A 476,589-nucleotide genomic window follows, 5' to 3' on the forward strand; every position below is an offset into this window, starting at 1 on the left:
GATGCATTATTTGCAGAATCTCTATGCTTCAGGCATATTAGAAAAAATGTGGCCAAACAGTTCCACCACATTGCAGAACAGGATTCCAGTATCTTGTCTGCTTTGATTTTGAAGTGCTCTCAACAACATCCTACATAATCTTGTGGGGTTTTCTCCCGCAAGGCAAGGCAAAATGCCAGCTAGAAGCTGAGGAGGAAACTGGCAGTGAAAATATATCATTGTGTTACAAAGGGCTCATCTTACTTTGCAGACAAATTTAAAAATTATAAATCTGTTTGCTTCAGTTGAAAGAATACACCAAACTGCATGATACACTTGTATAACCTGCCTTCAACTCATGCCAGCTTCTCCCTACAGGAGGATTTTGAAGAGCTCCTGTGATGCAGTAGTTTACAACCACATCCACCCCAGCCCCTGCATGTCACCTGTGTGGTGACTCAAGATAGACAAAGAGAAAGGCTTCTGCGCTCACAACCAGCTCAGATAACTGTTTAGTGTCTCTAATATTGATTGAGCAACCTAGCTTTGGGCATCCAATATTGGAAGTTGGTTGGTGTAATTCACAGTTGTTTCTGCTCATCTATTATCCTGTTATATTTAATTTTGAAAGGGAAAATTCTCTCACAATATAATTACCTATGCAAACTCCACCATGCCTCTATGAATATGGTAGGAAAATGAAAATTTGATCTAACACCTGTGCACCTATGCAATCTACAATGTCCTCTGGTTAAAAATAGTCTGACCTGGCTGCTCATTGTCTTGAGTCAAGTAACATGTCCCTTAAGTCAGAAACTCAGTGTCATACAGACTTCAGAAGTATGTGCTGCGCTTGTGATTAATACACATAAAATATGACAGAAGTAGGGCAACTCGGTAACCATTTGGATACTGTGTATTTATGTAGTTTTGAGCCATGTCATGTGGGGGGGCATCCACAGGGACAGTGGTAGATATGCACACATAATGGAGTCACCCAGACTCCGAGACTACCAATTCTAGGATTAATTCTATTCTAACACAGATGTTTTGAGTACAAGAATGTGTCTAGATCTTCAGTGAATATAAAAGGAGCCTGAAGTTGCTGCTTAAAGGCGGACACACACATTCTAAACATGTAGGTTGTCTGGGATGAATTCTGCCCTGTGAGACCATCCTGGGTTAAATATTGAGGTATTTCACCCCAATTACTACTATTAGGCTAAACTACAGACTACCAGAAGGCAAGCCTGCTTTGCTTCTACATAAAGTGGGTCTGGCTCTTGCTGAGTCCAGTAAGTAGATTTTCAACTGCAGAACTAAAAAGCCCAGGAATAGAGGAGACATAGGAATCTCAGACCTGTTTCAGGAGTGCTGATGGATTAGAGTCAGGGACTGGTGGCTGCAGCCCACACTGGGTGTTTGAAGAAGTCAGATCTCAATTGGTGACTACTTTGGTAGACATGCATGCACTATTTTACAAAGGTTTCCTCTACGTGCCTCTACAGGTATTACTACCAATAAGCCATTACTCTTCAGAAGGCCATCTGCTTTTAATGTTTAATGCCCGTAACATAAATTTCTGAAGGAGAATTGCTGGCAGGGACCATCAGATAATCACACAGTTCTGGAGCTGGGGCCCAGAGATGGGAAAACCTCATCTCTTACTGGAAAAGTAAAAGAATAAGTCCTGAGGCTTGAGGCATTGCAGTCAGAAGGGAGTGTATGTAGCAAAGATACTGTTAACATAGCTGCAGCTCATACACAATTGGGGAAGGGCCCTTCTGGGTCACTGAACTTTGCCAGCTGAGGCACCAGACCTACTGTCCTGGTCATACTGGTATTGATATACCTGGGCTATTAGCCTGAGGCTCTCTCAGATGTACCTCCAAGTGCAGTATTCAGTGCTGGCTGACACGCAGTCCATGAGTAGCTCTCGCAACCAGAAACTCTCAGGAACATCAGCAGCTGCAGGTCTACCCTGTCTCAATCTTCTGAGAAATTGCCAATTTACAAACAAAATGAGCATTTTTAGCCTTTTAAAAACTTCCTCTAATGTATTTTATTTTTGCTGATGATGACTTCTGCAACAGCCAGAGCACACCTGAGCTCTTCTCCCCATTACTTTACATGAATGTTAGATTTTTCTCATTTCCTTGGGTGATTTTGTAGTGCATGCATCCCATGAAGTTCTACAGCTCTGCTATAGATGCTATTCATAATGGAAAAAAAGATCTTGTAGACTGTTTTCCACAAGTATACAACAGGTAGGAGACATAGTAAGTGAATTTACTAACCACTTCTGGAGAGTTATTTGTGCTCTTAAACAGTTGCATATTGGTGCCTAAGCTCTCGTGGATCTAGACCTCTCAACATGCTTTTGGCTGCACTTTCTATTAAGGTATTTGGCCTTGAAATCACTTAAGCCAACCTTTTCAAACTTAAATGTCTAATTAGGTATTCTCTTCCCATCTAATGCTAACACCGTAAGTATTTTCTATTCCTACAGCAGAAGAACAAGGTTTAAAGCTGTCTCAGTAGCTCTGACTCCATAGGTGCTGAAGCAAGCACGTTCCCCGACCTATCCAGATGACTATCATGTTAATGGCTTACTGCCTGCCTGTGGGCAACCTTTCTAGATGCACCTGGCAGTGTTTAACCTGTTGGGTCTGTTCGAAGCTGTGGGTCCCTACGTGCTCCTAATCGTGAACTTCAGCCGCGCTCAAATCCACCTGTATGTCTTCCCGTCTGAATAGCCTGCAAGCCTGATCTCTGGAAGTGGCCTTGAGCTGCCTGCAGCAGGCGGGACGGGCGGCCTCGGCAAGGCCGAATTCTCAAGCTGGGCAAGCCGCAACCTCGGACGGCCGCGTGGTTCTGAGCTGTCTGTACTACACCTGCCCGCACCAAAGCTACTTCCAACCTTAAGTTCATCTCTCACCCCTCTCACGTGTCCCTCCCCTCCTGCAACTGCAGCCGCAGGCAGAAGCTCCCACAAGCCGTGGTACTGCAAGGAACGACCAGTCCGTAACCATTTGCTCTTGTGCGAGGACTTGGTTTGCATGTACTTTGTCTGCGATGAGCATTTTGGTCTAAATTGCTGAGGTCCGGACAAAAATCACTACTAAGACCGGGGAGCTGGGCAGTGGCCGTTTCGGGACGAGCCCTCAATGCTGTGCTATGGGCTGCGCTTCGCCCCATCACACTTTCGCCATAGCACAAACTGCTCTTCCCTGGGCACCGTCGCAGCCTCCCCCTGGTACCGAGGTGGCCCAGCCCTACACCAGAGCGCACAGACAACGGCCGAGCGGGGCTGCTCTGCCACCCCTCGCAGGGAATCCCCGCTCACTGCCAAGGTGAGACGGGGACAGGGCATCCCCCATCTCCGGGCACAGGTCCCGTTCGGCATCGCCCGCCCCTTCCGCCGGCGGTCCCGCCCCTGCTCCCGGCAGCCCGTGCCCGGCATGGCGGCGCCTGGCGCGTAGGGCCGCACGTGCGGGACTCGCCGTGGGGCCTCCGCCGCCGCCACCGCCACCATGAAGAGCAAGCCCACGGCCCACAAGTCGGGCAACACGCACCGGGTGAGCGCCCGCCCGGACGCGGCTGCTGGCCCGGGGAAGGGAGCTCAGGCTTCCGCCGTCGGTGTTAGTTCAGCGGTCGTGCCCGGCTGCCGAAGCGGCACCGCGGCAGGAGTCGCGAGGGTGGGCGGCGGGGCAGGGTCTGCTCAGCGCTGCGAGGGTCCCGGCCGAGACGGCGGGGCCGGAGTGCGGCAGCTCCGGCCGCCGGTCACCGTCCGTGACAGGCAGCAGGCTCACCACCGCCCTAACGTAGGAAATAATTCGATGAAATTAACCAGGGCGTTGTTTCAGGAAGGCTGAGAGCGGGGCATTTTGCTGAAATCTGGGTAGATTTCTCTGCATCTCTGTCATCGTGTTGTGCTGCGTGGGCTGCGAGCCCCGGTTTGCAGGTCGGGGGGTAGAGGGTCAGTCCTGCTGCTGGGCGTTTTGCCTTGATCTTGTAGGGCTGATATTGAGGAGTATTATCTGGCAGCCCATCTTTAGAAGTGGGGTTTCTGTTTGCAGTGTGTGTGCTATCGAAAGAGATTTGGAGGGGCTGTGCTCAGAATTGAGCAAGAAATGTGCCTTTTTTTTTTTGCAGTTTCTTACCTTTTCGGAGCGCCTAAGCAACATTAATATTGATATTATTCATCGAATTGACAGAACTGGGAGCTATGCTGAGGTGAGAGCAGCAATTGTGATTATTTTCTGAAATAACATTACAAGTAGACATACTCCATGAAAGAGTCACTTAAGAAATTTATTTAGAAGGAAATTGGAAAGGAGCTCCTGCAAGAACTGCTTTTTCTGGAGCCTCATTTCATGCTTTGTTCCCTTGTACTTTTTTACCTGGTTTGCAGTATTGCCATTGAGGCATTTTGTCAATACCACCCTGATGTCTTCCATGTGGTTGGTGGGCCTGTTTCTGAACGTGAAAGATGCTGCTGTGTCATTTAGCAGTCCTAGGACCAGACTCAGAAAGACTTGCATGTGCTGAGTAGTTGCAATAGAAGCAGAAGTTTGAAAATCATAAGTTGGAAAAGACTAAGATTATTGAATCTGACTGTTAACCTAACACTGTCAAGTTCATCATTAAACCATGTCCCTAAGTGCCACATCTACACATCTTTTAAATATTTCCAGGGATGATTATTCAACCACTTCTCTGTCTGACCACCCTTTCAGTGAAGGAATTTTCCCTAATATCCAGTCTGAACCTCCTCTAGCACAACTTCAGGCCATTTCCTCTTGTCCTATTACTTGTTACATGGGACATATCACTTCTTACCTATCTGCACCCACATACTGGCAGCATGTGTATAAAGTATGAGCATGTGTCTTTATATGGACCACAAGGATCATTTCTATGCGTCATATAAATCATCATTATGATTATAGTGCTTTGCAGGTTATTGCCACCTGGCCTACTGGCTTGTTCTGAACTTCCCACTCAATAGCTGAGAGGATGCCAAAAGAAAATCCCAAGGCGTTGTGCTGGGTGAACTATGGCTCAGCATCTTAGATTATCAAGGCCAGTCAACAGAGGTATAAAAAGCAATTATGTAAACAAGTCCTGTCACCAGAAAATATTTTCAAATGTGTTTTGAATATTGAAAGAAAGACTTATTTTCAGGGAAACTCCATAGTACCTGTTGAAATTAGTCATTGAGTTTTCTTAGAATATTCTTTAAATATTTAAGGCACCCGATAGTTGTCTTCATTTGAACCTCTCATCTTTACAGGACACATTCATTAGGGTTGGTAGCTATTCTTCATCTTTGTTTTGGCAGGAGGTTGAAACCTACTTTTTCGAAGGACTGCGGAAATGGAAGGAACTGAACCTCACTCGGCATTTTGGTACGTCATTTATATTCATGTTTCCTGTTTCCTTAGACTGCTAAAATATGTTTTTTCTTCATCCAGAGCCCAGTGGGAGATTACTGACTGGTTTTTGGACTGGGCTCTGGAGCACTGTTATTCTTTAACACCCTACATGCTTACCAGGGACTGGACTAGTTTTCAGGGCTTCTCTTTTGTTGTTTGAACAGTGCAATTCTATAATGAAGTGGCCAACAAATGCCAGTCCTTCAACCAGCTGGTTTATTACCAAAGTGCTGTTGTACAGAGCTTGAAGACACATTTGCAAGTCGAAGGCAGTCTTGCTTACCAACCCCTATTAAAGTAAGTATATGGTCACAAAAAGTAGTCATAAGCCTTGATGGCATTACAAGTAAGCATGACTCCTGTTGTAAGTGTTCTTTCTCTTTATTGTGCCTGAGGAAAATAAGCAATAAGCAAGCCCAAAGTGGTCATATTTTCCTGGTAGAGCTTTATGGTTCTAAGTCTTCAAAAAAACATATACTTGTGACAAGGCAAACAAATTCGCTGGAGTGCTTACTGAATGTCAGACATTGTATTAATGTGCTTTGTTTGATGTTAATAATTTGTTTTCTTGTTCACTGGTCCTGCCTGCTTGGTTTTTTGAAACTCTTAAGATTATTGCCATCCACAGCTGCCTAATAGGTGATATTTTTTTAAAAGTGAGGAGTAAAAGTGATGCTGCCTTTCCAAAGAGACTGTGCTGGATTATGCAATGTTTGACTAGGTTTTGATTGGTTTGTTTTTGAAATGCACTAACACTGGTGTATTTTCTGAAACACAGTCTAGTGGTGCAACTGGCTCGAGATCTTCAGGCTGACTTCTATCCTCACTTTCATGATTTTTTCCTGGCCATCACCAAGTTATTGGATACACAGGACACAGAGCTGTTAGAATGGGCTTTTACATCTCTTTCCTATCTCTACAAGTATTTGTGGAGATTGATGGTGAAGGACATACACAACATATACAGGTAAAAACGATATTTAGTGTATGTCTTGATCAGCAGTTACTAGATGCCATAGAAATGTAAATGCCACATGAATACATGGCTTAATGCTTCAGTATACTTTTTAGCATGCTTTCTCAGTTTTTCTCAGAGAGGGACTGGCCAAGCTCCAGGGAGTTATCAAATGCTGGGGCTTCTGGGCTTGAGGAGTTCCTGAGCTGCAGGTGCTTGAAGGCTGATTTCATATGTGCTTGCTGTGTTTTTAAACCTTTCCCAGGTATCTGGTTTTGGCAGCTGCTGTAGACTGACTGAGCATGTGGCCTGATCCAGTGTGCCCACTTGTTCAGTCTTAAATTGCTGGTGTAGCTGGGCTCTTCCTTTTAACATAGACAGTGGTTCCATGTTTCTTCCTCCTAATTTCAGTTTGGAACAGATGGAGCAAAAAACTGGTTACAGATTTCCTCCCCAGCCCAGGCTAAGCTGTCGAACATATTGAAAAATTATCTGCTCAATTTGAGAGAATCTGAGGCACCACTCCCTCTGCAATGAACCTGTGATGAGCCATCTGCCACTGTTACTGATACCAGCAAACTGCAAATATTTATCAGCCTTGCAAACTGAATCTTTCATAACTTTTAAGTATACAGGATAGCCTGTTGGCTCAACTGAAATACAAATCTGGCATATAAATCGACTTTCATTTCACTTATTGCTGTTTAACATATATCTTGAAAATCTTGATGCTACAGTTGAATCTGTGTAGATCTGCAGATTTGAAAGGTATTTCTGATTGTGGCTTAATTTGCCTGGTACTGTCATTTGACCTTCTTTGCAGAACTCTTGTTCTTTTTGCAGGGAGAGTGGAAAGGAATCTAGATGAGGGAAGATATTGGCTCTCTCTAGAAGGACAGGTTCTTAGTGTTTGTAAAAAGTGGTAACGTAAAGTGGAAACAATTTTTTTAACCAGCTGATGGCAATTCTTGCATTGCCCATAAGACAATGAATTATTTTGTCTCTTTGTAGCCTGTACAGCACCCTGCTGGCTCACCACAAACTGCACATCAGAAACTTTGCTGCTGAGAGTTTTGTCTTTCTAATGAGAAAGGTAAGTGGGACGTTTGTGCTTTGGTGCTATCTTCATTTTGAGGTGGTTTTTGGATTCAATATTCAATATTAGGTTTTCTCCAGAGAAGGGTTAACAAATCCTGGACTGGCGTACAGCATGTCCCGAGTTGTCATTTTTATATCATTTTGTTGGGGTTTTTTTCTGTCATTCTGAGAATGTCATGCATTCTGTGTCAGTAGTAGCAAATAGAGGCCTTAGCACTCTCTGTTTAGAGATGTTAAACTAAATGCCTGTGGTCAGTTTATCTACAATGACTAGAAATAGTAAAGTAATCCTGCAGAAGGGAGGCTTGAATTTGTATATGCACATTTTTCTATTGGCTTTTCCACGAATACTTAAAGGCCTTTGTAGAACTAAAATTCTTGTGATGTTTTTCTTCTCCTGATGATCACTGTATGTAACATTGCCAGGCAGATCAGCCAAGATCAGACAACAGCCTTTCATGGAGTAAGGAAAGGAAGTGGTAGTTGTTGGGTTTTCTTTAGTCAAAACATACAAAAGCCTTCCTTAGACTGGCTAGCAAGTTTGAGTATCCTCATTTTTGTCCTAAGTTGAGAGACCTTAATAAAGCATATTCGTTTGATTGGTTGTTTTTGGAAATTTCTCAACTTTAAGTCAAATCCTCAGAAACTGAGGTGTTTACAATATTGGATCATAAGTCCCTGCAGTATTCTCAAATGTGGTTCTAGTTTCAGATGACTGGAATCTGTGTTCAGCTGATAGATGTCTCTTTCTCATCAGGACAGGGACTTTTTTGTTTCAGTTGTGACCGGCTTAACAGTGCATTTATGGATGTATTTATAATCATGAGAAAAATGAAACCCATATATTTTAGCTACAGTGACCTCAGCAGACCTGTGTACATTCTGGGATTGTGGGAGCTGTAGTGACTGAATAGCTGATCAAATTTATTCTTTGAATTTCTTTGTGTGGTCACAAAAATAATGAGTTTGAGCTGTTGTGGGAAGGCAGGACTAGGAGAACAACATGGTGCTGTGGAGCCTTTTGATTTTCTCTATCCATCTGGCAGCTCTGAATAGAAGATAATGGTTTTTTCTCCTTATGTTTTATAGGTTTCTGATAAAAATGAACTCTTCAATTTAATGCTCCGTGACCTGGGAGAACACCCCGAAAAGGTGGAAGGTGTAGGACAGCTGCTTTTTGAGATGTGCAAGGGTGTTCGAAACATGTTCCACTCTTGTGCAGAGACGGTAAAGACAAGATTGCTGCTTGAACTGTCACTGTAATAGGCCTTAGGCAGTGCTCACTGAAACCAGGAGTGTTTTCTCCTTCACATCAGTGGATCCTTGATGATAAGCATGTGGGTAATTACCTGGTAGGGTCTGAAAACCTTCTAAGAATATTTTTGGGTACAGGAAGGTTGTTTTAAGTAATTCCTTTTCAATATTCCTTTATGCTGAAATCACACTTCTTGCTGATATTTCAGATTTTAGGTGATAGCCTTTTTTTTTTTTTCCCTGTGGTCATTCTAGAAAGAATTGAGATCACTGGAATATTTTAGCAATACCTTGCACTAATTAGTTTTAGGATTGCTACATTATTTTCTAAGTCTTAAGAGCATGATACACTATTTTCCTGTGCAGGCTATGAAGTTAATTCTGATGAAGCTGGGGCCTATGACTGAAGAAGAAATTGAGCTACCGTGGGTAGCTGTTGGAGAAGCCTTCAAGCAAATGATCAGATCAGCTGCAGTGCATATCCATAAGGAGCATTTTGACGTTGTCTTCAAGTGCCTGGAGGTAGACTTATTATTTTTCTTCTTACTGTTATTTTTTTATGCATGAGTGACAGAAAAAATTCTGCACTTACTGAGGAAAGTGTTTTTGTTTTATTGGACCAGAAATGGGTTTTTATCTGCTTTGGAAACATAAAATACAGAGTCATGGGAAAAATTCCACAGAGTCATGGGAAAAATTTCACCCTTCTTTTCTAAGCTCAGAGTTACCCTGGTTTTGTGAGTGAGAAGGGAGCTACTGCAGGTGAGACTTGGAACTCAGTCCTATGGCTGGGCAAGGATGATTTGTACAGTCTGCCTTTGCACACATTGCAGAACCCTTGCTGGAATGTAGTGCTTGTTTTATGTTGCTGCACTACTGGTGGTTCAAAACCACTTTATGACAGTAAGAGGGAAGCTTTTTGCCATTCAGATCTTTTTAAGGCAAAGAGTTGGGTTAAACCTGGAAATCCAAATTTGAACCTTGCAGCCAAGTACTGAAAATCAGAATGTTTTCAGTCTGGGTGTTCCTGTGTTGCTGCTTGGGGGTTACGCTCTGGTTTGAAGGAGCACAGCTGAGTGCTGCGGGCTGTGCTGTGTTGGATCAGGGTGATGTAGAACAGGGCAATGACACAGCCTGGCAGTGTGTTTTACTTACCTGACCAGTAGTTAAAAGTTTGCAAACATCTGGTAGGGGGATTTGCTAAGGAGGATTGAAATCTCTTGCAACTAACAACAGACTGTGTCAGTTGTGCTTCTGAGAGGGATGAAACGGGAAACTGCAGGAAATGGTTCACATGAGATTTTTTAGGGTAGTCCTTCCAGCATGGGTAAATAATTCCTATTGGTTCCTTCTTGAGACTGCTTTGCTGTGACTAACCAGTTTCGTAGAAAATCCCATCTGGTTCCTCTGGCCTCACCCAATATGATAAGCAGTTTTTACCTGTCATTAGCTACAGATTTGTTTATCACTGACTGTTGAAAAAACCCTGAGGTTTCTTTGACTCAGCATCTGCAGTTGTTACAAGATCTTGGAAATTCATTACATGTTGCCTTTTATTTTTAATGAGGCTTTTTCTTTTACCCTGGGAACTGATGGATGCACAGGGGATATCTTGCTCAGAGGGAAGTATTCATGTAGTCTGTGATAGCTGTCGAATTGAGTTCAATTGTTGGATCAGGGATAGGAGTTTATATCTTCTGGACAGAAAGAGACACTCATGTAGAATGTACATTATATAAGTAATCTCTCAGCATCCACATTAGCAAAATGATGCATAAAGTGTAAAAGTACCTAAATTCTGGTAATTTCAGTGAAAGCTGTGTGCTTCCAAACCATTGTGGGTGTGGAACCAAATATTTCCTCTTTCCTACTTTGTATGTCAAGTGTCAGCCTTTCTGGGGACCCCAATTAGGAGTTTAGGAGTTCCTTGTGTTTCTGTCCAAGGAATCTGGGATTCCTTGGGATTCCTTATGCCTAAGGGAAATTTCACAGTGTTTCTGCATGGTTTAATTTATGGAATATGTATAAAAGAGCCAACAATAGTTTGTTGGGCGGCTGAGATACTGATTCTTCAGAATGTCCTTCAAATAGCAGTAAGTGAAACAGAGTCTGTTCATTTATCTGAAACATTTAAGTTATTTTATTTAAACAGGAGTCGCTCCTAGATTTGCAGAGGAAAATAACAAAGGTCAACTGCTCTGTGGCTTCAGAGCAGATGGAAAGGATTCTGCATGCTTATCTGATCTTAGTGGAACACGCAAATGGATCTAAAATCTCACTGCCTGAAGATGTCTGTCAGGTGAGTCAGACTGGCACTTAGATGTGTCAGAGAGGTATCATTTGAACATGGAAGAGGTGTGGTCAGCTGAAGCATTCGAACCCATTTCTGATGCATCACTGGGCTTAGGATTTGAGTGTACAGAGACATGTATTTTGAGTATTGCTACCTCTCTGATCTGGTGAGATTTTACCTCTGTATTGTAATGCCAGTGTAGCCCAGCTTTAAATGAGCAATGGGGAAAATGGGCTACTGCTTCTAGAGTCTGTTCCTGCCACTGTGGAGGAGACTCCCCCATATCTGTGGTATAGAGCAGTTCTGCCAGATTCACATACATTTGACCCCATTAGGCTAGATTTAGGGCCTTCAGACTTCAGTGGGACTATTAGGATTTGTTTCTGTGGGCTGAAGCTTAGAACTCTGTGCCATCCTGGTCCAGGGACTGTCCAGGCCATTCAGACCAGATAATCAGTATTTTCATGGACAAATATGAGTTCTCTCTTTTCATTTCAGGTTTTAATAAAAATGTTACAGACACCATATCTCTCATCATCTTGCTGCAAGATGCTGCTGAATGCCATTTCTGCATTCCTGCTGGCGGAAAATGTTTTGTTGCCAGATTCTTTGACCAAGGAAGCTATTCAGGAGGTAACATGGATTGCTGCTTATACCAGAAATCCCAGTCTTCAAATGCCCTAGAGCAGGGTGATTTCTGGACATTGTATTTCAGGCTAGGAAATATACTGTAAGGTTCCCTTCAGCTTTTTTGCACAGATAATGAAGAACCTGCCCAATGCCTTAAATAAAGTCTGAAGAGGTCTTGGGATTACCTGATGGTCTTGCACAGGCTGTCAGTATAGCAATGTCACCATGGCAGACATCATTGCAATGAAATCCAGGCTCTAATTCAAACACGTACAGCCTCTGTAGAGAAAGGAAGGAGAACAGTGAAGGAATACATCCTGCCTATGGTGATAAAGCAGATCATTGAGTCAAACTTAGTGAAAAAAAAAAACCATTTTTCCTTAAGTTTCCAAGCATTTAATGAGCATGCCTTAGCCTTGTGAACAAGGCTCACCCAAGTGCAGTTTTGATTTAGAAAGTACAGGGGTAAGCATATTTCACTACTACCTTTGCTCCTGAAGCATTGACATTATTAGCTGCATACATTCCTATCAAATGTAATGTTGCAAAGATCAACAGATTATACTATGGAGTCTGATTCTTTAGTTTTCATGTTACAATAAATTATAATTTTGCAATTAACAGTGTGGACCATAGTTGTAGTGTGTGTGAAAAAATAATTCAAATAAAAATGCCACGCGATTTACAATAGGAAAGCAAGAGTTGCAATTGTTTAAAGAAGATCAAATTTCATCTGGTTTTCAGTGTTGGCTTGTGTTGAAGTAAGATTGGTTTTGCCTGTGGCGTGAGGCCAGTTTTGCTCAGCAGACTTCTTCAAACATTTGAGGAGATTTGTGGGGGCTTTTGTTAAACTAGAGGAGGCTTAAAGCTGTCCTTGTGTTCTGAAGGGTTTGGGAAAGAGAGATCTGGGTGTGTATTTTATCTTGGCATTGAGGAGTACTGATCCTGGCTATTTCAAAGAACTATTCCTCTTTTGGATCCTTCAGAAGCACAGAGGTTTGCTCTGCCCATGAGGTAATAAACTTTCTGCAACCTGCTACACAGAAAAAATGCCGAGTTGAAATATGTTTTGGGCCTATGTTTCCTAACAGTTCATGTGTCTGTGCTGCAGTCCTAGAACTTTCAATTTCTGTTTTCCATATCACACTGAAGAGATAGCTCAGTTGTCATTGCACAGAGGCAGTAGGATCCAGCAGTGTTTGTCAAAAAGGGTTGTGTCAGTAGGGTTTGTTAAAAAGGACTGCATTTCTGTACCTGAATTGTCACTTGGAAACAATGCTGCTCTGTGTACTGGAATTAGCAGGAGAGCCAGGCAAAGTATCTCAAGAGTTCAGAGAATGCTTGATTTGTATACCAGAAAACTTGTCCCATGGGTAGTGAAGAGCTGACTATGAAATGTCTCTCATTCTGCTACCTTTCACGTGCATCTTGCAGGTATTTGCAAGTAGATTTGAACGCCATTTTCTTTTGGACTTCTCTGAAGCAATGTTCACAATGAAGCAATTTGAGAGGGTAGGTGGAAGTGATTGTGCATTATGTTTATTTTTGTTGCTAAAGGGAACAACTGGAGGATACCCAGTATACTTACCTGCCTTGAATGCTGAAGGATTGTTGTGTATTGACATGATGTTTATTTAAACTTCTGTTATGATCTGATAAGAAGGAAAGAGTTTACTTGTGCTATTGTGTTAAAGTTGTGTAAGGGTTCTCAGAGTTGGAGAATGTGATAAGTATCTGTTCACAAAAAGAAGCTTGTCTGTGGGGACTTAAGAGGGTGAGTGTGTTATGGATGAGAGGAAGAGAATGAGTTCTGGAGAAACTAAGTGAAAATGAAGAATAAGCTATATAAGTGGCGATCTGGGAGGAATCAAATTAATTAAATGGAATGGGAGGTGAAAGCCAAGTCAAGGATCTGGAATGTCCTGATAAGACTGGATTTGGCACAAAATGAGTTTTTGCATTAAATTACAGTCCCTGCTGGTGTCTAGGGGCACCAGAACTGATAAGTTTGATGCTTTACTGACATTTTTGAGCATTTGGATTTCCCTGTGGTTGGTGTTGTGGGTTTTTTTGTGGATTTGATGATGATTAAAGAGACTTGCCAATCTTTGGCTTTTACCTTTTTTTTTTTTTTTTTTTTGTCTCTTTAGCATTTTCTCCCATGCTTTCTAGAATACATTGAACATTGCTTCTCTGGCACAGATGCCATTACAAAGGATGAGGCTGTGGCAATTCTGGCTAAACTTATTTTGGTGAAAGCAGAGCCTCCTACCATTGGTTCAATGGCATTTGAAAAGTATCCTCTTGTTTTCACTGAAGCATCTGTCAGGTGAGACTTTTCAAGTTTAGCTAACACTAAATGTGTCTGTGTGGCTCTAGGCCTGAAGGCAGTGCAGAGCACATCAAAGTTGCCCTCCAGTATTTGCTGGAGTTGTGTAAAATGGCAACATTGCATGGCAAACCAAGTGATATAGTAGAATATCACTTTCCTTTTTGAAATTATATGAGAAGAGATGCCACTACAGAAAGATGGTGACTGATACATACAGTGTTGTGGTGCACATATGATGGGGATCTGTTACACCATCATGCAAACTGCATCCCTTGGCAGTTAATCTTTGTAGTGAGTGCAGCAGTTCAGCTTCTTGTCATTACTAAACTCCTGCCTGTGCCCCAGCTTTTTTCCCTGTATGCATATGTCTTGTCCAGGAGCTTTCTTGGCAGCAGTACAATAGTCTTGCCATAGAGCACAGCTGGTTATCAAAGGACATGTAATTAATCCAGAAGTAGCACTGTGCTGGCACAGCTTGACTGCTTTTAGTTACAAACCTGGCTTGGTTGCAATGAAATGGTTGCTTTCCCCGGAGCCTCTTTGGAAAATTAGGGGTAACCACTGAAGCACAGAATGACCACTGCTAATAGTGATTTTTCTAGTAATTCTAACTCAGCCAATTCAAAACTTTTGACTTTGTATTGCCTCTTATGAAAGGTTTTGTTTTTCCTTTAAGCAGTCTACTCTGTTTTTTTTCCTATTTTTATTTAATAATAGTGGAAGCACTGAGGTTTTGGGAACAGAAAGTCGAGTCAAAATGATTAAACTTGGTTTTCTTCCCTTGTTTTCTTTGTTTCTTGATCTCTCTATTTTTTCAGTGGTTTGGAGTACAGAGCTGCGAGGACCTTGGTCCTGCTTGGACTGATTTTTTGTGCTCTTGCAATGTTAGTGGTGTAAATTATGACCAGGAGACATCTCAAGAGTTGCATACCCCATCTCCTACCTAGTTTTAAATACTCCAATTCTGGAGATTTTTGAGCTGCCTCTGACAGTCTGTGCCAGTACCTTGCTATCTTTATACTTATACAGGTGGTTTTTGATTTATTTGGGCTTTTTGGCTTTTGGTTTTTTCTTGGGTTGTTAGGGGTTTTTCCCCCAGTCCTCAGTGTATAACTTAAACCCTCTTTACAGCAGTTTAAATCCTTTGCTGCTTATCTTATCTGCTGGAAACATAAAGAGCAGAATATTTCTTACTCTTTGCATCAGGCATTTACAAATAGCAGGCTTTCATCATCAGACATGTCTGAGATCTTCTTTCTCTGGACCAACAATCCTAATTCCTTGAGGTTTATCTCATAAATGTATTTTCTTAAGCCTCTAATAATTCTTACTGTTGGCTTTTGATGAGCTTCTGTATTTCTTGAAGAGTGAAGCCTATGCAGCCTTCTGACTGTGATCTTACAAGCACTGGGTGTAATGGAAAGATTGCTGTGCATGGAGTGTGAAGGACTCCTGTTCATATGTTCTAGTATGGTGTTATGGTGTTACCCTTTCTGCCTGCAAATAGGCTAGTTCATTTGGGCTCACCTTGTGATTCCATTTAAGTCCCAAAACTTTTACCTCACTGATTGTTTTCTGTCATCCATCTCTGTCAGTGTTATCATGGTTTATTAACAACAGTTATAGAGATGACTCTTAGGTGTTCCTAGAGTCTATATGTCCCAGTTGTGAGGGTGTCCAACTGAGAACCAGTGTCTTTTCTTCTAGAAATATTATTTGAACTTGAAATAAAGAGACATTTCTTTATAGAGAAATAGCTGACATTTCTTATGGGCCATGGTTTGTGCTCTTCAGCATGACTAGATGATGTTTTGTGCAGTAGAGGACATTGAGAAGAAGAAAATCTCTTGTGTTAATGCAAGCCCTTTTTGCTAGAAGTAGACTACATAATTTTGAATATCATAGGAGCAAAAGGAACAATCTCTGATATGCAATGGTGAATTACTAAAATGTTTGTGTTTATTTTTAGCTCTAATACAAGGCAACAAACAAGTAAAAGGCAAGGAGAAAAGGCAGGAGTACCAGTGTTGGATCATGTACTGTCTTTAATGCATTTACCAGAGAAGGAAGACATCACTGACCTTTCACAGGCTTGGGTTGCTTTGGTTGTACTGCCACATATTAGGTAAGGGATATTCTAAGGTACTATTGTCATGTGTTTCTGTAACTCTGTCTACCTTCTTACTGCCTATTAGCTCTCTTTCTGTAAGAAATCACTTTACTAAGGAAAGAACAGTAATTGCTAGTGCTAGGCTCAGGAAACTGGGGTTAGAAGACAAAAACAAGTGCTGCATGGAAATACCATGAGTCAACAGTAAAGACAGGAATAGAATATCAGCTTCTTGATTCCCTACTCACTAAATGCGGTGCTTTAGTGTATAGAGATGTTCTTGACACATTTCAGTGTGTGTGTTTTAAGCACTATCCTCTCTCAACAGTATTTTTTCAGTAATTATTGAAGGACTAGTTAGAAAGAAGATGCAGCGAGTGCTACAACTTAAATTGTGAGGCAGAAATAGCAAAAACGTTTTGCTGCCGTTTTCAAACTTGGAATGAGCTACCTGTAATTTAATAGAGATAAATGTGATAGAAAGCTTTTATATGCAGGTGTCAGTGTAACAGAAATAAAAATCTTCCCATTTATTTTGAACAGACCAATGAACAAAGACCACATTCTGCCTCATGTGACGAGTTTTATAGACTCTCTCTTCACAGCCATTGACAAAGGAAGCCTCTGCAAAGGTCAGTTACAGTTGCTTCCTGTTTATTTGCTTTTTGTTGATATATTAAAAAATAAAAGCAGTTTTTCTGATTGCACAAAGCATGAAAATGAATAGTAGTAGCACTGTATCCAAAATTACCAGCTTGACTTAAACTAGAAGATCAAAGCTTGAGAGGAAACAACCTCCAGGAAACAATGGCGGAACATTTGCTGTTCATAATAATGATGGGGTGACAGATGTCCTGGATAGTGGAAGACAGAGGTATTTGGGAAGGAAAAGAAGAAGGTGAGAAAAAAAAGAGGAAGGAAATCTATCTAAACCAAATCCAGGATGAAGCTGTCAAGTGAAGGAGAGACTATTGACTCATAGGCTCCAATTCAGACCTATAGTGCAATGTTTAGGACATCAGCATCTGTCAGTTAATAGTTACTCATTAGTGATAGCTATAAACTCCAATCAAATATCATTATCTCAAATCCTTTGAGCTCCGTGTTGGGTGCCAAAAAAGACTGTTGTGGTTTAACCCCAGCTGTCAGCAAATCCCCACACAGCTGCTCACCTGCTCATACTTGCCCACTGGGATGGAGCAGAGAATCAGAATAGTAAAAGTGGGAAAGTTGTGGACTGAGATGAAGGCAGCTTAATAGGTAAAGCAAAAGCCATACACAGAAGCAAAGCAAAACAAGGAATTAATTTACCACTTCCCATGGGTGAGCAGGAAACTTCCAGGAAAGCAGGGCACTGCCATGCATAATAGTGACTTGGGAAGACAAACATCATCACTCTGAACATTCCCCACTTTATCTGCTGAGCATGACCATATGTTCTGAAATAACCCTTTGGTCAGTTGGAGTCAGCTGTCCTGGATGTGTTCTCTCCCAGCTCCTTGTGCACCCCCACACTCACTAGTGGGCTGGTGTGAAAAGCAGAAAAGGCCTTGATGCTTTGTGGGTGCTGCACACTGATAACAAAAACATCCCTGTGTTGTCAACACTACTTTCAGCACAAATCCAAGTCAGAGCCTCATACCAGCTGCTATGCAGAAACTCAGCTCTATCCCAGCCAAAACCAGCACGTTCTCTGCCTGTTATTCAGTACTGTTTATGTCATGCTCAGGTACCACGCTATCCAATGCAACCTCATTATCCATCCTTTCCCCTTCCATCCTTTGATATACTATCATTCCCTTAGTCTGTGGACCACCCCTGTAAAATGTTCACAAAATATCTGCTGAGTTCATTTAATCCATGAATCTGGGCTCCATCTGTTACAGTGGTCACTCAGAACAGGAGAGTTGGTGTCTTGTGTGGAATTGTTTGCCACTAGAGTCAGCTCATGTTAATTCACTGCTGTACTTGCAAGGCTTCCTGTAAAGCTTGTCCTCCATCGGTTTGGGTGGTTCCTGCTACAGTAATTCCTACAACATGTGACTTAAACCTACAACATGCAACTGAAATGGATTACAACAATTTAAAGTTGTATCTGTTGTAATCTCCACCCCAGTCCCTTTGGGCCAGGCCACAGGACTTAACACTGCAATGAGCTCTTCTCCTTGCCCCTGCTTGGGTTTGAATTTACCCACAGTCTTGTTAGGGGAGTACCTGCTCCAAGTGCAGTCATACCTATGAGTCCCAGTTTCTCCTGGGGTATACCTGCTGTGGTGTAGACTTCCCCATCACCACAGGTGTTTTGGTGTGCACCTGTTCCAGGGCAGCCGTGGACCACAGTGCCTTCAGAGATATACCTGCTCCAAATGTGGCTGCTCTTCCTCAGGAGTGTACCTCTGTCATGGACTTGTCTATAGCCACACACCTTGAGGTGCTCCAGCATGACCTCATGCATAGCTGGTGATGATTTGCAGTGTACCTGCTGCAGCATGTGCTTACCCACAGGCACAGATGCTTCAGGTGTACTTTCTCCAACATGGATTTACCCTTGGGTCACAAGGGAAGTTCCTTCAGAGGTGCACCTGCTGCAGCATAGACATAACTAAAGCCATAGTTGCTTTGAGATGTACCTACTTTGTCATGGACTTAACCACAGCCACAGATGCTTTGGGATGTCCTGCTCCTGTGTGGACTCATCCACAGGTCCAATTGACTTAAGTTCACACTGGAGTTCCAGCCTGGCTGGTACAGCAGGACAAAAAGAGCAGCACTGCCCTGGCCACCTGCCCACCTGGGTGCATTGCCATGGCTGTTATCAAAACGTTCCCAGGTACAGCAGAGAAGAATGCTAAGCAGTACAGCACTACAGCTGTGAAAGCAAAAAGCAGTCACTAATGATCAGTGGCTGCTAATATCCAGTAAGACAAGCAAGACTTATGGCAGGCACAGAAGCTTTCCAATTACTACCTAAACAGCAATAACAGCTATCAATCAGGGTTCAATCTAGTACATTGCACTGCTCACATAGCTCACATTGCATAGCTCACATAGCCTGCACTGTTCAGGCTCTATGTGTGCCAGAGGCACATTGCTATTTCTTCTAACCTTGCAAGCCACATGTTGGGTGCCAGAAAGAAGTGTTGTATCTTAACCTCAGCCAGCAACTAAGCCCCACACAGCTGCTTGCTTACTCAGCAGGGATGAGGGGAGAGCATCAGAGGAGTAAAAAGGGAGAAAACTCAAGGGTTGAGATACAAATAGATTAACAGGTAAAGCAAAAGCCATGCATGCAAGTGAAGCAAAACAAGGAATTCATTTGCCACTTCCCAAGGGCAGGCACATGCTCAGCTATCCCCAGGAGAGCCCCTTCATGCTCCATCACTCATAACAGTTACATGGGAAGACAAATGTCATGCCTTCTTCTTCCCCCTATTTTAAATGCTGAGCATGGTGCCGTATGATAGGGGATATCTCTTTGGTCAGCGGGGTCAGCTGTGCCAGCTGTGTTCCACTGGTAGAGTTAGTTTTCATCACAGTGGCTGGTATGGGGCTGTGTTCTGGATTTGTGCTGAATACAGGGTTGATAATACAGAGATGTTTTTGTTACTGCTGAGCCTACTGCTGCTGTCAAGGCCTTTTCTGCTTTGGTGCCACGCTGGCTAGGAGGGTAAGGGTACATGGCAGGCTGGGAGGAGGCACAGTCAGGACAGGTGACCCCAGCTGACCAAAGGGATATTCCAGACTTTATCACTTCATGCTCACTGTATAAAATGTGGGGAAGGAGGAGGAAGTGAGGGGATGCTTGAAGTGATGGCATTTGTCTTCTCAAGTCACCACTACATGTGATGGAGCCCTACTCTCCTGGAGATGGATGAACACCTGCCTGCCCATGGGAAGCAGATCCTTGTTATGTTTTGCTTGGGTGCATGGTGTTTCTGCTTTATGTCAACCCACAAATTTTCTAGCTTTTACCCTTCTGATTGTCTCCCTGATCCTGCTGGTGGGGGAGTGGCCAAGTGGCTGCAGGGGGTTTGGTGGCTGGTTGGAGTTAAATGACAACACCCCTCCCAAGACCTTGTGTACCCCCAGCCTCCCCACTGGTGGAGTGGGGTGAGAAGCAGGAAAGGAGGAGGAAAGCCCTTGGTGCTATGTGAGTGGTGCTCATTAGTAACAGAAACATCCTTCTGTTATCAACAGTTTCCAGCACAAATCCGAAACAGAGCAACATACTAGCTGCTATGAACAAAATTGCCTCTATCCCAGCCAAAACCATCACACCATCTCTGACCCAAGAGACACCACCAATTCTAAATGCTGCATCTTTTCTCCAGGAGGAGATGGTCACTGGTTGTCTTCCTTTTCTGGCCAGAAAAAAAAAAATATTAACTGAGCCTGCACAGAGCAGGGCAGTTGTTACTCAGAGAGCTAGAAAGCATTTGACCTTGTGACAAACTATAAACAACTTTTGAATAGCCCAGGTTGAGTGTTCATTGTTCCTTTGTTTGTAAGGGCTGTCTGTCATTTTGTTAATATTCCTGAACATATCCACCAATCAGCTCTGTTGCTTTTTCTTCTTTAAAGAAGCTTTGTCAAGCATGGCCCTTTTTGATTTAGGTCTTTCTTTTATCATATTTTCAGGTTTTTCATGCTGTCATGATTGTTTTATTGTAATGTACTTAGCCTAAAAAGGAATATCTAGAATTTCTTTTCTTGAGTCTCATCTTTGCTGGCAGTAGTAGCAGCACTGCTCAGGCTCTGTGTGTGTGCTATTTCTTTGTTGGTAAGGGAAAAGAAAATAAATGCATCCTCAGTCCTATACTCATGCCTCCTATTGTCCCATAGCACACTTTATTTGCTTGATTTTCTTCACTGTCCTGCCAAACTAGGGTTCCCGGATGCTTTTTTTCATCCTCTGGCATTCTTTCCACCTCCAGGATTCCTGCAATTCCTTCACCTTCTATTAGGACTCCAGTCTCCTCTCACTGCCTGTGCAAGGCTCCCAGCCCTGTGCTCTATTTGACCTCCCTGGCCTCTGAGCCCTGAGGCAAAGTGCAAGTTCCAGAACTGGGTGTTTTTGGTGTTCTGGTTGCTGTGGAGTGCAAGGAAACGGGCTTGAAAACTGGGTCAGAGCAACAGCAAGGTATTACTGGCAGATCTTCAGGGCCAGTATGGAAGTGCTTCCCTTATTGATCACAAAGATGTGTCTGTAGTGAGGTGAAAGCTGCTGTCTTTGTCCAGCATGGGCACACTGCTACCAAAGGGCTTGCAGGTTGCACTGGGAGCTGGCTTTACACTATGCAGATAGATGCAGAAAGTTTCCTCCTGTCATTACTTGATCTTTCTTCTCTCTTTGAGGAGCTCCTTATGGAGGTTAATGGTTAGCAGGATCTGGCACATACCTGGGGAATTAAGCAACTTAGAATAGAGGAATGTTTGCAGAGGAATAAATAGGATATAAATGCTCACTTCCCTTTCTTTTCCATTGGCAGCATGTGAGACAGTTAAACCTTTTAAAAACTTTCTTTAGTTTCCCTGGTTTAGGAACAGTATTTCTTCAACCTGGAAAGAGACTAAGGAGGGGAAATACTTTTTTTTTTTTTTTAAGCAACCTATTTGCTAACTTAGAAGTGTAGTGGGAAAGGAATTGCCCTTTCTTGCCTGGCAGGGCATTGGCTGTCATGTGCTTCTGGGAAACCCTCCATCTCAGTTTCTAAACCTGAGAGGTTTAGAAAGGAGACAAAATTCAGCAAACTCACCTACCATTCACTAATATATACTCAGTCTTTAGGTACATGGGACAGCTTTGAAGATCTTACACAGTAGTACATTGCCAAAGTTCCAGAGTTTATAGGCACCTGTGTGGTGGTAGCATCAGTATGTATTTTTGCTTTGGTTTTGCTACATTCAGATCAATTAGGCAGCATTTTTTCCTTTTTAGCAGAGTGCTGTCTGTGACTCCTGCCACAGTGCTTAGCTCCAGATCCCTGCTTTCTGCACATGTGGGTGTGATGGAAACATGCAAACTGGGAGCTGTCACAGCTTTCAGTGCTGGCTTGCTGGAGGAGGAACTTACTTTGATAGCCAGGGAAGCACTTATTTTATGTGTTATGATTATGAGTTATGGTTAGAAAATACACATGCCAGTTCTTGGATCCATATGCTACCGTATTTCTCTTGACTCCAGCCTTTTCAGGATGGGCATGCACCATGCAAGCACAAGTCACTGAAAGCTGAGTAAATTTACAAGGTGTTCTTGTTCTTTCTCTGCTCCAGGAAACCTATTTGTGGCCTGCCAAGCTGTAAGTACTCTACTTAGTTTGGTGGAATCTGCTGAAGTACTCCATTTGTTACCTGTGGAGCGTGTCAAGAGCTTGGTGACGTAAGTAAACTCTGCCTGTTCTGTGGTGCTTCATGGTTTTCCTTGGTAGGGCAAAAATTTGACTTTGCCTTTAATTAAGAGCTGGTTAAATGCTTCTTTGTGTGCTGCCTATTCTGTTATGCTGGTGCATTGCTTCAGTATTGTGGTTATGTAATGAAGCAAAGTTGTAGGCACTTTTTTTGGAGAACCAGGTAGATGTAGTTCCTGTTCAATGACATTTTCTCTGCAAACTGATGCTTTCTTAGCTGCAGGGTAGTGTGTCAAATAAGTTGGTTCTAGTTTTACATTGGAGTGCTACACTGGTTATAGTTTTGCTTTGGAATGCTACACTTATTAATTCTGTGTTACATTATAATGATAAAAGAGACAGGAGCAGCACTTTCTGAGCTGTGTCAAGTTTGCCTGTGGTGTTGGGATTCCACCATGTCCTTACATATCCATGTTTGTGCTTGCTCCACAATGGGAAGAGATTTTGTATACTCCATTTTATTTATTTTTACTCTATTTAACTTATAATTAGCACAGAAAACTGGCTGGTTGGAGGGATTAAGGAAGACCATTAATCTCTCTCCAGCATCTCCAAGTTGTTGGTGGCTTGAGCTTCAAAACATCCTGTTCATTTAGGAAGTTATGGTACTCATGTCTGAGGCATGATGGAGATAAAACAACTTGCCCACATCAGGCAGGAATTATTGGCAGTGAGCTTTAGCCTAATGCTTTCCTGTCAGCTCTGGGTTGTGAAACATGCTTGGAGCAAGGAGTGTAAGGTAGCAGAAGGAAGTTTCTCTGTGGGCAGACAGGATTCCTGGGGTCTCACCGAAGCCTAGATTATTTCCCTTCTGTTGAAATTGATCACTGAGCACCTCGGCAGTGTCAGAAGCCCTCATGTGACCTTATTTTCTGCAGCTGTGTGTCCAGTATGCAAGTGACAGCTTGACAAGCTTGATTGACACAAAGGAGGGATCTCATGCCTCTTGGGTTGCTATGGGTTTTGCATCTGCAAGTCATTGTTCTGGTGAAGTCTAACTTCACTGGCCTGCTGGTGCAAGCAGAATCTGAAATCATGGAATTTTCCCTTAATGTTGTAGTTATCACTACTGCCTTATTTTTAAATACCAGTGTTGTTGCAGTGCTTTCTGTATGCTAATAAAATCATCCATTGTTTTAGCACTTTCCCTTCAGACCCCTCTGCACTGCTGTTGGCTGATCTCTATTACACAAGGTTGGCATTGTGTGGCTGCCAGGAACCCCTTTCCCAAGGGAACCTAATGGACTTATTTGAGAAGTTGCATCCTAATATTTCCACTGGTGTTTCCAAGGTAATCTGCTGTTTGAGCACATGCAAAGTAATTTGTATTTTAACAATAAAACATAAATAAACTTAGTTAAATGATAAAGTCTGAAAGGAGAAGCATGAGATTGTGTAAAGCTATTACTTCCATAGTGTCGGCTTAGACTTGTGTCAATGGGGCGTGAGTTAACAGAGGTTGACTGTTAGCCCTGTCAGCCTTGCCTCTTCCCTAGAGGTAAATCAGGGCAGGAGCATAATGCATTCACTTCTAATTGCCTTCTAGACTACAGGAATTCATCTGTTTCTCAGCTCCAAGATGAACCTAGTGAAAGCAGTGTGCTGTACCAGACATTAACCTCTCTGTAGGTGTTTATGTGTCAGTTTATATTGCCTGACATATGCTTCTGCTTGGAATAGGTCCGGCTGTTGACGGTTCGAATTCTAAGCCATTTTGATAATCCACCTTCTGCACAGATTGAGGTAGGGCTAAAGCTTTTCATTTAACATTTCAAAGCTGTCTGTGTTTCATGTTTTGTGTGAAATGTTGTTCACTTTGCAGAAACAAAATGTATCTGGTAGAGGTGGTCCTCTGCTTTTGTGCTTTCACATTCCAGCTTTATTTCTTTGTCCCCCACCTCCTGGTGTTTTCAGATGTGTGCCTAAATGGTGGAAACCAGAGCAAGTCCTTTGACTTTGTTCTTTTGTCCAGAATGGCCGTGAGTCTGTATAGTTTTTTTGAAGTAATTTTCAATGAGATAAAGATACTCTAACAGAATTCTTGTCACTTGTTTGTTCAGGGTGATGGTACAGGGGAATTCCAGCCATTATTTGCCATATTGCTCCAAGCAGAACTCGTGCCAGCAACAGTGAATGATTACAGAGAGAAACTTCTCCATTTGAGGAAACTAAGATGTGACATAGTGCAGCCTGCAATACCAAGTGGACCTTTGCAGGAGGTAAGGATTTATTGCCAAAAAGCAGTTGGCACATTCCTTTATTCCAAGAGAATGTTCTTATTTCATCACATGGATTGCAGAGATTTTAAAGAAAGCGCATCAAAAAAATCAATTAACTCCCAGATTAGGTTTTAGAAAACTTGTTAGTAGGGATCACAGCTCCTATTGTCCTCAGGAGTACTGTGTTTAGTAGTACAATAGTGGTATCTAGATAAATGGCCCACAGTCAGATTAATCTGGGTTTGATGCCTTGGAAAGGAAGGCAAATGATTCCAGGGAGAAGTGAGTTGTAAGCAAATTTAAACTCATGACCTTGCCATGTCCTCAGTGTGGTTGAACATTGGTAAGACTCCCACTGGCTGTTGGTGGCCTCTGGATCTTGCTTCAGCAGGAAAATCCTTTATGCCTGTGATTGTTGAATCTCCTCTGCTGCTGAGCTAAAGGCGGCCTCATATCCATGAGGAAGGATTGTAGGCCACTCCTCCATGTAGCTCAGCAAGGAGCCAGTCTAGAGGACATGCTATTAGACCTAATGCAGTGAATACTCCTCTGGGCAAAATTTCATCTGTCTGAGGTCCCTCATTTTGCTGTGGCAGCACTGAAGGTGAATAGAAAGACAGTCCAGATCATCTGTGCTGAACTGGTTTTTCCATATTCATGTTATTTTGGTGTAGTTATGAGATCTCAGTGTAGCTTACAGTAAATGGGTTCTAGATTTCCACATGAAGCTATGAGGAAGTGGGTTCTAGATATTCCACATGAAGGAATGATTATGTGTGTGACTTCCTTCATCTCTTGTAGCACTCCTGAGAACTTCTTTAATCAAAGTTTCCTCTTTGAGAGGAAGAAAGGCTAGAGGAGCTTGGTTGGTCTTTAACTGCTGTTTTTTGCATCTCAATGAGACGGTGTTATATGTCATTCTAGGTGCCTCTTCGATATTTACTAGGAATGCTTTATATTAACTTCAGCCCTCTCTGGGATCCTGTAATTGAACTCATAACGTGAGTATATGCAGTTGGATGCTGCAATCTGTAGTTGTCTCACAGGACATTCCTGTCATTCTTCTGTGAACAGAAGCTGAGGTAAAAAATACCCAGTTTGAAGAGGTTTGTGCATGAGAACCTTCATGTGAGATCTTCTGAAATTAATTTGATCTCTCAAATCTCAACCTGTGTAGATCTTCAACTTATTTCCTGATTTTTCTTACTTTAATGGGAACTTGCAACAAATACAGTCAAATAACATCAGAGTTTTTAGTCAGAGGTAGCAGGATTTGATTTATGTTTAACAAATGCTTAAAGGAACAAGAAGTCTCTCTCAGTTTCCTCATCTGCCAACTTTTCTGTCCTTACTGGAAAACCTCTAAATCCTACTAAAGAGTAGGGAAGTCTTAAATAAAATAGTAAGTGAAAAAATAAGTGACTTCTTTCAGCATGACTTTATCTTCTTCTTTTTTCCTCCCTTTGTTGTATGATTAAAAAGGATGGGATTTTCCTCTTCACACCAGTGAATTAATTAAAGAAAAAATTAAACCAGCTCTTCAAAAGATATGTCCTTGGTAATTCTTCCTTTGATTCTATATGATTTGCTGTACAGAAGTCAGTAGAAAGCTTGAGAACATTTTTACTCAATTTGAGTTCATTTGAAGTCATGGGATACAACCAGATTATTTTAATAACAGTTGACATTTGGGATCCATGAGAAAAGGCAGGGAAGCATTGTGCAGATGTCCTGTCTCCGGACAGCCACATTAAAGCAGTGATCAAAGCCTTTGATTGTGGTAGTTGATAACTAGCTGAGTAACACTTGCCTTTTCTTATCTTCCTTCTAATTTCATGCTGTATTCTGCTTTGTTAGTTCTCATGCAAAGGAAATGGAGAATAAACAGTTCTGGAAGGTGCTGTATGAGCATTTGGAGAGGGCTGCTAGCTATGCTGGTAAGTCACCTATCCTAAGCATGGTTATCATAGTAACCCAGCTAATGGTGAATTACGTGGCTGTTTTTCAAGTTCCCCAAATTTATGTGTGATGGGGGAATTCAGAACCAGTACTACTGTCATGTCCAGGGCAGGAGTGGAGAGGCTTGTGAGGAAGCTGTGTCTCCTGTCCTAAACACCAAGCAGTAGCTGGAAAAGGCCACCTGCATTACAGGAGGGAGTTGCAGGTTGTGGGAAACCATGCAGCAGTTTCATCTTTGCTTAAGGCTGGCAGTGCTCAAACTGGTCAGGAACAGTGACAAAACCTGTGTAATGGTGCAGACCATCTTCCTGCTCCATGGAATTTCTGCACACAGTCCTTGTGTGTGCTCTTGAGGTTTACCTATGGGCATATGCAATCTAATATTTCAAAATAGAGTCAGAAGTACGCAGCCATTTGTGAACTTCCCTGTTATTCAAGGAAACTGAGCCCAGCTGAGAAGTGCCAGGGTTGCAAGGCATCCTAGAACGCTTTCTAAGCAATGTGTGTCTTTCAGGTTGGTGTTAAATACAGTTATGTCTAAACAAGTGCATGTCACCAAATGTATTACTTTTGTAATGGGGAATAGATTCCTTGCTACTGGTGATTATGAAGTAACCTGAAAAGATTTTCTTATCTCTTGTGTAGAAATGGATCTACAAGATGAATTAGACGAACAGGAGGAGAGCATTACTGAAACAGAAAGTGAGAAGATGCCAGAAGGAGAGGTGGGGTCTGTCTTTCTGGAGCAGATGAGGAGTAGAACAGATTGTAGTGAACGGCTGGACCACACAAATTACCGTTTCCTACTTTGGAAAGCACTGGATAAGTTTCCAGACAGAGTGGAGCCTCGGTCAAGGGAACTTTCCCCACTTCTTTTGAGATTCATTCGGTAAGTAAGATTCATTTTTCAGTTGAGTGGACACATTGCTTTCAATGTGTTGCTGAGCTTTAAGATTGTTTATCCCATTACAGACTTTATTTCTTGAATGCATGGCTGATGACATGTCTGTTTCCAGTAGAGATAACCTTTTAATTGGAATGTGGATTCTGTTAGAAACTAAGCAGGCTGAAATGAAACTTACAGTAGGTCTCTGCTGCTCAGTCTCTCATTCATTGACTTGACACTGTCAGTCTCGTTACTCAGTTACAGAGAGATTTCAGTGGAAATAAAGTTCCTCTTCAATGAAAACACACTTTAATTTGGAATCACAGAATACCAAAGTGTTTTCGCCCAGGTTGTGGGAAAATACTGATTTTGTTAGAGGCTGATTCAAATTCCTGCCCTGGAGGGAAAGCAATGGTGTGCTTGCATATGTGTGCACATATCAGACAGTATGATGGACATAATAAGATGTTACAATAAGAATGGTAAGGTTTTTAGTTGATGTTGTTGCCCTGAAACCTTAAAAAATGTTATGCTTCTTAATTCCTTCCTTCTTTTTTTTAAACACAGAAATGAGTATTACCCAGCAGATTCCTTAGTGGCTCCATCTCAGGATCTCAGAAGGAAAATTAGTGGTACCATAGCAGCAAAACAAGTACCCACTGAAGAGGTGAATGATGTTGCTATGGAGGAGGAGGAGGAGGAGGAAGAAGAAAAGGAAGAAGGGGAACCAATTAGTATAGGAATACCGAAAAAGAAAACAAGAAGAGCTGCTGCTAAGTAAGTATGTTTAGTTTTCCCTTTTGCTAGTGCTCTCACAGAAAGGTAGATTCAGCAGCTCACATTGAGATACAAGCTGTGATTTTGTATATATTATTTTTTCTTCTTTTGCTTGTGCTTCATCATTTCTCAGTGGATTACAAGTCAGAAATTCTGCCTGTACAGTACTAAAAATTGAAATACATTGCCCAGCTTTCATCATTATTTTGTAACCTGCTGACCAGTCTGGTGTGTTTTAATGTAGGCAAAAAATGTATAGTATTCTGATGTTTTCAAAGACTCTTGTACCTGAATTCCCTGACTTCTTTGTGCATATCTGTTAGTCTTTGAAAACTGTGGGCATTCCCAAACACTTCAAAAAATTAGATTATTTGTTTAGGTATTCTGATGTCGAGATTCTGACATTACCTGCCCATTATAAATCTTTGTCTTCTTAGGGACCACGGTTTTTATTTGGTAGACTGAAGCTGCATGTTGCCGAGTGTCATTTTTGCAGTTCTGAATACATGGAGAAAGTTGCTCTTTGTGTGAATTCTCCCCACTGATGACCTCTGTCAAATATCCCTTACAAATACAGCACAAAGATTTATATTCTGACACTTGTTTTGCAAAGGATGGCCCTTGTACTGACAAAGAACTTCAAAATATCACCTTCTATGTTAGAACAAGACAAGTATTTGATATGTGACCTAAAGGGTCATTTCATCCCAGGTGTCCTATGGGTGTTCATTTTTTTTTTTCCCAGATTCTGGCTTGTATCTACAAGTTATCAGCACTTAAAATACAGTGACAGTCTAAGATATTTTGTTGTTTTCCCTAGCCTCCATCTCAGAACATCGGTGCAGTGAAGTGGAAACATTAGCTCCCGGTAGCTGTAACAAAGGCATGAAAGATTTACCGGGGGTGTGTTAATGAGTTGTGAAGTGACCTCCTTTCCCGGGTCAGGCCTGTGCCAGGGAGGACTCCCTTGTGGGGCTGCACCCTGTGTCCTGGGAGACCTGACTGAAGCAGGGAGCACCTGCAGAGGGCTCCCTCTGGGTTCCTGGAAGGCATCCTGCTTGTCCCTTGTCTGTGCCCAGTGATGGAAGAGGGTGGCCCAGCTCAGGTGTTGGAGAGTTCAGTGTAAATTAGCAGCTGAATGAGGACAGCTTCTACCAGTTCCAAAGCACACATGGTAGAGGAGATCTCACACCTTCCTTATCCTGATCTTCTCTGTCCCTTTCCACGAGGAGGAGGTGGGGCAGATATGAGGTGACCCTGCTAGAGGAACTGACTCCCATCTGTCCTTGCAGCCCAGTGTTAAGTCCAGTGCAGTCTGTGGATGAATGCAGCCCATCATGCATCCTACGTTGGTAGGAGCAACATGGGCACCAGTTATGGACAAGTGAATAAACAAAGAGATAAATACAGAATTTTGGTGTACTAGGCTGGGTTGGCAGAGAGAAGTAAGCTGCATCCTGACTGTACCACTTTCTCATGAAAAAACTGAGCCTACCCAGTGCTACTGAAGTAAAGGCATTCTCTGTGCAGTGAAGTGGCAGCTGGAAGGAGCTGCTTAGGGAGCAGGACACCTCTTGATATGTCTAAAATAGTGCTGAAGACTTGGGATCCTCTTGTGTTGTGTTTTGTTTTCTTTCTTGTTAATGAATTTTAATTAAATTTCCCTGTTTGTTTGTCTCGTGGATATTTTAAAAAATAATTGTTTTGTTTTGCAGGCAACTAATAGCCCACTTACAAGTTTTCTCAAAATTCTCAAATCCTCGTGCATTGTATCTGGAGCAGAAGTTGAATGCCTTGTATACCCAGGTGAGGCTATCTGCTTACTTTTAGAAATGATACTAATAAAATAACTTGTATTTGAGAGCAGTGTCTAATACTGAGGAAACCTGTAATTTTCTGAACTCAGCTGTGATAGCTGAAAAAGGAACTGTCCTTGAGAGGACTTTCTAACAGGCTTCACTTGAAATGAGCCCCTTAGGCTAAGAGTTGCTTAAGATACCGTAAGATGCCAGTGCAGGAGTGGCACTGGCAAACAGAAAAGTAACCTTTGGCAAGGTGGCAAAGTGGCTGCAGAGGGTATCTGTTTCATTTACACTTCATGCAGGATATGGAGGAGGATTTAGATTCTCAAACTTGGGGAAGATCTAAGGAGATTTGTCTTTGACCTATAGAGTTTCGTGTACTAAGACTATGGCCAGTATGTACAAGAGATCATCAAGCATCAAAAAAGGAATTTCTTCTTGAAGAATACTCAATCTGCTTGATTCTGGGGATTTCCCTGAAAGAATTGTCAAAAGTATGACTTCAAAGAGGGATTCTAAGTCTTTATTTTACGATCCTTAAATCCTTAATTTTCTAATTTTACAGGGTTGTGTTGGTTCCCAGTTTGTGGATTTGTTCAGGTCATTGGGGTTTGCTCTCATTGTTCCCAGTTTGTTTTCTGAGTCTGTGGGTGTTGAAAGCTCCATTCCTTAGTCCCTGAATTTGCCAATCTCTAGCAGACATCCACTCTGTTTCAGTCTATCTCAAAGTATTGCTTAGAAAAACAGTTGATCGATGTGTTTGCTTGCCTGTGTTCTTAGCAAAATATTGGACAGTTGTGTAAAGGTCAAATCACTGTGGGAAGAACAGCCTGGCACAAGAAGAAAGATTACTTCATCACTTACTGTTTGCATTTCTGTGCCTTAGTATATGCATTGTCACGGCTGGTGTGTCCATCTGGCATAGGGACATCGTGGCAAAGTGACCTTTGGTGACACTGTGCTATTTGGTGGGAGACTGAAGAACTGGTAAAGATGCTGCCTGGGGAAATTATCTGTATTTCTCAACTTCTTTTCCCTCTCCCAATGAATCTCAGAATCACAGAATATGCTGAGTTGGAACAGATCCATCAGGATCATTGAGTCCAGTTCCTGGCCCTGCAAGGGACACCCCAAAAATCAAACCATGTGCCTGAGTGCATTGTGCAAACAATAACTCAGATAGTCTTGGTGCTGTGGCCACTACTAGGTGTTGTTTAGCGCCTAGATTATGAAGAGTCATCTTCAAGAGAGGGTGAATCTCAGTGAGACTTTGCATCCAAGTCTTCCAAGTAGGTTGTGTTTGTCACAGGAAAGAAATACAGATATCTTGGAATGGTTTGGGTAGTCTGTTTTTTAATCCAGTCTTCTTACATACACAGCTGATCACTGGTTTTGGTGATAAATGCAAACACATAGTGGTCCAAAAGAGAACTAAGAAAAAACAAATATTATAACTGCCCTGTGTAGAAAGGAAAAGTGTACATGAACTATCAGCAGCCATGCCCCTTTTTATGAGTGAAAGTTATGCATGTACATCTTGGCTTTATACTGGCAACACATACATTCTGCTTCCATTTAAATAAGTTAGTCCAAAACCTGCTTGAGCCTGTAGCCTTTGGGTTGTTTCACTATTTTCAGTAAGCACTTCTGCCTCCTAGGTAGGGACTCATATTCTTTCTTTTGTTATTTGCAGTTGCTGTCTCATCAAGACCAGAATGTACAGAGAATAGCTCTTGACTGTATAATGACATACAAGCATCCTCATCTACTGCCATACAGGTAAAAACTTTTCTATTATTTTAGCATTGATGAATGAGCCTGCTGTCATATCAGAAGCCTGTTTTGGAGTCAGTTTTATTTGGGGTCCTGTATTTGTTGAAGACAGATATGTAAAGTTTAATTTTAGCCAGCTGTATGTTTTGTTTCTAAGAGAGGAAATCTGGTCTTGAGGTTGATTAGTGTCTCTTTTTTGTTTAGAGAAAAATAGCAACACTTCCATTTTGTCCCAGAATAGTGTCAGTAGTGTTAGTAGTAGATTAGATGTCTTTTGTACTGATGATTTATAACCATCCAAAGAAAGTGACATTATAAAACTGTAGTTTATAGTTAAATCATTTCCTTGTAATACATCCAGGACTTACTTGTCTACATAATTATCTTGAACTTACTGGCTTTTAAATTTTTTTTTATGAAAGGGTGAGAAAATAGTACTTTAATATTTGTATACAGCAAGGATAGATAGATAGGTAATTAGATATAGATGTATTTGTGTGTCTGTCAATTTTTTTAACCCTACCTGCCCTCAAATAATTTTTATTACTCTCAGGGAGAACTTGCAAAGGCTACTGGAGGACAAGAGCTTTAAAGAAGAGATAGTCCATTTCAGTATTTCTGAGGAGACCACAGTAGTAAAAGCAGAGCATCGACCAGATCTCATCCCTGTTCTTATGAGGTGTGTTCTGAAGTGTGAGTTTAAAAGCTTCATGGTAGAGTACCATGAACAGAGAGATGTAATGCTGCTTCTCATTTTGAATAGTTGAGATAAACCCATGGTTAATGGTATAGTTTGATGATATATTCTGTATGGTTTTCTTATTAACACATTTATACAATGTGTTATGCAAATAGCATTTTCTTTAAAAACAGCATTTAGTACATACTGTTTCTACTAAGGATTACTGAGAACTGTGAGGATATTTCAGTTCATTGAGTGTTGCCACCTATTTGCAGTGATGTGAATTGTCTGCAAGGTAACTAGTTTTATACCTGAAGTTTCCAGCAGAGCTTCCATTGTAGAAGCAGAAGCTGATGTTAGTCACTAAGATGTTTTTGGACAATATGTAGTAGTTCAGTGGAGAAACAGAAGGGAGAACTTTCACTAGAGAATATTTTTAAACAGAGTTTCTCCTGCAGAATAAGAGGCTGGAAAACAGATGGCTTCCTGAAAACTAATGTAACCTCTTTTTGGTTCTTGAAGAATTCTCTATGGCAGAATGAGAAACAAAACAGGGAGCAAAACACAGGGCAAGTCTTCAGCGAGCACCCGCATGTCGATCGTTCTGCGATTTCTGGCCGGCTCGCTGCCAGAAGAGATACGGATGTTCCTGGATCTACTCTTTGAAGCTGTGAAGCAATTCAGTAATGGTAGGTAAGCCATAGAAACTGGGGGTGTGGTATTTCCTGACTGTAGAGATGTGGGAGGATAAATATGCTAATATACTTGGTACTGTTATGTGCTTCAGTTTGTCTCTTAACCATGCCTTGAAAGGATGAAAGCAAACCCTTGGTAAGGACTAGGTTTCCCCTGAGTTTCTCCTTACAAAGCATGATTGCTCTGCTTTGTGTGTCCAAGGTCAGAAAAACTGAAGTTGCCAGAGCCATGCGAGTCAGCTGTAGCAGGCCAGGAGTGGGTAGTTGCTGGCATGAGAGCTTGTAAAGGACTCTGATTCATCTAACTATCAGAGAGATGGAGACACAGAGCTATTCTTATTTAAAAATCTGACAGTGAGGATCTGTAATTTAGGGCCAAATTCCACTATTTTTTGCTGAAATATTATTCTTGGTAGTGGGTGTGTTCATGGTGCCTCCCCAGATAATTTGCTGTTCCTTTGCCTATCACAGGGCCTTGCCAGACTGCAGTCCTTCAAAGTGTGTCAGAGCTGGATTTAGCTAAAGTCCTGCCTCTTGGGCGTCAGCATAGTCTCTTCAATGGTCTTGAAGTTGTGTTGAAAAACATGGGACATTTGATCCAGCAATACCTGCCTGAAATTCTACAGATTCTGCTCTGCATGACTGCTGTGGTATCCTGCATCCTCCAGCAAAGAGAGAAGGTACAATATATGCAAACAATATACAAACATATAAATTAAGTTCCTTTCTCTCCTCTTCCTCTGAGCTTACACATATGAACAGAGCATTACTGATTCAGATAAATATAAGTTGAATGTCATTGTGAAGTTTAGCAATGAGAAGTCTGTCAAAATAGAGGCCAGTGGTGGTTGTCTGAAAGTGCTACGGGGCTCAAACAGTGCAAGCAGAATTAATGTATTTAGAAAACTGATTTGAACTGTGTTTTTGTTTGAGTTACTGAAGAGAGAGTTGAAAGTGATCTCTGTGCATTGTTCCTACCTGTTTTGTGGAAAGATGGGCATGAGAGAGAGATAAATGTTCTGTTGTAAACATGTAACATGTAACAAGATTTTATGGCTGGAAGTTGAAGTTTGCCATGAGGATGGAGTTTCTTGGCTGCAAGGATAAAACATTTGAGCAGGGGAAGGAGAGGTTTAAAGTTCCTTGCCTGAAGACAGTGGAGCAAACCTTGTCCTTGAGGTGTTTTGTTGCAGTGCTAGACCTCAGGGGTGCTCAAGTATTGTGGATGATCACAGTGATTATCTGCCCTGCATGTCTCCCGTCATGGGACACAGGAAGGACATGGCTACCAGCTGTGCTTTCAGCACACTAGAAGCCTCTTCAGCTCTGTATCAGTAGTCATACTAGTCCAGTGTTACCATTTGGGTCTTAGCCAGGTGTCTGCAGAGCACTGGAAATGTTTTTTCCCTCGCTGAGCAACAGCTGTACATGTAGAAGGGGGTCAGGTGAGGAAAATGTCCTGTTAAAGATTGGTTGCACCTAAAAGTGGGGCATGTTGGCTTATTGCTGCCCTGTATGCAGGGGGCAGCACAGACATCCCTGAGCTGTAGTCCAGCTACTTGGGGTCTGTTGCCAGCTGCTCAGAAACTGTAACACTGAGCCAGGCTTTTCTGTCTTCCTGGTGCAGAACCTGTTCATATATTAGGTGGGAAACAAGCAAACTGCACAGTCATCATCATCACTGTGTTGTTGCAAGGCCTTACAAGAAGATGGCCTGAGCAAGTGGGAATGAATGTTTGTCATCATGAGCGTGTTCTTCCCAAGAACCAGCTGTGAGCATTTGAGGTTAGAACTTGCTTTGAAAAAAAATCCGTCAAACAAAGCAAGTCCTTGCAATAGGCAGTGTCCAAGGTCTCATCGTTGCCTGCAGACTGCATAGAACATGGTAACTGTGTTAATTTACAAGGAGGATGAGCAAATTTGAGGACATCAGCATCCCACAGTCTGACTTCAGCAGTGCATTAAAATTGCATGTTTTCAATTAGGACAGAAGACAGGAGTTCTAAAAGCTGCTTCATTAACTGCTAGGAAAGCTGCATTTTGCCAGAGTTGCTACAGTAATTCTGTCATGGTTGTGTAATGTCAGGAGTGGCAGTCTGTTGTTTGTCTGAACTTAATTTAGCACTTCATTAGCCATGGGGCTGTTAAAAGCTCAAGGAAGAGTGTGAGAAATCTGTTTATCTTGACTAATAATTAGAAGACATTCTTGGAATTGAGAGTAATTTATTGCAGACTGATACTGCCTGGACAGTTAAACATCAACTTCGACCACTTTAAGATAAGTTATTAATTTACCATTTCCTACTGATTGTATTCACTATTGAGTTTCTTTGTCCTCTCAAAGGCTTGATCTCGGAGAACTCTTATGGTGATTGGATAGTGGGAAACCCAAAATTACTTCATTTGGAGGTTGCCATTAGCAATAGTATCCTGGTTTGTGCTTTCTTTGGGCTTTCAAACAGTTTATTTGCCACCTGGAAGCTGATTGCACTCCATTAGTACACATTCAGCATAGCTTGGGATGTCCTGTTGCAAGAGCTTGATCAGTTCCTTTTCCACCATCTCCTCTTTGTCTTTTTTACTTGTGATTTTGGATTCTTGGATCCACTTACAGTGGATCATGATACAGAGACCCAAAAGAGCTCCAGTAACAGACAGTGGCTTTCATTTGCTCTCATGTGGCTTTGTTGTTTCTGAGGCTGAAGTTCATTACCTCTGCACTGTGGAGCTACTTCATGTGCTCATGCTGTGAGCTGCATTGCACGGTATGGAAATAATTTAGGTTACTCAGGTCAAGACTCCTCTCAGGGAGGAGAGTCAGAATGCAGCTGTGCATGAATTCCCTCAGTGAAATGTTTTTCCCAAGAAGGGCTATGGAACATAACCACTAAACGGGTACAGGAAGCACCTTCCTGCAACCAAATGCTATAGCCCCCAACCCTACTCTGCTGGAGGACATAATTCACATTCTTTCCTTCTCTGTTTCTCCCGCCTTCTCTTCGTCTTGTTGATCTCTTTTCTTCCCAGAAGATTTTGGTGTGCAAAGTACAACTTCATTTTGGAAAGCTGATTTCAGTCCTTTCAAATGTAAAACAGAGTTGTTTAAGTGTCAGAGTTTGAAATCTAATTAATTGTGGTGTAGCTTTCTGCATTGCATCCAAAAGGGGCAGATGCTGCTGGGTTAAACCTATCAGCATGGATTTTTTGAGCTGAAGGAGTCCTGTGCAACTGACTCAATGCAGGAACAGGCAGGCCCCTTCTAGAAACATTTAGGTCACCGCTGAGATGTAGATTGCTACTGTGAACAAGTTACAAGAGAAAACAGAAGTTTCTGCAATGGATGTATCTGGATGTGGTCAATCAATTGTTGGATTTAATTTCAGAGCAAGTAGTAGTTGTTCTGCCAAGGTCTTACTGGGTTGGGTTTTTGTTGGTTTTCGTTACAGGTCCAACCTAGGTTGATTAATCCACTGAAGAATTTGAGACGTCTTGGCCTCAAGCTTGTGGCAGAGTTTTTTTCTGATTATGAGACCTACAGCTTTAGTGTGGAAGAGATTGATGCAGTTTTCCATGCTGTGGTATGGCCTCAGGTAAATATTTCTAGTTTTTCCAAATAACTTGTTTGAAACATGTACCATTCAGAAAACTCCAGCTGTACTGGAATCCATCATGTCAGCTCTGTCCTTCGCTAGATTGGATGTGGCCTTGGACAGATTGTGGCATCCTAGTGTGTCTGTGAAAGGCCAGTTTCTTGGCTCTTCTATGATTAGTCCTGGAATAATCAAGTCACAGATTAAAGTACAAATTAATTTGTCTGAATAAAATGGATGCCATTTCTTTGTTCTTTAACCACAGAAGCAGACTTCTTCCCTAGATGCTTCAAGGAAGCTAAATAATACAAGTCATTTCTAGGTGTACTTTGCTACTTTTCTGTGTGCCAGCTGTTGAGTAGGGGACTACAGAAGCAAATGCTGCTGCAGGAAAGGAACGACCCAGGAGGGTCTGTCGGTAGGCTAAGTGGTCTTGAGCCTGCCTGCCTAGAGTTCCATGTGAGCACAGTGACAAAGCACAGGCTTGTGGCTTTTATCAGAGAAATTCAGATCACCTCTGAGCTGGGAAAATGCACTGCTGTGAGATGGAGAGAGAACACAGGATTTAAAATTAAATTATGCCGTCTTTGTCAGTGCAGTGGCTCTGGGGTTGTCGGGGAGTGCCTGTACCAGCTGCTGGGTTATCTCTGCTCTAAAAGCAGTTGTGTCCATGAAAAGGTTAACTGAGTAAGAGGGGCTAACTCCAAGAGTGCTCTTCCACAGAGGCTTTTAAGGTATCCAAATGTCCAACTTCCTTGCAGCAGAAAAGCCTGTTAAAGAGCACTGGTCTACTCTGAAACAACAGAGCTGCTTCTCTAGACATTGTGTTTGTTTACTCCTGCACTGTTTCTCTGCTCTACCAGTAACAATATGTGATGTGTAGTATGGTTACATGGACAAACTGTAGATAAAATAGTACCAGACAGTGCATATAGCTCTGTATTGCACTGGGCTGGGCAACAGGGAAGTGCATGTTTCTGGTTTATCCATGGAGTCTTCTTGCAGCCAGGGTGCTATGTGGAAAAAGCAGTGAACATTTATTGCAGTTCCAGAGCAGTTCAGGCTTTCAGTCAGCAAAGCACTTAAAGCTTTTGTGGAGCATGGTGTTTGTAAATTCTGAATAACTCTGAACAAGATGTACTATTGTTACTAAATAGTTAGAATGCCTCTTATCCTTACATATGTCAGGAAGACAGATGGTTTTGAAGCTTAGATGGTAGTACAATCCAGAAGCTCCCTCTGGAGTCGTTTCTGGTGAATTTCATGAAGATTTGGTTTTGGCAAAAGAATAATTTTGACTTGTGTGCTTTCCTTTTTTAAAACTGTTTAACTGGGGTGTGTAAATAATTCGTGGAGAGGGCAAATTGTTTTAAGCCTGTTGAACCTGCAGTTGGAGTTTGCTGTTGTTAATAGCCTGGGATTTTGCTGCAGAGGCTTGTTAGCCTGCATAGCAGCATTCCTGCAGGATTGGATTAATGGTTTACTCTCCATTGTATATCATTCAGGAAATCTCTGTTTTATGTAGGGCAATAATATTACCAGTCTTGGGGACAGGAGAAGATTTCTAAGATCCTGGCTATGATGGTCAGACCTGCCTTCTCTTCTGTTATGCTCAGGTCTTGAGCAAACTGAGCTAGTCCAAACCCCACATGCACCATTCTGCCTACCACCCCTGAAAGCACTGGAGCCTGCTCTGCCTGTGTGTTCACTAGTGGTGCCCTGCCAATAGTCCAGCAGTGGTCACAGTGGAAACCCACCTGTGTGACTTGGGTGGAGCCTGTTGGGCTGTGGAGTGGGAGAGAGGAGGGTGCCCTGTGTCACCCTAGCCTGTGTCCAGCTGTGAAGGAGCAGCAGCTATTCTGTGTGGCTCAGGCTGGCCACCTCTGAGGTGGGGTTGTTTTGGACACAGAACCCTGTTAGGAGATCCCATTCATGGGATGCAGTACGATGTTCCAGCCTCTCCAGTGAGGCCATGGAGATACAGACCAGGTGCTGCAGTCAGGGCATTGGAAGTGTGGGAGGAGTGAGTTTTGGGTGCTGTGCTTGAAATTTCATAGGTATGCCTGGGAGAGGTTGCTAAGTCTCTGTGGCAAATATGAGGTGTCATGGGAATCTAGTTTCAAGGGAAGGCCAAAATGGTAGCTGGAATACTGTATAAACAGAAATTATCTAAGAGTCATTTGACAAATATTGAGGAAGTTGGAAAATTACTTTATAAAAGATTGAAATTGCTTTATAAAAAAGGTAAACTATAGAATGTGAGGTCTTTGTTAGAGATGAGATTTTTAAGAGCTTTACTTACTTGTGTTGAGTTGGTGTCTGACTTTTTCTCTCCTTTAGGTCTGCAGATTGGCTTCAGAGAGTCAGTATTCTCCAACTTTTCTGCTCAAACTCATTCACACCTGGAGTAAGAACCCCAGGTAAGTGTTCTTCTGGAAAAGAAGCCTAAGTACCTCTGAATACATAAAACACAAGGGAAAAAGAGCACACTGTGAATAATCATGTCCAAACCCATATTTTCTTTTTCCATCAGACTCTTAGTCTTTTGATAACAGTCAAAGCAGCTGGGAAACTTTCCAGAAGAACTCACTTTTTAATAGCTTGCTTTTTCCATGTATTATTAATAATAACTAAGCACATATACAGCCCAAATCCAACTCACAGGTGAGGAGGAGGTCTGACTTTTTAGGATATGTTCGTCTTGACCAATGGCTTCTTAGTCTTAGGAGATGGGAAGTCAGTTTTACAATATATATAATTTTGTTCATGGTTTTGTGTGTGTCTATTTCTTTCTATTTTCTGAAAGAGTATGGGCAAGTTCAGCATAGAATCTGTGACTGAGAGTCTGTTACTGAAAGTTGTTAAAGAGCTTTTTTTGATTCAGACACTGTGAGAAGTTCCAGCTCAACTGTCTTGAGTGATTTTTGCCTCTTCCACAAACTCACTGTTTTTCCTTTCCTAAAGTATCTGGTGTTTCTTTTGAGACACCTCATTGGTAGACATGAAGACCTTATATACAAACTTGTGTTAAAAATCGTGTTGGATCACTAGGTTAGGAGCAGACTAAGAGGAGACTTAGGCTGTGGAGAAAGGATTAGAAAAGGGAACTTGATAACCTCTCAACCTCCATTCATTGTATTTTTCATAACACTGTTGTTCTTGTGTGCTTTTTTTCTTGGTTGAAGTGGAAGACAGTCATTATTTTTTGTGTGACTTCTCACACAAAAGAATTATAAGCTGGAAATTCTGAACCTAATTTTCAGTGAACCTTTTTATAATCTTTCTCTCAGGTATTTCCCTTTGCTGGCCAAGCAGCAGCCAGATCATCCAGAGAGTGATATCCTGACAAATGTTTTTGCTGTGCTGTCAGCCAAGAATCTGTCTGAGGCCACATCCAGCCTTGTGATGGACATTGCTGATAGCCTTCTCAACAGCCCCGATTTTGAACCCACGGAGCAGGTTTCCAGTTTGAACGTGACTGACTGTGTTGTCATGGCCACTGGAAACGTGACAGAAGGTATGCCTGCCTGAGAGTTTTGAGAGTTATGTTGGGTGCTTTAGATGGAGGTGTTAGATTATGGTGGGATTGTCCAAGAATACTGGGGAAGAAGACCTCTCAGCAGAGATGGAAACATCAAGGTACAAATTTGTCTTGTTGTGCTCAAGAACTGTAAAGTCCTGCTTGCTTGATGCCTGATGAAGTCCATGTTTGAGTGTCAGGGTCCTGAGCACAAAGAGATCCTTTATGAAGAGGGCAATGTTGACCTGTTCTGTCTGTGAAGCTTTGACTGATACAAGTTCAAGAACTGCATTGCTGACTTGGCTCTGTGTCTAACACCACATTTTATTTAAAGGCCCCATTCCTGTATGCACGTGATCCTGTATCACTTTGATGTTTAGTCTGTGCTCCCTGACTGGAAAGACCTGGCATCTTTGAGAGTTAGTAGACAGAACAGTAGTGTGCTGTGTTTGCTGTGGAGACATCTTTCACCTGCAACACTCAGAGCTAGTGGAAAGGAGCATGTGCCCTTGTTATGGCAGCTTTGATTTTACACAAGAGGTCAGTGGTGGAATAAAGAAAACCACATCTACAAATGCTCCAGTCATTTTAGGAGGTATTGCTACTGTTGAGGAATGTTCTTGGTACATTCTGATAAGCCTGCACTTAAAAGGGCTGTTACTGAAATCTGTGAGGAGATGGTGTGCGCTTTCTTTGATCCCATCTCATTCATGTTAGACTTGGTGTCAGCAAGTGCTGGTGCTTCTTCCCAGCCACCAAGTGCCCTGCATGTTCATAGCTCCCATTACCTTATTCTTCCACTAATGAAGCGTCCTTTATCCTAATTTCCTCTTTGAATAGGGTTGGATCTCCCTTCTGTTTCTTGCAGCAGAGTTTCTTGGGTGTTGCTAACTGTTGTGCCTCTTACAGAGCCCCTCAGCCTAGGTTGCCGGTTGGTCCTGCCCCATGTTCCTGCCATACTTCAGTACTTCAGCAAAACAATGTTAAGTGTGGAGAAGGTGAAAAAGAAGAAGTACAGAGCTCAAGTCAGCAAAGAGCTGAGTATACTTTCCAAGTAAGTGATTCTTAGAGCCTGAAACAGTTAAAAAGCTGGAAGGAGGGAGAAAGAAAGAGGCTTATTGTAATAGCTCCCAAATTAAAAAACACTGCGTCTCAAAATTTTGCAACAGTTGTAAATACCTGGATCTGTTATTGACCTTGCTGTTTCCTGGTTACTTAGGTGGTAAGTTTTCAGAAGTTGATTCTTGCTGATTTTGTTGGTGGTACTCAAACCTAGTATCTCTTGAGGTTAGAAAAAGGTGCAGAAATGCCTGCAGTCATGTGGAACTGAATGCTTAGGCTGGGACTGTGAATTTGGTAGGTATGCTCTGGTAGCCTGGAAAGGCTGACAAAGCCTTGTGAAATGACACTAGTGCTGACAGACTTCTTTGCTCTGTATTGGTGATTGAAATGATATAAAAGAGTAAATTACCTTGTCCAATTTTGCAGGATCAGCAAATTCATACAAGAAAAGAGCCAGAATTCAGTGCTTGTGAGCCTTCTCCTCCCTTTCCTTTATCAGACTAACATGGAACAGGTAGGTAAAAATTGTTTTCTCCCCCCTACTAAACATATGTTTTTCTTTTAATAAAGTATATTTGTTTAAGATACAATTAAAAGTCATATTGATTACATGCCATTTCTCATTATTAGCTTGCAATCAAGTCTTCACATGTTTGTAGTCTGCTCAGAATGCAGTGCCACTTGTGTGTTGATGTGCACTACTCACCCAGAGGTGCCAGTTCCCAGACTGATTCTGTTCCCCCTTATCATGGGGAAGGTCTGCAGAAGTTATAATGCAGTCTTTACTTTCTTTATCACTGTAGTCAATCCACCAAATTGCTTGCTTTGAAATAATTGCTCTTCTTCGCTGTGGATTTTACATCTGGACAGTGATGTGAATACATGTGGTTGAGCATGTGGTGTGTGTGGGGTACTGGGCAGTGCTGCATTAGTCTGCTGCTGGATGAAAGGCAAACTGTATGCAGTACTATTTTGGGGTTTTAAATCTGTGAGTCATTAGGGAACCACATGTGATTGCTGTTGAGGGAGGTCATACAAGAGCTTTACTGTGCAGTGACCAGGCACTGGAACACATTGCCCAGAGAGTCTGTGGAGTCCCCCTCATTGGAGATACTCAAGACCTGTCTGGATGCAATCCTGTGCCATGGGATGACCCTACCTGAGCAGGGAGGTTGGACCAAATTGACCCCTGTGGTCCTTTCCAACCTGACCCATTCTGTGAAGTATATGGTGCTGTTAATGTTCATCTCACATATTCAAGAAAGACTGCCTTTTAAAGCTCTATTAGTTCTCCTGACCTTTGAGTCATGAGGAAAGACACATAAAAGAAGTCTTTATCGTGCTGACAGTCATCTCTTAACACTGTATTGTTTCTAATTGAGAAGCTGCAAGTACTTCTGAGAGATTTGATGATTTCATTGTGTCCTTCTAATTCTTTGTTCTCATTCAGTATCTCTGATCTGAATGAAGTACAGCAATGTGCACTTCGTGTCTTGAAATATGTCCCGGGGAAATGAAATAATCTTGTGAGGTCTCAGTACTTATTGAGAGTTATGTGTCTCTTGCAGGGTACACAAATTGACATTCTGGAGACAGTGCAGAACTTGCTGAGGCATTGCTCAAACCCTACAAGCTTTCTCAAACCACTGGCAAAGCTTTTTTCTGTCATCCAGAACAAACTGTCTCGAAATAAGTTGTGCTTGGTATTTCAGGTATTGCATTTCTACATCTTTCTATGCTTTGTTTAAGAGTAAATTACCTTGTGGTAATAAGGTAATTTAGGTATAAATTAATAAGGTAAAATAAGGAGAGTATTTATCTTTGTGCATGACTTTAAAAATCTTTTTACTTCTCACACCTCACCAGGGGTCTTTAGTGTAAGAGAAGCCAAGCAAAGCACTTAAACTGCAACAAATCCTGCATGTTGATGAAATAAGAATGGATTTCAGTATCCTGAAGATGATTTTTATTTGTATTCTTCTCTCACAGTTTATAGTAGGATGTTCTGTATTACTTTGAAGTGACTTACATAAATTTTTAGCAGTAAAACACAAGAAATGTACAGTGTAGATATTTGGAAACTTAGGACTTAAAACACATATCCTCCAATTTACATAAGAATGGCTCTTTTGGAGGTTCTAACTGGAGAAAGACTAATGCTGCTGCTTTACTTATTTTTTGTCTCAAGTGGTAAAGTCTTGAGTTATCCAAATTTGTAACAACTATAAAAATTAACTGGGTTTTTATGTTTCTTTTTAGACTTTATCTGACTTGGATGCTAAGTTGAAGTATATTACTGATGTTGTTAAGGTATGCACAATTTCTCTCTCTGCTCCCTTTTTCCCCCAGTATGGTATGATCACGTTTCTGTCATTTTTCATTAACGACTTGTTGCTCTGTCTTAGCTGAATGCCTTTGATCAGCGACATCTGGATGATATTGACTTCGATGTGCGTCTGTCAGCATTTCAGTCAATCACAGCCCACATCAAGGAAATGCAAACAGTGGATACTGACTTTCTCATCCCTGTTATGCACAACTGCTTCTATACCATCCAGGTTGGCTGAATGTTCCTTCTCTTGCTATATGCACCACCTGTCCCTGATGAATCTAACTTTCAACTTACTTCCAGTGGCTGTTTTTTGGCACCACATAACATTCAGAAAGTATCTTTAGGTATTCTTACAAACACAGTTTTGAAGTTTGGTCTATTTACCTTTTCATCTGTGTGTCCCAAAAGGCAAATACAGTGCAGCACAACTTTCTGTCAATGAGCCCTGGAACTGTTTGATCATTTGTAGTGGATAAAAGGTACATTACAGGCTTGAAAGGCTGGTTTTCTGTTTGTTGCAGCATGTTCTGCGCCTGCTGGTAAAGCTAAAAGGTTTTTTCCCTGATGGGTATGGTGGGCATTAATTTGGGACTAGAACTTCTGTAGGAAAGGTCTCAAGAGTTTTTGAGTCTCTGCAGGACTCATTATGTTGTGCCCAGTGGTACTCTTCTCTCCCAGCTTTTGGGTAGAGAAAGGTGTCATAGCCAGACTCATGTGGTGCCATTTCTTCATCCACTCAGCTCGGGGATATGGCTCTCAGTGACAACGCAAGCCTTTGCTTGACCAGTTTCATCCACCGACTGGCAGAAATCGGCCACACAGAAGATGAGTACAAGGAGCTAATCCAGCACACTCTCCTGGAGTCTGTGAGAAGGGGTCTGAGGAGTAAGAGCGAGGTAAGGCAGTGGTATCTGATCACACACTTCCAGCTATCTTCAGGGTAATGAGGTGTTTTTTGGGTGAGTTCTCAAAGTCCCCTATTGGATTGAGAAGTGCAGATACCCACTATAAACTTACCCTTCATTTGAAACCTTATAAAATTCTATAAAATTATATAAATTAGCTGTGCGACTCTGTTGTTGTTCAGCTTTTCTTAGTTGTAACTCGTTCTTTGGAGGGGAGGCTTTAATTTATATGCAGGCCATAATAGGTGCATTTGTTGTTACCAAGAATTAGGACATTTGACTGAAACACTTGTAAATGACAGCACTGCTCTTCTCAGAATTGTATAGCAGCCTCTCCAAGGGATACTTAACAATCACTGCTTGTTATTTTTAGAGCATCCAGCAGGACTACACATCACTGCTTTCCTGCCTCATTCAGACATTCCCAACAAATCCCGAATTCCAGGATTTGGTCCAGCTGACCAACCGCCATGATCCTGACATGGACTTCTTTGAGAACATGAAACACATGCAGGTAAAAGACAGCAGGCATTTCTTAGTGCCTCTCTTCCCCTGCCAAGAAAAACCATCTTAGTGTGAGGGGATGTTTTGCAAAGCATCTGCGTGTTGTCTGCAGAGAAATTGAACCTGTGTCATTAGATACTGTTACAAAAAAGAAGGATGTAGACATCATCAGGAGTGATTGAGAATCAAAGTCATGTTTCTATCTAGAAATGCATTGGGTTTATGATAACCCACAGTCGGCAGTATCCTGAAGATTCCTCTGACACAGGCATGGAATGGGTCTCTGTTTTTTCTGGCCCTGCTGCTCTCAGTCTGAAGGCTCTGCAGCCCCTTCCCATTCACAGACCTTTACAATATAAATGTTACACAAAGCCTGGTCTCCTGGTTTTTCTTGCAGTACAAAAATACATTTCTTCTGCTTTCAGAGATGCAATCTGAAAGAGTCTTTGCTGTATCTGTAATTATATGCAAAGTTGTAAGTTTTTAACTTGTCATTTTTACTGGTGTTTGCATTTCATTGCAGCAACTGCTTTTTGCAGTTGCCTCCCTTGTCTAATACCTGAGGATAGCACAGTCTTATGATTGTGAATGCACAATGCCATTGATTTGGAATATCTATTGAGGCAAAAGACTAGTGAAAGCCCAGAGATTTAAGGAAAAAGGTATGCCTTGGAAATGGCTGTAATATGTTTATACCACCACCTAAAACTGGGACATTTTCAGAACTGTGGGATGTAGGTGCTCTCTTGTGCTTGCTGTGACTCAAGCACTGCCTCATTCACTCTCTCCCATGTGACATGTCTCAGATCCACAGGAGGGCACGAGCTCTGAGAAAACTGGCAAAGCAGCTCACTGAAGAAAAGCTTGTGCTGTCGTCTAAATCCCTCCAGAACTACATCATGCCTTATGCTACAACTGCTATTTTCAGTGAAAAAATGCTTAAGGTAGGCTCTTTTAATTGAATGCATCTAATTGAATATTTTCACCTTTCTTATATACCATTTGCCTTTGAAACCTAACCGCTTTAGGAGCTGATATGTTTGTGAAGTGAGTGTCTCCATTGTAGACAAAAGTGCTGTGCTGGTTTTGGTGGCAGAAAGAGAGTTTGGAAAGTGCAGATGCAGTCTGGGCCCAGTTCTATATCTGCTAAACTTGTCCTGCTTCTCAAAGGTTGATCTCTTAACTATTTGGTTAGGATTTTTTGTTTTATTTTAGTTTTTGTTTTTTTTTTCCCTTGGGGATTTATTTGTCTTTATTTTTTGTAATCAGCTTCTTATTTTTTCCCCTCTGGCTCCAAACTTCTGTCTTCCTGTTTAGTTGTGAGATTAGTTACTCTTTGACAGTAGACTGCGGGAATATAGTGTGGGCCTAGTAACAGAGGTGTGAATAAATACAGTTTTCTCTGGATTTAGAGGGAAACTGCAGGAATTGGCTGAAAACATCTGAAATCAATAGCAGCTTTGTAATTAAAATTTGAAGGGTGAAGTTTTGTTAGTCACTTTCAGTGAAATTACTTGTCAGGGTGGATAGACTTTCCACCTGTGGCTTTTAAAAGCCAGGTTTCACACTTCTGTAGTTCCCTGCACACTACCAGAACAGCAGACCTGCTTCTATCAAGCGAAGTAAATGTCTAATTTGCTTACTGTCAGAAATACTCTTTTGAAGCTGAAACAGTTAGAGCTCAGGCACAGGACCAAGCCCCTGCAGTGCAGTCTGTGCCCCTCAGTAGAGTGACTGAGTAGCTCTTCGACCAGAGGGCAGTAAAATATGTTAATTGAAACTTTGGTGAAGAAATAGACACGTTTTATTTCACATCTTAAATGGATGTGAATAGTTGACCAGCAATGTGCCATGCGTTTGTGGTTGGATGCCTTGACACTGGTTCTTGTTCTTAGTTCTTAGGCACAAGTGAGCCCATAGGTTTAACTATGTGAGAAAAGTTAAACGTATGCAGAATAATTTGGAGGAAGTGGGTCTGGAGATCTGCTTGATGGACTGTGATTTTTTTTTTTTTTTCCCCTAACTTGATGCTCAGGAGATCTAAAAGTACTGAATCCCAAGCATCCCCACTAGACAAACATTACTTCTGTCTCTTGTTGCTTTCAGTAAAGGATGCTTTAGACACACGACCATTGTGAATGCTAACAGCAACTGAATTTCTCTCTTTTGAGCAGCATGAAAATATGGTAACAGCCTCAGTTGAAGTTGTTGGAGCTGTCTGCCGACATCTTTCATGGTCAGCGTATTTGTACCACTTAAAGCATTTCATCCATGTCTTGCAAACAGGACAGATCGGTACGAAGCTGGGAGTCAGGTGGGTTCTGTGAGCAATGCTGCTCCGGGTTTCTCCAAAGACTCCTTAGGCACAATTCAGTGTTTTTAGGAGCATCTCACGGACTTTAGCCTCTTCTCTGAGGAGAGAGGTTGCTGGCTTTTAGGTGGGCTTAGGCAAGTGAAGGTGGGCATGGCTTGCTGCTTGCAGCTATGAAGTTTTAACAGGTTGTTACTTTCTTACACCGTGTCTCACTGAATGCATGGCAGTGGTTCTTGCAGGCTGTCCCTACTCCTGGGACACCTCCATTGCTCCAGTACCACTCTTTGTGAGGTTTCACAGTGAGGTGGTTCACAGAATGCATGTAGCTGAAAAGTAACCAGTTTTTATTTTCTGGGGCTTTTCAGGATAAACCTCCTTATGGTGCAATGTCACTAAATCTGATGTTTTCCAAAAAGTGGTTGTAAGATTTTTCTGTTGTATATGCATCCTCTTCTTTTTGTGTAGAGGGCTGATCTTTCTTCATGTTTTCCTTCTGCAGCTTGTTAGAGATAGTGCTGGAAGCCTTTCACTTTGACCATAACACACTTGAAAAGCAGCTTGTGACCATTGACAACCAAGGTGAGCTTTTTGTGTCTGCTTGTAAAAATACTACCTCAAACTGCTCAAATACAGCTAATCAAAGTTTTGTGGTTTACTCTTGACATCAGCTACCCCTGTCTTTTTAAAATGGGCATACTAGAAGCTAGTGTTGACTTGTCTCCTCAGGAGCAGTGCAGATTTTCCTCCTGTGTGTTGACAAAGTCAGGAGAGGTGTAGGGAATCATTTCCACACTACTACTCCATCCCAGGTGTCTGTTTAGAAGCCAAAACAGCCCAGAACCTGTGTGGTTTATAAGGTCTGCACCCAGCCACAATGGCTGCTGACACACCTGAGGTTATCTTTGATGTTGGCTGCTCTCATGGTTATCTGCAGCCAAGAGGTCCTCACCTTGCTTCCCTTCCCATTTCATGGGATGAAGTTGTGTCTTCAGTTTCTTCACTTTTGTGGTTACCCATGTTGGGATCTTTGGGTGAAGGAGGAGGATGTCTCACACCTGTGCTTGTCAGTACCTCTTGCCTTGTGAAATCCTCAATTTTAAGTGAATGGCAGTTCTCTGCAGTAGAAGCACACTGACCTTTGCTCAGCTGACTACAGGGTTCAGACACACAGTAACCTAGTCTTTGCTTTAAACCTGGCCCTGAGGGGTGGTTATCAGAAACCAGCAAGCCAGAGCTTCTTTACCCAGTAGAAGCCTGATGCTTATTGGTGGTTTGCTGTCACTGGTGATAGGTGGGAGCTTTATATAGAACTAAGCTGTCACAGGAGTCTCAATTAAGGGCTCGAGTTCTGTATTCTCCTGTATTTACCTGTACTTTTGGCAATTACTTGATAGAAGCTGCTGCCATGGACCTTGAGCCAGTGGTGGAGGCTGAAGAAGCCATGGAGCTGGAGCAGAGTGAAGGGGAAGAGGAGGTAGTTGAAGAAAAGAATGGGAAGAATCCCTCTGAGAAGCCAGTAGAACCTGAGCAAGCAGCTGAGCCATCTGAAAATGCTGAACAAGTGCCCAAACTTGTTTCATTCTTACCCCGAAATAAAGAGGAGCTTCAGTGTCTGATCAAACACATTCAAGAAACAGTTACAGTCAACATCTTGCCTAAATTGCACAGGTGTATTGTTGCAAAGGTGAGCAGTTGACATTTGAAAGGTCTTTTTTAGGCTGCTACTTTAAGGATTGGGATATTACTTCAGAGCCAGTGAAAAAGCAACACATTAAAAAAAATGGACACAACTGGAGAGAGACCATCTCAAAGCACAAAAAAGGCTTCATGCCCTTTGCTGAGTCATGGAGATTACTGACAGACCCTCTGGTCAGTGTGGATGTGATGTCTTAACTTCCCTGCTGAGAGCTGTCACAAACTACACAAGTGAAATTATTCATTTTGTCCAACCTCTTGAAGAGTTCTCAGCCACTTGCTTGCACCAGCCCATTGTATTGAAAACACAGATTTATCTCACCTGTCCTTTAACTGTCTGGGTTTTTCCTGCAGTCAACAGAGGACAGCAGCTTGCCATACTGGCCTCTTCTAGGGCTTGCTGAGAAAAAGCAGGATTTGTTTCTGTATATTAAAAGTGCATTATGTCTTGCTCTCTTAAACAGGTTAAAAGAGACGAGGAGCACAAGCTTGTGAAATCCAATGTTGTGAATGATGATGAGGTAGTTCGTGTTCCATTAGCTTTTGCAATGGTCAGAATGATGCAGTGCCTTCCCCAGGAAGTGATGGAAGCTAACCTACCAAGGTATATCCCAGTGGGGTCCTTACATCCCAGTGGGGCTGTTCATTGTGCAGGGAATGAGTGCAGGCACCTTTCTCAAGCTGTGGTTATGTACACGGCTAAAATCAAGAGGGACATCCTAACAGACCTTAAGTACATCTTTTGGAAATTCCTGCTTCTAGTGACATGCACCTCTGCACCTCAGCGTTTGACTTCTGTAAATCCTGACCTAAGAGCAGAGCTGTGAATCAAGGTGCAGAGGCAGAGTTGGTTGTGCTGAGGAAAGAAAAATGTACAGAAATAAAGGACAATCAGTAAAACATCCTGAAGGACAGTAGGTGTGTGTATGCCTATAAAACCTCTCTGTGAGGCTGGCTGTGAGTACAGCTGTGGTTGTGAAATAGTCCTGAAAAGCAGCCTCCTTGGCAGTGTAATTAATTCTGCTCTGCTTGGAGATGAACAAAGCTGTCTGTCTTTGTTTCCAGCATCCTACTGAAAGTCTGCACATTCCTGAGAAACAGATTTCAGGAAATACGGGACATTGCCCGTAACACCCTCATTAAAATCATGGATGTGTTGGGAGCGCACTACCTTCTGTATATCTTAAAGGAGATGCGGTCTGCCCTCATCCATGGCTACCAGGTAATGCTGAAATTCTTCTTCTTCTGCTCTCTGTAGGCTTTTTTTTTCATGTATTGGGAGGAGAATCCAAAGGGAAGTTGCCATTGAAATTGTTTTGCACTGGTAGAATAGCTTGGTATAACGCAGGTAAATACTGTTGCTAATGCCTACATCAGTCTTTGTTATGCCATTCCAAGTGTCAAATAAGGGTCTGTACCCTCAAAGAACTGAGTGTCTAAGCCATTTTCCTAGTGAAGAGTTGAGGTATGAAGAGGAAGGATGAATTTCTGGTTCCAGTAAGATTAGAGGAAATCTTTCCATAAAGTCATGAGGGCTAAGCAGTATCTTAGCAGTAGCTATAGGAGGGGAGTTGCCACGAAGACTGCACAGACAGTGTGTGGTGATGCTAGTTGAAGGCTTGCTTCCTAGATCCAGAGCCAAGGCTCTGACTATTAATTCATCTTTCCTCTTTCTATGGTTTGGGTTAAGAATCATTTTCATGTGAATTACCACAATGGAGTAGCGTGAGCTTCTAGCTGCTGTAACAGTGAAAGCACCAGTTAGAGCAGCCTAAATATATCAGTAAGAGCCCTGGGGAGAGAGGAGATTCCAGCCCTCTTGCCAGTATGTGGTGGCCTAGGGATCCTTTATCTCTTGCTACTACATGGATTCTCATCCTCCCAGTGTTTTTTTTCCTATAATGAAAGCTCAAGAGCAGTGTGTGACTTGTGATGTCTCTGGTATGGGAGTGTCTCCATGCAGTATGATTAAAGAGGTCAGTGCAGAAGTTTGGAAGCATGATCTGTTTTCTTTTTCTCTAGCTCCATGTGCTGACTTTCACTGTGAACCTGTTACTGAAGGGCCTTACTACCAAGCTCAGTGCTGGTGATTTGGACCCCTGCTTAGATATCCTGATTGAGGTAAAAAACTATTCAAGACTGAAAGAAAAAGCATCATGAAGTGCTTGGGAGATATTCTAGGAGGGGAAGGTTTGTATAGGTTGTCTCTGACTTGGTGGCAAACCAGGCTGTTGTGTGTACTGCCAAGGAAGGAGGCACCAATAGGCCCCTTTGTAGAGGGGAATCAAGAGAAGTCAAATATCTCTGGGGCTGTATCCTGAGCCCTGCATCCTGAGAGGGGATGGATTCAAGATTAAGACACCTACCTGTGTTTTCCTGTACTCTAAATGGCTGAGCAAGTCAGCAGACATCTACTCAGTGCAGCCCACAGAGCTCAGGAACTCAGCTGGCCTCACAGATGGGGTATATTGGGATGTGTTGATCTGTATTGATGCAGTCCTATTCCTTGTATCACAACACCACAGAGGGATGTGAGAACAGTGTTCTCACCTGTTGTGCTTAAACTCAGATGTTCTATGTTGACAAAGGAAAGATAGACACGATTTGTAGGAAACCTGGAGAATTGTTTTTTCTGTGAGTGGGGAAAAATAGTGTTGTTCTGTTGCTACTGGAGGAACCTGCTTTTCTTCTCTCATTCACTTCTTTTGCCTATTTTCCAAAGATTTTCAACCAAGAATTGTTTGGGAATGTAGCCGAAGAGAAAGAAGTGAAGGGAATTGTCTCCAAGATCATGGAAGCACGCAAAAACAAGAGTTATGATTCCTATGAAATTCTTGGGAAGTTCATAGGAAGGGGCCAGGTGACTAAACTTATTCTGCCACTGAAGGAGGTAAGAAAAGTGAGCCAGAGTCTCTGTTAGTAACTGTGAGCTCTCTCAATTCTGTAAGGTGATTCTAGAGCCTCTGGGTGGCTCCTTTGAAATCACATATGGAATCTTGCTTTAGCTTCCCATTTTCCTTTGGGAAAGCAGTGAGACTTTATTGTTGATGTCCAGGGCAGGGAGTGGCATTCTGGGTAGCTTTTAACTGCTGCTAAAGTGGAAATATCCAACTTTGAGTTCTCCATGCACTCTCCCTCTGCCCACTCTTCTTTCCTCTGGAGCTTAGAAGTCCTGCAAGGCTGCTGTGTGGTTTAAACTCTTGTGCATGAAGGAAATGTCAACAAAATGTATCCAGGGTCTATCTGTGTGCAATAATTGCCTTTTCAAAGATGCAGAATTTTTAACAGAGTGCAAGCTCACACAGGAATGGAACACTGGTTTACTCATTAGCTCTTGTGTCCTGGTGGACTGGCTGGAGGCTGACAAGAGGCTGGAGAGGAAGGGAGGGATGTTGGTGCAAAGCTGAGGCAATGCGATGCTGTTCACATAAAGAGCTGGAGACTGTGACAACATGATGAGAGAGAAATTGCTCTAGTTTTTCCCATGATTTCTGAATACAGATAACAGATAATTGCCATCAGGCTGTCCTCTTAAATTCTCATGGTTTTACCTTTGCAGACTCTGGAGAGCACAACAAGCTTGAAGATAGTCCGGAAGGTGCATGAGGCACTGCGTCACATCATGGCAGGGCTGATATTCAACTCAGACATGAATGCAGAATCCCTCCTCCTCCTCAGTCATGGTCTCATCAGTGAAAATTTGCCTCTGCTCACTGAGAAGGCCAAGTGAGTTCCAGGATGTTGTTCAGATGGTCTGGTATTGGTTTGCTTGGAGAAATGGCAGTTCTCAAATCCAACTGATCAAACGCATGAGAGTTTCCTTGCTTTCATTCCCTTTTTGTTTCCAATGTAACTGAATCATTTGGGCAGTTAGAGGGCAAAGATAAAGCTTAGTAATGGGAGTTAGCATTTGTTGAACTCATGGGAGTCCACTCTTGCAAGTTCTCAGGAACTTCAGCTAGGCTTTTTTGCTGTCTGATGAGTTGATAACATGCATTTGGATGTTAGGATGAAGGCTCAAGGGACAGTGTTTAGAAGCAGGGTACATTTCTATGGGGCAAGGAACAAGGAAAAACATGGGCTTTCACTTTATTGCTTTGCTGCTGGGGCAGAAGATGCGGAGAACCATCAGATTTTCTCTCCATCTGGTGCTGTCACTGCTCAGAACTGGGTTTGGGTGTCCTGCATTTGCTGTTACATAGGCTGGCTTTCTCTAGGGTATGACAGCTGTTTGCAGACTTCTTGGAGCAGTGTTTGTAAGCCATCAGTAATTGAAGTAAAGATCAGTAAGGAAGAGTAGTGGGTAGTGGCAGGACGTGTATTTGCTTGAAGGAACTTCCAAAATTGATCTGTCCACTAAGAAAAAAGTGAGGATGTTTTACAAATGATTGTGTGTTTGTTATCTCTGGAATAGTGGCATTGTTCTCAAGTCTGAGTCCCATCTGTAATGCTGCTTTCAAATTGGTTTTATTTCATTGTGGTCCATCTGTGACCTGCTTTTGCTTGCTGTGTGGGAAGCAGCTGAGCACAGTTCAACTCTTTTTACTCCCAACAGCAGGATTGTTTTGGAGAGGGTTCATATCTGAATATTTTCTTTTGCCATTCATACATTGCTTTTCAGGAAAAAAGCTGCCCCTCCTCCAGATCCTCGTCTGCAACCAGAGAGCTGCCTGCTGCTCCAGCCCACTCCCACAAGAGGAGGGCAGAAAGCACGTGTCAGCAGCAGGACTAACACATATATCCTGGTTGATTCAGGACTTCGGGTAAGATCTCCTCAGATTAAAAACTTTGTATTCAAAATTTTGTTAAAAGTATGCAAAGGAAAGTATTCTGGATATATTGTTTTAATAGCACAGCCATTAGCCTTAACTTCACTTTGTATATTGTAGCTCCAGTGGTGCTTTTAGGCATTTTTTTTTAATAAGAAGTACTCAGCCTGTTGAAATATTTGGGTGGGATATGGCATAAATTCTACTATAACCTGAAACAGTTGTGGGACCTTACTTGACTCTTTTGCATTCTGACTGACTTTGAGATGAATGTCCTGATTTTTCTATGACAGCTACTGCACATGAGCCTGAAGAGATCCAAAGTAAATTCTTCTGAGGAGCATGCTTTGGAAATGTTAGACCCTTTTGTTCAGCTGCTTATAGACTGCCTGAAATCTATGGATGTCAAGGTAGATGAGATGAAGTCTGTGTGTTCTCTCTGTTGTACTAAGAAGAGTCCTGCCCACAAATGTCATCTTGCAGTTGACTCACAAGAGAAAAGAAAGCCACCTGAATTTCAAACCTGCTTTAATAGGTGTGCAGATAAAATTGTTTGAGGACATGTAATCCTAAGGGAGGCTTGTGGCTGATGGAGGACTGAAAGCTCTGCTCCGTGTTGCAAGGGGGCAAGTTCTAGAGAATGTTCATATGAGGAACTTACTATGAGACTATCTATGAGGATGTTCATGAGATCCTGTAGCTGTTGGGAGCAGTGTTGTCACAACTGTAGTTTCTTCTGATCCAACTCCAAAGTCTTCATTCCTAGCACTGTAGGCAGCCACTTTTTGTGACAGCTTTTGGTTTGAGTGAGCCTAGAGCCGAAGAATGGAAGGCATACCTCATACCCTGTCAGATACTTGGAGTGGGGTTCTCCATATCTTGAAGGCAGCTCTGCATCATGTCTTTAGCTGGTAAAATCAAAGTTATAGAATATTGGAGTTGCAGATAGTGCTTTTAGAGCTTAGAAACCCTTGTGTTACCTGTGAATGGTTCAAAAGAGGTTGGGTGTGTTAGCTAACTGCCTTTTATCACAGTTGTAGATAGCCTGACCATGGCTATAAAACAGTGAGAAGAGTTCTTGCAGTGTCACTGTACCCACGTGCTGTCCTTTGGCTCTTTCTTCCAGGTGATAACTGGTGCTCTGCAGTGCTTGGTATGGATTTTAAAGTTCCCTTTGCCTTCTGTCAGTATGAAGATGGAGTCACTGATCAAGCAGCTTTTCCTCTTGCTGAAAGAGTTTGCCAAGACAGGAATAGCCAAAGGCCAGAATTTCCACCTTGTTGTGAGCTGTTTCAAAGTAAGTCAGACCCAGCTCTGATCATTTTTGCTTTAGGATTAACTTTCTAGAATGAGACACTTACAGCTACAGTTCCTTCCTGCAGCTGTCCCTGGAGAGGTAGTCTGGAGATCAGAAGCTAGTGAGGAATATGTGGCCTTGCTGATTCTTTCCCAAATACAAACTTAAGGATAGTTGCTGCCTGAAAATGCACAGCTTGGATCCGAAGAAATGTCTTTATAGAAACATATTTGCCTTCTTTCTTCATTGTAGGAATATCTTGTTCCACCTGAGTAAATCCTGATAGGTGAAGTGAGACATGGGAAAGAGGCAATTCACTTGTTTACTTTTGTCTCACAATTGCCATCTGAAAGCAAAATGTGATGAGAATAGTGTTGGCCACATGTTCTAGAACAGCAGTTTGTCTTTACAAGCTGAAGTGGTATAAATCAAGTCAGACTTTGGCATCTGGACCTTTATTTTATGGCATTGCATGTGTATTGACAATGTGCAATTTGATTTTGTAGTGTGTAACAATACTTGTGAAGAATGCAAAGAGTCAGATAACAAGCAAACAGCTCCAAGTGTTGCTTGGCTTTGCTGAAGAAGACATTTATGATTCATCGCGCCAAGCCACTGCCTTTGGCCTTCTCAAGGTATTTCTGTGCAGCAGTCGTGGGCGTTCTGTGAGCCACTGGAACAGCAGTGATTCTGCTTCCTGGTGAAAGGCTGTACATTCTCACATCAGGAACAGGCTACAGAATGCTGTTGAAGCTCTCTGTTATAAGAGAGGAAAAATCAACAAAATTTTACTGTTTGACTTGTAGTCAGTGTTCAAAATTGTTTGGGAGGCTGTTTTATACACAGTGCATATGAGGATGTATTTGGATCTGAGTATGTTTTTGCTAAAGAATCAACATCTCTGATCATTAGATCAAGTATTCTGTGATGCCCAAAAGAAACAGATATGGATATGTAAGCCATCCTTTCTTTTTTTTTTTTTTCTTTGAGTTGCTCTGTCTGTGTGTGAAAAAGTTAGTGTTAAGGTACCACCTGAGACCAGTGTTGTCTGGGTTGTAGTACTGCATCTCATACTGTATAAGCAAAATTATGTGACACCTTCTGTGCTTTCACATTTTCAGGCTATTTTATCCAGGAAGCTGATTGTCCCTGAAATTGATGATGTGCTGCAGAAGGTTGCCCAGCTAGCCATCACGGGTCAGAGTGAGCCAGTGCGAGTCCAGTGCAGGCAGGTTGGTGGAGTGAAGAGTTTCTCACTTTATTTACAGCTGTCTGACAGGCCAGAGGGCTTAGTGTGGCCATCCTGTCTCTCACAGATGTGTGCCTTGACCCTGCTGAGCCCTGAACTCCATTTCCCCTTCTTTACTGAACTTTATTCCCCTTGTTATCTGGCTTCAGTTCTTGAGACTGGTGCATAGCAGAATCACAGACTCCTTGCCTACAGTGAGACTGTGGTGTGCCTTCATAGAACTGTAAAATTGTTTAGGTTGGAAAGTTCCTTTAAGGTCATTGAGTCTAACACTTAACCCAGCACTGCCCCATCCACCACTAAGCCATGTCCCCGAGTGGCACATCTATACTTCTTTTTAAATACCTCCAGCTTGTTTTAAATAGTCCACCACTTCCCAGGGCAGCCAGTTCCAGTGCTTGGCCACCCTTTGAGTGCAGAATTTTTTCCTAATATCCAATCTGCGTTTCCCCTGGCACAACTTGAGGCCATTTCCTCTTGTCCTGTTACTTGTCACATGGGAAAAGAGACCAACCCCCCCCTGGCTACAGCCTCCTTTTCAGGCAGTTGTAGAGAGTGATAAGCTCTCCCCTGAGCCTCCTCTTCTCCAGGCCAAACAATCCCAGCTCCCTCAGCCACTCTTCATAAGCCTTGTGCTCCAGCCCCTTCTCCGGCTTCATTGCTGCTCAGCACCTCAATGTCTTTCTTGCTGTGAGAAGCTCAAAACTGAACACAGTACTTGAGGAGCAGCTTCACCAGTGCCAAGTACAGGAGAGCTGCTTAGCAGCAGTGACATGGTCCCTCCTCTGGAGGCTTTTAAGCCTATGTACCTAAGCTTTGCTCTTTTTTAAGCCCCAGGATAAGTGAATTCGCCACAAAGCCATAATTGCTTTCCTGTACTTCATTCTTTCCAAGGTAAAACCAACTGAAAGACAGAACTGGTTACTTTGTCTCGAGCATTGGGATATAGGTTCAGTAGGATCATGAAATGTAGCTTTCATAGTTACAGGATGGATTTTGAAGGATGCAGGATCTTTTCACAGATGCCTGTACAAATCACAGTAGTACTTTAAAAATTGATCGTCTTCCAGGCACAGAGCTTGGCAGCAGCTGTTGACCCTTTGTATAATAGGAACAGGATGAAAGGGATGATTCTCATAAGCTTGCTGCTCCATCACTAAATTTTCTTCATAACCTTTTTACAAGCTTACCTGAGTGTTTATTTTAACTCCTCTCTATATTTCTTTTTCTTTCCAGATTTACTTAAAATATATTCTGGATTACCCTCTTGGTGACAAACTGAAACCCAATTTGGATTTCATGCTCGCACAGCTGGAGTGAGTTTATATTCCTGACATCTCTGTGAGAACAGAACTTTGTTTTTAAATATGACTCTAGTGTCCCAAAAAGCTCTTTGTAATGAGCAGAAGGCATGGATGAAGTCTTCATTTTCCTACTTCTAAAACACTTCCTTTTCCCAAGTCAGGCTGTTTGATGAAGCAAATCCTTTTTACTTATCCCTGTTCCACTGCTAATATAATTATTTATCTGTTTGTAAGCAAAAGTTCTGTTGTTTGCTTAGTGGTTTACCACCACCACTGGTTGTGAATCATCATAAAGTCACCCTAGGACACAGGTGAAATGGAAAATCCAGGAGGAATGAGGGAAGGTGATTTATAGGGGATTGTTATCCCATGACAATGTCTCAAGTGCAATTGCAGGCACAGTTAAAACAAATGTACCAATTCTGCAGGAATGTTGTGCCTCCAACCTCCTCCTGAGCTTCACCCCTCCCTTGCTCAAGCTGACAGCCATTTATCAGGTTCCCCAGCACAGTGTGGCTGTGCTGACTCAAGTGGACTGGAACCCTTCATGGCCTGTTTGTGCCCCTGTGCTCGTTCTCTGACAGACAGAGCTGATGGGCCTGCTGCTTCTCTTGTCCACACTATCAGGCCAGGTCTGGTAGCTGTTGTAGAAGGATCCCTATCAGTGTGTGTTTCTGGAATTGGTTGTTGTTGTAAATTGTTGGCAACTTCATAGGAGGATTAACTCATCCCTAACAGTTAATCCTTTATTTCTTCACAGGTACGAGTATGAAACTGGGAGGGAATCTGCACTGGAGATGATTGCGTACCTCCTCGACATGTTCCCACAGGTAACGAGCACCCCCTGGTGTTCCAAGAATCAGGCAGTTGCTGTGGTTTGCAGTAACAGCATTTTCCAAGCAGTTTATTTTGGAAACACTTACTAGTTCCTGTTATCTCTTATCATGAGCAGAACTTTATCACTTATCTCCAAAGAACCTGGCTTTGCTCCAAAAGAGGAATGACATGCTGGAAAGTCTGCAGTACTTTTTTGCCTAATGTGCTCTGTTTGCAAGTAAAATAAAGCTGTATCAGCTGGAGTTTGGATAAACTCAATTGTGATTTATGCCAGGAAGAAACACAGCCAGTTTAGGGAACAGGGTAGGAATAGGAAGTGAAGTCTAGAGTTTTCTCACTGTAAGAGTTTTTCAATATTCATGAGAGATTGTTGATGGAACTGGTGTGTTCTGTTTGGTTGGCCTGACTGGAGAGGAAGGGCTTCTCAGTGGGGTGGATCAAAAGGAAAGCTAAAAAATAACTCTGCGTCTGTACAGGATCACATAGACAAAATCCTAAGCTGCCTTGAAGCTCTGCAGCTGGAGCTTAACTGTGCATTCAGGACACTGGGAGAAGTGCAATGAAACAAGAATTTGGAAGGAAGAGAAATTCTGCACAGTAAGCTGTGCTTCAGCACTGCCTGATAATTTAATATTTCAGATTGGTTCCTGGGAACTCTTTAAGGTGGCAAAGAGCTGCAGTCTCTGAGAGAAGGACATTTGGGTTTTGCTGCAATGCTGAGGACTTAAGCCTGTTTCAGTGAGCATTGGCCATGAAAATGCCCTTTAAGTTTTCACACTCACTTTGCTGACCCAGGGATGTGGTAGCAAGTCAGAGTCAGAGTGGGGCTGGGGCTGCTGTACATTCCCTCTATGCTCCAACAACAGGGTCATCCCATTTTAGCAGTTCAGCTGCCTTGACATGAAGGCCACTCAAGGCTAACAGTGCTCCTGAATATAGTGCAGCAAATACCCCTCTTTTTCTCTTTAAATGCTGGAAGCTCCTTGTGTGTTTGTGGTTGATAATGTTGTTTCTTTGTAGGATCTCCTGCACAAATACTGTGGGCTGTTTTTTCTCTCTCTTTGTATGATGATGATAAATGATGACTCAGCCAAATGCAAAAAGATGGCAGCTTTGACATGCAAATCTCTTCTCCGTAAGATCAGCAGTGAAAAACAAGATCTGATGTTTTCGCTGGTCACAGAGTGGTTTCACAGCAAAAAGGTACTCTTTGGTCTTTTCACTGACCAGATCTGAACTCTGTTGGAGGGCTGGGTAAGATTAAGGCAAGTGAGAGATTGCTAGTACCAGATCTGGTGGGTTGGTGAATTAGTTGTTCCTGATTTAGAGAGCAAGAAATGGTACAGCTTCATCAAGCTGCACAAATATAGGGACCCGCTGATGCTTTAGGTCAAACTACAGACTTCCCAGCTGCATTTTGTGGCTTTCTAATAGTTTCACTCTTGGCTCAGGTATTTCACAGTGTAGTCTTTGCTCAGGTTAGAGGTTTGAGCAAATTCCTTAAAGCTCTTCTGATCCCAGCATTTTATGCTGACTTTATCTCAGACATGCTTCATTCTGTTGCTGGCAACTGGAAGGCAGCAAACCTGGTCTTCGAGATTTGCTATCTTGTGCTTGGGTGATAAGCTGTCCTCTAGCTGAACCCAAGTTTTCTTCCTCTACACTAGTAGAGGGAGTACACTATTCTTCATGTTTTCCATCCCAGTATGTTCAGTTTTGGTTTGTAACTGCAAGCTGCCTGTTGCATTGTGAAGAGTTGCAAAGTAGCTCCCAGATCTCTGCACTTGTGAACTGGGCTGGAAAAGGCCTTCTGGCATTCAGTTTTAGGGTGCATTCCCAGGGATAACTTGTGCTGCCGGGTGCTTTTATACCTCGCTGGCAGCATTTCCTTTTTCAATATACTCTGAAAACCAGCTTCTCTTAAGGTGCTGTTGCTACAGGCAGAAAGTAAGGGTTGCTACCAGCTCCTGCACTTGGGAGCTGCAAGATTTGATTGTAAGAGTTAATTTTTTGGTTGTTTTTTTGTTTTGTTTTGTTTTGGTTTTTTTTTTGTGTTAGAGCTCACACAGGAGGTTGGCTGCCCAGGCATGTGGTTTGTTTGTTGAAGTGGACGGAGTAATGTTTGAACGGCGGCTTGCAGCAGTCCTCACTTTGATTGAAAAAGAAATCAATCCAAGTAAATTTGAAAATGTAAGTAATTTTTCTCCACGCATGAAGCTCGAGGAAAGAGAATTAAGAAAATGGGAAAAGGGAAGAAATGTAGGAGAGATTTAACAGTTGAATTTACTGTTCAAGACTGAGGAAAGACACAAAACACACACATCTGTTTTGAATAGGACCTCACTGACCTAGAACCATATTTTTTTGCCTGTAAGCCCAAATTTGATGTTATATGTCACAGCACAAGGGGAAAAGAAACTTTGCAAAGCCACCTGGCCTGAGCCTGCAACCATACAGTGTAACCAGCAGATATATTGCTCCTTGCAATGTGGGAAACGTGTCTGCTAGCTGCAGAGATTTGTGTAAACATCGCATATCAGGAGCGCCTGGAGTGTGACTGTCTGCTTTGTCCACTGTTATCTACAGATTTAACTTTCAAATGGGTTCCCTTCCTGTACTTTAAGACCATGGTTTTGTTGCATGGAAAATCTTTTTAGTGCACTTGATTAACTCAGAATAACAAGGCTGCCTCAGATTCTGCTTGGCATGTGATCATCCCAAAGGGATCCCAGTCACTCTGCTTGGGTAGTGGCCATGAATGTTACTTATGTTCAGCATGCTGCCCTTGCAAAAGAGAGAAAAGAATCTCTGGATCTGTAAATTGGCAAGAGATGAAAATAAAGTACCTGCAGTGAGGAGAAATTTGGTGTAATCACAGCCTGTGCTGTGACACGTACTGACAACTGACATCAAGCCAGCTGGTGGTTGCAGGCAGGGTGAGGCCCACAGGCAGCACACAGTGTCCTGACAACGGGGGGCTTCCCAGGTGATACAGGCAAATCTGCACTCGGCTGGGCTCCAATGATGAGAATCAAATCCACACAAATACATGCACAGACATCATGTGTGTAATTGCTTGCATGTAGAAACCCAGCAGTTTGTTACAGTAATGTCTGTATGAAAAACAAGAAGAATGATTCGAATACTATCTCCTGCAGAGATTGTCTCCAGAGGAAATGCTTCAGTGGAGGTGCTTCTGTTCTCTTTATATTGGGAATTGGGAGGATTCAGTCTTCTAGTTTTTTGAATGGTTGATATGAAATTTATGTAGCAAGGATTAATCAGCACTGTCCTCAGGTTCTCATAAGTATCTTTCTTGCTGATTTTATTAGATAAATGAAGAAGAAGAGGAGAGGGCTGCAGATAGGCTTCTATTCAGCTTTCTTGTGCTGGTAAAAAAGCTAATCACAGAGTGCAACTTGATTCAGTTAACCAAGAACAGTGATGTTGTGAGCAGTATCTGGGGTAAGTATCATTCAGGAATTATTACAGCTGTGTTACAAGAAAAATTCTTTGTGTGCCTTGTGGTTTTTCACACCCTAGCATAAAAAACTGAACTTTATTATACGAGGTTTCCATTCTGCAAAATGCTAACAGACAGCAGTTACTGGGCAATAAAAGAGAAGTTGCTAATGGAAAAGGTTACATGGTTGATGAAAACAACACACCCTTTGTCTCAGTTGCTGGGAAGTACTTTCTATTACCCCTAGAGTAAATAGTGGGAAACTATTGCATGTTTCACCATCATTAAATTCTCTTGGATGAAAACACTGAGCTCTCCTGAGATGATGAGATTTCCTTGATCATACATACCAGCCAGAAAATGATGACACATGGTAATAGTGCTCTAAAAATTCTGTGTCTGTCAGGATGTGAAGACCTGGAAGTTACTTGATTCAAGTAATTTCCCTTTGTGTGAGATAATACAATATGAGGCTGGTTTTTTTGCTATTTTGTTGCCCTTATTTTAACTGCTTCATTTGCTGCAATCAGCAGCTGATGTGGCTGGTTAGTGGCTTTGAAGAGTCCAGCCTACCAGGTGCCTTTAGTGAGATAGCAGAAAACCATTGTTATCCTGGATTTTGGTGATGGGCAGCTTTACAGGGGTAAGACAGGAGGGCAGCTCCATTTCTTCTCTGAAGCATCCTTAGCCTCTCTCCAGGGGTTTGATTTGACCATCAGCAGCAGGGCCAGCTGACACAAGTCTCACAGCAGCCAGTCCCCAGACATCATGGGCAGGTGAGCTGTGGCACTGAGTCCCTGAGGGGACCATAGTTGTTGCAGAGACATGACTTGCCTGATCACTGTGGAGACATTTAGCTGCCTGTAGGTTTTTGCTGCTCTCTGCTTTGGCTGGATTGAGTTGCTAGAAAGTCTTTTATTACGTTCTGAGCAGATGAACACAGTTCATTTAATTCACCTTTTTATTGCAGCATATGCTGTGGTAGTTGTTGGGAGTGACCTGGTTCTATTTTTGCTCTCAATGGACCATGTCCTTTGCTGAAAGAGGTTTTCTTTTCCCTAGATCATGTCCAGTCTCACCTGTGGTATCCTCATAGCTGGGTCTGGCTGACAGCCACTGAGATCTTTGGTTTGTTGTTTGCATTTTATAAGCCAGAAGATCTTGTCAACAAATGGAAGGAAAGAAAGTCAGGGAAGAGAAAAAAGACACCAGCAGAGCTGTCTGCATCCATAGTCTTCTTGACTGCTGAACTGGACAAAAAGGTAATGATGTCTGTACTACTCCTTCACTCTGCTCATGCCCATTCCCTGACTGGGACATAAAAATAGTTCATAGTTTGGCATGCATGTTTCTCGTTTAGTCACTTGTCTGCTGTCTAATCCTCATCACTTAAAGCATTTGAGGAGGTGTCTCTGCTGCTGGGAGGGGGCTTCTCTGGGGTCTTTTCTCAGCGGCACAAAAACATCCTTCCAGATTGTAAGATGTAGGCAGAAGTTAAGTTGATCCTTTGGTCTCCCCTGGGAACTCCCTTTGGGGACTGCAAAATACTGCTTTGAGTCTCTGCTACCAGCTCCCTTCAGTGGAATCATTCCTTTCTCCTTTTTCATTTCCCCAGATGAAGGAACTTGCATTTGCATTCTGCCATCAACTGCAGTCCAAGTTCCTGGATGTGTCTCTGAGTGAGCAGGTAAGGACAGGAGCCTGTCTGGGGCTGCAGGAGGGCACAGAGCAGGCCCTGGCACGTGAGGGATATTGTGTCCTAGGAGGTGGCTCAGGGCATATACACAGTTCAGGGCTCGCTGCTCTCTGCTCAGGGCATCTGAGCAACTGTGAGCCTCTTGGGAGCCCAGAAAGTCCCCACTGTGGTGTCAGCCTACTGAGGGGTGGCAGGGACAGGAAGGGGGAGCACTGTGCAGGGCAGGACTGGGGTCTCTTCCATTGCAGACTTCTGGGTCAGCAAGTTCCTCTGTCAGATCAAGTCTTGGCTCTTACATGCCCTGCTGCTTACAAAAGCAACCCAAAGTGACTGACTCCTCTGTTTCCACACTTCAGGTTATAAAGAATTTACTTTTTGTGGCCAAAGTTGTTTACTTGCTAGCCCCTGCCTCAGAAGAAGGTAAAGAAGCAGATGGAGAACTCAGGGGTGAAGTGGAAGAGCAGGAGGTCTCAGAGGATGAGAGAGATACTTCTGCTCAAGGAGAGGAAGAAAGAGAGGACACACAAGAGAAAGGCCAGCCAGCCACACTGCTATGGTTAATGAAGAAGCTCTCTGTCATGGTGAAGAGAGAAGCAGCATATTCCCCTAAGGTCCCTTTAAAGGTAAGAACAGTTAGTCCCACTGCTTTTGATGAGGTGGGCACTTCTACAGGATAGTGTTGCTCTGGCTCTTTGCTTTCAGGGGACAAGGTGCAGAGGGTGCTGTGAGCTGGCACTCAAGCGAGGGTTAGTAGGTGCTGAAGAAACAAGCCTTTCATTTTGGGGTTCTCAGGAAAGGCTTGTGCCAGTCTGGTTCTTGCTAATGCTTCCAGCCTCCTGCGGGGTGGTGGAAGAGTGGTAAGCCCCAAGCACCAAGCTGAAGAGAACAGAGCAGTGTCTTTGAATGCCCAAGAGTGCTCATGCGGGCAGGGGAATGGCAGTATGGAGTAACTTGCTAGGACAAGGGAGGGGATGTGTGGGAGAGCATCACAAAAAGCACCGTGGTTCCCCATGGTGCTGAGTTAGCTTGAGCTTTTGTGTCTTCAGTTGCCTCAGTTGAGGACAGGGAGAACAAACCTGTTGTTCAAAATGTCAAAAGCTGCCAGCCCAGTCCCAGCTCACACAACAGGGGTTGTGTCTCTCTAAAGGCCTTGGATGCAGTAAGACCTTGAAACAGCAGTGAGTTTGTGACTCAGGTGTCTAAAACAACACCTGCTGTGTTGAACAGTGATACCTGGCCATAGAAGGTGTTCAGTTAGGAAGCTTGCTTCCAGCTTTCCTTACTTCATGTCCCATACACTTCTTTTCAGAGAAGCTGCATCTTTAAGTTCCTGGGAGCAATCTCAGTAGATCTGGGGCAAGACAGGATCAAGCCCTACCTTCCAACAATTCTCACTCCTCTGTACAGGGAGTTGAACAGCAACTATGCAGAGCAAGGTAAGGGATTTTCCCTCACAAAGAGGAATGTGCTTCACAGCTATGCTCCAGTACAAACACTACCTGCCATTCCTTTTGTCTGTTGAGGCATTGCTACTGTAATCAGTGAATTTCACTTGCTTGCTGTTTAACCAAAATACCGGGAAGGGAGGAGAGTGTATGTCAGCTGAAATAGAAACCTGCATGTTCAAAGACTGGAATGAAGTTAGGCATGCTCCTGTGTCCAAGTGGGTAAAGCTTGAGCATGTGGTGTAGTGGGAAAAGTGTAGTACTCAAGGGTGGGCTCATGGTGCCAAGATTTAGATAGTCCTTGCTGAGAGGAACTTGCAAGAACTGTTCCAGAGACTGAGGGAAGTATTTGCCCTGCTCTCAGTTTTCCCTTAGTACCTCTTTTTAGCCTTTTTTCACCCCCAGTATCTTTTTTTTCCCCAGTGATTGTAGTTAATATATATTTCCATTAAATAGTGATTCCAACAATTAAGCCAGCCCTTGTTTTGCTTACCAAGGATTCTGACTGGAATCATCTTTATTTCCAACAAAGCCTAATTCACTAGAAGCCTACTGGCTATATGTAGAAGGCCACTTGTAATTACCTTTGGGATGACTTCACCCTTCTAAAAATGTTTTTTGCTTCTCAGAAGCTTTTTTGTTTGTTTGTTTGCTGGTTGAAAAGCCACTCTCTGGGAAAGCTGGTGAAGCACCAGCAGATTTCACAGGCACCGGTTTGGACAAGGTTATCAGTGCAGCCATCCTTTATTAAAGAAAGAGGAATCCATTTTGTGCTCTTGGCTTTTGTTCCATATGCTGAAAAGATTAAGTCAATTTTGTTTTAACAGATCCAACACTAAAGAACCTTTCCCAAGAAATCATAGAACTTCTCAAGAAGTTAGTAGGGCTGGAGGCCTTTTCGCTGGCCTTTTCTTCTGTGCAAAAACAGGCCAACCAGAAGAGAGCAATGAGGAAAAAGCAGAGAGCTTTGCAGGTAAGATTCCACTTTCTCTTGAGTGAAAAAGAAATGGGGCTTCTCTAAAGGCTTGAGAGATGCCCAGGAAGGGGAGTTTGAGGAAGAACTTAATCTTTAATTAGGACAGTTTCATCAGTTCCTTTACAAAACTTGGAAGAAGCTGTCAATGACTGGCCTCTTGCACAGGTTCTGGTTGACAAGGGTAGTTTCCTGCTTACCTGAAGGGCAAAGCAGCCTGAACACCCTCAGTTTCAAGGACCCCAACACCTGGGTGTTGTCTTAGCAGCCACCAGTTTCTTAGGAAGTTCATGATTTTCACAGGGACTGCTGTTAGTTGTCAATGAACTAACAATGTACTGTTTTTCTTTAGACTGTAGCAAATCCTGACATTGCTGCAAGGAGGAAGCTGAAGAGACACAAGAATAAAGCAGAAACCAGGAAGAGAAAAATAGAATCTCTACGCCCTATGTACAAGGCCAAGCGACATCGAAGTAATGCACTAAAAGATTTGGCAATGGTGGAATGAAAAGGCTTTTCCTTCCTGGAGGATTAATTTATGAAAATAATGCTGAGTTAAAGAACTAATTACTGTTTTTAAAAGTACTTGCATATTTCAATTGTATTTATTAATATTTTTATGTCCTTTTTCATCAAGGATCTTAAATAAAAACCTCTAAATTTCTTCCAAGCCTGTATATTTACCAGAGCATGTACAGTTGAATGGGCAACAACTATGATATTTTGTATTAAATTTTACTTCATTTGTAAGAAATGGGTTCTGTGATGACTGCATTCCTGCCTGTGAACACACTGGTCCCAGAGAGACAAGTCTGGCTCCTGACTTTGATTTGGCCTTCAGTTTCTGCAGCTATACTGAGCTACTTACCTGTCACTTCTGGCTAAGATGAGAGTGCAGGAACAACAGCTCATGTAGGTGGAGGTTAAATTCAAGTTACTGCCCTGGCACATCAGGGCAGTAGCGCGTGCTGAAGACACTGGTTTTCCTTTCAGACACCCACTGAATGCCAGGTTGGCAACCAGAGGTGCACTACTTGTGCTCTCTTGCTGTACTTCACTGTAACAGTGTGTCTGCACTGAAGGTGCACCTCTGCAGGTGTTCAGCTGCGTGTCTGCTGGAACTGGCAGCACTTGGACTTGTTTCTGTAAAGCAAGCAGCCTCTAGCAAGCAACACACCACAACAACAAGTATAGCTGACAGTTCCAGATTTTATTAGTGTTCTATCTACACCAATATGCTGGCCACCAAAACCACCAAAGGAAGGGGGAATGACAAAAAAACCACCAACTTTCTCAGCTAGTAAGACTTTCATACAAATTAACATAAGTACATTCTTTAAACAAAAAGAAAGAAATTGAGTATCATAATGTACACATTCACTTATTTCAGTTTTACAATTGAAGAGAGGCATCCACATTACAGAAGTCAAATTCAAATCTGTTCTATTTACAAGAATCTGTGGCCTGAAAATACTTAACTGCAGAAAGGAGGATGCTGGCTATAGCTGACACTTCCTTGCACTGGTCAGTTTTGTATCACTGCCTGCTCTTCAAGGCTTCCACCAACCTAGGAAAAAGTGTAAGTCAGTTTACTGAAAAGTCATTTAAATTCTGCTGAAATACTTCCAGCATAAAAACAGTCAAAGTGGACTCTTTTACGTCAGACTATCTACAAATCCAGTCTTATTAAAAAAAAAACCCCGAATGTGTAAAATTAGGTATATGAATGAAGCATAACTAGACTGGTACTCACCATTCCATTGCTTCATCAAGCCCTGTGCCTTTAGTTGCAGAGGTTTTGAATATCTGCCATTTTCGGTCCTTCAAAGCTGGTAGACCAAGGGCATTTGCCATTTCTGTGGGAGTCATGGCCTGTTCCATGTCCTGTTTATTTGCAAACACCACCAAAATGGCTTTCTTCAGCTCTTCTTCCTAAAAAAAAAGTGAAAATCACGGAAGTTGTTGCAGAGACTTCTGCGGAATTTATTTAAGGAGAGAAAACCTATATAATGAAAAAACGGACATATAATAAAAAATAACTTCAGCAGCTCTCAATTTTTTTTTTTTTGCTGATTTCTGTTCTGTAGAAAATTCTTCAGTGAAAGAACGGTGTTTATTTTCAATTCCAGTATGATACCCTATAGAAGCAGTTTCAAAACATGGCCAGTCCAAGTTACAAAACAAGCTGCTAGCTGGATTTAACAAGGCACATTAAATGAGCTTGCAGGTATTTTGGGCAGCAAGGCAAGAAAGAGAAAGAAAGTGTTGCTCAACTCATCTTACTTCTATTACCTTGTTCTACATTTGTTCTTCAGCTTCAAAACATTGTAGGATACTAATTACTGTCAATCCTTCAGGGCTTGATCTTGCCACACTGCAGTACTGAGCAGCTGTCCATGGCAGGCAGGTAAATTTTCATATGACCACAAGGCTACATGAAATTAACTGTCCAGATAATGCTGCACAAACCCATGAAATACCCGCAGAGTATTCAGTGCCTTTTCAGTCAGAAGTGCTGCATGGGCAAGCTTCACTTGGTTCACTGAATCAAATGTCATATTTACTCAAAAAAGAAGTTTTAATTTCTCAATTTGTTTTACTGATAATGACTGTGATCCTTGTTTTCTTACCTCTAACATAGCAACAAGCTCTGATTTCGAAGTGCCAATTCTGTCTCGATCACAGCTGTCCACTACATAAATGACAGCGTCTGTGTTTGAATAGTAACACCGCCAGTAGGGCCTGCAGAGGAGAGGGAAGTTCCAGTCATATCATTTGCATGTTAGCAGTTCTTTTTAGCTAGATAATTAAAAACAGATCACCCAGAGGAAGTAAAAAACTGTCTCTGAGGTGAAAGGCCCCAGGAAGCAAGTAGAAGATTTCTTCAAGAGGCTACAAAAATGAACAGACAGTACAAATACTCTCTGAGACAGAACAAAAAAAAACAAGACAAAACAAACCAAAACCATCCAAAAAAAACTCATACCAAAAAACCCCAACCCAACACAAACAAATAAAGAAGCAACCTGAAAAACAGGGAAAGAACAGACATGCTGGGGACAGATTTATTTGGGAATCAGACTGCAGGACATCAGGTCCATAACCGAGGGACAGGAAAGCAAAAAAAGTTTAAAAGACATAGACATCTTCATAGACATCTGGTCACCAAAGAAGGGTCACCAGAGAAATCTCAAATGACTAATTAATACAGGCAAGTAATTAACAAGGACCAAAACAAACCACCTTTTTCAGAATTATTGTACTGAAACTAAATAGAGAAGGAACCTTTATCTCACTAACTGCACCTTCCTTACTAGCTAACTACACTGCACCTTGCTACTGAGCACTGAAAAAGGAATCACAAGGGGATCATACAGGGGGTCCTGTTAATGACTCATTACTAAACTTGTGAAGCTTGCTAAAAAATTACCATCTATACCTAAATCCAACTTCACTATTCTTAAGAATGCAAACCTAGGAAGTATCTTCTGGGTTTTTATCACCCCTTTCACTCTTTCTCAGAATGCTACTCAATTGCCTACTACACTAATAAATTTGTTTCTCAAAGCAAAACCAAATGCAAATGAAAACACTGGCTTGTTTTTTTTCCAATCTGTAGTGCATCACAGGTTTTACAAACTGAGTTCCATTAGATGAAAATGCTCTCCTGAGAATGGGCTTTTTAAACTTAAATAATTTTCAGAAATGCCTGCTGTGAGAATTCCAAGAACTTGGCACTTTTTATAGAAAGTTACTTGACTTTAAGAAATCTCTTACCTTATGCTTGTCTGTCCTCCTAAGTCCCAGACTTGAAATTTCAGATTCTTGTAGGTCACTGTCTCAACATTGAAGCCAATGGCTGAAACAAAGTTAAACAATTTTACTATTGGCGATTTTCCTATTTTTCTGAAGAATATCACAGCACTCAGTTTAAGATTTTCAGACCTGAAAATTCTGAGTAGTTGCATAATGAAGCTCATGCCTTTTGAAAAGCTACCCCAACAAACATGACTCAAAATAATGCAGAAATATTTCTTTTGAACTAATAAAACCACATTGTAAACATATTGCAGATATTTGTAACAAATGCTAAGGTTGTTAAAAAACAGTAGTGTGTCTGAAATCATCAAAAGAAAAAGAGCAAGGGTTAAAGAACTGGCCTGCTGTGATAACCAAGTACACAACTGACAGCAGGAGAGCACTAAGGAATGTGTCCTTCTGTCCACCCAAGGTCTGCACTCTTTTAAGAGACACAGCAGAACCAAAGCAAAACCAACTTCTCAGGAGAGGACTCAATGTCTTCCAATGTCTGGAAGATGGCAACAAGGCTGCAGTATCATGTATGTCATTCCTTGTCCTGCCAGCCCAGAGAAACACAGCCCAGGGAAGTGAACAGTGGGCACAGGCTGCTTAAAATTTATGGAGGCTGAAATAAGCAAAACCCTCAGGCAAAAAGATTATGCCCCAGCAAACTGCTGGCTTCTAAAAGGTAATAGAGTCCTGAGCAAAGTCAGATTCAGGAGGAACACAACAGACATGACAGGGACATAAAAAAGTCAAGCATCCCTTGTCCCTCATGTTACACAGAGTGATCATGGCCAGAAAACTTGGGCACACACACTGGGTGGGTGTGGCTGCCTGAATGCCAAGAAAAGTGGTAAAATCAGTTGCATTTTTTTAAAATAAGCATCATCTTCTCCCTTGAAACCTCACATTGAGTTTTGTTACATTTTCTACAGAATGTAAAGTTAAATTATCTGATTTCTTCTTCTCCATATTAAACAAAAGTGTTTATATAACCCTTGTCAAGAAAAAAAGGTATACCATCCTACATACAGCAACAATGACCTCTGAAGTTTACATAATAGTTATATTTGGAAACAAAAGAATTATACAGTCTACAAGTTATCATCTATTGAATGCTGACCTATCACGAATAGCCTGCGAAATCACGCTAACAATCTTGAGGTCAAACGCTTTTTGCATTTTGCAAGGCAGCATAAAATATTCTTTTGCAATAGTTTTATCCAAGAAAAGTTCTTAGATACAACAGTGCAAGGCTGCCACAACATAAGGTCCTTTTGTTTATGAAGGAGGCATGTAGTAAGTTCGGCTGGCAAAGTTTATGTGTCAGAGCTACAGGAAAATCACAGGCTCCAGGCAAATATTCTCCCTGTGGGCAGATCACTTACTTGGAATGGTGGTAACAACTTCTCCAACTTGTAACCTGTAGAGAATGGTTGTTTTTCCTGCTCCATCCAGCCCCAGGATGAGAATCCTCATCTCTCGAGTTCCAAACAAACTGGAAAAGATGGTGGAGAAAAAGCCCCCTACAAAAAACAGAAGAGAAAGACATTTCAATGTCAGCCAGCTCTCTGGAGGATACGTAAAGGCAAACACACCGACCTCATTTCTTACTGGCCTACAAGATGTTTCTCTCTGGACAAGTCCAGGTTGTTGCCCAGATGGCTGTGTGTGCTCAACAACATCATGTCCTCCTGGTTTATGTTGCCATTTTATGATTTTATGGTAGCTCATTCCAGCAAATCACACTGCAGCAGCATCAAATTTCACTGCAGTTACAATTTTATTTTTTCCTTTTCTCTCATTTGCCAAAATATGAGTCATCATCTTTTTGGCTTGTATCAGACTCTACGTTTTCAGTGCCAGAGACTATACAAGGACCAAAGAAGCCTGAAAGAATTCAGAATCAGAAGATGTCAATGGCCTTCCACAGGACCATCCACTTATTTTTTTCTTAAAATTAGGTATAAATCAGTAGGTACATATTAAATCAGTTCATTACAAACAGCAAAACTGCACCAAATCAAGTAGGTTAATGCTAAAGAGAAGTCTAGCAGCTGATCTTAAATGTCCTTCTTATTCTTTTTATCAAAACTGGCTTGCCCCATCATCTCATTTTTTCTCTAAATGCATGCAAAAGTACTTGTGGCCAGGCTAATATCTCATTTATGCCTACTAGATTTTTATTCAGAAAAAGAATACTGATGTTCTAAGCCAGTAACAATTTTTTCCCGAAGATTTTTATAACAAACATATCTAATGTTAAATCATAACTTTGTAAATACACTTAAAGCCTGCAAAAGGTAATGAAGCATCCAACGAGCCAGAATCACTGACAACACTGATAGATATATCAGAGACAAGAAGATTTGCAACCAAAATCTTACTGAAAGATGTTTGAATAAAAATTATTTCCTATGTTTGCCTGTCTAGGCATCTGCTTTTCCAGGGAAAGGAGGGAGCAAAGAACTTATACTTCAGAAGGAACTCAGACTGATAACAGGCTGCTTTATTTCTTCTAAGCCCATCCCACCACAGAAGCCATATATGCTACAGACCTGGAAAACAAGAAGGTTAAGGGACCATCAGTTGCCAGTCTGCACAGTGCTGCTCATGGCACCTCTTACTGCCAGACAGGCAAACAACCTTAAGAGAACTGAGCTGGAAAAAGGTATTTCAATAGAAACACAACTAGAAGGTTACCAGTAGTTGCATGGAGGACTAAAATGCAAAAATTCTTTCAGTCAGTAACTTTGCTTGCCGCCAGACACCTCTCACTCCCTCTTTTTATATGCTACTGTGTATGTTTTTCCCACACTAAAACACTGCTCAAATACCATCTGCAATAGGACAAGTTCACCTCAATCACTCAACCCTCAGATTCAGGGCCTCTCTGTAATATACCCTCTACTTCCTTTACTAGTCTGCAGGACCTGCTCCCCTAATCCGCTCCTTATCAGCAGCCCATTACAGACTTGATTCAGAGTTTAATTTTGCCAGGTGTCAGGAGTACAGAAGCCTGAGGATATGAGCGAACACACCCTCCCGCCGCTGCTCGGACGCCTCGCCATCGCAAGGCAGCTCCACGGCGGCCTCCGGGCGCTCCAGGGCCGGCTGCCCGGGAACCGGCCCACGGCCAGGGCCCGGCCTGGGGGCAGGTGGGCACCGCCCAAGCGCGGCCCTCAGCCTCGGCCTCTCGCCGCCGGCGGGCAGGAGACCATCCCTCCCCGCGGGAGAGCTCAACACCGACCCGTCCGCCCTCCCCGCCTCCACGGCCGCCGGGAAGGGTCGTGATGGACGGGGCCCCTCGGGCAGCCGCTTCCCGCTCGCTCCTCACCCATGTCGAGCCGCTCCGCCGGCGCTCCGGCCCGCCCCGCTCCGCTGCCCTCGCCGCGCTGGCCCTGCCGCTGCCGCCCGGCTCCACGTCGAACGCCGCGGCGAGTAAACAAAGCGCTCCGCGCCTGCCGCCGTTTCGACACACGGAGCCCGGCTGCGCCCCCGGCACGGAGAGAACGGTCCGGGAGCGGGACCCTCCCCGCGCCCTCCCTGGACACGCCCGGGCGGGAATCAGAGCGGGGATAAAGGTTTGGAGAATAAAACCGCGGCCCCGGGGCCAGCGCGTGACGAATCTGCGGCGGCGGGAGCGCGCGGCGGGCGCGGCCCGGCGGCGTCACCGGCCCGGGGCCTCCGCGCGGCCACCGAGAGCGGCGAACGGGACCCTCCGGCCGCACAACAGACAGCTCGGAACCACGGCCTGCTTTAGGGGATTCCTCGGGGCCAGCACACTTCTTGGATTAGAGACTGGTTCTCTCCGAGTGGTGGAGAAACAAGAAACATTCCCTGCTGGAAGTCAATAGTCAAAGTCCAGCTGCGTAGAACACTGATAACCAAGCTGCTCCTATGGATTAGCTAAGAGGCCTCACCTGACAGCCCCACTGTCATCATCCCTGCATAAAAATATGTCATCCATGTAATTAGGTTGTGCAGATAGGTAAATATCAAATAATAAAAAATGTGAACTATTACATAATGAAAACTCAGAGGAAACAATGTACGAGGCACACATGAACTGGGCCATAAGCTCAGACTGAGTTAAGGGAAAAGTGCAACAGATCTTATGTCAATAATCAATGATTACGCTTTTTTTAATAGCTTTTTTTACAGAAGATACAAGGATATATGAATGCCTCATAGGAGAACAATCTAATTATAGAACCAACCTATCATTCAAGATTACTGGCTTCCACCCCATGCACTTTATTCTGTCCTTACACTAGTGCTGCACCAAGAAAAGCACAAAACCTTTACTTCCCCAGCCACAAGAACTAAACCTATAGCAGTTACCTTCCATGACTTTTATCACTTTTCTCATTTAAACTTGTTCAAAGAGAAGCAGTTTGTACTTCTTTCACTACTTCTGAAAAAAAAAACCAGGACGAGGGGGAGCAGAAATTAGCAGTTCACAGTACAAAATGAATATAAAACCCACACCACAGTAATCAGTCTGCAAGTGATGAAATGTGAACTCTATGGTTTCATTAAATCTCGGTGTGAAACAGGAACAACAAAGACAAAGATGTTTTAGTTTTCTCTGAAAGCATCAACAAATGTAGTATCATCACTGCTGCAGAACTTCCTGTTTCCTTGAGGCCTTCTATTCGAATTCTTTCTTGCTTGAAATTTTACGTTATTCATAATTCAGTCAAAAGCAATCCTTTATTTTTTATGTCAAGTTGGGGGCAGTAGGAAAGAATACACAAAAATCATCCACAGGGATAAAAAAAAAGTAACAAAATAATTTTGGCAGTATTTAGAAAACGTTTGATCTATAAAATGCAATGATCTAGAAGGCCTGCCCTAATACACAGCTTCACTGGGCAAGCAGCATGTACCAAGTGTCTTTTAGGTCCTTGATATCCTTAGGAGACCACGGATACGTCTAACGAGAGCTTGAATAAAGGTGTACCGCGAGCGAATCTTGGAATATAAACCTTCGATGTCCAGGAGCTTCTTCTGCAGAGATTCACCAAAGCTGTTTGTGGCTTCTATCTGAAGCTGAGAAACAGAGATTTGATGCAGTCATCAGTACAAAATCTTTTCTTCCTGAAATGCCAGCTTATTATCCGCTGCCTGTAAACCCCTTCACTATGATTTATTCTCTGACCTGCTTTCCCAAGAATGGGTTTTTCTGACTTCTCTAATAAGTACTACTTATTCTGTTTTAGGAATTATTGGTTATAATTCAGCTTCTTCACTTAAGAGTCCTACAAACACATCTTCCAATTAAAATTTTCCTAGTCCTTTAAGGACTCTAGAGAGTCCGTGTGCACCAACAACATTTTTTCATTAATGCATATGTGAAGAGTCACTGAATTAACTATATTTTAAGTATTTTACCAAGATGATACTGTATACTTTACTTTTGGACAAACAAAATAAATGATAGATGCCTCATGACAAAACACACAGCAACTTTTCTAACAATTCTGTATCTTATAAAGGTACTTGATACTGCAGTTTTGAAGAACAGTGTTTTTCTGCATAGTCACAGAAATGTCAGTGGGATTTATTAATATCTTTTTTCCTGCCACTTCTGCATCAAATTTACACAAACTATTTTATTTCTGTGCAAGTGGAAATTACTTCTATTCTACCATCCACATTTTATAGTCTCCTCAGTTCCTGTCACCCTTTTAATCTCATTTCTCTATAGCCTGGCTGAAGCTGACCTATAGCGAACAGTTTGATCACAGAAAATTTAAAAACTTGCCCTCATATTGCAGGTCTTTCAAGTATATCTGGTGTTTTTGGAAAGCTGTTATTACAAAACACTCTTTGACTGGTAAGAGAAAAAGAATGATTCTTTTCTAAGTATAGCTCATTTTTTACTTAACTCTTCATATTAAGATTCAAAGGTATGTGCACAGCAGCAAAAGTGCCACCTGTTTCACAATATTTTCCAAAACAATTTTGTACTGCTTCACTAATCCTAAAAGAAGTTCTATGCTGTTTGTGTTACTGCAGGTTGTTCAGAAGTGGGAAAACAACAGTCAGACTGCTTCTAATAGCTGCAGGGTAGCCAGGAGCATTCTGTACCCTGCAGCAGACTGTCACGTCTCACCTGGTCTATATCGTGCTGGCTCACTCGATTCAGTCCACTACTGAAATCCAAGCTTGGCTCTGAACCAAAGGAATCTGGCAATAGAAAACAAGATGTTAATATTGTGTTGGCTGCTCCACACTATCTCTGCATCAAGTCGTGTAACAAATTTAAAACAGTGTTCCAATTTAATCCAAAAGTAAACTTATGCATTAGAAATTACACTATTTTTTTTATTTAAATGATTTGGAGAAAATACATAAAGAATGAGTCATAAATAATTTTGATCACACAACATGGCACTTTAAGCAAGACTCTTCCGCAAATCCATTCTCCCTGATTTCCTTCCATTTCTTTCTTTTGTAAAAGATGAAATTCAACGAACTTAAAATCCTCTCGTGAAACAATGGTGGCTATAATTCTAAACATACTTTTAAAACCACCAATATTAACTTTATTTCATAATTTCATCTAAGATTATACTGAAATATTTTCCTATAAACTATTTTGGATTACTTATCTGATTGTATTAGCTGAACTTCAGTTAGTTTGAAGAGCAGAAATAAAAAAAAATAGTTACTTTTACTTTCCTTTGGAGATTATGTGTAATACACAAAACCCAGAAGTCTGTTTGTAAACAATATCAGTATTGCCAATTCTCCGGCAGAATAGCCAAAGGTGTGCAAAATCCAAACATAATCTCTTTTATTAAATACAAAAAGTAAGATATTAATAGTAGGAAATCAGTTTTAAAGCTAATCATAAGAAGTTATTCAAAGGCATTTTGATGCTTGAGAAATTTTACCTTGCAGCCTTCCTTTCTTAAATGACATCCTAGAGGACAGCAGTGGGTCTTGGGAGTCAGTGGGGGTGCAGTGCAGTAGGTAGTGTTCCAGATGGCGCCAAAGAATGAAGAGACATATTTCTATGATATCTGCAGACACATCTCAGTGAAGGACTCCAATTTGTCTTTGGATTGTACATTTATTGTATGAGCATATTTACACATTTGGAAACAGCTGAAGATGTCAGCTCAACCACCTATCACCTCCTTCACTGCCACAGCCCAGTGATGGATCACTCACACTCACTGTCCTCGTCACCCTGCAGAGCCTCAATCCAGCCCTCAGGAGGAGAGCAGAGTATGGATTGCTCATGTGGTTTGTAAAGGTATCTCAACTGCACACAGTAAAATAAAGCTGAGGTTATACAGCCAGGCATGGCAGTAACATCTTAGGTGACAACAGCGAAGCATGCAAGAGCACATCTTTCCCAAGGGTGGTTGCAGAGGAAAATTCTGATCTGTTGAAGACAATTCTTTTGTGCATGACTGGTTATTTCCATAGAATTACTGGTGTTTATGAGATTTAGGTTTATGCAAGGTTGGCTTTAAGACTACAAATTCCTATTATGACAGGCACATCAAAATTATTTTTCAAAGTATTTCTTCCACCACACTTGGACATGTGTGAATGTTTATGGGGCCTGGACATTAAAATTGAAGAGCTGGGCTGTAACAATTCCTTTATTAGCATATTGCAGGAAGTCCTAGCTGGGTTTCAAAATGGGAATTACTAACTTGAAAATCCTTACATCCTGACAGTAGCAGAGCAATACCCTCATAACTTAATTGCCAGTATTTCAAATTTACTTTTTGCAAAGAATTTTTGTTCGAAGTCGTCAGAAATCCAGGTAAAAAAACCCTGTTTCTATCTCTCTGCTTTTCTGGATCATCTCCTTGAGGATCATTTCAATTTTATAAGGATACAGGAACATAGGGAGAGTAACTTGGCTCGGTTATTTATTAGTTTCACCAGGCGCCGCCTTGCCAATATGTATTTTTGGGAAGTGGAAATCTTGTCAACCCCTGCTGGCATAACTGACTGACACAACTGTGATGGGAAGAGAAAAAACAGAAAGACAGTAGCAAATTACAGAATATCAAAAGAAATAAGCAAATAAGGTTACTTACTAATATGTAGAACTTTCTTCTAAGCTACTATTTCTTTACAACCTTGCTCTATTTTGAATTTGCATAACCTTGCTGACCAAAAAATGGAAAAACGAAACCCATCTCCAAGCAACTATAATGAAAGTCACAACTTTTACAAAGTTAAGCCAAATATTTTCCCTAAAATTTTAGATCACTCGTTCTATGGACCCCCTTCACCAAGAGCAGAAAAGAATCTGCACAAGAAGTGGAACTACTTGCTTATCAAATATGCTTTGGAGCCTTTGTTAACAGCTGTGTTCAAGTTACTACAATACAGAACTACAGAGTCAGAAGAAAAATTACCTCTTTTATTTCGTCAGGTGGCAGTTGCTCCACATTTTGCAGTTTGTTAACATTCTGACGATGGCTGTCATAGTAACTGAAGAAATCACTAGTGCTCTGTTTCAGAAGGTAAACAATAATGCCCAGGCCAGGCAAGTGCCAATATGGGACCACTGGTGTTTGTGTATCTAGACAAGATGTTGAAGATAAGAAAACAAGACTAAAAAACCCCAAGAAATCAATAAGCTATGCTCTCTGTCAATAACCTAGTGAAATACAGGAAAACACTGGCAAGTATATTTTGCACTTGTGTCAGAAGTAACATAAATGTAAGTCTGGGCAAAAAGTTCTGTGACTGCAGTACTAAAAGACAGTCAGCCTAATGCAGTACTGAGTACAAAATGTGAAATGCAATTAGATTAGAAGACATTTATTTTAGCCATTCAACTGCATAATAACACACTGTAAACTCTTGCTATGTGTTGCAATAGAGCTCCAATCAGCATCAAAGCACATCTCACATGTCATAAATGAGGTCCCAGTTTAAAATAATGTAATCCAGCACAGATGCTGAAATCTGATCTTGACTTTCTTTGTGTTATTTATTTACATGCACGTATTTCTTTACTGACATATATTTCTGAGGCTGTGGATGAAAAATCAATTTGTTTTAACTAGGATTAGTTTCCTGATTTGGCAAGGTTGAACAAGCATGGATTCTAGAATGAGAGAGTGAGCAGCTACAGTATTGGCATAAAGTGACTTAAACAGTATGTGAAACTACAGCCTCTGGTTCACTATTTTCTAGTAGCCCAAATGTCACACTGTTCAGGCTCATAAAAAAGCAAGTCAAAAATCTCACCCTGCCGAGGCCCATCTCGGTTGGTTGACTCTGATAGGCTGGGAGTAAACAGACAAACAGTGTGCTGGAAACTGGGGGCACTTTGCAACATCAGTGACTCACAGTATTCCATCACGTTGGCACAGACCTGCCAACAAAGGAAAGAAAAAAGACAGCATGTCAATTACAGTATCTACAGGCTTTGAAGCATTAAATTTTACATGGACAAATGTCAGTGAACAACATGCTTTGCTCCTCTCTTCTCACCAGAATGTGATGGTTCTATTTTCTCATCAGTTACAAACTCTCTTCTACTGCAAGTCTGGGACTTGCAACTTTGCCTCCTTCCCAAACCTGCTAGCTAAAATTTCTGGACAATTTTAGGTCCCCTTTGGCTTTAAGTTAGTGTTAGCCATTGCCCTCTATACACAGCTTTCATTTTGAACATTTCTGATCAATTTAAGCCTTTAAAATTCAAGAGTTTGTATGCAAAACAATTAAGGTTTCTAATGCAAATGTGAGTAAATACATTTTCAAGGATTACTTTAAATAAAATATGGACTCCTACACCACACTAAAACCAGTGTAGAGCATTACCACTATCATATGAAATTATGATAACCAAACAAATCTGCACAGCAGGTAAAATGTTGAGACTGAAGCTTCTGGTACCTCGTGTCCTTACCTGTTGCATGGCCAACTCAATTTCATCCCTCTTGTTCACTCTGTCTCCTGCTACGTTATCATCTTGCAGCTTGAACTGACGCAGCCTGTCTGATCCTCCAAACCGACTCAGAAGTCCTAAGCACTGGCGCTGCCGTAAGAAATGAACATTTAAATTACCATCTCAACAAATTAGGTGCACGATTCTTTTCACTTAAGTGATACATGTCCCTTAAAACCCAGTATTAAAAAAGCAATGCAGATAAAACTTCTAGCACTTTGTAAACAAAATTTAAGTTTTTAGTGTATTAACTTACCTTGATTTAATTTGGAAATTAATTGCACCCTAAAACACTGCCAATGAGAAATGAGTGCAATTCACAAGTGCACAACTTTTCTTGTGTCTCTTGCAGACTATTATACAGAATACTATCAATGACATTTTAGGTTTACCCATTCCCACACCTAAAACACCTTTACCTATACAGACAAACAAAATCTGAAGTCCGGTAAAAGCGGAGTACAAAAACTAATTCAGTAACAAATAAATTAATCACTAGCATGTCTGATACACCAAATTGTTGAGCTGGAGACATGCTTGTGGCCAAAGTGGTAACAAACTGTTTCTGCATTACTTCACATGTTTTGGTGTTGGCTTCAAATTTTTCTCTTCACGTAAGTCCTAAGGTAGGAAGGGAAACACAGTCCCTGATGCAAGCCTGATGTTGCCAAATGTTATCTCTTCTACTGGACAGGGAAGTGTGGAGAGACACCAAAAAACAGACCATCAAAACCCCATCCCACTCCCACAAAAAAAACCTCACACATTCTTCTTGATGCTGGAAAACATCTCTTTCCTAACTGCTACTATTCTAAGTAGAAAAACAGGAAGAAACACATCTGAATAACCAATTCTAAAAGGACATGGGTTAAATATATGACTTAATTACCTGAAATCGCCCTATGTGTCCTTGTAGCTCCATTTGTGTTCCTTCATTAACATCCATGTCCAGCTCATTTAGCACTCCTGATAAAAGATACAGCCATTAAGTAACAGTTTGTTTGGGGTTTTTTTTTAACAGATTTATGCATTGTATACATTTAAATGTAACCATTGATCAGAAATATTTCAGCCAAACATTCAACTTGTATTTTGCATATTTTTTGAGCAAAATATTCAGATATGAATGCAGCTACCAGGAGACACATGACAGCATGTGGCTTACTGTTCTGGTAAGTAATCAAATGGAGGCAAGGAGGAAGGGAGGCTGGCATGGAAATTACAGCTGTTGTGCAAAGTTCTGTATACCGCAAGAAAAGAAGTACTTGGGCTAAACCTACATCTCTGTACTCCTTTCTACTGTAGTCAGACATCTCTCCTGAACAAAGAAAACCATTAAATCAAAACAGAGAAGTTATTTTGAACTGCTAAGCATGCAGAAGAAACCACTATATCCATCACAATTGTTATTAGCCCTTTGCAAAGGTAAGTCACCCAAGAGAAATGGCAGTATGCTAATCTGCCATGCTTCCCCCTGGGAAACTTGGTATTTTAAATAAATAAAAAACAAGAAGACATTAAAAAACATGGGCGTGCAAACAATTTTCAATCTTAATTTCCTCTATTACAGAGCTTATTGAATAAAAATTGTTTTTTTAAGATACCAGAGACACTTTGAGCACTTCTATTTGTAAGTCACCTCCAAGACAAAAAGTACTTAGTGTGAGGTAACATGATGAAAAGAAAATGGGAAGTCAGCTACATATGGGTAAGAGCACTATGTCTACTGCATATTTACTTCAAGAAAATTATTTAACATTTCTTTATTTTTCTCAGAGCTCTACATGTCAAAAAAAATTTGTATTGCCATGGATATTCTCTTCTGTCTTGCTGTTTCTTTACAGAAAACAAAGCCTGATATCCTTGCAAATGGTGCTGAGACTTCAAAACTGCAGTTCCTACCAGGCAATGCTGCCTTGCTGATTATTCCTGTCAGGGAGGCCAGCTCCTGGAGAGATCCAACACTTACATCTTGACACCTCAGGATTGCCTGGATAGTATCTGAATGAGAAATTAGGAACTGCAAAACCTGCACCACAAGAAAAAAAGAGAAAATATGATTGACTCAGAATTTAATGGCAAGCAGAGAGGAAACAATGATTCTGAAGAACTTCAAAAGACCTTGTGTAGCAGTGAGGATGGGATTAAAAAAAACAAACAAACAAACAAACAAAAAAACTTACTATCAGAGCAAAGGCACATATAATTTCTTTGAATGAGCAATAGTAGTGATACTCAAGCATGTTTTGGAACTTACCTGTCCCGCAGCTTGCAAGTGTTGTGCCATGCTGGATGTGAGGATCACTTGGCACAGCTGAAGAGCTGGAAGAAGAATCTGGCGGTAACGTTCCACTGGAGCAGGAATGAAGACTGGGGGATCTCTCATTGCATACATTCTTAGAAGGTTTAAAAAGAAGGGAGGGGGAAAAAAAAGATAAGGAGTGCAAGAAGAGTAAAGTTCACTAGTGAGGCAAAGCCTCAGCCTACAATCACTCAAGAACCTAAAACCATTTATATTTCAATAAGGTGTCTAGACCTGAACTGACTTTATATTGGAAAAGCAACACATTTATGATACACAGCTGCTGCCAGACGTTTTCTTTAAGCAGGGAAAATTACTTCTTTGTATTATGCTAGATTAAACCAGATAACTTTGTTGCAGAAATATGATACCTGCTTCCTGATATACAAAACTTTTAGGAAGAGTTGTGCTTAATTCTAAAGCAACTGTTAAATACAATCCTCCACAAATGTCCTGTAGGTTTTATACAATCTTATCATGTCTAATTGGAACTTTCAAATAGTATACCTTGCCTAAATCTTAAATTTTTCCGAAGTGTTTGAATTCTCAGTGTGTCACTAAGAACTGTAAGTTTAAAACAAGGACCAAGTCCAAATCAGTCCAGGTAATTTCCCCTAAATATGGAATTTCCTTCTCTGAGATCTTCTCTCAATCACCTCACAATGACTAACATGGCATGAAACTTGCCAAGTGGCACATCAAGAAACTTGCCAAGCAATATGTAACTGTGAATATTTTTTTTTAAAACATATCATAAAATATTCCTGAAATAGCATTTAATTCACTGCTCTCTCAATGCTTTATGGTGGAGGACAAACTCTGCACTTCACCAACTGCAAAGCCCCCAAAATAAGTCTACAGTGTAAGCTGTTTGTCAAACATTACAGTATAAATTATTTAACAATAATACATTAATCATTTTTATCCAAGATACCAAATAATTTTTTTGTAGTCTAAGTAATTAGCATGCAAGTACAACCTCATATCCACATCTGAAATTTTCCTCTCAATGAAAGGTAGCTTTAAACTGAACTGATAGGTTTAAGAAATATACACACAAAGAATAAACACACAAAAATTCAATTTATAGCCTCAAAAATCATGAGGCTACAAAAAGACATGATGTGCTTCCAGGAAGACTGTACTATGGTTCCATCATCATCCAGGGAAGCAACACTTACCCCTGATGGTCTGTTTCAGGTCGCATGTCATACACGAGGCACTGTGCCAGCCGCACAATCACACCAGACCGCAACAGCTCTAATGCACCTTGCTGACTTTTGGCTACTCGAGTGAGGAATGCCTACACAAGAGCAGAGAAGGTTAAGTTTTGGAGATGCACAATGAGACCTATAATGTCTACTTTCTCACTTGATTTTAACATCATTTCAAATATATTATTTTAGTAAAATATACTTAAGGAATACCTTCAGGGCAAGTAGCTCTGAAGGGTGGCAGGAGCCCCAAGCAAGAGCTTGTGAACTGCCCACCCTTTGCAAAACAAAGGGCACCAGGGATATGGGGCACCAGCCAGAGGACCGGACACTCAGAGACACGGCAGGAGACAAGGACTCAGCTGGAAGACCCCAGACTGACTCACACAGACTGTTGAGAGTATAAAAACCCTGGGGTTCCTTTGTTCAGGGTCCCTCCTCAGAGGCACCAGCTCAAGCTGTCTGAGACTGCCCTGGGAAACCTGGGGTCAAACCAGTAAGGAAACCTGGTCTGAGTGTGTGAGTGTGGTGAGGGTGAAGTGGGGCACCCATCGGTCACTGGATCTGCTCGCTACAAAGGGGTTTTGATTTCAGCAGTTAAAATCTCTGGTGGGGCAAGTGTGACTGCCAGAGTGCTCTTGAATGGTCAGACAGGAAAGCTTCCTTAACAATATCTCTGAGTACAATCAATGCAAAGTGTAGACAAACAACTTTAACTAAAAAGTAAAATTAAAAAATGAACACTGTAACACAAAATAATTTCTAAATTACCATTTTGGACTCATAGGTGTACAGTGCCTTAAGCAAAGGGGGCTGAGGTGTGAGCAAGCTCTGAAGAGCCAGATCATCATCTGCCAGGCTATCCACAAGCACCTTCAGGTAGCCACTATTCGAGAGATACAACAGCCACTGCTGCTGCTTGTCTACTGAAACAATGTGATCAAGTAAAGCCAATGCCAGCATCTGGGATGAGGGAAGAAAATCAAACAAATGAAAACAGAATTAAACCTATAACATCAATGAGATTTTTAATAAATAAATCACCTAGAAATGTGAAATGCTAAGCAGTTTCTTCTAACAGCTTCTTCTAAGCAGAATGCATTTCTTCACTACAACTGCAATGCTTTATGTGAAAAATATTTTTAGATTTCTTGACACTAGTATAGTATGAGCCAATTACCATTCTCTATTATTCTTTTAAAAAACATTACAGATATTGTTGACCAAGAACTAAGGCAAAATATTTTAATAAACTATTGCCTCAAGCACGATTACTATTTAGAACTAGTTTGCCGTCTGACTAGATTCTCTGCTACTGGCTACTATCAGAAATTACTTCGTCATGAAGGCACATCTTCCCAAGGTAAGTCCATGACTTAAAAATACTAACAAATAACTGTCACAGAGGTCCCTACCTACATCTTTTGCAGCAGAGGTTTCTACTCTTATTTTTAAACAATAGGACACACAGCCTTGTTGAGAAAAAAATATGCATGTATGGTTCTACTTTCAGCAGCTTGAAGTATGAGTGGGAGGACAGAAACATGAAACAGATCCAGTATCTACAGAAATGTTCTAGTTCTACCTCATTAAACTTCCCATCTCTGCACAGATGAAGTTCTTTAAAACAAACAGAACAGTAATTTTAAAAGAAGAGATTCATCTACCCGGCCTATCTCATGGCCATCACAAGCATCACGACAGACCACCTCCATCAGAGCTGCCCCATAACTCTCAATAGTTGCCATGTTTTCCCGTTGCAATTTACTAAACATATCTTCAGGAGCTGTCAAATGTTCCCACATAGTTTTTTTAGCTGTAAAAAGCAAATAAAACAAAAAATTAAAACATTCAAAGATAGGCATCTTAGCATTAACTTAGCTACATTCTTCAGGGCATTCTCTCTACACCTTGCAACAAAAATGCCCCGAACAATGGTCAAGGGTTTTTACATGAACTGCAAATGTTCTGCAAGTCCATCCTTCCTTGAATATCACACAGACCAGCCAGAGTGTGGAAAAAGTGTGGACCTGTATACATACATGACCCTTGTAAATAGTCTGCTTAAAATAATTCAAATGTTCAGTACTTGTTACATAGATAAACTCATAGGCCTAAAACTGGAAAGTGTTCAAGGCCAGGTTGGATGAGGCTTTGAGCAACTTAGTCTGGTGTCCCTGCCCATGGCAGGGGGTTAGAATGAGATCATTTTAAAGGTCCCTTCAAATCCAAATCATCCCAGGATTTTATGAACTTTCAACTGGGACCAAAGCATTCAGTGTGAGCTAAGTTAACAATGTAACTTAAATGGGAGAGAATGAAACCAAAGTCAGTCATACACTTCAAATTCACATACAATTCATAACAAATTCATAGTTTGTCTTTTTTCTTTTACTACTGTAGCTCAAAACACAGGCCAAGTAAAAGTCTGCATGCAGGTAACTAGCCCCAAGATTTCTTCTCAATTCTTGTCTAAGTAATTATTAGAAACACTAACAATTCAAATATTTTAGCCATTCACAGAGAGAATGTGATATTTACCATAAGCACTCAAGGATAAATAGCAACTGTGGTTGGCTTATTTTTTACTTTTTTTTTTGGGAGGGGATGATGGTGTGGTGTATGTGAGGCTTTTGTGTTTGCTTCCCCCGTAGGGGGATCTTCAGACAAAGGAAGGGTATGAAATTATAAACCAACCTTGGAGTTTGTTTTGAGGTTTTTTGTGTGTTGCACTTTTTTTTGCTTTGGAATTTATTTTGGGTTTTTTTAAATAGGATCACTATAGTATGAGTGTACATAAAGATGTGAAGACATAAGCAACTTATTTCAGAGGCTCTTAGAGCACGATGTTTTCCATCTATTTCCAGAAGACAACTCAGCATGCAGAAACTGTACCCTCCAGGGTTTAATAACAACTTTTTTTCTGCTCTTTTCCAAATACACTTGGACCATACCTGCTTCTAAAGTGTCTGGTTCATCTGGTCTCTGGGCAATCTGCAAATAATAAAGCAGTGATCCATAAAGGTGCGTCCTCACTCTCTGGAAGCCACCACCTGTTAACAAGAAACATTCACAATTAAAACCAAACAAATGTAAATTCCTTAACACTATCTTCCACTGGCACTTCATTTAACTTTCCTATGGCAGTGCTGGCAGAAATAATAAAACAATTAGATTCCTTAAGGTGAAGTTCTACTGTTTGCATAAAAGTGTATTTATGAGTAAATTCAGCAAGTTTATGCTGTTCCAAAAGAATGAAAATATTAAATTCTCCTTATAGTCATTTACATATCTCTCTTCTGCTTGTTGTTCAGATTGTTTTTTTAAAGTGTTTGCTAATTTTTTTTTGTTATTAACATCACATCTATACTAATCATGTAAGATCCACCTGACTGTAACAAAAATCTTCACTGCAGTATCTCAAAGCAGCTCAGCCCATCTTTTTACTCTTGGCAGTTGGAATTCACGTACACGCCCTGCAGAAGCCAACACACCTGTTTTCAAAATGAAATCCAGCAGCTTTTTTAAGATGATGTGGAGGGAGGAGTCACCAACAGAAGCAAAACCCATGGATATGCTCTCAGAGCCAGGTGATGAGGTAAAAGAACCATCCAGCATCAAGACATATTGGGACTGTCCTGCCATAGAGAGTGCAAGTGGCTGTTTCTGCTCCGTTTTCACAGACTGGCTCAGGTGGGCAGTCAGGGTGAACACAGCCCCTGCCACGACTGGCATCAACTCCTGAGCTGCATCATCATCAAGGATCTCAATACAGAAGTAGAAAGACCAAAAAAAAAAGGCAAAAGAGAAAAAAATGTTTATAAAAGTGTCTGATTTCATGAGTTATTAAATTAATTAAAGTAATTAAATTAGCCTCTCACAACTATTTAATTTATTATGCTTAAGGACTTCATTAACATGACAGTATTTAAAACACATCAAAATCAGTAATGTCAGAAACTTGTTTAGAAACCTGAGTTGAACATATTTTAATTGAGAAGACCATTAGCCTTCTGGATTTTTTTACATAAATCACAGGCAGGCTGGTAATCAAATCTGGATGGCAGAAAGGGAAGAAATGTGCTGACATTTGAGATGCTTTATTAGTAAAAGATTTAAATCTAAGCTAGGGAAAGAATAACTGCTATCTGCTTTGCTATACAGCTATTTTATTACCATTAAAAATGTGAAGGTACTACTTAAAAAACCCAAAGGGTTGAGCATCAAAGAAGCATTAAGAAATGTGGAAAAACACTAACAAGAAGTTTGCATGCATTGTTTTTGTTCACTCCATTATTTGGAAGGCAAATCTGGTATCTTTATCACTAATACTGAAGGAGCTTTCCTTTTAAGCAATATAGTAATTTTGAACAGTAGTTCAATTATTTTCAATAGACAGTAACAATTTTTTTTCTCAACTTCACAAATGTCTTCACCAAACTGTTACAGAAAATTAAGAGTCTGGAATTTCCTCTTTGTAAAGATTTTAGGAAAGAAATTTCTTCAGCTAGTGAAGGCCTTCCTTGTTTCCTGTTTTTTTTTTAATTCAGTTCAAATAAAAAACAAAACCAGCACTCCACTAAAAATAGGTAATTTTTAGGTAATGCCTACAGAAAAAATAATGGTAGTAACAAAAACAAAACACAAAAAGGTTTACTCTTTTCCTTGAAAAGATAGAACATTTTTATATATATATTTCTCGAAACAAAACTCTATTAGTTACAACTACAAACCACATAACACTCACAATAAAGTAAAAAAAATAATAATGCCCCAGCAGACTAAAAAATCTTTCATTAAATTTTGCCTTTTAGAATGGATGGGTCAGTAGTAACTGTCTAGTCTGTCTCAAAAATTATTACTATAACTCAGCAGTAAAACACCTAAATTTTTAGGACAAACTCTCATACTTCCAAAAGCCCCTCTAATCGTAAAATCTTTCATTTTTCTACTATGAAGCTTCATTCAACTCTTTAATCTTTCAAAAGCAGCAGCAGTAGGATTTGCAGTGAGTCATCTAAACGCAGTAAATTAGCAAATGCAGCAGTTTGCTTTCAGCCTTTAGTAAGTTCTTCTTTGTTTCTCATCAAAGCAGGCTGTTTCTTTTTCACACACCTTTTCCAGACTACCATCATGCTGGATGATACTGAAATGCCTCTGAAATCTGTCAATATATGGTTCAATAGTAGCTATGCAAGAATGCAGAGTATTCCTTCTGTCCAAAGTGCATTCTACTTCAGCATAGCAGCAATCAGAAAACTAAAAAGAGTACTAAAGGCAGACTAATTTTTTTTGGATCACAATCAAAATTGCAGCACTTTCACATAAAAAGATGCAGTAACAAAGTTCAAGGAGAGGGCTGATTTCCAGCAGAGCACTACCTTGTCATGCACATCCTGCAACAGATCCCGGATAATCAGCTGCCTGTCCTCAGCCTGTATGAGATCCTGGGGGCAGGCAGTGAGTATGATTTCCACCAGCTGTCTCCATGACTCCAGAGCATGCCTCTTGGCATGGAGGCATTGCAGCAGCTTGTTGCGCTCCACGACGTACTGCAGGATAGTGTTGATCTCCTGAAAACCCATCACAAAGAAACTCAGTTACAAAGTGCTAAAAGAAATTCATGGCAAAGATAGACTTCAAGATGACAATTTTTTCTGTTAGTAATAGTCTTCAGAATAAAATGTCAAGTCTTCAGCTTACTAGAAACAAGCTGCTATTATTACTTTAACAAGGTAGCCCATTCCATTTCTGAGCTGCTTTTCACAGGGGAGACATCATGAATGTCTCAATCTCATAGGAAAAAAATTGACTAGGAAAATTCTTTTCTAGCACTTTAAAATTTAAACAAAAACAACTATGAAAAAACTATTTGTGCCTTTTTTTCCCATTTAGTCTGAGTAATTTCTCCTTTATCCTTTGCATCCATTTAACCAATTTTGATTTAATTTAAAAGACGGCAGGACAGTCAGATAATAACTCATCTCCAAGTTCACTGAAACTATATCTGTGTAGAAAAAAGGAGAAATAAATCAGCATCGCCTGTGAGAGAAAGGCAAAATGATCTTGGCCATAAGATGAACACACTTGTACTTGAACAGCCAATCTTGACATCAGTATGTAACTGCTTTCTGTACGGGGTGGCAGCTGCAATTGTTATCACTAATGGGGAGGCAACAGGTTAAAGAAAAAAAGGAAACAGACTACAGGCCAGCTGTTTAGAAAACAGTATGGTAAGAAGTACCTTAGTTTATCAGTTTTGGCATTTTTGTCTTCAGGAATTACTAAATCTAAGTTAGGACTCAAATCCATAAATTTCTATAGTAATGCTTACTGCTTGACAGGGTAAGAAATCCACCAAGAGCAACAACAAACAGTAGTTAACTTTTTCTGTACTTACCTCCATAAGTAAAGGTCTCTGGCCTATTGCTGCCATTCCTTGAAGGGCATTGACTTCTGCAACCAGAACTCTGTGAACATACTGAAATTAAAAGTGAAACTTAAATGATGATATGGTTTAACCTAACATGTAGATAAACACCATACAGCAATTCACTCCCTGCCCCAGTGTGGTAGGGGAGAGAATTGGGGGAAAAACAAAATAAAATTTGTGGGTTGAGTTAAAGACAGTTTAATAGGACACAAAAGGAAATCAGAGGGAATAGTATAACATTTAGAATACTACAAACAAGGGATGCACAAATGCAATTGCTCACTACCTGCCAACTGCTGCCCAGCCAGTTCCTGAGCAGCAGCCCACAGCCAGCTTTCCCTTCAGTTTATACATCGAGCATGATGTCACATGGCATGGACTTTTGTCAAATTTTGGGTCAGATGTCCTGACTGTGTCTCCTCCCAGCTTCCTGTACCCACAGCCTACTCACTGGTGGGTGGTTTGAGAAGCTGAGAAGTCCTTCACTAAGTAAATATTGCTTAGGAACAACTAAAGCATCAAAGTGTTAGGAACATTACTGTCATCCTAAATCCAAAACACAATACTATACCAGCTACTAAGAAGAAAATTAACAGTATTTGAGCCAAAACTAGGAAAAGTGACAAAGGAGATGTATTTGTACCTACTAAAAGAATCTAGGAGATGGCTACATAGTGACAGATGCAACAGATGGACTGGGATTCTAACAAGTTTTACTCATTTTTTAGGGTCACAAATTCTTCAGGACAATTTATAATACATGTGTCAAGTACTCATCACAATGTGATACAATCCTAAGTAAAGCCTCCAAGAACTACCACAGTACACAACAATGTTGCACATGTAATTGTGTACACATAAGTATTGCTAGGTAGTTGTGTACTGGCAACCAAAGAAATGTCACCTGAAACATATACCTTTTATGTAAAAGCTAGTTTCAAAGCATTGTTAACACACTGATTTTTTTTTAATTACTAAGTTATAAAATAGCACATGCAACTTGAAAACAAAGACCAATGCTAACCTTGACGTTGCAGACCACTTGTCCACGTGCATTCTTGTGCTCACAATTAGTAATGACTTGCTCAATTTGAGCCCGATCAAAAAAATCCAGTTGTAAAGGCTCTGGAATGTCCTGACTGAAGTTAATTGAATCCAGGATATTTAAGATCTTTCTGCGTACTGGAAAAGCAAGTCAATTCAAATTGTATTCGTAAGTATCAAGGGCAAACCAAAAAATTAACAAAAAGGGTCTAATTTACCTTTGTAAATCTAAATCTTCAGTTTAATGTGTAAAGTTTCAAAAGAACACATTAAACCTTCAGAAAGGTCAATCTATGTAACAGGTTTAAAAACATTTTTTAAGGTTTTAAATTCTTAAGATGTCTTATATTGTATAGTTCTCCTGTTATACATGCATGTCATCCAATATTTGCAAACACAAGACTGATTTTTAATCCTAAATGAAACCAGTTTCAATTTCAAATAGTTTTCAATTATAACCTCTGCAGTCTTTTGTTCAGAAACCACAAAGAATCTAAATTTATTTATGTGGGACTTATATTCTTTGCTATGAAAATACAAATATGTTCAGCCTTAGCAACAGTGTCACTGTTTCTACTGTTAGCAATAAATTTTATAGACTTCCACTCTCCCATTTCATCTAAACACACTCTTCAAACTGCCTTTCCAGTTCAGTGTTTTTCACTCACTCCAACAATCTGTATCAAGGCTTTTTTTTTTCCTCACACTAAATCAAATTGTTTCATGTACTGCTGCTGTTGAGAACACCTATTACTTTCTTTTCCCAAGTGTCCTTTCTGCAGGTGGCCCTCCTGCTTGTTAAGGAGCAGATACACTTTACTGATAAATAATCAACAGTCATAACAGTTACCTTTGGAAGCAGTGTCGAAGTGGAGAAATCCACTGACTGATCGACTTTCATCTTCCATTCCTCCTTCACCATCAGCTGAAGGTAATAAAACATACTAAATAAATTACAAAAAACAAATCTAAGTGAAAAATATGAACTACTTTATCAATAGTGAAAAGATAGAGCACAGTGATAAACCAATAACCCTTTCACATTAAACCCTTTTAATACAATATAGCCTTGAACTCTTAATCAAATGAAAAAATACTTATCTGACAAAAGGTATCTATTTATTATATACAGATCAGAAAATACTAGAAATGCTTAAATAGACATCCCACTCTCTGGTATGAATAATGCAGTTGGATGGACACCATAAAATGAGTAGCATATCTGAACACAATTTCCCATACTCAGATCCTCACAAGGACGAAGAGAGTGTTCAGGCTGATAAAAGTAAGGGAAAACACCATGCCGCAGTAGCATGTTAAAATACCTTCAATTTATTCTACTTTCTTCATGTAAAGAGCTTTATTTTTCTTAATTTACTTCAACCCTGTTCTAAAACTCTGAAATCTTGCCTTTTTATTTAACAGTGAATTTTACCCCACATTGGGATGAAATATCATGTTTGTGATGTTATAATGTTAAAAGCAAAATTGATGTGTACCTACTGTCTTCTGTGAGAGAGGGTTGACAGCTTGTGATAGACATTAAAACTGAGAAACTTTGTCTTAAACTGTTTACCATGGAAGAAGACCCTCCACCTTCTCTATTTTGTAATGGTTCTGAATGGCAGCTCAAAACAAATTAGTCTACAATTTTTTTTTTTTATATTCCCCCTCCTACCTCATAAACAGTTTTTAATTTTTCTATCAGCAATGAACAAAACGATGCCCCGATTTCTTTCACTTTGTAATCTACAACCACCATCATCTTTCTTCCCATACCACAAATGATTTGCCATAAGCTTATGAAGAATTCAAATGAAGTCTCTCATTCTCCATTTATTCCAGCCTATTTAGCCTCACCATAAGTTCCTCTTACCCAGGTATGGTTTCACAGGCATGTCATCGAGCAGCAGGTGCAGCAGTCTCTGTGTGTGGGAGCGCTGGCGGTTCAGAGACGTCACTCGCATTTCTATAGCTGCAGTCTTCATTAGCCAAGACATTTGGTTGAGTGTTGAAATCTCATGTTCTGGATGGGGATAAGGCAAAAATAATAAAACTGAGCATAAATAATATTACGTACTCCAAGGAAAGCATTCTTCACTTGAGAAAGCTTTCAGAGGATATCATTAGTTATTATTTGCGTACCAATTGTTTACAAGACAAAAAGACAGAGATCTGACAAAAGCCAATAAATGAACATGTGGTTATTTTGAAAACAAATCATACACATACATGCAATAAGCATATACACATACACAACAAAACTGGATCCAACCAACTGTTAGAACAGTCATTGTGAAGAATGCAGTGCTTCATGAGCCAACAGAGTCAGTTACAATTTCAGTGAAAATAACCAGGCATTTACCCAAGTGAACTGTAGCTTTAATCAAAATTGGTGAGACTGGAACACAGGTCTCCTAGACACTTCCTATATTAATCTAATTTAGATTCCTAAGTTATGTAAGAATAATCTAAAGCACTTTATATGTGCTGGATACATGTACTTGAATGCTAGGTTTACTGAAATTGAACAAAAGAGTGATGGTCAAGCACCTGATAAAGTACATTTATTCAGTTTAAGCACCTGAAAAATCTTGTTTTGAAATATAAAACATACCCACTAGTTTAAAAGTACTTTATTCAAAGAAAGGGCCAACACAGGTGGTTTCAACCATCACCCTTATATTCTCGTGGTTCTTTATAATACTCTTACTTTCCAGTTTTTTATTTCTGTAGCATAATCTAACAAAACTACAATGATAATTGCAATATAGATTAGGATGTGGTTCTGGAGACTTGGTGCATTCCAAAGCTAACATTCTTTTCCAAAAGTTCAGCACTAATAATCTGAACTTCTTAAGTAGGGAGAGTTCAATTTTTGCAGAATTAAATGATCAGCAGAGCCTGCAATAAGCAGCATTATGAAACTGAATTTATGTTTCTTCTTTCACTCCTAGGGAGTCAAAAAATGCATTGAATTTTAAGCATGTACAATCTTATCACAGCATAAAAATTACCTTTGATAGAAAATGGCAAGTACTGCAGCTGAGTAAATAAGAAATCCTGACTGGTCCTCAGATACCTCATAGTTGGACCTGAAGTGTCAGAGCATGCGCACAATTGATAGATCACCTGACAATCAAAAACAGTAGACATCCATGAATGGAATTTATTTTAAAATAAACCAACCACCAAATCAAAAGAAGCATAATACTGTCCTACTGCTCAAACAATATTACCAGTATTTACAGTAAATTTTCCATCAGCTTTTCTCAAAGTTGAACATACTATTTGTAACAGATGTTGAATTATGATCTTAAAGGACTACCAGCATGTAGATGACAGCAATGGCTGTTTGTTCACAACATGGCAATAGATGAGCCTGTTTGTTCAGCTCACTTAAAAATAAGTCTTTTTCTGACTGTACGTCCACCAAGACAGGAAATATAGTAAATTTTCCTTGTTTCTACAGAATTGCCTTTTGCTTTTAATAATGTTTAAAATCCTTTCTAGAGCCCATGGATTTTCAACATGATACAAGTGTGCAAGCATCAGCTACCTCACACATCTGTCTAACTCAGCTGTCTCCCCCACCTGACCCTCTCAGCCACACATTCTCTCATTCTCAGCCCTGTACATTCTCTCATGGCTACAGAATAAAGCAAAGAATTTCACTGGCTTAGCTGGAATTTTATGTTATTTGCTATCATACTACACTTCCAAAATTAAAAAAAAAAAAAAAAAAAAAAAAAAAAAAAAAAAAAAGGCACACGTTGCAACGGACTTAGAGGTTTAGAGGTTGACCAAAAATATTTAAGTTTTATATGTATATCCTAATTCCAAGTTTCTGACATGAGTGCAGATCCTTTGATTTCTGTGATGCTGCGAAAAAGGTAAAATAAAAAAAGTTCAATATATATAAAAACCTGACATATTCATTTTAAAAATGAATATTCATTTTAAAAATGAACACCATCTGTGTTCACCAACCAAGAAGTAGCCAATTTTATTTAGAGTGTACTTTTAGTATATGCCAACAGAAAATATGCTGAATACCTGGTAACAGAGTTCTGCAAGATGGGGAGATTCCCGAACTGCGGTAGGCCCACTCCTTGTTTCAGTACCCTTCTCCAGTATGTTCAAAATAGCATGAAGGCAAGTCCGTGGGCAACCCAAGACACCTGAAAAGAGAAATATAACTTGACATTCTTGATCTTACTTTCCTCCATGGCCAATATGGATCAAGTACATAGAAATACAAAACCTAAATTGTTCAGATACTCTGTGCTACGCTATACTGCTCCACAGAGCTGCAGCAAAAACTTCTGGCAAAGTTTTATCACCATTACTTAAAATCAAAGGAGGAATCATGTTTCAGCAAAATCCTAATGAAAATATTTATACTTAGTCTGTAGGCTTTTGAGATGCTAGTGAATCAGTTTGAATTCTTGCTTTTACATTTTTCAACCAAGAGCCATTTGACAATTTCAAAGAACAGCTTTAAAAAATTCCTGTCTTATTTTACAAATACAGCCATTATATGTATGACTAATTCTCCTAAGGGCACTTAACACTGCAACCATGGGGAATAGGGAATAGATTTTAATAGTGAAGTCAAAATTCTGTCTTTTTGCATTCTTCCTTTAGCCAATTAAGTCTTTAATCAACCTAGAAAGAGGTCCTGAAGCAGCAAAAGTGTCAATAATCAGAGTTCTTATAGGGGAAATAATCTCTGTTTGATCATGTATAATTTATGCTTTAGCATAAATTTAGCAGGAAATTATTATCTTGAGGTAAATGTCTTAACGATCATTATTTCTTCACGTTATTAACAAGACAAATGAAAGATGTGGGCAAGGTCTTTCACACCCTTGAGACAGATTTCCTCATCACTGACCTAACATATGATAGATACCCTGTAAAATTGTGTGGGTGCAGATCAGTTACCTGTACTATGTAACTTCAGATATTTCACAATATCTGAAGAAATAAAACTCAGGTCCTACCTACTCTTCATTTAGAACTAGGAAGAACTAAAAACTGCTGGACCATAGCATCCAATACAAACCTGAAGATAATGAGAAATATTCTTCTCAAAGAAACTAAAATCAAATTATTGAATGTTGTTCAAACTTATTTATATAAAACATCCTTTAAAACAGTTGAGAAATAACCTTGTATTTCAGACCAGAAGGGACACCATGACATCTCAACACCAAACTACTGCTAGCTATGATATCAAACCATTGTTCATGGCTTTAGACAGTTGGGTCTTGAAACCTTCCAAACATGAAGACTGCATGACCTCTATAGCCAACCTGCTTCACTGTCTTCTGGTGAAAAAACTTCTGTATCCAAATTGAGCCTCTCTTGTTTCATTTTATGCCTATTGCCTCTCATCCTTCTCCCACACTCCTCTGAAGAGTCTGGTTTTATCCTGTCATTTACGTCTTTGCAGGTGTTCAAAGATTTCTATGAGGTTCTCTCAAAGCCTTTCTCGTTTCCAGACTTCCCTCAGCTTCCCCTCACAGGCTGAGTAATCCAGCTCCCTGATCATCCCTGCTGGACTTGCTCAGTCTGTTTTGTAAAATACCAATTAGAAACTGAGGAGGCAAACAAGACACATAGTAACACACTATTACTCTCACCAATTCAACTTGAAAGCAGCAGGAGTGATATTTCTGAAGTTTGCATTGTCATATATATATAATTAATGCATTTATATACTCCTAGCACTGGAATGAAATCCCACATGTTCTAAAAGGTTTTCTTCCACAACATTAAAAAACAAAACTGGTTTTCTTTCCTATAAATAATTTTAAATAGGAGCTTGAGGAAGGACAGAATAATAGCCAAGAAGTAGAACTAGTTAAAAGCAACACAATCTTTTGTAGGCTCACATGTTGTCATATGTAGGTACTACTTGGATCATCAAATCAACTTCTTTGTACTAGGGACACAACTATGCTGTATTAAATAAAAAATACATTAATTTTCCCTTCTAAATTATCATTTTCCCCCACAATTCTAATTTCAAGTCTTTTCCAAAATACAACTTAAACAAAGACTCAAATCCTAAAGTTGTTTAAATGCTGCATTTGAGTATTAACACATCTTTTCATGCAACTTTTGAGGACAAGGCCTGTTGTTTTATACTTTAATTGAAGAGGAACTGCTTTTCTCCATGAATTTCCCAATAAATATTCTCATTCTCAGTGTTGTTAGCAGAACTGATTAAAAGGCAGATCAACCTCTCCTCTTCATACCTGGATCTTGCAAATTTGTGGTGCTGACAGGTTTCTTTAGTTCAAATCCCAAGAGATACAGAGCTAGGCTAGGAGGACTGCACTCAAGAGAGGTGATAAGGAGATTCAGAATATGGATCCTTGTTTCATGATGGATTTGTGCTCGCTTCTTCTCCGGCTCCAGTTCTTGATTAGAAAAAGAAAAGAAAAAGGAGAAAAAGCAGATATGGTGACTAATGAAGTAAAAAATAAATCTAATAGAATAATCTTCGTGTCTTCAAGTTAAATACAAGAATGTTGAGGGATGAACTTATATTACTGCAAAGAGATACAAGAATAAAATTGCAAGTTACTCTTAATACAGCTGTAAATAATATATCCAAAGCAGTGTTAAATACCTGTCTTCTGAAAACAGACTCAGTTTGGAGTTGGCTCATCATGCTGTGGACATACTTTAACAAAAAACAGGTGCTTTTCATTCTGTTAAAGGTCCAATTCCATAGAAAACAGAGGAAGACTGTTTCCTGACTTAAGAACAGTTTTTACACTTTGTTCATTAATTTCATTCCATGCAAAAGACAACTGTTTAAGTGATTTTAAGAAGCCTTTTACATACCCTCATCTGGATTAATTAATTCTTCTGCATCTTCATTGTCTAAACATTCCACAAATCCAGCCATCAGCTTCTGGCTAACACTCTGTATTCAACAATGGAAGGATGAAAATGAAGAAAATTTTAAGAGTACTAAACCAAATACTTTTCATAATTCCCTCCATGTAAGTTGACAGAACTTTTAGACAAAAATTATATAGCCTACTTAATAAGCAAGAGTTAAGAGTCACAGCCGTTCTAAGAACAGGTGAGCAATTAGCCAGTGAACAGGAAAAAAAAAAATCTACTGTTGTTACATATGCTAAATTATTCTCACAGACTGAAGACTATAAAGTCACAAAAAGATCTCCCTATCTCAAAGAATACTGTCCTTTTTATTCTTGAAAACATTCATGATTTTGCTTTTTTCAATTAATGAAGTAATTGTTTTTCCAATGCCACAGTAAAAGATGTTTTATATGTGGGTATATATAAAACAAAATATAGTTTTAATGTAGTTGACCTAGAAACCTATCCTTAAAAGAAACATTATGAAGCCCCAGTATTTCTCCATTGGTTTCTCTTTCCAGATTCAAAGAAACAGATACTTACCTCATCATGTGTGAAATCACCAACTAGTTTTATCTGGATGTTGGAATTATCAGAAATACAGCACAAAATCTTGGCACTTTCAAAAGCTAGTTCAGGATTGCTGTTTCCATGGTAAAGATACCTTCAAAGACACAAGATTATGGCAAGGAAATTGTTGAAAATTTAACTTTTTCAAGATGGTAATGCATGGATAAGAAACTAAACAACATTTAGAACTAAAATATTTACAAATCAAATTACATGAGATAACATTAAAGCTTTAAATAAAATTTCACTCTATACAAAACACTGAATGCTCCTCCATTGGGAGAGATGAGTAGGCTAAGTAAGGATAATAATCTTTCCTGGAATTTTTATCATTCTTTTTATACAATATCTACATTAAACACTGCTGCAGAAGTTAAAACAACAGCTTGCAGGCATTTAATACAGTAAATAATAGACAATACTGTAAAACATGGCCAATAACCAAATTCATTGAACTTTCCCACTCTGTGACAACTAAAGTCTGTGGCAAAATGAAATTATATGCAAGGGAATCATGGAACATAAGGTAGACAAAGAAATCATGAGAGGGGGGAAATTCAGAAAGAAAAACTGTAAATACAGATCCCAATATTGCACTAGACAACCACAGATCATACCACCTGTCAAGATATCTCCCCTCACCAAAAGAAATTAATGAGATTCTCTGTGTGAAGAGGAGCATTGGCTAGTGAAACCAATGAAAGGATCCAGGATCCAAACACTTCCGTGCCTCCAAAACTCCTCCCTTCTCAGTACTTTGTACATACCTAGCAATATTCACCACGTGATCGGCCTTTTTAGTGCGAGGATTGATTCCTTGAAGGAGCTGTTCCAGTGGTGTGACAATAAGGGAAAGGTGGCTCTCCCGCAACAGATCCATAAAAATGTTCTCCTTCTGAAGGGTCAAGTTTAGAAGTGCAAGGCAATACTGTACAGCTTTCTCTAAATGCTTCTTCCCTGCAGTGCACAAAGAACATGAGAAATACAAAGGAGAAGCTAAATAGACTACATTCATAAATGTCATTCATCAAGCCTTGCACCAAGAAAAAAAAAAAAACTGTCAGTTGCTTACCAGTAGGAAAGCTTCCCCAAAATACGATTTTTATATGCAAGAGATACAACAGTAAGTTACAGATATGCAATGTTAGCTTTAAATCCTACTTACTATATAGTTTGACTTCACATGAAAAATGAATTCTAGGCACATACCAGGAAATGGAGCATAAGTATCAAGCTGCTTAACCCCTTCTTCTAGCAAACTAAGGCAAAGTTCCAGCATTGGGGACTCATTCAACAGATGATACATCAAATTGAATCCAGGTGGTTTATATGCTATTATTTCTTCTCCTAAAGACAGAATGAGTAAAAAAAAAAATATATATATATAACCTCAAATACAAACCCCTTCTATTACTCAAGTTAGCATAAGCTACAAAACATAACAGCCCCTCTGGTTCTAAGCAACATCCCTTGTACAAAGCCTTCAGAGATTTTATTTATATAGAAGCCATTGAGGAATTTTAAAAGTTTGGGAATAGTTGTAAAGGCAATTACCGTTACTTTCCAGTATCTAATAGCACAATTTCCAATTTAACCCCAAAAAAGATCTTACCAAAAAGAAACGAAAAAGTTTACACTCCCCCACAAACCTGCACAAAGACTCTGAATGAGGGAAAAAGTATTTCTAGAAGTCAAAGAGAATATCCATGATAAATTCCTATGACTGTTGTAATAATGTATGCAAAAACGAAACTACTAGCCTAAAATTCAAAGACCTTCATGATATGAAATAAAAGAAGACTATTGCTTCTAATTTATCTAGGCTCTTCATAAACTGTGGTAGATAAAAGCAGGAAAACAGTAAGAATCACACACAGGTGAGAACAAGGGTACAAAGGTTTCTTTTGGCACCAGCTTTAAAAATGTCCTTCTTCCATTCATTCCATGTGTGCCACTCCACCACACACCAACAGAGAAGACATGCCACACTGAATCTGTTTGAAAAATGCATCTAACACAAAACTAGATTAACCCACTTCTCCAACGTATCATGAAGCCCACAAATAACCATACAAGTTGAAGGATTAGCTGAGGACAGGAACAAACTAACAAATTTTCTGAGCTAGTTATGCTGCCAAGTATTCTTCGTCAAAGTATGAGGCACAGAGGCCTTCCAACTCTGAAGTCCTTCTCACAGCACTGCTGCAACAAAATCCACAAGCATCATGATGGAATTCATTATAAGAAACTTTGTTTCAAGAAAAAAAAAATTAGAGCCCAAATAAGCCCTAGATTTCCTATAATGAGGCAAGCGTAATCTACTTTAGCCTTTTAAAGAACAGCTGCTCAGAATTAAATTACTCCAGTTCACAATTACAGCACTACTGTCTGCTTTCAATACTTCATATATCAATAATATTAATAGTAAAGGTTATCTCAAATACAATGACCCCTTCAAATTAACCCTACAAATAGTGGTGATTTATATATAGACCAAACAAGTCCAGAGGAACAGGCCAAAACCGAGGTGCCGTTCAAGTGTCAAATGTTCCTCTTCAAACAAATCAGAAATTAAAGAGACAGAAGTTATCCTCCTAGCAGAGACAGAGAAGTAGAAAATAGTATACATGAAGACCTGCTGAGTCAGCAATGTAGATCTCAATACTGCATGAAAATTTTTTAACATCTTCCTATTTTAAAGTCTTGGTCTAGCTTTCCACCAGCTTATTTGGAATATTAAACAAAATCCCAATGATGATGGAGACAGCAGAGCAAAACAAGCTACAATTCTCTTTGTCAGTGAACAAATGAACAAGTTAACCTTGTAACTCCACATATTGGTCCACAAAGTCTTCAAGTTGAGGTTCGTAGTCCCGCAATAATTTGTAAAACACTTCCAGAACGACCTCAGCTACTTCCCACTGCAGATGATGAGAAAACAAATCATACACAGATTAAGGCTGACACTGAAGCAACAAGACCAAGATGACAAAGAACACAACACACAGTGCAGTGATGTACTGGATCAGAATCATGGCTAGCATTTCAAAATTAGATAGTCGTGCCAACAACACTAAACTTCACGATGTCAAATCATTTGAAAGCCCAAGCTTTCCTTCTGAAGTGAAAAGGGATCACTGAAACAGATTTATTATCTGCTTTAGGCTATTATACAATATACATATTAGGATATTTTAAGTATAAGCAATAAATAGTTTTTATTAGGTACACAGCTAAGAATAGATCAAGAATAGCCAGCTTCCAGGATACAGTTTAGCATGTGCCTTCATCCAGAAGTGTTTCATCCAGAACCAAAGCCAAATTCCTTGGTTCAGCAAGTCAGAAATATTTTTTTTAGGTAACACTGAGAAAAGGACAAATCTGACTTGTAGATTTGGGCATGTCATGTTCAGAAAGCATTAGCCATGTAGTAGACTTGCAAAATCCTGCACAGCAAATTGAAATTTAGGAATATAAACTTCTGTTTTAAAAGACACTTCATACAGGCTCCTTTGAAGTATATCCTGACCCATGAGTTGACCTGTTTACAGAATCGAAACAGTACCAAGTGCTCTAGGTTACTTTTGCAAAGCTTTCTCAAACAGATATAAGCCACATCAATAACTATATCCTAAGAAAAAAATAATTTCAAACAAAACTTACTTTTTCAGCAGCTCTCCGGTAAGCTCTTGTGCGGAATCGGAGAAACACAGAATCCCTGAGGAACTGGAGATAGGGATCAAAGCCTGGAGGGCGGAGACCTGCTCCCAAGTTAGCTGGGAATGAACTCTCCACTAGTGTGCTGATGAGTCGACAGAAGGCACGAGTTAAAGGATATTCCTCACATCGGGACTCAATCTCATTCAATTCAACCTTCCCAGGAGGACAGCAAAAAGAGGAGGAGACAAATCATAAATTTTGGGGGAGGAAGAAACATGTGAGAAATAATGTAATAGCATCAACTGTGGATTACTTCACAGTGAATCAATTTAGCAGCATTTCTGTCTACAGTACAAGGCAAACAGAGCAAAAGCAGCAAAGCATCAGTACTGTTATTTCAGTTCAGCAACACATATTCATTCCTTTTTGAGCTACTAGAAGATATGCCTCAACATTTACCTACTTTGTTTTTATGTACCACTGTTGTTAAGACACAAAGTGAGCTACACTAAGATGTAACAAAAGTGAGTCCAATTTCGGAAAAACTTAGTAAGAAGTGCTCATGAGGAATTTGAGGGTTTAGATGCTGTTCTGTTGCTAGTATGAAGCTGAACTACACGCAAAAATGGATAAAATTTTCCAGAAATTACAAGCAGGCCTGAAAGTAAATTACAAAGCAGTGAAACAACATCATCTATTAGAAAAGTTTCCAATGGACACATGAAGGACAGGCAGCCTCTGCAAGTGCTTCCCAAATGCATATGCAGATGATCAGAGAGGCTGCCAAAGAACAGAGACTCTCTTACCTCAATACCAATTGCTTGTCTCTGGCCTGGACTTCTCACAGTTTGTAGTATCTTCAAAACAGAAAGAGAAATGAAAACAGACCAACACGTTTCCCACAATCAAAGTGCATCTCCATAATTTTTATCAGGAGTGAAAAAAAAAAATAGTCATCACATTTTAGTTCTAAGAAGAGGTTTTCTAAATCCTTGTAAAGGATAAAAAGACAAGATTTTTCTGCCTGGGAGGCTGGATTATGTTTGACATTTGTATGCTTCCAGCTTTACGTTCTCAAAGATCTGCATCACGTTTTCACATTAATGATTTTTATCTTATATTGAGTAGGGGAAAAGACATTTCCTTCACTATCTCTTACAATAGTATATTTTAAGAAATATCATAAATTAGGAAACAAAGATGGTGAGATGTCATTATTGTCATGGTCTCTTATTAGCAACCAAAAATAAGGCAGCAATTACAGTTCAAACAGGACTATTAGGAAACCTGTATTGATGCAAAATAAACACAGCCAATGACATCTCTGAGGCGATACTGTCATTTTCAAAATCATTTCAAAGCATTAAGTACATGAAAAAATTATACTCAACAATGGCAAAAAGAAAATTTAGGAGGAAATGCAGTACTATTTCAAAGATACTACTGGCAATTTCAACAAACTAGGATTCTACAGTTCTAAGCACTGAAAATCCTGAGATACCTGTGTGTATTCCAGGGATTGCCAGAGTGAAGCAGCTATTTCAGGAGATCTTCCAAAAGCAGTAAGGGTTTCTAATAGCTCTGCTTTCAAAATAGGAGGAATGCTGCACTGTAGAAGTCCCAGGATGACCACTACTGGTGTCCACTGAGGGTGCTCACAAAGAGCCAAGCGAGCATTCTCACTCTACAGAGTCAACAGAAAACAGAACTGCAGATTATTACTTTGAAGGTTTTTCATGTCTTACAATCTCTAATTCACGGTTCAGTACCAAAGACTCTGTTTTGTACTTGAAAGTACACAAAATATCAAAAGAATAGTAGACAATTCCAAAGCCAACCATTTTAGTTAAACAAAAAGCTGAGGATAAATACTTACAAGTACTAAAATTGTGCCTATCCACACAGAAAAATTGTTTGGATAATACAGGCTTCTTATAACAATCTGCTTTTTTTTAGTAGACACGCATTCAAGGAATTAGTCTTTAAGTACTTACGCTCTAGGAGCTTCTTCAAGCATGGGTAGAGGGACTTTTATGAGTATTTCTATTACAAACATTCTATTTACTCCTATCTCTAAATATTTCTACTCCTATCTCTAAATATTTCTACAAACTCACACTTGATTTGGATGTTTTCTAAGAACTTGTATCAAATTGTTTTAGTCTAACAACAGGATCATCACTCACGTAAGCTCACTAGAGACTCTGAGATGAACAACTGGACGGGAACAAGCCTCTAGCCTCATCAAATGGTAATTCCCTTCATCCTTAGAACAAGTTTATCTTCATCCCAGATTATGATTTGATGATGCCAAGAAATACTAGTTTTAAGAGTTCCCTTTTCTCCATGTATATCCAATGCTGGCATTAAAGCTCAAACAGGATGACCCCATTATCATTACCACCAAAGATGATTTTTAAAAAACACATTTAGTTTCACTGGTCTGTCTTGTGTTTGTGTCAGCAAAACCAAGGCCATCTCACTATATCACAAAACTTTTAGGCTGCAAAATCTGGTGGGTGCTTAAGAACAGAATTCTACACTATTCAGAATTACACAGACAAGTCACAATACAAAACTATGCACTGCAATTTTATTCTCCTGGAATTCTCTTCCAGACAATTAATTCAAATCATTTTAAACCCTTGGTTTGGGGACATTTTAAATGATAACCCTGGAGACAAGTTTCACAGCTGATAACATTCCTTGCTAAATTTCTACCACCTCATTTAGAATTCAGCTATTACTTCTGCTTTTTCAAACTCATAAATAAAGGCAAAGAACTTTACTACTCCATAGTGATTTATTGTGAATATACCTCACTTCTGAAAGACCTCTCCATTACCAGCATGAGAGTCAAAAAAGCAAGAAAATCAGCAATACCAACAACCCAGGAAAAGGCATCATCTCTTTCTGCTTCACCTACACCTTCAGTGTTTGGTCATTACAGTTACTCCTGATGCTTCCCATACTTTTGGAGTTCATTAATAAAATGACAATTGCTAGATAAATTTTCCTTACATACTTTTTTTGGTCAAGGAGAACTTCAGAGCTGAATGATGATGATTTGCAAGATAAAAAAAGTATTAACAAAGAAAACCAAATAAAAGGTTACTTACCCAATTGACTATAACAGTGGTCAGCTGTAAAAATGCAATTAATCCATCCTGTTCTTTCTGTGTGATGCCTCGGAGAGGCAGGTGACGGTACTGGACGCTGTCTGCACTCGGCAAGTCTTTCCTTAAGTGCTCATGATAAAGCATCAAAGAGTGGAAGAAATGCTCCCAGGAGACAGGACTGCCACCTGCTCCTTGGATGTTTTCCGCTAGAAAAATGACAAACAGGTGACAAGATTTTCTTTCTACTCTTCCACAGGGTGAAAAGCAGGGTAGCTAGAACTACAAGGAAACCTTTCTTATCTAAAGGAAAAAGTAAAGTTCAAAGGAAAGTTACTGTATCCAGAATTAATCATTAATGTTTGGGGACTTTTGCTTGTTTATGGTTTTTTTGAGACAGAAAGGTGCTAATACAAGGAATTAGTATAAACAAATTTTTTGTTTTATGAATTGGAATCTTTGCAGCATTATTTGTATCTTCAAAGTAGGGTATTTTTTGTAATTTGACCAATGCAAAATGAACGCAAAACACAGGACTGACCAGCATCTCTTACTTTGAGAAAGTGCTATTGTATTACACGTATCAAAAAATTCTAACTGAACAAAGCTCAGGAAAGTTACACTGCATATTTTATAAATAGAGCTAACTTTAAGACATTACTTATTTTTTGTTTTATAATAAGCAACACTGACATTCTGCATTTCTTATGGTGTTAAGACATGGTGTTTTTTTTAAAACAAGCATTATTTCACTAGGTGACTTGCTCGCTACGGTGCTCAGACATCCAACTACCTCATCTGTCACGTTTTTTTTCAGATTACAGTTTCAATTAGACTTCCAATTTCACCTTTGTACTAATGATGAAGTGTTAAAAGTATGAGGCCACGATTCATCTCAAATGAATCTTCGCACTTTTTGAAGGAAAAGGAGTTGAGAAAGAGCTGAAGTGTCACTTCTCTTACCATGACTACTGCCATTGACTTTTAGCAAACTAAAGCAGTAATGAGCACACTGAGGCCCACTAGCCAGTCCCCGCAGCATTTTCAAGTATGGGATGTAAATTGTGGAAGGAAGTAGATCTCCCATTTGCCTAACAAACTTTGACAAGACAACCTAGAACAAATAAAGATCAGTGTTTAAAAAAAAAAAGGGAAAAACTGAGTATTATAGGAAAACATTAAGAAGTAAAAGTCAGAAAACAGACTCTAACATAATGAGAGCAGGGTAGACAAGCTCCTTTGTAGACCGGCCTATTCAGTCAGACATGTTTGAAAGAGGAACTAAACAAAATAACTCATGTGACTGCAGAATATACTAACTCTGCAATTCTGTATTTCTAGTGATAAAATTTACTTCAGCTCCCAAATGTTCCACAGGAGTATTATTAGCACATCTCACAGTGCAAGTTAAGTAAAGAATTCAGTCTGCTTGTCATATACCTGAACAGAGACTCACAAACACAGTGGTTCCTTTCAGGGTCACTTTAGGCTTGCTTGCACCTGGCCCTAATTTAAGTTACCAGTATTCTGGGTGGATCTTGGGATGTGTCTGATTTGTCTTGTGCAAGGTTTTGCCTAGCACTGCACAGTCCTTCAAAAAGGATTGAGGGCTGACAGTGCCCCAGATAGCCAAAGAGTTTTTGGAATGTCTGCTTTATCTGCTTAGATTGTTTTGTCATTCTAATTTTAAGTTCAGTCTCTTCTGGACTATAATTTTAGGACTTTAAATAATTAAATTATTCTTAGGACTTTTTACCCCTAAAATTCTATCAACTGCAGTTAATGAAGTTTTGGTTTTTATATTGTTAAGGAATCTAACTTCTCAGTTACATGAAAAAGGCATGCAGAAGTCATCAGACAAAAAACATAAGAGAACTATCAGAATCCATTTAGCAACTGTAACAAATCAAACCTAAATAACATTTTCACAGAGGTTTGTTAGCACTCTTGCTAAGTTTATTGACAACCATAAATGGCTGGCAGTAGCTCATTTTAGGGCAAGCAACAACAACCATGCCATGCAGAGCAGGACACATGCAAATCAGTCATTGAAAAAAGGTAAGGTCTTCTTAGAGGTTATCTGTAATAAGGATAACAAAAAATTTGTTGCTTGAAGGTTTTTTGTTACTTTAGTTTTAAGTTTCTAGTAATTACTCAAGAAAATCTAGATAACCTGGCGCTGAGGGGGTCGCTGGTGAGCTACTCCAAGGTAGGAGCCCATGATGGTGGATGTCTGCAGGGGCTCCGATGGACACCAGTACTCATGGGCAAGTTCCAGATTAAAGGGGTCTTTCCTATACAACTCAGCGATCTGTCAGAAAAAGGAAGATGCTAGAAAAGTATAAACTCCAGGAAGAAAAAAACAATTACTTCAAACATAAGCACTGCTTCTAGATTAGCTAAACACATCTGAGAGGCAAAGCATCGCAGGGCTGGTGCTTCAGTTCTTAAAACTTTCTGAAAATCACAGCTTCTAAGTAACAGTGACAGTCAGCAAAATTCAAAATGCACATATCAGTGAAAATTTAGTAATTTTCTCTTTAACTGTTATGGATTAAATCATTGCTAAAAAAACAGTGTCAATTCTCCTTAAACAACCATATGCCTACCTTTATATATTAATTTTACAAGTTAGCTGGTATCATAATTAGAAATCTTATCTCCTATCTGAACATACAAATTTCTCAGAGCAAATTTTTATTTCTTCATTTAAGTTTACTATAGCTATCTGAGCTGCTTAAGAAAGCATTTCACTACAAATTTTTCTGCTAATGTCCTATAACCTAAAGGAGTAGTTTTGGAAAAGACTAGTAATACAAGTTTTTAAATGACCAGAAAATATAAAACACCTCAGTTCAGTATGCAAATCTGTTTTTCAACATGGATTTTTCTGAAAGTGCAGTTAAGCAACCCTAACAGCTAATATTTAAACAAATATAAGTATTTTTATTTCCATTTAGTTTATTTTGATTTTCTTTATTTTATTAAAAATGTGACAGAAAACCATTCTTTTAAATGTACACTTATGGTCAAAACTCTACGGAAATAAGGGAATTTGTAATTCCATCAGCCTTGATGGAGTCACCTTACTGAGCCTACTCTACAGCAAATATAAAATAGTCTTCCAAAACTCTCACTACAAATATATCAATGCATGAGAATTATTTAAACATTTCAATTATTTATCAGAGTAACTGTCAACAGTGGAGTAAAACCTCTGAAACCTTCAAGCATAAGAAACAATGCAGTATTTGCTTACTAAAAAATAATAAAAACCATGGCATTAACATCAGAAACCAAGGCAGCAAATTAATTCCTTTATATGAAAAATTATAGAAAAGTGTCTATACTTAAGGAAAAATAAAATACATCCCAAAAGGGAAAGATCCAGCACCATATGGTATCATTCAGATATGAGTTTCAGATGACAAATGAAAGTCACAATCATTATCTGTCACAGTAATTTACAAGAAAATAAGGCTTACTAGAAGCATTAAATGCTCCAGATCTTTCCGAAGGGAAATAGGTGGATCGTTACCCATCTGAATACTCATGTGGATCATGCGAGCATCTTCGTCAGCACGGTTTCTCAGCTGTTTCACCTGCAGGATTTATGAAGTGGAAAAATAAACAGTGGTCTATATTTAGCTAAGAATGAAACAGAACAGAAATAATGGAATTGTCTACATGGCCTATTAAAACTAAGAAAGCAAATGTACTTGCACGAACATGACAAGAAAATTCAATTTTTGATTTTTTCAATCCTCTCTCCCCCCCAAGAGCTTTCACTGAAAGTTGTAGTCAATCCCTACTGCCAAAGCCCCCAGCACATAGCAAAAGCCCTGAACTTAGATCATGGGAGCTTTGTGTAACTGACTGCACCAGATACTTTGGTGGATCCAAAAGGTGGATCCTTTTCCTCTTTTTAATTTAAAAGCTAGACAGCTTACTTTCAAAGAATCCTAGACCATTACTCACAAGGAGTGAAAAGAAACATGTAATGTAAATGCAAACATGAATGCAAAATATTGATTCCTGTATATAGATCTGTGGATTGAACCTTTCTTCACCATTAAAGACTATTTCTACTTGCAGCTACTTTATAACTTGAAAAGGTCTGAACTGATGCAACTTTGGAGTTACTCCATCTCAGCCAGAAGCTTTATCACATGTCAATAAATACCATAGGAAAAACAAGAGAGAAGAACAAGAAGAACAGCAGCATTTTTTTTTTAATGTAGCAATTTAATCAGCATCCTAAACTTCTTTGTGTTGAAAATGCTAATTACTAAACAAAAAACAGCTGACATTTAATTTTAAATTCAAAAAGCTTTTGACATGAGACCCCAACAGAGGCTTACAGAAAGCAAACAGACATGACATTAAAAGTCTTGTTAAATATTAAGGAGACATTGAAGAAGAAGAAACAGAAGTAAGCAACCAATTCAACATACAAAAAATAAAACATGTTGACAGTCAATACTGACTAGTTAATGGTCTAATATATTTCAATATGTAAAACAGAATGAGCAGCAAAATAATGTGCGTCTCATCGGGAAAAAAGTTTAAAAATAATAACAAGAAAAAATTATTAAGAACTAGAAATAACTGTGGAAAGGGTCAAAGCAAACTAGTTAATCGGTATACTAACTGAACAAGAAAAAAACTGTTGATAAGTTAAATAATGAATTATTTGAGGTACTAAAGCAAATTATCAAGTTCTGAACTAATATAATGCAGGCAACCAGAAGATTTACTCAAATCATGACTGGCAAGCAGCATAAATGCTAAAACTATGCAGAAGAATTAATTAAAATGCTGACTTAGAGAGGTCAGCTAACTGACCTAAAATGCTAACTGAACAGAGGTTACACAGATATCCAAAGCAAAACAAAGATCCTGCAAAACAGACATTTCTTTTTACCTAAAATTTGAGATTCAGTAGAAACAGATGAGGACATAACTGCTGATAGGTAGTGGTTGGCTTAAGACAAAAAGTTGCTTTGTAGGGCTATACCTCAATTGCCTACTAACAATCTCCTGTGAAACAGCTAGTACTGGCTTATATCAAACTAGAGTGTAAGTTGATGGTCTGATTTTGTCATATATTGTATTACAAAATCCTGTTTGTAATGAACATCTTTCTTTGTCTTCAGGCAGTAGCTACAACCAACTGAAAATCTGAGCCAAAGCAGGAGAAAAACCAAAAAAAAACCAAACCCAAACTTAAATGGAATGTCAGCATTCATTTAAATTTTAATCATGTAAAACAAACACTACTACCACCATAAAAGCTAGTTTTGCAAATCTCACCACACTGAAGTGGTTTAAAAACCACATTCTACTCCAGTGTGGAAAACAAACCCCAAACATTATGGCTTCTATAAAGCGAACAAGTTTTCTGAAGCGCAGGGCTCAAGCTGAGCATGACGCCTGAATCTCTGTGCTACCTCATCCAAATAATAGAAACATAGAAGAGATGCCCACATTTCTCAGTAAGTGGTATTCACACAAACAACTTACTTTCATTGGCATGAGTGCAAGGAAGTCTGTGACAAGGTTATGGATTTTGCGAATGTAAAATTCTTCCTGGTAGAAATTCTCAGACGCCACAACAGATTCAGTCAGGAACAGGAAAACATAATCAGCAATCGCTAGTTCTGCCATTGCCTCGTCTGCCTCAGTGAATTCTGCTAGAGCTGGGCAACAAAATTCACAAGAGGAGAAAAAGTAAATAACAATCTACTACCAAACAAATATATTTCAGGATACACAGCTGACATGCAAATTCCCACGCTTCCATCAACTCGTTTTTTTCTACTGTACAAGAGAACTAGACTGAAAAAAGAGAAATTAATGGCAAATGATGACCTCAATTTCCTGTTTTAATAAATGCTACAATTATATCCATTTACCCCAAAAAATCTAAGGCAATCAACCAAGAATCACAAACCAACTTTGCAAACATTATAATTAATGTTTAATTATTTTCTTTAGTAGATATTTTGGAGTAGACTCAATTTTGACATAGTAGAAAGCTAGATGGTTTGTGAGGTTCAGAAAGGAAAAAAAAAATTATTAATAGATTCATCATCTCAAGTTACTGAGGTTGAACATCTACAGATGTAAAAAAATCACAAGAATCTGTTCTGGTTTTAAGTAGATTCAAATGATACTAAAGCTGAAAATTAAATCCTTGAATTTTCCACTACGTTAAAATCTCTTTCACTTCAATGAGGCACTACTACTGTCTAGTAAATAATTACTACATCTGTGTACATTTCAGAGCAATTCAATTCACTACAACCAAACTCACATAGAAAAAGTTTTAAGGATTTAAATAACACTTCAGAAAGGTAATAGATCCTTTGACTTACACCACTTGCAGGCTCTCAATACTAATGTGCAGCAACTGAACTTTAGGGTAATTTACCTGTCACATCAGAAAATTGGGATATTCCTCGCAATGTCAGTGCCCAGGCTAATCTAACAGTAGCTTGCAGGCCTGGTAATTTCCAGGGCTGAGACTCCTGAAGCCGAGTGTGGATTGTTGCTATGTACTGTCTTTCTGCTAGCAGAGGGAGCCGGTGCATCAAGTCTTCAACAACAAAAACACAAAACCAATACTCAGTAAACAAATGTGAGAAAACACATGCAAAATCCTGCCAATTTGTTACTGATCAATAACAAAACTGCTTAAACAACATTTATCCATCTGTGCAATGTAAGCTCTGGGAATGGTGCCAGCATTACCTTCACGATCCTCTGCCCCTTGTTCCAGAAAGCTGACATCAAAGCAATAAAGGAGAGCCATGAGAAGAGACAAGTTCACACCATCCAAAGAACCATCGGCTTCCACTGTTACCTTCTCCAGGTAACTTATGAGGATTAGAGTGTCATCCTTACTCAGGGGTGACTGACAGGTCCAGACAAAGAGACTTTCAGCCAAGGACTGTCGGCATTCTTTAATGAGATCAGAAACCTTTACAAGACAAACAACAAAAAAAAACAACTCAGTGAATATACCTATTCTGGGAACAGGTTCAATTTGTCCTTTTCAGTCAATCATGGTGACTGGCTTAAACTAAAAATCACTCTAAAGACAGCATCTACAGAAAATGTTTGGTTTATTTGCTAAACTAAAAAAAGGACACTTCTGCTTGTTAATTGCATTTATATTCCTATATATTTCATGAGAGATGTGAGTAGATACCTGGGATTATGACTACACACAAACCAGCATCCCTGCCGAGGTCAAGAGATATCATTCTACACAGAATTTACATAGCTATAAATGTAGCACACAGAAGGCACATTCCCTGTCTCTAATTACACAACTGCACTGGCAGTTACCCTAGATAGAGTCAGCCTTCCCTTTGCCCCAAAAAATTAATCTTAAAGTGAAATTAAGGTAAATTAAGGTAATTTAAGATAAATGAGAAAGATACTCTTTCCACAGTTTCTAGATTCATAGCAGAAGTGTAAGGCTAGTTCTTTATCCAGTGGAAAGTAAATTGATTTATTATCACACAGAATGATTTTTAGGCAGATCACCCATTAGAAAGGAGATAAAAAATTAAAACAATAATGTTTAAAATCTTCCTGCTAGCAAAATTATGCTGCAGTTAGTCACAGTGTCAATTAAGTCCAAGAACTATAAAGATGACAATGTATTTTTAAGCAATTTTCACTTGACTATTAGAAATGCTTTCATTCATATTAACACAATTGGGTTATTAAGAGAATTATTCACCTGACTCAACTTGGTTTCAATCAGTTTTAATAATTTGTGAGTTAGTTCACTTTTCTTATGTCAATAGTGCAGATAATGGTAGTGCTGATAATTTAAAATACAGACTTCAGAATTAAGGAAAGAAGAAATTTACACACAGTGTAAATATTAGGCTTAGATTTTTACTGTTACAATTCTTCACTAAAAATAAGACGTGCCCTAGCATCTGGGAGCAACAACAAAATAGAAATGCAGGAAGCAATGTGAATCCCACACTGATATTGCACAAGCTGTGAGGCAATACCTGTAATCTCAGACAATAGTAGACTTTGTGCAAAAGTAAAGGACTCCTTGCAGTCTAACTCTATCCTAATGTGTTCAGCAGCACAGAAGAATATCCACACTCAGGGAATTTTACCTCTTTGCGGTGTTTCTCACTGCCCAATCCTCGCTCTCTCTGGAGTTTATCAAATTCATTGTTCAAATCAATGTGAGACACAAGTGTAAGGATCTTCTGAGTCAAACCCTGCTCCATTAGGTCATCTGTAAAGCGTGTTGTCATGGAAATTAACTCTTGACTATATGGGAAAGAATATAAATTTAACAATTAATCATAGTTTTCCAGTCACAAACATGTCTAAAATAATGAATCCCATAAAATGTATTTGATGACAAAAAAACATACAAATAAATTATATACAGAGAGCAACTAAATGTGCATCACTAATCAGTAGGCAGTGCCCTCTCAAAACATTATGCTGAATGGATACAGGGTCTTTAGCTAGTTGTAGGTTCAAGAACGTGGAATGTGAGAGTACAACAGGGATCAGCTAGTTAAGATTTCTATTAAAAGGAAAAAGTATTATATACAAGATGCACATAACTCACAGGCTTTGTTACTAGTAAATGCAATTGTCCAGATACTGCACTCACAATTTATATTTACAGAAGAAGACATTTTTTTCATCTTTCTTTAGCCAACTTGGAAACAAACAGTGTGCACTGCTTTCTTTGTCAAGGCAAAAAATACTAGCATATAACGTTCACCAGTAGACAGTACATCCCTTTTAAGTAAAGGCAGGATCACAATTCCCTTTTACAATGCACAGAAATTCAGAACACAGCAGTGCTCTCAAATACTGAGCAATCACCACTAGTTAGAGCACCAATAACTGGGAGAGTGTCTGAAGTAAAATACTGCCAGAAGGTGAAGTAGCATGAAAGAATTGAAAGTAAAATAGATACCCCTATAATCCAACAAAAATACGTGCAAAAAAATGATTATGCTTAAGAAACAAACAGGAAAGCAGCTGCATCAGGTTACGAAAAAAAAAGCAAATTCAAGACTATACATATTCCCTTTAGTCTAATCAGTTCTAAAAGCACTCAAAACAAAGAATTGTGATCAGCTCATCACCCTGATACAGACCTGAGTTCCAATGTCCACGTCTTGCCTTGGCGTGACTGGATGAGGGTTCGCAGTGAATTGGCAATGCATCTTTTTCCATCCCAGTACAACAGAACTGCCACTAGACCTCTTGTAAGGCCAGGAAAGTGAGGCTGCTGGTGTTCTCCTGGTGAATGAAAATGCACAGAAATAGCCAGAGAAAGCTGAACATAAATGCCTTGATAACAGCTCTCTTTGTATTTCTAATTGAAATACAAATATCGTATTCAAAGTTCCTGTGGTTATTCACTATCACTTTGATTTGTTCCAGACACTCAAAAAAATCCCAGATATTGTGGGTGCTACTGGTAAAATTAATATTCAACTATTAAAACATACAAAAAGAATTTTTTTAAGTGCTAGTCCATATACATCCTAGAACAAATGGTATTTGCCACTGATATGTATCCATCTTAATAATCAATTCAAGATGATTATCACAGAAATATCTTTTATTCAAAATTAAATTTTCTATCTGAAAGTACATTGAAAATTCAAGTTCAAAATAGAAAGTGAGCCTGACTTGAAGATGGCTTTCCAAAGGTGACAAACTTGCAATCTACTTCTTTAACAAATTTTTCAAGCTAATGAACAGTAGCTAGTAATAACAACTAACAATTTTAACTTAACGATTCTAAAATCAATCTTCTACACAAAGAATATGTCACTCTCCAGAACACTTCTCTTACTTATCAGTTATTAGATTATAGAATCACACAGCAATATATAACAAATACATAATTTGAAGAATCAGTATCTACTACACTGCTTTATGGAAAAATTCTCAATCATGTTTTAATTATGTTTAAATTCAATGATACAGAAAGTAAATCATAAAACCTCCTCAGAATATACACCCCTTTGCAATAGCTGAGCATACAAACATTAGGGTTCAGAACACTGCTACCATATGACATTACAGTGAGAATTTCTTTTTAAGAACATTCTGTGTTAGGAAGCTAAGGCCTTCACTGTATCATGCCTTCACCTTAAATGTACACTTAAATAAGAAGGGCCTATTTAAGCAATATTTCTCCAGATCTTAAATATTTTCCCTTCTCACCAGCAAGAAGGAGCTCAACAGCTGCCAACTCTCCAATATCAAAGAGGTCACTGAGGATAAAGGCTTCTCTGATGAGCTGCTCTGGCAAAAGCCTAGTTCCCTGCTGACCCTGGATAGCAACACCTTCTGTGCTTGCTTTCTGAATTTTCTCATGCTGCTGAACATTTTTTGGCTGCAAGAGAAACAAGCATCGCAAGTTATTCAAAATGGCAAGATCACATACTGAATAAAGCTTTACACATTAATCCTTCCTCACAAACATAATTCTGTCAGGTTAAGTTGTTATCATAAAAACAAAGGCAGTGCTTTTAAACAGACATAGTAAAGGCACCCTAAAAATGCTTCATGTTTGGACAGCAGTGGTCTCTTTGTAAGAACATAAAAAAATAATCTTATACAATCAGTGCTGACTTTTAGTTTACTCAAAATACTAGTTTAAAAGTAAACTTTGATACAATTCTCAGCAGGAATTGGTATCAACTCAGTGAAAGACATCTGGGTTATCAATCAGAACTGTTGTGTTACTCCCATCTATTTTCTACATCATTCTTTTTCCATTAAACTGAGATGATAAGATATACTGATGAAACTCTGCAGCTGATTGTTAAATTTTCCGACCTTTCAATTTTGAAAAACCATCTACTATTGGAGAAATTACACCACTGAAAGAACATATATTTCTAGTTACTACCTTATGACCCACCAGCCAAGAAACAGGGAGTTTTTTCACATTATCTGGCATTCTGAACAAGACACATTCTGTATTTTTTAAATTCGTGTGTTCACATGTTTTGCATGTTTGTTAATCTGACTGAAACATGAGCAAAACCAAAAGACAAAATAGCTTTGTGCTTTATTTCAGACACCCAAGAGTAACAAAAAAAATTAATACATGACTGATGGATCACCAGATAATATTACTATTCCTTTCCAAATAGCACTCAAATAATGAGAGAAAAAAAATCATCATAGATAAAATTATCCTGTAGAAGATACAATATAATATGTATGCATTATTTTTTCCCACTTAATACTATTTGTATTCTTACAGCAGAACAAGACTGGTATAACACATCTGTGTTATGTACTGTAAAAATGTCACATGAAAAGAATGGATAAGGTCTAAAATGGCATGAAAGACAACAATATAAGACAGAGTAAATCATCAGCTCTCCAGCTCATTCCAGAAGAGAGCATTAGTCCAGTACCGGATTTCTGAAGAGAGAAATGAAGTCAGATTTATGCTTCTTTAAAACTTGATCGAGACGATGAACAGCTTCAGGTTGTCTTTTCCAAATGGCATTCATTACAGTCTGCCATATGTCCTTATATGGACCCCACAAGCTTGCAGCTAAAAGAAGAGATAAAACAATGTATTTGAAATACAGAAAGGAAGAAAACAAATTATTTCTATAATTTTTTCAATAAGTAGACTCTTTTTTAGTTTACTGTTACTCTTGGCATGTCAGTATACTCTTACACCCATCAAGAAAAGTCCATTTTCCTTTCCTAAGGCACAAAAAAAAAACAAAACAAACAAAAAAAAATAAAATAAACCACAAAACAAAACAAAATAAAACAAAACAATGGTCTGATCTAAAACTTAATTGCATTTAGGGAAGTAAAGAACCAAAAAAGATTATGTACACGCCTAAATTCTGGTGCTGAAAGTCATCTTACAAGAATACTTACAATAGAGGTATTAGGTTGGAAAAGGCCTTTAAGGTCATTGAGTTTAAACATTAATCTGACACTGCCAAATCCACCACTAAACCATGTCCCCAAGTGCCACATCTACATGTCTTCTAAATCCCTCCAGGACTGTGACTTTACCACTTCTACAGAATACTCCAGAAAAGGACTACCTTCACTATTAGCCAAACAACCCCTCAAATCAAAATATACAATACTCTTGCATTACAGCAGATATCTAAAGAAAAATGGTCTCAATCATTTCCAAAGATTATTACTTGAGTGAGCAAGTTGGGAAAATCAAAAACCAGTTTAAGCAAAAGCAAGCTATTTAAATGACCCTCATTGCTCCTACATTGTCAGAGATGAACCAGTGCATACTGAGCTAGTCATCTGGAAGGGGTGCAAAATCCTGCCTCGCTAATCAGAGAAAAACATTCTCTGTTAAGAGAGCACAAACTCCTTTGATTACTCAAACTAAAATTGATATCCCTCCCAACAATCAAAATGCCAACCTCCTAAGCTTCAAAGTACTTCTAGAATGTCAGATCAAAGACTGCCATACTTAAACGGTGAAGCCATTCATGCTGAGTAGCTACACGTGAATTTACAAATGACTGAGAGAACACATTTAGCAGTGACAGTATGGCTGTGTCGGGCCAACCTATAAAAAAGGGACAAATTTGCCTTTTCTTAGCTTCAGTGTTTTAACTTGTACCGTGTTACCCCTGCCTAGAAATAGCTACTATTGGATGCATAATTTCATACTCAGCTGTAACTGGCTGTCCCACACAGCCAGTGTAGGTTCAGAGTTCAGATTTACTTCCACTTGAAATTGTCTTTTCACTCTTACTACATTACCAAGTGTAATAAACACCAGCAGCAAACCGCAGTGCCTGCCAAAAGCTGTTCAACTACTTCCCTGGCCCATTTGCTTGGTCTTGTCCCTACCACATAATTGCTTTGCACCAGCCCAAACACACGTACTGTAGAGACTTAGAACAAATTAAGGATCTAACTTCTCTAATCAAAATCTAATCCAAAGAGGAGTTTATTTTCAGCAGGATCACATCTACAACCCACTTTGCTCTGCAATGGCACAAAGATGGATTATTGCAGAGAAAGGAGTAGGCACCTGGAATAGGAAGAGGTGGGACTTCAGCAACCATGCTGACTTTTTCCCACTTAAGCTGTTCTATTATTACGACTTTTAGAAAGGCTGACCGTCCCATCGGGGGCAGCAAGAGAAGATAGGCTGAGTTGCTTCTCTTGGCAACAGTAGCAGTTGATGCTTATATGCCTGAACACTTTGCCAAGTGACAGACTCAACCATGACATGTCTGTTCCCACAAACAATATACTATAACCTAAGGCAAAATCTCTACTAGTTTTAGTGCCACATCTCCTTTTAATTTTTCTCGTATTTCCTGGAAAAAACTCCTTCTTCCCCTAGTGCTTTTTAATTATAAGGCTATAGACTCTCTTGCTGTGCAACTCATAAAATAGTCTCATTTGAACTACTTTAATTTTCACTTCACTTCACATAGTTTTTCATGAAGAGTCTTTGCTTTATTACTGCTTTTCTGTAAGGCTACAGGGATGCAATCTATTCAGTGAGATTTTAAAATCTCTGTAAAATTTGTTCCTTGCTTGCCACAGGAACTGATGTTTTAATTCTATTAGCTAGAATTAGTAATAACTATTACCTGTCACTATTGGCATACAAAACCTTATTTACAGACCTTTTGGCATATATTGCAGTGAAAACTGTTTTTTACAGGGTCCCCATTCTCCTTCTGTTAACCTAGTGGAGCTCACTCAACAAGAGTAAATGCAACATCTTGCACCGAACACAGAATCACTACACAGGCTGGGGACCAAGGGAACTTCTGGAGAGCAGCTTTACCCAAGTGTCAAATACCCAAATGTCCTGGCAGACAGGAAGCTGAACACCAGTCAGCAGCACAGGCTCACAGCAAAGGCTGCCTAGAGGCTCCAAGCTGTGTTAACAGCTGTAGCCAGCAGATGCAAGTGATTATTTAGGCATCTCAGAGTCCTTCACTCCCATACTGTGTCAAATTTTGGGCTCCTCAGAGCTAGACACTGAAATAGCGAGCCAGAGAATAGGATGAATGAGAGGCTGAAATAAGTGACCTGGTTCAGTCTTACAAAAAGAAGGCTAAAGAGGAATAGGGGCTTTGTTTTCTCTAACTACTCAATGGCACTATACGTAGAAAGCAGGGCAAAATTCTGGATATACTCCTCTTTTGCCTCTTACACCACAAAGCATTAGGAGATGAGTGTAATACCGAAGGGATGCGCAACCACGTGCACACCGAGTTACCACAGTCCCCTCTAAACAAGGAGGCCTTGGCTTCCTGACGCGACTTCCCGCCAGGACCAGCCAGGCATGGCGGCAGCTCTGACCGCGGGGCTCCATTGCCGGGCAGCTCTGCGCGGCCCGAGCCCGGGTACCGCCACACGGGAGGCCGCTCTTCCAGCGCCTGCCCGCACACCGCACAGGGCGCCCCGCAGCCTTTCCCCGCTGTCCGCCCGGGCCTCGCCTCGCCGCTTCGCCACGCCCGGCCTGCCCAGGGCGGCCGCCCCGGTTCCGCGGGCTCGGAGAAGAGGCGCAGCGCTGCCGGCGGCCAGGAAGCGGGATGGCCGCGGGGAGAGGCGGAGGAGAAGCCGCAGCTCTACGCTCAGATTGTTCTTACCCGAATTTACCGCCAGCGGAGCCGCCATCTTCGGGAGAGGGAGGCGCGTCGCGGCGCCGGCGCCCGAGGAAGGCCCGGCTGACCCCGGCGCGCCGGGCCGGGCTCGCCTCGGCCCCGGGCTCGCCTCGGCCCCGGGACAGCGCAGCTGGGCACGACCACACTGCGGCCGCTCCTGCGCCGGGGCTCCGGCTGGGGCAGCGGCTCCGGCGGCGGCGGGGCAGCCCCGCGCCCGGGCTGATGGGAGCTGTAGTTAATGCGGGTTAATGGATCGTCGCGTCAGCCGGCTTCGCGTTCCCTCGAGGCGGCTGCGGGAAAGGGAGAGCGCTGGGCTTCTGCACTCCTGCCTTCGGTCCTCATGTAAATAACACAGCGATTCTGTGCCATTCAGTTTTTCTTTCCCTTTTCATGCCACGCTCAAGTGAGTCTTTCCTTCCAATGCCTGCCCTATAAGCCGTTTTCACTGAATATGCTGAATACCTGAATTCAGATACTGCACTAGGGGATACATTTGTTAGAATATTTTAATGTATTTTTTAACTGGAAAAAAAAAAAAATCACCAGGATGATTCCAGCTTGTCTGGTTTCTGATTGAAGTCTTTAAAAAAATAGACACAATAAATAACTTTTGAATGTGAACTCGGGTTTACAATCTTGTATAGGGGAGGGAAAAACAAAAAACTGCCAGCTCTGATAGGAATTATTCTGTGAAAAAAGCTGCACTTAAAGTATGTGCAAGAAAGAAAAAAGTGCAAGAAAGGAAAAAAAAAAGTACCAAGCACGAAGAAAGGAAAATAAAAAGCATGTTTATACACTTATTTATCTGGAGCTGAGGAACAAATATCAGTATCTTAGAAGTACTCTGTGTCTGAAGTGAATTTACCATTCTCTGTCTCAGTAGTAATCAACATTCTTACAGAAATTCCCTCCTGTCTTACCTTTAGGATAAAAAATTTCACCAAAAGTACTCAATTTTAGTTCCAATAGTTTCCCCTCTTGAACTTTATTAAACCAGTATTTCATGTTTGCAAAACTATGTCCAATGAACTAGACCCATGAGAAACTGGCAAAATAACTATCTTTGCTTCTGTAGATCTCCCCTATAATGGGATGGCAGAAGGGGTAATAGAGAGAGAGAAGTGCTCCTGGGGTGAGAGTGAATTGGCAAGGCAGCTGTAAGAAAAAGGAGACAGAAAACAGAGAAACTGTTTCACTTAGTCAGAAGAGGAGAGAATAATGAACATTTTAGAAAAGAGGGGAATTCTCAAGAGTTCAATAGATGAAAGTATTTTCAATAATTTGTTGATTTAGTCAAAGGTCCCATATTTCTTTGAGATTTACTTTATCCTGGTCTTAGCCATGAACAGAATAAACCTATAATGATGAGAATGACAGTGAATTGTTCATTTCATTCTAGGAAAAGAATGCCAGGCAAGGGGTAAAAGTAGAAAATAAGTGAAGTTATTCCCCAAGCAGCTGAACTAAAGCAGCCGTGGTAGCTGGGTGGGGCATTCCTGTATCCTCTCCTGTGAAGCCGCAGTTCTGCTCCTCTGCTGCCCATGTGCCACCCCAAGACCAATGAATATGAAAGGCAGGTATCAGATAAACTTGGAGATACATGGGCTGATCACCTGGCCACAGCAAATGCAATGGATAGCTTGAGGTTTTGCTTCAGTCTTTCCTTCCACAGTGATTCTAATTTTGATAATTTTCCTTTATACATTCCCTGATTTTCACTAAGTTTATAAGCCCTCTAGCTTTTGATCAGATTAGGTTGGAATTGACTCAGAAATTGCAACAGGTTCAAAAGTTACTGAAAAAGTTTGGCTTACAGTGTGATTTCCTAAGGTGTGTTTTGTTAAGAAATATGAAATTTTAAGAAGAGAGAGAAATAAAGAATTGAATTAAAAAAAAAAAAAACAAACAAAAAAAAACAAACAAAAAAACAACCAAACCTTTCCCAGGCATTAAGAGCTGTCATATTTCTTTTGGCATTCAGATACAGTCAGATTGCACCCACTTTTTTTTAAACTCTGTTGAAGGAAAAAATCCTTTCTAACCACTGCAGATTTAGTATTTTAAATTTCCAGATAATTCTTTCCTCTCCTTGCCAATTGACCTAGGGTCACATAGCAACAAAAAAAAAAAAAAAAAAAAAAAAAAAAAAAAAAGCCTGAAATAGTGGATGGCAAGGGGTAGGTCATTGGGCAGCTGAACTGCAGAAGAAAAAATACCACATTTGGCTCCAGCTGCACAGCATTTCTTATATTCTTTCTCTGTCAGCAATGTGATATTTTAATGCAAAATAGTTGTGACAGTTCGGCTCCTAGTATGGATGAAGTAAGAGAGGCATCTAGATACACCATACCATACATTCTGCACATATTTTTATTGGCATAACTGCATCCATCCATCCATGCTTTAATGAATAGGGAAGTCCATGAATAGTAATTCTTGCTTATTCTTGCTTTATCTGCTGTCCTTTAATTTAGGTTCCCATTGTTTACCCAGGATCACTGGCTGGTTTGGTAGTCTATTTTTCACAAGTCACTATAGGGAAAGAATACCTCATTCCTCTCTCTAACAATAGCTCTCAGCAAGTTCTGCAACACAGATGGGTTCAAGACAGGGCACGATGTCTTTCATCCTTAATTACTAGACAGAAATTTTTGAAGTATCAAAGGTAGGCTGACACTAAATACCTGGGATGGATATTACTTCCCCTGGATTCCAGGGAAAGGAGGTTCCAAACTGCCTGTAGGGTAGCGGATTCTGTTTGTATGGTGAGAGATCTACACTAATTTCTATCGGTGGAAATAACTCTTAATAATAATTAAAATGAGCTGCACAGTGGGAATCTACTCTTTGTAACTTGTAGGTGGTTTGTGATATGCTACAGGTGTAACATTCTTAATTTTGATAGTACTTTATTTAGTGGTTCATAGTCAAATCATACATCAAGATACAAAGATAACGATGATGATATAATTTACTGTCTTTACATGTTATTATTACCAGGAAGAATAATTATTAGCCAAAAAAAAAGAGTATTGTTCAAATGCCTAAGAGGCCCTACTTAATTTCCTACCTTTAATCTTCAGTGTCATTATGATCACATCTTTCACATCTCTATCACATGATGGAGAAAAATGAAAAAAGGCTTTTCAGCATTGCAGCTAAAACTGAAAAAGTTGCCTTGTAGAAGTGCATCTACATAAATAGACCAGTCCTTGCATTGTGAAATATGCCTCTTTCCCAAAAAGCCAGAAACATTTCTGGCTACTGATTAGACCATATGACTTCCTGGAGCTCTTGCTTTGACTGATACTAACTCTGTGCATATCAGCTTACTGTTCTGTAAAAATGGGTATAGCATCTCACAGCAGGCCTGGAATGTTGATTGAATGGCTCTTCAGCCTGGCCCCATCATCTGAACATGGGAAAAATAATGTATTTTTGTTTAATGTTTGTTGGCAGAGTAAAAAACCCTGAATAGTCTTATATGCTGGCTAAATTTCCTAGAAACTTCTTAGCTGGCTATAATCCTGTTTTTGCTGCAAAAAGCATGCTTTATACATGGAGATAGTTAGCTTGGCATCAAATCTTAGAAAAAGGTCTGAGACCTTTCCCTGCAGCATTTCTCAACAAAACAATTTTGTAATTTCTCTGTCTTCCAAGCCTAGATATTTCTAGTGTCACCATGGTATCTAAGCTCATCAAAGAAACTGTGTGAGGTTGTCGCTAGCTCATGTACATGGTTTATCTAATCAAAAGCAACAATGAGCTAAAAGTTCTCAAAGTTATATGAACACCTTCCTTGGGGTCAGGGAGCAGGGGGAAACAAACAACAGCAAGTGCTGCCCTTCCTGTGCAGGTGAGGACAATTAGTGACTATAGGCATCTGACCAGAAATTAATGCCTTGATAAGCAATATCCTGCAGGTCTGTATGATCCTTGTTCAGGCTTCAGAGGTAAAGTCAAAATAGCGTTCTTGGCTCTGTGATGTATTGTGAGTTATTTTTTCCCTAATTCCTGCTTTGGGGCCCTTAAAGCTATCTGTTTTGTTTCTCTTTCTTCTCTATTCTGGAATGACAAATAATCTTTCTTTTTCTGTAATAATTTGTCCATTCAGCTACTGAGGGCAATGAGGCAGTTATTAGCCCAGAAGGTGATCTGATTAGTGTAACGATGTAGCTGCTAGTAATTGACAACAAGAGGTGCAGAAACCTACAACCAAGGAAATGCTGGAAAAACAAAGCATAAGCAAAGTGAAGATATTTGATATAGTAAATAGAAGTCTTGGCACATCAACTGCCTTATTGATATTCATTCTGTTCTGGGATTTACGTATCAGATTTAAGGATGGCTGATGTTTTTGCAAGTTGCCAATTTTGTAAATTGAGGCTTTATCCAGTAATTCACTCTGAGCACTTTCTAAAGCACGTTGTATATATTCTGCAGCTCACTTATATACTTCTTTCATTCTTTTGGGTTCCCATCCAAGAATGGGTGGGTTGGAATAAGTCCAAAGCTACGAGAGTATAATGAGTTCACTTGGGCAACACTGAAGATGTCTAAAATTGCACAAAAATCTCTCTGCTATTAAAGAAAAGCAGAGGGTTTCTGTAACTAGATATAATGCAAGAAATGGGAGAGGGAGTCAATTTAAGCTAAATTGAAATAAATCATTACTTTATACTTACAAACTGAGTGAAATTGATACAGGAACCAATAAGCCTCAGGAAAAGAGTATCTTGCAATGCCATCTCTACTGTAATGTAAAATTGCTTCAGAGATTATGCTACCATTTTGTTAATTATCCTCCCAGCACTGTCCACTTCTTTGGGGCTCTCTGGGCAGAAGACAAGAAGCATCCTGTACACAAAATACAGTTTGTGCACTTCTAACAATTTGTTACTGAAATACTTTCCCTGTCGTGACGCTGTGAGATAACTTATTTGAAAAAAAAAAAAAAAAACCTGTGTAAATAGGTAGCATAAGAAAAGATTTGTTTTCCACTCCAGGGCATTTTTTTTTTGTTTCATGTAAGTTTGCTGAGAATCAGGAAGAATTATGTTCAGGAGCAAGAATTTAAAGGACATGGACTGAACAAATTCAATTTCTGGAACAAGAAATTGTATTAATCGGTTCTGATGTCAAACTATTTCAGTGGGAGTCACATATCTGTTAAAGTCTTTTCCTGCTGTATTTGCATCACTTAGCTGCATTTCTGGGCATCTGCCTGTTAACAATATAATTTTGTTTTTCTTATGCATCACTCTGAGTCCTCTTTAATGAGCAGTTTGTCTGCAGAAACAAGTAGTTATGGTGAGGTCCAGCCAAGGAGAAGCTTGAGGTACTGACTCATTCTGAAACACTGAGGGAAAGGTTTGCTTGCAGGTATATTTAGACTATAACTACACAAGGACACTAAGCTATGAGAAACCCCTAAAAATTAGATGGCCATAGTTTTAATGAGGATTTGATTATGCCTTTTGGGTGTCTTAGTTTGACATTATTTCATATTGGATGATGATAAATGTGTTTCAAAGTATATTTTCCCAGAACTTCTCAGGAAGTCTAGTGTCAGTTTTGAGGTGAGATCCGAAAAGCATTGTAGGGAAGACTGATGCCTCCCTTTCACTGGAGGAGTTCAGATTACTCGTTCAGGTTGTGAGGCTTGCTAAATTCTTCCCAGCTTAATATACAACTGCTACCTCCCATGAATGTTGGAGGGGTCTTTGGCATTCTACACTCTCAGTCTCTCGTTAGTGACACCTAACTTTGTGAAAATAATTAAACTTCCACCAGATATGCAACTGGAACCTGCCAGGGAATGGGGCAGAGAAAATCCCACCATTCAAAAGGCTAATCTGACCACCAGCTGAAGAATATTTCTCTTGTGATTTGTTTCAGTGATCAAGTATTTTTGTCAAACACATCAGCATGTGTTTGACTCAAATATCAATTCACTTTCTTTTCACAAAAAAATATAACTTCCGTGTTAACTGCTTTGGAGAGTTCTTGAAAGCCTGAGCGATATGTCAAAGCGAATTACCAGCTCTGTCAACCTGACCAGCTATAACTTTTTTCCTTTACAGAAATACAAAACCTAGGCAATCTGTATTCATAGAGTGGATTTTTTTTTCTGATTTCAGCAAGAACAAAATCATGTTTTTATTTTCATTGATCACAGCTATTCTTTCAATACTTTCTGGTTTGTTTGCCTACTCAGATAATTCAATGAGTCATACAGCCCCAGTGCTCTCAATAAACTGATTTCTTGTTTGAAAGTTATGTCTTTTCTCTCTATTCATGGCTCCATGAAATAATGATCTGACTCCAAGTCTTGCCTCACACAACATTCACGCATAACACGAGACAAGAAGCTAGCTTTTTGAGGATCTGGTATCCCTCTAGAGTTAACAGCCTACTTCATTTCTAGGAATCCCTGTCTGTAAGCAACTTACCTCCTCTTTAAATACTGTGCAAACACAAACTGGGACAGCATTAAGGGGATAGTTATTAACTCCTGGTATTTAAAATCAAGGGGAAGAATACAATGCAGTACAGTAAGTGCACACTCAGCTATAGTACCACACAGGGCAGTGTGTGTTATTCTCACCATGCTTCTCTGCCCACATCCCGCATTTTCTCATGCAAATCATGGCTTAGATAGCTTTGTAAGAAGTTATTAAATTTAAGTATGGCTGCCATTGCTAGAACCAATTGACACAAGGAGTGTGGTAGGACAGGAGTAATCACCTCTTTGGTAACATTTTGTCACATGCTGTGACATGACCAAACTGCTGAAGCTCAGCTTTTTCCCAATAGGGCACACCTTGCAGGTAATCGTGCTGTCAGTCTGCTCCATGGCAGTTGTCAGCCCTCTGCAGACTGAGACATGCAGACCTCCTATAAGGAGGACATACCTAAACTTTAAAACTCTACGTAAGATGAAGATGAGCCATGAAAAACAAATTTTACTCTATTTATTATCTTAATTCCACAGTCATCTGAGAGGAAAGGTATCAATTAAAGATGAATGCTGTATCAGAGCTAAGTTTTCTTATGGAAGTACACTGCTCAGAATATTAGACAAGCACCTTTTACAGCTTTGATGGCTCAGTCATGTCAACAATTAGAAAGCAATACCTAATAAAACTCGATTAGGCCACCTGGTCTTGCTTTTTATAGGAGTACACCAGAACTATTATTCTTTCAGCAGTTTGCATGTTTTGAGACCTGAGAGCTATTTCTGTGCATGAAAGTAGACGTATCTCAAAAAATAGATACTTTACTTTTTAAAATGTTTTTTTTTTTAAAAATCCATAGTGGCATTTTCACTTAAATTATTAAATTTAAATAAACTTGAATTTTAATGAGATCTTGACGATGAAAAATTAACTCCCTTGTTTTTACTAAGAGTTCAGCTGAGATAACTCACTGTTTACCTGTCCTGAGGTGAGAATGTATGACTTCACTCTAGTAGGAAAGGTCTGAGAGTGTTCCCTTTGATTTCTGTGTCTTTGAAGTAGGCCTGAGATGAGTCAAAGTATATACTGCTCAGAAGAATGAGGAAAGGTATATATTACGCAGAGGAAGGAAGTCCAATGTCTAGGTTCCTATCTGCAAAGAGGAGTGAAGAAGCAAGCAACCAGCAACTCACTTCTCTCTTGTCCCTGACTTTGGCCAAGTCTTTTTCCACAAATGGGAAGCAGCTGGCTCCCCATCTAATCTTAATGCTCATAACATTGTACATAGTGTTTTCCACAGTGTAGGTCTAATATTCAACATAGAAGTCCTGTGTGGAAACTTGCAGAATGGAACTATCTTTCAGAGAACATGAGTTTTCATTGACCTCAGGAGAAGTTGCAAATGCTCAGTTGTTTTCGAAATCAGGGTACTTTCATGGGATTCCATGCAAATATAAACACCTAAAACTTTGAAATTCTGTGGCTTTTAGACATTACACTGGTTTGTGTATTAGTCAGGAGAAATACTGCTAGGCATGGACTAAAACCACACAAAACACTGAGCATATACTACCTTCTTCCCATGACAATCTGACAACTGCACAGTACAGCATATGAAGGTTTGCATAAAACAAATTATAAACACTTCAGGCATGCATGATACAATACACTATCAGTGGAAATGTTTGGGGCACATCAGTTCTGAAGCTTTCCATGCTTCAGAATTTTTCCATGCAAAAATTAATTTTCCTAAGTACGGTAGCAACATAAAGAAAGTAAAGAGGAGAAAAAAAAAAAGTAATTTGAAATAAAAATCAGCACCTGATTTATTTGCTTTAGCAAACTATGGTACCTACCAGAGCTGACTGGCTACAGTTTAATATAACCTATTTAAGAAGAGGCAATTTATCATTCCTTAAAACCCACAAATGCTGGATTATTAGGAGTAAAACAAAATGGGTCTACCCAGGGCTTTAATTCCATGTCTGGCCTGTTAGCAGGAAATTCTCATATTCATACACTGATGTACCAATGATTTTAAAATGTTGCCAAGGAAAACATAGTACAATTTTAAAATTCATATGGAAGAATAAAAAAATGTGTATTAAAATAGAAAAGTATCTTTCCATGCTTTAGGTGTATTGGTTAATCTATAAAATGTGTTCAGGATACCAGCTTGGTCCCTGCTCCCCCTGGATATGTTCCTGACCCATAGTAGCTCTTGGTCTGGTCCAGTCATGGTAAAGTGTGCTGGGGGAAAGATGGAGCAGAGGGGAAAGAAGGCAGAGCAGCACAAGGCACACAGCACAACCTTCCCTCTGTCGGCATGTCAAGCACAAGCTAAGAGGAAATGTTCTCTATCAGAATATAAGAGCCAAATTTCTCTGTACAACAAGCATCTCTATCATAAAGAGTCTCAGTTACAGTGCTGCCTATGTGCAAAACTGATCTAATTATTCTCAGATCTTTCATTTGTCCTCATTACAGCTGGTTTCCTGCAGCTCCTTAGGGAACATAATTCATATTTCTGATTAATAAATGCTTTGGCTTTCCTACTTAAGCTATTACTTTGCCTATCTAACCTATCTAATCTCAGGCTTGTCTCTCTATCAGCATTATTTGTACAGTGTAAAATTAGCTGCAGTAGCTTACATTCCTTTTGGCAAAAGGAAATATATCTGTCTGGAAAATTGCAAGGTTGCAGCTGGAGCTTGGCTGGTACAATATATTTACAAGTGTCAAAGTTCACGTCAACCCTTTAATGCAACGTCATACTTTCTTGACAGGTGAGCTGCTGTCACACCTGGCTTATGCAGAACATGAGCTCCAACACAAAAAAAAGTCAGTGGAAGTTCTTGTAATGGACAGTTCCTGTTTATACAGCAGCCATGGAATCAATATGCAGGAGAAAGTATTGCATTTTCTCAAGTCATGCACTTTTTATTTCATCTCAGCAAATCGCATATGGCTGAGGCATTTTTATAAGAATGTGAGCAATTTTGAGCTCTGTGGAAAATGCTGAGTGCTGTTGGATGAAGGCAGAGAAGGACAGAAGAGGAAAAATACATTCCTTTGAATGCACTAATATAGATGGTAATTAAGGAATATGACAATAATGAGCAATCATTCTGTCTTGTAATGTATGTTTTGCTTTAAAGAGCAGGTGATGACTCCCTGAAAACAATAATAAGTAAGATAATGAAGTCCTGTCTACACAGGCATGTTACTTCAAATATTTCAGATGAGTTGGCTTGAGCGTATTTGTAACGATTGTTTTAAAGTGGCTGGACTTTCTTTTTTTGCATGGATGAAACCCAGGATTCACTAGCCCTCAGCTATGAGCTGCATCCAGTTTATGAGAGGATCCTACCCATATTTGAATAATTTTCCCTCACTGTATAATGTGATAAGGTTTCTTTGCTGTCTGGCCCCTGAGTGTCCTCTTCTGTTATAAGATCATCTGGACCAAGTATGTTAATCTCTTCTGCTGAATGCTGATGGCTTCCATTGCAATTCCAGTATGTGAGTGTTCCTCCAGATGCACACTTTTTTTTTTTTTTTTGAGTACCACCTCTTTCCCTCCCTGATATTGTCTCATGGGTTATGTGTATCAGCACATCCAGCCCAAACTTTATGGCACTGCCTCAAATATTACTATTTGTGACTGTTAGTCAAACTGAATGCAAGAGAGGGACATTCCTGAGAAATGGACCATAAAGCAAAATAACCCTGGCTTTTCTACAAGAACTGAAGGGATGTGAACAGGACCTCCAGGACTTCTAAGAGGCCAGAACAGGATAAGCTGTGAAAGATTTATCCATGGGAAGTCAATTGCTGAACCCCTCTATTGTAACAGATCCAGGTGACTTACTACAGCTGTCAAATGATGTCAGTTCAAATACGGAGTTGTAGGACTAATACTGTTTTCAAACCACTGAACTGAAATGCGAAGACTGAGGTTACGAAAAAGCTGTTTGAAATCCAAAAAGGTGGTTAGCCTGAAAATGCTGCTGAGGGAAGTATTCCTATCACGTCCTATATTATGTCATAGCTCTGCAACTCTAAGCTAGGTGGTATCCAGATGCCATCACTGGCAAGGGAAAATGAGCTGTACGAACCATGAGCCTGTTTCCATCTGTTTAGTGCCACCTTCTCTACTGTGGTCATCATGGTGGTCCACAAACAAGAACCCAATGTTGTGTTCCCACCTTGCGCTGTTTGCTATGCATCTGGGCTCACTGCTGCTCTTCCTGCCACTCAAATAACGTGGCAGCATCCCATGAGTTAAAAGGAATACAAGATTGCAGGGCAGGCATATTTATTGCAACATCAAATGCAAAAAAAAAAAAAAAAAGCAATAGCAAATATACTTTGGCTTATAATTTGTTCAGCATTCTTTAGCTTCCTTTCACATTTTATGAGATGAATTACCAAAATTAAACATTTCAAAATGCTGAGTTTATAAAACACTTGTAATCAAACATTCAGCAATATCAAATTCTTGAATTCAGGCCAATTGCTTTATAGTCTGTTCCTTTCTAGTGCACATGATGCTGACCTGCATGTGTTACAGGAGATCTTAGGCCAAAGACTGTGCTCCATTTTTATGCACAGAGCAAAGCAGTGCAGCCCTCTTGGTTTATTATGTGTATGCTCTCTCTCACTTCTGCAATGGAATTACTTCAGTACCCTTCTATGCAATGCTGCTCATCCTTCTGATTTATCCATTGCCTTTTGCTCTAAGACTTTTTCTCAGCTCTTGGAAATATACTTCAAGGTAGCATTGCTACAGAGGTGCACATAAAATTGCCAACTCCAGTCCTGTTACTATTCAGTAACAGGAAACTGTCTCTCTCATTAGCCCAGCATCTTCTTCCCTCCGTCCCTTTCCAAGACCAGCACAGGATTTCTACAGAAAAGAGATGTAGAGAGAGAGGCTTCTTATTTTTTTGCACATTATGGGGTTTGCTGAGAACAACCACTTCCTAGGGAAGCCCAAACTGGAAAAACAGATGGGAATGACATTCCAAAATTGATAAAAAAAAAGAAAGCCTATGATCATTGGCACTGAGTTCAGTGCAGAAATAACAAATAATTGCAATTTATCTCTGACAACAAAGGCCCCATTATGATGAGGAACTTTAGCCTAAGAGGTTGCTTAATGAATAAAAAAGAAAGAGGATAGGAAAGAGAAATTCAAGGATTCTGTGAATGGATTTCAGCACAGGAGCCAGAAGGCAAAAAAAGAGCTAGAAGGATGTTTATGACAACTTGTGCTAACTTGGACATGAGTGTCTAGATTGAGAGGAGTTTGGGACAAGGGAAAAAAAAACACCCAGGAAGATTTGCTGTAAATTGTGAAAAAAACCCAGTCCTCTGAAGAATATTAGGATGTTATGCCACTACTTCAAGTGCACTCTGAGGTTAACAAATAGTGGGAGCTTCCTGGGAATCCCCACTACACCCTTACCACAAAACAGGAATGATTTCTGCTCTCATTTGCAAAGATAGGTGCACTTTGCAGATAAGGTGTGCTGTGCCAGAGTTATGCTGAAAAAATAAGGTTGTAATGAAAAAAAATTGGCTGAAGCATCCCACTGAGGTTCTCATTTCCCCCTAATAATTCAAAAACATAAAGATACATCTCTCTCATTATCTTTGTAATATATTTATTTTCACCACTCTTTTCTCTCATTTAAGAACGAGCAGGACAATTCTCTCATCTTGTGTTCTTGAGCAGCATAGAGATCTCCTTCTCCTCTCATGGATTTCCAACAAGACATAGTGAACATCTGCCACTTGCAGCAAATATCGATTGGAGTGTTTGTAAGGCTCCTCCACCTGCCCTTAATTTCCCAACAAAGCCCTTTCTTATTATTCTACAGTTAGAACAATCATGCAGTTCCTTTCTCCAGTGCATTTGCCAAGTAAAAGGCATCATTAGTCAGAGAAGCAGAAAGATGTTTGGACCTCCAAGAGTGAGAAAAGGAGTGGACACATCAATAACATCCATTGCAGTCTGCAGAACAGTTCTTATTTCTGTTTCAATAAATAAAACTGAATTTCTAAAAAACCTGTTATTAGCCATTGTATATCATTCTATAATAATATCTGTGAACCTTCTGTAGCGATCTATGAGGCTTTGCAGAAGCTTAAGAAAAATATTTTTTTTTCCTATTTATGAAACCCAACTTTCAGCTTGAAATATAGGCACATACATTCAGCCACTGCTGCCAGCAGAGCTTGGGGTCATGAACTTTATAAAACTGGAAATTTTCTTCAGTACCAACACAGTGAAATATACGTGTGATAAATATTTCTAGCACATACTAGTAGACCATTATCAATCCCAGTGAGCAGAAAGTCAACATGTAGAGGTGCTGGCTGTATTGTTTCTTTGTTGCTGAATGTGCTGCAGACTGCAGTCTGTGCAGTTGCTTTGCAACCTTTACCATCCTAAAGTCCCAGCATAATTACTCTCTATCCCAACCAGGCATGGAATTACTTGATCTCCACCTCCTCCTTTCCTGCCAGTATCAGTACACCACCATCATGTCTTTCTCTAGTCCATTCTCTGGACCCTCCATTGTTTCCTCCAAACAGGTTGGCAGCCATTTGAAATGGTGGTGGCTTAACACTGGAGGAATCCTGAAAAGAGCTTGGCTTCAAACCAAACTGCAGAATCCTAGTGGGTTCCTATGTTTGTTCCTCAAGACAGTTACTGTGGATCAGTCTGGGAGAACAATTTCCCAGTACATGCATGACAGTCCGTATGCAACAAATGTCAGGGAACTGGGAGTTAAACCACAATATATAAATCATATGAACAAACATTTTTACTCTAGCTAGTGCATATTGGTTATTTCCAAGAAAATGTATTCCAAAAGCTTTTCTTTATGATCATGGAAATGATTTCTTAGAAACAGTCCTGCTGAGTTATCAGACTCATTCAAAAAAAACGAAACCCAAACATTTCCAAGAGTAAATAAGGTGTCAAAATGTGGTTAAGTAACCTTATGAAAGCAATTACAATAACTTAAAAGTAATAAAATAATTAATTTAAGGACATCTTAAAACTTTAACATGGCCACATGATGGCCAAGTGAATTACTCTTACCAGATTAAATAAGAGGTGGAAGCAGGATAACTTTTGGTAACATCAGCCAGAGTAGTCTTCAGCCATGTAGATTTTTTTCCTGCATTATTATTGGATGCTGCTGCTATCTGTTCATGCAGGTCTCGGTCACATGATTTGAACAAATTTTTACTAAGGGAAAGACTCCCTAATTGTGAATTAAAAGAAAGCACAGAATTCACTTAATATTAACAGCCTCAATTCTGACTCAAAATTGCAGCTTTTAATTATATTATTTTTAACCTTTCTTTCCAAGTCAGAGTACTTGCTTTTATTCAATAGGAAATGTTGCTGGTTATTAGGTGTGTCAACAATCACATTACTTACATAAGTTACTTACATAATGGGTACTTCTGGAACCTAATGGCTTATATATCAGTTGATAGGAAAATGTGAAAATAATAAAGTTTTTGAGAAATACATTGTTATATACATACATTCACCTGAATTTGATTAATATATACTGACTAGTTACTTTAACATTGATATATTAAGTACATGTTACAGTCTAAGATATATGCAGAGAAACAGGATTTCTCACATATATAGGTGTTTGCATTCCATTTTATGCTTTGTTTTCTGAATAACGTTGGTTTTGAGTTCACATGTCAAGACTACTGCTGAAAACAGCATATCTTTTTATGCAGACCTGGGTCTTGCCTACAGCAAGAAGTAGTAAAGTTAATTTATAGAGCTTTCCTGTGGGGGAGATACATATATCAGTCTAAAATTTAATATGCATAATATTTAATGTTACAAGGTAACATTAACTTGTTTTAGAAAGGAGATAAGCTGTGTCAACACAAGTTCCACTTCCAGTTGAACAGGCATATTGTACAAAGCTGTACTGGTATAATACTTCAAACTAAGAAACAAAATTACAGGAGAAAAAAAATCCATGCCATTAAATGTAATGGTTGTGCCAGTGCATTCGGTGATGAACACCTCTTTGTCCTATCAACTGCTGAAATACGTAAAATTCTCAGGCGAAATATACTTGTGTATATTGTCATGGCACAAGTAGCAATAGTTTGTGCACTGGAGATAACTGATAATTAAACATCTAAGATGAGGCTGGCTGTCCTGAGAGCTAAGGATGCCAGGCCAGGAAAGCCACAAGAGAGCTATAAAGGCGATGAGTAAAAGCATTCTCTGTCAGCTGAGGTGACGAGGTGACACTGGGGATCACAGAAAAAAGAAAGGGATATAGGTGCAATTTGAACAGGTCCACGACACAGGGTGTCTGTGGTAGAAAGAGGGGATAGAAGCAATACAGTTTCTCTGAGTTTCTACAAAATAAAAAGTGAAAATCAAGCGGGAGGAGGGTGAGGCGGCGCGGGGTGGCCTGGCCTGGCGGGGAGCGCGGCCGGCCGGCTGTGGCGGCGGCAGGCGCGGTCCCGCTCCGCCGGCGGGCGAGGGGCCGGGCGCGGTGAGGCAGAGCTGCCCGGGGCGGCTTTCGCGGAGCGCGGCCAGCCCCGACCGAGCCGCTGACAGCCGCGCCAGGCGCTCCTGGCAGAACGCAGCACAGCGCATCCCCCGACGCTGTAGCCACCAACCGGCAAAGTCCGACGGAGAGGTACACGGGATCGCTTCGACCCGGCAAGGGGAAAAAAGCCCAAAGCAACGCCAATGACAGAATAAAAATATATTTTTAAAGAAATTAACCCACTGCTTGAAAACCACACCGTTCAATGTCCAGCAACAGGTAGCTGAAGTTGCAGGGAGTTTATGGACGGGGACTTCCCGGAGCAGGGCGGTGGGACGGTCCTGCCCGGCGGAGAAATCCAAATCCCCGACCCGGCGGAAGAGCACCGCGCTCCGGTTAGAGCCGCCACCGCCTCCACCTCCTCCCGCGCTGTCCGGGCCACCGCCGCCGCCTACAAGCCCCGTCATGCCCCGCGCCGTCGCGGCCGGTGCCGTCGCGCCCCGTCCCCCCTCCCGCGCCGCTCCCCGCCCACTGCCGGCAGCGCACGCGCAGCGGGGGCGGCGTCCGGCGCAAGTCTCCCCAATGTAAGATGGTGGCCGGGCTGGCAGCGGAGCGCCCCGAGCTCGGAGATCGCCCGTCCCTCGCGTAAAGGTCGTCGGAGCAGCCGCCCGAGCGCCCGACTGGCCGCCGCCGCACGTCCCGCGCCAGGAGCACCGCTGCGGGTTTCTCCCCTCCGTTTCTCTCCTTCCTCGCCGCCTCTCTCCTTCCCTCCCCACCCTTCTCCTCCTTTTCCCCTCGCCTCTTTTCCCGCACGCTCACTCACCCACCCGCCCGGCCGCCCCCGCCGCGCTGGGCAGCCTGAGAGGGAGAGCCGCGCACACGCACCGCGGGCCGGGCAGGCAGGAGGAAGGCGGGTGAGTGCGAGCTGAAGGCCGGGCCGGGGAGGGAAGGAGGAGGGAAGGAGAGACGAGGAGGAGGCGGGGGGGAGCCGGGCCGCTCTGACTACGAGAGCGCCGAGGCTTCGCTGGGACGGCGCAGGCCGCAGCCCACCCGCCGGTGCAGCCCCGGCGACGGGAGGACGCGCCGGGCCGCTGCCGGGCGCCGGGGGCGCCGGGCCGTGAGGGGAGGGCGCGGGGGCGAGCGGGCGGCTCCTCCTCCTCGGGGGCACCGGGGAAGGGGCTCCCTCCGTGTCGCTGGCCGGAGGTGGCTGTATTTCTTTCCTCCTCACCCCCCCCTCCGACGCGGGGAAGCCCTTGGGCCGGGCCGGGCCACCGGCCGGGGTGGCGGAGGGACGGTGGCTCCAGAACCGCTCGCATTTGCCGGGGCAGGCCGGTGCGGCCAGGCGCGGGCATCGCAGCGTGATTCACTTAGAATTTGCGTGGAAATTTCCTCTCTTCCCTTCTTCCTCTTCCCTGGAGCCAGGCTCCATTTCTTCTTGTGATATGCACTTTTTTTCCTGAGGGAGAGGCAAACAGATGGTGAATGGCAGCCTCTTAATTTTGGTGTTATTTTGGACAGTCCATGCAACCTCCTGAGATTTGTCTGTCAGTAAAATAACTGGTATGTAACTTTCCGTCTCGTGCTTGCAAAATCCTAGACGCTCTTTCCATTTCGTGTATTAGCAGAAGCAAATGACAAGGCTATGTATGGGTGCTCATCCTGCTTCTAGTGACGGTCCTACAGATCTACCTGCCAGTTTAAAAGTGAGCAGCCGGTGCCTTTGTATGTACAGTAAAGGGGAGGGAAAATACACTAGATAATTATCTTAAAATGCTTTGTTATTATACCAGAAAGGATTTGATTGTCCATGGCTTATATGCTTCTGTCAGTGTGGTAATACCAAGTATGCCGTTCATAGGAGAAGCAATTTTCTCCAGAGTGTATGTTAATGTGAGAAAAATCTATCAGCTGGTTAAAGCTGTGGAAATTGTACACCTGCAGATGTTGGCTTACTCCTGTCCAAAAGTTTTAGGAGTTAATGTTGGCCAGTCACATGTTTACTGAGACTGTACAGGTTTCTAACTTGCTGTGTTTCAACTGTGTTTTGTTTTAGTTTTGAAATGTCTTGACTTGAGCATCTCTTACTTTGACTTCATATTCATGTAAACATGGTGTCTGGCACTAACAGAAGAGCACACATACTGAAAGATGAATATGTAGAAGAATGAAACTTTTTCTAGCCCCTTTCACTGCTTAAAAAGGAAAGGGAGAAAAATAAAATGCAGGCTTATGAAGAGCAGGGAATAAAACAGCTGTTTGACTCAAGAGGGTGAATTAGTTTCAGCTGGCTTACAAATAGCCAAATATACTGCTAGTTTCTTAGCACCTCTGTATTAATGTAGTGATCTAACTTGTGGTCTAGGATTCAGCTGTGCTGCACCTTAGGCTTTTGGAATTCTGTGATAGTTTCCATTTCATAAACAAGATGAACACATGTTTAGAAATGCTTGGCAGTTGAACTTGGCTGAATTGCAAACTAAGTTCATTTTAGGGAAAATGATTGTTTTGGAAAGGGAGAATACAGTGATAAAATTATGTCTTCTTTTAACTTGCATGTTTCTTCAGGTGCCTTTTCATTAGCTTCTAAAATTAGGAGTACTGGAGGATCCTAACAGTTTTTCTCTTTACAGAAAAAAGGTGGTGAGTGTCTGTCAGGAATAGTGCTCTAGTTTGTTGGTACCTCAAAGTTTAAGAACATCCTTAGAGTGCCCACTAAATAAAAAACTTGGGTTAAAAAGGCTGGTGAGAGAGTATATACAAGTACACGGCTTTTTTATTTAATTAAAAATAATCTTTATGTAAAAACACATGCTTTCCTTTGTGGCTATTGTTCATAAAGTTAGGATATTCTTTATGAGTTAAATGTTTTTGAAATAGGTCTGCCCAAGATCCTAAGTATGGGCCCTGAAGGCTTAACTCTGGCAACTATTGCTCAAAATCTCACCTGCATCTTTGAAATAAATGAGATTATTTCAAATAGACCACTCTGTAAGCACAGGTAACTGTTAAGTGGCTGATCATAGATTGCATCTTGGGCCTTGGTTGCTCTGGTAAGATGAGGCTGATCTATAGGCCTTAACACATGCTGAAAGGACATTACTTGCTCAGCAAGACTGCTAGGGTCAAGGGTTCTTAAACTTTCACACGGTGAATAGTGCCTCAGGTTGTACAAACCACCTCTTGTCCTACTTGCAGTTATGCTTTATTGCTGAGATAACTTGAGTAAATGCATATGTGAAAGACTCCATAACTTACCTAGCTTCACTGTCCTGAATGCTTTCTCTTTTAAAGATGTTCATGCATTCTTTTTTTTTTTTTCTTTTTTTTCGTGTGTATCTTTCTACCTGCTTAGTCCCCTTTTTATTGGATGGTAACAGTGTGAGGAAATAGAACTTTATGAATAAATAGAGTCCCCATCCCTCTGGGCCGCCCTCTTCTGTTTCTTGGAGAATAGTCTATGAATTTATTCCTTTCAGAAGGTTGGTTAACATTTTAACAACTGTAAATAATTTTCCAAGTCTGGAAAGTAAGTATAGCAGCAAATGGTTTGACATGGCTTGAGCTGCTGCTCAGACCTTCTGGTTCTTCCTGTAAGTAAATTGGGAGGGCAGTGTAAGTGTCTAGCAGGAAATATGAATATAACATATCTAAGTAAAAGCATGTATGTGTTTTGCATTAGACTGTTTGGATCAGTTAGGTGCATGTTTTTACCAGACTGGGTTTTTTTCTGTCACACCAGAAACTTTGATGTGCTTGGTTTTGAAAAAGGAATCTTCATAGCCTCCTTATTTCAAAATTGTATTCAAGATTATACAAATTTAGTGAGTATTCAGGATACATGGTTTTGGCTTCTGGTTAGCTGTTATTAGACTGGCTGCATCAGCTCAAAGGGAAGAATTAGTGTTTAAACTAGTGATTTCTACAAAGTACTAAAATCAAGTAAGTTTTGTGGTGATATGTTTATTTTCTTTCCTTCCACTTCTCTGTTGTGGGAACTTGACGACTTCAAGGTATTTCTAGTAGGAGTCTATCATCATTTGAATGGAGCTTGCAAGTATTTTCTAACCACGGATGTGCAAAATAAGGTATTTATAAATCTTATGCATGTGTTTTAACAACTTGAGGAAGCCTGCATCCAGAACTATCAAGACAAATAGAGGCCAAGGGAATGACACTTCTCATCCTTTTCTGTGTATCCCAAAAGCTATGTTTTTATTCTGGAGCAGAATATGTTAGTCTGGATTTCGTAGTTGTTAGTGTATTTTTATTATGGTATTTCATCTGTTGCTGGTTTTCAATTTGGGGAAAAATAGGTTGGGATCAGAATAAGGGAGATTTTTTAATCCTTTAGTCACTGAGTTAAAATTAAAGGTGGTTGTAGAGATCAAGCAAATATGCTACTGAACTTGGTGGAAAAGGAGCTTGGATCTTTGCTAAGGCTGGTTCTCTGATCAATGCTGTCTGATTTAGATACAGTTCTGTTCTCTTGCAACGGAAGAATGGAAAACCTCATCTGTCTGTGAGTAGCTTTCTAACATACTGATCCCAGCATCTGTTTCTTCTATCTCACTGCTGTCTTGAGAGCAATAGATGCCTAATATGAAGTGGGTTTCAATTGACTACAGAAACTGGTGTAAAGTAATTGTACTTCTGCATATCTTGGTTGAGAGATGGAGGGTCCTTTGTTGTAGTGCAGGTTCTTGTACTCTCTGAGCCCCTTCTGGACTTTGAGTATTTTACTTTTCTCAGCTTAGCAATCTTTAATTGCTGGAAGGTGATATTGCAGTATTTTGTATTTGATTGCAGGTATCAATTATTAGCACTAGAAATTTGGCATGGTGTTTTTGTGCTGTTGGGGTTTGATTTTTGTGTTTTCTTTTTTCAAAACAAATTAAGTGAAAGAAACTGCAAAAATGGCAGCACACTTCTGTCTTCACTTCTAATGAGTTCTTCAAATTTGAAATAGAATCACATGAGCTTTGTAGGGATGGCCAAAAATGTGATAGGCGTGTGTACTGTGATTTTCAAGTAGTGCTTCGTCCCAGCTTTTACTTTCGGCCATTTTTAGGTCTTTTTTGTGGTTGAGTGCTTATGTTTCAGACTGCTGAGGCCTAATTTTTTCCTTGCTTAACAGAAGGGGCATTTATTTTTTCCCGGTATGAATGTTCTTAAACGTTTTCTTCCAGATAAGATTTGATATGCAAAAGCAGTAACTAAAAGGGTAGTGAACTTACTCCTTGTAGAATAAAATACACTGCGTAGGTAGACTTGCTAGCAATTTTTCAGGTAATTTGTTTCAGGAACACTGAATTCAACAGATGAGATTTATTTGGTTTAAAGTCTCTCACCAGTATGGATTTAATATGGATCCTGCTTGAATAGTGTATATTAATTTTAAATTGCAAGATACATGAGCTAAAACACCTTGAGTGTGACATACTGTACTTGCAGGTGGAGTAGTTTTGTTACTTTTAAACCTGTCTCTTAATATGTGTTACAGTAAGTTGCCATCTTAAAGAAAACCCAGAGTCTGAGTGCAGAACTGAGAGGAAGTAATTATATTTGTATGTGCTTTGGAAATGCCTACCTGAGGAGTTTGTAAAAGAAGTTTTGATGAAGGTTAATGTCCCAGACAGGTAAGCATATGGCGGCTGTTGTTTAGAGTTTGTTTTCTACTACAGCCTAGAATTATAAAAAAACAGGATAGGGAAGAAGTATGTAGTAATAACCACTAGATGTGGGGAGAAAGTATTTTGTCTTTGTCTTCTCTCCAGATATAATGAATGAAGATAGGTATGTGTAGCTATAGCTGTGCCTGTCAGTTAAAAACCTAAAGCTGCTCCGTGATCTGTAGATATTACCTTGGGCTGTTGGACGTTCCAAAATAGAAACTATTCCCTGTCTTTGAATAGCTCCTGCTTCATGACATGTGACTTTTTTTTTTTTATTGAATGAAATCTAGAATTAGTCTTCAGTATCTCATTCATAAAATGTGTCTATCCCCTGAGAGCTCCTAAACTAGCCTAAAATAAAAGGCCAAAACTTGCTAGGTCAAAATCAGTGTTTATAGGTCAGCATGCCCAGTAGTTAATTTGAATGCATTTTGTTCAATCAGTGTGAACTGTAGGGGCTCCTAAACTCCTGAAGTTATGTTAAACACACTGGTGTGAATTGAGAGAGGCCCAGTAACATTAATCCAATTTGTCTAGTGACTTAATCTTACTGCCATTTATCATGTAACTGCTGTTCCTCTGAACGAGCCTTCTTGCATGTGTTTCTGTTGATCATTTAGCATGCTGAATCCCTTTTCCTAAGAAGGTAATCTTCCCTTTTATGAAACTTCATCCTAGGTTAAGGGTCAAGTAATTTATAACTGAGAAACCACGTTAGAGAAGTTAGAGCTTCCTCCCATCTTTGAAAGCTCCTTTACTAATCCTTTCAATTAGTAAAACATATATTTAACATATTAATGTGGTTTCACAGTTAGTGGCAAACTGGTTCTAGAACATAGGTGATAAGTCTGAAACCAGATGATGATTACTGGTTTTCCTTTACATAACTGTTAGTGTACATTGAAAATATGGAAGAACAGCTGGGAAGTTTAAGGAAATAGCAGCTCTTATATCAGGCTGTCTTCTGCACATGGGTAGTGTTTTCTGACTGGATTACAGTTTCATTTGAGTCTTGAATAGTAGTTATAATTCTAAGCATGCTTCAAGGTACATCCATTCTCATGTTTTCACCAGTGTGATGGCTTCCTCCTTTCACTGAGCCCTTTTAGAGACATTAATTTCTTAATTTTTTTTGCTCATGGTCTCATTCTGATTTAACTTGAGGCTTGTGATTCTCTGGGGGTGGGGCAGGGGCATACCTTGTATGAGAAGTATTCCTCTGGTTACTACAGTATACATACATAGCACAGTGAAACTTGGTGAGAGCCAGCTGTGTTGTGTGACCACATGACTCTGACAGTCAGGAGAAAATACCATACCTTGGGCAGAAACTGCTTAGAATTGGTTCTGTAGTATCTTTTCCTGGGAAGCCAGCTATTTGCTTTTGACTTCAGTGTCCAGAAAGAGAACACTATGCAGCCATCTTTATAAGGAAGCCTGCAGTGGCACATGGCTTTTATTCTTTGAGCGTAGTTGTATAAAGTAAAGTGAAGAGTCAGAAAACAGGCAGTTCTGGAGTAAAATGGTTATTCTATCTCTATTTGTAATTAATACCAGTTACTGTGAGGGTATTTTTTAAAAATTCTTTGCACATATGTATTAAACGGTTGACCAGAGGTGCAGCAAAGTTTGTTTTCAAACTTCTGTAATTTGGTGTAATGAGGCGAGAGGTAGGGTCAGGTTCCTTTTGGCATTTGCAGTTCTGTAGTCACCTGCTCTTAACAACTGAGCTACTTAGTACCAGCTGCTGTTTCTACTGTATTCAGTGTGTGCCACCTCTGAAAGCATGGTGCAGGTAACTTCTACAGAGGTGCAGTGCGGCATCTTTTGATTGTACTGTTTTTTCCTGAGACTTGGGATGGACTTAGAAAATACCATAGTATATGAAAGTGTAAGGAAGGAGATGGACTCAGTGTCACTCTCTGTTTTATTCGGGTTTTTGTTTTACTTATTTACTAAATAGAAAATCTGATATCAAAGAGCATCTTCTCAAAGCTGACATCAACATAAATGTTTCTGAGGCATCTTTAATGTCTTAATTTTGTATTTTGTTTCTTCTCGTTTTAAAGGAACTTAAATCTATGTTCTCTTAAGGTGGTTGTTTGATTTTCTTATGGGTTTTGGTTAGTTTGTGTCTCATGGGCTTAGGCTTCTCCAAAGGAATTGCATTCAGCTGCTCTTGGTTGGTAAAACCTGAGACCTCTCTCTTAATATTAAAAAATCACAGCATTTAAAGGATATGTTGGGCAAGTGTATTTGCAGTCAACTTGAACTTCTGTGCTTTTTATAACGTATATTTGTCGCAGTCTGACAAATTGTTTGGGATTTCATTCGGCACTTCATATGTACCAACTGACTCCTTAAGTTCACCTGCCTGAGTTAATGCAGCTCCAGGTAGTAGAGGTAGCAGTAGAAGGAATTTATGTAAATCCACTGCTACACATCCTGCTTAAATTTGTGGAAGCTGATGCTGTTATTTCTCATTGTTATCCCTTTTTTTTTTCCTAAGAAATTGCTTTATATATGTCTGTCTGTAAAATTTGTTTACCACAGCATATAGATTATCTTCAAGCAGTTCTCTGTGTTCTGTTCCTCACTGGAATAAAGGTGCTTCCCTCAATGCAGGTCTTGATCTATCTCAACATTGTTTTTTAATAACAAATCTGTATTTTCCTGAAAAGCAGAAGTAGGCAATTGTAGCTTGAGTAGCAGATATGTGGGAATAGGTATTTATGATGTAGGTGAATATTGTACAGAGCAACTGCCTTTCTGGATTTCTAGCAGGTATGTGGAGCATGAGTGATAAGAAGGTTCTCCTCCGAAGTTTTTCTGTGCCTCTCATTAAATTAATTGTTTGCTTTTTGAAATAAATCTCATTTTTTAAATTACAGAATGGAAAATAAAGTAGAATTCTATGTATTCTCTGTAGAAGCCAAGCCAGCTCCAAACTGGGATTGAGTGTGACTGTGACATGGTAGATGTTTTTACCGTTTTCTGTTGACTCAGATGTCAGTACACATTATTGAAACAGCATCCTGCTCTTGTCTGAAGCAGATGATGTCTTAAGCATAGTATTCTTATTTTCCATACTGAACTCCAAGGTGATCTCTTTCTTCAGCTAATAGAACTGATAGCTCATTGGTTTTATTTGCTCTTGCATTTTAATTATATGTACCTTTCATGTTATCCAACTGTTTTATAAATTACTAAGAGAGATAATTTATTGCCTTGAATTATGTGCTAGAGAATTTCAAATTTTAGAGAAGCTTCATCCTTTGTCATTTTCAGCGTGAAAGAAGAAATAAGCCACAGGCCTCATTTCCACCTACTTTCAGATAGTGCCACAAATTTGAGCACAGGACATGTGCTATATTTGGAATTGACTTTACCTCCCAGATACACATCAAGAAAAAGCTCACTCGTTTATTTTTTTCATTGGGCTTTGCAGTTACTAGCTACAGGGGCTGATGTTTTACTTACTTTTTCACTCTTGAAAAATTCTAAGTGTAGGTACCTTGATGTAACTGTAGTATCTTTAAAGTGGGAATAGGTTTGTGTGTATTAAATTTCTGTTGTATCTTTACAGTTCCACTGTGTCTTGTGTATTTACATACTAAGACTGTTATATTGTGCAACAGCAGTGTTCAGGGTAGGGAATTGTTATAACAAAACTTATATTTTTGAAGCAATATTGCAAATGTAGGCAATGTTTCTCTGTTTCAATCATGTTCTCTAACCTCATTATCATCAATAGATCTATTCCATTAGGTAAAGTTTACTACTTAAACGTTTGTGGGATCACAGCCTTAATTTGTAGTATTTTGGTTTTCTGCCTTGAGCACTGCCTAAATGCAATTAAGTTTTAATGCATTTCTGTGTTGACTTAGCTTCAAAGTAGAAAGTATAGACAAGTTCATAGAATCACAGAATGGTTTGGTTTGGAAAGGACTTTAAAGATCATCTCACTCCAACACCCATGCTATGGGCATGGACACCTTGCACTCGCCCAGGTTGCTCAAAGCTCTATCCAGCCTGTCCTTGAACACTTCCAGGGATGGGACATCCACAGCATCTCTGGACAGCCTGTTCCAGTGCCTCACCACCCTCATAGTGAAGAATTTCTTCCTAACATCTAATTTAAATCAACCCTCTTTCAGTTTAAAATTTTTTACCCCTAGTCATGTTACTTCACTTCCTGATAGAGTCCCTCTCCATACTCCCTGTAGGCGCTCTCCATTGGATACTGGAAGGCTGCTATCCAGATCTCCCTGGAGCCTTCTCTTCTGCAGGCTGAATAACCTCAACCTCATAGGAAAGACTGCAGCACTCTGCTCATCTGTGGCCCTTCTCTGCACCTGCTGAAACGGTTTCCTCTTTATTATGCTGGGGGCCCCAGTTAGTTATTCAACTGATTATGTTCTGTCTCCTAATTGTCCAGTGTTCATTCACCTGTGGCTTAAACTGACTTGCCTCTCCTGACTGTAGTGAGGAGAACAACATTTTGCCACATTTTGCAAAAGTCAAGTTTGCTTTTTTCCACTTGTGACTAATACTGAGTGTGAATGGCTGAGAATGAATCTGAGGGTGGTGGCTGCTGTCTCACAAGTTTTAGGATGAGGTTGAAGAGGCTCACCAAATCCTCCTTGTTCCCTCTATTTCTTGGTAGTTTCTCAGGGATTCTAAAGAATGATTTTAAGCCTGTGCAAGGGTTTATTTTATTTGTATGGATTTTTTTTTAATAGGCTGGATGAGTAGTAGTACAGGCCTTTTTCTGACATATTTGCTTCCCTTCAGCTGTGAATGAAATACAAAATGTGGGTTTTCCAGAGAAATATGGAGAAGATTCCTTTTTTTCTGTTAAGGAAGCATCACTGCTTCTTCCAGTATCTGTAGCCCACCCTTCCTCCCCGCCCTGAGCCTTTTCTTTTGAGAAGTGCTGGAACACATCATTTCTTCTTCACTCCTTCTCCTGTCTCTGGGATTTCTTGACTGACTAGTCATGATGTGAATTTTCCAGTGGTTAATAATTGCTGATGTTATTTGCTTTGTCAAAGAGTGTGGGACTTTTTCTGAAGAGCTGTTACTGTCCTGAAATATCTTATTGTTAGTCTGATAAGTAAATTTGGAGGCTTGGGAAGACTGATACAGGAACTTCTGCATGTAATTGTTGGAAGGGTACTATACCTTACCAGGAATTTCCTCCAAGTGCTGGAGTACTTGTGGTGTCCTTGGTAATGTTTTTACTTTTTTGTTGTGTGTTTTTGTCTAAACCAACAATGGTTTAGACAGCAGCCCTAATAATGTACTCTTATTCTCCTCCCTGATCTATTTCTGATCTTTGAGGCTTGGTTGTTGGTTTGGTCTTTTCTTTGCCCTTCAGTTCAGGGCATCTTTTTTTCTTCCTGTGTGTGTATAAATACAAACTTGTAAAACTATAACTCTTCATTAAACTGTTGTTTTTCTAGAAGTTCATCCATAACTTTTAATTCTAATCTAGAAACAGAGCTGCAGGTTAAACAGAGGATGTTCTCTTTAGAGGTGATGTACATTGTAGAGAGGGGTTATAGTGAGCCCAGAAAGGCAGCTAGCTTGTACTAGAGCAGATTTTAGTATGAGGTCTTAGTTCCTGCAGTTGTATATGAGGAAGTGCAGGGATAAAGATAACAGCTGCTTTGAATCAAAACTTTATATTTGTGTTGGAAGACTTTAAATCTAGCAAATGTGTATAAGAAGTAACAGTTTGCTGAAATTCTGTCTGCTGTTAGGGAAATGCATCCTCAGGCTGCAGAAAAGACTTTGGGAAGCAGGAGGAACTAATGGTTGTAGTACCTATGGGTATGCTATTGAAAATACTGAGCCAAGCTTGCTAGAGCGGTGTGTGGAAGGCAGGCAAGAGACAGCAGGCGTGCATTAAAATAACTTCATTTAAGATAAACATGTTTCTCTGTGGAGTGGGACAATTATTGCAGTAGGTGAAAGAGGTTTTGCAGTGTTCAGCTTTGAATGTTTTGATGCTCAGCTTGATAAAGCACAGTTTAATATAGACTTGCTTTGCTGATTTTGATTTGAGAAGGAGATTGAATAGAGATCCCTTGAGATCCTTTCCAACTGGAATTATTCTGTGAATCTGTAGCAAAAACTGTAACCATCCTCAACTTCATGAGTGTAAAATTGTCCGTGTTAGAGCTTGAAACTAAAAATCAATAATGAGCCTATAAACTCACATGAGGCTTAACAAGACCAAGTGCAAGGTGTCTGCACCTGGGCTGGGGCTACCCCAGGTATCAGCACAGGCTGGGGGATGAACAGATCAAGAGCAGCCCTGCTGAGAAGGACTTGGGGGTGCTGGTGGATGAGAGGCTGACCCTCATGCTGGGACATGACCCAACAATGGCACTCGCAGCCCAGAAAGCCAAATGTGTCCTGGGCTGCATCCAAAGCTGGGCGAAGGAGGGGATTCTACCCCTCTGCTCTGCTCTGGTGAGACCCCACCTGCCGTGCTGCATCCAGCTCTGGGGTCCCCAGCACAGGAAGGACATGGACCTGTAAAAGCATGTCCAGAGGAGGCCACCAAGAGGTTTAGTTGGGATGAAGCACCTCCTCTCTGAATAAAGACTGAAAGAACTGGGGTTATTCAGCCCGGGAAAGAGAAGGCTTTGGGGTGACCTGATTGCAGCCTTATGTTACCTGAAGGGATGCTAGAAAACAAATTGAGAGGGACATTTTACAGCATCATGTAGTGACAATCAAACTGAAAGTAGGTTTAGCTTAGATAGCAGACAAAATTATTTACTGTGAGAGTGGTGAGGCATTGACACAGGTTGCTCAGGGAAGCTGTGAATGCCCCATCCCTAGAAGTACTCAAGGAAAGGAGGGATGGAGCTCTGAACAACCTGGTCTATTGCAAAAGGTGTTGCTGCTCAGAGGTGTTGGAACTAAATGATCTTGAAGGTCCCTTCGAATCCAGGCCATTCTGTGATTCTGTGTTAATAGGCCTAAAGCAGATAATGTGGCTTCAGTGGAAATGCAGGAAGGTTTATTTAAACTCAAAGGTATTCCTTGATGTAAATACTGAAGCTTATGGATGTAATGCAGAATCTCTGAATCTCTTGCACTGACGCAGGATATTCATCTTCCTAAAGTTCAGGGTGGTTGCTTAAAAACTCAGTGATGAAATGCTCAAAAGGGAATGGGAAAATACCAGGTTTGCCAGTGATGAACAATGGGGTGGTGTGCCAAAACTCGAGGAAATGAATGCTGATGGGATCCCTCAATGCTACGAAGTACCACACCTGAAATGTTTTTACACCAATACAGGCAGCATGAGGAACAAGCAAGACTAGCTCCAAGCTTTGGCCCTGTCCTAGAAATTTGATATTGGCATAAGTGAAAACTAGTGGGATGAGTCTTGTGATTGGTGTGCCCTGTTGGATGGTTGCAGGCTCTTTAGGAGGGATAGGCAGGGCAGAAGAGGTGTTGGGGGGGTGAGGGTGGCTTTTTTTTTAATGGAAGGGATAGAATCTGTGGGGTGCACAGTTGTCAATGGGACATTCAAGAAGCATTTGTACAATGTTCTCAGGCACATGGTGTGTGACTCTTGAGGTGTCCTGCACTGGGCCAGGAGTTGGACTCAATGATCATGATGGGTCCCTTCCAACTCAGCTTATTTCTATGATTCTATCAACTTTTCCATACACTGTCCATGGTACTGCAGTTGCAGACATTTCCCTTCCACAGCTGTAGTCAGGCTGAGAGTGTGTTGGAATAAAAGTTATTTAGTATTGAAGTGGGGCTGGATTGTATGTGTGTGGGGTGGTTATAGGTGTTTTTATTCCAGTCTCCCTTGTAAGGTTTTTCTTGTTTGTCCTTCAGGTTAGGTACTTCTATCCAAAGCCCCAGTACTAGCAACAAGGCTGTATTTGGTTAAATGTTTGTTTCTGTAGTTGTGTCTATGTAGAAAGCAGGAGAAACATACTTTACTTCTGTTGGCTAAAAAGCACAATTTTGATAACCCAGAGTAATTTCTCCGATTTGTAACTGCAACTGCACTATGATTTATCTTACGGCAGAATTTAGTCTAAGACCTTTAGGTAGCTTCAGTGTGATGATCAGGACTATGAATAGAGCCCCTAATGAAAGGTAAAATTAGGTGTTGAACATAGTAATGGTGTTTCATATCTTCTGCAGAGTCTCTTGGGAGAATGAAGGAAAATCTGGTCCTAGCAATTAGCTTCATCTTTGCATTGTACCAATAGATAATGTCCTTTACACTAGTTATTCTAGATTTTGCAGGTATTCTTTCTCAGGCTTGGGAATTTTGTTTGAGTAATTAGAAAAGTGTTTTTAAACTAACTCATTATTATCTTAGTATTGCTCCCAGATGAAATCTGAAGGATATGTAATTTTTCATCACATTGGGACTTGTATTTCCTTTAAAAACAAAGCACTGGACAGTAATTATCACTCTTGACTCTTAAGACTTGTGAGGGTTTAATGGCACTTGCAAAGTAGAACGAATTAGGGATTGATAAATGAATACATGTGTTTGTAAACCTTTATAGAATGCTAAAGGACGTGTTTGAGGGAGCTTTTTGTTTGTCTAGTACTGTTCTTTGGTTCTTTGTCAGTCAGAGAAGTTTAGCAGACATAATGCAAATAATCATACACTAGTTTTGGCCTGGGGGAATGCAAAGGGACTTCTTTGTGCTGACCTTTTTTTGGTTTCTCTCCAGGGATGGTAACTTGGTTGAGAGCAATCTGTGAGTTACTGTGAGTGCTGGATACCTGGGCTGAGAGGTGTAGTGAGCAGTTTACATGTGTGCTGTGCTGTAGAAATGGTGTTCTGCAGCTTAGTGTTCCACTGAAATACTTCAAACCACGAGCAGCTTGCTCACTCCTCCCTCCCCCCAACAGCAGGCTGGGGAGGAGGAGTGGAGGCATGAAAGGTAAAGACTATGTGTTGAGATAAGAATGTACTGAAACGGCAATGAGATAAAGCATGGAACAGTAACAGCAGCAGTACAAATGACAGAGGGTGCAAGAAAGAGGTGAATGATGCACAAGTGATTGCTTATCCCAGGAAACCCCTGACAATACTTGACTTCCCTCCACCATACTGTGTGACCCAGAAGGGATGGACTCTCCCATCCCTGGAAAATGGCCTAGAATAACCTCTGTGTCATAGCAGTGCCCCCTTCCTGAGTACTGTAAAAATTGACCCTGTCCTGACTGGGACCAACTTTGAGCTGGATCTAGATGCCAGCTGGAAGGTCAGAATTTTAGAACATTCAGTGGCTACTGGAGATGTAGTGCTCTGCAAATAAAATTTTGGCATTCTATTCTAAGAGCAAAGGTGATGAAGGACAAGCTCTTCACCTAAGTATATGATTTTTTTAATCCCTTTTTTTTTTCTTGGAACTGTTGAACATAAAAAGATGTTTTCTGTTGTGGGTTGTTTCCCTCCTATATAATTGCAGTGAATTATATCTGTATTTTAACTGCTGCTAGATATATTGAAAATAAAATTTAAATAATATTGTCTTTGTCTAAAAATGCAAGTGTAACATTTGTAATGAGTGTAAGCTTTTTTGAGAGGTGGGGAAAGGCCACATACATGTTCAATTCTACATCATAGTCTTTTTGTAGAAAAATAGTATAAGAAAACAATTCTGAAAGAAAAATGGCTTTTAAAGGTTGATGAAAGTTGAGAAGCAGATCCTATATGTTTTGTGGAGAGCAGTAAACTCTTCGGTTTAAGCTGTTCTAAGTTAATTTTTTTTTTCTGTGCAAAGTGCATAGTGATAAGGAATTCTAACAGTACACCACTGCAGTTCTGCCTAAAATACTTGGCATTATTTACATACCTATATGTAATGAATTTTGCCACCTGTACCCTGAATGTGTGTTGATCTATGAGACAAGAGCAAATGTGAGACTTGTAAACACATTTAAATAGGAAGCAAATGTAGTTGAGATGTTTAGCAATGATAATGCTGCCTATTACAGACACTGTGGAATTACTGTTTAATAGATACTTCAGGGATTTTTTGACCCCTTTTAAACTGATGCAAGATGCTTCTTTTACTGCTCAGTTATATGCTGAGGGCTCTGATTTTTTTTCTTTTTACCTTGTCTGAAAAAACTTTGCTATAGTGGATGACTTATAATGTGTGTGTTCTAAGAGTATCTTAAAGAGCTCTTTTACCCCTCTCACCCCCTGAGTGTAGCTATTGGTTTTTCTCTGCCATGATGTAGTTGATTTTAATCTATTTACTTTCCAAATAATAATGTTTATCCTTTTATTGTTTACTGAGAATAACAAGGTAAATTACTATTAATTCTAATTCTTATGCACACTCTAAGATAAATTTATCTTTAATGGTGATAGAAATTTGGGACAGTAGCTTTGTATCAAGTGCTGAATATAATTTATATTATTATTATTATTATTATTAAAGGTATAATTATATATATCTGTCAGTAATTACTGAATTTTTGAGGTGTCAGACTTTGTCATCCTGTTCCCCTGTCCAAAATGAGGGCTGCAGAAGTAGCATCTTGTTGGATGCAGAGATAGTACCTTGTGTTAGACCAACAAACTAGTTCATTATGTGTTGGTTTAATAAAAGTTGCAATTTCAACCTACAAACTCTATGGCTTTTTTAGAGTAGGATGAATGCAGGAGTATATGCAAGGCACAAGGATGTGGTTTCTTCATCTTCGGCAGTTTCACGACTCTGCAGAAATGTGCAGTGCTAGGAGGAGACAAGTTTTCTTTCCCTTCATGTTCATGCTCATCTTCTCTTGTGGCTGTCCTTGATCTCTGTCCTGCTGAAGGAAAACTGCTGTGGGCACATGCTTTGCCTTTGGTACCTCTGTGTTCAGGGTGTAGCAAAGTGACTTGTGACTTCATGTCAAAAACCTTAATTCTGCATAGTGATGTGGTATTTTATATGCTGTCTGTGCATTAAATCCAGAGGGAATATTCTGTGTGCTCTAACATTCTTCGTCTTGTGCATAGCTATGTTTTTCAAGGACTTAAAGAAACCTATGTGACTATTAATGCCCTTTTAAAAGTGTTCAGAAAAATTTTTAGTCTTTCATAGAAACTCTGTTCATATGAAAGCTGAAAAACTAAACTGTGGAGTTTTCATTGAAAAATGGCTACTGGGAACGTAGTTCTTTACCTTGAGATTCCTTGTGGAGGAGAAATAATGTAAATTTTGCGTGTGGTTGGTTTGGAGCTCTTGCCTTACATAGAAAGCAGCTAACCTGGCAGCTGTTGTAATCTGTTACCCTAAGGAATGGGGCAGTGGGAAGCATATCCTTGCCACTGACTGATATCAGCGTGCTTTCCTCTGCCTGGGAGAGGATGTTACTTTTCTATTACTCTATAACTGCGTTTCTTCTCTGCGCTACCTACTCCACCCAAGGAGTGTTTTCTTCCACAAGGTCAGGGAATTGAGTTGCTCCTGTTCCAGCAGTAGCAAGAATATTTCATCCCTTTTCAAAGGTTTGCTGTTTGTATAAGAGGTGGGAATTTATCTGACTGACATTCTAGTATGAATTTGGAAACAGTGATGTAGTTGATACCTGCATACATAACCAGATATTAATAAAAAGAATGGAAACAAAATGGCAGGAGAGCACTACAAAACCGAAGGTGCTTTTATTCACCCTGACTATTCATTGTTAGCTATCTACAGCCACAGTAATGCTTTATAGGCAGTCTGAGCTGCCAGCATTTTTCCATGTGTGTTATGTTATTAACGTAAACTCTTGACAGCGTCTGATTTACCTGTCTGTATGCACAGTACTGATCACGAGCCTTTTCTATTACAGTAGGTAAGGATAAAACACTAACCTCTTCCAAAGACAAGTGTCCCATCTTAAAAAGTGGATAAAAATCTGTAATTTTATTAAGTTAGAGGAGCAAAAGATACTGTATGTGGTCTTATGGTCTGTACAGATTACTTTATCCTCTCTTTATTACTGTATGGTTCTGGCCCATCATGCAGATGGATATTAAAAGAACCTGGAATGTGTAAACTGTTCCTTGTCAGGAAGCAGATACCCTGGGTGCCATATCCCTGAATAATATGCTATTCCCCTGCTGTCTCTCTTAAGTCCTCAGAAAAAATGTTGAGGAATATCTTTGATTTACTCAGGGAGTAAATCTAATTCTAAGTAAATCTAATGCTTTCATTTTGAAAGTGGACATTGCTGTTAGGGACAGTGGCAACCACTCCACCCTGATGTAGGAACAGTAATATGGGTTTTCAGGTTGCTCTTTAAGACACTTAATTATTATTCAGCACCTTGCAGATGAAGACTAAACCACACTGTAAAGTTTCTATTATAGTTTTGGAATCACACACACTAGCCCACACAAAAGTAGCAGTGCAATGTGACCCACTGTTTTATTTTCTTAGTTCTGCACACACATTTCAGATGGAGTATCTGTGTCTTTAAGAATAGTTTTGAAAGACTTTTTCTCATCAAGTTAGGCTCTTTGCTTAACTGTTTTCATAAAGTATATTGCGTGTCAGATACAGCCAGTGCTGTCTGTCCTGTACTAAGTATCCATAGTAAGCATAAAAGCAAATAGCACACATTTGTATTTCATTCCTGTTCACTATTACTTGGCCTCCTGATGCCAAAACCGTAGAAATTCTGACCAGTAAAACAGAGTGAGTGGGTCATTTTTCTTGTAGAATGCAACTGCTGGGCTGATTTAGGTCTATTTGCATATTAATTTTTCAAATACCTTGATTAGCTGAGGTTTATGGCTGTTTATAACCACTATGTAAGTTAGCTGTTTTCCCTTTCAAAATGAGATTTTCAAATTATTTTCGTCCAAATACAGAGTGTGAGGTGCTTTTTTAGAGAATCGGGTTTTAGGATATGTGTGAGTAATGCTGTAGTTATATTCAAGACTCAAATATCATAAATCTTACTAAGTGGAATGTCTTAATGAAGAGAATGATGTTGTCAGAAGAGCAGTCAGAAATTGTTGAGCTCTGAAGACCAAAGCACAAGACTCAGTAACAGCACATCTCAAACATGTGGTTGTAGCAAGGGAAAAGAATGTTGTTTTGCTGCTCACTAGATTCTGTTCTCAGGGTTCTTGTATGCCAGTCTGAACACACTGAACAAATCTGTCCTGAGCAGCTGTTTTACTTGGCCCAGGTTGCTGGAAGAATACGGAGAAGTAAGGGTGCAGACACCTCTTGGTCCTGATTCACCTCAGTTTAGGAGTTATGGATCCTAAATTGATGTGTGTGATTGATTATATGACTGCTTTTAGTGTTAGGCTTGTTTGGAATCCACTGCTCTTTGAAATTGCTGTTTGGTACTAATGACTTTCTGAATAAAAGACCAGGTACATTTTGTTTTTCAAAGAAGTCCCTGCAGCTTGTAACCTTATTTCTTTGTGGTCTGCTTTGATACATTTTTGAATGGGTCCAACTTCCCTATAGAAAATGCTAGGAGAGCCTTCCTGAGCCTTTAGAGGCCTCTTGCATGATCACTGTCCTTAAAGAGAAAGGATTGTTGTGCTGAAAGACTTCTGGTGGATTGCAATACTGATCAAGAAACAAAGATGTTCTTTCTGTATTTGATGTTCTAGACCTATTACCTTGAGACTTGTAGAATCTCTGTTCCTGACATTTTATCTAGAGAGGACTGTGAAGCTTTTGGGACTGTTCAGTCCTGAGAACTTTGGTGGTTATCATGGTGCTGGCCATGCAGAGTCTGGTACTGTAACAGACCACAATAAACAGAGCTTTTCAGTTGTCCCTGAGAGTAATGTGTAGTCAGTATAGGTGTACAGTCCAAAAAACTCTCTTCCTGGCACACACATCTTTGGCCCCAAACAAAAATTGCTTGCACTGTTACTGATGCAAGACAACTTTCTACTTGTGTTTCTTCCCATAGTGGGAAAAAGGGCCATGATAATCAAGTCAAGGATTTTCAGAGAAAACTACAGTGTTCTGGGAAGTTTTTTTTTCCTCCACTCGTTTTATTTTGGTGCTTCCACGATCTTTTAACCAAACTAGGTTGGATGGTGTGAAGTGTTAGTGTAGTAAACTACTGTTCACAAAGGCAAGGATCTCAGCTGCTGTGGAAGGCTACAAAGCAAACTCATTCAGCTTGTTTTGTAGAAAGGTAAGAAATATTTTAAAGTGCTTTCAGATTTTACAGAGATCTAAACAGTCAGCCTCCTAAGTCTATTTTCATTGGTCTCTAATACAATTAAGGAATGAGTTGTAGATCTTCCAGGAATGGGGCAAACTTGCCAATATATTCTGAAAGCTGATCCTGAATATAACGGATGTGACACTTAAGAGTGGTATGAGTTTTCTTGTGTAGTTTCAAACATTGATTGTTTCAATAGGAACCTAATCCATAGATAATATTATGTTCTTACAAGTTCTCCTTAGCTCTTGAAATCTTGTGTAGTCTTATTTCAGGGAAAAGCTGAGTGTTTTCTTGTGAGGTGGTGTTACTACAATCATCTCAGCTTTGTTAGCACCAGCCCTCTGAATTCCTCTTCTGCAAGACAGGTTCTGTACACATAATGTATGATGTCTAGTGCAATGGTTCAGTATAATGGGCCTTGTGAAGAAATGAGTGATCCTTCTGTAAAACAAACTGTGCAAAGAAGCTTGCAGCTTGGGGCAATATGCCAGACTTTCAAGGTTTTATGTTGCTATTTCAAAGTAGAGGTGCCTTGTGAGGGGGACAAGGAAAAGACCTCATGTTGATTCAAGATGCCAATTATCTGGGGGGGCTAACAGAAGCCTCTTAAAACAAAATTCTTGTATATTGACTTCCTTTGTTGCAATTCTTTGATACTTGTCAGCGGCATTATCTTGTAAATCAAAAGTTGTGGATCACATTGCATTAATTCTTAGAACCATGCCTCTGGGCTGTGATTGGTTTGGAATTTCTTCTTCCCCAGGAAGTGATTTAGGCTTTTCTCCAGTTCCTTTGATAGGGCCAGATTTGTAAAGATAAGTAGATAATTGTGTGCTGGTTGCATGAATGCCTATCTAGGGACTTGTCTCTCATTCCTGTTTGTTGGTGTTGTAGGTTTGATCATCACCAGAAAAAGTGAAGAGAAACTTGATTGTGGTGCTGATCTCCCTGGGGTGAACCTGCCCAGGCTACATGTGATGATTTGTTTATGCTCCCTGATGCTGGTTGCAGGACATTCTCTGTACTCCTGCCATCCTCCTCATTACAAAAAAATGTAATGAGTGGCTTTTTGGTCCACTGTAGACTCTTCCCCATGCCTTGGATCCTAAAGATTTAGGTAGACTATTTTGATCCGTGACAGCCTGCTTCCTCTATTTTATACCTATGAAGGCAGAATAAAATGAGAGCAAGCTTACTGTGGCAGCTAACTGGAAGAACACTGGGATACATGCTCATGTGACTTGACTTTGATTTACCTTATTAGAAATACAGCATTGATGTGAAGTTCAGCCCTAAATTATTGGCAGAAGTAGGCTCAAACTCTTAATCTGAACAAATACATGATTAACTAATTTTCTTCCCAGAAACTTTATCCAAGGCAAAGTAAAAATGCATGGATTCAAACTGCTGATTATATTGTCCAGCTAAGAGTATTCAAGCAGAAAATAATTGAAGATGATCTTTCTCCACCTAGAGAAAATCTAGACATGATAAGGTTTGCTACCAGGTGATAAATATGGACCCCCGTGGACACTGCTCAATCTGGGCTTGTATAGCCTCTCTATTTTTTATTTAATTCCTGCACATTTTACCTGTAGTTCGTCAGAACTCTGAGCTCTGTGTATTTTGATGCTGCTCTTTTCCAGAGTTTATTTCTGTTGCTCTTTAGGTTAAAACTGCCCCCTTGGCTGTTGAAAGCCTTTTGCTAATGAGAATCGACATTCCTAGCATGAAAAACATTAGAGGAGAGTCCTTCTAATTAGGCAGTATGAGCCCATGTAATTTACTGACTGTGGACATGTTGCTTCTTTTTTCTTCAAATGTTTGGTGATTACTGGGCAGGGGTTTGATCATTCTCCCTACTTACTCTATTGTGGTCTTCTTCAGCTAAAGCCAAGAGCTCTAGTTACTAGCCATCTGCAGATGCTGCTGCTCCTAGGGCTGACCTAGGTGTGGAAACATTGCCTTGAGACAGAAAAGTATGGTTCCTGTTAGCTTTACAGGGGAGCAGTTGCAGCTTCAGAGGGGGATCTCTGGAGTTTGCTCCATTGTTTTTTGACTCTGATTAAAGAATGTACATTTTATTATATACCTATTAAGCTACTTTTCCCTTAATTTTTGTCCTTTTGAGGTCTTTTTAGAAACTTTCAGGAGTGAGACAGGCTCATCCTGTGTCTGTATTCTGATTATCACAGTTTGTGTTTAAAAAGACCCGAGAAGGTTTTATTGCTTCATGGCATCCAGTAGGACACTGAGTTGTGAGGAATAAAGCTACAGTCTGCAGAATCAGATGTTCATTTGGATTCTTTGTAAGCATCCACATAATTTCAGAGTGAAATGATTTTTTTTTTCCTAAGTTAATGTTAGACATAAAGTACAAACTTCTGGAGAGGCATTGACATAGGTGCTTCACAGTTTGTGACCAGGGAAGGGCTGCAGTAATAGTTGTGTTTTACTAGTATAAGACAGCATTTCCAATGTAGTACTCTATGGCTTTACTTTATGCCAGTCTTCTAATTTCTGGCATCAGCTGCCAATGAGTTTCAAGATGGAATTGTGGGCACTGAGAAGTGCATGGACTTTAAGAAAGAGTTTTTATTCTTCTGGGCTCATTGCTTTGCATTATTACTTGATTAGCAGAAGCACTCAAGCTGGAATCACTACTCATCCAGAACCTATAGATGAGTTGTATAAGGCTTTCTTTCTCAGTCTTAAACTTGTTTGGGTGCTTTTCTCCCTTTCCACCCAATTAAAAAGTCTTTGCTTTCGTGGATTATAGAAAAAGAGATTTAATAGATAATAGTAATAGATAATAGATTTAATATAGATATGAGAGATTTAATACTGTTGTTAAGAAATTAGTAATTAGGCTGATATTATGTTCATGTTTGCTGCTTAAAATTACTTGAAAGTTGCATAATAACTGCTGCTCTGTAAAGATCAAGTTATTTGAAAATATTGGACAACTGCATGAGTTGAAGCCTAATAAAAACATTTTAATTGAGAAGGCGGAGAAGAAACAAACATTAAATGCTCTGTTACCTGTTTTTTGAAGGTTGTTTTAAATAAATTTTTAACACATACACAAAAAACTTTGAGAATTACTTAAAATTTCTTCTGTCTCAGATTTTTCTGGTGTCTTAGTTGGTATCCTTGAAATCAGGAAAGCAGTGGAAGGGAACTGATGAGTAGTTACTAACCCCAGCTGGATCTCCCATACCCTCGATCTGAAGTGTATTCAGCTGTGTTATTAAGCTTCAGAATGAATAATTCTTAGTTTTATTCATGTCTCAGTAACAAGGAAGAAAGGTTATCTCGTACATGGATTTGTACTCTTTCTATTCAAGAAAAGCATCTCAGTCAGTTTGTGAAATCACAAACAATGTTCAAGGGTGTTCTTGGCTAGAGGCAAGGCATGTGGGGTGGTCAATCCCCTCACTTATACATAAACAGAAAATTTACTACTTGCTATGTGTCTTGTGTGAGGGTTTTTTGATAATACTAGTATGTGGCTGCTACACTTGCCTGGTTTGTTATCACTTAATATTGCTGTGACAACTTGGCTCTTCATAAGGAGAGTTAAAAGAATTTGCAAGCTTCCTGGTACAATTAGCAGATTGAGAAAAGAAGCCATAAGCTGTGATCATGCTGATTTGGGTTTTATAGATAATTTTCTACAAGCCATTTTGGTAATTCCTATTGGCTAAAGGAATATATGTGTGTCTTTATAATGCATGGTGCTACAAATAAGAGTGCATATGTCTTCAGTATGATCAGCTTCCAGCCCCCTTTTTTGTGCTTGTTCCCCCCTGCCCCTAGCAGGTCTAACTTGCCAAGTATTATTCCCAAGATAATTTCAGAATTGTATGTGTTAGCTACTGGATACTATTTCCCCAAGAGCAATGCTGCCTGTTAAGGATTAAAGATCTTAGAACTTTTGTAAAAAATCCAGAGAAAAAAAAATCCGTGTGTAGTGTGCTTCTGCTCTGATGACAAGCTGAGTTTCTTTTGTTATGCTTTGTGTGGTACTGTTTCTGTACCTGCATCTTCAGTGGCAAATAAGAGAATTGATCTGCTAAAGAGGAAGGCAGTTATCTGATACTTAAATCTCTGGAGATCTGTTTGCAGGAGTTTTAACTGAACTGTCTTTTTCCTTCATTTGGGTAACATAAATATCCAGGAATTAATAAGAAAACTGCTTGCAGGTTTTTTGCACTGGGCCATATAACTGCTGTAGTTAGGCAGGCTAGGACTTCTAAAGATGCTGCAGTGGTCTTGTTCATGCTGCACTGTGAAAATGCAAATCAGGAGTTTTTTATAATGTAAAAGCTGAACTGTCCTTGAATGCAAGTTAAAAAAAAAAATATATGCTTCATTCTCAGTATACTGTGTTGGTGTTCTGTGCCAGATTGTTCTTCTGTGATGGTATGACTTTCAGATCAGACCAGTTGGAATATTAAGTCTGTGTGAACTAATGCAGCTGGAGCAACAGGTCAAAAGTAAATCCTTCTGGAAAATTATCCAGAAGGTGATGGCTGCAGGCAGAGTTATGTAAATGGATTATATTCAAATACAGTCTTACAGCCTCAAGTGGGCTGATTTTTCCTTTGTGTCCAAGAATTTTTGGGTCATTGCTCTTTAAAGGATGTGGAGCTCTTCGGACCTGAGCTGTTATTTCTAATTGGATCTGAGAATATTTGGAATAAGTATGCTATCTAGTACAAGCTAATACAAGAAATGTGTTATAGAATGGCATGTTCTCACCTCTTCTGTGAAGAAAGAAACGGACTAGTAAAAACTCTGATACCTGGAAGCCTGGAACAAATGCTGGTTTTTTTATCTTTTGGGTGAAGGCATCCTACAAAAATGTAAATAGCCTGAATGGTGCCAGGAGATCAAATGAAAACGGGAGATGGTGAGAGAGGCAGAGAGCTGAGCTGTGACATGGGAGATGGAAGAATATCCTGAATGGCAGTGCAAAGGGGAAGGGTATTGGTGATGTGGTGACTTGGGGTGGCTGTTGAATTTTTGTGAATTTTGGAGTTTAAGTTCTAAATTGATCTGTAGATCATATGTAAGAGTATGTAGCGCCTTAGTAGGGACTAGATGGAACACAGCATTGTGGAAAAATTGAACTATGGCACAGTGATGTGTAGACACCTCAACTGCAAAGAGAGTGTTTCATGCTGGAGTGCTGTGTGAGCACCGTAAAGACACTCCATTCCCCAAACAGCCTGTTTAATGGCCACCTGTGGTTGCTGCATGATTGGCAAGTTGGTATATCTAGATCATGTTTCTGACAGTGACTGGTAGTAGATGCTCTGAGGGAAAGGTACAAGTAATGGAGTAGTACCCTTTTTCCCAGTAATGAGAGATTTAGGGAATTCAGAATAGTTCAGATGGAATGTATCTCATATTTAACGGGAGCAGACAGATTTAATTTTTTTTAGTATTACATGTTATGGTCTCTGCAACATCCTTGGACAACAATTTGTGATATATGATTTGCTGTATACAAATGTGTACAGGTATAGCTATTTTACTTCACTTGTTGCCTGAGCATCTGCTTTGTCAGGAGGAAATAACCATGCTGGAATAGGTATACCAATATTACATGGTGTCTGTGTGTGACAGACTTAAAATATGTAAACTAATAATTGTATAGCCCATTTCTAATTCATTATCCAATTGCTTTAGGTATATAATATCTATATATAGTGGTGCTGTAAGTACAGAAAATAAATGGGGGCATGCAGAAAGTGGAAGAGAAGGAATCCTAGAACTGAATGTGAACGAATGTGGGAAATTAATGTTTACAATTAGAGGGCAATACTATGCTTTTAATTTCATTGAGAGAGATGACCTACATGCTGCGATAGTGTTGTCTTGTATCATTATGTCCAGACCTTTATGAGCTTGTGGATGAATTTTTCAAAATCTTACTTGGCCTTTTTTCTTTCTGAATAAATTATGTCTTGATTCTGTTCATGACTTGTAAGAAAGTAAGTTATCTGAGTAAATAATATCTTACTTGGCATTCATGTGTCACTGATAGTATGTAGCCCTTTGTGCACTGTTCTGGGTGCTGTAACAATAAGCCAATGATGACCAATTCTTGGTTCAATTTAAATGAGAGAAAGGTACTTTTTCTACCTGTCCATAACTCTTTTGCCACATAACTGTCTTAAAATAGTTTGTGTTCACATTGGGTTTATAAAGAATGATTAGTTCCCTTTTCATTTAGCAGGAGTCATCTGACTATTTTTGTTATTAGCTGCCTTGAAGGCATTAGGTGGAAACTTTTCAGGTGATTTCTTTGGCTGAGTGTTGCACTGTTGCTAAGCATGCTGCTTGAGCAGTTGCTACCTCTAGATCCTTGTTTCTGTGTTTTCACAATACTCAGCAAGCTTCTGTATGGCTGTTTGATGAAGGAGATGGAGGATTGATTTAGGTAAATATCACCATGCAAAGATAGTTATGTTTTGGTCTTTTGGTTTAAGTGATGGTACAGCTGCTTACACTGTCGAAATTTGAAGTCTGAGACCATGAGGGTGAGCTCCCTAGGCACCTGTAGAAAAACACAAAGCAGAGGAGTTTCTAGCGGCTTCAGTTTTGACCTCTGAGCTAAATAACTTGGGGATAATCCTAGCCAGTGTAACAGTGTTTTTAGAAATACTGAGGTGACTGCGTGATTCCTGGTCATACTTTCCAAACATTTGGTACTTTGTCAGCGTCTTAACTTTTCTTAGATGTTGTTTGTCCTGTGATCAAAATGTAGCTGTAGATTACAAACAGAGTAATAAACATCCCAGAAAGAGGACATGGGGGAAAATGGACTTTGTAATTACAGGACATGTTTTTACAATCAGTAGTACATTTTGCTTTAAATATTCAGTCAGGAAATAGAAGTAGGAAGTGAACTTTTCATTGGTCTCAAATAAAAATTAACTTGGGTGAATTCAGGAGCCTGCTTGCTTGCTACTGAAGTGTCTTTGTTCCCAGTCAGTAACAGAGCCATAAAACTCAAAAAAGCATAGCCCCTTTTCAGTACTCCTGAAAACTTTGGCTGTCTCATATGTCAGTGTTGCTAACCAGGTGATTGTAAAATATCACTGTATTTTGATGTGAGTGAAGGGCTGGTGGGAGAAAAGGACCCCTCTTCTTTGGTAGGGCTCAAAAAAATGAGAGGCAAATACAGGGTAGCATGTCAAAGAGATGGAAAATTCTGTGGAAGTTTCACAGATTTCTTCTGAATTGTGTGGATGACTTCAAGAAAACAGCTGGTCTTGTGTCTGTTGCAAGGATTTGGTATGTGCATATGTGAACTTTCTGCCATATGGATTATCTGCTAACTCAGTGAATCTCCCTCAGTTCTGTGTGCTTAAATCCGTACAAATGGGCTTTTCTTTGTAGTGTGCCTATGAAAGGTTTTAATGTGAAGCTTCAAGTGGTCACTGCAATGCAATGAAGTGATAGCCTTTCTTACTTGCAGTCTGAAGAAGGTGGGTGTCTTCCTTCCAGCAGTCACTAGTGGAAGCAGGCTGTCTTAAATGTGCCTCAGCCAACTTAAATGTTGCCCCCTGGCAAAGGTGGCCAGAAGGAGACTGCTGTGCTGACAGAGCTGCTGATTCTCCCCTGCTTCAAGGAAGGGATAACCCATTATTGCTGCTGTCTGTAGTCTGCTTATCTTTCTCCCTCCAGCTTGTATGTGGATCAACAGGGAGGTGAAGCGTAGAAAGGGAAGTGATCCTTCAGCAGAGTGGGAGCAGGGGTCTTGTTAGGGGGAGCTGCCTTCCCAGTAGCATTGCTGCCCAGTGTAGGCAAGCATCTACATACACTGAGGTTTTGAGACTTCTCATGGCTGATGAGTTTCAAGAGATACAAGGCCATGAAAAAAGCATGGGTTTCTGTTTGCGTAAGTTGAATGAGCCCTTACTAAAGGTTCAGTGCATAGACTCCGACCTGTTTCACTTCAAGTGTCAGGTATGTTTGAACTTTAAGTGAAACATTACCTAATGCATGTCTGGATTTTTTTTTTTTTCTTCAAGAGGCCCTAAGTTTCCAAATACTTTCTGGGATGTGAGTCTTTACTGAGGTTTTGAGAACTTTTGCCTGTGACACTTGCGTTTTCTTAAAGCAAGTAGCAAGGCTGGATTCATTCCACTGTGTGAGAAGAAGAATGTGTCTGTATTCCCTGGAGCTAGCTGCCCTCCTGGAGGAGAACTTAAACTTAAGGGATGTGTTTACTAAAATGAACTGCTAGCAAATGGAGATGTTCTTGTGTCTGCTTTGGAGAGATGAGGAGTGTGTCAAGTCTCAAACTGTTGAGGAAAAAAAGGCATAACAAGCTTAATTTTTTCCCCTGCCTCCTCCCCTCCTTTTTTTAATGACCCCTCTTAAAATTAAATAGGGAAGATAAACTTCTGGAAGTTAAACCTGCTCACCTCAAGTGTGAAAGAGAAAGGCAACAAGCATCTGCATCCTGAATGGGCTGAAATCACCAGGTATATTAGAAGCCAAGTTGTGTTTAGGTGAATACCCTGAAATAGTAGGATCAATTTTTCCTCAACTGCAAAGTCCAGAGGATTTTATCAGGAGTAACAATTGTTTGGTGAAGCTGATTAGGCACAGCTCTCATCTGCTAAGTAAGCACTTAAAGTTAATAAAAATGTCTCCATTTTTTCCATTCCATATGTGTTTGGAAAAGATCTCATTAGTTGGTACAGTACAAGGGATAAAACATGCAACTTAATATTTCTGTATTTTGGGTATTACCTTTGACAAAATCACTACACCTAAAGCATGCTGCTGGACATTGCCCACTTCTGCTTCATCTCTGTGTGAATGTTTTGACATAGTGTCCTGTAAACCGGATGTGGAACTGTTGGAGCCATGTTTGACTTCAGTCATTGCAGTTTTGGATAATATGTATGTACAAATTCTATCTGCTTGTAAAGCATGTGTAGATGTGCACAATCTTCCTCCTTTTCTTCTCCTGAGATGCAATTAATAGAATCTCTTTGAACTTGATCTGAAAGACAAAATACTCTGGATCAAGCACAACATGTAATACTGCCTTTTGTTTTTTTGCTATTGCTGCATTACTTTTCCTGTGCTGTTAATCTGGAATTGTTTGGAATAGTCTTAGAGCTGGCTAGTTACTGTGTTTTCTGGTTGTGCATGAACTATATGCAGAATGGATTTTTGATGCCTTACTCTGCATGTTAGTCCAGTTTTGAAAAAAAAAAAAAGCCCTCTTCTGATACAGATTTCAGACACAAATCCTGGTATATAAACCCTTCTGAAATGGAGACACACTTCAGTGGAGAATCTCTGAATGGGATGCTTGAATGGTCTGTGGCCAAGTAAATAAATATTTCCTCAATTTCAAGAAACATGGCACACAGCTGCTTCTTACTCCTTGTTGTAAAATAACAGGCCATTTGCTGACTGAAGCAAGCTATTGACATTATTGCTAGCAGCTGCTGAACTCTTTGTGTTAACTTAAACAGCTCATAAATGTTAATTATGTTGCAGTTTTGTTAGAGCTCATCTGCATATCCCAGAGGCACTAGCTAATATGTCATGCTTTTTTTCCACATGGACTCATGACATTTCTTAGTGGAGATTCCAAATAATAACTTTCTAAGTAAGTTCAATAATTTTACTGTAGCAATGAAAGTTTCTTGAAAACTTCTCTTTTAACTACAGTTTCACTAGTACTAGTATCGCTTTTCTTGAATGTGTTCCAATAGGCACAGAGCTGCTGAACATGTGGTGGAATGATTATGAAGCAGAAGGAAATATGCTGGGTGCTTACTGACCTGTTGTTGGGAGATCTGTTTCAAAGTTAAATCCAAAGCCAAACTGAACAAAATCTGTTGAGTTTATTGCATGCTTTGGTTTAAAGTCACTTTCATGTTGTTACAGTTCTGCTGCGATACAAGTGTGAAAAGCTTACATGAAATGTTTACAGGCTACTGTAAAAGTGTGTGTTATCTGCCTAATAACCACTTAAATGATGTTTTGGGGCCTTTTAACAGTCCCTCCCATTTTTTCAGCCAGTGGGGATGTGTTCTTTAAAACAAAGCTCCCAAACAAACTAATCCTTTTTTCCCTTCAGGTCAGTTCTTTGTAGTTCTTTGCTAGTGTTCTTTGTAGAAAACACTGGTAGACTTCCAGAACCTGGTTTTGAGATTATCTATGCTTTCATTCATGGTATAGTCACAATCATTTTGACAATGAAATGAAAGCTGCTGTATTATCGTTGTCATTTGACTTCTTGATTTTAGTCATTGTGATGGTCAGAAAGAGGAAGTACCATGTTGTTGCTACTGCATACTATATAGAGAAGTTACACTTAGAGCATCTACTAGTTGTTCTCTCATCCTTACTTTTTTGTGGCCATCTGGTGGACCTTTTTCTCTCGAGGGCAGTGGTATATGTTTACCAGAAGTACACTTTGTGGTTGGAAGATATGCTGCCTACCAAACTAGTTGGAATTGCAGGTAGTCTGGTCTTCTGGTATCAGCCTGTGATTGCAGGTTAACCTGGTGACAATGCAGCCATTCCCATACAGAGCTATGTGCTATCTGCTGTGTATGTGGTTGGCGCTTTGGTTGCGTGCATGTGTGGTTTTTCTTCCTCAGGGTTCTTTCCTGGCTGCTTGTAGAAGAATTTCTGTCGCTCAAGTGGTGTGCAGACAGGGACAAGTATTGCAGACTGATGTTAGATGGATCCAATCCTGTATGGTGGGGGGTCCCAACTTGAGCTGGAACTTCTTGGACTTAAGATAGACTTCATGCAAGGAAGTATGATACAGGGTGAGGAAGATCAAAATACGACCAGTTGTTCGGTTTTTCTTTTTTGGGGGGTGGTAAAAGTATCAAATCAATGCTATGTAAGGCTAACATCAGGCCATACTGAAATCTGTGAGCAAGGGTTTGATTTCACAATATTCAGTCATCTTATTTCCAGGGACAGAATTAAATAAAATTAAATTAACTGTCTCTTCTTCAGACAGAGGTATGTGAGAATTGGTTTCTGGATTTGCTCCTAAAAGCCTGGAGAAATATTGGATAGTACACAATCCAGTAACTTTTGGTTAGAAATGAAACAGAAAACTTTTTGGGAGAGTAGAGGGGGATTCCAGATTGTGTGTGTCGTTCAATTATAATTCAATTTCTGATGTTTTGGGAAAAACATGATGGCTAAAAGAATTCTGGATTTTAAAAACTTTAGACTTCACTAATTTCTAAAGAAGTGGTATAGTTCATTAGAGCTAGTATGACCATGCAGCTCTCAATTCTGGTCACGTCTTTTCAGTATTTTTCAATGGGTTTTAACTTTTTGTTCATTTTTTCCTTTTATTTTTCTTCCAAAGGTCCACCTAAAAATTCTACTCTTGCCCATCTACATGCATATCTCATGCAGCAGATGGAGACAGCTTGAGATTGGATACAATTTCATATATCCAGAGTGGCACTTCAAAGAAATAAGAAGAAAACACTCAAATTAATTTTCTCAGTGGTGACTCCAAGTGTCTTGTTTTGAGTCTGAAAGTAAATTTCCTGTGCTGCATCCTTACACGGAGAATAGAAGCATACTCAAATGGCTGAATTCAGGAAATTAAGAAAATAGTGACTTGAATATTGTCCTTCTTCAAAATTCTGGTTCAGAAATACCTTCTTGTGGCTGCACTCCAAATTACAACTTGAATTTTTTCAACCATTGCGTGTATTTTGGTTTTGGTGTGAATTGTGTGCTGATGAAAAGGATAACTGACTTGGATGGAAGTTTGACACATGTAGAAAGATGTGTACCTGAAAAATCATGGCTAATGAAGTAGTCCTGAAGATGATCTCAGATCAGTCTCTGGACCAAAACAATGAGATAGACAAAAGAAACAAATCATCCTGAGTAAGGAGCTTTCCTTGTTTTTGTTTGTTAATTCTGTAACCTACTCAAAAGTCTGAATGGATGACCTAGATATTACTGCAAATCTCGTTGTTCCAAGTCTCTGAGCAAAGGAATAAATTGATTGTAAACATTGTCCCGCATTCAAGGATTTGACTTTGGATTTGTAAAGGACTTCAAGAAAGCAGTAGTTAAAGGAGGTTAACATACATAGCATACAACAATGTATGGCGTATGCTGATTTCTTTGCAATCTACATTTTGAAACCCAAACAGGTTAGCGAACTGCCAGAGTGCTTGTCTGTCCAGGTGGGGAAGGTGCATCACCAGTACCATCTTTCATATTATTTGTGAGGCTCATAAGTAGGAAAAAACAATCCGAGTTGATTTGGCAGAAACTTGTGTTTTAGTAGGTAACTTGTGTGGGGAGAAGAAAAGTGATGAAGAAAAACTGAAATGCTAAAAGATACAAAAGAAAAGTTGTCAACAATTTTAATAATATTTTTTCTTTTTATTTCTCTTGCAGACCTTCAAGTGCTGACCTTCTTGGTCTATTAAGTTATTATAAACTTTTGCTGCTCTGCGAACATATAAAGATGTCTCGCAGCCCTGACGCTAAGGAAGACCCTGTGGAATGCCCTCTTTGCATGGAGCCTCTAGAAATTGATGACATCAATTTCTTCCCTTGCACCTGTGGGTACCAAATCTGTCGTTTCTGTTGGCATCGTATTCGCACTGATGAGAATGGACTTTGTCCTGCTTGCAGAAAGGTAAATCCCTGGAACAGCGAATTGTCTTGCATATTTCACAAGGTTTTTGTATTGTGTTGGTACCAAAGACATCCTTTTCCTTGAGGGAAGCAATCATCTAGTCATGGCCTAGATCAAGGGTGAGGTGTTGGATCCTTCAGATTCTGTCTGCATGTGTATTGAAGCTGTTACGAAACAGCTGGTCTTGGTTTATTAAATTCAGAACTGGAGTGATAGGGGAAGCTGTGGATCAGAACCAAGGCATGCTGATGCTGAGAGAACTGTCAAAAATAAAAATCCTTTGAATTGGGGTGCTCATGCATTAACAAGTCTTTTTCAGGAAGAATAGTGAGGATTCCAGCATCAGGGGTTTGCTGGGAGCTAAGGGTCAGATAAACTGACAGAGCTGACTGAGGGGCAAGTTTATAAAGCACCTGTTTGTTTTGTTTGTGGCACTGGGGCTTTTAATCCATATTTTAGTGGATACTAAATATATAAAAACCTTCAGAAAGATATCCAGTGGTGTTAAATTTTGAACCATTTTAAAATCTAGACTGTTTGTCTAGTGTTCTGATCTTGTTGCCAAATGCTTGAAGGTAGTACTTGATACCTCCCTGTCTTGATGTCTTGCGGATTTGGTTGGCCACAGCTGTAAACCTCAGCTTCACCAAGTTGCCTGTTATTTCCTTTGAATTACTTTATTTCTCCTTCTAGTGTTTTGTTTAAACTCATTATTTTCTTATCTTCAGTGTTTAATAAAATTCCTTTTCAGTATCTTCTTGTCTTTAATGACTTCCCTTGATGTTCCCTTGTAACTTTCTTGCCTGGCCTTTCTCTTCTTGTAGTTGCAGCTACTTATGTCTTCTTGTTCTCCTATTTAATAATGATCCTGTCCCTAGTTGATGCCTCTCTTGTCTTCCTGTCTCATGTTACAGCTTTGTTTTCAGACCCCAAGTAATCTTGGTCTCACTATCTTTATTCACTGCCACAGTATTTTATAAGCACTTCCAGTCATATTTTCTTGCTGCTCTTTTGGGCTTTGGCTACACTAGAGCTGCTACTATTCACCTGTGTTTGGATGCCTCTGCAAGCCTGAAGGCTTTCCCACAGCAACAAGTTTGTTTAAAAGTTCTCTAAGTTTGCTGCAATATTTGAGCCCTGTATTCTGCAAGGAAGATCCACATGTCATCAGCCAAATAATTCTTCACTTGGGATACCTGCTGTAGATGACACATGCTGTATAGTAATGTCCCAAGTACAAGAAATAGCACAAGAAAATTTCTACTCTTCTGATACAACATGAGATTTCTGGGATTTCCTTGTCTAAGTTGCTTTGTTTTCCTGGATTTTTTACACTATATTTACCTGTTTGTTATTCAAAGTTTGTGAAATATATTTGAAGAATCACGGGAGCAGTGTGCTATTCACTGGTTTTGGGTGTCTAAATTCTTTGAAATATGCTGAACTCTTAAACGTGGAATACTCTGCCCTATTGTTGGATGTGCAAATATTTTGGATACAGTTTGCTCGGAAAAACTGTTGCATGAGGAAACCTCGAGTAAGTGCTACGATTGGAGTGAAACATACTGGCCACTCCTGGAGAGAAAGGAGACATCTTTCATAACAGATGAGGATTATATTGATTCTTCATTCACGGACTGCAAGATATTCTTGAGTGGATTTGGAGCTGTATTGCTGGATTATAAGAGGTTGGCATGAAGAAGGCTGGCTGAGGAGGACGTTTCTTTTGTGGCATAGACAAAGACATTGTGATGCAGAGACCACACCAGGATCTTGGGAATAAATCCTCTTGAGCTACAGAGTTTAGCATTAAATAAGTGAAGAAGGCATCTTTTGAAGTGTGCTGGACAGAAGGAACCAGGTATGTGTATTTGTGTTCAGTGTGTCTAAGTAGTCCCTGTCTGTACGTAGTAAGGCTTCTGGGGAAAGATCTGAGCATTTTTTCTATTTGTAACTACTGCGGTGTACATTGATTGTGGCCACTTAAAATGCTGAAGCACAGAACATGGCAAAGCAACAAAATTTTAGTAGGAAAGTTTATAGTAAGTACAATGGTTTCAACAGATATGCCATATTGTTAGGATGAGTATACCAGTGCAGGATACTTATTGTGAAATGGACTGTAGATAAACATATATTAAAATAAGGATGAGTATGTTATTTACAATTACATAATAGAAATTTACTATTTATTTACTATTTATGCCAATGTTATTGAATGCAGTGTGATTTACCCATAATTGGAGCACTAATCCATGGAGAGGAGCAGCGAACAAGTTACCTGTCCAGGGGTTTAGGTGGAAGTGTTTGGGGGAGATTTTGGAGAAGTCTGTAATAAAATAGCTTGGCTAAGTGCTGTAGTGGCACCTATGCCATTAGATATGAACTGTGCATTGCATATATACCATTATCTTCCTAAGCTTTAATGCACTTCTAACTGAAAAGATGTTAGCTTGTGGTTTCTTCTGCCCAGGAGAGAGTACTTCTACATGTTTGAATTGTTATATAGCTTAATATCTGCACATGCAGAATATGTTCATGTGGTTGCAGTCAATTGATTTAGTCTGCCTTAAGTTTCCTCCTGTGAATAATAGTAGTACACAAACATTTACTTTAACAAGATGCTAGTGTGAATTAAATGCTGGTTGGAAACTGGTACGTCTTAGTATTAACATGTTAAAAACTTTCTAAGCTTTGTTCGAATCTTCTGAAATAGACTCAGAAAATAGTCTTGTTTCTAGAGAAATAGAAATTGTTTCTATTTAATTCATTAACTCCAAAAATACCTACTTAAAAGAAATGGAACTGTCTGGCTTTGGGTTCCTGATGCCCTTCAGAATTGTAGGTGTAGCCAGTTGTAAGATACTAAGGAAGGCTTCCTGTTTTTTCCAGTTAATTATTTTATCTGTGAGTGAAATAGCTGCTAACTGGACAAGTTAGAATAAAAGTGTGCTGTCTTCAGAAGAGATTTCTGTAGCCAAAAGGTGGTTTGCAGGTCAGCAGACTTGCTGGTTCTGATTGTAATGCCAGTGATTTTTGTCTTTGCAGTGATGATACTTCTATTATCCTTTCTGTACAATTCAGCAGTCTAGGCCCGGTTTGCCCTGTGAATAATATATACCATCTCAATTGCTTAGAGCATGCCACTCTCAGTCCTTAGTGTCAGTTCCTGCACTTTTTAAATCCAGCAACAAAAATGCCTAGCTTATTCATGTTTAAGTACTTTGCTCTTCCACCAAATAATATCACTTTGATACACAGCTGTTCCTGTGGTGTGGCTTTGGCTTTTTGTCCAGTTCCTTGACTGAGCAACCTTTATTTCTCCTATGAGAGGTCTAGCACTTTCTGTTAGAGATGGAGGGAAATAGCATACTGCTAGATGTATGATCAAGAAATTAACATGCTTTGTCCATGTTTCTCCTACTACTTCTGTGTAAAAGGAACACTTAGTCTTAATGCACAGTCTCCAAATATCAGTGTTTCCTCCTATGCTTTTAATCCCACAACTGAGTAGTTTGGTGTAACAACTGGTATTTTGAAATGGATAGGAAATAGCTTTTTTAAAAAATGTAAGTATAATGGTGTATACTGTGCATAAACCTTATTGACTTCCTTTGTATTTCTTGTTTCAGGACGTACTTGGTAGCAAGACAACAAGTGAGAAATGTTGGTGCATCCATTCTGTGGAAGGAATGTGACCTACCTGGGAATGACAAAAGCAAAGTGCTTGATAAATCACAGCTCAGCTTTCAACAATTGGGAAATGGGGAAAAAAAGTGTGAAAGGAAACAAAACTGAAACAACAAGACAAAATTAGTCAGGAATACGGAGAATTCATCAAGGGCCATCTCTGATTAGATAAAGACTTCAAGAGAGAAATTCAAACTTTTGGGGATGTTCTTGTAGGGACTACCATGCATTTAGTGTAAAGAAAATTTGGTCATATTCCATGATGGAATGCTTGTTTGGGGAACATCAATGTTTTTTTCTGAAAAGCATTGGTATAACTTAAGCGAAAGGTGTCAGCTAAACTTAGTGAATCAGTGATGTTGATATCTCCTAATATCTTCCATCTGAAAATACATCAATGCTGATAACCACTAGAGATAGCTACTTTGTTTGCATCTCAAATCCTTTATCAGCTAAGGCAGAGACAGTATGTAAAGAAAGTATATTGTTTTAAAAAAAGATGTGGGCATGTCAGTAGCATTTCCACTTTAGTTGTTGAAAGACCTGAGACCTTCTGGTATGTATAGTCCTCTCTGCTTCTGATTTGTAGGGTTAGACAGCATAAACAACATACCAAATGGTGCTGTGAAGTACACCAGCTGTCAATCCACTTTGCTTGGCTTACAGAGATTTCTTCCAGCAGTCTGCAGTGCACATACCTGTTTGTAGTTGAACCATCATCCAAGTTTGTGAACTTCAGCACTGCGGGAAGCAATGACTGAAGAGGAATTAATTTATTTCCCTATCTGTAAACTGATTTTGTCCTTTATTTGAAAGGAAAATGGTTTCTAATACTATTTTTTAGAATTGGTTTCTGAAATGTTGATACTGTGCTTATTTACCTTCCACCCTCTTTAAATGTGCAATATCTCCTAATTTGTTGTTATGCCACATGTGATACATAGCTTAGGAAAATCATCTACCCCTCAGTTGTGTTTGGGTTATTCTTGGGATTCAAGAGTGCAGATTCATTTACAGGTCCAACAAGTCAGTATATCACACTTTTTCTATTCCTTGGGAGCATTATAAGCATGTCATATGAGTGATACACATGCAAAACATGTATTTAATACATGAGAACTTTGGAAGATTCTGTTGCTCAAACAAGTGTGGTTATCCATGATGGCACACCAATTACTGCTGCTACTTAATGACTGAAGTTCCTGTTTGGCTAGCCTCAAGCTTTCTACTGAGATGGAGACATTTCTCTTTCCCTGATTCTGAAGCTGCTGCCTAGTTGAGTTCCTACTAGGAGTTTTTATGCTTTCCTGTAGAAATACAAACTACTGTTTGGACATACAAATATTCTGTTCGGGGTTATGCTTGAGCTACCCAGGATATTTCCTGATTGATGTTCATCAGGACCTCCAGCAGCAAATAGCTGTACAGAGAAGAAATATCCTGTCTGACTTGCTACTCGCTTGAGAATATGCTCTGAATGTGGCTATACTTGGCAGGAAAGAAGCTGATTAATTTTGGCACTGTTTGCTGTAGTTTCCTTGGACCTTCAGGAGCTTTACTGAATCTGCTGAAAACTTTTAATGCATTTCTTGCACAGTACCAGAGAGCGGCACACTTGCAAGTTTTGCCTTGCACAGTATGGGATGTGGAGTAGGAATTAATCTTTGAAATAATGGATTGTGGACAGGACATCACTTGATGTAGGGCAAGCCATATTTTTGGAACTATATCTGTTATACTGGTGCACTTTTCTTCCCATTCCTACCTGAACTCACTGATAAGTGAGATAACTCACTCTTTGCCCTGATTCGTCTTTCTTTCCTATAAAAATCCAACATTTTTATTCTTTAGTTTACATGATTGACTAATACAGATTTTGAGAAGCTCATTAAGTGTAAAATTATTCTGCATCTCAGAAGTCCTCATATGTAGATGTGTTAAAACACAAGATAATAATTGGCTATAGCAAATCTCAAGTGACCTTACTAGTTGGTTGTTGGTGTTCATCAAGTGCATTCTGAAATCTATGTAACGTGTTCAGTGTTTACACGAGTTAACTGAGTAACAAAGCGGAGTAATACTGAATATCTTTTTGAGAAATGTTATGGTTTTGACTGTTCTTCAAGTATAACTTGAGTCCTTATTGTGTTTTCATGTTAAGGACATCTTCAACTACTGCGAAAGTATCTTACACATTTAAATTTCTTTGTGATACTAAAACATGTTCCAGAGGACTTGATGTTTGACTGTGAGATGCCATCTGCTCAAGTCAACTGTAGCGTATTTGCAGAACATATCTCATGTGTAGCATAGCAATGCTGAACTTTAAACTGAAAAATGGATCTTGATTTGTTTGGGGATGTACTCAGAAGACTTTCAGGTCTGAGCACTTGGTGGCTCTTTGAGTAATGTCATGCAACTATGAGGAAGATATGCTTTTAACCTAAACATTTTCAGCTGTAGATTTTTCTCAGGTTATTTAGTATGACAACTAGTTTTGTACTCCTGTCATTAACACAGGACAGTCAGGAAAAAGTTAAATTCATTTCTGTTGGACTTGCACACTGAAACCTTTGGTTATGGTAGTACAAGCAAAGACCTTAGTTCAACATACTGCTGGTGAGCTTGAGCTTAGTTTCTTTGTCTTAAGTCTTTGTCTTAATTCACATCTCCCGTATTCTTCTCATTTTTTACTTCTTGATGTTTAGAAACTCTTCTTTTTGTTTGAGATATATTTTATGTACTTGTTTTTGTGCTTAGCATTGCTTTCTGTGTACAATGTGAAACCTGACTTCTCAGTCTGAAAAAACTGGGACAGGTAAGGAATGTGGGACTGCTTTGAGGAATAATCTGGGGCAGAGGACAGTGCACTGTAGTCTGCAAGACCCAGCTAAAATAGTGCCTTTATAGCATGAATAGAGCAGTCTTTCTAGGTAACTCTGAGGATACTTGTACTTCTCTTGTATACTTTTGAGATTAAAATATACAGTGTTATATCTGTGTTTGGGGAGTTACCTGTAGGGAGGGAGAGACCAAATTTCAAACTGGTACTTAAGCATGGCAAGAATACTGTCATTAATTGTGTTGAAATCTCTCTTCACTACAAATTAACCATGTAAGCATTCAGTAGTATGATGATGTTACTGTCTTGAACTTAGTGGACCACTGAAACTACATTTGTATTTTAATTTCTTGCCTCAGAAATACTTAAATATACTTGAATGTCTTGAGTACATTTAAGTACCCAGATCTGTATCAGAAATAAAGTGCATGCTTTCATCCTGCTTACACTAAGCTCTTGTTAGTGAAATTATAGCAGGATGTGTTGGCTGTCATGTTGTAGTTGCTTGGTAATGTTACCAAATTGACTAGGTAGCTGGGTTAGAATGTGGTTGATACCCAAATCAATATTATGTCTATAAATGGAAGAATTCTGTGAAAATTTACAAAAAGTTTACCTTTCCCACAGGACTGAGTATGCCTCTATAATGAGGGTGGCCATAATAGTCAGATCAGTATAATAAATAAATTTTTGCATTAAAACAGTGATTAATGGTTTTCAAAGGTGTTGTTTCTTATATGGATTTGTTTTAATGCTGTTTATGTTTAGCCATATCCAGAAGATCCAGCAGTGTACAAACCACTCTCCCAGGAAGAGCTGCAGAGGATAAAAAATGAAAAGAAACAGAAACAAAATGAGAGGAAACAGAAGATATCAGAGAATCGCAAACATTTGGCCAGTGTACGGGTTGTACAGAAGAACCTTGTCTTCGTGGTAGGGCTGTCTCAGCGCCTAGCAGATCCAGAGGTGAGCAGTTCACACTTTCAGATCTTGCTCTTAACTTGCTGCCGTGAAACATTGGAAAACCCTTGTGTTTCCCTGAAGGATACGTGTTGAGAAGGTTTGCTGCTATTAGACCCCCACTTCTTAAGGGAACTTCGCTTCCTGCTCCATAATAACCTCAATAAGTGTCTCTGTTTTAGAGAGTAAAACAGTTGCTCTGTGATTTAGTTTTTTTGGGGGGGGCGGAGGTGGGGGAAGTTGTTCTTTGTTTAATAATGGGAGCTTGGTTTTAAGCTAAAAATAAGCATAAGGACATTTCAGGTACTCATTTTCCTAGGTTGGATCTGCTGGCACTATACAGCTATGTCGTGAATCACCAATTCTAAAATGAGAGCTTGGTTGGATTACAAAGAACTGATATACAGTATCACACAAACCTGTAGGGACAGAAGAAAAAAGTCAACACTTGGAAGTATATACTCCCAAGAGCCATAAGGATTATGTCCTTAGGAAAAAGTTAATAAGCGGAAGACCCCAGAAAAAGTTCGCCTACTACTCTGCATCATCAAAAATAAGGTTTACATTTGAGAAAACTGTTTATATTTAAAAGACTTTATTTACTTCCATCATCAGTCATAGCTGCAGGTGGCCAATGGAGTAAGTGCTAATGCATAAAAGTATCTTGAATTAGAATATGGAGGAAATGTACTACAGGATAACATACATGTCTTCAAAATTACAGTGCCAGATTAAATTCACTGTGTCAGACTAAATTATCTGGAGAAGTCTCAAACAGAAGGGGCTGTTTCTGACATCTCAGTCTGTATTTTGGTAGACCGGTAAAGAACAAGTTTAAAAAGCTGTTTTTAGTGAAGGAGAAAAAAAGGAAGGATAAGAAGGGAAAAGATCAAGTTAAAACTGATCTGGTGTATAACACTTCAGTAAGTACTGAAATATAGCAGCAAGTATTTGCAAGCAACTGTCAGCAATGGCTTGGGGCTATTTATAATTGAAAAATGCAGTATGAATTTATTATTGAAATTTAATTTCTTTGACCAGATGGAGGATTTGTAATCAAGAGAAATAGTAGTAAATACAGTTGAATTCTTTCTCTTTTTTTTCACCTCAGATAATTTTACACTGAATACTTGAAGTAACTAGGTATGGATTTATTTGGGGGTTGGGGATGTGCTGTACTTGGGTGTATTGGTAGCAGTATTCTCAATGACATACCAGAAAATAGTGTGTACTTAATGCTGCATATAGTACAAGGTGACTTGATCTTCAAGAAACCTAGCCTAAGAGAGATGAGCTAAAAAAAGTATCCAATATATTCAAGTTTTCCACTTAAGCAGTCACAAAACTCCTTCATAAATTGAGATTATTTGGAATGGGAGCTTGGCTGCTATGTTCTGTTTCTGGAAATAGGTCTGTGGATCATAATGGAGTACAGGTGGATCCTTTTCTATTGACATGCTCTTAGGAGAATTGTGAAGGCTATGCTGTCATACTGTACAAGGAGTATAATCTGTAACATGTTTAGGTAAAAGGGAAGTTTCTTTAGGATTGTCATTCTCTCTGGAATGATGCCTTCAGGGTGGGTATAGTATGTTTCAAGAGAGTGTAGACCAAATGAAGAGCAGTCAGAAGAGACCAGTGAATGACTGGTTATCTATACAACATGCCCTGTTGTTCTTTGGGATATTCTAATTGTGATGCTGTTAGTTCTTGAAGGCATTGAGGCTCGCTTGGGAAGGGGGGAAGAGGGGTAGTTCAGTACAGTTGACCTACAACTGTAATATGAAGATGGAGCAGAGGAAAGAAATCTTCCTTTATAACATCTGAGGTTATTATCTAGAACTAGAAATGCCCTTATTTTGTCTAGCTTCAGCGTGAGTAGTGAATACTTCTGTACCTTGTTCCATCACAGAAATGGGAAAAAAAGGCATGTGGTATAAATGTGTCAAATATGTTGCCAGTTTCATTGGCACATAGGTAATGGTTATGCAGCAGAGTTGCTTAATATGGTGGTGATGCTCTCGCTTTGCACAGGGTCCCTAAACGATGTGTTAGTACTAACTGATTCCAAGAAGGGCAAGATGAGTGTTTTTTTTCCTTTACGGATGTGATAATCACTCATTCATTTCAGCATGATACTGATTCTAGAATGTTTTTTCTTGTCCCTGGAAATTTTCTTCTGTTGTCTTCCTTTACTCTGGTCTTTGGAAAACTTGAGAGATTATCTAGAGCTGATTGGTTTACTCCCTTTTTCTTTGGAGTGTGGTGCATGGCAGTCAGGATTCAGCATTTTGTACCTAGTAATTAACATAGCTGAATGCAAGTTTAAGGTGTATGGTTATTTGGAAACAGAATGAATGTGATTTTTATTTTTTAAATCAAATTATAAGACAGGTATATACAGGAACTTCTTATGCTGAATGGGATATATTTTGCCAGGATGGGATTTGGGTAATCAGAGTACTGAAAGAATTTTTTTTTTAATAGAACAAGAAATGTGGGGTATTTGTCTTTAAAGTTCTGCAGTGATAACATACTTTGTATTGCAAGTAACTGTGTTTTTATGTGGGAAAACAAATCTAAATCTTTGTGCTCTTCTTTTAGGAGAGACCTGTTTTTTATTAGTTAAAGGTTTTAGCTGCACAGTTTCACAGAAGAATAAGTACACCTCTGTATGAATTATAAGTATACCACTTGAACTTTCTTTTCTTGTAGGTTTTGAAACGACCAGAATATTTTGGGAAGTTTGGTAAAATACATAAAGTTGTCATTAATAACAGCACATCATATGCAGGCTCACAGGTAAGTCAGAGGCCTTTGTAATTTTAAAATTTTAATTCCTTTAGAGAATACATGTGTGCAGAGTGATTCTAGGGCTCCCTACTTCTGATTAAGCAATAGGTAAGAGTGTAAAAACTAAAAAAAGGCCTTGCAACAATCAAATTACTGTTAAGTTACTGAGGCAGTTTTGAGCCAGACTCTCAAAGTTGGATGCAAAATGCAACATAGAAAGATTGAAATCTGGGAGACAGGACAAGAAACTTTAAAGAAGCAGCAATATGGCATTTAGTCACTAATATGCATGTTGGGGATAAAATGTCTTTAAAGTATTTTTAGAACATTAATGCAACATACTGATACATTTCCTCTTTTCTTTGCTCTTCATTCATCACATATGAGTTTTTATGACTTCTACCTTTTTTGTCAGTTTCTTGTTAAAAACATCAAGCCCTGAATATACCAGTTTATGAAGTGAGTGGCTAAAAAGGTGACTTAATGATCAGATCTGTCTGGGGAAAGAAAAACAAGTAAATAGTGTGCGTTTTCTTCCTAGGGTCCCAGTGCCAGCGCATATGTAACCTACATCCGGTCAGAAGATGCCCTCAGAGCCATACAGTGTGTCAATAATGTGGTGGTAGACGGCAGAACACTTAAGGTGGTAATATTTATATCTTCTTGCATATATATTCTGGAACATTAATATCAGGGATTAGCATACAATTTTGTTTGTATGGGTATGCTTGTATTGCTGAACAAGAATGTCCAGTACATTGGCTTTTGACTTTTTTTCCGGGTATTAATATCAAAATGGAAGTTCAGTGAGCATCCAACAGGCAGTGTTTTGTTGGGTTAGCAGATAACTTCTTAAAACAAAGTTTGAAACAAGCATATGTACCTCCTCCCTGTGCTCATAGTGGCTTTTTTGTTGTATAGCATTATAATACAGTGTGAAAACTGACTGTTTGCTTTTACAGAACATTTCTGTAGTCTGTACACCACACCTCTCAAAAGCTCCCTGGGAAATTAATTTTTTTTCCTTTTGGTGTCTGTGTAAACAGGTGTTCAGGCTGATTTGGCCAAATTGGTGGCTATAGAAAATCTAGTTGCTATTCATTTCCTGACCCTGCTACATGTCTCCTTATGATTATGCAAATATTTACTGAGGCTCTTACTTAAGCATTTATTTCGGTTGGATGAAAATAAAAATGCATCCTAATTATCTAATCCTCAAGAATATATATATTTCTTACAAATGGACTTTTTATTGTATTTGCATAAAAAATGCATTATGATGGAATTTCAAATCTTTAGGTAATTTTTTTAGATATAACTTCATCTTATATGATTAAAGGCATTTTTAACCTCCAGTACTTATTTTTTTTTCCTTCAGGCATCATTAGGTACAACAAAATATTGCAGTTATTTTCTAAAAAATATGCAGTGTCCAAAACCAGACTGCATGTATCTACATGAGCTAGGTGATGAAGCAGCCAGTTTCACAAAAGAAGAAATGCAGGTAAGTGTAGTGAATGGGAAACACATTAAATGTGCCACGTATGTCTTATTGTCTATGATTTAGTCTAATGTGTGTAATGTGTTTGCTGAATGTTAGGGCAGTAATGAATTTTGAAATCCAAAAGGTGATCAACCAGTTGGATATTGCAAAGAACAGTTAGTTCAATTTTTTTCATTGCATGCTGTTTTAAAGTCTGAAAAGTCCGGTGAGTGTTCATGAGACAAAAAGATGAAGATAAACTCTTAGCCAGGAATCCAAATAACCTGAGCTAACTACTTTCCCTTTTTTCATACTAAAGTAAGGTAGATCTCTGTGAACGAAGTTAGTTCAGATCTGGGTTTTATTGTAAAATTGGTGTGAGTGGACAGTTATCATGGATTGACTCCTGTGCTGTGACTGACCATGCTGTCTGAATCCCAGTAACCCTCCTAGACTGTGAAGTGTTTAGAAACCATTTGCAAATAAAACATTGAGGGTTACTATAATAGCACCTAAAAAACGATGCTGGGTTTTTTTTTAGTGTCTCAACATCAAAATGCTTATTGTCTAGGGTAGGGAACCAAGTAAATGGATAGCTCTGCTGTCTCAAATGTGGTGCATTCTGAAGTCTTTTGATCTGTTTCCATCCTTCTACATGAGGTGTGGTAAAGCTGTTAAACTCAAGTATGCCAACCTTGCATCCATGCTGTCATTTTTGCATGTGGTCGGTCCATGAAGCAGAGGGTCCCCAATCTTAGTGCCAGTGCAAATTTTGTTCTAGTAGAATTTTTTTATGTGTTAGGCTGATGTAAGCTGGAGAACAAAGAAGAATGTCTATATATATTAAATACTTTCCACAAATTATTTATGAGGATTTCAGCAGATAACTGCAATAGAAGGAGAAATTCAAGGACAAACCAGGCTGCCTTCCCTGTATGTTTTCCTGTGTTTCTCCCACCACCTAGATATGTTACATATACATGTTTGAGGGTATCTTCCCATCTAGACTCTTTAGTTTTTTATAGACCTGTCAGCCATGAATTTATTTAATCCATTTTGAACCTGTCGATACTTTAGTCTTTTGTAGCAGCAAGCCCCAGAAATTCATTAGTTGTTTTGTAAAGTGCTTTCTTTTGCCTGTGTTAAACTGCGAACTAGTTAGTTTTGTCAAGTGTCCCTTAATCTTAGCTTCATAGTGCTTGCTGAAAGCAAAACTCCTTATTCACTTTACTCATTGCCTTTGTGATATGGCAAAACTTGATCTAGTCTGTCCCAGGTTTCTCTCCAAATCATAGTTTCTGGTCTTTTAAATTCTTTTTAAAGCAGTTGCTCCATTTCTGCAGTGTCTGTTGCCCTTTTCTATGTTTTCTAGCTGTGTCCTCCTTGAGATGGAGAGTTCAGATGCATGATGTGTGGGAAGCCAAATTTAATTTATCAGTTTTCAGTCCGTTATATGTAGTGTGATACATGCTTTATAATTTTGTTTTAGTTTATTTGAAGTGGCCTTCTTAGTGATGCCCAGCACATCTTTTGTGGCTAGTGCATAATCGACTAACAGTTTCAGAGGTCTGTTGGCAGTAACCTCAGCATCTTCTTTCCTGAGCTGTAACAGCCAGTCCACAGATCAGGAGTGGGTTACTATGGTCTAGACTGCTTTGCCCTTCTTGTGTCATCTGACGTGTCCTTGGTGAAGCTTATTTGCCACCATTTGCTTGTTTGCCAATTTCTCTGGGATTCCTTTGGAGCTCCTCATTATCAGTGGGGCAGTTTATTACCCAAAAGGCTTGATACTGTCAGCAAAGAACTTGCTTTTAAGTCCTTTCTCATGCATGCTGATGGTTGCGTAGAACTGATGCCAGTCATCAGTCCTCATTGCTTGCTTCTGCATCCTAAGGCTTATACTTTGAACCATCTTCAATTCACACTCTCTTCTGTGGCAGTTTAATAAATAATTAGTGTGAAACCTTATCAAAAACTTCTTCTTTTAAAGTTTTGTGGAGCCTCTCTATGCTTACTGAATCTATGAAGAATTCATGTTAGTGAAACAGGGTTTCCCTTTACAAAAGTTACTCAGAGTCAATCCCACTGGCTTGTGTTTATCCCTCAACTTCTATTTTTAAAAATTACTGTTATTGTTTTTATTATTACCTTGTAATCTTTGGAAGGATGGAGGTTTATTTAGCAGCCTGTAGTTCACAGCATCTTTTCTATAGCCCTTCTTGTAGAAGTCAGTGGCAAACTGTCAATCCTCTGGCCTAACTGCTAGTTAAAATTGATAGGCTATGTATCTTGGTCAGGATTTAATTTTCATGTGTGAGTTTCTTCAGAGGTCTTGAGTGGATTTTACATCATCTTGGTGGCTTACATGAGTCTTCCTTCCTTGTTCCTTGTTGTATTGCTTAAACTTCTATTGAATTTCATATTGCTTTCTTAAAAGTAATTGGCAATTACACACCTGCTAAGTACACTGTTCTTTCGGTGTGCCAACTTTCCTGCATTTGTGTGTCAGTGACTTTCCAGGTCCATTTAATGAGATTGAATGTTCATTATTTCACACTTTGTATTTAAAAAAAAATTGTCAATGGATGAATTTGTATGCTAGATTAAATAATTATTAACAGTTCTAAATATAGTGGCAAACTAAAAAGAATTGGTAGAACTCCAGGAAGTCTAGGAAAGTGAAGATGGGAATTTGAGGTGGGTTCGAAATGCAAAGTTTGGCCTCTGGGTTGTCTGTTATAAATAAAATACAGTTACTGCAAGCTTCTATATAGGATTTTAATCTTGTTTCTTTCTTGCTTTTGTGTGGCAAGTAAATGAACTTAAGACTGACCTCTGATGTACCTGGCTGTGATATTCAGTCTTTAGTCACTGAAGCAATTTGAGAGATCCAGAGAGGTTTCTTCTTACTCAGCTGCTTAACATTGGCAAATTGTTAATTGTGCAAATCTGTGCATCAGCCTAGTTGCTGCAGTCATAGTAGATGGTAAAAGAAGCATTTCCAGGGTGCAGAATATCTCAAGGTTTGCATTTAGGTGAGCCATACTGTAGAACCACAATTTTTCCTACTATAGGTAGCAGCTTGAGTGTAGACACTGACAAAGTGGGTAAGATGATGCATACACCAGATGTTTCAATCCTTCTTGAGAGGTGTGTAAGTTGACTACATAAGGACACATTCAGGATCAATCGGTAATAGAGAATTGGAGGATTAAGTAGCAAAAGAATGGACTCATTGATAGGGTTCGACCTGAAGTATTCCACTGAGATATGCACTTGGCCTTCTACAGGCACCCATAAGTGAATGTAGTTTATCAACAGTACTATTTTTTTGTATTTTGTGTATTCATGTTTAATTAAAAAAAAAGAAAGTTATATTTTTCTTTTAGGTTGTAAAATTTTTCTAGGGGTACGTCCACATTGCCTGTGCATTAATTCCATTCTTGTTCCAACAAAATAGTATGGAATTAATTAATGTTGAAGAGTTAAATTTTATATGTACAAGTAGTGTGAGAGCTTCTAAATCAATACTGAAGATGTGATAGATAATAACTTTGGTGTTTTAGACTTAGGATTCAGAAGACCTGACCATAAATCTTGGCACTTATTTCCTTTGCTAGAGGACATCTTCTCGTATCTGGAAACAGTAGAGAGAAAAGCTATTGACAACTTCAAATTCACTGTTCTATTTTGTATCTTGATTCAACTATAACAATACTTAACTTGCAAGTAGTAATTCTTAGGTTGGAGTGTTGTAACAACCTACAAAAACCATGAATGCTCATCTTGAATTTCAGATGTTATTTTAAGTGTTGGGGGTAGGAGTAGATCTTGCTGGTTTTGTTTTTTATATTAAGCCACAGAATATTATCTGCAAGCTAAACTGAAAAATACTCTCTTCCTTCACTTGCCAGATTCTAGTACTCTGGAGTTGAATTGGACCTCCACAAATTTCTGAAAGCAAGAAATTGATCTCAATTGATTCAATTAGCTGAAAGAATATTTCAGTTATTAAAAAGAATGATTTATCAGTTACTGCTTAGAATATGCTGCTTGTCATGTCATGCACCTCAGCTGTTTTATTAAGCCAATATAAAATTACTTTCATTTTGGAAGAACTTTTTGTTTCAAAGGAACTGTTTGTTCTTCCATCTTCCGAAAAGCTTAGAATGGTTGAAATACGAAATGCAGACTGTCTTGGAGATGTCACTGTTTGTGATTTCTATGGTATATTTGTGAAGCTCTTGATTAGAATTGAGGAGCAATTTCTAATAAGGTTGTAGGCGCTTTTCTGCTTTAGAAGTCTCAAAAATTATAAATCGGTAGGTACATCCAAGTGATTTCTAGGCAAGCTTTAGAGCTGTTGAGATCACATCTGTGCTGAGAGTGAGCAGCACTGTTTTGAGTTTGACAGGAATGAGCTGATTAGTTGTAAAAGCTAAACTACTAAGCTTTGGGACATGTGTATTATATATATATTAAAGAAATTATAACTATAAATATATGTATATTATGCCAGCATTCATTGTGAGTTTCTCTTTCCTTAGGCGGGTAAGCACCAGGAATATGAACAGAAACTACTGCAAGAATTATACAAACTAAATCCCAACTTTCTCCAATTATCTACGGGTACAGTTGACAAGAACAAGAACAAAGTGACAGCACTGCAGAGGTACGATGCGTAAGTACTGATACTGGACTGCCTGGTTATTCCTTCTGGTTATTCCAAAGAAGACTTTTATTCCTGTTTGATCCCCCAAATTGCCTACTGTTTTTAGTAGCTATTATATGATAAAATCTGATAGGTTTGTTTTTCTGTGGAGAGACATATTGTTTAGGAGTGATATTCTCCAATTTAGAGTGTTCCCTCTGAAGCCGCTCCACATTCCTCCCCCTTGCCCTCCCCTGTACCAAGCAGGAGAGGAGAATTGGAGGCACAGAAGGTAAAGATCAGAACAATTTACTGGAAACAGCAGTGAGATAAGAAAACAGTAACAGCAGCAATACGAATGACAGAGGGTACAAGAAACAGTCCAATGATTGCTGACCCCACAGAATCCCCCAGCAGTACTGACCACTTCCTCTGCTAGGCTATGCTGCCCCATCAGAGAGCCCTTCCCCAGAAAATTAGTTAAGGTGGGTATGGAATTGATTGTCCTAGCCATGCCCCTTCCTGGCTACTGCAAAAATTAACCCTGTCCTGGCCAGAACCAGGACACATGCACTACTTTGTTCTAAAACTGAGTGTGTCTTAGGAAAGAAACATGTTTCTGCATTTGGATCAGTAGTTCAGAAGAAGGTATTCTGAAAGAAGACCTTGTATTTCATATTTGCAAAACCAAATGTATTTGTTAAAGACCAGATGTCTACTTTCTTGGTATGGTGTCATTATGAATGCAGTCTGGGTTTTTGTAACTGAGGTACCTTATAACCTGAATGTGGTTTTTTACATTATGATTTATAGTGCAGCCCATATATTTTTTACCATGTTGTAACTGCAGATATAAGTTATTATGGCTTGCTAAAATAATGTTCTGTTTATGTAGTTTGTTCAGTAAATTGTGAAAAGATTTCTGTCTATATGAGTTTATAGTCACACAAAGATAAATGAAAGTCTGAGGAAATTGTCCACTCAAATGTCATATGTAAGATAAAGAAATAAAAACTGTTGACAATTTTTTCCACTCCTTTTTGTAGGAGTTTGATAAAGGATATGGGCAGAGCGGAATGTGAAAGTTAGATTGCACTTGGTATGAAACTTGGCCTTGTATTCAGGGTTTGTGTTGTGTGCCAGTTCATGCACTACTGAATTTTTCAGACAATAGTTTGCCAGTGGCAGCATCACTGCACAGCCATCTAAGCAGGACAGTGGGTACTGTATCTAAAATACTATCAATGGGTCTTGAATGAGCAGAATACAATTCTGAGAGCTGGTATTCCAGCTGGTATACTGGGACTATTTTCTTTAATTTCTGGAGGCAGTTTCATTTGCACTTTGACTGCAAGTGGTCAGGGCTTCCAGAGGGATCTTTTTTCTTAAGGACAGAGCTGCTTCTTATTTCTCAGGCACTGGTTCAATATTGACTTCAGAGGTAAAGTGCAGCAAGCAATACACCACTTCTTGAACTTTCACATTGATTATTTTATGTTTGAAATCTGAACTAATTTTAATTTGAAACCTGATTAGATCCCAGCAAAATAAATTATACCACTGTGGGAAGAATGCCCTGTCTGAAACTGCAGCTAACTTTTATGCCTTTAGGAAGCAATTAGGAGTTGGAGCTTGGCCAGTCTGTGGTGCTAACATTTAGCACTTAGGGAAAAAATGGCATGTTACTCTAAAGGCAGCAAGTGGTAATTTCTGGCAGTAATTTCTCTTGTCAGTTGAACAGCATAATCATACTCTGTTCTTTGCTAATGCCTAGGTTCCACCTTTAGGATTGCAAAGTGAATTTCCTGCAGCTGGGATTTGGACGTGTTTCGTCGTAGCTTTTGCACTGATGAATGCACATTGTTCTTTCACAGTTTCTACCCAATTGGGTTCTCGTAGGATTCGTTGATACGATATTCATATTTCTAGCAGTTTGTCACAGCCTCTGACAACTCCGAAGTTGTTCTTGTGTTTCTGGGGTGCAGAATTTCTGCTTCATAACAGAATGGAACAGAAGTTGAGTTCTAAGTAGTGGATACTTAATTATAAATATCTAGTAGTAGAAAAGAGTTTGTTAAACTCTCATAAGTGTTGTTCTACAATTGATTTAATTTGAAAGGTCCTACTTGCAGACCTTTTCTTCCTGCTGAAGACAACTGTTAAAATCCCCTAGGGCCACTCTGTGTACTTGTCTCCTGCTATGTTACTTAATAGTCATGGTGACTGTGTTCTCTTAAAATTTGAGATATATTCCACATTTCAAATAGATCAAACTTTTTTTTAAATTTCTTGATGACATTTTTCTGAAGAAATGAAATGAATATTTTCTTATGCTACAAGAAGAGCTAATTGTTAAGCACATGCTGACCTTTTAGAGAACAGCCCTTCAGAGACATGCAGCCTGAAGTTAACTAAAACAAACAAAAAAAACCCCCACACGCATAAAACCTCCCACCTCAAAACACACACCAATTTGTTTCTCTTTCCCTTTTTCCTTGGATGCAAGGCTGACTTTTAACTGGCATTTTAAAGTTTTAGTATAGAGATAGCTTTGCACTGTAGTGAACATAAATTTGAATATTTAAAATAAATTGATTGACAGTTTTGATAATCTAGATTTCAGTTAATTTTTGTACTATGAGACTGTTAAATGACAGGTATTCTGCCTCTTTCTGTTCATTCCCTAATGTTCTGTATCTGATCAACTCATTGGCTCTAACTTAGTCCAAATGTGACCAAAGCCAAGATGAGATTTGTAGATCAGATCGAGGTACTCATCTATGTACATATTGTATACATAGTTGAGAAAAGATGGATACAGAATAGCAAATCTTAAAATACTGAGATTGAGGGGAGCTACTATTACTAATTTTATCTGAATAGAAGTAGGAAGCATTTGTCTTGTTATAAGCAGTTACTGAAATTTCCAGATTCTGACTGTGAAATTAGTAAATTGACCTAAAGATGTAAATGTTGGACCATGTAATAGGAATATACTAATGTAGGGGAGCATCTGGAAGGATATATATGTTAATGTTTTTTTTGATGAAAGCTGCTTTCTTATGAAGACAGGACTTGGACACTAAAACCAGATCCTTATAGAAGCAAATGAAAAGCTACAGGTAACCTAGAAGAACTTGAGAACACAAAAGATGATATTTTATAATAAGATTGCAGGATTGACAGACAACACTGTATTTGAATCCATTTGGTTATAGACTAGATTCCATTTTGCTTAAATTTGTACAGAATGTAGCTATTTACTTTGGGCTTTGAGTCTACTCGAACTTTTTCAGTTCTAATGTGTATTCAAAAATGAAATTTAATATTACTTTATAAAAGGGAAGTAATTATGGCTTTAGACTAGAAATGAAGGGAGCAGTAACTTGAACATTGTGTTTGGCTGGCTGGTCTCATGGTCTGTTAGTAAAGCTGTGGACTCCTCTGTAGGTGTAAAACATAAAACTTCATCTGTTGTGGCCGGGCTTGATAGGACCTGGAATATAAAACATATATTAAAAAAAGAATGACTTAGCTCATGACCTACAGAACTTAAAAGTTATGGGCTAAAGCAAGTAATTCTAAATGAGGTATGCATAGGTCTGGACACTTGAACTATTGATGGCATTTTTAATTTTTATTTACATTTTTTTCCTCTCAAATCAGCAAGTTTGGACTTTAGGATTGGCAAAGCAGCTATATATTCAGGAAAGAAAACAGAATTCCCTCTGGTTTTCTCTCTACCTATCCCACTATTTTTTTTTATGTCATCACCTTTTAAAATCTGAAAAATAATATCCAGATAAATCTATTCTTATGGATTGTCTGGCACAAAGATTTATTTCCCCAGTGTTTACAATTTTTAAAACACTTTCTTCATAACTTGAACTCTTCTATTTTTTTTTTTTTATTTTACTCTTGCCTTTTTCCAGACCCAACAGTAATAACAAAGATGCCTGGCCATCATTACAGAGTTCAAGTAAATCAGCCAACGGTTTAACAATGGAACACAGGAAAACGCCTCCTATATTAGAAAATGGCACAGACCCAGAACACATGACTCCAGATGGTGCAGACTCAGATTTCGGGTAATTGTGCTGCCTTTTGTACTTCAGATAGCTTGCTTTCTCTCTCACTGATTTGTGTGGAGGGAATGATTCTTCAGTCTCTCTGGTTGGAGAGCTGGATACAAATCCTGATCAGGTCACAAAAAGCTGGGCTTAGTGTAGCCCGTGTTAAAAAGGCTGATTGGCACACTGTGCAGGAGAACCCTAACATGAAGTTAGTAAGTGACAGTACAGGTAATGGCTGAGGGGAACAGAATAACCAGGGGATCAACAGCTTGTACAGCTGCACAGTCCCAGTCAGAGCTGAGCCCTTCCTTTTTTTCTATACAGAAGCTTCCACAAAAGTAGCACGCTATTTGCAGTACATCAGGAGGCTTGTTACTTGGAAAAGCTTCAGTAAAGGGAAGTTAAATGTTAGGGCTAAAACATCTGTCATTTCCTTCCAGTGGTGTGTTCCATAAAAACAACACAGAGGAAAGAGTTCCCCAATTACCACTCAGAGGGACAACAGGGCAGCAGGTTGAACTGAGGCTTCTTTGTGTAGAGGAAGTAATTCATCTGCTTATTGCCAGCCAACATTTTTTTCTTTTTTGATGCCCTTTTTGAGTAGAACTGGTAGAACTCTTCCACCTTATGCATCACTAGAAGTTACAATCTTAGTCTATAGTCATGCTATATTTGTTTTTTATGGACCCCTTTAGGTAATAAACATTAGGCTCATTCAGAGGTTGGATGGGAAAAAAGCAAGGTAAACCCAAATATTTCAAGCAGTGGTGCTGCTGGTTAGGTAGCCAGTCTTCATTTTAAATCAATATTGAACCAATGCATTAAAATGGAGAGTGCTGGAAGTGGTACCTTCTTGTTAGGCTAAATAGCAATCCAACTGAGGAGCAATCAGAGAGCCTGTGAATTGCATCTCAGTAGTGTTATGCAGTTATTTTTTTTCCTGAAAAGAATGTGTTTAATGTAAATAAAAATATTGTAGTCAATAGATAATGAGCCTTATTCATTCCTGAGGTCTGGAAGTCTATCTTGCAAATAAAGGCTCCTTAGGCAGGTTCAAGTATAATAGACATTTTTGTTGTTTAGATTGTCAGTAAAAGTTGTCTTACTCATAGCTTTGAAAACTGCAGTATGGTGAATGTTAGCTCTGTAGGAAAAGAATTTGACTGGAATATCAGCTCTTCAGTCAGAATTGATTGTGTAATGAAGAGTCTACAGCAGACTTCTGTGCTATAGGAATTTAGGAATTACTAACCAAAAGCAGTGTGTTTCAAATGGAAGAGCTTTATTCATGCTGTTGGATCACTAAGTAGAGAATATTTGTAAATCTTCACTGGAGTAACTCAGTGATTTTTCTTTTATAGTCATAAGTATCTCAGCTTAATTTATCTGTTTGAGATACTGACTCAATCAGTGCACTTTTTTCACAAAAAAAGGTATTGATGAATACTCTTACACAGTTTCTTTTAGAATGGAGAATTCGGCTGGGTTTCAATTACTCATTTTGGAGTGAGGGGAAAAATTACAAGTGGAAGAAATGAGTAGTTGACCTTACTATATGGCTGTATGCAGTAATTAAAGTTTGCAGCAACAAGGGCTGTTTGAATACAAGGTGTATCTAGAATCTGAAGTCTGCACCCAGATAAAAGAATTTGTTACATATATTTTTCAACATCATGACTGTAATTTAACTTGTATCACGTTGTGGCCTCTTAGTGCAACTGAAACTCATGTTTGTACTTCTGATGCTTGTTTGTAGAATTTGTGTATTGGCCTGTGCAGCCTGATGCTTGTGCATCTTTTCTCATGGGTAAATAAAAATGAGAGTACCTTGAAGTTGCAAAGCAAAGATTTTAGTATGAACTTCAATAATACCATTTCATTAGTGTGGTATTTAGCATTATTGGGGCAACTCACTGATGCCCATAAGAATCTTGAATCCTGAGATGTGCCATTTCAGCCAAGTCACCATAATTTGCAGTGAATGGCTTTCTGAGGTGGTTTTCTGCTGTATCTTACATTATGCTTATTTTTGACAGTTTTTTTATGCTATGTTCCCCTTCTGTCATCTCAAACCTCAGTCTTAAAGGCTGGTGGGAAGCTTAACCTGCCACCAAGACTAAATTGTTCATTTCATGTTTTATCTCTCCAGATTTATTTAGGATTTGTATGGAAACTGAAAATTAGCATGTTTGGAAAATAGATCTTTTCCAGTTTCTTTACAGTAGTATCGTAGATGGAACTGACTATTACAAAATACTGTCATAGTATAGAGTTCTAGGTTTTTGTATGGCATAGAGCTGCTATGAACATGTTCAGAACTTTTCTTTGTTCTTTAAGGCAGTCAGCAAGCAGAATGGAGAGTGATGAAAAGAAGTATTACAGCATATGACAAATTATTGGAATGCTTATGATTAAAAAAGCAGTCTCATAAAATATAAGTGGACTTTTTTCCTTCTTAATTCCTACTTTTAAATTTTTGTCTTAATTTTAAGTCTCTTCTTCCACTACAAAAGCAAATGTTGATTTTTCATGTTAAATACTTGAGTCTCTTACTGTCTTTTTCCCTCCCACTTTTGCAGCCCTATCGATAAACCTTCAGATTCCCTCAGTATAGGAAATGGTGACAGCTCTCAGCAGGTAAGACAAAAAGATAAGTGCTCTGAAAGTAACCAAGTGGGTTTGAGGACTCAGTGCAACTTGCAGTTGGAGAAGCAAGTATTTCCTGAAGTGTATCATAACTGGGCATTGGAATGGGCTCTCCCAGGAGGTGGTGGAGTCTCCGTCTCTGGAGGTGTTTAAGAAAAGATGGATGTGGCACTTAGTGCCATGGTCTAGTTGACAAGGTGGTGTTTAGTCATAGGTTGGACTCAATGATTCCAACGATCTTTTTCCACTCTAGTTGATTCTGTGATAATTTTAAACAGTTGAAAAATGCTATTGCTAAGTTGATTTTTTTGTTTGACCTTGTGCTGAGCTATATATTAACAAAACAAATTGTAGCCAGGAGCTTTGAGGAAACTTTTCATCTGAGTTAGTGAAGAATATTTAATATATAAACTCATGTCCTAATTTTTCTCTTTCTCTGTTGCTTGTAGATAACAAACAGTGACACACCTTCACCACCACCTGGTTTAACAAAACCCAATCCAGTTATACCCATCAGTTCATCTAATCACAGTGCACGGTCTCCTTTTGAAGGGGCTGTAACAGAATCACAGTCACTTTTCTCTGACAACTTCCGGCACCCTAACCCCATCCCTAGTGGGCTTCCTCCATTCCCCAGCTCTCCACAGACTTCGAGTGACTGGCCCACAGCCCCAGAACCACAGAGCCTCTTCACATCAGGTACATCCACAGGTTACATGGCTGGGTGTTGCTTGCTTTTGCAGTTGCTTAAAACTTGTACAGAGTTGTACAGAGCTTAAAACTCTGTAGAACCTAAAACTCTAGGACTTGTTCCATACTGTGTTTTCCCACCTTACAAATGGTTAAAATTTGTCACTTAACTGCAGATTAATTACACTGACCTAAGGGTTTCTTCTTAAATAAACTTTGCAGAGCTTTCAAGCTGCATGATTAAATTATCAGAGTGCTTTTTTTAGTTTTTCCTAGCAACATGCATAGGATATGACATGTATGGTTTAATATTTAGTGTTACATGTTTTTATTGAGAGGGGGGGAAAATACATGGTATCAGTATATTTTGATGTGATAATTTGTAATTCTAATATCAGAAGCTGTTGTGTAAAATTCAGAATTTTCTTAGTATCCTGCAAAGTTATCTGAAGGTGTCTCATCTTTCTCTTTGAGGTGAGATTCTATAAATTCAGACAAGTTATGTTAAATTTCATCAGCTGAAAGATACCTGTATTTTTCAGGTACTGTTCTATGAAATACCTTGTCATATGCACAAAACATTGTTTTAGTAATTGTATAGTCTTGGAAATGGTTAACAGTATTTAAGAGTTCACAGATAACTCTGAGGGAATTGTTAGAAAACTAAATGAAACAATATCAGTAAAAAATTGAATGTAAATAATATATAGTTAGTTTACTTAGTGATTAGTCATCTTTTGATGTTTATCTTGCTTCTGGATATTATAATTCTGTTTGTAAACAATATTTGTTACCGAGGACATTCCTTTCTGCTAAGGCACTCGGCACACCAATTTTGTGAGGATTAAGTAGCAGTGAGAGATAATTTCCAGGTAGTAGGGATCATAGTTAATATAAAGTGTATGGTTGTGGTTTAAATAACCACAGGACAAGTGGTTTAAACAACCAAAGGACTAGTTCTGGTTGGTCTAGCAACTCTTTATCATCATGGATTTTAGAGTGAAAATAGAAGTGTGGATTTCTTCTCTGAGAGGGTACTGAACCTTCTTACAGTGGCAGACCAGGTCCCTACCAGCAGAGGGAGTTAATGGTGCGAGTGATGCTACCCTGTACTTAGCAGGTTGCTTGACCACAATTTTGAGGAAAAATAATGAGAAGACAGACCAGAATTCATTGAATTTTAATAGCTAACTTAACACGATCATGAAACGAAGTAGTAACTGAAAATTAATACAAATTCTGATAACTTTTTTTGCAATACTGCCTCAAAATATTTAACAATATCTTGTAATGCAGTTCCCTTTTTTATCATTGTCTGTGTTTTTTGTGGGTTTTGTTTGTTGGTTTCAGTTTTGTTTACTGCTCTGAGGTTCTTCCTTTTGAGAGGACACATCCTGCTTATCTTTTTGCACAGCATTAATCGTGAAAGCAAAATATTGAACTGAGTAACAACCTTATTTATGCTCTGCTTGTTCATACTTCCATGAAGTGGTATGGAGTATAGAAGGTTCTAAACAAGTGGTCATTGGTCTCTTTCCACTTGGGACTATTCCTGAAAATACTTTCTGGACAAGGTTTTTCCATAGTTCAAGAACAGTGCAGTTATGCAGTAAAAATGTTATTTACTACTTCTAGCACTTCTCCTTTAGTAGAAGCCTATGACAGTTTGATCTGAAAATGACATTCTAAGCTGATGAATAAGGTGTCTTTGGGGAACATCTAAAGTAGTATTATATGGAGGATAAAAGACCTCAGTCAGATACACAGGCTGAAATTTTTTTATAGAAAAATTATTTATAATTCTTGTTCTAAATCCTGTTCCTTTCTTCTCCAACAGATACTATACCAGTATCCTCCTCCACAGACTGGCAAGCAGCTTTTGGGTTTGGTTCCTCCAAACAGCAAGAGGACGACTTAGGGTTTGATCCCTTTGACATCACCCGCAAAGCCTTAGCAGACCTGATTGAGAAGGAACTGTCAGTCCAAGACCAACCTTCCCTTTCACCTACATCTCTTCAGAACCCTACCCCACACACTACAACTGCCAAAGGGCCAGGTTCTGGATTCCTGCATCCTGCTGCACCCACAAATGCCAACTCTCTCAGTAGCACCTTTCCAGTCATGCCACAGAGGTTTCCACAGTTTCAACAGCATCGAGCAGTTTACAACTCCTTCAGTTTTCCAGGCCAAGCAGCTCGCTATCCTTGGATGGCCTTCCCACGCAATAGCATCATGCACTTGAACCACACAGCAAATCCCACCTCAAATAGTAATTTCTTGGACTTGAATCTCCCACCACAACACAGCACAGGTCTGGGAGGGATCCCTATATCAGGTAGGTGAATAGGGACAGCGGTGAAAATTATTTAATTCATGCTCTCAGCTTCTCTGAGTCAGAACAGGAAAAGGAAATAGCCAGCAACGAACAGTAGACTGTTACCTATTGACCGTCGTACTAGGTTATGAACAGAGGGAGGAATATTGTTTTAAATAGATCCTTTGTATTTAAAAAAAAAGTAACTGGATATTTAGCCTTGTAAATGTTGAGCTTTATAAGGAAGGTGGAGTATTGTGTGCCCGCTTAATTTTGTGCCAAAGCAGATTGGTATTTTGGCTCTTCAGTCTTGCCAGACTGGCTTTACTTGAGAATAGGCCCTGGAAGTGCATTGTGTCTTTCACGTTGGCATGCAGGTATTGACCAGCGTTCTTAAAGTCGTGCAAAACATTGCAATGATGGTAATTTGTGCCAGATGTCTTGGCTGGGTCGTTCCCTCTTGTGCATAACCAAATGGCTGCACAGTAAAACATTTAGTGCTGTTCATTTCTGTACTTCAGATGGCCTTAATATTATGCTAATCTTCACTAAATGGATGCTTGCAGTGTATGTAAGAGGATTCATCCTCATTCTGAGGGTTGTGATGTTGGAGAAAAATAAATGTGCAGTCAGGCCAGTTTAGGCTGCCCTGAGTAGATTAATAGGCTCTTGCATCAACCATTGCAACTAAGGAGCTAATTGTAACAATAATTGTCTTGATTAAAAATTTACTTCCGGGGTTTGAAGTTCTTTCATACTTTGAATTTAGCTTGTCCCAAACAAATTATCTTCTTTTAACAGGGGAAAAATTGTATTACATGAATAATGAACTGCAGGTAGAAAGTCTGTTAGCTCTTTGTAGCCTTGAGGTGGAGAAAACTGCTCCTTGAGATGTTGCCAGCATTATTTTCTTTTCATGGGTTTTAGAAGTACTAGCTTTACTATAAGAAAGTGACCTAGGAAAAAGTTTAGTGGCTTTTTTGGTGCTCTAGTACAATAACTAATTTTGGCTGTTACTTGGCTGTACTTTGTCCTCTTTGAAGGCTTGTTGTAGCTACTGTACTGTTGAAAGGTCTTCAGGCTGATTCAAGTATAAATATGGTCCATACTGCAAGTGCATGTAGTTAAAAACTCTTTACACTGGCAGTAGCAAAGTTTTAAGCCTAAAATGACTGATATTGGTTGCACCAAAAAAAAAAAAAAAGACCATTTCTGGCATGGAGTAACAAAGTACAGCATCCATAGCTGCACTGTTGCTCCCTTTCCCCCAAACTACATGCAACTTTCAGAAAAACAAGAGGACATCACTTTTCAACTCTATTACTCAGTTGTAAAAACTTCTACTTTGAGAGGTCAGTAACAAGACTATCTTATGACCTGGGGGACCAGAAAAATCCTTTAGTGTTGAAAAAGATCTGTTCAGGTTGATTCCAGGTTTGCAAAAGTATTGCATTATTTTAATTTTAGTTAGAGTTTGAAAGTGGAACTTCTTGTGTTTGTAGGAGACTTATAGATCATTTTTTCAACTTCTGAAGAGCAGGTTGTGTGGTACTGGTTGATGCACAGCCCAGACCATGTGCTTCCCCTATATGTTTTAAGGTAACAGAATTGATATTTAAGTGTGTCCTTTTTTTGTATGCAACTGCTACAACCAATTAATCTAAAAATATTTTTGGCAAATATCGTGCTAAAACCAAAATAAACATCTACTGTAGTAACCATGGAAAGCTCCTTTGTGTTGCTTTTAATCACTTGTAGAAAATATTGTTATTGTTAACTGGCTGACAATTAGATAGCAGTTGCTGCCGTGCAAACACTCAGCTGATATACGTCAGCTTTGATATATCTTGAAAAAAGATTATTTTGCACAGGGATAGATTACTCCTTTTTCCTGCTGCCAGAAATCAGCTGAAGTCTCAGTTCTGGTTTAGTTTGCTGGGTTATGGATTTGTATTATATTTATTGTAGTGCTCTAACTGCTTCAGAAGTACAAATAATTTGAAAGGAGGTGACCTCATGGCTCTTTTCTTGTGTGCTGACTTAATAGTTTCCAGTTTATTTTTTTTTTAATCTGCATCTAGACTACAGGTCTCTGAATGAATCCCTTTTATATTCTACTAGAAAAAATAATTCCCGTTCTTTGTTTGTTTTTAATCTATCAGTAGCAAGTATTTAATTACAGGATTTTCCTAGTTTCCTCATGTGATTTACAGATACATCTATCTGGTGGGGTTGGGGAAAGAAAGTTGTGTCCAAGTACAGAGAACTCATGTGTATAAGACTTTATCATACTCTAGCTGACCTGCTAGAAAGGCAGTACATATCATAACAGCTGTTTGGCAGTATGGAACAGTTAGTTGTAGTGGACCTGAAGTTCCTTTCTCTTGGCTTTTTTGTTAGTCCATATTAGGGTGTTTTAGTCAATGTTACCAACTTGGCTGGTTTAGATATAACAGGAAAAGAAACCAAGTGCAGGTGAAACTTCACATCCTGTCTTGTAGCAGAGACCCTGTACTGCTGTAAAAGCTACATGTTTCTTAAGGTGTTTGATCACAGATTTTTACAGGATTATAAATTCCTAAAGTAGCTAATACTAGACCAGTTACTGGTAAAAAAAACAAAGGTGGGAACAGGCACACCTGCCTCTATCTGTCTGCTCTACTTAATCAACCCTTTTGAAGCTTTTTATTTATGTCAAAACAAGCAGATCTAATAACTTCTATAAATTCATATGTTAGTATAGTATTTTCTAGGCTTTCTAAATTTGAATTTGTTTCACTAGGTGTATTTGTGGTAGGGAAGCTTGTATTAAGAAAATGGTATCTTTTAAACTGCTGCTGTTTCTACTTTAGACATTATTACTCACTTGAATTTGAAATGCTCATGTGTGACATGTTAAATGTAATTTGCTGAAACTGCCTTTTGTCTATTTGAGAATCAGAGCTGTGCTGTTTCTCACAGCTCTCACATAAACTCACAGTTTCAGGCAGGTCTGCTCTGTGATATGTACCAAATTTAAATGGAGGAACACAGGCACTACCTACATCTCATTTTTTTTTTTTTAATTAAGCTCTCACTTAAAAATAATTTCTATGTGGAATTTGGTTGCTTATTTGTCAGAGGAAGTAGTTAATTATTAACTAATTCTGCTGTTTCCAGTGAAATGACACAATGACACATGATTCACTTCATAGATCTATTATGCTTACACTTGAAATGTGTCATATTCATCAGGCATACATTTGTCCTCAACCCATATTTAAATGAACTTTTTGATTGATTGATTCCCAGAGTAACTTTTTTTTCTTTCACCCACTGTATCATTTTTCAAACTGTAGCAGATGTTTCAGGTTGTCATTTTCAGGGACAATTTAAGCTTATTGCTGCTCTCTGGAGTGGGATTGGTTAGATGGTTTACTGTGAAATTATAAATGTGTAACTGTGCTTCAGGAGACAAGTCCAGTGACTTCTTCATGGACAGTGTGATTGTTGCTACGAAGCAATCTTACCCTAGATTGTATGCAAACTATCCTGAGAATATTGGCCAGCAGCTATGCTTTGTTCTGCAGATAATGCCAATGGAAAGATTGATTTACTGACAGCAGTGTTGGTGGGTGTGGGCCTTTATTTTTATTTTACTATAGGATAACAGGAAATTCTTTGTAATTTGATAGCTACTACACTATCATCTTTGCTGTCCTATTGCCTGGTGCTGTGTTCAAAAATAATAATAAATAAATAGTATGGGATCATAGAATAAGGTAGGATTCAGATTAACAGTGTATTTTGAGGCTGATGCTTACAAAATGAGATGTATGCATATTAATTTTAAAATATAAATATATGGTTTTATTTCTTGAATTTACTGAGTGGTTGGTAGTCATTGATTTTGTTACATAGAAGTATAGTAACAAACTCACAGAGTTAGAAGTATTAGGAAAAAAGTTGAAAATGGCTAGTCCACTTTCCCTATCAGTTCTACACAAGATGAAGTAGTTGACATTTTGAAACACTAGCTATTACTTCATTTATTAATTTCATAATTACCCTGAATGTAAAACTTAATTGTAAGCTCTCTGTAGACCATAATAATAAGGTAGTTTGAACCTTTTCCAAGACTACTCCTTACACAATATATATATATTCTTCCCCAAAAAAATCATTGAAACCCCTGAGTTGGAAGGGACCCACAAGGATCATCAAGTCCAATTTCTGACTCTGTAGAGGGCAGCCTAAAAATTAAATCATATGTCTCAAAGCTTTCTCCAAATGCTTGTTGAACAGAGGCAATTTATGTATGTCATACATATATTAAAAATCTAAAAAGAGGAAAGAGTCAAGTGGACACAGATACAAAGCATAAAGAATTTAACCTTATTTAGGATGGGGAAAAATATTTTATTCATTGTCTTTGAAGATAACCATTGTGAAGTTCATCAAGATATTATAACCATGCAGGTGACTGATACAGAAGCTACTATAGGCTTCTGGGAGCTGTTCCTGATATTTCAAAACATGGGGGTTGAATGTAATAAATCTGTGTCATATAATATAATGAAGAATCAAAATTTCATTCTCTCAAGACCTTTTAGTTTTGATGTCGTGGCTTATACCTGTTGAATATGTGCATCCTTATTGATGTATATGTATATTTAAAGATGAGACAATAAATGGGTAGACAGCTCTAATAATTTTGGGTGTCCCCCAGCAGTGTCTGTGGTAGTGGTGTTGCATTCCTTATCCAGACACAGGTTAGCACGTGTGTCATCGTGTCATGGCTGCATTTAGGTTTTTGTGAAGCAGTAGCTGGTAACAGACGGGACGAAGCAATGACAGTTTTATTAAGAAGGTCCAACATCTTCCCACTTATTTTAAGTACTGAGCTCTTCCATTTCGGATCAATTTATGGTGTTGGATATTCTGCTGCTTTAAATTTTCTGACCTCTGTGCTCCCCAGCCATTGGACTTGCCTTGAACATCAAGTCCTTTCTTGCCTAACGCTACCTTTTGGACAAAATTTTAGTAAAAGAAGGGAAGATCCCTATATGTCGACTGTGGTCCTATTATTTAAAGAACACTTACAGCCCAAGAAGATGATATATCAGGATAAGGGTTAACATGTTTTCCCTTAATACTAAGATTCCTTGTCTGATTTGCTATTTTCCCATAATATAATTACATTTCCATTTGAGACACATGTTTTTTATTTGGTCTTTGTCTTTTTGTCTCCTCTCCCTGGGTTGTTTCTATTTCCTGAAAACAAACAAACACATATTCCAAGCCTTGTTCTAAACAGTCTTGGAAGGAAACAGAATTTGTGGCATAGAAGCTGACATTTTCCTGTAGTCTCAGGATAATAATTTGATATGGGGTTTTGAGTGTGTTCTGCTACTGTGCCTTTTCAGAAGAGGGTTTGGGCCATGTGGAAATTCTCCAAGTGCTGTGTAAAAAAGTCATTTGATCCCATACCCTAGCAACAAGAATGTGACTTAAACAGTGGTGCCTCACATCCCTTTATTTGGATGCCATGGTCAAACACTTTCCTATACTTTTCCTCTTGACATGGCAGTATATGAAAGTTTTAATGCCTGTTTTAAGTATTGGTTTCCTTACTCTTAACAGTAAGAGAGGCATTAGTCAATTAATTTTCTGTCCTAATCTTTTAAAGAAGACTGCTTGCTCACTTGGCTGTCTTCCTTGATCTTTGGCTTTCCAACACCAGCTGGGCAGAAAGCATGGCAGCTGAATGTCATCTTTTCTGTGCCCCCTGGTTAGATCTATGTGTGCCTGAAGTCTTTCTCTGATTAGGGGTAAATATTGAAAATAGGAAATCTGGTGAACATCTTGGCTGATACAAGGTGGTGCCATGTATGGCATTTCCAAAGGCTTGTATCTTTTCCAGAATGCAGAGCAGCTGCTCTCAGAAGTAGATGTGTTGCCCTGATAACAGGGTCACTCCTCATTTGAAACTGCTTTGAAATTGTAAAATGAAAAGTACCTTCTGTAAACAACCCTCAGCTGTTTACATTATTGCTTCTACTGATTCTTTATATCCTGGTTTCATCAACAAAGGTGACTGTTAGTACAGCCTTTGCTATTGAACATTTTGTTCTTCTCATCAGTCCTTTTGCTCACAGCACCCCATTTTTTTCCATAGAGGTTCTTAGTCTTCCATCCTTCCTCTTCAGGAGATGCTTTGTGTCTGTGTGTATCCCCACCTTGAAATTCATTCTCCTTTTATTTCCCACCATAACTAATTTTCAGTTTCACTGGTGAAGAAGTGTTTAGCGCAATATGGAATTAATCCATTTTGAAAATAAACTTTTGGCTTGCTCATTTCTGTTTACCTGGAGGAGTTTAGTGTTTTTTTATTATGCACTCAGGTTTTAAATAAATAAAATGGAAGTAGAATTTCAGATTCATTTCCAAAATATTAAATCAGTGTCAAGATTGAAATCTGCTGTGGATATTCCTTTTCTTAGCTCTGGTGTCTTGTTCCTTAACTCCCATACACTTCCTACATTTACTGCAAAGGCCTGGCTTCCTTCGTTTAATCTTGTCATGATCTCTGAGAGAACTTCACCCACAGCACCTGTCCTTTAAGTCCTGCTACTTCTCCATCTGTTTCAAAATCTCATCTTGCACACCCACCCTTCCTTCCAGTGCCTTTTCAGTGCTAATAGTGCAACTGTTTTCTAAATCCTATTGAATTTTTTTCCTGTGATTATATAGGTGATAGTTTCAGATAAGGCTTGATACATAAGTATCTGTCTTAATCTCTAGCTTGGTTTTAAGCTCTTAGGAATTTTTAGAAATCTTTGATTGCAAGATTTTTTGGCATGACAGTAAAAGACAGGCATCCTGCTTTTTTTGGGTAGCAAGATACCTATTTTTAAATGTGTAATTTTATTTTGGAAGAAGCATATGTATGTAACAAAGGAAAACGTGGGGAAAAAAGCCTCCAACTTGGCTGCAATGTATCAGAGGACTGAGTAATCACATTAAATCTACTATGTTTGAAATAAACATGCACTTGGCTGAAATAGGTGGCCTGAGTAGATGACCCAGTCTGCATTCTGGACTGTTACTCGTGCCAGCTTTTTTGGTAACTTTCTAGAGACGGAGAAACAAGCAGACTGGAGGTTTTTCACATCAAATTTCATGATTGTTTTTATCTGTAGTAGTGTCACCAAAGGAGCTTCAGCTACACTAGATGCTGGCTTTTGCCTGGGTTTTAGGGATGGAAGACTCTTTAGAACTGGTTCACCAAAACATAGAGTGGTTGTTTCTTTTCACAGGTAACTGGTAAGATATTGGGATGGCCCTGCAATAGTGTGAGAGGCAATTCTGTTGTCTTACGTGTCTCCTTCCTCCAGCTGGCAGATACTTAGCCTTGGGTTGTTGTGTTCTCTTAGATGCTTTTCTGAAGTCAGTTCAAAATATGCATTAGGTCACTGGCATGAGGTAAAAGGTGCAACTGCCTTAGTGATGTTAAAAACATGGCATTTTCTTTCTAAAGACTGGAAAGTGAGTGCACTTGGCACTGCCACCTCAGTGTCTAACAAAAGGCTGTGCCTTGGCATGGGCCTGAAATTTTGGCTCTTTCCAAGTCCATTTAACAAAATACCAGTAATGACTGGTGCATTTCAGCAAAAAGTACAAATAATTCAAAGGCATTCTGCATAAACTTTTTTTAAGTGCTCCAGCTTGAAAAACAACAGAGAGCAAATACAATCTTTTTAAAAATTGTATTGGGAGAGGAGCATAAATGAATCCTGAAGGAATAGCAGCAACTGAAAGAGCAGCTTTACAAATAGTGTTTCTCCTCCCAGTACTGCCAAATCACATTTGAAGGCAAAAAAAAAAAAAAAAAATTCGCATCCCTTGCTATCCCTTGGGTTCTTCTTCACAGCCTCATTTGAACTTCATCTTGTCCTCAGAGAACTTATTTTAAAAAATCTATTTAAAAAATAGGTCACTTCTATTAGAAGACAGCATCTAGTAATCAGAATGAATTTCATGTCATGAAAGGTGAAAACTTGGCTTTCTTGCAGTTTATCTAATTTTCACACAGAATTATTGAAATAATGGATAAATATATATCAGTCTTAATTGTTGGCAGATGTGGGAGGATTAAAAATGAGTTTATCATTTGCCAGAGTATGCTTTCATTGTGCTAATGCTGGTCTCGCAGTCTGAAGTTAGAGGGTTGTTGATTGGTTGGATATTCCTGGAATCCAGAATCTTAGTAACGTGTTAGGCTCTTATAATTGTTATTATAGCTTCGAAGATCTCGAATTTTTTCTTTGCAATTTCTAGTTATTGCATTGCCCAAAGGGCAAATTTCAAGTATTTTGGTTTTATTTATGCATCTGTGTACCCACAAGTATGTTTGTACACATGGGCTTTTCTTTTGAAGTCAAAGTTTGTTCTATTGACAAACAGGGTAACCTGGTGACATTGAACTCTGATGCATGATGTGAGAGGAAGCAGTTTAGGTTAAAATGAACTTTATTTCTCAGATGAATGGAATTGCATACTTTCTGAGCTTTTAAATCAAACTGTTCTGTGTGTAGGATTGAAGTATCTATTTCATTTGTTTCAATATCTTAAGTCTTTGTGCACTTAGTTTAGATTTGTGGTAATGTTAAAGATTATCAGTACCAAAACCTATTTTCTTATGGAGTCAGTAATAAAAAATGTGGGATGCTCTGGAAACATTTTGTAGGAAGTCAAGCATGTTTTTCAAAGCAACCTGGAATCTCAATTTAAAATTTGCTTATGGGTTAACATTGGGTTGCTGGCTGCTATAATTATGGTTTGGTCTCTTGAGCTCTGTAAGTGTAAGTGTTACACTTACATTTGATGTAACACAGCTTTTCTCAAGCCTAATAATATTCTGATACTCTCCATGCAAGCAAATATGAGTATTCTTACTGTCCCTGTACTAATGTTGTAGAAGGGATTTCCTCTGAAAATAAACGACATTTTCTGACTCGTAACACTTACTTAGTCACAGAACACTTAAAAGTTGTACTGTCAGATCATAATGAAAAATCATTTAGAAAACCTTACTTTCCCCCTTTAAGTGTATACTTTAGAATTAGTATACTCTACTTGATAGTTTGGCTAACTGGCAAGTTAAGTTGCAATTGCATTTATTTGACATTGAAGAATAGTGTGCTTCTGTATACATGGCTGTCTTTTAAATTGAGTGGAATTACTATAACCATGGAAATCAATATGGAATAGGGGTAAAATGTGTTTTATTTGCAGTATTTTAAAGCTGAAGGCAAACTGGTGTCTCTTGTCTCCCAAAGCCAGTTTTGTAGGTGTGTGTATGTACAGAAATTGTATGTACGTGTGCATCTTTTGTTTCCCCAGCTCTTAGAGCTCACGACTGTAGGACTTTCATTTGAAATTCACACTGTGAAATGACACTTACAAATCTGGGTTTTGTGAATTGTCAGTTTGTTTTCCGTGTGTAGACAATGTTTGTGAGGCTTTTAAAGGTTCACTGCAAACAGCTTTACCTTCTAGTGTTCCTGTCACTTGATGTCTCTCTAATATGATGAAGTGGCTACTTGTATTCCGGATGGGTAGCACTGCTTTTTAAATGTGGACAGTTTCCATCTTCTCTAATCTGCCAGTAACATTCTTAGGTCTCTGTGAATGGATGAAACTTCATTGTTTGCTTTAAGCATTGTAGGATTTCTAGGAATCATAGATACAGAGAGTCAGTGAAGCAGAGAGAGAAATCCTTCAGGTCATAGAAATTTAAATGGGATTTTATTCATGATTAAAAATTTTCATGAGCAAACAAGCTTATTACTCATACTAAAGTGAAACAGGTATATTTCTTATCATAACTGTTGTGTTGCTGTTTAAGTATTCAACCTTTGGATGAAAAGCTTTTGCGTTTATGTAATGTGATGGTGATAATTTCTTTTTTGGATGTGATAAATTGTCCTTTCTCTCTCCCCCTCAAAGGGAAGTACTGGACAACTGCTTTCAAAACAGAAATACAGTGGGAAGTTATTTTGAGATCAAAATAGAGAAGCCCCAGTCGCTTCTCGGAATAGGGAAATAGGCTGTTTCAGGGAAAGCACTTACAATGTGTGCTATCTGTGAACATGGTACGCAAGGCAGAGACTGGGACCAGAGATGTCACTTGAAAGGGTATGCTTCTCTGGTGGCCCCGTTTGTTTCTAATTGAATTGAAAGACTCTTGGTGAACTCCTGGTAGTCCTTCCTGTTCTTTATTTTTCTCATTTTTCTTTGGCTTCAAAATTAATTTTACAGTGTCTTTGAAGATTTCACAAGGGCCTTTTTACAGGCAGGTTGTTGAAATAGGTATTCTATTACTGAATACACCTTGATAGTCTCTTTGCTTCTTTTGTTGCCTCTGTTTGCAGTCAGGTATGTGACATAGGGTAGAAGTTTATTTTTCTCTCATATGATGATTTTCCTCTGATTTTATTTTGCTTATTTGATGCTTTTCTGTAGTTGACACACTGTGTGTCTTGGTCACACATATGAGATACTAATAGGTTCTTTTAAAATAAATAATTGCAACCAAGACCTGCAGGACTGTATGCTTTTCAGTGGGACTAGAATATTTAGGACTTGGTGTGAAGGTATTTAATGTTTTTACTCAATTAGCATGAAAATAGGCTTTTGTAATGGCTTGGAATATAAGTTAGCTAGAGCAAAGAAATGCTCTTGCTTTTCCCATAATGTAGCAGTCTTGTGATCTTTCCTATTGATTGTATTTACTTAAGCATGTACTGGGTGAATTTTGCTTTGAATTTTACCATAGGCTTGTATCAGAATTGGGGCAATGATTTGAAATGGTCTAGTCACTGTGGAATATTCATTTTAGTATGCTTGTCTCACACCAAGAAAACTGGAAGTTGTGCTATCCCATCAATATAAAAGATTGAGTGCATCAATGTCACCAAAGTGGCACAGCCAAATTTGAAACACCTTTGTGTCTTCATTGCAGTGTCATTGTCAGAATTTTGGAAGTCACAGAACAGCCCGTATCAGTGCAGCAGACACTTGTGCAAACATCTTCAAAAGTACTGATTATGTGCAACAGAACAGTATTCTGGCTTGGCTGTTAATCCTCTTCATGGCCTCTCCCCCAAATACACACTGCTTTGCCTGATTTGAAGAAAGTGTTAAGGCATTGCAGGTAGAGAATAAGGTAAAACTACTTGACTGTCTGGTAGGATGTGATAATGGGACAATGATTTTATTTAGAAATTCATTAAGTGACTAGTTTTATACGATTTAATGTTCAGGCTCCTCAGATGTATTATTTTTCTTAAGTTAACTTCAAATTTTTTTTTTTATTTAGATTGGATGGAGAAGTTGCATTTATGATGAAGCTTTTTTTTTCTTTCCTTTTCTCATTCTAAGACAGCGGTTGACTTTGAAAATTTTACATAAAAGTGCTTTTATTTCACATTGGCATACCACCTCAGACATAGGAAAAATTTAGTGCTAGAAATGTGGGATCTGTTTGCCCCTGTAAACACAAGTTTCCACTGGAGCAGACAGGATTATGAAATGTACATCGAGAGAAGACCAGAGTGCAGGCTGTGGGTTTGAGAATGTTTTTCATGTGAATAGTGGTGCTTTCAGTGATGCTTAACCAGGTTATTCTCTGTTTTGGGAGACAAAGCTAAGGAAATGACAGGAGGAATCTCATCTTTATCTTGGCATATAAAACACTTTCTTTGCAGTCATCTGGGTTTTACCTTGTTTTCTTCCGCGTTTTCACGCTATCAGTGGGCATGCTGCTTTAAGACTTTTAAGATTAGCCTATGGAAGGAGACAGCATTTTTACTCCTTGAGAGAGGGAAACTGTTGTATTGGTTCTCACACCCCTAGGTTGTAATGTCCAACTGAGAAGTCTGCTAATAGTCAGAAAATTACTCCTTCCAACCAGTTAACTTTAGAAGTAGGGAAAGATAATATGCAAATGCCCTTTGTTATAGATCTGTATTAACTGAGAGCTAGCTTTTTCTCATTTTTGACTATGGTCCTAGCTTCATCATGAAGCATAGACATATTTAATAGGAAGAACAAACCAGCTGAAGGATGAGTAATGATTTCTGAAGTTATTTTCCTTCAGTTGGTAGAACTAACTTCCGTCTCTGGGGTGGATTTGCATTTTCACTTAGGCTGTTTAAAACTTGCTGGAATCCAGCAAAGAGGTGCTTGGATTTTTTTGTGTCAGGGGCCAATGTTTTTGTCCTAGCTTGCCTTGCAGCCTCACAAACAGACCTGTTTGGGAAAGACAATAATTTTTTTATAATACTGTATTTTATGACTTTTATACCTAGGAGCACAAGATTTTATCAAAGTGACTTTCTTATAGCTAGCAAACAACACCGTTTTGGTAGATACTGAATCCTGTTAGGCCTTTCATCTCTTGACTTCTGTGAATCCAAGTAGATTTTGTTCAGACAGTTGAGGTAAAGAACAGTCTCCCTCAGTTTATTATTTCCTGTTGTTTTGTGTTAGAGGGGGTACCCAGCAGTGGTGCACTATGCCTGCCTCAGACAGCAGTGTCTCCTCACCAGAAAATGCCAGCCTTTTCCATTTCATGAGAGTCTTGTATCTAAACACTTGCTAGCTTTCTTGACCCTCATGTGTGCTGTATTATGTCTTTTTTAAATGGAGAACAACATGACAAAAACATACATATTTTCTTAGCCCAAGGGGGCCTAATGCCCTATGACATTCGTTTTCCTATCCTGTTCCTTATAACATCCTGCAGGCTTTGTCTTAGTCTTCCTTGATGACATGTTGCAGGTAGTTTACTACATGTTAATTTTCTTGCACAAGAGCTTTGAGGGCCTGTTGGGGGTTAGTAACGTTGGTGACTGAGACCCTTGCAGATCCCCAGCTCACAGGTGTTGAGATGAGTATGTTTGCTCATGTACAGACCCAGCAAGCGCTTTTGTGTGCTTTTTGCGTTTCAGTAGAAGTAAATAATTAAACAGAGCTGTGTTTCTTTGCACAAGCTTTTTGAAGCAGCAGTGAGGAAAAAGTGGAAACAAATGGTGTACAGTGCAGAATTTGTTGCTGTTATTTCTGTGATCGTGAGCTGGCTATTTTTGTTCCAAAAAGTTAATTTAGAACTTGTCTCAAATGGGCTTATGGATGTTCTAGAGGGTTGTGAACAATATCTCTTGGGGACATTTTCTACTAATACTTTCTAAAATTTTGATTTATTATTTTTAATCTCGGGATTGTAGGTTTTGATGAAAAACTTATTGCACTGAATTCTTTAGAAGCATTTATTTTGTGCATTAGTATTGCGAAGGGAAAAGGAGGAGCTGGGAAAGTACAGGATTTCAAGTAGTTTTCTTGTTTGGTTTTGGGGCTTCTTCCCCCCTCTAGTTGCAAAAAAGTAATTTCTCAGGACACCACTTTTTTTCTGAACATTCAGCTTTACAAAAACTGCCAGGGCAGGTTTTGATAGCAATTGAGACTGCTTTCTTTACTCTCCAACATAAGGTTGCAAGTTAGTGATACAGTCTAATTTTCCAGGAAGACTTAAATCTCTTCTCTTGTTGATGAAGTAGCTGTATTATGAAAATATTTCTTTATAACAAGTCTGATTAAGATCAAGGTCCTTTCTTCAATCAGTACAGGCAGAGGTGTTTGAAAAAAAGGTTGTATTGTAGATATTTGTCAAAAAGACAAGCATGTGCCAACATAGTGCCTAACACTTCCTTTCCAAATGTAACTGACCACAAGCTAATAAAGTATGACTTGCTGTATTGGATGATAAGTACTAGAGTGCTCATGTCTGGTTTGTCCTGCTTTGAGATACTTAAAGTGAGAGATGGATCATAGAACCGGATAGTCTGTTCTAGATAGCATGGTGTAACTTCTGTGTTGAGGGATCATTTGCTGTAGTGCTAATAGCCACATTATCCTGTTCTCCTTTACCAATATGTCTTGAATTGTTCAGGCAAGTAGTTGAGACTTGACTGCTTTCGTGTCCAGCTGGTTTGCTTCTTACCAAAATTTTGAGGATATTACTGTGTCGGAAATTATTCTGAAAGGTCTTTAAAGAATTTTCACTACTGTTCTTCAACTGCAAGAGGAAATTTCACTCCTTCCAACTTCATTACCATTTCCTTCAGAAGAACATCTCTAGGGCTGTGAATGAGCAAGCTATAACAAAACAAAAAACATCTGTGATTTTCCTCAGCCTCCCTGGTTTCTCACATTCCATTTCTATTGCAAAGCCCTACCTAGCCTTTCTTCATTTTGATACACGTCACCCTTTTGAGCCTGCTGCCCATCAATAAAGCAGCCAAATTGCAGCAGAGGTATTGTTATCAAGCACCTGGTAGATTTCCCCCCGTTATTAGTAGAGGGAGAGCCACTGTGTCCTTGATTATTCGAGTCTCTGAATCAAAATGGGGAAATACATACTGGGGGAGGAGTTATATCTTTCTCCCATTCCCTTACACTTTGTTTAAAACCTGCCAGCCCCTCTGAGTAATTCATCAATCATGGAAACATTGACCCTAGGTTTTGGACAGGGAAAGTATTAAATGCTTAGCTTAAAAAGTAAAAGCAAAATCCCATACCCCACCAAAGAAGGACATCTGTTTCTAACTTCAGCTTTTTATTTTTTTATCTTTCATTTTTTTTGTTGGTAAATCTCCCAGACAACAGCAGTTCTGTAGAGAGTTTAAATATGAAGGAATGGCAGGACGGGCTAAGGGCACTTCTACCGAACATTAACATCAACTTTGGTGGACTGCCCAATGCTTCTTCCCCCTCCAACGCCAACCACAGTGTACCAACGTCCAACACTGCCACCACCGACAGCCTGAATTGGGACAGCCCTGGCAGCTGGATGGACCCCGCAATCATCACAGGTAACCGTTTCTCACTCCTTCAGCTCCACTGGCAAACCATCAAATGGGTATTTGGCACAAACTGATTTACATCTGGAAAAAAAAAAAAAAAAAAAAGTCAGTATGCGGTGGTCTCTTCCAGCTTCCATCCACAAAACCTCAAGGGTCCAGGAATTTTTGTGGAACCTCTAGGTATAACAGAGCGTCACTTAGGCCTTTGCAATGCATGCCCAGGACCTTTGCAGGCAGTCAGGTGGATCAGTGCTTTCCTTTAGGGTCAATCTATAAGGTGTCCCTTCTGCTCGATGGCATGTCCGGTATGTGCGTCGCTGGTCCTGAGGCACTGAAGGCAATCACTGGACTTGGTTATTTTAAAAGGGACGTACTCCACTTGTTTATAAAGCTCTCTTTTATAAGGCTGTCTGGTTGTGTTTCCCTGTTAGAGAGGCTGAAGCATGATTCAAGTAGGCAGAATAAAAGGTGAAGCATGTAGTGTACTGGCAGCTTGGTGTGGTAAGGTCATGTTGACAAGGATGCAGTTCTTGAGCAGAATGTTTGATAGAAAAATGTGTGTTTTATGAAGAAGTGCTCTGAGGGTGAACTTTCTCCTATCTCAATGTTAAATGTTTTTGTGGGCAGGGTAACTATACATAATAATGTAAAATGCATTTTCTGTACAAACTAATCTTGTTTTTTCATTGTTGCTTTTTGCTAGGTTAAATTGACCTCCTTCATGGTCAATTTATTGCTTCTCCTCTGACTTGCCTGTATCCCTGTTTTTTTCTTCTTTTCTTAGGTATCCCAGCCTCCACAGGAAACAGTTTAGACACTCTTCAAGATGACAATCCTCCACATTGGCTAAAATCTCTTCAGGCCCTCACAGAGGTGGACGGCCCCAGTGCAGCGCCATCACAGACGCATCACAGTAACCCCTTCGGCACACAGATCCCTCTGCACAGAGCCAGTTGGAATCCCTACTCTCCTCCTTCAAACCCCACCAGCTTCCATTCCCCACCTCCAGGCTTTCAGACAGCCTTCAGACCCCCCAGTAAAACCCCCACAGATCTACTACAGAGCTCAGCGCTGGATCGTCATTAGGAAAGGAAGAAAAAGAAAAAAAGAAAAATAAGACCCAAAACGTTAGAAATGCAGGAAGTGTCCCACCCTGACTCCTCCCCACGCCCACCTACTGTTCCCTGTCATATCTTTCTTTCTGAAGAATCCAGTTCCTGACCAAACTTCCCCCCCAAATGCAATGCCATCACAGGGTCATGACCATTCTTTTTGTTAAGTTTCTGCAGAAACAGTGTTTGAAGTACACTGTTTGAAGTACTTTCTAACCATTCTAAGAAAAAAAAAAAAAAAGAGAGAGAGAGAAATCAAAATGCAGTCTCAATGCTTAAGGAGAATATTAGTGTCTTACGTCTTTTGCACATGAGTATTTCTGCCTAGTGGAAAAGTGTCAATCTGCAGTAGGGGGAAAAGTGCAATGCAGAATCAAATGCAAGAACATGAAAAAGGTATTTAATTTAAATGAAGTTACTGAACATGTGGGGCAAGCAGTGGCCCAGCATTTATTTTGCATTCAGTGTGGCACTACACAGGGTAATTGCTATGTTGGGGTTGGTTGTTTTTTTAGGTTTTTTTTTTTTTTTTTGAGCAGGGGATTTTATTGCATCAGTCAGAGTTTGACATGAAGTGTGTTGAAAGACAAAACACTTATAGGTATGAGTAACTGGCATGTTGCTAGAGTGGTTTAAAGAGGGGAGAATAAGATTTTTCTTTAATTTTGGCTTTAGATTTCAAGTAAACTTTAATGTTTTAAAAGTATTCACAGATTTAATACCTAGCGTATACGTAATATAAGCAGCTGAAACACGAGTGATATTTACTTCAGTCTTTCTGTCTCCTCTGTCAGTCTCTCTTTTTTTTTTTTTTTTTTTTTTTTTTTTTTTTTTTTTAAGATTCACCTGATTAGGGCACTCTGGGATAGCACTGCATTGGGGCCACATGATCACCATCAGGAGCAACCTCTGACCTCCTCTGCCTGCAGCTTTTACTTAACCCTGTAGTTTCTGGACGTTTGTGCAGTATTGAAAAGACAGGAAAAAAGAAACAGATAAATAAACATGGTTATAACCTGACGCTAAAACTAAAACCAAGGAAATGTACCTCTTTCTTCAGAATTAAAACTAAAATCTTAAATAAAACAGAAAACTTGATGATGACTTCATGTTTGCTTTTTTGTTTGTTTAACCTTGGATTTTTCATTACTGCATCTGGTAAAAAGTGTATGCCAATGCATATTTACGGTTTTCTTCTTATTCATCTAAACCAGAACTACTTTATCATTGGAAGTACTGCTTTGTATGGTAACTTCTATATTGAAGGGTGGAAAAAGCATAACACTTTAAATATTTTAAAGGGATTCTGTTGTCTTTACTCACGGCAATAGCTCAAGGCAGTCAGTCTCTATCTGTTATTGGTGGTATCCTTTTAAATCTGAAGCATGAAAATCTTGTTTATATTTTCTGAATTAAATGCCATGGCACTCGGGGTAGATAGCATGCAATAATATGCCTAAAGATATGGCAGAGATTTTGTTATGACTCCCTGTGTTTGTCAGCACATAAAGGTGTAATATTGCATAAAGGTGTAAAATACTGTCACTGCACAACAGGGGATGAAGAGCTCTTAACAGACATAAGGCCTGCAGTAAGCTTTTATACTTGAAAGCAGACATACTTAAAACCTGCAACCTTGTGGTTGGGCTGCTGATTGATTTAACTTACGAGGGTGGCAAAGAGCCTGAAATTCTAAAGATGCCTGTGCAGGATTTCCCACCTGGTTGGGAGCTGTATAGTTCAGGCTGGCAGCCTTCTGAAAATGTTGGCTGCTGGCAGGGGCAAAGAAGGGAATTTCCACTGAACTGTGAACCCTAAATGGGGATGGGGTGGGGTGAGGAAGTGGCCTTTCAGGAAGTGGGCACAAATCCTGAATCAGCCATTGGACAGAGGAGCAAAGTCTTGAATCTGCACAAAGTATTTCTAAATATCCTGTTACGCAAAGCAGCACTTGGTGACTACATGCTTTTGTTTTTCTCTCACTTGCATTGCCATTTTAGTGCTGTATTTATTACTCTGTATTACGGACCCGTATGTGCTCTTTCTGAACTGGCAGCATTGCTGCAGATGAGTCGTGTGCCCTGGTTAGTTGGGGGAATGTGCACACCCTTTGATGCCAGTGCTCTCCAAAAAGCAAACTATGTTTCTGTCGCCCAGCCATCTCCTGTAACTGCTGGTGGTGGAAAGAGACGTGCTGCAGGCTGGAATGGCCTCATCTATGGTGGTGCCTACTGGTGCCCCTGAACTGGGGTGCAGCCCAGCAGGAACTGTCTGCTGGAGGTGCTGATGAAGATATAAATGATCTCTGGTTTGGATTTTTTTGTATCTCCTTCCACAGTTGCTAGGTGTTTTTCCACCTTTAACATTTTGTTATAGAAGGGTGCCCTTCCTGACCCTGAAAACTAGCAAGGCTCCCAGAGCAGCTCCAGCTGCTTTCTATGTGCCACAGAATTCCTGAAGCTACTGTCTTCTTCAGTTTTTTACTTTTCCCTTTGTTGCAGTTTAGGAGGTGCTGTGGCAACCCTGTGCCCATGGTCTGCTGCCACTGGAAGCTAGGCTTTAGCTGCTTGGGAGACGCTTAGCTTCCTGCTGCCATGCAGCAGCTTGTGTGGTTGGCCTACCAACAAACCCTTAGCCTTCAGGAAAAGCTTTGCAACTACAATGACTACTTCTTATGATGCTGCTTTCCCAAGAAAGACTTCTTGGTGGGTAACATTGGCATTACAACAGTAAGGTGTATCAGTGATCAGACTGATATATGTTGGGTGCAGCTTTTGTCACAGCCTATTTTTGTGTACTGCCTGATGTGGATTCTGCATCCCCTCAGTTGGGAACCAACCTGGTGTTGCATTCTGTTTAACTGTGTGGAGCTCACCTGTTTTTTCTCCTGAAGTTTTGGGTTTATTGGTGGTGGGGGGGAAGGTGGGTTTCTGTGTTGTTGGGGGTTTGCTTTTGGTGTGGTTTTGGTTTTTGTTTGGGTTTTTGTTTTTGTTTTTGTTTTGTTTTTTTGTTTTTGTTTTTGTTTTTTGTTTTTTTGTTTTTTGTTTTTTGTTTTTTTTTGTTTGGGTTTTTTTTTTTTTTTTTTTATTAATTGATGGAGTTTTCCTATGACAACAAATTCTGTACAGGAACATTTATTGAAAAGAGAACATCAGTGTGATCATCTTAGTTCATGGTCTGTTTTTTATATTGTACGGATACTTGCAGCTCTTTCATGTGTTAAGTAAAGAACAGTGCTTGACTGAAAGGCTGGTGATCCAGGACTGACAACACATCTTGGTAGATAATTATCTGGAGAAGGTAAAGGTAAAAGGATAGGCCAGACTTCTCCTCCAAAATGTGTATGAGTGCGTGTTGAGGGAAGGAAGGGGATTGTTGGCCATGGATGTGTTGAAGAAGCTGTGTGGCATTTTTAATGAATTTACAATTCAGGTGTAGTAATTTGAGGGTGAGCAGTGCTGGATTGACAGTAAGGGTTCCTGCCCTATGGCTCTTTTCCCCCCACCCCCCATCTTTTTAATATTGAACAAGAGAATTATGTTTTTTTCTAGATACAGCAAAGACTAAAATGTCACCTTCTGGCTGAGGTGAAGAACCATTGCATGAATTCTTTTTCCTTTAAAAACTATCATTGCCTAGTTGGAAATCAAGTGTCAACAGGTATGTGGCGTTGTAAATGCGGTGTCTTGACAGACCTGTTTTAATCACACTTAAAACAGAAAAATAAAATTTAAAGGAGAAAGAAAATAGCTAAAAGGGAAAAAAGTTAAAAAGTATTAAGGAGGGCTACTTACAACTGGCACGTGCTCAGCATGTACCGGGTTACTGTGAAGTTGTTTTCCTCCTGTTGGGAAAGCTTTTGGCAGTGCCCTGGACTCCCTGTGCCTGGCACCGGGAGTCAGCCGGTACCAGTTTTTGACCCGGCCTGATGACCTGAGCAGCAGCTACTGGGAATGAGGGAAGGTCTGGTTATCTGCTGAGCTGATCTCAGGTGAATTCACCCCCTGGCACCCCCCTGCCTTCTGCAGCTCCTGAAACGCTGTTGCAGTGCTGCTGCTGGGGCAGGCACTTCAGCGGTGCTGGCCACAACCGACTGGGTCAAGCTGGACCTTTCTTGTCTCCGTTTGGGGATTTCCTGAACTCAACTTTTGTTTTTCTTTTCCTCCATCACAGACTCTTTTGTCCAGTAAGTTTTTTTCCCTTGAGATGCTCATGTAATCATATACATTGAAGATGTTGGATTTTAGGGAAAATGTGGGGTGGTTTTGGCTTTGTGTTTTTGTTTGTTCTGTTTTAGTTTGGAGTTTTTTATAGTATGGTGGAGTTTTCGTGCTGCTGTGGAGATTTCTGGCTTTTTTTTCTTCTGGTAGGAGGGAAATGGTCATGCATCAGTTTCCATCCTTATGCTTGCAAGGGAGTTTAGAAAAATACACTTGAAAAGCTTGTGGTACCTGGTTGCTTATTGTTCATCCCTCTCCTCAGAATGTGTGGAAGTTGCCTTAGTTGCAAAAGAGCTTGGCACTGGTGTTGGTCTCTAGCACACAGAAATCCAGTGCATGGCAGATGTTGCATTGCCTGGGACTAATTCCCTCTGGGGAAAGCTGTTGTGCTGGGATAAAAATTCACAGAACTGAGGTATGTCAAGAAACTGAGCGGCGGCAGGCAGAGTGCTTGAAGGGTTGGGGGACTGGGGTTGCACCAGCACAGTTTGAAGGCTGTGTAGCTGCTTGTATCTTCTTGAGGAGGATGACCTCTCCTCCAGTCCAGCTGAAGTTTTCAGTATGGCCAGAGCATGCACTGTAAAGTTGTGTTTGACATGAATCTGCACTTTGAGTGGTTGTTGCTTTACATCTCCAGATGTGTGTGGCTGCATGGCCAGCTGTGGATGTGCTTTCCACTTCACTGGTGTATGGTCATCTGTTTGAGCTGAATGTAGATGCAGGAACTGCAAGAGCTTGTGCTCCTTCCTCTTTGCCCAAATCTCAGCATCTTTTTCCTTCTTTGGGATGTTCAACTGATAGCCATGCCTAAAGATTCTTAGCTTTTTCATATATTTGTAGCTTTGTAGATTTTTAAGATATAGTTGTATGGTTTCTAGTACTTTTCCTGCCCTCATGTTTTAGACTAATAAGCTAAACCTTTCTAACACATTCTTGAAATTCTGTTTAGTCATATTCTTAAAAAGAGAATTTCTGACAAAGATGTCTTGTTTTCCATCCGAACTTGAGACATAACAAGAAATAGGGAAGCCCGTGGACCAACTCTAAGAGGGTTACCTAAGGGTAGGTTACTGGGGCAACTGATCTCCTATTGGAGGTACCTGCTAGATATACTGAGTAATTGCACTTAAAAAAATGAAGATATAAATGATTGGGTGCATATATAGCCATATCTGTGCACCCAGAAGCTTTCATTAAAGAATTGCTTTTCATCTTACCATGCTTAATATTGTTTGGAAAGTTTTTGTCTTTTGATTCCAGGCAGCAATAGGAAGGAGCTCTTGAGTTTTCTTCTCTTAATAGTTGAGACTATAAACAAAGCTTCTAAAGAGTAAAAAGGTGAAGTATCATCATAGCTTTGGGTTGTAGTGTAAGAAAAGGCATAGCCTCAGAATGCTGTGATCTACACACAAGAGTACTGTTAATGAGTGAGATGTTCATCTTCCCTACTTTCTGGGCTTTGCCTTTGCCCAAGACATACTGCTGTTATGTTTCTGTGGCAAACTGAAGGCTCTTCAGACAGAAATGGCCATACGAAGTTGTTGCCATACAAGTTCAGGGAGCTGGAGTGACTTGCAGCACTCTGAATTGCTGCATTGTGAAGGTCTGAGGTGAGTTGGGTGACCTGGCAGCTGCACATTTGTTACTGGCTTTGCTGATGAAAAGTACTGGTCTAGGGTGGTCTGATGCAGTGACTTAAGTGTGGAAGTCATTTGAACAGAGGCGGTATCACTGCAGAGGAAAACAGTAAGAAAAGTTTTTTTTTAATATAAAATCTATGGGAGAGTGATCTGCCTGATATCTTATGGTCAGGAGGTTCCGCCTCATGGAAGGCAGATGGGATACAGTGGGATACAGGCATCACATAGTTACTGTTGCTGTCTCCTGTGAAATCTTGCTAGATTGCTATTTCTTTTTCCCGGTCCTGAGACTTAAAAAATTGACAAATAATGTGTGTGTTTGAAGTGCATGGAGAGAAAAAGAAACTTGCTCAGATCTTTCCTCTTCCTAGCAGCACTTAAAATGTTACTCTAGAAAGCTTGTACTACCAGAAGGTGGCCATTCTTTTCAAGCTCACAATGAATGTGTTTTTAGAATTTCATGCCTTTAGCATTTAGATGTTACAGGTCCCAGCATTAATCTTGGTCAGCTCTTCAGAGAGTCTTGAGACCTCTTCTGCCGGTGCTGAACAGTCACAGGAGGCTGGTACACCAACCTTCACTGGAGAATTTAAAGTTGTGACCAAAACTTGTTTCTTTCGAGATAAGAATGCAGGCTGAGGTTTACAGTGTGGAGTCTGAAGCTTAAAATGCTGTTTAAAAAAAGAACCAACTGGGAGTGCTTTGTTCAGACCCTCAGCAGAAAGCTGCTACTTGTGAGGTTTGCCTGGGACAGAATGGGCAATGAGCTGGCCTTGCAGCTATCTCCATCCCTCTTCAGATGGTTTCCTTCAGTTCCAAGGTCCAGCTCTCAGCAGCATATTGAATGTCTATAATTTAAATTAAAAAAAAAAAAAAGTGATCTATGTGGTTCAGTGGATGCTGGCTCCAACAGGAACCTCTGCAAGAATGCACGAGATTTTAGTCTGAGGTTTGCTTCTTCCAGTTTACAAATTACTTAAAGCTTCTATATAGTTGCCTTCCTCCTCCCTCCTCATTTGGTAAATAAATGCAAACTGTGCTTCTTGTTGCCTCACTGATGGTGCCTTCCTGAGTTGAAGCTGAGTGTGGCTCTTCACATTTTCACTCAGCTCTTTGCTGCACTGGTCCAAGGAACTGAGGCAAAGAGTAAAGGGTAGCTAGGGAAACTTGTAGCACAGCTTACCTTCCTGCCCTTCCTTAACCAATATTTCTTCTCTTGGTTCTCATCTTATCTTGAGATGACTTTTGAGGAAGACCTGGCTGTGTGCTCTTCCTTGCTGGAGAAATGTGGCTAAGACAATGATTTGGGATCAGAGTTTTGTTAGGAAGCTGAGCTTTGCATATATGCATTAAAAAAAAAAAAAAAATCAGGAAAATGTTACTCCAAGGAAACTTCTCAATTTTGTCAAGTAAATAATTTTTTAAATATCAATTGTATAAAATGCTTGTTTCAAGTTGACAATTTTCTCTGTATGAAAAACTACTATGTCAGTTTTTTATTGAAAATGCCAACTTTTTGTCATGACACTTCATGTGAAGGGAAGTTGCTGACAAATCAGCAACTTTCTGGACATGTTTGGCAAAAGATTTTTATATCTGCAATGTGCATAATTTCAGTTTATAGTGAAAGCAGGTGTCAATCTCTAATATTATGTAGCAAAAAAATCACACTTTTGGTTTTAAAGCCTCACTCAGATCCAAGGAAGAACAAACTGAGTCCCAAATCTATTTTTTTAACAAAAATCTCTTTGGAGAGAGAGAAGATTGTAGTGAGGTTTTTTGGATTCATTAAAACATAACAAGGGAGAGAAAGAAAGAGATAGGAAAAGTCTCATTCCCATACTATTCAATTTTTCTTTTGAACAGTTTACCTTGAAACAGGATTGTTCCCCTCCCAGTGCATTAGACTTGGCTGGAAAATGAGAGAGGAGAAGGTAAGGTTAGGATGTGAGCTGAAGGGAAGCTCAGAGCAGGTCTTGTTTTTCCTGTCCTTTCTAAGGCATCAGTTGCCTTTAAGAGAATGAAAGATTTTTCTTCCTTCTTGTGCAGTTGCTGGTAAATGGCCACTGTCAACATCATCATTTTCCAGGAATCTTTAAAAGTTTTACCACCTGCTTCCAGACTTCCCATAGCTTGGTCATGTGAAAGAAAAAAAAAAAAAAAAAAAAGACATAGGAGATGAAATTTGAAGAGATTCCTTTATTATTAGAAATAGAAAAAAACAGTGTTCCTAGCCCTCATTCCAGGGAAAAGTGGCAGCGGTATCAATATCTACTATCAAACCTTCTCTTGTCATAAGGTAGTGCTACCTTGCATCTTTTTAAGGTTTCTTTCCATGAAATGTGATGCAAATGACAGAAATGAAGTCAGCAGACCAAAACTCCCAGCCTTTGTAGCAGGATTGCTTGAGTATCACATGTTGGATGCTTGAGCCAACAGGGCATGCTGGAGTGCTTGTTCTTATTCCCAGCCCCATGCATGCAACAGTTGTGGGGGCTGCCAGCCCCTCCTCTAATACCACAGCACCTCCCAGGATACCAGCAGCATCCCTGTGCAGACCTGATGCCACATTACTCAACAAGCCCCGTGTGCCCAGAGTGCCTCAGGCACGCTGCAGACGCTTAGGTCTGTCTGCGGTGCAAACAGGGGCTGAGGTGTCCTGAAGCTGCCTGGCCAGGCTCTGCATATGCTCCTGGAACATGCCCGTGGACTTCCACCCAGGAAATGCTGGAGAGAAATATGGTGTCATTGCTTTCTGAATGCAATTGATGGTGCTTAGGTTAGCTCTTTGAGTCCTGCTATGGGTCCTGATACATATGATTTGAATTTTGAATGTTGGAGAGAAGGGATGAAAAATCCCCAAGAGGTTTGTTTTGGTTTTTTTTTTTTTTCTTTCTTTTTTTCTTTTTTTTTTCTTCTTTTGGAGGGGGATATTGTTTTGTTTCTTTATTTTCAGATGTGCTAAGTTCTTTGTATTAAAGATAAATTCATGTTTTCCCCTTGACTGGCTAGCTTTGCACTCTTGTCAATACATCTTCCAAGTCAAAGATAGTCTGTATAGAAGTGGGAGGATATGATGACTTCTGAATGCCAACAAAAAAAACCTTTATGTCTCTATCTATATTCAACTGCAATTAATTGTAAATGCTTCCAGATATCTAATATCATTCTTTGTTTCTGGTATCTGTTTTCACGTTCAGTCTTTAAAAGAGCCCTAAACAGAAAATCAGAGTCATGTTCAAAATGTCATGTAGAAGTCTACACATAGACTTTAGGTTAAGCTGGGGCTGCTCAGACTTGACTTTGATCAGTGATCAATTAAGAAGTTATAACCCAGAAACTCCTGTTTGAAATGTGCACTGCTGGACAGGAGAGGAAAATAAAAGGATTATATAAAAAAATTGTCTTTCAGCATGAAGTGACAGGTTTTCTCCGTTTCAAAACCCAGGTGCAGTAATTTGCTCTTCTGAAATTACTTCCTGAGATCAAGGAGTTAATAACGTTAAAAGGAAAAAAAAAGGAAGTGGAATGGCAGTTTAAATTCTCAAACCGGCTTTCCAAACTTGCAGAAGACCTTGTGTTGCTCCAGGCCCGTGCAGCGGAGGGCCAGCAGGTCGCTGCGGAGGTGTGCCGGCAGCAGGGCGCTGCGGGGCAGGTGGCCGGGCAGGCCGCTGCCCGGGGCGGGGCCGGCCGGCAGCACCGGCAGGAGCAGCGCCTGGGCCTCGGAGCGCCATCTTTCCAAGGGCACCTTCGGCTGCTGGGCTGGGCTGCTGGGAAAGGCAAGCGGGACAGGGCATGGTAAGGAGGCTGCAGCCTACCCAGGTGATGCTGAGGCAGGGCAAAGGGGAGCCCCGGGCCTCCGGCTTCCCTCCCCGTTGAAAAAGAGCGGGTGCAAGGGTTTCACTGCTGTTGGGGGCTAGGTGGGGAGCCTGTCAGGGGGTGAAGCAGGGCACTGACTGCTCAAGGGACGCGAGCTCTTTTACAGCTGGCTGCTCCTGCCTCCGTGCAGTCTGGGAGCAGCTCTCGTCCCTGTGTGAGGAGCTTGGGAGGGCAGCGGCAGGGTGTGGTGCTGAACCGTACCTTTGGAAAGCCAGGTTGTTACAGCCTGCGAATGCCCCTGGGAACACGGAGCTGGAGACGGCCGAGAGGTGGTAATCACGCCGGTGGTAGTGTTTGAGTCTGCCAAAAGCATTCCTGCCCCTCTCGGGGATGGAGGGGTCACGCTTCCGTCCTCTGACTTGCCTTCTCTGCTGCTGCTGCCTGCCAGGTGGTGAGAGAGAGATGTCCGTGCAGGTGCTTTCTTTGTGCTCTGTGGTCTGGCTTTTATTTGCTCGCACCCCTGGAAAGATCTGGCATGTTTGTATCCTAAGGCAACGCTGTCACCCAATGATTTTTACCCCATTCCTCTGTTCCCAGAGGAAAGGACTGATGCTGTTTCAGCCCTGCAGAAAAGGGTTGTACCACCTAGGGAAGAGCAGGCCTATGGGGAGAGGTAAGGTTGTTGCCTATTGAAAGACTGAGATGCTCTCTCTTGCTTGCAGGGATTTTTTTTTTCTTCTTGTCCTTGTGCACTTCTGATAATGAGTTAGGCTCTTGGTTAAAGTGTATTCCTAGGCTGCACGGCCCTTGTTACTGTAATCCGTTGCCCAGGATACAAAAGAGGCCTTGCTGGACTGTAGTGAATGCCGGGCGGTGCTGCTGCAGAAATGATTCTCTGTGACTGTGGTCCTGCTACCTCTGCTTGTCCAGTCCTGCTTCCCACCATGACTTTTCTCCCAGCTATTTCCCAAGAAGAGTGCTCCTCCTTTCCCCTCCCAGCCCTGGGCTGTGTGCAGACAGTTGCACTGAACTTAGCCTCAGAAAAGTGATATTCCTATTAACCATCCTCCACGTACTGTCTGTTCCCTTCTTCCTCTGATAACGGGGAGCTTTTTTGTAGATCACCAAGCTAATGGAATCAGAACAATTTAGGTTGGAAGTGACCTTTAAAGTGACCCCACTGCAATGGGCAGAGACACCTTCAACTAGATCAGGTTGCTCAGAGCTCCATCCAATCTGACCTTGAATATTTTCAGGGATGGGGCATCTATAGCCTCTCTGGGCAACTCATTCCAGTGTCTCACCACCCTCATTATAAAACCCACTTTCTTTATATTCAACCTTAGCCAATCCTCTTTCACTTTAAAATAATTGTCCCTTGTCCTATCATAACAGGCCCTGTTAAATCTTGTACCCCTCTTTGTTGTAGGGTCCCGTCAAGTACTGCAAGGCTGCTGTAAGATCTTCCTAGAGGCTTTGCTGCTGCCTGAATGCCAACTCTCACAGCCTTTCTTATAGAAATGCTCCAGCCCTCTGATCATCTTTGTAGCCTCCTCTGGGCCTTACTCAAACAGGTCTATGTCTTTCGTGCTTTAGGGATCCCAGAGCTGGATGCAGCACTACAGGTGGGGTCTCACCAGAGCAGAGGGGTAGAATCCCCTCACTCACCGTGCTTTGGATGCAGCCCAGGATACAACTGGCTTTCTGTGCTGTGAGTGCCACTGCTGGGTCATGTCCAGCCCCTCATCCACCAGCACCCCCAAGTCCTTCTCAGCGGGGCTGCTCTTGATCTGTTCATCCCCCAGCCTGTCTTGATACCTGGGGTTGCCCCAGCCCAGGTGCAGGCACCTTGCACTTGGTCTTGTTAAACCTCATGAGGTTTCCATGGTCTCACTTCTTGAGCTTGTCCAGGTCCCTCTGTATGGCTTCCCATTCCTCAGGCATGTAAGTGGAGCCCCGTCTGCAATCATCAGCAGCAGCATCCCCACTGATGGAAACCCCTTCCACAGTCAAGCATACCTTGGCTTTGGAGCAGTGGTTTAACTTTTTTTTTATGCTTGATAGTTCCAGATGTGTGAGCAGGAGGGTTGTGAAAGGGCACAAGTGGGTCTCAAGCGTCCCGAGCGGGCACAACCCGCGTGTCTCAGCAGATGGCAGCAGCGACACTCCTTCAGCTGCCGCAGCTGCTCCTCACTCCTGCCGAACCCCCGCCACCGCTCCCACACCACCTCCGTACTCACCCCCCGCGGCTCTTCCTCGCCCTGTCCCGCCAGCAGCACACGGCGAAGGAGACGGACAGTGCCAGGATGACGGCTCCGCTCAGCAGCGCGGCGGCCACCGCGATGCGGGACCCGGTGCCCGCGGGCTGCGGGGCGGCTGCGGGTAAGGGGCGGTGAGCGGGGCCGGGGAAATGGACCCACCCTTACTCCCGGCCGCCGTCCCCCTTGCAGGGAAACCCCAAAGTGACGTTCCAGAGAATATTTATTAATATTCTAAATAATGGTGAACGTGGGTGATGCCACGCCGGCTCAATACACCAGAAAGTTGATGGAAAAAATCCCATATTAACACATCATATTTTTTTCAGATGATTAATGTAAAATAATCACACGGGGCAGAAGATATAAAGCTCTTGATTTGTCTTGCATAAAGCTTAAGGGTAGTAGAAATTAAGCCCTAAAAATAGAAAGGAAAAAGATTAAACAGGAAAAGTAGAAAACAATTAAAATGTAATAAAGTTAAAAAGGGAAAAAAGTTTGTAAGGGAGAAAAGTTAAAAAGGAAAAAACCTTGAAAATTGTAAAAAAGAAAACATGTAAAAGGGCGAAAGAAAACAGCTAAAAAGGGAAAAAAAGTTAAAATTTTAAAAAGAAAAAAAAAATTAAAAGTATTACGGACGGACACTTGCAACTGGCACGTGCTCAGCATGTACCGGGTTACTGTGAAGTTGTTTTCCTCCTGTTGGGAAAGCTTTTGGCAGTGCCCTGGACTCCCTGTGCCTGGCACCGGGAGTCAGCCGGTACCAGTTTTTGACCCGGCCTGATGACCTGAGCAGCAGCTACTGGGAATGAGGGAAGGTCTGGTTATCTGCTGAGCTGATCTCAGGTGAATTCACCCCCTGGCACCCCCCTGCCTTCTGCAGCTCCTGAAACGCTGTTGCAGTGCTGCTGCTGGGGCAGGCACTTCAGCGGTGCTGGCCACAACCGACTGGGTCAAGCTGGACCTTCCTTGTCCCCGTTCAGGGTGGCCGGCTCACCCCACCTCCTGCTGCCCTCGCTGCCTTGGCCAGAGGGAGGAAGCCCCCGTGTGAGGGCCGGTGGCTGCACCTCCCCACCCGAGTTAGCGCTGCCCCCGCGGCCCCTGGGGGCGGGCGCCGGTGCTGGGTCCCGCCCGAGGGCTCCTTACCCTGGCACTGGGGAGGGGGGTGGCTCCAGGATGAAGTGCTGTCCTGGCGGAGGCAGGCGAGCCTCTCGCTGCCCACCAGCCGGTATCCCTCCTGGCACCAGTACACGAGCACCGAGCCCAAGGAGATGCCTGAGCCTCTGTCCACGTAGTAGTATCCGTAGCGTGGTGGGGGGAGAGCTGTGCATGGCACTGTGGAGAAGGGGAACATGTTAAGTGTAGGTGATGACAAACACTTCCGCCTAGTGATGCTGTTGAAAGGCCTGCCAGGCTCCTGTGTCACTCCTGCGGGACCTGCAAGCCTCTGGGTGGGACTTTCTTGTTGTTGGTTTTTTTTTTTTTTTTTTGGTTTTTTTTTTTTTTTTTTTTTTGGTTTTTTTTTTCAAGTGTGTGTTTTTTGCATAATCCAAAGGAAATACATTAGAAAGTCAAGCAGCTTTATATGGTAAATAAGTTTTTCAGTTAGAGACTCTCCAGTGTGAGCAGCTGCGGAACAACAGAAATGAGGCTGGAAAGGTGCAGGCTGGGGAGAGTACATAGAGAGCAATTTTTAGGAGGGAAAGGAAGAGAATGTTTTTTAATAATACAATATTCTGAGAGAATGTTGTTGGTTGGAACTCAAAACAAAGAAATAATTACTCTCTGCTAGAGAGAGAGGCTTTTTTTCTTCCCACCCTTTATTTTTTTCACTAGTTTGTAACTCACAGATATTCAGAGCCACTTAATTATCCTGCTTATTTTGCATTGCACTAATACCTAGGGAGAGCCAAAAATTAGGTAGGCTCCAAAAAGAATGGTAGTCTGACCATGTGCTTGCCAATCCCTCCACCTGGATATTCTACCACGAGGCCAAGAAAGTGTGGTAGCAGGTATGAAGGGTATCAATATCCTAAATTAAAGGAAAATACTCTGATCAACTAAAATTTAACCAAGCTTAAAACCTGCAGGCAGAAATGTGCTTTATCAAGCTTAGAGGTAACTTTTGTGGGAATTCCAAGTAGAATAGTAAAGCTAATATGAGAGAAAGGTCTGCTTTCCCTCTGCTTTTACTGAGTCTGTGTAGGCTTCTAATTCAGTGGGGCTTACAAGAAACATCAGGCTGAGTAAGATGACACTTTATCTAATTTCAGCAGTGCTGTTAACATGTAGTGCAGATGTCTGTATGAGTTAATTCAGCGGTGCCAGGGAGGCTGCTGAGTGCCTGGGCTGGATCTCGTGTGATTACATTGTCCAGCACTTCTTGTAATGACCTTTGCCAATAGTCACCATGATTTGGAGTATGACATGGGCTCTCTGAGCTGCTGCCAGCCCCAGGTGGGTAGTCACCCCACAGCAGCCCTGAGGCCATATCTCACTCATTGGGTAATGGTGCATGCTTTGCCCTGTAAAGTGGATTAAAGAAAAATAATCACCCTTAGCAGCTGGAGATTATTTGTGCTTTTAAAAAAAAATCTCCATTTCCTCCCAAGGGTCGCAGCTCAGCCTCTAGGGATAGGGATGTGTTCAGTGCACCCATACCCTCAGCAGACAGCTGGTCCATCATGATATGCTTAGATGTTAACATGGAAGAGGACTTTACTCTCAAAGGAAAACATTAACTGTCAAGTTTCCTCCCTGTGCCTCCTGACTGCTGCTAGTGCGACACATCTCTCCCATATCACAGAAGCTGCTGTGGCCACCACACAAAGCCTTGTGGCCCCTACGCATGGCCTGGGAGTGCCGCTGTATGCGATGAGAGAAGCACCATCATGCCTTCATCACCGCATCCCTGCGCCCTTCCCCTTGTGTGCCTGCACCGAGGGGCCCCAGGCAGCCCGCAGAGGGACAGGCGGGAGATCGCGCTTTTAAGTACCTGAGATGTTGCTCTGCACATCGGTCCCGTTGGCAGCGTCTCTGGGCACCCCCTTTCTGACGTGTCCTGCACCAGGTGAGGTGGTCCCGGGCCCAGCAGCATCACTCCAGGCAAAGCTCAGGCAGCTCCAGGGCAGCAGGCAAAGGACGATGCATTTCCCAAACCTCTGTCCCGTCATGGTTTGGGGAAACACAGCACCACTGGGTGCCTGGCCGCCCCGAGTGCCTGCGGTTTCCCTTTGCGTCTGAGCAGGAATCAGCTGGGCTCTTAGTGCATTAAGCCCTGAGCAGCAAAGCTAGCAGCCGCTCTTCCCCCGGGACTTGCCTTTCCTCCGTGTCGGCACAAGCTCTGTGTCCCTGCTCCTAGCGCTGCCAGCCCCGCTCTGGCCACTCGCCTCCAGAGCCCTGTGGAGAAGAAAAACAGGTGTGGGAAAGGGAATGAGAAAAGAGCAAACCCTTAGGATCCATCCTTTACGGCCCCTGCCTGCAGAGACTGGCTGTTAACATCTCTCCAGGTGCTGGAGCTGCACATCAGGAACCCTCCTCCTTCTCCTCCTCCACCTGCCGAAATCCATGCTCGAGCTCACTGCTGAGACTCTTATGCTGCAGACCCTCCTGTGCTCATCTCTTCCTTCCTGCCAGAACCTAGGGCTGATTTTCTGTCAGTGGCAGTGGAGTGAGATATGAGCCATGGGAATCAAAAGGGTTTCATAGCAGCAATTCCGCTGGCTTTGCCACTATGGGAGCTGCAGAGAAATCTGTTTTTCCTTTTTCTTTTCTCTGCTTGGCATGTCTCTGCCTGTCATTTCAGGCTCTGATGTTTTATAGGTGGAGGGGCTGCAGTAGCAATCAACTCTTGCCTCCTGGAATGTATGTTGCTCTTACCTACCCCACCTGCCTGGTCACTTGTGTACACCCATGAAGAGAAAAGATGCTCCATGTTGCCTGAGTGCTTGAGAGCCAGATGTTTTGGAGCAGGCAATGCTTTTGTGCCAAGGCTCTCCCCAGCAGCCAGTACAGCAGCTGTGTGACCAGTAGGACTTGGAGGTGACTTTTGGAGCATCCCCTGCTGTGGCTCTCTTCTCCCCTCCTTGCACCTCCTGGAGCTCCCCTGGCTCTGTGGGTCTCCTTTGCCCCTCCTGCACTGCATTCTTGCCTGTCCTGGGACTTACTGCAGGTATAAGGGTTAGAGGCTGTTATTCACTAATAGCATTGGCACAAATACAGCTTTGCATGGAGATGGGTTAGTTTTTGTTAATTTCTCTTTTTATATCAGTGGTCTTTAGCTGTAGCCAGTGTGCTGGGCTGCCTATGGCTGCCCCAGTGGGTTCAGAGAGGGGGAAATGTTGCCTTGGATGTGTGAGCAGCTTCTATTTCTAAACCCCAGCAGTGGTCTTACCATCTTAGTGTGATTTACTGTAGTGCATAAAGGAGAAATAAAAATGTCAGACATGTCAGATCGAGCTCTTGTCTCATCCCATCCCAACACAGGGATGTAGATGAGGATGTCTGCAGAGTGGAAAGGAGTTGTGGGGCCAGGCAGTGGCTGGACCTTGTTTGCCTTCCTCCCCAGCACTGGGACCTGCTCTTGCTCCAGCTTGGAGTAGTTCAGCAGTACTCTGGCCCTCCTTGCACTTGCAGAGTTTTCTTGTCACCTCCATGGAATTTTGGATGTGGGAACGCCTTAATCCTGCTCTGTTTGTCCATCCATCTCTCAGTCCTTTTTTTTTGTTTTGGCTGGGCTGATACTTCTGGGCTTCTCTCCAAGGGATTTACTTGATTTCTTAGGAAAACCTATTTCAACCTCCCATGACTCATAATGATCTTGCTCAGAAACTACTTTAATTTCTTCACTTTAATTTCTTCACTTTTCTGGTTAATCCTTCTTAAGCAGTGACCTTTCCTTGGCTCCCCCTGGAGAGCAGACCAAAGAGGTTTGTTCCTCCCTGTCTCAGTGAATAGTGCTAGTTTAGCAGGCTGGACTGTGTGACAGTGTAACGCTGACGGCAGAGGAGCCTGTCTTGGGGCATGCCCTGGGTGTAAGCCCCGTTGTCTCCCGGCAGCCCCTTGGGCTCTGGGAATACATCTGTCTGGACAGGACCAACCCTGAAGTGCTCCCTCTCTTGAGCCTGAGCCTGGAATCTGTGTACCTTCTCCTGCTGGGGCTTACGAGCTGGTTCCTGTGCCGCCGATGGCTGGCAGACAGTGGGAAGAGCCTCCCTGCTGCTGGATGCGCCCTGATGCGCAATAGCTGTGGACCGAGCCAAAAGCTCGGCCTTCAGCCCGGTGTCGGCAGCCGTACGCCTTAGCATGCATGCCAGGGAACGAACAGGCTCAGCAGAACCCCCGTGACACAATAACCACGCTTGTGCTCAAAATGCTGTGTAGATGACATGGATTAACCCTTTGCTAATGCTCTTAAGAGCTAGCCTGCGGCTGAGGGAGATAAAGGGGTTTATTATTGCAAAATCAATATCCTGCTGGAGTGGGATTTCAATGCTGTTCCCAGTTCTTGCTTTCCAGAGGCAGACATCTGCATCGAGCTGGGAACCAGAGCAGGGAACCAGGCTGTTCCTGCAGGGGGTGACCCTGGGCTCAGGAGAGGAGCATGCCCATGCCCCAGGTCAGTCCTTTGCTTGTGAGGAAGGAGGAGCTAGTGGGGAAGCTGTCATGACCACGAGGCTGCAGCTCTCCTAGCTCCACAGTCTTGGCTGGGGTTGTCCACCTTTGTGGTATATTCCCTGTGGGTGATCTCCTTCAAGGGCTGCTTTTCCATCACAACAGCCTGCAAGGCAATGCTCAGCTGATGGTTTTCAAAGCTAGCTCAAGTGTCTCTTGTGTTTGCACTCAGATCTCCCTCTGGCTGGTGGGGATGCACTGAGGGGTAAAGCTTTCCTGAATAAGAGGCATTTCTCCCTGCCTTCTCTTGTGCCCCTTTGAACCTTTTAAATCTTCCCTCTGCAAAAGTGTCCCTCTCCCACACTCCCACTACTGAATTCTGAACTACAGAGAAGTTGTGGATGCCCAGAGAAATTGTGAATGCTCTGTCCCAGGAAGTGTTCAAGGCCAGGTTGCATGGGGTTTGAAGCAGCCTGATCTAGTGAAAGGTGTCCCTGTCCTTGGCAGGGGGCTTGGAACTAGGTGACACTTAAGGTCCCTTCCTACTCAAACTACTCTATGATTCAATGAACACACAGGTACTAATTTCAAGTCAGCGACCATGGGTAATCCTCTGTGCTTGCAGAAGGTTTTGCAGACAGGATATAGAGGTGTTTTGTAACTAAGTTAGTAATTGCAAGACACGTGCTTAGTTCTCTTGCTAGTCCATCCTTCATGCAAACCAACCAGGGCTAGAGCTGTTGAAGAGCAAACTGTTCTTCAGAAAGGTGATTGTAGTATTTGGTGTTTTGTTCGGTTTTTTTGCACAAAGTGTCCATGCATGCCTCATCTATACTGCACCGCTTTTATTTCATAGCCCTGAGTTCCCTTTAAACACACCTTTGTTCAACCCCAGTAGCTGGGATTCAGGTGCTGAATTCACAGATTTGTGAGAGCACTGTGGATGAACCTGCTCTCTCAGCAAGGGGCTTGGCACACCTCAGCAAATCTGCACCTCCCCAGGTTAGATGTGCACAGCCCTCCATGGAGGGATGCCTCTCATTCAGCTTTAGACCTTTAGACATCTTCATCTGCCAGTCACTCTTGCTTGGTTCATAATTTGGGAAAGAATGTGGTGCTAATAACATCAAGGCTGTGGGTTAAATCCCAGTATGGGCCATTTACTTAAGAGCTGGACTCGATGATGCTTATAGGTCCCTTCTAATTCAGAATACTCTGTGAATCTATCCCACTAGGGACTCCAATTTTAAGGTGCACTGGAAGTTTTGGAGGTACTCACTGAAGGCAAAGGGAGCTTCTGTATCAGTGCTTGCATTGCAGAGTCATAAAGTCAGTTATGCCCCACTCAGGGGCAAAAACTCAGCCAACCTTTACTGTCATGAACAGCTGGCCAGGTCACTTGACTGACAGTAAGAAATATGCCAGACACACAAGGCTAAAGGCAATCGGGATTTTTTTTGTTTCCTTTCCTAAAACATTGTGAATAACTTGAAAAGGTATGTACCTGCTGATTTATACTTAAAAGTCATTTGTATAATTGACTGTCATCAATACTCAGTAGTTCACAACATTGCTGTTCAAACATGCATTTTTGCTAATTGAATAATTCCTTGTTATGAAAAAACCCTCACAATGTAGTAATTTATTTATAATCCTGTTATATACACTTAAATATGCACATAAATGTGCATGTATACATTATGTATACAAATATTTGCATGTACACAGAAACTTCCTACTTTTCTTGCTTATTTCCAAAGGCAGGATATTCACTGGACCCCATAAATTTCTGCTTTGACATATACATTGTGCTGTTTCATAACCTTCATCTAAATTCCAGATTATTAACCTTCTGTTGGCCAGAGGCTGGTATTGTTGAACTGTTCATTCCTAACAGGTTTAATGTTCAGGCTTTTGGCTATGTAGGACTTCCTTCTTGTGGTTTTTATTAAAATCTACAATCTCTTGGTACTCTAAAAAGTGCATTTTTTGCACTGCAGGATTTCCCGGGGGGGGGGGGGGGGTGGAACTGGTTTTCTGACCAGCTTTTTTTGAGGAAAAGGATTGTTGTTGTTATTATTATTTTGTTCTTCTCATCCTGTTCACTTAATACTCTTTTGTGTGTGCAGTTTCACATGCTAGTCTAGGTGAAACAGGTGTTGTTATGCACCCATGCCTTTTGGATGTTAAACAAGTTTAAATTGTTTAAGAAGCCTTGGTTACTGAATGCCAGGGTCTCATCTGAAAACAAGGCTGTGGCAGGACTGAGGAGTCATTGAACAGATGCTGGCCTGAAATTAGCAGGTAGGAGACTTTTTTAATAAAAATAAAAATTTACTGAGAATATAGACTAGCCCCAGAGGAATATTGTACCATTCTCCTCTACAACTAGATGATCTTTAAGGTGTCTTCCAACCCAGCCCATTCTGAATCTATGATTCTATGATCTTCCAGGTCTTTTCTAATGCAAACCATCCTATGATTCAATGATTTTGATGTCTTAGAATTTATCTGTCCAGCAGGATGTAACTTCACTAATGGTGTTTAGGGTGATGTTGTCCTATCCTGTAATACAGTCCTGGTCTCAAGAGAAGATCTGAGAATACCAAAGCTCTACAGAAGGAATAGAGACTGGAGTTTATTTCAGTTCCACTGCATCCTTCAAGGAAACCAGGACATATTGCCAATGGCTGGTCACTAAGTGTAGGTGATAACATGGCCCTCTCCAAAGGAGTTCTTTGCAATTGGTCTGGGAAGCTCACTGCCTTAGGAAGCCATTAAACAGAGTTTAATCTAAGTGGGGGTGGGGTGGCTGGAATGGTTTGATGGAGCATTAACACCATTAGCTACTTTAAGAAAAGGGTAACTATGCTTTGGGCCATCTGATGGCTGTGAGCTAGGATTTGTAGCTGTATGGGGAATAAGATGACCTGAAGTAATCTTTTTTTTCAATCTTATGTTTTCTATACCTCTGGTGGCATGTTCTGATGACTTGTGTGAAAGGAGAAGCCACTGCTTTAGTGTTCCAGGAGTCACACCCACACCCACACCCCCCGCCCCCCCCCCCCCCCCCCCCAAGACTACACCAGCAGAGACCTAAATCCCTTCGCAGTAAGCAGCTCCATCAGCCAGTGGGTGTTCCTTTCCTCACTCACACACACACGCTCTAGGGTGCACTTCCTCCTCACTTGGGTTCAACCACAGGTTTCCTACAAAAGAGTCTCAGGCATCAGAATGTATAAAAATAAAGAATTTAATAAAGTGGTACAGCAGCACGTCAGCTTGAGCTGGATGCCTTCGGAGAGGGACCATGAACAAAGAAATCCTTAGGCAATTAAATGCTTAAGATTACACACCTGCCCTTCATGTGCTCTTAATGCACTTTTTTAGTCCAATGGTGATTTTCAATCTGGATCTTCTAATACCGTATTGGACTCTTTCTCTGTCTTCATGCATGCAAGCCATTGCCTTATTTTATTGAGTTGATGGTTGTGGCATTCTTATCTTCTGTTTTGCACTTGTTGTGCACCTGTTCACTGGCAGAACATGGGGAACTAAAAAAGTGTTAGACTCAGGATAAATATTGCAACTAAATAATCAGTGTATTATCAATATTCTTCTCATCCTAAAGACAAAGCACAGCACTGTACCAGTTACTAGGAAAATTAACTGTATTTCAGTCAAAAGCATATCTCTATGAAAGTCCACAGCTTGAGGCTCAAGGCTTCAGGAAATCCAGCTGCTCATGCTAAGCAACTAAAGCTAAGCAAACAGTATTCTAAATCACACAATATTACAACTATGACTCATTCTATTGCAAATTTATTTAAGCTAAACAACAAATATATGTCAACACTTGGTCCTTGGTTGCTGCCATAAATAAATTCACAGTAAAAGCTTCATTCTTTTCAGGCTGTAATAGGAGTATCCTACAAGATGGCAATGTTTGTACATCAGCCAAAATATAAAGTAGTTGACATTTGAAATAAGTGAATTCTAGTAATTGAATATCCCAAAGATGATGACAAAGATCTTCAAACAGGCCCAACCCACACAAAAAATGCAAGTTGCTGTTGAAACAGTAATGAAGCAACAATTTCCAAGGGTGTGTGGGATGCCTCTCTGATATCCTCCAGCCTCCCTACCTTGGATGAAGTTCTTCTGTCAAGAGTTACTGGTTCTCTCATTCCAGGGAATTCTGGGCTGCTTTCCAGATTGATTTGAATGCCAGTCCTCTAATCAGCTGGAGAAAAGGAGTCACTTACATAAGCCAAAGAAAAGGAAATACTTCTGCAGTACAGCTCACATGAATAGCTAGGACTGAGCGTTGTTTGGCTCTTGAAATCCAGCTTGTGCATCTTCTCACCCCATTTCTTTGGGGCTGTTTTGACTGAAAGGAGTGGCAATTTGGGAGGCTTTCCTCTTCGGACTGGTTCTTTTTCAAGGCAGTCAGTGAAGGCAAGTGGAAGGCATGACACCCTCTTCAGACAAAGATGTCAACAGGCTAGGTAACCCCAGCTTTGTGGTGAGTCTGCCCTCTGAAGGGTAATTCTTGCATAAACAGGTGCAAACCCTGTGGAAGGAGGAGAAGGGGAAAGCTGGGGGCTCGGGCTGCTGCAATGATTCTGGTGTGTGGTAAACTTCTGTCTCAGCTCTTACTGACAAGAATCTGAGGAATGATTTCCTCACTGCAGCCCCCACTGCTGCTGCAGGCTCAGCATACTTTCTGCTCTCTGGCACCCTTTTAACTTCTTTTCCCTCCACTATTTCTAAAATGATAATGTAGATGAATGGCAGTGCATGTGTATCTGAAAAACAGGTGAGTTTGTGGCTGTGTTCCTGGGTAAAGCATTTTATGTAATCATTAGAAAAATTACAATAGAATTTTAGCCTAGTAAAGACTGTTTCTTTGTCTTTTGGACCTATTTCCAGTGAGGTGAATTGTTAGAAAGGTGGGTGAAGAAGGGATTTGGGAGCTCCTCCTGTGTCAGCTGAGGAGGGCACCCTGTAGAATTACAGACATGTAGTAAAAGCTGTAAATGATGTGCCAGTCCAGGGGTGTGTGGTACTCTGAGAATGCTGCTAGCTAAAACATCCTGGGACATGACAGCCCTCTTCCTATCCCAAATCAGGGGTTACCTCCATTAGAAACAAAAAACTTTGCTTATTTTCTGTCAGCAAGTGTGAAGGAGTGGGGTCCTGCAAACATCTTGCTACCTTGATACAGACAACCTGCCTGTGCTACCTTGGAGGAAGCATTTAATCTCCTAGTGTACAAGTCCCACATTTCTTGGATAGCTCTGGGTGAGCTTGCTATGTGCAGTGGAGGTGCTGTGCCAGCTGTGGGCAGAGCCTCAGGGAAGTGCTCAGAGTCAGTGAGTTTTCTTTTGTTATTTTTAACAGGCTCCCCATTTTAACTTGTTCTGCCTTAACACATAATCAGAGTTGTGAATTTTTATGGTTTGAATCACCCTAAAGAAGGTAGAAGACAAAGGTTTTGTCCCTGTAGTTCAAGCAGTTCAGTTCCTGACTGCCTTCCTGATACACTTACTTAAGATATGATTAAGGGCTTTCGTGCTTTGTCTGGAGCCTGAGGCACATGGAAGCTGTACTGGTCCCCTGGATTCGTGGGAGCAGCTGGGGTGAGAACCTCCAACAGTGGTTTCCCTTTCCTGCTCCAGACTGCTCCTGGCTTGTCCTCCTGCCAGCATCTCAGTCTCACAGGCTGGCTGAGGTTGGAATGCAGCTCTGGAGATCACCTTCTCCAGAACCCCTCAAGCAGGGTTGTTCAGAGTCAGCTGCCTAGGGCTGTGTCTAGGCAGTTTTTTAATATCTCTAAGGATGGAGAACCCACAACCTCTCTAGACAACCTGTACAGTGCTTGGTCACTCTTATAGCAAAAAAATGTTTTCAGATTTTAAGATGGTACCTCCTGCATTTCAGTTTGAGTCCAGTGCCTCTGCTCTTTTCTCTTCCTGATATCTCCACTCCATCCTTTTCCCGATGAGCCCTGTTCATTCCCCTCCAGCTCCTGGGGAGGGTCAGGCGCTCATGTGATGATCATGAGAGGCTGTTACTGGCACAGGCTCTGCCTGGCTGGGATATGCCTCCTGGTTAATACAGGGAAAATCGCAATGAAAAGAAAGGAGCTTACTGCTGTCTGCCTAGCTTAGCATTTGTCTACCCATGGTGTTATTCAGGAGTAGTTGTCTCCAAATAACTCCATGCATGGGCAGTCTTAAGTACCTTGCTGTACATTTGTTAATCCATGGCTCAGGCTCTCTTGTTCTGAAATGAAAATGTCTGCACAGGGAGTTATTAAGGAACAACTTTTGCTCTTGAAATTCATGCCAGAGTCCACTTTGAATTAACTCTGCCTTCACCTATCAGTTTTAAAGTATCTGTAATGCTCCCAGTTTGCCTAGGCTGGATAAATATGCTGTGTTTGTTAAAGGAATCCCAGAGCAGAGTCTCAGGCTTTAAGTTGATTAAGGTAGTTTATTTGAGTGGTATGCAGTAGAAACAGTGTGAGCTGGGTGCCACTGGGGAGGGCCCTTGAACAAAGAAATTCATGAGCAATTATACCCTTGGGGAACCTGAGTTCCCCACCCCTCACACAACAGTTCGGATCAATAACGATATTAGGGTCTGGGGTCTTAGGGATTACATGGCCTGTTTTCAACAGTGTGACCTAAAATGGGACTTTGGAGACTCAACCAAGAGAATGCAAACCTGGAGGCTTCAGGCAAACGATTTTGGTAATAATCTGCCATATCTGCAAAATTTACAGCAGAATGTGACATTAATTTTATATCTCTGTTCCTGACCACAGCACTACCTGTTTGCCTCCATCAGTAGGTAGGTCAGGAGTGTTACTGCAGACACTTTGCTATTGTGTTAGGTATCTTGGTGTCTTCAGGTTCCTGCAGGACTTGGAGGATAAAAAAACAAAAAGAAGTTTGGTGCAGACAAACTGATTAAGCTTCTCCAGACAGCAGGTTTCTGTCCCTGCCTGATAGAGCAAGATATTTCAGCCCAGAAAAGCCCTCTGCTGCGAGGGTGCTGAGGACTTGCTGGTTGGAGATGGGCCGATGAAACAAATGCTTTGAGATCTTATTTAGCTTTTGCATCTGGCTTTAAGTGTTGTGGTTTCCCAGGCAGCCTCCTTCCACCCTGTGTGTGTGTGTGTATGTGCACAGGGGTCAGAGTAGGCTGGAAGGAGGCACAGACAACCAGGAGAATTTGTTCAACTTAAAAGCTGTGGCAAATGAAGCAAAGCACTACTTTGCTTTCCTTGGCAAAATAAATCTTTATATAAATAAACTCTGAAAGGCATAGAACTCCCTGGGAGGAGACCTGAGCTTTCTTGGGTAGCAGTTTCAGCCAGCTCCTTTGGCATGGATGCTGGGATTTCCCATCTACTGGTGTCCCTGTGTTTCACCCAGCTCCTCTGGAGGAGCAGGGTTTTCTAGTAGGACAAAAGGCAGGTGTCTTTATTGAGGCAGAACACTGGTAAAGGTGAGCATAAGGAGATTGAAAGGGAAGACCCAGGAAATTAAATATAAAATGTGCTTCTACTCAGTAATTAGTGGTAGCCAGGTGTTTTAGCATATTTTATAAAAAATGCTGTTTGGGTGGAATTGCCAGAAGGTACAGAGACCAGAGGACAGTGCAGCTTTCACTGATAAGCCCACTACACACTCTTCCTTGCTTCTGGTTGCAGTTTCTTCATCCTTAACTAGATTTTAATGATATTAATACACTTTGTCTGGATGTCCCTTTGAGATTGAGACATCCTCTAGTGTTTCTTCCTAGACACACCAGCACATACAAAAAATTTTCGTATATGTTTATATGTTCTGTGCTTCTGTTTTAATTTCCCCTCCTTGTTTTTTTGTTTTGTTTTGTTTTTGTATGTTTTTTGTTTGTTTGTTTGTTTTGTTTTATTTTTGTTTTTTTTATATCATGGCAATGTTGAAAGCTACACAGGAGATATTCCTGCCAGACGTGGAGCATGGCTGCAAGAGGAGCGCTGGCTGCTGGGCATCTGCAGGGTCAGGCTGTGGCTAACAAAGTGTCTCTCCTGTTGTCCAGGGTAAACATGGGAGCCACTGCCATTCCTCACCAGCTCATGCTGCCTGGGTCCCAGAGGAAGGTGGAGGCACTGGCCAAAGTGGCACCAAGCTTGGCTACACTGTCACAGATGTGCCTCCCTGGTATCTGTGCATCCTGCTGGGCATTCAGGTGAGATGGGAAAGCAGGTGGAGGCTGGGAGTAGGTGAAAGTTACATGGCTATTCAGCCAGTAATTGGGGTGAAACCTGAATTTGGAAGTGTTTAACAGGGCTTGAATGGAGCTCTGAGGCTGGCTCCTAGTGAGCTCAAGTCCTTTGGTCCACATCCCTAGCACTGACTATTATCATCAGCCCACAGCTACATTGCACCCTTTGAAGTGCAAATGGTGGGGCAGGGTCCTGGGGCTGGGGTCAAACAGTTAATAAGAACATGTTGGGTACCTTGGCTGAAGGTAGCCAAACATGTAAGGGCTTTCTGAACTTCTGCCTTCCCATGGCAACAAAAACTCAGCAGCAGGCCACACGCTGTTTTGGCTGGTGTCTGTGCCCAGGTGTGTTAAATGACTCAGTGCCACCAATGCCATGCTGGGTAGGGAGCCTGTGGGAAAAGAGACCTCAGAGTCATTAAGATAATGATGGACTGTGCTTGGAGGTTGGTGGAATTTTGTACTTTGTTTTCTTAAATGGAAACTTAGAGTGTATAAACCCCCAACACATCTGCATCATAATTTTAATAAAACATGCCTGTAATGAAAAAAGTGTGTTTCTGAGTGCCACTAGTTCCACCACTGCAGTGATGTGCTCCAAAGTGAGAGTGAACAACATAGGTTAATAATTAAAACAAAAAGAGGTTTTAAAAATTGTTTTCAGATTTAGTCATTAACAACAGGTCATTGTAGAAATATGTCTGTGACTCTTCTGACAAGTACAATGTCCAATTCTTCCATTCTTTGGTACTCACTTTTTATGGTTACCCATAATTGTGCTGTGTGAGAAAAGCTACTGATGGCAAAAACCGCGTAGCTCCAATTTGCCAGCTTTTTATGTCATCCTTTGTGGTGCAAATAAGATGGACTGAAATATTTGCATTCGCTTTGCCTGATTGCTCTCTCCCTGTACCTTGGGAGGTCCCCAGCTTCCTGGAAAAGTGTGTCCAACAGCTTTGTCCACAGATGCTGGGGATAAACTGGTTGTGTCTAACAGTGGCCTGGGAAGTCCACAGCACTACAGAAGGTCTTTGAACATGTAAAGGAGGAAACATTTCAGTGCATTGCAGTTCTTGTAGGTGCTTAAGAATAGCCCCTAACAGAGCATTAAAGCTGCCAAAAAAAAAAAAAAAAAAAGAGAGAGAATGGGTAATGCTAGTATCCCCCAAGCACAAATCTGTGAGTTCTCTCAACACCATGGTAATAATACAGAGCCAGTTCTGTGTCCTTCTTCACCCAGTCTTTCTCTGTGGCTCCTAGCACTTCTTGACAGCCATGGGAGGTCTTGTAGCCGTCCCGCTGATGCTCTCCAAAGGCCTTTGCCTCCAGCATGATCTACTGACGCAGAGCCACCTGATCAGCACCATCATCTTTGTCTCAGGAATTTGCACCCTGCTGCAAGTCGTCTTTGGAGTAAGGTAGGCCAAATGCAAGAACTGGGAGTGCGAGCTAGGCCACCACCCTGTTGTAGAGTTTATCAGTGAGTCATTTGTTACCCTTGGGCAATCAAGGTCCATGCCAAAGCACCCTGAAACTGCTGAGAGCTTTGCAGGGTTACCTTGATGAATTTTGCATCTCCTGATACTTCACATACCGTTTGTTGGGCTGATAAGGAATCTGTCCTCAAAATAATAGAGCATTGCAACATGCAGTAAAAAGTACCTGTTTGCTCCTTACTCCAGGGATCTTCCAGCTGAGGCAGGAGCCTTCTGATTTGGGCCCAGGGTCAAGAGAGCACAAATTCTACAGGAAGCTCTAGGGGGGAAGTCCATCTGCCACCACACAGGGACTCGGGGGAGAGTTCAGCAGCACATCCTGTTAGGTGGTGCCACTTTCCATACTCGGATTTGTGGCATAAAAGGTAAATCCTTTGCTGATGAGCAGCTGGCAGTGCGATGAACATGGAGTTGCCATTCAGTACGCAGAAAAAGAAGTATTTAATGAGAGAGTTGACTGCAAGTACTCACCCTTTCCAGAAAGATTCTGTATCTTTGTTGACCTTGAAAAATTTCTTCTATTCCCCTTGTCATAACTCTGGGCTGTCTCTCTCTTTCCACAGGCTGTTTTTTCCTCCAGTATGGTGGGAACCCATGTTTTTTGCTTCAAAGACAAAAGTTATACATTCTTTGGCTTCTGAATCTGAGGGACTCTGGTTAATCACTGGTCAACTGCCAGCTCCACAAAATATTTTTCCTCCTCCTGCTTCATTCACTACTGAAACTTTTCTATCTCTCTTAGTCTTAAAAAGTGTCTGTAGACAAACTTCCTGAAGAGTGCTCCCCTTCTTCTACATTGTTACAGGATTAGTGCACGAAGGAGGAGCACCTTGACCACAAAAAACCAGAGAAACTGGTTTACCAGCTAAATTCAGGCTGGAGTGCATGACCATCACTGCTGGTGCAATTCAGGCATTCTGAGTTCTCCCAGGCACCCTCCAAATGCCTCGGTGCATTCCTGAGAGCTGTAATGTCCCCTGCTCTTTGTTAACTGGGGATTAAAGAGTAGCAGAGAGCTTCTCTCCCTCATGGCTGAACAGCTAATTGAGGTACAACAGATCAAATTAAGTGGTAAGGAGTTGTTCCCATGGGATAAACTTGAATGGCTTTTGCCGTGCTGAGGGTGCAATTGCCTTGTTGCTGATCCCAACTATAAAGGCATGAGGACATTCATGAAGCAATAGCCAAGGGGAAAGCTGACCCACTGCAACCTGCAGGTCAGTCATGTTACAGAGCATGAAAAAGCAGCAATGGGTCCCAGACAGACGCTGGAGACACTATCAGAGGCTCCTGAGGGGAGACACAGGTCATTTCCCATTATGGTGAGTCCTGCTTAGTAAATGCTTGGACATCATATACTGATTATCAAAACATAGTATTGCCTTCCCTATTTCTGCAGCTTTCCCTCTTGCAAACCCCATAGGAAAGAGTTCAGTGTACCCCATAAACATCCTCTTGGCACCCCATTTTGCTCTGAGCCTGCTCGTGGCAACACTAAGCCCACCCATGCCAACACTGGCTGTGAAATATCTTAGGGACCAACACAACAGGAACTATAAATCTATTGTTAGATTCTAAGTCATGGCCCTGGGCCTTCTCTGTTTTTGTTTTTTTTTTTTTGTGGTTTTTTTTTGTTTGTTTTTGGTTTTTTTTGTGGGTTTGTTTTTTTTTTTTTTGTGCCTTGCCCAGCAAAATTGTTTCAAAGCTTTGACAGTGCTTCAGTTGTGCATGACTAGTGTAAATATTTAGTTTAGGTGACAGAGACATGGCCTGTTACAGCTACACCATCTCCTTATTTCAAGAATGTTAGAATTTCCTCTGTTTCAGCTGTGCCCTGCAAAAGCAGTCACCTGAATTGCTGTCCCATGGCTTTTCTGAACAGGTGCCATGAGAGCTCCTGGCACAAGAAGAGGTTGCTTTGGGGGCTCCTCCTAGGGGTGCTCCCTAAAGGGAGGAAAACAGAGGCACCTTGGAAATTTCCCTTGGCTGTTTCAGGGATGTTGTGCCCACCATCAGGCAGCTTAGGATTTTTCAAGAGGAATGGTTAAAAAAACTTGCACTGCAATGGGGGCTTATGTGGGGCTTTGAGGAGCCAATCAGGCCTTTTAGGTGTCTGTCTTCATTTCTTCATGCATGGAAAAGAGGCTGGTGTAGCTCAAAGGAGCATTGCTCTGCTGTATAAATCTCTGCATGAAGCCAGTGCTGAACTCCTCTGGAAATGCAAGCTCCTTGCTACCCCGAGGGATTCCCAGAGGGAGAGATACTCTAAGCCACGAGATATGAGGTGTGGGGAGAGAGCCAAGGTCTCACCCAGTCAGTGTCCATAGACCCCTCCATGCAGGTTTCCTTTCTAGTTTCAGTTGAAATGCAGAAGAGGAATTGACATTAAAACTCGGTGTATTAAAAGCCAAGTCACCTTTTCTATCATCATCAGACTGAGGATTGTTGTGACATGGAGAGTAGTTAGTGCATGCCCTTGTGTGCATGAGCACGTTGTGGAGAAAACCAGAGCAGCCAGAGGGGAGAGAGGAAGCAACTGGATATTGGCAAGACTGATGCTGAGCTTTTCTTCAGTGTCTCACCGTCTTTCTTCCTTGGTCTTCTTCCCTCCGCCTGATTTTTCCTACTCTGTACAGGTCTGTGGTCTCATCAACCATTAGAAGCACTACTTTTTCCTTAACACGGGGTAGCAGGGTTGGACTGTAGCACCAATGTGCCCCTCCATTGCTGGTATTTGAACCTCAGCTCTTACCCCATGTCATTGCTCTTGCATGCAATGGGCAGCAATTCCTACCCATGGTCAGTGATGGTGACCTGCCACAACAATTCAAAAGATACTGTCAGAGGCCATGGGCAGACTGATTTTTAAATTTATTTTGCTTTCCTTTCTCTCACCGTTATGGAGCAGAGTTTCTAGCACTCTCACTTTTTATTTTTTCTCTCTGCTTTCCTTCCAGGCTGCCTATTATTCAAGGAGGTACTTTAACATTCCTGACCCCCACCTTGGCAATGCTGTCTCTCCCCAACTGGAAGTGCCCTGCCTGGACAAACAATGCCACCCTGGTGAATACCTCTTCACCAGAATTCATCCAAGTCTGGCAGACACGGATGCGAGAGGTATATGACATTTTCAGTGGCACCTGCTCTGTATCAGGGCTGTTTGCTTTCAGTAAAGTGCCTGACCATGTCATGGCCATCACAGCTGGAGAAACTTCTATTCCCAATGAACCTTGGCCCTCAAGCTGTTGCAGCTTTCTAAGCATCTATTCTCTATCAAAAAAGTAGGTGCTTCACTGCTGCTGAACAGTGGACATGCAGACCTCCTCATGTGATTTATGGTCCCTGCAAAGTCTCCACTGGTCCAGTCAGATCCCTTCTCTATAAAGCATGGCTAGCCTAGAAGAAGAAAGGGAGGGAAAATATTTTCAAGGAAAGAACCCTGTCTAAGCACAGGAAACCTAGTAAAAAATGCAAGGCAAAACCTACTGTAAATATTAAGGAAAAAGACATTCTTAGGTAATCAGAAGGGAGGAGGAAAGGTCAGGAGCCTCACTGCCTTATTCTACATCAATTGCCTTTATCAGAGCAAGTGACTAAATTTGCCCTGTGGATCCATTTGTTGGTGTGTTTTCCAAACCTCTTGGGAAGTGTTGAAAGAGAGCACAGGTTGCTCTCTGCTGATACACATAAATCTATCACAAGGGCACTGCTGATGTCTCGATTCAGCCTGGGTCATTCACCCAGCCCCTGTGTTTCTCTTCCCTTTGGAGCTGGGGGAAGGAAGGTGCTCAGCACCACAGAGGTTCCAGCCTGGGCTTGTCACCAAATCTGAGAAGGCAGAGAGCAGCCCTGTCCCTGCCTGAAGCTGACATGAGATGAGCAGCATTTCAGAATGTAATTGCTGGCTCCTTGGCAGTGATTGTCAAACACCAGAAAGTTCAGGGTGATAAATGTGTTCCCAGGGTGAAACTGATACTCAGAGAAAAAAAGAGGCTGTGATGAGTCACTTGCCTCAGCAGTGTGCTGAAGAGACCTAAGCCCTTCCCAAGGAAGATCAGTGGATACCATGGCCCTGCTCCTGTTTTTGGGGCAAGAGCTTTTCCCCTCTCTTGGGGGAGCAGGCAGGAGAGTGCAAGGCAGGTGACGCATGCTTGGGTGGCCCAAGGGGACAGGGAGGGGGTGATCTCTGGAACAAAATTAGCCCTGGTGAGGACTAAATCCATCAGCCAAGGGGGGAGTTTCTGTGCTGCTGCTTTGGTGGTCTTTCCCACATGTAATTCTAAGCTAGGTTTTACTATTGGCAGCAGGAGGCCTCTATGCCAGTCTGTCACTAGAGACTGAGCCTGGCTCTCATGCTGGATTTGCACTGACATGAAGAAAAGACTCAACAGCTGGAGCTCCTTCCAACCTCTGTTTTCATCCTCCATTTTTCCAGGTGCAAGGAACTATCATTGTAACTTCTTGCTTTCAAATCTTCGTTGGATTTTCCGGCCTGATCGGATTTCTGATGAGGTTCATCGGCCCCTTGACAATTGCCCCCACTATCACCTTGGTTGCACTACCTCTGTTTGAGTCAGCTGGAGATATGGCTGGGCAGCACTGGGGCATAGCATTCCTGTAAGTCTCACATCTCTGTGGAAAAGATGAGAGTACACAAATCACCTGCCTCTAATATGAAACCAAATGTCACAGTCCATAGCAAAGTTCCCCTGGGTTCAAGGTTTATTTGTTGAGCACCAACATGTGACAGGCTTGTGCAAGGCCATGTGACATAGTCATTCTCCTCCAACTCCCAGGACACTAAGCCCTCAGCAACAAAGCAAAACTCAAAAATTAGTTAAAAAACACTGACTTTTGTAAAAATACAAAGTTCATAGGTCAGTAGAAGTACAAGCCTTTCCCATGTGTGTGCAGTCTCTGTCACAGTTGTTTACACACACTGTCTTACACACCCGTTATTTAAGTTTAAAAGACATTCCTAAAATGACCAAGTTGAGCATTCAGGTATTCTATGTTGAAATAGCTGGTGCTTTATGTATTGTCTTCACATGAGTAGGAGGAATTGTTCTCTCCAGAGCTGTAAGGCTGCTGAGCACCTTTGTTTTTGCAAATGGATGAAGTGTGCACTCACACAGTCTGTCTGGACTCTGTAGTATTAGAAACGACAAATGGAAACCAGTTCCTCCTCAGACTTTCTCCCTCCATTCATCCAGTGCTTTGAATTGTGTATGTCATGGAGTGTCTTTGCAGAGAAGTGAGGATAGAGTTTTTTTTGCACTGTTGGAATTCTGCCTGTCCCTGACTATTGCACCTACAGTTTGTCACCTTTTCACATGGGGAAAACTACCAGTTTTCCAGTGAAGTCAGTGCACTTCAGCTGGTGCAATTGATTTCTCACCAATTCCTATCCAGATTAATCCACTCAATGTATACAATTTAGATTTGTTGTAAAATAATGAGGAGCCCTTCAGAAGCCTGGCTAACCCAGGAAATGTCCATGGTCTTCTACCAGCTCAACAGTCAATGTGGGATGCCCAGTCCCTGCCCTCTCTCCACATATGGTAGTCTCCAGCTTCATCTGGTTGGCTTCTCTGGGCAAAAGGCACATGGGGGGCAGGCTGTGAGTGCACTCAGATGTGCTCCTGTTCCCAGATGTGTCCTACACAAGGGATGGGAGAGGAGCTGCAGCTGCAGTTACTTCCATCAGTGCAAGCCCCGGGAACCCCCCTGCCGTGGAGGACCCCTCCATCACGTGGCCCTCGCAGACAGAGAGCCATGCTCTCCCCTTCTTTGCTGGCTCTGAGGGCATCATGTGCAGCCTCACCATGGTTTTTTCTTTCAAAACAGGGATTTGCACAGTCAAACCAAATCCTCTTCTTTTACTCTGTGTTACAGGAGCTTTTTGCCCCTTGAAGAGCAGCATAGGTAAACCTGAAATCAGGAAACAATAAATCCTGTATTTCTAGTACATCTGAATTACACAGGCAGAACCTGAACCTTGCATGTCTGTCAGGTCTTTCTTTCACTTAGGAGGCATTTTTAACCTTTCTGCAACTGTGTCATACTCACAGATGCACTGCCTGGGGTGAAACAATAAGGGTAAAAGAGTTATTTGTAAATATGTGGAGCTATCAGTAGATTACGATGGAAAGCTTGTCCCACGTCTGGCTTGGTGGAGTGGGGAGCCACCCTCTGCTGCTGAGAGCCTGTTTTTATGGGTCCTTTGGAGTCCTGGGTTCTTGGGTAGCAGGTCTTCACTTAATGTGGGGACAGGTGGGCAGCTGGGCACCCATTTTGTTTATGGTCTCATTTTCCCTCCTTCTAGGACTATTTTTTTCATAGTTCTGTTCTCTCAGTACTTGAAACATGTCGCTGTGCCGCTGCCATCTTACGAGAGAGGCAAGAAGTGCCACTTCTTTCCAATCTACCTCTTCCAGATCTTCCCGGTACGCTGGGGGTCCTGGATACCAGGGAATTGTGTCAGGGGCTGGCCTCACCCACCCCGGGCTGCCTGGGCTCTTTCCACTCGTGTCCAGATGAGTGAGTGCTTTCAGCTGAGCCTTTGTGGTAAGGGGCAGAGGGGGAAAAGCTCCCCATGGCCCTGATTATTGGGAGGGAGGGAGAGAGAGAAGAAGAGAGGGCCACCATGAGCTCCTGCCTCTTTTGCCTCCCTTCCGTGTGCAGGGAAAAGGGTCGGGCGGGGACGCATTGTCCAGCCCAGCCGTGCTGAAGACGCAGCCATACCCTAACCAGACCCCACTGCTGCTTGTGATGGGCAGGTGCTGCTGGGGCTCTCCCTGAGCTGGCTGCTCTGCTACGTGCTGACAGTGACCAGCGTCCTCCCTGCGGCCCCCACTGCCTACGGCCACCTGGCCCGGACAGACAGCCGTGGGGACGTTCTGTCACAGGCTCCCTGGTTTCGGCTGCCTTACCCAGGTACCACTGCCTCCCCTTCCCCATCCTGCCTACTCCTGCTTGCACGTCCACTTATGACTTCCAGGAGGAGATGAAATGTCAAAAATCAGGCGAACACCCACAGGCATTCCTGCTGTTCTTCCTCCCCCGGGGCAGATTTCAGGACAAATGAAACCCTGAACTTCCGCCTAACCGAGCTCTTTACTTGCAGGCCAGTGGGGAACGCCAACGGTGAGCCTGGCTGGGATCTTCGGCATCCTAGCCGGGGTGATTTCCTCCATGCTGGAGTCCGTGGGAGATTACTACGCCTGTGCCCGCCTGTGCGGGGCCCCGCCGCCGCCGAAGCACGCCATCAGCCGCGGGATCGGCGTGGAGGGCATCGGCTGCCTCCTGGCTGGGGCCTGGGGCACGGGCAGCGGCACCACATCCTACAGCGAGAATGTGGGCGCCCTGGGCATCACCAAGGTGAGCCTCGCTGCTGCGGCGGCCGTGGTGCCTCCCGGAGGGCTCCCCCGCGGGTGTGTACAGGAGAGCGCTGCACACGGCTGTGTGCAGGACCTGGGGAGTGATCTCAGCCACTCCCGAAAGTTTTATAACTTATTTATAACTTATAACACGGGAAAATTGTGCCTTGGCACATTGGTGACCAGCTCAGCAGCACTACAGATGATTTAACAGAGGTGGGCATTGCTTCCCTTTCTCTGCTTCTGGCCTGCACAGGGAATTAGTGCACTCACTCGTGGCACCTGGCCTAGGTAAGGCTGAAGAGACAAAGCTACATCTGAGCTGACCTGTATGGGTGTTGAGAGGGAGAGGAGAGGAAGGGAAAGGGTGAATATTTAATAGGGCTTCAAATTCCACAACTTCTATAACCCAAGGATGGCAATCATGTGAAAGGTAGACTATTTCTTCAGGGTTATAAAATGTGATTGCAAAGGTTTGTGTGTGAGTCCCTTGAGTATATTAATTGCACTTATCAGGGAAAGAAATTTCCAGAGATAAGCTTGACAATCAGATCGAAGATTTTCACTGAGTTTGCAGCCATAGGATAGGCTGACAGACATTTAGGCTAACTGGACAACATTTTCAAATCGTTGCCAATAAGCAATGTCATGCCAGAAAAGCTGTGAGTCAGTAAATAAATGCAGCTTCCTTACAGCTTCCACTTTAGAATATTGCTTATTTCACTGGATTTTATAAACGTCACTCACAGTAACCATTTTTCACACATTGCAGTGTTAGTGTTTGACTGAGGTGGCTGCCTCGAGCACCAAGGGCTGTCTGGATGTCTGCTTGGAGTCCAGTTTAGCCTGTCACCATGTGTGCATTGTCACTAGGAAGTCTGTGCATGCTAACCATCTACCTGAACCAGTTCTCTCCTGATGTGTAGTTTGCTGCATGCATTGTATGTATGGGATGCTGCCCAAATTCATAATTACCAGGACATTATAGAACATGTATTCTCATAATGTATGCTAAGTCCTCCAGGAGGACATGCCATCCTTGCTGATTCAGGAGAGATGTTTCCCTTGGATCCCACCTCTGCTCACTCTGTCCACACTTGTAAGAGCTGAAAATAGTGTGTCATCTCAGTCAATTTAAATCAGTGTAAACACTCTGGCTGGGACAGATGGGGGAGCTGAGAGCACAAGGCAGATTTAATTTTTTTTTTTTTTTTTACATGGGAAACATGTTTTTCCATAACAAATGAAAACACAAGGGACTTGTTTCCTCTCTTAAACACAGATGTCCAGCACCGCTGGAGAGGTCTTTGGAGATCTCAGATACATACAGGGGCAGACAAGGAGAAGCTGCTAGAGGCTGCCAAAATGCAACATCTTACATGGCACCAGGCACCAATATTTAAACTGCTTGATCAGGCCCAGTATACCAGTACTGAGAACTCCTTTCCAAGAAAAGGAGGATTTTAAAGAGAGGTAAAGGTCTCAGAGTCACCACATGTTGTGGGGAACCCTGCAGTTTCTTCAGCCTTAAGAAAGAGAACTGATTTTATTGTTTTCCTGACATAATTGAAACAAACTCCAAAGTAGTGCTTTAGCAGAATATGGTCACAGTGCTATCTCTGGATTAGGTCTTTTGCCTTTAAGGCCAACTCCATATACATGGTAATTCAAGATTTTAGTAAATTGAGACTTTGCATCTTTGTTTTTAATCCTGGAACAAATAGATCTGTTGACTTTTATTAATTAACATTTAGGTGGTAATAGTGTCCCAAGGTTTTAAACCAAAGAGTATAAAAAGCAATGAAGAACCTGAAGGCAATGCATGATTTTATTTGAAACTCCACACCAAATCTTTTTAATTTATCTTTCACGATCAAGAAAGACTTAAAATATTTTAAATGGACATGTTTTAGAAACACTTAAAAAGAGACACTGTTAGTTACTGAGAATGTTTTTGTTGAAAGCATTCACAAAAAGCCTGTCCTGTAATTAGACATTCTTCAGATAGTTAAAGGGAGGGATTAAAATATTTAATTGAATTATAAAATGTTTGCAGAGGATTAAAAAGCTTTCCTGACACAAATATTGTAAGTTTAGCGTGATTCTTTAGGCAGTCCAAGTTTTGGTGTGGGCAAGGCATATGTTGACTTGGAAGTTTAATGAATATTGCTGCTTTCCTTTTCACTTTCCATATAATGTCTCTTTCAACTCTTTGTTTGGCAGGTACTCTTTTTCTTTCCTATTCATATGCTCTAGCAGATGTGAATAAAGGGCATGACTTGGTGCTTCCTCCCATCTTTGTTGTAGTGCTTAACCACCCTGACTCTTCCTAGGGGAAAAAAAAAGAGAAAGAAAATGTTTTACTGAAGATAGATGGGTGGTGAGAGATAGGGACAGGGCAAAAGATTTTCTTACTTCTAATTTATTGACCATAGAAAGGATATATCAGATCCCAGAGCTTAGGATGGAGCAGCCATCCAGCTCTGGTCTCTTAAATCTTGGTCTCCAGGGAATGGAGGGATCATTGTGGGATACATCATTGAAAGCCACTTTTGGATGTCAATCCAAACCGTGGTGGAAGGATTGTCCAGTGAACTGGCTGGAGGGTTGCAATACCAGGCTTGTATGTATGCCAAGATATTTCTAGGCTAGAGCAAGAACAAGTGGGTATTACTGTGCTCCTATTTTTTGTTTTTTTTTTAATTTCAGTTTAATAGTAAACTGTTGAAGTTCTGTCAATAGTAGGAGAGAGGATAACACTGAGTAAATAGGTGTGGTGCTTTTGGAGTGCCTTTCATGATAAATATTTATGGTCCACAAATAGTGATGCTTCCCATTCAGTGTTACCATCCCAGCTCACCAGCAGCTGTATCCAAACCTGTTCCTGAACATTGCCATGGAGTGCTAGGGTAAGAGCTGCAACACCTACCTGACACCCCTCGTCTTTCTCTGCCGGTCAGTGCATGACTGCCTCCTCTTCCTCTTGCCCCAGGTAGGGAGCCGAATGGTGATCATTGCTGCTGCCTGTGCCATGCTCCTGAGCGGCATCTTTGGGAAGGTTGGAGCAATGCTTGCCAGCATTCCCATGCCTGTGATTGGAGGCATGTTCCTTGTGATGTTCGGAGTTATCGTGGCAGTGGGGATTTCCAATTTACAGGTAACAGCTGTGTGAGCACTGCTTCATCCCTGGTGAAGGCGACTTAATTTCATTGAAACAGAGAAGCATAGAATAAGCTGAGTTGGAAGGGAGCATCGAGTCCAACTGCTGGCCCTGGGCAGGACACCCCAAGAGTCACACCATGTGCCTGAGAACAATGTTCAAACACTTCTTGAGCTCTGTCAGGCTGGTGCTGTGACCACTTCCCTGGGGAGCCTTTTCCAGAGCCCAGCCACCCTGTAGGTGAAAAGCTTTTTCCTGATACCCAACCTAAACCTCCCCTGACTCAGCTTCATGCTCTTTGCTGTCACAGGTCATGAGAGTTAAGAGATCAGTTCTTGCCCCTCTGCTTCCCATCATGTGGAAGTTGCAGATTGCAGTGAGGTCTCCCCTCAGTCTCCTCCAGGCTGAACAGGCCAAGTGACCTCAGCTGCTCCTCATACAGCTTCCCCTCCAGACCCTACACCATCCTTGTGGCCCTCCTTTGGACACTCACTAATAGCTTTATCTCTTATATTGTGGTGTCCAAAACTGCACACAGGTCCCTCAGTTTCAAGTCAGTTTCTTACAGACTGTGTCAGCTATAACCACACTGCAGCAAATATAAACATGGTTTATATTTAATTCCTTAGGTAAAGTTAAGGGGCTGTACCCAGAGGGGCTAAATCACAGTGGGCTGCCCTGCCTGGTATGGGTAGGGCTGGCTGGCTGGCACTGGGGACTGCAGGATCACAAATGCCCCAGCAGCACCAGGGCTGGGTCCATTCCTGATTCCAGTGTTTGCATCCCACCAAGTCTCATGAACACAACAGTAATCCACAGTTTTATTCATGTATTTTATGGAATTTCTCTGTACAGTATACAGATATGAACTCATCAAGAAACATCTTTATCTTTGGATTTTCTCTATTTGCCGGCCTCACAATTCCCAACTGGGCAAGCAAAAATAGTGCTCTGCTGGAAACAGGTAAGAAGTGACATCAGAAGCATTTTCTGTAGTATAAAACTGAAGGAAAGGCTGAGCAGAGAAATCTTTTAAAATAGTTTTTCATTATAAAATGCTGAAACCTGTGCATTGACTGTTGTCTGTTTCTTTCTGTGAGGGCTATTTTTGCCTTTTGCTCTGATGCATAGTTTTGGTGTAGAAATCTCTGCTTTTGGTCAGTGACTGGGTTCTCAATGAATGAGGCTTTCTTATGTGCTCTTACACAATAAAATGCTGTGCTTTCAAAATGCAAGAGCATACTCCTCTACTAAATTCCATCAAGTTCACTTTATTGAAGTTTTCAGTTCTCCAACAGCTGGCCCTTCACTGTGTCTTTCTTCATCACAAAGGCCAGTGTCCTCTCTTAAAGCATACGTGGGGTGGGCTGATTCAAGAGCTGGGCCCACAAACCACATGCTCTATTGATGCTCTATCAGATGCTCAGTGCCACTGGGCTTTGCTCATGGCCATCAGCCCTCAAGGGGAAACATCACACCTGATGACCTTGTGATGAAATCCCATGCTAAATACATTCATATTTCTTTGGGAACTGAAGCTTGTGCTCCTGTAGGGAGCCGTTAGGTGTTATGATGTGGAGGTGCTGAATGTGTTTGGAGCTGAAAGTGGCTTTTTCTCAGACAGTGCTGGGGACTGCACTGTTAATAAGCTCTTAGTGTATTTATGAGCCACCTCCTGCCCACTGTGGGTCTGTGAAACTGTAGGTCTGAAACTGGCTGTGAGATCATTCTCCCTTCCACTGCCAAATCTTACGCTCCGCTTTGGATTAGCAAGTTTCATCCAAGCAAGCATGCAGCTTGCAGCCTCTTGGCACCAGAAAGGTTGCTGGTAAAAAACAGGTAAAATGCTCTTCCTGCACCATGATCTAAAGCTTTATTTTTCTGCTAGGAATCATCCAGCTGGACCAAGTGATCCTGGTGCTTCTCACCACTGGCATGTTTGTGGGTGGACTTCTGGGCTTTATCTTGGATAACACCATTCCAGGTAAGCTTTGCTGAAATGAGCTGCTAGTTTGTGCTTGTCCTAGGGTTTGTTCCCTGGTATTTTTTGTCTTCATGACTCCTGTTCTGTGGATAGGAGTTGTGCTAGCAACCATGAAACACTGTGTGACTGACTCCTTCCAGGGAGGAGTGAGGAACAGGAGACATCACTGAAATGGTCTCTGGCTGGAGAACAGCAGCTTATCAAAAATTAAATTTTTCAGGAACAACCCAGGCTGAGGCAAAGGTTTATTTGGGAAATACGTCTTTCACGGAAAATGCCAGTCTAAAACCATATTGCTAGTTAAAAGGAGAGAGGAAAGCAGCTATAAGAAGTGGAAGGAGCCAATGTGGGCTGCTAAAACTGAGGCTGAACTAAAGCCACAGCAGTGGAAAGCAGTAGGAAAGGCTGGTGCTGGCCCTCACAGGCAGCAAAGAGCCTTGGATTTTCATCTAGCATGGGGAGGGAGAGCATAAGAATAGGAGAGGAAACCCTTTTTTCTGCTGCAGGAAAAGAGCAGGAAGAATGGACACTCTGTTAACCAGATTCTGTTACTGTCTGAGGCTTCTCAGAAAGCCAATCTCCTTTTGGCTCATTAATTTTCCTGCAGCCTTCAATCATCAGCTCCTCTAGGCAGAATTTACAGGTGTGCTCACTCCCTTTCCCAAGAGGGACTTTGCTGCCACCGCAGTTACAGGTAATTAGGAATTCCTTTGGCTAGGGTAAATACCTGTGACTGACTAGTAACTGCTAGCTAATCTGCTCTGAAGTCTCTGGGCAGTTACCATACAGCCTTGCTTTCCCAGCACTGCATGAACCTCCCCTTTGAACAGGTCTTGGATCTCCTATGGCAGGTGAAAACTTCTTGGTATACATGATTCCCATGGAAAGCACTGGAGAAGGCTGCTTATCTGGAAGCTGTTGCAGGAAAAGGGGTATTGTCTGGAAGCTCGTTAGTGAATATTTGTAGAGCTCTTTGGAGCTGGAAGGATTTAAGTAGAAGGGATTTGTATCTTGTGCTGGGTCTGCTGGGATTTGAGCAATGGGTGTGAGGCACACAAAGCAGCCCTTTGCTCAAACACCTGCTGTTTTAAACACAACAACCTCACTTTGCTGTTGCAGGAACACAGGAGGAGCGGGGGCTCCTGGCATGGAAGCAAAGCCACAAGGGAGGGACGGAGAGCTCTCAGCTCATTTCCAAGGTCTATGATCTTCCTTTTGGCATAGGCACCAGATACTGCAATGTCTCTTGGTTTCGCTATCTCCCTGCTTGCCCCAGAAGACTGTCTTGTGACAAGACAATGGATGAACTGAAGGCTGTTGGGCAGAAAACCAATGTTAAAGGAAGCTTAGAAAGAAACTCTGAGATTGGTGCTGATACAAGGATATAAGCACCTTGCCTGCAAGTGAACTCATCTTAGAAATAGAGGTCTGAAAGCGTGTCTGCAGCCCCTATCATCTGAGCATGAGCTGGCAGGTGTCAGAGGGGGGAGCAGGAAAAGGATAATGTCTTCCTCTTCCCAGCTCTGCTGACTGCACCACTGATGGCCTTCAGGAAGTAATTTTTTCCTTCTCTCTACCTGTCTGTTCATTTCTGGGAAGAACCTAATCCCTCCTCGGGGAACACCAAAGCCCAAGAAATGCCTAGGAAAGATGTTCTGTTTCCCTCCTTGCACTGACCCTTGGGCACCCTAAGGGGCAGCTGTTCAGCTCAAGCAGAAGGGCTTCCTGTCCCCTGATCTGGCAGCTGAAGGAGCTTCCCTGTACCACTCTCAGGCATTTCTTGGGTTGGGGTTAATCCTCAGCACTTTAAAGCAGCACTCACCTCACACCTTGTGTTGTATACCTCATGCTGGCCAAGGGGAAGGAGCAGGTGCCTCTAGGTCATGATTCATCTCATTCCAAATTCCTATAATTTAGCCAGTCAAATGAATGTTGTTGTAAGAGAGGCATCTAAAGTTAATGGGATGGATTGTCTTCTGAACCTATCTCTTCTGCCTCAGACCACAAAGGGACTCTAGAGACCTTAGTTAGGTTCTTGACCTAACAGAAAAAATCAGCTTCACTGAAATGTATCCCATCTTTGGAGGGCTGGGAGGAGTCTCAGGAGAAACAGTTTACTGTAGGTCACCCAACCCTACAAAGATTAAGGAATCCTCATCAAATATAATGGAGAAAAGAGTTCTGCTCACAATCTTACACATCCCTATGCTACTGCTGTGTCCTGTGTACCCTTGCTGTACCTGTTTGGTCTAGTGTGGTGATAAGCACTTCTCTGGAAAACAGGTGTGCAGGTTATTGCTCCTATTCCCTATTAGCTTCAACCTGTAGGGCCACATGCAATGTGATCACATGTGGTCCTGTGGTTGCTGGTGCTGTGTAATAAAATTGTTGCTCTAGCATAAGTCTGTGTTTGCTTCATTGAGATTAATACTTGCTTTTTCTAAGTATAATAAATAATAACATGTACACTGTAATGGTATTTCTCAGGGTGGTCGCTGGAACGAGTGGCAGGTGGTATTCAAAGAATCACTTGCAGGCCTGCACTCCTGTGAACTATAATCATGCCAGAGGAGGGACCAAAGTAATGTGTCCTTCATCTTCTCCTTAACATCATTACAGCGCTTCTAGCCTCAAAGCAATGCCAGCATGTATAAATGAAGCACACTGGAAAGGCCAGGGAATGGCAAGGCTGCACCCTGGAGAACTCTGAAGACCTCTTAAACCCAAACAGAACCCCTGCAACCCCACTTTCAAACACAGCAGTGTGGCAAACATTCATCTGGGGGTGCTACCACAGCCTCAATGCAGGGACAGAAAGGGCACTGTAGTGTTTATTCTTCCCTTGTACTTCAGTACTCACCTCCATGTGGTTTTGCCTGAATGTATCATGTTTTTATGCACCAAGGCAATCTGGGCCACAGTCCAGGCCTCTTGGACTCAGTCTAAAAGCTGGCTGCTGAAGTTGGATTGCTAGGCACACCAGCTTTAGGTTTTAAAATAAAACTTCCATCCTTTCTGTTTGTGATGGCTGGTAGCATGACCTCAACATAACCGCTATCAGAATACAGTTTGTTCAAGTCTGCAGAGAGCCTTTAATGATAACTCAGAGATGTGAAGGACTTTATTCAATTTCACAGCACTTTTAATTCCAAGACACTGTCTGAGCAGCACTACTCATCCAAGCATTAGATGTGGAAGAAGAGCACAGGGCTGATCACTCGGCTTTACAAAAGTAAATAATCCAAAGTGTATTACTGTGCCTGCACTTTTTTAGGTGACTGGGGAGTGGGTGCTCACTGCTGTAGGTGCTCACTGTCCTCATAAAGAGAAGAGCCTCATTCCACTCTCTGTGAGGAAATCCCTCTTTCCTTGTGAGCCCAAGATGAAAAATTGCACCAGAAGAGTAATTACTGTCAGGGGGTGACTTTTGCAGGTTGCAGTTTGAGACCTGCATCCTGTGGGAGTGTGCAGATTGCCACTTATCTGGCCTCCCTGCTGCTCTTCCCACACCTTATGCTAGGCAAGGTCACTTAACTGTACATGCCTCGGTTTCTTTGTGAAGCAAGGCAAAACATTAAATAGCAATAGGTAAAAACATTTATTAATAAATAGCTAAGACCTTTAAAACCTTTAAAAAGTATAAATTACTCAACTGATATATCAAGAAGTACTAATGAGGGAAGGAGAAGTCAATGGTAACAAACCATTTCAACACAGTGTCTCCACACTCTGCTAGAGAGGTTGCTCACTGAAAGAGGTGAAGCCTCCTCCTGTGTACCTGGTGTACCTGACAGTGCTTGGCAAAACATTAGTGGAGACACTGTTTAGAAATCTTCATCATCAAAGGTCTCAGTGCACCGCAGCATCACAGTCTCATGATCATAGTGAAGATCTTCTTCCTGAAAGCCCCCCCAGAGTCAAGCAGGGTTAAAATCCAGAAGACTTCATTGAATTTCAAATATACAGTGAGTACGTCAAGAGCTGATGTACCAGAAAATACAGCATGAGCCCTCCCTCCTCTCTGAGTCAACCACCAGCACTTGATGAGTTCCTGAGATGCCTGATGAAGAATGGCTCAAATTTTCTGCCAATTTCCTTCTAAAATCACAGGGCTCAACCCTGTGTCTATTTACATCATCTAGACAGCTGTTACTGACTGTGGTAGCAAATATGTCACATAACAGGCTCTGAAGGTATGAGAGCTTCCTTGAGGCCTTAACTTCTACCAACTTCAGGCTTTGCTCCACTTTTAGCAACAGAAGGAAAGGCTCTTCTCTTTCGCCAGTTAACAGAGAACAAGTGGCTCTTGAGAAATCAAAGTCTGAAAGATAAAAGTATTCATGCCTGCAGTCCATCTAGCCCACCTTCTGCATTGATGCAAGACTTCAGTGAAATACTGCTTTTAAAAATAGGTGCTGTTTGAAAATGTACAGCTTAAGAAGCACTAAATACCATTTGCTTGTCAAGTGACTCATCTAAAATCCATCATTTTAAAAGAAAATGTGTCTTTGAAGACACACATGTGCTTAGTACTATTTAGAAAAAAAAAAAACCCACTGAGTTTCATTTAGGTAAAACCTTTGGATCTGTCTAAATTAACTCCTTACTGCCTTTGCTGCTAAGCTTCTCTTATAATGTGACATTAAGACAACAGCTCTTGAAAAATTACAAGATTGCTTAACTATTCTCATGCTCAGAAATATTTCTCTATCATATACTGCATAAGCATGCTCCTTTTCTCATTTTGGGGTCCCTGCCCTTTAAAGAGCTCTCTCTTTCCATGTCCAAATTATTTCCCTCCTCCTCCTCTTGTGTGAGTCTTTCTGAAGCTTTTTATTCCAGTGGAGTACAAGCCCTTGGTAGCCTTGAGAGCCAGGGCAGCGGCTCAAGATGAGCTGTGCTCAGTAGCTGTGACTCTGAAACAGCAACCATCCACAGTCCAACAGCAGTTGTTGTAGTTTGTACCTGGACAGTTAACCAGAAATGACAGAATATGGCAGTGGCATGAATGGCCACCAATAAAATCCACCACCTCATCAGCTCTGCAGATGAAAGGAAAGGAGACCATGGGCTGGCTTTTGTATTTCAGTGGTATGCCTTACCTTGGTACTTACTGTACTTGCTACCCACCTCTGTATCTCCTACAAGGTGTGTGCACAGTGTACTGGGACACTGCTTTATCCTTGAGATAATTTATGCCAGCACTGCCCAAACTCCTGTGCTAGCATAGCACCAGCACAGGTTCCACATCAAGGGAAGGGGAATGGTCTGCAGAGGTTCAGTCATACCCATAAGGTAAGCAGGATGGGTTCCTTTCCCTGTCAAGTCCAGGAGTCTCTGATGCTCTGAGCAGCCCAATTTCTGGGGTAAGGTGAGTAGCCTATACTGATCTCTCTGCTGCTGCCTGAGTTGGTGTGTTTCAAGCTAGCTGGAACATCTTCTATCCCTGCTCTGCAACCACTTTCATAACTGTCTCAATCTGTTTGCTTTGAGATGGATCCGAATTTCTGCTCTCAAAACAAAAAATATCTTGTCAGTAATATTTTCTTTTTTCTACTCTTTTGCCTCTTGGCACACTGTCTAGATGTGCTGTTCTGCACTCTAAATGAAAACAGATTGTGACCTTCGTATTATCTAGCCTGGGTGATTTGTGCTCAAATTCCCTTTTTATTGTCTTTATCACAGATAACTAAAAGTTCCTGTGTTAAAAAGCCTGTGCAGCTTTTTTTTTCCTTTTGGATCCACACAAAACAGTCAACTGCCAATTTGCAGTACTTTGGCCTCTTTTGCTGCTTGTCTTCCCATCACTTCCATTCTCCTAGTCTTATTTTAAATGTGCCTCTTTAAACCTTGAAAGAGACACTACCTTTTCCCATACCACCTCATCTGGGAGCTGTGAGATGGACTTGGGCTCACACATAATGAGGCAGCCCCAAGCAGAAGGACAAGATGAGACCATGCCAGGCATGACACTCACAAAAGAAATTTAAAACCAGAAAATGCCATATCTTGCCTAAAGCTTTTCTTTCTTTTCTAGGCCTGCTGAGTTCATAGTCATTTACTTAAACATAAGAAGAGCTCTGCTCTTACACAGAACATAGTTATTCACAGACAGCTGTGGAGATCAGTGCCTGGTCTCTGACAACAGCCAGCAGGGGAAGTTTAGAAAAAAAGTGCAAGAATTGGGCACACAGTGTGCTCTGTTTTACAATAAATGCTTGTACATTATACCAAACTGTGTTGTGAGGCCCTTTTGCACTGGAAATTGAATTTGGTCCTTCACATTTAGTAATTGCCCATGGATTGATGACCCTGGAGTCTAAATGTGGTAATTTGTACATGCAAATATTTTTAATATGTTGTTTGTTCATTTTATTTAGTGCTTTCTAGTTCTTCTGGTGTTAGACACAATGAGTAATCATTCTGTGTACTGAATCCACACCATGTATGAATAAAATGGTCTTGCAGTACCCCCCAGACTTTTCTTTTGTAGAACAGTCCTACTCTTAACAGTGTTCAATGCCTTTTCCTGTGCTTGCTGCCATTCTCTGCCCTTCTCTAGTGCTACTATGACCAGGATGGGGGAACCAAATGGCATGCAGCACTCTCTCTGTGATGGATTCAGATAGTGGTGTAACACCAGTTTCTGCTTTGTTTTCTGTCACAACTACCCCTCATCACAAACCTTCTATTTTCCTTCAAAGGAGCATCTGCTCAAGTCCCAAAGGCCAGGTGGGAACTAGGCAATAGAAACCAGCACACCAACGGCTACTGTGGAGGTACCACTGACTCTGAACCAAAACAGGCAAGCTCTGGCTGAGGGGTGTCTCCCTTCAGTTCTTTACCCAAGCTCTGAGCCACCTCCATGGCAGGGAGACAAGAAGGGGAGGAAGAACAATGCAAACACAAAGACTTCTGGCTCAGCAAACCTGCAGCAGTAGGCTGAAGTTAAGGGGAAGCTCAGGAGCTTTTCATCAGCTCTTTCAAGAACACAAATATCCTGCTTCTAGGGCCTGCCAGTGGAGGGCTCAGGGCAGGGAACCTGGCACCCAGACAAGCAGAAGGTGGTTCTAATGAGCTCAGAATGAAGCACCTGGGGGTGGATGAACAGCTGGAAAGTGAGCTTTACCTGCTCAGAGGAGATTCAAGCTTTTCCACAAGGAACTTTCATGCAAACAATAATAATAAAAAAAAATTACAATTCCTCATGTTATTTGCCATTTTGAATAATATTCACAGCAGTGTTCACTCACACTTAACCTCTTACAAAGGCAATCCTACTGGCCTTTTGGAATGACATATCTAAAATTATGAACCCCAAGTTCTTTTTGGACATTCTGGACAATATGATCAGAAGCATTGAATACAAAAATCCCTTTCTGACATTGCTCCTGAAATACATTGCTCTGAAATACACTGCTCCTTCTATAAGGGATCCTTTGGCAAGGCTTACCTGGCAAAACTGTGTATTAGTGAAGAAGAGGTGTTTTAGGAAGTCAGTGACCTGCAGATAGAGTCTTTGGTGATCCTCAGGATTTTCAGAAGTGCAGATTGCAAATGCTGAACTGAAAATGGAATCAGATACTGTATTTAATTTTGTGTTCTGGTCTCCTTTCTCTCCTCCATATTTTACTTATAAATAAAAAAAAAATAAATTGTTTTCAAGATGGTTCTGATATTAAAGAAAATAGCCAAGCAAGACAGAGAGGAGTTGTGATGGATGCATTGATGAGATACTGTTTGCCAAGTGCAAGGCAGATTTGTAAGAACAGAGAACAGAAATACAAGAAATGGGTGTCACAACAAGGAGATCTGCTGATACATTACAGCATAGTAACACTGTTTTGGGGAAAAGTAAATATCAATTTAAAACAGACAGCAACAATGGACATTTGGGAGTGTATTTGGTAGGGTTGTCCAGAGGAACAGCTTTAACTTCTGTGAAGTTTTGAAGTGAATGCAGTAACCTGTGGTCATGAAATGACATGTTAGCTATAACTGGCAGGTGTGTTCTCAGGCAACTGTGGCACAAAGCTAAGCTTTTCATTCTGGACCTCACCTCTGTATTCTTCCTGGGATTTTACAAAATTCTGCCATCACACCTCTGTCCAGAATTACAAGGTGCAGAACAACAGGCAAGAAAGAGAAAACAATAAATATTGACTATTGAAATACAAAACTGATTTGGGACCTAAAACAGACTTTAAAGATTCTAGTAATACTTTGCGGTATTAAGGAATACTTAATCTTATTTTAAAAGCAAATGGAAAATGTGACCTAATAAATGTTATTTAATAAATAAATATTTGTTAAGCTTTTTCATCCATTCAAGTATATTTTGATCATCATCCAAAACAACCTTATTTTAATTTATTCCCTTCTGGAAGTGCAACCTGGAATGGTGGTGAAAGGAAGAGATACACATTAAAGATCACTCTAAATGTTGAGAAATAAGTAGAAAATGGGATTAAAACCCCACAGATTAAAAACATTATTTGCAAAGAGAAACAATCTTAACGAAGACTAAGTAGAAAGAATACATAAAAGATGAATCATAATGTGATTTTCCTCTTGAGGAAAACAACGCTTTTCTTTCTTTGGTCTACTGGAAAAAACCAGCTTTGTATCTGACGTTCTCTTCTAGGTTACTCATCTGAACTGAAGAAGAAAGACATTATTTAAAAGGTTCTGTGTTTCTTTGGTGTTACTGTTCAGGTCAATGACACTTTAACGTGATCACCTCCATGTGACTGAATTAGGGTAAGACAAGGGAGAAAATGTTGAAAAATTATCATTTTTGTTTAATTAAATGACAGTATGGCTTATGATTAGCTGATTTATTAGGGAATGCCTCTTGGTCACAGGCCTGGAAAGTGAGAGAGAAAAAGACAACGTGGCAAGTATTGTAAATGGAAAAAAACAGAAAGCTGTGCAGAGTGGCAAAGAAAATCAGAAGGACCCCAGTTATCCTGAAGTGATAGGGCTCTTAGTAAGTGATTCTTACTGATTCTGCTATAAATGACCATTAGTCATTTCATCTTTTCCCCTTAAAGGGAAGTATTTTTGTGAGCCCAGTTGTTGTAGGCTGCTATTCTGAGCATTTATTTAAAAAGAGAGCTGTTGTCTCACTTCACAGAGCACTTGACGTGGACTGCTGACAGTGGGCTATGAACGTACCGTGTCTGCCAAAAAGGGGAATCTGTAATTTACCTCTGGCTGGACATTCCCTGAGCCTTGCTTCTGTCAAGGAAACCAGCAGCAACATCAAATGCATCTTCAAACATCACCTAGCAGAGAAATCACTTCAGATGTCAACATATCCAGCCACCTAAAAAGTTTTACCTAGGGCATAATTTTTAATAATGAAGTCTTTAAAAACATTATATTCTTTCTTTACATTTAACAGGTATGGTTACAGCTAGAGTAAACCAAGAGATTTTGTGGAGACAGGAATAATGTGGAATAACTGTCATGGCTAGGAACACAAGGTCAGTCTACACCCTTAAGCCCATGCTTCAAACTCTAGGAGTTAGACTTCACATTACATCTCCCAAAAATCAGTAAAAACCATGAATTGTATCAGTGCTTTAGAGACTTGACTGTGGACTGCTGCTTATGGCTGGAGATCTCAGCTGTACCAGACAGTCTCTCCAAAACTGACTCCAGTTAGAGTTTGGATGCTCCTTGTGCCAGACCACTAAACTCATTAGTTCACTCTGCCATAATGCAGTTCACACACTTTCTGTGCCAGAAATACCGTAGAGGGAACATTCCCACAACATTTCCTAAGGCAGTGAGCAATATCAGTCGTGTCCTGTGACTCAAAAAGAACATGCCAATGCCATTTATTTCTATGCTAAAGGTAAACATCTGTCCCTTCCTTGCAGCTAATGAAATTACACATACCTCTTCGAGCAGCTAATTACTTCAGCAATCAGTGCTCCAAGAACGATTAATAGAACTGACTGTTATTTACTCAATCTCTTATTAAGAAATGTCCTGGTCTACTCAGTCACTGACTTCTTGGCTCTGCAGAGGTGCATGGTACAGGCAGTCATTGGCCCTGTACCACTGGGACTGGTCTAAAAATACTTTCTCTTTGCTACCAAGTGCTTTGATGAAAAAAACCCACCCAACCCAAAACACAGCAGGATTTGGCAAACTAGGTATCCCTTCTGGATTTAGATCATCTGTGCTCTTTGGAGAGTCTGCAGAGCACAGTAACTGTATAACTCTTGCTCTTGCTCCCTGTCCCTGGAGCAAAGTAGGAGCAAATTTAACTGTTACTTAGCACAGAAACTCCACAAGTCCGTGGAGACTAGCAGGATTACTACCATTGCACTTCTGCAGCTCACCAGGTATCTCACCAAGAGAAAATTTGGTGCAGACATTTACTCAAAGACTGCTTATTGTCTCCACTTACGCATTCAAGTGATCTTGAGAAAATGTAGTTACAACTACTGTATGTTTGCAATTAAAAGCTGCAGAGCCAATTAGCATCTGAAGGCTTGGAGTTTCACAGGCAGACTTTGAATGTTGCTGAGCACTTACTTCCTCTGGTGTGGAGACTGAGGAACCACTGGCTTCCTCACTGTTACCTCCGCTGTCCCTCACACTACCTTCAGTGCAAGCAGGCTCTGGGCAAGCAGCCTTGGGATCCATGAGGAAATCTCTCTGGCTACAGTACTGCAAGATGCTGTCCCTGCTCTCTTCAGAAAGCTCTTGCCAGAGATGGGAAATAGCTGTGGAGACCTCAGGAAGAGGGACCTCTCCAGTGCAAACAATTCCATGCTCTATCAGCAGGTCCACTGTGTGCTTATAAAAATACAGGTATCTGGAAGGAAAGGAAAGGGAGTGTCTCTTAAGAGCAGGCTATAAGGCAGCCATCTACTGAAAATCAGCAGGACACCAGGGAGTAGCTCTGATCCATAACTACTTCACTGTTTCTGCCTCCCAGACTTCATACAATTACTGAATGGTGCCCAACACTGACGATTTCACCTGAAGGCTCCAGCCTCAGCCTCAGCAGGACTGCCTCACAACAGAAGCTCCAGGCACTGCAGGTTGTACGGGCTGCATGGGCAAACCTCATTCTGGAATTTAATACATTTTCAGTTACTTGTCTTTGTATCCTGAACCTTTTGCACTGCAAGTCACTTTTTATACATTTACTGGCACTGCACTACACTTTACAGCCCTGGCTGAGGTCATATCCTGATGCAGTAGGTACTGTACATACAGACAGAAAGACACTATCCCAGGTCTGGATGCTCTTATGCATGGGAGCTCCATTTCCTCCATTTTACATCTAAGGAAACACATCCCTAACACTGACTTCTATGCAGTCTGTGGTGAAACTGGTGGTGCAACACAGGGGTCATAATTTCTACCCAGTGACTAAATCTCAGATCAAGCCTGCTTCTTCTGTTAGCACTGTGTGTGTGGCACAGTGAACCAAGGATAATAATGTCTACTTCAGAAAGCTGCACTGAAGGTTATTTTACATTAATTAAATGCTTAGAGAGTCTCAGCCGAAAATAAAATGAGCAAAGGAGTATAAACCAAGAGCTCTATAAACAGCAGTCATTGTTACTATGTTTGGGCTCAAAATGATTCCTTGGAAGATGTCCCAAATAAGCACATTTCCTGATTAACTGAACAGTATTGTATGAGAAAGTAACTCAAAAGAAATAATTATTTTTTATTTGTTCCAGCAAACCAATATTAAAAATATAATTTTGTAGGCAAACATAAACCTGTTTAAACCCAAGTTTCCACACTCTGGAGTATTTTCCACCACTGCTGGAGACAAAATAGCGGAAGGGGAATAAGCATTCTCATGTAAGGTAGTGCACTCACTAAGGTTTCTGGATGTCCAGCTCCAAACAAAGGACCTGGAATTTCTCAAGCAGAACACGAACCACCATTAGATTGCTCTGCTAAAGAAATTAAGCTTGAAGCACCAGTCAACTATTTCCTTCCCAGCTGGAAGGAGACAACCACATTTTGCACAGTGCACATTTTGCACTGGACAGAGTACTGTGAAGTCCTACCAGTGTATCTCCTGCTGCTGAATGTGGGAGAAAAACCCAGTCAGTTGAAGCTCAAAGCATTTCTGATGCTTCCCAAATAATGTGATTACATGATCACCAAAAGGCTGTTGCTTTCTTTGCTGAAGAGTCCTTGTCATTTTATGCCTGTTATAAAAGGTCATTTTTTGACAAGAATTAGCTATAAACCAAATGCAATCTGCCCTAGGACTACAGGATAAGTGCCAGAGTCTACACAGTACAGGCCCTGGTCTACCTGGCCTGTAAAGAACATGAAAGTCAGGTGTTTATGGCTCTGTCGTGCAGTCTTTGATGAAGCAGATTTTCTCAATCCTGAAAATCTTGACTCAGCACATTTCAAGGTGTTCTAAATGATACCTTAACTACAGCCACCTCCAATTCTAACAGGAGCAAAAGCAGGTGCAGGGGTGGGATGCTGGTGCCATCTGCTGGTCCAGCTGCAGTCTCCTTTTGAGGAAAAACCCGGTGATCAAAGGGGTTTTTAGAAATACACAGAAGTTCAAAGCAAAAGAGAAGAAGGAACTGCAGAAGTTTTTAGTTGTGGTGGTGATACCATGAAAGAGGATGCCACCTGCAGCTCTGGATTCTCCTGCAGTACATGTTATTAACTGTGGAATGGTTAGGGTGAAATTGACTGCTTGATGGTACAGGATAGATTACACATGTGTCTATTTCTCATCTTGGCAATCCAATAATCTTTTATCCTGTTGGAAATGCAACAAGTATTTGCATTTCCAAATACCTAAGTACCTCCTAGTACCTCCTAGTGTTTTCTGACAGGAAGGGGAAGAACATGGAGTATAATACTCGGTTTTAAGATACAACTAACTTTGGAAAAAAACAGTAATTTTACCTTATTTACATTATGACTTCCAAATAAAATACATGGACAACTGACATGAGAACAGTAGTCTTTGACTTTTAGGTCCTGCATCATGCATTTAGGAGCTTAAAAGATTTACAGACTCCCATCTACTAGCTCTAAGTTTAACACATGAGTTTTTAGGTCCTCCCCCTTCCCCAGTGTTGCAGACAATTTTGCATTGTTGCAGAATGCCTTCTGGTATCTTCCAGACAACCACTATTCTGCAGGCCAGAGGCTGAGGACTATAAGATCTTACTTGGTTGAATCCAGCCTTACCCTACTCTGATCCCACTAAAAAAGTACTCCAAGCTGCCAGGAGCTAAGGGTCTGCTTCTGGAAGGGGCAACAGTGTTCAAGCTCCTCATAACAATGCCATTAAAGGAAGGATGAGCATCACTGTGAGGAACAGAATGAGCTTACCTCTGGCTCCTGCACCTCCTTGAAACACATACAGCTAGACTCTTGGCAAATTCATCTGGTGCAGCAATTCCTACCCTCCTAAAATCTAGCCCCATGGCAGGGATACAGTGGTAAAGTGTGGCAACACAGGGACTGACACACTTGAAAGAAATTTTCTTCTTTTTCTTAAGGAGTGAAAAATCCTCAGGGATTTACCAAGGCCTGAAAAGCTGGGGGCTGCTACAACTCTAAGAGTCCGTTCATGTGCAAGCTGCAGGGACTTACGAAGTGATCCGCTTCATCACCAGCAGGGCCAAAGTTGCTGGCACAAGGCTTCTGTGAGGCAGACACAGGCTCCAGCAGGGCTGCATGAACAGCAGTGCCTGGATACACAGTGACAATGCAAACAAGTTAAAACCCTGAAGGCAATGTGGGGTGCACCTACCGTTCAAATTCCACTAGATCTGGGGATAAAGTGTCTGAAAACTGGATCAATTCTGGCTTCCCATATTCTTCAAGTGTTTGTTTTTCACATTCTTGGAGCAAATACCAGATGGCAGAGTCACTTTCACTCATATCTTCTGAGGCTGATGTAGTGCTGGAAAGAACACAAGGGAAGAAAAGCCACATTAATAGCTTCTCAACTGGATTAATAATGCCCTTGTCATGGTGACTCCAGAGCCTAAGGGAATTCTTCCCAAGCCAGCTTCTTCCTCCTTCTTTTGCTTTTCATGCAATGAGACATCCTTGCCAGAGATCAGCTACATAGAAGAGAAAAAAAAATACAAGCAATGTTTGGAAATGAGACCAACAACATGCTTAGAAGGTTTGTGCACTCCATGGGATTACAGCAGTCCAGGTGAAACCTCTTTGTCCTTTCCTCATGAGGAAAAACCTCTGCTTGGAAATACAGTAACAATGACAAAGAGTTTCAGAGATGCTGGGATGGAAGCAAGTGCAAAATATTATCATCTTTTCTTGACTGTTATAAGCCCTTACCTCTGACTGCCGAATTGCCTCCTGACATATTCCTCCCTGACTTCCTCCAAGCTGGATGGGCTCCCATCCTCCAGACTGCAGCTCGCTGTTGTCAGCAGAAAGGTTACTGTCACATCAACAGCACTTTAGGCTTCTCTCTCACCCTCAGCCCCAACCAAACAGAATACTGTCAATAACTGGTTCTTCACAAGCCACAGCTTTTCATTAGGCAAAAATTATGTGAAAGAATAAACATCTGTCTCCCCTAGAACATAACTAGCACTACTGGGAGTTTATGAACACTGAGGAACTTAGAATCAATGCCTTCTTCCTATCATTGATTTTACAGAACTGATGGTGAAATCAATCTGCAAATCAAACCCCGGGCACACACTAGTCAATACAGTATTTTTTGATTACCTTATAATGCATGTGAAAAACCCTGACATCCATCCTGTGATTCACAAGCAGTATGGATTTTACATATATGCAAGTACATACAAGGGGAAGCTTGCCTCAAACTCCCCTCAACCAGCCTCCCTGCTTGTTATCCTTTCAATTTTGCTCAAACTATTCTTTCTACCTGTGACTCACTTTTATGGGTTATCTAAGGATGTGGGTTCAGATGAGGTTGCTCATTTTAAGCACTGACACTTCTAATTGATTCAAATTATTGGAGGTGCGAGTCACATGAATAGCAGGTTTTTTTTCTAGCTGACAGGAATTTGGACACTTGAAGGGACAAAAAATATGTCCAAAGCCTCTACCCTATCAGCCCCTAGTACTGCTTGCTGCTAGCAGAGGCAGTGGCCAGCAGCACTAAAGAAAAGGCCCGTTGTTGGGGGCGTGAGGCCCCGCAGCAGGAGCTGCCACAACTGCAGATGGTACCTGCTGGCCAGTGTGACCAAGATGTCACAGGCTGTAAGAGAGCAGGGCGTGAGGAGGGCCCGCCAAGCTGAAAGAAAACAAAACTGTAGCATGTCTCTTAACCATGTATATCAGAGTACACTCTTAACCAGAGGCTTCAATTTCCTGCCCTAGGAAATCCTTTTACCTCACACCACAGCGTGCTGTTGTGCAGTCTAAGCTCTGGCAGGGCTGGGTGCTGGTGACAGCTGTGACTGGCACTGTGCCGCACTGCTGTGGCCAGGAGGAGCACACAGCTCCTGCAGGCTCCAGGTGGAAGCCTAAGGATCCAGCCTGGGGACCCGTGCCAGCCCCACACCTGCTGGGGTGAAGCTGCCAAGAGTACTCAGGCTGAATGGCCTGCTGCCACAGGGTAGCAGGAATTGCTTGTTTCCTCTCTTCACCTAGGCTGGGGAGAGGGTAGGAAAGGCTGAGTCAGAGGGAGATTTCTGAGATACGGTGCTCAGTGGATTGACAGACTTCTCACTATCCCTCACTTACTGCTACAACTAAAGCCACAGCTGGTGCAATGCTTTAATGGGCTCAGCTGTGTACTTCTGTCTCTAACAAATACATAAAAACCAAGTCCAGGCTCTTTGTCCAAGCAAATACTTGCATACAGTTACCTTTCATCTTCAGCAAAGAACACAAGGTTTGCTCCAGCTTCTGGATAGATGTCTTAGCCTTACGCAAAACCTGATACTAAACATAAGAAGAAAACAGAACTGATTGTTCTCTGCTCTAACTAGATTCATGTTTTAACATGCCTTTGTTGCTTTGCTTCTCCTTCATGTTTACCTTCAGTAATTTCCATGTCTCTGTGAAAACAACTGTGTTGTTTCACTAGCTACCCTTATACATATGAAAAGGGGAAAGAATTAATAGAACAGTAAACTTCAATATAGAATATAAATATTTGGGTATATATTATGCAATACATACACATAACACCCAATCACACAGACATTTGCTACTTAACTCTCATCTTTTTTCATCAGCAAATGGTCTTGTTTGGATCGTTCTCTTCTTGGAGCATGTCCAGAAATACCATGCTGTGAAGTCTTGTTGGATGCCTACCAACTTAAGGCATAAGATTTTACTAATGATTTCCCATGAGACTTTTGCTAGGAGAAGCCTTTGCCATGTTCTACATTGCTGTAACCTGGATTACAGCAGCATAAAACATGGCAAAGGTTTGTCCTAGCAGAAGTCTGGATTAACAGATTAACTTCAGTGCTGCACATCATTCCTTCATCATCTGTGCCAAGCACTACTGAAAACATATGGCCAGTGCATTTAAACATACACAGCTTGAAAATACTTCAAGATTTTTTGAGACTACCCATATCTACCTTGCAGAGCTTTCATGCTGGATATTTTAGCCAGGCACCAAGCACTAGGATTACAAGCAACCTTCTGTATTAAGACTTTTTAAGACATTAAACTTCCTTGGCTCCCAAGAGTCACACAAGGGGCACAAGACACTATGAAAAAGCAATTTCAAGAACTGGCATGTGAACACAGTCCCCTTAGACCAGGCAAAGGAAGTAGTTGTTTAGTCTTGGCATCTGATATCCTGCTGACTTCAGGTTAACTTGTATCTTGCTCAGAACATGGCAAACTGAACTCTTACCTCAACCTACATGAGGGCTAAGGGACTCAGCAGGCACAAGACACATATAGTGGTATTTAGTATATTCAGGAGACAATTTCTGTCCTAAACAATCATTACTCCCTCTACTTTACAAACTGGAAAACTGAAGGTAACCAATGGAACTAAACAAATCAGTTGCAGATTTGAGTAGATACTCCTGATGTTTACTCCTCTGCCTTGAGCATGGTAATTTTAGTCTTTTCAGTAGTATTTTGAGTAAATTTCATCTTTATAATTTTGTTTAAATAGTTTCTTCCTTTAGTTGAGACCAAGAAACAGTACTGGTGCTTGTTTTTATTCCTGAACTTATTTTTCCACTGTCTTGAAGACAAAGTGCACCTCATAAAACTAAATGAATTATTCCTTTCCCTCTAACTCCTTCTGTCGCTAAACTCACTGTTCTGATTTCAGAACAAAATGCTATGACATCAGCTTCATCATGGGGTCTCTTGGTTTGTTTCCAAAATACTATAAAAGAAAATGCAAAGCCATAAAAATGCTGCAAAAAGCCTTGTAAAGAAAAGTACAGATAAGGCACATGATAAAGTCATGACCCAGCAACTACAAACTGGACAACTCGCTTAGGCTGAGTTGGCAGCTTTAAAGAGATCCAGGAAAGGTGCATACAGTGAAATTACACACATACTGGAACCCATAAAGACACAGTGATCATCCTCAATTGCTTGAGCCTAAACCTGGTTAAATTTGAACACACTCATGTATTACAATGATGCAGAGAGAAAGAGCCACTGTTCCGCACCTTTGAGGCACAGCTGTCTGACTGGGATAAAACTCTTCCCCGCAAGCTGCTGAAGAGTCTTGCCAGAGGAACCCAGTGGTGTGCCTGTGGCAAGTGCTGCTTTGCCATGCAGTGTTCTACCTCTTGCAGGTGTCTCAGGGGATTGAGACTCACTTTGGCATGTGTCTTCCTACAGTCTCCAGTTGTGCCTGTTGAAAGCTGCAATGTAACATTTATTTATACTGAATAAATATCTAACTGAAGGGAAAGAAATCTTACAGCCTGCATAGTGAGTAGACAAAAAGAAAAAAATCTGGCTGACTGACAAGATTTTATCTTTCTGTAGAAAATCATGGAGTTTGAAATATTTTCTTTGCCTGAGAGATACCTGCCTGTTAAGTACTTAGTAAATTCTAATTCACCACTAATAATTAACAGCAACCCAGCTGAAGCCAGCCTCCCATCTCCTGCACCTTTCCCTACACTGATTTATGTTTAATTTCCATGGAAAATCCAGGGCTTGGCTTCACAAAGCACTAAGACTCCTCTGCTCCCACCGATGTTGCTAAATGACAGGCTTCTTTACAACATAGATTTTTTTTTTTTCCCAATAAACTGTGACACATTGGTGTGGGCAACGATACCAGACATACTCTTACACGAGAGGGCCAGATCCAGGCCCAGCCGGGCCTGCTGCAGCTGCCCCGCCGGCCTGACACAGCCTGAGGCGCCCGCCTGGAATGCCCTTCCCGGCTTTCCACTGGATTAATGCCCCCTGCCTCGCTACCGACCGCAAGCACAGCCTAGAGGTAAGAGTGCCCGCCCCTGCTGCTCCTTCTGCGGTCGGGAGGCACGGGCCGGCCGGGGGAAGCCCGTGAGGGGCCGCGCCGGGAGCCCGTGGAGTGGCCCGGTCGCTCCGTCTATCAATCAATCTATCAATCAATCAGTTCGCGCCGCCCGGACCCCGCCCCGCCGCCGCCGCCGCGCCTCTGCCGCCCGCGCCAAGCAACACGAGCCGCACGTGGCGGACGGCCAATCGGCACGCAGCCGGCGCCCGGCGGCGACCAATCAGAAGGCGGAAAAAACGCGGGCTGGACGCGCCTGCAGGGTGGACAGTAGGGCAGGGAAGCGGCAGGCGGGCAAGGCACTTTGGGAGTTGTAGTCCCGCCGGTGCTGGGCCGGGCCGGGCCGGGTCAACCCCTCCCCGCCCCGCCCGTGGGCGGGCGGAGCCGGCGGCGCCGCCGCGGGTCCCCATGGCGGCGGCAGCGGAACGTACGGACGAGCTGGTGCGGGAGTATCTGCTGTTCCGCGGCTTCACCGCCGCCCTGAAGCAACTGGACGCCGAAATCAAGGCGGACCGGGAGAAGGGTTTCCGGGTGAGCGGCGACCGCGTCCCCGTTCCCGACGGGGCGCTGGGCGCGGGTGCACCCCAGGGAGGACGCGCTCCCCGGGCGGGCCGCGGGCGCCTTTTCGTGCTCCAGGGGCTGGGCGAGGGGAGCGGGCCTGGCGGCGGAGGGAGCTCTCGGAGCCTCCGCGCTTCCCCGCTAGAGCGACCGCCCCGGCCCCGCTGGGCAGGGCTGGGCGCCGGGGCCCGGCCGGCCGCACAGGCGGGATCCCGCATCCCGGAGCCGCCCGGCCCGCCCTGCCGCCCTTAGGGACGCGCAGCCTCCTGGCGGGGGGATGGAGCCGGCTGAAGGCTCCCCTCCCGCTCGGCTCCAGGGCGCCGTCAGCGCAGGACAGGGGCTCCATCCCCCTGCCTGCCTTCCGAGCCAGGGGCTGCCGCTCCCGGCAGCCGCCCCGCGCCGCTGGCCAGCCCGGCCGTCTGGAGACCCTGCGCCGACCTGTGTGACCCGCGGGCGGATTCTCGGCTTGGAGGCGAGAAGAACGGAAGAGAGCCGCGGACCGAGAGGGCAGGAAGACATTCCTTTGCCTGCATACTTTCTCGGTCATGGGAATTTTATCCAGCGGCTTTACAGCTCCGCTCTTTAGTTTGTATGTCTTGAGTACCAGCTACCTTGACTAACGCGTGGAAATTGGCGCAGAATTTGCCAGTCTCAAAAATACAGTTTCAGTCCATTGTGTGAGCTTTTTGTTCCTGTAGCAACAGTTTTGGGCACTGAATGTAGTGCTTTGAACAGTCAGATTTTTCTTTGACCAACAATATAAGCACTACTTTTATCATTAATAAAGCATGTTGCTTTTATTTTATAAAACACCAGCACTTTGCTGGTGACTTAATCTGCATTTTGTCCAAGAAGGGTCTGCTGGGGTCACAAACTTCAGTTTTCTATATCTGTAGGAAGCTGCAGAGATAAAAGTTGGGTATGTCCTAAAATACTAAGCGATGAAGGGAGAGCAACCACATATTAAACAACCTTAGTTTAATTTTATACAGGATGCAGCTTTTTCTTTTTCTGATGCCTGTCTTGGCCATCAGAAACCATTGAACAAAAAATCTGTTCCCACACTATCATTCTGCCTTATTCATATTCCAGAAATGATTTCCAAAGAGACATAATGACAAAAAAATATCCTTCTGCAAAATTTTATGCTTGCCTTGTTAGTAGATGATGTTACTAAAGATAAAGGTACTTCAAAAATTGCAATGGAGCAGAACTGACTTCCTCTTTGTTTTGGCTAAATGCAGGTATTTTTCTTTTTAGTCTAAAAATAATACTTCTTTTTCAGGTGCTGCATTTGAGTTTTAAACATTTAATCTTTTTTTTTTTTTGTTATTATCAAGAAACTTTTAAAGGAGGTGGAAAGTTTTGCTTACTTGCAAAAAACTCCATCAGTTGGATTCAACAAAATGTGATATTTCTGTCAAAATCTGTTTGGCTATGCACTGTCATATTTCTTTTTCCTTCATTTGCAAAGCGCCGCAGAGTGGAAGAACACTAATGCAAAATGCAGAGTGTTTCCAGGATTAGAAAATAGCTAATGCATAAGGATTGTACCGTACTACTTACGCAGTTAAAGCTTCTCAGCACTAAGTTACAGAAAGTCTTGTGCCTCAAGAGCCCTCACATGACTGAAGTCTTCCCTGTTTTGCCCTCTTTAGGTGGATAAGATAGTGGACCAGCTGCAGCAGTTTGTTCAGAGCTACGATCTGGCTGCCCTGCGGGATTACTGGAGTTATCTGGACCGACGCCTTTTCAGCCGTTTGGAAGACGTGTATCGGCCAACAGTGAACAAGCTGAAAACCAGTTTATTCCGATACTACCTTGTCCATGCTATTCAGGTAGTGTTTGATTTTTAGGCTACTTTATAAAGGTCCTGGTCTCTGAAACCAAAGCAATAAACTACCCTTGTGAGCCTCTGCCAGGCCTGCTGGATTAGGAGCAAGCAGTTCATGTGTCATGATCAGCAGTGTAGCCTGGAGTTTGATGCAGACTCACATGACGAGCTTGTGTGCAGGATAGGGAAACACGAGCAACAGGGAAACATGATTTGCTGGGTGCAAGATATTCACACTCACATAAAGACAGGTTTCCCTCAGAAAGAATAACAGTACTGCTAGCTCAGTCCTGCTCAGTTAACTTAGATACTGGCAGAGAACACAAGGTTCAAACCGAAACAAGGAAATGTAGGAGAGAAAAAGAATGTCTCTTTGCTTGCTTTGAGTAGGACAGAAAATAATGAGCTTAAAATGAAACAGAGATTTTTTTCTGTTCAAACCCTGAAAAGTCAATGGAGTATGTTCTCCCCTTGATTCTTCTTGGTTCCATTCATTGACTGTAGATCTGGGTGTTGGTGGATGAGTCAAAATCTAATACATCTTTCCAGAAGTGTGCTTTTTCATGGTTTGTTTTGTCATGTGTTTACCCTGAGGTGTGACAGTCCTGTCTGAATAATGTGTCAGATGGAAACCTTTACAAGCTGTATGTGCTGTAGACATTATGTGATTTGAATTATACTTTGGTCCTGTGTATGAATGCTCATGTCTCATGTCAGTGCACTCTGCACTGGTTTAACTGAAATCAGTGCGTTTGGTTCGATTGGTCTCGGCCCTTAAACAGGATTGTGGTGACTAGAAAGAAGGTTGGATTAAGTGCATTTGTGAGCTTCTCCTAGTGTATTTGGGATTCTTTTGTTTCCTAGTGAATCTGTAACTAATCACTTGCTGTGTCAGGGTGGTGAAAATACTTGTTATTGTGTTTATAACAAAAGGAAATGTTCCTAGACCTAATCTGGTGGCATTAATGGAAGTGTGAGCCCTATTCTTCTTGCTGTGTTTCAGAATGGCCGCAATGACAAGGCGCAGGAGTTTTTCCTCAAGCAGGCCTCCGAGCTCCAGAACCAGGCAGAGTGGAAGGATTGGTTTGTCCTGCCCTTCCTCCCTGCTCCAGACTCCAACCCCAGCTTTGCTACCTATTTCTCACGCCAGTGGGCAGATACGTTCATCGTGTCTCTGCACAACTTCCTGAGCGTCTTATTTCAGTGCATGCATATCCTTCTTTTTAACTAATAGTTAAATCTCCCTTGCCCTGGTGTTATACTTTCAACAGTTATGCCAAGGATATAGTACTGTGGAACTTCCTGCTTTCAGGTAATTTTTTACAGCCAAGACTTAATAGAAAGTTGGTGTTTACCAGAGGGTGTTGGAATAGTTACTGCTCAATTATCTGATGATATGTGGTATTCCCTGGGCAAAACAATTGTGGTTGTTGCTGGTGCTGAATCATCCTGATGCTAGTCACTAGAAATCTTGTGCACATCTTGTTCTGAAATGATTTTACTCTTTGCTTGACATAGTACAAAACAGTCATACAGCCTTGGGTCATAATCCGTAACTGTACTGACATCTTCTGTTCAATCCTTCTTTGGGTACATTATGTTCACAACATTGCCTAGTGACAGCTCATTATAATAGAGCAGTTGATTTTTGGCAGGAATAAGTTTTTAGCCCCACGCTACAGAGTTCTTTCTTGTTTGGTGATGGGCAGGCTTATGCTGCAGCTGGAATACAGCTCATCTTGAACTGTTTCTTCAGTGTACAGTAAAGCAGTAATAGAATCTGTCTTGCCCTCCACATCTGACTCTAAAAAGAAATAATCTAAAAATCCTTGCAAAGTTCACATGAAATAGTTCATGCAACAGCAAAGTAAAAAGTTGACTTAAGTAATTAAGCTGTTGCTGGTCTTCTGGTCGTGCACATACTTTTTGCTAATTGTATGGACTTTGTTTTTACGGAAGACATGACTGGTATGAAGTGCTGGCTTTTAGAATTAAGCCAGGTGCGCACGAGTTATCACCTTGATTTTCTTTAACATTGCTTACCAGTTCCAGTCATACTGAACTTTGAAGCTGAATGTCTCAGGACCAGTCTCATACAAGAAGAAAATGAATCACTGCGGCATAAGGTCAGAACTGAGATCACTCTTTAGCTGCTGACTGTGTGATGTGAGTTTTGTAAAATTGATTCCATCCATTCGAGAATATTGTAACTGTTCTGTTTGATGCAGTTATTCTAAGGCAGATTCTTTAAGTCCTTTATTTTATTTTAATTTATCTTTCAATTGTTTCCAGCAAACTTAGGGTTGTGATCATATTGTGAAATGTGTGTTTAGGATATTCCTGTCCCTCTGCTGGAGGCGATTGTCTCTCCTCCCTGTGCTGTCTGACAGGTATACAAACTTGAATACTGAATACTATACAAACTTGTTTTCTGTTACACTGCAAAGTCAAAACAAGATGAAACTGGTGGCAGGTTAAGGATGTATGTTATAGAGTTATAGAATGGGTTGGAAAGGAAGTATGGCTGATTTTGTGAATAGTATTCAGTCACTTCCAGATTTTAGCTGATAGAGAAATAGAAGCAAATGGACAATAAATTCTGGCAAAGAGACAGAAACTGTTATTTCTGAAATGGCCCTCTCGCCATGTTTGAATGTGTACTTAAAGCAATTTAGACCAACTAATGGAAATGTTGTGAATGTCTGTTTCCCAACTCTAGATCTTACAGTAAACCATGAGAAGAGTCTGTTAGTTCAGACAAAATGTTGCCAAGCTCCATGTCTTGTGTTTGACAGTACCATCAGCAGATACTTACAGAAAGGGTGTAACACGGGTCAGTCATTTCCAAGTATAACTTCTGTTAGGAAAATTTGTGAAATCTGCAGTTTAAGAACTTTCTAAACTATAGATCACATGTGGATTATCACATACAAATAGGAAGGCTTATTCATGTAAGCAGAACTTTAATTTCACTTCCTCAAAAATACCAAGAAAAGCTCTTTCTATATAAATACTTCAGTAAAGTTTGTACTTTACCTCCTGTGTTACAAAACATTGTTGAATGTTGTGTTTCCTGTTTGTACTGTTTTAATAGCTGTTCAACACTGTCCTAGAAATACATGTAAAATAGAATAATTGATTTCAAAAAGGAAGCAGTTGGGAAAAAAAACCCAAGATTTGTCACTGTGTACTGGATGGAGTTAGAAGGTCAGTCAAACATTGACAGGAAGGTTCTGCAAAGATGGTCAGTGAATAGGGACAGAGGATGAGGTATGTTTTGCAATAGAACTTTTATTTCCTCAAATTTTGTTTTTTTTTATTTTTTGCCAGATTAAACCTATGGTTTGTTTTTTGCCAGTTGGCTGATACCATGGCTGATATCATTTGCAGTCTGGATAAAAGTTTTCTGGCAAATTGACAGCAGTAAAACTAGACTTTCCCTTTTAGTCCATTCCTCAGGTCAGAGGGGGAATCAGCTACCTCTAGAATACAGGTTTTAAAAAAGGATGTCAATAAATATGGAATTTTATGCTAGCTGAAATTAAGTAGTGATTCTGTTTTATGCTGCTGAAACAATGGAAATACATAAATAGCAAGCTAGATTTCTAAAGCTCATTTTTCTCCCTGTATTTTCTTTCCTTAAATACTGTGTTAAAAAGAAAAACAAATGTACAGAAACAGAAAAGCCTGAGAAACTGTTTGTGTAAGAGTCACAGGCATAAACCAGATCTGTTCCAGAAAGCTGCATCATGAGGTTCCTCTGTACTAAAGGGAAAAAGAGATGGTTTTCTTTCTCTGTAATGTGGGGATAAATCTCACTATCATCCTTGGGAAGGAGTTGCAGAGGGTATGGAGCTGGATTTCAGGGTGACCTGGTTTCACTGACCTGGGTGCACCGTGCCACTTCAGCAAACCCTTGGCTGTGGGAAGAAGATTACCTTCTAGGCTCTGTGCCTGCATTGCCCTGGCCTCAAACTGCCTGCACAGAGAGGGACTGGCAAGCTCTGCCCTGCCCAGCTCTTGTTTCCCAGCACCACTAATGTCCCCACAGCCAGCCTGAGGAGAGGGATGAAGGGTTTTAAGTAGGCTCCAGTTTCATGTGCCCAAAGTACTGATTGTTTTGACTAATTGGACTAATGTGGTGTTCAGCCGGTCAGAGCAACTTTTTTCCTTCCCCACCCTTCTAGAGCTGATGAAATAAAAGGAGTAAACAACTTAAGTGAGTGGGAAGGAGGTGAATCTCAGTGACCCTGTGTTTACTTGGCTCTTTTTTCCTGTCGTAGCTGTTCGCTCTGCAGGCTGAATCCTCCCGCACGAAGAAAGAGGAACTGGAGGTGGAACAAACAGTTATGCATCACAAGCTGCCTGCATATGTGGCTAACATGGATCGACTGGGGGACTCTGAGCTGTGAGTGCCTGCAGGAGAAGAGCTGGGGACAGGCTCTGATGCTTTTGTTGGGTCAGGGAGGTTCCTGGAGGGTCATTTCCATGTCCCCTGCCCTGGGATTCAATGCAGAAAGACATCCAGGCAGAAGTTATGGTGATCTAAGTAGGTTTAATGGAATTCATGACAGGTGTTCCTCCCATCTTTTGGGAGGTTCTTGCAAACTAGTGAGAGCCCAAGCACACATGGAAGTGATTCTGCTCTGCTGTCAGCATTGCACCAAGGTGTTCTGGGCATCTAGGGCTCTGAAAGCAGTGCAGTACCTGCAGTATTGCTCAAATGAAGTGGACTGGCTCTTGATTCCAATTTACTTGAGTGCCTGCAGTGCCATAGGTTAATGCCCTGTGTTGTTTTGTAGATACTGTTACTGTATGACCCAAAGGGATTCTTGTTACACAGGGATGTGTTCTTGCTTTTGCAAAGTCAGGGGAGAAAGAGCTTCTCTTCTGTGAGGCTCAGTTATGCACAGATTTCCCCATGAACTTGCTGCAGTTAAAAGTGTGTTTTATGGCTACATGTATTTTGTGCCTATCTCTGGAAATTAGGCAACATATACAGTGATACAGCTTCTTTAACTGTTATTTTTTTACCCCAGTACAGGACAGGAATAGGATTGATTAAATTATCCTGTTGCCAGTGACAGATAGAAGTTGTAGCAGGTACTACACACAAAATGTTTTAATCTAAAATGTGTTTGATTAAATAGATTTAAGTGTTTATTGAACTATCTTGTTGACAGCTCTGCAGTCTTTGCACAGTACAGGCTACAGAGTTTAGTTTGTGATATGTTTTTTTTTAACTTTGTGGAAAGCCCTGATGCTATATGCGTGTATGGAGGAGTGTGACATGAGGGATGGGGTAATTTATTCCTGTATTTATTTTTGTCCATTTGAATTAGAAAAATTTGCCTAGGAAGTGGCATTTCTTGCATGTTCAGCTTATGTCTTAGTCTGGGGACCAGTTCAGTTGCTTATTTTCGTGTCTCTGCTTAACCCAAAGCCCAGCTTTGGTAGAATAGTTCCATCCTTGAAGAGTGGATAGAGACAGTGAAGATTATTGTATTCCCCTTGCCCTTGCTGCCACTCTGCTCTCAGAGGAAGCTGTAGCAGAGTGAGGTCACACAGTAGTGTTCTGGGAAGCAGCTGCTGCTCTTGGCATTGTGGACTGAGAAGGAAGGGGTTTATAATCACAGAAATGGGCTGTAGCTCTCTTATTTTCTTTGGGTCTGGATTTTGAGATATTGAAGGCTTGTGCCATAAAATTGTTGAACATAACTTGCTGTTTATCAAAGGGTGTTCAGTGAAATACTGGATGCTGAATGTCTCTCAAAGTAGGTCTGTTTTATACTTTGAATTGAGAATCCTATCTGAATAAGTTCTACAGAAATCTGAATTCCCCTGTCTTTCCCTTTGGGTCTTTCTAAACAAACCAGATGGAGTGGAAGGAGTTTTAGGTGGCTCTACAGGGGATTCAGCAACAGTCTGAGCTCACTGTCTCAGTGGCATCTCTGAGAAATGAGCTTTTGGTTACAGTAACTGTAATGACCTGCTCCAGGCACTAACAGGATATTTTCAAATAGGTTTTTAGTGCATAGTGGTGCACTGGCTTGGAAATGAATGTTCCAGTGCTTCAAACAGCTGCCACTTGACTCAGCTGGGTGGTCTTTGGGCAGGTTGCCTCACTTTCATACTCTATTTGGTGGTGTTTTGTCTTTTTCATTAGTGATATGACCTGCAATCAGAGAAGTACAGCACATTCTCTTCAGTCCCGGGGAGGCTTTCTGTCCTCTTTTCTCTCCCAAAGTAAAAAGGGCCCTTCCAGACCAACCCATTCAAGTGGAGCTTCTCCAATGCAGACTGGCAGTATGCTGCTAGGGAAGAAAGAAACAACAAATCACCAGGTAATTCTCAACTGAAACTTGCTCAGTCTCCAAGGAGTTAACTTGCAGCATGGCACTGCTCCAAGCTTTTGCTTCCACCTGAAAAATTAAATGTCCTTTTCTGCCTTGCAAATGTATGCTGGGCCTGAATGCAGCACAAGAACAGCTATTGTTATCTAAGAGCTTATCAATATGTGGAGCCCTTGCAAGTGTTTGGTTGCTTTGCTGCTTTTTTGCTCTTTGTTCTGCAGCCTACTAGGCGCATAACTTTGCCCAATCACTTCTCTGCTTTTCAGAGTGCCAAAGGAAAAGAAGGAACAGTGAGCTGTAAGGATGGGAAGAGCCACTTCAGTGGTTTAGTGGCAGGCGAGTCCAGTTCCATGCAGCAGCGGCAGAAGCGCTTGCAAGAGCATGGGAAAGAAAGGAAGGAACTGTTGTCAAAAGGGACCCTCCAGGTACTGTCAGCACTGCAGGGCTGGGAGGCAGAAGGCTTGTATTTCTGTAAAACTAAGTGGTAAAACAAGTGCAAGTGTTTCCTTTAAGCTTTGGAATTGCTAGTCAGAAATAACTGTATCAAAGGTTAATGTCTGTAATTAATCAACTCCTTCTACTCTTGGTTTATTTCTGTGTCCCTGGAAGTTAATCAGTACTGGCATTTCAGGTGGAAGAAGAATTGTCTCTTTTCTCCATGTTTTTCAACAGCCTGGTCCTGAGGCTTCATTAAGGTTTCATTCACTTTCAATGGTTGTGTTCAAATACCTTGTTAAAATCCCCATTCCTCAGTGGTAATGAACTTGGCTCACTCATCCAGCCAAAGTGAGTTCTCTTCCTGTAGGTTCTTATGCTTGATTTATACAGGCTCAGTGTGGGACAATGAAAACTAATATAACATTTTCCTGGATAGGAATGGAACTTGTTGCTTTCCGAGAAACATTTGCTTTTGGAGTTTTTTGTACTTTACTGTTGCAGTTTTGCCTGGGGGTGTGCCCTGCTTAAAAATCTAACGAAATAAAAAAACTGAATTTTTTTATTTATGTCCTGAATTTTAACTGCTGAAGGTCAGCACACTGCTTCTGTTCACCTGTGTGTTGTCTGGCTTTCAGCAGCCATGTTGTTAAAAAATACAGAGCACAGGCAGCATCTCAGCCGTTGTTATTTTGTCTGTATGAGACATTCTGCCTTGTGGAGAGACAGTGCTGAGGGACTGTTGCCTGTTGGCCAGTGTGTGGCTGTTTTGTGCGTGGGAGTGCTGGTTAAAGAGATGTTACTCTATCACTCAGCATTCAAGGCCTTGAGAGAACTTTTTTATTCATGATTCATCTAAAACTCTTTCAGCATTGGTTGGAAAATTGCAAAGCCCGATTTCCCAGTAAGTTTCCTTTCACTTCATTTTTTCTACAATGTTCCAGGTTAAGGCAGTGATTTTTGGGCTGTGTAAAGATTGGTCCTTGTGCCCTTGAGGAAGCTTGATACTCTAACTTTCTCTTGTACTCAAAGCATGTGAGCAAAAAGGAAACTGAAAGATGGTGCTGTTTTCTTTCATATGATTGTCATTCACTGGTTGTTACCTCCCCACATTAACTATCAGAATAATTCTTGGATTTATTTCCCAGTCTTTTCCAGCTCTGTGATTTCAAATGATTAGATTATGCACTGCTTGATCCATTGGTCCTGATGAGAAGCTACGGTAAATTAGGCAAGCATGTGTTACAGAACAGGAATTCATAATCATCAGTACCATTTTGGGGACACTTAGCTTTCAGAGGATGGTTTATCAAGAGAATGCTAGCAGATGGTTTACCACCTTATGTGCTGTATCTGCTTCTTGTTCAACTTCTGGTGGCAAGAGAAAACTAAGCTGCTTCCAAATATTTCTGCAGTGCAGATCTTGTCTCATCCAGATACTGTCACTTCCTAAAACTCCTTTTGTTCTGTCTGCCCTGTCAAATTGGGTTTTAAGCTTTTGGACTCATGTGTCAGCTCTACTGTTGTCATCAGTCAGGCGGCTGCAATGGTGACTCCACTGTGCACAGTCTGAATCTCTGGCAGATGAAGATAATTCATCCACTGGGGCTTGAGAACCAAGTTTTTGTGCAGGTTTGCTGAAGTGCATATTGTACAGACTTAACTTGTATTGCTGAGTGCAAGAATTCCTTAAAATATGTTGATTTTCTTGTGAATCTGTGCTCTAATGGCATGTAAATGGGCCTCTGATATTGGCTGAGGTATGCTAGAAATGTTGCAGTTCTTTTAATTCTTACAGGAAAGTATATAGCTGGGCACAGGGAGGGGCATATAAAGGACTCAACAACTAAGCAGTATTAAATAGTGCAGTTGTGCAACACATGATCCTTCTACTCAGAAAGGTCTCTGGCAGAAGGAGTGTTGGGCTGACAATGCTCCTGTTTTGTTGCAGCTTCTTTTTTTTTTTTTTTTTTTTTTTCTCCCAGCAGGCTGGGGTAGCTGAGAAGCTTGATATGGAGCTGCTTCCTTGTATTTCACACAGGATTTCTTCCTTCAGGGCCAAAGTGCTGAGAAGAAAACAGATACTAGCATAGCTGAGGCAGAACCATTCTCAGAGCTGCATGCTGAGCAAACAGAGACTTCAACCAAAATGCCTGGCAGCAGTGCAGAGGCTGTGGGAGTTCGGCAGGAACAGCCTTTCATCGTCCTGAGCCAGGAGGAGTATGGGGAGCACCATTCATCCATCATGTACTGCAGGTAATGCACTGGCAGAAGAGGACTGTCTTGTAGAAGCCTCTGCAGAAGGATCAGCTGTGTCTGGCCTCTTTCTCCCAGCCTCTGTTCTGTCCAGCACGTTGGACATGTACTCTCAGTTGTTGGGCAGTCAAGTTGGTGTGACTGAAAATAGCATGTAGCTTGTGCTACATGTGAAAAAGGACAGATTTTTGGACAGAGGTATTTGTGATTGGGCAATGCTAGCCAAGAAGAAACTCCCTTGTAAAGCAGATATTGCTTAAGGGCATTATGCCTTATGTCTGGAGCTTAATGGGCTTTGTTGTGCCAGTTACTGTGAAGTGAGCAGGAAGTAGTACAAAGAAGTTCTAATTCCTGCAGAAGGAACTGGTGTGTGGCCAGGAAAAGAAGGATTAGTAGGTTACATCTAAGAATTTGAGGGAGAAAAACATCCCATCAGTTTCATTCTACACACAGGGTTGATTGTTCTGGACGGAGGGTGGCCAGCTTGGATGTGGATGGGGTCATCAAAGTCTGGTCTTTTAACCCCATAATGCAAACGAAAGCTTCATCCATTTCCAAATCTCCATTGCTGTCCCTGGAATGGGCCACCAAGCGTGATCGGCTGGTGAGTAGTCTGCATGTGGAAGCGCACCACATGACTTGGGGCCATGTTGCTACGTGTTGCATGTTCACTTCTAGACAGCTGCACTGTGCATAAGATTGGGGCAGCAGTTAGCTTCCACTTCTAGGGGGACACAGGAACCAAAGCCTCTAGGGTCCAAAAAGAACTAGAGTGGGGAGTGTATGCTTTGTATTGAGCAAGGAGTTCACCACTGCTTGCCCTGAAACAGAAATTCTGAAGTGCAGTGTGGGTACAGCTGCAGGATAGTAGTGCCTTTGAGAGAAATGCCTGTCTTCACACAGATCACACAGAAACTTGTAAAGACAGGCAGAGACAACCGAGTACAACAGCTTGGGGGAGGCCTGCAGCAGAGAGCTGTGGACCTTTACTCATACACTGACCCAGCAGCAGAGAAGGGGAAACAGTTGCGGGGGTGGCATTTTACTTGTGCTTAAAAAGGTGTAAAAAAAGCTCCATGGCCAGTTCTAGACTGGTGTCTTAAGAGCTGAGGGTTTGTGTGTGCATAAGGAGCTTGGAGCTTGTTTAAATAACATGGAAAGTTTAAATGTTTCCAATATCCCTTTTTCTCTAGTTCTGTTACTAGAGAGGAGCCTTAAATTATATGCATTCCTTTGAGTCCTTGAGCTGTTGCTAGTGTTTCATGCCCTCCCTTGGCAGATACAGGGCTGTAGGAGAAGGCTGGCCTGCAAATGAGGCGGTATTTTTCACATTTTGTCACTGACAATGTAGCTTGCTAACTCTAAAATGCCACCTGTGAAGACCTGGTGCTACAGCTTGTCTCTGCTTTGGCTTTTAGAAAGCAAGTTGTCAATGCAGTTGCTGCTCTTTGTTTGTTGTGATGATGTTTCTTCTGCTTTGTGGAGTTTATTTCTTTCTTGCTAACGGAAAGATTCTTCATTCTGAAATACATTTAGGATTCACCAGCAAATTAGGCACTGAAGTGACAAAGATCTGGCTTGCTCAATTTTCTTTTATAATGCATCTCTTCATGACTTAAATTTTAATTGAAATTTTACCACAATTGATAAAGCATGTGTGAGCTTTTCTGGATGATTTCATCCTCCCATGGGTGAAAGGAGTTGGCTTCTGCTTGATTTTCTCTTTAGCACACAGTTAACAATCTTAAGCTTCTCTTTCCTTGGACCCCTAGATATTGAGACTTCATACATGTTTTGCATCCTGTAGGGTTGAGCCATGATCTAGAAAGTGGTGTTTATGCCACCTTGGTGCCTATTAGATCTTTTTTTCACTGGGAAGCAGGGTTTTTACTCTGACTTCTGTAGCTTTGGAGTAGTCCTACTCAGTGTGATTGCACAGGAAGACAGGATGTACCATAATGGAGTAATATTTAGTCTGAATGCATAAATAGAAAAAAAAATTACTAAGTCTTGGTAGTTGCTGGTCAGCATCATTGTACTGCTCACTCACACTCTTCCCATCTACTTCCTTGCTGGTTTCAAGCTATTGCTTGGCAGTGGGGTCGGGACAGTTCGTCTTTATGACACTGAAGCAAAGAAGAATCTCTGTGAAATCAGCATTGATGAGGACATGCCCAGGTAACTCTGGAATACTGATTTCTGTATATAAATATAAATATAAATATAAATAAATGGTGTTGGTTTTAATAGTAAACATCTCAATGTTCCTGCTGCTTTTCTGCAACTGCAGAACTATTCAGCCTTCATCTAGAGGGCAGTCCCTCTAGATGGGAGACACTCAAAAACTAAGCACATGAATCCTGCCCTCCTTTACAGTGCACCCTGTCTTGCAGAGTCTTAATGGGAGAGCTTGTAGGTGAGTGTTTTGCTTGAGGCAGCTGCAGGAGAGAGGTGATTCACACCATGTGTCTGTGTTCCAGGATCCTCTCGCTTGCCTGCAGCCCAAGTGGTGCCTCCTTTGTCTGCTCTGCAGCAGCCCAGAGCCCTGTCTCCCACATTGACTTCTCAGTAATCAACTCTGGGGGCAAAAGCATGAACCAAGTTCCTGGGAAGCTGCTGTTGTGGGACACTAAGACGATGAAACAGCAGGTACTTGCTGGGTTTCTTTCCTTTCTCAGTCTGCTTGCTGAGAATGAGTGTCTTCTGTTTCAATGTCTAGGAGCCCTCTTTCTAAATTATGCTGACTTTCTTTTCAATACCCTTCTTTTTCCTCCTTCCTCCTTTCCCCTCTGTCACATTCAGGATAAAAATAAATAATGTAAGTAGCTGCTGGATTGGGTGAAGTTTTTTTGTTTTATTGGTGCATTGGGATTTTTCTGATGAATTCTTCAGAATAGTCCATGGCCTTGTTTCTATCCTGGCTGCACAGTTTGTGACTGGAAATATCCCAAGTGGATTGAATGATGCTTTGCTGAGGCTTTCTCCAGCTGAGCTGAACTGAAGGGTTTTCGTTGCTGCTGTTTCCCTTGCCTTCCCTGTTTTTAAGTGAAGTGCTGTCCCTGACATGTAGGAGAAAGCAACATACTCAAGCTAATGCCTGCCAGAAGCTGGTTTTGCAACCTTGAGGCCATGGCCAAGAAAGCTGTGGCTTGGCTGAGGTGAATTGCTGGTTTAGTGTCACAGTAAAATGCTGCTGCCAGACCTTGAAGTCTGTAGTCATTAGAGGTGTAGGGCTCCAAACCAGAGTTCTTGTTACTAAATACCATCTTTCTTTCTTCCTTCCCCTGGAGTTCAGCTCTTCAGTACCCCCAGCTCCATTTCTCAGCATTAATGCAGATTTTCCCTTCCAGCTGCAGTTCTCCCTGGAGCCTGAGCCCATTGCTATTAACTGCACAGCCTTCAACCACAATGGCAACCTTCTGGTCACCGGGGCTGCGGATGGGATTGTTCGTCTCTTTGGTACAGTGGAAAGGGACCTGGGGGTATTGCTTGATAGCCAGCTGTAAGGCCAGGTGGCCAAGACTGGCATCTGGGCTTGTATCACAAATAGTGTGGCCAGCAGGATGAGGGGAGGGATTGTCCCCCTGCACCTGGCACTGCTGAGGTTGCACCTCAAACAGCATGTTAGGTTTTGGGCCCCTCACTACATGAAAGACATTGTGGGGCTGGAGTGTCTCCAGAGAACAAAACCAAACCTGGTAAAGGGTCTGGAGCACATGAGGAGTGGCTGCAGGAGCTGGGGTTCTTTAGCTTAGGGAAAAGGAGACTGAGGGGACACCTTACTGCTTTCTACAACTACCTGAAAGGAGTTTGTAGTCAGGTGGGGGTCAGTCTCTTCTCCCAGGTAACAAGGGATCAGACAGGAGGAAACTGTCTCAAGCAGCATCAAGGGAAGTTTAGACTGGATATTAGGAAAACTTCTGTCACCAAAGGGATTGTCAAGCACTGGAGCAGGCTGCCCAGGAAAGTGCTGGAGTCACCATGCCTGGAAGTATTTAAAAGATGTTACAGATGTGGCACTTAGGAGTATAGTTTAGTGGTGCAGTTGGCAGTGTTAAAGTAACAGTTGGGCTTGATTATTTTGGAGGTCTTTCCTAACTTAAATGTTTCTGTGAAACTGAGTAGTGAGATGGTCCCTAGTCCTCAGCTGGCTGCCCATAGCAGGGAGGCAGCTATAGGATATGCTTGGAGACCAAGGTGGAAGCTATTGTCTCCACAGGAGCTCTCAGGAGTGAATTGACATAGACTTTTTCTGAAGGACATTGGCTGGAGACCCTGGTAGTGCTGCTGGATTTGTTGTTTCTCTCCTCCTGAAGAAGAGACTGAATTTGCCCTTAAGCCCTGTGGTCTTGTGCTGTGCCAGATAGCAGTACCACTAGAGGCTGAGTCATGAGGAAAGCAATTCATGTGAGACCTTCCATTTAAATGCAAGGGCTTCACATCAGTCCTCCTTTTGGGAGCAATTTGTGTTTCTCAGGTTTTTATTCTCTTGCAATACAGGCAGTCCAGGCCTCCTACCTTTGAATGGGGAATCTGCTTCTGGCTCTGGTGGAGGCTGCAGTCCCAGGTCTTTGGGAGGACAGAGCTGTCAGCAGCTGGGAGGATGGGCAGGATAACAAGTGGAGGAGGAGTGCCACTGGTGCTTGGATGCATAATGCCTGCAGTTGACAGTGATTGTGTGAGCAGCCCTGTAAAGTCGAGTAGTTACAGACAGTGATTTTTGTGGCCAAAGTGAGAGCAGGAGTATAGGCACAGGGTGCTGGGATTGGATTGGGCTCCCCCATGCTTGTTTGGAGGGCTGCCACAGAGACCTCAGGAACATAAAAGGCCTCCCTCTCCTCACCTCAGCTCTGTGTGAGTACGAGTGTTCAGTACTGGTTCTCCCCTCAGATATGCAGCAGCATGAGTGCGCCATGAGCTGGAAGGCACATGATGGGGAGGTCTACTCCGTCGAGTTCAGCTATGATGAGAACACAGTCTACAGCATAGGCGAGGATGGCAAGGTAGGCTATGGATGACCTCCTACTGGTCAGTTGGCAGAGAAGTCACTTCTGGAGTCTTCTCCATATGATGGGGACAACTGTAAAAATACGCTCAGATTCTGGATGAAATGTGGGCTGCTAACTGCAGTCTTAGGTTAGCAGGGTGGTGCAGTACCACCCTGCTCCATGCAATCTGCAGAGAGAGTGACTGAAAAATGTATTAATAGTTGGAGCTGTCTTTGACCTTGTGTGCAAATCCTACTGTTGGTAACATCCCTTTCCCAGATAGTCCATATGAGGATGACCTTTTTCTGCCCCTGACATCACCACATTTGAGATCTGGGATTCACAAGGAAGCATATCCTTGACCACCACATAAATCTCGTCAGCAGCTCCCTGTTGTTGGTAATAAACACTTTGATTTCTGCAGTTCCTCAGTCTTCAGCAGTAGAGGTGTGACTCAGGGAGGGACCTTGGCTGAGGAGTTAAGCAAATTCTCACCAGAGTACTGCATGCAGTGTGGAAGGATACAAAGGCAGTAGTGCTTGAGGAAGGCAGAGCATATCTTTTACCTGGATAGAAGGCACTCTTACAGCCTTTGCAGCCTGTTTTACTAATATAGCCACTTAGATATAGATGTCAAAATGCCATCTTCTTTTTGTGAGGAATACCAGTATTTTGCTTAAAATCAAAAAATGGCAACTCCACTTGTATCCCAGTTAATTTCATTATAGGCTTTTGTCATCTCTTTTTCTCATTCTAGTTTATTCAGTGGAATATCCATAAAAGTGGCTTGAAGGTGTCTGAGTATGACCTTCCCAGGGAAGCTACAGGTCCTTTTATTCTGTCCGGGTACAGTGGCTACAAGCAAGTCCAGTTCCCACGAGGACGGCTTTTTGCTTTTGACTCTGAGGGCAATTACATGTTGACATGTTCTTCTACTGGGGGAGTAATTTTTAAGGTAAGTCTGAGAAGTGATGGGGAGTACCCTTAAGTATCCATACAAGCTTCTGTTAATTACAAGTGTACAGCAGCAGCCCCTGGAAGTTCTTAAGCAGTACATATCCATCCCTGCTCTGTCAAAGCTGCCGCTCAGTTTCACAGTGTGCATTTTAGCAGTGTCTAGTGTACAGCAAGTGTTTGGGTCCTATGTATGTAGCTGGAGTATTTGTGCTCCTTCTTAAAGGTTAGCTTTTAGTGTCCAAGTGACTCGGACAAAGTTTTAATTACTTGTTTAATATATGGATGCATGGCAGTTCAGTGCAAAATGTATGATTGTTGACTGGTGCTCATGTTCAGTCTGCCTTCTGTGCCTGCTGATTCATTCTATGCTAGACCCAGCCTTATCCTCTTCCCTTACTGTGTAATGAAATTAAACGAAGAGTAAGGCTGAATAGATCTGCGTGCCCAAATTCTTGTGCTTCAGTAACAAGTGTTACTGATCACATGCCCATGCTCTTGCAAGGCAGATTAGATGGAATTTTTACTTTGTGTCTGGGGCACTCAGAGCACTTGAACTAACATGAGCTATAGCTTAGGCTTATGTACTTCTCATTAGTGTATGCTCTTAGCCTGCCTTGTTTAACCAGTGCAGTTCAGTTGATGTCAGAAGTTGAGCTGCTTGAGAGCATGTGCTTCTGTAGTGAGACTGGAAGCTTCCTTTCATGTGTGTACTACACACATCTCAGTATCTCACTGATTTTCTGCTTACTTATGCATGTTCTTAGAGATACGAAGTCTCTATCAGGCTTTGGCTTGTCTTGTTGGGTGTATTGCCCCCACTGCAGAAACTTACCTCCTTAAAATCTTATGCTTTCCTTCTTTTTAGTTAAATGGTGAGGAAAAGGTTCTGGAGAGCTGCCTTTCCCTGGGAGGACACCGAGCTCCTGTTGTCACAGTGGATTGGAGCACAGCCATGGACTGCGGGACCTGCCTCACTGCTTCTATGGATGGGAAAATTAAATTAACAACCTTACTGGCTCAAAAGTCTTAACCTGGACAGTACTGAAGGGGGAAAGAACAACAGACCTGACAAAACCAGTGTTAACTCACAGGAACAAACTGCATGGGAGAGAAGGCAAAGCAAAATCCCTTTTCTCATTGTAGCTTTTGCCTCTTGATAAATATATTTGCCAAACCACTGTGCAACAGAATGCCAGTATGGGACTGGATCAGTGGCAGCACTGAAAAATAAGTCTCCACTAATCCATTGTGGCAGCTGGACTTCCCTCTGTTAGGGAGTCTTGAGTAGCACGTGGCTAAAAGGCTGTGGTCACGTCAGGGTTCTGCAGAAGAAGGTGAGGCTGGAGGAAGCAAGCATGAGGCAGCACAGTGCATGACAATAAGATGACTCAAACTGGAAAGGCTGATGAGAAACCAGAGTATTCTTTGGGTATAACATTTGTTGTTACAATTTTGTTAATTTGTTTTTATTTGTTTTTTTTTCTGTAAAAAGAAAATATTCCCTTGCATTTGAACTCTATGCTTTGTTCAGCAGTTGCTACAAAACATGGAGGATGGTGAGGGCAGTGATGTGCCAAGTCTCCTGCATGCAAAAAAGCCCTTGTGTTTTCACCAGGTGCTTCCAGCACCACACCTGCACACCAGGGTGAACCAGACATCCAGGACCAAAAACAACTGCATTTGCTTGAATGTACTGTGTTACCTTGCCATAGGTATCTGCTATCAACCAGAGCAGAAATCCTGAGTCAGACTTTGAAATACTTGTGTTGGAGTTCAGAAGCTACATAATGCTACCTGATGGTGGAGAGGGGGAGGGAGGCCAAGACCAGTCTGGCCCTGTATAGGGCTCTCTGACACTGAAGCTGTCTCTCCCCCTAAGCCCCCCAACATCAGGGCAGGTGCTGTGCTCAGGTATTGCATAGTCTTTGAATGGACTAAGCAGATACATTTCATCTGCTTACACCTTGCCATGGAGCTTTTTGCTGCTTATGTCTTTGGCCTGTGTTGGGAGTCTGTGGTACTGTTGTTCCTTGACAGAGCATACACCCTGCTGGAAAATGAACAGCCATTCATGAGCCATATGGGTAGTCATACTCATAGACAGCAGTTCAAGGGCAACACTGCTGGATACTGAAATCCTCACTAGAGCCATGTTCATGCTACAGGTACCTGTTGTCCATGGAGTGACTTGCTCCTGCTGACTATACTCATCTGATAACCCCACCTTCCATTCTCCAAGATTAACAGGTCCCCTGCCAGTCTGACATCTAAGTACAGGGTTTCCACCTCAGTGGGATGTGATACTAATGGTGCAGCTGCTCTTCATGCCAGCCTGAGCTAATGTCCCCTCAAATCCAAGTGCTGACTTCGAACTGGCTTCAGGAATTCTCAGGGTTAGTCTTAGAGTTTAGAGAGCTCTCAAATGGGAGCCTTTGTTTGCCTATCAAAATGCCAAGAAAGATTGTAGCTGTATTCCAAGCCCTGCAGCGTTGACTACATTGCATAGAGGTTTTAGAATTTAGAACTACAAAATTACAAAAGGGTCTGGGTTGGAAAGGACCTAAAGCTCTTCTAGTTCCAACTTTGCAATGAGCATGGCCACCTTCCACTAGACCAGGTTGTCCAAAGCTCCAATCAACCCAGTGTTGAACACAACCAGGAATGTTGCTTTCGTCCAGATGTTATCTTCCATCCCTCACAGAGGGTCAATTGAGATTTCTGGAGAGAGACTACTTTCAGGTTTGCTTCATAAGTAGGACTAAAAGCAAAACAAAACCCCCCAAACAGGGAAAGAAAGTATAAAAACACGTGCCAGTCCAAGGCTACTATGCAAAATGATGCATTAGCACAACATTGATACTGTGCCAGAAGCCTGGAGGGAAGGAATGAACATGTTGTTTTGCTAGGACAATGCTCAACATGCTGTATTCCTGGAGGGGCTTTTACTCCATCCTTGGCCCAGGCTCCCCTCTCTCCTCGCTTCCCGGCACAAGTCCCCGCCGCTCCAGGGAGCGGTGCTGCCGGGCGCCCCGCGGCTGCCCTGCGCGCCCGGGCCTGCAGAGGGCGCCTCGGCAGCGGCGGGCGCGCTCGGGGCGTCACCGCGGCACCGTAACCGAGCGCTCGGGGGCGACGCCGGGCCCGGCCCGTCCGGCTGCCCCCGGGGCTCGGAGGCTGTCACGCGTCGTTCCAAACGTGCCGTCTGCTCTGCACCTGGCCCAGCTGCCTGCCTGCTCACACACGGGGCTCTGTCGTGACTTGAGTTTAAGGACGGCCTGGGCTGCTTTTCCAGCCCCCCTGCACTCCCGGTCGGGCGAGGAAGCAGCCTCGGTGTGACGGGCGGAAGGCGCTCCGGCGGCACCGCCCCGCCTGGGCATGGCGGCGGGCGCGCGGCAGCGGCAGCTCCCGGCCTGGATGGGAGCGGCGGGGGACGAGCGGGCGGCGGCGGCCCCGTCGCCCAGGGCCGGGCGGCGGCGGCGGGCGGCGGCGGGGCGCAGGTAGCGCCGCTGGGGCGGGGGAGCGGCCGGGGCGGCGTGCGGGAGGACGAGCCCGGGCGCTGCCCGCGCTGAGCGTCCCCTGTTCACTGCCCAGGCCGGCGGCGCTGTACTGCATGAACGAGGCGGAGCTGGTGGAGGTGGCCCTGGCGGTCCTGGCCGAGGTGAGCCGAGACCTCCGGAGGTGGAGACGCGGCCCTGGCCGTACCGGAGCACGGCAGAGCTCCGGAGGACGGGCAGGGAGCGCTGCTGCCCGCGGCTCCCTGGCGGCCCCTCTCTAGGCGGGTCGGAGGGCGCTGCCGGGTGCCGCATGGCCTTCCCGGTCCGCTCATCTCTGTCCCAGCAGCGCGGCTGCCTTTGCGCCCTGCCGGGCCTGGGGCCTGGCGAGGCGTGGCTCACGGCGATGGTGGGCTGCCCTCCTACCCCTTGGGGTGCTCCCGGCGTGAAGTCATGCACTTGTCTTTTTCTCTCTGGTTAGAATCTACAGTGCGAGGAAGGTGAAGAGAATGCCCGGTCCACGAGCGAAGAGGAGCAGGAGCTCCCGCCATCACCAAACGAGGTTCCTGGAAGTGCGGCCAACAGGGATGGAGGCAGTGACCGTGGTCCAGCACTTCCATGCCCTCCTGGTGCTGGTGCTGACGCAGAGAGAACAGACGGGAAGAACTCTGAGGACGATGTCCTGAAATACGTCAGGGAGATCTTTTTCAGCTAACATCTCTGACTTCCCAGGAGAAGAGGGCACAATAGGGAGGGTGTCTCCTCCCGCAGCCCTGAGAACCGTGGGAGGAGGGCTGTGCATCCATCTGCTGTAGGATACCCAGGAAGGCCAGAGGGGGAAAGAAAGGAGGTACTCAGTTCTCCCACTCTGTGCTGGGCTCGGTGGGATTTGGTTCCAGATTAGGATGTGTTCGTTTCTGTTTCACATTTCAGAGCATGGACAGATTAAAGAGGACATTTGTGTTTCTGTGAGTATCCCCTTGGTGGGTTGGTGTTGGGCATGGAGGGGAGCAGAGAGTTGCTGACCTGGAAGACCTTTGCTGGCAGAGCTACATGGTCACGGTTCAGCCTTGGGGGCCTCCTTGTCCTTGTGGTCCCTCTGTCACAGCTGCAGTGGGGTCTGGTAGGCTGTTCCCACTGGGCCTGGTGCTGAGTTTGCCTCCAGACTCCAGCAGTCTTCCCAATGCTGAGGAAGATGTGGGGGAGCAGACTGGCAGGGACTGCCCTGAGGGGGCTGACCCCATGGCAGTGTGCATGGGGGTCTAGGAAGGGATGAAATACCTCAGTATCCTCTTCCCGATACAAAAAGAGGACAAACAAACCACATGAGGCCAGCTGTGACAACGTGTATGGAAATGAAGAATCAGTCAAATCAGCACCACCAGCCTCATCCCCACCAAGGCAAGAGAACAAGAGAAAACAGACCCTCATGTCCCTTGAAACAAATTCACTCAACTGCAAAAAATATCACTGTTAAGCAGCCTGTTCTCCCAGCCACTGGGTGAATTAAGGCAGTTTATACTTACAAGGCTGTTACATATTCATTACACAGAAAAATCAATAACATAAAACGCCTGTTTTGAAAAATTACACAAACCGGAGTTAACTATTTCAGTCTCTTCTGCCATCTAATGTCCTTTAGGGGTTATTACTACCCCCTGTAAGGGTTTTTGGTGGTCGTTTAATCGTCTTCATCACTTGTCCTTTTATTGCACTTTCTTAGTTGGTGCATGCTCAGTCTGTTATCTTGTTTTCAAACTCCAAAACTGGTTCTTTATGGTGTTATTTCTATATCATCCTAAATGGCTTTCTTCACAGCCTTGAAGGTTGGTTGTTGATTGGCTGCTTATTTATTTTAAGTGATATATATCCAGTCTACTTACAAAGAATTTACCTGTTTGGTTACATTTTCCTGAAAATTTGTTAGTTCCTAGTTAAATATAATCTACAGATCCTGTTTTTAAACTCCCTTTATCTTTGTTATATGGTAGGGCAAAGGTATTAAAAGCATTTTCTTAGTTAATTGCAGATTTAATCACATACTATGAGATACTAGCAACTTTTTTTACTTATACTATGTATGAGCAGAGGGCTGTGTCCACTGTATGCTGGTTCTGCTACCTTCACCGCTCTTTGAGGCCAGAAGTGCTGTCACTTTGATGCTGTGCCCCAAACTGAGGGGTGTTACATGCTGTTGTACCTTCAGTGCTGTGGCTGTTGTCTGCTGCAGCTTGATGCAGGAGTGCTGCACACAGCATTGTACCAGAGCTTAGCTCAACATGAGCCTTTGGACTGGGAATCAGATTTTTGCTAGGGAGTAAAGCTCTATTTGGATCACTGTTTTAAATAGCTCTTGCATTTTCTTCATTATCAAATCTTAGTGGGCAGGGCTTCCTCAGTTAAATGGTTTTGACATCTATGTGTGTGCTTGGCCCAGCTGGAGGTACACAGTGGCAGTGAGAATCTGGAGCAGTAGCAGAGCCTGAGTCCCAAGCAGTGCCTGGAAGCCTCCAGTGAAATCAGAGGGATGAATCCACTGCGAGGTTTGTAAAAGAAACATACCCAGGCCTCCAGACAGCATTATCATCTTGATGAAGGGTATGATGCGCATCATCTTCCATCCTTCTCTCTGCCCTGTGCAATTCACATGTAAAACAAAAGGGAGGTGGAAGAGGATGAAGACCAGACAGGTATACACACAAACCCTGGCTAGTCCCAGTTGCAGTAGACTGATGCCCATTGCCTGTAGATGCTTGGTGTCCAGGCACTGCAGCTCCCCAGCTGTATCATTCCACAGGCAGAAGTTGTAAAAGCCAATGCGTTTGTCAGGGAGGTTCACCAGGTTTCCGGCTTCGTACAGCAGTGCGTAGGCCATCAAGGCCAAGTTCCCAACAGCCTCCAGTAAAGACAGCACATGGAGCAGGTTCTTGGTGCGCCTCTGTTGCAGCCAACCCATCCTGGTGCCTGCATGCATTCTTGATACCATGGTAAAAGCTGCTGTGGGGATGCCTGTTGCAAAACATGAAGGGGGGACCCCTCAGTTGTTGCCTTTTAAGGTACCCTGCCCAAGATGGGCTCTGAGCCTTATGGCTGGGGTCTAGGGTCTCCCCTTGCAAATGGAACAGGAGTATCTCAGTCCTGCCTAGGACCGTGCTGCACATGTGTTACTGGGTTGAGGAGGGTGCATTTGGTGCACTTCTGGTCACAGCAAAGGTGGCTTAATGGTGTCCCATGTGTGGACCAGTACTGGGAGGAGAGTATGACTCAGCTCCACATGTCCTTTGCATCATGGTCTCACTGGAAAAGAGGCATTTGTAAACAAATTGCAGAGTTGGGGGGAGAGAAAAACTGCTGTCTGGTAAGAAGCAGGATAAGAGCTATCTGGGATAATGACTTTCTTTCATTTTTTATCAGACAAGGACATCCCTTGTGATCTTTGGACTACTGAATAAAGTGCAGACATAACAGGATCTGAACTGCAGGGCTCCCCTTGCCTCCCTGCCCTTGTCCTATAGCTCTGGAACACCCAGTGCCATTGATACCACCCATTCCCAGCACCTGAGCTTCACATTCAGTTCTTGCATGCCTGTAGATTTCTGAGCACAGCAGGACTGAATACCTGGAGCTCTGCTACCCACTGAGGCTGGTAGACATTGTGCTCCTCTGTCTTGGTTGCCTGGGGACTAGTGCCCTACACAGACAGGCAGGTGGCGAGCTCAGAGAAGCACCCTGGATCCATGTGCAGCCACTCGCCTTCCTCTAAGGCCCATTGACATGGGTGCTACTGAGACACACCTGTGACTGCCATCCACCTTACTCCTCTCTCAGACCGGTTGGCGAACCCAACTCTCTCCGGAATGTGTACTGTCCTCTAGTGCCGTCCTGCAGGTTTCTGCTTCACGCTGAAAAACAGGGAAGTGACATCAGGAAAGGCTATTACTGGCTGCAGAGCCACATGGCATTGAAGCACCATCCACCCAGGTCTGCAGAGAGGCATAAACACAGGACTCAAGAGACCTTGGCTTCAAGCCCAGCCTTGGGCTTGAGGTTTTGCAATTAACTCTTCCACCCTCTGACAAGCTTTATCTGCTGAGAATCATTTACCACTTTCCTTTAAGAAGTTCACATTGGCCATACTGTACCCTTCCACTGCCTATTACCCAGTGATATATCATTTACTTAAGAACTGGACTCTGGGTCCTTCCAGTTCAAAATAGTCTGTGAATCTGTGATATCCTGGACGTCCTTCTAGAGACTCCACTCTACTCAGTGCCTGGTGGCAGTGCTGGTGAATAGAGACCTTTCAGCATTCCCCTCCCACTCCTCATTTCTCCCTGGAAACTTGGACACGAGGAACCTCTGTTTAATAAGCACAAAGATGAAGCTTCTCAGTCCCAAACTTCTCCCAGGAAAAGCACACACATGGCATGGAAGGGAGGTCACAGCATCAGACACCAACCTGTCCACTTCCTCTGGTCACTTTCCCCTCACTTCTTGTAGCCTCCCTTGGAGGGCTTCTTCTCAAAAGGCTTCTGGAGAGACTGGAAGGTCACATGGAGGACGCCCATTTTTCTGAATCTGCAACGAAGACACAAGCAACCAGGAAAATATCTATTCTTGGGCACAGAGTGTGCTGCAAAATGAGACCTCCAGCAGATGTAATTTCACCATGGTTTGTATTTCCCCCAGTATTGTCCCTTGGTTTGTCTGTCTTACACATGGTCTCCTGCACCCAGGCATTGCTGCTCTTCCTCTCCCTGTTCGCAAGGGCTCTCACCACTCATTGTTCTTCCTGCTGTCCTGCCTTACTCTCAGAGGCAGAACAAGCTGCACTTGGAGCTTGGCTGGCTGACCAGGTCTCCAGGGATTTCTGTTAGATCTCAGGTCTGGGACCACTATAGCCCAGCTGACTCTTGGCCCTGCTCACCCACCAGCCCTTACTATTGTATTTCTTTAGATCAGTTTCCTAAGGAAGGCAGGCTTGTAGTAACGTGGCTTTTTGTTCAGTCATCTCACGCTCACTCCCTCGGCATCCATAAAGCGTAAAAGCTATTAAAAATTGTCCTAGTTGCACATGTTTACTAGAGAGGGGACAAAGAATTAAGTTCCTTTCAGATTTATGGTAACAAACGGCAGGGGTGGAGGACAGCCACCTCAGAGACCCTGCGCTGCTGTGTGATCTCTGCATGGACGGGGACCTGGGGAAAGCCCATGGTATCTCTGCCCTCTCCTCTGCTTTGAGGCTCATGTGTGTAAGGACATATTTTCCCAGTGATGTCCTTCTCTTCACGGTCAAATTGCTGGCATCTTTGCCTCCTGCTGCCTCCCCTGCCCAGCCCAACCCAGAAGGTAAATCCCTGTCCCTACGTGTGACTGATAGGACCAGAAATGTGCCTGGGATGGCCCTGTGCCAGCTGGATAGAGAACTGGCCTGGAGGCAGCGAAGGCTGAGACCTGGCACCCTGCCAAAATGCATTCACAGATAGGACATTTGTGAGCTCTGCAGTTCATCACTGAGGTAGGTTTGGCAGCAGCCTGGCTGAGAAGCAAGGGACAAAGAGGAAGGAGCTTGCACCCAGTGTACCAGCTTGGGTTTTTCCCAGACAGAGGCAGTCTCGCTGCCTCTAAGGAGTGTCTGTGCCTTTGGATAGGAGACTCTGTGGCTCTTCCTGAAAGGTGTAAGAAAGAGGAACCTGAACATGGCACAGTGAGCCCCAGCCTGGAGTCAGCCTGCTTGTTCCTGGACTGGCATTGATGGAAGCACTGGGTTTCACCATAGGACAGTCTCAATCTCCCTGGCAGAAAGAGGCCCCATGTGAATGGCTCAGGGGCTCCCTGAGGTCTTTGTGTGGGAGATAAGGCTCCCAGATAAGACTCTGTGCTTTCAGGACTGCACAGCCCTTTCCTCTGCTACTCACAGGCAGGTGAGCAACCTTGCCAGGCTGGGGCTGTGCCCTCCTCCAGCAAGCAGCTGGCAGAGCACCTGGGCAAGGGGACAAGAAGGGACACAGCTGTGGCACAGGATCTGGTCTCTGCAGGGACGAGCATCTCAGTCAGCCACTGGATGCCGCTGCAGTGGGGCTGAGTACAAAGAGCCGAGGGAATGGGCATTTCCTTTTGCACTGAAGAGCCCCCCAGACAATTTGACTTTCTCACCTCCCCTGTCCCTGGCTGCTGAGGGGAGAAATGCTGTACAAGACTGATGGGAAAGTATCATGCTTTGGACGTGACACTTCAAGACATCTGTCCTGTCCCTTCACCACCTCCCCACCCCAGCTATCCAGATCATCTTTACCCCTCAGGCAGGATTAGCTGCAGAGAAACCATGGGTGAAGAAAGGCCGCTGACAAGTTAAGGATTGCTGGCAAACAGAAACCAACCAGCAGCAAATGGAGCCGACTGTGGGGGAGCTGCCCTTAAAGCGTCTTAAAGCAGGGGAAGAACCCTCCAAGACATCTACACCCTGCAACACCACTTCTCCTGGCAATTCTCCCCAGTGCCAATGACATTAAAAAAGTGGGGTTTCAGTGGAGGATACTTACGGGCTGCCCATTTGGGTGGGTGTGGAGCTGAAACAGGCGCTGGAGAGGAATGCGGTGTCGTTCTAGGAGCCAAGCGGTTCTGTGGCTGCTGCCGGTCCCGTGCTGGCTGGTGTCACAGCCTGTTTTGTCACGTGCAGATACTTATCTGCTTTCTCTTTCGTTTCTGAGAATAGTGCTTTTTCCCGATAGCGAGTCAGCTGCATATGACCAACAAGCCCAGCTCCACAACCCGAGCCAGGGTCAGGCTTGCGTTTCCTTTCCTTCTCCCTGCTGTGCTAACCAGCACGAAAAACTGACCGGGCTAAGGTCACCCAGATTGTTGTGCGGTTAGAGTAGCTTGGGTGTCCATGAGGGCTTAGATGAATTTGTTTAGTTTTGTTTGGACACTTCTTTAGAGGTGACTGACCATCCCAGGATGGATCTCAGTACTTCAGCACTGCCGGAATTCACTGCCAACATGGCCCTTCTTGCACTTTGGACGCTGATCCCTCCCTTCCTCTGCTTCCCAGACACAGCGTCGCCCAAGTTCCCTCGCCTGCAGCCACCGTGCTCACGCAGGCACAGTGCAAGGTGCCAAGGTGCCTGCTGCTACAGGAACCACTGAAACCTCGAGTTATGTAAGAGGCAAAACTCTCCTTCCTTTAGTCCTCCTGGGCCTGTTTATCCTACTACCAGTCTTTGTGGTGGGGTTAGCCCTCCTTTAGGGGGTTAGGAGGGCTGTGTGCTGGGGGTTGATGCATATGCAGGACACCGAGCTGTGAAGCTGTTCACAGATTTTCACCTCATAATTCCATGCTTAGGCGTGGTCTAGAAAGCCCATGTGGTACACATGTTGTGAGCCTGTAATACTGGCACTCACATCCAAGAGCACAAGGTATGTGGAAAGAAATACAGGAGGAAGCCCTAAGAGAAGTTCAGTGGACAGATCCATGCAAGTGGTGGTGGGGGGATGCCTTCCTATGTGCCTCTGTGTGTGGAATAACTTCAGCATGGAGAGGGACAAGGGTGTGGATCAAGGGAGTTCAGATCATGGGTGGCTTAGGCAGGGTTCTGGTGGGTAGGGACAGAAATCTTGCAGCAGATGAAGTCCAGCAGTCCAGAGCTGCTGAGCTGAAAGTGGAGAAGGAAGCCTTGGGGCTGAACATGGCCATCTTCTAGCACTGGGGCTGATGGCTGGGAAACTGAGGAATAAGAGACTTCTGAGGCAAGACCTCTGTTCCAGTGAAGTAACATGATTTGGCAGGAGGTGTGTTTGTGCTCCCAGGAGGGGGAGTCTTGCAGTTTGGCAACATAATGTTAATTTTTCTGTCATTCGGGAGAAAAAGGGTATATAATTTTGATCTCGTGGTCAACCAGCTCCTTAGCTGATCTCAGCACCACACGTGAAGCTGCTGTTTCACTGCCATGGGCAGAAGGCACAACAGCTCCTTCAAAAAATATCCTTGCTTTCACACTGGGGTCCTGTTTGCTGGGGTAATCAGGACGACTGCCACACTGGGTCTGCTCTGCCATGCCAGAGCATTTCTCCCTGGAGCCACTGTCCCCATAGAGGGGCAGCTGTTCCAACACCAGCACACCATGTAACCTGACATTGCTTCCACTGGGCACACACCTTCCTTTTTTGGTCTTTTCCCCCAGGAGAAGATCCCTGTTCAGCCAAGCTGGTCTGCTACCTCATCTGCTTGACTTCCAACATTTGGGAATTGCCAGCTATTGTGCCCTTAGGAGGTGATTAAAAAGTTTAAATGTTTAAAATACACCATTTGGGAATGTTAATCTTGGAATGTGGTGTTTCACTGGCCAGAGCTGGTTGCCTGATTGTGCACCTGTGGCAGAAGCACTTTACAGTTTTTCCTGAGGAGCCCCATGTCTCCTCCTCGGCAGAGTTTCAGTCTCTGCTGCTTTAAATGCCTCCTAGGATGCCATAGCTGCCAAAAGGGAGAAATCCAGTCAAAATTTGCCTCAAGACTTGCCCTTGGTCCCAGCTGATCTTCTGATTCTGGAGGCTTCCCTCCACACCTTTGGCTGCCTCTCTAGCAGGTAGTTCCTCTGCCTTCTCCTTCCAGGTATTTGGGCAGGGAAGATTGTGCCTGAATGCTGGGCAGGATGCAGTATGCCTTTCCATTCTCCTTCCTGGGGACATTTTACAAGTATGCTCTGACTGCCTTTTGGGCTTTCAGTGCCAAATTCTGATGATGGAGTGGCTGGGGAGGATTAGTCTGATGGGGATGAGGTGAGCAGGGGAATGATCATCAGCATGTGTCATGGAGAAAGAATGGGAAGGGAGAGGAGAAAGAAAGCAGGGCTTCTACCTGTGTGTACCTGGAGGTAGGAGAGTGGATGAAGTGCTTGGGCTGCTGGGTCCTGTTTTCTGTGGGTGGGAAAGGAGAGCACATTCCAGGAGCCAGCTTCTACTAAATTCCTGTGTGAGCATTGCTTCCTGGAATTGTTTCCTGAAACAGACATATTTTTTTGCATGCATTAAGAAGGTTTATGTGGTTTTAAAGTGGAATTAACTACTCTGCAGTTCTTGATTTCTCCTTGTGCAGTTAAAGCAAACACTCAGCAGTTTAGTAATATTATTATTAAGGAAAGCATGAGATGAACTGGGACTTTGAAAATTTTTTTGCTGATTTTACCCTCCTGTTTTAAAAGTAAAGTACTACACTTTATCCCACGTATGATTCTGTGGGATAATTCTCCAGTCTGGCTATAAAATACAGAAACAAAATATTAAGGGCTGGGATTTGTTTGTTTGTTAAACTTCCTCTAAGCAATGCCAGTTCTGGGAAAGCCTAGAAGAATGTGATCTGTTACGGTTCATCCCTTGGTTACCGTACACAATATCTAGGAATGAAATCTGCAGCTGGGGAAGGAAGTGCCAAACCTGCAAAAACATTTAAAGAGACATTCTTTATTAATCTCCTCTTTGGCAGGCAAGCTCTTGCTGATCATAACACAGCAATATACTCAACTGTACCGTACTTAAACTGTACTTGAACTCTACTTAACTGGACTGCCTGTTCCACCAAAGACAATTACAGCTGTAATGGTCTGTGCCCAGACTTAGAGTCTGGGAGGAGGAGACTCCCTTTTAACTTCATCTCTCCCTGCATACTGTGAGTGGCTGGTATGTCTTTTTTTCTCAAGAGCTGGATCTCCAATGCCTTGGCTGGTGTGACAGGCACAGCCCCCACACTGATGGCAGGTGAGGACCACATGTCCTCAAGTGCCCAAATCAGTGCTGCAGGCCAGGCCCCTGGGCTCTCTCTCCACACGACCTGACCCAGCAGATGTGTCTCAGCAGCTGGACATGGGCCAGGATAGCTGCAGCTGGCTTTGGTGCTGCACTGCAAGCACCTCCCTCACAGAACCACTGGGTGAGGTCCATGATCAACAGGTGAGATGAGCCAGGTCTGACAGTGTATGGGGTGGTGTGTCCCTTGAGAAACAAAGAATATTTACAACATTTTTTAAAACCTTTTATTCTAAGCAAAGAGGTGGCTTTTACATTTGATATTGAACTTCATTAATAATATTTATCCCAATGAGCACATTATTACAAATGTGTGTACCCTACTGCCAATAGGAGAAAATATTTTTTAACCTCTTTGGAATTTGCTTTGGGTTTATTTTTTCTGCAGTGAGATTGTTGTCAATCAGTAAATCATAGTGTAGTAATGTGATGAAGACAGTTTAAATTACAGAAAAATGAGCTCTTCCAAATGCTGAGATTGAAGGAAGTCCAGCCAAAGAACTCCGTACTTATCTTTGTGGAACATACTCTTTAGTGAGGTTTGAGGTTATAGAAAAAAATGGCTTATTGGTATTTAAAGAATTAAACAAACTTGTAATATTTACTTTTTTTTTCACTGTCTCAGGTACCTGAAATATCTTAGGTTGAATATCAGTGCCTTGAGTCTGTGAAACAGAGTAGTGCCTTGAGTTTCTGAAAAAAGAATAGAAACAGGAATGAATTATTATGACTAACAAGTTCCAAAACACTGGTTGACAAAAAGGTATTATCTATTAGTTAGCCACTTTAGGGTCTGCTCAGGGAGTGTACACCAGGCTGAGACAGGGGAATCTTGGTAATAGTTCAATAACTAATGGGCAAATAGTTATCATATAAAGGCTGGTATTTTTCTTTTGGTAACAAAATTGTTGTGTAAAATTCTTTTGTGACAAAATTGTTTTGGTGACAATATTGTTTGTATATTTTCATATATCTGTCTCCGATCAGACAAAAAACAAACAGCCATGTTCCTCCTGGGATGAAAAATATGGTTATTTTTGCTTTTATTACTTCTGTTCTTAGCCATACTGTGAAAATGTTCTCCTGATATTTTAGGGTGGTTTTTTATGGTGTCTTGGTAACCATTTTGATTCATAAGGGTATATTACAGCTACAAATTTAAAAAGCCACAACAAACCAAACCAACAATTGCAAATAAACATGATAATCACAATGCCAGAAGGAGTACACGTAAAAAAGCTGCTCAAGGTTGAATCCCTTATGCTGTTCTTTTCAGCAAATATTTATGAACCTGGATACAAACATAACATATTGACAAAGGAGCTCACTTCCTACTCAGTATGCCTTGTTTATTTTTAGTCTGGGAACTGGACAGCTATGCTTTCTCAGTAGTATTAATTGCCACTGCTCTGTTTTTCATATGTTTGGGCTTCTGAAAAGAAGAATTGGCATAATATACAAAAAGTTGAGAAATGCTGGTCTATCTCTTGAACCAATGAAAGCATTAACTAAAGCAGTCAGCATTATAAAGTGTATGTACATAAAAAGAATATTACCCATTGAAATATCAATGTGACTTCTTTCCAAATAACAGTTTGCTTTCTCCAGGCAACAATAACAGTGCTTCTGTTTTACATCTTGAGGCTATATAGTATTCTAGGCTGAACATCAGCAAAATGAAGTTGAGGGCTACGTACAGCTCCAGCATGAATTTCTGTCAAAAATTATACTGCAGCTGTGATATTCCTTGCTGTTCACCTTTTTTCAAATGTCTTTAACAACTTTCATCAGGATCAACAACAGAAATTTTGTTAAGTCTTTTGATCTAATAAACTTACTTAGCCGCTGAAGTAGATCCACATGGGAAAATGCACATACATAATCATGAGAGGAAGAGAAGAAGTTTCTTGAAGGGATCATGATTGATTTGATAAACTGTTGTTACTTGCTTTACATAGTAACAGCATCACCCTGACATGTTTTGCTTCTGGTACACATCCAGCAAAAGAACTTTATTCATGGCATGAAAGATGCATGAATGCAATCCATACAATTTCACGGCATGAAATATGTCTTCACTTATATTTTAGCACCAAAATGACAGAACAGGACCTAGTGAAGCTCGACCTGACAAATAGTTTTGCAATGTATACTGGTGTTTATAGGTGTTGGCAAGTATAGCCTTACAGGATCAGGCTCTTAGGTGGCCAAAGTGGTGTTCATCTCCTTCTCTGCTAAGTTTTCCATTTTTCTGTTGTTTATTTACAGTATTTATGTCACAAACAGGAAGCAGCAATTTACAGGAACTATTATTGTTGGCTAAATTTCATCCCCACGCTTTCTAAAAGTCCTTCACTCACAGGAGTTTGCTTTGCATATCTGTGGGAAACCTCTTGAGTAATCGTATGTCAATCACAAGAACCAAATAAACAAACACCAAGTAAACAAGGAAAAAAACATGCTTCAACCCTTTTTATCTCAGCAAAACAAGTAAATATAGATTACAGGAAAATAAAATATCTCTTTGTCCTCCTGTGAAATCACTCTTAAATCTGAGGCTACATTTGTCTATGAGCTTAGATGTAGGCAATGGGCCCTTAGTGACACTGTGATGGCTCTTCTGCGTGTGTGAGAGGAGGACACAGCTCCTGAACACTCTGAACCGGGTGTTACAAAGTATGACTGACACCAAAGTACAGAGCATGATACTTCTTGTGTTTAATGCTAGTGCCCTCCCCATCCTGACCCTCTGACTGCTTGCTCAACTGTACTGCAGAAGCTGACAGGTGAAAGCCACATTCTTTGGAACAAAAACTGCCTTCTGGATGATCAGGGTTAAGCTACAGGGAAAATGAGTATTTCTGGTCTGCACTGCTCATCTGCCCTAGTTCTCTGACAATGGATGCATCAAGATCATAGAACCATCACAGAATCACAGAGTGGTCTGGGTTGGAAGAGACCGTAAAGATCACCTAGTTCTACGTCTCCTGCCATGGGCATACCTTCCACTAGACCAGGTTGCTCCAAGTCCCATCCAACCTGCCTTGAACACTTCCAGGGATAAAGCATCAACAGCTTCTCCGGCCAACCTGTTCTGATGAGTCTTCACCCTCGTAGTGAAGAATTTTTTCCTAATATTTAATCAAAATTTATGCACGTGTCTTTTTATTTCTTTTCATTTCAGCACCAGTTGTGTAGCTCCGATCTTGATTTCTATACTAGGGACATCTTAAATTTGATGCTATAGATCCAACCTATTAATGTTTCCCCAAAAGAGAAGCGTACAGAAGTTTTATTCCCTAATAAAGGACCACCTTAGGGCCACAGCTCTTATAGCACACAATGCTTACCTCTAAATCACCTGCACCTCTGATCTCCCTGTCACTCACAGTCTACACAGGAGGAGCTGATTGTGTTTAATAGATATATCATTTGATCAGCATACAGATTCTTGCTCTGCTTCAGTTACCCTGAACATAACCACTTGGGCTAAAAGCAATCAGAATAGTGTCTTCCATGGTTAATGAAATAAGTTTTACACAAAACCAAATAATACACTTTTTATTGTGCCTAGATCGATCTGCAAAATGTAATGCTGCAGAAAAAAAGTGTATTGATTTGAGCAATGCAATAGACCAAGCTCTGTATCACTACAGTTTTTTCCTCCTCAGAAAGGCCACCTGGCATGGATACAGTGCTTTGCTTCTTCCAGTGAACTGCCTGTTAAGGTTTGACTATAAGGTTTGTGTCCAATCTTTTAAAAAAAAGTGTTAAATTGAATAGTGTGACCCTTGAAAGTCTAGTTTAGTAACATTTCTAACATTTAGTCTGGCATTTTTTATGAGATACAGAGAAGATATAATAAATTGTGGCATACCTGAATAGTTCTAAGTTACCTGGAATTCCAGTTTAACACATCAGAATTCAGGACCTTGGAATTTACCATCTTCCTTCAGGCATAGATAATTAAAAGGAATACCACAAATTTAGTTTATTCCTTAGAGAAAGCCACTATCAAAATTATTATTGCTATAAACCTACAGACTATTATGTTTTTCACAGCTGGACTAATGAGGCAGGAGAAAAGGCGTAGGGGAAACTTCCTTTACCTGCTTGTTATTTACACAATAGTCCAAGAATACATTGTGGAAATACTGTCCTGTGGACTCCAAGTCTTTCATACTGAAAGGGGTGTTTTGTCTGCAGCCTGAAGCATCAGTCTCCTGTAAGTTAGGGATCTACAGGCCAAAATATTCATTTGAAAGAACACAAACATTATACAAAACAGGCTGTAACAAGGTGAAAAACATTAAATGTACTAATTCTGAAACTGACTTTCTGCTCAAGAGTCTTTTTGGTGTTAATTTGGTATAGAAGTTAAACTGGAGAGATTTAGTTTACTGGTTTAGGGTTTAGTTTAATACCAGAAGGTTTAATTTTTTTATGCATCAATGTCTTTGTGAGTGGAAGTCTGCACAAGAAATGAAAGCCATTTGTAGCAAAACATACAGCAAACTTGTCAATCTTTGCTGTCAAAAGGACATCTGGGATCTATTCTGAACCTAACTTCATTCTCGAAAGTGGTGGTATGCCAGAAAAGAAGAAAATGAAAGAAACAAGGAATTGGATAAGTAAATTTTTGCAGAGGACATGGGGAGAAATATGCTGAAAATGTATTGAAGAAAACTCTTTTACTTTGAAGTTATTACCAGAAAGGAGAAAATATATTAAAGGAAAACCTGCACAATACTGAAGAAAAAAAAACCCATTCTGAAAAGAAACTTAACCTAAAAAAGCAGTCAGAAAGGCTTGGGTGCAGTGCAAAAATGTAAACAATACCAAAACAATAAGGGACATAGAGACATCAAACTAACGAAGATATGGTGGAAAGGAGAATAGGGTATTCTAAAGGGAAAGAAAATGAGATTACCTTTTGACCATGCTTTGGTTATACCAGCAAGATTTCCTAGGCTGTTCACATCTTCTAGATAAATCACTTCTAGATAAAACCTCCTTTGTCAGGACTTTGCTATGGCAGCATTGTGTCCAAACCTGTTGTAGTGTACAATGATTCAGGGGTAGTGGGTATCCACTCTGAAAAAGGTAGCAGAATAAGGTCATAGGTGTCTCAGTCCAACCTCCACGCATTTCCAATTTTTTTTTATTATTTCTGAATTGCAATTTGTTGTATATATAAAGCACACAAACTGCCTTAGTCTTCACTATCTCAAAATAGGCTTGCACCAGGACTGTTAAAATCAGTTATTAACTGACATTCATATTTAACCCTGTAGCCCTGAAATACAGTACTGACATTGCTAATAACTGGACATGAGATTTGTACTGAATCTGTAAGACCTCAGGACTAAAGTCTGAACCTTATATGTCTGCAGCTTTGTTTCACTTAATTTAGCTGTGGCTGCAATTTCTCTAATTGACATGTATGGCTGATTTGTTCTATTTTGTTTGCTTTTGTGTGGTGCAAACATAGGCTTTTACAGACAGCAGTGACAAGGAGGAGTTCTATGTAGAAAGCCAGGTCTACATCTGGACAAACGGCATTTTAGGGGTAACAAAGAGACATCTGAACTTGGTGGGGGGTTACTTGCTTGTCAGCAAGGAATTCTTCAAAGCTGGGAAAAGCCACTCAAATGAAAACAGGATAGGCAGAGAAAAGGCTTTGAAAAAAAATCTATTAATTGGATGATTGGGATTGCTGGTACTGTGCACTGACTGCAACACTGCTTGGAGCTAAATACTTGTCATAGGATCATAGATATGAAAGGATCCCTTTTCAAAGCAATCCCTATCCTTCCTACTATCTCCTTATATCAGGCCAAAAGATAGAAGTTTGGTTTCATGTGTCTTTGTTTTTGCTTTGGGTCTGAATCAGGTACCAGCACTAGTAGTACTAATTTTTTACTAGAAAAAAAAATTTTGTTGCTTTAGGTCTGGTTTCTAGATTTAATTCTTTTCACAACAGACAAAACCCCATAATAAGCAAAAGCTTTTCATCTGAAGGATCTGGTTTCAAGTGTAGATGACATCATATATGAGAAGTAAAGGAATTAAACACAAAACTGATGAACCCATTTTTAACCTGTAATGGATAACTAACTCTAAGTGTGGTCTGGCTCATAAACTGGTGGTTATGGGTGAGCTGCAAGGTGAGACTGAGATAAATACTCACCTATGTCAAGAACCATTAAGTATGAGTAGATCAATTTCCAGTTTTGTTTACAGCTTTGCAGTAATGTGATCACTAATATATTTTCCCTCGCCTTGTGTTCCACCCTGAGGTTTTACAGGGAAAATGTAGGGGAATAATTGAAAGGGCTTAATATGTAAGAACAGTGCCGACTTTGTGTCTTCTGTCACAAATTAGCTAGGGGGGATCTTCATCCTAAACCAATTAAATTTAAATACTAAAATAAAATTGAAAGTCTATAGGAGGCTAGTTTGATTTTGTTTATTTCCAGAGAAGAGCTGCCTCTTTTGGTCTGTTTTATGGCCTGCAGAAGAATTAGATCTAGTGTCTGTAATCCATGTACTCCACCATTATGCCATGCCTGGATTATATGCATATATATGCATATATATATGCCCTGGCATATATATATGCCCAGGGCATATATTATATGCCCTTATAACTGAGACAGGCTGCTTTTCAGCTGTTTGAGGAGGCATGAGCAGGAAAGTCTGATGGGTTATAGGATGAAAGCCCAAGAGAAAGGTCCATTTGCACAGGAGTTCAGGGATAATTGTGGCATTGGAGGTCACAGCCACCTAAGCAAACTGGCTGGACTCCTTCAGCTTCCTCTGTTGTCCATGAAGGCATGTACTCATGAGGAACAATTCAGAGTACTGAATTTTGGATCTGCTTGGGTTTGCTCTCTGGAAGACCTGCTTTTCCTCCACTGGTTATAGAGGCACCAGTGGTGAGTTCCTTGGCTGACACAGGAGTCCAGGTTGGTTATGTGTGAATATACATCCCCAGGATTTCTCTGCATTGCAGGTAGACATGACTCTCCAGCCCCCTGGACCTTGCCCAAAGCAAGTCACAAAGGGGATACATGGCCCCAGAAGGGGCTGTGGGTGATGTGTTCTTTACTGAGCAGAAGAGGGAGAATTCAAACCTTCTTAGAGTGCTCAACATGTTACTGTGTGCTCTTGATCGTGGATGTAACAGAAAACCTACGAGCTGCACAAACGGTCTCCAGCATGAAACAGTCATGGGAGTTCTGCTGTTTGCTGCCACAAGACAAATGCCATGACCTCTGTATCAGGAGTTATATTTGTTATGGTTGTATCAGTTTGTACATGACACGAGGGACTGACCAGTGGTTCTTCATACACCTAGGAAAGTTTCGTCCTCCCTGTCATAATCACACTCCACATATGGTTATACAACCCCCTCTAGAGTCAGACTCTGCACCTTCAGCTCTGGAATGCAATGGATGAGTTTCTCTCTCTGTAGGGAAGATGGTCCCGAGAGGCAAGTGTGATTTCCAGAATTGCTTTTTTCTTTTCCCAGAATGCCAGTTGAATGATCAGATTTACTTCCCTTGTATAAACAATCATTTCTGTAATCTAATCACAAACCAAATAAACTCAGTCATATGTTCTTATTTCAATTATCCAATTTTATTTCTATCATCATGATACTAAAAAAAAATCATCATCTGGATCAGAATCATGTACAAGGTGCAGTGCTTTGCTAAGAGTCCACCCTTTGTTTAGAGAGATGAACAGGAGAGGCAGAGAGGGCAGGGATAGGAGGTAGGAGTGTCTGCCCAGAGTCTGGAGTGGAAGAACTGCCAATGAAAACTATGTCATAAATCTGTCTTGTCCACTGGGCAGCATTATCCTTTACATGAGCTCTAAAGTTTGCTGCTGACAGGGGGAACTTCACAGCCTAAACTTTAGTCTGGGATCCCCAGGAAATTTGGGTACCTCTGGTGAGAATTTTTGTGTTCTTTCTTGGGAAAAAAATGCTTGTGTTGGTAGCAGCTTGATTTAAAATGTTTTCTTGAAGCTTTATATTGCAAACTGTTTTTCTCTCTAAGTCTTAATTTGTTTCTGATTGAATCAAGGATGACAGGAATTCAGGATGAGTGCACTAAAGCTTTGTTTGATATTGAAGAAATTGTTCTTCACAAATTAATATTTTTTTAAATGATCTGTGTTATATTTTCTTAAAAGAACTTTATTTACTTTTGCAAAATGAAGTTATAGGTGCTATTTTCAGATTGTTGTGTAAACTTTATGAAAAATGTTTTGGACGCGTTTTTCTTTAATCTTATTCTTTCTACAGTGTCACAGTACACCTAAAGTGCTTTGGGTTTGCTACTTCTTTCCCAAAGAATCGTTTATTTCTAGTGGAACAGCCAAGAGGACTGGGGAAAACAGAATTGGCTTTTCAAGAGGTCGGGTGCTGTTGCCAACAGGGAGAACAAGAATGGCCACGAGATGGTAGCAGTCTGTCAGAGAAGGCCAGAAGATGGATCTCAGCTTCTCTTCTTGATCCAGGGAGGCAAATGCTCTCCGTGTGCCTTGTACCATACAGTGGAACACTGGCAGTGTACGAGCAGAGCTATTTTAGAACTATTTTTTAAAATTATTTCACTCTGAGGTGATGTCGTGTGAGGTAAAGCAATAAAGAGTAGCACCACAGGCTGGTGTGCCATGGCTCAAGCAAGGATGCCAAGTGCAAATCCATTTTAAAGCTGCCAGTGTAAGCTGACATCTGGGATTGTGTCCTGCTGTGAGGCCTTGACTGGCTCATTCAGTTCTCCTTTTTGGGCTGTCCTCATGGCATCCAGGATGGCACAGCCCCAGGCTGCAGAGTGTTGACCTGCTACACACCCCCTCTGCCCTCTCGGATCCATTCAGAGTAATACAAGGGGTTAACTTCATACTGCTTGGCCTTGTGGGGGATCAGGTGTCATCCACTCTCCCCTGGCTGACATAAACTTCATGTTAACAGAAAAAGACAGGCAAAACTCCATCATGTGCCCTGTCTGGTTTGACAGAAATGCAGTCATATGCCCACATGTGATCAAGATTAAACTTGTGCTGCAGAGTGATCTGGCAGTGTGCAAACCCCTATTAATGTGCACAAACACACAGTTTTAGGGGGAAAAAAGAGAAAGTTTTTACTTCTGCTGCTTTTGCTGTAAGATGAAAGAGAAAGGGGAGCTTCTAACAGACTGCTGGGGCAGAGAACTGTGGGAATCATTTTGGTCTGGGTTGCAATTACCAGAAAATATACAGGAGATTTTTCTGTAAACCACTTCACCGTGTGTATGTCATCAGGACTTAACATAAAGGCAACATTCAACTTACAACATTACAAAGTTAATTTGACTCTGCAGTGAAGACCAGCCCTGCTCTTCTTGTTGCATTTCTATCTACAAATGCTAGTTGTGCTGCAAATAGCAGCAGTTTCATTTAGGCATGATGCTGAGATGTGAATGCTCAAACACCTTCCAGCATGCAGTTTAAATATTTCAAAGCCAGCCAAATGGTATCACTGTTTGTATTGAACCAACTTGCATGATCATTTGCTTACTGAGAGCTGTAACCAACAGTCTGAACAGCCTTTTCCTCCGTGAAGTCCAAGTTTCCTGTAAGTTTTTCTCCTCAGTGCTAATGATGTAAATACCTATTCATTCCTCAGTAAGACTCTGTCCCTGGAGGCAAAGGAGGAGTCTAAATGTCACTTCATGTCGCAAAAATGAAGACTTGGTTTGTCTGAGGTGCCTTTCACCCAGTGCAAACATGCACACATGCTTTAGATTTCTCTCGGTTTCCATAGGACTATTCTTAGCAGCACAGTGAAACGTAGTTATGTTAAACATGCTACAGAGAAGGTTCAAAATAAATCATGTCTCAAATTGACCTGATTATCTTCTTTGCTGTTTTCTTTTGGCTATAATATAGCTCACAAAGGGATAAAATGCTGCACTGAAAGTAACAGTTTGTTTCTCTCTGATGCAACTGTTGACACATTTTTCTATTCCTGACTTAATTTCCATGCTTTCCTTTGATTGCACAATTCTCAAAGGTGCATCCTCCATTTTACAGAAAGCAAAGTGTTTTAAGAATATATATATTCCAAATACTTCTAGCTAAATAAAAATAATATACTCTCTGGATACTTACACAACTGGCTCACTTAAGGGATTTAGTAAATCTCTATGAATTTTAACAGGTATTTGAGAAGCTCCAAGTCAAGCGAGCTCCTTTAAATCTGGTTATTTTTGCTTTGTTCTTTTCTGTTCTTTACAGACTTTTTTTTTCTCTCAGGCCATCTCACAGCATCACATCCCTGTGAATCAGCAGCCAATACTGATTCTTGTGTCCATGCTTAGGGGTTTTTTTTTGGCTTTTTTTTTTTTTTACTTTTTTTTTCTTTTTTTTTTCTTGTTCCATCTTTAATAAGCCTCCTGGGCTTTCTTTGAAGATTTCATTTGCAACTCCAGAGAAACCCTTGTGTATTCCGAATCTTCTGTGTGGATTAAAAATGTTTTAAAAGACTTTATTTTAAAGACTGAACATAAGAGTTCTTGAAGATACGTGGAGCTAGGTACTTGACACACACCTGAACTCAAACCTAGTACACAGAAAAAGTAAAAAATGTGTAAAATATTTTTCTGCTTTCCTTAACAAGTTGCTTTGAGCCTGTAGTAATGTTTTAATCCCTTCCTGTGTTCACAGAGATATAAAGAAGGTCTGTAAATATGTTTCTTTCCTATTTTCTTTCAAATTTTCTGGTTCTTGTATATATATAGAAGTTTCTTCACATACCTGGGGAATAATTCTAATATTTTTCTTTGTAACTTCAATCTCTTTTAGAGTCTTGTCTGAAGTTCTTGAGACATGTGGAAACAACCTGAGATCATCTAAAAGGAAATCTGAAATGTCATGGTACAAACCTGGCCTTGCAATGTCAGAAAGTTTGCAAGCAGCAATATATGCCTTTTTCTGAGGCAATGCTGTTTTAATAAAAATGCTTGCCCAAATCATGTTACTGTGTTCCAGCACAATCCCTTGAGAGAAATGGGCAATGCTGAGAAAGTTTTGGGAATGGTTGGGGAAAAAAAGAGTCACAGAAAATGGATGATGACTACACATGGATCTTACTGCTCCTGCACATGATCTCAAGAGGTCAAGAGGGTCTTTTTATTATATGATTGTGGAATGCTTAGCACAGCAAAGCTTTGAACCCTGCTAAAGGTTTTTGGATGCTCTGGGAATGCCAGTAAATATTGTGCTATTTAACCAATGGTTATTGTAGTGCTTTCAGAATTTGTTTTGTTCCCACAGGTTTTATTTTTATCCACATTCCTCAGCTATGTGTTGGTGTGACTGTCACTGTCATTGTTTTGCCAGGATTGGTCTTCACTGCATTCTAGTCTACTTTATTTTTGGATTCCGAGTATGGCACTGACCTCTAATCAAATGCAATATCCCTGTCTGAGCTTGGCACCTTTAGTGTTTTTACTTGCTCCAGAAGGGTTAATCAGCATAGCTGAGATAGAGCACAGCTCATGTCATGCTGCAGCAGATGCCTGTGCTTGGATGAATACCTCCTTCAGCTCCAGCAGTTTTATTGACTCGATCCCCCTTGGCAGTCATGCTATAGATACCTAAAGCCAGGAGAGGTGAAACCCATCCTTGGGGACCTGTACCATGCTGCCTGTGTAACTAAGCATGGGAAGATGACGTGTAGAGGGTGCTTAACCCAATCCCCATCAAAGGGCTAGGGGCTGCAGGGGCTGTCCCCCCACCCAGGAAAGGGGCTCCTCTAAATTTTTCCTGTTCTGTGAATCTGTCATAACCATGTCCACAGAGCTGGCCACATCTAGGGCAGAACATGAACTCCAGATAACAATTTCCCTCCATTTCTCCCTCTGCCACATCTGCCCCTGTCCTCCCCTTTGGCTAATCCCTGCTGCTGTTCCCAGTGCTATCCTTGTGCCCATAGCCATCTGGGGTGATTAGGGCCTGGGGGTAGACCAGTGGTAGCAGGGCTGATGAATTTCAGTGTTGGTACAGAGTCTGAGTTTGTGGCTTGCAGTAAAGATTGCCTCTGATTTAATACTCAGCCATCCAGGATGTGGATGCTCTGGGATAAACAGGCTGTGAAGGGTCTTGTGTCTTAGAAAGACCTCTGTAAGATACAGTGCAGCCAGAAGTCTTCTTTAGCTCAGAGATTACACCCCATAATTGTAGAATGCAGGCTGATTGTGAGCAGCAATATGACACCAGTGCTGGGAGGAACAGTGACCATCTTTCTAGAATGGCACAGAAATGAGGGGAAAGTGAGAAAGCTGATGGGGAAGATGCTTTAGGGTGTGAAAAGTTTCATTTTACAAAAGGGAAGGTGAGCAGACAGTATGTGCCTACTGATGGCAAGCTCTGATCCTATGGCATTGCATCAATAAGCAGAAACATTTGGAGGTCAGCTGTCCTAATTGTGTAGCCTGTTAAACACCATGAACTTGGATTAACATTTCCACAGCACAAGAGATAGAAAAATATTTTGTTATTTTCTCTTCTTCTTCTCTGTGGAAACATGTTGTCTAGAGGTGGTCTGTGTGAAATACTCCACATGCCTTCGATGATTTTGGGACTAGCACATGGGTGTCCTGTCTGTATTTCATAGCTCAGATGTACTGGGCTAGCTCCAGTTAGAGCTGCCATACCTGAGCAGTGCAGTGCTGAGATAGCAGTCTGAACCCAGAGAACAGCACAGCAGTTTCACTGGTGATCCATTTCTCTGCAGGAGAATTAGCTGACCAGGCTGCTGTGCTGAGGTGTTAGGCTGTTTCCCAAGGTAGAAGTGTTTTGCTGGGCATTAACGCTGCAACCTTTGCACCAGGCTCTGTTGCCTGTTTCTGCACCAGACAAAGCTGTGATATAACAGACAACATGACAAATACTAACACAGCTGAGGTTATTTTAGTCTCTCCATTGCAAGATAGCTGTACCCAGATTAGGCCAATATGGAGTAGATCTGGTGATGCTTAATAAGTCAAGAAGATCTGGGGCTGGCTGTGTAAATCAGCATAGCAGATCTATAATGCAAAAACCAAAAAATTCAATAATGTTCCTACTTTTAAGGTAAGAGCAAAGCCTCTTGGCTCATTGAAATGACAACAGCTCAAATAAAGTACCAGACATAAAAGGTAATGAAACCACTGCACTAGCTTTAAGCTATCTGGCATGGATGGTGCTGAGAAAATTGGTGCAGCAGCAAGAATTCTGCATGGATTGCAAAATGCTGATGAGAAGCTATATAAAATCACCATAGGTTCACATTTCAGCTAGTAGAAACACTTACAGTCCAGAAACTAGTATGTATGAAACAAGTTCCTGCTCTTCTTGGACTTTTCTGGACTGCCTCCAACATTGTATGATTTCTTCTATCTTTTCCCTAAACATTTAAATTTTTTTTCTAATGGACTGACCATGAAAACAAAGCATAGTGACAAGCATCTTGCTTGCTTTGATTGTTTGTCCTGGATTCTTTAGAAATAGTTCATGAAGTCCCTGCAGACTATAGACCACAGACTGAAAATTATTTAATAATTCTCTTTGCATGTGCCTTGCAGGTTCCTGGGACACAGCATGCCCTTCAGCAGAAAAATCAGGGTGATGCCTCACAAATGCTTTAATAGGTTATTTGAGACAGAAAGTGTGTTTTTTGGGTCAAGACAGAGGAGTATGTATGGCAAAAAGAACCTGATAGACAACAAAAAGGCTAAGTGACATTTAGAGTGTAATAATGAATTATGTTCTTAATTTCTTTTTGCATTCAAAAATTTTCCTTATGAGGTGAGAGGTAAGTGAGTTTGTAGAGTAGAAAACACTGATTAGAGTTCCTCTGCTGTGGCTAGGTTGGGCTTTTTTAATCTTAAATTTGGGTTAGGAACAGTGTGTGGCTGCTACTTTATTCTTCAGTTATATTTTTAACTTTTGGCAAAGTCTCATAGTCTTGAAGATGTTTATTTTTATAGTTTTCAGAAAACAAAATAAAAACAAGCTATTTGTATCTCTTTGTGCTTGTATAATTCAATGTCACAACTGTGGCTTTCTCTGGTCAAAACCAGGACCTAGCAGCTGTTTTCTTCTGCAGCTGTGGAGAACTCGAATAATACTTGATAGTGTTAAAGTTACAAAATATTAAAAAAAAAAAAAACAACAAAAAAACCCATTGTCTTTGCTTCCAGTAAGAGAAAGTTATTTATGCAACCAGCTGCCAAAAGATGAAACTCATGTTATAACACTGCATTTTCCCAAGCAAGCCCATCCCAGCAGCTGGAGAGGGGCTTACTACTCATTTTCCTACTCTAGGAAATACTTCCATGTAGGGAGAATTTATCCTGAGACACAAAAACATCATTGTGGATGAGGATCCTGGACCCCTCTGTGCTGCTCCTGCCCCCAGGTACTGTGGTATTGCTCCCCTCCTGCATGGCAGCGTGGGTTGTGGGAGGCAGCTGGACTCCTTATGCTCTGCAGGTGCTACTGATCCTAAGATTCCTCCTCCATCAGCTTTGGAAAAACTTGTAAATATTTCTATGAATGGGGAACTTCCATGTGTTTCAGAGTCAGAAATGGGAAGCTCTGAAGGGTCTTCACTTGGCACAGCCTCACTCAGAATGATTTTGCCTCAAGGTCTGAGAAGCATGAGCTAGTAGTAGGGCAGAGGTTTTAGGGCTCAGTTTTTGCACAGACTCTTAAAGAATGCCATTGTCATTAAAGGAGCTTTCTGATATATCTGGCTCTAAAAAGTCCAATAAAAATTTAAGTGGGGAAAACATACCAAAGTCACCCTTATTTTTTGTATTTATAGTTCCAGTTCTCACAATACACCACAGACATTACTGTCGAACCATGTGGCTGCATCCTCAATAAGGAGATCTGTGTTGACATCTCCTGAAGTCTGGCATGGCCAGGAGCTGAGCACCCAGCACTGTGTGCAGAGGGGAAGCCCTGAAGTTCCTGGAGGAACAGCAGGCAGAGCCAGTACAAACACACCAGGAGCCCCACGAGAGCAGGACATGTTTGGCAGCCGCCATCACCATCCTCCAAAGGGAGCTTAAAGGAGGCAGCTGAGTACAGGGCATGGGGAGCGTGCCACCTCCCACACCTGCAGCCTTGCCAACTCCAGCACTGGAACAAGAGCTCCTGCCACAGTCTGTGCATGCTACTGCTGACTGCACATCCAAGACATGGCCTTGCTTCTGCAGCTGGACTTTGCTCTGAGGCAATAGGGGTGCCCTGGATACCCTCTTGTTAATGAAACCTTATTTGTTATGAAGTAATCAGTAGCATCTCTCTGTTTTGAATCCCTTGGGAATCTGCAGTACTGCCTCTACTTCTGCTATATCAAGTATGGACTCTACCTGCTGGACACAGCACCTGCTGGGTTGATCACCCAGTTTCTGTCCTAGGTGTGTCCTGCCAGCTTTCCTGAGGCAATAATTCCCCAGCTTAGCTTTGCTTTGAGTAATCCAGAGAATGTAATACGCTCAGTTAAGGTATTAGTGAGCATGAGGCAGTCTCCTCTGGTTTGCCATAGATGGCTAAAATATTAAACCAACAGCTACCTCATCTTCTCTAAAGTGTTCCTTCTTGCTAATTATTTAATGAAGGCTAAGAACTTTATCTCTTTCCACAGTAAAGCCCTCAGCCCCATTGTTTCAACGAGCCTAAATGGGTTTTACTGCTGGGATCAGCTGCCAACACTCTGGAGAAGCTGGAGGTTGACACTTGGAATGGTGATGCCTCAAAAACAAAATGTGGAAAGAGACTACTTGCTGGAAGAAAACACAGTTCCTTGAAACAGTGCACACAAGACCACCTGAGCTTCTCCCAAGGACCCAGAAAGCCAGTCTTGCGACCAGCTGCATTAAATGTATGATGACTTATGGGAACAAGGTCAATTTTCAGCAGCTGTGGTTCTGATCCTGTGTGTAGAGAATGGCTGTGAAGTGTATTTTTTTAATCTTGAAACTACTGCTAGAACACAGTAATTGTAAAGATTATTTTATCCGCCCACAGGAAATTTACTTAACCAACTTCCAGTAAGTTCTACTTATCTTCACCATGTCCTCTCTGAATTCTTTAAATACTGCTCCTAAGCAACACTGACTTAAAAACCACCCTCCCCCATATTTAAATACAGAAGGTGCCCCAACCTCTTTAGGTAAGAAATAACATGGAGTTTTAATAGTTTTCAAGTAACAATATTCTAAATTGGAACCCACCATTTGAAGTTGATTACCACTGGCCAAAAACTGAATGACCACAACATCCTCTTCCTGTGAGCACCAAAATTAACAGGAATAGGTTACTTTTTTAAATTGTAGTACTCTTGTCTCTTCCAAGGGAAGCACTGAGGAAACTTGCAGGCAGCATCAAGTAAAACAAGTTGGAGGTTTTTATGCATTCTGAGAGAGAAAGGCCACAGATCTATTAATTTCTTTTTTTAAGGTATGAGGGTTTATTGTGTGAACTCCTTAGCTAATGGTACCATAAATTGTAGAGGTTTCTATAAGTTCAGAAAGTGTCTCTACTGCATCATGAAGGAAAAATTTACCAAGTGCTATTGTACACAAAGACATCATCTCTGGCTCAGGATGTTCTTGAGTGCAAACCACTGGAAGCTACTAGATATGTTAGTGACATGCTGTTATAAATGTAATTTGGATCTTGTCCTTTGCAACCATTACTGGCTACAGCTGGGAGCAAAGTACTGGGTCTGAAGGGCTTTTTTTCTGATTTGGTAGAGACTTTTAACTCTTGTGCTTTTCTGCACATTTCTTATTTAAATTAGACACACAGCAGGCATCAATGAAGACCTATTTTGCCTGTACTATAGCAATAGGCTAGAAAATTTGCAGTGGCTGTGTCAGGCTCAGTGGCATTAGTTTAACATACATGCCAATCTCCATCCTTCCCAGTGCTTTTTTGTGAGTATACAGGTTACTGCATTCAAACCCAGTTCTTGCTCATGGAATCCCACCTGTGCACCAGTGGGTAAGCATGGGTACTAGAATGTCAAACACAGCTGGCATCCTCCTAATGACATCCTGTACAGTTCTGACTTGAAAGCTTCTCCAGTGGTTCTACACAAGAGCTCTGAAATGCTTGGGCCACCGATGTTACCCTCAGCATATCTATCCACCTTCCTGTCACACACTCTTGGTTTGAAGATCTACAGGGCACAGATAATGTAGAAAAAATGTTTCTGAGTTTCATTATTTCCTCTGAGAAATTAGCAATGTGGTTCTTATCTGAATTTGCCAAACCAGCCACCAGATATGATTTTACTTTTCTGCTGCATATAAGAAAGACTCATCTCCTATCAGAAATACGTTCCCATGAAGACATTTCTGGGTCTGATCAAATGGCCTTTTGACCATCTTTTTAGTAAACTAAAGAGGGGTTAAGGACCTTTGATGAAAATAACAGAACTGTTTTGGGTTACTGAGTACTGTTCAGCAGCTGAGCTGCAGCAACGAGTTGTTCTTGTGCTCTGAGCTTGCTGCAAGCAGAGATGCTATGTGCAAGCCTAAGTCACCATGAACTGTAGTTTGTTTGACAATTGGAGCAGCCAAAGAGGTCACCTTCTCTAACCCAGTCAGTGAGCAGCAACCCCCTTGATTTGGATTTGTGTCTGAGCTTTGGACTGATTTATCCTCTTTGTGTACATTCAGTGCCTTGTCGCAAAGCTCAGGGGACTGAAGTGACTATGATACAGATTTCTCATTTTTAAGTAAAGTCAAAGTGAAGACATGGGAAGGGCAGAGAATGGATTTTGCACTGTTATGTAGCTCCCAGCCACAATTACAGTTTGAAAACAAGCCAGAGGGTTTGTACTATTGGGAATACTTGGAACATTTATTTGAGGTTCAGAGAGAAATTCCAGGTGGTTCCCACAGTATGACTTTTCTCAGACCTTTGAAAGAGGTGTTTTAAAATTTCCTCTGTAACTAAATAATTATAACTAGAAACAACTTCTTTCTGTTTGCAATTTAGTTGTATTAAATTTGTCTCTATAATTTTTGTCTGAAGGAACTTGGGAATCCACTTCATTAGTGGCTCATTTGGAGAGATCAAGAAATATTCTTCTGAGAGCAGACACCCAAAGGGCTTCAAGCTTCTCATGTTCTAGCACCGTATCAGCCCTGGGCTGGGGAAGTGAGAGTAAAGAAATATTTCTTCCTGAAGAGTTTGTCAACAGCATCTTGTCATCAGGGAAGCTAATTATTCTGGATAAATGCTGCTTGAAGTTCTGGAGTTCTTATGAGTGCAGATTTTATATACATAGAAAAGCTACTGTGAGAGAATATAAAATCATAAAGCCTTTTCAATCAGGTAGTTCACTGGTTTACAGCAGGTTGGGGGTTTTTTTTGGAGGTTGACCTAATCCAAAGCTTATGGAAGTGAGTGCAAAAACTCCAAAGACAATCCTGGTTTTAATTCAAGGAATTAAGTTGTATGCCTTAATGCCATAGGATATTATTGCACTAAAGAGCTTATTAAGATTAAAATGGGATTAGGCATTACTGTGAATGAATGCAAAAAGTTTACATGGCTGGGATAAAGCTTCAAAGCTTTATTCCACATTTCAGGGAAATGGTTCCAGACTGAAGCAAAGAAAAATATATTGCATATCATGGCATTACACACAACCCAGTGCATGTCATGCCTTCTAAAGTGAGAAATCTGGCACTAATGGTAGGATGTAGAAGAAAAATATTACTGTATTCTCCAAAGAAGCAGTTCTCACTGAAGAGTGAAATGAAAATGTCTCGTGTGCGTCAGTGTTCTTTGTTTTGAGCTTGAGATTTTTGCTGTTTTTTTTAATATGTATTTTTCAGCAGCTGAGAACCCGGCATCTTACTTTGTCTTGTTATTAGAAGCTTACAGATGGCTGTTAAACAGAGCTTCCTATGTATTTAGCTTTGATATTGTAATGGCTGAGCATTAATTTAATATGAAAAGCAAACTTACTTTCTGTACCTCACTAGTGTATAGCTTGAGAGACAACAGCAATGGAGATGGCCCGGCATGACTGCCCTGACTCCTGCAGCAACTACGCCTGTTCTGTACCAGATGTTCTCTGCAGGGGATTCTTGGATGCTTTCTACAACACGGTCACAAATGTACTGACTATCAGAGCCTCCCAAGTTCCCATGGGGCCCATGTTTTCCCAAGGAAGGTATTTGTCAGGACTTCTTGACAACAGCTACTTAATATTTTGATGTTACTTTCAGACAGTTTTTCCTTGTTTCATCATCACTAATATTTGTCCTCCTTTGTTATCTATGCCCTACAGCTACCTCCAGGTGGGAATCATAACTACACTTGACTACTTCAGGGGGCTGTGCATGCTGGAGCAACTGATGCCTGTGAAGTCCTTACTCCTCCTTTCTTCATTTTTGTCTACTCTTCATTCCCCTTCTACCTGAGTTCAAAATACAGAACAGTTTATCAGCTTGTGTCTTCAAAATGCCTAGAACTGAATGGAGCCTTGTGGATGGGGATGCAATGGTGTTAAGATCCTCCCAGATTTATTATAATATAGCTCCTCGTGGTATTCTTTCAGTACAGGCAGCTTTAGTTCAAAATGGCCTCCTTTGCTGACCATATTTCATTCCAATGTAATTGTTGACTTGCTTTCCCTTTGCTCTTGTCTGAGACTGGTCCTTACCAGATCATGTAGCTTAAGGTTTGTGTTTGAAAGGACTTTCCCCGAAGCCTCCATCTGCGTGTTCCTCATCCCAGCTGTCTATAAGTGACCTGGCCATGTACTGACATTTTCAAGACTGACTGTGATGCATCTTTGCAGTGGCTCCCTATTAGTGAAGTTCAGTATCCTCAGGCTGGAGTAAAGCACTTGCTTGAGAGCAGGGTTATAACTAATTCATTAGTTCCCAGTGATGTACTTACAAAGTGCCTAGCATGGAAAGACCTTGATCCCAGTGAATGTTTCTGGTAAAACTGCAGTTGCTAAAGCCAGATCTCATACAACTTGTTGTTTTCCACGTTTGGCCTTCTGTTATTTTTCTTCCCTTACTTTCAGACCTGCAGCCAGTTCTCTGGTGCAGACAGATGCAAGATTGCTATGCCCATGCCAGCAGCTGTCTGGATGATACAGATTTGAGCTGGCTTGAATCCAGATAGCTCTTGTGAGATAAGCAAATGTGTTTGCCATCTCCCTGTGCCTAGAGAAACCAATGTGGTGTTTTGATCAAGCAATGGGAGTTTGTGCCTCAGGACACTGGTGTGGCAGAAACCTCTGTATGGCTGAGGAACTGCCTTTCATCTGCCTATAGCCTGTTTGCCCCTCTACAGCCTCTGTAAACCTGCCTAGGTCATACTTCCAAGAGATGTGTTCCAGCAGCCTTCAATGGTGGGGGTTTTAATGATCCTGGGATTTTTATCTGTTGCTCCTTTTGGTGTCCTGTCCAGAGGTGAGGGGAAGTAAAACACGGGTTTATCGCGTTCTCCTAATAGCACAAGACATAGATTTTCCCACTGATGTTATTCCTGTTTACCTACTCTGTCACCCATGATTACAGGGTCAGTGTAGTAGTAGTCTGGAGCTCCCACACTTTGATGTGTTTTTCTCCAAACTCTCTTCCTTTCTGGATGGTTGTGCAGCCACTGCTGCCCAGAGAGAGCAAGGTCTCTTGTAAGGGACCGAGTTCAGCTTGCTCAGTGCTTTATAAATTATTTGTGCCTTGTGTGGATGCTCTTCTTCAGTATCATAACAGGCTCAGAATTCCTGCAAGTGCTCCTTGGTCAGCTGCTATACCCTCCCTGTCTGGCACAGACCACAGGGCAAAGCCCAGTGTACAGCTTTGGCAAGCAGCTTTCTTTGGCTTCACCACATTCCTTCTCGGTGTTCTCCATGTTCTTGAAGGTATCTTTCCTTCCCGTGGATTTTTCCTGTGCTGACCACTGTCCCAGCCAAGGTCTCAGGGTACCAAAAGCATTCTTCATTCCCAGTGCCCCCCTGTGTAAAGTCCTACTCTTCACAGGGTAGTGTAGTTAATCTATTTCTGTCATATCCCTTGTCTGCTCTGACATCTAGACAGTCTGTTGTATGCTGAGTATGTGCTGGTGATTGCTAAGCTCAGCCACTTCATTTACAGCCTCAGGAATGTGAGAGGCCCTCAGAAGAATGCCACAGGCAAGAATGTGTTTGAAAATTCCTGAAGGCTTTGATACAGAAGGTATTCTTTTCACCCAGCAGGAGCAGCAACACCAAAATTCTCACCATAGTTATGCTAAACTTCAAGAAGAGGAACAACATAAAAAGTGAGAGCACACGTTAAAGGTAAGTTGAAAGTTGCAGCTGACAGAATTCAATCATTATGTTGTACCCCCAGCACAGAGCCTTCAGCCATCCCACTCCCTCCAAGTGGATCACAGTTGGTGTGGAAAAAGCTCAGAGCCATAAATGCTCCCTGCCTTGGGCTGTCAGGACAAACTTTGGAGGTGCAGGTGCCTAACATTAGGGTACTAAGCTGATCCCAGCTTCAAAAACCCTGACAGCACTATGGGGACTGGGAATAAGGTTTCAAAGTTAAGCAGTCTGGTATGAGGAAATTCCAGACTTGAGCACATTTATAAGCATGTGATACGATCTTTTATTTTAATTGCATAATCTTATGTTTTGTTTTTTTTTTTTTTTTCAAATCTTTCTAGATTTGCATCACAGTGGTGTGGTGATGCTGAAACAGACTGTTGGCTGGAATAACCTGCCCACCCTATGGAGCATTACATAAATGCTCTCAAAAATAGACTTCTTGTTCCTCAGATCTCTAAGCTGAGGCCCTGGATCTTACTGTCTGAGTGAGATCTGACTCAGAGAGAATGAGATTCACTAATGAGTACTTACAGCTGCAACCACAACTAATTACAGCTGCATTTTAAACTTCAAGATAAAATGTTAAGTACTCTGAAAAATCAAGTGTTGAAGACTTAAAGGTGGTGGGTGCTCTCAATTTACCTAACTCTCAAAATCTCATTTATAAAATAGAAAAGTACCCCACATAACACAGAGTGATATTGCCAGAGTACATTTTTTAGCCTACACCTTATTGATCAATACCACAGGAAGATGTGACAGTGGCTTGATACTGAGATGCTGATTTGAAAACTGTTGGAGGATGGTAATTTTGCACTAGTGTTCTTCAGATCTCCTGAAGAATCCAGCTTACACTGAGGGTTTATTTTATTTTATTTTATTTTATTTTATTTTATTTTATTTTATTTTATTTTATTTCTGATATTCCTGAGGTGATTTATATTGGAGGGGGGGAAGGGTGAGGGAGGGAGAGAGAAGCAAGACAAGTGCTTCTCACCTTTCACAAAGTTCATTCTTCTTTTTTGCAGAGATTTGGGTTTAATTAACTTTTTCACTAGAGTCAGAACCTGGGGTCGGCGAGGATGGGACTAAAAATTTGGTTATGGCTTTAAGTGGACATAACTACATGAGAAGATGTTTTTCTGGCTTTCAAAATGTGGTTGGGAAGGGGTTTATAAAAAGCCTTCACAAAGGGAGTCCTGGACAACTCATATTTGTATCTCACAGGATAGAGAACATTCAAAGTCAAAAGACTTATAATTGGACACCCAGTAATGAGTTGCAGGAAAAAAAACTCCAAAGGTGGCATGAAAGAAAACACTTCTAAGGCTGAGATTTGACAGAATAACACAAGAAGGCAATTGCGCTTGACCATCTTGAAACCCCTGTGGACACCTAGAAAGTTCAGCAACAGAAAGAAGCAAGAGGAGAGGAGTGTTTGCAGCTATGAGAGGAACAATGAGAAGGAGCTAAGTGGCATTCACATCTCAGCAATTTTTTGCTATAGGGTAGAAAACATGCTGACATTCATTTGCACAGAGTCTTAGAAGATGTAACTGGCCAAAAGATTTCAGCCTGAAGGAAAATATGTGCAACACTTTTGGGAGAATATACCAGTCATCACTCAGGAAAAAATTGCTTCTCAGATGATATCACAGACAGACTTTATTGCCTATTGTTCGGGGATAAATAGCTATTTTTCTCTAATGAGAGATGATAAGTGATTTTTGGGGCTTTCCCCAAGAAAGGAAAGGATTTCAGAAGGAAAAGCTAAGTCATTTGCCTTTCCCTGGCTATATTTTGTAAGCAAGTCAGACAACATTCTTAAGATTTTAAAAACATTTTTTATTATTTTTTATTCCTTTTGACGTGTTTTTATAGTAAAAGAACAGAGAATAACATATTACAATGCATATAGACTGAAATCCTTCAACAAGCTGCTTTAGCACAGTTGCTTTCTTGCACCACAGCCATCTCTCACTGAAAAATGGAAGTTTCAGGAATTATGGCTCATTAGAAAAAACTCAGAACCTCAGACAAAGCAACTGCGAGTGTGTTTTAAGACTCTTCTTCTAATCCTCAAAATTCCTTACAAGTAAAGGAATGAATGTGATTCCTATTAATGAATAGAAATTATTTTAAAAATAACTAACAAACTGTGTTGGCTCAACATATCCATCTTTTGATACAGCTCATCAGCCAGGTATGAGAGCTGGGTTATGTGTGCATTCCTGTTGGACTCCTGTAGGAAGGAGAAATGAGAAGTTCTCTGATGGGAACAGGGGCTATGGCAATCAGATGTGGAACTATACCAGGACCTTCTGATTTGCTAAAGCTTCAGTCCCTGGACTAAGGAGAATTTTGCTTTTACCACAGTATTTTCTGACAAAGTATCTCACTGTCTGTGGACTGTTTTCCCAAGGGCTGTGAAGAAAAGGGAACAAAATGATTTAAAATTTCTTTCTCTTGTTTTTGTCCCACTTAAAAAAGCTTAAAAAAGGGAAAACTCCATTAAAATAGAGGCATCCAGCTTGAAGGATTCAAAACTGTATCTAATGGGTCTTTTCCCAGAGAGAAGAGGACAGATTGAGAAGGTGGAATAAGGATCATATGTAACAGGATGGCATAATGGGAGGAAGAGGATGAGAGTATTGCCATACAAACATTCACATTTAACTGCAGAAGGAGAGGACTAGTACATGAACTTGGAAAAAAAAAAAAAAAAAGAAATCAGTTCCCTATCATAAAAGCTAAATAAAACGTCATTTATATAAAGAACACTTAGGGAAAGAAGAAAAGCATTAAAAGGTGAGAAAGGCAGGAGAAGCTGGAAGTAAGTGGAAAGGACAGATTGCCTCTGCCCAAGGAAATAGCTGTGGGCTGCAATTAGCTAAATGGTACACGACTTCTGGGCTGCGATAGTGCTGCGCTTCTGAACCACTCCTCGCCCTACTGCTGCGGCTAATGGCAGGAGTGCTGAATAATAAAAGCTGTACTCTGGACTGCCAACAGGAATTAATTTCCTTTAGCTTTTGGTGCTCAAGCTATATTTTAAATGAAAACTGCTAGCTTTTATTTCTGGAATAACAGTAGCAGATAACTATGGCACTGCCATGGATTTATAGCAATGCTTTACACGTGGGGATCAATCGTTTAGACAGGATTTGCTCTCCTCTCCACAATCACTCCCTGTTCCCATTAACATGTTCAGCACAGGAAAGATAAGATAGGGGGAGGCAGTTCTTCTGCAATGAGGATTCTTAAGCTAAAGGCAATGACTAAAAATTCCATCTCCTCTTATGAATATTATGTAGCTACAATGAACTTGCTCATTGCCTGCAAACAAACTAAAAGCCCTTCCTTAATGCCAGAGCCATAGGGAATCTGGGTGCCTTCCCTGAGCATTTAAGTGGTCGTGGGTGCCTCACTGCTCGGCAGCACTCAGGCTGCCAGAGACCAGCAGACACAGATCGATGGGGTTAAGTGGATTCGCTCTGTGCTTGCCTGCATGTACACATCCTACCCTTCCCCTGCCTCCCCGCTTGCTCTGCTGTTACTTCTCTCTGGGGACACTGTTTGTCTGCTTGTCCAAACAAGCTCCAGAGCTTGAAATTGCCAGGGAGTGAAGAGAGAAAAGCTTTCCTATTTATGAGGGCCAGGGTGAAGGGAGACTTGTCCTATGCTAAATACAGAGAAGAGGGAGCAATTACTGCAATATCATTTTCTGCTGCATGTGGCAGGACTGCTGGCACAGTCTGGTGACAGATCATAACGATTCTCTGTCTTAATAAGCAGCAAGCATGTCCTGGGGAGCAAATGTCTCATGTAAATATGTATTGGCATGGGGACAAGTGTCACACAGGGCTTCCCATCAAAGGAGAGGAAATGCAGCATCATTTGGAGGGCTGCTTCTTTGCAACAGCAATCACAAAGGAATGAATAGGATTAATTCACTTAGCTATTGATCTCAGACGCACACATTTTCATTTAACGTTATGAGAACAGCCAAACTCTCATGGTTCATAGCCTGTGGGCAGTACAGCAGAGACAGCATTTGCAAGCCCTTTTCCCCATTTGCTGATGAGGTAAATCTTAGCAGCATGTTCCTTATGGTGAGCTGCTGGGGAAGGATCTCCTAAGGAAAACAGCCTAATGTCTGGGACTGGTGACTCTAATGCTGTTCTCTACAGATGTACTCTAGCAAATAATTGGTGGCCCAAATAACACAGGGAGCTACCCATGGAAATTCTATGTAGAAAGCTGAAGAAAGGGAGGGAAGGAAGAAAACAGAATAGGCTGATTTAATTAGGTCTGTACATACATGCACGCAGTATCTCAGCTAATCAGGGAAAAAGTTCAGATACAGCCTCTCTGTATCACCATAAATATTGACGATCTGTGACAGTGAGAGAAGAAAGAATATGGTGCAGGGAGACATTAAGACCTTTTTCAGTAGTTTCATCACATGGAACATGAGGTCTGCTCAGGGTCCCAAATAACTTCTTTGCCAAATTAATCTGCAAAGTTAAGTTTCTCATAACTAGCTCTTACAAAACCACCCTGCTCATAAGCAAGGGCCAAAAGTAAGTGTCAAAGGTGGTAAAGACCATGCTGGGATCTGTGGAGTCACCAGGTGACACCAGTAGAGATGCTGACACCTTAGATGATCCCAAACTGGGCCAGCTCATGCAGTTCCAGATGGCTGAAAGCTTCCCATGGGCAAATCACAGTGATATCTGCAAAAGAGGGAAAATGACAAATGTGTTCTCGTAGTCCAATGCACTCCTTGGATTTATTTTTTATTAATGGAAAGGCTGATTTACTCAGGAAATGTTAACAAGAATGAGATTCCGTTTGAAGGTTAAATGGGCAGATGAGCATTTCCAATCTGGTACTACCTGTCAGACCAAACCAGATCAGTGTACTTTCCCTCTGTGAGCAAAAGCAAGCCAGCAGTTCCTAGTCTCTTCAGTGACTATGTAAACTGGTGTAAAAGTTAATTCCAGTTATGTGGTTTCTCCTGTTCTTAAAAATTACCTGTAGCCAAACTGTGATCTCCTCAAAGACATCTGCAGTTTTAGATCAGATGCTGAATAATTTGGCTTACAATATTCAGGATCTGTAATACTGTAATTCAGGATCTACCAATACTTCAAAGCTCTGACTGGTTACAGCTCATCCAATGCATGTTTCTCAGTCCCAGATGGGTACATAAAATTCTTAAAATTAGGATTCTGATGACAACACAAATACTTAGCCATCTGGGATTTAGTTTCTGTGATTTTTTTGGTATTAATAGCTTAGCATTTAGCATTTATTTGAGAATCTCATGCTGCAGAAATTCTTAGTCAGAGTATTAGCAGAAAACAAACAAGCACTTCTGTGGCCCAATGTAGACATAGTCTGAAGCTGAAGCATACATAAATGGCCTTTCCTTCGCGTAGTGTATATAAGCATAAGCATGAATGTGGCAGTTTGGGGAGGCAGAACTAGTGTTCTCTGGTGACCCTGAGAGCTGCAGACAGGCCAGGGAAACAGAGGCACCCAGAATCCTCTCCCATGATCAAGTCTGTCTGCGCTAGTACTAAAGCAGGACATGACAACATCTTGCAGAGCTTACCTGTGCCCAACCCCTCCATGCCTGGGATGTCATCTCCAAACCTAGGAGAGAAAAGAGCAGGTAAGGAGTGAGTTTGGGACAGCAGAAAGGAAAGGGGAGATGCCCTAAACTCCCAGCCAAAGAAGAAGAATTGTGGGTAGGGGTTAGAAGAGAAGCAGCTCCAGGCTGGAGAGTTGAGGGGGCAGGGGGAAACCTTCTGGCTCCTTGCCCAAGGGAAGATGCACAGAAGCACAATGTAGCAGTGGGGAGCTACTCAACTAGCATTGTTTCTTTTATTTCCAAAATTCCCTTACCCTCTTACTCCTTTTTTGGGGGGCTTGCTCTTGAACTGCCTTGTCTGTCTCTGCTTGAACTTGGGAGGCCCCTTGCGCGGTGTGGTGGGACCAGTTGGAGCATCTCCAGTGTTGAGGTTGGCGGCTGGGGTCTCACTCATTGCTGGGCTGTGTGCAGCAGGCACGTGCCTCTCTCAGATCCCTCTGTCTGCAAGATAACAGCAAGGACTGACACAATGCTCTGCTTATCTTTTCTAGGTATCAGTAGTCAGATGACAGAATTATGGAAAATATAATTGTGACAGGATTAAAGATAATGGCATTAAAGATAATGAAAGATTGTAATGCGTACAAATTAGGCAGGGTAGCGCTGCCTTTCATCTGGCATGCTAGAATTAAGAAGCCAAACAAAGAGCATTTGAGCTAGGGCCAAAAAGACATTTACCCCATGGTGCAATGTCTTGCAGAGCCATGAAGACTAATACCTTCTTTTGTCTCAAACACAGTTGCACTCTAGGAGACAGGTTGCTGCAGAAGCTTGCCCCACAATTTAGATAAAATAGGAAGTTTAATGCCAATGTTGGGATTTTTTTCCTAGATAGCCTTGGAATAGCATTGCTGGGGTTTTTGCATACTGGTTCATGAACCGGACTACTACAGGAGCCACTACTACAGAAGACACGTGTATGGCTTAGAGAAATATCCTGTCCTTGGGAATCACCATGACATACTTCACCTGTTCTCATACTTGTGCCTAAGCATTACCTTTAGAACACTGATGGACATGGGATGCTGGGCTAGATGGGTCCTTTGTCTGGCTGGAGCTGCAATTAGGGCCCAACGTTTGTCAATACCAAACTTATAGGAAATAGCACAAGATAATTTTGCAAGATTACACAGAAGGCTAAGGCAACACACTAGAGACTATCTTTTAAGCAGAAGTTAATTTCACAAATTTCTTAGGATTTAGAGGAGTGAAGCCTGTAACTTTCTCCAGGATGTGCCCACTTTGTACTTTTGAGCGTTATATTACATGTGCTGACTCCTCTTCACCACACTGTACGAGCCAAACTCCACAGGGGATAAATAGTTATCAGGGAGCAATTTCTGTTTGGGAGATATGTCTCCTGTCTTAGACAGCAGAACTGCTGCACTCTGAGCCTTTTTCTTCCTTCCCAGAGAGGACAGCTATAACTCTCACCAGTGCCCAAAGGGAAGCTTCCAGCTCTTCATCAAATTTTGTGCTAATTAGTATGCCATTAGTATTATAATGGTCTGAACAAGTGCATTTATGGATAAAAATAAATGTAACTTTTTTCTTTCTTCCTTGAAGACATGTTCTTCGCCATGACTGTTATATCCAGGTGTTCATCCCCGTGCATCCAGGCTGATGTAATCGCTGATGGAATTAACTTCAGGATTTGGTTCTAAAGACTAATCTCATTAGGTCACCATAGTACTCTGGCTTAATCCCCAACATCACCTGTCGTGACACTCTGGACTTCTAATCTCAGAACTATAAATGTCATCAAAGATTTTTTTCCTTAGTCTAAAGAGAGTTCACTCCTTTATCCTGAAATAGCCAGAGCATTGGAAAGCAAATCCTTATATACAAGGAGAAAGATCATCTGAGCAATCTTCCTGTGTCACTTCCACATCTATGCAAGGTGAAGAGCCATATTTCTGTATCTGTGGCAGTCTGGAAATATTTCATCCAGGGCATCTTTCCATCTGTGGTGCCAGTAGGATGGTTCCAAATGATAGCACCTAGAGGCAGGCTAGTTCTTCTGTCGCTTGTGGTCAGGCTTCTGTCTCAGCTGTAATATCCCGAGCAGGAGACTGGACAGGTTCCAGCAGCCCCAAATGGAGCAGCAGATGGTTGTGTCTGAAGCTGAAGTATGCACAGATGCTATTCCCCCGCGTGTAACACAACGCTTCCTAAGCACACACTGTGCCCACAAACACAAGGATCAGCTCAAAACGTGGAAGTTACTTATTTGGCTGCCATCTCTGCAGTGCCTGAACAGTTGCCCAGTATTTACAACTTTCTCTTTTTCCTCACAGCATGGTGGCAGGACAGGCAAACACTGTCACCTTCTTCTTTTACAGAATGAAAATGGAAGTGCAGTGATAGGTATGACCTGTACTGCACTCTGAGAGGAGAGATGAAATCTTTTGACTCACAAATTTTTAGGGCCAAACTGAGAGATGAAGGCATTTTGCTTCTAAAACAAAGACAGAATTTGGTCACTCTCTGTTACTCAGGATGGGAAAAATTCAGATGATACTGCCCTACTACAGAATGCTTTGCATCAGAAAGCTGCTCCACAGCATGCCTGCTAATGTGCCAAAGTCTATGTTTGTCTCAGGTGCAATTTTCATCAGTAGGTTGTCTGTCTCAGTGTTAGACCCCTGCTCCTGAACTAAAAGAGACATGCATCCACTTTTAAGCACCGTGTTAATCCAAGTTACTTGGCACCCCTCTCAAGGGCTACTCCCAAAAGTACAACAGAAAAAACAATCCAGCTAACAGATTTCCACCCCTTAGGACTGACATCCAAAACTTGAAAGATGCATTTGACCTCCATCTCCAACTGAATTCCTGCCCTGCTTCAATAACCTTTACTATGCACTGGCATGTTACCTTAACCACAAATATGTCTTTGAGGGTCAAAACATCTTAAATCCTTGGGTCCACATTTCGTCCCTGACACTCAATAGAGGAATAGCTAATGGAAAGATTCAGCCATTGAAGTTTCTTTTTGCCCCAGTCTGAAGTAGCTGTATCCATTTCCCAGATATTCAATAGGGTAGGAAATTTGGTATGAAATTTGGTAGGATTTGGTAGGAAAAAGGATTTGGTAGGAAAAAGGATCTGCACAAATCACACTTCATCCTCTCTCACCTGCATGAATTCAGTAAAGAGCAGTCAATGAAACTTTTAGCTAGGGACATTTCCAACATTAGGGACAAATCTAACTTCTTCATTACTAATCTACTTCTGTATTCTCCATGCATCACTAAAAAACAACAGAGAATGGAATGCAACCTTAATGCTACATAACAACTTTCCTCTTGCTACTGAAGTCAAGCTGCCTTTCCACCGCGGAGCTGGTGGGACTTCCTTGCCATCATTAGAGTCAAAGAATTCTCCATTCATGCTGGAGTGGGCCCAGCCCCACAGCATGGAACCTGCCCCAGTTCCCACACCTTGGGAACAAACTGCTCCTACACACAGCCAGACAAGCACCCCAGGATCACAGATATGAAAGAAATGCCAATAGCAGCTTCTTCCCATGGGAATTTCACAGCCTTTTGTCTTACCATACCTGGTTACTTGGATAGTCCTTGGTACCAGATCAAACAGGTGGCTTGATAAACGTTTTGAGTCTCCTCTAGATCTCTGCAAGTGCTATGCTGCCTTCTCCCCGTGTTTCCTGGTCTGCCAGAGCTCTTTTACTTCTGCCAGCACCAGCAGGCAGCTCCTGGGCAAGAGCTGATGGCTGTGGATGAAAAGACTGTTGAGGCATAAGATCCTCTGCCATGTACTTCCTCTGCTCCCTCCTCTGATGAGGTGTTACCTAATTGCCCCTGACAGCATTTCTGCTCAGTCAAGGCTTTAATCCACTAGGTAAGAGCTTTGCTTGCATCTGAATGCTAATTATATCTAATACACATTAATGGCCTTATCTCAGTTGCGTCAGAAATCCCACCTCGGGGTTGTTGGCTAGGTTAATCATCCTTCTTTTAGTTTTACTTAAATCTAAAGGGGCTTGAATACTACTGACAAATGCTGACTCTTTAATCTGCCCCATCCTTAATCTCTGTCTCTCTGTGGAAAATGTCCCTGGCAGATAATGTAGATACATCACTTGATCTTCTTTTCAAACCGTTTTGGTGTAGGAATTCATCTTTCCCTGTCCAAAGCTTTCAAAAACACAGATTCCTCCATGCGTGGTTGTCTTACGCTGCCTCAGGGTGTCAGACACAACCTCCATAAGCCGTGGCCCTCCATGCAGATATTTTTCTGTGAGCAGAGAGAAACATCCTTGTGCTCATGTTTCTTTTTATGGGTTTCTTGCATGCTCAGATCCAGTAGCTTCATCCTTTCAGGCTTTTGTCAGGGAGTATCAAATCCAGCACCTTTGAGGAGTCTCACAGCTCCAGCCTCAATTGCTTGAGGTGGCTAATCATAGTGATGGGGAAAAGTCCATGCGGGTTCAGCCCTTTTTGCTCCTGTGTCTTACACAGGATTTCAAATCCTTCATTCTGGCAGCAGTTTTAAGACCAAGAACAGGTGAAAGAGGATGCACTCTAAGAGACGGAAACTCATTCCAGTAGAAGTATATTCCCAAATGGGGATCACTGGCAAGACTATCCCCGTTGAAAGAAGGGATTCAGTAACAGCAGAGTAACGTTATAAGCTCCTCAGTGGTGTGCCCTGCAGGTGTGGCTGGGCACTGGGGCAGGAAACACCAGCTGCCTGTCCCAGCTGCTCCTCGGCAGCCCCCCAGTGCTGCTCTCATGCAGGCTCAGCCAGCTGAGGACACAAGCCAAGGGGGTTCCAGGGAGCCCCAGCGGAGGGGTGCCCAGAATGAGGAACTGAGCAGCCCCTGCTCATACAGCTGGGGAACTTTGAGAAAAATCACTGCAGCAGCACCTGCCCTAATGATAGAGGAAACAGAAAACAACCACGCAAGAATCACAACTTCTCCCAGCTACTGGATCTGTTCACAGTCTCCAAGCACAAAACCCCACATTTTTCCCCCATGGAGTTTTATCTGGACTTTTCTCTCCCCTGGGTTTTTCAGACAGTTTCTTTTTAATCCCCCTGCCCCCCTTGCTATTGCTTTGAGCTCCTGGGGAACACTTACAGTGCCAAGGGCTCCTCTTGCAAATCATTCAACTCCCGTCCTCCAGCCTGAGTAGAAAGAGTCTCGAGGTGTCCTTTGTCCTCCAGATATACCCTGCCACCAGGTGACATCAGGGCATCAGTCGTGGGCGGGCATCTACACGGCAGGGGTGAAACGAGGGGAGCACTGTGAGACCAGAGTTGTGCAGGCACAGCTCCAGCAAGGTCTGGAGGAGCAGCACAGCCTCGGCACAGGCCTGAGGGGTGATGTGCCCCTTTCTGCAAGAAGGTTGTGGCTTCTCTGGAGCTTCTGGGAGGACATCTCTGAGAAGCAAAGAGAAATAAAGAAATAGCCTGCCCTTTGAGTGGTGCTGCTTCTTGGGAACATGTGTCTGCACATTTCAGGGAAGGGAGGATTCCCTATCCCTCTCCTGTGCTGGTGAATGCCTGGAGGGCTTTCCAGTAAACTTCTCAGAGGTGCTGCAGGGGCAAAGACACACCTTACAGAGGTATGCACGCAGCTAGCCCAGTGTCAACAGAGCTGAGTCCGCTCAAGGGAGTCATAGGGAATGCTGCTGAGACACTGCCAGGGCTCTAGCGAAGCAGATGGGAAGTCAGGGGGAGAATGGGAGCCTTTGTGTTGCACGTGGGTGGCCAAGAAGTCACTCCTGAGATCCAAGGTGTTGGGCTGAGGTAACAGCTAGGTCTCATCCGGGTACCAGTAGCATTGCTACTGTGAGGCGCCCCCAGAGCTAGAGCTCAGCCCATACTCCAGCCCATCAAAACTCCATGTGTGGTAATGCTTACTATTTTATACCCAGTCCTTGGTATCTCCCATGTGTTTTAACAGCCTGCTGTAACTGCTTGGAAGATCAGTGTCAGAGATGTGGAAAGAGTTGGTGCAGTCTCAGGATGAAAAGAGGAGGTCCAGAGTCCTGCAAAAAGGTGCTGGAAGATCATCCTCATCCTCAGCTGCAGTAGTGCCTCAGCCATGGTCTGTAACTGGTTGGAGGTATAACCACAAGTTTAACAACGCTCAGGGGTTCTTGGCCCTAGAGAAGCACCTCACACTTACCCTTGTTGAGCATCCACCTCACTGCATAAGATCAGGGCTGGCAGGACTGAAAATAATCCCAGTAAGTGGAGGAGCAGCAGGAGAATCAGAGCAACACAAGGGCAGAAGGAAACCAAAGTGTGGGTTTGTTTATGATGGATGGGATTTTTCTTTGGGTGGGGTTGGAAGAGGGGATTTTGGAGCAGCCAGGCCAGCCAGGGGTGTGACTGTGTGTGACCAAGAAGGGACAGTCTCTCACTGACGTGACAGACCCTGGCAGCGAACACCAGGGAACACCAGGGAACTCTTGCGCTGGTGCTGAGCAAGAGTCTCATAGCTGAGGCCTCTGACCTTTCAGATGGCTGAAGTTAGACAAGATAAATCCTTCAGTGAGACTCTTAGCTTACATTGAGAAAATCAATAAGGTCCTAGCCCTTGAGTGGGCACTGAGAAGCTGGGAAGTAAATCCTAGATGTAGCTGAGAGGCTTTCAATCTAGCAGAGAAGGAGCAAACACACATTCCCACACATTTAAGACAATCACACAGCTTTCAGAGGCTTGTGCAGTAATTTCTGGGCACAGGAAAGAGAACGGGGGCAGCATCTTGTTGGCATCCTCTCTTTCCCTGTGATGACTAGAACTTGTATACAAATGTGTGAAGATTGATTGCACTCATCCTCATCTGACAGCAGAAGTGATTACTGTGGGCAGGGACCTGCTTGTGTGGATATAAAGAGGTGCAGCCTGCTGGCAGCAAACTCACTCCCATCCCTGCTGCTCATTCCCATGCCTCCATCTGCTGCACACAGGTTTCCAGGGGCTCTCCCTCCCCTTCTGCCTTCTTCTATGTAGGTAAAGTTGCTGGAGAAATCAGCTGTACAGCCTTCTAGTGCTCTTTCCTGAGGCTTAAAAATTTACATATGTTCAGGCTGTTTGTTTTCAAAATACTCCCTTTGTTTTCCTGTTTTCCCAATGAAATCTGTCTCGTTTCCCTTTAACAAAAAGTGGACTGTGGGAAAAAAAATCCCATGGTGTCACATGAAGATATTTTTTTTACCGCTGACAAAACGTGACAGAAACTCCCTAAAGGGCCCCACTTCTCATGTTCTTTCTTATCTCCTAGGATTATCAGTCCTCTCTCTCCATCCATACTCTTTCTCTCCCTTCCCCTCACAAAGTGGGTGGCATTTACTTTGCAGAGTTGTGGGTGCACAGCTTCCTACCAGAGCAAGAGGCGCCTGCTTCATGTTCGTGTCTGGCCGCTGCACCAGATGGATGACAAGTTCTGCCCAGGGACTGAGAACCCAGTCCCTGTCCCTTCCTGCCCAGGCTTTTCTTCCCCAGGAAAGCCAGTGCCAACTTTTTTGGCCCCAACAGTTGCTATTTGATCCAGAGCAGAGCTGCACCAGAAACCATGGTGTCCAGGTGGTAGCAGGAGTGCAGTCCTTATGGCCTCAAAGGAAAACTCAGGAGCTTAATCACCTCCAGCCAGATTATATTTTGTTCCAAGGAATCACTTAAAAAACATCTCCAAGGTTTCTGACCCTATTTATGAGCTGGTGTAGCCATGGAAACAGTAGTTATGCCAGAAATAGCAGCTCACTTGAATGACAAAGAAAACACAAGTTTACAAGACAGTGATTTTTCCAGAGGCTGACTGAGCTCATGGGACTGTGGGAGGAAATCCCAGCTGAGGCACAGACTCAGGGATGCAGCTGATAAGGGCTGTGGTTGGCGTGGGCTACAATAACTTTTGAAATGTATCTCTACAAGCTTGTGCCACATACTTGGGAGATTTTGTGCCTTATTGATAGAGATTTATCACTTGCCACAAAGATACCTAACTGGAGGTGAGCATAGAATTAACCATGTAACAAACATATGTAAAATGTTTGTTTCCCTTCTGAAGACAGGCAGCCCACCAAGTGCCTCTGGATCCCTGGTGAGGGAACTATGGTAGGACCTGGATTTAGAATGGGATTGTCTATTGGTCTCATAGAAGATCAGTGAGGTTGTCATGTCAACAGCGTTTTGGTGAGACTCTCAGTGTAGTAAGGTGCCTGCAAACGAGGACTCACATGCTGTAATCCTCCTCCTGCAGTGCTGACCATGTTCCTAAGCCTCATGTCATTTGTGCTAGTGTAGAAAAGAGAAACAGATACAGGGGATTGGGCTTTCCCTGGCACAGATATTTGGTTGTTTGAATACATGCAAATTAATCCATTAAAAATGCAAGGAAGAAGGCATGCTTGTGGAGAGTTTTATCATTTTTCCTTCAGGAAATCTTGCACAGTTATTTTGGTGTCAGGATGAAGCATCTGTAACAGCCTGCAATAAACGGGGTGTGCTGACTTTGGGAATCTGTGCCTGCTCCCGATATAAAAGTTATGTTCAGTGTCACTGAGCTCACCTTGCAGAAGAGCCTGATCTTGATATTCATTTCCACTCACACCCTGGAGACTTCTCTGGCAATAGGGCAGAAAGGAAAGAGGCTGAGATCTGTTTTTCCACTACCAGAGCTCGAGAGGGAGAGTTCTATGACCAACCTGTAGAAAAGTATCCTTTGAGGAAATATAAATCAAGTGACAGAATTTTGCTGAACTATCAGCAACGGCCCTGTCTGTGCTACAAACTAGGTATTGGGGACATAACTAAGTCCTCAAGCCAAATGGCCTTTGCAAAAGCTTCTTCGGGAAAAATGAAGTCCCTGCTTTTCTTATTCAGTCAAGGGTGCTCTACTTGCACATGTCAGAACACCATTACAGGCCCCAGGCTTCCAGGCACAAATGCTTCAGGACATTCTGGTGCTTTTTATAGCAGATGATATAAAACCATGTAGTCTGTCCTACACTTCATTAGTTACCAGAGTTATATTTTCCTCTCAGTAATGAGTCCGGTCTTTCTTGGAACAGATAACGAAGTCTTAGCATCTCACATGCTATGTTAGCATGATTTTAGTAACTTACAGAAATGTTTCCCTGATTGGCATAAATCAGGGAAAGGAAAACCAAAAGAAATCCTCTCTCTCTCGCTTTTTTTTTTTTTTTTGGTAACCCTTTTCACCATCAGATCTCAAGAGAGAGAACTACATTTTTATTGTTCTTATTTGTAAGTATGGAAGAGATGGTGGAGAGGGTTCATAGACCTGCAGATGAGACTCAGCCATGCAGGCATCTGCTGAGGAGACTGATGTTCTTGGCCATGCAGCACAAAAAGCTCAGTCATTTCTAACTGCTTTGTGATTCATTGTTTAAGAGCATCCCCGTGCTCATTGCAAAGCTGTCCCAAGAGAAAGCAATATCATTAGCGAGCATCCTTTCTGTGCACTAACTTTGCTTAATGTCTGCATCCAGGCTGCTGGTAATGACACAATAGGACTGACTTTGTTAGATCATTTCAAAAAGCATCCTTTCTTTCTTCTTTTCACTCTGCCTACAATTAAAATATCTGTTTTTTTAATTTATAAGATTATTTTTCTCCTGAATGACGTTTACAGAACAAGCTCAACATTTATACATTGAACTTAGCATTTTTCCCTTTTTTATCAAACCCAGGTAGTTAATCTGATTATCTGTGACTGCCATAAATCAGAGCTTGTGGTTGCCCTTAAAAAAATCACAGTTTCTACAGTATTGTCTCAAGAGTCTTATTCAGATTTTTCTTTTCTCATAATTGATTCCTTCTGTATGAATTACATGCCATGTACCTGTGAACAGTGATTAAATGGTACACTAGCACTCTCTAAAATCATGCATTGAACTAAACAGAGAAGTAAAACCACCTTGTTAAAAAAAAGTGTGCTTTTATTTAAATAGAAATCAGAAAATCAGATTGTTCCAGAGATCTATTCAGTTTAAAACAGTGAAGCAAATGATTCAGTGCCACTGGGCTAAGAAGAAGAAACTGTATACAACTCAGCTCCAGATGTCTTCTTTCCTGACAGCTCCTTTTCTCATCTTTTTTTTTTTTTTTTTTTTTTTTTTTTGAATGATTGATTCTTTCTCCTTGGCAACCAGGAGACCAATAAAGGAAGGCCTTCCTAAACATTTTGGTAAAATGTTTCTTTCTTTCTTCTTAAGGGGGCACATATCTTCCCATGGCTTTCACACCATGCAACAGACATTCTTCCTTCCTCCTCCTACCATATATAAAAGCACTGCTGTGCAATCTCATTCCGTTCAGCCCTTTGCCACCATTATTATGATTTTTTTTCATGTAACAGCTGAGGCTTTCAGAAAGAAATTATTGCTTCTGGGGAGCATCTCACACTCTCCTTGGGAACATTTGACTAATGGGCAGAGGAGGCAGCTCTTCCAGCTCCATTATCTTGTCTCTTGGGTTGCTGCTCACCTCCCAGACACAGGATGCTAAATGCTCTAGCTGCCATGTGATAGCAGATCCCTAGTGGAAATAACTGTGGAAAGGAGAAAGCCAGGGGATGATAATCTGAATAAATTAAAAAAAAATTATTTTCTCCTTTTATTACTTAGGTGTACTGCTAGTACTAAGCCTTCTGTTTTCCCTACAGGATCTTGCACAACTGTAGAGCTTAATGTTGTAAAGTTTGTTGGTTTGTTCTTTTGTTTTTGTTTTTAATGGCCTTTCACTGTGAGATTCTAACCTTCTTTTTTTTTTTAGATCCTCTACACTCTTGTTTCCCACTGGAGGTACACACATACAAATTGCTTTGAAGCTTCTTGCTGGGAGGCTGCTAAGGATATTTCTGTGCCAAGGACCTGGAATTGCAGCTTGCTTTCTGGTCCAGTCAAGCATCATAAACACACCATAGAAACAGTGAATTGTTTAGTAGTCATCATTGCATGTGGAGCATGCACATGTTGCACAAAGGATGTTCTGACAGTTTTGTATACATGAAGATTTATTTGTGGGCCATTGACAGCTGATGGTGACTGTAATGCTGAAAATTATTTCTAGAAAGAAAAAGAAAATAAAGGAAAAGAAGAGAGGGAAAAAGGGGAATTTTCCCCCACTGACCAGCTGTGAAGGGCAAAGATGGGCTCCCAGAGGAACATCCTCCTCTGAGGACTCTCTCCGATGCTGCAGATGATGACAGTGAAAATGACCAGTATGATGATTTCTTGCCATACTTTCCCTTGGTATGATACAATTTTCATCAAGACCCACTTAAACTCCTATGGGTTATTTCTGGGTCTGTTTCTATTAGATCTGGGAGGAGAACGCTCATCATGTGCAAATGTTGCACATTCATTGCTTGTTAATCTTCTGTGAATATGTAAAACTAGATAATATTTACTGAGAATTTAATAGCCAATGGCTCTTCCGTTGAACACCACGTTTGTTTTTCTCCTTTATACACTGAAGTCTGCAATATAAAAGAAAAAGAAGGAGTGGGAGGAACAGCAATTCTTACACCAGTTCTTCCACGAGAATCCACCATAATAACACTGTGGGGGTTTACGGAGGCAGGGCTGTGAGAGCAATAATATGTGAACAGCACAAGTGCAATAAAGGAAAAACATTGCCACAGAGAAGCTGCTAATTATTGTCTCATAGCTTTGAGAGATGTTATATAGCTGCAAGCAGCATGCCCTGAGCTACAGGGTATATACGGCACCTAAGACATAGCCAGAGGCTGGACACAACCTCACTAGAAACCATAAATTCTGGTATGCAATCGAGTTCCTTGTTGAGAGTACTATTTAGCACAGGAATGTCAGGGTGTGGCTGGCAAAGGAGATTTCCCAAGGTCAGCAGAGGAGGAGAGGATGCCACAGCTCTCCTAATTTAGTCCCAGCTTCAGCTCTGGCTGTTTCAGAAGAAAGTCACAACACAGGGAGGAATGCTTGAATAAATAACTCCTAACACCCTGCTTGGTGATCAGCTTAGAACTGAGATTTGATTACACTTGCTGAGATTTGACCTTACATAACCACCTGTTTTCTGAGAGGTCCTAAAATAATCCAGTCCCCTTTTAAATCCAGCTCTGGTGGGTGACTTCTCTACGACACCTTCACCTGCATAACACTGACTTCTGCCACGGCACCAAGTGAGGGATGGAGAGCAAAAGCTGCTTTCCTGCATGCTAGGCTCTGGAGTGCAGGGGATGCAGAGAATTCACCCCTGCTCCCCCACGACAGGGACCATCTTCCCTTCACCAAGCCCTGTCCTCTCACTCTCCCCCTCCCACTAACTCCCTCTCTCTCCTTCACAGAGTCCATCCTCAGCCTTCCTCAATCTAGACTCTGAATGAAACTGGCTGTTTTGCCCCTACCCTCTCATCCTCACAAAACCATTTTCCTTCCTCTGTCTTCCTGTTTCCCTTGCTTCCTCAGGGGATTGTGAAGTGACACGTGAAGTCTTTGCACACCTTCAGGCTTGTGACAGGGGTTATGGGATTAGCACTTTAACAAGCCTGAAAGCCGCTTAGACAAGTATTAAATCTCCAATCTCTCCATCTTTCAAAGAAATCACTTCTGGAGGAGCTGGAGAGATGGAGCACAGTCATGTCTTCAGGGGTCAGCTCTTCATCCAGCTGAGAGCCCTCAAGTCCAGTGGCTAGGTGGTTTGAAGGGATTCTCATGGGACTTGGGGCTGGAAAACCCAGTTAAACCCTTAACAGGGGCTTTGTGTTGGCACCTCAAAGTGCCTTCTCTCTCTTTGTTCTTCATGCTGAACACTTGCCTGGCATTTTATCTAGCCTCCATCCCTTTCTTCCCTTCCCACCCCAGGGGCTGCACACTCCTTTGCAGCACTTCAGAAGGGGTGAGTAACAACAAGTAAGAAGAAAACAGGCACCACCTTGTCTTGTGTCCTAGGCACAACAGGATCAACCTTACGATGTTGACTTCTAAAGCCAATCCTGGGGCAATTTGTGCCTGTGTTTTATTCAGAGGAGATGAATTCATGCTTCATTGGCTGTATCACCCTGTTTATCCCGCTTAACTGAGAGTCAGAGAAGGCAGTGCTGGGATAACCAGAGCTGGGTGGCACCTCGTGGTGCAGTGAATGCTCCCCCACATGGCACAGAATGCTCATGTTGGAGCTCCCTGACCTGTCACCTTGTCCATTCCCACCCCCTCGTGACAGCCTCAGGACTGGATTACCTCCTCCCATCTCTGCAGGGAAGAGGATCTCTGCATGTAGTGAGGGACACCACCTGGGGACACCATCTAGGGGACACTCACGGCCAAAACTGACACTTTCCTTGCTGCACCTGCTGACGTGAATTTGCTGAACTGTGAGGTCGTCTTCCCAGAGTATCACCTGTAGCCTTCCTGGAGACTGTAAAAAGCTTGAGGAGGAGGCAAAACTGATGACAGTGACAGCATTCAGCAACATTATTCATTAGAGAGAAATCAATGTTAGTAACACTATGTACTGAGTTCACTGAAAATGCAAATTAGTTGTTCCAAAACAAATCACTTTACAAGAGCAGCATTAAAAAGTATTACTCTGTTGAGCCTCTTAAAATTACAAACTTGGATTCCCTACATGGACTGAAATGTCTTTTAATTTTTCCCCTCAGAGCTTTCAGCCTGGGAAATTTCAGCTCCAAATTAGACAGTTTTGGAAATTACAAGTAGGTGAAAATAAGAGATTCTAACAGGTGAATTTTTTCATGATTAGTCACTTTTAAAGGTCATAAAGTAGTTCTGTTCCTCAAATGCAGCATGCGACCTGCTCCACTGAAGATGGAGATGACATTTAGCAGCACAAAGCTGCAATGTACCACCACTGTAAAAAGTTCAAATCTAGAAATACTGGATACCTGATGGCAGCAATCCAAATTCAAACAGGAAAATAAAAGCCTAATTTTTTTAACCTTACAGTTTTTAAAAAAGTAAAAGTTTACTGTTTCCAATAGGGTGCTACAGACATATATGACTGTTGGGAGTACAGGCTGTGTAGTTGAAGGATATGCATTTAAAATTTTGCATAAACTTTTTGAAATAAACTTAGACACTAGTGGTTGATCACACCTATTACTGTGGTCTACTAATTGTACAATCAGCTGTTATCAGTGGGGTAAAATTAAGCAAGACCTAATCAAAATATTTTAAGTAAAAAATATTATTTTCCAGCTAAAAACACATTTGAAATTTTACCATGTTTTTTGCAATAAAGCAGGTATACTTTAGCTGTTGGCCCTGCCTCCTTCTGTCACAGACAAAAGAACTGGCTGGGGTTGGGCAATGTCTGCCAAGAGATGATCTTCATGGCAGGGCATCAGTTTGTCAAAGATGAAATACTCGGTGGTAGAGATGTGCTTTCAGTGATGTCCTGCTCCATTGTGGTTCAAACCTTTCCTTTCTTCCAGCAGAGCAGTGACGTGGTTCCCCAGCAGGATGCTGGATATGCTGACCCAAAGGATCGTGCCTGGCTTCTAAGTTCCCATCTGCTTGGCATGGTGCGATTCCAACGTCTACATCTCCTTCTCAAACTGCTTATGAATAGGAAGAGGAGGAACAGAGCAATTACATGATGTCCCCATGATTACATACTGACGAATTTCTAATTTAGGAGTAAAATCTGTTTCCTCTGCATGCTAGGCAGATGAACCCATGTAGGTTGAACGTACATACATATGGTGGCACACAGCTACACATCCCTATACCTTTATGAATATCTGTGGATAAACTGATCTTAATTTATGCTCACATGTGTTTAGAAATAGTGTGTAAATAGCTACACAAAGGCACATGCAGTCTGTTGTTTAACTAAAAAGAAACCCACAAAAGAGACCAAGCTAATTTTGATTATTCCTCAGCAAGAATGAATGCAATAACACTACTTACATTTGCACTGTTCAGTGGCTAAAACCTAGGAAATTTCAAACCAAGCCATGAGTGAGCAGTAACCTCAACTCACACCTCCTCCCAGCTAACTGTGTTCAGTTTCTAAACTGAAATCAGAGACTTAGCCCAGACAGCAAAGAAACCAAAACAAGAAGCTGTGGCACAAGACACAGGGGCTTCCTTAAATCTTCCCATAGTTAACACATCCAACCATTCACAGCTTTCCCAGGCCAGGACTGCTTACATGAAAAATATGAGCTGCCATAAAGTGGCACTGTAGTTGAAAGAATTTGCTTTGTCCTTTCCTCATCCCCATCCCACTCAGCCACTAGTGCTGGCATAAAGTTTTAACCACATTTGTCCATTATAAACAAGTATGGGGAAACCTATCTGGGTTGAAAACTCACCAATATATACTTACACATTTGCTTACATGTTTTTTCCCTGGTGCCATTTGAACTCGTCTATCTACTGTATTCAAGTCAGGTCCCTTGGCTGGCCCAAGGGAAGGGTTAGTGTAGCAGTGAAAAAGAGTGGCAGAGAATAAAATAATTTTTCTTGCTGGTGAAACTAATTAATGTAAGCTTGAAATGTTTCTGAGGCTATAGCCCCTGATAAATGGGAATCCATTGTCAGACAGATATATGCTCTGTTTTTTCCCTTGAAATTCATGAAGTAAGGATCACTGTGCCACCCATAACCCAAACGAAAGCAATATCTGGCTGGAAAAATCATTCCCCCTCTTCTGAGATCTGTTAATCCCTAAAGAAGATCCCTTTCCCTCAGTTGTTTACAACCTTTAAAAATTTGTGTACAATAAATACTTCCAATGGACATGTGCATCTGAGGCAGTGAATGTAAGCCCATTGGCAATAGATATGCTTTGCTTATTTTGCTGCTGTAAATGCATTAAGAGCAGTCTATCAGTCATTGCAGGCCCAGATTTGTTGTTTGCAAACGAAAATTGTGCTCTGATGACTATGTACATGAAGGATTTTTGTGACTGATGAACTAAGTGGGCACTCCATGAGAAGCAAAGAAAGAGGAAATCTGCTGATATTTCACAAAGTAAGGGGTGTAAAATCTTTTTGATCATTTAAGCAACCCTGGGAAATGAGAGCTTTTTCTTCCTGAGGTAGCTGATCTTTGAAACTGCTTGTGTGAGAACGGCTGGGAGTTGGGAACAATAAGCTGATTAAGTGCAGCAGGTAGCAGGAAAAATGAGGTTCATAAGAACCTCCATTTGCAATACTGCTTATCTTCCCACGTACGCAGGAATACACAACCTGATTCTCCGCATATTTTAATCGGTATAAATCAGCGCCAGTTTTTGAAATCGACCATAATTACACCAGGAAAATAAACAAAATACAATCCTGGGGAGAAAAACAAAGCTGTCACCCCCCTCGCTCCCAGGCACAGCAGCCCGAAGCCGCGCACGGCGAGCACTCCCGCGTCCCTGGCCGGGCTCAGCTTCGCAGACAAAGCCCCGTGCACCTCTGCGCAAAAAGAGCGCAGCGCGGCGCCGGGCGGGCGCAGACAAAGCGGGGCAGGCGGCGGAGCGCCGCAGCATGCGGGGCCGCGCAGGGCTTCCTCTGCGGGTGGGCTGCTGCCGCGGCTCTTTTTTTTTTTTTTTTTTTTTTTTTTTTCGCTGCGTGTTATTTTTTTTTTTTTCTCCTCTCTTCACCAACTTCCTTCCTGCTCCAACTGCCAAAGCTCGAGGCTGAGCGCTGACAGCAGAGGAGGACCCCGGCCGCAGGCGCCGCTCCGCCGGTGAGTGCGAGGGGCGGGCGGGGGGAGCCGGGCAGGGGGAGCGGAGCGGGCGCGCCCCTGGCTCGCTCCGCGCTGGCGCCGCGCAACTTCGCGCCTTCGCTCCCGGGGGCTGCCGCCGGTGCCCGGTCTTGCCCGGGGAGACAGGCAGAGCCCTGCCTGCACCCGAGGGGGAAGTCAGGCTCCGCGCTGCGCCGGGGCGGAGGGGCAGGGGAAGGAAGGGAAGAGGGCCCCGCGGTCCCGGGCTGGCGGCGGGTGTGTCCCTGCGGCGTGGTACCCGGCGCTCCCCGGGCAATGGGTTACCCTTCTGTCCCCGCACCTCGGGGCTCGGCATGGGGAGGCCAGGGCTGGGGGCGCTGCTGAGTCCGGTGTGTTTCTCCCCCATCGCGGAAAATTACTTCCTCCCTGCTAAACCCGCTTCCTGGAGATAAGCCCCCGGCCAGGGGTTGGTTTGTAGAAGTGATGAGCAGACGGAGGGCAGGTAAAATGCTGCCCCTCTGACACCACTTTTTGTGCCCCGTGGAGTCATGGGGGGGTCGAGGTGGTGCCTACCCTCCACCTTATCACTGCCCCCTCCTGCTGCAGGTGCGAGGGCAGCTGTCTATCCACACAGGCACAGGCAGAGCCCAGCTGCGAGACTCTCGCACCTCTCGCCAAGGCATGATTCCTTCTTTGCCTCCTGCAGCCATCTCTCTCTAACAGGGATCCCTAACTCTGCCCTTGCCCCCTCCCTGCTGTTTCACGGGTGCTGCCAGGCCTCAGGGGTGCAGGTGATGCAGGACTGTGGGCTAGAGCTGCAGAAAGGCAAGAAAAATGTGGCAGGGCAAGACACAAAGCACACAGATTCCTCCTTGCATATAACATTATAGGGTTAATTTTCTCATTTTAGTGAGGCTCTTGGTCTGAATGGGGGACTCCATATTAGCCCTTGGCCTGGGCAGTGGCACAGAAACTCAGGAACCCCGGCAGCAACATGGTGTCTCTGGGGAAGCAGTGGTGCCTGAGCTCAGGAATGTGTCTCAGCTTGTGGTGGGCGCCAGCAAGCAGGGCAGGAGCTGCTGAGATGGGAGCTTTCCTCTTGGTCACCGCCTGCCTTGGAGTTTGGCAGGAAGGCAGCGTCAGGTCCATGGCTTGGGGAAAAGTGCCAGAACTTGGTCTGATCGATGCCATCGTGAGGTGCCTGTGAGCCAGAGGCTGTTCATCCCAGACAGCCTGGCTGGTCCTGTTCCCTGCAGGATCTTGCTGTTGACATGGCAGGTTGTCTGTCCACCTTTCTGGGCAGTTTTCAGAACCTAAAAGCATTCCCCCTCAAGTGAGCCACCCCTGCGGGCTGGCAGGGACGGTCTCTGCGGCATGTGTGGTGCAAAGGGAAGGTCCGAGGGATGAGGAGCAGCCAGCTGGTCCAGTCCTGACTCTGCCTTTTCTCTGCATGTGGGCAGAGATGCCTCTTTCCATCTCCGGTGCTAAACTATGAGAGGTGGACATGGGAGGATGGGGGCAGGCAGGCAGCTGTGGTCTGTGCTTGCATTGGTGGCAGATGCAGCCTGGTATTGTGAGAGAGCTCAGGTCAGTGCTCAGACCTGCAGCTGGAGCCCAAGTGGAAGGCAAGACTTGGCAGTGGCTGTCATGGCTAATCACAGCCTCCTCCTGTGGAATGGCACTGAGGAGATTGTGAGGCTTTCTAAGGTGACTCTGCCACAGAGTGGTGGGGCATGTGTAATTGCTGCTTTCAGGAGGAAGCTTTTGGTTTCCTTTGTTGTGAGGACAAGCTCAAGGGCCTTTCCTATAGTATTTGGGTACTTTACACTCCTAGATCCGGGCATGAACTGAGCCAGGGTTATTCAGCTGCTGGGACCTGTTTTTTTTTCCGGTTTGTTTGGGTAGAGATTCCCTTTTATTTCCCATCTGCCCATTCTGTACTAGTTCCTCATTCACCACAAAATTGCAAAGTCGTCTTGCAATGGCCATTTCCAATTAGAATACTTGACTGAATCTTCTTGTTTGTGTGCTGGTCAGTTCTACTCTGTCCCTTTGCAACATGCCAATGTACCACTCCTTGACTATTTTTCTTCCCTGCACTGGAATTGCTCTGAGAGGTCTGCATACTACTCAGAGTTGCCTGATGCCACTTGATGATTCACCTTAAACAGTTGTTTTTTCTTTTTTTATTCTTTTTTTTTTTTTTTTGGTGTGTGTTTCTTTTCTATTTTAATAAATGAAAAAACTATCCCATTATCTCTCAGTTTAAATTTTGGGAGCAGGGGCAAATGTTAAGGCCACAGCTGCAGAGAAGGACAAATGGTTTGTTTGGAAAACTGCAAATAAGCAAGCAAAAGGGGACTTTTTAGTAGAGGCAGTCCCAAAGAAGCATAAGTAAAGGTGAACTGAATGATCTGTGTAGCTTGACCAAATCCTCTTGTTGCCAAAGAACAAGGAATGGCTTGGCCATTTGTGACAACTGCCACTGTACCAGGACACTGCTCTGTTTTTCAGCCTTTCTCTGAAGAGTGGGAAGGTGGCTAGGACCATATGGCTGGCTCCTCGAGGCAGGCAGCTGACTAAGGGGCACCTGGCACAGCATTGCTTACCTCTCCTGCCTGTCCCCTGCTCCCCCATCCCATGCTCTGGCTGCCCATTGGTTGCTATTTCCTGGCTCTGGCTCCCATTTGGGATGCCACCCAAGCAGTTTCGCTGCCCTTGTGCCATTCAGCGGTGTGTGACCCAGCCCTGCTGACTGCGGCTCTGCTCTCCTCCCTGTCCACTCCGAGAGCACCACTGGAGCAGCACGGTTATGCCTGGCTCTTCTGGGGTCACCATCATGCTTCCTTCCTCAGTGGGAAGGAGTCCTGGTGGGCGCCTGCAGTGAGCTGTTAGTGGGAGCACACGGAATGCCAGCAGATGGACTATGTTGCCCGCTTCCTTAAGAGCTACAGCTGACTTGCTGATCTAAGGAAGTGGCTGTCAGGTATTCGATCTTTCTGTGAAATGTGACTTTTAACCCATTATGAGAGGGTGAACGAAACATCTGTCCTTGGCTTTATTCATGTTTCACTGTGCTCCAGTGTGTGGCAGCGGCTCTTTGTGCGAGGTAGCCCGCGAGCACTGAAGCCTTGTTCGATGGCTCGTAATTGCAGGGTTGCCGGCCACAACTGTGCTGCAGAGTGGCTGTAAATCACTCTGGTTTCAGCCTCTGCTCCTGCACCTCCTCCCTGGGAGGGAAGAATGGTGTAGGTCTGCGTGTGCGCGTGGTGCCTGCAGGGAGAGAGGAGCGGGGGTAGAGGGGGATTGTGTTTGAGCCAGAATATCAGCACAGCAGTGTCTGGATTGCAGCCGATCACCGTCGCCATTTGCCTGTAGGAATCCTGCTGCCTTCGGCCTTCAGCACTGGGTGCGTGCCTGCCTGTTGGGGACTGAGCCACACTGTGCCCAGAGTGAGTGCCCCCATACTCCCAATCCACAGCAATCTCACTGACTGCCCCCTCCTCTGTCACCCAGACCAAGTGACCATGACTGAGAAGACACAAGAACCTCATGTGGAGGATGATGATGATGAGCTGGATGGGAAACTCAATTACAAACCCCCTCCCCAGAAAACACTGCAGGAGCTGCAAGAGTTGGACAAGGATGATGAAAGCCTCGCAAAGTACAAGAAGTCCCTGCTGGGAGATGGACCTGTGGTAGTAGGTAGGCTGGGGCACACTGATAGGGAGGGACTGGGGAGATGTACTGCAACAGTGTGCTGTTGCTTCAAAGAAGACGGACCTTGTTTGGCCAGGGACATGCACTGCTTGTGCTGGAGGACTGGGGATGGGCAGGTGGAAAGCTGCACATAAAGGAAGCACGGAAGATGCTCTGAGTGTTAGGAGTTAGGAAGATTACTGGGGAGTGCTGGCATCAGAAAAGGGCTTGTGGTGGGAGATGTGTGGGTCTCAGAGGAGTTTTGGGGGTTATGAAGGGGTCAGCCTATGCTGAAAGGTGGTCTTGTTGCTCAGAATGATTCTAAGAAGGAAATTTTCTGTGGTGGAAAGACCACCTCTAGGTTTTTGTGATGGAGGCCAGAGGGATCCTTGTGGAAGGACTGGGTAGACATGTGGACCTATTGTGCTAAGGAAGCCTGGCATTACTGGGTGTTTAATGAAATGCAGTTTCTGTGTGGCAAGGCATCCCTGTTTCTTCAGTGTCATTCCCCTCTGTTTGCCTTTAATTTTGCAAGCTGACAGCTTCCCCCTGACTTTTCCTACCTACAGACCCAACAGCTCCCAATGTGGTGGTCACCCGACTCACTCTGGTATGTGACTCTGCTCCAGGACCGATCACTATGGACCTTACAGGTAGGCACAGGCTCTGCCCTTGGTCACAGAGGGGAACAAGCAAAAGCCCTGGTATGCTCCAAATTAAAAGAGAGTTTGTCCTTGGGATGCTGCAGTGGGTTTTAGAGGAACTCTGAAGTCATCTTAGCCTTGTTTCTTATTTTAAGGTATACACACACACACATCTATATATATATGTATTATATATTATATATATATAAAAAAGAAGGAGATGTAACAGAGGAAAATATTGAGAGTTTTTTCCTTCATCTAGACTGCTCTAGGAGCTCCTGGGTTTCTCTTGCCATCTCTGCTTGCTTCCTTTCAATGACACTTCATGAGCACAAGGGATGTGCATGCATTTGGGTAACAGGCTGTATTGAAACTTCAGAATCGAGCAATACTGCAGTTCCGGCTGCTGGGGGCATGGGGAGAGAACCTTATATGGGCTTTTCTGCAGAGAGAGGAAGCTGGGCCTGGAGAGGCAGAGAGGCTTCCTGTTTGCCCAAAACCATGCAGAGCCCTGTGGGGCCCAGGCAGCCTTCCAAGCTGGGCAGGAGCTGTGGAACACACTCTTCTCACCCCAGCCAGGCCTGGGCATGGATGGAGCTTCCACACACTACTGCATATGCTCAGCAAGAAGTCTGTGCATAAACATCTTTGTGTATATGTACTCAGACCTATGTTTGTTGAGGCATTATCTTCTGTGGGCACAGATATATACGAACACCCAGGAATTTCTGTGTATTTGGTCACACAACACAATCTTACACAGACGCCTGCGTACTCATTTTACAGGTGTCATCCTTTGAAGGGATGCTCATCTCTGACAGCAACCCCACCTCTATCTTCCCCTCAGTGCCTGGTCTCTCCTGGCTGTGACATCTCTAGCTGACAGCTTGATTCTCTTCCTGCAGGTGACCTTGAAGCACTCAAGAAAGAGACCTTCGTATTAAAGGAAGGGGTGGAATACAGAGTTAAGATCCACTTCAGAGTAAGTTGTTTTCCTTCCAGTTGCTTCTTATCAGTTGCTAAGACCAGTCAGTGGCAGTCTATCAGATAACTAGAGCCTGGCAGAATGCCTTCCCAAAAGCTGAATGCTTGCAAAGCTCCCCTACCTTCAGGTGTTGTTCTACCCAACAAGGGATGAGGTATCTCCAGGAAATCATTTTTGCTTGCTCACCCCTTGGAGGAAGTTGGTTTCTGTTTGCTCACACTGATAAACAACAAGTGGTTTAAAAGCCAGATGGGTAGTTTTGGTTGAGTTTGGTTTTGCTTTTTAGCCACTGGAAAATCTTTACTTCACACTAAGTGGAAATGAACAGGGAGGAGAAGAGAAGAGAAGAGAAGAGAAGAGAAGAGAAGAGAAGAGAAGAGAAGAGAAGAGAAGAGAAGAGAAGAGAAGAGAAGAGAAGAGAAGAGAAGAGAAGAGAAGAGAAGAGAAGAGAAGAGAAGAGAAGAGAAGAGAAGAGAAGAGAAGAGAAGAGAAGAGAAGAGAAGAATGGCTATTTATGAAGTACTGATTCAGCCAGTAATACTGGGCTTCATGTACACATTAAAAAGATGTAATATTGTAGCATTTGGCTGAAGATACCTGAATTCTTCAGGCCGTGATTTACCTAAATGCGCTCATTTCTCCCTCACTCCTATTAATCAGTGTGTCAGCCATTTCTTCTGTTTACAGCTGAAAATGAAACTTGGCCATGCTGCAGTGTGTAATTTGATCTGAACTGATCATCTCTGCAAGTGCTTGCTTCAAAGCTGGGCTTGGAAGAGAAGGCAAAAAGGGAAGAAAGACAATTCCCTGAGAGAGATGAGGGAAGGTGTTAATATTGTGGGTTCTGTAGGGCAGATTTCCCTTTTTTCTCTGAGGCTTGCTGTCTCAGAGATGAATGTCCCCCAGTGCTCTCCCCGAGACACCTCCAGCTCTCTTTTGTGCTGTGAAATATTTCCATCTGTATTTGTGCCTTGTTGACCAGAGATACCTGAAGCCAGACAAGTTATTCTAATTCCTTCCCTCAGTTCCATGGCTGGTAAGGGCTCATACTGTGTGAATTCTACCCTGGGATGTAAAAGGATCTGTCCATCTTGTTTTCAGATTGAGTAGTGTACACTGTGGGAAGGCAGTGTATGCTGGAGGGGAGCAGCAGTGGATACATCCAAGCTATCCATGGGAGATTTGAGAAAATATGAAAACTCTCCCTCTGTCTTTTGAGAAGAAACTTGCCAGCTCCCCATGGAGCTTGGAGGGCACCTGGAAGCTGCCCACCCATTGGGGCTGAAGGGATGACTCTAGTTACCCATGCATGGTTATCAGTATGAAAATTATTGAACAGGAACTCCCTGCTTCGCTTTTCTTTGTCCTCATCAGCATGTCTTGAGAACCTTACTGATGTGCTCCAGTCAGCTTCAAAGTTGGGCAAAGGATGGGAAAGTGCAGGAGATGCACAGAGGATGCTAAAGGTCTCCAGGTACCTATGGAGAAGTTGTTTTAGTCACCTGTACAATGTGCCCTGTGCTGAGGCTCCCTTGGGTAGGGAGCCAAGATGGGTATGTCCCTAAGGAGGGGGAAAATCATCAGATACAGAACCAAAACTCTTCTCTTGACACTTCTGGTTACTTCCTGCAGGTAAACAGGGACATTGTGTCAGGACTGAAGTATGTGCAGCACACCTACCGGACAGGGGTGAAGGGTGAGTAAGAGCCCTGCATGCCATGCACAACACTGCTCCTACCTGTGTGTTCCCTCTTCTGGAACAAGTGTTCCTGCAGGCCTGGACTGGGACAAAGCTCCCTTGGTCCCATGTCCCAGCCTGTGCTGACACTCAGGAGGTGACTTCTCAGCAGAGTGTGTAAGCCTGCTTCACCCAGGACTGTGGTTTCTTGTTTTGTGCAAGCTCAGTATGAGCCAGCTCTGGTATCTGTATGCTACACCCCTGTCTGCAGCAGTAAAGTCCACAGAGACTCTGCTTGGACAGTGCTTGCCACAGACTGCCTCTCCATACAGAGCTCTTCTCCTCCCCTCCACCTGCTGTGCAGGGGCTCATCCTGTGTGGAGCTTCCCACCCTCTGAAAGCTCTTCAGAAGTACTTGGTGAAATTCAGACCTGCTCTATGAAACTTCCCATTCTGTGCAGGGCCCTATGTTTGCCTCTGGGTTCTCCTCAGTGCTGCTCTTGGACAAGGCAGAGAAAGCCCCATTTTGTGCACACACACCCCACATGCATTTTTGTGCAACCACCTCTAAGGCTTCAGCATCCTGTTCAGCACACATAACTGGTGTCTTCTCACCTGTAAAGAGAAGCAGTGGGAAATCAAGGTAGATCTTGAGCCATATACTGGGTGTACTCACACCCTTCTAGCAGCCAGAATGTTCAGTTTTCTCCCAAATATGTCTCAAACCAGGACAGGTACATACATGTGAGAGTGTACAAACTGAGTTGCCTGTTCACCTGCCCATCTGTGTTACCCTTCCAGCTGTCCTTATGCTTCACTAACCCACTGATCTTGCTCTCCTTTGCTGACATGGGCTGTTCCTTTCTCTCCCATCTCATTTCTGCTCTTTTGCTCATGGCTTCCTCTCTCCCTTATCAATCCCCATCTGAGGGGCTTATTCCATGTGGATTGTTTTCTCCTAGTGGACAAAGCCACATTCATGGTTGGCAGCTATGGGCCACGGCCAGAGGAGTACGAGTTCCTGACACCTATTGAAGAGGCTCCTAAGGGTATGCTGGCTCGAGGCACCTATCACAACAAATCCTTCTTCACGGATGATGACAAGCACGACCATCTCACCTGGGAGTGGAACCTGTCCATCAAGAAGGAATGGACAGAATGAGTTTACCCAGTTTGCCTTCCCCCTTCCCATCCCCTTGCCTCCTGCACCAGTCTCCAGGCCTTTGCTGCTGCTTCTGATACACTGAAAACAACCCAACAGTTCTCACCACCACCCCATCATGACACCATAATGGGTTAAATTGGGAAGCATCTCTCTCCCTCTCCCCCAGTACTTCCTCCTGTTTTCCCCATCTCTCCCGTACCAACTCCAGTCCTGGAAGTGCCTTTTTGAGGAAACAAGATCACCTGGCAGGGGTGGACTGGTCCCTGGAAAATCCCTATCTTGAATTACACTTGCCATGTGCTCTGACTCATTGTAAAGGGTTACTTACCTCCCGTGATGGTCTTCTGGTCTGTATCTGGTGCCCTACCCTGTTAAAATCCATCCTTGTGCAGGCAAAGCCAGTCAGGGGGAATGCAGCTAGATGCCGTAACAAGACTTCAGTGTCTGAGAATAAAACCAGTTTCTTTCTTCTTTTCTGCATGAGTGTCACATTCTTTTCTAGAGCATGTTTCTCAGTGATGTGTGTGTGAAGAATGCAGTATAGGAAGGCTTAAGAGCATATTTCAGCAGGGAAATAGCCCTCCTCTTTCAAAGCAGCAGCCTTACTCTATAAGCAAATTATTTCAGAACAGTTTCCTTCAGGGATTTCATTAATCCTTTGAAGCCCAAAGTCTGGGCTGTGATGGGGGTAGACTCCAGAGGTGGACAGCCCCCACCTCTCATCCCAGATGGCAGCTGAATGAGCCAGGGAGCTATAGCATCCCCTTCTCATGTTTAGCACTTACCGTAGCAGCTGTTCCCCAGAGCTAATGCAAGAGTTGGCATGTCCTCGTGACTAGCCTGCTGGTCAAGCACAAGAGAACAACAGCCCCTGGGATCCAGCACCTGGAGAGGGATGTTCTTAACCTAGCTGGGGCGTCTGGTCACAAAGGTGCAGGGCAGCTACGAAGTCCAGTGCTGTGGGTGAGGACACACCACGGCGGTGTTGGTGCAGCTCTCCGAGGCTGATTCCTGCACAGCAGGGAGGGGCTTTCTCCAGTTATCTCAGGAGCTGAAGGCTTTGCTCTGGGCCAGCTGCTCCCTTCCCACCGCCCCAGGAAGGTTGTGGGTCCCCACAGCAGCTGACGTGTCTCTCGCCGAGGAGAGGACCAGAGCAGGGTGGCATGGCGAGGAGAAGGCAAGCTGGTAGCATGGGCACATCCATCTTTCCGTGCCTCTTTGTTATCCTGCTTACCAGATGCTCCCCAGCAGGGTGTGCTGGAGGGAGCGAGTCTGCATCCCACAGTAAGTGAGCTTTCTTCCTGCCTTGGGGAAAGCCTGGGAGTTCTCCTTATCCAAGGTATGCTGCACAAATGTGTTGCAAGAGAGGTGTGTGGGTGAGCTTGTAAGGTTGGGATGCTTGTGTGTGTATTGGGGGGATCCTCTTTGAGCTGCTTCTTGTGTACACTCTGCCCAGCCCTGACCTTTGCTCTGCAGGCACAGCCAGCGCCACAGACAAACCCATCCTGTTAAACAACATCCCAGATGCCGAAGCCTTCATCAGTGGTGCAGAGGTGGCAGTCATTGGATTCTTCCAGGTTTGTTCACAGCACCTCCCCTCTGCCAGTTGTGAGCTCTATCCCACTCTTTTGAGAGCATGAGGCTGGATGTGGTGTAAACCAAACCAGAGCAGCAGCTGTCCCAAAAGGTGCTGGGGCTGTGAGGGATTAGGTGATGGGTCACAGAGAGAGCACAGGGAATTTGGTCTGTGCATGGAAAAGGAGATGGAGCAAGGAATGAAGATGAAGGAGGTTGTAGGAGCCCTGGAGCAGAAGAGAGGGAAATGCTGCAGGGGAAGAAACAAAGAAATGTGCAGGGTAGAGAAACAGTGTTGATGAGGGGTGAAGTACAGTACATGCTGTAGTCAGCAAAGACAGAGTAAGGCACTGCCTGTGTGATAGGGATGAGGAAGCAAAGTCTCAGGGAGAAGTGATAGTGCAGGTCCACTGAAGTCGGAGAGGGTTTGGGCTCAGGCTGCAGCCTCTTTGTAAGGAGGATGAACACATGGTCTCTGTTTCACTTCTTTGTTTCCCAGAACAGATACCTTGAGATCTCTGTCTCTTTTTATCTAAATTCCACTGAATTCAAAGGTGAGTGACAGGTATGAGTCCCTTGCCCCCACAAATGACATGAGTATTTTTCCTCAGAAAATAAAAGGAATATATTTATTGAGCTACAGCACTGTAAAACAGAGGCCTCTTTAACAGGATCCTTATTACTTTTAAGTCCCCAAGTTGCACCTTTTCCCACGTTTTCTTTGAGCTCTGTTCTGCTCTTATGCTGTCCACACACTACCTCATCTCAGAGAAGGCTTCAGACTTTCAAAAACCAGTCCTTCTGCAAGCACCTTCCTCCTTCTGCCCTGTGCCTGGGGCTGGAGGGCAGTCTAGGGAGGGCATCATGCTCTTGGTACAGGGCAGGGGCATCTCACAGCCCTGTGAGTAAGGACCGATGGTGCTGTCTGTGCAGTGTGGGCAGCAACAAGTCCGTGAGCGCAGGAGGCTTATGCCCCAGGGGCCTTGTAAGCACTGATCACAGAGCACCAGCCGCCTCGACTTCGCTGCCTGCAGGCAATTGGAGCTCCTTGGGGGCTGCTCTTGCAGCGCTAAAGCTGCGCAAAGCAGCCAGGCAATCTTCACACGCAGAATGAAAATGCCGAGACGCCTCCTTCCCCGAGGGTAGTTGGCTGGGCTTGCGGCAGAGCTGTACCCAGAGCCTCCTCCTGAGCTAAGCAGGGACACGGCTCCCTTTGTCTTGTGCCACAGTGACCTCCCTCTGCAGGACTGCATTCTTCAGAGGCAGACAGGAGGCTGCTGCCATGCAGGAGCACGAGGCAGCAGCCAGCCACATCTCGGGCATTCAGTGTCTGAAGCATGACCGGGCTGCATTTGAACAGTAGATAAAGACGTATGTGTGCCATGAAAGCTTGGCTCTCGGCCTGAAAGTATATTCATCCAAATAAAGCCCATGTTCTCTGCTCACCATAAATTATTTCTCTGCTGCAGCCTTTCAGTTCACTGCAGTATGTGGCTCGGCAAGCTTCCCGTATAATGAGCACGGCCTCCCTGACTGGGAGCAGCATGCCGTGATGGAAACACAGCACACTGCTCCAGAAACCCCGCATGTCTCTGAGAAAGAGCCATGCTCGGCCTGATTAAACCCCAGGTTTCTCAGGAATGCTCCAAAACTCAGCGAGATTATTCCCACTCTAGGCTTTAGCACTCTCACCAGAGCAATTTTGATGTGCTGGCATTTCCAAAACAGGTCATGAGAGATGTTTTCCTTTGGAAGGAACAAAGAATTTTGTTTTCCATTCTCTCTGGGCTCACAGACAGCTGAGCTGACAGTTCAAACTAAAAAGAAAAACAAACCAATTTCCAAGCAGAGACCATGTCTTGAGAATTTATATCCAATAAATAGATGTATCAAAAATACATCACTAAAAAGTTAGGAATGGGAACAGCAAGGAAGGCTTTAATACAGGCAAAGGATAGTAGTAGTTAATGCTTTCTGCAAGAAAGAGAATGGACCTCAAAATACTGAGAAATTGCACATTTCTATCCTTTGATGTACCTGAATTAGCTACTTTTCACAAGATGTACCTAAGATATCCTTTTAAAAGGAGCCACGGTACTGATAATGCAAGGTGTTCAAAATTGTAACCCCTTGACTCTAGAATCAAGGTTAATGTAAAAATGGCGACGTTTATATATATGTATATATTTTATAATACACGCACATATATACACGCACATATAATATATATTTTTTTAAACGAGCTACACCTACATTCTGATGAGTGCCCAAGGGCTCAGCACCATCCTGGCGGGTTCCTGGATCCCGGAGCAGCTCGCCCGCGCAGGAGGTGGCGGCGGCGGCCGCTCCTGCGGGACCGAGCGGCCGGCAGGTGTCGCACTCGTGCCGCCCGCGGCCGGTGCCGGTGCCGGTGCCGGTGCCCGTGCCCGTGCCCGTGCCCGGGCGGCCCCCGGGACCCCGTTCGGGCTTGGCCCCTCAGCCGCTTGGCGCTTCACCCTCCCTTCTGTGCCCCCGCAGGACCCGCAGAGCCCCGAAGCGGACCAGTTTCGCCTGGCGGCCGGACAGATCCCGGAGGTGCCCTTCGGCCTCAGCAGCAGCGCCGCCGTCCTGTCCCACTACGGCGCCTCGGAGAACACTGTCGCGCTGTTCCGCACGGTGCGTGGGCCCGCGGCGTGCCGTGGGGGGCATCACGAGCAGCTCCCTCCCGGGAACACGCTGCCAGGGAAAAACCTGCATCTCCAACATAAGGGCCTGGTTCCGGGTCCCCCAGCGCGCTGGTGTGGGTTGGAGAGGGTCTTGGACAAGTGCATACAGCAGTAAAAAAGCATAAAACTCATCTCTCCTTAGAGCAAGCCAAAAATAGGGTTGTCATTGGCAATCGGGCTGCCTGCCCACCTCAAAGTACATCCCTCTTCTTGCCCCAAAGAGGGGTTTTGCTTTTCAATTGCAGGGTGCCTGTCACTGAGACATGGGACGTTCATTACACCTGGTAAGATTCTCCTGTTTAGGTGTTTGCCCTACGGATCTGGTTCAGCAGCCAGAGCTCTGCAAAGAGCAATGCCTGTATTTCTACGTGACCTGCCTGGAGCTTGGCATGAACTTGGATGAGGTTTCTGTGGTTTTGGAAAGGGTCCTGAGACACATGAAAAGCATCTAGAGTCCATGTCACAACGGATCAACACAGCAGGCTTGATACCAAAACTTGGCATGTGTCACTTCAGGCAGGCAAAGCTGTCTCCTAGGGTACAAAACTTTTCCCTAATGACAGAAGACACATCCAGACTAGGTCTCTGCAGTTAAGAGATGCTGTACCAACCTACACGGTGGTTTGCAGACTCATTTCCTAAATATGCTTTAGGCATTAGAAAGCTTGCTTGGAAGTTTCTTAGGGATGGATGCTGTGCTAGATCATATCTCTGTTGACTCCAGCTCTAAGTGCAGGTAGCTCAATGTAGCCTCAATGTAGCTATATTTGATGAAATTGAAGGAGATGATACTGGGAAGAGCCATGTACTTGCTGCAAAAGTACCAAGAAAAGCTAAGAACAAGTATTCTACTAGTTACATCAATTTCCCCACGTTGCTCCCTCTTGCATGGCAGTTGAAAACTGCAGAGGTAGGTGTGTCTGAAGAGGAATGGGGCCCCAGGCAGCACAAGATGTCCTAAAAGCCAGTGAAGTGTTGTGACACCAGACCTCTAAGTGCTTGAGGTGGGGAGAAATGGGTACACACCACATGTTCTAGGGAAACTAAATATGGCAGCTTGGCCAAGTTCTAGATCCAGCTTGTACAAAGATTGGACAATTTGTTCTCTTTTTCCCCCTCATCATTTCCTGCACCATGTTTACCACTGTTATTATCCAAATAATTAAAAAAGAATGATCTAAGAGTGAGCAATAGTTAGGCAGGTCCTTTTATTTAACCTTTTATGTGCTAGATGTTGCAATTTTAAGCAACACCGGTTTCAATTTTGGTTCTTAGTCATTGTGGTTTTCTGCCAAAAATATTGAAAAGATCCTTTGTTTTTGCACTGTGGCAGATAGTCAGGATGACTGCACTGGGAGAGAGTTTGATAAAATAAATTTTTTGGATTGTTGGAATTTGTATTATATTGAATATTCTTTGTTTGGAGTTGAGTTTTTGCAACTGAACTCTTCTTTAATATGGAAAAAAAAAAACAGCCAAGAAAATAATACATTAGTCAGGTTAAAATATGGTTGACAATTCACTTGTCTGATTGTCAGTTTTTCTTAAATTATCAGACACATTATTTTTTCTTTTATCCTGTGCTGAATAATGTGTAGGAGTAAGAGGTCAGAGATAAAAAGGAATTTTAAAAGAACGGATACAGGAACTTGGAATCAAATACTCATTTGAAGGATACAAAGATGCGTCACCAGGATAGAAGTGAATCAGAGGCATACATTAATTTTTTCTTTGCCTTTGCAGTGTATGAAACACAATGCTTAGAAGTTTAAACCATAATTACAGTAGTAGGAGGGACTGTGTCACTGGTGAGACTTCTTTGTATATAGGGGAAAGAAACAAATTTACTCAAGTAAGAAATCCTGATATACCTAAAAAGAACATAGTTAACAGATGCTAACAACCTAATTATATGGAGTGATAAAGACATTTTGACTAGAGCTTCAACTATTAAATTCAGGCTATTTTCCAGCCTTATTTTCTTAAAAACATAAATGTTGAGTGCTGATTAAAGACGTTGTTATCCCCAAATGGAAGTCAGAGGTTTCCAGAAGCCCATGAAAGCCAAGAGAAGACTTTCTGTAGAGTCCAGGCTGCTTTAGATTTATTCTCAAGGCCTGTCTGATCTCAGCTGCCCAGGTGTTGCACTGTCCTAATCTTATTTACTTGAGCAGAGTTGCCCTTTCATCTTATGCAGGAGGAAAATCTGTGAGAGGAATCAGGCCACAAAGTCTGAAAATCACCAGCTTGTGTTGTCAGACAGGGCGGGTGACTGGTATCAAAGTCCTTGCCAATGACCACAGAACAGCAAAAATTACTTTAGATGTCTGCACACCATTGGAAAAACTAACACAAGAACTTTCAGAGGTTGTCCAGATGCAGAGAATAAAATCTGGGGTGTGCATGTGGACTGCCCCTCAGCCCCAAGAACCTCATTCAACGTGTGTATCAATGGCTTTCAAATCCCAAACTTTGATCCTACTTCATGTCAAAGACCACTGCTCCCATGGCTTAACTCAGTCACATCCTGTGGTGGTACTGCACAGGAACTCTGCCCTTAAACTCTAGTGCATTGCTATCATTCAGTCATTGCCTGCTTTTTTTCTGTTTATCAGGTCATGAAAATCTCATTAAAATCAGATCGTTTTGAGGGGATGAAGTGTGGGGAGATGTGTGGCAGGATGAATTTTCCTCTAAAGCTGAAATATGTTAGGCTTAATTATTTTTCTTTTTTTCCTTTTTTTTTCTTTCCTGCTGTACTGGAAGAAAAATCCTCTTTTTATTGGAGAGATTTCCTGCTTGCAAAATGTTTCCAGGAATTCCATACCGGGCGATGCCAATGTTTATTACTTGTAGAAGAAACAGAATAAGCAGATGGAGATGTTTAAAAGGGACGTAAAGCCAGTATTGATGTGAGCAGTTAGACTATTTAATGACCTCTCTCCACAATGCCTAGAATAGTTTGTCAGCTAATTCTCCCTGTCTCCAGTGCATCGAGAGCTGGTAGTGTAGGGACATCTGGAGTCCTAAGAGATTTCTGGTATACCATGAGTTTGCCTTGTCCTTGGGAGGCTGGAGAAGGCTGGGAGATCCTTATCTCAAAGTGCAGGCTCGTTCCTGAAGGTTCTAGACCTCCAGAAGTGGTGATGGGAAGAGGTGGGGATTGTGTAGTGGGGGAGAGAGGATGGTGGTGTTCCAGGGGGTGGGTGTCTCTGTGAGTGAGTGCAGTCAGTGCCTCTGGAGGAGGTGCTGAGAGGAGAGGACAGCTGTGACTGTAGGTGTCTTTGCCTGTCTTCAGGTAGACAGTGACCGGCGGGATCTGGATATGAACAACAGAGAGGTTGATGCCAAGAAGCTGACTCGCTTCGTTCGGATAAACGAGCTCCGTCTGGTGACAGAGTACAACCCTGTGGTAATCACCAGCTCCCTGCAGTCCTCACCCTTGCGCTTGGCCTTCTTCTCATGGTATCCTCTGGCCCCAGTTTGCATATCCTTATGTATGTGAGGGTCGGAGCGATGGTATAGATGGGATTGAGGAAGCCACACAGCTCTTCACTGCTGCGCCACACGTGGACTGGAAGCAGATTTGCTGGGGCATAAGTGTGGTGGGAGAGGAAGGGACTCGTTGCAGTTCCTTTGGGTTTTCATTACATTTGGGATGTTGAGGGACAGAGAATTCAATTTCTTACTACTCTGCAGGCAGTGCTGCTTCCTCCCATGGACATTTGCTGTGTTGTACCATGCCTGCAGAGCCAACTCAGCCAGAATGCCCTGTCTTTGTCAAGCCTTGAGAAACATGGAAGCTCAAATGACCTGCTCTCAGAAGGCAGAATTTCTGCATCACTCAGCACATAGGGCTTGATATAAGCCCAGATATTTGAATGCATATTCAAGAGTGGGTTGGGAACTTCCCAATCAAAATCTTTCCCATTCCTTCCATCGTTCCTCCAGAATTCATGAGTTCAAAAGCAACTACCACCACCAAAACAAACAAACAAACAAACAAATAAGCCACACACAAAATCAGGCTTAGAATGCTTCCATGTTGGCCATCTTCATCATCAGCTCACCCATCTGACTAGCAGTGGCAGGGTGCCAGCTCTCCTCTCTGCTGTAGAGGTTTACCAAGGATTCAGGTTCCTCTGAAATCTCAGAAGTTCTCTGGTCTCATTGCTGTGGAGTCAGTAGGTCTTAGAAGCCACAGTTGCTGCAAGGCTGAGACTTTATCATTGCTGATGGGGTATTTTGTGACCTTCTGGATAGCTACAACAGTGCTGACCAGGCTCAGCTTGTATTGGAGAAGAATGGCCCAACCTGTTGCAGAACTATACCTTTTCAAGATAAACTCAAGGATCATCTAAGAGAACTGATGCATTCAGTCAGTTCAGTTGCAACCCACCAGTAGGAGAGTATTTTGTTTTGAAATTTAATATTTTTTTCCCCACAGTGAAATATGGTAGGATTTGGGGTTTTTTTCTGTAACAACAACAACAACAACAACAACAACAACAACAACAACAACAAAGTTTTTGTTTTTTTCATCTTCAAAAGGGAAAATTACATTTTGAAATCACAAAATATTTCTGGGGACTGCTATATCCTGCTCCACTGGCCTAACAGCCCTTTAGGAATACCCAAGTCACATCAGCAGGGATGATGTTTTCATCTTTGTAATTTCCCAGACTCTTTGAAACCTTGGAGCCCCTATTAGGTCCTTTTGCAATTCATGGGACAATGTCTCTTTCTTTATGCATTTCTGTTGATGCTTTGGGTTCTCACTGCATGGTGTCCTGTTTGGCGCCCAGGCTGTCTCCCTGACTGAGAATTCCTCAGCTGTTCAGCTGGTCCTCTCCACCCTGATTGTCAGTACAGATGTTGTTACAGTTTTTTTTCCAGCCGCTCTGGAGGTGCTGCAGTTAACAGTTCCTCCTGCAGTCCCTGGCCCAAAGCCCTCCCAGCTTCCCTAAGGTAGCTTGATTTTTCATAAATATTTATTCCCAGTGCCTATGCTGTTTGCATCCAAAAATGCTGCAGGTCAGCAGATAATGGGGTCATATGGCTCTCACCAAGTGCTGCCAAGAGTTTCTCTCCCCGTCCTGGGGCCCTTACTGTTTCTCCCACATACTTTAGGAACTTTTAGGCAATGTTTACCCTGTGAGCTTTTCAGGAGAGTCAGATGTGATCCAGCCCTGCTGATGAGCTCTGCTGATTGCTCTTACACAAGGTTGTGTGGACAAGCACACCTTTGTGCGGAGCTGCTGGAGGAACCACTGCTCCTGCCTTGTCTGCTCTCACCCCAGCCTTGTCAAGGGGCTTGGTGCTAGCTGGCTTCACCCTCACCTTCAGCCTCATCCTCTCCCATGACGTCCTCTAACATTTTCCAGCTTAGCTTACAACCCCTCTACTGTCCCCCACCTCACACCATCAGAAAAATGAAGGGATACAAAATATCTGATAAACATTAAGCTAACAGCAGAGTCCCGTCTGCCAAAAGCTAGATGCTCTGTTATTCATGGCCCTTGCCAGCATGCACTCCCTGACCCCTTCCTTGTTACTCCTGGAGCATGCGGAAACTTCTGCTCCCACTGGCGGGGAGCTGCACAGTCTGTGCCTCTGTGGTTTTGGTGGCACTAGGGAGGCAGCAGGTCTGGCCCCACTACTGTTTAATTTGAGGGAGAGGCTGCAGGCTTGCAGGAAGCAGACAGAAGAAGTGAGATGAGGAGTGAGCGAGTTCATGGAGATGGTGCTGTGGCTTCTTGGGCAGTGCCAGCTCTGGTTTCTCACAGAGGGCCAGTGTGTAGTGCCCACTTGGCCCTTGCCCAGAGTCTTCTCTCACTGTGGGACAGCAGAGACAATTTTAACCCTCAGCACTCAGGAGTGTCCAGGCCATCAGGTTGCTGAAACTGTGGACTCATCCCCATCCTACATATAGTGTAACACTAAAGAAAGAAAACAAGGACAAACACCAGCCTTGACACCACAAATCCTTCCCACTTTCTTGCTCATATTTCACACAGGTGCTGGACCTCAGCAATTAAGGACACCCTTATATTCCGTGTTTGCTGGCCTTGCTCTTCACATCTTTCCTTTAGTCTTCAGCATCCTGTATTCTGCCCTACTCCTACTCCTCTTGCCTAATCACTAACTATCTTAAGACCAGTGATGGACCTTTGTGGTCTTCAGACTCTTGTCTGGGGAGTAAGCAAAGCCAGGAGGTTAAGAGCTTTTGCAAAGAACCCAGATTGGATCCCCCCTGCTTTAAAGAAATCTGTCCTGCTTGTGATGCTGATTTGCAAAGAAACCCCAGCTGAGCCATGTGGACTTATGTCCCACTGACACTGCATCCAATGCCAACTGAGCGCTCTCAATCTCCATGCCTGTGTTTCTCCCTCTGTGCTGGGCAGACATCAATAGGTGTGATGCAGAGTTCACTCCAGTTTAACCTCCTCCTGATCACAGACAAGATGTCTCCAAAGCACCCTGAGCGAATGCGCAAATTTCGGGCGGCAGCAGAGCTTTACAAGGGGAAGGTAAGTCCAAACAAAGAAAGAGGGGCTGTTGGGGGGAAAAAACCCAGTGATTTCTGCCATGAATGGGGAGGGCATAATCTCTATGAATTATGAGAGCAAAGGTCAAGTAGCAGGAAAAGAGGATTATCTGGATAATTAAATGGACGGGTTGGTTCTGTTCACCTTTGGTCAGTTTGCCACCTCGCGGGGAAAATACCCTCTGTATAGTGCTCTCTGCTCTCCTGGTGAAACATCATGTACTTTGTTGCTTTTAATCCAGTTTTGTTCCCTTGTACCGGGAGAGGACACACAGCTGCTGCTCTTCAGCCTGGCCACAGTTGCACTCCACTGATGTGAGAGGTGAATTTGTATTTACAGCCTGCAGGACGCCAAGGAGCTTTATATAAGTGACCAGAGAACAAATAATGTCAGTGCTTCTTAACCCTTACACTTCTGGAAATGGTTATTTTAAAGGCACTGCAAACTGATTGCTTAGATTTCCCACACCAAGGTGATGAGATAGATGAGGTGTTTCAGAGACATTTTGCCTGAATCTCATCTCTCTGGGAATAGAGCTCCCCAAATAGTAAATCATCTGATGTCTGCTTCTCTGCCAGCAGCTGGATTACAGTGGAATTTGTGTCCAAGGAACAGAGGAATGAACTTGCAAGCAAAGGAGGACTGGGAGCAACAGGAAAGCATTTGTGGCAAGGGAGAAGAGCAGATGGGAGCAGGCAGAATATCACAGAAGTGGGGAAGGATGAGCTGAGAGGCATAAAGATGTCTTCCTCTATGAGAAGTGTGGAGCTGGAAAGATTTGGGATCTGATAACTGGAATATCTGTATGCATCTGCTTTTGGTACTGAAGGAACAGATTATAAATCAAGTATACCTTCACCTTTGAATTCAGGGACCACCTCAGAACCATGCAATCTCAGAAGCCTTGAGTCTTGCTTATGGTAGGACTACTTTACAGGAACCTTTACATCTTTCCTAACCATTGGCAAGAGACTAGGCAGGAACTATGCATCACAATCAAAAGGTCTCTTCAAAAATGTTTTGCTTTGATGAATATGTAATTATAAAAGAAAACTCATTTATCTGTAAAATTCCATTTATCTATTGTGACGTGTGTTAAAGTGACACCATTACCACTGTTCTCCATGAGCAGAGTCTGATACAGGTCTCCACCTAGCAGCTATTTCTTCCAACACAATGCTATTTAGCATCACTATCCTTTGCTGATGCAGCTGCATCTAGTTTTCATGTGACTTGCCTAGATCTAAGTAAATAGCTATAATTTTCCTAGAAATATTTCACAAAACATTGGATAAAATGTTGTACTGAAGTTCAGACAATTTATGAATTCTCAGCAAGCCAAATCTATTTTTTTTTTTTTTTATTATTTGTGTAGGCAAGTTTCCAACCAAATCAGTCAACAAGTTTGCCAGAGTAAAATATAAACATTAAAGATGTGGGGATTTGACTAATTATTTCCACTTTACTGCTGTGGTACTTGAGGACACAGAGATTAAGTGACCTAGAGTCTAATAAGTTATTTTTCCTGATGGAGTGGCACTCTGAGGAGTAAATTGTGTTTTGGGCTGTCCCCCTAGAAAGCAGCAAGAGAGAGCTAAGATCCCTCTGCTTGAATTTTAGGTCTGGATAGTAAGGAGTAAGCAGAGTGACATGCCCACTTAGGTTTGTCCCATTGCTCTGTCATATAGAAAGACCTGAATTAGTTTGGGTATCAGTGGCAGCCACTGCACAATGCTATGAAGATCTCTGCTGGCTAATTTTCCTTTGTGAATTTATGTGTTGTTGGAACTACCAAGTCAATTGAGGTTTGCTTCAAAATAAGTATTGATTAGATTTTGCCTTTCAGTGGCTTGCAGATAGTCTGAGAATAAATGCAGATTTTGTGAGAATAAATGCAAGATTCCTGACTTGAATTTTGTTCAGGACTGCCAGTGAATAATTCCTGTCCTGTGGGACAGTGGTGAAATGGGTTAGTGCTACCAGTGAGTGGTTTGAGCAAGGAATCATTGCTGTGCAGTGGAGAGATGTTCAGACTACCTGTGAGCACGTACCACTGCATCCAGCACTGCTCTACAGGGACTGCAGAGTGCCAGAACAGAGTGGGGACACTTGGGGTGTGTTGCAGCATTTCTACAAGCCAGTGCAGTCTGAACTGCACCTGGAGCAAGACTGAGTGCCTGGAGGCAAGTCTAGAGTTTTCTAGATTTTATTGTGGAACCTAAGCACTGTAAAATGTTGGAGAGGAAAATGCAAATGGTAGATGATATTAAACCAGCAGAAGCTGATAACAAAAAGAAATATGGTAGTTTTCTAGCACACTTTGAGAAACAATTGTGGGTGGACAACAGTGAACAGAGTTCAGAGCACTGCAGCTGCAGGAGTAAATCCACCAGCCTCCTTAGATCTTCAATCAAATATGTGCTTATTTGGGAAAGTACTGCCAAAAGTCCAGGCAAGGAAAGGAAATGCACTGGAAAGGAAATGTCTGGGTTTGCATTGCTGAGCCAAACTAGAATAATTATATTCAGTTTTCTTTCCACAGTATCAGAGTATAACATGATTATTACAGCTGGTGTAACTCATGGGTGTTTGCAGAAGTCTCAACAAGGTGATGTTAGGAATAACAAAAGCAGTTTTTGTTGCAGCTGACATAATTGGTTTCCAATGTCAAAATTATTTGGGTAGGGATGCTTGTAAACTCCCTTTTAATTTAGATGTAGGTCCATTTAGAAATGCATTCTGAGAAACTCCTGGTGTCCTTCAGGAATTCTTCCACAGAATGAAAAGATTATGCCCTTTCTCTTGCAGACAGTCATTCGTACAATTTTTATTATTCATGTCAGACACTGATGGCTCCAGAACTGAGAGAGATACTGTAAATATGGACTTTTTATCTCACTTAATAGATATCTGCAGTAAAGTTGTTTTTATAGCTGTCTTTTTTTTTTAATTCATGACTGATGTTTTTGTTTTGCTTTGATGAACTATGATGTAAGAAATTACTCAGACATCAGAATTTGATCTTTTTGCTTTTACAAAACAGTGAACTGCAGCTCTCTGAAGTTCAAAGTCAAACACTGGATATAAGGCTTGACCATCTTTTTTGTTTGCCTTTGTTGGAGGAAAAACTAAGCAATGGCAAATTAGTTTCTAACATTGCAGTGCTATTTTCAATTAACTTTAATTCCCTGGGCAATAATATAATTCCATATCTTAATATCTACCACAAACTTGGTGTTCTTAAAGCACTGGGCTAGGGATCAAGTTGTCAAGACACCAAGACAGCACCAGTGTACAAAATTTATGAAAGGTGGTTTATTGCAAGTGACAGTGCATAGAAAATATCATGTGTGAAGGGGACATTTTATGTCAGGGGTTTCTCATTCATTCAGGATATCCTTCACTGCCTGAGGCAGCAGATCTCTGAACATAGGCAAGAAGATTGCTACAAAATGAAAAAATGTCATGGAAATAATCTCAGAATTTAAAACACCCAACCAGCTATTGTACAGGATGCTATGAAAGGGGAAGTGAACTTTCTGTTTGGAATGGAACTGACTGATCTCTAGCAGTGACATTAGACTTGCCACTGTAAGTGGGATTTGTTTTTGGTGAATTGTAGCTTTGGAAGGTCATCTTAGTAAAGGTATTAGGCTCTTTTCAGCACTGAAAGAGAAGGCCAGGCATATGCTTCCTTCCCTTCTAAAATAAGTGGAATAAAGTGCCTGTCACTGTTTATTGTAGAGGTTATGTAGATGACTGGCTGAGACAAGACTAGGATCTGGATGGCAGAAGTTAGGCAATGTGAATTCTGCCTCATGGTCAATATAATTTTCCATGGTTACTGCATTCAGTCTTTATGATTGGAGCTGACTGGGAATCTCAGAACAAAATAAATTCCTCATGAATTCCTCTAGTTCCACAAGATGGCATCTGTCATGGAAATGTGACAGCTGAGAAACCTTCTTGGTTTTCAGCTGCTGTGGAGATCAGGCTTCCAGTGCTTGTGGCCTCTTGGCCAACACATCCTACCTTCTGCCCCACAGGCGTGACCTTGATACCACACAGGCCCTGTGTGGAGCACAGGACTCCTGGAGCACAACCAGCACAGGGTGCATGGTGGGCCCTTCTGCTGAAGGAGGACGCATCCCATGTCACAGACCTCCCAGGAATGCACCATTCTCATAGGCATAAAGGTGTCTTCTTCTGAGCTACAGTGGCCAAATGCAATCGCTCTCTTTCCTGTATTTTTTGAATATAGGCAGAGAAGGAAACTTTGCTGTACTTTGGCACACTGTAGCTCTGTGAGCCACATGGGAGTCATTAGAGAGAGCCAAGTCAGTAATGACAATGATATCTCAGCCTTTCTAGCTGAGGGGCCAGTTTGTGTGTTTCTGTTTGCTCCTGCGAGGAAGAAGGCATTTGGAGTTCTAAACCTCAATCTTTTTACTCTTTTATTCTTACTCTATTCTTGGTATTCATGGATAAAATATGTACAGCTTTTTTGTTTTGGCTGTTTTAGCAAAGTCTGGAAGCTTGATGAAGTGAAGAATATTGACTAACATTTATTCATATTACTGTTTTAAAATTATATTCATCTGTTTTAAAGGTGGTGGAGATTTTGTATAGAAACTGAGGCAACAATAATAGCTTTAATTTTAATTACTTCTTCTTTAACATTTGATTAAAAAATATTGTTGTCTAGTCAATCTCTTACAGAGAAACCCAAAAGCTGTTGAATGAACCATGGAAACACAGTACCATTTACTGTACTGACACTCTGAAAGTGCTTCCCTCCAACACTGGCCTCTGTTTCCAGCTTTCTAGTTGAAAAGAGAGCCCTAAAACATTGCATACTGCTGTTCCATCTGAAAGCCTCTCAGATCATGTCCCTAGACCTGTGAACCTTAAATATGCAACCATTTTCTAGCTTGGTGTTTCATCATGCAAAACGATGAATTAAGTGCTCTGGGACAAGTACCCCACCACCTGTCTGCTCACTAGCTTTTTGCTCTTGAGGCACAGTTGATTTTTGAAAGAAAAATTACAAATGGTGCATAACACATATCCAGTGAAAGTGCTCTTCCTGTTTCTGTATTTCCATAAAAGTATAGTTAACTGAAGTTATATAAAACTGAAGTTATATAAAACTGAAGTTAAACCTTACAGCAGCCTAAGTATCCCACCTTCCCAAAAGGCTGTTGCCTAGGAAAGTTTTCAGATATATTTGTTTTTTATAGAACATAAATTTAATAAGTAAAGAATTTAGTATTTATGAAGTTTATTTTTAGAGAAGAAAACAACTAACTTGAGTGTTCTTCATTGAAAAGAAAGAAAAACATTTGTTGGCTCACCACAGCCTGGGAACTGGGCACATGATCTTCACATTACATTGCTTCTTTTTTTTTAAAACTCTTCTTTTCTTGTGTGAGTGAAGCCATAGCCTTGTCCATAGGTACACTGAATATGCTAGGCCCAGTAGATCGCACAGGGTAAAAAGAAGACAAAATTACACATGCTAGCTGAGTGGTTTTTTTCACTGACTTGGATCTCATCTGCTGAGGGATTCTATTTAATCAGGTCACTGATTAAATTAACTGCTATATTTATTTTCTTTTTTAAATTTTATAATAATGACTGAAGGTCATTCTCATCCTGGTTTATTCATGTTGAGCTTCTCTCCTCAGGTCTGAACGCTCCACTGAGCTGGGCTGTGTGGACATTGGTGTCTTGCCAACAACTTCTATTTCCCAAATCCTTGCATTCTCATTTCTCCTCACTTCAACATGTCCTTTGGTTTTGGTACTCTCATGTTCTTATCCTTGCAGGTTCCTGATGCCCTGTACTTCATTCCCACATTCGTGCAATTGAATTTGATTATTCCCACACCAAAACCCCTTTTTACACTGGATCTTGCAAGGATGTGAGCATCTTATGCAAATAACATGCAAGTAAAGGATTCAGCTTCTTTGACATTTGCTCTTAAGATGAAAGACATCTTGTTTCCTTAACTATTAAGAGAATAGAAGTGGAGACTGCCTTCCTGTCATTCTGTAGATATATTTTTAAAGAAGGTGAAAGAAGACATTTTGTTTGGTAGTGTAAGTCTGGACTTGATAAAATATAGACAAATGTACTGCATGGAGCTGCTACATAGTCACCAAGGAAAGGATTGTCCTAACAGAGTATGGATGGTTTTCTCAAACTCTTTATAAAAATATCACTGTTAATCTTCATATGATCACTGTTTGGGGATCTGTTCTCTGTCTCAGCTTCTGTTTTTCTCACGTTTTCTTTCCTATTTCCATCACAGATTCTCTTTATCCTGTTAGACAGCAATTTGAAGAGCAATGAACGAGTTTTGTCATACTTCCAACTGAAGAAGTCCCAGCTGCCAGCTCTGGCTATATTCCACACACCGGATGATGAGCACGAAGTGTTGACTGTGGGTGACATCTCCATGGAGCGTGTACAGGACTTCTGTAATCGTTTCCTACAAAGAATGCCAAAGGTAAAGAGGGTCCTGATGCTGTTGTTTACCAGGCTCTTAAAGAAGATGACTTCAGTTTCTTGAACTCCTCCCCATCCCTGTCCCTTTCATGTATGTTTCCACCTGAATATCAGAGAAACATTAGATCTAGGGCAGAGCAGAGGTGGATGTCTTTGCAGAGCCTCTTTCTTCACTGACCTCTGCCTTCTAGTCTACAGCAAGAATTCACTGATCTCTGCAGCTGTATGAAGGTCTCTGTGAAGCATCTATCTTCTGGGAACAGCAGTTAGGGAGACAAAGTGAAGGGTGCTTTTGGATGCTGAGAAGGGAGGTGGTGGATGGCAGCATATGACAGCAGGTCAGAGAGACCAGTGGCATGGATAGGAATTAGATCTATCAGGAAGACTACAGAACAGAGTGTACAGATAGGGCCTTAGGACTCCACCAGTGGTCTCTGCTGGGAGAGGCACAATTAAATCTTCATGTTCATGCAGTGTTATAAGTTCTCTTTCTGTCAAAATTCATCCTCCTATAGCACAGGGTCTTTGTGTTGTGTGACAGAAATGAGATAGGGCCATTGCATAGACAGCAGAAGGAGGCATTTGAATTATTTTGTTTTCTTTATCCTTATGTTGAGAAATCAAGTAATGTCAAAACTGATTTCATGCCTCTAATGTGTTTTAGAAAGAAGACAAATCTGAGGAGAAGCCCCTCAATGAAGAACTCTGATTCTTTCTCAGCCAAGAAGATGACTGTAGCCAGAGTCTGTTTCTGGTGTATGAAGAGTTCACTCTGCCCTACAGCTCAGCAATTCCTGAGCCAAGTCAGTCATGGATTCCCATTATCATTCTATGTACAATACATGCTGTCTGTCCTCTCCAGGAATCTCTTCTCTCCTGTCTCTTCTCATTTGTTGGCTCAAGAGCTCTTTTTCAGTACTTCAGGACCTCTGGTATTGCCCTACAATATGTCTTTCTGTGCCACTGTTGGAGCAAAGGGTGGCACAGTGAAATGGCAATATCAGAAGTAAAGCTAGTAGTTCCAGGGATCTGTTTCCCTCATTCTTTTGGGTTTTGGTGCCATGCTGGGATCCACTGTCAGCCTTGCCTGATACTATAAAGAGATTTGTTGCTTGATATCACATGAAATTTTCCATTTATTTTACTAAATAAAGCAGTAAGTGAATGGCCTGAATTTTTATGCAAATATTATTTCCCACTCCCCTTGTCTTTCACTTAAGGACAAAGTATCTATTTATGAGTGAATAAGCTCAAAAAACTTCCTTTCTCTGAGTTTAACCAATGGAATACCTAACCAGCCAGGTTGGTTGCTAAGAATCATTCCCCATGGAAATGGACCCATCATCAATAGATATTTCCACCAGGATAGGAGATATCTGTGAAGCTTTGGGATCAGAACAGCACTAGCTAAGCAGGTCTGAGATGGTGCAGCAAAAATGAATGAGCCTAAGATGTTGCAATCAGTAATCTTACCCAGGAGAGGCTGTTGTGGATCAGAGCAAGGCATGCTCTCACCATCTGTATGGCCAGGGAAGAGAACTGTCTGCACCAGATGACCTTTGAATGAGTGTGTGTACAGGGGTAAAATATAAAAACATGTGTCTGAATTCTGCTGGATGCCCTTGTGGCTTTTGGGCATTGAAAAAAGACTACAGAAGCACAGTATAGATGCTAAGAGCTAAAGGCTGTGCCCCAGAGAGAGGGGAAGGATCTAAGGTGTCAGAATACCTTGCTGCTTTGCCCTGGATATGGGCAAAGATTGTAACACTGGACTGGAATGACTTGTGAATGAAGCAATTTTGGTGTTGATCTGTGTGAAGGTGTGAGTGCAGGGATCAGCCCCTCTGAAACACTGGGGAGCCAGAGGGCCCCATCCTGGACGTTGTCACACTGCTGCTCTGAGGATAAGAGATGGCTCACCTCCCACTGGCCCAGAACCCAGGCACTGCAAACTCACACCTGCCTTCCAGAATCCTCATGTCAGTGATGTGTGATGGTTTTGAACTCCTGGTTTTATGCCAGCCCTAGAATGTGCAGGGCTGTATCTCCTGCCAAGAGCCCTGTTCACTTTCCCTCAGTTGGAAAACTGCTCCTTTTTACAGCAATACCTTGCTCCTCCCTAGAAAGGGTTCATTCCTTTGTCTGCAGTATGGTAGAGAGGGAAGGACTACTGGGGAGGCATCTGTGAGGAGTCTTAGCATTGTAGGTGTTTCCAGTGCCACGCACTGATCTGTCTGTCTGTCTGTCATCCAGATCAAAGAGTGTGGGGGCCCTGACCTGCTGCATGAGTACCTGAAGTCTGTGTCTTGGCCAGCTGCAGAAATTGGGCACAGCGACGTGACTCTTTCTTAGTGCTGCAGGGAAACAAAATAGGACATGAATGAAGTTCTGGTTCTGCAAACAAGCCTGAGAGTAAAAGCAGTGTCCCCAGTGACTGTTCTCACTGTGTACACAGCTAATTATAGGGATAACTTTTCAGGAGCTTATGTACACTGGGGAGTTTAATTCTCTCTGCACCTGACAGAGCTCTGCATCTAACCAACAAACTTGGGAGCCACAAGCAAGGCACAGGAAAAGCCTCCTCCTCCTCCTCCTCCAGCTGTTCTGCAGTACTTTTCAGGACTTACACAGCACAGACAGCCCTGGGGTGCTGCACACAGGATGCCCTGTGCACAGATGTGGTGGCAGTGGAATAAGGGGGTCTGCCTTAATCCCTGTGCTCAAAGGCTTCTGCAGTGGAGCTTTGGTGGGCTTAGCCACTGCAATAGGGCATTTGAGGTAGAAACCAGAGGCAGAATCATGTGCATGGGTCAATCTCTTGTTTGTTTTATTTCTGGGTCCTGTGCCCCGTTGTGTCATCTCTGACCTGAACTTGTGATGTATGTGGCCCAGATGTTTTGAGCTGTCTGGGGAGGCTGTTTTGGTTTGCAAATGGAGGAAATGCTAGATGCAAATTGACAGAGAGCAGGATGAAGGGGTTCCCTTTCACCTTAGCATTGCAGACATACTGTGATATGAGAACCCCTGCTCTGCAGCAGCATCTGAACTCAAAGGACATATGAAGTATCAAAGATGGATGCTCAGTTTGCCTCACAGGAAAGTGAGGCTGCAGAAGCATGTCAGAGCTGCTGTCTTTACCCCAGGGAACAGGGAACTGGGTTGTGTAAGATGCAATTTCATATCCATCTTTGGTGAGAAAGGATTTGAATATCTCCAGAAGCAGAATGTTACAGAGACCTGGAGGTTCAGCGAGGGGACTAACATTTTTTTTATTTTATTCCCCTGAACTGCTATGTGTGACATTAAACAATGAAGTGTTGCTTAGAGGTGAACTAGCCCCCATCCGCTGCAGGTTGAACCAAGATTTTGTATATGAAAATCTGTGCCTCAGCTTTGTCACTTCAGTCCCACTGCACACAGAGTTATGGATCTGGCAGTGGGGGACTGCTGAGCTGCAGAGAATCTGACTGCAGAAGGACTGAAAAACCTTTGTACCTCCCCTGAAGAAGAGGAGCAGGCACAGCATGTGAGTGCATGTGAGTCTGCCTAGTCAGCACAGCTCCTGCCCTTGGCAGTGGCTGGGAGGTGCTGAGAGGCCTCTGACTGCCAGCACAAAGGGAAGAGACATCTCCCAGGCCATGCAGCCCTGGTGCCTTATGCATGCAGAGGTCAACCACCAGCACAGCAAGGCAGGACTGAACTTCTTCCTTTCTTCTAGGGATCCTGCCAGCTTTGAATAAAACATTTCTTAAATCTCTCAGATATTTCCCAGAATAGCTGTCACAGAATGAACTTCATGGCACCTAAGTCAGATCCCATCTCATGCACAGAAGTCCAGCACTGAGCTGAGCCTGAGTTCCCAGGACAGGGAGGAAATAGTGATGATTTAGAACAACATATGGTAGGAACAGTTGTCCTCCTTATCATAAATGGATGAAGGGCATGGCTCTCTGACACCTCTGTCCACAGAATCACAGAATGGGTCTGGTGGAAAGGACCACAGTGGAGTCATCTGGTCCAAGCTCCCTGCTCTAGCAGGGTCATCCCAGAGCACATGGCATAGGATTGTGTCCAGATGGCTCTTGAATATCTCCAGTGAGGGAGACTCCACAAAGCCTCTGGGCAATCTGCTCCAGTGCTCAGTCACCCACACCATAAAGAAGTTCTTCCTTATATTCAGATGAAACTTCCTGTGCATGAGTTTCTGCCCACTGTCTCTTGTCCTGTTGCTTGGCACCACCGAGAAGAGCCTGAATCCATCCTCTTGGCACACCCCTTTCAGATTACAAACATTGATGAGGTCCTCTTTCAATCATCTCTTCTTGAGCCTGAACAGGCCCTGCTCCCTCAGCCTTTCCTCGTAAGAGAGATGCTCCAGTCCCTTCATCATCTTTGTTGTCCTCCGCTGGACTCGCTCCAGGAACTCCATGTCTCTCTTGTGCTGAGGGGCCAAGGGGAGTTCATCTGGAAGGAGGCTAAACCAATAAATCTGGGCAGCAATATTAGAAACAAACTCTCTCTTGCTGGTGGACAGTTCACAGGACTTAGTCACTCTTAATCATCTCCACACAGCATGGCTTCCTCTCAGTACCACAAATGGCAGCCCACGGGACGGCAAAGATGTGGGGAGAGTTGACACAGGAGGAAATATTGTCTGAAGGATACAACTGGGACAGTGGTTTGCAGAAGCGTGAAAGAGGAGGGCAAGGAAGAGCCAAAGGCTGTTTTGAGAGGAGAGGACTTGCCCAAGGAGTGATGTGGCCAGAAACAGGTAGGGATCAGTGAGGGAAGGTGCTGGCTGGATACCACAGAGAGCTGATAATGGTGGAGAAGAGAACACAGAAGTGTTTTTTCTAAGGCTGTGAATCAAATACCTCTTTGACCCATTTTGGCTTAGTCACTAAGGAAACTTCAGAGGAATATTTTCAGTGGAAAAACCTGCAAAACCACAAGATGCACATTGAATAAGAGCATACTTGTTCTCTCATTTGAATTTCTCCCTTCTCTGCTAAAGTATCTGCAAATCCAGACAGGCAGGCAGGCTAGTTGCGTGATCTGTAAAGCAGCGATTTTGTCCAGGTTAGAGGAAAGGCCCATGGATAACTGCATCCCTGCCTGCACCAGGCCTCCATGTATGGCAGCCATGCAGAGCTGCCCTCTGCATCACAGCTGCAAACAGTGCTGTGTCCTCCTCCCCCCACGCTCACCAGGGCTCAAGCTGCTGGATCGATCTATCTATCTATCTATCTATCTATCTATCTATCTATCTATCTATCTATCTATATCTCCAATATCCATGGATTACAATAGCCCCTGGAGAACCCCTCATGTTGTCCACATACAGGTTGAAATGCCAGCCCCATCCAGCCTCCAGCATGAACACATGGGCTGTGTGAGCACTCCAGGTTTCTCCCTATCCCTGTGTTATGAGTATTATATATTCTTTGTGTCTTCCACCTTCCTTTCTTCCTAGGCCAGAGCCCACATCCCATCATCTTCTTAGGGATTAGTGTAATTCTGTTCCATCCATGTCATGTGTTCCGTATGTCTACATCACCAACATTATTTCTTGGCTTTTACCTAGTAGATGAGGCATTGCTGTCTGTAACTTTCTCAGTCCAGCTTAGTACAGCACATCATTACTTCCATAGGTGCCAGAAGACATAGCCTGGGTGCAGTCCAATTCTAGTTCCTTTGTTTGTGTGGGCAGCTGCAGACAAATGTTAAGTCCTTGGGTATTCTAATCAGCTGTTGGAAGAGCAGGATGGGAACTTGCAGTTTTCCTGTTTTTTTTTTTTTTTGCTCTGTTAATTGCCAGAAGGAATAGAATAATCAGCTCAAGAAAAAATGTTCAACTCTTTTCTTCTTTACTGAAGGAGAGGGAGTTAGATGAAGAAGAGCAGAGGGCTGTATGCCTGAAAGATTGCGTTTTAAAATACAGAGGTGATATTTTCAATATAAATCTGTTGTGCTCAGAGTATTCTTTGGCATCTTGGAATTCAATGTGGGTGTTGATCCTGGATATATCATGACTTCCCATTGCAATCAAGACTTTATTTTCCTTTGCCAATTTTTTCTGTTCTTTGGCTGAGAAACAGAAAAGACAGACAGTAACTTACCCCAGGCTGTTGATGAAGCCTGTAGGCAGAGCTGGAGACAAAGCCCAGATCTTCTGCATGCAGATCTCCTGAATGTAAGCCATATGGCCACACTTTCTCTTCACCTTCCCTCTCCCTGGGACTCCCAGTGCTATTTGCTTAAGTTGAAATGGCAGTATTTCACCATGAGTAAAAGGCTGTCTTGTTTGGTTGCTTGTTTGGCACAGCTGAAGCCGAACAGACCAGGATCGTTGTTTTCCCTCCATCTCTCACTCCTTGACAGTGAGACCTTTCCTCTTGGATGAACTTCTTTATTCTTTTGGGGTCTGATGGCGAATGTGCTTCCTTGCTGCATTGCTTTCTCCAAGCAGTTGCAATGCTTTCTTGCATCCCTGGGCATCCTGGGTTTCAGACCCCATCTCGTAGCAATGTTTTCAGGTGTTTTGCTCTGTTGAGATACTAGCAGTAGAGAAAATATTATGTTAAGCAGATATTAAGAAGATACATTTGTGTCATCAATATTTTAATGTTATTTTGAATAATTAGCAAATATTTGAATATTATTGTGTTTAAAATATTTTATTGCAAAGATATTAAGAAGGCATATTTGCATAATCAAGAAGTACAAGTGGCAGGTGAGAAGAAAATGTGAACGAGCTCTTGCTTGGTACATTTTAGTCATTGCAAGACAGTAGCAGAAAGGAAGGTATTGTTTAAGTGAAAGGCTGTTTCTGATGCTGTAACTGAGGTAGTAAGGCTTATATCAAATTATCAACAGTCTTTAAATTTTCACCAATCTTCTTTTCACAGACCTATTCTGTCATCCGGGAGTCTGGATACTGCCATGGTTAATGGGTCTTTCAGGTGCTTCCATCTTACAGGTCTCTAGCATGGGAACAGCACATCTTTGGTGTCTACTGTGACTGGGTTGCTCACTGCCACAGAGACACAAACCACTCTGGAGAGATGCACTGCTCCCAGAGAGCAGCAGGCAGAAGCAGGGTGACCTGAAAATCACCCTGTTAAGGTTGTTCTCAGGATCCCAGACCGGGATCTCTCCTTTCTGCCTTGCTATCTGCAAGCAGCATGGAGACTTGAGAGTACAAGGCACTCCACAGGTTCCCTCTCAGTCTCCAGGATAGGGCTGACTCTCACTGCCCCCTCCTCCTCCCTGCTGGCTCCCTGTCTCTGTGTGAGTGACAGGTCCTCTGACCCTGGTATGATTTTATTTCTCTTTTTGCCCATACCCATGCCCTACAGGCAGCTCTGCCTCAAGAATAACACTGCTGCTCCCAGGGAAAAGTGCCTGCCTTATCGCTTGTGCCCCAGGCACTCCCTTTCAAAACCAGCAAATATCCTATGCAAAAGGAGAACAGAGAGAACCCACCAGGCACCCTCTGTCAGAGTGGTGATGAAGAAATACTTAAACAACACAAGCAAATGGATTAGCACTTTGCCTGGGGGCCCTGTTAGAAGGTTTCTCTTTGGTCTCTGAGTCCTGAGAGTGGTATTTCAGTGGACTCCTTCTTGGCAAGTCTGGCTTTGTGATTTAGGACAATAAAACTCTTCTTCTTTTAACAATAAAGATAACTACTTCCAGAACATTTCAAACTTAAGAAACTGCTTCACCAGCATTTTACAAATAGGGTGGGATTCTTTTCTTTGGCTATTCCTATGGAAATGAGGTGATCTGTGTGTCTGCTTGTCCTGTCCCCACTTTGAAATGATCAGACACACCTGACAATAGGGCAGTGGTCTCTAAGGTATTATGGTGCTACTGATTTTGTGAGACTGTGTATTGGGCAGAAGTGGGAAGTCCCAGAACTGCAGGATTAGCTTTTTCATGTCAAGGGTACTGTAGTCTAGCTCGCAACATGCCCTCACATCCTTGCTGGGACCCTCAAGTCCCCCAGGACAAGCTGCCTGGGAGCTGCTCCTTGCTCCTTGCCCATTGCCTTCAATGGTAGCAACGTTCTCTGACTCACCTCAGTGCCACCTTCTTGAAAAGTCATGCAGGATTGTTTACTTCAGTTTGGGCTGGGTTTATCTGAATGCCTGTCCTTATGCTGGGAATCCATCAAACATGCAAACCCAAAGCTCCTCAAGTAGTTGGCTTCTATTTCTAGCCATGACAATCAGCCAAAGACTTGGAGCTGCTTTATTTATGTTTGATATATTTAATGTGTCTCTTGAATTTCTCTGTGACAGACAGAGATGTCACAGATGGGCAACATGTGTGGGAGGGGAACAAGCACCATCCTCCTCTGCTTCTCCCCGAGCTTCACCACCCCCTTAGAGAAATCCCGAGGAACCCATTCCCTAGATCACTGACAAAAGCAGCAAAAGCTCCCACTAAGAACAAAGAGGAGGGATGTTCCTGGGGCCCAGTAGCTTTCAGGGAGCTCACACAATTTGGCGGAATGAAGGACAGCCACCAGGCAGGCAGGGATAGGCAGGAGAAAGCTTCAGGAGAAAGACATCAGGAATCTTTTTCTTGAGAGCAGCTTAAGGTAAACTTTGTGCCTCAGTGCTAAGTTTTGCATGGAGGAGGCAGAAATCTGATCTGAGATTTCAGGTGCTTGCTGTCAGGCAGGAGAGAAGGAGCTAAAGCCAAGCTCTCAGCTGTCATGCCAGCCTTGCAGATCTCTCTGCAGTGGCATAGCACTCCTGCTGCTGTTTTACTGATTGTGTCCCTTTCTGGAAGTGCAAACTCAGTGTGATTAATTATTTTCTTATTTTCTTACTTACTCAAGATCTTCCCAGATAAGGTAATGACAGAGATTTCTATTTAGCAATCCAGTGCTGCAATAGAGGACTGGGGCAGTAACAGATCATTGTTAGAGTAATAGCACAGAGAGCCCAGAGATCAGATAATGCAGAAGAGCTCCAGGGGCTGAAAAAGAGAGTGAACTTGGGAGCTTGTGTATCATTTGTCATCACCAAGCCCCATGCTTGGGAAGGCCAGGCAGTGATAAGAGGGCCCTTGGCTGAGGGAGGTGCTCCTGCCAGACCTCTTCTGCTGTGGAGGGCTGAAGACAGGCACATAACCACACATCTCTCCCTCCTGCAGGTTGTGCAGCACTTGGCACAAACAGGACCTTAATCCTAATGAGATCCCTGGGCAACTCGCATGAAATGACTGTCCTGACTGCAGTCCCTACTGCTCATTTCAGTTATACACTCAGGTCTCAAAATAGACAAGGGTCTTCTTAGGAGATAGCGAGTATGTCTTATTTATTGTGTAGTGTTGCTATTTTATTTAATGGATCCTCCAGTAGGTTCACTGTTTCCTCCTCCAGTTCCACTAGTGAAATCAAGTGACCATCAAGAAAGACAACCACCTACCTCAGAGAGAGGAAGTGACAGACAGATGCTTGGCCAAGTAACACGGGAGAAGGTGTGCTCTACAGATGTGTACAAATGTTTAGTATATAATATATGCACAGCAGAGATTCTCATTCAATGTCTGCTGTATGAAAATGTATGGTAGTAAACACCATTGTCATTAATCTTAGGCTTAGCCAGCCAGCAGCGTTGTAAGTGCCTGTGTACCCAACATGTGACTCATGCAGTGTATTTTCCTGAAAAATATACAGTAATATTTTCCAATGAAGCCATGGCTGTAGGTGGGAGACAGTGAAAAGAGATCCCAAATAATACAATCCAATTGGTGCCAGGAAGTATTGTAAGCAGATTCTATTACTGGAACAGAGGAAAAAAAAAAAAAACATTGGTTAAAGGCCAGGATGGACAAAAGTGTCTTTGTTGGCAAAAGTCTTAAAAGGAAGATTCTGCTGTGGAAAATAGTAGAATGAAACTTCTATGACTGATACATGTTGTAAGGTGTTATTATGTGATTTCTGTGTATTGAATTTTAAAATTACATCCTTTATCACGTAGGTAGACAAAAAAGGAGAGATAATTTCAGCAGAAAAGACCCTACTCAGCTTTTTCTGAGCAAATGAGAGGGAATGCTGAATCCAAAACTGTCACCTCATGCCTGCAGCACTGGAGTCTTGCTCTTTTTCTTGTACACCTGTCCTGGCTTTCGTCCCACTGCCTGGCTAAAAGGATCATGAGACAAAATGGAAAGAGCTCTGAAAAAAACTTATTACCAAGCAGATGACTTCCAAAGCTGCAGAACAACTTGCGATGGGTTTGGATAGAGTTTTCCATACTGAGGATATCATAAGAGGTCTTTATACTGCCTTGTGATACTCCATTCTGAGGTGATTATTGTTGCAATATTGAAGTAACAGAGGGCAATGCAAGACACTATAGAAAGCAAAGGTTCTTTATTTCAAACCACACTGATTTCACTCACTCAGACTAACACCCTCATAACCACATATTCAGAGGCACCAGAAGGCATTTGTTCATACTATTCCATTTTCTTGCAATTACATAGCAGATTTAATTCATGGGCTCTGGAGTTCTCATTATGTCTCCAGTGTTTCTCTTAGTTTGGCCACCACATGCTCATTTTAGATGCATCTTTTGCATCCTGCAGGAGTTGGCAGTAGATGTTGTCTTTTTTGCCTCCATCCTTTCCCACCTCTGAGTATCATTAGAACTCATCCTCCTTTGTCTCCTTACCCAGGTATCTTAGAGCTCAGTCTTGTTCCTCATCTAAGCACCATCATCTCCAGACATTTATTTTTTTTCTTTTATTAAATCGTAGGTGTACTCTGCCTCTTGTTTTAGGACTTACCTGGTTTTAAACTGTGATTTATTTTTTTCCCCTAGTCTGGATACCCAGAGGATCTGTGTCAATATGCTGGGATCTTAATGATCTGCTAATCCAGCTTCCATCAATAGGGGCTGTTCTTGTAGCCCTTCTTATGCCTTTCTTCCCAGTGCTTCCGCACCCAGACCTCTTCTTTGTTCTCCATTTCTATTATTTTATTGTTTCTTTTATAATTTGAAGGAAATTGGGACCACTAATGACAAAGACACTGCTCACACAGTGGTGGGTTTTGGAGTCCAGTGCCATTCTAGGAAGAAGAAGAAACTAATCTAAAAGATCTGATTTATCACAGAATCATTGAATATACTGAGTCAGAAGGGACCTATCATGATCATTGAGTCCAGCTCATGGCCCTGAGCAGAAAACCCCAGGAATCACACCCTAAGCCTGAGAACATTTTCCAAACGTTTCTTGAATTCCTTTTGTCTTTCCTTGTCCTTTTAAAATTCTTTGCTGCTTTATGTGAACACAACATTTCTTAATAAAAATAATCAGTTGCCAAGTTTAATGCAAATAAAATAAATATGTATCCAAAAAGCATATAAACAGTGTGAAATTAATATTAAGGAGGGTCATCAAGTCAAATTATTTGACCATCATGTGATGTTAGGAATATTAGTATAATTTGTAGTTATGCGCAAGAAGATAAGAGTAGTCAGATTTCATGCTTCAATAAATAAGAATGCCTTTCTTCTTGCCACAAACAGCATTTCACAATTAGCTGTGTATTGTGTATTTCCCTCTACTCCCTAGCATTCCTTTGTACTCTATCTGATATTAACAACAGAGGCCAAGACCATGGGCTTGATGTGCCGCAGAAAAATGTATTTGCTTACTAAAGACAACATTTATGATCCTTTAGATATTGAACTGAGATAGAGTAAAGAAACAGGGATGCTTGTAAATACTTCAGTGGCCTCCTGCATTCAAGACAGACAGAACATAAATGTTTCAATCCAATCTTGGCTTCACAAGGGCTGGCAGATTTGGGATCTAAGATGCTATCCTAAGTATGTAGTTAAAAAAAAAAAAAGAAGCATTATTGTTATTTTTTTTATTTACCAGATGGACGAGAAGAGTGAAACCACAGCTGCTTTCTTATCTCTTCCCATGTCTGTACAGGAAATAAGGCGGGTAAATCTCATCTGATCCCAAAGAATTAATCAGGTCAGGACATTTTTGTGTTCATGTGGTGAAGCAAGGGGGATGGGTGGAAAAAGAAGAGAGATTTCTATTCCCTTTTCCCATAAGAGTGCAACCCAGAAGCATGTTCTGTTTATATAGACAAAGTTTGAACATTTTGCTTGCCCTGTTTTTCATAGGATTCTTGAAGTACATGAAAGGCAAGTTTCTTATATGGGTTATTTAATCTCTACACAAGAGCTTCTGCCAATTTTTTCAACATCCAAGTAATATTAATATTATCCTGTCTTCCTTCTTTCCCGGACTAAAAGAGAAATATGCTGATCACTGTATGTGGACATGTGTGGGTGGGTGGGGGTCAAGCCAAAGGAAGCAACAGAGTTAGCTCTTAGCCCTAAAATGTTTTGGTTGCTTTATTCAGTGAACTGAATAACCTTGGTCTGACTGCTGTGAAATCTTAGTCTTCTGTGCTCATGAACTTCCTATTACCAGCCAAACACAGCTGTTCTGGCAAGTCCTGGCCAAACAGAGATAGTCTTTGAGGTAACTCAGTGATATCCCACAGAGGGTGCTAAGTATTGGAGTTGAAGGCTTGAGCCAGGCTCACTTTTTTCCAACAAGCAGAACTGGAGAGCAGTGAGCTCCCATTAGGCTGTACCGCTGACTCCAAATGCTCCTGTATTCATAGCCAGACTGAGATTTTTCTAGGACACTGGGCTTTGTTTTGAAGCTTGATGGATTACAGGGAGTAACTTTGAGTATCACAGCTGCATAGAGGTTGTGTCTGGACACTAATTTCTGAATTTCAGTACAGTAAATGAAATTTAATTTTGCCACCGCTAATATAATGCAGTGCTAAAAGCCTTCCCAGTTTACCAACCAACCCACAATGAACCTGCACAGCTCACCAACTATAAACTTCTCCTTATGGTCATGATTAATATGGAGAGGGGCCCGAATTCTGTTAAGTCAGAGCAAGTGGAAGAAGAATTATCCTTTCACCCTCTGAATTTGTTCAGGGAAGAAGGATCTGGGCCTTTTAATGGTGTTTATTTTCAGTCCTGCTCCTTAGCCCTGGGATGCTGAGCAACCATTTGTCCCAGAGCCCAGAGTGACATTCTTCAGGTTGGACATGCAGGTGTACTCCACATCCATGGGCAGGAGAAAGTTACTGGCAGTTATTACGTAAGATGGAAAGGGAAGCTTCTAAACCTCCCAAAATGTTGGAGGAAGCATGAAAGAAAAGAGCTGTAAGATAGTGTGGGAGCTTTCCCACTCACAGAAGACTGACACTATCTGTGAGCTTCAGGCAGTGGTTTTTACAATAGTCCTAAGACTACACACAGATCCACATTGTTAGAACCAATATGTATTTTCAAACTGGAAAATTTATTTTTGCAGAAAGTTGTAATGCTGGGGGCAAAATATTCCTCAGGGGAAAGGTCAAGGCAGATTTCAAAAATATGTGTTTAAATATTTTTGAAGGAAAAACCCCCATCACTTACTTGTTATGAAATTACTCTTTTTTGCCCATTCCATCATGGAAGTGGAAATTAGTCATTGCAGTTATTTTGAAAAAATTTGTTTGATTGATATGAAACTAGATTTTCCTTTTTATATGCTCCCCCTTTCTTTTAATCTTTAGAAATCTTTAAATCTAGTTTTGCAATGTTTTTTTCCTCAGGTTTAACTAGCATTTCAGCTAGTTTTTAATTTTGAATGGCTGAGTGAGATTCCTGCCAGAGCTAACACATATTCAGATATGTATATCAAGTTCTTTAAATATCTGAAATGTGTTCTGTTTATTTTTATTTCATAGTCTTTTGACTAGCTTCTGTGTTTAAAAAACATCTCCCTTTCTAAAGCTTAGTGTCAGTATGCTAGTTTTCAGCACGATTTATTCCATGAGGTTGTTGACTTTAATTATATTGTGGATAGTCAAACACTCTTACTTAGTGGCTCAATTATTCTTGCTTCTTGGACCAGTTCCTAGGTATTACTTAGGACTAAATGGAAAAGTAAAAATAAAGTCTGGTTTTCTCATGTGCTGTAGAACTAGTTGTTCTAAGAAGCACTTGTTTATCAGGTTGAGAAATCTCTTCGTAAGCCATAGACCATGTGGTGGCTGACTAACTTACATCCTGAAACACAGAAGCAAATTTGGAAAGGACTGTCCAGATTGGTAAGTCCAGTTACTTGATACTCTGGGCAACCTGGGTTTGGAAACCCTGCTCTGTTGCAGAGCTGATAGGGTTTATTCCCTTACTGGAGCACTCAGCAACTCTGCTGAAGCCTTCCTAACATGAGCTGGGCACTCAGTGAGGGAGACATAGATGTGGATCATGGCTTTAAAGCCAGAGGCTGGAAATGAGACTTCTCCTAATCATGAGAGCTGTGGACTGTGACACAGCCCTTGGGGGGTACTGGAAACAAAACCTGACTGCTAGTCCATTGTCCTGCTGGAAAAGCCTTGGGGTCAATGTAGGGGTGGAAAGGTTTAGCAACTCCCACAGGCTATGGTGAAAAGGTCTGTCATTTTGGGTGTAAGTGTGAATCATATTTTCCTCCTCATCTATAGCACTTCCCACCAGAATTATTCCATGAAGGGGGTCATGCAGAGGAATCCTGCTGAGATCTCTCTGGTAAGGTAAGGATCTTCTGTCCTTGCCTTTATGATTGTTGGTTCATAGCTCTTCTTTTTGTTCCCCAATTACTTCTAGCTAATGAGCTCTTAATTTACAGCAGGATTCTTACTGCTAATCCCGATGGCAGACCTTGCCCTATTGCATATTATTCTGTTCCTATTAATGAAGATTTAAAGGTCATCCTTTTCATCCTGTATGAGCTCTCAGACTTCCTTTTCACTGCTGTTGCCCTCTTGCTTTGTGTTATTATTCATTTTTAATGTCCATCATTAAGAGAAGATCTAGTCCCAAGAGAAATTCAATGGGCAATTTCTCATAATTTCTCCTTCCCACTGCTTAAGCTTTTGCCCCATTTGTCTGGTTCCTTACTATCTTGCCATTTTGGTTTTAACGTCCATTTTTTTCTACTTAACTAAGAGTTTGCCAGATGGCATTGGGGCCAGTGATTTACCAGTATCTAGGTAGATGAAGGTGACCAGATCTTCTGAGTCCTGATTTCTTTCAGGGTTCAGGATGTCATAGGGTTGAAACTTAGATGACCCCAAAGGGTGGTAGACAAGGGCAAGAAATACCCTCCTGTTTTCACTCCTTTTCAAAGGTGGTTCCTGATCACGTGCCCTTTGCCTTGAGGACAGTTCAAGATTGCTGTTCTCAAGATCTGAGGACCAACAGTTGCCTGTACAACGACACAAGTAACATGGTACCTCATTGCCACAGTGAAGTCTGAACCTTCCCCAAACTCATAGAACACTATTAGGAGCTAAAGATAAAACCCTTGGACAGGAGCTGCTCACTGTTCTCTGTCCAAACAGTGGCGGTTCTTTATCTCCATGGATACGCTATCATTTCCATTTTGGGCCAGAAGCCCAAAGCCCAGTCCAGCAGTCACATGTCCTGGGCTGCCCAGCACTGCTCTGAGTCCGATGTGAGCAGAGGGTGCACCTCAGGGGTTTGTGTGTAGCACGTGTCACTTTTGGGGGTTTCAGAGCTGACACCTTTGTTATGTGGGTTTTCAGTCTGCTATTAGCCTGCCATTAAGAGAGGGGATCAGTTGTAAAAGCAGCATGAAATGAGATGGGAGAAGGCTCCTGGCCTTCTGTTCCCTGAGGAAGAACAGGTGCCCTGGCTAGCACTGTAGCTTGAGATAGAGACAGACAGAAAAAGAGGGGGTGAATGCCGAGGGGGTTCTCACAACAAAGAAGGAGACTGGAGCTTGTTCCCATATCTCTGTCCACTCACTGCTCCCAGGCACAGACAGGCAACCTGGATGTGGCTGTGTCCCCTCTAGCTGCTGGTGTGTGCTCTGGCTCGCTCCCTTTTGGCTCAGCTCTTTGATGTTGCTGGCTTCCTGGCTGTGGGCAGAAGGTGGTTCTGATGGCAGCCTGGGGGTGGATCAAGAGTGGGAGAGGGGAGGAGTCACTGATCGATGCTAATGAATAAAAGGTCCCTCTTCTTCGGTCCAGGGTCCAAGACACCAGGAGAGCTGCCCCCTGAGACAAGAGCTGCAGACTGGCAGGGAAGCAACAGCTTAGTGAGTATTCAGGGACTGCCTTGCTTTTCCTGGACAGCTGCTTATTATCATTGCCTTGCTGGTGCTTCACTGCTGTAAAATGATAGGAGTGCTTGCTACAGCATGTACAGTGTTGTGATTTTCCACTCCAGCAGCAGACACATCAGGGTTGCTTTTCTGATCCCTCCTTTATTTGTGAGTCTACAGGGATCTTCCTGGCATGTGCAGATTTGTCTTAGCTCCTTTCTGTACTTCTAACTAGTGGATGCTGCAAGAAAGCAGAGGGATTGGGCTCACTGTGCTGCATGGTATGTTACCCCCAGGGCAGCCCACTGCTGTTGAGTAGGGGAGATGTGTGCTGGGAAAGTATGGAGTGCAGGGGGAGCAGAAAGGAGTACTTTTGCAAGAGGAAAAATTCCCCGAAGGAGATTTGCTGGAATAGGGCTGTGAAGCTGGCATGTTCATTCATTCCTTGAAAAATGTATTGCTTCTGTGGTAACAAATGAAACATTTGGGTTAAAGTGGTGTTTGTGGCTGTTCTCCTGTGGTTGATGGCAGAGTATGCTCCAGGCATTCTGGTATTAGAGTCCTCTGAAATGGGAGCAGAGTCTTCTAGGGAGCAGAAAGCTCTGCCCTGAGTGAAGACAAATAAAGAGGGTTTGGCTCGAAAGTGTGTTGGAGTTTCCCACTGGGCAGCTTCACTTTCATTCCAAAGTACACCCAGCATCTTCCTCTCTGTGCCCCACTGCTTTCCCACTGGGGTCTGTCCTCCAGCCTCTCCCTCATGTTTTTCTTTCTTAGCAGCTACTGTACAAGACATTTGGGAAACCTATAAAATCCACATTCAACAATTAGTCCAAAACTTCTAAGTTCTAAGAAATGGAAAGGATCCCAGAGCAGAGAATTTCCTTAAAGAGACTGGAGTGGGAGGGCACAGAGTGCCAGCAGCAAAGTCTCAGTTCCCCTTTGACCTTGTGTCTCTAGCAAACTTATGGCTTTTCCCCAAGTTTTCCTCCGCATTTCAGGCTAAGCACTGAACAGGCAAGAAGTGGATGTGTATGGGGGGGCCTTGATGGTGCAGGACTGAGCTGCTCTCCACATGGGGTGGGATAATGGGGATGAAGAGAAATTCTTTCTCCTTGGTCTGAAGTTGAAGTCCCTGGTCAGTTTTTCTTCCTGAGAAAGGATGCTTCAGGTAAGGGTCATGAGTTTGACATTGAAAGAGTAAATTGCAAAGCCCAGAGTAATATTTTTCCAATGAATTTCACTCCTCACTCATGAAGTGTTAGGCTCTGGCTAAATGTCCCTGCAGTTCTTGGCTGTGTTACCTTCAGTGTGGCTTCATGTATTGGCCTCTGAAGGTGACAGCAGTGACAACAGCACAGTGGTTTGAGTAAAATGGTCTGCACCCAGAGTGCATTCACTTTGCATCCTGTCAGTGAGAAATCCTGATACCTGCATATACACATAGACAAAACAGGCCGTAGTCACAGCTTGGATGAGACATAAGAATGGTTCCTGTGGCTTAGGTTCATTCTCAGGCAGTGTCTGGGGTCCCAGCCCCATCACTGCCACTGGGGGAGGGCTAGCAGGCAGTAGGTGCCCACCCCCCCTCCCTACCTTGCCTCTAGCAAACTCTTTCCTTTTCACTCAGCAGGGATAGCCATCTCTAACTCCTCTGTCACTGCTTTCTACTGTTCCAAGAGTTGGAGAGTGGAACACCTGATGTTTTGTGCATCTCTGCTGCCCATGATATTGGATCCAATCAAACTCTTTTAGGTGTTAAAAGACAAGGTAATTCTCCCTGAGACTGCGGGCCTTGAAGATTCATCCCAGATGAAAAGCCTTACGTTGGCATGTGCCTTTGGTGCCCATGAGGCAAAGACTGCTAGTGCTAGACCAGAGAGGGAAATGTTTGCCTCTGACTCCACCAAGATGCTGTCCTTTGGGCTGCAAGAGGAGTCTGGGGTCAGCACCACTGTGAGAGCCTTCAAAGATAGAGTTCTGGGTGCTGCTGTCATCTGAATGCAAAAATAATGATCACACGAGCAGAAGGATTCTTTCAGGTTGCTGCTTGTCACTTCTGAAGCAATAAAGTAGGAGATGAAAAGGGGCAACAGGGTTGTATTCCCTCTCTGATAGCTGGCAGGCTGGCATTGCAGCAGAGGACAGCTGGAGAGAGGGGGTCTGAGTGGGACAGGAATGTTTGAAACCTCATGCTCCATGTGTCCATTGGCAAAGCTGACAGAAGAGTTTGGGCTGGTTGTATCCAGACAGAGTATAGTGAGGGCAAAGAGAGCAGATCAGAGGAAAAATCAGAAAAACAAACATTTATATTTGGGATCAACACACACCTCTGCCTTTGGGCCCCTGGCAGCCTGTGAAATTCCTTCCACTTGCCTAGGCCAGCTTTTCTGAGTGTGGAGTGCTAGTGACATGTTTGCCTCTGGATCATGTCCCCCAGGCCTGAGCTATGAGAGGAAGGGGGCATGCCCCTTCCTTCCCAAAACCTAATCCAGTCTGCTAATAGAGGATGTTTTGTAATAGCTCCAAGAAGAGTGTGTACCAGCTAGCTGTCACCTTGCCCAGGCTCTTTCACGGGCTTCCTCCTAGCTCTGTTTTCATAATAAACATTCCACTGCTAATTTTGCAGTCAGCCCAGGATCTCCAGCTACCCTCAGTGAGAAGAGAGCAAAACACAGTGAGAAAGACAGAGTGAGATTCGTCCCTGCACTGGCACAATGCGCACTCTTGTCGTCCTTACGCTCCTGGCTGTCTTGGTGGTGGCTGCCACTTCCTATGGTAGGTGACTTTTATTACTGGGTAGAATGAAAACTCCAAACCTGCAGACATTTATGGTCTGTTCAGATGTTTGTTATTTAACTTTGTGTCTTCTTTGCCCTTAACTTGATCTCTTGCCTGCTTTCCTGCCCTTGTGTAAGATCCTCCTAGGCCTGATCCAGAGCTGTTACCTCCAGTCATTGGAATTCACGGTCCAGGATGCTTCAAACTCTTCCTCTCTGTTCCAGCTCACCTCACAGACTGCTCCTCTTTTTGTCCCTTTCTTTTCTGAACTATGATAAGTATGCTAATTCTTAAATATTCCTTGATAATTGGAGGATTTCCCTTTTTCCTTTTGTAATATCATCCCCTTTTCCTGGTGAGGCACACAGTTCCATATTGGTAGAATTAAGATGCTGTTTCATGCAAGAGTCAAGTGCATTTCACTGTGCTAATCCATTCTCTAAGAATACATGCAAGCTTTGAAGGCAAATTTGTATCCTATCACTGCAGTGTCAGGCGCAGAAAGTGAGGAACTATGCTGGAGAATCAGGCTGGATGACCAAGCGTGAGTCTGGAAGTACTGACTAAATTACCAGGTAGCTCTCTGTTAAACTTCTGAGCACTTTAAACTCCTCATATAAGTTCTAGGTCACAGCACTGTTCCCTTTCTCTTCCTTTTAAACACGTGCCTTAAAACCTGGCTTCTCTGATTCTGTGTGTGTTCTGTTGATCTGTTGTATATGAAATACTGAATCCCATCAATACAGTGTCGTAATACATGTTTCATTCTTTCTTTCCACAGAGTCCCATGAGAGCATGGAGTCCCATGAGTATCTCAGTAAGAGACTGCTTTACTATTTTATTGAATTTGAAGAGTGCTACAGACATGTCCAAGTTCATTTACTCATACTCCTACTAGGGATAAAATAGGTAGAACAACTGAGCCTAGGGAAATTGAATTTACTGAGTAATGGAGTTTCAGAATGAAAAGGGAGCGAGTTAAAAGAAGACTTCACATGTTTTGGCACAAGCTCATACCACTATTTTGCATAGAATAAAATGAGAATTGGAAAACAAAATTTGAGAACAGAGCTCAGGCCTCTGTTACATGTACCAAAACCAGGTTAACTGACACTAGAAAAGGATATTGCTCAAAAAGCTCTAGGATGAGCATGGAAAGAACCACTGTAGAAGCCATGTACAGAATTTAATCTCCCTGAAGTACAAGGAGAGCCTTACTCTGAGCACCTTGGAAGCAGGTGGGGCGTGTGTATAGGAGGGATCCTTTGGCTGGAACGGGGAGAGAGAGTGTCACAGGAAAAGCATGAAAAGGGTGAAGAGAGTCACTTTGGAACAAGCAATATCCTGGAGAGGTTAGAGAGCAGGTGAATCAAAATGAAAAAGAAATTAGGACATTAGGACATCTGGAAGAAGATTTCACAAAGCAGATAGTCAGCAACACAAAGGCACATGTGGAAGCCAAATTACATCCACAGACTCCTGAACTCTGCAACAGGACTGTGATGTTTCTCAAAAAAGTCAGAAGGGACTTTCAGGCCCCTCAGTCCAAAACTGCCACACAAACTTCTCAATGACTGTCTAACCTTGGAGGCAGAGAGAATTACTCAGGCCCTTCCTGTACACAATTTCACAGTTCTTGTTGTTCTTCTGAGAGTCCTCAGATGTCCCATGGTCTGTGTAGCTTGGTGCCTAACTGTTCTGGGCCAAGCTCCACTCAATCAGAGGGACTGTGGCAGCAAAATCACAGTAACATTCCTCTGGGTGATTTGAATAACAGCAGGACAAGACCAGCATGGGCATTTCTGTACAGGCTGCACTCTAGTACAGAGAGAGCCTATACATGAAGCAGCCAGGGGACAGGAGGGAATATTAAAAGGTCTTGGATTTAATTGTACATGGGAGGGCAGACAAGGAGGCTGTTATAAAGGAGGAAGCCAGCTTTTGTTGAAATCTGGTGTTGAAAATGTGTCAGTCTGAATAACCCCTTGCCTTTTCAGATCCCTTCCTCAACAGGCGAAGGGCCAATGACTTCATTCAGGCTGACACGAGACTAAGAGCCATCACTCAGGAGAGGTATGCCATGGCCTCAGGATGCTGAGCTTGAGAGTGGGAAGAGATTCCTCCTTGCCAAGAGAGGCTGTTAGCAGGGGTGACAGCCATGGTGACTTGTGAGAAGCCTCAGTCTCTCTTTTAATGTGAGGTACTGTTTAAGTCCCCAAACCCAGGAAAAGCAAGAATTCAGGTAATGGAGAGCGGGTCCTTAGATTTGGAGACATGTCACATGCTGAGAAGACTGATAATTTTCTCTGAAGGAAGCACCAACAAAACAAGAGAGAATGAATGTGGGATGGTCCAAAAGCTAGCTCAGTTTGAGATCTTTTTCTAGTCCTGAGATTTCATGCAGAACTTGCATGACCTTTTTAAATCAAAGAGTCATCTGAGGGCCTCCTTCCCTCATTTATAAAATACAGATGTAACCAATTTCATGCCTAATTCAAGGCTTGTGAAAATAAAGACTGAACCACAGAAATCATCTCTTGGTGAGGCATAAGACAAACCTTCTCCTCAGTACCAGGTGACCCCTTTGCAGAATATTTCAGGTCTTTTTTTCTATATATATGTTTGGGAAAGAGCAGAAGAGCTGAAGAGAGCAGGCTGGGGAAGGCTGCAATGGGAGGACTCTTCCTCAAGTTGAGACAGGAGCCATTCCCCTCTCCCCACCACCTTACTTAGCCCCTAAATAAAAGGGTGCCTGAGGAGACAACATTCCTGCTGTAGTCCGTGGGTGTGGTGAACACAGAAGCTGAGAACTCTGTAGCTGGACGATGTACTGTAATGGTGGATCCTTAATCCAAGCGGGGAGTTTTGAGACAGGAAAGGGCTGTAGACAGATATTTAAGATCTCAGCACTTACCTCTCTTCTCTCCTACCTTTACAGGATCAGGGAGCGTAGTAAGGCACCCCAGGAGCATCAGAGGGAGCTCTGCGAGGACTACTACCCTTGTGAAATGTACGCTTTTCGCCATGGCTACGCTGCTGCTTACAAGCACTATTTTGGGGGGAGGAGGAGGACCAAGTAAAGGATGACCTGTCCCCACCCTGGGGCCTGGAGTCCAGGGTATCCTCCCCAAAATCGCAATGGCTCTGAAACATACTCAGTTGCTTGTATTCCTGTATGTTATCCGGCCTGCTGCTTCTCTCCCATGTAGCCATGGATTCCTACACTGTGTTAATTAGCGCTGAGCTGATGTAGCAGAGATCACAGAGAGTTCAGGATGTGGGTGTTTACTACAAAATAAATTGCTGGTTTGATACTATCTTCTCATGACTCACAGTGTTTTGGAAGGGGGGGGGGTATGCAATTTTCCATGAAGGAACCGAATTTGTGTATCATACATTCTGTTGCAGATTATAGGGAAAAACATCATTACCTTGCAAGCATATGGCTTTGGAAGAACCTATAATGTTCTTGTTCCAGGTTCTACAAGTAGCTTCTTTCAGAGGTCACTGGACAGTTTCTGCTCCCAGTTTTAGTCTAAAAACAGTGGGGTGTTCAGAATGCAGATGCACTTTTTGAAAATCAAATCTTTCCTCAGATGGGGAAACAAAATCCAGAAGGCAACTATTTAATTTTAAAACAAAATTAGGATGAGGGTTTGTGACAGAAAAAGCCTGTAAATTGCCTCTTGTTTATCCATCTACCATCAGGTCCTGATGTTAGGTGCTCCTTTAGAAAGGAGTGTGTGGTCCAGACTTAACTTGTATTTCCTTTTTCAATTCCTTTCAAAACCCTTCCACTTGAAACTACTCTGGTAGCACTTGAAAGCTGCAGAAATCAAAGCTGGAGGGGGGCTCCTGGTGGTAAATAAATCCAACGTTTGTGGTTAGGCCCATCTTTGTCCACATAGAACAATTTCATTTTATTGCTCACAAATTGATTGAAATCAAGATGTGGCTTGACCCTGTGCACAAGTTACTGAGCCCCTCCTGGACCTCTGAGGAGTGAGTATGGCTGCATTCTGCTCACCATCACCAGGGCCTGTCCCAGGCCAAAAAGCACCAGTGCTGACATGTCCAAGAATTCAGTGCTGCTCTGGGCTTGACAGCAGCCACAGCAGCTGGGACACCCCTTGGTGTGATTTGTGTAGGAGACATAACATCTATCTCAGCTCAACACAGACTGTTTCATCATTCACATCTCCAGGCTTACACAGGCACCTGCAAATTATAGAAGCTGGAAAGATTCATGGCACGCAATGAAAGTCTGTGATGTATAAAGTATCACATTGTTGACTAATCTGTGAAACTAAGTCTGGAGCCAAATCTACCTGGCCCATGAGAAACATGCATCTCCTTCCAAAATATGCTCCAAGGTTTGCCAGCTTTGAAACTGAATTTTGGAAAGAAATGTGATTTATTTATTGAAAACACATCTGATAGGAAACTCCACCCTGACAGTTGCTAAAGTTTTGTCCAGAGGAAAAAATAATTTTAAGGAAAAAAACTGTACAGATTAGGTATATTCACACACACTTGTTCCCTATGTTCTCAAGTAGGTGAATCTTGTGATCACCAACCGGAGCAAACTCACATATGCTAAAATCAACAAGTCTGCAGTGTCTGGGTTTGACTTGACACAGTGACACCACCACAACAGAAGGCACAAGGTCTAGTGCTGTCTGGGTCTGTGTCCAGAAATATCCAGTGATTCTAATCTCCAGTTAACCAGTATAAATAATGAATAACACCAGAAATTTCTGTGGGATTTCATTAGCATAAGCAACAACCAAACAGATTTAAGAGACTTCATGCTGTTTAGAAAGCTTGGGAAAAGATGGGAGGATAAATAAAGTTGTTTGGATTACTAGAATTGTACATTTATATATTTATATTATTTCAAGTACTCATCTGGAAGCATAACTTTCCTAGAATACCTATTATTTTTAGATGTTTATTTACTTTTTAACTGTTGCTCTTTTGCTGGAATAATATATACACAAGACCTTTTGCTGGATGTCATTAGCATATATATTCAACTTTCCTGGATTGTAGAAAACTTAATAGGGACAAAAGTTGGGGTTTATTTTAATCCTGAAAATTCTCTAAGCTAAAAGACAGTGTTTCTAAGAATTGGGAAAATCCCTAATGGCTCTGATTTTCCTTGGGAACCTCCTAAACTTTACTTCTGTAATCCTCCACATGGGTCTGAAGAGGACTGGATATGAAGTGGAGGAAGATTATATCTCTGCTACCACAAAGAATGAACACACTTGATTTCAAAAAAAACCACCACAAAACAACTACCCAAAGTTGGTCTCTTGGTCTGTTCAGCCAGGAGGAGACCTCATTGCAGTGTACAACATCCTCCTAAGGGGCAGTGGAGGGGCAGCACAGATCTCTGCTCTCTGGTGATCAGTGATAGTACCCAAGGGAACAGCTGGAACTGTGTCAGGGAAGGTTTAGCTTGGTTGTCAGGAAAAGGTTTTTCACCCAGAGGGTGGTTGGGCACTGAACAGGCTCCCCAGGGAAGTGGTCACAGCACCAGCCTGACAGAGCTCAAGAAGAATTTGAACAATGTTCTCAGGCACATGGTGTGAGTCTTGGGGTGTCTTGTGCAGGGCCAGGAGCTGGACTTGATGAGTTCCTTACAACTCAGCTTATTCTGTGAATCTGTGGCTCCTATGCTGTTTGTGGGATGTGGATTTGGTAACTTGGGTAGTGGGTTTGGGGAGCATGGGGTTATTGACACATAGCCCCACATAGCACATGCAAGGCTCTTGCCATACCAAGTAACTTTAGCCACTTGGGTCCTGAAGAATAAAACACTTTTGGAGTCTAAATGTTTAACTGACTATTAGACAAGAGAAGCCAAAATGAAGCTTCTAAATTGTGAAGATTTCCAGGAGGAAAATATAAAGATCTTCCCTCAAATTAACTTCCAAAGTTCCTAAAAGTATAAAAATCTCATCTCCAAAGTGATTCAGTGAAATTCTGAAACTGTCTGAAAAACTACTGTGTGTGCCCTATGCAAACTGATTTACAGGTTTCTTTACCCTCAAGGTAATGAGTCAAGGTGGGGTGTAGGAAAAGGTCACCATTGTGTTCAGTCTCATTTGAGAAACTCCACATGAGAGAGCCCTATCATGTGAAAAGAATTGCTCTATTTCACTGCGTGCCGGTCTCTCCTCTGGCTTTCCAGCATGACTGAATGACTTTCAAGTTTGTAAGAAAAATGATTTTCTAAAATCCAGTTGTTTTTCTTCAACAGCCCCATTCAAAACTTCAGATAAAATCTTCTGGAAATGCCCTGAGTCATGAGATGGATGCCAAAATGACTGCCAGGACCCAGTATCTCCCAGCCCAAAGGACGAGCTTTGTTTTGGAGCACAGACACAGGAACACAAGCCAGATCCCTGATCTCTCCAAGAAATCACAGGATATAAACTGCTGCCCAAAAGCAAGCCCCGGAGAACTTCAATAACCTCCAGGAAAGCTCTGAGGTTAGGGAGACTAGCACAGCCAAAGAAGACATGAGGAGTCTGCTGGCACTGCTGATTATGACTCTGGCCCTGGCAGCACTCTGCTGTTGCGAGAAAGGTAAGGGGACATCTTCCCAGGAAGGCTCTCAGAGCGCTGCTGAACCCTGCAGCTTGCTGTCAGCCTCCCCTCAGTCTGGGAGAGACACAGAGCTCTGGGGAGGAGGAGATGCACCACCAGTCACTGCACAGCTTCAGGTCTCTGTTAGAGAGTCACAGATGAGAGAGGGCTTGGGAACAGAGACCCCCATCTTTTGCTGGGAATTTTCTTCCACTGGTCAACACCCACTCACCCCCACCTCAGTTGCATATTGAATTGCAGCAGAGAATTTGAACATTTTAATATGTTTAAGATTTCAAATGGTTTATCATTTAGTGTCTGTCTAAATTATGGGTGTTAATAAAACCATTTTGGGAGAAACAGACCTTCTATGTAAGTGGGGGGAGCTGGATCTGGCCAGTCAGTGGTGGGATTCAGTTACAGAGGAGGACGACTCACAAGCATAGAAGGACTCACAAGCAGACTCCTTTCTGTCTGTCTGTCTGTCTTCCAGATCCCAAAGAACCCTCAGGATCTCTCAGCATTGACAGTGAGTATATCATTCTGACTGATGCTCAGCTCCATTCTCCTGCATCTGCCTTCTTTCTTCCCTTTGATAGGTTCAAGGGCTGAACAAGAACCATGCTGAGTCCCTCTCTTAACTCTTCCCCTTTTGCTCCCTAACTCTGCAGTCCCTGAGGTGCAGGAGCATGTGCAGCAAACAGAGCCCCTCCTGTGTGAGCAGGTGACATGAGGGCAGCCAGTGTCCCTGCAGCAGCAAGGCCACCAGCACTGCTGGCTGCTGCCCCAGGCTCCTCAACCCTTGAGCAGTGCCCTGGCAAGGCATGAGGGGTGCACATTGTTAGCAGCTGGATGCATCTGCCTCCTGTGAAACAGAGTTGTGTTGGTGGAGTCTCCCTGCTCTGATCTGGCTTCAGAGACCTGCCCAGAGTGACTGCTCAGCCCCAGGCTGTTCTGAGAGCAGAAGCTGCCCGCATCAATGGGTTGTGACATCCCTGCCAAATCCTGCAACAAGGAAACCCTGAAAGAGTGGGGCTTCCTTGGCTGCTCCTGAGGGCTGCAGTCCCTCCTGTCAGGTCACCTGGGATGCTGGGATTTGTACACCTTGGGTTTTTCACAACTTTTGCAGCAAGCTGATCCTGGCAGAAATCTGTATGGAAAATCCTTTTTGTTCTCTCATGTCTCTCCTTTCTCACACTTTAAAGGATAACATTGCTGCTGAGAAGCATGAAAGCTGGTATTTTTCCAGTGAGCCAATACAAACACAGATTGGGAAAGAGAAAAAAAGATGCAAAGACTATTCAGAGAAAGGTGGTAGTTTCTGACAATTCATTAATTGGCAATTTCTGTGTAGTCAGTATTTTGATCCAGACTAAACCTTAGTTTGCTAGAGATGGGATACCTTTCACCTCCAAAGAGAAACACAGCCAAACACTCCATGATGATGAGGAAAGGGACAAACCCCACCATCTCCCCACAGGCAGAGGTCTTAGAATCTTTTTTTCCCCAGAGACAGCAATAATTTGGCAGTTTCCATGCTGAAAGGTGTATTGGTGTGCTGCTGCCTGTGTTGCTGCTGTGCCAGCACCTGTGCACACCTCTGCTGTTGTGGGACCATCCCCTGGAGTGAGGCTGTGCTGAGCCCTGGCTCAGGCTGGGAAGTGGCTGTACCTGGTGTTTGTGGGGTCCTTCACAGCACCATGGTGTTTGCACAACGACAAATCAAGGGAGCAAAGAAGCAACTGTGCAGACATGATGTGTTAGTGGAGAGCAGGGGCAAATGCTCTCATGGCTGAAACATCTCTTATGTTCTCCAGGTTTTGAATGCTGGGATCTTTGGACATCTTGGGTGTATTTCTCACTGGGTGATGTTTACTGTCACTATTTTATACTCTTCACCTTTCACAGAACTCTGTGCATGTGAGCATTGGTATTTCTGTGTGCTGCCTGTTGTTCATGGCTCATTGAAGGTGCTTTAAGGTCTTCTGGTTGGGATCCCACATCATTCTCAGTTGCAGTCCAGACACAGAAAGGAAGCCAAGACTCTAAAATTAAGTAGGCCAGGGAGAGAGGGTGCCATTCTCCTAATTTTCTTCTTATTAATATTTTATGTCTTCTGCACATTTGCTGCAGACTCAGATTATGCTGTGTGATAAGGAAATGGAATTTATGACAGAAAAAGCCCTTGCTTCATGGAGATGTGAAGACTGCAGTAGGGAGGGAGCTTTGAGTGGACAGTGGGATGGGGAGAGATGAATGGACCATTAGGATGGTTTGTGGCAGTCATTTGCTTGTGAAGAAAGTAGATTCTGCTTTTCAGAGGTTGGACTGGTCTGTGTGTTTCAGTGCTGTGTCTCTGACCTGCTGTGTTCTCTCTTGGCAGGCATCAAGATTAAAAAAGAAGTTGCCAATGCCTTCGTGAAGAGGAAGAAGAGATCCAGCCCCTACGAATGGTAACAACTCAGGAGCTGGCTGAGAGCTGGACCTGTGCTGAAGAGGGGGTGGGAAGGCCATAGGGCATGACAAGGCATTATTTTGTTGTACAGCTATGTTATTACCCTCATGTGTTGAAGGAAAAAGGCTGTAGGAGACATTCAGTAATGGAAAAAAAATTTTCCATTCTTTTTTCACTAAAAGCCATTTGAAGGCTCATAGCTGGACTCTAGTATTCCTCCCAGGGAGAAAGACAGCATTAACTGTGCTAGCCATGGAGACAGGAGGATACAAGTTAGAAGCTGCTCCAACCTACAGGGTCATCAGAACCAATTTTTAGGATAATGAGAATCATAGAGCCTCGGTCATTGCCTCTGGTTTCCCACAAAGGAAGCATGGCTTTGTTGCAGGAATAAGGCTAGATCAGATTGGCTGCTCTTTCTGAAGCTGTAGAACATATCTTTACTTGTGCAGAAAGTAGAAACAAAGATTTGGAGAAATCCCAGCTATTTGAGAAATTTCAGGTAATACAAGGAAGTTCTTCATACATTTTCTGGAAGAGGTTGTTAAGCTACTCTTTCCAATACAAAAATAAAGTAAAATTCATGAGGTACTGGTGGGATTTCTGTGGTGGTGTGTACAGTCTTCAGGAAAGATTAACCAAACATAGAAGAGGAATTGAGAATGACATCCAAAGTGTATAGCTGAGACTAAACATTTTGGGCTTTCTTAGCCTGGCAAATAGAAAAGAAAAAAAAAAACTACATGCGGATAATGCTCCTGTCTACAACTGAAATGAGGATTGTTAGAGAGAAGTGTTTAAGCTAAAGGAAAATAATGGCTAGTGGGCAAAAAGAAAGGTAAGCAGGAAATAATAAAGTAAATATATAATTAAATAAATAACAACAACAAAAAAATTCCTGCGTAGGTGGGGAATGAGATTGAAAAAAAAAGCCAAATCCTTACAACTTCTGTGGTATCCTTTGCTGATAAAACCTCAAAAGCAATTGATTTAAGTTGGGTTCAATCCCATATTTCCCAGCATTGATCAAGTAGCCTAACCCTGTGTAAGCAGACGTTTAACTCAGCATGACCAGTCCTCTGTTGGGTCTCCCTGGAGAATCACTTCTTCCATGTCAGTGTCAGGTGTATGAATTGTCTCCAACTGCATTGGCTGAAACTGCAGAATGGCATCTCTGTCTACTGCAGGTACTTTGAGTATTATAAAAGCCCGATGGAGCAGATGCATGAGCGCTGTGAAAACTACCCCCCCTGTGACTATCTCTCTGACCAAGTAGGATTTGCCTTGGCCTACAACCGCTTCTTTGGGAGATACTGAGGATGGGAAGGTCTCTCCGCTCGTTTGGCTTGGAACACTCCAAACCCCACAGGAGAAAGAAGCTGTGGTTGGGAAGGAGGGAAGGAAAGCATCTGGACTGGCATCTTCTTCTGTTGTCTCCCAACCATCTGGAACACCAAGGCAGGGATTATCCCATTTGTTGAGCTTCCATTAACTTTCTTCCTTTCATCAATAAAGTCTCTCTTCAGACATCTTTTGTGGTATTTTGAGCTTCACCAGAAGACTCTGTCTTATTTCCTTCCACCTGAATCCCCAACACACAATATGTGGAAAATAGGGATTAGTTTCAAGAAAACCACTGCATGCCTTAAAACATCACTAGATCTCTTATCCTCTTCTGCAAAATACAGGAGGATTATGGAAGAAGAATGTCACAGTGTGTGTAAATGTGATGGATCTGATCCTGGGATGCTCACTGTGAAGAAGGAAGAACACCTGCCTCCTGTTCCAATTAGTGGAAAAGTTCAGTATTTTCATGTCAAATAATCACATTAAATATGCATCACCGTGGGATCATTTGTAAAGATAGAAGTATGCAAATACTCTTGCATAGATAGCAATCAGCTTCTGGTACATTCTTCTGATTACTCATAAAATTTGTTGTATAGCAACAATAAATAAATCCCAAAAGGTGTGTTTAAGGTGTCCTTTTAGATCAGCCCTTGCATTTGTGTGCTGCTTTTCATGACTGTAAAAAAAGACCTCGAATTCTCTTGGTTTTGGTTTTTTGGTTTTGTTTTGTTTTTTCCAACCAGCTTCTAGTGAAAATAAAAGTACCCAGCAGAACAACAACCAAAAAACCCTCTTCTCCTCTGTTGCTTTTGCTTTTATGCTTGAAACTAGAAGTACCTAAACAGCTAAAAAAAAAAAAAAAAAAAAAAAAAGAAAAAGAAAAAGAAAAAGAAAAAGAAAAAAAGAAAGCTATAAAAAAAAAGAAAATTGGTTCAAGGATGGATTGAAATTGGGGCAGTGTTTGGTTTGTTTAAGAGAATTGGTAGTAAATATATATAAAATGTATGTGTATTTTTATCTACATATTTTCTTTCCTCTGCACTACTTCATTCTGTCCTCTGGCATTAATATTGTACCTTAGCAACTTTGTGCATAACCTTCCTGATTTACTCTGTCAGCTTTCCTTCCCTGAGAGGTGGATGGCAGATCACACCTCCAAGGACAGGGACTGCAGATGCTCAGGAAACTGGCAGAGACCAGATCTCTCTGGTTACATGTGGTGCAACCATCCTCACCTGCTCATTGCAATAAATACTGCTTATATAAACTGGGTTGGTGTGCTGCTTCTTTCTGTTCCTCTGTACAACCCTTACCTGTGCTAAAAGAGATGCCTGGAAGACACAGCCTGCTTTTGTGAACCCTGAGGAGCAGGAACCCAGTGCATGAGGCTTTCTTCTCCCCTCCCACGCCCCAGGGTGAACCAGAAATGATGACATTGCAATTTAGGTCAGCACTCTGTGACACTGAGGGAGAGGAGGGCCAGGCTTTGCCTGACTCACCATGTACCCAGATCAGCATTTCTCTGAAAAGCCTTCTCCTGAAGTAAGGACACAGGAGAAGTCTGCAGAGATGGCTGCCAGCATGAGCCGTGCTTGGCAAGCTGCTATGCTTGCACTGGTGATGCTGATCTTGGCCAAGGAGAAGACACTTAATAAATATCTCTGCATGTCTTCATCAAACGCCTGTGACTGGTTCCTCTATTGACACAAACTAATGGGGCTTCACTGCTTCACTGCTCACAGTAAAATTCTTCTCTTAATGCCATCTAGTAAAAATTAACCGAGTGCTTTATTAAAACCAGTGAAATTTTCGCTTGGAAAAATACTAGAGAGATTAGCAGAATCCTAATATCCAGTGTACTAATAAAATAGGTGTGCTTTTGTTGTTGTTTGGTTTTGTTAGCACAAAAGGTTTCCTGTCTCTATTTGCATCTTTCTGTTAGTTTTGTATTTTTTCTCTCCCTTTCAATAGTATTTTTTTCAGGCAAAAAAAGTTACACCCGGAGGCCTCCATTATGTCATCTGCTCTGTGTCATCAGATCTCTTCATGGCCTGAAGTCATTATGACCTTTGGGGATCTGAGCACTCAGATCACCTTACAAATTTACTGCTGAAATGGAGGAATTCGATTGTCGCTTGGTTAATGCAGCGCTAAGCACCGCCACAAATCCTCTGCTGCCATCTTTCGGCCTTTGTATTTGTTGTATTTAATAATAACTTGCGTTGCTTCTGAAGCATTTGAAAATACAAATTCTTTTCCTCCTGATTCCCTTCATACTAAAGATTCACTTACAGGTCAGAGGGGAAAACCAGGGACATAATTTACAAATGGATTATATGCAGCTGAATTGACATTTTAGTGGGGGTGTTTATCATGAGTGCCAAGCTCCCAAAGGAGCTTGGTCTCACTTTAGGTCTGTTTTATCTCTACACAAACAGAGGAGGAGTTGCCTCTGAACAAATTCGTGAGCCCTCCTGTGGACTCACTTTTAGCACTCAGACAACCACTTTCTGAAATACCGCCCAAGATAACAGAAATTCCAGGATGGAGAACTAGGCAGTCTGCATCCATCACTTCTTGGCACTTCATGGCATCATCTCATGTTGCCAGGGACTACAGATACTGTAAGCAGCAGCAACTGCTTTGAAAGGAGCCCAGTATCAGACCTTTATGTCACCTCCCACCCTATCTCAGCAATATTTTGCAGATGCTCTGTCCACAGAATCCAAGCAGCTTCTCAAACCTCCCTTATCTCAGGGAATTGCTCCATGTCTGGAGTGCCTCTCACCCAGCCTATCATTATCAGGCCATGGAAAATGGGCTTCACTTTTCTGTAGTCAGAACCAAAGCCTTGACAGTTCTTGGCTCTTTTTCCATACAGAAGAGTTATCAGAGGCCATGGAGCTCTGTGGGTGAATAACTCACTGCCAGTATTTGGAAGGGTGTCTAGAAAGCAGCTGCTAGAGAAAGGTTTGTCTCAGCACGGAATCTGCATTTACACACTCATTTTGCCTGTGCCAATGTAAACAGTCCAACAAAGTGCCACTCTGCAGTGCTGTGAGAGTAGGATTGGCAGCACATGAGTAGAAGCAGGGGATGATAAGGAGGAGAAGGAGAGTTAGGTTATCGCTGCTTCCAGATGGGATCCCAACCTACCCTGCATTTCTCTGCTGGCTTTATCAGAGCCAACTTCTTTAAAAGGGCTTTTAAACTCTTAACCAGGGAGCAATCACCCTGACACACCACTCCTCAGGAGAAGTGCCTTAGACTTCACCAAGCCACGGTTTTCTTCCTTTTTGCAAGAACAACACCAAATACCTTGGAATCAAAAGAACTGTCAAGGTGATGGACACTCATGCCAGCTGAACTTGGTGCAACCAGACACTTCCTTATGGATTTTGGGCATATTTCTACAAGTAAATTGTCTCTTGGATTGATTAATGACTTCTGAATTGCAGTGAGAATTTGATGAATGATCTCTGGTTGAAGAACAGCCACCAAAACCTGAGTGCAAATTACAAACTGCAGAATTTTCCAGTTCAAAGAAAAACAGAAAGAAACAGGTGCAAATTACCTTTCCTTAAAAAAAATGTTCTTTACAGTGTCTTGGGACACTGGGAAGCTGGTGACACTGAGCAGCCTCCTGTTACTGATCTTCTCACAAATACTGGCAAAAGAGGTAAATATTGCTCTTTATTTGAAATAATGAAATTGCTAACACCACAGAAATATTTATTTTTCCAATTGAAACATGTTCTTTAAGGAGTTTTGGGTTAAATTTTAACTTTTCTGCTTTCAGCTCCTCTGTTCCCGTTCTTACCTGTCTTAATTTGTTTCAGCTACTTGGTTGGAATTTTCCTCCTGTTTGCAGCCAGATGATTTCATAGAGTGTTTGTGAGTAGATCTCATGGAATCTTTCCTCTCTTTTTCCAGCCTGTCTATATTGACTAATGCTCCTGGAGATTCAATGTAGTACATCCATATCAAATAAGAAATCTGTCTTCCTGACTAGTATTTGCTTGTGGTGGCGTATAGACAATAACCTGAGGTTGCTCAGGAGGGTTTTGCTAAAGATTTGCTACCTGCCTTGCTTGCTCTGCCGATAATGACAAAGAGGCAAGGAAAAGGTAGAGAAAAACTTGGATTGCATCCACAAAGGTACACAAGAAATTTGCACTTCTGATGCTAATCTTCATTTGCTTTTATGTTGCAGGCTGTGTCCCCCACCCTGATGGATATGGCTCTGCATTCCTTTGATGACCAGTATCTGGGGTGCAGAGAGGAGATGATGGAAGAACTGGAGCGAGGAGACTATTTTCAAAAGGAAATAGCTGCTAACAAGGACTACTTGTGCCTCTGGAAGAAGGCTCAGGAGGCTTTGCTAAAGAGCCCTGTAGGTCTGCTGAGGGAAATGCGTGACAGCCACGCCACAGTCCTCATGGCTTACACCATGAACTCCTCCCTGCACTCGCAGCTGAACTGGGCTACATCTACAGCAGGAATCTCTCCAGAGCACTACAGACACAACTTCAGCTTTAAATATTTTCACTTCTACCTAACAACTGCTATCCAGATATTGAAGGAATGGCAGATCAGCATGGGGGAACCTAAGTGCTACCAGGTGCACAGGGGTGTAAAGGACTTATATATTGAGGCCAAGGTAGGCAGCAGGGTGCGATTTGGCCGTTTCACTTCTACCTCCCACATCAGGAATGAAGCCCGGAAGTTTGGGAATGAAACTTTGTTCACGGTGACTACTTGCCTGGGAGCAGCTATGCAAGGCTTTTCTTACCACACATCTGAGAAGGAAGTCCTCATTCCCCCTTATGAGATATTTCTTGTCAAAAGCTTCCTTCAAACCCAGCAGGGTAACCGGCTGCATCTGCATTCTGTGGGGAGCTGCAGCAAGTACCAGTGCCAGCTGGTGGAAGGTATTGTACACAGGCTCTCATGCAAGGGGGCACAGGACAGGCTGGTCTCCACTGCCCCAGGCAGCCCCCACCAGCTGCACCTACATGGGGCCACCCTCAAGGCCAAACCTGTACCTCACCTCTTGTGTTTGCCTATGAGCTCCACAAGACCCAGCTTTCACCTGTTTGCTGTGAAACCTGGGACAACCCCACAGCTCACTAAAGATGAATCAACAGCAGGTCTCAAGGTTCTCTGCAGCCCCCATTTATCCCAAGTCTCGTGTCTAGGATGTTGTAGGACTCATGCCTTTGGGTCCCCCACATTGTTATTGCAAGAGTGGGTGAGTTTTGCTTGAACCAAATGACACCATTTGCTGGTGTCTTGCAATGCTGTGACACTTCAAGCCTCAGGACTATTCTAGGCTTTGGTCCACTACTACTCTGTCAAGCTACTACTTCTACACTTACCTCTGGCAATCTGAGAGAATTGTAAACAAAGCTACTGTCACTTTAGCAGTGACCTCTCTCCTGAGGCAGCAGGGAGAAAAGGAATCCTTTGACAAAGAACACACTGAGTTTCCGGGTTATAGAGAGAACTGTGTGCTGGAATACCTCATGGGGCCTGTTTCACATCCCTGCTTTTCTGTGAGTCTTCCACCAGTCCAGGACTCTTGCTTTTGTCTCTTTGTTCAGCAGTGTGTCAATGCAATCTTTGAGCTCAAAACAATCATTTAGGAATTAGGGTTTGTGCCTCCAAAGCCAAAATAATAGATGGAGTTGAGAAAATGGCTTTTGTGGGCAAAGGTTGTGTTAGCAAAACCAAAAAGCTTTAGGCAGTGAATAGAGGTCTAAATGACTGCTCTCTTTATTTTCTTCCAGCTTCAAGAAGCAAGAACAGTGGTCATACTGCACTTGCCTCTGCCATTCTCCCTAGTGTGCTTGGAGTTTCCCTGTGCTTGGCCCACAATCTCTGATTCTCTGGCTGCATCCAGATATGTGCCCTTGAATAGCAGGCAAGAAGCCTCTGGAGTTCCTGCTGCTACAGAAGGTTCAATCTTCCCTTTGCTTTCAGCTGCAATCTGCAGCCAAAACTGGAACATTCAGCCTGGTTCATCAAAACAGACATTCCTGGGAGCAATTCAGGTAGGAAGAAGGTTATCTATGGCCTTTCTGAAGACTAGATCAGGGATAACCTTCACTGAAGACAGCTTTGTCCTGAGGCATTCAGGAAAGACACACAGGGACTTTGGACTCCTTACAGATCTCTTAATAACTTTATTTTTAGTGAGAAAGAGTCAGTCTGTGGGATGTGGAAGGCACCATGGCAGTAAAGTCAAGTGGGTAACTGGGCAGCTGTGCCTATCTCCTTTGAGTGCAGGGAGAGTTGGTGCCAAGATGTGCATCGAGGAGTCGGATTATTGTGTTGGTTAAAGAGACAGAGAAGTACATTAAGTTGTGCAGATTCTGGCAGACCTTGCACAGCCCTTCTTTGCTACTCTTAAAAACAAGATGAACTAACATTTCTGGAGTGGTGTCTGACTCTGAAAAGCAAACAGAGGAAATCCATAAGGCATTATTACAGGGGAATTACAGAGGAATAAAGGTGGATATATTTTTGGCTAGATTGTTACATTTCTGAAATCAATTACCCAAACTGCTAACCCACCTGAACCATTCTTCCCCAAGACATTAGTTGGAAGAAAGCATAGAAAAAGTTCTTGACAGCCTTTTCTGGGACCTTACCAAGCAGCCAGGAAAATATGGTGTAAACAGCTGCAAGTGTTATTACTCTGATGGCTGCAGGAAGTATGACTTTGACCTGCAATCTTCAAAGTAAGGGAAGTGCTGTAAATTAATTATTCTTATGTTTTGGTGGTTTTTGGTAAATTTGTGTAAGTCCTAGAAAACAACTACTTTACATCATCCTCAGAAATATAATCCTTCAGTTTGTATATGTTGGTGAGTCTACACAGAATTGAACTCTCATTTTTGGGTGGGGGAATAGACACAGCAAAGTCAAATGCATGACATCTACGTTCAAGGGACAGAGCAATTGAAGACCAAGTAATGCCACGTTTTGTCAGGCTACAGTTCCCTTAAAATTGATTTATATTAGCCAGTTAATACACTGACTAGATGGTGCAAGCATCCCTTGGTAGGTGGAAGCACAAGACATTCTCCTTGCTGGGTGCCCATCACGATACCATTTTGACTGCTAAGGAAGTGACATCCTTCTGCTTGCACCTACAAGTCCTCACAAGGCCAACAAGAGATACAGTCCTGGGATAGTGTGCAGCTCAGAGACTGCGCCTGATGCTGCCTTTGCTTGTGCCAGAGCCCTGTAAACCTGGACTGGTTGCAGCAGCTATGGCTGTGGTTAGATGTGTAATCAGAAGTGTTCAAGCAATTGTAACTTCCTGTCCCACTGTATAGTTTTAAAGACTTTTTATCAGAACTCGGTTCAACCATCTGCCTTTTCTTCCACTTCTTTCCCATGGCAAAAGGGGTCTGAAATTGCGTGAAATGGCAAAACTGATTTTAGCCTTCACTGCTGTTCAGAGCTGAGTTTGGGCCTCCACACCACTTCTACTCTCATGGCATTAGAGACCTAGCAAATTGCAGCAAGGAAGGACGACAGACACTCCAGATCAAGTATTTTCCTCTAACTTAATGGGCCTGCAATAATAGCTGTTAATCTTCCTAAAAGATCCAGAGTAAAGCAGAAACAAAAGTGTCTTCATATTGTTCAAATTATTTCCTGTCTTGTTCCAAATGATGAAGGTTTTAGAAGAAAAGAATTTGCATCCACTGCAAACACAGAAGACCTGAAATCAATTTCCAGAATGTGACACATAGGCAGTTGCCAGCCTGATCAATTAAATTCAGTTCAATATTGCACAAAGTATTTCAAAATACTTCAGACTACATGGCATTCTTAGTGGAGAACTCTCAGCAGTCACAAATAATTGACATTTCTAGAACTATAGTAGTTAAATAATTTAGTGTTCTCTTTTAGCTTATGTTCTCGTGCCCACAGCTCTGACAAGAGAGTTTGGCACTCTGACTATATTCATTGGGGTTGAATACAGCAGCTCAGCTTTCAGGTGAAAACATGTTAGCAAATGCAGAGGGCTCATTTTATGCTTCATCTTATATTTTCATCTGAGAACTCAGCCATCCTCTATAGTGGAAGCAGTATTCCTGGTGAGACCCTTGTGGGCTGCAGGCCATCTTTCTAATGATAAGAGCATGAAAGTTGTCTAGCTTGGTTGAAGCCATATGTACAAGCTTGTCTTACTGGAACAGACAAAGCCTGTTTCCACTACCTGTGGTATCTATTCTTCTGTTTATGTGGGACCATTCAATTTTTCTTCTGTAATTTGCAGGTGTACAAAAGCAGTCATTGCAAAAATTCATTATTTCAAGGCATAGGTGCAAGCATTAATGTTTATATTTATAAACAATAGAAACCAGTAAAAAACATAATCTTGTATCTATTTGAATTAGAAGAGCTGTCCTACACCTTTTATGTTCTGAGGACAGCAAATAACACCATCCCCTTTCAGCCATGGCTGTAGGCACCTCTGCAGTAGGCAGGAGGGAATTGTGCTGTACCCATTCTCTCCAGGAACAGAAGGCCTTTGGAGGATCTAGAAATTTGGAACTAGCATCAAGTGAACAGAATTCTCTTAAAATTGGAAGGAAGGGAAGAGGAGGAAGAAAATGAGATGAATCTGGGTAAACATCACACAATAGAATTAATGACAGGCAGGCAGGCACAGGATGCAGCTGAAGCCCAGCCTCCAGATCTCTAACTCATCACATGCTGCTGGAAAACACCAGGCGAGCAGAGTGGAAAGAGGCTGAAGTTACTATCCCATACACATTTCAACAGGAGCACTCAGACCAAATCAGGTAGGCAGTGTAAATGTTTAATTAGAAAAGTTTCTGTGGTAAATCTCCCTGGAGCTGGAGAAATAGAAATACAGAAATATATGTGGCCTGCCTAATTCTAAAAAGAAAATACAAAAGCTGATGAAAGTGCAGATGTGAAGAGTAAGAAGTAATTTTAGCATTAGGAGATATAAAATCTAGAGCTGTGTAAGAAGCTGAAATAATCATATGTAATTAACAGAGTCTGGAAATCTTCTCCACACCTGTCTAGTATGTAAAATGTTTGTCAAAGTGCTATTCCTTCTAAAACAATTTGTCTTCTCAGTTTCTACCAATAAGGGAAAACAAATCACCTTACAACAAAACACCACTGGAGTGGAAAGGTTTTAGTATCACATTGAGTCAGAAAGCAAGCCAGCAACATCCCTGAGGCAGTATTGATATGAAATCACAGCCTGCATTATCATGGCTTTATGTTTCCAGAAATCACAAAACTTTACTGAATATGTGTTTTGCTCCCTACAGCTTGTATAAGGAGATGTGTTAAACAGTGTATTCTCTTGGCAGAGATACAAGGTAGGTGGCTGAAAGAAATACACAGTACTGTGCAAACTATTGGGGTAAAAAAAAAAACCTCTTTTCAGACTGGCTTGTGTTTCAACACTGAGATTAAAAGTTGGCAGGGGATTGTGGAAATCATTCTGGTTTTCTACAGTGACGTTATGGGGGAGGGTGTGTTTAGTAAAATACAGCTGGGTCAGTGTCAGATGATTTGCAGCTAACAGACAGTGCAAGAACTACAAAGGACCAAAATGGCACAAAGGTATGTTTTTAAGAAGAAAAATCTGGGTAGTCCCCTACACATAACTATTTGTAGCTTTAACTGTGATATGTAGGCACCAACAGCATAAAGAGTTTTATCTTAGAAAAATGCAAAGCACTGCACAAATGTGGCCCAGATTTGCAATAAGAGGGCTGAGACCATGAAAAGTACCAACAAAGAAATGAGTCATCCTACTCATTCATAGTTTGCCCCCATAGCAAAGATGTTTGCATTTAAGCTGAAGTCATGCTAAAGCATTTTAACTTTGCAGCTGGTGATAGGTTAAAGGGAAGTGACAGTGTTGATTACAGAATCTTAGTGATGAGGAATTACTTCATGATCACTGTTAACTCAGTCTCTTTGGACTCTCTGTGTTGGCATGCAGTTTATGAAGAAATAAATATCAGGGAGGGAAATACAGTGAGAGATGTATGTAAGGTGATATAGGTTAGGATGGGGTTATTATAAACTATTTTACTATTCACTATGAATTCAGAGGGTAAGCTTCTTAGTACAAGCACAGAATGCTTATATAGTATCATTTTATCTTGAATGTTAGACGAAAAAGGCTATACTGGCATAAAATACTCTTATTCTGACACAAACCACATCCACCAATCATCATGGTTGCTGAAAAATTAGATGCCACTAAATGGAAAACATAGGCTGATACAAAAGAGTGCCTGGAACAACCCTTTCATCTTTAAGCCACATCTTTAATTTTACTGATTAGATGAGATTGTTCCATTTTTAGTGAACTAGTTCAGCTTCTACCATCTTCAGTTTCCAAGGTTCAGTTTCAATTTCAATCTTCAGTTACCAATGGCCCACATCCATTTTACCAATCTGCTCATTACATATTTGTTAGTTATTTTTGCTGCTCTGAGCATACCCAGTGTCTTACAAGGTCCTTTTCCAATCACTTGGCAAAGATCCAGAACAAGAATTAAGATTTCTACATTTACAAGCTATGCCTTGGGATTTGACCTGCTCAGTATGAAAAGAACTAGTGGGGCAGAGACAAAGCAGATTTCACTGCTCTTTAAGGGCTATGGTTATGGGTGTTAAATAGAGTAAGAAATTTCTTTTTTCTCTTGAAGTAGCCTATTTCTGAAGAATGGCATTGAGTGACCTCCTTTACCCAGATAATCCCAAGAGAAAGCAAGAACTGATCCATCTGCATCAGGAATTGCTTGACTGTATGTCTACAAATTTCCATGCAACAAATGAGCTGGTTGGAGTGCTGAATGAACACCTGGGCTGTACTATTACCCCCATTGAGATGCGAGAGAGCAGTACAGTCAAGGAAAACTGTGAGATTATCATTCAAGTGATGAGTGAGATTCAGCATCAGGTGCAGAAGATTGATAGTGACATGAAGGACAAGCTTGAGCCAGTGCTGTACCAGAAGCTTTATGATATCAAAGAGCCTGAGCTGGAGAAAATTGCAATAGCCCAGAGAGTTTTTTCCATTATTTTTGGAGAAGCAACTTCGACAGCTGCAATGGTAGCTATCAAACTTCTTGGCTCCAATCATTTAACTCTCACTGTGAGCAAGCTCATCGGTCTCCTTGCACAGATTGCGGCATCTGTTCTTGGGGGAGTTAGCATTACCATTATTGGGCTTGGCCTTGAGATGATTCTCCATGCCATCCTAGGAGCTGTGGAGAGGAGTCAGCTTCTGACAGCTGTGAGAAGCTACGAGAAGCACCTGGCTGAGTTTAAAGCAGCCTCAGAAAAGTACCAGTGTGCCATACATGAAGTAACTTCTTTGGTGAGACAGCAAGTTCAATAAATGAAGGTGGAGCTCTCTCTTCTGCTGTCACAGCAGCTGCAGCAGCTTATGCCTGCAGAAACCTTTTTGATTCATTAGGACAAATTAACTACTGATGGCTTTTTATTTTCTTATTTGTGGCAGCAGAACAAGAAAAGTGACAGTTCAGGAAACTGGCACTGAAATATATTAATAGAGAACTGGTTTACAGATGTTTTGAGGGGGCAATGTTTCAAATACTTTGCACCTTTCCTTAAGCTTATTTTCTGGGAAGCATTGTAGGTAACCTTGAACTGTAATTCATACTAGAGACAATAATACAGACTGCTGGACTGGTAGTGGTGAGAAGGTGTATTTCTATATCAAAGATGACAACTCAATGGGAGAAAACAATTTCAATAAGGCAATTCATGCCAGCATCTGGAGGTTTTATGAAGACATCTGTGGTTGCTAAACTCTTAGTGTGGTTTAGTGCTAAATCTGATAGACTGAATTCAATTACAAGGACTAGCTGAAGCATATTTAACTGCTATTTCCTGCCCTCCTAAGGAGCCAGCCAGAGATCTTCTTTAAATAAACTCTAATCCCAGTAGATTGGCAGGTAAGAGAAGCCTGGGCCTACATGCAAACAGACACAACCTTGCTCTGCAACTGAGAGAAACCAGCTGCTGTACTCCGGGTGTGCCTGGCCATGAACAACCTCTCGTGCTTGTAATGCTCTGCTCCTGCCAACCCACATGCAAAAATTTCTGTGCAAAGTTGCTCTTCTGTTGATTGGAGTGGGATTATACACATGTATAAGTGCCTGTAGGATTGCAGCCCTATTAAACTAAAGTTATTTTCAAGTGCTTTACCTGATCCCACCAATCTGGGACTGCCAAGAATGTGCTCAGATTCTGCATTTCACAATATGCTATCAACTGTCCTTATTTTTCAGATTTTTGCTCTGATATGCTGTGGATTGTTTTTTTTTTTTTTATCTTAGAAAAAAAGGTAATTTAAGAATTAATAAAAATGTACATGAGTATTGGAAGACTTCTCTGTACTTTTTTTTTTGTCTGAAAATCAATCTTAAACCAAATAATAAAGAAGTATTGAAAGCTTCATTATACATGCAATTCATATTTTTTTAATCCACAATAGACCAATCTAGTAGGGTTATGCATAGGTTCCTTTTTTAGTACCCGCTTCCCCCATACTAAAACCATGTCCAAATTCATGCATGTTTGCTAATATTCAATATTAGCAATCTCAATTTATTAATAACTAGATGGTACCTATGAAATAAAGAAATGGCTGAAATTCACAACCCTTCCACTCTGGGGTTTGGGGAGGTCTGTTTGTTTGTTTTGTTGGGTTTTAGTTCTCCTCCATGTCCTCACTTCAATATTTTCTGACTCCTCTTCCCTTTTATGCACAAAAGCCACTAAATGGCAACGAAACTACTGGTACCCAACAGCTCTGCCAAGTCATCCAGGAGAAAGCCCAGGGTTCGGAAGCATAGATGGGTGCCAGGGCTTGAGAAACTGGGACCAGCTGCAGACTGGGCTATGTGAGTCAGGAAAGGCACTTCAGTGGTGGCAAAAAGCACTGCCTTGTCTACACGAGGTATTGTGGTGGATGACGTGGTGACCTGAGGCATCACTTCTCCAAAATGTAACATCTCTTGTCTCCTGACACAAATGGCACTCAGTTTAGAGGTACTTCTGTACAGGCAAGAGACTGTCATCAGTAGAACAGCAATATCTCTGTGTTGGAGAGGTAAGAGTTTCTGGCTCCTGATTTCTATGTGCAAATGTACACTCTAAACTAGGAATTAAAATCAGCTCTTTGCAAGATTGCCAATCACTGCTGTATAAGAATAGCAGAGCCAAATAAAAACAAATCTGTTACATTTTTTCAAGCAATTTGCCCACATGTTCTTGAATGCAAATGCTAAGCAGTGTCAGGGGAAGTGAGGTATGCAATGAGGAACACAGAGGTAAAAAACTGCTACTCACCTCTAGGTATATCCTTGCTCCTGGTGGACTTAAAGGAAAGCGGATTTCCTCACAACAGATTTAATTCCTGCTCTCTCTAATGCTCTGGCCAGTCTTATGTTTGGTGCTCCAAAGATGTCATAACCAGTCTGTTGGTATTTCCCCTCCAGACTCCTTCAAGCTGCCTCTCAGTGTGACAGAAGTACCAAGTGAAAAATGTGAGAGGACTGTTGTCCTCCAAATCAGCAGACACTGCTGAGAGAAAGCAGTCAGGGCTGAGGCAGTACCACTATCCCCACTGAGCCCAGGATTGCCAGGACAGAAGACCCCAAGCCTTGCGAGGTGCAGCTAACCTTCGAGGACTCAGCCATCCCCCTCTACAGTGACATGGCACCTGACAGGGATGTGTATGGCCACAGCTTTCCATCACACCCTCTTGAGCGTTCTGCCTTTGCTCAAGCTGTTGTTCTGGACAAAGGATTAAGGATTTACACTGTGATATATGTGTTCCAAATAAGAACAGCCTTAAAAACTGCAAACCAGCCCAAACCAGTGTAATCTGCTTCCAAACCTATGTGGAAAAACAGTACAGTTGCAACCAAAATCTGCCTGGCTGAATGTTCTTTCTGGTGACAAGAATAGTACAAAAAGAACATGCCAAAGAGGCACGAGGTGGGGATGACTATATTGTGCATGTGGTTGGCAAGACTCCCTCCGTAGGCACTGAGAGCTCCTGAAACCTTGGCTCTGAGGATGCTCCTTGACTTTGACTTTGTGCAGCTTGTGACTAAATGCTGGCTTTAATGTGATGTGTAGCTTATAATCTTTTATTCATCGTGCAATGATCCTTACAAATTAGCCAATGGAGTCTCCCTTACTTGAAAAACTGTAACAACAATTGTGTTGCATGGTATGTTCACCAGGAGCAGGGAGTCTAGAAATCCTGCCCAGGGATCTGACCACCTCTGCTCCCAGACGCCACCTGTGCAGAGAAAAATTTCCTTCCTGCATCTCCTCCCCAACATGCTAGTTTTTTAAGCCTGCACCCATACTTTATTGCTTGCACATTGATGTTTCATGTGTCTTCATGCAGGTTCTTCATGTGCTGTGGACTTTTGCTGGAAATTGTGCTTTGGACAATGACACAGAACAGCTCCCACCAGGTGTTCGCAGCCTCGCCAGTTCACCACAGTGGGGGCTGTAGGAAAAGACAAACAACAGAGTATCTTCTGTGGTGCCCGATAGCATCAAATGATCTCTCCCGTTCTCTTTGTACAGAGATATCCCAGCCCCGCTCACAGGGGAGCAGCGCTCCCAAGCCTACAATAAGCCATGGAACAGGCCTCAGGCTGTGGGCAGCCGCTGCCCCGCAGCGCTTTGCACTTATTCCCCATAGACAGAGGTTTTCCACGCGTCCCTCGGCTCTGCCTTCTTTCAGGGCACGGGGGGCACTCTGAGGGATCTCTCCTGGAGAGCGTGGGGGAGCAGAGACCACGTTGGCCGCGTTCGCAGCCCTATTTCCAGCGCCGGCCGTACGGGCGCACCCCTCCCGCACCGCGAGTGTCCACCCGCTCCCAGAGCCCTCCGGGGCCGGCTGGGTGCTGGTCGCTATCTCGGTCGCTATCGCTATCTCCGCCCCGTCCCTGTCCCTGTCCCTGTCCAAGCCTGTTCCCGCTTCCGCTCCGCCTTCCCGCCCCTCTCCAGCTCCAACCATAGAGTTGGAGCCTCCGAGGGGGAGCGAGGGGCGGCGGAACCATCGAGCTGCGGCCGCCGCTTCCGGAGCGCGGCTTCGCGCCGCCACTCGGTGCCGGTGCAAGATGGCGGCGGGGCCGCGGCGGCGGGCGCGGGGCTGAGCGAGGCCGAGGGAGCCGGAGGGAGCCGGAGCCGGGCCCGGCCGGGCGGAGGGGTGAGAGGGGCGCGGCGGTGCTGGGCTGCGAGGAGAAGAGAGGCGAGGGGGAGGCGGCAGTCCGCGCTAACTCATTTTCTTCCTCCTGCCATCGGGCGGGAGTAGGAGGGGGAGCTTTCTGCCCTGTTCCCCTGTGGCCAAAAGAATAATGAATTTAGTGCTTGATTATATTTTTTTTTCACCTTCGGCCGTTAACTTGTTACGTTGAAGCTCTTTAGTCTGGGTCCTTAGAAGATGTGCAATCGAGGTTTCAGAAGTTTGTTCTCTTTCCATTTAGCCTTTAAATATTAGAAAGATGGGAAACACAGGGTGTAAATGTAACTCCTACCTGTGTTTGGTGAGCTTCCCGCCTAAGGAAGCGATAGTGTCTTGCAAAAGAAAAAACTAAACCCACCCCAGTGTTTTTGCAGGGACGTAGGTTTGGGGGGGGGGAGAGAAGAAACATCCCTGGCTGTAGTTTGGACACTTATGTAGTCATCTGTAAGCTGAAGAAATATCTAAAGACAGGAAATAATTTTTTGCAGAATAATCCTACACTTGCTGATACGGTGGATGCTGGGGAGGGATATCAGGGCCAGTTACAAGTCTGAGGAAGGAAGGAGATCTATGGGGAAACATTTGAAACAGAGAAAGGTGAACACTGGAGAGCACTTACAAGAGTGAATGAGAAGCTAAACTCTGATACGCTCTTAGAAAAATAGAATGTTTGTTTCTCCCTGCCCTGCAACCCTCCATAGTCTAAACAAAAAGCTCTTTGGTTTGAATTGTAATGTGAATAACAAATTCATAAATTAATTTAAAATTATAACCTACTAAAGTAGTAGAAAGTAGGTACTTAGTTCAATAGTAGTACTTAGTTGCAGTAGGGCAGTTTTGATATGGGTGCTGAGCTCATAGTCAGGTTTGAGGACCTAAAAGGTATTTGGGCTCTTTGAGGGAGTAACTTGCTGATAGAAAGAAAAGAAACAAGCATCCTCAAGCTGCCAGTGTGTAGGACCTGAAACCATGTCATCTTTTCCAGGTCCCTCCCTCTTTTTTAAGTTTCATTTTTTGAGGCAGAAGAAAAAAGATCAAAATGGGGCGGAGATCTACATCATCCACCAAGAGTGGGAAGTTTATGAATCCCACGGATCAGGCCCGTAAGTATCCATAAAAGCTAAGCAGGTGGGAATGGGGAGTGCCTGGAGGAGCAGATAAAAAGCTTTCTCTGAGGATAGAATCCTCACTTGTAGATCAGAACTGAGTTTCTCTAACTTGAAAAATATTATCTCAGTTTTATCTGGGAAGGCTGCTTGCTTTCATGCTCTTGCTTCTCTTAAGTATTTACCTCTTGGTTTTCTACTGGTTATCAGTGTTGGAAGGCCTTTGTACTCAGCTGTTGGATAAACTGTAGGCTGTTTCCTGGGACAGAGCAATCTGTCCCAGGCAGGAATTTGAGGAACATGTCAAATTTTGCAGGTGCTCTGGTTAGATGGGGGAGTTGTCTTACTGTTTTTTTTCTACCTTTGGTAGCATGCCAGGTATTATCAATGCTCAGTGAATAAAGAAAATCTGGACTCCCACAGTGGATATGCTTTATTTCAGAGGCATTCTCAAAGCCTACGCATTTTTAAAGTGTGTTGTCTGATGACTATTTCAGCTTCTGTGCAGCAATCTTTTAATGATTGCACCTATCACTATGACTTTGGTTGCCTGTTGTTCTTTATTGTATGGAAAAAGCCTTGCTTCTGGAGACATGAAGACTGCAGTATCTCTTTTTTTTTTCCTGTATAAAAGACGAGAAACAGAAATCTATTTCATGCTATGTTTCTCTTTCACTGGGAAGCTTAATTGCAGTAAGTCTTTGTAAAATGAGTGAGCTGTTGAGAAACAGCCCTAGTCTTGATGAAGGAAAGGTTCTTCATTAATTTGATTTTATCTTTCAAGTTGTTATTTTCTTTTTCTTTTCCCCTCTAGGGAAGGAAGCTCGGAAAAGGGAACTAAAGAAGGTAAATAAAGAAATTAGGAAACATGTAGTTGGCATTTCCTATACTACGTGTTGTGTGTGTGATTGTAAAAGGCCATGAATAGACTGTGGATATTTTGGTTGATATCCTAAGACTGACTTCGGAAATACTATCCAAACACGTAGTTCAAAAAAACATAGAAGTTTTGTTTGGAGTAAACATATTCCCAGCTGTTCTTGAACTTGTAATTATTTTTGAAACATTGCTGGAAGTACTTAGTAATTAAAAAACCCCAAAACAAGAAAGCAAAGAAGCAAGCAACAAACCAATTAAAAAAAAAATCCAAACAAATAAAGTATCCAAGAGTCACACACTTCTTAGTGTGTTCTAATGTATTTTGTCAGATGGTTATTGTGTTGTTTGTATGTGTCTTAGTTGGAGTGAAGGAATGATAGCAGCATTTGCAATTACCAAGATAGTGGAATTAAAATTACCAGAAGTTTTAACTCCATTTGCTGCTGATTTGTGCCATGGTGAACGTTTTTAGGGCATTCTGAGGTGTGATTTTTTTTTTTCTTCAGATTGGAAATACTGAGAAAGGGGTAGCAGATGTTTTGTGTCTTTCTACTGTGAAACTTTTCTATCTGCTTGATCTCTGGTCTTAGAACAAAAAGCAACGGATGATGGTCCGAGCAGCTGTACTGAAGATGAAAGATCCGAAGCAGATTATCCGGGACATGGAAAAGTTGGATGAGATGGGTGAGTGAGAGGTACCAGGCGTCGAACTTAGGCAGTGGTTTATGTAGATATACAGTGTGGTTTTAACTGCCAGTGGGGGAGACTGAAATAGAGCAATCTTTTTCCCTTGCCTGTTAGAAGGGGGGATTCTGTGAATATCTGGGGATTGATAACGATTTGAGATGTTGTGGTGCTATCAAAGAGGACTTTTTTCCAAGAAGATGATTGATAAGAAAAACAAGTAGTGTGTGTGAGTGCTGCTAATGTAGAATTCAAGGAGCGGATTGTCATAAGGCTGAAGACTTCTTGAAAACAGAGATTGGAACTTGTTTTGAAATAGTTTCATTTATCACAGTTGTGCAGTAGAGTAATTTGCAAATTTTTTTGTCTTTTTTTGCTGTCTTGGATCAGAGTTTAACCCAGTACAGCAGCCACAACTTAATGAAAAAGTTCTGAAGGATAAACGCAAAAAGCTCCGTGAGACTTTTGAACGTATCTTGCGGCTCTACGAGAAGGAAAATCCTGACATCTACAAAGAACTGCGCAAGCTGGAAGTGGAGTATGAGCAGAAGAGAGCACAACTCAGCCAGTATTTTGATGCTGTCAAGGTGCTTACAGTACTCAATGCTTACTGTATTTCAGTCTTGTAACTGTGGTAGTGTATTCTGTTTGCTCATTAGGTGTGACTGTTAGAGAGGAAGGGAGATTTATATGAGTTCATTATCATGTGGCTCGTATGAAATATTAATTTGCATAGTACCTCAAATTAGAGCATTTCAGTGAGGACAGTGTGGTGGTTGTCAGGTCACTGTTTGTCTCTGATATGCTGATCTCATTCAAAATGAAAGGAGGAAAGGGAAATTTGTGTTGCAAATCAACAATACCAACCTTTTGTTTTCTGTATTGAAGAGAGACTGAGACTGTGAGTGTGCAATTAATATTTCTGTGAATTTCTGCTAAATATCTTGCTGGAAATAGTGAGAATCCTTTGGCATTCCTTTAAAGATCTTTCTCTAATATTCCTCCCTACTGTGCTGGAGAACATAGTGTTGTACAAGTGCAAGGATCTGTAAGACTTCTTTTTTTTCCTTTCCTTTGGACATGCAGCAGTCTGTGACTTGAATACTTAAAAAACACAAAAGCACAGCCATACTTGTCTGCAGTTCCTTCATTTTGTAGACTGAAATGTGAAAAGAAGGTGAAAACTTGACTGAGTTTTGACTGAAATACTAAAGCTTTTCATGGGTACATTGCAAGTGCTTTGTTTTGCATTGAAGGCTTTTACTGTTAACACTTTCTCAAATTTCTTTCATGGACTGCTGCAAGATGACACACCCTAAGAACAGACACATTTAACAAGTGGTGCCAGGTTCCATATGTTCTGTACTTTAAAGAGTAATGAGTTTGTGCAGCAGCTTCTGTGGAAGTAACCCATTCTCTTTTTCTTTTTTTTTTTCCCCTCCCTTCCAGAATGCTCAGCATGTTGAAGTGGAGAGTATCCCCTTACCAGATATGCCTCATGCTCCCTCCAACATCCTCATACAGGACATTCCCCTTCCAGGGGCTCAACCACCTTCTATCCTCAAGAAGACATCAGCCTATGGGTAAATGGAAAAAGAGACTTAGGGAAGAAATAAAAAGGAAGCCGTCATGTTACGGGGGAGGAGCTAGGGGTAGAAGCAGAATTAATATTGACTCATAGAAGTCAGGAATTCTGTGCAAGTGAATTGTGCTTTCTTTTAACCAAAGCCCTTTTTAATCTTTCCCCACTGTCACAGCTTTTTGTTTAAATTTATTTGAGTAATACATTATGCCTTCTAGTTTTTGTCTTTTTCATATCAGGAAAACTTAGAGCCCTACTGTTTTGAACATAAATGCCCCTTAAATTACCATATGTGTGTTCTTTTGTCCTGCTGGCGTATTCAGTGTGTATGAGTAGTTCATATAAACTCCTAGTTTGCTTGGTTTTGTTTTGTTTTGTTTTGTTTTTTTCATTCTAGTGCTAGTTTTTTTTTTATTTCTTTCTGAATAGCCTTTTGTTTTCACCAACTCTGATTATTTCATTCTCCTTCTGTGTTACGATTCAATAGCTGATTTTTTTCAGTATTGTCTTCAGTTGCTTTCTGAGGAGCTTTTGTCTGATCTTCTGCAGTCATGTCTTTGTATGAGGTTGTAAACTCCTTGTGACAAATCTGTATTTTTTAAATGTTCATGTTTCTTTTTAGAACTCTGCATAAGCAGTAGTGAGAGAAGTCTAAATAATTCTAGTAAAGGCATGTTTGCTTTAATCGTGTTCCTACATTTCTCATTTCCTTTCTTATTTCCAGACCACCAGTTCGGTCCGTTTCTGTGCTTCCTCCTCCGGGGCTTGGTGTTCCGCGTTTACCTCCAGGCAGGAAGCCCCCTGGACCTCCACCAGGGCCACCCCCTCCTCAGGTCCTACAGATGTATGGCCGGAAGGTGGGCTTCGCCTTGGACGTGGCTCCTCGAAGGCGAGAGGAGGAGATTTCTTACAGTTCTGAAGCAGGTAAGGACTTCTCTATTCCTCTCTGAAGTTTTCCTTGACCTCTGTTCTGCTATGGATGGTACTGCTGTGAATACAGTGTGCCCTCTACAAAGTGTTCTCTGGGCAATATGAATGTTAGCACTATTTGAAGGATTCTTACTAAGTGATTGTTCCTCTGAGGTAATTCAGATATATTCATAATATCTGCAATTTTGCTACCAGCTGTATTTTTTAAATGTTGAAACTTTTAATTACATGTCTCAGATACTTTTTTTTTAGGTTTCACACATTAGATTTTTTTTGATGAACCCTTAACAGTGCTGAACATTGTTCATATTATCCCTTAAAAAAACCCACTCTCAGAGAATTTGTCTATTTAAAAACCCATCAAATAAACACCCCCAAACCAAAACTACAGCAAAACCCACAATCAGCCCTGAGTGTGCGTTTGAACACTCAAATAGGTCCTCTTTTTTATACAGTTGCTGTATCATCCCTAGAAACTTTTGTGACTAGATGAATTAGCTTTTTTTCATGCCAGAAGACATCGAAATATTTCAGTGGTGGGCAATTGCTGAGTAGAAGTTGATGAATCAGTTGTAGTAGCAGTTGCCTTCACTTTTTTGCTGTGCAAATTAATAAGCTGGTTAATATGAAATCTTAGAGATTTTTCAAAATATCCTTTAAAAATATGTGCTAAAAAGTAAAGGGATGACAGTTTGTCCAAGCTTTTGCTAAGGTGAATGTTGTGATTGTAAACATACGCTGGTGTGAAAGAATATTTTGTATTTGGAGTTCATGCATTTCCTAGTACTTTGCTTTCTGCAGGACAGCGAGGCCACGATGATGACATGTCCAGCACTAGTGAAGATGAAGGTTATCCTGAGGATATGGATCAAGATAAGCACGATGAGAGCAGTGATGACAGTGACAGCGATAGGTCAGATGCTGACAGTGAAGGAGAGGACTTCCTGCATCGTGATAATGATAAGGAGAGGGAAGGTGGTGAAGAAAAGAAATCAGGTGTGAAGGGGAAATGAGACACTGGGGGTTGATTTTTCAAAAGAAAAACACTACTTGATAGAGTTGAGGGTGTGTGTGTAATTTATTTAGTCAACTAACAATGTTCTGACTCACCTAAATTCCAGCTAAAGAATTTTTATTAATAAATGGGTCAGAAGGAGGCTATCTAGAAGTGAAGCAACTTTCAGATAAACCTGTTTTCTTAGTTGTGTTACCTTGTAGCTCACAAGCCATTTTTCACCTGAATCATTGCATTGGTAAGATACTCTACAAAATTAAGCCTCAATGTAAAATATGCTCACTTGCTCGGGGGTGACCAATTGGTAGAGAATACTAGGTTAGCAAAACTTCAAACAATCAGAAACACCAGTGCTAGCTCATATCTAAGGAGCATTGTTATGTTAGACTGATATGCTATCCATATCAGGTATTGACATAACTATCTGATTTTTCTTATTTTCTTCCCACCTCCTGTCACCCTTATCTGCACCCTGCTTTCCCCAGGTCACAGTGTCCGGTTTGCAGACATGCCAGGGAAGTCACGAAAAAAGAAAAAGAACATGAAAGAACTGACTCCACTCCAGGCCATGATGTTACGAATGGCAGGTGAGTAAGGTGGATATAATATGTGATGAGATGCCTTTAGGCTTCCAGTTAAGGTTTCTGTGGGCAGCTTACTTTGCACAAGTTTTATTTTATAGAGTAAATATGTATTGTCGTAATGTGGGCTCTGCTGAGAGTATCAGCTCTCATTAGGTATTTGAGTTATAGTTCAGTTTTTGCTCTTTTTTCTCTTGTTTGTTTGGTGTTTTTTGGTTTTGTATTTTTTTTTTGTAATTTATTTTTAAGTAATGTGTGTGTTTTGCATAGCAGAGTTGAAGTTAAGAGTAGCAATTTACTGTTTTTTTTCTTCTAAACCTTTTCTTGCTTAACTTTTAAACAGTTGTTCAATTGAAATACAAATCTCTCGGTGAAAGAGAAAGGGTAACATTGTCTATGTACTCAGCATGTAACGTGTAAGGATTTGTACTCCCTAAAAATACCCTTCTGCTGAGATAAGTTAACCAATAAAACAAACTTTGTTTGCTTTAAAAAGAAACTCCAGTATCTTTCAAAGGTGCAGGAGTTTCTTGGACGTGGGGATTTTGTTTATTGTGGCATTGTGTCCCCAACCCCCTGTTGCCTCACCTTCCCACAAACTCATTTAAGGCAGAGATTAAATAGCAGCAGTTTGGGTTGGTAGTACAAGTTTCAGGTCCCAGAGGAACACACAATTCTTGTTGTCAGAGCTCTCTCTAGAAGAGCAATGATCTTTCTATTATTATTTTTATTTGTTTTCATTTTAACATGTTTAACAGTAAAAAGTGGTCAGTTTTCTTCCCTTTGAAGTAAGGTTTATCTTTCTCTTGCTTTATTTTATTTTATTCTGTGTACTCAGTTTTCTGTGACGTTCACAAAGAAGTTATGCGTAGACAGATTTTATAAGTGTATCATCTCCATATCCAGGTCAGGAAATTCCAGAAGAAGGGAGAGAAGTGGAGGAATATTCAGAAGAAGAGGAGGAGGAGGAAGAGGACTCGGAGTCTGAAGAGACATCACAACAACAGCAGCAGCAGCAGCTCAGTGAGGAGGCACTAGCAGAGACCGGGTCATCTACTGCGACTTCCCAGGCACAGCAGCAGCAGCAGAGTGCACAGGCTGTGCCACCAACTCAGATACAGGCACCTCCCATGCCTGGGCCTCCTCCGCTGGGACCACCTCCAGCCCCTCCACTGAGGCCCCCAGGCCCACCCACCGGCCTTCCTCCTGGCCCTCCACCCGGTGAGTACTTGATTTACTCTGCTTTGAGGGACGCAGGCTCTCAGGCTGTGGTATCAATTTGGGAGTTTGGAAGCTGCAGAATGTGTTGCAGATGAAGTATATGTACCCACTTAGTGAGACGTATCTGTCATCAGTGGGCATCATCGTTGCTGTACCTTGCTTTTGGGGCATCAGGCACCTGTAGCTGTAGCCTCCCTGATGGTTGTCTTTGTTAGAGCCAACACAGGCAGACAGCAGCAGAACCAATGTATGAAGTGGAGTAAAAGAGCAAAGGTACTTATTTTTAGGCCAGAAGAAAAATCAAATGCCACAGAAAAAGGTTTTTAGCTGTTTAAATTCTGACGAATTCAGCTCAGAAGCTGTTACCAGTTACAACTTAATTACATGGGGAGGAGCCCTTTTTCCATGATACTCTTTACTTTCATAAAGATGCCTGAACTGTGTAACTGCTGCCTCTGCTTGAGATTTTTAGAAATTCTATCTAATCTGGCAGATAGGTAATACAGCTTTCATTCATATGTTGAAGAATTTATCCTTAGCTGATGAGATAGTTGCTGGGATATATTTTTAACTGTGAATTAAATTTCTTGTTTGTTACATGAATGCTTTCAGGAGCTCCTCCGTTCCTGAGACCTCCCGGCTTACCAGGGTTGCGTGGGCCTTTGCCTCGACTGCTGCCACCTGGTCCTCCCCCGGGGCGACCACCTGGTCCTCCCCCAGGCCCCCCACCAGGTCTGCCCCCAGGTCCTCCTCCACGTGGTCCTCCTCCTCGTCTGCCTCCTCCTGCCCCACCAGGTACAGGGTTCTGTTTGTTTCAGTGCCAACTCCCTTCTTGCTTTCTTTTTGCAGTCTTGGCTGTGGTCATCAAGCCATTGAGGTATAATTGGCTGCCAGTTTGCCTTTGTTCCAATGTGGCTGCATTGTGCTATGTGTGATTACATTATTCTGTGCAATAATAAGTAAGTGCTGTGCATAGTTTGGTAGCAAGAAATCTGCCCTCAAAAAGGGAATTTCAGAGTTTAAACTTTTACTCTGATGGACTCTTTCTGAAGAGACTCTGGGTGCTGTAATGCTGTTCCACTAAATGAGTTGGAGATCTGAATATTTATTTTTTGTGCCTAGGTGAGACATTTCTGATGACTCTGAAATTCCAGTGGGGTGGATTGTCAAGAAACTTTATTCTCAGATTATAACTTTAAATTTAAAAGGGAGCAATAAACAAACTCCTGTGCCTTCCAGAGTCTGAAGAGCAGCATTTCCAACCTGGCATTTAGTCCAGATTTGAATTTTTTTTTTTTTTTTTTTTTTTTGTAAAAGCCAGTGCTACTGCATCTTGTTGGGGGTTGTTTTCTTTTGCTTTTTGTTCTTGGCATTCTGAGCCTGTGCACTTTTTTTCTCAAATATTTTCAAGTTCCCAGATGTGGAGACAGCTCACGCTTTCTTTTCCTCTTGCAGGTATCCCTCCTCCTCGCCCAGGCATGTTACGGCCACCTCTGGTGCCTCCCTTAGGACCTGCCCCACCTGGGCTCTTTCCACCAGCTCCCATTCCAAATCCTGGGGTACTGAGTGCCCCCCCCAGCTTGATTCAGCGGCCCAAGGCGGATGACACCAGTGCGGCCACCATCGAGAAGAAAGCCACGGCCACCATCAGTGCCAAGCCGCAGATCACCAACCCCAAGGCGGAGATCACGCGCTTCGTGCCCACTGCCTTGCGAGTGCGCCGTGAGAACAAAGGGGCTTCCGCTGCCTCCCAGAGAAAACAAGAGGATGAGCCCGCCCTCCCGTTAACCAAAGCTGCCCCTAAGGCTGGATCGTCTGCCCCTATCTCTGTACAGACAAAGGATGATGTGTATGAAGCTTTCATGAAAGAAATGGAAGGTCTCCTGTGACCTGTCTTAGTCCTAGTCAGCTTTCCTGCCCCTCTGAACACGGATCAGATCACTGTGGAGGGAGAAGAAGGGAAAGTCCTCCTGCAAGCAATGAAAGGGCATGACTGGAAATAGTTCCCTACCCACAGGTTAACTTGCCAGTGTGCTGTGAATAGAGACCGCTGCAGCTGAGGTGTGCCTGGGGACTTCCTTTCAGAGCCACCACTTCCACTTGGTGAAAGGAAATTGCAGTAAAGAAGGCGATGCTGCTCCCCTCAAGTCCTCCCCCTTCCTTAGAGGGAGATAACAATACTCTGGGGACGGGGGTGACTATTCCCTGCCAAAATCCTTACACACCCTGATTGCTCTGGTGAGGGTAGTGGAACAGGTTTTTAAGGAGCCAGAAAATGTTAGCAGCATTTCATACACAAATGGTTGCCCAGTTTTTATTTTCTGTACTGTTTTGGTTTTTTTTTTTTCTGTAAATATTTTATAATCATGTTTTTAGTTGCAGTGAGGTTGATCAATCATCTTTCTTCCAGGGTAGTCAGGTAATTTGTTGTGTATACTGTACACTGGAATTTTGCATCCTCTCCCCTTTATCATCTTGGTGGATTTTTATTGGCTGGGGAAACTTCATTTTGTCTTGTGAAAGACAATAAACGTTCAGTGTATCAAAATACCGCTTTCTGTGTGATTTGTGAAAAACTAGCAGGCAGGTGGAGAGCGGGGAGGGTTCTTCACTCACCTTGGAAGACGATAGGGGCATTCAGAACCTCAGAAAAGAAAAGTAATAATCACATTGTAAATAGCATATACTTACTTTTTCCCACTAAGCTTCTGCTATATTTTTGTTTTTAAGTTCCTAAACATCCCTTTTAACCTTTATTGGTAGCTAGTAAAAATTTAAGTCCTGAAATACTAGTAATAATTACAAACCAATTTATTTTATATACTCTGATTGGGAGATTTGCTTCATATCAAGCCTCAGATAACTACTGGGTGCATCATGGACAGGCTACCTTAAGTAAAAATTAGTAAACAATTTTAATGTTAAGATTGACTGACAGATAATTTTAGTTGTGGTTAATAATATTAGGATTCCAGACTAGCAGATACCTCAAACAATACATTTAGTTTGCTGTAAGTTTCAGGCTTAGCTGACTGCACCGTGTTTTGAGGCTAAATCTGCTTTAAGGAGACAAAGTTATTAGCTAACCAAACTTAGACTTGAAAACTTTGGATCTGTTTTCACAAATTCTGGACACAATCAAAAAATGTTTGCGCAGCGGTTCTCTATACCGAGAACACGTAAAATTTACATAAGCCCGCCCATCTCATGCATATTCTCCGCCCACCTCATGCATATTGTGTGATGTAACTTAACACAATTCTTGAAACACGAAATTCTTTATTAAGCAACTTCTATTATGGAAGTTATCTGATGACATCAGTTATGTTTACCAAAGTTGAGAAGATTCAGCCTGGAGACCGATAATGCAGCTTGAAAACACCAGTACGAGTGATTGCAGCAATACTGAAGTAACTTGTCTCTAGAATCAGAGAAACGTCTTGTATTACCTCTTCCTGCCTAGTTTCTACACCTATCAGTAGTGCTGGGGTGTGAATGCTCCCACTGAAAGTAACGCTTCTCTTTTATCGTAACAATAACACATTTTTAAAGTAGTCCAGCAGTAGCACTTCTTAGATTTAAAATACAGGATTATTTCTGAACGGACAGCGATGCCATTTAGCGGGGGTTCCCCCCGTTCCAGGGAGGCAGCTGTGCTCCTCGGCTCTCCTCGGCCGGCCGGGCGGGAGGCGTTTCCCCCGGCGCTGTCCTTGCCTACGGAGCGGGGCCGGGGCCGGGCTCGGAGCGGGGGCGGCTCCGTGAGGGGAGAGGCCGCCGGCGGCTCCCATTGGTCGGATTTGGATCCGCGGCGCCATTGGTCGGAGCGGGCCAGAGCGCGCTGCGGCCAATCAGAGAGCCAGCGGGGCGCGCGCAGGAGCTATAAAAGCGGCCGCGCGTGGGGCGCAGAGACACGTGACCGCGTCAGTCGGGGCGGCGGCGGAGCGGCGGCGTTGGGAGCCATGTCCGGGCGCGGGAAGCAGGGCGGCAAGGCGCGCGCCAAGGCCAAGTCGCGCTCGTCGCGGGCCGGGCTGCAGTTCCCCGTGGGCCGCGTGCACCGGCTGCTGCGCAAGGGCAACTACGCGGAGCGCGTGGGCGCCGGCGCGCCCGTGTACCTGGCGGCCGTGCTGGAGTACCTGACGGCCGAGATCCTGGAGCTGGCGGGCAACGCGGCCCGCGACAACAAGAAGACGCGCATCATCCCCCGCCACCTGCAGCTCGCCATCCGCAACGACGAGGAGCTCAACAAGCTGCTGGGCAAGGTGACCATCGCGCAGGGCGGCGTGCTGCCCAACATCCAGGCCGTGCTGCTGCCCAAGAAGACCGACAGCCACAAGGCTAAAAGCAAGTGAAACAAATCCGAGGAGCGTTCCCACCTCAGAAGTAACCCAAAAGGCTCTTTTCAGAGCCACCCACGTTCTCATAAAAGGAGCTGAACATCCTAGCAAAAAAAAACCATACTAAAATCTCTCCGTCTCCTCAAAAAACCCAAAAGAGAAAGCAATTCCCCCTCAAACACCCCAAATCCTTTTAATCTTAGCTCTTGGAAAAAATCCAAAAACAAACAGCCCCAAACACTTTGTATCTTAGCTCTTAAATTAAGATCAAAACTTTGAAAAATTACTATGCAGTAAAATAAATCACTTTGTGTTGATGGGGGGTAGAAAGTTGGTTAGGAGTGTAGGAAAGAAAGCACAGCCCCATCATGCCTCTCCTCTTTCAGCTCGGCCCTATGTGAAGTTCAGGTAATTCACTGATATCTTTAAAAACAGCCCTGCCCCCTCTAAAACACTTTTACACCTACAGGTGTTGTTGGAGTTTTTGGTTTTTTTTTTTTTTGGTGGCTTGGTTTTGTTATTTTGTATTAACAGGCATTCTGAGTTACTAATCCTTACCTCTTATTAAAAATCTTTGAGCTGCTGAGCCCATTTTTTGCCTCATATCTGAAGGAGTTTGACAATAATTGTTCATCACAATGCACAGGCAATCTGAGGTGAAAAGGACTGCTGCCAGTTTTGATTCTATCTTATCCATAGCGCTAAATATAACCATAAATATGTTGAAATAGAAACAGAAAATCTGCTATTATTGGTCAAAAATGCATTTCAATAATTTTGAAAGCATAAATTACTTGAATCATAACATTGCCCAGAATTTTAGTATCACCAGCAGTTACAATATCTAGAGGTTAAAAGGAGTTTACAGGCCTTTGTCAAAACAATGGGTTATAGGAATTAATAAATGTATCAGAGAATACTTCTTGTAATTCTTTGTACTCTGAAAAACAATGTGCATTTATTTTTAATTGAAGTTTGGTCTTGGAAAAGTGCTACTGAAAACTGTCTCCCCTCTCGCTTAGCAGCCAGCTGTTTCAGTGTAGCGGATACATCAAGACGTGCCATTTTTAGTATTACTTCCATTGTAGGGATCAGTCACTGGACAGTAAGAAAATAGTATATTTAGGAAATTGCTCTGAAAGAGGAATCCTAACCGATTACTTGAGCAAGTTTTACTATGTTCAAGTAGTGGGAAAATCAGCTGCAGCAGTGTCTCCTTAAACAATGATGACTCAGATTTTTGCCAATCCAGCTGTATCAAAATAAAAACACAGACATGTTATAAAATGATAGGGTACTGGTTATCATTATTAACAAAAAATGGCCATGGTAAGTTTTTATGTCACCTAATTTGTTAAGAAAGTAAGTATTTCTGTAGCAGAGGACGAGGGAACCATGTCTGCATTGTGTACACTGAGCAACACAGCACACACTGCTATGCTGTAAAAAGTCACCTCCTTTGGTGGGACAAAAAGCCCTTCACAGGACTTTAACCTGCTCCTTGCCTTGCTGCATAATGCACTAATTTAATTTCTTTTAATTATTTTGAAAGAGGTAAAGGATTTTGGACAAAGGAGCTAATTTCTAATCCATATTCAGTGCTCAGGATGAGCCTGTGTTACTTACTCCTCTTTGAAATCAAATTGCGACTAAAATATCGATCTAAATCCCTCATTTTCAGTTCAGATTAAAAGAAGACCCTTTAAAGAATATTAATTAATTGCTTTGGAAATCTAGTTCCCCACATCGCGGATTTTATTTAGAAGGAAAAACAAAAGTTTCTGTCTCCCGAGGTCTGTTCAGGTCCAGGACTCAGTGTTTATCGCCTCTTTTTTAGCTCACCCGTTGCCTCTCCGAAAGGAAACTTGGCCGAGGGGAACAAGAGTCTTTCTTCTCCACGTCGCTGCGATCTGGAGGGGGGTCGGTGGCGGAAATTCTGATAAAAACAGCCGTTTTCGGCTCCTAAGAAACACAAAATGAGCGGGGAGAAGGGACCTTTCTGCCGTGCAGCGGGGCGGGCTCTGCAACGCACCAATCACCGCGCGGCTCCGCTCTATAAATACGAGGCCGCCGACTTGCTCCAGGCCCAGTGCTTTCCCTGGTTCGTGGACGAAGGCCGGCACAATGTCGGAGACCGCGCCTGTTGCCGCTCCCGCTGTTTCTGCTCCCGGCGCCAAGGCGGCCGCCAAGAAGCCGAAGAAGGCGGCGAGCGGCTCCAAAGCCCGCAAGCCCGCGGGGCCCAGCGTCACCGAGCTGATCACCAAGGCCGTGTCCGCCTCCAAGGAGCGCAAGGGGCTCTCCCTCGCCGCGCTCAAGAAGGCGCTGGCCGCCGGCGGCTACGATGTGGAGAAGAACAACAGCCGCATCAAGCTGGGGCTCAAGAGCCTCGTCAGCAAGGGCACCCTGGTGCAGACCAAGGGCACCGGCGCCTCCGGCTCTTTCAAGCTGAACAAGAAGCCGGGGGAGACAAAGGAAAAGGCAACTAAAAAGAAGCCGGCTGCCAAGCCCAAGAAGCCGGCGGCGAAGAAGCCCGCCAGCGCTGCCAAGAAGCCCAAGAAAGCTGCGGCGGTGAAGAAGAGCCCCAAGAAGGCGAAAAAGCCGGCGGCTGCAGCGGCCAAAAAAGCGGCCAAGAGCCCCAAGAAAGCCGCAAAGGCAGGCCGCCCCAAGAAGGCAGCGAAGAGCCCGGCTAAGGCAAAGGCGGTGAAGCCCAAAGCAGCCAAGCCTAAGGCAGCCAAACCCAAAGCGGCTAAGGCGAAGAAGGCGGCGCCAAAAAAGAAGTAAGGTGACTGAGAGTAATTGAGAGTCTACTCATCTAAATAAACCCAAAGGCTCTTTTAAGAGCCACCCACTTATTCTCAAAAAGAGCTGAAACACTACGGTCATGCACCAAATCACTTACCGATTTCGGTGGGAGTTTACACGGCGTTAATAAAGTTCAGATTTTGGGTACGAGTGCGTTCCGTAGCGCCTGCGTGGGAGATTGGCGCTGCCTTTAAAGGGAAGTGTGTCCCTACGTGCAATTTGGGAGGCCTGCGATAGCAGCTGTGCCCGCCCCGCCCCCTGTTCATTGCCCGGCGCAGCCCCGAGCGGAACGAGGCGGTGTCGGCGGCCCCGCGGAGCGGCGAGCGCCCTTTGCTCCGGTGCCCGGGGGAGTTTAAAAGTGCCGCGTTGGGCCCCGATTGGCCCCGCGCCGCCCCGCCAGCCCCGCACCGCCTTCCCGCCGGTCCCGCCCCTCCAGGGCGGTGACCCCCCCCGCATCCTCCGCGGCCGTGCCCGAGCGCTGGCCGGTCGGTGACGCGCGGCACCGCGTACCGGCCCTCCCCCCCGTCTCACGGCTTCGAGCCGGGGCGGGGGGGTGGGGGGGGCTGGGGAAGGCGGGGAGAGGAATGGAGCGGGCAAGGGGAAACGTGCGGGCCGTGCCACGGCCCTGTCCGGCGGCAGCTGCAGCGGCGCTCCGCTGCCGCAGCGGCGTGGCGGGGCAGGAAGGGCTGCGGCTCCCACGCTCCGATTCTCCGCGGCTCCCAGTAAATCTTGCCGTGTAAATCACCGATCGCCCACTTTTTTCGGCAGTTACCTCCTGCATAACTCTGGGACATTGGTGTTTTAAGGCCGAAGACCCGTCGTTGAGAAAATCTTATCTTACTACCTACACAAACAAACCTGCCTCAAAATTAAGCCACCAAAACAGAAAAAACCCTTTATTTTACTACTATAGTGCGCTGAAAGTAAATGCTAGTAAATTTGGTGAAAGGCATTTAGCCCTTAGAAAACTTTCACAATTTCACCTTCCTCACTGGACTTTGAATTGGACAAGCTGCTGCTGCTTTCAAGTCCCTTTTGAGACGGAACCGGATTAGGTTTTGAACAACCAAGTTTATATACTGCGCATAGACAAGGTAAACTTCTAAGAAATTTAGTAGATACATTTAAACTTGCTAGAGAGAACCACATAATCTACTAATTAACGTGCAAATATTAAGCTATTTACATACCTCCCCACTAACAGCACTGATTCAGCCCTTTTATTGAAAAAATTGGTGGCTCTTAAAAGAGCCTTTGGGTTAAAAGTGACGGTCCGAGACGCCCTACTTGGAGCTGGTGTACTTGGTGACAGCCTTGGTGCCCTCGGACACGGCGTGCTTGGCCAGCTCGCCGGGCAGCAGCAGGCGCACGGCCGTCTGGATCTCCCGCGACGTGATGGTGGAGCGCTTGTTGTAGTGCGCCAGGCGCGACGCCTCGCCCGCGATGCGCTCGAAGATGTCGTTGACGAAGGAGTTCATGATGCCCATGGCCTTGGACGAGATGCCCGTGTCGGGGTGCACCTGCTTCAGCACCTTGTACACGTAGATGGAGTAGCTCTCCTTGCGGCTCTTCTTGCGCTTCTTGTCGCCCTTCTTCTGCGTCTTGGTCACCGCCTTCTTGGAGCCCTTCTTGGGCGCGGGGGCGGACTTGGCCGGCTCGGGCATGGCTGCAGATCCCTGACTGCTCAGTCACAGCGGAGTGCCGGATAATGCGATTACTCCCCTATTTATAGAGCCCTTATGCAAATAACCGGTATCAGAAATCAGCGCTTCCATTGGACAAATGACGTAGTGACGTCATCCGCAGAACGAAGTGCTTTGCTATTGGTCATTTTTAAACACCACGCTAGGATTGGTCGATGTCCGAATGCAATCAGCCAATCAGAATGAGCTCTTTCAATCCCAGCCTTCGGTGCTGAAGCTCCGCTGCGGCCTCTCCGGCCCGGGGTCACCCCGGAGCGCCCGGTTCGTGTGTCCCCCGCAGCAGCTGCCGGGCTTGCAGCAGCGGAACCTAGTTAAGGGCATTTCTAAGGAAAAAAACAAAAACAAAATCAGAAACAAAAAACTTGTGCGTGGTTCTGCTACTCCTTTTTTTTCCCGTCCTATTTTCTTTTTTTTTTTTCCCTACAAGAAGGAGCATACCTGCATGCTTCATAGAATAGTCTGCATTTGTAACAGCCACAAGATAAATGTGAAATGGAAAAACATGCAAACGAGAAAGATATAGAGTCTGGAATACAAACACTGCTAATTGTGCTTAGAACTCATCCTTTTGGCCCATAGAGCATAGTTTTTTTTTCATCAGCTTAAATAAGATGGGAGCTGTGATTTAATTTGTAACATGAACCGATTAGATTTCTTCTCAGATGGAATAAATATTGGAAGTATATGTCTAAGTCAAAACCATGATAACCCTAAAAATTTGATGTGGATTTTACTCTGCAGTTTGAAATTATCATGAACCAGAAAATCAAGGTGTTTTCTTGTTAATATGACTTCATTGTTCAAGAGGAAAACATCATGCTATTTCCTTTTGGAAATCTTAAGGACTATCCAAAGATTGCACTTACCTGGTATCAGAGGAGAAAGGTTTCTTGTACAGGCTTATGCCACCTATCTGGAACAAGTGAAGAAAAGAGATCTTAGTAAGCTGGTCTTGCTTCTGTTTTTTTTTCCCTTTTACTGTGCTGAGCAGAAGCATAGATCCACAAAAATGTCCAGACTGTATGCAAAATAGTAGTGTCTGAAGGGAAGCAGACAAAGAAAGGGTGGGATATTTTTCCTTCCCAGTGAGAAAGACTTGCTTGAAAGTGCTTCTGCTGTACATATCTCCTAAACTGTGGAGGCAAAGCAGTGTTGAAAAGAGCAGTTTAACGCTATGATGGTTATCCTGCTGCTCACCTTTAATACCTGCCCTCTCTGCAGCCCTGCGGCCTCTCATCCAGAACAGGGATATATGTTGGAGATTTAGATTCATTTCAGAACATAACTTCATTTTAGTGTGGTGTAATTTTCTACGGGGAATATAGAGAAAAGCACCAAGAAGTCCCAGGAAAGGTTAAAGAACAACTTGGCCTTCAAGAAGAGACAGCACATAGCAATAGGGAAAGTTACAAATTTACTGATGATGAGACACATCTGCCTTGTTGTTGGGATTATTTGGGAATTTTTTTTAAGTTCATGATGAACCTTAGAATCACATTTGAGAAGCTGGGTTGCAAGGCTGCAGGCAGCTATTGTAGATCTTTTAGTTGCTGAGACTGAAATTTTAGGCATAATTGTATGATTTGCCCCATACTTTGTCGCCTGTAGCTGCAAGTTTTCTAGTTTTGTAAATTGTTGAGTGTTGTTATCATCTGAAGATCCTATAACTCCCTGGAGAAACATTAAATATATGTGTCACATTTCAACAGCAAAAAATAAGTGTACTATAAAAGACCAAGGTGAAATAAAAGAATAAAGAAGGGGAGGAAGTCAACCATGCATTTCAACACTCTTCCCCCCCCAAAGATATGGACATTGAAAACTAATAAAGGTGATTAAGATGATGGGACATATTAAAATGAATGCAGCTGTAGAACAACGGTAAATAAAAAATATTGGTTTGTGCTCAAAAAGTAATGTTAAATGAAAAAAAAAAAAACAAAACAGTGAAAGGAAAAGTTCAATACCTATCAGTAAAGAGTGAGACCATGAAAATGACCAACACATGCCACTTTTAAAAAGTACATGAAGTGGTATAGGCTTTTGTCATAGGCATAGCAGCAAGAGACATAAATCAGCCTCTTCATTAACACATCAGTCTCATAAACAAAACAAAGCTATGTGATCATTAAGTAAAGGACATGGGACACAGAAAAGAATTCCCCCATGTGAAAATTTAAAGTGTCGCCCTGACAGAGAATAAAACAAACAGGAGCGTAGCACATTACTCCCGTTTCAGAGCTCTCGGTAAAAAAGGGTGCAATTACCGTAGAAGCGGGACCGCGGCGCCCACTGTCTCTCCCCTGCCCGGCCGGGCCCTTTGTTGGGGCTGTGCAGCGCAGGGAGCAGCGGAGCGCGGGCGGGACGCGGCTCCGCCGGCCCCGCCGCCATTGGCCGGGCTTTGCTGCAGCCCCGCGGCCGGCGCGGTCCCGCTCCCTACCGGCAGCGAGAGCCCCGCCGGCGGGGCCGGGCAGCCGGGCCGAGCGCGGCGGGCACGGGGTGAGCCCGGCCGGGATCCGGTCCCGGGCCCCGGCCGGGATTGGCCTCCGGGGGCGGGGCCGGGCCCGAGCCGGGAGCGGCTCCGGCGGGAGCGACGGCGCGAAAGTCCCGGCCCGCGGGGGAAGGGCGCGCAAAGAGCCCGCCCCGGCCCGGCCCCGGCGCAGTCCTCAACCAGGTCGGACCGCCGCCCATATAGAGGGGCGAGGGGTTCTTTCGTTCTACTGCGCTTAAACAGAGCAGGAGTTAAGTCATGTCTGGCCGGGGCAAGGGCGGCAAGGGGCTCGGCAAGGGCGGCGCCAAGCGCCACCGCAAGGTGCTGCGCGACAACATCCAGGGCATCACCAAGCCGGCCATCCGCCGCCTGGCTCGGCGCGGCGGCGTCAAGCGCATCTCGGGGCTCATCTACGAGGAGACGCGCGGCGTGCTCAAGGTCTTCCTGGAGAACGTGATCCGCGACGCCGTCACCTACACGGAGCACGCCAAGAGGAAGACGGTCACGGCCATGGACGTGGTCTACGCCCTCAAGCGCCAGGGTCGCACCCTCTACGGCTTCGGCGGCTAAGCTGAAAATAGTTAAAATTCATACTGTCAGAAACAAAAAGGCTCTTTTCAGAGCCGCCTACAAATCTCATAAAAAGAGCTGTTGTTTACTAATTTCTGTATCGGTGTTACTGAGGTTTCTATAAAAGACAAACATGTTAAAAAAGGGAAATATTTTCTAAATGACAAAACATAGGGCTAAGATTAGTGACGGTAAATGAACTAGCAAATGTCCACCCAGTGCAATTTGCATCATACACTGATTTTTTTTTCCATAGATCCAGGACCCTAACTGCAACTAGGATTGTGTAAATGCAGCGCCTGAGCTCTGGCGGTTACAGGACGGAAGTGCCTGAAATTACGTTGATACTTTTTACTCCAATAGGAATGGAACAATTACAATCCTCTAATTTGCATAACGCCGTTATAAATAGGGGGAGCAGGCGCCATTTTCGATGTTGTTGTGCCTCAGTGAAGATCCTGAAGGAAAACATTAAGGATGCCCGAGCCGGCGAAATCTGCTCCGGCACCGAAGAAAGGTTCCAAGAAGGCGGTCACTAAGACGCAGAAGAAAGGTGACAAGAAGCGCAAGAGAGCAAGGAAAGAGAGCTACTCCATCTACGTGTACAAGGTGCTGAAGCAGGTGCACCCCGACACGGGCATCTCGTCCAAGGCCATGAGCATCATGAACTCCTTCGTCAACGACATCTTCGAGCGCATCGCGGGCGAGGCGTCGCGCCTGGCGCACTACAACAAGCGCTCCACCATCACGTCGCGGGAGATCCAGACGGCCGTGCGCCTGCTGCTGCCCGGCGAGCTGGCCAAGCACGCCGTGTCCGAGGGCACCAAGGCTGTCACCAAGTACACCAGCTCCAAGTAAAAGGATAGTGAACTATAAACCAAACGGCTCTTTTAAGAGCCACCACACGTTCCTAATCAGAGCTGTGATTGCAAATACCATATAGGAGTTTTTTTTGTGTCACGTGGATTATGTAATACGAATGCAATAACAAATAGTTAAAGGTACAAAATATTGTTACCGAACTCCTGAGGCTTCTTTTTCCTTGCACTACTACCTTGAGTAATTACAAGCTCCAATTGTGAAATCTGTGTGTGGCTCTGAAAAGAGCCTTTTTGTTTCTGACAGTATGAATTTTAATTATTTTAAACTTAGCCGCCGAAGCCGTAGAGGGTGCGACCCTGGCGCTTGAGGGCGTAGACCACGTCCATGGCCGTGACCGTCTTCCTCTTGGCGTGCTCCGTGTAGGTGACGGCGTCACGGATCACGTTCTCCAGGAAGACCTTGAGCACGCCGCGCGTCTCCTCGTAGATGAGCCCCGAGATGCGCTTGACGCCGCCGCGCCGAGCCAGGCGGCGGATGGCCGGCTTGGTGATGCCCTGGATGTTGTCGCGCAGCACCTTGCGGTGGCGCTTGGCGCCGCCCTTGCCGAGCCCCTTGCCGCCCTTGCCCCGGCCAGACATTGTACCAAACTCTGCAGCAGCTCCCTAAGCTCCACCACCCGCCCTCGGCGTCCCTTTATTACCCGGGAGCCGACCTGGTTGAGGACTGCCGCAGGAGGCGGGGTCTCCCTCCCCGTCCCCGCCCGCCGCTCCCGTCCTCGCGCGGCTCCGCTCGTGCTTCCCGCGAGACGCGGCCGCGGCGCTTTCCCGGCCGTGTCCCCGCCTCTCCCGAGCGGGGCCGCGCCGCTCTCAGCACGCCCTTCCCTTCGCTGCTCTCCCGTCCAGTCCCGCCCCACACCGGCCGTGCCCCCCTGCGCGGTGACAGTTCCCCAGGAGCTCCGAGTCTCCGCCAGTAGCAGGAGCAGCGATTGCGGCACCCTCTTCCGACACCCCCTTCACCTTCCTTCCCCGCTGCCCGCGGGTCTGCGGCAAAATCCTACCAATGCGGGCCCTCGCCTTGCGCTCCCGCCCCGCCTCTCCGCTGCTCTCTGCCCGCTCATCCCGGCATCTGCTTTTGCTTTGGAAGCTTCAAGTCTTCCTTTTTAATTTTTTGGTTATTAGCATTTGTCTGCATAGACACCTTCCTCGGGAGAATTTATATAATCTCTGCCAACCTTGTCCTCTGCGACCTACAGCTTCTTTCTGTTACTAAAATCTTCTTGTTTAAAATAGGAGGGGAAGGAAACGCTCAAACCGTGTCATGACTAGAGGATTTTTTCCTTTTTTCCTTTTTTTTTAATGTAATGTCGAATTTTCTTAGTGAGGATTAAAGCGTCAAGAGTTCTGTGACCTGTGTGTTTTACTGGGCTCTGTTTGTTTCCCTGGAAACACAAGCACACACATGTGCTAACATGTACATCTCGTGTGTCATACCTTTACCTATCTAGCGTATTTTTGAGCATTTCTAGGAAGTTGAGAGCATAGAGAATTCCAAAAGAAGAGACCGTAAGGAAGAAGCCGCTGCCTGCAACAATATTTTCTGGGAATGCTTCCTACTAGGGAAGTAGGAGACCTGTTCTTCCACACTGTAATGTTTCTCATGCTAATGTTCGGGTTATCTCCTTGCTAAACATGTGCCATTTAAAATAGGAATGCAACACATTTTTACAGTCAACACTAAAAACCAGATCAATGTTTTAGTACCTCTAAGTTTACTGGATTAAGGCAGAATTGCATAAACTAATAATTTTTTCCTTCCTGACACAGATGCTATTAAACTAATTTCTATTGAGATTAACCTCATTTTCACAATTAAAAAACAGTAGCACTTATGGAGAAATGAAACAGTTGTGGAAACATATCCAAGAGAAGGAGAAGTAAAATACCATCCCTTTTGCAACAGTAAATACCTGGTAGAGGCTCATGGAGGGTTCTCAGGGAGGCTCTGGAAGCTCTGCTTTACATTTCTGAGGACAGGGGTGAGGGTGTCTCTCCTGTGTAGTTGAGTTCTGAATCTATCCCGAGACAGTTGTGCGAATTTGTGGGAACTTCATATTGTCATTTTAGTTATATTGAGGATAAAAAGTAACCCTTAAACATTATAAATAATGTTAAAAAAAAAAAAAAAAGCAAACCAACCCCACCCCCTAAACTCATGAGAATAAAAAGTTTTATTACTTGAAAATGTTCTTAAAATACAACATATACAGGTGCTTGCAAAATACTGTGTATTATGAAATACCTCTATAATGTAGTCTTGCAACCATGCATTTCAGGGCCATTAAACTAAATGAATTTTATAAGGAGGTTAAGAACTTCCTATTCTTCCCATTTAAAAAGATCCCAGTTACAGATCTTTGAAAATGTGTAATGACTGCATGTACACATGCATGTACACACACACAACAATTGTAATTCAGTCCTCACAGCACATAATCAGCACTGAACTCGCTTTTCATTTTATTTCTGTGGAGGCTGCACTTGTGCTGCTGCTGCTGTAAGGTGAACTCAGACTCTTCATAGACCTGCCTAAACAACTACAAAACCTAGCCAGGACTGGCCTGGAAATGCTGCAAACTCTGTTACAGTTTTCAAGCATTGGATGCAGAGGTGAGGTGACACTTTTGTTCTGGAAATATTTCTGTGTTATATTGGCTTACACAGAGAATACAAAAGGACCCTAAGAGTGACAAATGTTGGCAACCCCTCCATTTTTCTTTGGTGTCTGCATATTCACCACTCTTAGACTCTTAAATGCATCTCTCCTGGAGGTGGACTAGTCTATATCCATGTAGTGATCTTCATTTTTTCCAAATATGTTTCTTTTTCCTAAAAATAAAACAACAACCTGTCAGATGAGTCTGCTTGTGACAACTGATGAGAAGATCAAAATTGGCCCAAATAAAGAAAATAAACATTCAATTTCAGCAACCAACAGCATGCTTCATTTAGGAAAAAGGAGGGGAAGGTAACCTTCCTTAATGTTCTATTTCACAGCATTACTAATTTGAATTGCAGCTGTCCCTGTTTGTTGCTCAGAAGTCCTTCAATGGTCAGTGTGACAAGGATTTTAACAGAGCTAGTTGACTGCAGCAAAGCATTCAGAAATTCTCAAGTGCTACTTATCATTGCATTGGTGCAGTGAAGATCTTACCTGTTTTTCATATACTATCAGTAGCTGGAATTAATTCAGGAAACGTTCAGACCTCAGCACACTGAATTGGCATCTAAAACACACAAAAATTTACATTTGACTTTTGGCTGTTCTTGAAAAACTACGTCTCAAAACTTTTTGTTTTGTTTATTTGTTTTTGGGTTTTGTGTGCGCTTTTTTTGTCATGCTTCTTACATCATGCCTTTGGCTCTAGATCCTTATGTTCATTACAACATTGGCATACTGTCCTAAAATCCATGGGATCATATAGAACACTTACAGAAAAGTAGATCTTGTACCCTCTGGATCAATTACTTTCCTATTGATGGTGTCACAAGTTGAAGCTCTTAAAGGCCAAAATTTTGTATAGCTTTACAGGTCCATCCTGATGGATCAGTGCTGTGCTTGGAATAACATAAAACATAAAAATCCATATGCAGAGAGAAAGGGAATACTCATAAATACATCAAATATGTATGAGACTAGATTTTCAGAAATAGTGATGAGCAAGAATAAAGTGGAGAGAAAGAAACAATAAGGACACAGAGGATATATATAATCAGATATTTTAGTATCTTAACTACATTTAACCCCCACATGAGAACAGATGACAGCATAGCAGAGTACAGACTTGGCTGGGCTGGTGTGTCAAGACAAGTGATGAAGCCCATTTAAAAAGCATCTTCATGTTAATGGACTAAAACCTCACAGTGCTTAAGGGTAAAAGAACACGAAGGGTGCGGAACCAGATATGGAACTGAACATTGTCAATACATGTAAACTTGATAAAGCACCAGAGGTGACCCAGATAAGAGGTGAGGAGGGAACAGCATTGGAGCAGGGCCATGCTGCCCTTCACATGTCCTTTGCTGCCCCAGTGTCCCTGCAGGTGTGGGTTTTGTGGCTCTGACACCTTACCCCAAGAGCAGACTTGGGCTGAGGCTGAAGTGCCCAGCACCGTGGATGGCCTGGAAGAGAAAGGTGTGGAGAAAGCAGTGTTGGGGCAGTGCCACACTCACCTTGGCATGTCTTTGGTGGCACCAGTGCCCTTTAGACTTTGTGGCTCTTTGAACCTGAAGCCAAACCTAAAAGCACCTTTAGGCTGAGACTCAGGGCGCCATGGGTGGCAAAAATGACAACAGTATGGAGTGAGCAAGGTTGGGGAATGTCTTTTGCCACCCCAGTGTCCCTGGAACGGCAGGATTTGTTTCTCTGATCCCTATCAGTCATCACAGATTGGGGCTGAGGCCCCCAGCCAGATGGGCTTACATTGTTTTATGTACAAATGGGTTTAATTCAAACTTGGTTTGCATTGTTTTTATATATTCATGTCCCTTTATTTTGTTGTCCTTTTATTACTAAATCCTGGAATTGCTATAACAGCTTCACTGAGAACAGAGCTTTCTATCTTGTGTTACTTCATAGTCTTTTTACAGGAAATTTTCATTAATAATTAATTAAGGAAATTTCTGCATATTCTTATGATTTATTAAGTAGTTTAGCATTTGTGGCTGTAGTGGTTGCAGCATTAGGCCACAAGAGCTGACCAAAATAAAAGGTTTTGTTAAAAGCTATTGCTGCTAATGTACCCAAAGTAGAATGAAAAAGATGATCAGAACTGATCATCTGATCAGAAGCAATTCATAGGCTTGGGAGTTGAGTGCTGGGTGGCCTGTGTGGGACTGAAGGTTAATTTTTGGTGTAGTGGTCACTCTACGGATCCACCCAACTCAAGCTGTAACCTGAGAACTAATAAAACACAAATACACTACAATAGTTAATTCAAATGAGGACCTGGTTTTCATATGGATATTTATCTGTTCTGATTTTTTCAGAAACTAATAGCAGTCAGGTAGGACTGATTCAAATATTTTTGTTCTAGAAAGATGTTGTCATCAGACCTTTCATGTATTTGGATGAAATGAAGTATTTCAGCAGAACATCAGTAGCTATACTCTGTTTTACCTATTGGACTGATAAGAACATTCTTCCAGGCCACGATTTTGATTTGAGTCAGTTCATTAATGGAGGATGGCTGAAGGGCCAGGAACAGTCCTAGCCAAATATCTTGCTGAGCATCTAAAATCACCTGCAAAAGCACCTTGTTTACCAACAGCAACTCTCAAGCCAATCCTTAGCTGCTCAGCACACAGGTCTTGCTCACATCCAGCTTTCCCTTGGAAGCATTCTTTTAGCTCAGGCTCCCCTGCAAAAAGCAAAGAAATGCAGCTGAACCTTGCTGGCACCAGAAAAACTTCCACTTTTATTCTCACTTGGACTTAAGGAATCTTGCACTATATCACCTGTGTCTACATGCCACCCATTTGCTGTGTATTACACACCAAAACTACTTCAGACTCAGGCATTATAGTTTAGAGTTTATATGAGCCCTGAAAAAATAAAAAGCATTGCACATCTTTCTTTCTCAGCTGATAAATTGTTAAGTTGTTTTTTTTTACTATTTGAGCATGCAACTCTTTCTGAATTAATTCAAATAATACTTAATTTAGTAAAACAGTTTGAGGTTTTCAAAAGACTAGAGGAAAAGTGACAAGAGACTAAGGCAAATAAAACCTGTTTCCCTGTTTCACTGCTCAAATATAATTTGTTTCTTGAACATGCAAAAAAAAAAAAACCAAACAAACAAACAAAAAAAAAAAAACACCAACAAAACCCCAACCAAACAGAAAACAAAAAGCCCATCATTTCTGATGCTACATTTAGCTGAAATGTAACTACTCTGCCCAATGGTTCATATAAGATATAAAAAAATCCAAAAAAACAAAACAAAACTAAAAACAAACAAATAAACTGTTAGGAAAAGCTATTTTATTTGATTTAATTATTTTTTCTTAGAATTATCTTTTTCTTATAATTCTTTTTTTCTTATATTTTCTTATATATAATTTTTTTTTTTTCTTATGCAAACAGGTCCAGGTAAGCAGATCTTTGGCCATCTCAGTAAAATGAAATTAGTTAGCTTTCACTAAGAGTCATTCCTGCAGTCCTGGTGGTAATCTACAGGAAGAAAAAAATCTGTTCGGAAAAACACAAGCTGTATGTCAATGAACAAATCTGGGGGCATAAATTAAGCACAGCAGAGACTTCTTAATTCCCGAAGCACTACGCCCAATGCCTTCCCCCCTCCCTTTTAACCCTCCGAGCTTCAGAAACAGAAAATGGCTGAAAGTGAGAAAAACAGAGGAAAGAAAATGGTGTCGAGGCACTTGATTGGTCAGATTTTGCTGCAGAGTCCAAGTTTCTGACACAGAGAAAGAAATATTCCTAAAATGAAGTTTATCAACAGTTAAGACTAAACTGAGCCTTGCAATCTTAGCCTTTCCAGGAGATATATTTCCTCTAAGCATTTCTCAGTGGTTCCTTATTTCCCAGTTTAAATGAAGGCTGTGTCTTACTCAATCCAACCGCTTCGTAAAGCCACGGGTACTCATTTGTAGCATCGAAAAAACCAAAGGGACATAATTTCCAATAATTCAGTGGAAGAGCAGGCTCCTCAAATTACATAAAACAACCTGTAGCATTAATATATGTAAAGGTGCTGTAAAGTCTGAAATAATTTTAGAAATGTACATTTTTCAGGCAGCTACAGATCTATTTACTAGGAGAGTGGGTGTGTGTGTGTGTGTGTGTGTGACTGAATTTAGTCCGGGAGAAATCCGTTTTCTAGTTAGGTTCACAAAAATCACTGAACACAACGAATAGGGGAAAGCCTCAATTTAGAAATTATTCTATACTTGCTGAGTTTTCAAGCACAGATACTTCTTGGAAAACACTTCATCTGTGGTAACTTCAACACATCTTTTTGGGAGCCTCAATAACAACAGAGAAGATTCATGCAACCTAAAATCTCTAACCATTGAAGTCGTCACATGTGTGGTCCTAGACAAGACACCAGCAAGGAGCACAAGATTTAGAAAGAGAGCTCAGAAAACATCCTTGCCTCCACCTTATATTCCACCCCCACCGCCCCCCCCCCCCCCCCCCTTGGAAATACATTTACCTCGGGAATAAATAGTAGTGCTTGAAATGGGCTGAACATGCCCGCGGGACGTCGCTGACGACCAGGAATGACAGAGCACTGAGGAAAGTACTGATGGAGAGTCCTTCCAGGGAAGGCGGGAAAGGAGTTTTCGCACTTTCAGAAACAGAGTCCCACAGGCCCTCCCCCCCAAAAAAAAAAGCGGGGGGGGGGAAGATACAATATTGCTCTTGGCATAAAAAAAGCAATAAACTCAAAAACGATGAGGTTAAATGACGGACATAAAGGCAGCGCATTTACAATACTCAGGAAGCATTTAGAATGCATTTAATTTCTCCAATCATGAGAACAAGATTCTATAGAAGTTTCTTCCTTGATGAATTCGAACACGCCGAACAAATGATCTTAAGACATGCTGAGATAAAACCCACTCATCTTTTAAATGAGTATCTACCCTTTCATAGCAGTTAAGACTATGCTTGCTACGTACCAAAATGCCGCATGAAAAAAACGTAGAAAGCAGTTACTGACTCTAGAATTTTAGTAAAATCACGTTTAAATAATTAACTGCGCTAGAGTTTGACAAAACTCAGGATCGGATTCCTACGAAATACGATTTATGCATTTTGTTTCGTACTTACTTGACGTGTAAGATCCTCCTGACTACAAGTCACCAAAAAAACACCACTTCTTACGAATAACTAGGAATTTACAGCTCCTTAGTGACGTTGTGGTGGCTCTTAAAAGAGCCTTTGGGTTCTCGATGGTCTGAAGTTGCTGTCTGCTAACAGCTTACGCGCGCTCGCCGCGGATGCGGCGGGCCAGCTGGATGTCCTTGGGCATGATGGTGACGCGCTTGGCGTGGATGGCACACAGGTTGGTGTCCTCGAAGAGCCCCACCAGGTAGGCCTCGCTGGCCTCCTGCAGCGCCATGACGGCCGAGCTCTGGAAGCGCAGGTCGGTCTTGAAGTCCTGCGCGATCTCGCGCACCAGGCGCTGGAAGGGCAGCTTGCGGATCAGCAGCTCCGTGGACTTCTGGTAGCGCCGGATCTCGCGCAGCGCCACCGTGCCGGGCCGGTAGCGGTGCGGCTTCTTGACGCCGCCCGTGGCCGGCGCGCTCTTGCGGGCAGCCTTGGTGGCCAGCTGCTTGCGGGGCGCCTTGCCGCCCGTCGACTTCCGCGCCGTCTGCTTCGTGCGCGCCATCTCCCGCAGAAGAGCCCGAGCTGCTGAGCGAAGGGACACTGAGCGGGAAGCGGCCACAGGGACCGGTATTTATCGCCAGCAGCGCGCTGTGATTGGCCAGCGCGAAGAGACGGCTCCCATTGGACACGGGGCAGCGTTTGAAACTCCCGCGCGGTGCAGGGGGGGGGCGGGGGGGGGTGAAAGGGAGCAGGCGGGAGCCGCCGCCGCTCCCCGCCCTCCCCCCTCTCTCCCCTGGAGCAGCCGCGCTCCCTTTTCTCTTATCCCTCAGCTCCGCCCTGCTGAGAGGGACTGGCAACGGTCCTGAGCGCTCCCTCAGCTGCAGCCCTCCGGCAGACGCGGAGTTTTTACTCTATCTCTGCAGTAGTTTTTTCGCGGCCTCTCCCCGGGACAACCAGGATTTTACCCCCTTGTTTATCCAAGGGGGTTTACCCAAGTACAACCTTTCCTGCACATCCCGAGCTACCTGAGTTTCGTTACAGCGCTCATCTTTGTTTTTTTTTTTTTTTTTTTTTTCTTACTTTTTTTTTTTTTTTTTTTTTAACTTCCCTTGAGTCTCTTATATTTATTTGTAATTTCCTGTTGTGTTGTCACTCCAGGATTTCTTAATTCTGCCGCGGTTCCGCTCTGTCAGAGACATTAATAAAGTACGCTACCTTCTTATGAAATCTCTAGGATTAATAAAATTATGCTGTTCTCTATACCATAATGCATCTGCTTGTGCCTGCCGCTATAGGTTTCATTAAACATCGTCTTTCAATTATTACAGAGTAGCCTCTACTTTCCCGGGTAAACAAGCCACTTTGGCTTATGGCCAAGTCACTCCAGAATGACATCTAATATTTAAAGGGGACAACAAACAGTCATAGTGAATAATTAGAACGAATAAATACTCTAAAACGAAGAAAGAAACCTTTAATAGCTTTAAAACTCTTTAGGTGTTTAACAGGCTTTTTATAGACCTGCGGGACAAACTGACAGAACTGGACAGACAAGATGACACAAACCTTTCCGGATGCTTTAACAGGATAAACATTTTTCTCCCATCTTTCAACAGTATGTTCTAACCCAGGGACTAAAGCATTGCCAGGTCTAAGCACCACTCACCGAAAAAAATCCGTGATCGACTCTTTTACTGAATATATGGGTGGCTCTTAAAAGAGCCGTTTAGTTAAGTGACGGTCCGAGACGCCCTACTTGGAGCTGGTGTACTTGGTGACAGCCTTGGTGCCCTCGGACACGGCGTGCTTGGCCAGCTCGCCGGGCAGCAGCAGGCGCACGGCCGTCTGGATCTCCCGCGACGTGATGGTGGAGCGCTTGTTGTAGTGCGCCAGGCGCGACGCCTCGCCCGCGATGCGCTCGAAGATGTCGTTGACGAAGGAGTTCATGATGCCCATGGCCTTGGACGAGATGCCCGTGTCGGGGTGCACCTGCTTCAGCACCTTGTACACGTAGATGGAGTAGCTCTCTTTCCTAGTCTTTCTACGCTTCTTGTCGCCCTTCTTTTGCGTCTTGGTCACAGCTTTCTTGGAGCCTTTCTTGGGAGCAGGAGCGGATTTCGCTGGTTCCGGCATTTTACGGGTCTGTCTGTACCCGGCTACCGCAGGAACGACGTAGACACAAAAGCGGAGCTCCCCGTATTTATAGGGACGGTATGCAAATGAGATGACTCAACGCTGTCCTTGTCCATTGGACAGCTCGGGTCCGTGACGTCAAATACATTGCATCTTCCATTGGCCGACTTTCTCATCTGCATTCCTATTGGGTAAATTCACAATCCCTCTCTCCACCAATCAGAAGTCCAAGCGACCCTCAGAAGGAAGGTATAAAAAGGCAGCGTTTAAGCTCGCGGCGCATTTACTCATTTTCTCGGCATTTTCTCTGCTCTTGCGCAGCTTTTTCACGTACTCGGCTCTATTTTCCTGCACTGTGAGCCATGTCCGGGCGCGGGAAGCAGGGCGGCAAGGCGCGCGCCAAGGCCAAGTCGCGCTCGTCGCGGGCCGGGCTGCAGTTCCCCGTGGGCCGCGTGCACCGGCTGCTGCGCAAGGGCAACTACGCGGAGCGCGTGGGCGCCGGCGCGCCCGTGTACCTGGCGGCCGTGCTGGAGTACCTGACGGCCGAGATCCTGGAGCTGGCGGGCAACGCGGCCCGCGACAACAAGAAGACGCGCATCATCCCCCGCCACCTGCAGCTCGCCATCCGCAACGACGAGGAGCTCAACAAGCTGCTGGGCAAGGTGACCATCGCGCAGGGCGGCGTGCTGCCCAACATCCAGGCCGTGCTGCTGCCCAAGAAGACCGACAGCCACAAGGCTAAAGCCAAGTAAATCTTACCTGGCAAACAACCCAAAGGCTCTTTTCAGAGCCACCCACATCTTCCTAGAAAGAGCAGGAACGCTTGACCCTAGGAATTCATACTACGTTAATGCACCGGGAAACTTGAAATCTTTTGGGGTGGCATCTAAAATGTTATGTGTCTTTGGGTTCTGCCTTGCTGGTCTGTAGCTTCCTCCCTTCTTTATCCTGGAAGTTAAAGTACTTATGTAAGCGTGCGTTGGTTTCCCTTTTTAAAAATCAATAAAAGGTAGTGGCTGCGACTGATTAAATCAGTCACCGCTGTATGGTTTAAGAAGAGATGTGGATTCTGCAAGGCTGTGCTCGCTGCCTCCCTCGCGGTGGATTCCGCGGGGGTGAAGCGCCGCTCCCCCCGGGGGAGGAAGGGCGGGGCGGGCTCGGGGCCGCTCCAATGCGGCTGGAGCGCGCGGCTTTCAAAGCGCGGGGGGCTGGGCCCCTCCTCTGCCTGCGAGCCGCGGCTGTCCCTGCGCTGGGGCTGGAAGGGGATTCGAGTGCCTCCTGCGAAGTGGCTGCTGCGGTTTTCTGCTTTCTGTGGTTGTCTTTTTTCTTGTTTGCTACTTCAAGCTTTCAGGCAATAGGAAGATAACCGTAAGTGCTTCCCTGGCGTGCAGTCCAGGAGGGTTTCCAAAAGGTAGCATCAGGTATTCTGAATTAAGTGAGGGGTAATGGTGATGACAGCTGCAGCATTGGCTGGAGTGTCAGTTCATGTAAAGCCCTACAGAAAGTCACAAATGCACGGGAAGGGAGTCATGATGTACTAGTCTGGGCTTGAACTGATGTTTTAATTCTTTCTCCTTCATTCTGGCAGCAAGAGTGGTGATTAAAAGTGCTCTTGGAGTTTTTCTGCAAAAGTTTCCTTTACTTATAAATTACGGTCTCCTGGATACCGCTGCCTTTGGCTTCGCTGAGCTCTTCGGTACCACTTTTTTGGATTTGGTAGCCTTTGTTGTCTTTTTTGGGGCCCTTGTTTGCTACGACTGCCAGGGCCTGCTTGACTGCAGGAGCCCCTTGCACCCCAAGAAGGAAGGCGCGGCCTTGGCGATGTGAAAGTTGTGGTCTTTGAAGCCGCCAGCCTCTGCATCCCTCTTCTTGGGGCGTCAGGGGCTTATAAATCACGGTAATAGGCGAGGGATCGGGAGTTACAGGGAGGAGCTTGTCCGCCATTGGTGCCTCGAGGTGGCCGCACTGCTGGGAGACGGCGGCAGCTCCTCTTTCCTCCGCACAGGTTAATTTTTGGGTTTTTTGACTTTTTTTTTTCCTCACTGTGAAGAACACCGCGTTCCCTCCTTTGTTAGAATAATTGTAGATAAATGACGCTGTAGTTTGTTTTTCATTCAGTAATGTTTTTATGCGGAAAACTGCCCCAAGGGAAGGCAGGAATGCAGCGCTGGGAGCCTCCGAATGAAGCTGCCTAAGGGCTGGGGGGGTGTTTTCTTTGTTCTTTAAATCGTCCCTCGAGAACTGAGGCGAGGAAAACTCTGCTTTTTGGGTTTGGGGTTTTTTTCTTTCCCCCCCACTTATTTTTCTTTTTTTTTTTTTTTCTTCTTCTTTTTTTTTTTTTTCTTTTCGGTGTTCTGCCTCAGGAGGCGGAGGAGTGAGTCACTGGGGCGTTGTGTTAATGGAAAATGTTTTTCAGGCAGAGGGAGATAACGTGGGAGTGCCCGGCTGAAATCTTGCTTGGAAACAAGATAAGAATCGGGGGTCTGTTTCTAAGCGGTATATAATTCTTAAACAATTTTCAGGTTGAGTTGTTTTCCTTTGCTTAGTTGTTTTTTTTTTTTTTTTGTTTTGTTTTTTGGTTTTTTTTGGTGATTTGTTTTGGCTTTTTGGTGGGTTTTTTCCATGTTTGTTATTTTGGAATTTCCTTTTCTTTCCCAAAATAGGCAGAGGACTTCTTTTTTTTTTTTTTTTTTCCCCGCCTTTTTTAAATCATCTCTGTTCTGCTGGAGGAAATTGTATTAGATATTAATCATCTACCATTCAGAGCTGGACTTTGAAATAGCAGTTACTGCAGGACTTTATTAGTAACCATTCTGAAATTTGAGGCTGCAATTACGTTTATCTACTTCAGGATTTTTTTTTTTTTATTTGTTTGTTTGTTCCATAATCTAAATTTTGCTGTATTTTGCATATTTGGCAAAATAACTTTGCATTGGTGTATATTTAGTAGAGAAGGAAGAGATTATGTGGGCCTGGAGAAGGGAATTGATTTGTACAAGGTTCTGATTGGGCCATTTGAAAATCCTGAAACAAAGGCCTCCCGGGTTTCATTTTTGCCCTTGAAAACACGGTGTGAGGAGGAAGCATTTCTTTTCAAGAGTAATGTTCATATTTCCTTCTCAGGCACTTCAGTATTTATGTTCTGCTTCTCTTGGAAATTGCCCGTTTTGGTTTTGTTGGTTTTTTTTCCTTATTCCGCCCCCCCCCCCCCCCCCCCGCGCGCGCTAATGTTTTAAAAATCATTTGAAAAACACGTATTTTAACAGTTTCCTAATAAGATATGGGTAGATTGTAATCTAGTCTGAAGTGTTTGTTGTGTTTTCCATAGTGTTCCTCACTAGAAACTTGTTAAGCTCAGTATTGTAATTCATTAAGTTCACAATTTTCTAGCTATGTTTCCTTCTTGAGACAGCTCATGTAATGAGCTGAGCTTCCTTATATAGAGATTTTAAAATATCGTTGCATTCTCTATGCTACCGACAGGATTTTCATGATGGGTTTAAGTATATTTTTGTTAGTACAGGAGATTTGATGAGTTCTGTATGCTAAATCCTCTTTTTCTTCAGCTAAATAATGCCTGGAATGTTTTCGTTCAATTACTGCATATCTGTGTTTCTCCTGACCAGTCATGCACAATTAATGCAGAAAGGCAATATGTTCTTCTACCTCGGGTAACTGTTTGTTAGAAATGAACACAATTTCTATCTGCATATCACAGTTAAATTAAAGTTTTTTATATATGGAAATAAAAGAGAGAAATTTATTATATGACCTCTTTGAGTATGGGACAAATGGGGGTTAAAAGTGGTGGTTTTTTTTGAAAGCACAATATTTTATTTCATTGCAGATGTGGAATTTCCCTTCCTAAATATAGTTTCATCTATCCAGCCAACCTAAATTCTCAAAAAGGAGGAAGGCTTTAGATTTAAGAACACTGCATCACAGATGCTTTTGGTCATGAAATAAACATTTAATATCATATGACCCTAATTTACTTTTGAACTTTAAGTCCACACAAAATATATCCTTACACTGTAAAGTACTAACTGTAACATATGTAGTGTAATCTCTCGGATTCCTTGCTCCCAAGTAAATGTTACTTAACCTGTAGTTACCCAATAGCTTTTTGTTTTTTCATAAAGCAGTGACAGATAATGTGCAAGACAATCTTTAAAAATAAAACAAATCAAAACCAGAATGAAACTATGCTCAGTTGCAGAAACATTCAGAAGGATGCTGAGAATCAAGTGTAAAAAAAGTGACATTAAGAAGAATATTTACAGAAAAAGTCCTTGGATAATAATTTCCTTCCAAAAATCTTATTCATGTTGTTTTGGTTTGTGTTTTGCTGGTTTGGTTTTGAGTTTTTTTGTTTGGGTTTTTTAGTTTGTTTTATAAAAAGACTGTCTATGCTTGATTTTTGTCTAGTGACCTTGATTGATATTGAGGACAGGATAGGAATACAGTTCCAAATCCCTTGGTAGTAAGCAGTCTTCCAATGTCTTAGAGGAAGATGTTATTTTAATTTTTTTTTCATGAGAATATACTTTAGGTTAGAAATTTTATCAATACTGTAGGCAAGCTAGAGTGTTTACTTAGACCAAACATGAATGGAATTAATTAATTACCTGATACCAATGCTATGCCCACAGTGCTCCAGGCTCTTTCTTGTAAAACTTAAATGAACATTTGCATCACATAGTCTATGCAAAGGTTAAGCTTTTATAGTTCGTTTATTAAATTACTCTCAAGTTCCTTCACTCAAATTTTTAGTTTCTTTAGTATCTTTCTGCAATCTTACACAGCATACCAAAATGAAATACAGTTGGAATATCTTACAAATCTGGTGTTATTCTATGTAAATAATTTTAATAATAACTATTAGTAATTTACTTTTCTTAAACACTTAAACCCAGACCTGATTAGACACCAAAAGTACTTTTTAAAGAATAAGTTACTGTTTATTTCTCTAAAATACATAGTACAAGATCAGTTTAGACTTTGGTAAACATGTAAGAAATTGACTTGTCTCCATTCACACAGTTTCAAAGGCATTGATGCTGACACTCGGGACGTTTGTGTGCAAGTGGAAGCCAATTGCAGCTTCTACAGCTGTAGAAACGCAGCCGAAAACTGCGTCAGTTTGCAGGTCACAAAAAATTCTTTGAGTGTGTCTAATAACAACAGGAAAGCGGATTGCCGTGGACCGTAGCTAAACCCTTGCGTGTCTTTCCCTTTGCCTCTTGTGACGTCCCTGTCACTGCCGTGGCACAGCTCCATCGGTCTGGAGCGTTCCCCCGAGGCCGCATCGCGGTTCGGCTGGGCTCGGCTCGGCTGGGCTCGGCTGGGCTCGGCTCGGCTCGGCTGGCCTCGGCTGGGCTCGGCTCGGCTCGGCTGGCCTCGGCTGGGCTCGGCAGCCCGGCGGGGAGCGGGGCCTCAGGCACCACCCGCCTGGGCTGCAGCAATTTCCAACCAATCCTGCCCGGGAAGCAGCTTCCCTCCCTCCCTCCCTCCTCCTCCTCCTCCTCCTCCTCCTCCTTCTCCCTCCCCCCCTCCTCCTCCTCCTCCTTCTCCCTCCCCCATCCCTTCCCCTCCATTTCGCTGTGGTTGCCTTCCCTGCCGCCGCTTCCCGTCCTCCCACCACCGCGCCCCCGAGTCGTTTTCCTTTCCTTAATCCTTTCCTTAATCAGTGACGATGCATGCGCTGGACGACACCGCGATGAGTGACGAGCATCTCGCTCTGGCTGCTGGTGAAACCAGCCTGTGTTTTCAGTGCTTCTAGTGTTTCTTTTTCCAACTGCTACTTTGTGGTTTTTGACTGCCGTTTATTTATACCGTGGCTGCTGCCCGGGATAAGGGGGCAAAAAACCAACAACCAAACAAAAACAAGCAAACGAAACCCTAAACAAGCCACCAGAAAATGAAAACAACCCAAGGAGCAGTTGGGGTGCTCCAGCTTGCTCTGTTAGAAAATATTACTTTGGTTCTGCAGGCTTCAAAGCTGAGAGAGCAATGGACCATCCTACATGATAAAATACTTGTATCAGGAGCCCCTGATCATTGCATCCTTCCCCTCCCCTTGTCCATTCCGTCCTAGAAGACTCGATGCATGGCTGCAGGTACAGAAACAGCCCTGCCATAGTAATGAGGCAGATGCAAACAAACCTTTTTTCCTCTCCAGGAGGCCCCTCTGTGTATCACATCTTTGAGAGGTTGATTGTTTCAGGCCTCTCTGCACTCTGCATACAATTGATACTTCTTTTCTCTTTTCGAATAGAAAACAAGGCCTGCTCCTGTAGAAGCTACAGGTTTCTCCTGTCATAGGATTCCTCTACGGCCTTCACAAGTAGTTTCTGAGAGAATCATGAGAACACCAGCACAAACCAGGGTGCTAGCAACTTGGAAGCCCAGGGGAAAAAAAAGGAAGTAGTTAAGCACTCGAATAGGAGCTTTTTTGAGGGTAAGTTTTTTGTGTGTTGGTTTGGGTTTGTGTTTTGGCTGGGGTCAGGGTGGGGGGAAAGGGTAGAATCAGTTTTTTGTTTGACACTGGTGTTTTTTGGGGAGGGGATTTCTTTGTTTTTGCATGTTTTTTTACCTTATGGAAAAATCAAACTTGATCCTTGATGCATGTAATTAAATGGATCAGTTTATGAACTATTTACCACCAGTGTTGGGGCTTGTGCAAGCAGCTGTGTAGTCCAGAATTGATTTCTGTGAGGAGAGAGATGGCACCGATTTCTTCTTTCCACACATCATCTTTTTCATTTCTCTCTGATTTGATAAAAGCCTTTAGAGTAAGGATCTATTTACTTTAAAAAAAAAACTGCCTATGGAATTTAGACAGCATTTCTGATATCAGTAACCTTTTGGTTGTAACTAATTTTATTATTAGATTGGACTTCACTAAGTTTGATAGATTTAACCACTGACCTCCTGGGTAGTAAAGATAAGCAAGAACATCTTCAGTCAGTAGTGGTTGTTGTTCTGAAGGTGTCCTAGTATGCTTAGTAGAAAAGCCATTTTAAGCATTAAATCAGCTTTATCATTTTTCTTAGAAATTTCTTTACCTCTTTCAATAGTTTATTTATTTAGAGGCCAGAAATGTGCACACGGTGCTGGGTGGAACTATTTCACACAATGCTACAATGGTACAAAGGTACAAAATCCTGTTTTATTCTCTGTTCCTCTTCGGGTGATTCTAGACATTCAAGTAACTTTCATTGTAGTGCTTCTGAGCATTGAACACATTTGTTTTATTTATTTGTGGCTTTCAAATGTAGGAAGATTTTTTTTTTATTAGGTTCAAACTGAAAGGTGCAGTAAAGGTGGAAAATGGTGAGAGACCGTTCTGAAGAGCGAGTTAGGAATCAGGCACAAGAGGAGGACAGGCAGTGAAATTGAAAACTATGGCTGGAAAAAAAGTAAATAAATTAAAATTCTGAAGTCTATTGTTATTTAATGACACCCAAAACACCTAGAGAGCCCAAGATATTAATGCTGTACAGGTCATAGCAAATTTCCTGTTGCATATCAGGAACCCAAATATCTATTTTATTCCTCACCAAAAGGATAGTTGGATTTGCCATATGATCACCTAAATTATTATGATCCAGAAGTGCAAGTCTACATCTATAGGCAGTGAAATTCCCATTAGTTTGTGTGTGTGTGTAGACTGCTAATTGCCAAAGGACCTTGTAGCCACAAGAAGTTCATACAGAATAGAAGCAGCAGTGAATAGTGCTAATAAGATCAAAATTTAATTAGTATATTTACACAGGAAAAGGGACAAATGTGAAAAATGTTATTACCTTGTATATGTAAGTTTTTACCACAGGTAAAAACTGCATATATTATTTTAATGTAATTTTAAATGCTCTGTCAGAGATGGACTCCACTGTGACTGGACAGGAGCTACCATGATCCATGCTGGTGTCCAGCTTCCATCTGGAGTGCAGCTCTGAGTATATTGGCTCTGGCCTTGAGCACACACTTGCTGTGTTAGCCTGGAGACAGAGGCACAGCCAGGAAGAAATTCTGCTGTTCCCTGGGGCAGACAGACAGACCCACAGGGGCACTCAGTCCCTGACCCAGGTTCATCAGATTAGTCCAGGTGAATGAGAACGAAAATTAGGATGGAGCTGACCAAACTTCAGAGAGTCTGGCAGTGATTTAGGCACACACTGAGGTGTAAAAGGGGTGATTCTCCTTTATAATGTGCGGAGAACCACTGGCCATGCTGATACAGGCTGTGCAGGGATTGACAGCTTGGAGTCCCCATGTCAGTAGGTGGCACAAAGCCTTAATTTTGTTTGTGCAAAATTAACTTTCAAAAATATTTTCTTTTCCTCACAGTGGAATTAGACATATTCTGTAATATCTAGTCTAGTGTTGATCATCACTCTTGGCAAAAGCCCATCTCTATTTTTAGCTGGGCTTCTACATTTCATATGATAGTGCTCTGGGATGCTCATCTCCCTAGGAAGACGATGCAACAAAAGATTATTCCTTTCCCTCACAAATGCTTTATCTAAATAAAGTAGGACGATCATAAGCTTTTGGTTTAGGAGATGAACCAAATCTGTATCTCCGATTTTCAGTATTTCCATCAGGACACTTTTAGCTGATTTAAAAAACATACCACGGAGACTTTCTAAGTTAATGTTAATTCTCCTAAGGACGTGAAACTACATGTGCTGGCAGATCAACTGAGGGATCAGTAACTCCTTCTGCTCAGCTAACAGCTTTCCTAAAAAGAAAAGCAGATCAAGAAAGAGAAAACAGATTTGAAAATCACATTCTTCCAACAGCCTCCTCAAGGGGATGGTTGTCTTTTGGGATGGACAGGAGTGTTGGGAGGAATGTCAGGATGAAAGACTGAAAGCAGATGCAGAGGGGAAAAGAAGTGCTAAATTGCTGACACTCCTAGAGTGAGCAAAGAAGTGGAGTCATTCTCTCATTTATTCCTGCCATCCCCAACCTGTTCCTGCACTCCAGCATGCCCTGACTGCCTGCCCACATCACGGGACGTAGCTCAGGCTCTTCCAACTAATGCTGCCTCATCTGGAAAAGGTTTTGCCCATGCTCTTCCCTTATTGTCCTGATTAACAGGAAAAAGATAGATAGATAGATAGATAGATAGATAGATAGATAGATAGATAGATAGATAGATAAAAATTTGTAGTCCATATACTCACCTGTTGGATCTGAGTAAAAAAATAATCCATGTAGATGAACCACCAGGAGTAAAGGATGAACACTGGACATTAAACATGAGACTGGCCATAGAATAAAATATGTCATGTAGGAAATGAAGTGTTATTTCAGAATTCAGTGAATTCAGATTGCTTAGAACTCCTTTTTTTCTTTTCCATAACATTGAAAGGTTTGAGTTCCTGTAAACAGGTTGTTTGCTCTTCCTTTTGGTTTAATTTTGTCTATCTTCAAAAGTGTCCTAATACTGCAATAATATACACATTGTTACTTTATACCCGCAGATGCTGGTAAGAAGTTTAGAAAAGTAACACACAAATAAAGTATTCTAAACTAAAAACAAGAAAATTAAGCTACATCGTGTGGAAAATAAAAATTTGGGTAAGCATTACATGGACAACCTTGAAATATAGAATATTTCCTCAAATAACACAAGCACACTGTAATGCATGAATCTGTTCTATGTATTTGTATATTGCTGTCATATCCACAAGGATTCCATGTAAATTTTGCCATAATAAAAATTTATTCTAAATAATCTTGAAGCTAAGGTATTGCTTAGGAACAAACTACACTGATACCTGTTGTAGTTCTTCATATGTGTTTGTCTTAAGAATACTTAAAAAGTAATAGACCCTGGATAATGATAAAAACTTTGTTATTTAAGGAGCTCTAATACAGAGAAGATCAAGAAAATATGACTTAAAAGTGAGCAAAGGCTAAATTTCATGGAAAAAAAATATTAACTGCACAATAAGTGCCACACAAAGAGATCTAGGGAACTAAAAAGCATCAAGAAATGGATTCTAAAAGAGATTGCAACTTTTTGATAAAATGCCAGTTAACACTGGGCAAGGGAGGTAAACCGGGCATTTTGCAAGGCAGAATAACTATACTTATTAAACCACATAAATAAAATTAAGTTATCTAATTGAATAATCTGCAAGAATATTAACATCTATACATTTGAAATGAAATTAAAGCAAAGCTATAGAGATGAATTGCCAAAAAGAACCTGATGAAAACCAAATGTGCCACATGAAAAGGGAAAAATAATTCTTACAGGAGTCCTGAAGAGACCAAAATAGGTAATCTGAATATAGATAAATAGAGAGAACGCCACACTTACCACTGCCAAGGAAAAGGTATGTGATATCAAATACCAAGAGCAGTAATAGGCAGGGAAGAATATGTTTTATAGTCATGCAGAAGTTTGACTGAGTTCTCTATTGTGTACTATCTATGTTGTAACCCATAAATGTGGTGACAGCAGGGGAAAGACTGCATATAAATCTTTGGGTTTTTTCCCTTGAGTAAGTGTAATGATAAATAATGTGCAAAGACAGTGATTCTAAATATGTTGGTTTTGGCTGGGTTGAATTTTCTTCACAGTGTATGCATATGTGTGTGGGGCTATGTTTAGAATTTATGCTGAGTACCAGGATGATAATGTAGTCATGTTTCTGTTGTTGCTGAGCAGAGCTCACACAGAGCCAAAGCCTTTTCTGCTTTTCATGCTGCCACAATGGGGGAGGAAGTTAGGGATGCCTGGGAGATTGTAAGAAGACCCAGCCAGGACAGGTAATCCCAACTGACCAAAGGGATATTCCAGACCTTATCACTTGGTGCTCAGTACATAAAGCTGAGGGGAGGAAGGGCAAGGCATTTGAAATGATGGCATTTATCTTCCCCAGTAAGCACTACAGTGATCGGGCCTTGCTCTCCCACAGATGGCTGAACACCTGCCTGCCCATGGGAAGTGCTGAATAATTCTTTGTTTTGGTTTGGTTTTCTTATGTGTGAGTGCAGCTTTTGCTTTCCTTATTAAACTGTCTTCATCTCAACCCATGAGTTTTCTTGCTTTTACCCTTGTGATTCTCTCCCCAGTGCCACTGGTGGAGGAATGAGCAAGTGCCTGCATGGCTCTTGGTTGCTGGCTGGGGTTAGACCATGACAACTGGGAGAGTTTCATCTGTCCTACAAGCATCATCAGTGTTGATATACAAAGATAAATATGTATTTCCTATAACCATAGAACAAATAATTTGATATTAATAGGTATAAACTGATGTAAACACTGGTCAATTATCTACACATGAAAATATACATCAGGGTGGTGGCCAAGCATAACCTGTATTAAATAAAATACATACAAAAGGTCTACAGAGAGAGAATGAGAACTTTTGAGAAAAGGTGGTGAAAAAGGACAAAAAACCCCAACAAAACAGTGATGGCTCAAATGCAAAAATGTGCAAAATTACCAGGCAAAACCTTTCCACATTCAAGAAGCATTGCATAGTGATAGGCATGCATTGGAAACTGGGAAAAGATGGGGAGGATCAAAGAAATTGAGAACTACCTGACCAGGAAAAAACTCCCAAACCTGTGCACTGCACAGATATAATTAGCAGAGGATAACTCCTGCCAAGAAAGATGGTATATAGCAACTGTGTGGGACAGCATTTACTTGAAAATCCTTCCAGAACAAAGTAGAAATACCTGAGACATATATTCATAGTAAATTTAAATAATAACTCAGAAAAAGTAAAAGGAGGTGTGTGCATGCAAAGCTTGAAGGATTTCAGGAGTCACTGCAGCAGAATGGAATCATGGAGCCAACAAAAAACCCAGCACAAAATAACACCTCCAGACCACTTTTTGTGTTCAAAAAGTAATAAATTGTGAAGAAAGAAACGACAAAAGTAATGCTTTATTACATTTCAATAAAGGATAGGATCATTAAAATTATCAAACACTTGCAACATCTTTAAAAGCACAGATATAATGCAGATTTTTTTATGGGTACATCAGTAACAGGCATTGATCAGTTCCTTCATTAACACACTAGTCCCATAAACACAACAAAGCCACATGATCATTAAGTCTGAGATGTGAGACACGCAAGGCTTCCCTACAAGTCATCAAAAAAAAAAAAAAAAAAAAAAAAAAAAAAAAAAAGTCTCCCTCAAAGGGGAAAAAAAGAAAAATCGCAGCAGATTACCCGACTTTCTCAGCCTTCCGTAAAAAAGGGTGCAATTACTGTAGAAGCGGGACCGCGGCGCCCACTGTCTCTCCCCTGCCCGGCCGGGCCCTTTGTTGGGGCTGTGCAGCGCGGGGAGCAGCGGAGCGCGGGCGGGACGCGGCTCCGCCGGCCCCGCCGCCATTGGCCGGGCTTTGCTGCAGCCCCGCGGCCGGCGCGGCCCCGCTCCCTACCGGCAGCGAGAGCCCCGCCGGCGGGGCCGGGCAGCCGGGCCGAGCGCGGCGGGCACGGGGTGAGCCCGGCCGGGATCCGGTCCCGGGCCCCGGCCGGGATTGGCCTCCGGGGGCGGGGCCGGGCCCGAGCCGGGAGCGGCTCCGGCGGGAGCGACGGCGCGAAAGTCCCGGCCCGCGGGGGAAGGGCGCGCAAAGAGCCCGCCCCGGCCCGCCCCCGGCGCAGTCCTCAACCAGGTCGGACCGCCGCCCATATAGAGGGGCGAGGGGCTGTTCCCAGCGCAGTGAGTTGCGAACTTTGCGTGCTGCATCATGTCTGGCCGGGGCAAGGGCGGCAAGGGGCTCGGCAAGGGCGGCGCCAAGCGCCACCGCAAGGTGCTGCGCGACAACATCCAGGGCATCACCAAGCCGGCCATCCGCCGCCTGGCTCGGCGCGGCGGCGTCAAGCGCATCTCGGGGCTCATCTACGAGGAGACGCGCGGCGTGCTCAAGGTCTTCCTGGAGAACGTGATCCGCGACGCCGTCACCTACACGGAGCACGCCAAGAGGAAGACGGTCACGGCCATGGACGTGGTCTACGCCCTCAAGCGCCAGGGTCGCACTCTCTACGGCTTCGGCGGCTAAACTCGGTTCTTGCTACATCTTAGCGCTTCTACAACACAAAGGCTCTTTTCAGAGCCACCCACAAGTTTCATAAAAAGAGCTATAAATCGCTACTTGCATGTACTTTATTTCAGCTTTCGGGTCGGAGGGAAAGGGGAAGGGGTTCTTCTGTTTTGTCGTCTTTCCCAAAGCCCCACAAGCTGCTTGCCCCACCCCTACGGCGTTCCGAGGGGGAAAAGTCTCGCGTTCAAGGTGGGAATAAGCTGATCTTTCCTCGGGAAACTAAATGAGGGCGCGACCGGTGTAGCGCTTGACTGGGGACTCTCGGTGCCGCGGGGCAATATGCTCGGCAAGTTACATCCTTTATTTCTCCTATTCTCTTCCACACGGAGCGCCACCCGGTTAACCCTGACCCTCTTTTGAATGGGCGAGCGACGGGACAGACAGGCGAGGAAAAACAAAGGCGGCGTCGGGGGGGGGAAATAGGTCGGGGCCAACCGCAGTTGCCGTAGCCGCTGTCGCGGCACCAGTTTTACCGCGACAGCCTGGAAGGGGAAGGGAGCTCCTGAAATGGCGGCGCTCTTCTCTCTGCCATTCGGTGGGCGGGACAGAGCGGGAAGAAGAAACAGCGAACAGCACCCCTCGGCGCTCTAGCGACCGCACAGCCAAAGACGCTGCGAGCCCCCCGCAGCGGGGTGCTATAAAGCCCTCCCGCCCCGCTTCTGAGGCTGCCTGTTCTCTAGGCACCGCTCTCGCCTACACCCACCACAGCACAGCACAGCCCCGTACACCCCGGCAGCTTTAGACGGTGACCTGCTCAATGGCCCGACACACACAGGACACAAGGGGATGGCAGGGCTGGACACTACCGGAAGGCTCGCGTTCCCCCAGTTATCCCTGAATTGCCACTACCTTGGGCACTGAAAAGCGCTTGCCGTGGGCTGCCTGTGCCTGCTCCGTAACACAGAGACAACAGCTCTCTCCAGTGGAATTGTAGTGGCTCTTAAAAGAGCCTTTCGGTTTAAAGCAGAGAGGGCAGGAGACTCAGGCGCGCTCGCCGCGGATGCGGCGGGCCAGCTGGATGTCCTTGGGCATGATGGTGACGCGCTTGGCGTGGATGGCACACAGGTTGGTGTCCTCGAAGAGCCCCACCAGGTAGGCCTCGCTGGCCTCCTGCAGCGCCATGACGGCCGAGCTCTGGAAGCGCAGGTCGGTCTTGAAGTCCTGCGCGATCTCGCGCACCAGGCGCTGGAAGGGCAGCTTGCGGATCAGCAGCTCCGTGGACTTCTGGTAGCGCCGGATCTCGCGCAGCGCCACCGTGCCGGGCCGGTAGCGGTGCGGCTTCTTGACGCCGCCCGTGGCCGGCGCGCTCTTGCGGGCAGCCTTGGTGGCCAGCTGCTTGCGGGGCGCCTTGCCGCCCGTCGACTTCCGCGCCGTCTGCTTCGTGCGCGCCATCGCAAAACCCGCTGTAAGCGCTCTGTGACACTAACTGGAAATGCTTCCTCCAGCCCCATTTATCGAGCACGGCGGCCCCGCCCTCCCGCTGCTGATTGGTCTTAGTAGGGAGAATTTAATTGGGTTACCACTGAGGCCGCTCTGAGCCCTAGTTGTTTCAAACAAATGTCGTGTTGTTCCCTTTTTACTAGAAAAAAACATCAACATCTGTTGATGTTTTACTTGCATTCTTTCTATTTCTAATATTTATTTTTCCCTAAAGTGTTTCAGAATGGTACTTCCTGCTTTGCATTTTAAGAAATGTTGTTACTTATAAAGCTTTACCTTAACAGAACGACAATCCCCCCCAAACCCCACACCCAACAAAACAAACTTATAAGCAAGCAAACGAAACAGAAAAAAAATCATCCCAAACATCCAACAAAACCCCTAAGAAAAAAAAAAAAAAAAAAAAAAAAAAAGCAGCAGAACAAAAATCCCCACCACAAAATTTTTAGTTTCAGAATGCATACAAAGCACCCGATTCCTTTGTTACTAGTTCCATAAGAATATAGGATGACAAATTATGAGCGACCAGTTTAAACAGAGAATAATATATCAGAAAACAAACCTGATTACAAACAAGTTATCTTCTCAGTAATTCTTGGAAAATTGTATTTTACTTTTACCCACTTTTAGTGGCAGAGTAATTTAAACTGATTAAGGTAAGTGGTTAAAAAGCAGCAATATCTGCTCGGAAGAAAGGGAAGACCAAGAGAAACGGCACTTTTGGGTTAGGTATTTAAGAGCAGGGCACAGCATAAGAAGGGGTTAACGCGGGATTTTCAAACCGGCCCCCTGAGCGCGGCCATTTCCATCGCCCAATCAACAGGCAGCGCTCGGATATAAAAACGAGGTGGGAGCGGTCCTCTGCTTTATTGTTGCGTTGCTTGCTGCTGTTGCTGTGGTACAGCGGGCGTCTTGGGATGGCGCGCACGAAGCAGACGGCGCGGAAGTCGACGGGCGGCAAGGCGCCCCGCAAGCAGCTGGCCACCAAGGCTGCCCGCAAGAGCGCGCCGGCCACGGGCGGCGTCAAGAAGCCGCACCGCTACCGGCCCGGCACGGTGGCGCTGCGCGAGATCCGGCGCTACCAGAAGTCCACGGAGCTGCTGATCCGCAAGCTGCCCTTCCAGCGCCTGGTGCGCGAGATCGCGCAGGACTTCAAGACCGACCTGCGCTTCCAGAGCTCGGCCGTCATGGCGCTGCAGGAGGCCAGCGAGGCCTACCTGGTGGGGCTCTTCGAGGACACCAACCTGTGTGCCATCCACGCCAAGCGCGTCACCATCATGCCCAAGGACATCCAGCTGGCCCGCCGCATCCGCGGCGAGCGCGCCTGAGTCTCCTGCCCTCTCTGCTTTAAACCGAAAGGCTCTTTTAAGAGCCACTACAATTCCACTGGAGAGAGCTGTTGTCTCTGTGTTACGGAGCAGGCACAGGCAGCCCACGGCAAGCGCTTTTCAGTGCCCAAGGTAGTGGCAATTCAGGGATAACTGGGGGAACGCGAGCCTTCCGGTAGTGTCCAGCCCTGCCATCCCCTTGTGTCCTGTGTGTGTCGGGCCATTGAGCAGGTCACCGTCTAAAGCTGCCGGGGTGTACGGGGCTGTGCTGTGCTGTGGTGGGTGTAGGCGAGAGCGGTGCCTAGAAAACAGGCAGCCTCAGAAGCGGGGCGGGAGGGCTTTATAGCACCCCGCTGCGGGGGGCTCGCAGCGTCTTTGGCTGTGCGGTCGCTAGAGCGCCGAGGGGTGCTGTTCGCTGTTTCTTCTTCCCGCTCTGTCCCGCCCACCGAATGGCAGAGAGAAGAGCGCCGCCATTTCAGGAGCTCCCTTCCCCTTCCAGGCTGTCGCGGTAAAACTGGTGCCGCGACAGCGGCTACGGCAACTGCGGTTGGCCCCGACCTATCCCCCCCCCCGCCGCCGCCTTTGTTTTTCCTCGCCTGTCTGTCCCGTCGCTCGCCCATTCAAAAGAGGGTCAGGGTTAACCGGGTGGCGCTCCGTGTGGAAGAGAATAGGAGAAATAAAGGATGTAACTTGCCGAGCGTATTGCCCCGCGGCACCGAGAGTCCCCAGTCAAGCGCTACACCGGTCGCGCCCTCATTGAGTTTCCCGAGGAAAGATCAGCTTATTCCCACCTTGAACGCGAGACTTTTCCCCCTCGGAACGCCGTAGGGGTGGGGCAAGCAGCTTGTGGGGCTTTGGGAAAGACGACAAAACAGAAGAACCCCTTCCCCTTTCCCTCCGACCCGAAAGCTGAAATAAAGTACACGCAAGTAGCGATTTGTAGCTCTTTTTATGAAACTTGTGGGTGGCTCTGAAAAGAGCCTTTGTGTTGTAGAAGCGCTAAGATGTAGCAAGAAGCGAGTTTAGCCGCCGAAGCCGTAGAGAGTGCGACCCTGGCGCTTGAGGGCGTAGACCACGTCCATGGCCGTGACCGTCTTCCTCTTGGCGTGCTCCGTGTAGGTGACGGCGTCGCGGATCACGTTCTCCAGGAAGACCTTGAGCACGCCGCGCGTCTCCTCGTAGATCAGCCCCGAGATGCGCTTGACGCCGCCGCGCCGAGCCAGGCGGCGGATGGCCGGCTTGGTGATGCCCTGGATGTTGTCGCGCAGCACCTTGCGGTGGCGCTTGGCGCCGCCCTTGCCGAGCCCCTTGCCGCCCTTGCCCCGGCCAGACATGATGCAGCACACAAAGTTCGCAACTCACTGCGCTGGGAACAGCCCCTCGCCCCTCTATATGGGCGGCGGTCCGACCTGGTTGAGGACTGCGCAGGGAGGCGGGCTCTCATGCCGGTCTCCGCCCGGCGCCCGTCTCCTCCCCCGCCCATGCGCGGCTCCGCTCGTGCTTCCCGCGAGACGCGGCCGCGGCTCTTTCCCGGCTGCGTCCCTTGGGGCGCGCGGCGGCTCCGCCTCTCCTGAGCGGGTCTGGCCTCGGCCCGCGCTTCTAGCCTTGGAATCACAGACTATTCTGAGAAGAGACCCACAAGGATCGTCAAGCCCGACTCTTAAGTGGTTGGCTCATACAGAGATTGAACGTACGATATTGCCCTTTTTAGTACCGGGTACTAACCAACTGAGTTAATGTCGGGCCGCATACATTGTCCCTGCCCGCCGTCAGCCCGCGCGTCCCTTTGCTGCTTTCCTGTCCCGCCCCGCCGTCCTCTGTGCTGGTGACAGTTCCCCAGCAGCTCTGGGTCTCCGTCAGTAGCTATGGCGGGGCCTGCGACCCCCGGCCCGCGTTTCGGGCTGCGGCGCCCCTTCCTCGTCCCTCCCCGCGGGTCTGCGGCAAAATCCGACCAATGCGGAGCCTCGCTCGGCGCTCCCGCCTCCCCCCGCCGCTCTTCTACCTCCCGCTCGTGGGGAGCCCGACGGAGCAGACTTTCCTGGGCCGCGCTGTCTTTGTTTGCTTCGGCCATGCCGGCTTCCCGTATTTTTTGTCTACCCGGACACTCCCACAACTGCCCCTTCTCTGTGTGGCGCTGGGGTCTGGGCACGCAGCGTTCCGCGCTTTCATGTTCGCACGCTTTCATGTCGACTGCAGGTCGGTGCAAGGGGGAGCAGGGAGAAATGCAGGAGGGGCTGCAGTGGGAAGCGTTTAGACCGGAGACTCCCTGGAGGCAGTTCAGAGGGGCTGTTTGAGAGCGCGGAAGGGACCGTCTTTTCAGCCAGGCCCAGCCCCGCGCAGTGCTCTCAGGGCAGCGCTGGCCTCAGGGCTCCGGGCTCGCTCCCGGCAGCTGCCGGCCTCGGGAAGAAGTATCCGCTGCCGTACACTGAGATCCCGCAAGCGAAAGAAAGAATTACAGGTATCACAAACAACGGGCTGTATGACATCTGAAGAATGAACACTAGCGAAACAATTTTTATTCCAATAAGGAATCCAGAACTTATTTCTGTTTCATGCTTTCGCAGAAAACGTCATACATGCTGCTTACAGTATGTTGGACTGTATTTGTGAAGTGATTGAATAAATACTGAGTTATGAGACTGTATTTCTAAATGAAATCTGTTAAGATTTTAAATATTACTTGCGCAGAATATAGCTGATATGCCTAAGCTGCTTGCCAATTCTTATATTATTATGTCCGTTACATGCCTACTGCTATAAAATTTTTCATATCCTTTAAAAATGGTGCAGTTATTTATTTAAAGTTATTCCTTAATATAATGTAGAGAACCTCAGCAACATCTCCAAAATATTTCTGGGGATAAAATATTCCCTAGATTCAGGAGGAAATGCAATTGAGACAGTCATGCTTTCAGTTACAGGTGGCAAAAAGGTAGAAATCCTGTTATAAGTGTTGCTGTGAATTCCTTTCTCTTTCAAATTTAAAGAATTGCCACTCATATATACAGAATAAGAAGGAAATATATCTTTAATTTAGATTAGGTTTGCTTTTTTGACTGAACAGAATGAACTAAGACTGTTTATAGACTAACTGGAAGATCTGTCAGTAGTGGGCCTGCCAGGCTGGTGCTTAACATTCCCGTTTGGCTCCACAAAGTCTGCTTTGTTCTTTATATCTGAAAATCTGTGTCTAGCTAGGTTTCCTGAGGCAGTTAGAAACAGCATTCTGATTACTTAAGAAACCCAAAGGAATGATGCAAAATCTTTTGGTATGTCAAAATAATAATTTATTCCTAAGGCTTCCTAAATGCGGATTGAGGATCCTAGTATAACTTTTCCTTCCAGCAGTATAAGTACTGCAAGACTTGGAAAATCCCCTTCCATTTCTGCCAGAGATGGGTGATGGAGAAGCTGAGGCCAGTAGCTTAAATTAAATAAAACAGCTGCAAACCCCTTTCCTCAATAGGTCTAGTACATTAGATATAACTTAATATCATGCCTTCTAGAAGGCTGCCTTGCCTATGTGTTGCTGCAAGTGTGCATGGACATGTTTCACAGGTGTGTCTGTTAGGGATATACATACAGTTCTCTTATGGATAAGAGTATTTTCTTAAACAAAAATAATTTAAAAAGAGAAGAAATAAAATTTTGCTGCAGAATAAAATCCCCAGTAAAGTTATTTCTACTGTTAATTTAATTTTTTTTAAATCAAAGTTTAGCTTCCCATCCGCATGTTATAGGTACCTCATTTTCCTCATGCATTTGGGCACACAGCACTAGGGGTTAAATGAGAAAGGAAACTTTTGCAAAAAAAATAGTTAAAAAAATTAAAAATCTGTAGCTTTTCAAGTGTGCATTAATTAGGACAGTTGCCCTAGTTCCTCATTAAACTATAATGAGAAAATTGCATTTGTTTATTACAATAAGGCAACATCTCACCATGACTGCACAAGAGGGTACATAATTAGTAAAAAAGTCATTGCATCAGTGTATTATAACCAACTTCAAAGCTACTAATAATTTTCTTGAGAGCTTAAGTGGCAATTTAAATCCATATCTATATCTGCTACAACTGTCACAATAGGTATAATAATATGCAAACTAAAATAAAGTAAGAGCTGCTTAATAGGTACATTTTTCCTAGCATTGAAAGCAATATAGATGAAAAGGGGTAGAAAAGCTCTTTGAATATTTAACCGTGCAGTTTTAAGTCTTTTGATATATGGACTGACATGACTGAGTTATCCCCAAGCATAACTGTGATCTATAGCAGTTCAGGGACCTTGCTTGCAGGTTCGGATTTTTTTCTTTTTGTCACAAATTCTTTAGAATGTGAAGGTGCATTGCAACCCAATGACACAGCTAAGGTACAATGTGATATGGATTTCCTCTTTCCTACTGCTTCTTGCATATGCAAATGAGATAAATTCATTTATTTAAACTTGCTTAGCTGCATTCCTTCATCCACTGGAATTTGCTTGAAAGCTGTCTTTAACAGCAGGAGATTTTCCAGCTCTCCTACCGCTTAATCCATCTGATTTACTGGGCTTTTACCTTGGAGACCTCATCACTGGTGATGGCAACACTGGGTTAGCAACTGCTGAAACCACTACTGGCTAAGACAAATCCAGGGAGTGTTAAGGAGTGGATCTAAGCATCACAGAGGATGAAACTCCAGGTACTGAGGTGAGAAGACAAATGAACGTAGTAAGTGTCTGGAATGCAATTCTGAAGCAAATAATATATTCCTGTTCAGATGACAGGAAGAATTTGGAGGGATACACTGGGCTTAGCTCCAAACTCAGAGGATGGGGCCCTCTCTTGTGCTACCAACTCTGACCTCCACATACAGGAGTTTGTCCACAGAGAACGCCAACTCCTGCTTAGATATCTCTACCCCACGGCCTTTTTCTGGAATTCCAGTGCTTTGATCTAGAGATACACACTTGTGGCCCAGAAAGCCCATCCTAATGAGGGGTGCAACAAAAGCAGCCTGAACTGAAGGTCGAGGCAGGTGATTCTCCTGTTCCACTCAGCTATCCTGAGACCCCACCTGGAGTTGTGTATGCAGCTCTGTGATCTTCTGGCATAAGAAAAGACATGAATCTGGCAGAGCAGGTCCAGAGAGGGCCACAGAAATTATCAGAGGGCTAGGTCATCTCTCCCATGAAGAAAGGCTGAGAGAGTTCCAGTTGTCTGGACAGGGGAAAAGCGGGTTCTGAGGAAATCCTATAGCAGCCTTTCAATAGAGCAGGCTTCTTTTCAGGCCTGTAGGGACAAGAGGAAGGACAATGATTTTAAACTGAAAGAGGCCACATTTAGATTGCACATAAGTAAAGATTTTTTTTGCAAGGAGGCTTGTAGGACACTGAACAAGCTGTTCAGAGAAAATGGGGATGGCTCATTCCTAGAGGATGTCATCCCTAGAGTCAGGCCTGATGGGGCTTTGAATAGCCTGGGCTAATGAAAGGTGACCCTGCTCACAAGCAGGGGTTTTGGACGAGGTAATCTTTAATGGTCCCTTCCAATCCAAACCATTCTGAGACTGAAATTTTCTGACAAACAGAAGATATGTAGAAATATCTTCTGGAAACTAAGTATAGAAGGCTCATGCATGTTAAAATAAAATTTTATTTACCATTGCAGTTTTTAAAGAAGAAGTGTAAGGGCCAGAGATATTTAGCTGTAGTAAATGATCAATAAAACAGCATAATAAAACCACTACAATCCAAAACGTGTTCACTTAAAAACAAAACCTTTAGACACAGATACCATCACTACAAAAGATTAGTCTGGTGCTCCAGCAGCTCTCTTTATATTTCTCTCCACAAATGATCCCTGATGCCCCGCTTTGGCCATGGCACAATGCTGCCTAAAAAGCCTCTCTGCTACAGCTTGGGGATGATGAGGAGGCAGTGGGAGAATTGCCTTCCCACAAGCCCAGAGCACTCCTCTTTCTCTCCAGGGGATGGAAAGAGCAGAGGTGCAGCAAAGATGAGACCAATCACCTCAGTGCAGTGTCCTACAGATCATCAGATAGGCTTCCGGGAATATCCTAGCAAGAGGAATCAGTCAGACAGTATTTCTCATAATTTATACTAATGAGTATGAAGAGATCTAAGGTTGTGCTCTGGGGTGATATTTGTGCCAACAATATAGAAAACTCAATATTACCCACTGTTAATTGATACAAGAAGAGGAGTAGCAACGAACAGTGAGAGAAGTTATGAGTAGAAAGTTTGAAAATGCCTTTTAAAATGGGAATATGCTACCGCTACAAGGTGCTCCTGAATGAGTGTTACACTTTTCCTTTAGAGTGCAGGTCTCACTAAGTAGAGATATAGATCAAATGCAATTTTTGCTAAGGCATTTCTCATTTTATTTCTACATGTATTTAACACATAGGGAACTTAGCAACTTTTAAAGAATAAAGGCCTTTAAAGGGAATGAAGAAATCCTTTTTTCATTGTTAGATGTAGCTACATCTAGGGTTTAGGATGGTCTCCTATTTATCTCCATGCTGCATAGCTTTTGCCACTCCCACCCGTGCTTCAACCACCGTCCTGTATTCTACACCCTAAGTAAGCTGTGGAACCATGAAAGGTGAGCAGAACCACGAAGTACCAGCTCTTTACTGAGTGTTACAATGAAAAAATGAAACAAGAAATCATTACAAAAATATTAACATCAACTTAGAAACACGGGTTGGAAAGCAAATGTATCAGCCTTCTTCAGTAGAAACAAAGTTTTAAAATAGCGCAACACTAAGTTCGTTTGAGTTAAATTTAGTACAATTGAAGACTCCGCATCAGAGCACCTGTGTAAAGAAAGCAACACAACTCTTTTCTGACTACGTGGGTGGCTCTGAAAAGAGCCTTTTGTTTAAAATTTTACGTCGTGCAAAGTCTGAGTAGCTTTGCTCGCCAGATTTATTTGCTTTTAGCTTTATGGCTCTCAGTCTTCTTGGGCAGCAGCACGGCCTGGATGTTGGGCAGCACGCCGCCCTGCGCGATGGTCACCTTGCCCAGCAGCTTGTTGAGCTCCTCGTCGTTGCGGATGGCGAGCTGCAGGTGGCGGGGGATGATGCGCGTCTTCTTGTTGTCGCGGGCCGCGTTGCCCGCCAGCTCCAGGATCTCGGCCGTCAGGTACTCCAGCACGGCCGCCATGTAGACGGGAGCTCCGGCACCCACCCGCTCCGCGTAGTTACCTTTTCGGAGAAGCCGATGGACACGGCCGACAGGGAACTGCAGCCCGGCCCGCGACGAGCGCGACTTGGCCTTGGCTCGAACCTTGCCTCCCTGTTTCCCGCGGCCGGACATGCTGGAAGACTGGATGGGACACAGGCGGACACAGACGACAACCGAGACAATCATACTGACGCAAGCGCCGCTCCCCTTTTATCCCTTCCCTGGGCGGGATGAGCCCGCGGAGATTGGCTGGAACCGGGCACTGCCGAAAGAACCAATGAGCGGACGGATCGTGTTGTGACCAATCGGCGACGAAGACGAGCCCGGTGTGGAAAGGCCCAATGGCATTGCGCCGAGCTGATGCCTGAAATTTGCATACGTGTCTGTATAAATAGCGGCCGCTGCGGCCATTTTGTGTGCTGAGCTTCCTCCGGGTGGAAAAGCGCTGCCAAAATGCCCGAGCCGGCCAAGTCCGCCCCCGCGCCCAAGAAGGGCTCCAAGAAGGCGGTGACCAAGACGCAGAAGAAGGGCGACAAGAAGCGCAAGAAGAGCCGCAAGGAGAGCTACTCCATCTACGTGTACAAGGTGCTGAAGCAGGTGCACCCCGACACGGGCATCTCGTCCAAGGCCATGGGCATCATGAACTCCTTCGTCAACGACATCTTCGAGCGCATCGCGGGCGAGGCGTCGCGCCTGGCGCACTACAACAAGCGCTCCACCATCACGTCGCGGGAGATCCAGACGGCCGTGCGCCTGCTGCTGCCCGGCGAGCTGGCCAAGCACGCCGTGTCCGAGGGCACCAAGGCTGTCACCAAGTACACCAGCTCCAAGTAGGGCGTCTCGGACCGTCACTTTTAACCCAAAGGCTCTTTTAAGAGCCACCCACATACTCCATGAAAGAGCTTTTACACTGTAGTCCCTCGATCTCGGGTATGGAAATGTAACTAAAATAATTGTAGATAGAATTTTAAACAGATGTTTAGTCAGCTGCTTAATCTTGCAAGAGTAATTACAAAAGTCCTTAAATATTTTTTTAAGTTAGAGGTAGTTTGAGTGTATTCACTCTTCTTAAATGTAAACGTTTAAATAGTTTTTCAGTAAATGGAAACAGTGGGTTTTTTTTAACAGTAAAATTAAGAGACTATAGCATGTTCTTTCCAAATTAGAAGTTTCACAGTTAAATTAGCAAACATGCTTCACGAAGATAAAAACAGCATCTAATAATTTTTATGGAAAGGCGGAGGGAGAAATACTCGACCCACTTTATCTTTTGTTATTGATCTTTCGGAATTGTCTCGAGCTAAAATATTTTGCCTTGTGTATGAGAAGACAAGGATTACAGGCCTGGGAGAAGGGAGAATACCCCTGAAATGGGGTAGGCGCTTTAGGGGGATGAGATCTCACGAAACGCGGGGCCCCGGGAGCACGGGTAGGCTCGGAGCCAGCGCGGGTAGCGCTCCCTGGCCCCCTCCTTTTCTCCCTTTTTCCACCCTATCCCCTCCCCCCTTCCCCTGCAGCGCGGGCTTTTCCAAAATTCCCAGCGGCCCAATGAGCGGCTGCGGCTTCTCCCATCAGCCAATCACAGACGGCGCCGGGCACCCCCCGGCGCTGCGCAAAGCTCCGCGCCGCTCCGCCTCTGCGCTCCCGCCCGCGGGGCTCGGGACAGCCGCCCGGCCGAGCTCCCGCCGCCCGCCCGGCAGGGTGCGGGAGAGGAGCGCTGGTGACTCCTGCCCGCCTCCCGCCCCGGCAATCGCCTCCTCGAAAAAGTAGGTCGGTCAAATCACGCAGAAATTAAGACCTGCCCCACGCCAGCGCTGACAAGAGGAAAGGTCATTGCCAAGAAAGCGGAGGAGCCGTGCTGACAGTTCCTGCTACGGTCACTAAGAGGTGTGGCAGTCGCATCCGTGCTGGTTAGGAATCGCGCTGATTTAGAGCAACGAAAGGAACCTCCACGCCCTAAAAAGGTACCCGCCCTTAAGCAGTCCCTTTAACATCTACACCCACTTGCGGTGCTCAAAAAAAAAAAAAAAAAAAAAAAGCGCAGCCTTTAGAAAGCGTTTTCGCCGGGAATGTAAACTTTTATTTTTCCAAGTCTTAGTGTAAAACCACGGCCGTAAGTTTAGCGTCCCATCCACTCCACAGACGAACGTCCCACACGGATAGTGGCGAATAGTTGGCTCTGCTGCAGGCACGGAGCTCAGTGACGGAGTGTATCAGCCCTTTTGGGGACAATAGTGGGTGGCTCTTAAAAGAGCCGTTGGGTTTAAAAGTATTTCCACTTCAACACTTCATTTCTTCGGTGCTGCCTTCTTTGCCTTGGCTGCTTTCGGCTTGGCCGCCTTAGGCTTAGCTGCTTTGGGCTTCACCGCTTTCGCCTTAGCCGGGCTCTTCGCTGCTGCCGCCGCTTTTTTGGGCTTGGCGGCTTTTGTTGCCTTCTTGGGGCTCTTCGCTGCCTTCTTGGCTGCGGCGGCCGCCGGCTTCTTGGCTTTTTTGGGGCTCTTCTTCACCGCTGCCGCCTTCTTCGGCTTTTTGGCGGCGCTGGCGGGTTTCTTCGCCGCCGGCTTCTTGGGCTTGGCTGCAGCAGTTCTCTTCTTCGGGGCTTTTTCTTTCACTTCCCCGGGTTTCTTGCTGAGACGGAAGGAGCCGGAGGCGCCGGTGCCCTTGGTCTGCACCAGGGTGCCCTTGCTGACGAGGCTCTTGAGCCCCAGCTTGATGCGGCTGTTGTTCTTCTCCACATCGTAGCCGCCGGCGGCCAGCGCCTTCTTGAGCGCGGCGAGGGAGAGCCCCTTGCGCTCCTTGGAGGCGGACACGGCCTTGGTGATCAGCTCGGTGACGCTGGGCCCCGCGGGCTTGCGGGCTTTGGAGCCGCTCGCCGCCTTCTTCGGCTTCTTGGCGGCCGCCTTGGCGGCGGGGGCCGCGACAGCGGGAGCGGCGGCGGGAGCGGTCTCCGACATCGCTGCAGAGACTTCTTCCTAATCAAAAGAAAGTAATTGGGCTACAGTAACCCCGATGCCTGAATTTATAGCGAAGCGGTGATCTGTGATTGGTGCTTTGCAGAGCCCGCCTAACTGTTAGCCAGGAAGAGCTTTTCCTCCTCCGAGTCTGTGTTTCTTCGGAGTTATAAATTCATATTTTTCGTAAAACGAGTGCCGCAAAATCACCCCAGTTTCTTCGGAGAGTGAAGAGAAGACGGTGGACTTTCATTCGGGCAAGTTTCTTGCTGTTTGGACCACAGATGGGAGAGAAAAGCTGTTTTAAACCCCGCGTTGTGAAGCCAGAAAGACCCCGGGAACGGCAAACTTTTGTTTTTCCTTCTAAATTAAAATAAAACACGTAGATAAAAAGTCTCCCCCGTCATGCAGGCTTACTCTTTGGGGGGTTTTCTTCAAATTAGGACAGAAACCGAGTGAGCAGCTTGAGTAGTTTTGTCGTAAATTGGTTTCAAAGACAAGGAAGTAACACAATTTCATGGCTAAGCTTTGAATATGGATAAAGATTCGGCTCTCTTAACCATATCTTTAACTATTAAGGATACGGTATTTCTACATATTTTCTTGTTTGGGGAAAGGAAGAGACCTTCAGAGGAATATATATACTGTTGAAAAGTGTTTGGAACTTGTCAGGGCTATGCTTTTTGTTGTTGGGGTTTTTTTTTTTTGTGTTGTTTTGTTTTTTGTGTGGTGCTTTATAAGTGGATAGAAAGATTTTAATATTTTTACAAGTAGTCTGTCTGTAAAATGAAGTTGTTAATTCCTAGTTAATACCTAGAAATCCAAGATAAACGGCTAGTTTAACACTATCTGTTACCATAGTGGATGCTATTCTTTATGACTTACAAACATCAGAGGCAGACTTGGAGAGGAAAAATGTCTAACAGGTATAGATACACTAATATGTATTATATGCAACTTAAACAATTATGCAGCCAGCTGAAGCATCAGTTATCACCCAACAAATTAAATACTGTGGAAATATGGCCTTCATGAATAGAATGCTTCAGTTTCAGCATAACTTACAAATATTTGGACACTGACTGTTGTGGTTTTGTGGGGGTTTTTATGTTTGTTTGGTTTTTTTTTGTTTTTGGTTTTTTTTTGTTTGTTTTGGTTTGGTTTTTTTGTAGGTTTCATATTCCTCCAATTCTTTTCTTTAAAGGAAAAGGAAAAAAACTCACTATGAGGTTTCCATCCCAAGCCTAAGAATACTGAAATAATTTTCAATCCTCCTAAATCAGAATCAGTTTTAATTATTATAGTCCTGCTTAATTATTGAGTCTCATAAAGTGACCATAGAAATTAATTAAAACTTTTAAGGATGGCAATGAATTATTTGGGCTATTTTTTTATTAAGCAAGAAGACAAAAGTCTCGATTGGTTTCTAATAAAAAAACAGCCATATTTTTTTCCCCTTGATTTGAAAGAACAATTTAAGATCAAACTTAATATTTTACCACATTGTATTTCATAAAAATTTGTCATGCAAAATGTCAGTGGGCTATTTCAACAAAAGAACATTATTTCTACACTGGATAAAATTGAGATTCAAAATGACATGTGGTATGTTACAAAGGACCCTGACGTGTATTTTTATACACTGAATGTTGAAGACACAAAGTTATACTTGATACTAAAAAGTTTTGATTTAAATGAGACAGATTAAAATGACAATGATACAGTAGATACATTAAAATTACAAATCAAAACAATAAACTGTGGCTGTTCCATATTCTCTTTTATTTATATTTTTATTTTGTTGCTTGCATGCAGGTGAGTTAATAAATACTCTGAAGGAGAGAAACGGTAACTGGAGATTGGAAAAGATTAGGCTTGTCAGTACTCCACAGTAAAAAACAGACTGAAGGGAATACTGAAGTGGGCTGTGAGATATGCCATGCCTCTCATGAACATGACATTGATCCCACATAAACAACTAAACCAAGTCCACAGTAGCCATAGATGTTGAAAATTCAGTGTGGCAAGTCGTGTGAACAGTATGAATACTTTTGAGAGGTAAAAAAGTATTTGCTTTGGTAAGATGAGAGCATTATGCATATTTTCCAGTCTAGCTGAACAAAGATAAAGCAGAATCTGACTGTAAGTGATACAAAAGGGAGCAGGGAAGTGTTGTCGTCTATCCGGGTCTGTTTAATGTGATGTACATTCTTCAGAGAATAAAGGCTGCACGGCGGCTGACGTGCTTTAATCCCTGCAGCTTTGACAGTTTGGTGTTAGAGCTCTGTGACTGGTTTATTACACTTGAAACCGGTCAAGAAACTGGGAGCAACAGGGAGTGGACAATAGCCGCTCCTACAAGAATGCAGCTGTAGCCCCAGGGGTGCATCCTCCTTGCACCTCCCTCACATTCACACATTTGCGCTTCAAGCTTGCTTTTAGTAAACCTGCTCTCAGCCCATCAGGAGAGGAGAGGTTTCCTTCCCTTCCCCCATGAGCAGACCGGAGGTTAGAGATAAAGGCACAAGATGGAAAGTGATGGGAGATCTTAGATCTTCCTCCCTAAGGAGCGCAGCCTTAGAACTCCACCTGCAGCAGATAAGGATTGCTGTCCCTACTCTGTGGTAAGTTTTAAAGGCACAGAAACGTTTCTGGGTGGTTTGGGGGTTTCTTTGTTTGGTTCCTTCTGTTTTGTTTTTGTAAGGAAAGCATATGAAGAAGATTGTGAGGGTTGTCATCTAAAGTATTTCAAGGGTAGAATGTAGGACTTCTCTCACTTTTAGTTCTGGGTGCATCCCTGTAAATCCCTCGTGTTCCCTGCTCCCCGTTTGGAGTTGCATTTCTGAAGTCCTTTTCTTTTTCCTAGTAGCCTGAGATATTGGAAGTCTTGGCAGCTGGCCTCCGGCATTGTGTGTCAACATCCTTTATTGTATCTTTTCCTTAACCATCACACTGGCTCTTATCTGTGGAGAATTATCCCTGGCCTACTTCTGAGAAGACAAAATGTTCCTGTTCTCACCATTATTTCTGGGGAAGGTGATATTTTTTTTCCTTTTTTTCTTTCCTTTTTTTTTTTTTTTTTTTATGTATATTAATAAAGAGAAGGGATTTAGAAATACGAGGTGGTGTGAGAAGGGGAGGGTTTTAGGGGTTATTCCTGCACTCTGGGCCAAACAACGACATTTTCTGCTTAATTGGGTAAAACAAACTTGTCAATTGCTTTAAGCAATTTTCAAGTTTGCACTGCTGGAAATAGCTGTTAAACGCAACACTGAACCACAGTGAAAATTCTTCTATTTTAGAGACTGATCATTACAAATAGCATTGACATTGCCTTGGGTGTTTTATTGATAAAAGATACGAAGCAAAGCAAGCATCTGAGCACATGATTTATCAAATCAGTGGTACATTAGGGAACAGTTTTTTTTACCAGACAGAGAAATTTTCCTCATGTCAACAAAATTACTTGAAAATGAAAAAAAATTTTGAAAGTGAGCTGGTAATAAAAATAGTTTGCAGTTTCCATGTGAAGAGATGATATTTAAATGTGACTCATATAATACTTAATTAAACAGCAAACATTTTTCAGTATTCTCTCAGATTTCCTTTCCAAGCACCCTGTACAATTGTTGTCTCTGTTTATCTCTTACTGAGGAACTCAAACATTTTTGCTCTCTTTAAATGTACACCCAAAACATGGCCTCACTCCCTTGCACCATCACACACATGCCCAGATTTCCTTGCTCAGCTGTGTAGGTGCTACTGCAGATTACAGAGGAACCTACAAAATGACAAAGTATTTTCTAATGCGGGGATCTTCAAAACAAAATTAGTTCATATATAATGTGAGAATTCCTAAGACTGTATAGTAGAGAAAATACTTAACTTTTCTTCTTGTCAAGAGAGCAACTTCTCAAGGAGGAAAAACATTAGACAAATAAAGGCAAATAAGACATCCAGACTGCAGGAGGAGAGCAATCCAGATAAGCTGATTAGACAAATTTAGCTGAAAGCCTACAATCACTTAATTACAATTACTATAGTTAGGACAGTGAAGATACAAAGAAATTGACAACTTTTAACTGAAGCATGCTGTCTTCTTAATAAATAGTAATTTTACAGTTGCTCAAGTAATCACTCTCAATATTAGTAATAAAAACACCATAACAAGATCAAAAGACATTAGTCAGGTTTCTGTCATGCTGAAACTTTATTGACAATACTGGTTCGGCAACTGCAAACTTTATATGTAGGGAAGATTCAAGGTGTCAAAGAGTTTCAGTAGTAAAGAAGCCTACATCCTTTTAGTTATACTTCACCTAAGCTAACAAAAATATATGGACAGTTATTTCAGTGTTAGGACAATCAAATCTCCTAAAAAGAGTATCTCACCTTTTAATCTAACACCTAATGCAGTAGGTCCTGAGCATGCTCAAAGAAGCATCAGCTAGAGCAGAGGGACACTAAATACTTTATGAGGAGCATGTTCCAAAATATTATTTCTTACATTTAAATAGAATTTCCCATGTTTCAGTTTGTGCCTATTGCCTCTTTTCCTGCGCAGTACTATAGAAAACTGGATCTTTGTCCTCTATTCCCCCCCACAGGATATCTGAACACATTAATAAGACACTCCTCACATGAGAGATGCTCCAATCCCTTCATCTTCTTTGTGGCCCTTCACTGGTCCCACTCCAGTTCTGTTCACGTTTCTGTTGCACTGGGAAGGCCAGAACTTGACACAGCACTTCAGTTTTTCTCACCAGTGATGAGTGGAGGGAAATAATTATTTCCCTGGGTACCATTTTGCACATAGTCCTTCTCCAGGTTAATCTGTGAAGCCCATGTATGGATTAACCCTGAATGACACTCCCACAATGCTTTAAATTTGGGTAGTTCAATAGAGACAGCTTCAAAAACCACTTTAACCTCTCACACAGTCCTTAGTTTCAAGGCTTGTCAAGATGAGTTTGACCAACCCTGATTTGGCTTGGTGCTCATGCTGTATGTTACTGAAGGATTTGTTAAGGCTAGTTAGATTCTCAGCAGAACTTAAATTCCTACAGTCTGGAGTGATCAAAAGTGACTGACTGATCGAAGAAGTGACTCTTCTGCCATAACTGCTAAATGTTTGCCAACCAGCAAAAAAGGGCTGTGTATTTTAATGAATGACCTCCCAAATCTTCTCTTTTCCACCATATAATGAGAGCCTAAAGTATCAAAATATTCCTCCTAGTTTCTGAAAGCCTTTGGGCCAGAGATTCTCTTCTAACCAAATTTTACTTATCTCCATCCATCCATGGGACTGAGAATTACTGCTAGTAGCAGTAGTGTTGGTAAGCTTAGGAACCTCAGTAATGAGCAGGATTCTGTGTCACCTTGTTCCGCAGACCAACTAAATTTGTATTGATTTCAGCTGAAGAAAAAGATGAAGAAGGTAAGTGCAGAAAGATGAAGAAATATAGGCATCTACATGCAAAAATATGGAAATGTAACCCCTGGAAATGTAACTTTTACAGAGTGCCTGGAAAGAACTGGAATGTGGTGTTTGAAACTATGTGACATGCTGTCTATCCTCCCAGGTGCACAACAGAGTAAAATTTTTTTTTTTTTTTTTTTTTTTTTTTTTTTTTTTTTTTTTTTTTGTGTGATTGAGATTGTAAATACTGATTCAGTCAGAAATGCAAATTGAAACTATGCCATCAATACAGAATAACTCTGTCCTACCCCTTCAGTGAGACCCGGGATGTACATGATGTTAGATGCCATTTCCTAAGATATCAAAGGTAATTCCAGCCCTTCATTCTGAGTGGAGGGAAGTAGGATGCTGGAAATTTTCCTGGGACAATACGCTGCAGGCCCAGCTATGCACCCAGACTATGCAGCCTCTCTTACTCTTCAGGTATCTGAAGAGTATGGCCAAGACCTAAGTACAAAATCAGTCATTTTGGGTTACAGATCAATGCATTTCTCAGGTTACAGACTCAGCACATACTGAGGAAGGGATAACTCATTGATGTTGAGTTGTAGTATTTACAAGGTCAAACAGTTTCAGGGAAGATATGAATAAAAAATCAAATTTACAGTATTCAAAGGGAAGAAATAAAAAACATGTTTAATAGGCTTTTTTCAAAATTTACTTTAGGAAGAGTCTCAGTACAGGGTGCAATGTTTCTCTAGAACTTGCTGATACACTACAGATTTTCTCTCAGTTTCATTTTGTTTCATTTTAGAAAAGTATTAGAAGTGAAAGTAATAATCAGGAAACACCAACACTTCCAGGGTAGAAATTTATATTTAAATGTTTATGTTTGTCAGCTATGAAATTAAACTGCAGTCTCAAACAGCCTAGGACTGCAGGGATCAGATAATTTTATTTATGATCTGAATTAAAGTCTACAGAATTTGTATATAAATGCTGTGAGTATCAACTAGGAAAAATAATTTAAAAGGTTGAGAACATTTTATGTATTGAAAAATGCCGGATAAGAGACATTGTCTTCAAAGATATGTTAGATTCTTCATCTGGAATAAACTGTATCAGTTTTACAAATACTAAGAAATATTGCAAAACTGCTAATGTCGGCAGGAGTTGACAAGCACCTCAGTAGATCTGGATCTTCAGATTATATTTCTATGTTGATAGTGAATCAAAAGCAGTATGTTAGCAGAAAAGGATCACAGTGACTGCTTCCCTAAGACAGGTGAAGAAGATCTTTGTCTGTAGACAGGAATGGTATACTTCTATTTGGAGTTTTAGGCCTAGTTTTTAGTTCCAAATTTCAGGTTATGGGAAGTGAACAATAAGTCAATACACAGAAGAGAGAAATAGCGATTGTCAGACGTCTAAGAATTTGTCCCTGATGAAAAGGCATGTATTATTGAAGTACCCCGATTGAAAGAGAATGCTGAAAAACTAAAGTTTCTTCTTAAACACTTAAAATATGATGAGAAAGGAAGTGATTTTTCCTTAATATACATGGTTGAAAGTACAGGAACTGATGTTCTTTACAGCAAGTTAGCAGTGAGGAAATGACTTCTACTATGGAGTAGAAAATGTTACAGGGAATGACAGCAGTCTCCAAGAAACAGATTGACTGAGTCTCAGAAATAATATGGATTCTGTTGACTTGATAGTGGATGGATTGCAGCAAAAATTGCTCATGTCTAGGTATAGTTAATTATCACAGAACTGTTGATTAAAGACTATCTGTGTGGGCAAAGGAGGGATGTTTATGCATTATACTTGACATTTCATTATATTTTTGGAACCATCTCCCAAGTTTGGGATTAGAGGGACTACGGGCAGAATCAGCAGGCTCTTAGGTATTTGAAAATTGTTTGTAGCACAGGGCCAAGGGGCTAGAGTCAACAACCGGTTATG

At 42.5% G+C, this 476,589-nt stretch overlaps 29 protein-coding genes, 1 long non-coding RNA gene and 2 pseudogenes across 55 annotated transcripts; 20 read left to right on the forward strand and 12 right to left on the reverse strand.

Annotated features, from left to right (window-relative positions):
- Window positions 1-3,512: 3,512 nt before the first annotated feature.
- On the forward strand, window positions 3,513-66,998 carry UTP20 (UTP20 small subunit processome component). The gene is made up of 62 exons (XM_053979070.1): window positions 3,513-3,557; window positions 4,135-4,215; window positions 5,324-5,390; window positions 5,582-5,714; window positions 6,196-6,384; window positions 7,384-7,465; window positions 8,560-8,697; window positions 9,091-9,246; window positions 10,877-11,023; window positions 11,516-11,650; window positions 13,082-13,159; window positions 13,798-13,976; window positions 15,949-16,104; window positions 16,633-16,721; window positions 22,363-22,468; window positions 23,637-23,787; window positions 24,177-24,239; window positions 24,557-24,715; window positions 25,640-25,716; window positions 26,573-26,652; window positions 27,320-27,563; window positions 28,128-28,337; window positions 30,053-30,143; window positions 31,833-31,918; window positions 32,466-32,591; window positions 33,117-33,283; window positions 33,761-33,969; window positions 36,736-36,879; window positions 39,220-39,299; window positions 40,170-40,396; window positions 41,309-41,453; window positions 41,888-41,975; window positions 43,030-43,173; window positions 43,721-43,771; window positions 43,867-44,019; window positions 44,534-44,689; window positions 45,072-45,212; window positions 46,009-46,146; window positions 47,377-47,516; window positions 48,016-48,095; window positions 48,911-49,200; window positions 49,676-49,815; window positions 50,277-50,433; window positions 51,234-51,332; window positions 51,934-52,101; window positions 52,771-52,937; window positions 53,833-53,974; window positions 54,274-54,390; window positions 55,107-55,277; window positions 55,784-55,912; window positions 56,399-56,509; window positions 57,763-57,842; window positions 58,591-58,660; window positions 59,688-59,870; window positions 60,726-60,857; window positions 62,000-62,132; window positions 63,193-63,392; window positions 63,746-63,817; window positions 64,183-64,449; window positions 65,136-65,262; window positions 66,099-66,244; window positions 66,597-66,998. Exons 1-62 carry the CDS (start codon window positions 3,513-3,515, stop codon window positions 66,750-66,752), a joined length of 8,388 nt encoding a protein of 2,795 aa, XP_053835045.1. The 3' UTR covers window positions 66,753-66,998.
- Window positions 66,999-67,433: 435 nt separating this feature from the next.
- Window positions 67,434-73,670, reverse strand: ARL1 (ADP ribosylation factor like GTPase 1). The gene is made up of 6 exons (XM_053979072.1): window positions 73,386-73,670; window positions 71,437-71,574; window positions 70,022-70,103; window positions 68,875-68,986; window positions 67,998-68,176; window positions 67,434-67,811 (listed from the first exon to the last, which is right to left on the reverse strand). The coding sequence occupies exons 1-6, from the start codon at window positions 73,387-73,389 to the stop codon at window positions 67,781-67,783; spliced, it is 546 nt and encodes a 181-aa protein (XP_053835047.1). The 5' UTR covers window positions 73,390-73,670; the 3' UTR covers window positions 67,434-67,780.
- Window positions 73,671-74,163: 493 nt separating this feature from the next.
- On the reverse strand, window positions 74,164-119,940 carry NUP205 (nucleoporin 205). Its single transcript, XM_053979071.1, has 43 exons — window positions 119,885-119,940; window positions 116,684-116,826; window positions 115,476-115,647; window positions 114,395-114,539; window positions 113,384-113,543; window positions 111,987-112,215; window positions 111,667-111,831; window positions 110,757-110,932; window positions 108,719-108,835; window positions 107,407-107,544; window positions 106,197-106,347; window positions 105,237-105,442; window positions 103,619-103,801; window positions 102,924-102,974; window positions 102,121-102,330; window positions 101,279-101,378; window positions 99,667-99,804; window positions 99,225-99,414; window positions 98,431-98,551; window positions 97,843-97,924; window positions 97,248-97,412; window positions 95,038-95,162; window positions 93,999-94,113; window positions 92,858-93,007; window positions 91,832-91,906; window positions 90,962-91,119; window positions 89,905-89,985; window positions 88,886-89,077; window positions 86,999-87,269; window positions 86,459-86,557; window positions 85,172-85,320; window positions 84,276-84,467; window positions 83,472-83,593; window positions 82,246-82,384; window positions 81,891-82,017; window positions 80,878-80,954; window positions 79,950-80,078; window positions 79,286-79,412; window positions 78,445-78,611; window positions 77,917-78,040; window positions 76,954-77,082; window positions 76,170-76,243; window positions 74,164-75,103 (listed from the first exon to the last, which is right to left on the reverse strand). The coding sequence occupies exons 1-43, from the start codon at window positions 119,910-119,912 to the stop codon at window positions 74,951-74,953; spliced, it is 6,045 nt and encodes a 2,014-aa protein (XP_053835046.1). The 5' UTR covers window positions 119,913-119,940; the 3' UTR covers window positions 74,164-74,950.
- Window positions 119,941-135,525: 15,585 nt separating this feature from the next.
- CNOT4 (CCR4-NOT transcription complex subunit 4) lies at window positions 135,526-210,738 on the forward strand. 5 transcript variants are annotated; one of them, XM_053977735.1, is made up of 13 exons: window positions 135,526-135,832; window positions 167,231-167,474; window positions 174,775-174,972; window positions 177,682-177,768; window positions 178,301-178,402; window positions 179,138-179,263; window positions 183,790-183,923; window positions 187,826-187,981; window positions 190,546-190,603; window positions 191,062-191,311; window positions 193,140-193,637; window positions 208,319-208,531; window positions 209,307-210,738. In XM_053977735.1, exons 2-13 carry the CDS (start codon window positions 167,301-167,303, stop codon window positions 209,606-209,608), a joined length of 2,298 nt encoding a protein of 765 aa, XP_053833710.1. In that variant the 5' UTR covers window positions 135,526-135,832; window positions 167,231-167,300; the 3' UTR covers window positions 209,609-210,738. The 5 variants fall into 5 exon arrangements, with proteins under 5 accessions (XP_053833710.1, XP_053833707.1, XP_053833709.1 ...); XM_053977732.1 differs by having other exon boundaries at window positions 135,750-135,832; window positions 183,790-183,914; XM_053977734.1 differs by lacking the exon at window positions 208,319-208,531 and having other exon boundaries at window positions 135,750-135,832.
- An 8,300-nt stretch (window positions 210,739-219,038) lies between these two features.
- Window positions 219,039-224,744, reverse strand: LOC128807930 (uncharacterized; annotated as a pseudogene).
- Window positions 219,211-251,885, forward strand: LOC128807929 (solute carrier family 23 member 1-like). 2 transcript variants are annotated; one of them, XM_053978643.1, is made up of 13 exons: window positions 219,211-219,292; window positions 227,075-227,188; window positions 235,279-235,428; window positions 236,725-236,882; window positions 239,918-240,077; window positions 241,396-241,577; window positions 243,286-243,406; window positions 243,740-243,896; window positions 244,087-244,340; window positions 247,332-247,496; window positions 248,355-248,463; window positions 249,388-249,483; window positions 250,603-251,885. In XM_053978643.1, exons 2-13 carry the CDS (start codon window positions 227,174-227,176, stop codon window positions 250,869-250,871), a joined length of 1,836 nt encoding a protein of 611 aa, XP_053834618.1. In that variant the 5' UTR covers window positions 219,211-219,292; window positions 227,075-227,173; the 3' UTR covers window positions 250,872-251,885. The 2 variants fall into 2 exon arrangements, with proteins under 2 accessions (XP_053834618.1, XP_053834619.1); XM_053978644.1 differs by lacking the exon at window positions 227,075-227,188 and having other exon boundaries at window positions 219,220-219,292.
- Window positions 251,886-252,555: 670 nt separating this feature from the next.
- On the reverse strand, window positions 252,556-268,003 carry STRA8 (stimulated by retinoic acid 8). Of its 6 annotated transcripts, XR_008437159.1 has the most exons (10): window positions 267,887-268,003; window positions 267,117-267,314; window positions 265,329-265,404; window positions 263,818-263,902; window positions 263,264-263,416; window positions 260,035-260,317; window positions 258,694-258,770; window positions 256,937-257,048; window positions 254,772-254,990; window positions 253,301-253,382 (listed from the first exon to the last, which is right to left on the reverse strand). XR_008437159.1 is itself a non-coding variant. In XM_053977869.1 (9 exons), exons 2-9 carry the CDS (start codon window positions 267,222-267,224, stop codon window positions 253,308-253,310), a joined length of 969 nt encoding a protein of 322 aa, XP_053833844.1. In that variant the 5' UTR covers window positions 267,225-267,314; window positions 267,887-268,003; the 3' UTR covers window positions 252,556-253,307. The 6 variants fall into 6 exon arrangements, 5 of the variants coding, with proteins under 5 accessions (XP_053833844.1, XP_053833846.1, XP_053833845.1 ...); XM_053977869.1 differs by lacking the exon at window positions 254,772-254,990 and having other exon boundaries at window positions 252,556-253,382; XM_053977871.1 differs by lacking the exons at window positions 254,772-254,990; window positions 267,887-268,003 and adding an exon at window positions 267,755-267,880 and having other exon boundaries at window positions 252,556-253,382.
- A 305-nt stretch (window positions 268,004-268,308) lies between these two features.
- Window positions 268,309-286,835, forward strand: WDR91 (WD repeat domain 91). Of its 2 annotated transcripts, XM_053977982.1 has the most exons (15): window positions 268,309-268,471; window positions 270,157-270,336; window positions 271,336-271,543; window positions 272,376-272,458; window positions 274,616-274,740; window positions 276,499-276,676; window positions 276,952-277,110; window positions 279,177-279,376; window positions 279,830-279,980; window positions 281,460-281,554; window positions 281,857-282,025; window positions 282,727-282,835; window positions 284,267-284,379; window positions 285,122-285,319; window positions 286,187-286,835. In XM_053977982.1, exons 1-15 carry the CDS (start codon window positions 268,349-268,351, stop codon window positions 286,349-286,351), a joined length of 2,256 nt encoding a protein of 751 aa, XP_053833957.1. In that variant the 5' UTR covers window positions 268,309-268,348; the 3' UTR covers window positions 286,352-286,835. The 2 variants fall into 2 exon arrangements, with proteins under 2 accessions (XP_053833957.1, XP_053833956.1); XM_053977981.1 differs by lacking the exons at window positions 268,309-268,471; window positions 270,157-270,336; window positions 271,336-271,543 and having other exon boundaries at window positions 272,369-272,498.
- Window positions 286,836-288,413: 1,578 nt separating this feature from the next.
- CYREN (cell cycle regulator of NHEJ) lies at window positions 288,414-290,774 on the forward strand. 2 transcript variants are annotated; one of them, XM_053978195.1, is made up of 5 exons: window positions 288,414-288,815; window positions 288,910-288,976; window positions 289,291-289,659; window positions 289,743-289,777; window positions 290,119-290,774. In XM_053978195.1, exons 1-3 carry the CDS (start codon window positions 288,694-288,696, stop codon window positions 289,522-289,524), a joined length of 423 nt encoding a protein of 140 aa, XP_053834170.1. In that variant the 5' UTR covers window positions 288,414-288,693; the 3' UTR covers window positions 289,525-289,659; window positions 289,743-289,777; window positions 290,119-290,774. The 2 variants fall into 2 exon arrangements, with proteins under 2 accessions (XP_053834170.1, XP_053834169.1); XM_053978194.1 differs by having other exon boundaries at window positions 289,291-289,777.
- Window positions 290,775-290,884: 110 nt separating this feature from the next.
- TMEM140 (transmembrane protein 140) lies at window positions 290,885-295,632 on the reverse strand. 4 transcript variants are annotated; one of them, XM_053978190.1, is made up of 4 exons: window positions 295,352-295,632; window positions 293,269-293,387; window positions 292,605-292,711; window positions 290,885-291,818 (listed from the first exon to the last, which is right to left on the reverse strand). In XM_053978190.1, exons 3-4 carry the CDS (start codon window positions 292,615-292,617, stop codon window positions 291,226-291,228), a joined length of 606 nt encoding a protein of 201 aa, XP_053834165.1. In that variant the 5' UTR covers window positions 292,618-292,711; window positions 293,269-293,387; window positions 295,352-295,632; the 3' UTR covers window positions 290,885-291,225. The 4 variants fall into 4 exon arrangements, with proteins under 4 accessions (XP_053834165.1, XP_053834166.1, XP_053834167.1 ...); XM_053978191.1 differs by having other exon boundaries at window positions 290,885-292,106; window positions 295,352-295,631; XM_053978192.1 differs by lacking the exon at window positions 292,605-292,711 and having other exon boundaries at window positions 290,885-292,106; window positions 295,352-295,631.
- A 28,873-nt stretch (window positions 295,633-324,505) lies between these two features.
- Window positions 324,506-326,057, reverse strand: PDE6H (phosphodiesterase 6H). The gene is made up of 3 exons (XM_053978259.1): window positions 325,918-326,057; window positions 325,625-325,665; window positions 324,506-324,740 (listed from the first exon to the last, which is right to left on the reverse strand). The coding sequence occupies exons 1-3, from the start codon at window positions 326,055-326,057 to the stop codon at window positions 324,664-324,666; spliced, it is 258 nt and encodes an 85-aa protein (XP_053834234.1). The 3' UTR covers window positions 324,506-324,663.
- Window positions 326,058-342,218: 16,161 nt separating this feature from the next.
- On the forward strand, window positions 342,219-350,970 carry ARHGDIB (Rho GDP dissociation inhibitor beta). The gene is made up of 6 exons (XM_053978714.1): window positions 342,219-342,352; window positions 345,845-346,033; window positions 346,597-346,680; window positions 347,577-347,653; window positions 349,289-349,352; window positions 350,297-350,970. The coding sequence occupies exons 2-6, from the start codon at window positions 345,856-345,858 to the stop codon at window positions 350,494-350,496; spliced, it is 603 nt and encodes a 200-aa protein (XP_053834689.1). The 5' UTR covers window positions 342,219-342,352; window positions 345,845-345,855; the 3' UTR covers window positions 350,497-350,970.
- Window positions 350,971-351,662: 692 nt separating this feature from the next.
- ERP27 (endoplasmic reticulum protein 27) lies at window positions 351,663-368,965 on the forward strand. Its single transcript, XM_053977957.1, has 7 exons — window positions 351,663-351,783; window positions 351,976-352,076; window positions 354,592-354,729; window positions 358,078-358,191; window positions 361,184-361,309; window positions 367,641-367,838; window positions 368,502-368,965. Exons 1-7 carry the CDS (start codon window positions 351,663-351,665, stop codon window positions 368,544-368,546), a joined length of 843 nt encoding a protein of 280 aa, XP_053833932.1. The 3' UTR covers window positions 368,547-368,965.
- Window positions 368,966-383,917: 14,952 nt separating this feature from the next.
- On the forward strand, window positions 383,918-390,102 carry MGP (matrix Gla protein). Its single transcript, XM_053978913.1, has 5 exons — window positions 383,918-384,001; window positions 386,634-386,782; window positions 387,567-387,602; window positions 388,783-388,858; window positions 389,724-390,102. The coding sequence occupies exons 2-5, from the start codon at window positions 386,722-386,724 to the stop codon at window positions 389,863-389,865; spliced, it is 315 nt and encodes a 104-aa protein (XP_053834888.1). The 5' UTR covers window positions 383,918-384,001; window positions 386,634-386,721; the 3' UTR covers window positions 389,866-390,102.
- Window positions 390,103-393,247: 3,145 nt separating this feature from the next.
- LOC128807443 (osteocalcin-like) lies at window positions 393,248-398,454 on the forward strand. Of its 2 annotated transcripts, none has more exons than XM_053977862.1 (4): window positions 393,248-393,382; window positions 393,876-393,911; window positions 395,766-395,835; window positions 397,114-398,454. In XM_053977862.1, exons 1-4 carry the CDS (start codon window positions 393,316-393,318, stop codon window positions 397,316-397,318), a joined length of 378 nt encoding a protein of 125 aa, XP_053833837.1. In that variant the 5' UTR covers window positions 393,248-393,315; the 3' UTR covers window positions 397,319-398,454. The 2 variants fall into 2 exon arrangements, with proteins under 2 accessions (XP_053833837.1, XP_053833838.1); XM_053977863.1 differs by having other exon boundaries at window positions 393,257-393,382; window positions 397,025-398,454.
- Window positions 398,455-400,366: 1,912 nt separating this feature from the next.
- Window positions 400,367-409,616, forward strand: SMCO3 (single-pass membrane protein with coiled-coil domains 3). Of its 6 annotated transcripts, XR_008437318.1 has the most exons (5): window positions 400,367-400,866; window positions 401,401-401,847; window positions 402,977-403,240; window positions 403,784-406,012; window positions 406,517-406,566. XR_008437318.1 is itself a non-coding variant. In XM_053978651.1 (4 exons), the coding sequence occupies exons 1-4, from the start codon at window positions 400,777-400,779 to the stop codon at window positions 406,523-406,525; spliced, it is 810 nt and encodes a 269-aa protein (XP_053834626.1). In that variant the 5' UTR covers window positions 400,367-400,776; the 3' UTR covers window positions 406,526-406,566. The 6 variants fall into 6 exon arrangements, 4 of the variants coding, with proteins under 4 accessions (XP_053834626.1, XP_053834625.1, XP_053834628.1 ...); XR_008437317.1 differs by having other exon boundaries at window positions 402,977-406,012; XM_053978651.1 differs by lacking the exon at window positions 403,784-406,012.
- A 2,712-nt stretch (window positions 409,617-412,328) lies between these two features.
- WBP11 (WW domain binding protein 11) lies at window positions 412,329-423,055 on the forward strand. 2 transcript variants are annotated; one of them, XM_053978718.1, is made up of 13 exons: window positions 412,329-412,473; window positions 412,998-413,106; window positions 413,495-413,612; window positions 414,430-414,461; window positions 415,085-415,178; window positions 415,569-415,765; window positions 416,628-416,761; window positions 417,485-417,684; window positions 418,492-418,686; window positions 419,191-419,292; window positions 420,193-420,507; window positions 421,120-421,302; window positions 421,963-423,055. In XM_053978718.1, the coding sequence occupies exons 3-13, from the start codon at window positions 413,549-413,551 to the stop codon at window positions 422,394-422,396; spliced, it is 1,950 nt and encodes a 649-aa protein (XP_053834693.1). In that variant the 5' UTR covers window positions 412,329-412,473; window positions 412,998-413,106; window positions 413,495-413,548; the 3' UTR covers window positions 422,397-423,055. The 2 variants fall into 2 exon arrangements, with proteins under 2 accessions (XP_053834693.1, XP_053834692.1); XM_053978717.1 differs by lacking the exon at window positions 412,998-413,106.
- A 1,411-nt stretch (window positions 423,056-424,466) lies between these two features.
- On the forward strand, window positions 424,467-425,020 carry LOC128808004 (histone H2A). Its single transcript, XM_053978767.1, has one exon. The coding sequence runs from the start codon at window positions 424,467-424,469 to the stop codon at window positions 424,854-424,856; it is 390 nt and encodes a 129-aa protein (XP_053834742.1). The 3' UTR covers window positions 424,857-425,020.
- A 1,945-nt stretch (window positions 425,021-426,965) lies between these two features.
- Window positions 426,966-427,874, forward strand: LOC128807985 (histone H1). The gene has a single exon (XM_053978740.1). The coding sequence runs from the start codon at window positions 426,966-426,968 to the stop codon at window positions 427,620-427,622; it is 657 nt and encodes a 218-aa protein (XP_053834715.1). The 3' UTR covers window positions 427,623-427,874.
- Window positions 427,875-428,848: 974 nt separating this feature from the next.
- On the reverse strand, window positions 428,849-429,669 carry LOC128807986 (histone H2B 1/2/3/4/6-like; annotated as a pseudogene).
- Window positions 429,670-432,095: 2,426 nt separating this feature from the next.
- Window positions 432,096-432,422, forward strand: LOC128808016 (histone H4). The gene has a single exon (XM_053978780.1). The coding sequence runs from the start codon at window positions 432,096-432,098 to the stop codon at window positions 432,405-432,407; it is 312 nt and encodes a 103-aa protein (XP_053834755.1). The 3' UTR covers window positions 432,408-432,422.
- A 416-nt stretch (window positions 432,423-432,838) lies between these two features.
- Window positions 432,839-433,366, forward strand: LOC128808011 (histone H2B 7). The gene has a single exon (XM_053978774.1). The coding sequence runs from the start codon at window positions 432,885-432,887 to the stop codon at window positions 433,263-433,265; it is 381 nt and encodes a 126-aa protein (XP_053834749.1). The 5' UTR covers window positions 432,839-432,884; the 3' UTR covers window positions 433,266-433,366.
- On the reverse strand, window positions 433,365-433,911 carry LOC128808018 (histone H4). The gene has a single exon (XM_053978782.1). The coding sequence runs from the start codon at window positions 433,865-433,867 to the stop codon at window positions 433,556-433,558; it is 312 nt and encodes a 103-aa protein (XP_053834757.1). The 5' UTR covers window positions 433,868-433,911; the 3' UTR covers window positions 433,365-433,555.
- An 8,618-nt stretch (window positions 433,912-442,529) lies between these two features.
- On the reverse strand, window positions 442,530-443,272 carry LOC128808006 (histone H2B 8). Its single transcript, XM_053978768.1, has one exon. It carries the CDS (start codon window positions 443,211-443,213, stop codon window positions 442,833-442,835), a length of 381 nt encoding a protein of 126 aa, XP_053834743.1. The 5' UTR covers window positions 443,214-443,272; the 3' UTR covers window positions 442,530-442,832.
- Window positions 443,273-443,423: 151 nt separating this feature from the next.
- LOC128807999 (histone H2A-IV) lies at window positions 443,424-444,256 on the forward strand. Its single transcript, XM_053978762.1, has one exon. The coding sequence runs from the start codon at window positions 443,576-443,578 to the stop codon at window positions 443,963-443,965; it is 390 nt and encodes a 129-aa protein (XP_053834737.1). The 5' UTR covers window positions 443,424-443,575; the 3' UTR covers window positions 443,966-444,256.
- A 164-nt stretch (window positions 444,257-444,420) lies between these two features.
- Window positions 444,421-454,267, forward strand: LOC128808025 (uncharacterized). Of its 4 annotated transcripts, XR_008437339.1 has the most exons (4): window positions 444,421-445,218; window positions 449,491-449,673; window positions 451,889-453,568; window positions 453,904-454,267. It is a non-coding gene; the product is annotated as an uncharacterized LOC128808025 (long non-coding RNA). The 4 variants fall into 4 exon arrangements; XR_008437336.1 differs by having other exon boundaries at window positions 451,889-454,267; XR_008437337.1 differs by having other exon boundaries at window positions 452,708-454,267.
- Window positions 454,268-455,898: 1,631 nt separating this feature from the next.
- On the forward strand, window positions 455,899-456,349 carry LOC128808015 (histone H4). Its single transcript, XM_053978779.1, has one exon. The coding sequence runs from the start codon at window positions 455,946-455,948 to the stop codon at window positions 456,255-456,257; it is 312 nt and encodes a 103-aa protein (XP_053834754.1). The 5' UTR covers window positions 455,899-455,945; the 3' UTR covers window positions 456,258-456,349.
- A 2,304-nt stretch (window positions 456,350-458,653) lies between these two features.
- LOC128808023 (histone H3) lies at window positions 458,654-459,349 on the forward strand. The gene has a single exon (XM_053978786.1). It carries the CDS (start codon window positions 458,657-458,659, stop codon window positions 459,065-459,067), a length of 411 nt encoding a protein of 136 aa, XP_053834761.1. The 5' UTR covers window positions 458,654-458,656; the 3' UTR covers window positions 459,068-459,349.
- A 648-nt stretch (window positions 459,350-459,997) lies between these two features.
- LOC128808013 (histone H4) lies at window positions 459,998-460,410 on the reverse strand. The gene has a single exon (XM_053978776.1). The coding sequence runs from the start codon at window positions 460,399-460,401 to the stop codon at window positions 460,090-460,092; it is 312 nt and encodes a 103-aa protein (XP_053834751.1). The 5' UTR covers window positions 460,402-460,410; the 3' UTR covers window positions 459,998-460,089.
- Window positions 460,411-464,680: 4,270 nt separating this feature from the next.
- Window positions 464,681-466,731, reverse strand: LOC128807992 (histone H2A.J). Its single transcript, XM_053978753.1, has one exon. It carries the CDS (start codon window positions 466,438-466,440, stop codon window positions 465,997-465,999), a length of 444 nt encoding a protein of 147 aa, XP_053834728.1. The 5' UTR covers window positions 466,441-466,731; the 3' UTR covers window positions 464,681-465,996.
- Window positions 466,699-467,088, forward strand: LOC128808024 (histone H2B 1/2/3/4/6). The gene has a single exon (XM_053978787.1). It carries the CDS (start codon window positions 466,708-466,710, stop codon window positions 467,086-467,088), a length of 381 nt encoding a protein of 126 aa, XP_053834762.1. The 5' UTR covers window positions 466,699-466,707.
- A 1,223-nt stretch (window positions 467,089-468,311) lies between these two features.
- On the reverse strand, window positions 468,312-469,208 carry LOC128807982 (histone H1.10). The gene has a single exon (XM_053978736.1). It carries the CDS (start codon window positions 469,206-469,208, stop codon window positions 468,543-468,545), a length of 666 nt encoding a protein of 221 aa, XP_053834711.1. The 3' UTR covers window positions 468,312-468,542.
- Window positions 469,209-476,589: the final 7,381 nt, after the last annotated feature.

Source organism: Vidua macroura, chromosome 5 (assembly GCF_024509145.1).
Source record: "Vidua macroura isolate BioBank_ID:100142 chromosome 5, ASM2450914v1, whole genome shotgun sequence".
Classification (NCBI taxonomy): Eukaryota; Metazoa; Chordata; class Aves; order Passeriformes; family Viduidae; genus Vidua; species Vidua macroura.

Excerpts from the sequence above, each read along its gene's own strand:
- LOC128807443 (XM_053977862.1), top strand. The coding sequence starts at position 393,316 with ATGAGGAGTCTGCTGGCACTGCTGATTATGACTCTGGCCCTGGCAGCA. Across the intron at positions 393,912-395,765 it reads AGGATCTCTCAGCATTGACA|GCATCAAGATTAAAAAAGAA; the intron begins GTGAGTATATCA and ends CTCTCTTGGCAG. Across the intron at positions 395,836-397,113 it reads AGATCCAGCCCCTACGAATG|GATTTGCCTTGGCCTACAAC; the intron begins GTAACAACTCAG and ends CTGACCAAGTAG.
- LOC128808013 (XM_053978776.1), bottom strand. The coding sequence starts at position 460,401 with ATGTCTGGCCGGGGCAAGGGCGGCAAGGGGCTCGGCAAGGGCGGCGCC.
- LOC128807992 (XM_053978753.1), bottom strand. The coding sequence starts at position 466,440 with ATGATTGTCTCGGTTGTCGTCTGTGTCCGCCTGTGTCCCATCCAGTCT.
- STRA8 (XM_053977869.1), bottom strand. The coding sequence starts at position 267,224 with ATGGCAAAGCAGCACTTGCCACAGGCACACCACTGGGTTCCTCTGGCA. Across the intron at positions 265,405-267,116 it reads CAGACAGCTGTGCCTCAAAG|TATCAGGTTTTGCGTAAGGC; the intron begins GTGCGGAACAGT and ends TCTTATGTTTAG. Across the intron at positions 263,903-265,328 it reads TTCTTTGCTGAAGATGAAAG|CGAGCTGCAGTCTGGAGGAT; the intron begins GTAACTGTATGC and ends TGCTGACAACAG.
- ARL1 (XM_053979072.1), bottom strand. Across the intron at positions 70,104-71,436 it reads AGTTGTTACCACCATTCCAA|CCATTGGCTTCAATGTTGAG; the intron begins GTAAGTGATCTG and ends ACTTTGTTTCAG. Across the intron at positions 68,987-70,021 it reads GGAGGACAGACAAGCATAAG|GCCCTACTGGCGGTGTTACT; the intron begins GTAAGAGATTTC and ends TCTCCTCTGCAG.
- LOC128807929 (XM_053978643.1), top strand. Across the intron at positions 240,078-241,395 it reads GGCAGACACGGATGCGAGAG|GTGCAAGGAACTATCATTGT; the intron begins GTATATGACATT and ends CCATTTTTCCAG. Across the intron at positions 247,497-248,354 it reads TGGGGATTTCCAATTTACAG|TATACAGATATGAACTCATC; the intron begins GTAACAGCTGTG and ends TTCTCTGTACAG.
- CYREN (XM_053978194.1), top strand. The coding sequence starts at position 288,694 with ATGGCGGCGGGCGCGCGGCAGCGGCAGCTCCCGGCCTGGATGGGAGCG. Across the intron at positions 288,816-288,909 it reads CGGGCGGCGGCGGGGCGCAG|GCCGGCGGCGCTGTACTGCA; the intron begins GTAGCGCCGCTG and ends TTCACTGCCCAG. Across the intron at positions 288,977-289,290 it reads CCCTGGCGGTCCTGGCCGAG|AATCTACAGTGCGAGGAAGG; the intron begins GTGAGCCGAGAC and ends CTCTCTGGTTAG.
- LOC128807982 (XM_053978736.1), bottom strand. The coding sequence starts at position 469,208 with ATGTCGGAGACCGCTCCCGCCGCCGCTCCCGCTGTCGCGGCCCCCGCC.
- MGP (XM_053978913.1), top strand. The coding sequence starts at position 386,722 with ATGCGCACTCTTGTCGTCCTTACGCTCCTGGCTGTCTTGGTGGTGGCT. Across the intron at positions 386,783-387,566 it reads GGTGGCTGCCACTTCCTATG|AGTCCCATGAGAGCATGGAG; the intron begins GTAGGTGACTTT and ends TTCTTTCCACAG. Across the intron at positions 388,859-389,723 it reads AGAGCCATCACTCAGGAGAG|GATCAGGGAGCGTAGTAAGG; the intron begins GTATGCCATGGC and ends CTACCTTTACAG.
- LOC128808016 (XM_053978780.1), top strand. The coding sequence starts at position 432,096 with ATGTCTGGCCGGGGCAAGGGCGGCAAGGGGCTCGGCAAGGGCGGCGCC.
- ARHGDIB (XM_053978714.1), top strand. The coding sequence starts at position 345,856 with ATGACTGAGAAGACACAAGAACCTCATGTGGAGGATGATGATGATGAG. Across the intron at positions 347,654-349,288 it reads GAGTTAAGATCCACTTCAGA|GTAAACAGGGACATTGTGTC; the intron begins GTAAGTTGTTTT and ends TACTTCCTGCAG. Across the intron at positions 349,353-350,296 it reads CTACCGGACAGGGGTGAAGG|TGGACAAAGCCACATTCATG; the intron begins GTGAGTAAGAGC and ends GTTTTCTCCTAG.
- ERP27 (XM_053977957.1), top strand. The coding sequence starts at position 351,663 with ATGGCGAGGAGAAGGCAAGCTGGTAGCATGGGCACATCCATCTTTCCG. Across the intron at positions 352,077-354,591 it reads CAGTCATTGGATTCTTCCAG|GACCCGCAGAGCCCCGAAGC; the intron begins GTTTGTTCACAG and ends GTGCCCCCGCAG. Across the intron at positions 367,839-368,501 it reads TCCTACAAAGAATGCCAAAG|AAAGAAGACAAATCTGAGGA; the intron begins GTAAAGAGGGTC and ends AATGTGTTTTAG.
- LOC128808024 (XM_053978787.1), top strand. The coding sequence starts at position 466,708 with ATGCCCGAGCCGGCCAAGTCCGCCCCCGCGCCCAAGAAGGGCTCCAAG.
- LOC128807999 (XM_053978762.1), top strand. The coding sequence starts at position 443,576 with ATGTCCGGGCGCGGGAAGCAGGGCGGCAAGGCGCGCGCCAAGGCCAAG.
- WBP11 (XM_053978718.1), top strand. The coding sequence starts at position 413,549 with ATGGGGCGGAGATCTACATCATCCACCAAGAGTGGGAAGTTTATGAAT. Across the intron at positions 414,462-415,084 it reads GGAAAAGGGAACTAAAGAAG|AACAAAAAGCAACGGATGAT; the intron begins GTAAATAAAGAA and ends CTCTGGTCTTAG. Across the intron at positions 415,179-415,568 it reads GGAAAAGTTGGATGAGATGG|AGTTTAACCCAGTACAGCAG; the intron begins GTGAGTGAGAGG and ends GTCTTGGATCAG.
- PDE6H (XM_053978259.1), bottom strand. The coding sequence starts at position 326,057 with ATGAGTGAGACCCCAGCCGCCAACCTCAACACTGGAGATGCTCCAACT. Across the intron at positions 325,666-325,917 it reads CCCAAAAAAGGAGTAAGAGG|GTTTGGAGATGACATCCCAG; the intron begins GTAAGGGAATTT and ends TTTCTCTCCTAG. Across the intron at positions 324,741-325,624 it reads CATGGAGGGGTTGGGCACAG|ATATCACTGTGATTTGCCCA; the intron begins GTAAGCTCTGCA and ends CCTCTTTTGCAG.
- SMCO3 (XM_053978650.1), top strand. The coding sequence starts at position 400,777 with ATGTTCTTTACAGTGTCTTGGGACACTGGGAAGCTGGTGACACTGAGC. Across the intron at positions 400,867-401,400 it reads CACAAATACTGGCAAAAGAG|GCTGTGTCCCCCACCCTGAT; the intron begins GTAAATATTGCT and ends TTTATGTTGCAG. Across the intron at positions 402,119-402,976 it reads CCAGTGCCAGCTGGTGGAAG|CTTCAAGAAGCAAGAACAGT; the intron begins GTATTGTACACA and ends ATTTTCTTCCAG.
- LOC128808023 (XM_053978786.1), top strand. The coding sequence starts at position 458,657 with ATGGCGCGCACGAAGCAGACGGCGCGGAAGTCGACGGGCGGCAAGGCG.
- LOC128808015 (XM_053978779.1), top strand. The coding sequence starts at position 455,946 with ATGTCTGGCCGGGGCAAGGGCGGCAAGGGGCTCGGCAAGGGCGGCGCC.
- CNOT4 (XM_053977735.1), top strand. The coding sequence starts at position 167,301 with ATGTCTCGCAGCCCTGACGCTAAGGAAGACCCTGTGGAATGCCCTCTT. Across the intron at positions 179,264-183,789 it reads TCACAAAAGAAGAAATGCAG|GCGGGTAAGCACCAGGAATA; the intron begins GTAAGTGTAGTG and ends CTCTTTCCTTAG. Across the intron at positions 208,532-209,306 it reads GGACCCCGCAATCATCACAG|GTATCCCAGCCTCCACAGGA; the intron begins GTAACCGTTTCT and ends TTCTTTTCTTAG.
- LOC128808006 (XM_053978768.1), bottom strand. The coding sequence starts at position 443,213 with ATGCCGGAACCAGCGAAATCCGCTCCTGCTCCCAAGAAAGGCTCCAAG.
- LOC128808011 (XM_053978774.1), top strand. The coding sequence starts at position 432,885 with ATGCCCGAGCCGGCGAAATCTGCTCCGGCACCGAAGAAAGGTTCCAAG.
- UTP20 (XM_053979070.1), top strand. The coding sequence starts at position 3,513 with ATGAAGAGCAAGCCCACGGCCCACAAGTCGGGCAACACGCACCGG. Across the intron at positions 30,144-31,832 it reads TGAATGCCTTGTATACCCAG|TTGCTGTCTCATCAAGACCA; the intron begins GTGAGGCTATCT and ends TGTTATTTGCAG. Across the intron at positions 43,174-43,720 it reads AGTTGTGCTTGGTATTTCAG|ACTTTATCTGACTTGGATGC; the intron begins GTATTGCATTTC and ends GTTTCTTTTTAG.
- LOC128808018 (XM_053978782.1), bottom strand. The coding sequence starts at position 433,867 with ATGTCTGGCCGGGGCAAGGGCGGCAAGGGGCTCGGCAAGGGCGGCGCC.
- WDR91 (XM_053977982.1), top strand. The coding sequence starts at position 268,349 with ATGGCGGCGGCAGCGGAACGTACGGACGAGCTGGTGCGGGAGTATCTG. Across the intron at positions 271,544-272,375 it reads CGTCTTATTTCAGTGCATGC|CAGTTCCAGTCATACTGAAC; the intron begins ATATCCTTCTTT and ends AACATTGCTTAC. Across the intron at positions 279,377-279,829 it reads TCATCCATCATGTACTGCAG|GGTTGATTGTTCTGGACGGA; the intron begins GTAATGCACTGG and ends TTCTACACACAG.
- LOC128807985 (XM_053978740.1), top strand. The coding sequence starts at position 426,966 with ATGTCGGAGACCGCGCCTGTTGCCGCTCCCGCTGTTTCTGCTCCCGGC.
- NUP205 (XM_053979071.1), bottom strand. The coding sequence starts at position 119,912 with ATGGCGGCTCCGCTGGCGGTAAATTCGG. Across the intron at positions 111,832-111,986 it reads AGGGGCAGAGGATCGTGAAG|ACTTGATGCACCGGCTCCCT; the intron begins GTAATGCTGGCA and ends TTGTTGTTGAAG. Across the intron at positions 77,083-77,916 it reads GTTACTCTCCCTATGTTCCT|ATATCATAGAAATATGTCTC; the intron begins GTATCCTTATAA and ends ATGTGTCTGCAG.
- LOC128808004 (XM_053978767.1), top strand. The coding sequence starts at position 424,467 with ATGTCCGGGCGCGGGAAGCAGGGCGGCAAGGCGCGCGCCAAGGCCAAG.